Source organism: Mchenga conophoros, linkage group LG7 (assembly GCF_057382185.1).
Source record: "Mchenga conophoros isolate Kocher_MC1m ecotype Shallow Benthic linkage group LG7, M_conophoros_male_GT1.1, whole genome shotgun sequence".
Taxonomy (NCBI): domain Eukaryota; kingdom Metazoa; phylum Chordata; class Actinopteri; order Cichliformes; family Cichlidae; genus Mchenga; species Mchenga conophoros.
Window position 1 is genome coordinate 61823746 of NC_140532.1, and position 488550 is coordinate 62312295.

General features: G+C 40.7%; 12 protein-coding genes, 1 long non-coding RNA gene and 2 pseudogenes across 38 annotated transcripts; 7 read left to right on the forward strand and 8 right to left on the reverse strand.

The window, feature by feature from the left end:
• Positions 1-331: 331 nt before the first annotated feature.
• Positions 332-3557, reverse strand: LOC146571434 (uncharacterized). The gene is made up of 4 exons (XR_014893121.1): positions 2807-3557; positions 2276-2428; positions 1825-1914; positions 332-1240 (listed from the first exon to the last, which is right to left on the reverse strand). It is a non-coding gene; the product is annotated as an uncharacterized LOC146571434 (long non-coding RNA).
• Positions 3558-11128: 7571 nt separating this feature from the next.
• On the forward strand, positions 11129-12598 carry cldn5b (claudin 5b). The gene has a single exon (XM_085280622.1). The coding sequence runs from the start codon at positions 11228-11230 to the stop codon at positions 11873-11875; it is 648 nt and encodes a 215-aa protein (XP_085136748.1). The 5' UTR covers positions 11129-11227; the 3' UTR covers positions 11876-12598.
• Positions 12599-15141: 2543 nt separating this feature from the next.
• Positions 15142-24360, reverse strand: acads (acyl-CoA dehydrogenase short chain). The gene is made up of 10 exons (XM_085280623.1): positions 24182-24360; positions 21930-22090; positions 21457-21606; positions 21253-21364; positions 20119-20270; positions 19865-20035; positions 18364-18501; positions 17214-17309; positions 17080-17136; positions 15142-16988 (listed from the first exon to the last, which is right to left on the reverse strand). Exons 1-10 carry the CDS (start codon positions 24207-24209, stop codon positions 16836-16838), a joined length of 1218 nt encoding a protein of 405 aa, XP_085136749.1. The 5' UTR covers positions 24210-24360; the 3' UTR covers positions 15142-16835.
• A 6455-nt stretch (positions 24361-30815) lies between these two features.
• crybb1 (crystallin, beta B1) lies at positions 30816-34696 on the reverse strand. Its single transcript, XM_085280626.1, has 6 exons — positions 34544-34696; positions 34040-34183; positions 33221-33339; positions 32919-33051; positions 32297-32439; positions 30816-31207 (listed from the first exon to the last, which is right to left on the reverse strand). Exons 2-6 carry the CDS (start codon positions 34160-34162, stop codon positions 31030-31032), a joined length of 696 nt encoding a protein of 231 aa, XP_085136752.1. The 5' UTR covers positions 34163-34183; positions 34544-34696; the 3' UTR covers positions 30816-31029.
• Positions 34697-39517: 4821 nt separating this feature from the next.
• On the forward strand, positions 39518-41718 carry cryba4 (crystallin, beta A4). Its single transcript, XM_085280624.1, has 6 exons — positions 39518-39627; positions 40228-40271; positions 40625-40743; positions 40904-41045; positions 41189-41331; positions 41479-41718. The coding sequence occupies exons 2-6, from the start codon at positions 40233-40235 to the stop codon at positions 41624-41626; spliced, it is 591 nt and encodes a 196-aa protein (XP_085136750.1). The 5' UTR covers positions 39518-39627; positions 40228-40232; the 3' UTR covers positions 41627-41718.
• A 5533-nt stretch (positions 41719-47251) lies between these two features.
• grk3 (G protein-coupled receptor kinase 3) lies at positions 47252-121464 on the forward strand. 2 transcript variants are annotated; one of them, XM_085280627.1, is made up of 22 exons: positions 47252-49670; positions 65258-65334; positions 89908-89981; positions 90120-90221; positions 90930-91004; positions 92515-92576; positions 92683-92734; positions 93039-93130; positions 93218-93317; positions 94460-94538; positions 95089-95219; positions 97310-97404; positions 98725-98832; positions 101116-101182; positions 104771-104871; positions 105829-105895; positions 107125-107220; positions 114989-115151; positions 115238-115374; positions 115515-115553; positions 117442-117555; positions 117650-121464. In XM_085280627.1, the coding sequence occupies exons 1-22, from the start codon at positions 49558-49560 to the stop codon at positions 117809-117811; spliced, it is 2106 nt and encodes a 701-aa protein (XP_085136753.1). In that variant the 5' UTR covers positions 47252-49557; the 3' UTR covers positions 117812-121464. The 2 variants fall into 2 exon arrangements, with proteins under 2 accessions (XP_085136753.1, XP_085136754.1); XM_085280628.1 differs by lacking the exon at positions 115515-115553 and having other exon boundaries at positions 47254-49670.
• A 2928-nt stretch (positions 121465-124392) lies between these two features.
• On the forward strand, positions 124393-202714 carry myo18b (myosin XVIIIB). 6 transcript variants are annotated; one of them, XM_085280633.1, is made up of 45 exons: positions 132341-132515; positions 134769-134924; positions 137652-137797; positions 138895-139320; positions 141791-141854; positions 142104-142216; positions 144509-144676; positions 144778-144988; positions 145556-145698; positions 145811-145911; positions 146240-146303; positions 147988-148132; positions 148439-148609; positions 149650-149740; positions 150525-150717; positions 153474-153554; positions 154177-154297; positions 154381-154528; positions 155262-155445; positions 155538-155688; positions 156296-156405; positions 156490-156555; positions 156639-156767; positions 158219-158362; positions 162676-162765; positions 162850-162969; positions 163047-163152; positions 163582-163706; positions 163816-163970; positions 164549-164672; positions 165827-166027; positions 166105-166215; positions 168866-168970; positions 172068-172229; positions 172322-172435; positions 172931-173047; positions 173140-173223; positions 173445-173582; positions 173654-173839; positions 184907-185040; positions 185134-185175; positions 191454-191606; positions 192350-192699; positions 192784-193275; positions 201913-202714. In XM_085280633.1, exons 2-44 carry the CDS (start codon positions 134888-134890, stop codon positions 193251-193253), a joined length of 6294 nt encoding a protein of 2097 aa, XP_085136759.1. In that variant the 5' UTR covers positions 132341-132515; positions 134769-134887; the 3' UTR covers positions 193254-193275; positions 201913-202714. The 6 variants fall into 6 exon arrangements, with proteins under 6 accessions (XP_085136757.1, XP_085136759.1, XP_085136758.1 ...); XM_085280630.1 differs by having other exon boundaries at positions 132390-132515; positions 192350-193275; positions 201910-202710; XM_085280629.1 differs by having other exon boundaries at positions 132390-132515; positions 192350-193275; positions 201913-202709.
• Positions 202715-233804: 31090 nt separating this feature from the next.
• Positions 233805-346681, forward strand: sez6l (seizure related 6 homolog (mouse)-like). 3 transcript variants are annotated; one of them, XM_085280635.1, is made up of 17 exons: positions 233805-234121; positions 281816-282262; positions 285615-285754; positions 293091-293286; positions 313513-313698; positions 313825-313996; positions 314340-314506; positions 315008-315202; positions 315845-315983; positions 321013-321209; positions 332708-332902; positions 337091-337282; positions 337909-338103; positions 341076-341111; positions 341411-341525; positions 341891-341996; positions 342155-346681. In XM_085280635.1, the coding sequence occupies exons 1-17, from the start codon at positions 234025-234027 to the stop codon at positions 342185-342187; spliced, it is 2808 nt and encodes a 935-aa protein (XP_085136761.1). In that variant the 5' UTR covers positions 233805-234024; the 3' UTR covers positions 342188-346681. The 3 variants fall into 3 exon arrangements, with proteins under 3 accessions (XP_085136761.1, XP_085136762.1, XP_085136763.1); XM_085280636.1 differs by having other exon boundaries at positions 341417-341525; XM_085280637.1 differs by lacking the exons at positions 341076-341111; positions 341411-341525; positions 341891-341996; positions 342155-346681 and having other exon boundaries at positions 337091-337329; positions 337909-338039.
• On the forward strand, positions 282541-282659 carry LOC146571442 (5S ribosomal RNA; annotated as a pseudogene).
• A 16549-nt stretch (positions 346682-363230) lies between the features above and the next one.
• On the reverse strand, positions 363231-427754 carry slc4a5b (solute carrier family 4 member 5b). Of its 12 annotated transcripts, XR_014893123.1 has the most exons (28): positions 427616-427754; positions 423450-423514; positions 422613-422828; positions 410922-411051; positions 410687-410847; positions 407510-407665; positions 407229-407336; positions 406480-406535; positions 399669-399826; positions 399492-399579; positions 399258-399412; positions 398799-398924; positions 398537-398711; positions 398324-398457; positions 398053-398233; positions 397571-397661; positions 395718-395776; positions 393028-393219; positions 391627-391740; positions 386724-386885; positions 384619-384797; positions 384189-384261; positions 384036-384104; positions 382376-382549; positions 379874-380038; positions 374585-374696; positions 374220-374272; positions 363905-363988 (listed from the first exon to the last, which is right to left on the reverse strand). XR_014893123.1 is itself a non-coding variant. In XM_085280639.1 (27 exons), exons 2-27 carry the CDS (start codon positions 423511-423513, stop codon positions 363718-363720), a joined length of 3510 nt encoding a protein of 1169 aa, XP_085136765.1. In that variant the 5' UTR covers position 423514; positions 427616-427754; the 3' UTR covers positions 363231-363717. The 12 variants fall into 12 exon arrangements, 8 of the variants coding, with proteins under 8 accessions (XP_085136765.1, XP_085136769.1, XP_085136766.1 ...); XM_085280639.1 differs by lacking the exon at positions 374585-374696 and having other exon boundaries at positions 363231-363988; XM_085280640.1 differs by lacking the exon at positions 374585-374696 and having other exon boundaries at positions 363232-363988; positions 395718-395749.
• Positions 367996-370339, forward strand: LOC146571444 (E3 SUMO-protein ligase ZBED1-like). The gene is made up of 2 exons (XM_085280647.1): positions 367996-369144; positions 369366-370339. The coding sequence occupies exons 1-2, from the start codon at positions 368072-368074 to the stop codon at positions 370015-370017; spliced, it is 1725 nt and encodes a 574-aa protein (XP_085136773.1). The 5' UTR covers positions 367996-368071; the 3' UTR covers positions 370018-370339.
• Positions 427755-434521: 6767 nt separating the features above from the next.
• Positions 434522-452363, reverse strand: scarb1 (scavenger receptor class B, member 1). Of its 7 annotated transcripts, XM_085280650.1 has the most exons (14): positions 449882-450203; positions 448605-448765; positions 446467-446608; positions 446169-446372; positions 445931-446026; positions 445696-445811; positions 445423-445589; positions 444066-444184; positions 440606-440679; positions 440391-440442; positions 440106-440252; positions 438620-438670; positions 437879-437948; positions 434522-435398 (listed from the first exon to the last, which is right to left on the reverse strand). In XM_085280650.1, the coding sequence occupies exons 1-14, from the start codon at positions 449999-450001 to the stop codon at positions 435394-435396; spliced, it is 1524 nt and encodes a 507-aa protein (XP_085136776.1). In that variant the 5' UTR covers positions 450002-450203; the 3' UTR covers positions 434522-435393. The 7 variants fall into 7 exon arrangements, with proteins under 7 accessions (XP_085136776.1, XP_085136781.1, XP_085136775.1 ...); XM_085280655.1 differs by lacking the exons at positions 438620-438670; positions 449882-450203 and adding an exon at positions 452142-452363; XM_085280649.1 differs by lacking the exons at positions 437879-437948; positions 449882-450203 and adding an exon at positions 452142-452363.
• A 5048-nt stretch (positions 452364-457411) lies between these two features.
• Positions 457412-458350, reverse strand: LOC146571446 (gamma-interferon-inducible lysosomal thiol reductase pseudogene; annotated as a pseudogene).
• A 10180-nt stretch (positions 458351-468530) lies between these two features.
• On the reverse strand, positions 468531-470954 carry purbb (purine-rich element binding protein Bb). Its single transcript, XM_085280656.1, has one exon. It carries the CDS (start codon positions 470866-470868, stop codon positions 469957-469959), a length of 912 nt encoding a protein of 303 aa, XP_085136782.1. The 5' UTR covers positions 470869-470954; the 3' UTR covers positions 468531-469956.
• A 2828-nt stretch (positions 470955-473782) lies between these two features.
• ved (ventrally expressed dharma/bozozok antagonist) lies at positions 473783-475644 on the reverse strand. Its single transcript, XM_085281289.1, has 3 exons — positions 475401-475644; positions 474490-474743; positions 473783-474154 (listed from the first exon to the last, which is right to left on the reverse strand). Exons 1-3 carry the CDS (start codon positions 475642-475644, stop codon positions 473783-473785), a joined length of 870 nt encoding a protein of 289 aa, XP_085137415.1.
• Between the last annotated feature and the right edge of the window lie 12906 nt (positions 475645-488550).

Sequence of the window (488550 nt, forward strand, 5' to 3'; positions counted from 1 at the left end):
ATCTTCAAATTACATTTTGCTATTATATTCTAGTATCAAATACACAATTTTCAAATGGAGGCCTTATAACAGATTATATTGTTCTCTTCCAAGATGGTTGCTGGCATCCACCAGTAACCTTTCAAAACAAAATGTCTAATTTCACTGCATTGACAGTAGGTAAAGAATTAAACTGACATTACTCCACTACTGAATCTATATAAATCAACAGTTAAATAATGTCAGTTCTTCCGTGTTCTCTGGAATCAATCACAGCAAAGAAATTGGACTGTTTCTTTTGAAAAATGTTGGGAAAGAACAAATCAAAACATTCTATTTAAGGCCTCTAACGTCAAGATTCAGTTAAACAACAATTATGACTAAACAATTTGAGGTAATGTTAGTTTCCATTAACATTAAATTAGGTTACTGAATTGGCAAACACCTTCCTATTAACATTACCCATTTTACCCCAATAACTAAAGAAATTAGCACTTGCAGGTCAAAACCTTTATTCAAGAGATGCAAAAATAACATTGATACAGTGACTGTCAAAAGTTACGGCACTGATCATACTGTGACATCTTGGTTCAAAACAGCACACTTAGAAATATTCAACATTCCTTACTTCAACTGAATGAAACTGAAAATACCATTTCACACGGCCCATATGGGATATTTAGACTGCATAACTGTTCATGCTACATCTCTTCACTAGTAAAAGAAAGAAAAAATACAAAGAGAAATTTAAAAATGCTGCCAAAATGCTGTACAGAGCAAAAGGAAAAACAAACAACAACAAAAAACGGCTCGTCCTCATGGCAGTTGCAGAGTATATAAAAATGAACCCTGCGATCTGTTCCTGGAATTGAGCTTCAAAAATGCAGCAGAACAAGTGTGAGATTTAAATGTCCTCTCACCTAGAGCTGATCAGCTTGCATGCATAACAGTGAGCTTTCCTTGCAGGAGCAGTTTTGTCTTAGTTGTGAGTTTTTCTTGAGAGCTGAGTTGCTTCCAACTCCATTACCACCCTTTGAATCACCTCAAAAGTGTAGCAGAGTTGTGATGGGTAACTCATGTTGAAGGAATAAAAATGGTCCAAACAGCATGGCTACTGCAAAGGTCACGTTATCCAGATCTTGAAGAACTACTATACCCTCGATGATGATGCCAACGTCAGAAAAGTCATTGCCTGGTGCATCCTCTGGAGACAGATGTTCATTGTGGTTTTCTCAATCTGTGCAGTGGCCTCAGTCAAGTCCTGGTTAAACACAAAACATTTCTTTAAGATTCCTTTTTAAACTCATCTCTTTTGAATCTACCAGTTCTAATGTTAGAGTAATTTAAACCAATGCAAGCAACATAGTAAATAGCTATAGCCAAAGAGTGGCCTGCCATGCTGCCATTCATGGTCTAACAGAGTTTCTAAGAGAGGGTGAAAAACATAATAATTTCAAATGCTTTACATTAGTTTTTCTTAGAAAGACACCGGCCCATCAGAAATCCAGGTTTTGTCACTCAGAAGATGTTAGAATTTAGACTTTCAGCCCCACAATTTGGTTAGCTGTTGGTCTTTTTTTTTTTCAAACAAAAGCTAATGTAAATATTGGTGGGATTTTCCTTTGTTCACTAGAATGACAAATTTAAAGTTTTTTCACACTGATGTGACCCCTAATACAGGGGTGGGGCCTCAAGGGCCGGCGGCTGAGTTCACTACCAGGCCTCATGTGAACTTCAAATTATTAAAGAGGACTACTGGTCCTAACTGTTCCAATGAGGATCAAGTGGATAACTAAATGCATTTTTAAATGTTGCAAAGCCACAATCTACTCATAAAACACTCACCATGAACTCCTGCACCAAGATGTTGCAATTGTCTTTCACACAGATGCGGAGCACTTTGATGAGGGACTCCCTTCGAGCATTAATGTCATCCTAAAGTATTATAACAAAGAAAACAGAGATTTGTGAACTTTTCAGTAGCACAGAAGAAAATGATCCCAGACAAAAACTTAAACCAGTCAACATGCAACACCAGCATCTACAAAGCAATATCAAAAGTTCCTGTTTGACATCAACTTTATGGATATATAGTTTCCAGAACATTTATTTTTTTTAAAAGATCAATTTTTCTCAGTGGGCCAGTAAATGCATGACGAAAATTATGGCATCCTTTCGGTGGAATCAGTACTCACAGGTAATAGTTGACTGTTTCAATGGATGCAGCATAAAAATCTTTTACTGACCTAATGCAATACATATACACTTTGTAGTTAAAGAATTTTAAAGTTCTTACTGTCATTATGGCAGCTACATCCTTTAGCTTTGTGCCCTGTTCCCCCGATCACTTTGCAAACACTTTCAGCAGACTGTCAGAGAGAAACTCAGCTCCGTCAGAAACCTTGACTGTAAAGGCATGGTTGGGATGCACTGGAATGCTGCATTTTATCTGAAATGACATAAAATTATTTTGAAATAACAGCAGGCACTGTGCTTGGTTAATAATCAGTAATGTTTTGTTGAATAAAAACTGTGTTTCCAGATCTTATGGGATTAAAAAAATCCAAAGATGTTTATTTCTGATTTGCAACCCAAGAACCCACAAGTTACAACCTCATTTTAGTTCAAGTGTGCATTAATGTGAGTCCAGTAATCACCTTTCTGACGATACATACAGGTATAAGTTAAACCTATGGCAGATTTTGGATTTCTCAGTTGTATTAATAGGGTGGTCTATTTGAGTATGCATGCACCTAATAATTATAAAAAAAACCTATTATAATTAAGTTACAGAAACCTTAAGCGAAAATAGAATATACTTTCTTACCATAACACCTTGAACCCACAATCCATCAGCTGACTCCTGGTGAAATGCAGAATAGATGTGGTCTCTCAATGTGCATCAACAAAAACAAAAACAAAAGGACAGCAGGAGGGGTAGGGATGTAAGCTAGCATAATGCCACTGATGATATTAGCTAAAGCTGTTCAATGTCCAAAATCTCACTAACACCACGGTGCAGTAAATACACAATGTAACTGAAGAGTCAGTTGACAAATGTATTCACACAGAAAACCAAATTATGTTATGAGTGCCTCGTAATTAGGTTTAATGTGATATTATGGCTCTTGTGCCAAAGACAAATTCAAATGAAAAAGCGCCAATTCTTTGACAACAGATAAAACAGCAAATAAGCTAACGGCTCTTTTTTAGCATGTTACATGGCGGCACTTTAGACGTTTAACTACATTTGGCTGAAATATGGTAAACATTAATTCAAAAAATCAAGACATACCAAAAAACGTAGAGTTGGCTGCTTGACTTGACTGAGATGGATGCATTTTTTAAACCACGATCCAAAGCCCGCGAGATGAAATCACGCGTGGTTTCACGAGATTTAACGTTGCTATCTTATTGACTTACTTCACCTGAACATGATATGAACAATTTAATACACCCTTTCTGCATATCATGTAGTTTTTACACTATATAGTTACATTTATCTTTAAAACATGAGGCAATTGTGTTAAATACATGCAAGATGCTTACATAAATCCAAGAGATGGCCAGTCCCTTTTTTTCAGTGCACACAAAAATCTCAACCCACACTGTATCTTCCCGTCACCCAAGCATTTGGGAAGCAAGAGGATGATTACACAAGCCCCCTCCAGGCCGAAGCCCTTATCCTTCCCGGGCTGGAGCGGAAGACAGCCATTGGCATCCCTGTTAACAGTGAAGGAGCAATCACTAACTCCCCTATTGCATCTATTTCTACCACAAAAATCTCCATTGCTATCAGTAAGCTGCCCGCAGTGGACACAGCCACCACCTATCAGCACACGCTCTGTAATACAAAACCCTTTGCCAAGCCAACATATTAATCTCTCCAATTCCATTTTTGGATGTCAAACAGGGAAATCAGAGGATAGGAAGAAGCAGGGGAAGGCCAAGACAAAGCAGTTAGAAATCGCTACAACTGTGGTGGGGGCCGACATTGGGCACAGGACTGTACTGAAAGGAAAAAGGGCAGGAGGGATGATGACCACCAAGTGAGATGGGAAGCAAGACTAGATGTGGGGAAGTGAGAGTAAAGGTGTTATTTTGTGCTTATAATTGTTACACCCCGGCCTAGGCAACCGGGGTGCAACGTAGAAAAACAAAGATAAGGAAAATAAAACCACGAAGGCCCTCCACCAAAATCCCAAAACGAAGGTGTCTCAAACGAAAATATTAACAAACCCATTCACAACTATTTACAACAGACTATTTATTTATAACAAAACACCAAACTATTTACAACACGGGGGAGATCGCGACCATGACACACTGAAACACAAGGCTTAAATACATAGAAGGAGCAATCAGGGAATGGACCACAGGAGGGAAACACAGCTGGGGCAAATTAGAACTGACGAGACAGGGAAAACGTAAACTGAACACACTAAAATAACACAGACTTTCAAAGTAAAGCAGGAAATACATAACAGTCACGCAAAAACAAAACACTGACACACCGAAACGTAACATTTCCCCCTACCCAAAAATCAAACATGTAACCCCAAGTGAAATGTTTTGATCAAAAGCGGATGAAGGCTGGTGGAGGCTGGAGCGGTCCTCGGACCCCACAGCGATTGGACGAGCCCCCATATGTTACACCCCGGCCTAGGCAACCGGGGTGCAACGTAGAAAAACAAAGATAAGGAAAATAAAACCACGAAGGCCCTCCACCAAAATCCCAAAACGAAGGTGTCTCAAACGAAAATATTAACAAACCCATTCACAACTATTTACAACAGACTATTTATTTATAACAAAACACCAAACTATTTACAACACGGGGGAGATCGCGACCATGACACACTGAAACACAAGGCTTAAATACATAGAAGGAGCAATCAGGGAATGGACCACAGGAGGGAAACACAGCTGGGGCAAATTAGAACTGACGAGACAGGGAAAACGTAAACTGAACACACTAAAATAACACAGACTTTCAAAGTAAAGCAGGAAATACATAACAGTCACGCAAAAACAAAACACTGACACACCGAAACGTAACATAATGTATAAAAATAGTAAAATAAAAAAATGTGATGACTTCAAATTACAGAAACAAAAGTCTAGCATAGCTAATCCAACAGGGGGCAAACAACTCAACATCAGTAAAGATTGTCCACAGCGATCACCCTGATTAGGGAGGAAATTGGCAGGGATCAAAGAAATGAGGGTTTTAGTGTTGCTGCTGACTGTAACGTTAGGTCTGATAACAGTGGGGGAGAAAAGGGGGACAAAGAACTAAATTAAATAGATATCAGCACAAGTCAAACGACAGGCAAATGTTATTGTAATGCATGGGGTTTTGTAGCAGCTAATAGAGGTCATGAGTGGAGATACATGCTAAAACACAACATAAAGAGTCACCTCACCACTGCAAAGAAAGTAGGTAAAGAACATAGGGTCGTAAGATCTTTGAAAAATGCTGAAATGGGGGACAGGGGGTTGGATGCATTAGGCATTTGGGCATCAGGCACCAACCCATTTGTACTGTTTAAAATACTGATACAGATCCTGGATCTACACACCAGTTTACACTGCAACACATACCACAAACCTCACAGGAGTAATGACCATAAACATAACAAACGCATTAGAACTAGAGACAGGTTACACTGACAAAAATAATGTTAGATTGTGTGTTTTGGACTGCCTGACAAGCTAATGTTTCTAGTTGCGGCGTGCGCATCCAGCTAGTTTAGCATGTATGCTCTGGTTGTTAGCTTGCACTTCACTGCCCCTGTGTGAAACTTGTTTGCATTATTTGTACCCACCCGTAAGACCATAACCCCTCCAAAACATATCATGGAAATTATATCTATTTTTATAGGAATGGGCAAGGTCAGGACCTGCGTGACTGAAGCGGGTGCAATGTCCCCCAGGACATAACACAAGCCAAGGACTCTTACCTCAATGATTAGTTTATGCAGATTAGTCTGAGAGCTGGACTCCCCCCTGAATGGAAAGGAACCTGTGCACTAGTTCCCTAAAAATGCCTTTCAAGTTTTTTATCCTCCCAGAAATTAAGCAGCTGACCCAAGCTGTAAAGAGCGGGGAATCTGAAGAACAAAATGGGAGTTGTATTCCCGAGAGTCTGGAGGTGGGTATGTGGATGCCAACAGTGTTCCATGGAGAGTGCCCGATGAGTTTAAAGCTAGAAATCAAACAGAAGCAGGTTTTGAGTCAGTCTTTTCCCAGAGGGTGACAGTTAATAAAAATGTAGATTAGATTAACTACCTTAAATGCAATCAAAAGAGATTTGCATGAAAAAATTGGTCCAGAGGCTGATCGTCACTGCTCTAACCAAGACCATCTAAATGTAAAGATTTAAATGCCGAGTGCAAGGATTCTTTGGCCATAAACAACTATAACCTAAGACAAAATGAATTAAGGTGCACCATGCAATGACCTCAATGACCTTTCATTGAGGTCATTGCATGGTGGGGTTTGGGGGGTCATTTCCCATACATATGGAATATGTAATGGAGTGGAGACCCTGGGATGTTACACCCATAATATTGCATTGTAGCAGTCATTAGTGGTGTGCGATACTGCTGATTTTGGGGAGAGCAGTGTATCATGACTTATGGCATGAATCATCATAGGTTTGCAAATTCTGAACACATTTTACTTGTTACTAAATCACTGTGATTCTACAATAATGAGTTAACACAATAAAAGCACATCTTTCAGCCTTTCACAGAAACTGGAGACCTGAAATGTGAGCGGGTATGAGCTACAAGCTATAAATGAGCTGTGACCCAAATAGACCTGACAGTCAACACAAAAAAAGTTCAGATATTTTTAATTATGGATGTTTGACATATATCATTTTGAATTCCACAAAATTCAGTAAACATAGATAATAGAAACAAAGAATTGATCCTCCCACACTAGCACCAGTATTGATCCAATAACAATACTAGCATTGTTATTGATACTATCAATATTTGTATGAATTTGCCCACCTCTAACACTCACTGGAGTTATTTATGAGGAAAGCAGCACCAAAGCACCAAAACTTTACTTTAATATTGCCCAACACTAGAATTTTAATTCTCATGAATTTGCTGTATGATATTCATATGTCTTTAATTACCTCTGCAAAGGAAGTTATTTTATTTGGGCTGATTGGATGGAGTAAATTTAGATCCGGATCTGGATCTAGAGCCAGGAAGTTTTGGAGGGTTTTTTTTTAAACTTTTGTTAGACAGGGCAAACAGTTCATGTTTATACTTTGAGCTGAATTATGCCCAAAACAAAAACACACACACACACACACAGGATGACCAACTAACAGTGAAGAAACCAAACTGCTGGCTCACATGGCAAACACTGGCACCAGGACAATGCCAAAGTTACCACAACAGTGTGCCAAGGTCTTACACCTCTAAAAGTGCCAAAAACTCACAGCAGCTTAATTTGATTGTGGATTATAAAACAGTTAAAGAGAAAAAGAGGAGAGTGCCCACAATGGTTCAGAGAACAATGAGCAACAAAGGGAAGTGATAACAGACAGGATATCCTGACAGTGCTAGTGCTGCTAGCACGTCACAGCAAAATACTGCCAGGACAAAGCATACAAGTACTCACAACAAAGCCCAAAAAGATGCCTCCTTGTAAAGATATTCATTCTGAATTTTTTAAGCTCAAGTTATTATATTCTAGACAAGCCTCCACACACCCTGTGAAGTGAAATGAGTTGGAGCTGTAGTTGGAAATGTGTCAAGTTCAGTGAAGTAATTCAGACCTGGAAATGAGTTCAGCTGGGATCTATGGATTAAACTAAAGTCATGTAAACCAAAGTTAAGACAAGGTGTGTTAAATAAAATTTACAAAATGCACAAGCACAGCTGAATAAGAGTTGAATTCAAAATTGACTTTGAAGCTGAGCTGACTAAAGTGAGGAGCAAGTGGAGTAAGTATAGTTAGTTAGGTCAAGTCAGTTTTATTTGTAGCACAGTTAAAATGACAGGAGTGAACCCAACATGCTTCCCAGACAAAGACAAATCAAATAAAGACAAATAAAATCCAGCAATAGAAAAAAGACTAAATAAAAGAGCAGTAAGAAAATGTTCACAGTGGACTTCACAAAACCACAAGCCACCTCATGCTTCACACAGAGAAAAGTTGTGACCTAGAGGAAAGATCTGAGGCTGGGCTGAGTCCAGTGCAGTGAAAGGAAGTGGAAATATGCAGACCTTACTTAGCTATGCTAAGCTGAATTTAATAGAGCAGAAAGGAGAGGAGTGCAGAAAAATACAGTCAGGTAACCTGAGTTGTGATCATCAGAGTCCAATTAAGATGCCTCGGTGTCTCCTGGCATCTTTGGACTTATTTATAATTCTTATGTTGGACTAATCTTCACAAAATGTGATTTTATTCACTGAAAGTAGATCTCAGTGTTAATTCATCAGCAAATTATGCTCGCTGGAAGTATTTCTGTGTGGCTGTAAACACAGAAAAAAGGAGGAAGCATCTGGCTTTCTGAGGACATGTGCATTTTGCACACATTATGTACACAAACACACACACACAGTTTTTTCAATAACTATTCTTTCTGCCTGTCAGAGTTTTGATTAGAGCAGCGGTTGCTATCGTGTTGTTGATCCAACAGGAACCCAGTTTTCATGACCCACTCACCTACTACGTGACATCATGACTCTTCTCCTTTATATGCATGTGTGTGTGTGTGTATGTGTGAGAGAGAAAACAGCTCTTGTAGTAATGAGTTTCCCAGGTTGAGAGCTGATTATGTTTTTCCTGAGGAGGGTCATTTGTCGGCATGCTGACGTCCAAGCTGGAGTAGCACCTGCTACCTCTGCCCTTAATCTGAAAACGTGATCATGAATTGGCCATCACGTTTTCAGTAAGAGCAAACATTTTCTGTTTGACTGTTTTCATCTTGCCCATGTATTAATCTCCCTCAGTATAGCTCTGATTTACTGCTGTTCTGGTTGAACCTGTCTGTAACGGTACTACAGCTGGTAGAGACAAAAAGATTTAACTGCTAGAATCTGGAAACTGCTTAACCTCTGCCTCTGCTTAACCTCTGCCATCTCCTGGGCCTCCTCCCGGTGGGACATGCCCAAAACACCTCACCCAGGAGGCACCCAGGAGGCATCCTTGTCAGATGCCCGAACCACCTCAGCTGGCTCCTTTCGATGTGGAGGAGCAACGGCTCTACTCTGAGCCCCTCCCGGATGGCTGGACTTCTCACCCTATCTCTAAGGGAGAGGCCAGCCACCCTTCGGATGAAAGCTCATTTCCGCCACTTATATCTCGTTCTTTCGGTTACTACCCACAGCTCGTAGGCATAGGTGAGGGTAGGGACATAGACCGACCAGTAACTTGAGAGCTTCACTTTTACACTCAGCTCTCTCTTCACCAAAGTCCACTGCGGCCGCAGCACCAATCCGTCTGTTGATCTCCGGCTCCCTTCTCCCATCACTCGCGAACAAGACCTCGAGATACTTGAAGTCCTCCACTTGGGGCAGGAACTCATCCCGACCCTGAGTGGGTACTCCACCCTTTTCCGGCTGAGAACCATGGCCTCAGATTTGAAGGTGCTGACCTCATCCCCACTGCTTCACACTCGGCTGCGAACCGTTCCAGTGAGAGCTGGAGGCCATTACCCAATGAAGCCAACAGAACCACATCATCCATGAAAAGCAGAGATGAGATTCTGAGGCCACCGAAGTGAAAGCCCTCCGCCACTTGGCTGTGCCTAGAAATCCTGTCCATAAAAATTATGAACAGAAATCCCTGCATCATGTTAGTCACTATTTTAGTGGTTTGGAGCTTTGTAGAAGGTCTTTATTACAATGCCTCTTTCCTACCTCCACCCTGTTTGTGTTTATTTACTGTGTGGCATACAAGTGAGTGAATCAGCCCTTCTTACCCCCCCTAATAGCACTGCTCCCCTTCTGTCTACAGTGCAATGTCGGCATAACTAAAACCTAAAACACTGATGTTCTGGGACCCCACTGGTGATAGAGTAATTACTATAGGTGTGGTCCAGCTTCTATCAGCATGCATCATTTTCTCTACAGTAAACACACACACACACACGCGCACACACACGCGCGCACACACACAGGGTATGTTAACTTCTGTTTTCCCATTAAGAAGCTGATAAAGACAAATCAATAACGGTCTCTGCTTTGCTTCTGGGCTTCATATTTTAGAAATAAAAAGATCTTTGTAGAGTAGGAAGAATGATGTATTTACAAAGATACTTGGTAAAATGTACAGCAAACTCAGGGATCATTTTTAAGACCACATTTGACTGCTAAAGAGATTGAGTCTATCCATGTTTAGAGCAGGGATAGCCAATCAGAGGCAAGGACTTTCTCTGACGCTCACTTTGAACTTCAGCCGGTGGTTATGACTAAATCCATTAACTCACTACCATGGGGAATTTGATATTTGTATTAGTAGTAGCTGTATCTAATAAACTGGTGAGTGTATGAAGGTCAGTCCTATGCGAAGCAAAAGGGTTTTTTGGTGAAGCCAATATAATACAATTAAAAATAATAATTGCAGTGAGATACATAAATATATAAAGGCATCTCTGACTATTGAAGGCATCTGTCTTCATTTAATGTCACTGAAGTCAAAGTATGGGGTGGAAACTGTCAGTTTTAAAATCTTGACTTCACTGAGGGCGTTTGAGGAAAGACAAAATTGGAATCCAGGGTAAGCATTTCAGTCATTTCACTGGCAGGTTTGGTTCACTTTGAGAGAATCAACAGAATTCAAAATGTTAAACTGCTCAACCCAACTTTAATATGACTAATTAAGTTAAAGCAACAAATTCAGACCTTCAATTAACACATACGAGTTGTCATACAAGTAATTCCTGAAGATGTTGTATTAAATATATTTGCATATTTGTATCAATATATGGGTTCTAGAGTTTAAGCCAGACTGAACTCCGGTTCGCTGCACACAGGAGCGTGCCTGCTGATGCACGCTTATAATTGGCTGAGACAAAGATGCATTCGCAGCTGATTGGCTCAAAGTTTGCGGCTTCTGTTTTTTCAGGAGGCTGAGCAGCAGCGTGATAAAAGAGCAGCCTGTGAGCGCACGCTGTAAAAGGCGTCAGGACAGGACGGTAGAGAGCAGTCAGCAACCAGAAGACTCCCTCACTTCTCCTCCCACACAAAGAACATCAGAAGAGCTACAAGAAGCCATGCTCACCGCTTGCTTGGAGGTCCTGGGCTTGGCGCTGTGCGTCACGGGCTCTCTGCTGGCGATGGTCGCCTGCGGGCTGCCCATGTGGAGGGTGAGCGCCTTCATCGATTCCAACATCCTGGTGGCTCAGACCCTCTGGGAGGGACTGTGGATGTCCTGCGTGGTGCAGAGTACCGGCCAGATGCAGTGCAAAGTGCATGACTCCATGCTGGCTCTCGAGCAGGATCATCAGACGGCGCGCGCCCTGACGGTCATCTCCGCAGTCCTGGGGATCGTCGCCCTAGCGGTCACGGTGGCCGGAGCGCAGTGCACCAACTGCATCAGGGATGAGACGATAAAGGCGAGAGTGGTTCACGCCGGTGGAGTGATCTACATCATCAGCGGACTCTTCGTGCTCGTCCCGCTCTGCTGGATGGCCCATCGCATCATACTGGACTTCAACAACCCCAACATCCCTCCCTCCAAGAAGAGAGAGATCGGAGCGGCAATCTATGTGGGCTGGGCGGCCGCCGCGCTGCTGCTGCTCGGCGGGACCCTGCTGTGCTGCTCCTTCTCCCAGACGGTCAGGGGCGCAAATCCCATGAAATACACTCCGACCAAGACGATCGCAGTGAACGGGGAGTTCAACAAGAACCTGTATGTGTAAACTAGAAGACATTGTATACAGGACACTTTGATTTGTAGCAGTTTTGCTATTTTGAATCTCTGAAAGATGCGGTGCCTCTATACATACTCATGTGACGTACTGAGGGCGCTCATTTGACGCTTAATGCAGCTGTAACTGTAACTCCGGAGCACGATCGTGTCACATATGTGAGTTACTGCTCTGAATATTGTGTAGTATTTTTCCAATAGCGGAAGTAGTCAGCAGTTCACTCCTGAGAAACGCGTTTAGGATTGAAAAGATGTTGAATGTGTTGCCAGGAACTTTTAATAACCATGTGGCTGCTGAGGCCGAATGTTGAGCCTCGGCCTCTGAACGGCTTCAGTGTAAATATGTTTTCCTCTTCCTCTCTCAGTCAGTGGACTTATTTCGATGTTTGTGAGAATTCACAGGGTTGGCAATAATTCAAACCCTGCGCACCCAGGCTCTAATCAAGGGGACAGTTTGCATTTCTCCTTATGTCTTCAGGTATTTTTTAGAGTACTTTTTCTAATAAAGAAGAAAAAACACTTGTGTGCCTTTACTATTTATATCTCAGTCAATCAATCACTACGCATTTGCCTGCTGTTATCAAAAAATCGTGAGGAAAATATATGAACTATTTCAGTTGTAGAAAATTCTAAGGTCCGTTTTGTAAGTGGCTGTGATTTAAAAGCAAATTAAAACCTTTCATAATAAAGTGATTAACATAATGTGACAAAACAAGTGCTTCCGATTTCTGTCCAAAACAAGAGTGATGAAGAGAAATGAAGCTGAACTAGGACCAGGATGTGTGTTCGTGTAATACCACTTTGGAACACAAGATGGTGCAACAGTTTTCTCCCCCACCTAACTACACTCAGTATGTTTTATAAGAATATTTGTTAGCTATTCTAATTTTATCCCGTAGAGAAAACACACTGAAAGAGCTAACAGATGATGAGGCATTGAAGAAAAATCCAATACAAGGTGTTGCTTCCTTTTCGGGGGGACAAGAGAACCCAAAGCACACAAGCAAAATACCCTCCACAGCACAAGAGAGCCACCACACCCTCTCACTGAAGCACTCACAGTTTCAGGGCTTTAATGTCTTTTGTTTCCCATTTGGACCAACAAACCAATCCAGAATCTTGAGTATAGCAAAGCCAACCTTTTCCGTCACAGAGCAGCCTAACCCGGGATGGGATGTTTACTGGCTGTTGGTTTAGGCATCTCAGTGGGTGCTTTAAAAAGATCTAGACTGTTGCTGTTACTGTACTAACATGATGGTCCACACTCTCTGATATTACCATGAGCTTCACTTCTTTTATAAAGGTCTTCTGGCCTTCTGGTACATTCATAAAGTAGGTGTGACAGTGTCATCAGCAGGTTTGTCTGTAAAGGAAACTAAAAATAGAAAAACAATGGCAAATAATCAGATTCCTGGTTCTTGCACCCTAACAGAGTGGTACATGGGAGAGCCATTTGAACAGTGCACCCAGCACATCATTAGGGTCTGTGCAATCAAAAGGGTGCAACTCCAGCCACAGGAAGCTTGGCCTAGATCTGGGAGAGTGGAGCAATTAGTGCCCTCATGTGCATAAACAGAAAAGGAAAACATGCACACAAACACCATCAGGACAACAACCCCGCACAGCACACACACAGCACACACACACACAGTATGTGGCCAATCGCACGAACATTTCCCCTCTGACTGAGATTCCAAGCAAGTGGAACAACAACTTCCACTTTTCAAAAAGAAGCCTGTTTTTGGTTTTAGTGTTGCTTAAAGAGAAAGCAGCCAAACCCAGTACACTGTAAATACTACATGTGTGTTTAGACAACAAAGTCTAGAAGATCAATGGTGCAAACTTGGAGTTAGCTCAGAACTTTAAAAAAAAACCAAACCCCTGACAACTGAACGTAATTACCTGAAAAAGTCTTAAAGGTTCTGTTTTTAAAAGAACCTGAAAAAAGAACTATTTGATTAAACACGTCTAAGCACATTAAAGCCAGAATTCTATCCAAATGATATAAAAGCTAGAAATGATAAGGCAAGAACACTATTCTCCTGCATTCCCAGTGCTTCCAACCATACATCATTCTAAAACATGGATAACACTGGGACTAAGCTCAGCACAATCAACATGTTGCCACGGATCTACTAATTATTCAGTGTTCGGAAAGCATTCACGATAGCCCAAGAGAGCAAAGACAGTCATGAATGTTTTGCATGTTTATATGGACTGTATATAAAAGATGGAACCGTCTTCTTTGTCTTCGAGCTGCTCCCTTCAGCATTTGCCACAGCAGATCATCTGTCTCCATCTCATGCTGTCCCTAGCACGTCCTCCATCACTACTGTGACTTCATTTATTAGTTTCATAGGCCTGTCGTAAAGAAACAGGGACACTGTGCTCCATGATAACTTCTAGATCACAATTATGACTGACTTCAAACTTTAATATGAGTAATTTAAAAACTGAAACCGTCTGCGATCCAACTCTTTTTTGAGCTATGAAGCTTCAATTTTAAAGTTGGACATGCTAACATGAGAGTCTGTGGGGACTGACTCACTTTTAGGGTGGACGTTTTTGGCAGTAGTTGCAGTTTTGTACCCTTGGTACCAACTGAGCATCATGTAAACCCCACAGCAGACCGGAGCATTGTTGCTGACGTCTTTTATGTGATGGGACAGAATTTCCAGTTTTCATTCACTCACAGATCATTTTTATGGCATCAGCAATTCTTTATTATCAACATCTGCACACTATGTGTTACGATAAAATATGTACAAGCCACTGAGGCACAGGAGGTATGTGAGGCAGATATACAGGATTTTATTACACAACCTCTAACATTCACACATAAATCAAAAAAGTGACCTCCTTCAACCCTTTATCTTGACAAAACTGTAGTCGGCAAGTGGGAGTTCGCTGATCTTGTGTCTGTGATTATAGTGCAGTGATTGATGACTCAATCAGTAATTAATGAGCCACGGATGAAGGCACTCTGTCGCCCACTGGTGGCTTAACCTCCTCATAGGAGGCCAAAGAAAAGAGTCATTTGTCCTCCAGTTCATGTATGACACCCCATCAAAGGTGGGTAATATTCATGATCCCAGAGGGTTTCGTTACAGTGTTTGCTCATAGCACCAACCCACACTGACAAGCCCAATAGTAACTAATGACAATAAAGGTTGTCATGTATGGGGAGAGAAATGTGTCTCAAAAGGGTTCCAAACACGTACAATACACATAATACGTGCGGGGTGTGTTCAAAAAGTACCTTCCTTTTCCTATTCCCAACCTCTCTTCCTTCCTACTACTTTTCCTTTTTTTAAAGGTAGGAAAATTGCTATGGACTCAGGAAAAGTGAAGCTTGGTGAGCTGAGAATTGGAACAGCCTTTCGCTTGTTTCTCCTCATCAGTGTGACGACGAATGTCCGCTATGTTGAAACTGCAATATGCAGAGGATAGATTACAAAATGCGCACCTTACATGGCCACAATGTGTTCAAACACTGTTGTTTATGGAGGTCGAATAAACCAGAACAGCCTGTGAAAAATATCCCACGATTACAAAGGTTGGCAATTTCAAGGAGGAGGAAGATTTAGTGCCAGACTAATATCTACAGCAAACGAAAGCCTTCTTCACGCGTTAAAAATCTGCTGGGTTTAATAAAGAGACTCTGTGTCTGTTTGTGACTGACAGTTGTAAACAGGAGAATTTTTGTGGCCGGTCATACGGTAGATGTATTTGTATGAATTTCAAATCCAAATTCAAATTTAAATTTCGAATTTGAATTTGTTGTGTATTTGTATGAATTTGACATTCAGGAGAATTTTTAATCGAGTCACGCAAATGTGAATGAAAAAGTCTGTGACATATAAAAATACCAGTATGTCACAGCTACTTCACACACATGGCACAGCAATACAGTGACGGCTGTTTTCAAAGAGGCTCTCGTATTAAACATGAGGTCACACTGGATTATTCTGGTCGCTAGGCCTCTCCATGCTCTAAGCAGAATGCTGCTTTTCACTGAAGTGAACTGGCTGCATCTTTGTATAGAAATTACAGCGGTTCACCCTGCGACGCCTATAAAATAGAATGCATCTTATTTTCTTATATTTTCCTGCTGCGATCCAGTGGAACTTGTTTCCTCCTCCATGTTTGGGCTTATTTGATTGCCTTTAATTGTTTTAATGAACAGTCATATGGAAGCAATAAAGGAAGCATGGAAGCTCCTTTCCTTAGTATTTGTATTATTATGTATATGATCTTAGTGTTATGACCACCACACAGATACTTCTGGGTCACATCTCTCAGTGAAGAACCTTTATAAGCAAAATACTTTTGGAACACACTCTCCCTTTCTTCATTTCACCAATTATTTTGTAATTTTTAGTCTTTTGCAATTTTCATACTTTTATTTGCATTTGTAAACCACTCTACAATGCCACATTTCCTCTCCTGAAATTTGAAGCTCAAAGTTTTCTACTATATTTCAGGTCTGTTTGAGATTTGATGCTTCTTAGCGTGGATTCTCCAAGTCTCTGGAACTGCATTCATATCCAAAAGAGAGCCCCAGTTGTTTTTTGACTGTGGTGGGGAGTGCTGTCCTTTAGCAGCTTTGATGAGGTTCTCTGTGGTGGTTCATATCCTAAAATCACTTAGGAAGAAGATCTACTTTTATCATTGGATACGAGTGTGTTTTCAGCCTTCTTTTAAATGTGGGTGAACTGACGCTTAGGTCAGGCTAGGTGGGCAGATTAGTAGATTTGAACTGGTTCCCGTTTTTCCTCCAGCCATGACGGCATAAAATAACCTGAAAAGTGTCATCTCCAATCTAACTGGCGTCAAAGTTGTTTCAAAGCTGTCAAGTAAGATGAGAAAGGCCTCTTTGTCTTAAAGGATGAGGTGGAGTCTGAGCTGACTGATCACACATCAGAGGTAGACAGACAGCGATAGCAGTCCATTTATAACTGGTATTCTTTCAGCAGCTGGCCAGCGATCACCAGTCTCTGGATCTCGCTGGTGCCTTCGTAGATCTCCGTGATGCGGGCGTCACGGTAGTGCCTCTCAGCAGGCATGTCTGTCACGTAACCCATCCCACCCAGAACTTGGATCGCCTGATTTGAAGTGCAAAAAGAATATACGACGATAAGAAGAAGGGTCTGTATGTGTTCATTTCTTGACTCTGCATTACAACCGCTTTGTTACCTGGTGTGAGCAGAAAGTTGCAGCTTCAGACGCTGCTAGTTTGGCCATTGCAGCTTCCTGCAGGAGAAGAAGAGCCAAAAGTGATGTCTGATATTCTCTATCAAATGCAAACCTTAACTCAGAGGTGACGGTACCTTAGTGAATGCTTTCTTTGAGTCTCGAAGAAGCGCAGCCTTCCAGGTGAGCAGCCGAGCGCCCTCTATTGCCACAGCCATGTCTGCCAGTTTGAACTACATGAATTAAAAGCATCAAGAAAACTACATTCAGCACAACACTGCCAAGCACCATATATACTGCCCTGCAGTGAATGGGAGGAAGGTATACAGCACATACGCACACACGCTACTTTATTAGCTACGCCTTGCTAGAAACTAGATGGACCAGTCTAACCCTGCAATCTGACTGCAGCAGCAGAATACTGTACTGAAGCCGTTTCTAATTTCGCCCTGAATTTGTTTTCAATTCAGTTCAAATTAGTATTATTTCTATAGCTCCAATTAACAACAGTTGCCTCAAAACCCTGGAAGATTTCTTTGTGTAAGCAACCAAACCTTCGTCTGACTTATATTAGCTAATCCTAGCTTACTTGCTAACCCAAATGATTCACTAGCTACCCAGCATCACAAGCAAATAAATGCCCATCTAGTCCTTGTGTAGCGTTTGTGTGTATGCACTAAATTCAGGAGATACTCCAAAATCATACCTTTAATATGCTAAATGCACAAATCTCCTTAATACAATAAATCAATTATCTAACAAAACAAAGCTCAAGTCATTTAGGAACAATTCCAACTCCCCTCTAAAGACTTGTATAGATATTTTCAAATAAGACACTACATCCTGAACCATAAAGAATGAGATATGAATCATAAAGCTCCGAACAACAGCTTTCTCATATATAAAAAAGGCTTATAAATGAGCCCCCACCATCCACAACACAGTGGAAACAGAGACTGATACATTAGATGAGAAATGGAGCATCTAAAGTTGATGAGTCCAACCTGGTCTTCCAGTATAAATATACTTCTGGCTTTACTTTGAATATCTTAAAATAAAAAGCTTTGTGTTTTTAGCTTCCTGTCAGAGGAAACGTGACATCAAGGCTTCCCGTGAACTCGAATAAATGTTCTTTCAGAGACAACTGCTACATGCTAAAATCAGGGCTTTGTGTGGAAATGTGTCCCAAGATAAACTTCTCAACATCCTGGCAAGCAACAGAAGTGAACATCACTTAGAAAGGTTTTAAATACAGTAAAATAACAGTTGTTATAACTCTCCTGTTACCTGAATGGCTTGCAGCTTGCCAATGGGAGCTCCAAATGCAGTTCGTCTGTGTGCGTAATCAGCAGCACATTCCAGAGAAGCCTGAGCGATACCGAGAGCCTGAGCTGCAATGCCGATCCGCCCGCTGTCCAGCGTTTGCTGTGCAACACAAAGATGGGAGGTTACGGTTACTTTCCCCCCCTGTATAAAATGGGAAAACTGTAACAATGCACACAATTCTGAAAGAGCCAAGAGAGAAAAGCCTTCACCTTGATTTATATTAAACCATGTCAAGGAACCATGTCCAAATATACAATGGTCTCCAATGATCCATCAAGTATTTTCAATAATTCGATTATAAAGAAAAAAAAAAAAAAATCTTGTTTCGATGCTGTGTTTAATGCACGTCTCTGTACGCGCCACTTTCATCATGGAAATGCGAATGCAAGCATTTCACCCACACCCAATATTTTTCATATTTAAAAATATAAAAATTAAATACCATCATAACATCTTGCTTTCAGTGGCACAAAAACTTTCCAAACACAGGGCAAACTCCAGAATGTTGATATGCTTTATGCCTTATTTTAGATTACATATTTACTTTATTTTATTTGGCTTTGACACTACTTGAGAGCATGTATATATTTTTGCATTTAAGAAAAGGTTTTCTCTAAAAAAATTAAATAAATAAATAACATTTAACATTGCGGAAAAAACCACAAAGGGTTTGTTTTTTGACAAATGAATCAGATGAGGAATGAAACAAAAAACATCTCTAAAATGGAAATCAATGACCAGTTTGTTTTGAAAGACCTGTATTTTTTATCTTTTGAATATTTATCATTGCTGATTAATAAGGCAAAAGTATTTCTTATCCAATTACTCCATTCATAGATCGATTACTCAATTACTAAAATATTTGATAGCTGCAGCCCTGTATTGAATGGTTTTTGCTCAAATCTGAATACATTACAATGTAACTTAAAAAACACTGATGTGGCTTCAGTCAGTATTTTGCTGCTAACATTAGTGAGTAAGTAGACCAACTTTTGCCATCTACCCATGCTGTGTAAGTGGGTAAGCTAACATTAACTAACAGTAGCCAGGAAATTTCAGGTATTTTCTAATAAAGCCTGTCCTTCATTTCCTGTTGTTACAGGACAATGAACCCATCTTGTTTGCAAACATGATTCACAGCAAACACATGTTAGTGGAAATACAAGCTAGCAGTAACTTAGCTACACAACATACATATGGTATGTCAAGTCCAAATAAACTTTGTTCTCACTGTAATGACAGCATATACACAAACAAGTCTCCCAGTTGTTATATGCGCGTGTTATGTGCTACTAGGCAGGAGAAAAAGAGGAAGACCCAAAATGGAGTCACGAGTAAGATTGAATAAAATGACTGAATGAAATTCTAAAAATGCAAAGTCTGCCTCCACCAGCCTTTCACATAAAAAAAGCATCATTGTCTGTTTCATTACATCTCTACAAAGAAAATATCCAGAGCTAACCATGGCGATTTTGAATCCTGATCCACGTGGGCCCAGCATGTATCCCAGTGGTATCCTGCAGTCCTCCAGGATAATATTAGCAGTGGATGAGGCCCTGATGCCCAATTTGTCTTCCTTTTTCCCCAGAGAAAGCCCTGGGTGTGGCATGGGGACAAGGAAAGCACTGATTCCCTACAGAATAGAAACAGCATTCCCCATCATTACAGGTGTACATCATCTCTGCGGTGAGAACGTGGAAATGTGCTGCGTCATGCCTTGTGTTTCAGTGTCTTGTCTGTGGTGGCAAAGACAATGGCAGCAGAGGCATCCCAGCTGTTGGTGATCCAAGCTTTGGTTCCGTTCACCACCCACTCATCTCCCTCCTGATGTGCTGTGGTGGAGGCTGCACCCGCATCACTGCCATTGCCTGGAATTTTAATTCAATTACTTTAGTTTGATGAAAGAAAGAAAAATGTGTGCTAAAATGTGTCCAGACAACCCTTAAACATATATCACATCCACATATATTAGCGGCTGTTGTTGTGAATTGGTGTTATACAAATAAAATTGAACTGAATGAACTGAGTATATACAATATATACATACAGTGGCTTGCATAAGTATTCGGCCCCCTTGAACTTTCCCACATTTTGTCACATTACAGCAACAAACAAGAATCAATTTTATTGGAATTCCACGTGAAAGACCAACACAAAGTGGTGCACACGTGAGAAGTGGAAGGAAAATCATACATGATTCCAAACATTTTTTACAAATGAATAACTGAAAAGTGGGGAGTGCATAATTATTCGGCCCCCGGAGTCAATACTTTGTAGAACCAGCTTTTGCTGCAGTTACAGCTGCCAGTCTTTTAGGGTCTGTCTCTACCAGCTTTGCACATCTAGAGACTGAAATCTTTGCCCATTCTTCTTTGCAAAACAGCTCCAGCTCAGTCAGATTAGAGCAGGGGTGTCAAACTCAAATACACAGTGGGCCAAAATTCAAAACTGGAACAAAGTCGCGGGCTAACATTAATATTTATTAAAAATAATAATAATAATCTTCCTCCAGATATAAAAATGAATCTTTTCTTATGGACTCCAACAAGTTTTGCTGAAAAACTGAATTTGGAACAAGCAAAGCTTAATACTAAAAATATATATATATGAGCTGTATAATACCAGTAGGCCAGCTCTAATAGTAATTTGGTATGGCTTCGCGGGCCAAATGTAATTAGGGCCAGAGTTTGACACCTATGGATTAGATGGACAGCGTTTGTAAACAGCAGTTTTCAGATCTTGCCACATATTCTCGATTGGATTTAGATCTGGACTTTGACTGGGCTGTTTTTCTTCTACTACACGACTCAAAATTAAAGCAGACTTTTGTGTCAGACAGGTCGCATTTACCTGGCTCACTGAGGGCAAAGCAGCCCACCTTCTCTCCTGTGGTGAACGGCTGGATCCACTGCTTTTTCTGCTCTTCTGTACCAAACTTTAGTATCGGTCCAATGTACAGAGACTATAGGCCAAATAACACAGAACAGGCAGCAATCAGAAGACAAACACAGCCATGTTCACGCTCGGCTCTCTTTGCTGACAGATTGTACTCACATTGTTAACAGAGACCACGACTCCGGTGCTGGCACAGCCTCTACTGATTTCTTCCATAGCCAGACTGTACGCCAGGTAGTCCATCCCAGCTCCACCCAGCTCCTCTGGTACTTCCATGGCCATCACACCCATTGCCCCCAGTTCTTGAATCTGGACGGCCAAAAGAATATTTACAGCTATGCATTCACCAAAGCACTGAATCCCTATTACTATCTCGCACTATTATTCTTCTTCATTATTCCAAAGTTCTTCCACTTCTCAGTTTTATAATGATTTTAAAAGTTGTGTATTTCATGAACTTCCTGGTCCCAGTGCAGCCTACTCACAGTCTAAGAACCAGGACAGATGGATATTAAAGATGAACTCAGAAACTTTCAGGATTCGAGAAAAAATGTTGGTATCTTTAGACACAAACTTATGATGAACTACACATTTTGCCTGATAATAGTCACTGTGCAGCTTTGTGCGGGTACCTGTTTAGCGGGGTAAACATGCTCTTTGTCTAGTCTGGCAGCGATGGGGGACAGCTCTCTGTCAGCGTAGTCTCTGCAGGTCTGTCTGAGTATCTGATGAGTTTCTGGTAACTCTGCGAGCTGAGACAGGCTTCGACAACCAGTGAAAAACGAGCTGAGAGCTGAGGAAGAGAAGAAGAAAAAGGTTTTGAATACTCAATAAATCAACTTTATCAATATTTAGTCATGCTCGTGGTGTGTGCTATAGGTGACAGCATCATCCGACTAGCCACTTGGATTCAGACTGAAAACCCTCAAAAGCTGTTAAGCCATTCAGCAGTCAGTTAATAAATTACTTCATAGTGAGTGTAGAAACCATCATGATCCCCAGAGGATGAACCCTGCTAACTTTGAAGGACATTCAGGGCCAGCAGCAGTTACATAAGCACGTTTTCCAAAAGCCATGTGACCCTTTAATTAATTGGTTTGATGGTAAGACTTAATAATGAGCCCCAGCTGCAGCTTCAAACATACCCCGGGCGAGCCAGATGTGACATGTTATTATTACAAGTGTAATGATTCATAAAGTTCAGTTTTCTTGCTATGTTATTACGTGAACTGTCAGGACAAAGGACAGCTGAAAGTGCAAAGCTCATTAACTACACTGACATTTCATCAGTGCTATGATGCATTAACAGTGCTTGTTGTAGCAGACTCTCAATAACACAGCTCTGGAAACATTGCAGTCCTAACAGCCTGAAAAAGAGCTCAAACATGCCCATATTATGAAGAAGGTATCTTACTGCCACATCAAATTCCATCTGTTCAATTAAATTTTATTTAATGCATCAGAATTTGGTGGAAATCTTGTCAAAAAAAAAAAAAAAAGCTAGGATGGGATTATATTTCCACTGTTTCGAATCCCCTCTTTTTTCCTGTGAATTCAGGAGAGCAGATGCTGGACCTTTGTCCATTTCTTGTCTGACAGAGGATTCTAGCTGCTCAGTAGTCCTGGGTCTACTTTGTCCCATTTCTGGTTTCATGTTCACATCCAAATGTTTTTAGTTGGTGAAAGGCTGAACTCCAGGGAGGACATGCTGTTGGAATAGATGCAGGATGTGGTTCAGCATCATCTTCTGTGTTTAAGACCTGTGCAGCAGCTGCCAGTTCCACAAGCACTTTTGATAAAAGGCTTCTTCTCTGCATTTGGACAGCACAGTGAGCCGTGTTCACAGACAGCAATTTCTGGAAGTCTTCTTGGGCCATGCATTGATTTCCATCACAGAATCATACTCTGTTTTAATGCAGTGCTGTGAACAGGGTGGACACCAGTGTCAGGGATTTGTGACAGAAGGATGGTTGGGAGACAGTGGCACTGACACAAAGATAGGACACTCATCTAAAGATGTTCAAATCTTCATTGTGAGTGAGCAGGATGGACAAGCTTAGAAAAGAGGACATCAGAGGGACCGTACAGGTTGAGCAATGTGGAGATAAAGTTAAAGAGGTAAGGCTGAGATGGTTTTCGACATGCGTATAATGAATTCATTGGACAGAGGATGTTGAAGAAGGAGCCGCGAGGCAGGAGGAAAAGAGGAATTTCTCAGGGGGGGATTGTAGTGAAGGAGGACATGCAGAGGGTTGGTCTGATAGAGGATGATTCTGGAACAGGGTGAGACGTAGGCAGACGATCCACTGTGGCGACCCCTACAGCGAGCAGCCGGAAGAAGAAGACAGGACACCGGCTCACCAGTAAACGTCACGTTATTTAGGTAAAAGGTCGAGCTCACCATCGCATGTTTGACACTTCTAAAAATCCTGACAGAAAGAAATCTCTCTCACTCAGACTCTGATAACACAGAAGTTCCTCTCGAAAATGGAGTCGGTGCTGTTAGAGTTATTGATCACAGCTAGACGACAAACTTGTAACCCTTTTAGCCGAGGAGCTAACAGTAACAAACATGCTAAGTAACAAACATGCTAACAGTAACAAACACTAAGATACGTCGCCTTTTATATCAGTTATTCAAAGCTGGCAGACGTGTGGATTTTTACTGCCATATATAGTGTCATATATAGTGTTCAATGATGGAAACATATGCTTGGCATAACATAAACGTGTGACCAGTGGTTATGTGTTGGGCTAAGCTAACTTGGTGTGATATTGCCGTTCGTGCACAGCTAACATTAGAGAAATATCGTGTTCTAGTGACAGGTAAATTTTCTTCTGAAAGTCCTTCATTGTTCGGTCTTTTCTTTCATAATGTTCCTACCTCTTCTTGCTTTGAAAAGTGCAGCCATGTTACCGTCCTCTCTGCTCGAAGCACAGCCCTCGAGTTCAACAGCACTGTTATGAAGCCCACTGCTGCATTCACGTACTGTCGGATACTATTATTACTATTGCGGGGGAAGCACTAAACCCCTTTTACTTCTTCTTCTTCTTCTTCTTCTTCTTCTTCTTCTTCTTCGTCGTCGTCGTTTTTTTTTGGCGATTGGCAAACAACGATGTGGTGCATTACCGCCACCAAGTGCCTTGGAGTGTGGACAAAAATTCGCTCATACCAAATAATCAAAAAATAAATAAAAATGAAAATAAACAAAATTTAAAAATTGCCTTCCATATAAATTGGTCTGTTTTAGAAACTGAAATAAAGCAATAAAACTTTCACAACTGGAGTTCCTTTGCAATAAATTCTTTCTATCTAGCTTGTTTTTCCCCAGGATTTGGAATTAGTTGGCTTCTTCCTTCCTGATAATTTTGACAGTGCAACAGACCATGTTCAGTGGTTTCAGTAATTCCACAGTGACTACATTTCCCTGTTTGATGTTTCCCTATAATGAATAGTGAGCTGTTTAACCCAGCGTGTCCAAATCTGAATCGAGATATAATTGTCTCTTCTCTCCTGGTTCTCCCTGTGCTTCTCATGTTCCCTGTCTCCCTCCTCCTCTCACTGCTGTTGCCATCTTTCCCTCATTTTCTGTTTTACATGCCCTTCATTTCAGCTTTACTAATACTGATATTTAAATCAACTGGATCTCCTTTAGCAGCCTTCTTTGCAATTTTATCTGTCACCTCATTGCCAATAACACCATAATGTGCTGGTATCCATACGAATTTAATTGTCAGTCCCATCATATTTAATCTCAATTAAAATGTCTGGTATTTCTACACCAATATATCATTAATCATTCTCTCTATTATTTAGCATATTTTAGAAGTCAGTGCTATTGGTCTATAATTATCTGGTTTTGTTTCATCTTTCCCTGGTTTGCATATCGGGACCGGGACAGGAGGCCCTGGATGACCATGGAGGTCTAAACAACAAAACAAAAAAACTGCCCACTTGGTGGAAAAATGCACCATGTCGACCATGTAAGAGGGGGAAGTTTTAGGAGTGACAGCAACAGAGAGAGGGAGAGAGAGAAAGAAAGACAGCAGAAAAAGAGAGAAATCGAGTTTTGAGAGATTTGTGATGTTTAGCGTGTTTTGAGTGTGTAGTTAATGTGTTGTCTTGTGTAGTTAGTGTGTAGTGTTGTGGATAGTTTTGTGTTGTGTGTCAGAACAATGAGGCGACTGCTGTCTCCAGGTAAAAAACAGGAGTGACACACCTGCTGCTGTCAGACCTGCAGGCATCAGGCTGTGATGTTCTCCTTTATAGTGGACAGAAATATTTGGAGTGGCACAAATAATTTGTGTGACATCTTATTGAATGCAGAACAGCTGATTGTTCTGTAAATAGTTTGAAATGGTTATTTAAGAAAGGGTAAAAGGTAAATGGATGCAAATAACTTTGTTGTTTGCAAAACTTGTGCATATGACTTTAAAACTGGCAATTTATATTTGCATTTAAAGTTATGAAATATGATTCATTAAACATGTTTGTGGTTGTTACAGTAAAAAAAATATCACTTTTTCTACTCAGATTTTATGTTTTTGTCTGATTTTAGATCAACTGTGTTAATACAGTATGTCAAAATGAAAACATAACTGTAAATTCAGACACGTGAGGTTGTGCTGAAAAGGATGATACCAAACAAGGCAAAGCAAATAGTTTTTAAAGGTCAAATGTAGAGGAAACATCAAAAGTAGTCAAAAATGGCCAATTATACCCTGGACCCCAGAGGTTTTTTTTTAAAGTAATGCAATAGTTACCTTTCAAGTAATTAATTACTTTTAGAATCTTGTAACTCAGTTACTAACTCAGTTACTTTTTTGAAGAAGTAACTAGTAACTATAATTAATTACATTTTCAAAGTTACTTGCCCAACACTGCAGATGACACAACCATGGCAGGTAGGGCGGCAATGATTCATCGAGTAATTCAAATAATTAGGTTATAAAAAATGCAATACTTTGTTTAATGCACACCTCTGTAGCATGTTAATGTATTAAATGACGTAAACCCAAGTGTTTCACATTTGCAACAAAGAAACCAGACAAAGACAAAGTGGATGAGCAGCTGGTACACTCTCCACTTGTCTCAGAAATGTGAACGTTTTACACATTAAGCACTATTGCCAAAGTAACATTGCTATGGTTACTATCCCGACTTTGTTTGTTTAAGCATTACGTTGCTGTCAAAATCAAATATACAGCAGATTAAATCAAAAATTCAGTCAAATAGACTTAGGCTTAGGCTGCTGCCCCCGCGACCCAGCCCCGGATAAAGCGGAAGAAGATGGATAGATGGATGGATGGATAGTTCTTTATATTTTATCATGTTGCAGATTTAGCTCATTTGCTCTGAGTCTTCATGTAGGTCAGCTGTAGAAAAGTGCCCGCCCAGAATTTCCTGGCTTTTCAAGTACTGATGATGTCATGTCTGATATCACTAGGGTAAACCAAGTGGAGGGGTGTTTCTTACCTGTTTTTTAATACAAGTGTCAATGCTTCAGAAACCTTTATTTGGCCATCACTATCAAAATGTTTGCTGAGTATGTTTACCTGCCAACTTCCTTGACACTGGTGTCAGACTACTTTACATATGGTGGCAATGGTGACAGTAATGCAGAAAGGGGCTAGACAAAAAAGCACCAAGTGCCAATAGATTCTGTGAGGGATGAGCCTCCAGATGTCAGTCAGCTAGAGACTGTAGAGCAAGAGCCAGCCATTGAACCACATAAACCTTACTTAACTTTCTAACCTCCTGCGTGGCTTTATAAGGAAGCAAAATGACAGAAAGGCATGATGGGAACTGGATAAGCAATGGCAGAAGAGCGTTGGTAAAAAAGATTCAGCACAGTTCACTCAGCTCCAGCAGGAAGTGCCATCAGAACGCAGAGAGCACCAGCTGCATTTGGAAGATGCAACCGAAATACATCTTAGTCCAACTTTGGAGCATCCTGCACTGACTCAGACAGAACCTAATTTCATCAAAGCCACTACAGCAGCACTACAGTCTTCCAGTTTAACGAGACAGTCTGTTTGGAAAGGTCCTAAAATGCAGCCTTATAATGAGGATGAAGACAGTGAACATTCCCTAAGAACTTTTGAAAGGATTCCAAGTGGATGTCAGTAGCCACTGGAAGACTGCCATGTGCTCCCCTTCTCACTGGTGAGGCATGAGCTGCTTTTGTAGCCATAGACATTGGTCAGATTATGGATTATGTAAAGGTCAAGAAAGCTGTCCTTGAAAAATTTCAAATACGTACGGAGACTTACAGACTCAGATTTCACTCCACTAGGCTGGAGGGTAGTGAGGCACCTAAAGAGTTGAAAACAGACATGAGAGATCTGTATGACAAGTGGATAGTTCCAAAAGAAAGGTGAAAGAGGACCTCACAGCACAAGCATACTCCCAATGTATTATAAGACTGTGCTGTCAAGGAGTCAAACAATGGGAGACCACACCATTGTAGAAACACAAAAAAACACAAAAAGATGTTCAAAGCACCACCTTGGTAGCCTGATATCACACAGATGCTGTCAACTGAGCTCTGTAGAATGGGCAATCATAATGAAGCAGTTCATTTCAAGCTGCTCTTCACACAGCTTTTGCTTTTAGCTACAAGAAGACACCAAATATAGGACTATGTTGACGAGCTTCAAGTAATGAACCCTTTTTCAATACATGCTTCAGAAAGCTTCATTTGGGCCATGACTACTCAGTCACATGGTGCTTTATATTTTATATGTTGCAGATTTAACTCATTTGTAGGGATGGGAAGGTTGAAACAGACGTTTCGATACTGTATCGAGCTTCAGAAGCACAGAGGTTTTGAAACACTGCTCCGAAGTGTGATTCAAAACATGTGACCACTTTACCCCAGTTTCAACTGGGGCATACCTGCTGCTTCTAGGCATTGCCAGGTGCAAGGATTCCCTTTTTCCTTTTTATTTACCAGAGTCTTTTGAACTGGGCCTTGTAATCACTGAATTAATGCAAACCGCAGTTTGTTTTACGTAGCAAAAAATCTGCATTAAGCCTCCAGAAGTTGCATTAAAATATGGAGATTTCAGATTACAGATATACTAGACTGATTAAATCATACAACTTGCTGAAGGCTAACAGCAGCGGTCCGATTTTACATTGAAGTGATACTTTCAACAAACACGTGGGAGTCTAAAGGGTGATATTGCGTGTTACACCATATTAATTTTAAAGCTTTTGTAACAATTTTTAAATTGAAACTGTATTCTGCTGTGTGCACCCAACCACAAAGCAGAATACAGCCATTGTAAGCAGGGAAAAAGTAATGATAATTTCTATATAAAGTACCTATGAGCGATTGGATGTGATCGTTATGTCCAGTATGGCGGACAGCTCTTAAGCGACATGCACATGACATCATGTGCAAAACCTCTATAACAGCATGGTACGTTGACTGCACAGAGAACCACAAGAAATCCCTCAAACGAGTAACAAGAACTGCTGAAAGATATAATTGGACTCCCTCTGCCCTCACTGGGTGTTCTTTTCATGACCGGCTGCCTCTGCAAACAATATTGTTCAGGACACATTCTGGGAACTAATTTGATTTTACCGTTCACCAGGTTGCAAAACAGTTTTATTTGCCCAGTATCATTACAAAACTGAACTTTTGTGTAAATAGATCTGTGTGAATGTGGGTGCTGATGTAAAGGACGCACAAGACAATTTCGTTGTGCTGCAGTTTTTATCACACTGTGCAATGACAGTAAAGGTGATTCTGACTCTGAAAGTCAGTGCAAGCTATTTTGTAAACCCATTGCTTTATTTACTATGAAGAATATCTTCTAGTTACTTTATTTTTAATTATCCGTATTCCTGGTATTAATTTGTGTAAAATTCAATTACCACTTCTTCTATACTGCATTTATATTTATTCTTGTATTTTAAGATTAGAGAATAAACTGAATACTGTCGAGTCTTTTTTTAAAAATTTAAAAAGCCATGCCAATAAAAGAAATCTAAAAATAGTGCAACTATATAACAGGACTAGAGATGGCATGATACCACTTTTTTATGTCCGATATCGATACCGATATCATAAATCTGGATATCGGCCGATACCGATATGAATCCGATATAGTGTTTTTTAATCAATAAAACAGTTTTTTTTAATATCTTGCTGCATTTTGTATAAGTTCATACTCAAGTTTAAAAACAAACAAACACTAAAGCTATTCTGTTATACCTGTATGCAAAAAATACACTGCACCCAAAATATTTCATAGTTCAGCAATACTAATCAATCTAATAAACTTAAACCTTCTCCATCCTCCCTATTCTGGTATTTTAAAGAGTAAGCAACCTAACTAATAGGGTTGCAAACTCCCAGCAAAAAAAAAAAAAAAAAAAAAATAGGGAACCACCCCCCACCTCATGATGCTTAATCGACATAATCAACTTTAATTTGATGCAGGGTGAAAAAATGCACAGTTATTATTTTTCAAGAATAATTAAATAGATTCAACATATTTCTTCAACAGAATTGCAGACTGCACAGATGGTACCTTCCCAAAGGAAAAAGTACTACAGCTTACTAGACTTAATAGTTACTATATACAGTAATGGACTTCTATACATTTTTACATCAGATTAAAACTTTGGGTGTAATAATAATTATCAGATAATTATTTATTAAAAGCTAGATATTTTAAATGAGAATAAGAAAGAAAAGTATGTCTTTGTGCCCCCCTTTTCCCTGTTAATGCCCTATTGGCCCACCTGGCTAAACTTTGCTAGATCCGCCCCTGCACAGTTACCAGCTGTCAGCTGCCTAGAAAAGGATCCTGGTGTAGAAAGTAATATTAAATAAATTCTAACAACAGATTATCAAGCTGTTGTTCAGCCGCTGGTTTCCTCTTTCTGGCGCGAAGTGGGCGATAAACAAAGAAGAGAGATGGACTAACGACAGAAAAGCCGATCAGCTGATCATTAATCAGTTTCATGTTGGATTGAAGTAGCAGCAGGAGAGGGAGGGGAGAGAAGAGGCAGTTGCTCCATATATCGGTTGTTAAGCTTAAAGCTGGAATGCTTTACGAACATTCAGAGATGAACTTACACACTTGCTTTACTTCTCTCTGGGATAACTTCCTCCGAGATAAAATGCCAGGCTCCAAATGCTCAACCAGACCGCTGACAGGTCTTGCAGGCCACAGCTGCTCTATCGCGTGACATACTGCTCCAACGTGCTACTGTTATGAGCCGAGTTACGCCATGTCGCAAGTTTTGTGAGCTGCTTTTGTGATATTTAATGGATCGGATTACATTTTTTATTTCTCTCCGATATCCGATCCAGTAATTTAGGTCAGTATCGGACCGATACCGATACGTAATATCGGATGGTCCATCTCCAAACAGGACCCTCAATTGCAGTGTTAAATCTAGCATATCAAAATTGCCTACGCTTCATATATTTCTGTTACAACATCATCCGAACATTTTTCTGAAAAATGAATAAAGATAGTATAGGCAGGAAGGGTTAGGTTTTTCTCAACATGTTTATTTTTAGCACCATAAAAAGTCACTTAATGTTGTCCAGTGTGTTTGCTCTCATTCTGTCTTTCCTCTGGGATGGAGCGATGATGTGGAGATAAAGGAAAGCACTGGAGACTGGAGAAAGGGCTTGTTTGGAGAGATAAAAAGCTGAGAGGGCTGCATGGCTGCAACAGCACCGGGCAGCCAGCAGATGTCATTCACTTGCTGGCGGAGGTGAAGGTGAAGCATCCTCTCTGGTGGAACTGCATGTCCCTGATGCGGCGCATGGACTGGATCTGGGGCTGGAAGGCGCAGAAGTCATTGTAGTGTCTGTAGTCACCGCACTCAAACAGGTACTGGTAGCCTCTGTATCCAGGGTACTGGTAACCCACCCACCTGAGAGAGACATGATAAGGTAAAGGTCATGGTTGTGTGTTTATTATAGGATGTCCATGTAGTGTACTACTGGCTGATATCCATACAAATAAAATAAAAAAAGGTATATGACATTATAGGGTTATGATAGAGAATATAAGATATAATATAATAGAGAATAAGACCGTTATAATGCTAAGTCCTAAGAAGTTTAATGTTTACTGTTGAAGTTCTTGTGGTGAAAAGATTCTACTGATCACCTAGGAGACACCAGAAGTGAATTAGGAGGTCTGGAGGACATTGGAGATACCAAGTCTTAATGAGGTTTTCTGATGAGTCCATAAGGGAGTTCTAGAAATGCTTAAGTTAAGGGTTAAGTGGACATTTAGGAGCTTGAAGAGTTCGGTTAAGGAGGTTCAGTTAGTCGTCAGTGAGGTTCCTGGTTCTCCTTCCATGGATCTCTTAAATGATTCTGAGTTTCTTTTTAGGAGAACCTGGGGTTCTTTTACAACGTTTTAGTTGTCTGACAGAATGTTCTGGAAGTCCTTCAAGGGGTTGCAGTGGTAACTAGGAGATTCTGAGTTCCCCTGAAGTGGATTTATGGGAGCATTACCAACTCCAATAATGAAGAATTAGATTTGTGAATGTTCTGGTCAGGATGGCATTTATCTAATCCAGAGTGTAAAGGCTTTCAAGGTGTATGATAAAGGCACTGAAGCTGTTCTGGAGGCTTTCGGTCAGCAATACAAATGAACAGATTTGTATTGGTGACCTAGAGGACATAATGAAATGAAGCAAATTTTCTGGCTAAAAAAAGATTTGTAGACAAAAGGACAAGCCTTTTAATGACATCTCATCCCACTTGTTATTTGTAGTATAATCCAACAAGTCTGTGGAATCCTCTTAGGTGTGTCTGAAACCATGTTGGCAGTCCATTTTATATATGGAAAATGTACTTTTTACTATAGTAATATGACGTACTACAAAATTGACTTCCACAGTGTGTTCACAGGCCTTAACACAGGCCTGCATGTTGATGATATTTGTGATACTCTGCTAATTTGTGTTTTGTTTTGTGAGAGAGCACAAGTACTAAACGTGTCTACTCACGCTCCTCCTGGCACCCTCACGCTGCCCACTCTGTCGCAGAAGCCATGCGCCCAGAGTGTGGGCACATCGTCCTCCTGGATCTCCATCTTGTTGCCCTTGAAGTCAGAGAGCTCATACAGGCAGATCTTGTGCTCCATGCTGTCCTGCAGGTAGGAAAGGAAGAATAAAATGTAGTCTCTATACAACATACATTACATGTGCATTCTCTGCTTTTTCATTGATTGCATTTTGTAAGAAATTGTCTGTGGGTGGCAATGTTGAACTGCTTCCATGAGCAGTTAGTGGAATCCATGAATGGATTTTGTGCTAAATTAGGGGCCAAAGCCTACTAATGTCGTGCTAATGATGTGATATGCTATAGTATCAGCATGTGAAAAATATTGTTGATTTTTTTTCTTTAGGAACTGTGTTGATAGTCACTTAACCTTTTCAGTGCTTTTTCAAGCATATATGTCAAACTTTTTCCTGGTTCCAGTTCGTCATATTTGCTGATTTGCTGCTTTTCTTTGCTGTAAGTTTAGCTCTGGACTGTTAGTCAGTCAAAACGTAGGGTCTGAGAATTTAGAATCACTATATTCTCCCATTTTATGAAAAAACAAACGAAGAAAACAGCTCATTTTACCATTCGGATGGGCCTGAGGGACATGAGGCAGTCGCTGCGGTAGGAGTTGCTCCAGGTATCCCAGCGAGGATACTCTCCCTTCTCCAGGATGAACATCTCCCCACGGAAGTTAGTCTGCTCAAAGGCAACAAAGCTGGAGAACGGGGGACACCATGGACAGGATTGGGGGGGGCAAAAGGGTTAAGTGGGGAGGCACAGGAGAAGAATTGGAAGAAAGATAAAAGTGACATATACATGAATAGAGAAGATATGCAGGCAGCTGCTTAAATCAAGTGTGTGTGTGTGTGTGTGTATTCACTTACGGGCCACACTCCACAATGATACTACGCACTCTATCCATGCCACGGTCACACACGTTCATACACTCATTCTGGACCTCCATCATCCTGCCCTGGAAGTTCTCCTGGTCGAACAGCATGATCTGCACAGAGGACACATAGAGTCATAGCTGTTTCTTTACACTATGTTTATAGCTTTAGTTCATGTGGAAGGTTTAAAACAAATTTTGGATTTGGAATCATTTTTGGATGGAGCATGAAAAAAAAAGGCAACTTCTTAAACTGTAATTTCCCCTTTAAAGTCCTCAGCACTGACTGAACTTACTAATCACTTAGATTTCCAAAACAACCTTATACTTTAGAAACATGTCACTTTTAACGTGGCTACGTGTAAAATGATGCCAGTATTAAAGATTATGAGCTTACAAATATACATTATTTTTCACTAGACTATAGTATATGAGGTCATTTAATTTTTGCTCCATCTCAGAGACATTTCTTAAGCCCTGTGATGCGGTGGCTTTCACAGAAAGAGTCTAAAGTACATAGGTACTCACATCAGAAAGAATAGCCTCAATACATTTTGGATTTAAAAAAAAAGTACTGCTCAAAGCATCAGTATCTAAATTCAAAGTGGTTATTTTTGGTCTTTTAACCAAGTTTCTTGCTGTTCTTTATCATTCACCTCCATAGTATCTGAAATTCTAATGTCTAATTCAAACCTTCAGTAAATAAACATATAACTGCCCTGCTAGATGAAACACATGGGACAACATGCAGTCTACTTTCTTTGCCCTTTAGGAAAAAATAAAATGCACACATTCTGTCTCTGCAATGACTCACTCTGAAGGATCCCATGCCAGGCTCGCCAGTCTTGGTGGCCTTGCTGGAGGCAGCTGGAGCTGGGGCTCCCTTGTCCTTGGCATCAGTGCCCTGGCTGGAGGCGGACTTGGCAGTCTGAGACATGGTGAGGGGCTTCAGGAGAGTCTGGGTGAGAGATGGAGGAAGACAAGGGGTGAACAGAAATAGAGGTGTAAATTGAAGTGACAGGGTTTCAGAGGAGAAAGTGAAAGGGAAGGAGAAGTGAGGTTAAATGTGGCCCAGGCAAGGTGTCAACATAGACAGAGGGTTGGTAGGCAGAAGTGTTTGGAGGGTTTTGGACTAGTAGCACAAGTCTGAAGTTTATGTTGGAGGTTCATTTGGGTGTTGTTTTGGCCTTTCCCCGGGACGGTGGAGTTTAAGCTGGGAGCGGTGGGCAGGGAGTGGGCCCTGGCTCTGGATGTGTGGGTGTCCTACTGTACCATGATGGATGCTCTGGCCTGTATGTCTGCGTCTGTGTGTGCTTACCTGCGTCAGTATAGCTTGCAGTGCCGTATGAGGGAGGCTAGCTCGTGCTGGTCCCTTCAACGCTCAACCCAAGCTTTTATACTCTGGCAAAGGCCAAACGTAGAGGCTCACAGCACAATAGAAAACCTCTCGTCATCACTGTTGGCCTGGACCAAAGCCAGCAGGTCATCGCATAGCCTGGAAACACTGCTGGCCCCTCGGGCCTGCCTGTAAGCATTTTGCTGTCAAAGGAAACCACTGACACAGCATTCTTTGCTGTGTGTTGGGCTGGTAGGCCTGTGAGCTGTAGTCGCATGTAGAGTTGAGGAATGCAAAGGTCCACAGGACACAAAGAGGTAATCCACACTCTCTGTCACCTACACAGAAAAGGCACACACACAAATACAACATATTCTTTAACTCAGACTTTCTACTTTAACTCACCGCCATTTCTTGATTTTGGAGAATCACCACAACAGAAACAGACAGAAAACAAAAAAAAGGCAGTGATCTATTCGTTCATGTTGATCTTCTATGTGTTCTCCATACAAAGAATCAAACAGCATTTCAAATGAAGTGTTTTGGTTTTTTGGACATTTTGCTGTTTAAACATTATTAAACTTTGAGATAATTGAGTTACTGGAGATTCTCTTTCTCCCACTGACATTCAGGTTCACCAGAGCTGTTCCACTAAATGCTTTGGCACTGCACTAACACTTACTACTGATATCTACTTCTAGTTCTGGCTAGTGTTAGCCAACTACTTAACAGATGATAAACACATTCATATCGCAAAAGGATCTTTCCAATCAACATAAGGTTTGGCATCTGACATTTTCCAAAACCAGCATCCTGTTTGTTTAGCCAGATATTAAATCTTTAATTCTTGTACCAGAAACCAAAGACAATAAGACTTACCTTATATAGGTAAGGAAAGAGCCAGAACAGTTTTTGTTCTGTGCGCGCTGTTTCTGTAGCTTCTCATGTGTAACAAACACTCTGAATGTCCAGACATCTTCCTTTCTCTGTCACAGTTTCTCTCTGCAGTGTCCATGTTAAGATGTTTTTGTGGAGAACCTGCTGATAAATTTGGGCTTTGACAGCAATTTTACACTTTTATTATGAATCCAGTGCCCGTGTAAAGCAGGTGTTTGTCAAAGAGAGTATGGGCAGCATTTTTTAAGTTATTCTGTGGTATCGTGTTAAATCAACAGTAGAAATGTAAATCAATGCAATGGGATGAGCCAAGTAGGGTAGAAGCCTGGGTTTTACTAGCCTCACCCCAACCTTACGCTTTACATTTTGTCCATGAACTACAGTACTGTCATTACTGTAGGGGTGACCGTGGCTCAGGGGGTTGGGAATCGCATCTGTAACCGGAAGGTCGCCGGTTCGATCCCTGGGCTATCTGTGCTGGTCGTTGTGTCCTTGGACAAGACACTTTACCCTACCGCCTACTGGTGTTGGCCGATGGGGCCGATGGCGCGATATGGCAGCCTCGCTTCTGTCAGTCTGCCCCAGGGCGGCTGTGGCTACAACTGTAGCTGCCTCCACCAGTGTATGAATGTGAGAGTGAATGAATAGTGGTATTGTAAAGCGCTTTGGGTGCCTTGAAAAGCGCTATATAAATGCAATCCATTATTATTATTATTACAGCCGGTACATTTAAAAGATAAAGGGGGCATATGCAGCATGTTCACTTCCTTTAAATTTGCTGGGATAATATTGAGTAGTTCTTGACTGGTGGGTAATCTAGACAAAAAAGCACTGCCACACAGCCGTGCATGAGAATTCCTCCTGGTCATCTTCAGAGGTTGAATAAAGGTCATTGTTGGTGGTAATAATTATGGGATTATGGCGAATGGATTATGTGTGGATTATATCACTTCAGCTGAGATCATTTCCACGATGGAAGCAGGATTAAATTGCGTTTGATATGTGAACTAATCCTGCAGTGTAATCTGGGTGGCTTCCATGCTGTGATTATATTTGTTGTAATTTCTGCTGCCCTCTTGGTCAGGTCTTTCCTGAGAAAGGGATTTTTTAATCTTAGTCAGACTTTTTCCTGATATTTCAGAATGCTACACAGACATGGTTTCATTTGTAAGAAAGAAAAGTCACCAGCGTTTTTAGCAAAGTAACTGATAAAGACAACAGGAGACTGACATTAGTGAGTATTCAGACAGCAGGATGGAGTATGTGGAGTTTAGTTGAAATAAATGTGTTTGGGGTAATAAACGAACATGTCACTAAATGGACATGATCCTACTTGGTAGGGCTGACTTTAAACATGTTAGCATCAAATGGGAAAAATAATGTTAAAGACTTCACCAAAAGCAAGTGCATCTTTATAGATCCACAATGCAGAAGTTTCAAATGCAGAAGTAAGGAGCAGAAACTTTCACTACTTCAGGCTTGCTGTGTGTTATGGCACACACATGAAGCTTGAGTGAAATTCTAGTATTTTATTAGTCTCTTACTACTAACAGGTATGTGTACCTGTGTGTTACACCTGTACCTTTTGCCAGTGAAGCTGACAACATAGCATAGCACACTTTAATTTAAATATTGTAACCAAAGAGATTCGTTCCTTTAATAGTTAGAACAAATTATTGTGTGAGCGTTCCTCACTAATGATAGCTAATGTTAGTGCTGCTGACATCATTAGGAGGAAATAAAAGAGAGCAAGAGCTTATATCTGTGACTTCATTTTATGATGATAATGATTTTGATGATGATACTTGCGAGGTCTGAAGAAGATTAGATGAGTGGTTGTCACTGCTTTACACTTTTAGGCAGAAAACACACATGGCCTTTTAAATGCATTGACCACTGTCATTTTTATCTTCTGACACTGCCACAAAATGTCCTGCCAAATGAAAGGAACCTATTGATTTTGACCAGCCCTTGGCTCTTTCATTCTCTAATGTCCATTTTCTGATGACTGCCAGGGGTCTCAGGAGTCCTCCCCGGCTTTCTCAAGAAGAAAATATTTAGTCTGTCTTTCAGAGGGGTTCATCATTATCATGGCTGATTACACAATTCCCCTGGTAAGTGAACAGTGTCCTTCTAATGTAAGATGAATCCGATCAGTTTTTTTCTTGTGTTGTGTAGAAAAAAAAAATCTGATGAGGAAACCTGTTTGATATTTTTGAAATGTGACTCTTTTCAGGCAGGAAACATTTTGGTCTCTGTTCAAAAAGTTGATTCTGTTCATCTGGACGTAGTGTTTTCAGTGGGAAAAATGTTTTGTCACTCTTATAAGTGACTTCTTCATTCTCAACTGACTGCAGGGTTCCCCAACCTTAATGATCATGAAACTGACCTCACAGCCCATTGTTAGTCCATGGTGCTAGTTTCAGTTATTATACAAAAGCACTGTTTATAAGGATGGGGGAAAAAGTCACTTGGATGAGAGATGAAACATTTCCCCACTGATACATCCAGATGAACGGGATCAACTTTTTGGGATTTGCTGGATCTGGATGATTGAACGTTCATTGAGACTTTTGGTCTTTCTGAACTACAATTTCTGTTTTGATTTCAGAGAAATGAACTTTGATTAAGCAAGGCTTGTATATGAAGATCTGAGGCAGTGAATTATGTCTAAAAGTTTTAGATAAGCTGAAATTCCTTTAGGCTCACTGGAAATAAGGACGAGTGCCTCTGCGCTCCTGTTTACATGTGGTTGATTATGTAAGCACTTAAACACACACACACACACACACACACACACACACACACACACACACACACACACACACACACACTAACACACAAGTCCTAGCTAGTGTATTACACTACAGCATGCAGGTTAAACCTGTTTTTACTATTGAGGGCTTTTTTACATTTTTTCATTAAACTGTTGAACATTTCGTAAAAACAAGGCTTTGTTACTGTAATTATGAATATGACAAAAAAAAAAAAAACACACAAAGAAAGAGTGCTGCTATGATCTGTGTGATCAACCACGTATTCTTGCTAGAACACTTCAAATGATCAGATTTGAGATGTGGAGACGTGTTTCATGTTAGAAAGCATTCTGGTGTAAGTATTAGTGTTTGCCATAATTGGATGAAGGACTTCCTCTGCACTGGTTAGATTTCTCACTGCACACATTGGAAGCTTTCATAAGAATACTATCTGCACTGAAAATCTGCCTTGACACATGCATGACGTTGCTTTTTTTCTGTTTTTTTTTTCACCTGAAAGTGACATCAAAGCGACTGAGAACAGATTCCAAGTAATGATCTTGCAAATAAAAATCCTTTGTTACAACCGTTTTAAAAACTTGAGGTCTTTTGCCTTAAGACTTAGCTTTAGGCTAAATAAGCTATATATCAGACAGAGCCATCTAGTACTCTTCCTATTTTCTGACACTACATTGCAAAAAAAAAATCATATTTGGCGCAATTAGTGCTTTAACTCTGGTACCAACCTTTTTTAATAGATATAACAAATTAAGGTCTTTATGTCCCATACTAAAATCGGATCTTGCGATTCTCTTAACTTTTTTTCTGTTCTACTATTTTCAAACATATTGTGGAAAAAAAAACATCCTCTGAATCACCATCAACGCTTCACTGCTATTACCAACATGAGCAGGCATGCACACAGAGCTTATTCTGTCTGTGTTTGTTGGTCTCACATCATCAACAAATTCTAATGGTATGACAGGTCATTATTGTATTTGCAAATTTCACACATTTAATGGCAAAAATGAAGCACCAGTTAACTGAGAAAATGACTGGTCTTTACTTGCAGACATAAATTGAAATAAAGAGTTAAAGAGCTTCCAGCTCCAGCTTTTTTCTCTTCCCTCTCTGATGCCGTTGGCTCTCAGTATTTTCTCAGCTTGCACTCTATGTTTCATTTCTTATATTCCTGGTCTCTGTGTCCACTGCCCCCAGTGATAATGTGGTGTCTGCACTTCTGGCCCTCCATAGATTAACGATGCTTTTGTCAGGTGGGGACAAAGAAAAGCCCCTCCCTGCTGCTGAGCCGGGGCTTTCAGCATGGACCCCTGCCAGGGGAGGCTTTAAAAGGGTGGGGGCGTGTGGCTCCTCTCACTCTCACGGCAGGACAACCCAAGGGCATCAAGCAAGGTGAGTTCCTGTCCCTCGCCCAGCCGCCACAGCCATCCAGCACGGTCAGCCAGGGTACCACAGCCAGGGTATAGCATCCCCCATATTCACACATCCATATCTACTCCCACTCCAAACACACACCATCCAGGCTGAAATCACTGCACCCAGTGGCTGCGATGAACAGTGGTGATGATGGAACAATCTTAGAAATGGGCAGAAAAACTAGAAAGAGAGAGACAAAAGTTAGAGTAGCCAAATGAAGCCTGTGGCCTCTGTGACCCTCTTCTGTTTGGTATCCAAACTATAAATAGACACTGGTGCTTTCCATCTAGCAATTACAAGTTCAGGCTGCTTTCAGTATCCTGCCCATTATGTGTAAAGTACACACTGTACCTGCGACACAGACTTGTTTTTTCATAGGTCTGACAATAGAACCGATCTCCTGCTCTTCACTTTTTGGATTTCTGGTTCACACATCTGTCTTTACTGGTTAGCTTCTGGCTAGTTTCTGCATCAGAATAAAATGACTGCTTACCTCTCAGAGTGTGTGGCTTCCCTGTTGTCACTGCTGTCTATTCATTGTTAGCACTCGTGGATAAAATTCTTTCTTCCTTCCAGACAAGATGACTCACCATTGCACCAAGTTCTCCGGCCACTGGAAGGTGAGTCTGCAGATGGAAGAGCAGCTTTATTCATCAGCACCTTTGAATTTTCCCTCAGATGTGACCAGGAGCTGCTTGTTGTAAAACACCTCATACAGTTGAGCATCAGGGAGAGTGCCCAATGAAGTCACACCACATTAGGACGCTATAAAGACTTCATTGGGATTGGAATATCACACAGTTGTGCATTAGGGCTTGTTAAACGTGGTTTATCTCCCAGTTCAGAGTGATTAGCTTAGCTAATGTAGTTTTATATGTTTGAGGTGAGCTGCTGAAGTGATTTCAGACATCACACATCAAGTTTAAGTGGATGGTGTGTACAGCCATCAGCTGCATGTCCTTTTTCCCATTAGATCATTGTCTTCGATGAGGAATGCTTCCAGGGACGCCGCCATGAGTTCACCTCTGAGTGCTGCAATGTGATGGAGTTTGGCTTTGAGACCGTTCGCTCCCTCAGGGTGGAGAGTGGAGCGTGAGTAAACAGATATGTGCGCACAGATAGACATGCAGCAGAAAACCATCATTAAGTGACATACGGTTAACATGACAGGATGTTATTAACCTCTGTATAAGTGGATTTAAGGACTTTTGGGATGATGGAATAATCTCTTTTTTTCTATGCTTCCTTCCAGCTGGGTGGGTTATGAGCATGCCTCCTATCAGGGACAGCAGTTTGTCCTGGAGCGGGGAGAGTACCCCCAGCCTGATGCTTTTGGAGGTAGCAATGCCTATCACATTGAGAGACTGACCTCCTTCAGACCCATTGCCTGTGCTGTAAGTTATCTCTCAGCTTTTTTTTCCACTGAAAAACCTCCATTGTGAGCGAATGCTGCTGTGACGGACAAATCAATAATGTAGACTTGCCTGACCTGAAAAACTACTCAAATGTATTCTTTCTTTACCTCCCCCACCTCCAGAACCACAGAGAGTGTCGTATGACTATCTATGAGCGTGAGAACTTCCTGGGCCGTAAGGGTGAGCTCAGCGACGATTACCCCTCCCTCCAGGCCATGGGTTGGTGCAACAATGAAGTTGGCTCTCTAAGGATCCATTCTGGAGCGTGAGTGTCCCCAGCTGCTTATTTGCCTCCTTATTTCCCCCTCCTCATCCTCTCAGCAGTTCAAAAAATAACCCTACTCAGATTTTCACAATATGCTTTGCAACATTTCACAACATTTGCATTTCCACGTCTGTCAATTCTCAACAGATTTGTCTGCTACCAGTATCCTGGTTATCGTGGATACCAATATATCATGGAGTGCGATCGTCACTGTGGGGAGTACAAACACTTCAGGGAGTTTGGCTCTCACTGCCAGACCCCTCAGATCCAGTCCATCCGCCGTATTCAGCAGTAATAACTTACACCAAACCCTTTCGAGCATGTGACCCTTCACCTTTGACCCCTGCTGCTTGCCCGTGCTAAATAAACTGTTTTTCTTAAACCTTACTGACTTCCACCAGTGTATGTGCTTATCATATGGACATACTAAATCACTTATACATCACACACTTGTGTTTTCCTCTGAATTGCGATCACCTCTGTATAATTCACATGACGGTGTACAGAGGTTACCTGCTAATAAGGGTGAATGTGAGGAAAAAAATGTCATTTAGAACCAAGTCTTTAGCTTATTATGTAAGTGCTCGTTGTCAACCAGATTAATAAATGTGAACCAAACTGTAACAAATATTTGCAAGTCCTTTCACATATCTTTTTCTAAGATATGTGCTAATCAAACATTGCTGTCTTATTAAAGAAGAAGCTGCTTTCCTTTGTGACCGTGGGCAGCCCCGTGTGTTTGATTTGGCAGAATCCCCCCTTCCTGGCACAACTCCAGGGGGGATTTGTGTCCACTACACTATGGAGGGACAAATGCTGCTGTCTTATTATCTTTGATAATTCAATAATCAGTTTTGATAAGTCAGTAATCACTAATGGTAAGTATTCCAATGTTTGAAATATAGTTTTAAACTTAAATTCACGAAAGCTATCAAGGAACTATGAAGAAGAAACTGTTATGATTTTATGCTCAAAATGTGCTTTAAAGATTCATTTTCATTTAGAATAAAAGGCAACACCTCCCAGCACATGGGGGTGAAACACGGTCCTTTCAGCTGCTCTCAAAATTTCTATGTGGTTACCACAGCCCATTTAATTTATTCACCACATTTCAACACAAGAAAATTACACAACCTTCAGCCTATACATATGACATTGTGCAAAACTCAGAAATACAGTTGCATTTATTAGAATTATATAGCGAGGAAAATAAAATAAAACGCTGGGGCTTTTTCCCCTCTGTTTGGCTTCAGTCTCATACACCTTGTCATTGTTTGGAAACTCCCAAAGATGTTTCCACTGGGGACCTTGACCACAGTGCTGCTGGAATTCATGCAAAATTTGCTGAAATAAGCAAGACCCTCTAAAAAGAGGCCTCGATGGCAGCGTGACATTCCAAACATGTTGTATATAGTTTAGCATTAAGAGCGCCTTCCAACAGGAAAGGTGGTTGTCAAGTAAATGATAAAAAAAAGGAATCAAAAAAATCACAATGACATTAGTCTATACATTGAATAAATATGACAGTCATAGCCTGGTTTAAATTATATTTGAATTTAGCCATTTAAAAATGATTAAAATATCTGTTTTTAAAGTGATAAAGCCATTTTCTGATTCTTACCAAAAAAGGGGAAAAAAATCTCTTTTAAGATATAAATTGATAGATAATTGATAGTTGATTGATAATTGATAGATAATAAATAACGTTTCCTTCCTTTTTCCTTCAAGAATGTTTCCTTCTTGAAGGAAAAAGCTTTACTTTGGATTCTTCTGCCTCTTGTTCTGTTCTCAGCCAGGATGAGCCCACACTGCTTCAATAATGTTGACGTTGCTTTGAAATGTATGTGGATAAAAACCTAAACTACAAGGTGGTAGAAAGTATGACAACTGTAATTGATAATTTACTAGAATGTATAACAATTGAAATTTATAAGGAAAAAGAAAAAAATGTAATAATTAGCTGTATATATAGAACACCTGGCTCTAGTATTCAAGTATTTAATGACTTCATAGAGGAAATATTCTCTAAAACAAATCAAAAAGTTATGTTTATCTGTGGTGATTTTAATATTGACCTGTTGAATCCAAAAAAGCATAAAATGACCGACGAATTCCTAAACACTATGTACAGTTTGAGTTTACATCCTAAAATAACCAGGCCTAGCAGAATTACACCACATTGTGCCACCTTACTTGACAATATTTTCACTAACAATATGGAAAACAACATTGTGAGCGGAATATTAATTAATGACATCAGTGATCACCTACCAGTTTTTGCAGTTTATGACACTAATTATAAGAAAAATCAGCATGAAGAACAACTGAGATACAGACGTGTAAGGACAGAAGAAACTATGACTGCATTTAAGAACGATCTATTAAATCAGGACTGGGACAAGGTGTACAAAGAAGCTGATATTGATATTGCATATGGCATATTTTTAAGAATATTCATGGAGTTGTACGATAAAAACTGTCCAACAATAGAATACAACAGAAAGCACAAATATTCAGATAGACCATGGCTCACTAAGGGTTTACAAAATGCATGTAAAAAGAAAAATACACTCTATAGGGAATACCTAAAACAAAGAACAAAAGAAGCTGAAAATAAATATAAAAAATACAAAAATAAGTTGACCAATATTATACGTGTATGTAGAAAGGAGTATTATAGTAAAATATTGAACAACAATAAACATAATATGAAAGGAATATGGGATGTTTTAAACGGTATCATTAAAAATAATTCTGGACAACAAAGTTATCCACAATACTTTATCGATAATGGCAATATTATGGAAAACACTGCTGATAAGGTCAACAGCTTTAATCATTATTTTGTAAATATTGGACCAAAACTGGCAGAACAAATTCCTGAGTCACTGCCATCAGTAGAATGTAGTGAAAACCTGATTGATAGGAACCCTAACTCAATGTTCCTCACATCAGTGGAGGAAAAAGAAATAATTGACATTGTACACATGTGTAAATATAAAACATCCACTGATTGTAATGATATTGACATGAAAATCGTCAAGAAGGTCATTGAAGGAATTGTAGGACCTCTAACATATATTTGCAACTTATCATTTCAGACGGGAAAAGTGCCAAACAAAATGAAAATAGCTAAAGTTGTGCCGCTGTATAAAACCGGGGATAGACGCCACTTCACAAATTACAGGCCTGTTTCTTTACTACCACAATTCTCCAAAATCCTAGAAAACCTGTTTAATAAACGATTAGACAAATTCTTAGATAAATATAAATTACTCTCTGACAGTCAATATGGATTCAGATCAAAAAGATCAACATCTCTGGCATTAATCGAATCAATTGAGGAGATTACGAATGCTATAGATCAGAAACAGTATGCAGCTGGAGTATTTCTGGATCTCAAGAAAGCATTCGACACAATCAATCATGACATATTAATTAATAAACTGGAACGGTATGGGATTAGGGGGGTTGTACTGCAATGGGTGAAAAATTATTTAAGTGACCGGAAACAATTTGTGAAGCTGGGTGTCCATTCCTCATCATGCTTGGACATTGCTTGTGGTGTTCCACAAGGCTCTGTACTGGGTCCAAAATTATTTATTATTTATATAAATGATATTTGTAAGGCATCTGATATATTAAAATTAGTATTATTTGCAGATGACACAAATATTTTTTGTTCTGGGGGGAATCTAAAGGAGCTGCTGGATACAATTACTTCAGAAATGTGCAAAATTAAAAAATGGTTTAACAGGAACAAACTATCGCTAAATCTAAGTAAAACTAAAATTATCTTATTTGGGAATTCCCTTAGAAATGCACAAGTGCAGATTCATGTAGATGGTGTGGAAATTGAAAGAGTACTTGAACATAAGTTTCTTGGTGTGATTATAGATGATAAATTAAACTGGAAGTCTCATATAAATCATATACATAACAAAATTTCAAGAAGTGTCTCAATCTTGAGTAAAGTAAAACACATTCTGGACCACAAATCACTCCACATTCTCTATTGTTCCCTGATTGCACCGTATTTGAATTACTGTGCAGAGGTTTGGGCCAATACTTACAAATGTTCGCTATCATCAATCTTTATATTACAAAAAAGGGCCATAAGGATAATCCATAAAACTGGTTACAGAGATCATACAAATCCACTATTCTTAAAATCAAAAATTCTAAAATTCACAGATCTGGTTCATTTTCTCACAGCACAAATTATATATAAAGCAATAAATAACCTGCTTCCTGACAATATTCTAAAAATGTTTTCTAAAAGGGAACGGGGATACAATTTGAGGGGGGAATTAAATTTAAAACATCCTCGTATCCGTACAACATTAAAAAGTTTTTGCATCTCTGTGTGTGGAGTGAAGCTGTGGAACAGACTAAGTAAAGATATGAAGCAATGTCCAAGCATGGCGCAGTTTAAAAAGCGGTTTAAGGATATGGTTTTTACAGGGTACAGGGAAAAGGTAGAGATTTGATAGGGTGTTCTTGTCTAATATTTTCATGTGTGTGCGCATGCACGGGTTTGTTGGTATGGGTATATATGTATGTGTATATGTATGTATGTATGTGTATATGTGTGTATGTGTATGTGTATATGTATGTATATATATGTATATGTGTATGTATGTATATGTATATATGTATATATATATATATGTGTGTGTATGTATGTGTGTATATATATGTATATATATATATATATATATATATATATATATATATATGTATGTATATATATGTATGTATATGTATATATATATATATATATATTAAATATATATAAAATTGTAGGTTGTGTATCCTTCAGGTGTTAATGGGGTTATTGAAAATGTGTATATGTGCGTATGTGTGTATATACGTAGGTATGGATAGATAGAAACATATATGTGTATATATTAAAAAAAAAAAAAAAAAATTACACATAACATATAATGTAATTACAAGGAGGTATTTCTGTAGTCTATTGATACTAGATAGTGGAAAAGGGGTGGGATTAAATAAGCTTATGCTTCTTCCTGCTCCTTTTTGAACATGGACGTTATTTGGAGTTGTGGTTGCTCGTTTTCCTTTTGTTTGCTTTGTTCATTTGTCTCTTTTAATTCTATTTTTTTTTTTTATACTTTTTCAACATGTTCAAAATAAAGATTCAATCAATCAATCAATCAATCAAAAGTGTTTGGGGCCACTCTTATGCTGAAAAAAATTAAGATCAGATATTTTGCAGATGCTATAATATGGTGGATGCAAATCTGAAAGTTGACAAGCCCTCCAGCGCCAAACCATGACAGTCTCCACCGTGTTTTTCAGATGACTGCAGACTTTCACTGTTGGACCTCTCTCTTGACAGCCTCCATACATACTGACAAGATATGAAGCAAAAAACTTCCAATTTGGATCCGTTCCTCCATCACACCTGCTGCCACTGAGTTTTAGTCCAGTTTTGGTGTTCTGGTGTAATTTAACCTCTTTAAGAGAATTAGAGAGATAGGAGCCAGTACAGAAATATCAGAGGTTATAATTTTGATCTTTAACCTCACAACCCATGACATAAATCAGAGGGGGATTTATGTCATGACAAGAACAATGTCACAGGTCTAATGAGGCTCACTGTGCTGCCACCCTCACTGCACATTTTAAGTGAGTCTTTTTTTTTGTCACTCAGACTTATTGTACCTATGATGGCCCCTGTATGCAGTTTTCATCCAAAACAGCCCTGCTCCTGACGCCCACCTTACCTCAAAGCCTCTTTGCCCGTCCACTGAACTAAGAGTATTACCATGTGCGGCCAGGCAACGGCACTGCATCTCCACCTGAGCAACGCACGCATCCCTCGACGCGTACGTTGACGCAAAATACACTGCTGTAATATGAACTGTCGGAAGCTACTGTTCGTGACTATTCCAATTCAGTGCGAACAGCAGCAGCGTGGGGGGCAGCGGGGTAATGTAGTGCAGCGGAAACAGAGCAGGCCCGACCAAAGAGCTCTCTTTTCTACAGGCCAATCCAAGCTGTTCTCAGTGAGCATCGTTAATCACCGCGGACTCGGCGCCCTGATTAAGTTAGCTGCACGCGCATGAATAGGCGCGGATTGCGCCTTGTTTGTTTGTAATACATAAATAAACAGAGCGAAACAACACCTTCCTCTCTAAGCACCTCTAATAACGCGCTTCCGTTCCAACAGCCGAGAGAGCCGCTCCGTGTTTTACGAGCCTCTCCCCGCCGCAGTGGGAGGAAGTCGAACTACAAAGCAGACAGAGCCACTGTGCTAGCAAAAAACACCAAAAAAAAAAAAAAAAATAGAGAGGAGGCTTTAAGCCACACATGTGCCGTACTAGAGGCGACGAACACCTTAATTGAAACAAGCGGACTTGACCGACTGGCACTCAGTCAGAGGCTGCGGAAGGAGACTCGTTCAGAGGCTTGGAGCGTTTAAGCAGCCGAGTGGCTCTGCGAACGCCGAGAACCTGGTAGGCAGGAGGCGCGCGGGGCTGCCGCGGAGCAAGAAGACCTGATCTGAACGTTCAGTTTCACATCTCTGAGGCGCGCGCCAGCGTACTGTTAACCTCATCACTATAAATATTGTTTCTGTTGTTTTTTTCTTAACATTGCACGGACTAAAGAATTTGACAGTTTGCCTCGCCGCGCAGTCGGTCAGCCAGCGTTTACAGCGAGGAAGAAAAGTTAGCGTTTACCAAGCAGACTACTGGCCAGCGCTCCCTCCCCCTCCTCCATCATCAGCGTCACCCTCACCCCCACACTCAGTAACTCTGTGCTGGGTCTTTAGGCAGGGAGGGTCCCCCTAACGTTCGGGGTAACCGAAGAAGCAGCTATGGGTTATTGTTTTGCATCTCTATCCTCGTTCTGACTTCACCGGACTGTCGAAGACTGTTTAGCGGAAACGCTGCAAGACTTCCCCAATACGAGTCTCCAGTGTCCTCGCCTCGGCCGTTAGCTTAACGTTGCTGAGAAAATCGCTGCTGTTTGTCTGCCTGCAAGTGACTGTCTTTGCAACGGGATTGATTTTATATGTCTGCTGAAGCGGAATAGCCTAAAATAGGAGTGTCTGACTGGCCGCTCTGAATCCTGGTGGTTAGTTAGCCTCGTGGCTAGCAGGTTTCATTTTGCTAGCTAGCGTGGTAGCTAACTAGCGAACGAACCCAAATATCTATAGTGGCAGCGGCTAGAAACCAGTTAGCTATGTACCGCTGGATTTGGTTTGTGATCGCTTGATTCAATTCCTTTACACCTGGACAGAATTTGGCGACAAACCTCTGTCAGCAGTTTAACCGCATCTTTTCCGGTGACTTTTTTTGTGCGTGATTGACGAGACGATAAGGAAGGTTTGAGCCTTAACGCTGCACAGGAAAGCAGCAACAGGGGCACAAACAGCAGCGCTGTGTGGATACTCTGGAATGCAAATCATGAATCCTGGCTTATCTCTAACCTCGGCTTGCACGCTTTTATTTATGCCAGGTCGCGCCTGACAGATTAGCGTTTTGCTGCAGGAGCACAAGACTACAAACGGGCACCTTGATGATCCACATCTAACCCGTTCAGCAGTGTCTCACCAGCCCCTCTGCACTGATCGTTAAGCCTGTCTTCTCACGGCGTGGCTGATTTTGTGTTGCAGAGAGGAGCAGGCAGTCCGCTAAGATTAGAACATTTTTTCGACAGTAGTGTTTACATTTTAAGGAACACCCCCCTGCCCCCTCCCTCCCTCATTCCCTTCTTCCTGAAGCACATGCCGCACTGGAGACAGACCAGTCGTTTGGACACAGGAGGACCAGGCAAGTCCCCGGAGACCTGTAGAGCCTGACAGCGCCCGTGTGTGGTGCATCGCACCTACCTGTGTGAGAAACATCACAGGTCCTTACTCTCGCCCCTTGCGCTACATGGAATCGCAAGGACGGTGGATCTAGCGGGCCTGCTTACTGCAGATATTTCGACTAACCCCTACCCTATGTCTTCCCTCGTAAGTTTCCTCTTTTACGTGACAACGATGGTAGTTTGAACAGACTTGGAGTTGCAGACAACGCCGCCGTTTCCCAGCAGACGGTCAGCGCCGTCGTCCATTCATCCGGCCCCCACAGCGCGCCTTGGCCCTTGATGTGGGTCACATCTGGCCGAGGACGTTGTTTTTAAGCCCCTAAATCAGAAGCCACCCTTCCCGGCCCGGTTATTTAATCGATTTGGTCGTCCCAGGGTCGAAAGATGGCGGACCTTGAAGCGGTGCTCGCTGATGTCAGTTACTTGATGGCGATGGAGAAGAGCAAATCTACTCCAGCGGCCCGGGCGAGCAAGAAAATCATTTTGCCTGAGCCTAGGTAAGCACATCCATAGGGGCTTTGATGCTGGGCTTTTGTGTGTGTATGTGTGTGTTTTTGTGAAATGGATGACATTTTCTGTGCATGCTACGCGACCATATATGGCGATGGAGGCGTGCTTCCTCTCAAACCTGTGCCTTACCTTTGATGGGGACCGAAATGACTGTAAAGCTTTTTCTCACTTTAGGTTTCTAAGAACATGCAGCAAACCCCGGCCTCGTAAAATCTGCATTTCAACCATCATTGTCATAGAGCTTAAAGTTAACAAGAAGTTAATCCAATGATCCACAGTGTTGGAGCTACCTGCACATTTTGTTTGCCATCGTTTCTGGTGTCCATTGCTTGTCAGACATGTTTTCTTTGCTCCCGGGCTTTCTTGACTAAAGGTCTGATCCTAAATCTGTGTCTTGTAGCCAGTGTAATTCATTCTTTGAAGCTGCTAAGTGTTGTCGTTGCTGCTGTAAATCCTTCTGATGCATCTTTATTACCACTCTATACAGCTGTTGATCTCATCTTTGCTGTTTGCAAGCGTTTAGCTCACCGAGGAGGGTGTTACTCAAGACAAAAGCTAGAGTCCTATTGAAATAGTACACCCCCACCACCTCTTACCATTTGTATATAATTGTACATCCTTTTGTCCCTGCAGCAGAGGCTTGAAAGTGTCGCTTCAGTCCAGGTTGTAGCGTGCAAGTTCATTGAAGGGGATGTGGTTGAAATTTGGTTATTGACATGGTTGCTTTTCATATGAGGTCTGTGAAAATTTCACAGCACCATTTGAGTTCAGTCAAATGCTAACTGTGTGAACAGCAATTAGGTGTGGATTAGCTGGATAGTTTGTACCACTGTCACTGATCTGATCTGAGCTCATTGTGCTTCCAGCTATTACCTTGTACTCCACTTTTCTTAATCGCAAACGGGTTTTTCCTTACGGTTTTGAGGCTGGATTCTGGGGTGTTTTGTATTTATTTCCATGTTATTTTTGCATATGAAAGCTGCAAATGTCAGATTGACTCAGAGCTAGTCCTGACTTCTGTAGTCCCTTTCAGAATTCTTCTTCCCTGCTGACGCAGTCACATCTGACACCCCAGTGCTTCCACTATGACTCTTCCTCCTTTAGATCACTTTGTCCATCTGTTGACGTGAGAATTAGCTGACATATTCAGAGTGAGCTTTAAATACAAGCTTTAACTAATATAAAATTAATACATCTTCTTATCGTAGTACACAGTATAACTCTGAGGTCTATTTTTTTTAATGCAACATTTAATCTAGAATCTTAATATGAAGTAGGGTGTATATATACAGTTGTGTCTCTCCCTCTCTCTCTCTATATATATATATATATATATATATATATCCATCTGTGTATATATGTATATTATAGCGACACCATGTCTTTGTGCACACTAACGAGTTAGGCTTGGCCATCTCTGACAGCAAGAGCGGTGTCAGTGTCCTGTGACGATGTAATACCAAGAGAAGAAGCTCCTACAGCAACCTCAACCAAAGCAAAGGGCTTTACGAAATGAGCAAGAAATCTGGTCCGATTAAAGGTGGAAACAAAAACACGTTTCACCACTGCATGTTGGCGTAATCAGTGTTGGGGTCATTATTTAAAAAAGAAATGTATTTAAAATAACGCTTTTCTCAAAAATAATGCACTATATTACTTAAGTACTCCCAGGAGAAAGTAATTCATTACACTACTCATTACATTACTTTCATGTTACTCTTTAAAATGCCCTGGAACACATTGTCAGTTGTTAACATTTTATCTAATTGTCTTTGTTTGACACTTTCAGATTCTTCATTCTGTATTTTTTTTTTTTTTTGGGTGAGCTGAACAGATTTCTGTCACATATAAATTTTGGTGATGTTGAGTTATATGGGTGGTGTACATTGAATGCAACACGTTAAAACAATGCAAATGGAGAACATAACATTGCAGCCACGGGACTATGAAAGGATCATATGTAGATCTGTATTTGCACATACCTATGTTAATAATTTCAAATATATTTACTGTTGTAAATTTTATATATTTAGCTGCTCAGCTTTAAGTAATAATCCTCTTTAATCCTCTTCCAATAATCTGTGTAATTGGTCAGACGCTGCCAGCGCCAAGCCTGTCATGTCAACACGCTTGTGCCTTAGTGAGTTCATAACCAGCTTCATGTAAGAGTTATCCTGATTGCCATTGTTGGGGTAAGTGGATCCAGATAACAGAAAGATACCCGGGGTATCTTTAAGTCATTTCATAGTGCAGGTGCCTGTGACTAGCTGATGTGCTGAGGGGAAAAGAAGACTTTCAGTAGTAAGAAATCAATAAACAGTTGTAGAACTAAATATCAGTCCTGTCATTTATAGGCAAATCTGCACCTCATAGTGCGGTGAGAAATATTATCCTACTCTTTTCTTCATTCAGTGATGGAGGTGTGTAAAGTTTGAGTTAGCAGTAGAAGTTCAAAAAAGCATAATTTTGAATTTGTGTGTCCAATAATGTTGCTCTGCTGGTACTTTATCTTTGTTAATCTGGCAGCCCAGAAGAAAGACACTTGAATACGTGCTGCTAATTTTTTTCCAGCTGAAATGATTACAGGAAAGCATATTCTCTGATAACCAATTGAATGCGTGTGCCTTGATCGTTGTTCATGTAGAGTGAATTAGGTCAAAAATCAGTCCTTGCTCCCTGTAACTCATTGATGTATTTACATGCCATAACAGCAGGAGGGCCCCGCCCTCTTGGCAGACTTTAGACACCTTCAGTGCACAAACAAAGGCTCTGACGCTCTGCAGAGAGTTCCCACCTCTGACAGGTCTGGCAGCAGTGGCCGGTGATTTCCTCTAACAGTCAGCTTGTCAGTGCTTCTGAAATGGGCTCAAATTAAAGCACTTTCATTATTTGTAACAAACCTAAATCAGTGAATCAGGAGCTTCATGTTGTTTCTGAAGCATCACTGTTGTAAAAGGTTGTAAGAAAGTTGATGTGCTGTTGTTTTCAGTTCATTCCAGTGTGGTATTAAAAGTAACTCGCAGAACCTGAAACTCGTCTTAACCGTTATTCCATTACATTGAGCATTCAGTCACAGAATAACACAATAATTATGACTTGGAGATTCATGGCCCTTAAGCACCCAACCCTGCACTAACTCTGTGTACGTGATGGTGTGGCTAAAAAGGGCAGATGAAAAAAGTTATCTGGGTGTTATTTATGCTCATTCTATCTTCTCTAAATGTACACGATTGAGTAGAGGGCGATTCAGAGACCGTGTTTGTGGAAATCAGTAACTGTGAAACGCTCTTTGTTTCATTGGCAGTGAAGGAGAATTAAAAACAATGTAAACCCAAAGATCAGAACCGGCATCATTTGGCTGCAAATTTTGTCCAATTTTATTTTTCCCCCAGAACAAAATAGTTCAGTTGCGAAATAATTTGTGTCCAATTTATTTTAGAAAACATCAAATCAAAATAACAGTTCTCTCATGGTGCTTAAAGTTCAAGCTGATAGTAACTGTATTCTGGTCCAGAGAGCTAAATCTGAAGCACTTTCAGAGAACATGAACAAATATACACAACAGAGCCAAAGAGAGCAAACTGCAGTCTTGCAGTAGCACATACACGTGCGCCAGTTACTAAACTTTTGGCCCTTTTTTGTGGCTGTCACAGATTTTAAAACATAGGCTTTTGCTTTATTTTAATGTGTGTTCCAGCCTTTGCTTTGAACATTGTTTAATAATTGAGACAATACCTTGCAGAGGACTAAATCTGTTTAGGGCTTTTAGATAATATCACACTTATATTTTATAGCAGCAGATTGGCTAATTGCTTGTGGACTGCTGTGTGGCAGCTGTCAGTGATGATACAAGAACACTAACATGTACCACTACAACAGTAAGTGCGTCTCCAATACAAAGACTTTACCTAGCCAGGCCACAGGTATATTTGGACATCCATACATCAGCTGGAGAGAATACCCAGTCCTCAGTACGTGGATCAGAGAGAAACACAGCACTGAGTCAGTTCATGGCAGACATGGCAGCTTTCCTCCTCCAAAAGAGCCGCTCAGCAGTCAGACTCAGAAAAGGTCTTAGCCAGCTGTGTATTTGCGGTGATTCATTCAAACATTGGTTTGTGCGTTGGTTAAAGTGTTTTTTGTGATTAACCTTTGTGGTATTGTCCAAACAACTGGTGCGTTTGCCTGTTTGGTTTGGTTCTCCTGGTGTGGTAATGTGAAAGCTGCTGCAGTTTGTTGGGAGTGGAAACACAAAGCAAACACAGGACTTAGTGATCATGTGTGCAGCATGTAGTGTAGGTCTGGTCAGTTAACTGGATTTTTGAGTTTGTCTTGAAACAGTTACTTTTTGTGTTGATTTTTCATTCTGAAGCTTTTCCATGTTTCTGTATGGTGTGCAATTATTGGCGTGCACAAAAGTATAACCTGTGTTTCAAGCATATTTACAGCACAGTACTGCAGTTGTAATCTCAGACATGACTGGTAATTGTGGAGTACAGTCTTTGTTATGAATGACACCCCCCATTCATTCATTCATACGGAATTTCTAAATAAATGCCCAAATAACTGCCACACATGGCGCTAAGTTTGCTACCACATGGCAATTCTTGTTTTAAGATAAATATTAGCTGCTGTGTTGCAGCTTCCCTTGGACCTCTGTGTTTTCTGTTTGGCTGGCTCAGTGGCCATTTAGCATCAGTCCTTGGTTTGGTGGCTTCTCAACCGAGTCCTGTGTCTCACAGGTGAACGAAGTGTGACGTCTCCTCTCCCCTCACTTAGCCTGGAACAGCTCACAGTTCTCGCTCTGCATTTTTTTCCTGGATTTAATTTCTATGTATTTGGATCTCACCAAAGAATAAATTTTCCATATTTGTGTATTTTTGTAGCACATAAGGTTTTGAGTGGTCAGATTTTTACTGAGATTTTGCTTCATTTACCTCGTAGAGATGTGACGCTTTTTCCGATTCTTCATTCTGTATTTAGGCATGAGTCGAACAAAATGCTGTCACATATAAATTTTGGTGATGTTGGGTTACATATGGGTGGCGTACATTGACACATTAAAGAAATGCAAATGGAGAACATAACATTGCATCCACAGGGACTATGAAATGATCATATATAGACCTGTATTGGGATGTACCTATATTATTATTTTCAAATGTATTCACTGTTGTAAATTAGTCTGCAGTTGTCCTGATCACCTTGTGGCGAAAAATAATATTTGGCCATAATTAAGCCTATATCTTCAATCTCACCTGGGAGTGAAAAGGAATCTTTAAACTGACAGCCCCCAGCATCCAGCCCACTGATGATAGATGACGCAACATCTGACATGCGCTGATGAGTTCCAAATTGATATTTGTGTGTGCGAGACCAAGCACTGAGCTGAGTATATTACTAAAACAGTGTGGTGCGGTGTATACACATAATAAAATCAAATCGTCAGCAACCATTTTTGCTGGGATTAAAATCACTTGAACACTGGGTTCCATAAACATGCTGATTTTCCAGCAGCTGGAGAGCCGTGGTGCTGTTTCTAAATTGCAGACCCTTACTTGATTGGATGACCATTAGCTGCTTTTTTTTCAAATCTGCAAATCTGTATTAGGAGGAGCTGTAGAGGTTCTTAGAAAAATGAAATGGCAAACCCAGGTGCTGGTATGTTATTGATCAGAACTGAACTGCTCTGCGGTTGCACAGGAGCACTCTGTTAGAGTGGATGACCTTTGTGCTCGTCTCCACAAACAGAGCAAAGCTTTAGCACTCAGTGTAGACTTACCAGTGAAACTGTATGCCGGGCTAATTGAGTTCACTCATTAGACATTTAGTCTTCAGGGAAACATGGAGGCTGCAAGTTAATCCAAGGATTGGCAGCTCTGCTCCATGTAAAGACCACACCAGGTTGAATCCTGTAACAAGCGGAGGCGTTTCTGTATGAGGAAACAAACCACACAATCGATCATTAGTGTAATGTTTTTGTGAGAGTGGTTTATCAAATGATTCTGTGCTAGATATGAGCTTTATTATTTATTACATTACACATTAACATAAAGGAGCCGCAGAGATAAAAGGTTCAGCTAATGGACCTGTGAAAGCAGTGTAACACAGCTGATGAGTAAACCAGTCAGTGAAGCCAGGCTGAAAATGTGCCTCCAACATGTCAGTGAGGACATTAAGAGAATAAGCTGTCCAATACAACTGCATGAATTATAACTGTAAACACAAACAAGTTTGTGATGAAGAGCGCTGGTTTGTATTTAAGTGGACCTGCAGATGCACTGCTTATTTCCTGAAGTGCTCATGAAGTCAGCTTGAATACACTCATTTATATCTCCCATTTGACAAAGTTAATGGGAGTTGGAAATAATAAAGGATCAGACTATTATGTAGCCTCACACAGAATGCTATCTTGACAAAATTCAGTGATATAAACTTGGACTTTACTAACAGGGCTGTGTCTGTGTCTCACCCACATGCTTCATGTGCATCCTCGATTACTGCATTTCCTCAAAAAGTGGTGAGACCATTGGATGTGCCTGTAGGTCATAGTGTTTCCAGCCCTTCCTCCTATCTACCACATACCTGGTAGAGTCTGTGACTGCAGGCTTGGGTTGTGTCACTGAACAACAAGCTAGAGGATAGTGATCAAATGTAGATTGCTAATCTAATATGCCTTTTAAAACTAGTTTGTTCCTTCATTTATACATTTATCTTTTGTTTAGTTCCTAGTTTTTAATTTCCTGTCTGCACCATTACATACAGCCAGTACTTGTTTGTGTGTACACGTGCACTATAGAGAGCATAAGAGCTGGACAGAGTGTTTGTGGCATCACACACTTTCTGAAGCTTCTTTCAGCTGCAGCCATTATGGTTCTTTGGAGCCAGAAGTGAGCTCATTAGGATCATGTTCGCAGCTGCATGCAGAAACTGAGTAGGAGATTTATAGACACACATCTTCTAATTAATGCAAGTGCAAAACTAATAAAATGGAGAAATGTGACCTGGCAATACTGTAGCACAACTTGTTGGATGGTCTGTACCAAACAGCAAGCATGACTTATCTCAGATGAGCCCTTAGAAACACTCAAACAGGCACCAACAGCACACACCATGAAGGGGTCTGCTTCAGTGACTCAGAAGCCCCATTTCCATTAGTACCATCTTGGATTGAATCGCCATGGTTCGCCACGGTTTTTAGGCTTTTCCATTAGGTCCTAGTACCTGGTACTAGGTATTAAAATAGTACCTGCTCGACCGGGGTTCCAAGCGATCCGAACGGGTACTAAAATGTGACGTCGTCAGACGTCAGTGGCGTTACTCAACGAGTCGTGAGAGCGTCTTGTTCACGAACAACCCAACTAATATTCTCCTCAGTTGTACTACAGTGCTGGGGATGTTCCTTTCTGCGGGAGTCAAAATGTTTTATACACAGAAGCCCAGGTATTGTCTATGTGTTGGAGTGTGATTGTGCGTATGTTGAATGTTTTCAGAGGAATGTGGAATGGTTGAATGGAATGAATCATGACAAATGTGAAGGGCAAGTAAAAGAGACAGGCTTTTCTGTTTTAAAAAAAAAAAAAAGCAGAACTTGATTAAAAGTGCGTGCATGGGAATGGGCAACCAGTAATGCATGCACAGCTGTAACAGTCGTGCATGTGTGAAGCTTCCTGCAGCATACTTGCAGAGGCCGGAAGGTTGCACTTAAATGTGGCACTTTGGAGATAGCATGGTGCTGCCACATTCTCAGCGGGCCACGCTGAGTCCTCTGGCAGTGAGGCGAGACTTTGACGGCAACACTGGCGGCAGCTGAGAAGAAAAGTGTGGGGGATGGCGACAGGATGACCTGCTGTTATGTTACAGAGATCAAGTTAATGCTGACCGAGTCTTAGCCAGAGCTGGCCTCACCAGTAACGGCCCTCAGCCAATCACATCTTCCAATTCCTGTCTCCAGCTAAAGTACAAAAAACAACTGCCTTCTCTCTATGAGACACAGAGTTCAGGGTGGTGTCTGTGCATGTGTGCAGACGTGAAATATTAAATATGAAGGGAAAAACACACTTATTTAACATTTTTATATTTTTGCAGTGGTGCATGCTGGTCATTGTTGTATAGTCAAACGATAGACCAGCACGTCATTCAGAATCCCGTCCCTCTGATCTTATTTATGTTGTTTTTCCCATGGTCTGTGCTGCTGGGAACATGCAGCAGGGAGCGGAGCAAAGACGGGCTCAGTTTTACACTGGACAGCAGTGTTAGTACATGTCACTGTTTTCCTTTTCAGTATAAAAAGACGTCAATATGCCGAAGAATCCTTGCTAACACAGTATGAGTCTAAATGAAAAGCTCATATTTGATAACACTGCATGAGCCCCACTGTTTCCCAGCTGAGCATTGTGGTTGTTACTGAGAAGAAATATTTTGTTAGCCTAATGTTAGTGTCATGCAGGCAGGTCGGAGTTGCATACATACTGTTTGTGGACCCAACCCAAACCCCAAAACATCTGCACTAATGCTGACATTTGGAGGATTCCTGCTGAGTCAATAAGGAATCAGACCTATAAGTGGAATCTTTAACAGTTTTCATATGAATAAAATCCATCCTGTGTGTCATTGTTGGTCTCTGGTGAGACTGCCTCTATGGTCAGTAGTCTGTGTTGTTCTTTGCAGCCCAGTTGAGCATGCTTTGCCACATGGACCAGTTCTCCACCTGCTGCTGTTTCAAAAATAGGGAGCATGTCTTTGATGTCTTTGTCACGCTTGAGTCATGATTAGGGCTGGGTCATTTCATACCGTTCACTGTAATACCGGTATAATGTTGGGCAACGATAAGAAAATTAAATATCGCGATAGAATACGGGTAAAATGCGCAGTGCCTTTGTTTTCATACGCACATGGCGGAAAAAGCATGGCGGCGACGGAGAATGAGAAGGGTGAAAGCGGATCGTTAAATGAAACAGATGAACCAGAATTGGTTTGTAAAAATTCTGCAACTTCAGTGTGGAACTGGTTTAGCTTTCGTCCGTCAGATACACAACAAAGTACTATTTTTGGTAGAGCATGCTAGCGGGCCGTCGTTATTACCGTGTTTTTTGGAAAATACGGCACACTTAAAATCAATCCTTTGATTTTTCTGATAATGGACAGTACCCCTTATAATCCTGTGTGCCTTATGTATGAATTCTGGTTGTGTTTACTGACCTTGAAATGATTTTATGTGGTACACGGTGCTAAAAATCTGTCAAATGTTTTAGCACGACTTTGCTAAGCTACGCACCTGCACTGCTTGATGGATTGTCGGAGCATTACGGCTATCGTAGGCAGGAGCCTCGCGGAGTGATATGTACTGTGCTTCAACATAATATTACCATATTGTGTGTGTGTATAACCTCTTTTTAAGTTTTGTGGATATTATACATGGTTATGCTGAAGATATGTCGGCCAATTTCCACTGGAAATGCTTTTTGGTTAAACTGTCAGCACGGAATTTGCATTTGCACTGTTAAATTTCTATACAACTTTAATGCACATAAAAAAAACAGCTGCTTGTTTAAGTGAAAATACATTGGGGTTTTTTTTTGGGGGGGGGGGGTTTGCACTAATAAAGTTGTTGAGTTGTAAAGTATTTTGTCTAGTGTCAATTATATCGTCAGTTATGGCAAATTTTCAAATGTATATCGTGATAAATATTTTTGGTCACATCGCCCTGCTATAGTCATGATGACTTACGACCCCTCTGCCAGGCTCCTGCAGCCAGTGATTTTTTTTTTTCACTGATAGATGCATCATTTCAACTGTGCTACCCAGTCGTTGCAGATCAGTTTTTTAATTTTGCAGTTTGTACTCTGCATTGAGATGTCATTAAAATCTGTTGTTGAGCCAAACAGTAAATTGTGCAAGAATCCCATAAGCTCTTAATCCTGAAAGTGCCATTGTTAATATTTTTGCTTTTCAGACAGCACTGAGATATTGCTATTTAATACAGCATTTAATGGACCATTTCTATCCAGTTATAAAGTAAAACCACTTTTTCCAGAGTGAATTAATCGAGAATGATTGCAGATCTGAAAATTGCTCATGTTTTCTTATAAGTGGCTGTCTTTGCCCCCTCTGAATCCACTTGAGGCTGAGTAGCAGCCAGAAAAACAAGTTTTGGCAAAGTGAGTTTTCCTGTTAAAGACAGTAATTACATGTCTGCAGGCTCAAATGAGCTGAAACAAGTGTTCCTTCCACCTACTCAGGTCCTATTTGTATTGTCAGGTATAAACTAAGCTTTCTTGAGAAATATTGACAGAGCAAATAAAATGTTAGTTGTTGCTCTCCCACAGCGTGAGAACTATAGACATGGGCTGAAAATGTCTGAAGCAGGTTTGAGTTGGGTCAGAACCTTGGCACTGTGCAGTATGTTATCAGCACAGTTCAATTACATGCCCACACAGCCGGCTACAGAAATGCTAGTGACAAGCTGTTAATATGTTAAATATTTACACATGTGCATACTTCCTGGAGCCTGGAATCGTCACCAGCACAGTGTTGTTATAGCGTCAGAGTGCAGATTAACAGCTAATGAAAGCCGGCCGTTTGTGCCTCTTACACTGGCACTGACCCACCGCCAAACGGGGCCAAAGCAAATGCAGAGACATGATCCGACTTAACCTATTTCAGAATCCTTTCCTGTGTGTGACCTTTCAATGGAGAGCTGAAAGTCAGACCTCACACATGTTGGTTTTGTAACCCCTTTACCCACCTGCAACTTGTTACTGCGACTAGCATCACTTCTGCTTAGTACAGGCTGAGCTTCAATGTAATAGCAAGTGTGTACCAAACCTGTTTTTTCTGCAGTGAAATGCAGTCAGGGGGTGTAGCGAGGTAAAGAATCAGGTCACCTAACATTGGGAGGGTCTCTGCCTCCAGGGCGCTACTTTGTCGCTGCAGAAATCACCGTTGAGTGGCTTTGATGAAGGTCGCAGAAGAGGCAGCAGAAGATTTTGTTGAATTGTGTTGTAATGGTTGTGCTAGTGGGTGCTGAGATTGATGATGGTCAGGGTGAGTGGTGACAGCTTGCCAGTTAAGGTGATGTTTGTCTAATTTCCTCTTTGAGGTCTTAAGTTCTGAGATTCATAAGAAATGAAAGCTTCCTCACAGCAGGGGCATATTCAACCTGTAAACACGCCCGACACTTGCAACACGGATGCATCTCGATGCGTACGGGTGATCGATCAATCATCATCAGTGAGAAATCAGGTGATATTTCTGTCTGCTGTACTGACTTGGAAAAAAAGAAATTGGAGTGTAATGTAGACACTTGTTTATCTCGCCTCTAATTCCAAAAAAGTTGTGTGAGGTGAGGTCGTGGCGACACACTGACACAAGACTGGAGGAGATGTGTGTTTAAGCTGATATCAGTTGTCTTCTGTCAGCTGCATCCATCATTGTTATAGGTCATCTAAAAACCTAAAAGTGTCCCGGGTTTTTAGTATCTCTGCTTTGTGGCTCATTGGTTGATCCTCAGTACCTGGATGTACTGGTCCCACCGGTTGGTTATCATGCTTAAAGATGGAGAAATAGGATGTATTATTATTCCGATACCTGCCCAGTGCAATGCTAGACTTTTGAACACCACCTCTTGCAGCCACGGTCCTCCTCAGAAATGTGTGGGGACTGTTGAGACTGTGGACAAAGCAGATAAAGACGCACAATAAGTGAAGGTAGTGCCTACAAGCGTTAATGCTACATTCATACCCTTCTGACACCATGCCACTCACAGATTGTCAGTGTCATGGGGATGCCTGTAAATAATACTGCTTTATTTCTGTCTTTTTGCCCACAGTCACTGTCAGTCACACTGCATTTCTACACTGGGAGGCTTTGTTTTCTGATCTGCTCCGGTCATCTGCTCCCGTGAGCTAATGCTGCTGCTGTTATTGGAGGCTGCACTGGTATAAAACAATGAAAGCTGTTCACATCGATGTCTATGCATCTGTGACACCATCATGACAGTGTTGTGAGACTGTGCTTCTGAGGGTTTATCTTTCCGCCACAAACGTGTGTTTGCTCAGTGTTGTATGTGTCACTGCAGTTGGTGATCTTTCAAATCTTGAGCAGTCAAAGGCAGATTATGTGCTTGGTTTCTTCCAACATGCTCTTCATTTGATTTTAATACACTATGTTTCATTAGCAAACTCAATGCTAACCTCACTAACTAGATACAGTGTAGCAGTCTCCTCCCCCCTCCCCCCCACTCCACCCCACACACATGTGTTTACTGTCCAATAATTCATGACTTGTACAGTAAATATTACCAGCTGCTTTTATGTGGTGCAGTTTAGCGCGAATAATCCAGAGTCAGCTGCTAATGATTCAGTGGGGCACACAAACCTCTAAAAGAGGAAGTGTCTACTTCCTAGGTTCTTGTTCCTGTTGCTGTGGCTGCAGTTGATGTTCATTCCCACTTTCCCATGAAAATCAGCCCAAACAAGCCCAGGATGCAGAGCACTGGGCTGCTGGCTAATTTTACCATCTCAGCTCTGGCCGTTACAGCATGTTTCTCACATAATGTCATGCTCACGTTGCCTGAGAGTTGTCCACCATATTGGGTGTGATGCAACATTGAACAAAATTTGTGTATACCTTGGTCTTGTTGTTGGTGTCTGACTTACTGTGGCCTGTTAGTGTTTCCACTCTCTGGTCCAGATAGGTTCTGTTTTTGTATTTTCAGAGTAATCCTCCATGGGGAGAAACTGCTACTGTGCTGGTTTATTCAGGGTTCAGCCTGCTGTAGTTTTTGCCTTTTTAAGTTGCTCTACCACATAACTAGATAAAGTTGTGTGGGAATAAGACCTGGGAAGTCTGTATGCAGTGAGTATTTCCTTTTCAGTCACCTTTCTCACTCAACATGTGTTAATAGACCTCTGCTGAATCACACTTGTTATTAATTTCTGGCTCTATTCCACAGCATGTCCTTCATCCTGTTTTCTTTCTCTGGTCGCAGCAGATGGCCCCGCCCCTCCCTGAGCCTGGTTCTGCTGGACGTTTCTTCCCGTTAAAAGGGAGATTTTATTTCCCACTGTCGCCGAAGTGCTTGCTCATAGGGGGTCATATGATTGTTGGGTTTTTTTCTCTGAATGTATTATTGTAAGGTCTACCTTACAATATAAAGCGCCTTGAGGCGACTGTTGTTGTGATTTGGTGCTATATAAATATAATTGAATTGTAGCTTGTAGGGCTGGGCCATATTATACCGTTCACGGTAATACCGGTATAATGTTAGGCAACGATAGGACAATGAAATATCGCGATAGAATGGGAGTAAAACACGCATGCGCAGTTCCTTTGTTTTCATACGCACATGGCCGATTGTTGAGTGAAACAGATGAACCAGAATTGGTTTGTAAAAATGGTGCAACTTCCGTGATGTGGAACTGGTTTGGTGTTTGTCCGTCAGATACACAACAAAGCACATTTTTTTGCAGAACATGCAAGCGGCCGTTGTTATTGTCATATTTGTCGGACTAAGATGCTCTTAAATCTGGGAGTAATCTGGGTCCTAAACTCCGTTGCTTCAGGTCAAACAACACTGCAGCATCACTGAGAGTTAAAAACTGTCTCAATTCTTTCATCTTTAATAAAACGATCAGCATTGCTGCTTTACCAGGTGTAACTATAAAGTTTAACTTCCAGGCATCCATGAAAACAAAAGTTATTACATTTAACGGAGTTAGAAGTTAGCAGGAAGCTATCGGAAGTTAGCTCACTAGTTTCGCTAGTTACCTAAGCATGATATTGCATGTTCAGACTGAGAGATTTCTGAAAAAAATCAAACGTACAGCTCTGCTATCACGTCCAACATAAATGAAGACAGGAAACTAAACAGCAGTGACGTTTGTAGGGTTACTGAAGTTGGGCTAGCTGGTATATAATGATGTGCTACCTGATCGCTAGCGACATTTAGCATAACATAAACAGTGAAGCTGGAGGACGAACACTAACACTTTTCCACTTATAAAAGTTAACGTTAAAGTTCCTGATAGTTAGAGACAAATGCAATCGCATGGCAGGATGCTGTAAACGGACCAAACTTCAGTCAGGAGAACAACTGAGATAATCCATCCACAATACGAGGTTAGTCATTAATATACTGCAACAACATGGGAATAGAACAGCTGCCAGAGAATTCAACATTAATGAATCAATGGTACAGAAGTGGAGGAAGCAAGAAGAATGAGTTTAATAAAGTTTGATTTATCTGACTGCTTTGTTTCGCTTAATGTGCCTTATAATCCCGTGCACCTTATGGTCCGAAAAATGCGTACTGCACACTGCAGTTTAATGTTGCAAAGCACCTCTTTTTAACTTCAGTGGATATTATACATGGTTATGCTCAGGATATGTCAGCCCATTTCTACTGGAAATGCCTTTTGGTTAAACTTTCAGCAAGGAATTTGCATTTGCACTGTTACATTTTTATAAAGCTTTAATGTACATAAAAACCAGCTTCTTGTTTAAGTGAAAATAAATGGAAGGTTGTCTTTTTGCGCTAGTAATGTTGTGGAGTTGTATTTTGTCTCGCATCAATTATATCGTCGGTTATATCGTTATCGCAAATTTTCAAATATATATCGTGATAAATATTTTTTGCCATATCGCCCTGCTCTAGTAGCTTGCATAGCACCCCTTTTTTCAGTTGGGCATGAAGTCGTTTAGTTGTAGTCGTAGCTTGGGTGTGTGTGTGGCTGTCTTATGGCATGTATGCTGTAATTCATGCAAATGTTTGATGGAAGTGCCTTTGTAGCCAGTGGACAGTGCTTTGGTTGATGCTGGGTGTGTGCACTGGAAGTTTAATTTGTTGTTTTCATTTGTAGACAGAAACGACGGATGTTAATCGACTTATCGTTTTAGCGCATCATTTCCTTTTTACACATGAAAAAAATGTAAAGCCTGCGTTTTTTTTTTAGTTTGTTTTTTTTTACATATTCTAATGTGTTTTAGTTAACTCTTGAATATGAATCATTCACATGCTTAGAAATAGACTGAAAATACCATTTCAATAGGAGAGTGCTCAGTATTTTACACTGATACATTGTTGAAAAGCTAACTATTGTGGTGTGTCCCATTAATGAGTTATGCACTGTAATGCATTGAGAAATGATGCACAAGTCTGATAAGGTCGCTGCTATTGTATCATCATCTTGGCCACTGCGGTTAAGGGTTCACCTCGCACATGCTCAGTGTGCATGCAGAGGTGTTTGTAGGTGAAGCCTTCCTCTGCTGTTGTTGTGTATGAAGTGAGCTGGTGAAGTGTTAATGGGCCTATGGAGGGGGCGCTAATTGATTCTTTCTCCCTGCTCTCATTTTCATTAACACCTGCTCCCAGGGTAGCGTGTATCTCTCTAGGTTCTGCTGTAGCCTCCCTTGTGTCCTTGTCCCTTTCCTGCTGTGTGGGGACGGGAGAGTTCCAAACCTGGGACGGATCTCTGACTGGAGGCTGGGCTGCTGTTGCATGTAGCTTAGTGAGCTGCTAACTGTGCTGCATATTAATCTGCTTCTTCCTCTCCCCACCACCTTGTGTTCACAGCATTCGCAGTGTGATGCAGAAGTACCTGGAGGAGAGAGATGAACTGACATTTGACAAAATTTTCAATCAGAAAATTGGTAAGTCTCAACCTTTTCATTCTGCTAAAGCGTAAAAGAAATGCATACCGTAGGTTACCAGGATTCAGCAGCATTTCTCTACAGAGGAAGAGATGGCTCCTGTAGCAGGAAGTTCTGCTTTTTCACATCTCACATTACAGTATTATTACTCCAAAAATCTCCCTCAGTGCAGAAAACCAACAAAGAAACTATTGGAGAAGTGGATGAATGTATAGCAGAACATATTGTGATGTGTATTCATTTAGGATGCATTGTTGGAAAGTTTTATTTATTTATTTATTTTTTGTTGTAATGATGATTCATTCATTCATTTTTGAAGTCAAACTGAGAACATAAACGCCATTGGTCTCCAGTGGCTGAAGCTTCTAATGGAGTTGCTTTTGCTTTTGGTTTCATTGAACTTGTTGGGACATGATGTGTGAACAGGCTGTTAATGGTAGCTAACACTTTACTTATGGTACAGTGTGTTTAAGCATTAGCATTTACCCCATATGGGCCCTGTGACCAGTTACTTAGGCATGCTTTACACTTTCTGCTTTGCGGTTTCATTTAGCTTCCACCCACAGATTTACTAACAGATTACACACTGCCATTTTTCCTATTGAAGGTGTTTTTCAGTTTTTCTAAAGCTTTGCTACCGTGGTCCAACACTGTTTGATTGATTTGTCACTCCACCACTTGTAATGTCCCAGTAAAATAGAACGGTTAGTTGTGTTTGCCGTTAATTATAAACAAAAATGAATAAATCACTCCACTGTTATTGTCAGCATTTAATTTGAGTGAAGTAAGAGATACTGGATTTAACTCTAGCTCTGTGAGTAAATGTGTAACAGGCTTCACTATTTGTCTTACTGAAAGGCTTTTGGTAACTGCAGAACTACAGTAACCACTCCTTGTGTTCACAGCAAAGCTAGTTGGTGTTGCCTCAACTGTCTCAGTTTATCTACCAAGCCAAATCTGTCTGAGTGCTGTCTGTCAGACTGTTTGCATTGTAATGCCCCTTTTCCAGGTGAAAACTACAGGTCAAGCGAGATTCTATCTAAAGTCACTGCTCCAAAAGCCAGTGAAGGGTTCCTGTGCACTGTTTACATGATCTAAGGAGACTTTCTCCATAAAGGAACAAATAACACTGAGCTGTTAAGGACAAAAATTGATATTTTTTGGCAGGAAAGGCAGCTTCAACATAGGCATGACTGTCACATACAATACTTCACTAAGCGTGTTGACAGCATTGTTTTTCAAATATGTTAAGAAAAATAAAGAACAACAGAAAACCCCCACCTAACACAACTTCAGACCAAAAGAAATGCAGGCACCACTGTCAGCGCTTTTCCCCCCTTCTATTGCATATTTGCATACAAACTAGAGATGGCACGATACCACTTTATGACTGATACCGATATCATAAATGTGGATATCTGCCGATACTGATATGAATCCGATATAGTGTTTTTTTTAATCAATAAAACTGTTTTTTTAATATATTGCTGCATTTTCTATAAGTTCATACTCAAGTTTAAATAAACAACAACACTAAAGCTATTCTGTTATACCTGTATGTGTAAATACACTGCACCCAAAATATTTCATAGTTCAGCGACACTGATCAATCTAATGAACTTAAACCTACTCAATCCTTCCTATTCTGGTATTTTAAAGAGTACTTAGCAGAAATAGTAAGCAACCTAACTAATAGGGTTGCAAACTCCCAGCAAAAAAAAGGAACCACCCCCCACCCTCCACCTCATGATGCTTAATCAACGTAATCAACTTTAATTTGATGCAGTGTGGAAAAAAAAATGCACAGAAATCAATTATTTTTCAAGAATAATTAAATAGATTCAACATCTTTCTTCAACAGAATTGCAGACTGCACAGATGGTACCTTCCCAAAGGAAAAAGTACTATAGCTTACTAGGGTATATTAGACTTAACAGTTACTATATACAATCATGGACTTCTATACATTTTACATAAGATTAAAACTTTGGGTGTAAGATTCAGATAATTATTTATTAAAAGCTAGATATTTTAAATGAGAATAAGAAAGAAAAGTATGTCTTTGTGCCCCCCTTTTCCCTGTTCATGCCCTATCGGCCCCCCTGGCTAAACTTTGCTAGATCCGCCCCTGCACAGTTAGCAGCCGTCAGCTGCATAGAAAAGGATCCTGCTCTAGAAAGTAAATAAATTCTAACAACAGCTTATCAAGCTTAAACGTGCTGCTGTTGTTCAGCCGCTGGTTTCCTCTTTCTGGCGCGAAGTGGGCCAAAAACAGACAAGAGAGACGGACTCGACAGAAAAGCCGATCAGCTGATCATTAATCAGTTTCACGATTGAAGTAGCAGCTTAATGTGGGAATGCTTTACAAACATTCAGAGATGAACTTACACACTTTCTTTACTTCTCTCTGGGATAATCGGAGCTGAAATGCTGGTTTGAGGCTACAAATACACACAGCCGCTCTATCACGTGGGCACACTGCTCCGACGTGCTACGGTTATGAGCCGAGTTACGCTGTGTTGCAAGTTCTGTGAGGTGCTTTTTGGATATTTAATGGATCGGATTACATTTTTTATTTCTCTCCGATATCCGATCCAGTAATGTACGTCAGTATCGGACCGATTACGTAATATCGGATTGGTCCATCTCTAATACAAACATTTCCTCGCTTTTAAAGCTCAAAGCAAATGCTGTCATGAAAAATGAATTTGCTGGTAAATATTATCCTCTACTTGTTAGCACATAGCTCAAAGCCCCTCTTTGCTTAACTACACTCTGAGAGAGCTGGAAGCATTTTATCTGGCAGAAGGCTGCTCATCTGTGTCAGACACTCTTAAACAGAAATCATCGCCTGTAGCAGATTAAGCTGTCGCTTATTAACATTAATGGGATAAATGACTTGATATAACTGGATGGTTAATGCGGAATGTTTTTGTGTTCAGCCATGTTATGTAGCATCAATCAGTAAAATCCCTCTTCCTGACTCTGTGTTTTAGGCTTCATTTTTTTCCTCACAACCTGACACTCAAAAGTGATGGGAGAATAAATACGATCTCATAACTGTTGACCACTTTTTGCCCCAGTGTTGTTCAAAATAAACCACCTAATAATATTCCTGATGCAGTAATGCTTAAATTTTTCAGTCCTCCTTTGCCGCAGAAGCAATTTGTAATACAAGGCTTCTCGCACTTGGGTCTAAATCAGGATTGTGTTCAGCCTCAGTGTGGCACTACTCTTTTTCTGTGCTAGTTGTGCAGATGCTTACTGTCACTTCTCTGTATGGAGTTATTCATTGTAAGGCAGCTTTGTTTGTGTTTAGAGCAATGACTCAAGGTAGAGTGTCACATTTCCTGTTTCCTCCTGCCCTCCAGTTGGTAGCAGCGTCGCTGTGCTGGCTCCTCCGAGTGTTTCCATTCTGAGCACACGGGCTGTGTGCCAGTATTTGTGGCGTACCAGGGGACCACAGCTGCCCTCCAGGCTTCTAGTAGCTTTACTTACTTTTCTCTGATCTGTGCCCTCTTTGGGAATAGACTGCGTTAATTTTCTCTGCCTCCTTCTCCTTGTCTTCAGGTCTCTTCTCTGTCAAATTTGTTGCTGTCCTTATTGCAGTCTCTCTTATTTTCTCTTTGCCACCTCATACTATCACTCAGGCTCTTGCACATTGTGTGGGTGTGCACATGCTTTATTGGTACCTTTGTGAAACTTAACACTCTTGCAGTAATTTAATAATCCTTATTTTGGCCAGTGTGTTAATTGTCTTCAGTAAGTTGGACACTGCTGGAAAAACAGTGGGAAACATGTCTACACACTTGGTGGATGCAGCCACCACGACCACTGGTGACCCAGTGCTTAGTGGAGTCCTGTTTTTAAGGCTCAAGATGAGTGTAGGGATGTGGTTAGTGTTTTGAAACCAGACACGATAAGCAAAGAGCATGCACTGTCTGGCTGACACACGGCATGCACTGAGGCTAGCAACATGTCAATCACGTGGTAAAACAAACCCTGCTTTATCCTCACTCTGGACTCAAGTGGCATCCCTAATGTGCGCTGTTAGACATCTAGTTTATAGAAATAAAATCCATGTGCTCATATTAAGCAAACGTGGAATTTCACTATTATACCTACAACAAACAACCTGCCTGAAGATCTTTGTGATGGGTGCTTTTTGGAGCTTGCATTAAACATCAGCACCTGTGGGCAGAACTGGCATGAATGCCAAAAACACACAGTTTACCAAATAGGTCTAATGAGATTGTTTAGTTGAACTAACTATGAAAATTCACACTAACATAAAAATCCCTTTAAAATTTTTCAGTCAGATAAAATCATATAATATCACAAGCCTAATTTCCTATTTGATGAGTATAATTCATTGTATTTTAGTATGTTAGACGCAGTGACCACAGTTACACGTCTAAGCTTGCTGAACAGGTGATTTAATTAAGGACTCTCATGGACTTCTTACTGTCAGCACTTATTGTGATTGTGATCACAGTAAGTGCTGCTGTCGACTGTGAAAAATCATTTTTTCCTCTCCACTGTTTTCATTGTCTTGGTCATAATGCTGGCGCTTCAGATCCTGGCATGTTTGTCAGAAAAGGTGCTCTGACTCCATCATAAGCTACAATACTGAGTACTTGATATTCACGGACGTGCTGTTAAATAAGTTTTATAGTCCTCGCACATCTATTTGTAGTTGCAAGTGTGAGTGAAATGTTTGCACGAGGGGTGGTGGGGGGTGGCTGGGACAGTGGTAATGTCAAAAAAATCAAAACGCATGAGAAAACACACTAGGCATTAGTGAAAAGAGTGAGCGCGTATGTGTCAGTGAACAGAAACTCTTGAGTTCTTGAGAGGACTGTTATGATGAAACACTTGCAGGCGTATGCAGCCTGCTTTACCTGACGTGACCGGCCTGGCCTGCACTGTATCATTTCAATCACTGGAACCAGGATTATATTTTTTAAAAACACAGCAAAGTCTCATCGGAGTGAAGCCGCTGCAGATACCTTCTGGTGTCATCTGTGGTGGCGTTGAAATCTCAGTTTTTATTTTAGTGCCTTTGGTCATTATCAGTGACGGGAAAACACAACAGAGTCAAGTTTTAATTTTATCTACGTGCGTCAAATCATTCTCACAGGATGTTGCAGAAGAATCTCTTTGGTCCTTCATTTCTCCTTTCTGCTTAGCTCGCTCGGTCCTCTCGCATGTGGAAGTACTGCCTCTCAAACAGCACTGCATTAGCCAGGCCAGCTTAGGGAAATAGTTGCAAGGCGTGAAGCTTGATGTCAGTTGTGTGCTCTACACATTTGAATGGCAAATGTGTAAGTTTGCATGTTTCAGTAACAAGATAGCTGTCCACAGACTCCAACTGAGCATCACGTGGCTATGGAGGTGTCAGCGTAGCAGTTTCAGCAACTCGTATAATATACAGAAAACCCAGAGCTGCCGCGTTACTATCTAAAAAGTGCAGCAGATAAAATTCTCCCTTTTATGTGTGTTAACTGCTTCTCTGAGGAATGCACTTGTAAAAACAGTGACTGTAACCGGCACGAGTCCTTAGTTTTAACACAGATTTCACTTTACGGACTTTTCATTTGCATACCGTCAAAGTAAGGTCTTCCCACAGAGACTTGCACATACTTTAGTTATCAGCCTGCTTCAGATAAATCTCTGCAGCCGTGATTTTAGATCACACTAAACTGTGAGCACAGCAGAAATGTTCTTCTATGACGAAAGTCCAGTTTGTCCTCACTTGATTCTTAGGAAAATGATGCCTTGTTCCACGTCCAGAGTGAGAAATGGCTTTAAATTTGTTGTGATATCCTGACACAGAGCTATCAGGCACAACCAGTTTGGTGTATTTCACTTTCGTTTGAGGTGTGTTCAGGGATTCAGCTCACATGGGTGCCAGGTATTTTTTGGATTCATTTTGGGTTTTGTCACATGTCAGTCCTGCTGCCTCCCACGCTTTTGGCATCAGAAAAGGAAGTGGATTTTTAATCAGCAATTGTAGCATTGCAGTATTCGGTTGGATTTTAGCACCCTCAACAGCCCTTGTCCTTGGGCTCAATAAGCCCTGTTGACTGTCATGACAACCAAGGTCGGGAAGAAAGCACTTCAGTGTTGCTGGAATTCTTTTACTTCACGATGAAGAAACCGTATCAGCTAGTTTGTTTTGTGGTTCAGACTTTTCTCTGCAAGAAAATTTAATACTGACAAGTGAGAGGACTTGAGGTCTGTGCTTTACATGGATCAAACTAGTGTAAGGTTACTGTGAGTGTCATTTGCTGTCTTCATAGTCCATGACTTCTGAGCCCTGAGGGGGTAAGACTCTGTGGCTTTTTTAAGGCTGTGTCAAAAAGCTGAAAAAAAGGGTGTTGAGAAGGTCTACCTGGCTTTGCATCAGCTGGAGAGCGCGGCTTTGGTGACTCCTCCCTGCGATGTCCCTGGGCCAGACACAGTCAGGGTCAGGCAGGATGGACCCTTATGTAATGGACATGATGTCCTCTCTAAATATAGCAGGCATACTGCTCACTACTTCATCTTGAATATGTTTTTAAAGGCATATATTTGGTTTTCTACATGGTCTGAAGTAGGGCTGGGCCATATTATACCGTTCACGGTAATACCGGTATAATGTTAGGCAACTATAGGAAAATGAAATATCGCGATAGAATGGGAGTAAAACGCGCATGCGCAGTTCCTTTGTTTTCATACGCACATGGCCGATTGTTGAGTGAAACAGATGAACCAGAATTGGTTTGTAAAAATGGTGCAACTTCAGTGATGTGGAACTGGTTTGGTGTTTGTCCGTCAGATACACGACAAAGCACATTTTTTTGCAGAACATGCAAGCGGCCGTCGTTATTGTCGTATTTGTCGGACTAAGATGCTCTTAAATCTGGGAGTAATCTGGGTCCTAAACTCCGTATGCTTCAGGTCAAACAACACTGCAGCATCACTGAGAGTTAAAAACTGTCTCAATTCTTTCATCTTTAATAAAACGATCAGCATTGCTGCTTAACCAGGTGAAACTATGAAGTTTAACTTCCAGGCATCCATGAAAACAAAATGTATTACATTTAACGGAGTTAGAAGTTAGCAGGAAGCTAGCGGAAGTTAGCTCGCTAGTTTCGCTAGTTACCTAAGCATGATATAGCATATTCTGACAGAGATGTCTGGAAAAATTCAAACGTACAGCTCTGCTATCACGTCCAACATAAATGAAGACAGGAAACTAAACAGCAGTGACGTTTGTAGGGTTACTGAAGTTGGGCTAGCTGGTATATAATGATGTGCTACCTGATCGCTAGCGACACAGCTATGTTAGCATAACATAAACAGTGAAGCTGGAGGACGAACACTAACACTTTTCCACTTATAAAAGTTAACGTTAAAGTTCCTGATAGTTAGAGACAAATGCAATCGCATGGCAGGATGCTGTAAACGGACCAAACTTCAGTCAGGAGAACAACTGAGATAATCCATCCACAATACGAGGTTAGTCATTAATATACTGCAACAACATGGGAATAGAGCAGAATTCATTCATTAATAGATCAATGGTACAGAAATGGAGGAAGCAAGAAGAATGAGTTTAATAAAGTTTGATTTATCTGACTGCTTTGTTTCGCTTAATGTGCCTTATAATCCTGTGCACCTTATGGTCCGAAAAATACGTACTGCACACTGCAGTTTAATGTTGCAAGGCACCTCTTTTTAACTTCAGTGGATATTATACATGGTTATGCTCAGGATATGTCAGCCCATTTCTACTGGAAATGCCTTTTGGTTAAACTTTCAGCAAGGAATTTGCATTTGCACTGTTACATTTTTATAAAGCTTTTAATGTACATAAAAACCAGCTTCTTGTTTAAGTGAAAATAAATGGAAGGTTGTCTTTTTGCGCCAGTAATGTTGTGGAGTTGTATTTTGTCTCGCATCAATTATATCGTCAGTTATATCGTTATCGCAAATTTTCAAATATATATCGTGATAAATATTTTTTGCCATATCGCCCTGCTCTAGTCTGAAGCATGGGATGAGAATAGTACTAGATATTTATATTTAGTACAGTTGTTAGTGCTTATGGTACTTAATAGCCTCTTTTCCGTTAGTACCTATTCGAATCATTTGTTTTCCATTACAGTCGAGTACCACCCAATGTCATTGGGTCATTGTTATAGCAATGCGTCTGGTGACGAAATTGGGTGAATGTCGAGGCAACGATATACCTGCTGCTTGGGTCTGTGGCTTTTTGTCAGGCTTGGGAACTACAGCGTTGCATTTCCCTCATTGCTGGTGTTCTGAAAAACCGTCCTACTTTGGCAAATCGTCCTATTGGACGGTTACTTCTGAGTAATCCTACCCCTAGCCCTAACCACAGCCCTAACCATAACCATACGAAATATTCACAATGGATAAATTTGGGTTTCGTGTTGTGCGCATGCGCAGAAATAATGGGTAGGGATGGTTTGTGAGGTAGGATGGATTCCCAGAACACCGGGTTTCAAAAATGGTGGATTTGATTTTCGTGAACGAGACGTTCCAGTCAATCGGTGGCATGCAGTCTGTCAATGTCACATTTTAGTACCTGCTTGGATTGCTTGGAACCCCGGCCAAGTAGGTACTATTTTAGTACCTGGTACCAGGACCAGGTTCTATGACCTAATGGAGAACCCTGAAAACCGTAGCAAACCAAGGCGAGTTAATGCGAGTAGGAACCAAGTAGGAGCTTATGTTCTGACTAAGGAAAGTTTCATCTGATGATGCCTGTGACAGTGGCTTTTTGGTATGGAAAAAACAAACAAACTGCTTAACACTTTAGTTTTCTAAAGTAACTGCAGCTTTTCCTCAGTGTAGCCGCTAGGGTAGGGCAATATGGTCAAAAATATTTATCACGATATATTTGAAAATTTGCCATAATGATATAACTGATGATATAATTGACGTGAGACAAAATACTTTACAACTTTTTATTAGTGCAAAAAAAACCCCCATCAATGTATTTTCACTTAAACAAGCAGGTGTTTTTTTTTTTGTTGTTGTTTTTTTTAACTTGCTGACAGTTTAACCAAAAGGCATTTCCAGTGGAAATTGACTGACATATCCTCAGCATAACCATGTATAATATAAACAAAACTTTAAAAAAAGGTTATACACACACAATACGGTAATATTATGTTGAAGCACAGTACGTATCACTCTGCGAGGCTCCTGCTTACGATAGCCGTAATGCTCAGACAATCCATCAAGCGACTTTGGTAAGCTTCGTAACTTACCAAAGTCGTACTAAAACATTTTTTGACAGATTTTTGAGCACCGTGTACCACGGTGCTTGCATGCTCCACCATAAATTGTGCTTTGGTGTGTATCTGATGGACGAAAGCCAAACCAGTTCCACACCACTAAATTTGCACCATTTTTACAAACCAATTCGGGTTCATCTGTTTCATTCAACAATCCGCTTTTGCCCTTCTCATTCTCCGTCACCGCCATGCTTTTTCCACCATGTGCGTATGAAAACAAAGGCACTGGACATGCAAGTTTAACCCATATTCTATCGTGATATTTCATTTTCTAATTATTGCCTAACATTATACCGGTATTACTGTGAACAGTATGATATGGACCAGCCCTAGTACCCGCATCACTCACTTGCATCCACGTTTCTGCTTAGTGCCAAATGGAGCACAGTTAGCCAGAGCTGCAGTAACGCTGGGGGAGTCACTTGTTTCCTTTTGGGTCGCACATTACCAGCTGCTCATACCTCATCCTCAGTATAGCCCGACTGTACTCCATGGTGTGCGTTTGCCTATAGTGGTGACGCAATGTAAACCACCTTTAGCAGGAACAGATGTCTTTTAGTTTTTGCAAAGTTCTGAGCTCTGCTAGAAATTGTTGAAGTATCTCCTTATTAGCTACTATCCATCAGAAGCAGGCATGTGGCTCTTGTTCTCAGACACATTTGGGCTGGTTCCACTGTAAATGTAAACACATACGAATGATATGATATGGCACAGGTCTGATAACAACATTAGACCTATCGGGTAGGGGTGGGTTTAAAAAAAACAGATTTCCCATTTCAAAACTATTTTAGTTTCAATTCAGTTTTATTTATACAGTGCCAGATCGCAACAACAGTCACCTCAAGGCGCTTTATATTGTAAGGTAGACCCGACAATAATACATACAGAGAAAAAAACCCAAATCATACGATCTCCTTTTATTGATCCCATTGAGATTAAAAACCTCTTGTTCAAGGGAGCCCTAGCTAAGATACCTTTAGCAAAAAGGAACATTTTAAGCCTCATCTTAAAAGTAGAGATAGTGCCTGTCTCCCGAATGCAAACTGGAAGCTGGTTACCCAGCCCTACTATTGGGGTCCTAGGTCTTCCCTCCTTCCTCAGAGCACTCTCCTGTTTTTGTTTTTGTTTTTTTTGTTTTTTTTTTTAGTAAAGAAAGGTTGAAGCACGCAGCTTCAACTCCTGTCAAAGTGGGACAAAATAATGTTGACCTCCATTTGCGGCTGTAGAGAAGGTCATATATTGGTCAAATACTATTCTATAACAGTCTTCTCCATTCTGGATGTTAAATATCCTTGGGCAAGATACTAACCTCAAGGTGTTCTCCAATGCATTCACCAGTGTATGAATGCATGTAAATGTTAAAATGGAAAGCACTTGCATGGAAAGAGCATAGAAAAAAGTGCTTGTATGAATGGGTGAATGAGGCAAGTTGTGTAAAGCGCTTTGAGTGCTCAGAGTAGAAAAGCGCTATAAAAGTACCAGTCCATTCCTCCTTTTATGTCAGCTGGTGCCATATTTTTGTAGGCAGTAGATCTGCTGCTTCTCACCATGAAAAGGACTGCTTACTAGACTTTGAGGTGTTTTGGACAGTCCTACTAAAAAGAAGCCCTGGGAGAGTTTCTGTCTACTTGGGAATACTTTAGGGGTAGTAAAGAGTTGAGAACAGTGCAGGTACTAGCCAGCAGTACCTGGCTGTGAATGTGATCTCAAATCAAATTGAGACCACATTTATATATAAACAAAGATGGCCACAGGAATCAAGCCTAATCAGAACAGTGTACTGTTTGAGTGTTTGGGTGGTGGGTATAGCTTGGAAAAGGCTAAGCACAAATTTAGCAAACAAACAGCCACTGGTCAGGACAAATGCCATACAGTTGCCTTTTGTGTTGAATTGCTGCCCTTGTGCTTTGATCAGCCTCATGTAAAGTTGAAACTGGAGCCAACACAGCAGCTACTACATGTGCCATTCCACAAGCAGCAAAGCTAACACTAGCTTGTGTCATAATGCTGCACCACTTAGAACTGTTGCCATCAAGGGAATAGCACTCTGTGATTTCCACTATTAAAGCATGACTGTTAGTGGTATCTCTGTTTCAACCTGGCTGACCTGCATGCGTGTAAAACCATTTAAAGCTTTAAAGGACATTGATTTAAAACCTGACGCTAACACAGTGTGTTAATAAATAACCTGAAGTAAAAAATGAACGTATGGACTTTTGTACTTGGAGGCTAAGAGGGTGTTCAAATGAAGAGTGGACATCTGAATGGCTTATTGGAATTGCTGTGTTTTTTGTGAAGTACATTACAGCGACCCTCCATCTTTCAGCTCCTGCTCCATCTTCATTTTTGAGCCCTTTCCTTGTCTTCATTCTTTCCTAAAGTCCTTCCTTCTCCTTTTATTTCTCTCACTTTTGCCTTGGCATTCTTTTTCTCCATCTGTCAGACTTCTGGAATGGATGATGGAGAGTTGTGGGTTGCCTAGCAACTACAGTTGCCACAGCAACGGCACCAGAACTGCTGCTTTTTCTTGTCGACTGGGAGAAATGAAATTGATTAAAGGGGGAATAAAATAGGTGATGAGAATTGGAGAGTGGGGAAATGGAGAGGAAGATGTGAAAGAAGAGCTCCAATGGGCAGAACAACATTTATTCCTGTTTCTGTTTCCCAGAATGCAGCATTTGTCCACGATAGGAGTGTGTGTGTGTCTGTGTGCGCGCGTGTCAACACACTGTCCTCGCCTCCAGTCCAGTCACACTATCTTCATATCTGAGGAATCTGATGACAGGCAGTTAGTTAATGTACCACAGCAAAAATCAGGATAAGTATTAATGTCACGTCTTTATAGTACAAATTTACTGCCATTGTCATGTACTGATCATTTTAAACATACCCTTAATTATGATGGTAATAAACTTCAGTTGCATAGCAACTTTATACATAAGATGTTTTTGTTTTTTTTAGTAAAGAAAAAAAATCAGCAATAAAACCATTTTTCGTCCTTTCTGTAAGCGTGTGTAGGTAGAGCTAACACAGCTGTACACAGCTGTAAGCCTCTAGCATGGCCTGCAACATGGAATTAACCACGAGCAGTCTTACAGTCGACCTCCACCAGCACTCTATATCTGCAGCTGGATTAGTCTCTTGAGAACATCAGCAATGTATTTGCCTATTGTTCTTACTTCAGTTTGATATGTGTTTGCAAACACATGGCACACAGTATCTATATTTCAAACCATTTCCAATTCAGTAGTAAAGAATATTTCTGGTTCCCAATTAACTCCAAATCTGTCCATAATGCGTGTTTTCAGACAAATATGAACACTCTATGACCTCCTCAGTAGAGGCAATAAATAATAATGATAATAATAATGGATTGCATTTATATAGCGCTTTTTTAGGGCCCTCAAAGCGCTTTACAATTCCACTATTCATTCACTCTCACATTCACACACTGGTGGAGGCAGCTACAGTTGTAGCCACAGCTGCCCTGGGGCAGACTGACAGAAGCGAGGCTGCCATATCGCGCCATCGGCCCCTCTGGCCAACACCAGTAGGCGGTAGGTGAAGTATCTTGCCCAAGGACACAAAGACCGAGACTGTCCAAGCCGGGGCTCGAACCGGCAACCTTCCGGTTACAAGACGAACTGCCAACTGTTCGCCCATATCATCATCATCATCATCATCAACTTTATTTATAAAGCACTTTAAAACAACCACAGCTGACACAAAGTGCTGTACATTGGAACTGTAAAATAAAATTACATGAGATATAAATAAAAAACAAATAAAAGAAGAGTGAAATCATTAATTAAATAACTACTGCATTAAAAAAGAAACTAAGTCTCACTGAGGTTAAAAGCCAAGGAATAAAAGTAGGTTTTAAGACGTGATTTAAAAGTGGACAGTGGACAGGTGCTTCCTCGAAAGAAAAGATTTTAGTCTTGCCAGTCGCCTTAAATGATAAAAACTGGACTTCACCACTGCTCTGATTTGGTTGTCCAATTTAAAATCACTGTCCAACTTAAAACCAAGGTCATATCACAGAGAAAACCTGTCAGAACTGCGTGTGTGCATGTGTGCTTGCGTGTATCACTGCACTTACTTACACATTGTCTTGTGTGGTTGAAAGTAGCACTAATGCATTTAAAATGGACTTATTGGTGCTGTCTTGCACATTCCTGTCTACAGCAGCTTTAGCAGAGCACACACTGGAGCATCCTTTAAGAAAGGAGAAAATCTCATGTTCCACAGTTATTAACGATAGCATTCAAGAAAAAGGTTCAGCATACAAATACAGATCTGCTGTTAATTGATATGCTTTACATTTGATGCCATAACTTGCCCATAGGGCTGTCTTCAGCCACAGCCGGTCATTTTTCTGAGGTCACAGGAGGGAGAAGGAAACAAGTTACACTACATAATTTCTCTAGCTTGTGTGTGTGTGTGTGTGTGTGTGTGGGGGGGGGGGGGGGGGGGGTGTTGTTGTGTTTTTTTTTTTTTTTTTTTTTTAAGATTGTTGTTTTGTTTTTGGTCTTTTTCTTTCAGGTTTTTAGGTTGGGGTTTTTTGTTTTGTTTTGTTTTGTTTGTTTTTTTTGTTTTTTTTATTGTAATGAGGCAGTATTTTTCCATTGGCTTTTGAAACATGGTTGTAAGAACTGTAGAGATTAAACAAGATGTGCTTTTAGCCATCCATTTTCTAAATATTGTAGTATTGTAGTGTCTGTCTCTTGAATCCAAACTGCATGCTGGTTCCATAGAAGAGGTGCCTGAAAACTGAAGGCTCTTCCTTCCACTCTTTTTAAATACTCTCGGAACAACAACTAAGCCTGCAGTGTGAGAGCAAAGTGCTCTAATGGGGTGATATTCTACTGTAAGGTCATTAAGAGATGATGGGACCTGATAAGCTCAGGTAAAATATTTATTGTGATTTTTAACATCCATGTAGATGCTGAAAATAATGGCCTCAACACGGCATTTAATGTATTATATGTTATTATACTCAATTGGTTAATTTTAAAATTTAAAAGAACGCACCCACTACTTCAGAGCAAGATCTAGAGTAATCACACGAGATCTTGCTCTGACATATGTCATAGAAATTGAACATTTAATAGTATTCCCTGAAAACCCTCATGTTTGCTCATTTCCTACTAACATTTAAGTTTAAAATAATGATTACACAGCAGTGGGGAATACATTTCATCACAGTACTTGTCTGTCTGGAAGTGCTGTAACTAAGTTTAAGAATATAATTCATCCACTGTCATCTTCTTCAATGTCATGTGCCAACACAGGAGAGCAGCTACCTGAACTCTGCTCCTGCAGAGGTTGATTGTTTTATTAATAGTTTTACATCTTCCCTGCATGTGATTCATGGTGGGAATACTTTACTCCATGGTATAACGCTCAGATGCGCACCTTACAGCAAATAACTTATAAGCTGGAGTGGAAATGACATCTAATTTAGAAGATCTCCATTTAGACTGGAAAAATAAATTCCTCTATTAAAAGCCGACCATAAAGCTAGAACATCTTACTATTCATCACTAATTGAAGAAAATAAGAACCCTAAGTTTCTCTTTAGCGCTGTAGCGAGGCTAACAAAAAGTCTGAGCTCTGTTGAGCCAACCGTAACTAATAATGACTTTATGAATTTCTTTACAAATAAAATTGGAGAAAATACTACTCATAACAATCTCACAGACATAACATTATATACAGCAACTTTCAGTGCCATTGATACTTATTTATACTTTTTTTTTCTCCAGTTGATCTTTGAGTTCAGTAATTACTTCCTCCAAACCATCAATGTGTCTTTTAGACCCAAATCCTAAAAGACTGCTCAAAGAAATCCTACCATTGATTAATGTTTCAATCTTAAATCAACCTATCTCTGTTAATGGGATATATACCACACGCCTTCATGCTGGCAGCAGATAAACCATTACTTAAAAAGCCATCACTCGACCCAGCTGTCTTAGCTAATTACTGAAAAATCTCCACTATTACATAGAGGATTATCTTGAATTCCACAGGGTTCTGTGCATGCCATAAGTTTGGTTTGCTTATCCATCCTTCCCATTGTCAATGCATTTAAACAGGACCTCCATCAACAGCAACGGGCGCACAGGCACTTTTGGAATAACCAGCTGGTTAACTAGTTGGCACTCTGGACAAGACATGCACCACCGCTACCGCGGTACATCGGCAATAAAATCGGTCCATGACCCGATCCAGTGTTTTGTCATACCCCATGTGACCGACCATTGGGTTGTAATGAGCTGCCTGGAAAATAATTTTCTGGCGGCTTTTAGGCATCAACAACCGAGTGTGCGCCTCCTGTTTTCGAGCATTGCAACTCACTCAATATAACCTGTCCCTAATTAATACGAAGTGCGGGAATGTCAGCCCCGTTTCAGGGTGCACCACCCAACTATTAATGCTTATTACCTGGTCGAAGGCTGAGCATTGGGTGTCGTCCCAAGACTGCTCCAGTGGAAAATCATCTGTGGAGTGGGTTACTGGAGCCGGTGGGGCCTCTTGAGAAGGCCCCCCTGTCTTTCCTCTCGCGGGGCTAGTGCCCCACATGCCCCTACCGGCCACGATCGCACTCCAACACACTGCCCCATTAACCTACTGAACCCGGGTCAATCCCTGCCAATTCCCCAATATCTAATTTCCGGTAACACTAAGGCATATTTCCCCATGCACACACTTCCCCTCCACCCACTCTGCCTACAGCAGTGCCCCCAGGCAAACCAGGGTTTGGTGGATCAGGATCTGCGTACAGCCTGAATCCACCAGAGCCTGGCGTGTACCCCCTTGGCACCTTACTGGTACACGGTACGTCTCTCCTGAACTGGGGGAGGGCGTCAGAGGGCCAGTGACACAGAACACCTGTCCCACCTTCATTAATGGGCAGTCCTAATGGAGATGCCAGGTTGCCCACACCGCCTGCCACCTGGGCTTCCCAGGACAGCAGCCAGAGAGCTCATCTAGGGGCTTCCCATGATGCACTGTTTTTTTTCTTTTTTGCTTGTTTGTTTCTCTTCTTCTTCACTCACTTTTTTTACTCACTGTTTATACACCACTCTGCATTTAATAATCAGTTATTGATCTCTGTGTCTTTGTCCTGTGTTCCTCCCCCTCACCCCCAACCAGACGCAGCAGATGGCCAGCCATTCCTGAACCTGGTTCTGCTGTAGGTTTCTTCCTGTTAAAAGGCAGTTTTTTCATCCCACTTTCCCCAAAGCACTTGCTCATAGGGAGTCATCTGATCATTAAGGTTTTATCTGTTTCTCTGTATTATTTTTGTATGTTTACCTTACAATATAACACACCTTGAGGCAACTGTGGTTGTGCTTTGGTGCTAAATAAATAAAACTGAATTACTATTGCACTATAATCCTGCTGCAGCTGGTACCTTGTTTCGATAAATTCACAGTTTGATTTAGCAAGTACCAGTGACAGTAGCTCTCATAATTCCTACTGCCTGCAAGCTGCACACATCGATTCTCTATCATCAGAATTGTTATCACAGATATTCTTAAAATGTTGTTTTGAGGCTGTATCACTTGTTCCTATTTGGTGGTAGGTTTTATTGTGGACTATTTGAACTTGCTCTGTTACTTAGTTGGAGAATAAAAGCCTAAGACAGTGCGGAGCTGAGCTCCAGACCATACACACGAGTTTAATAGTTTAGCACACTTGCATCTTTTTCTAATAAGCTGTAATCTGAGCAGTGTGCTCACTAAGTATTGATGACGATATGAGCTAAATCTTGTTCTGCTAAATTGATAGGAATTCATTCAGTCTGATGTTGCTAAACTGAGGCCTTTAATGCTGCATGGGCAAGTTAATACCTTCCTGTTTGTCCTTTGCACACTACACAGGTTTCAGCTTTTTTTGTGTGTGTCTCCAGTTAGATTGTTGGGTTGGAAAGCACATGTGTAAATCATAACTTGTGGACACTGCACAAATTATGATTTACACATGTGAGAATGTTTATCCAAACTCTAAGGCTAAGTTGTTGCGTCATGGTGTTCATATGTTGACATCTGCTGCTAGGATTCGCTCAGCAGGTGCCAAATGTTCCATGATATTTAACTTTGCAATGGCTCCTGGATATATATGCTAAACCTGCTACAGTATGTTATGCACACACTGGCATGGTAATGAAGTCAGAAGCTACAGTGAGAGCTCATACCTGTCTCAAGGCTTCAAAGGCCCCAGTATACCCACTTCGCTCTGCACCTCAACCTCTTGTCACAGTCACTTGTATTTATACCCATCGTTAAGGAGCAAGAAGTCACTGGAGTATTCTGCTAAATGATAGGTGTCGCCACTCAGACAATATCACCACCTAAACTCTGATAAGGAGGAGAAGAAGTCAGAGACTTTGTCTTGTGTTTTCTCTTGTTTTTTTCCCTTCACAAACGCTCAAGTTTTCAATACTGTTTCATCATCTCCCTCTGTATATCTGTATGTCTCTGAGCTTCTGTGCTGGAACATCAGTAAAGTGACGGTAAAAACCGACACTCATGTCTTCAACCCAGCAACTGTGCCAGCGGTGCAATGTGCACGACTGGCTGAGACACAAAGATGTGTGTGACACATAAGTCTGGTACCTTGTTACATCTGGAGAGTATGTGCTGTAAGTCAGAGGTTGTGGACATCCAGACTATGAGTTTGCAAAGACTGCTTAGATTGTATAGGGTCACAACTACAACTAGTTTCCTTTTCACAAATTATTTCCCATCCTTACTTTCCACGTTCACCAACGTCACACAGACATTAACATGGCTATATATATATTTATCTAGCTAGCTAGCTTTGGGAGTACCAAAAATGTCTTTATGCAAGAAAAAACCTTGGACTATATGCTGTGGTAAACTTTGACTTTTATCCTTCTTATTCATGCATGCACAGATGTTTCACAGAATGTGTCCTCATGAAGTGCTGATAATGAAAAGATGTTAGTAAAAGTATAAAGGAACCCTGTAGTCTTGGGTAAACACATTTACTAATTTCATCTCTGCATTCCTTCCACCTTTGCTGGGCGATCGTGGCTCAAAGAGTTGGCAGTTCGTCTTGTAACCGGAAGGTTGCCGGTTCGAGCCCTGGCTCGGACAGTCTCAGTCGTTGTGTCCTTGGGCAAGACACTTCACGTACCGCCTACTGGTGATGGCCAGAGGGGCAGATGGCGCGATATGGCAGCCTCGCTTCTGTCAGTCTGCCCCAGGGCAGCTGTGGCTACAACTGTAGCTGCCTCCACCAGTGTGTGAATGTGAGAGTGAATGAATAGTGGAACTGTAAAGCGCTTTGAGGGCCCCTCAAAGCGCTATATAAATGCAATCCATTATTATTTTTATTATTATCTTTGGGTGAAATCAAACCGACTAAATGATAAATACTGATGTTCTTATTTCATGTCTGGCTGCTGTGTGTCGCAGCTCTAAATCAAATATACAAAGGGCAAAAAAGGGCAACTTTAAACTTGAGCTCATCGAGGTTTAATTGGATCTGATCGATGTTTGAGTATAATTTGTCAAGTTCTGCTCCCCAGTTCTCAGCTTTGGTAACCGCCATATGCAATTCTTCTATCTTTTCAGCTAACAGAAGGCAGAATCAGGGGATGGATTTGATGCAGGAACCATACTAGTTTTGCTTATACATAATTTGATGTTCTGTGTGTTCAGTGGTTTTGAAGGTTCATAGTTACTGAAAATTAGGTGAGGGAGTAGTACGAGTCTTGCAAAAGAAGCAGTACTGAAGTTTGGTGGTATTGTTACTTAGGACTATTGTTACAGACCACACTTTTGTTCTTTAACGCTGGCTTTTAAAATCAACTTTCCTTTCAAAGAACCTGAAAGTCTGGTGTTTTCACTTGTCCTCACGCCACACCATCTCAAAGAGAATACAGATATGCTGATAAATCATGGGATTAGCTGACACTGGCTTTGTTGACTGATATCAGCAGATGAGATGGTATTTAGCAGTGTAAGTGGTATCTGCTGTTTCACACCGGGTTTGTGCTGGATGTATGCGTCTATATATAATCGGTTTGTATAAGCTGGCACAGTCAAGAATAATCAGTGATAACAGTTGATGCAGTTTTATTAACAGCATTGCATTTATTGCCTTTATTGAGTTCGAATTCATTTCAGGCATGCAGACGAGAAGACCTACACAGACTTTGAGCAGAAATGCAACTGTGTTCTGCATAATTTGGACATGGCATTTGAAAAAAGCTTGCATATGACTCACTTGTGCAAAAGTTGGGCAGGACCTGGAAGATTTGCTGTGGTACATGGAGCTATGAATTCTGCTGTCTACCAAAACATCATGAAGGAGAATGTCCAGCCATCTGTTAGTGACCTCAAGCTGAAGCACACTTGGATTCTGCGGTAGGACAATAATCCAAAACACACCAGCAAGAAAAACAAAATGAGGACTTTAAAGTAGTCTTCCCAGAGTACTGACCTGAATCCAATTGAGGTGCATGACCTTAAAAAGGTGGTTCATGCTCGAAAACCCCCCCAGTGTGAGTGTGAATTACAAGAATTCTGCATGGATGATGAGTGGGTCAGAATTGCTCCACAGCGCTATGGAAACTCATTGCCAGGTATCACAAACTCTTTATTGCAGTTGTTGCTGCTAAGAGTGGCCCAACCATTTATTAGGTTTAGGGGGTGTACACTTTATTAATAGTGACAAACATACAAAAACCAGGAAATCAGGAAGGCGGCAAAGACTTCTTTCACCCCCACTGTACATGACCCCTAACAAAATTGTCTGTGATACTATCCTGAGTGGATGCAGTGATATATTATACACAGGTTACTTTCATGTCAAACAGGCGAAGTGAACTTCATGTATGCTTAATTTCTTTAAAGGAAAGCAGTAGTAACATCCGTGACAACTAAACTGTTTGCACATAACTGCCTATGCATATGTAGAAGCCCAGGTTACCCTCAGGATCCTCAGCATACACAGTGACTGTGCTGTAAATAACACTGAGAACAGCAGCCTGGGGTTCAAATGATCAATAGTGCATTGGAAAACGAGCCCCTCCAATGTACTGCTGTAGCCATTTAATGCTGGATTCATTCCTCATGCTGTGGCTGTGCCGTCTCTGAAATCAGCTGTGTGACATCACCAATCAAAACAAATTGCCAGCACTGTGGGATTAGCATTTTAGCAGGTTATGGTGAGGGTGTTCAGTCTGTGTGGGCAGGGTTAGCAGAATACTTAACATTGTTTGCTAATCTTGAAGCTGTACTCCAATGAATGTCTGTCACATCATGCAGTATATGCACACTCAAATGCACCGCCGACTGGTGCCGCTCACTCCCACCAGTAAAGGTCAGCGTATGTATAATGGAGCACATGCAAGTCACCTCTCACTCAAATGACCCTTCAATAATTTTATTATTCTTACCCCTCAGCCATAAAGGGAGGATGGGCTGTTTTTGTCACCTCGCCAGTTGGGCAGGCAGGCAAAGTGAAGCATTTGTGAACTAAATGTCAACAGATTCACAAATTACCCACAATGCCACAGCTCATTTTAGCGAGTGGGACTGGTCCCGTCATGTCAGATTAGCTTGTTGTGGATGCTAACAAGCAAATACAACAGGCAGACAGCTGGCATCCATAACTCCTAACTAATGGATGTTTGGTGCCACATTTGTTTCTGAGTACAATTTTTAAAAAGTCTGCATGTATCGTAAATCTAAACTGCAAGGTGGGGCAGGATCCCTGTGTTACCTACAGCTGTACGTGTACAGAGTTGGAACACTGCAGCTATACACAGCGTGGTCAGTGTGTGTGTGTGATGATGGAAGACTGAGGCAGTCAGAACATGCCAGCTTGATATTTTTAGACAGTTCAGGTGATCTCGCTAATGAGACAAAGCTCAAAGGAGCTGGCGCCTGAAGTAAGTGTGTGTGTGAGTGAGAGAGAGAGAGAGAGAGAGAGAGAGAGTGGGAGAGGCCATTTGTTGAATTAGCTGGGCAGTGTTGAAGTGTTCAGCGATTAAGTTTAATCCTTGAGTCTTGGTGATGTAAGGCCTGACACCCCCCCCCCCCCCCCCCCCCCCCCCCCCCCCTCTCTCTCCTAATACCTCTCCTGCATGTTTGGTCCTTGCTTTTGAAAACCTGTTTTTGTGTTTGGGAGGAGGTTGATTGTGAGGGTAGGAGGGAATGCCCTGTCCATTAGGCTGTGTAAATATACAGCATGTGTGGATGCATATGAGGACGTTTATTCGTCAGACTGGAAATGATGCATCATGTCTGTAGGGGAAGATAAAACGGAAGGGAAGAAGTGACAATATATGATAGTAGACGTGAGGCCAAAAACAAGTGCCCTAAACTGAATCAGTGAGGACAGTGAACTGAAACAATAGCTGCTTTTTAAAAGCTTTAAAGGGAATTTTGTGATGTCCAGTTTCTGATTTGTGTAAGTAAAGTGTAGAGCGCTTTTTTCCCCCTTTTTGTCTGAACCAAAGAAGAAGCAGGCCTGTTAATACAAGCCTGATTCAAAGGCATGTTGTACGATATATTGTACTCTGATTTAGGGCTGCCACAAACGATTATTTTGATAGTCGACTTATCACCGATTATTTATGCGATTAGTCGACTAATCAGATCATCATCCATTGGACGTAAAACGTACAGCTTATTGCACCAGCATGCATCTGCTCTTATATAACTATCATTAGCTTACATCTTTAAGTGTTTAAGGTCTGTGCTAACTAAAAATAAAGACAAGATGATAGTTTATGAAATTTTAATGAAATTTGCAGATAGTTTCAGTGAAGTTTAATAAACTCCTTGCTATCTAAAATATAACAGGACACCGGAGTAAATTCTCAAGCATCTCACACTTCTGATAATCAGTTGCCTGCTTGACGTTTATTCAGCTGTGTAAAAACTATAACTTTAATCTCAGCCAAACCGATTTACTCAGGAACAAATAAAATACTAAAAAAAAAACCAAACAGTATAATTTTAAGTTATCTAAGTCACTCATATATCATGTTTAACCTGAGTAGCGAAAGACGGTGGTGGGTTTGAATACGATTTGCCGGGAGTCTGGTGTTCTCAATGGCTCTAGTGAGCCTTGAGCCCCGGTTAGCTATCAAGCTGGTGGGTAACAGACGTCTCCGAAAACGTTGGAGCGCTTTTGAAAATATGCGGTGTCTTGATCACACACACAGGGATGAATGAGTAGTGACCAGAGGTGGATTGATATCAAACCCTAATCTTTAGAACTGTGCTCACTGGTTGATTCTGTTTTATACGCGACACATGCTCCTCACACAAGGCCTGAGGTGGTACCGCGGCTTGTCTACCAATCAGAAGGTTGCCATATGTCCATATGTTGAACTGTCCTTGAGAGAGATCCTGAATGCTGAGTTGCCCCTGATGTATCTTTCAGAGTGTGCGTGTGTGCGCAAGATTGTATGATAAAATAATGTATGAATGTGTGTATGTGGTTGGCTGGGTGAGACTTGTGGTAGAAGTACAAATCCAGTATAAACCAGCATTTCTTCAGACACACAGCTCATTTTGAGATGGTGGTTGATCATTTTGAATATGGGCAATGGTCCATTTATTAGAATTTCAGACTCCTGTTGATAGATGTTGTTGATCAGAAGCAACTTTTCCATCATTTGGCCTGAGTGGAGCTGACAGTGAGTGAGTCTGGGCTGGATTTATGGCACATTGTTATGAAAATATAGCAGGGAAATAAGTGAATTTAAGACACATCTGTGTCTTACAGGACATGTGGGAGGGTGAGAATGAACGGCTTATATTTGTTTAGCCATCTATTTTTGCTCATACGTGATACTAATCGGTAAAGCCAAGATGCAAAGTCTTGAGTGTCAGCATTGCATGCGTACCGGTTTCTGTGGACAGTAGCTTGTTATACCTGCCAGTCTCGTGCCTTCATTTGTCTCCATCCCTAATGTACTGCTTCAATGTGTGTTTGATGGGAAAATGTCGCTGACATTCTAAGGACGGCAGAGGAGGGCCGTAACTGCCTCACCAGGCCTCCTGGAAGTGCCACAGTCCACTGACAGTCTCGTCTCTGTCGCTCTACACCATTCTTCACACATTGCTGATGGCCACAGAGGCTATTACCATGGCAACAGTGCCTCTCAACCCTGCAAGCCACATGGAAGTGTGTTTTGTTTTTTGTTTTTTTTAAATCCCCCCACCCACCTTCTCTCTGATGATGTTTCGAGTCTTTATTCGATAACAGTGTGAGATGTCTGTCCATTGTTGGTGTGTTTGAGAGCGGCGCTGTACTTTTAGCCAGCTAATCTCCAGGGCCATTTTCTGTAATTATGAACTGTGTGTGTATGTGTGTTGGTACAGTTGTAAAGTGGTGAGTGGAATTAGTTGCTTTCGTGGCCTTTCTTAAGAATAAGACAGCTTCAGTCTTTCTTAAGGCTCATACAGTAAATACAGCTGCTTGGGTTTCAGCTCTGTGTTCTGCCAAGTGTTTACTGTGTGTGTGTGTGTGTGTGTGTGTGTGTGTGTGTGTGTGTGTGTGTGTGTCACCTCATGTTGGCTATAATACTATCATGTATTTACAGAACAGTCACATTTGTGCCTCAAGTTTGCTTTTGTATGTTTTATTGTCTAGTTTTATACCAAATAATTTCCTTATTGCCTCTGTGCTTGTACATTCCACTGTCATATATTCTGCTTATTTCACATTTCTTTGATATGCTTAACAACTTGGAGGAATTAAAGTCATTATGATTAGAGGCATGTGAGGTACGCTGATGAGCATATCGTACAGATTGATAGACACATGGTAAAATGGTAAATGGCCTGTATTTGTATAGCGCTTTATGGTAAGTCAGTAACTACATCAGTGCATTACCTACCTAACTAAATGCCCAATGACACAGTGTCACATGTGGATCAGCTGTAATCCTAAAGCTAACACTGGTCGGGACTTTTGGTAATACCATTACTATGTTAATGAGCTATAAGAGGGTGATGTTTCATAGACTGTTAAAACTGTTACATCCACATACATCAAAAAAAGAAAGTTAGTCGAGGCCTGTTATAACTTTGACTTTAGGAGAAGTCGAAGGAGATCTGCTCGTCCTAAGTTTATGTTCTGTCTTATGTTTAATGTTTGGACTCCACTGGAGAGGCTAAAATCATTGTTGACCAGCAGACTGATAAATATTGCTGTTGCACTGAGATGTATACTCACTGTATTTTTGCTTTGTGTCTCACAGGCTTCCTGCTCTTCAAGGACTTCTGTATGAATGAAATAGATGAGGCTGTGCCTCAGCTCAAGTTCTACGAAGAAGTAAGTGTCCCATGCCCTGCGAATTAGAGTGCACAAAAGGGCTGGATGACCAGCTTGGGGCCTGTAATCCTGCTAATTCAGATTGAGCCTTCCGCATTCTGTGGTGTCGCTAAGCTGTGTGTGTGTTTTCTGTTTCAGATTAAGGACTATGAGAAGCTGGACTCTGAGGAGGAGCGGTTGAGCCGCAGCCGGCAGATTTACGATGTGTACATCATGAAGGAGCTCCTGTCCTGTTCACACGTGAGCATGCGGCCTTAACATCCACATTTTGACCACAGGACTCTGGTTCAAGCACACACAGACAAACACGCACACACCTCATGGGCATCTAATGATCCGCTCCCTAATATTCTCTTCTGTGAAAGCCGAGGAATCTGAGAGGTTTACGACACAAAGAGATCAGGAAAGCCACATTGTTGAAAAATATCAGAAAGAGACTGGTCAGTGGAACCTGGGATCATAAATGGAAACCAGATGCTTTTAGTAACAAACATTGAATCCCATATCCTCGATATTAATAATTTAATCTACAATTAATAATTTACTAGTGATGTAAATCCATACTATACTGTTGTTGGACCAATCCCGATCCCTGTAAAGCACAGTATACTCCAGTCTTCACCCTGCTTCTTCCTCTTCACCCGGCTTCTGGAGCAAGTCTAAACAAACACACACACACACACACACACACACACACTCTACTGCTTTTGTCCTCATGCAAGGCAACAATTTCGGATGTAAAGCAAGCACGGTGCATGCTGGGGCTGTCTAAATGGAGGAAGTTATTAAACACCCACCACCCACGCAAACCCAGATATTGGTGTTGCTCTCTGCAGCAGCGTTACAGTAGGGGTCGCACATGCTCACAACAGAAAAAACAGAAGTGAAATAAATGTTTATGCTGCATTTTTAATGGCCTTTGGTTTTATTTCCTCCTCTTTGTCTTAGCCATTCTCTAAGAAAGCAGTGGACCATGTGCAGAGTCACTTGGCGAAGAAACAGGTCCCCCCAAACCTTTTTCAGGTAAATACTATTTGATCTCTGAAGCTGCACTTGTCTGACTGTGCTCTTTTAAACATGTAGGAAAAAAAAAAAGTGAAGGATGGAAATAGTTTGATTTGATGATTGTAGACCTTTTACTTGTTTTTATATCAGCTCAGCTCATTGCCCCATATATTGCAAAGGAAACGGTCACTTGTTGTGTTTGATCCCACATACTCCATTAGTACCCTGTTGGTGGAGCCCTGACCCCAAAATGTGACTGAAGAAATGGTGCTTCCATTATTATTGTGCAAGTTGTTTGATGAGAGACACACAGTGATATCCTGCTGCTCTTGACAGAATAAAACTGGGACAAAAACTCCTCAGTCAGGTTTCGAAAACCTCAACGGTCAAACAGAACAAACATGAAACTTCCAAAACTTGTTAGTGCTGCATTGATACATGCATTTAGAATAGGTGGCAGTAAGAATGACTGGACTGTGAGCAGGGCAGGAGTCATGCATGTGTTAGCATATTTGTAGTTGTTGTTTTTTTTTTTTAATGATGCCACTCTGCATCACAATGAAATGTAACATTTCATTAACAGACAAGTTTGTAGGTCTACACTGACTTTTATAAAAGGCAAGTGCCGCTTGATGACATGAACAGGGCCAAAACAAAATATCAGAACAGCAGCATGCAACACTGCACATGCTCCTTAGAAAGAAAATACCTGTAAAACTGTGTGTGTATTGAAGGAACATTTTAGGATCATAAATCACTTTGGTGGCTTTACTTAGGTTCTGAAAACCCCGTGGAGGTTTCTAGAGGAGCACTCATCTCCACCTTTCAGTCCAATGTACCAAAATAAAAAAATCCCCCCACAAAAACACCACCTATTTTGTGATTTATTTATTTTTTCTCCATTCTTAATTGACTGGTGTGGTATGCGTGTGTGATTGACATGTCCATGTCAAAGAGTATCTATAGCACCTGAGTTGTACCAGATTCCCTTCTGTGCTCAATATTTGAACTTTATTGTTTTCGTTCATGCTGTTGGTAATTAAACTTTTACCATGGCATCGCTTGCTAAAATGCCACCCAGGAAAATTACATGCAGAGCAACACAGACAGGAGCTGTGTTTGAGCTCAGAAAATCTAATCAGCAACTTCCTCTTTTAGACTACAACATGGCTTATTTTGTGGATATAAAATTATACCCAGTGACTCTAAGATGTTACATCAACTTGTTAGTATTTCCTCTATATTTTCTCAGTCCTTGGGTTGTATGTGCAGCAGTAATACAGTACCTCTGTGTTACAACTGCACAAACAACTCAAAGACTCTTTGAGTCACAAACAAGATGTAAATGTTCAGTGGGCATTTCTGTGAAACAAGTTAGCTCACAAATACAAACCAGGTAAACAAGGCTGAGGCTCAGAAACAGTATGTGAACATGCAGTCCTGCCCACTCAGGAAAATAATTCACATACACCTGCAAAGCATTTTTGTCCACACATTTGCTGAAGAGAGTGTGTGTGTGTGTCTTTAGCCATACATCGTGGAGATCTGTGACAGCTTGAGAGGAAACATCTTCCAGAAGTTCATTGAGAGGTAATCATACTAGATGCGTTTTATTTTTGTTTCTCTTCCTCTTATTTTTCTTCAGCGGGGGGTGGTAGCTGACATCACATGTTGACATTTTGCTTTTTTCCTCCAGTGATAAATTCACTCGTTTTTGCCAGTGGAAGAATGTGGAGCTCAACATCCATGTGAGTATGGGGGACAGGGGGATTCTCCCAAAAGTTGACTATGTCTTTTTTATCTTATCGACTTAATGGGTTTGTAAAGAACCGTGTGGTTCTTTAGCAATTCCCTCCATCCAATGAAACACACCAGCAGAGCTGCCGAATCCTGAGATGTCTGGAAACAGACATCCGCTTTTTCAGATGGTGGGACGCAACAGCAACCTGAACCAAACGGGCACGTCCACCCAGAGTTTTCTGTCTCTGAGAGGAAGGCCATGTTTTTCTTCAGCTTGAGTTAAAGTCTCTGTGCTCCTCTCTCCTCCTTCAGCTGACCATGAATGACTTCAGCGTGCATCGGATCATCGGCAGGGGCGGCTTTGGAGAGGTGTACGGCTGCAGGAAGGCAGACACGGGAAAAATGTGAGCTCCGTAAATGTATTGAAAGGCACACCGCTCGGTGCAGTTACCTCTGCATGTGTAACCTGTGTCTGTCGCTCTGATTGTCAGGTATGCCATGAAGTGTTTGGACAAGAAAAGGATCAAAATGAAGCAGGGGGAGACTCTCGCACTCAACGAGAGAATCATGCTGTCATTAGTGAGCACAGGGGTGAGTTACACACCATGTTTGCACCAACAAAGGTTTTATTTTTTCTTAAATACTCGGCATGTTTTTAAAAATGCAATTCAGTACATTGCAATATGGTATACCAGTAAAACATAGTTACTCATACAGATCCCACTTATTCTAAACTCTCAGTGCTGCACAGACTTCCTGTATGGAACAGACTGCTTTGGTTTGAGCGCACAGGTTAAAAACAGCCTGAGATATTTTCCTCTAAAAAGACACTACTTCCAGAAACTACAAACAGAACTTTGTTTTCTGTCCATTCTTCAGCTCACCTCCCCTAACACTTAGCCCATGTCTTCTTGAGTGGGCAAGTTAAATATATGTGTATGACATACTGTTAAACAGACTCCACCTTAAGCAGTAAAATATTGCCCACCATATTCTCACTTTGACTTTGATTTCCACATCAGAAGGAAAAACATTTATCAAAGAAGAAAACTGATCAAGTTGATTTTGGGGGGAAATAAAGCACAATAGCATCATCGGTTTATTTTCTCTACAGAAATTCTATTCATTCAAATTCCCTTGATTGTCCACACCCATCCTGCAGTAACTCTGTGCTCCATCAACAAGGCCCCCTGAGAGACTGAGAATCTCTGCTGTAGCTGCAGAGCGGTGTCAGTTCAGACAGGCCACCGGGCAAAGCTCAGCTGACATCTTTCTTCAAATCCAGTTAGGAAGTCTCTCATTGGACGCTCTGTTTAGCCTACCCCCTAACCCTTTGCTTACCCACAGTTGCTGCACACCTGCAAGCCGTTTTGAACCCCATGCCCACTGAAGTTGCTTCCTTCATGCTGAATCTGCTTTAACTGTTGTCATATCGATGATATTATATCATCGATGCCTGTGCTGTTCCTGCTGGGTCATTCAGGGGATACCTCAATTTATAGCCCTGATGCCTAATGTCAGTGTCCCTGAGACTACAGTGGTCCTGAGTGAAATCCATCTTTCTGATTTAAAAATCGGTTTTTTGTGCTGCATGGGTGTGTTTTACTAAAGGTCCTCAGTTCTTTTTCCACTACTAGCTGTATAACCCATTTTAGGAAAACCACAAGAGTAAGGTTAGCTGGGAGGAGTTCACTTGTAGACTTTAAACTCGTTCTCTCTGCATCTTCCTTCAGGACTGCCCGTTCATTGTGTGTATGACGTATGCCTTCCACACGCCTGACAAGCTGTGCTTTATCCTGGACCTCATGAACGGTAGGATGTCCCACACATTCCTTCCTTCCTGCCTTAGATTAAACTCCTGCCGAGTCCAATCTGTCCTGAGACACAAAGATGGGATTACTCGGACTGCCAGTCGCCACTCAGGCCATTCCTCCCTCAGGGAGTTGATAGGATTTTGATCTCATTGATGACGCCTCACACCACCTGCCTGTGTTAGATTCTTTTGCATCTAAGATCAGCCTCCTTTTGAAGTCACACCTCAATGTTAAGTATATCCTGATCAGGACTGGCCAACTTTCAAAGTCAACAGTCACCACCAAACAGTGTCCACTGCTCGCTATTTGAGCTTCAGTTATGCTAATGAATACAGATAATCATTAGCTCAGTGAGACAGCTGGAAAAGAGAAGAGTGTCATAGAGAGCCTGCCATCGATTTTCATTTTCTCCCCCACGAGAAGGTTACCACAACTTATGGACAGATATTGATTTAAACTGAGGTGTTTTGATGTCATGCACTTACTGTGTATGTTTGTGTGTGTGTGTGTGTGTGTGTGTGTGTCTCTCTCTCTCTCTGTGTGTTCAGGGGGTGATCTGCACTACCACCTGTCTCAGCACGGCGTGTTCAGTGAGAAAGAGATGCGTTTTTATGCAGCTGAAATCATCCTGGGTCTGGAGCACATGCACAACCGCTTTGTCGTCTACAGAGACCTCAAGGTAGACTCCCCCTGATTCCAGACGGAAATCATCCTGAACACAATCATTCCTATAATCAGCATATTCCATGACGTGGCCAACAATGAGTTTTTCCTGTCAAAAGAAACTTAAAAGCAGCTTTTCATACAATAAATTCTGAGGACTCATTTTATGCATAACCTGGAATCTATTTACAGTGGACTGAGGTGAAATTTATACCCAACATCCAAGAAACCCTCAGGACAGCCTCCATCTAAATAACTCAGGTCCTACCAGCTGGTGCATTACTGAGCTGCATTACATATAGGTTTCCCTAATATTTTGCCCCGTTAATGTATACTGATCTGTAGCAGGAAAAAAAACAAACAAACTTAGAAGCTAGCTGTGGTGTAGGGGATTACTAGCTACTACCTCTGATTGACTTAACCGGGTGTTACTGCCGACGTCAATCGTAAGTCTACGGAATTTACATTTGCCCTTGCCCAGCAGTTTTAAATTTCCTTCAATGTCACCTGCTCTGGCCCCTGGAAGACAATTGACTATGGTTGCTGGTGTCTCTAGCTTCACATCATGTCTTAGAACAGAATCGCCAATTTGCAGAGTTTGGTCCACACACATGAATGGGGTTGATGGCATACCAGGGGCTTCTTCTGTGCTTCCTCCTCACCGTCACCCAGTCATCCTGTTTTCCCGGCTGCTCACGGCAGTCTGTTGGGGCAGAGCTAACGGGGCTACGCTACCTTCAGCTGCACCAGCTACAGGGGCCTGGCTAGCTGCAGGTTTTTCAACGATGCAAGCTGCGTCTCCAGTTCAGGGACCTTAGCCTCCAGAGCTGCAAACAGGTTAATTCCATTACAAGTATTGCTATTTCTAAAGGAGGCCGATGAGTAACTAAACATCTGACACACAGAGCAGGAAAGTGCTAGAGAGACAGGTCAAGAGGCCATGTTTCCATTGCGTCGGCTATGAGCTAAACTGGCAAACAGTCATCTAAAGCAATGGAAGACATATTGTAGTAAACAGCGTGTTTTGCACAGCACTAAATAAAAGACGGGAGTATAATAATATAATTGACAATAAATGATAAATATAATATCATCATCCAATATAGGACTTGAATTAAATCAGTCCAACAATTCACCTCACCAGAATCTGTGTCTGTGGCTTATTACTGCGGGGCACTGGACACATGCTCTCCACGTTCAACTTTCAACTTACAGATCCTTTTTTTTGTATGTGTGTCTTTTGTATCGTTCATCTGTAAAAGCAGCACCTTTCATATTCCATGCAGTCGTATAAATCCTCCTCTGAAAATAGTCCCTCAACATATTTGTCCGGCTTAGCTAAAACTGAAGCGACCAGCTGTTTCAGGAAATCGCTGAGTGGTTTAAAAAGGTAATGACCACATACAGCATCTGAGCGTTTTTCTACTTCCCGGGAGTCGCACAAAGCAAGAAAACACAATTTTGTACTTCATAGGATTTATTTACAATCAGAAAATTTTTTAATATCACCAGAGTTTTAATCCTTTGTTTTAAAAAATCAAAACAACCAAAACTGCAATGATTATCATTAACTGCACATCAGAACCTGTGCCATGTTCCCTTTAGATAACAGTTTGCTATTCAGGCTGTAAAAGGGGGATTCTAACTTTTTAGATAAGCATCCCTTAGTCCACTCACCCACCGCTGCACCTCCACAGCTTCACGTTTCATAGCTTCATATCAACCAATTTGTCAGCTGTCCTCTGTTTTTTCTCCGATTCCCCTGTTTGGACTGGCTGCCATCATAATGGATATATTTTGCTGGAAGTCAGGGAGCAGTTTTAGTGCTTCAGTAAACAGTGCAGTTCAATGCAAATAATACTAAGGCAGCGTTGGACAGAAAGAAAGAGAGTGAGCTCCAGATGTGCCAAACGGCAGAGGATAACCAGGACAGGAGGCGCTCTTACTGTCTGTATTCACACAGAATCTCTGCTAGGGAACGGAAATTGTAACTTAAGTCTTGAATTAGTTAGCTCTCCAACATTGTATCCTATGCTTTATCGTGTTATCTCTCACATTCTCCATCACCCTCTCCATCACTCTGCCTATGTGTATGTCCTCCCTCAGCCAGCTAATATCCTGTTGGATGAACACGGTCATGTTCGTATCTCTGACCTCGGCTTGGCCTGCGACTTTTCCAAGAAGAAGCCCCACGCCAGCGTGTAAGTTCATCTGAGTTTAACTCTGCACAGCATTTACGTGTCTTGGGGTAGGTGGGTGGGCTGGCTCATAAATGTAAATAAATCTATATTAATATGAAATACAGCTGGCGCTGCTCGGGGTTCTCTCTGAACATCTCTCGCAGTGATTACATTTTAAATGGGTTGGACTATCTCAGCTCGCTGCACTTTGACAAGTGGAGAGGATTGTGCCGACCTGATGGATCATGCATTAAAGGGCAAATAAAAAGAGTCTGTGGTGAAGTTCCCAAGAACGGAGCTGTATTAAGTTACTGTTAATGCAAGTCAAACATTTCCTGCTGCTGCAGCTTCACATTAAAAGCTTTTTAAGTGGTGAAACACATTTTAATTGAATATGAAGTAACCACAGGAAATGCATTGTGTTGCTGCGTACTCTGCTGATTAATGTGCTCCTCGGAGATTGTTAGTGAGCAAAAAGACAGCACTGTAATGTCTCGGGCAGCGAGTTGTCAGAAAGAGATGCTGAGGAGGACAAACATCCCACTGCAACTTCTTGTCCATCCAGTCAGCGATGTGGGTTGAAATGATGTCTTCATATTGGTTGGGTGAGTGGTGATATATGATACACCACTATTACATGAAGTGTTCTTCAGTAAATCAGCGCTAACTAATCAGTTGCAATTCAAAGATCAGTTTTCTGCCCATGATTGTGGTGCCTTTAAAGCTTTGTGTGTCAGGTCCACAAACATAGCGGTGGACTGCTGTCCATCACACGTTGACATTTTAAGTAGCTGTGCAGGACTGGCAGCGTGCTCCTCAGTTGAGATGGAGACTGGCAGCAAAGCTTGAGTGATTGATCCCTAATACGTCAATGAATTGCTTCGCCCTGCATGGATCATAATGTGGAGCTCAGTGAGCTCGCAGCAGACATTCAGCATCTTTTCATTACAGTTATTATCACTAATATTTTTAACTGTCTACTTGTTCATTGTTGGCGAATATTCTTTCTTGGATTCATTTGAATATTTTCAGACATGTTATCTTGGGCTCTGTTCATTGTTATTTTACATGATTGATGCTCCATTTATGCTGATGTTTATAGCTCTACTCTCCTGCAAACGATGAAAGCTAAACACAAGGGCCTACATTGGGTTCAGTTTCAGTAAAATGAATTTCTGCAAAGAGGTGTAATGAATTGGTACTTCATAACTAGATTTAAAAAATAGAATAAAAAGAATAAGCCCAGAAGGGCTGACTGTCCTGAACATCTGTATAATAATTATTGAGAGAAATACCAATTTCCTGCATTCATTGTTTTGACGTGTGCTGTGCTTGTTGCAGTGGCACTCATGGCTACATGGCTCCAGAGGTTCTTCAGAAGGGGACGGCATACGACAGCAGTGCCGACTGGTTCTCCTTAGGCTGCATGCTCTTCAAACTCCTCCGAGGGTAACCACTCAGGCTTTACTTGTTCCTCTCAGCTCATCTATCCCCCTTGCTGCACTGTCCTGACTTCCTGTCAGCTTTCAGCCTGCTCTGCCACTCTCAGTAAACTCTTCGAATCTGCTCGCTCGCCTTTCTCGGCATCTCTCACCAGCCTGCTTTCTATTTGGTGTGTGATTGATCTTGTTTGTGTGCAAGCCTGTGTGTGTGTGTTTGTTTGATCTGGAGTGTGTAAATGCCAGAGGTCTGGGTACAGTAGTTCAGAAATCCGGTAAAAGCAGTTGTGTGTGTGTGTGCGTGCGTGTGTGTGTGTGGGGGGGGTGTTGGGCGGGTTTGCTTATCCTGAGTGAGCAAAAGAGAAGAGCAAGTGTGACGTGAATCCATTGATGTTCAGATCCATGTGTTTGAACACTTTAAAGAGGAAGAGTGTGCAGGCCTTTGGTCAAAGGTTGTCTGCGTCTTTCAACACTAGAGTCCAAATTCTCAGAGCTGGATGAGATTTCTTTTTCTTTCTTTCTTTTTTTTTTTTGGAAACCACTTAAAGCAAGATGTGGTCAGTATCATTGTTTTCTTCTTTTTACACACACATATACACTGTCTCACACAAGTGAGTACACCCCTCAAAATTTTGTAAATATTTTGTTATATCTTTTCATGGGACAACATCGAAGATATGACACTTTGATACAATGTAAAGAAGTCAGTGTACAGCTTGCTGCCCCCTCTAAGTAACTCAATACACAGCCATTATTGCAACAAAAGTGGGTATATATACATATATATGTGTCTATATCTCTACCTGTCTGTCTGTCTAGATATGTCCATACACATATCTAGATATAGGCATATATATGTATATACATATACAACCCCCCCCCCCCCCAAAATATCACTCCATCAATTAGTGAACAGTCTCTGAAATAATAATTTTCATCCTGTTCCATGCCCATATTTAATTTGACACACTACAGGGTTTTGGCTAAGAAGACTGGCTTCAGGCTTAATAGACGTTCTTTTGCATATTTTTGTATTTTTTCCACACTGTTGACGATGTGTTACCTCTCTAGTGTTATCTCTTTCTGAGCAGCTGATACATTTTCGTTCTTGGCTTTACTCATCCGGACATCCTGGCTTCTGAGAAATTTTTTTTTTCTTTCACCAACGCACCACTACCTTTTTTTGAGGGAGTGGGGAACATGTTGACTGTGATTGGTTGTTGCGACGGCGTTACGCCAAATCTACGTACTGACTGATAGGCCAGATGTGCTGATCGAATTTTAAAATCTTGGTTTATGGTTGTCATCGACAACCGTAAACTATAAACCAGGTGCTTCAAGAGCATGGAGTGTCTGGCCTATTGGTACAGGCCATTCAATCCTTATACAACCACTGCTGGAGCTTGGTCTGCATAAGTTGACATGGAGTTTCGGGCATGTCTCACCAGGAAGAGACCCAGGACACGCTGGAGCGATTATATCTCTCGACCAGCCTGGGAACGTCTTAGTGTCCTCCAGAAAGGCTGGATGAGGTGGCCAGGGAGAGGGAGGTCTGGGCTTCTCTGCTTAGGCTGCTAGCTGTAGCTTACTTACTGCTGCACTTGTTTCATAACTTTAGCAGCGAGCAAGCCAGCTTACCAGCCAGAAGGGTTAAAGAACTTAACTAACTGACTTGACACAGTATGCTGCTAGTAGGGATAAGCATTGAAGCTAGCAGAGAAGCTAACATTAGCCAGAAGAAAGCAATCTAAATAAAGTTCTCTCCAGATCCGGTGCCCTGCCTGCACCCCCCAAGTCAATATAAGTGACAATTTATTTATTTTTTTATTTTTTTTAGTCACTGCCTCTGTTCTAATTGAAGCTAATGTGTTCCTAACCTTTTAATCCAGTCCTTTGACTCGTGAACTGTGTGAAAGGATGGATACTATTTTTGCAGTATGCACTAACCTGTGCCACATTAGAATGCTTAAACTAAAATATGGTTCGTCATGAATCTTAATTCAGTCTGATAGTGCCAGTTGGATAGATGGTGTAGGACGTCCGGCTGTTAAAGCATTAAAAAACTCCTACTTTCTTCAGTGTTCTTTCCACACCAGCTGCACAAACACTCATTAACATCTACCAAGTCAGCATTTGAAGCTGCAGGTGTGTTGGCAGCGTCTGTGTAATTTACCTGAGGGAGTTTTTTGTTCTTGCTTCCAAACACCTCTTTTCTCACTCCATCCATCTCCACTTCTGCTGTTCCTAGTCATCGACAGTGTCACCATCTCGCTCTCTGTCTCTTCTGTTTTAGGCACAGTCCCTTCAGACAGCACAAGACCAAAGACAAACATGAGATCGACCGCATGACGCTCACCATGGTAAGATACATCCACACTACATGAGAGAAGATGCATGGGTGTCTGTGTGTAAACACATCTCAAAGCACACACAGGGGATCGTGTGTGTGTGTGTGTGTGTGTGTGTGTGTGTGTGTGTGTGTGTGTGTCTTTGCTTTACCCTAAGCACCTAGGTTTGGCCTGTTTGGCTTACAGTAATTCCAAATGTGTACACACTTTATTTATATATATATATATATATATATATATATATATATATATATATATATATATATATATATACGCACGTACTGTACTGTGAAAAAACAGCCTGAGCAGAATCTGTTGCTAGTCTTTCCTGCACATCTTTGACAGGGTTGTATGTAAGTTTTGGGATCAGCTTTTAGTGTCTTTGCCTGTTGACCTTGCTTTTTTGTAGGTGTGCAGATAGAAATGGGAGCAGTATCCACTGTCACTCTTCCACTGGGAGCAAAGCTTGTAAAATAGCTCACTGTTTACAGGAACACAGCTGGATGAGCGAAAGTAGCCATTAGCTTGATCATTGTTTGCTGTGGGTTCAAACTTGTACACAGATCAAGTCCCTCTAAAACAAAATCATTCCACTGTGTGACTAAATGAAAATGTAACTCTTTTTAATTAGTACCTAATTGACTCAGTTTTGGTTGTTTTGAGTACCACATAATGTACCTGGGGTCGTTGTATGCGACACAAACACAACGACAATGGAGGATGTCGAGTCAGTGGTGTACCTGCTGCTAAGTCTGTTGCTTTGTGTCAGACTCATGGACCGCTGTATTGGTTTGTGTGCGGCCGTTTCCCTCGTTGCCAGGTTTCAAAATCGGCAGTTTTGATTTTCATGAAGTAGTTGCTCTGTTGGAACCTAGGCCGAGCGGGTACTGAAAAAGTACTCGGTACCAGGTACTTTGGCACCATACACCATACACCATTTTGGCCAAAATTTTAATAATAATAATAATGTATACTTTATTGATCCCTGTGGGGAAATTCCTCTCTGCATTTAACCCATTCACTCAGTGAAGCAGTGTTGATGTGTTGTATTGAAGAGATAACAACTGAGTTGAAGTAGGGCTGGGATGGATTTAAGTGTAATACTACGTTTGCATTGTGGGTCTATGAAACTCTCCTTAACAAAGCCTTTGAGGAAAACAAAAAGCACACATCCAGAAACAGAATGACACACCCACTGTTAATACACTGCCCCCTGGTGGTGAAAGTTCAACTCTGCACTGGGTAACTGCACCAAGCATCTATAAGGTTTGCTAGATGGGGTTGATGAGGCAACATTGCACAATTAACTATTATTACACAAAGTAGCTTAGAAGGACTGGAGTCTACTCTGAGTGTCTGTCTGAGAAATTTGATGCTGAGCGTGTGGGATGGATGGTGTCTGCTGAGCCCACCCACGACATGTCTGCTTTACCCTCCTCACATCCACACCAGACTCGTGCAAAGGCGACATATCATGTTAGAGTGCAGGCAGGTTCATCGTGACAAAGCACAATGTGAATGTTCACCACAGCCTGACACTCATCTCTCTGCCTGCCAGCTGCAGCAGCTGTCCATCACAGGGGAGTGGAGCCAGAGATCTGGCTCTGTTTGTGTGTTTTGTCAGGACATGAAACAGTTGAATTGTGACGGTGCTCCATCCCTCACATACACTGAGCATGCCTGCTAAACAGTGAAAGTATGATCTTTCATATCATAATAAATCCAGATTAGGATTTTAATCCAGCCACTTAATCTGGTTTTATCCTCTTAATCCTTGTCTGGGTGTGTATCTGTGTTTCAGAAAGGGGCTGGGAGAGGAGGAGGATTGCGATTCATCCATGAACAGACTAAAAATACTGCTTTATATGCCCCAGTGTTTATTAAACGTGATGAATGGTTTCATTACATAAACATGAAGGATGGAGAGCACAGTGAAAAGGCTGAGAGCTGAGCAGCCAAGACAGGAAGAGATGAATGGAGCAGATCTCAGTAGATGGCATGTCTGAACTTTGAAACACCTCCATGAAGCAACTGAGCAAAAAAATCCAAGGGTGGAGGCTAACTTGGGTTGTAGCAGGGGGCTGTATGAAGAGAAATGGGCAGGTGCTAAAACGGCTGTTGACTTATCCCACTTATCAACCCTGTCTGTCCGGTGAAGGGCAAAGAAAAGAGAGTATGAATTACACTCTGCCTTCAGATGAGACTAGAAGAAGAAGAAGGACACTTGAGTCATTGAGCTTTCCAGACTTTTAGAGGAAAATGAAGGGTGGTTAAAAATAAAACTTCAAATTTGAGTTTGCTTTTAAGGGAAGGCTGTGCTATACTGTGGGGAGAAAAAGTGAGGTATAACCGCATGCCACACTTTCTGGATGCTGCTCGGCTCCGTTTTTTCACCTTTTTGGGGGCAGAACCTGCAGGGACGCGTTTCATGTGTAGAGTCCCAAAAGCTAGTTGGAAGAGATTCTTGGAGCAAAAGACACTAACTCGTCTGCAGGTTTCATTTCAAGCTGAACTTTGTCTGGTGTTAAACATCAACTGATACAGCTATTACAAATATTGTGAATGTAGGAAAAGCCTTTTAGTATTCACATCATTTCATTAGTTTGTTTTACTGAACTCTTCTAACAACTGTAACTGCCTAAAGTTCTGAAAGTTCATTTTTGGTGATTTTAATTGGTAAATGTTCTGTATTTGTATAGCGCTTTTCTAGTCCCTAAGGACCCCAAAGCGCTTTACACGTCCAGTCATCCACCCATACATAGTTTAACCAAATTGACACAACCAGTGCAGATGTACACGTAGTTAAGATACTGCAGAATTATCAGCAGCACGTATTAAAAGATGTGAGAGAATGGAGTCGTGATCATGATGAGTACATGCAAACTTCTGACCACAGCTGTATAATTGCTGATCTAGTTGTTAACACATTTGCCCTGCACACAAAAAAGGCTTCTTTGTTTCTGGGAGCAGACCCAGCCTCGGGGGGTCACTACTGAGTATACTCCTACTGCCTAGATTGTTTTTTGGTTTTTTTTGGGTTTTTTTTGTTGTTGTTGTTGAAAAGTTTGTGAAGGTGGACCATAACAGCCGTTACTTTGGTGACTGGTGTTTAACTTTTGTTTTTAGTGGCCTCAGCTGTAATGGTATATACACTTATTCCATTTTTATTTACTCTTTTCAAAGAAACCTTAAGAACTCTTTCACCTCTTTATCAGGTCATCAGCTGAACATGTAGTCAGTGCAAACGTGACATAAAAATATTACATCAGTAAGATCAGTGAGGTGAAAAGGTACTGCTTCAGTAAGTTGTACTTTTTTCATAATGCCTTATTGATATGTATTGGCTGTACCAATTACTCTGACCATTCTATCTACACGTACTCTGTCCTCCATAGATGCAGAGGTGCTGGCCCTGAGTTTGTTGCTTTTCTATCAGCTATCTAAGCCTGTCTGTAATCAGAGGAGTTTGGATGTTATTTTATTTTTAAGCAAAGTGTTCACTGCAAAGTTCACTACTCAGTTCAAACATCTCACTCTCATTCCCTCCTCTTCCCTTCCTTCCTCCCTTCCTTCTTTCCTTCCTCTCTGTTACACCCGCAGAATGTGGAGCTGCCAGACTCTTTCACTGCAGAGCTCAAAGATCTTCTGGAGGGGCTGCTGCAGAGAGATGTATCCAAGAGGCTCGGCTGCCAGGGCCGTGGGTATGATATGCACGCACCGCACACACTTATTTTCATATTTTAGTGAGGACCTCTAAGGGTACGTTCACACTGCAGGCGAAAGCACATCAAATCCAACTTTTTTGACCCATATCCGATCATGGTATGACAGTGTGAACAGCACAAATCCGATATTTTCAAATCCGACCTGGGTCACTTTTGTATGTGGTACTGAATCCGATACATATCTGATGTTTTAGTGTGTGACGTCTTCTTTTGCACATACGAGCCGCTTTGAGGGTTCACACTAGAGCGCGTTTGCTGTCACATTTCATTTGTAGTGTGAACAAGCAGACAAAAAAATTGGATTTGATCAAAAAATCAGAATTGAGCATTAAGATCTGCAGTGTGAGCGTAACCTAATTGACATAATGCCGCTTACCCTAGCCAATAAAAATGAATGCCTAAACCTAACCATAAACTAATTGTAACTAAAACCACATTTTGAGCCTCAAAAAGGCCTTCAGACACATGGGGATGGGCACTTTGTCCCCATAAGTGACTGTTGGTCCCCACAAGTACACACAGGCTAAATTTCACATTAACCTCTGTCATGTATCAGTGTTTACATACACAGGCATGCAGATGAATACATCAGTTAGACAAATTTTGCTAAATGTGCTCATTAAGTCTGATAACACTGGGTGGTGTAGTTTGCAGTCCGCTGGAGACAAATGGTGGTGGACATGAAGTGGACTAATAGAAGCTGAGTTCATAACTAATTTGATCATTGCTGTCATTTTGCATCAGCTTATAATTAAAGCCAAGGGATGGATCTTTGTCTGCTTGGGGTTAAATGGCAGAATTGTGTGCGTTTGTCAGAGGGCTGTATTATGGCAAACAGTGCCACCTAGTGTGGATATGAGAAATAACACTGTTTTGTGTGTGTGTGTGCGTGTGTGTGTGTGTGTGTGTGTGTGTGTGTGTGTGTGCACGCAGAGCCTCTGAGGTGAAGGAGCATCAGTTTTTCAAAGGCATTGACTGGCAGCAAGTTTACCTCCAGAAGGTAAGTGAGGTTCACTTCTGTTGTGAATCTGCTTTATTCTTTGTTCTCTCAGGATTTCTTGCCTGGAAGCTTATAAGTCTGGTTTCCATGATGAAGCTAATTAATGTACAGTGTTTGATCAGACAGCGATCACAAGGTATCCAACTCTGATCTATACTATTATAATGCAGGAGAGGTCATCAGCAGGTCTTCAGAGCTATGCTGACAAAAGCTGCAGTAGCTGCTGGTTATGTACATTTATAATTGTTGCTGTCATGATTAGCAAAGAAAAAAAAACTGACAAGTTGAGCCCACTTTGAATATGACATTATATCCACAAGTCTGATACTGATACTCAGTATCAGATGAGGCACAACTATTCATGTGATAAATTACTGAGTTTTGTGAGGTTCTTCAACAGCAGAAGAGTCTAGCAGCTAGACTCTTCTGCTTTTGAAAAACCTCACAAACAGACGTCACAGACTCATTACTATGGCAAGAATCAGCTAGACTCTAGCTGATTCTTGCCATAGTAATGAGTCTGTGACGTCTGTTTCTGTCTATCAGCCTCACATCTCTACAGTAATTATTTCATTCACAGCCTTACAGCAGGTTTTACTCGCCTCACCTGTTGACGAGTCATATTGTCTCCAAGGCCACAAACTTATCTGTTTTTGCCCCCAGTTCACATACTATAACTGGCCACATTAATTGTTGCTCTGCTTTTGCCATCCAGTTCACTAAAAAACTACGACTTATTGGCATCCATTGCTGGGCCAATGTTTACTTAGGAGTTAGCAGTTAGCAGGCAGTGCTAACTTCAGTGGGTAGGCTTTCAAATCAGTGTGAACAACCAGACCAAAAAAAAAAAGTGGATTTGATCAAAAAATTGGAATTGAGCATTAAGACCTGCAGTGTGACCTTAGCCTTAGTGACCCTTTGACTTAGGGTCAAAGAGCAGAGTCTTTGTTAGGGTTAATATATCATTCAAACTGAAAGCCACATAAAATCTTGGAGTTTTGCCTCCAATCAGGTAAACTAATGGAGGCTAACTAACTGACTAACTCTGAATTGGACTACATTAGTCCATGCCAATTACTGTTGCTATGGTTACCTTGAGGGAAGAACTACTACAGGACTGTTGCTTTGCTAACACTCCTGTTTTGCTTTTATCGTCCTCTCACTTGTTACACGTTTTGCCTCATCTTCTGAAATCCATGTGTCTGTTCTCCCCCTCTTCCTCTGTCCAGTACTCTCCTCCTTTAATCCCTCCAAGGGGAGAGGTGAATGCTGCAGATGCTTTTGACATTGGATCTTTTGATGAAGAGGACACCAAGGGCATCAAGGTAAAACAATCTTACACTTCCATCTCCTCTGTTTATTTTAATTCAATTTAGTTTTATTTATATAGCACCAAACCACAACAACAGTCACCTCAAGGTGTTTAATATTGTAAGGTAGACCCTACAATAATACATACAGAGAAAAACCCAACAATTATATGACTCCATATGAACAAGCACTTTTGCAACAGTGTGAAGGAAAAACTTTTAACAGGAAGAAATCTCCAGCAGAACTAGGCTGAGGGAGGGGCGGCCATCTGCTCAACCGGTTGGGGAGAGAGAAGGAAGACAGAGATTAATAACAAGTAATGATTCTATGCAGAGGGGTCTATTAACACATGAGTGAGTGAGAAAGGTGACTGAAGAGGAAATACTCAATGCACCATGGGAATTCCCCAGCAGCCTACACTTATTGCAGCATAACAAAGGGAAGTTTAAGGGTCACCTAATCCAGCCAAAAGGAAGTTTTTATGCCTAATCCTAAAAGCAGAGATAGTGTCTGTCTCCCAAATCGAAACTGGAAGCTGGTTCCATAGAAGAAGGACCTGGAAACTGAAGGGTCTGCCTCCAATTCTACTTTTAAATACTCTAGGAACCACAAGTAAGCCTGCAGTGCGAGAGTGAAGTGCTTCTCAGGGAGTTTTTAGGACATCCTGATAATAACGAATTACAGTCGTCCAGCCTAGAAGTAATAAATGCATGAACTAGTTTTTCAGCGTGACAGGATATTTCTAATTGTAGAGATGTTGCGCAATTTCTAATTGGTCTTGTCTTGTAGCACCTTGGTTCCTGGAGGAACGTTGTTTCGCCTCACTGTGTATTTTTAAACTGTATATGGTTGAAGTGACAATAAAGTTGAACTTGAACTTGAACTTGAAATGAAAGAAAAGCAGTCCTATATATTTGCTTTATATGTGCACTGAAGGACATATCCTGGTCAAAAATGATTCCAAGGTTCCTCACAGTGTTACTGGAGGCCAAGGTAATGCCATCAGAGTAAGAATCTGGTTAGATACCATATTTCCAGGAATTTTAGGGCTGAGTACAGTAACCTCAGTTTTATTGGAATATAGAAGCAGAAAATTAGAGGTCGTCCAGGTATTTATGTCTTTAAGACATTTCTGCAGTTTAACTAATTGGTGTGTGTTATCTTTCTTAATGGATGGATAAAGTTGGGTGTTATCTTCATAGCAGTGAATATGTATGCTATGCCTTCTGATGATAATGCCTGAGGGAAGCTAGTTAACGTTACAGGGATGGTTGGCTCAACAGTGCTCTGACTTTTTGCCAGCCCGGCTACAGTGCTGAAGAGAAACCTGGGGTTGTTCTTATTTTCTTCAGTGTTCAATAGGGCTGCTCAATTAATCGAATTTTAATCACGATTACGATCTGGGCTTTCAACGATCATTAAAAATGACTGAGCCGATTATTAGCCCCTCCCTCGTGCTTTACTCTCGCGCTGCTCCGTGTGGCAAATCCAGCACACCTCTCTGCATTTCGAACACGTTTCACAACAATTAAGAACAGCCAGTGTTGCCAACTTAGCGACTTTGTCGCTATATTTAGCGAGTTTTCAGACCCCCTTAGCGACTTTTTTTTTCTAAAAAGCGACTAGCGACAAATCTGGCGACTTTTTCTGGTATTATTGGAGACTTATTTATGACGACTTTTTGACGTGAAAACGCGTATCGCTCTTACTCTCAACAAGCAGCGGGTGCTGCCGTGGGCACCTCACCCGTGCCAAAGCTCTCCCAGGCGGAGGATAGTCCTCCCCCGCTGTTATCAGGGCAGGAGATGTTCACACCTATGCGTCCAAAGGGCAAATGAATCGCGCATGAGTGAAGCCGCTGCTCCCGCACTGACTGTAACGCAGTCAATTCTTCTTTTACTGTTATGCTGTTTTGTGGATCACAAGGTTTAAAACTACTTATAAACAAACACTCTCACACACAAAGTAACTCCACCAGAGCGCCAATTTCGGGTCACTTTTGCCAGTCCAGGCCCGGATAAAGGAGCAGGGTTGGAACTGTGACATTAAAAAACAATAATTGCTAAAAGAAATTTAATTTGTAGTTCTAAATAAATTCTAACTGCATTTAGGACGTTTTTCACTCACTTTATGTCTCTTCCACGATGTTATTTCTCTCTCCAACAACGTAGGTTACAATTACATTAGCATGACCAATTATACAAATTAGGCGATGACGTCATTTGGCGACTTCTAGCGACTTTTAGGACAGCCAATAGCGATTTTCCTTACTGAGGAGTTGGCAACACGGAGAGCAGTGGTCCCCAACCTTTTTTGCGCCACGGACCGGTTTATGCCCGACAATATTTTCATGGACCGGCCTTTAAGGTGTCGCGGATAAATACAACAAAATAAAACTAGTACTGGTACCGAAAAAAAGAAAATTTATTCATAACACACGTGAAAAGACCAAGGAAAGCTGAGTAAACGATAACAAAATAACGCTGAAAACCGATAAAAACCCTGAAAACCATACATTTTACACCTGAGCCTCAACTCTCGCGGCCCGGTACCAAACGACTCACGGACCGGTAACGGTCCGAGGCCCGGGGGTTGGGGACCGCTGATTAAGAGTTAAGTAAGTAAGTAAAGTAAAATTTTATTTATATAGCACATTTCTAGATAAGGGATCACAAAGTGCTTTACAAGGTATAGACACAGATTAAAAAGACGAAGTACAATCAAAAGTTAACAAAATGCAATTTTAAAAAGATGTGTTTTTAGCTGTTTTTTAAAAGTAATCAGTGAATCAGCAGATCTTAAGTTCTGAGGAAGAGAATTCCACAGTCTGGCGGCCACAGTAGCAAAAGCTCGATCACCCCTAGTTTTCAGTCTCGTATACTTAATAACAAGTAGGCCCTGACCACAAGACCTCAGAGACCTACTAGGGGCATAGGGCTGTAAGAGTTCAATGATGTATGATGGTGCTTGTTCTTGAAGAGCCTTAAATGTGAGAACCAGAATCTTAAAGTGGACTCTGAATTCGACAGGGAGCCAGTGTAACTGTATAAGCAGCGGTGTTATATGTGAGTATTTCGATGTTTTCGTCAGAAGCCTTGCTGCAGCATTTTGGACAGTCTGCAGACGCTCCAGGGAACTCTTGTTTAGACATGTAAACAGTGAATTGCAATAGTCCAGTCGTGATGAAATAAAAGCATGAATGACAATCTCCAGTTCAGTATGAGCTATTATGGGGCTCAATTTAGAAATATTTCTTAAATGATAAAAGCAAGACCGAACCAGAGATTTGACGTGAGTATCCAATGTAAGAGCAGGATCGAAGGTTATCCCTAGGTTCCTGATAGATGGTTTCACAAACGTTGAAAGGGGACCAAGAGCATTCATTATGCTGGGTACATGTCTGTCTGGAGCACATAACAGGACTTCAGTTTTATTTTCATTTAGTTGGAGGAAATTGTCGGCCATCCAACCTTTGATGGTTTCCAAACACACATTTAAAATCCGCAGTTTAGAAGCATCTTCAGGTTTAAAAGATGGACCCGAGGGAAGCTCGGAAAGCTAAGCAGAAGTTATTTGGAGAGGAGAGTGACTGCCGTTGGTTGAAAAGAGAGGTAAAAAAAAAAACCCTTCAATGGTGTGGAAACATTATGGGTTCGAGGAGTCAGACGTGGATCAAGTAGACATAGTGTGTAAACTTTGCTACGGTGTCGTAGCTGCACCACAGAGCAACACTGCAAAGTTCACTAAACAGATGTTTACATTTTTCATTTATTTTTTATATTGCAAACATTTGCACTGTTATCAGTATTTGCACACTATTTTATGACAATCTTTAAAGTCATTATTCAATACATTGTTATTGTTAAATAAATATCGTCAAATAATCGAGATCTCAATTTCAGTGAAAATAATCGTGATTATTATTTTTGCCATAATCGAGCAGCCCTAGTGTTCAATAGTAAGATGTTCTAGCTTCACTTTTTTTTCTTCTTTTTTTTCTTCTTTTTTTATAAAGCAGAAAACTATTTTTCCAGGTTAAATTATGATCTTCTAAATTTGTGATAGGGCATTTCCTCTCCAGCTTACGAGTTATCTGCTTTTAGGGTGAATGTTTGAGTGTTATCCCAGGGAGTCAAGTACTTCTGATTTGAGGCTCTATTTTTCACAGGAGCTACAGTATCCAGTGCCATACTCACTCATATAGTGAGGAGGTAAAATTATTAACAAGATAATCGACCTCTGTCGGAGTAGTGTTCAGATAGCTGCTCTGCTCTGTGCTGGTACAGGGCATTGAAGATGATAACAGCACATGAATTATATTCTTAAACTTAGGTAGGTCTTTCAGAAAGACATTTACTGTGATGAAATCTACTCCACACTGCTGTGTAATCGATTATTGTAAGTCTAAATGTTTTTTGGAAATGATCAGACGGGAGAGGGTTTTCAGGAAACACTGTTAAATGTTCAGTTTCTATGCCATATGTTAAAACAAGATCTAGAGTGTGATTAAAGTGGTGGGTGGGTTCTTTTACATTTTGAGAGAAGCCAATTGAGTCTAATAACAGATTAAATGCCATGTTGAGGATGTCATTTTTAGCATCTACATGGATGTTAAAATCACCCACAATAATTATTTTATCTGAGCTGAGCACTAAATCATATAAGAAGTCTGAGAAATCAGACAGCTTCACTGTGTCCTACCCACTGGCTTTTATTTTGTTTTTTTCCCCATTTCAGTAATTGCGTTATTAGTGGATAATCCACTTGCTGCTGTTCTTAAAGTGCAGTCACAGTTTACCAGCCATCCACACGTTACATGTTACACCCTGTACTCAGAGCAGCTTCAGCTTTACTTTGTTAGATTACATTTTGTGACAGTAGTCCTCGTTCTGCAATGAAAACGTTCTGCCAGTGCACCCAAACAGCAGAACCAAACAATGACTGCTGTTTGTCACATGTACTTGTTTATTAAAATGTTGGCAGAGGAGTGCCTTATAAATTTCGCACACATGTTCTTCCTTTAACACACAGACATGTAATAAATCTGTGGAAAACACGGCTTTATTTGTTAAGCTAGGTAGGCTTTTAACCATAATCTCACAGACATTAGATGTTCTTTGTCCCATGATGTTTATGTTTCAATTCCCTTCATGTTAGATTACCAGAGATGTGACACCATGTGTGCAGTGGGCTGCTGTGTTCAGCGATGTGCTGGTTTCTAGTCATACAAAGTGTGGTGCAGAGAGAGTCAGACAGCAGCTGTATTTTTCTGTAACGTGGAAAGTTCACCAGGGCAAAGAAGAGCTGATCAGAATGAAACTTCTTACTAAAATTACTAAATATTTTTCCAGGAAATGAAATTCCCAAGAGCTGTAGTGCATGTTCACAGCAGGGCTGCAGCCCGAGAGGTTTAAATAAATTAGCCACTTGATACAGCTCAGTGGCATCTCTGCTTCCTGATTTGTGTCAGACACGCCAGCCTGCTTGCAGCTGCAGGTTTTTAAACATGCAGGCTTAGAATACTCCATCTTATGCAGGCTTATTTAAGTATACTTATTAAAGCATACTTAAATAAGCATAGACTGGTGGTAACTTGGACATGAACTAATTAGATTTTTGTGCGCCAGAGTTAAAGGTCAAGGGGAATCTTACTTAACAAGCACATTAATTATCGCTTTTTTCCACAAATGTCCAAGTCATTATATTTTGTGTTGAGTGTGTGTCAACTTAGAGTGTGATGTCATGTTGTGCAAAAGCATGTTTCTAGCCATAATTCATCACCGTATCTCAGGAGTGGAAGGTGAAAAAGATGTTCAGTGATCTCTCAACCATGATTTCAGACTGTGGTGGAAGAAAGCACATAGAGAAAGTGAGTTTGTAGAAAGGGTTCATAGAAAGCTGCTGTATAACATTAGCACCAGTCTCCTGGTTGCTCTGCAGCAGCAGTTTCCTCTTTCATTAACATTAATGTTGCTGCAGTTAACATTTATTTGTTCTCTGTTGCTCCAGCGCACAGAAATGAAACACAGGAGCGTTTGTTTGCATTTCCCAGATGGAGTTGGTCTTTAACGGGGGACTAATCATCATCATCATCATCATCGTTTATTTATATAGCACTTTAAAAACACACAAGGCTGACCAAAGTGCTGAACAATAGAAACACGATAGATACCATAAGAATAATAAATACGATAAAATAATAAACATAGCGAAAACAATCAAATATAAGTAAATACAAGTCAGTCAACCACTGAATCAAAAGCCAGTGAATAAAAATGCGTTTTCAATCTGGATTTATAAACCAGCACTGATGTAGATTGCCTAATGTGAAGAGGAAGATTATTCCAAAGCTTAGGAGCCACAATAGACTAATATTCAAAACAACTGCCAGATAGTAAAGGTTGGAGCATTAACACACCAAGGAAGGTGTGTAGCCCCAGTCCACCCTGGTGTGAGCAGATAGATTACTGCAGTATGATTGATTTAAATAGGTTAGAGATATTCTGTAACACAATACAGTTGTACAGACTTAAGCCTCCAGGATCTCCGACATGGTAGGATTTATTGCAGGCCATTTATATTAGACTGCTTAGTATTGGCTGTGTATCAAATGATCTGCCAGCAGAATGTAGATAAGTAAGAAATCCATTTCTAAAGACTTCATTTTAGTAAAAAAACAAAGAAGAAAATGTCAGATCCCAGCAGATTTAAGACACCTGTTTGGCATTGGACATGTGGCAATAGGTGGAATATTTTACTATCGATGATGTAATGTTTCCAGATGTTGTTGCAAAGAACAGTGAACTAGACTATTTAAAGGACTGTTTAAGCATTTTGGAAAGCTGATTTTTATTTATTTTTTTTGTCCCCAGACAGAAAGCTAGGCCTCAGATTTCCCTAAGAGCAGGAGGAAAGATTTAAAGCACAATACTCTGAGACAGAATAGGGCTTAGCTTACGGTGACCATGTGCTGTAAAACACAGCACAATGTCAGAAAAGGCAGCAGCATTTAGGGCCAGTGTTTGGTTCATTGTTTTTTCCTGTGAGTGGATGTTTCACACGGTCGGGTCTGTCTCTGGTGACAGGTCAGTGTCATTTCCTCTTTCTGTGCTGCTCTTCCATTCGAAGAGGAAAGTCTGAAATCCGGAGTAGATTTCCAACTTGGAGAGTCAGAGAAGAATTGACCTCACAGCCCAAGATGGCTGCAGTTCATGTAAACATGAGTAGAAGCCTAAAACTCGTCATTTGTATTGCTGCTGTTGTGCAAACTTAACCAGGCGCCATCATTTGTACTTATATTAGAGCTATTTCTTATATTTTGTAAACTTTGCAACATATTATATTATTTAATTTAGCTCAGTCTGTTACTGCTATTCTCTTGGCGCAACTGTAACCACATAATTTCCTTAGGGATTATTAAAGGATTCTGATCACGAACGGACTGTAGCTGCAGTTTTAAGAGGAGCAGACAGGAATTGTGTATTATTGCTACATATGGATGACTGGCTCAGCCTTGCTAGAGGGCCAAAAATAAAGGCAACTTTACTATTGAATGCCTTCAACTCAACTTGACAAAAGGCTGAAATCATAAAGGCACATTTTAACATCAGCTCCAAACATCATCAAACAAAAACTGAAGTCTTATATTTTTTTTGATTCGATGTTTTGCACCTCAAGGCCGCTGTAGGAATTTGTCACTTAGGCTCTACGTCTTGGTATAAGCATATGTATAACTAAACATGCTGCACTCTGTCTGTGTTTGTGCCTGCGTGTGTGACTTAGCTGCTGGACAGTGACCAGGAGCTCTACAAGAACTTTCCTCTGGTCATCTCAGAGCGCTGGCAGCAGGAGGTGGCAGAGACTGTCTACGAAGCTGTCAACTTGGACACCGATAAGAATGAGGCCCGCAAGAGGGCTAAGAACAAGCAGCTGGGCCACGAGGAGGGTAATGATGATAACGGCCAAATCCGCACACAGCCCAGTACAGATATCCTGTCAGTACACCTCCTGACTGTGTGTCCCTTTGTGCAGACTATGCCTTGGGGAAGGACTGCATTATGCATGGCTACATGCTGAAGCTCGGGAACCCGTTCCTCACTCAGTGGCAGCGCCGATACTTCTATCTGTTCCCCAACCGTGTGGAGTGGAGAGGAGAGGGCGACACTCGGGTGAGTCTGCCTCACAGCATACACTTTAAATTCACTGCACGTTTGTACGTCATGTGACCGCCTATCATGGGCTGAGGGCTTTCGGCTTGTTCATCATTTGGTCAGTGTGTCTGTCTGTCTGTGCTCATTCCACTCTGAAGGAGAGGTGGCTGAAACCTCTGAAAAAGCAGAGAGACTGGGTGAGTGTTACCACCAGGCTCAGGTCCCTGCTGTGTCCTCAGCACCCCTGCTGTTTAGAGTTGTAGTCTGCCTCCCCGCTTGAAATTTGGTAGTCAGTCAACTTCAGTTTTTACTCTTTGTTTGCAGTACCATAAAACTAGATCGACGTGTCCGATCACGTGCACAATTCTAGGTGGACCACCCACCCCAAACCTGCTCCCATGCATTTCTCCACAGTCTGGACTGCACGTCACTGGAAGCAGATTATGGAAATGTCTGCTCGGTGTTGATTGGTTTACAAGTGGGCAGGGAGCAACAGGAGAGGTCACTGGGAACAGGAGAATAAGAAGAAAATTTGAAAAAACGTAAAGATCAGAACATAAAGCATTAAATGCACAGAGTGTGGCTGCAGTGTTTAACACTCAAATTCACTTCAGCTCTTTGTATGTTTGCTCTCCTCCGCGGCCGACGAACCACCAACAGCACAAGCAAGAGTAGCTCGCTGCCACCGTCTGACAACAAAGCTCACTGCAGGCCTCAGACCATCTCAGACTGCAGCTATTAGCCTAACAACACAAGTGAAGGAGCACTTGCACGGTCTTGATTGTGTTAGTGTTTCCATGAAGTACACTGCTTACTTGTGTGTAAGTGTAATGTGTGCACTGAACTATACTTTCATCAAAACTAAAGGGAAAACCCAGCTAGGCTCTATCTGAGAGACTTTAAAATAAACAAACAAACAAAAAAAAACCACACACACACTATTTGTGCTTACACTGGTGTGTTTTACATGTTAATTACCATGTGGTCATATCTCGGTGTTTTATACACAGAGCCACCTGGTAGAAACACATATGATCCTGGGACTTTTCCCCTCCTGGATGCTCTCTATTTGTTATGCTGAGGGTTTTTTGAGGCGAACATGTTTATCCAACACACCCATTTTGGTAGTTGCAGTGGTCTCCCTCCAGGAATCTGCTGACATTTGTGAGTCCTTGCATTGAGACTGTTGTTCGTTGCCTCACTTAAAAATTGTGGGGGAAAAGTAATTCGTAATGCTTAGGAGGACTTGATGGTAGGTGTGGATTTAGAAAAAAAAAAATTCCAATTCAAATTAATTTTAGCTTGAATAACGCAATATCGATTCAGTAAATCCTGAATTGATTTTTAAACATAAATATATAAATATATCCAAACTATGCTTCACATGTGATAAACATCGTCATGAATTCCCTCTTACTTTTGCCGCTTTGTTTCCACCATGCACAGCCCCCCCCTCAAGTATACTTACATTTCAAATCTCAGTTTTCTGCATTATTCACTTACTTATTACGCACCAGTCTACCATTGTGCGTTTTATCCTCATTTAGTTTGGCACAGAGACATCTGCTGTGAAGCTTACACTCTGATGAAGTCTCACAAGTGTCAGCTTTGTTTTTATGCATAGATATAAAAATATGGATATGTAGTGATCACCGATAAATGATCAGAATTATAGTATTTCTGACTGTGTGAATCAAAATTGAATTGAATCGAATCGAATCAGGACCTTCGGAATCGAATTGATTATAGAAATCAGTGACAATACCCAGCCCTACTCCATGGCACAGAACAGGGCAGTCACACCAGCTGCGGCTGTGATGCATCGACGTGTAGTAGGGTTTCAGAAGGGTTTGCAGTACCAGCGTAGCTACAGCAGAAATTTAACACATAAGTCTAAATTCTCCATTACTCTTCTTCATGAGTTCCTCCGTGACTGTCCTAACACTCCCTGAAATCCTCTGTGCCAGTGCTTTTTAGTGCTGTAGGGGTAAGGTGTACATCTCTGCAGCAGCTGTGAGCCAGAGCCAGAAGTCTTGTTGGTGAAATCCATCTGAACACTTTGTGATCACTCAATTATCTTTGCAGCAAAACCTGCTGACGATGGAGCAGATCGTAACCGTGGAAGAAACGCAGATTAAAGACAAGAAGTGTATCCTGCTGCGCATCAAAGGAGGGAAACAGTTTGTGCTGCAGTGTGAAGTACGTCCTCTGGCTGTTGTATGCTTTAGTGCTGTAGAGGAGATGAATGAAACAAGCTGATGTCTTTTTTTTTTTTTTTTGTGTATGTGCGCAGAGTGACCCAGAGTTTGTGCAGTGGAAGAAAGAGCTGACTGAGGCGTTCACGGAGGCCCAGAAACTTCTGCGTCGCGCTCCTAAAGTCATCGGGAAAGGCCGTGCTGGAGTAGTGGAGCTTTCCAAGCCCCCCCTCACACACCGCAATAGCAATGGCCTGTGAATACACAAGAGCACGCATATACATAAAAACACATGCACTCACATTGACAGACACACACACACACACACACACACACACACACACTGCATCCCACCTCCCACCCCCTCATCAGCTGCAAGACACCTGCCTACATCACCTCAGTGTGTGTGTGTGTGTGTGTGTGTGTGTGTGTGTGTGTGTGTGTGTGTGTGTGTGTGTGTGTGCGTGCGCGTGGTGCTGATGGCGCGCACACAATGACGACCAATCAAGAGTGATATAGTGATTTTTTTTTTTGATTTTTTTTTTTTTTTGGGGGGGGGGTAAATGTGTGTGTGTTCTGGGACCCTGCCAGTCAGTAAGAGGAAGAAAGGATTTTGAACCATTGGACATTTGAAGAATCCCCGCATGAACTTCACAAGGACTAACGGCTGCTCCTCTCTCTGTTTGCCCCTCCTCAACCACCTCCCACACCACACACCTCGCTGTTGAAATCACATTAATCAGGAAGTGTCCTCCCACTCTGTGTGCTCTCAGCAGCCTGATGGACTCCTCCACAGAGCTGATGCTCAGGTCCAGAAGAGACCAGGCTACCACAGAATGTAGAAAACAAAGGCTGGTTGTCCTCATCCATCCCTCTGAAACATTCCTCCCACTGTTACTGAAGTGCAAAAAGTGCCAACATTAATATTTTACTTGAGTCACCTGAGCGCCCAGGAGGATCCGCTCTGCTGGCAGATGGCGCGCCATCCCAACCTCCCGGACCCTCACAGTGTATGTGTGGAAGGCTGTTGATCATTCCAGCGCAGGTACAGGAAGCTTCACATTGGCTCTAGTCACCACAGAGACTGAGATTCCATTGGCTGACAAACAGCAGCTGGTTGCTATGGTAGCCATGAAGATTGGTGTACATGTACTGGTAACCATGGACAACACTGTAACTATAGAGGAGCAGGAGGGAGGCAAAGACTATAAAGACAATATAAGCACCCTTTTGTCTGCGCACCGCTGTTTTACTTCAGTGTGTTAGCTTTATCGCAACTCCTCTGTCTGCCTTTACAGGATTTTGTTGGTGTGGGGTCTTTCAGAGGTGGCAAGAGAAGGGCTCTGAAAGAGCTACAGAGCTGCATTACCTCAGTTGGACTGTGCCAGTATGAGTACATCAGAATGTAAGAACCTGTTCCCAGGCAAAGCACAAGAATCAGCAGTCTGTTCCCGCTCACACATTGTCCATGCAGGGCAACAGCTTGGAGCAGTCAGCTGTTGTGGGCAGACTGTGTGTAGGGAGGAGGATGAAGACAATAAGCTGAAGCTGATTAAAGGAAAAATCCACCCTCAAATACCCCAGTTAGATGCATAGATCTTCTATATGAGCTTTCATGTTCATGCTATTTCAGGCTCTTTTTTTTTTTCTTTTTCTTTTTTTGGTTTTTAAGTGGTTGAAATGTTCACATTTTATCCAGTTGGTGTTAGCCTACATTTCTCCAGAGAGCAGATAAATGCAGGTTCAGAATAAACGAGAACAGAATGATCTGTGACTTATTTTCTTTAGATGTGCAGTAAAGTACTGAGCCTGCTCTGAGCCTGAGCAGGCTCCTGTCAGATTTACCACCAGGCCTCATGTTGAGGTTACACCCAGGGAATGCAAACGCATTTGTCTTTGAGAAACTCCACACGATGATGAGTCTACAGGCTCAGTCTGGACTGCACTGAACACTTAGCCGAAGTGCGGCGGCCCTCAGTTTTCTCACATTCAGTCTCAGCTACAGGTGGGCCCGATGTGAAGTTTGTCATGGCCTTTGGTCAAAACTCTGCTCATGGCCAGCCTGGCTCGTGGCATTTTGCCCACAGCTGGGCCGTACAGCCACCGCCGGTGCTGTGACTGAGCCCTTAGTCCTAGAAGCAGCCCGGATTTGGGCCAAATGTGTCTGCTGTCAGAGAGCTGCTGCACTACATCAGATCCATCACGTCAGAGGACACGGATGAGCACAACAAGTGAGCCAATTCACTGCTCTTTAAATATATGCTCAGTCTGTAGCCAGTACAGTGTTCTGATCCCCCTCACTGCCATCTGTCTACGTTCCTCAAGTAGGACCATAGCTGAGCTTAAAGAAAGCTATGTCCACGAGCATTGTCTGCGGACCTACTGCAGTGTTTCAGGGTGGACTTTTCGTCTGTCTTCTCACTGTGTTATGAGTTTTTTCCTGAATGTGACACAGTTCAGATGAGGTGTATGGGTTTGTCTAAATTATTGGACTTTTTACAGTTTGGTGGGGAACCTCACCAGGGTTCAAGGCGAAGGCAGTGGCAGTCCAGAGTAGTGTGCAGCAGAGGAGAGAAAGCGGTTTACTTCAGGGGTTTTCTTTTCCATCCAGTACAGTGTCTTCATCTGTGATGTCCATGCATTTCCAGAGCTGTGATGTGTGACTTGAGTTGGAAAAGGGGTTTGTTTAGGGTGCTCTGTGATTCTTTTTCTTTGGAGCCTTTACCAGTCAGGGGCAGATGTTATCGTCTTAGAGAGAAAATGTGTCACCTCTCCAGGTGTCTTTTATTTTTGTAAACCAAAATGGTTTTTATTGAAATTTCTGTTGTTGCACCTTTTTATCCCGATGTGTTACTTAATAGATGTTAAATGTGCCAAATAACTGTTGCTGATCGAGTGGAAGCCTCCTTTTCTCAACTTTTCACACCTCTCACTACCAGGTCTGGTACAGTCACACGCGCACACACACACTCTCACAAACACAACATTGATGTGGGAGTTTTGGTGGAATCTCTGAAGGGTACAAAACTGTGACCAAACATTTTTCCGTAGGTGTGTGTGCGCGGACTGGCTTGCACACCACGATGCCATTGAGACTCACACCATCTAGCTCTGCATACTCGTTCCTGAACGTTTTCCTCACACTGTGTGTACGTCATGTGAGTGAGTGTGTGTGTGTGTGTGTGTGTGTGTGTGAGAGAGAGAGAGAGAGTGGACGTGAGCCTTGGTATTGCTTTGTATGTTCAGCAGTAGACTTTTTATTTGGACGTCTCACAAATTTTCTGCTCAGACACGCTCAGTATAAGGCAATTTAAAAAGGATGGCGTATAGGAAAAAGGAAAAAATCAAAGTATATATAAATATATATGTGTATATGAAATGACAAAATGCTCTAGGTCTATTTAAAAGATGTAATGTAGAAAACAAAATGGATTTGTTGAAGGGAGGTCGGGGTTTGATGTGAGTATAACTGTTCGTGGTGAAGACTTCAGCTCGAATCTTGCACATAAAGACTTATTAGAGATATTGTACCTGCGAGTTTCAGATGATGATCTTTGTTTCAATGCCGGACTCTTTGCTCTTTGATATTTATTGCGTGTGTGGTGAGCTCTCTCGCGCTGTCTCTCCTCCACGCCGACGAGCTCTCGGCCGAGTGCTCACTGTAGAATCCTCCAGTGTCCGCCTGTCAGAAACTCTCCTCTTTGTTTGTTTTGTTTTCCAGATGCCACAGACAAACACAAATACTACTGGCTTTGGGCTATTGAAATTAAGGTCATAATACTGATATATAATTGATAATATTCATTGATTATTATAAAATTTATTTTATTTCAATGATTATTTTGTTTTTGAGACAGGTAGGAAGTTTAGGACTGCTTGTAAAAACAGTTCGTGAATAAAAATTCTTTTTCTGTGTTGCCTCCTGTCACTTTTGCTTTTGTGTCTAATTATTATTGTAATTACATGACCCTCAAAAAAATACGTGTTTGTGTGTGTGAATGAATATATATGTATATATGTTCAGTCTTAAGGTTCAGATTAATGAATGAAACGATGTTGAATATCAGATAAAGGTGTCTTTATGCACAATCATCCAAGCAAAGAAATCCCTAAATGTTTATTCTGTACGTAGCATTTTCATTGGGACTAATGTTTCATCACTCACGCAAGTGACTTCTTCAAACTGAGACAGAGTCATGATCCGAATGCACTGATGCAGAAAGAGAGAAGTCCCAGATGGGTCGGAGTCCCTGACATGAGCTAAGAACCTGCCCAAGACGGGACTCAACCAGAAACCAACAGACCCTGCAAACCATGACCATGTTGCTAATGTCCATTAAAAACAAACTGTCACCACCAGGGGGCACCAATTTACCATCCCCATGATAGAAAAACTTCCATGAGTGGCCCCACAGTGCAGGCACTACTGGCCTTTGAAATCTGGAAAGATTAATAAGTAATGTGCAAATTGTATCAAGATTCAGTTGAAACTGTTTTTAAAAAGAATATTAAATGGATGATCATGGGTTAATCATAGTTTTAATTCTGGATTGCAAAAGAACCGATAGCATCTACAAGAAAGAGAAAACAAAGACTTGAGGTTGAAGGAGGAATATGACCTTGAAGGAGCAACCATGAGGCAACTTCTGTTCTTATTTGGTGTGTATATGTATGTATGTATATATATGTGTGTGTGTATGTGTATATATATGTGTATGTATGTATATGTATATATGTATGTATATATATGTATATACATGTATATATGTGTGTGTGTATATGTGTGTGTATATATGTGTGTGTATATATGTATGTATATATATATATGTGTATATATGTGTGTATATATATATATGTATATGTATATATATATATGTATCTATGTGTGTGTGTATATGTATATGTATATATACACTCAACAAAAATATAAACGCAACACTTTTGTTTTTGCTCCCATTCCCCATGGGATGGACGTAGAGACCTAAAATTCATTCCAGATACACAATATAACCATCCCTCCCAAACAGTGGTCACAAATCAGTCCAAATGTGTGGTAGTGGGCACATCTGCTATATTGAGATAATCCATCCCACCTCACAGGTGTGCCACATCAGGATGCTGATCTGACATCATGAGTAGTGCACAGGTGTACCTCAGACTGCCCACAACAAAAGGCCACCCTGGAATGTGCAGTTTTTTGCGCTATTGGGGGTCTGGGGACCCAGAACCGGTCAGTATCTGGTGTGACCACCATTTGCCTCATGCAGTGCAACACATCGTCGCATGGAGTCTATCAGATTGTCAATTGTGGCCTTTGGAATGTTGGTCCACTCCACTTCAATGGCTGTGCGAGGTTGTTGGATATTCGTGGGAACTGGTACACGCTGTCGTATACGCCGGTCAAGCACATCCCGAACATGCTCAATGGGTGACATGTCCGGTGAGTATGCTGGCCATGCAAGACTCTGGGACATTCTCAGCTGCCATCTGCCCTGAATAATGTGAACAATGATTCATCCGTGAAGCGCACACCTCTCCAACGTGCCAGACGCCATCGAATGTGAGCATTTGCCCACACAAGTCTGTTACGGCGACGAGCTGGAGTCAGGTCAAGACCCCGATGAGGACGACGGGCATGCAGTTGAGCGTCCCTGAGACGGTTTCTGACAGTTGGTGCAGAAATTGTTTGGTTGTGCAAACCAATTGTTCCAGCAGCTGTCTGGGTGGCTGGTCTCAGACGATCTTGGAGGTGAACCTGCTGGATGTGGAGGTCCTGGGCTGGTGTGGTTACACGAGGTCTGCGGTTGTGAGGCCGGTTGGATGTGCTGCCATGTTCTCTGAAACGCCTGTGGAGACGGCTTATGGTTGAGAAATGAACATTCAATGCACGGGCGACAGATCTGGTTGACATTCCTGCTGTCAGCATGCCAATTGCACGCTCCCTCATTGCTTGTGGCATCTGTGGCATTTTGCTGTGAGACAAAACTGCACATTCCAGGGTGGCCTTTTGTTGTGGGCAGTCTGAGGTACACCTGTGCACTACTCATGATGTCAGATCAGCATCCTGATGTGGCACACCTGTGAGGTGGGATGGATTATCTCAATATAGCAGATGTGCCCACTACCACACATTTGGACTGATTTGTGACCACTGTTTGGGAGGGATGGTTATATTGTGTATCTGGAATGAATTTTAGGTCTCTGCGTCCATCCCATGGGGAATGGGAGCAGTAACAAAGGTGTTGCGTTTATATTTTTGTTGAGTGTATATATGTATATATGTATGTGTATATATGTGTATATATATGTATATATGTATATATATATATATATATATATATATATACATATATATATATACATATATATATATACATATACATATATATATATATATATATATATACATATACATATATATATATATATATATATATACATATACATATATATATATATATACATATACATATACATATATATATATATATACATATACATATATATATATATATATATATATATATATATATATATATATATATATATATATATATATACACACACTAGGGGTGCAACGATACTCGTATCGATATTGAACCGTTCGATACAGTGCTTTCGGTTCGGTACGCATATGTATCGAACAATACAAAATTTGTAATTTATTTTATCAACTTTCCTTCTGACGATGCTGTCTGTGTTGAGCGCTCAGTGTATCTGCGTTCGACTACTCCGCCTAGGCTGCACTGTCGAGCGCAGATTCACTGAGCGTTCAACACAGACAGCATCGTCAGAAGGAAGAGCGCAGGGCAAGCTAGCGAGACAGAAGTTAAGCTCTCCTTGCAACATGGCAAATTGAACCTCCCCCACCCTCATTCAGATCTGGCGTTTGGAATTATTTTGGTTTTCATGTGACGTATGACCCTGAAGGTAAGCGCGTCATGGACTAAAGTAAAACAGTATGTTGGATGTGCCACGCAATGCTCAATTACATGGGTGGGAACTAGTGTGTTAGCGCTCGTTAACGTGTTGGCCGTCTAGCCCCATGCAGGGGTAGCTCGTTAACGGAGATTTGCCGTGTTGTGGCGTTAACGTCATTTCAACGAGATTAACGCTGACAGCACTAGTGGGAACACAACGAATATGACTGCACATTTACTCCTACATCATCCTAGTGCAAAGACAAGTGGAAGCAGACAAAAACAACAAGCATGCATGCTACAAACTTTACCCGAGTCATTTAGACAGCCGTTAGCACATGATTCTCCTTATGGGGACCTGATATGTTTAATATTGTGGCGAGCTCAGACAAGGAGGAGACGTAGGTGTCGTTTGGTCTTGCTTCCCGTGAGCTAGCCAGGGAGCACAGCCGTTTATTGACATCTGCAGAAGAACACTGCCGCTAGCCAACTGCTCAGCGCGGCAACCGCACAGCAACAACAACACACAGAGCGCCCTCTGACCCCGGAAGGACACACCGTCGCAGCGAGAAGGCGTCACCCGTCACTATGGCAACATAAACAAAACATAACTGTACAAACAGAACCCCGAACAGCCCTGACCCGCTACATAGCCCCCACCTAAGGGGTCAGTCGTCCCCAACTACCCCACACAAAGTCCTGCAAATGTCCAGGTGCCTTCTTTTGGCGCACCGGCCGGTCACGACCGGCGGGGGAAAAGTCACTCGGGTCAGAACATGGGGTGTCACCATCATCCCACTTCTGACACCAATGTGGAGAGCTCAGACAACGAGGAGACAGAGGTGTCGTTTGGTCTTGCTTCCCGTGAGCTAGCCAGGGAGCACAGCCGTTTATTGACACCTGCAGAAGAACACTGCCGCTAGCTAACTGCTCAGCGCGGCAACCGCACAGCAACAACAACACCACACAGGGCGCCCTCTGACCCCGGAAGGACACACCGTCACTATGGCAACATAAACAAAACATAACTGTACAAACAGAACCCCGAACAGCCCTGACCCGCTACAATATGCTGCTGAGAATATAGCCCAGAAGAAGTGTATAGTATAGCTTTTATTTTGGAAAGAGCCATTTCTCTGTAATAAACTCTCTTTTCCAAAGATGCCAGCCAAAGAAAAGCTCACCACAAAACGGAAAAGTTATGACAAATCAGACTATAAGGCAAAAAGAAAGTGCAGCTTTATGGTTTCATGGACAAAAGAATTTCTGTGGCTGCAACATGACGAGCTATATAACCGGGGCTGCACATAAGTGGTCCGCAGGTGCGCATTCGCTGTCAAAACAAAAAACAAAAAAACGCGCACAAGATATGAAGTTGCAACGCGTGTTTGCATACATACGATTTTCTGGAGGAGGACAGAAATTTGTTTAAAACTCTTAAAGATGTCGAAGAAGCTCCTTTAAGCAATTACTTTGGTGTTCCTCTACCTCCAAAGAAATGTCAGAAGGAGTCCGAACCACAAAAGAAGCGCATATTCTCGGAAAAGTGGTTGCAGGAGGTGAGCTGGCTTCAAACAAATGATGAACGTGTAACACACCCCAAGCAAGAGGGCGGCTGACAGATTATGTCTGGTTCTGAAAAAAACAGATAAATTATGAGATGGACGACAGGTAGTGTGTTTCCTCTCTCGCTTCTGCCAGATCTTTATTTAAACACATTCATGTGTTCACAACAGGTTGCAAAAACTTCTTAACATCTCTGTCTCACATTCCCAAAGCCCAAAATCAGAATAAACTAAAATAGTATAATAATAGTATAAACAAAAATCTAAACAGTCATCTCTGTTGTTTGTTACTAAGAGCTATAAATCACACTTTTTTTCACACATCGTTTGATAAAGCAAACATTCCAGTATTGTACCATATACTAATGGCGTATCTGTGTAGTGGAAATCTCCACATCAACATTGCAGAGCGATCAGAATTATTATAGGTTATTACACTAACTTTAGACAATAACAGTGACAACATATCAAACTGTCTCTGCGAACACATTAACTCAAATATACAGGAGCCGTGGTGTACTTTTGTTACAAGAGGGTGCCTTAAGTTTAGAAAACAACAAAGCTAACAGCTACTCTAGGATGTGGCGAGCTAAGCTAGCTCCTACTCTCGATCGTAACACATTTCAATGAGCAAAACAGACGAATACAGATCCCAGCAAAACAAACTGCTGGTCAGGTTTTACCCTTATTTGGCATGTAAATTATGTGGACCACATGTGTGGCCTTATTACTTACTAACCTGAAAAAAACAGATAAATTATGAGATGGACGACAGGTAGTGTGTTTCCTCTCTCGCTTCTGCCAGATCTGAAGACGAGCAGTAGCGTCACACTAAACCATCTCACTGGGGCGGAAGTGCCCCCTTGTGGCGTAACTAGGGATCACACCACATGTTGGATCTCCAACAAAAATCACAAGATTAAGGCCCTTCCTTAACAAAACTACACCTAAAAGCTTAAATCACATAATGTGACCACACATTATAGTGTGTCACAAACGCACAGAGGTGTGGTGCGGAATGTGCCGTGAAAATCCCACTCTAGCGGACAAAAACAGTGCTTTTTATATGGACGCAAACGCGCGTTGCAACTTCTTATCTGGTGCGCGTCTTTTATTTTGACAGCGAATGCGCACATGCGACCACTTATGTGCACCCGTGTAAATAACATAATGTTCTGCCGGGTGTGTTGTTGGTTTTCTCTCGATTTCTGAGTCGACAAGCGCCTTTGTTACTGGGACCAGTCATTTTAAGAAAGGCCCCCATTAGAATCCATGAGAAATGCAAGAAATGCATTATTGCTCAGTCTGCAATATCTTTCCCAGAACAAACACCAATTGCAAATAACATACTAAAAATAAACCTGAAAAATCTGTTTAGAACAGCGTACTATGTTGCAAAGAGTGAACTACCACTGGCAAAATTTAGCAGTCTTTGCAAGGTTCAAAAAGCAAATGGCCTAGATCTTGGTTCCACTTGTCTCTTACCCGTGACTTCAGCGGAAATTTCAAATTCAGGATCTGACACAGACTGATTCATGTCCTACACAGTTCTTACAAGTTCATAGAAATTTCTGTTCAATTAGAACCAAGTATTTGAGTTGATGATTGTAATTTTTATACAATGTTCTAATTTGTTTTTCAACAATTTTTTGATTAATGTTTTGTTTCCTTTACAATATTATACTTTAATGTATAATATTGTAAAGGAAACAAAACAGGAAACAAAACATCAATCAAAAAATTGCTCTCTTTTTTATTTGGGCTACTTACATTTATTTTGGGCTACCAAAAACTGAAGAGTCCCTGCCCGAAGGGCTACCAGGGATTTTGAAATTTTGAGAGCCCTGAGATATATTTATTTTTTTAATTACTTTTGTTTCAACAACATTACATTTAAAAACTGTACTTTTGAGTTAAAATATATATTTATAATTTTAATAAATGACAAATTAAAAAGACATGAACATTTTTTTTGTATCGAAAAAATATCGAACCGTGACACCAAAGTATCGAACCGAACCGAACCGTGAATTTTGTGTATCGTTGCACCCCTAATATATATATATATATATATATATATATATATATATATATATATATATATATATATATATATATATATATATATATATGTATGTGTATATATTCCCAGGACTGCGCTCTTCTGGACAGAGATCTCCGATGTTATTCCCGGGATCTGCTGGAGCCACTCGCCTAGCCTGGGAGTCACCGCACCTAGTGCTCCGATTACCACGGGGACCACCGTTACCTTCACCCTCCACATCCTCTCGAGCTCTTCTCTGAGCCCTTGGTATTTCTCCAGCTTCTCGTGTTCCTTCTTCCTGATATTGCTGTCATTGGGAACCGCTACATCGATCACTACGGCCGTCTTCTTCTGTTTGTCTACCACCACTATGTCTGGTTGGTTAGCCACCACCATTTTGTCCGTCTGTATCTGGAAGTCCCACAGGATCTTAGCTCGGTCATTCTCCACCACCCTTGGGGGCATCTCCCATTTTGACCTCGGGACTTCTAGGTTATACTCGGCACAGATGTTCCTGTACACTATGCCGGCCACTTGGTTATGGCGTTCCATGTATGCCTTGCCTGCTAGCATCTTGCACCCTGCTGTTATGTGCTGGATAGTCTCTGGGGCATCTTTACACAGCCTGCACCTGGGGTCTTGCCTGGTGTGATAGACCCCAGCCTCTATGGATCTTGTGCTCAGAGCTTGTTCTTGTGCTGCCATGATTAGTGCCTCTGTGCTGTCTTTCAGTCCAGCTTTGTCCAGCCACTGGTAGGATTTCTGGATATCAGCCACCTCCTCTATCTGCCGGTGGTACATACCGTGCAGGGGCCTGTCCTTCCATGATGGTTCCTCGTCTCCCTCCTCTTTCTTGGGTTTCTGCTGCCTGAGGTATTCACTGAGCACTCGGTCAGTTGGGGCCATCTTCCCAATGTATTCTTGGATGTTCGTTGTCTCATCCTGGACTGTGGTGCTGACACTCACCAGTCCCCGGCCCCCTTCCTTCCGCTTAGCGTACAGCCTCAGGGTGCTGGACTTGGGGTGAAACCCTCCATGCATGGTCAGGAGCTTTCTTGTCTTTATGTCAGTGGCTTCTATCTCCTCCTTTGGCCAGCTTATTACCCCAGCAGGGTACCTGATCACGGGCAGGGCGTATGTGTTGAACAGCTAAGATACTGCGCAGGACCCTCAAGCTCCCAGGCCTCTGGTAGAGGACCCGAGCTTGAAGGATAAACCGCCCGCAGGGGCGTGCTGGGTGTTATATATATATATATATATATATATATATATATATATATATATATATATATATATATATATATATATATATACATACACATATACATATATATATATATATATATATATATATATATGTATATGTGTATATATATATATATATATATGTATATGTGTATGTATATATATATATATACACATATACATATATATATATATATATATATATATATATATATATATATATATATATATATATATATACATACACATATATATATATATATATATATATATATATATATATATATATATATATATATATATATATATATATATATATATATATATATATATGTATATATATATGTGTGTATATATACAGTGGGGCAAAAAAGTATTTAGTCAGCCACCGATTGTGCAAGTTCCCCCACTTAAAATTATGACAGAGGTCAGTAATTTGCACCAGAGGTACACTTCAACTGTGAGAGACAGAATGTGAAAAAAAAATCCATGAATTCACATGGTAGGATTTGTAAAGAATTTATTCGTAAATCAGGGTGGAAAATAAGTATTTGGTCACCTCAAACAAGGAAAATCTCTGGCTCTCACAGACCTGTAACGTCTTCTGTAAGAAGCTTTTCTGTCCCCCACTCGTTACCTGTATGAATGGCACCTGTTTGAACTCATCATCTGTATAAAAGACACCTGTCCACAGCCTCAAACAGTCAGACTCCAAACTCCGCCATGGCCAAGACCAAAGAGCTTTTGAAGGACACCAGGAAAAGTATTGTAGACCTGCACCAGACTGGGAAGAGTGAATCTACAATAGGCAAGCAGCTTGGTGTGAAAAAATCAACTGTGGGAGCAATCATCAGAAAATGGAAGACATACAAGACCACTGATAATCTCCCTCGATCTGGGGCTCCACGCAAGATCTCATCCCGTGGGGTCAAAATGATCATGAGAACGGTGAGCAAAGATCCCAGAACCACACGGGGGGACCTGGTGAATGACCTGCAGAGAGCTGGGACCAAAGTAACAAAGGTCACCATCAGTAACACACTACAACGGCAGGGAATCAAATCCCGCAGTGCCAGACGTGTTCCGCTGCTGAAGCCAGTGCATGTCCAGGCCCGTCTGAAGTTTGCCAGAGAGCACATGGATGATACAGCAGAGGATTGGGAGAATGTCATGTGGTCAGATGAAACCAAAGTAGAACTTTTTGGTATAAACTCAACTCGTCGTGTTTGGAGGAAGAAGAATACTGAGTTGCATCCCAAGAACACCATACCTACTGTGAAGCATGGGGGTGGAAACATCATGCTATGGGGCTGTTTTTCTGCCAAGGGGACAGGACGACTGATCCGTGTTAAGGACAGAATGAATGGGGCCATGTATCGTGAGATTTTGAGCCAAAACCTCCTTCCATCAGTGAGAACTTTGAAGATGAAACGAGGCTGGGTCTTCCAACATGACAATGATCCAAAACACACCGCCCGGGCAACAAAGGAGTGGCTCTGTAAGAAGCATTTGAAAGTCCTGGAGTGGCCTAGCCAGTCTCCAGACCTCAACCCCATAGAAAATCTGTGGCGGGAGTTGAAAGTCCGTGTTGCTCGGCGACAGCCCCAAAACATCACTGCTCTCGAGAAGATCTGCATGGAGGAATGGGCCAAAATACCAGCTACTGTGTGTGCAAACCTGGTAAAGACCTATAGTAAACGTTTGACCTCTGTTATTGCCAACAAAGGTTATGTTACAAAGTATTGAGTTGTATTTTTGTTATTGACCAAATACTTATTTTCCACCCTGATTTACGAATAAATTCTTTACAAATCCTACCATGTGGATTCATGGATTTTTTTTTTCACATTCTGTCTCTCACAGTTGAAGTGTACCTCTGGTGCAAATTACTGACCTCTGTCATCATTTTAGGTGGGGGAACTTGCACAATCGGTGGCTGACTAAATACTTTTTTGCCCCACTGTATGTATGTGTATATATATATATATATATATATATATATATATATATATATATATATATATATATATATGAGTCTCAGCTACCTACAGATTGACAATTACTTCGAGCGTAACTTTAGAAATGGAGCAGAACTCATTGAGCACCAGATCATCTCAAAACTTGAGATGAGTTCACTGTACTCTATTTCCTCTGAAGTCACCAGCTCAGTCCAACAAAGCACTGCTAGGAATGGTTTGAATGGGAGAAACCTGTCATAGCTGACAAGCCTCTGTGTGATGTCATGTTAGTGTGGACCCAAATCCCATAGGAATGTTTCGAGCCACTTGTTGAATCTGTACCACGGAAGGATAAGGCAGTGTTGACAGTAAGAGGTCCAACCTGGTGTTGGTATGGTGGTGAGTGTGAATGGATAGAGAAATATACACCATAGATAACAAGTAAAAATGCAAAACTTAAAACACAGAATCCGCGATGTTCAGGATTTATTATGGGCACCGTGATTAGAAAGGGGTACATGTGGAGGAATGAGTGATCTTTGGTCACCACAGCACGATGTGCTTTATTAGCAAAGAATCATACAACATGTCTAAGAGGAGGGTTGCTCGTACCACACCGTCCCCAAAGTCATCAGGAGGCGCCTTCTCCTCACTGCTCAGTCTTCTTCAGCTGTAGTTGTCAATCAACTCAAGCAGCTGATGCACTGCAGCTCTGAACATGTGCATTTGCGGCCTGCACTCATTATACCCCTCCCCCTGGTGTTCACGCAGCTTAAAAAAAACAAAAAAAACCCACGTTTTGATGCTGTTACTATGTTTACAGAGGATGATAATGTTTCCCAGTGCTGTAGATCCAGATTACTGTACTTGTGGCGTCTGGTGAAGGACAGGTGAATGGCTAAAAAGAAAAAGGAAAAGCGGATCATGTTACAAGCAGTGGCTTCACCTGACAACAAGCTTCTTTGTGTCTCATGCAGGTCTCCAAACAGGGTCGTTTAGAGACCCTTCCTCCACCCTGTGACTCCAGATATTTATAGAGGAGTCGTCTGTCAGTGAAGCCATGCTGCTGGTCTGTGTGTCGCTCTATTTCTGACTATTGCTGCATACCCCCTCAGTCAGTCTTGCCCAGTCTGTGCGACTGTGAGTGTGTGACAGGGGGACTCTCATTTTGGCTCGCTGGATTTGCCATTAAAAATCTGGAGCCTTTAGCTGCTTCTCTACAGTTTTGGAAGGTATGGCTGCGTTTTGTTCTATCCTATTCGCTGTCCACTTATAAAGTTCCTGTCATGGGTTTTATTCATAGATTGGAGCTGGGTTAGAGAGAGCGGGGCTTCAGGGGCCTACATTCTGTAATACAGCCGGGCTGAGATTTGACATTGTTACATTTAGATAACACTGGTTCAGACGCCGCTGTCTACTTCACCAGAGGACTGGTTTTTACTGTTGGCTCGATTTTTATTGTCAAGCATGTTTCTGTCTCTGGTGTCTTGTTAGGAGAAGTTTTCTGTTGAGGTCATAAACTCGTCTTGTCAAGCAAGGGTCCTACAGTTGAAAAGAAGGTTTAGCATGCCACCCGAGAACCTGTTGGATGCATTTCTATGTCAAAACAGACTTTTAGGACAGTTTTAAAATCATTTAGAAAGTTGGTTGGTAGTTTTTATGTGATTGGCACAATGCCTGGTCCTTCTAAAACTAGCTGTTGAGTTGTTTACAGGGACTGACTAAACCTGCCCCTAGTATGCTGCTTACAGGCAGAGAGCAGGATCTCATACTGTATGATCCACACCACAAGGCTACTGGAGCGAGGTACATGGCACATAATGACAGACATGTTTCTGATTTTCTATCTTGCCTCTGAGGCTGGATCTTCCTTAGAGGGGAAGTTTGGAGAAAAAAAACAAACATGAGACCTCTGACACTTGTTTGATTTTGCTTTCAGATGAAACCATGTTTGACAGGATGATTTTCATCCACTACTCTTTGGAATTAGACCACATTTTGGGTTATGTTTGGGTTAGCTTGTGTTGGTAGTCTGGATTGGTGATTAGTTGTGATCTAGCTTCGCTCTTCTCAACCTCCTCCCTTTGAAACCTTTTTAAGAAGTCAACAGGTTGAAAATCAGTTGGACTGATGATTTTTAGTTTTGTACAGAGTGCTGGCACCTCAGACAAACACGCATCTGGGTCCTTGAACAATCTGATGACCACACTGACACAAAGTTCTAATCATCAGCAGTGAGAAGTGCACAATCAATGCAGTCCTGTAAGAAACTAAATACACCTTTACCGCTGTAGGAATGAAGAGTGTAGCTAGCGTCCAGGTCCTGCTAATCCAGGGGTGGGCAACTCCAGGCCTTGAGGGCCGATATCCTACAGGTTTTAGATCTCACCCTGGGTCAACACACCTGAATCAAAGGATTAGTTCATTACCAGGCCTCTGGAGAACTTCAAGACACGTTGAGGAGATCGTTTAGCCATTTATATCAGCTGTGTTGGATCAAGGACACATCTAAAACCTGCAGGACACCGGCCCTCGAGGCCTGGAGTTGCCCACCCCTGTGCTAATCAAATACACTTGATTATCTGATCAGCAGTAAGTGTGAGCACTTTTGTAAAAACTGAGGTTTTGACAGTTTGTTTCTGTGGCGCACTCGAATGTATGTTGTATACCAAAGTCTTCCCAGGAGTGGGCGCCCCAGCAAATTTACCCCAAGCTTAGGCCATCCATGCTCTGAGAAACTGCAAAAAACTCAAGAACTCCACCGCAGACTCTACAAGTTCATAGCAAACATCTCAGACCAACTGCCAGCATGGTGGTGGAGCGATGAAGATTTGGGCACCTTACAGTCACTGAGCAGAACATGAACTGCTCTGTATACCAAAGTGTTCTAGAGTCAAATGTGAAGCCGTCTGTCTGACAGTTAAAGCCTGAATGAAACTGGGTCATCAACAGAACAATAATCCCGAGCACAGCTGCTGAAAAAGGAAAGAATCAGTGCTGTGGCCCAGTCAAAGTCCAGACTTCAACCCGATGGAAATGGGGTCATGACAAAACAGAACCGCAAAAAGACATCAGGAGTGTTTGAGGCCAAGGGCAATGGGAAGGCACAACTTTTTTCACAGTGTAGCTACTGATTAGTAAAACTTTTCACACAGATTTACGCTTTAACAATATGTGTGTTTATGACCCTATTAATCACAGCAGACCCTTGCCTTCAATGCAGTGTTGTAAAAAAAGGTGGATAATGACAAGATTGATTAACGCCAACACATCATACAGAGTCGGTGTGAGCTGACTGACAACAGAACCTCTGAGCAGGAGCACGACGAGACAGTTTCTTAAAAAATAATGACGTCTCAATAGACACAAAGTGGCAGTGAAGTATGTCAATAATGGAAAAGTGGATCATGATGGTGTGTGTGTGTGATAACTGTCTTTTACTGAAGATTATCTAATTTACCTCAGTTTTCTTTCTTTCTTGTCAGATTGTTCTTCTCCCTCTGTGCACACGCACATTGCCACCATCACATCTTGCTGACAGACGCGTGACCCTCCACCTCCACAGCCACCTCACTCCCCTTAACCCTCTCCCTACTGTGAAACCATGGCACTGTCCTCACGCTTAAAACTCTGGGAGAAGAAGGGAGGTGCAGAAATGCTGTGTGCTGCATTAACTCTAATAGCTGGTTGTGACTGCACGCATGTGTGTGTGTGGGTGTGTGTGGTGCACTGATCACATAGTGAGTGCTCCTCTGTTCTAACCCTGAGTCATCGTAGCATGCCACTGCTGTGGTTGGTGTATTAATCATCTTGCATGTTCAGTGTTTGAGCTTTTTACAGCCCCATGCTGTCACTTGACATTTGCGATCTGAATCTGCTGATACTGATATTTCTGTTGAGATACAAAATATTGAAGTTTTCCACAAATGGGAGCAGAACACCCAGCCTTATATGGCAGTTTCATCACTCAGTTCATTCTGCTTATCACACGCTACCGAAAAGATGGTCATGCTTAAGTTTAGGTTTTTTGGGGTTGTTTTTTTTTTTTATCCATTTTGAAGCCTCGAGATTAGCCTCCATTTTTCAGCCTTTTTCAGGTTGATTGTAAAGATATTTTTATGCTCAGTGACTCCAGCTTACAACACCATTAATGGAAATCCTTACAGAAAAAAACGAAATTGTATGTCCCAGCTGACCGACAAGCTACAAAGTCTTTCCCCACAGTTCATACAAAAGGAAAGTAGGAGACAGTGATAACTGGAAACTGTTTTTCAGACTGGATTTTAAATGTGTTACACTATCCTGGCAAAAACACAGAAGCAGAGTATTCTTCTGCTGGGTAAAGAAAATACATGCTGTCCTTTTGATGTGGCCCCCCGTACACCTGGTCATACACATGATACCATCTCATAGGATGTCAAATCTCTGAAGAGATTCATACATGCTAGTGGATTTTCAGACTGTCACTGGGAAAATACTTTTAATGTAGCTACATTGTGGAGCACAGCAACACAAATGGAAAGCATCAGATTTCAAACTGATTACAGTATTGGTTAACTGACACTGCATTGCATACACAAGGGTTTTAACCAAAGCAAATATTCTTACACAGTAACATGTTTCATGTGACTGATATGTTATTACAGTATACATAATTAGATTAAGAATCGCTGTCATTTTAAGCACAGTCCCTTAATTACTGTGCAAGTTTGCAAATGATATTGAATACTGGGCAACATCAAAATAAATTTTTTCTCAGATTCTGTCCCTCCTAATGTTCTTGCTCCATGCAGGAAAAACTTTTAAAAGCTGCATTTGAAATCAACTTGAGGCCTTTTACCTGCTTAATTTCTTAAAGGTTTAATAAAGAAATGACCATTTACTTGTCCATGCTTCTGTGTCAAATAAACCCCCAAAACAGGAACAAGTGTACAAAATCACTCTAATGCCTGAGCAGCTGATGCTCGGCTTTTCTGTTGAAGCTCATAAACTGTACCTCTATTATTGTAGCTGAATGTAGCTGTATTATTTCAGACAGAGAAACAGTTGTGACATCTTCTGAACTTACTGTAACTGTCTGGGGGGTTTTACTCTTGGATTAGCTTGACATGAAGCTAATATTGAGTTTTATTTAGTTTAGAAGTAGAACTAGAGGGTTTCTTATCTTTAAAGAGAAGATTTAGGTTTAAACCATCCATGGAACCTCTGCTCAAATCTATTCTAATGCAGTCACAAGTTCATGCCAACTGCAGGGTTTTACAAAGCTGGCACATTTTCACTGGTTAGTCGTCCAATTTTGAATCTCATAAAAAGCTTTGTCAAGCACACTAATGTGTATCCCAGTCTAAATTTTGCAATTAATATGTTTTTGACAGATTTGTGGAGTTTAACCAATCAGCATAGTGGCACCACGTTTACCAAAATGCCTTTGGTGTGAGACCAGACATACAGCTTCCCTCTTTTGCAGAGCACCTGTCTATAAATTACAGAATGATTGCTTCACCTACATGAAAATAGCACGAGGGAAAAAACAGCGTACTCGAAGGCCCTGCCTCTCTGTGCCTCGGGTTCACTCCTCATCTCTACACCAATTCCAAATCCTCACATCTCAGGCATCAATCTAACTCTGTAAACAAATCCCAATCACAAGTCCAGTAGGCCATAACTTTTTTAGAATTCCAGTCTTTTCACTACTTTCAAGCACCTGTCCTCTGATGTGTACCTTCCTATTGTGTGTTTTCCTCCAGTTTTGTTTTTATTCCTCTTTTTGTATATACTCCTCTTGTCTGTTATTTATTCCTGCTGTCTTACTATTTCTATTTTTATTCCATACAGTTGGTGCGGAGCACCCACAATTTTGTCGTACATGTACAATGACAATAAAGGCCTATTCTATTCTATCCTACTCAAATTAACAGCCGTTTAGATTGTCACACATTCTCTTATTTGAAAAACCCTCCAACGCCTCTGGTACCTCATAGCTGTTTATGACCCTGCATGGTGCTAAAAGTGCTGAAGGAAGCTAATTACAAAAAGGCCTTTAAAGGACTCACATTCATTTATGTCCACTGTGCCACACACTGCCTCCCCTTTTTGGACTTATTCTAAACCCTGTGGAGCAGTTTTGATGAACTCATGTTTGAGTGTTGGTCAAAATAAAGTGTTTGATAAGAACTGTAAGAAATCTCTTTCGCTTTCCAACACATTTGTCATACATTGTCAACGTATGCATCTGACTTGTTTAACTCTCCGCTGAGCATGCAGTGCATGCCTGATGTGCATGCCCAATGGACTGCACACTGCATCCAAACCATACAATGACTTTCTATTTTGTTTGTTCTGCCTGAATCATCAATGGACCAAACTACAGATAAAGGAGGAAAACAAGCCAATTGTCACAACGGTACCACATCCGCCTCTGTCAGTTCTGCCAGGTGGTTTCCTCAAGCAGCTCGTCAGAGATTCAGAGAAAGAGACCAAACATAAAGAGCCAGAGGTCAAAGAAGAAAGGCCAGTAAGTCATTCATTTCCATCTCTCAATATCTTATTGAATCTTAAAGATCTTAGTGTTGCCAATACCAGAGTTGGTCTGCAACTAAAAACGTGACTAGTCATTTAATTAGGCCACAGGTGTGCCTAATAAAGTGGCACCCTCTCACTCAGATGCCTCTGGAATGGCCTTCTCTAGGCTGGAGAAAACAATGTCAGTAATGTAATGACAGCCAGAGAAGGGCCAGATGGGCTTCTTTGGATAAAACTGATTTTCTCTATCTATTGCTAGCTTTGGCATTGAGAGATTTAATGGAAGAGATAACAGAATGTATGGATAATAAGAGGTACACACTTGGAGTTTTCTTAGATCTAAAGAAGGCATTTGATACTGTTAATCATGAAATTCTATTAAAAATTTCATGATTAAAAAAACTGGAAAGGTACAGGTTTAGGGGAGTGGTTTGGACTAGTTAAAAAGCTATGTAGGGAATAGGCAACAATATGTACAAATAAATGAATATAAATCTAATTTGATGGATATTGCTTGTGGAGTACATCAAGGTTCAGTATTGGCTCCAAAAATGTTTATTATGTACATAAATGATATTTGCAGAGTATCGCAGATTCTAAAGTTTGTAATATTTGCAGATGACACAAATATATTTTGTTCAGGAGTGAAGTTGCCACAGGTTTTGGAGATGATCACACAGGAATTAACGATATTAAAGTGGTTTGATATAAATAAGTTATCATTGAATCTAGATAAAACCAAATTTATGTTATTTGGAAACCAAAAGAAAAGTATCAAAAAAAAAATTCTTGGTGTGATCATTGACCAAAAGGTCTGTTGGAAACCACACATTATACTTTTAAAATACAAAGTGCTAGAACAACTTTAAAAAGTATGTCTATCTCAATAGCGGGAGTGAAATTATGGAACAGTCTAACAGAAGAAATAAAAGAAAGTAACAACATAAACAGAAGACACAACAAAAGCACCAGCAGACTGTGACACATCACCCACTATTTCCAGTAGCACTACTACACACAAGTACAACGCATGCATAACCTTCAGTTAACAGTCAAAGGAGGCCTGTTACTTTTTTCTTCCCACTACAGCCAAACAAACTGAGTGACAACCTGGTGCATCAGTTTCTACTCCCAGATCAGACTCCTCCAATCCTCGAGGCAGAAATGTCCCTGCGGACAGAGCAATTCAGCGACAACAGCGACAACAGCCAACCTCAAGGACGCAACTCAGCACAGCCAGATGGCAGGTCCTCATCTCAGTGCCACATAGTGACTCCTGACTCCAGGGGTAAACCTGAAACCAGACCAGACGTAACACCAGAGCCCCCAAAGCAGAAGCTGCAACAGTGGGACAGAAGGACTGAAAAGAAGAGCAAAAATATGGAGGAGCATACAAAGAAGGAGAGGATAGAGGAATTTGGGCAAGGGAAGGAGAAAGAGAAGGGGATGGAGGAGAGGCAGGAGCCAGAGGGAATGCAAACAGAGACAACTGTGACAGAGAATGCCAGGAAGGAGGTATGTATGCTTTTGTCATCCGGTCTTACAGATAGTCTGAGGCCTGCAGAATACTTGGAAACTCTTCTACATTAAAATAATATTTTTAATGGATTTTTTCCCCTTTTTGTGACACCGTTTCCTTTTAAAACTAACATTTAAATTCCAATAAAAACGTATCTACTTTATGCCCTGCATTCAGATCCCTCATCTGCCTTAGTTGAGACATTCACGAGACATAGACAGTGAAAAAAGTGGATGTAGCTTTGTGGTTGGAAAAGTAAAGCCAGCGGGGAAGTGCCTTAAACTTGCATTCTGTCTGGAGGCCATTAGATGGCGACACCTATGGCGATTAGTTCATTGTTCTACTCGTTGTGGATCATACTGAATAAAAATAAACCTAATTTGTAGGGTTTTAGTTTATATGTTTTTGATGATACTGTATTTGACACAGGAGGATTAGCTGTGATGTTTTCAGTTTGCTCAATGGCTAATGACTTGTCAGTTGCAAGCATCTTTTTCTCAGCAGTGTGCACACAGCGAGTGACTTTTCTTTGCCACATCTCTACAAAAGCGCTAGTCTCCTCAAATTTATCTGAATTGTTGTGGTGTTTTTAAAGAGAAACCTGAGTTAATGCTGCATTATTTTTCCTTAGTAATCCTGCAGTGCTCCCCTATTGACATACAGCACATTGTTTGCAGATCACCCTGCTATCGCAATAATCACAATAATATCTAGTAGCATATGAAATGAAAAGATCAGATTTTCTTATATTTACCTGCTGTGATCCAGTGCAGCTGCTTTCCTTCAAACTGTTTATTTCTATGAACAAAATAATATGCCCTCCATAATAATAATTATTATATAATATATTGTTCATGCAAAGCAAAGACTCAACAAGAAGTAGTTTTTATTCCAGCAGTGTGATGATCAGATTTCAGATGTGAGTGTAACAAACTGTTGTTAAAAACTCAAACTACATCAGTTATGGCATAAAATGGAAAATGCAGTTACAATTAACATTTTGGTCATTATTTCGATGGTTTTTGTGAATTGTGGGATGATCCATCACAATGAATTATGAGGCGGTGATTTTTAATCTCCTTTCATAACGAATGGTCCTCCTTAGCTAAAGGAAGCAATAAAGGAAGCATTGAAGCTCCTTTCCTTAGTATTCAGAGAATTTGATTAGATCTTCTTATGGCTGCCACATGGATATTTCTGGGTCACGTCTCTCAGCTAAGAACCATTAAAAGCAAAATGGATCATTGGAGCTCACCACTGGATTCTTGCAACCATGATGGCAACAGCATAAACATTCATCTTAAATCTTCAGAACAGTATTTGAAACCAACAGGTGACGTCGTGGTAGCTACGTCCACCTTTCGTACTGTCTGGTGTGACAGTACCCATTTATGTAGATATTAAATATTACCATTCCATTCAATAGAGAAACAACAAAGTAATCCAAAACTAAAGGTTCTTTTAGGGGTTTTTTGTATTTGCATACTTCAGTAGTTTGACCTATGTGCATAGTGGGAATCAAAATGTTTACGGAGACAAACAAAAGTTACATTTAAGTCATTTTAAGATCTTTAAATCTCAGACAATACAATTCACTACCTAATCCACTGTCGTTCTGTCCAACATATGATGAAAAGCCTAAACAAAAGGAAAGAAACTAGTGTGACAGTTATATAAGTAATTATAAAAAATGTACATATGGTTGATCCGTCGTGATGAAGAGAGCTGAATGGAAAAGCAAAGCTCTCAATTTACCAGGTGATCTACTTTAACTATGGTTACAAACTATGGTAGTGACGGAAAGAACGAGATCGCGGATACAAATGGATGAAATAAACTTCCTCAGAAAGGTTGCTGGCTTCTCCCAGGAGATATGGTGAGGAATTCGGCCATCTGAGAGGGGCTCAGAGTAGAGCCGCTGCTCCTCCACATTGAAAGGAGCAGGTTGAGGTGGTTCGGGCTTCTGACAGGGATGCCTCCTGGGCACCTCCTGTGTGAGGACCCGGGGCAGACTCAGGACACGCTGGAGAGATTATATCTCTTGGCTGGCCTGGGAACCCCTTGGTGTTCCCCTGGACATGCTGGATGAGGTGGCCAGGGAGAGGGAGATCTGGGTTTCTCTGCTTAGTCTGCTGCCCCTGGGACCCGGCCCCAGATAAGTGGAAGAAGACGGATGGATAATTTTCCTTATTTACACTTATATGTTTTATTGTTGTCCTCATTTATTCTATAGTCTTCTGTTTCTATGTCTGAAAGCTGAGCTTTGAGCTCACAGGGATTATTTGAAAATGTAGCAGAAAATAAAGAAAAACACAACACTTTAAATGTGACTTCACTAGAAGTAAACTCTGAAAACAATGGTATTCAATGCTGTGGCACACTAAATGATCATGCATTATAGAAACTGTGCAGCCAAAAAGTAGTTACTGTTCTTCTCTTTGTTCCTCTCATGCTGCTTTCTCTCAGGTTAGGGATGTGTGGTATGAAGCTGGAACTGTGTGGTACGTCGACAAGGATGATTTCATCCGTGGTATGCATTGAAAACAACACACACGCACACACTACAGTATGCATGCTAGCTATAAGTACATTTTGAAGAACATTTAACCCCTAACAGAAACCACAGTTACACATGGATGGATCTATAACTGCTGACTCATTCACACAAAAAACAAGTCTTGATTGTAGCCTTGAAGATCCTTGATATTTCCACACCTCAGTTCACAGGGTGTCTGTATGTGTGCTTTCAAAGACATAACTTCATTTCTCCTCTTTTCAGCTACTCAGCTGAAGCCAGATGAAGGCACACCAGAGCTGTCCGAGGGCCGGGTGAGGGTCCGGCTTGAGACGGACGGCTCAGTGCATGATGTCTCCGAGTATGAAGTTGAGAAGGTAGATCAGACTAGAAGTGTCCTTCTGGTTCTATTACTGTCCAAATCATGTAAGAGTTTGCACATCAACTTGTCCTTTGTTTCTAATGCAAACCTTTCAACAACCCTTTCTTTAAGAAACAAACCAGATGAGAATTTCATATGACAAAAAGGTCAACATTTAAACGTATCAGCACAGAGTAATGCATAAATCTCCATTAAATTTTGGAGATTTAGCACACATTTTCTTAAAGTTAAAGCTTTTTATACCAGTCCTGTTACAGTGATGTTACAGTGATGTGAAATTTAAGGAGAAGGTCTTTTAGGGATATGATTTAAAAAAAAAACTGCAAACATTATATGAAGCACTTTTCATTGTGCCCTTTTTTTGGTTTGGGAAGCTCATCTTGTAACCGGAAGGTTGCCGGCTCGATCCCCAGCTTTGTCCGTCCTGGTCGTTGTGTCCTTGGGCAAGACACTTCACCTGCGATATGGCAGCTGTGGCTACAACTGTAGCTTGCCTCTACCAGTGTGTGAATGTGAGAGTGGAATTATAATGTGCTTTGAGTGTCTAGAAAAGTGCTACATAAATGCAATCCATTATTATTATATCAGGAAGAATACAAAATCATCTGGTCCTCAGTAGGTTTTAAATTGGGGTACATGCAACCTCAGATGAACTAAAACACAGGACATATGACATATGACAGGACCTTGTCATCATTCATTTAACAGTTTGCTACTCACATTTGTGGTAAGACAGAAAAGGCTTCTTGGAAGGGTTATAAGGTCATATCCAAACAGTCTGGTGTCCATCATTCTACATTGACAAAAATAATTTTATGTTACTCACAAATGGAAAACTAGTGGAAAACATTCAAGACATTCACCAGTCTTGAATGTTAAGGTAAGAGGTTAAAAAAACCTCTTCTCCCTAAATACATATACATAAGAGAGCACATCTGTGCTTTGCAGAGGTGCATCTAAACTGTTGTTGTTTGTATTTACTTACACAGCATGTCTTGTGGAATTTACTGGAGTCAGCAGCAACAGCATAGCGCAGTCATATCAAGTCTAGTGACATAAGGCAGGAAAAGATCAGTAAAGAAACAATTTCCCGCAGCCAAAACACAAATCCAATGAGAAGTAGAATACGTTCAGCATGATGAGGTTCAGACGGTGTTCCTGAAAAGAACCAAGTGAAGTTTGTGGTTCTGGAGAATTACTGGAGGTCTCAAGGGACATAAGATTACAATTTATTCAAATTGGATGAAGAGTTTTGGAGTTTCAGCTCCTTAACATGTGCCACTTTTGAAAAGGACCAAAATTGGACAATTGAGTCAAAGCCTATTTCATGGGCAGGTGTGGGCAATTCCTTTGTTATGTCATTTTTAATTAAACAGATAATAGTGCTGGGGTTGATTTGAGGTGTGGTGCTTGCATTTGGAAGATTTTGCTGTGAAACAGACAACATGTGTCCAAAGTTGTCATGTGTGGCTGTGTGACACTTTATACTTAAAGTGGCAGCTTTAGTTGCTGGGAAATAATCCATAAACTAAATTTATGAAAAACAAACGAGGAAATGAGAAACAGCAGGAGAGCAACCAAACATGACGAGACAAAGGGGAAGCAAAACTCAAAACACTGAACACAGGACATGAGACACAAGACTGGCATGGAGATGTAGACTTGACCAGGAGATGCACGACCGGGGAGACTAGACAAGAAAACATGTAACACAGGGGAGGCAAAGAAACAAAATCCAAGATCTAAAAATCACTAAAATACAACCAGACACTAACTGAATCAAAGAATATTAAAAACCAAAACCACTGAGTCACAGGACTCAGGACCAGCACAAAAGGAGCTCTCCATGCAGCTGAAAACCGAAAAACAAAAAAAACCCATCCAAGAAACTGCTACAATGTTAGGAGCGGCAAAATCTACAGTTTGGTACATCCTGAGAAAGAAAGAATAATTTCAAAGAATAATTTAATTTATATAAACAAAACTGAAAAACTGAAATGATCTTAGTTTTTGGTTAATTAGCATTTTGTTTCATTCAGGATGCTGAATTGAAATAGTTTGGGAATTTGTATAGACATAAACATATTTTGGTTTGTCATCTTATCTTAATCCAGAACAATAACATTAGTGATATCAAAGTTTTAAAAAGGCAGCATTTTTTAATAACTCTATAAAGCATCTCCACTAAGACAGAAGAAAACAGTTTTCCCAGGGTGTAATCTGTGTGAAATCTGAGACTAACTCTTTCACATTTGAACCAATTAATGGAGATGCTGTTCCTCCACAGTGTAATCCACCAGAGCTCGACCTGTGTGAGGATCTGAGTGACCTGCAGAGCGTGAATGAATGTGGAGCTCTGCACACTCTGACCAGTCGAGCTAAAGCAAATCTTCCACTGACACATGCAGGACCAAACCTGGTCAACGTCTGGCCCCCGTTACAGACCCACAGCAAGGTAAAATTTACACACATTTACAGATCAGTAACCCTATGAAACTACAAAGCTTATTAAGTATGTGCAACATTTTATGTTTATCTTCTTTTTTTCTCTATTAGACCCCAAAGTCACGGCGAGGGGAGTCTGTGTGGGATGCTCCTCCTGCCCTGGCTGCCCTGGTCAAACGGGTCTACATGTCTATGGTTGGCACCAGAAGGGATCACAGTGTGTGTGCATTGGGACGCAGCGGGACGGGCAAGACCACGGCATGTCAGACCTTCACACATGCTCTTATCAAACAAGCTGGCACAGCAGGAGAGAACATGAGTGGTGAGCGTGCGTTGTAAAAATGAAAACTGTTTAGGTTTTTAAAGTGTTAATGATCAGCACTAAAACTTGAAACTGGTACTAGTCTGTCATTTCAGTGACTGTGAGTGAGTCGCTACAACTATGAATCTTAAATGAATCCCAAAACTATATTCAATGAACGTTATACACATCAACATGTAAGAAAAATGATGAAAAATAACCTTTCAGGGAGTTTGTGGATCAAAATTTCTCTGTGAGAGACTGACGGTATCACACAATAAAGATTACTTCAAGTTAATACGGCTAATGTAAGCTATTAAATTGTGAGGTGCAAGTAGTGTTTTGTTAAATAAACTATGACTATAACTATGTGCGATATGTCATGTGTTACTCTCATTCAAGTAATTTTAAAATCTGCCGAGGAAGGATTATTTTTAGTCTGTCCTGAGAGGTAAAACCTTCGATGTAATAGAGGGTGTCCTGTTTTTAGCGAGCCTGTAGGTTCATTTTGCTGAAATGTTTGCTTCAGCCTGTTTTCCTCAACTTTCCACACTTCCCTACTGTGATTATTGCTATTTCTTTCACTAGTGGAGCGTGTTCAGGCTATGTTCACTATCCTGAGGTCTTTTGGCTGTGTGAGCTCTAAGCACAGTGATGCGTCGTCTCGATTTGCTATGGTTTTCTCATTGGATTTTAACCATGCTGGACAAGCCGCCGCTGGACACCTACAGGCATGTAGCCCAGACACAAACCCATGTAAGTTAGTCAAACATGGCTGTGTAAATTGGGATTCGTGACTTCTGTTCCTTTTCCTCCTTTTTGTCCTGCTTCTCCATCATTCAGACCTTGATGTTGGACAAATGGAAAGTGTGCCAGAAAATTCAGGGAGAAAGTAACTTCCTGGTCTTCTCTCAGATGCTGGCAGGACTCAGCGCAGAGATGAGGTAATCTCCAGTAAAGGTTAATAGGCAGATTTGTTTAAGAAATGCACTATTTATTCAACATATTTAATGACGCAACAGGAAATTTACCTTCACATTATGAAACGTTACTGGCCCTCAAAGTAGATATCGTAGGGTTGGACTCAAATCTGTCACTTTTTTAATTTGTCCACATTTTCCCCAAATCTTTAAGCCCTCATAACTTCTTATGTTCTAGTTGTGGTCCTGCTGAAGCAGCAGCAGCTGAAGGTGTTTGTTGCAGATTCTTCCTTTATAGAGCTACTGATTTGCCACATAACAACCTATTTTCCCATTTCTGATTCTATATTAGGATCGAACTGCAGCTACACCAGCTCTCTGAATTCAACTCCTTTGGTATTGTTCATCCCGCCAAGGTACAGTAAGTGCATCAGAAGGGTCTCTTTTTACCACTATATCACACGTCATGGTATAACAGGCAACATAACCGTAAGTGGAGAAGTCCAGCACAGGGCAGTTCTGTTTTGCATGAACACAGGTGTAATGCTATATTCAGTGGCAACTGGGAAATATTCATTTGTAATATCTGGCTAGGAAAACTCAATGAAAATGAATAACGTGGGTAAGGTTTTCTTCCCTAAGCTTCACATTTTACGATGTTCTGTGGAAGAGGAGCGTTCACAGTGACCTTGCGTATTTGCTGATTATCAGAAGAAGAAACAAAGGAAGTCAGGAGAAAGTTGTGTTTTTCCCTTTTCCTCTAAAATGGAAATCACTTTCAGACTTTAGACCGAATTTTTCTGGAACCGCTGTAATATATGACAACTGATGGCACTGCTGCGTGAATGCTGCTTCAAACATGTGCTTTTCATTAATGCCATCAAGTCTTTACAGCAGAGCGAGTAACTAATTTAAATGTTGTATATTTTGCACTTTTTGGGGGCTTTTCTGTGACCTGTTCTGTACACTGTGTAACAGCCAGAGCCAGAATAGTCACAGCACAGCTGCAGCTGTGGTCACAGCCTCAGAGACAGCTACTGTTCAGAAAGTGTTCTGATGTATGGAACTACTTTGTGTTGCTTTGCATTGGGAACCATTAGTGTGCTGGTCCAGTCCCTGTTTAATAAACTGTAAAGAACTGCTCTGTGGATATTAAAGGAAAGAGAAAGTACTGAATTTACCCAAGATATTTAAACCTACAGGAAATGTTAATAGAAGGCAAAGAGATGCAGATGCAGCATTTTCCTCAAAAAGGTTTAAATTTCTGAAACAAAGTTCTTCAACATGAAATAAGAAATCATAAATATTCCTTCCCCTCCTACAGAAAACAAATAAATAAAGTGCAGCACTGTCTAGATGGGAAAACAAGTAAAGTAAATCAAACCAATAATTATAATAAATAATATTAATTTTATTTCTCCACAAATATCCTGAGGCTGAGCTTGCAGCTTGGAACTCACCGGCTCTGGGCGGTGTTGTGCTTGCGTAGACTGCACAGAGTGAGAAATAGCTCTCCTGAGAGAACCGTGGTTCTATTAATAATCATTCTAGTTGAAATGAGTGCTGGCGAATAGCCCCAGCTGGGGGTTTCACCCACTCACAATGTGGCTGCTCATGTCTACTCGTACTATATGATAATGCTGCTGAGGAACACAAAGGTAGTCAACAAAACTAACCCTTTTGTATCCCTGTAGATCATAAATCTGTACTTTGTGTGGTAGCTGAGAAAAACTAAATAGGGACACAAGCATTCACTAACCGTATTTGGATGGGGTCGCTGCATTTGACACAATGACAGAAGTCAGTGAATGAACAATTCTAATTTAGAAGATTGACCAACACTTCTGCTTCAGTTCAAAGTTCTGGGTGTCCCTTTGCCCAGCATGCTTATGTGAGTATGAGGCTCTGAGGTAATATAAATGGAAAAATGAGCCAAAACATAGAAAGTGAAGTGGTCAAACCACATGGAAAAAGAGTTAGACTGTGATTGGAGATAAGATGGAAAGATGTGACTCAGCTGTTCCCTCACCTCATTTAATTATCTGGCTGTCAAAAACAGAAAAGACAGACTGTCCCCTCTCCCTTTCTTACTGTTCTTAGGTGGAGGAGAAACAGCGTGCATCCATTGCTTTCACAAAGCTGCTGAGTGCCATGGAAACACTGGGCTTCTCACCCGGCGAGCAGAAGGCGATATGGCATGTTCTGGCTGGTATTTACCATCTGGGAGCTGCTGGGGCCTGTAAAGGTAACATAGTGATTCACTGTGAGTCACACAGTGTTACTACACACTCTCATACACACACACCTCCTGTCTGTAGCTCAGGAGGTAGAACCATGGGAAGGTTGCTTGTTCGATCCCTGGCTTGGACAAGACACTGACCCCAAGACACAGAGTGATTCTCTTTAGGAAAGCCTGATAGTGTCGAGCTAACACTCCACCTCCGATCCAGTTACTTTAAATTTCTCACTCATTGCTGAGCCGACCATCACTAATGTTCAGTGCATGCTGTCATAATCACATCCTCTTTGAGTTTTCCCTTTGGTTGTGCAGTGGGCAGGAGGCAGTTTATGAACTTTGACAGTGCTGAGAGGGCAAGCAGTGTGCTTGGATGTGAAGGTGATGATCTGCACACAGCAGTATTCAAACATCACCTTCAACAGCTTCTGCAGAGGGCCACCGGGGGCAGCAGAGAGAGGAGCGGTGCCGCAGAATCGGAGGAAGGTGAGATGCGCACACACTAAAGCCAGCATGTGAAAAACAGCAGCGGAAAGTTTAGAGAGTGTTTGAGGATCCTGTTGCACACTATCAGTGCTTTCAATCTCTGCTGATCATTACAAAAAAAACAAAACAAAGCTCATGGAAGTGAATAGGGAGATTGCTTCATTAATATATTTTAGTGGTTACAATTTTTCATTTATAATTTGTTTGATATTTCATTATTCAGCTTACTGCTATGTTGAACAATAAAGGCCATCAGTGCGGACTCCAACTAAACACAGCTCACTATTCTCCAACAGTTTTGATTGTTTAGAGGGAACTTTACCATTTTCTGATCCAGTGACAACTTCAAGCATCTTGTTACAAGAGCTAATGTGTGGCACCATCTGGCATATGAACTGGTGTTTATAGAATGGGATCTTTGGTGGTCAGTACAATATAACACATCAGCACTGCAAAGAATTCACAGAATTAAAGCTACTCATGTAAGCCTCATTGCCTTTCCACCACCCAAACATCTTTCCTTCAGCCAAAAGATACGATCAGCAGAGCTGATTAGTCCGTGAATAATCTACCCAACAACACAGGAGCAGTTTGTTGCTCAGACTGTGACAAATGTCACCAAAAGGTCATCAGTGACAAATAAAATTAAATGAAGTGGTGACCTGTGATATTGGAGACGCACAGAGCTGAAGTCACATTCAGTTGCTCTGAATTTTGAATGGGTGCCTACCTATATTTTACTTGTAGCATTTGTTGACTTTCTAGTGTGAGAGCTGACACGAAGCCTCTCAAGACTTAGCCAAAGGGCTATCATAGCCCTGCTTAACTTCTAAAAAAAAGCTCAGAGGCCCCAAAAAGCAGGGATAAAAGATACCTGCTTTAACCTCTCAGAGGTTCCAGATTTTCTTTGAGTTGCATTTTTAGAGAAAGGACAACGTGCTGTAGGAGTGGATTTATCCTGATAAAGCCTTTAAGGATAAAGGAGAACATTAAACAACGCGAGTAGAAAAGTGTGTCCTTATTCACTTTGTTGTGCGCAGGTCCGAGGCTAACAGCTGCTCAGTGCCTCAATGGAATGGCTGCTGGACTTTATGAAGAGCTCTTCACTGCCATCGTGTCACTCATCAACAGGTCTGGATGCATCTCATTAAATACACGATCCACAGCCTCATCACAAGCTCTCAGTCTGCCTTCATAACTGCTGCCTAACAAGGCTTCATGACTTTAGACTTTGCTTTACGATGGCTTACTGTGCTTTTTCTTATTATCTTTAATATATTTTCTGCTACAGTGATTGAAGACTATATTAAACATGGCCCAAATTACCCTGCAATCAATCTGAGTCTGAAAACTCAATTTCTGATCACTTTTCTACTCTTCTACTCTGTATGATGTGACAACGAAGGGATATCCCTAATATGATGATTTCAGGCTCAGGACCACTAATGCCCACTGTTCAAAACCTTCTATTTTTGAGAGCAGCCAGTAAGAAGACAGCTGGCTTTTAAAGAACATTAAAACTGACTGCTCGTTTCATTGAGGGGTTGCCTAATGGCTCGATATGAGATTATAAGGAAGGCTTCGAACACAGAAGTCCAAATGTTTGAACACCTGGAGTTGAAAATGAGGGGAAATAAATAAGAGGAGCTAATGTTGCTTTCTTTTTCTCAAGCTACATCTGTGTGTACCATTTACAAAGTTTGCAGACAGTCTGACGCATTGATCTGTACTTCTGTTTCCAGCTTCATGTGCTTATAGCAGCCGCCTGTTGTTTTGTGTAATTACCACGCTACTGAGGGGGGCCTTATCACATGATCATCCTTCCCTCTACTGTATATTCATGCATCAGATATGTGAATGAAGAACAAACATATAAAGAACTGTAAAACTCAATCAGGCTGTGTTTTGTGGGCAGGGCGCTGAGCAGTCAGCAGCTGATGCTAGCCTCTGTGATGGTGGTGGACACGCCAGGCCTGAGGAACCCACGACACTCAGCAGAGGAGAGAGGAGCCAGCTGGTCCGAGTTCTGCCACAATTACCTACAAGAGAGGCTGCTGGAGCATTACCACTCACATACGTTCACACATACACTCGAGAGATACGCTCAGGTAACTCAGTGTACAGTTACATCTTTCAAGCTGAGTGATCATCTTCTGTGAGTAATGCACACTTACACATAAAAACTCAGTTTCTAAAGCCTGAAAAGAGTATTGAGAAGATGGACGGAGCACTTTTAGGTGCTGATGAATGTAGAAAACGAGACAGGAGGATTGATGGGGACAGTTAGTGAATCAGGAAGTGCAGACGATTAGTAAGAAGGACGTTTGGGAAAATGTGAAGAGAATAGGTTGGTCCAAATGACATACCTGTGCAGGTATAGGGATGTCTGGGAGAGAGGGCAGTGGACATTTTGACTAGTCTGTTTAACAAAATCGTGAAGAGTGAGGGGATGCCTGGGGAGTGGAGAAGAGGTGTACTAGTACAGATTGTGAAGAACAAGACTAGTGTGCAGAGTTGTAGTAACTGCAGATGGATAAAGTTGATGAGCCATACCATGAAGATGTAGTAAAGACTTGTTGAAGCTAGGTCAACAAGAGAGGTGATGGTCAGTGAGCAGCAGTATGACCTCATGCTGAGAAAAAACACTACAGATGTGATGTTTGCTTTGAGAGCATTGATGAAGTACAGAGGATATCAGACATGATAGAGGAACTGTGACAATGTGAGGAAGTCAGGAGGTACAGACAAGTATGTGAGGGTGGTCCAGGACATGTATGAGGATGGAGAGGCAGTGATGAGGTGCCTGGTACAAGTGACAGATGGGTTCAAGGTGGCGATAGGTATCTGTGACCTATAATGTCTGCAGATGACATTAGCATCTCCAGCAAGAGTAAGGAGCAGGTGGAAGAGAGCCTGAAGAGGTGGAGGTATGCTCTGGAGAGAAGAGTAAAGAAAGTCAGTTAAAGGAAGACAGAATATGTGTGTGTGAATGAGAGGGAGACAGACGGACAGGTGAAAATGCAAGAAGCAGAGATACTGAAGGCAGATGAGTTTAAATATGTGAGATCAACCACCCAAAGCAACAAACAGTGCACAAGAAAGGTGAAGAGCCCAAGCAGGGTGGAATGGGTGAAGGCAAGTGTCAGGGATGATTTGTGACAGAAGGATAGCAGCAAGAGCTAAATGGAAAGTTTGTAGTAGTGAGATGGTAGATGGTAGTGAGACCTGCTGTGATGTATGGTTTGCAAATGAGGTGGCAGAGCTGAAGATGTTCAGTTCATTGGAAGGGAGTGAGATGGACAGGACTAAAAATCAGGAGTTCAGATTCAGAGAGGTGAGGCTGAGATGAATGGAGCATATGCTGATGAGAGATAGTGGATATATTAGACAAAGGATGATGAAGATGGAGCTGCTAGGCAGGAGCAAAAGAGGAAGATGACAGAGAAGATCCATGGACGTAGTGAAAGAGGACATACAGAGGTTCGGTGTGATAGAGGACGCTGGGACAGGGTGAGATGGAGGCAGATGATCTGCTGAAGGTGCTTCCCAAAAGGAAGGACTTGAAAGAAGATTGATGCTGTAAAAATAATGAGTACATACAGGATAAATAAAGTTTTATGTAGACATTCATGATCCCAGGAAGATCCTAATTGCTTATAATATCCCTCTGACTTCTTTATTGAGGTCATGAGGTTGGAATTGCTGGTTTTGACTCTAACATTGAGACACCGATCAGAACGTTGAATCACATGCACTGTTTTTCAAGTTTCAAGTTTTTCAATGAATCATTCTATTGACAAAACCTTAAAGAGATTCAGTTTAATCAATAACTCATCTAAAACAATAAAGGAAAATACAGCAAATGATGACAGAAATCACATGGGCCTTTCCTTTGAAAAATTCGCAAAAAAAAAAAAAAATTTTCAGATAAAATACTGTAAATACAGGCGTTGATTACCAAGTTATTATTCTACACAGACCAAACAGCACCGTATTTAAAAATAAAAGTGCACCACTATTTTCCTACTCCGACACACAAGCTGAAATCAGCTGATTGTACCAAGAGTGCAAGAACCGATAAGATGTATCGACAGGCAGGCAAACTTACTACGATTCCCATCCTTAACTGGAACAGACTCTCTGCCTTTAACAGACTCTGTCATCTTTGTTTTACTTGTTTATGTTTTAGTCTGTTATCTTGTGACCCAATTATTGTGTTTGAGAACCTGATGCCATAACTTTTGCCTCTGTTTTGCTGCCCTCTCTTGTGTACCAGTATACAGCACTGGTTCATGTTCAGCTTACAGGCAACAGCACTTACGGTCCGAGTGAGAGTTTTCATAGCCAATCCCTCTTTGGAGCTTTAAAACACAAGAAAATCAATAAAATAACAATCTGTATAACAATTACACACATTAAAAAACAGAATTGCAGACCAGAAGAGATCTGTTTCTCACATGTGCAAGTGGCCAGAATGGGATTCACACACAGCAATTTTAAAATGTCAGCCACACTGGAATGTGTCCAGGATCCTTTCTGCTCAGCCTTTACTAACACCAGCTTTAACAAAAGAGTACCAGTTTTACCCCCTGAACTTAAGCCCTAACTGGTTTTCACTGAGTATGCTAATATCTTTGGGATATCTTCACAGTCGTGATGCATGTCTGTCAAAGATGAAAGATTAACAAAAGAGGCAATTTCACTGAGATTAAACCAATACAATTGTTAGATCTACAACAAATATGTTCCGATTTGATGAAAATGACACACAAAAATGAGTTAAACCGATTATTACTGAGTGAGAAAAGTACATAGGTGAGAAAAATACATTTGCCGGAACGACTTTATGTTTTGTCTGCTGCAGGAGAAGATCCACGTGGAGTTTGAATGTCCAGAGACCAGCCCGGCCGAGGTGGTCTCTGCCATTGACCAGCCACCTCCACAGGTACGCAGCAATGTGACGTAAAAAGACGTAAATGTGAGCATGAGGATAACAGCCATGACATCTTACCAGGAGTTTGATGTTTCCAACTTTACGCAGGAATCTTAAAGTTGTCTCATTTAAATTTCTGACGTATAATGTTATATGATAACAGCTCTAGAGACTCCAGAAATAACTTCTGTCTTGAACGCATGAGACTACGAGGCTTGTGAGACTTCTAGTTTTACCTAAAATCATCCCCTGCCCTGCTGCAAAAACCCAAATAACAGTTTATCAAAAGTTGACAAACTTGTCTGAGTTGGGTTCGATTATTAACAGAGGGAATAGTTTCACCAGCAGCACCTACAACTGGAGGTTATGTAGCCTGAGAGGCGCACCAATACTTTTCCTCCTTGTCATTATTATTACAGTCTGTCCTTACTACTCCCCTTAAAAGAAGCCAGAAGAACAGTGCTCGTTTGCCAGCATTTATCTTGTTCAAGAAATGACATGTACTGTGACTTTTAGCATAAAAATGTTTTTCTACTTCACTTTTCATTGTATCCTCCATCTGACCAATAGAAAATCATCATGCTTTAACCCAATGTATGCTTGAAACGTACGTGTGTGTGTGTGTTTGTTTCAGGTCCGCGCAGCAGATGAAGACCGCAGAGGTCTTTTATGGGTTCTGGATGAGGAGATGGTGACGCCAGCCTCTTGTGAAAACAGGGCCGTGGAAAGAGTGTGCCAGTATTACAGCAACATGGGTAAAAAAATACACTGCTAGTGAAAACTTGAGCGCCATATAACTTAAAGAGGATGAATTAATTGTGTTTGTTTGTCCTTGCAGTGCGACAGTGTGAGCAGCTGCTGCAGTGTGAGGTGAAGCACCTGATGGGGTCTGATCCTGTCCGATACGATCTGGCTGGATGGTTCAGCCTCATCCAGAACAACCCATCTGCTCTGAACACCATCTGTCTGCTCCAAAACTCCACTGTGTAAGTCAGAGGCCTGGGGGCTGCCCCACAAGGATGCCGTGTCTAAATGAATATCTTCTAGTAGGCTCCAGTTGGCAAATGGCCCTGGGAAAATATTTTACTAAAAGAGTGGTGAAAGCCTTTCAAACAGTTAAAGGGTGTGTTAGATGTCATTAAATGGTCAAAAGTCTGTATATCCAACTAAAACTAATTATTGTGACCCTGTAAAAGGAACAGGTTTCCTTTCCTCTTTCAGAAGCTACTGTCTCCTTTTAATATTGGTGTTTAAACTGAACATATGGACATAGTTGTACTGTGTTTAAATTAGATTAAACTGAGATAAGAAAAGTTTTTATTAACCTTAGGGAAACAAATTCAGGTGTTTTGGCAGCACAGAAGAAAGAAAATCTAGAGAAGGGGAATGTTTTTAATAACTTCTCCATCTGGACACTTTCTTGCTAAGAAACCATTTTAAAAAGTAGCAGTGAGCACAGATATTCATCTCAGGAAGCATGAAGCACTGCTCCAGGACTTTGGGAATTCCTTGCCCAGAAAGTTTTTATATGACTTCATGGAACAGACTGCCCATATACCATTGATGAAGTAATTAACAACTGTTAATTAGTAGGTATGAACAAGTGTGGTTCATCCATGCATGATTCATTTACTCACAGCACATACCAGCTACACACTTGTAGTGATGTTAAAAACATGTTTTTGACATCCTGTGATAGTGTGTCTCTGCCCTCCCCAGAGGGGTTGTGAAAGCCATGTTCACCCCAAGAATTTCTCTGCCCCCCCTGTGTCGGGCTCTGGGGGGACTAGAGGGTGGCAGCCAGCGCTCTTTGCAGAGGAATGGCACCATTAGGAAGACATTCAGTGGGGGAATGGCAGCGATACGCAGACACTCCCAGTGTATTGCAGTAAAACTCCAGGCAGTAAGTTTCCAGAGCATTCACTATCAAATCCTCATCTATTTCTGTAGTGTAACTGGATTCCTTCCCTCTTTGCTGCTTTTCCCACCATGCAGGATGCTCTTATCAATCTGATCCGTCGAGCCAGGCCAGTGTTTCTGCAGTGTGTCAGTGCAAAGACTGACAATGGAAGTTTTGACATCCCAGCCCTCAGGGTGCAACTGCACTCCACACAGATCCTGTCAGCTCTGCAGCTATACCGCATAGGTATGCATGCTCATGCATTAATATTTCAAGCTGTAACACTGTGTGTAAACCAAGTACAAAGCTATTAGTGACCATTCTAGGGTTAGGGTTATTGTTCTGTTGTACATGTTTAAAAGGCAAATATTCTGCGAGTAAAATATGTTATCTTTCAGAGTAAATCACATCTATTATTTGGAATCTATGACACCCAACATATACATTAATGGCAAAACAACTAGCAGCTTGGTATTCCGATATCTGGAAGAAACAACTCCTATCACAACTAGAGACTGACAAGGTGAACACAAAAAGTCATTATCCCCACACAACTGTTGTTCTTGGGGCTTGGTACCCAAGAACAACAGGTGCGTTGAAGGTGTTGAGTGCGAGAGTGACTGACCTGAGAGATAGGATCATAGCTGAGAGAGAGAGTAAAACTTGAAGGATCAAGACCCCCCGAGTGGGTTTTTTTTCACACACAGAGACACACACACATACCTGTATATATATATATATATATATATATATATATATATATATATATATATATATATATATGTTCTCGCCCTTTTTCCAAATATTCCTGATGCAAATTAAAAAATCAATCTGTGGCCATGTTTGTCTGCAGGTTATTCAGAGCACATGACTCTGGGGGATTTCAGGTGTCATTTCCAGGCTCTCGCTCCTTCAGTCATGAAACGTTACGCTTCAGTGTTTGTCAGCCACGATGAGAGAAAGGTCAGATGGCACATGGCAGCAGCTCCCTTTCTTGTTCAGCATCATGTCATGTAAACATCTTTTTTGTGTTTGCTTATGTGTCAGGCAGTGGAAGAGCTGCTGGTTGAATTGGATGTGGATAAAAAGAGCATCCTCGTGGGTGCCAGCCGGGTAAGAACATGTTTGTACTCGAACAGCTGAATTTATTTCGTGCTGATATGGCTCATACATTTTTTTCCCCCGTTGTGCGTTAGGTGTTTATGAAGCGAGGTGTGTTGTGCTATCTGGAGCAGCAGAGGGAGAAGCAGGTCACTGGTTGGCTGGTCCACCTACAGGCTGCCTGTTTGGGACATCTTGCCCGTCAGAAATATCGCAAACTCAAGGTACTTATGTCTCTGTGAGCTTGCCTTCTGCACTGCTGACTGGGAATTGATGGAATTGATACGAATTTCTCATTGGCTCCCCTTTGAGTGTCACCACCATCGCTAAAGAGCATATCAAAGAAATTACACAAAACCTCTCTGAGTAGAACACAAAGCCAACAGGACTGGGTGCTGGACTTGGGTTGGCATTCACTCAGCTTTAATATCATTCTGGGCTCTTGGCTAGCTTAGTGTTAGTATGCTGTCTGCGCATGTTAGCACTTAGCAACATGGCCTGGCCTGCATTTGTATAGCGCTTTACTCAGTCCCCAAGGACCCCAAAGCGCTTATAGCGCAAACATAATGTGTCTGTTTCTGTCCTGGATGCAGTTTGAACATTGCACACTTGTCCTTTTGTGCAATATAAATAAAAGTAATGTCCTTATCTACGGTGTAGACTGCGGCACTATTTTCTTCCTCCGACTCATGAACTTAAATCAACTGATTGTAGTGCGAGCGCAAGAACCAATAAGTGTCATCAATAAGTAAGCTGACTAACAATTCCAAAGAACTGGACTACTGTTCTCTATAAGAACAGGTTCTCGATTCCTACTACTGACTAATCGAACCGCCAAATTTCCAATTGGTAGCCATAAGTGCCCAGTGAGATATTTTTAATATATACATGAACACAAACAGGAGCTTTGACTTTACCAGTAGAAAAAATTGTACATCATGTATTTTAAATGCAGCTGTTAGCATTTCCTTTAACTTTACAACTTTTGTTTCTTTTTGAGAGTTGTTGTTTTCAAACTTTTTGTGGTGCCTTTTTTTGCACTTTCTTTTTGTGTTTTTTCTTTTCATAGGTTGTACTTCTTTGTGGTCATTTTGCATTTATGTAGCGGTGTTATGCTTTGCATGGTGGTTTTAGATGGGAGTTGTTTATTTGTTTTCTTTGCTCTTCATGTGTTTTAATTTTTTTTTATCTCTTTCCTTTCCTTTTTTAGTAGCTGTTTGTGTGTCTTGTCGGTCATTTTGCATTACTGGAAGTGTTTTATGATTTGTGTGGTTGTTTTGCATCTCCTTGTGATCACTTTGAGTCTCTTTGTGTCTGCTTTATCTTTTACAGTTTTTATGTGTTTCTTTTTTTATGGATGCTTTGCACTCCTTGACCTTTGACCTTAGCAAGTAATCATACATTTTCACTAGTTATTGCATAAATTATTGTACTAGTATAATAGTATTTCAGTTTAAGGTAATATCACTTTAAAATGAATGTGTTGATTCAGGTCTCAATGAAACTTTTTTATTTATATTTTTTTACATTTTGTTGCAATGGCATTTAATGGTTTTATCTGTCGCTTTAAAAGGAGACTGAGCTCAGCTGTAGGTTAAACTCACACATTGTGTGTGTGTGTGTGTGTGTGTTTGTGTGTGTGTGTGTGCGTGTGCATGTGCCCGTCTGTCTCCAGGTGCAGCAGATGGCAGTGAGTTGTCTGCAGAGGAACCTTCGGGCTCTCAGGGTCGTGTCCAAGTGGAGTTGGTGGAAACTTTTCTGCAGTGTGCGTCCTCTCCTTGATGTCAACATGGATAATGAGAGGCTCAGGGCCAAAGAGGTACATGATCACAATTATCAGAAGGTGTTCAAACACTTTGTGAAAAAATGTATTTGCTTTTTTGCAGAGATTTAGATGAAACAAATGAAGACTGAGTGATTGATTTTCTTGCTCAATGTCTCCAAATTAAGGCAAACGTATACATGTGTATTTTAGTAATATGTTTCTTAAATGTATATATATGTATTAGCATTAATCTTTTAGCTTTAGGAGTTAAATGGACAAATATAAAAGCATCTTAATCTGGTAAATAGCTTACAAATCTTAGAATATCAACTTATTAACATTGCAAAGTACAATAGTTTCTGCTGTAAACTTTCTAGCTCATTCTTATCAGGGAAAGACAGAGGGTTAGATAATGCGTTTGTTGGAAGGTAGCAAAGCATTTTTTGGCAACATTCAGATGACACTGTAATGCACAAAGTGACAAATGTCTTCATGTATTGTAGCGTCCTGGATGGAATATCCTATACACTGTATCGGTGCTTCACTAAATGTTCGCAGAATACCACAAGGTGGAAACTATGTGGGACTCTTACAAGGCGATGTCCTTAACACCACTGTGGATTTGCTTAGAGCTGTGTTAATGTGTTATTGTATTTTTTCTTATATGTTAGTCTTATTTAACTGTAATGCAATGAAATGGCAAGTGAGCAGAAAGTACTTGCAAAAATCTTGCCTCACTATTAATTATTTTATATTTTGATAGGAAAAAAAGGGGAAGGAGTGCACCAATGTATTGAAACATGTGCAAACATACATTGAAATATAGTATATGAGACCAAAACAATGTTTTTGAGAACATTAAGAGAAGATTACACAAGGTAAAGTCATGTCCTGCTCTGTGTGGGTGAATCGACTTTTCCCAGCAATTTCCAGGACTGATCAGTAGGTGGTGCTTTTTGCCATGTCGGACTTTTGTCTTCATCGTCACTGCCCAGGAGCAGATTATATTTTCAGCATAAAGTGCCATGACCATTTGGCCTAGTAAAAGGTACACACCACTGTGAGAGTAAAGTGAAATATCCAGGGTCTGTACAGACTGTATGTAATGATGAACATTGCCACTTTGGAGTCACTGGTTAGCAGTGTTGGGTAAGTTACTTTAAAATAGTAACTTAGTTACATTACTAGTTACTTCTCTCAAAAGTAACTCAGTTACTTCAAGTTACTCGTTACTTTCAAAGTAACTAGTTACTAGGGAAAGTAACTTTGGTTTTACTCAGAATTCTCTTGTTAATGTGTTTCTTCCATAACTTTGCAGTCTTCTAGCTTGCTTACTTGCCACAGTGCACTGTGCCACCTACCAATAGAAAGGAAACGATAATGTGCATATTTCCACAAGAGAAATCCCACGCCTGGACCGTCATTGACTGCTTCCATGATTTTAGCCTACGTCACAGCGTCATGTGCGCCTTTTACATCCAACACAAAAACTGCAGTCGTGGTGCTTTCGATTGTACTCAGAACTCGGAAATTCTGCCTTCTGAATAGGAAGATGTAGGTAACACCAGACTGCAGATGAGCTGCATACAGGGCTGGACTGGGACAGAAAATTGGCCCGGGCATTTTGACTAGAGACCGGCCCACCATTATAGGAAAAATCATAAAGCCTTTGAATGAAAATAAACACTATTGTGACAGTGATGTACACTGTTTTGATGGTATATATGCATCAATCTATCAATCGTTTGTTGTAAGATTCAGATAATTATTTTTTAAAAGCTAGAAATTTGAAATGAGAATAAGAAAGAAAAGTATTTCTTTGTGCCCCCTTTCCCTGTTAATGCCCTACCTGGCCCCCTGGCAAAACTTTGCTAGACCCGCCCCTGCACAGTTACCAGCTGTCAGCTACTTAGAAAAGGATCCTGGGGTTATTTGTCTCTCAGAAACAGTTCATAACTTCCCTTCAACTCATTCATGTCACCTAAAAGGTAAACCTGTTTCTCCATCACCTGTTCAGCTCTGATGATCCAGTAAGGACATCTCCTGGTTTCATCTTCATGTTTCCCTCTCACCAGATAACCAAACCATATCATGACCAGCAGCTTTTTTGCAGCTGTGGCTCCAGCAAACATCAGCTGATAGTAGAAAGTAATATTAAATAAATTCTAACAACAGCTGATCAAGCTTAAAAGTGCTGCTGTTGTTTAGCGCGACATCCGCTGGTTTCCTCTTTCGGCGCAAAGTGAGCGATAAACAAACAAGAGAGCCGATCAGCTGATCATTGATCAGTTTTCATGATTGAAGTAGAAACGGGAGAGGGAGGGTGGAGAATGAGAGAAGAAGAGGCAGCTGTGCAGCAAAGACACAGAATAACTCCAGCTTTGTGCCTTTTTCGTTGTAGCTGAATTACGGGTCAAACTGTTTCTTTTCACCTCAATAAGAAACGCGTAATATTTTCTCTGAATACCAGACAGGACGGTTGACAACTCTAATAACTTATGAACAAAATAAAGTTAAACATCATTAACTTCATAGCACCACCCAGCTGTATAGAAACTCCGTCATGCTAGCTAGCACGCAGTACGGAAAAAGTCAGAATAACGAAAATAAACTCCACCTAAACTTGGTTCATATCTGACCCAGAGAGACTGCAGGTCATAACTTCTTACCTGAAGTTCAGTTCACACTTGGACCGGCGGCCGCCTCGGGTCTCTTTTCCTTCTGCGTCCCCTTTCCTTCATCCACCTGCTGGCTTCTACCACTTGCTAATGTTACTGAATCTGTGGAAGCTCCGCGATCCGGTTGTTCAGTGATGACGCGACGAATCCTACTTCCGGGTCTAAAGTAGTCTGCGTTTAATATGGCTTTTGTGTTGTTAACATGTTTAATGTTACGTATTTTCTTCTATTTGATCTCAAAAAGCTCCTAAAACAGTCAGGGATCACTGTTGACCTCCCTCGGCTTTTATTACCGCTAATCATTTATTTAAGCTCAGTTTTTAAAACCTTAGGATGTAACTACAGCCCAGCCCATGCAGCAGTATATGAATGACTAACCTCGTATTGTGGATGGATTATCTCAGTTGTTCTCCTGGCTGAAGTTTGGTCCTTTTACAGCATCCTGCCATGCGATTACATTTGTTCCTGACCACCGAGAACACTCACGTTAACTTTTATCGAGTGGGAAAAAAGTTAGTTTGTTTATATTATGCTAACATAGCTGTGTCGCTAGCGGTCACGTAGCACATCATTATATACCAGCTAGCCCAACTTCAGTAACCCTACAAACGTCACTGCTGTTTAGTTTTCTGTCTTCATTTATGTTGGAAGTGATAGCAGAGCTGTACGTTTTAATTTGTTTCCAAAACCCCGCAGTCAGGACATGCTATATTGTATTTAGATAGAAGCTAGCGAGCTAACTCCTTGCTAACTTCTAACTCCGTTAAATGTCATAAATTCCGTTTTCATGGATGCCTGGATGTTAAACTCAATTGTTACACCTGGTAGAGCAGAACGCTGATCATTTTATTAAAGATGAAAGACTTTAGACAGTTTTTCAACTCTCAGTAATGCCATAGTGATCGTTTGATATATGGACCTGCAGGGGATTTTAGACCCAGACACGGCTAGTGACGTCAGACTGAACAACCGGATAGCCACCACACGAAGTAACGAGTAACGACCCTATCTAAATCCCAGTAACGACTAACGCGTTCCTGATTTTGGCATAATAACTAGTTACCGTGCTCGTTACCACAATAATAACGTAGTTACTGTAACGCGTTACTTAATAACGCGTTAGTCCCAACACTGCTGGTTAGTGAAGTCCTCTTATGAAGCCTCAAGCAAGTGGTGGTTATGATTGAGAAACTGCAACACTCATAGGCTGGTTGATTATTCCAGTCTTATAAATGTGTACATTTATCAATTTTACATATGAAAACTGCCTAGCCGTGCCTCAAGGCTCAGTAAACATAATTACATCTTTTCGTTGTGAGCAAAAGTTGCTGTGGGTTCTCTCTTAGTTAGAATAGACGCAACAATTTATAACTCGAGCTTCTATTGCTATAATCGTTGACTTAAACGTACATGCCTGTGGTTTTAATTTCATGCAAAGTAATTAAGCAGTCCATCTTAAATGACAAAGTACCAACGCTGTCTGAATTGTTTTTGAAGCTATATTTTTGTGCACTCGAGACAAGAAGAACAATTATAAGGCTGCGTAGTGTTCATAATGGAAGTTCAGTGAGCTGTAGCAGTGCCAGCATCTAATAGGTGGATTTTGGTTTCAGTGAACGAGTGTACAGTGATAATAATCACAATGATGTTTCAGTCACAGTGAGTTTTCTATTTTGCCATTTTTGTCAGGATGAAATATCAGTTCTGAGACGACGCCTAGAGAAATCAGAGAAGGAGAGAAATGAGCTGAGGCAGACTGCAGACAGCCTGGAAACCAAGGTTTGTATTCTCACACAGACACACCTATACACACACACACACACACATGCACACAAACAAACTCATGTTGTGATCTATGTGCAGGTTACAGCTGTGACATCTGAACTGAGTGATGAGCGTTTCCGCGGCGATGCCGTGGGCCAGGCTCTGGATGTGGAGAGGGCAGAGAGACTTCGACTCAGCAGGGAGAACAAAGACCTGCAGGTAAGACAAAAAAATCCTGTTACTTGTTACTCAGTTTACAAGTCCTGTTACTTACCTCGGTACTTTTTTAACTATAGGCTCGCCTAGATCAGTGTAAAGTGACCATGGAGACCCTGGAGAAGCAGCTGGAGGAGGAGAAGCAGAAAGCTCAGGCTAAGGAGAGTCAGAGAGGAGCAGTGACAGGTAAAGAGTTGTCCATGGTAGGATTTGTAAATTCTTTACAAATCCTACCATGTGAATACATGGATTTTTTTTTCACATTCTGTCTCTCACAGTTGAAGTGTACCTCTGGTGCAAATTACTGACCTCTGTCATCATTTTAAGTGGGGGAATTTGCACAATCGGTGGCTGACTAAATACTTTTCTGCCCCACTGTATAGTAGAAAGGAGTTTGAGTGTTCATATTGACTAACAGGTGTTATATAAGTACCATTCCATTTACCATTTGATTTGAACTCACCAAAAGAACAATCTGCAAAACTCAAAAAATGAATCAAATTATTCATAAATATCTTATTTTATCACACATGAAATCTAGTGTTAAAATAGAGAAATGTCACAACGTATAAAGTGACTCCAACAAAGTCATATCCATTCCTCCACATCTTGCAGAAACTGAACTGGTCATGCAGCTGGAGTGTTGCCAGACAGAGATGGAATTTGTTTGCAGACGACTGAAGCAGACAGAGGAAAAACTTGAGACAGAAAGACAAACTCGACAAGAGCTCGATGCCAAGGTGAGACAGGATGCTGAAAGGTGAACAGAGCACTGATGGGTGATTAGTTTCTGAAGTTACTTATTATTACTAAAGTTATGATTTGTAATGTTACTCTGTTTTTGTGAAGGTGGCGACATTGCAGGCCCAGCTGGAGCAGTCCAGGAGGAGTGTGACAGAGGTGAAACGTCACTGTCGTCATTTGACCTCTGACCTTCAGGATGCCCGGGTCCTTACCGACAGTCTGCAGAGCCGCATACATGAACTGGACCGCAAGCAGAGAAGGTTTGTTTTAACCCCACGCTGTATAACTTTCTTTCATATCAGCTAAGATTATGATTTGTCATATCAATATGCAGCTGTGTATCTTTGTATTTTTCTGCATTTCTGGTATAATCCTTAGTTTTATCTTGTGTTGTGTGTTTCTGAATGTCGGTTCCTTCGAGTGCCTGTGTGGAATTATTTGTCTGAGTTTATTTACTACTACTACTATTACTAATAATAATTATATCTTCCAAGAAAATATTTTCCTCTGACCCTCTGATATTATTGTTATTGTTTTATTTTCTTCTGTTGGAAAAAACTTCTAGCTTTCCCCCCTTTTTCTTTAATATTCTAGGGAGATTTAACTATGAATCAAGACTTTGTCTCTTTTCTTTTCTGCTGAAATTGCAACTACTAGAACACAGAACATCCCCCTGTTCAATTAATAAAGTTAATTTCACTTTTCCCGCCATCAAACAAATGAGATGTGTCAAAAAGTGATACACTGCCAAAAATTGTCGATATATACTTCTTTACAAATATGATGTGTAATCATAGTGAATACAAAATCCTCCTGCTGTTTGTATGCGTTCATACAGGTTTGATAACAAGCTGACTCAGGCTCTGGAGGAAGCTGAGTGTGAGCGAGAGCAGAAGGACAAAGCCTTTCAGGAAAACACAGCGCTGGGAGCTGAAATATACAAATTGCGCTGCAGCCAACAGGTGGGTTGGCTTCTGTGTTGACTGTGTGTAGATTTTTATATGAACTGATTAAAAGATTTCTGCTATTTCACAGTAATGTCATGTAATGATGTGTTTGTGGTTACTTCAGTAATTGTGCAGATGCCAAAAGCATCAAACCTCAAATGTACCATATTAAAAAGCTTAACAACATTAAAAATCATCCTGATTTGGTCTTTGTCGCCCCTTTTATACAGCTCTAAAATCCAATTAAGCTTTTTAATAACTCACCTGACTGGATAGCCTCTAAAACCGACCTCTGGACTGTGTTGTTTGTGACTTAACAAACAACACAAAGCAACATTAAAAAATAATGGCATCAGCTGTGCTTACACTGAAGATTCAAAATACACAAACAGATGGTGATGCCACTTTTGTTGCATACACCTGTAGACTCTATGTAATATTAAATAGTCTTCAGAATTATTTAGTGGATTTACATGTGATTTTATGGAGTAGTAACCAAAAGTGTGCAACAGAAAAACAGACTGATTCAACAGGTTAACCTGGAACAGAGTCTCAAATGTAATGTGGAAATGACAGCTGTCACATGTAATTCATGATAGGCTGTTGCTCTGATCAAATCAAACAGACCATACTGTAGGTTGATGACTCTGAGACAGCTATGTTACAGGAACTGTGTGGAGTTAACGTCACATCTGACCCAAATGTTGATCCTGGACACTACATGTGTACAGAATGAAGGCTGACCTGCTGCTGAGGAAACAATTAGCTTGTCATGTATATGTCTGTCTTCATTATGAACATGTAAATAAAAGTAAAGAACAAATGATTAAGGATAAAGTTACAAAGCATCTGACTCTCACTTTCAGGGTGATATCACTATGCTGTGGCAAAGAAAAGTTACATCGGTCCCAAAGGTTAGAAATAGTTTAGTTTAGTTGGTTTAGCAGCATTTTGATTTTTCGTGTTTGTGTTCCTACATGATATTGTGTTCTGGATCATATCCCAAATTGCAAAACCTACCAAACCTCCTTGAGCTAGCTCATGCTGACTAACCTGTGCCAACTTCCAAGATGCTGCACTGACCAGTGGACAAAGATGAAATCTGTAAAGGAGCATGAGAATGAAATGTCTTAAAGTGAGAAACTCCAGTGTTGTGTGGATGTGTGCAGGAAAGCCAGGCAGAGGTTAGCCGTCTGCAGAAGCAGAAGGAGGACCTGTGTGCTCAGATCCGTGACCTCAGCCTACCCGTTGACCTTGCCTCAGAGTCACTGCCTGCCCTCAAGAAGCAGCTTCGCCTCCTGGAGAGCCAGGTCAATGAGAAAGCAGAGGAAATCACCAAGCTCACTGCCAAAATACAGCAGCAGCAACAGGTGATACAGCACACACAGAATATATTGCTGTCCCTGCTGCTTCTTCCCTCACCATTGTCTTTGTCCGTGTCCTTTAGATCCACATGCGGTTTGAGATAGAGGTGGAAAGGATGAAGCAGATCCATCAAAAGGAGTTGGAAGATAAAGACGAGGAGTTAGAGGATGTCCACAAGTCCTCTCAGAGACGAGTGGGTTTAACAAATACACTTACAAACTGACTGTTTCACAACCAATCATTTTAACATACAGTGGGGCAAAAAAGTATTTAGTCAGCCACCGATTGTGCAAGTTCCCCCACTTAAAATGATGACAGAGGTCAGTAATTTGCACCAGAGGTACACTTCAACTGTGAGAGACAGAATGTGAAAAAAAAATCCATGAATTCACATGGTAGGATTTGTAAAGAATTTATTCGTAAATCAGGGTGGAAAATAAGTATTTGGTCACCTCAAACAAGGAAAATCTCTGGCTCTCACAGACCTGTAACGTCTTCTGTAAGAAGCTTTTCTGTCCCCCACTCGTTACCTGTATGAATGGCACCTGTTTGAACTCATCATCTGTATAAAAGACACCTGTCCACAGCCTCAAACAGTCAGACTCCAAACTCCGCCATGGTCAAGACCAAAGAGCTTTCGAAGGACACCAGGAAAAGTATTGTAGACCTGCACCAGACTGGGAAGAGTGAATCTACAATAGGCAAGCAGCTTGGTGTGAAAAAATCAACTGTGGGAGCAATCATCAGAAAATGGAAGACATACAAGACCACTGATAATCTCCCTCGATCTGGGGCTCCACGCAAGATCTCATCCCGTGGGGTCAAAATGATCATGAGAACGGTGAGCAAAGATCCCAGAACCACACGGGGGGACCTGGTGAAAGACCTGCAGAGAGCTGGGACCAAAGTAACAAAGGTCACCATCAGTAACACACTACAACGGCAGGGAATCAAATTCCGCAGTGCCAGACGTGTTCCACTGCTGAAGCCAGTGCATGTCCAGGCCCGTCTGAAGTTTGCCAGAGAGCACATGGATGATACAGCAGAGGATTGGGAGAATGTCATGTGGTCAGATGAAACCAAAGTAGAACTTTTTGGTATAAACTCAACTCGTCGTGTTTGGAGGAAGAAGAATACTGAGTTGCATCCCAAGAACACCATACCTACTGTGAAGCATGGGGGTGGAAACATCAGGCTTTTTCTGCCAAGGGGACAGGACGACTGATCCGTGTTAAGGACAGAATGAATGGGGCCATGTATCGTGAGATTTTGAGCCAAAACCTCCTTCCATCAGTGAGAACTTTGAAGATGAAACGAGGCTGGGTCTTCCAACATGACAATGATCCAAAACGCACCGCCCGGGCAACAAAGGAGTGGCTCCATAAGAAGCATTTGAAAGTCCTGGAGTGGCCTAGCCAGTCTCCAGACCTCAACCCCATAGAAAATCTGTGGCAGGAGTTGGAAGTCCGTGTTGCTCGGCGACAGCCCCAAAACATCACTGCTCTCGAGAAGATCTGCATGGAGGAATGGGCCAAAATACCAGCTACTGTGTGTGCAAACCTGGTAAAGACCTATAGTAAACGTTTGACCTCTGTTATTGCCAACAAAGGTTATGTTACAAAGTATTGAGTTGTATTTTTGTTATTGACCAAATACTTATTTTCCACCCTAATTTACGAATAAATTCTTTACAAATCCTACCATGTGGATTCATGGATTTTTTTTTCACATTCTGTCTCTCACAGTTGAAGTGTACCTCTGGTGCAAATTACTGACCTCTGTCATCATTTTAAGTGGGGGAACTTGCACAATCGGTGGCTGACTAAATACTTTTTGCCCCACTGTACATGCTTAAAAAACACATTTTTTAATTTGTTTTATTTTTTAATAACAGCAAAACCACATGACTTTAAGGTTGGATAAAGCTCATCACATACAAGACAGTTTGTTGAAGTTTTGCCAGCAGATCTTAAAATGAGAGATTCTTTAAAATGAACGTTTTCCACAGAAACAGGCTCTTTCAGTGAGATCACTAGAGTTGTACAACAGCAGTTATAATGCACTGCAGACACCAGTGGTTTTCCCTCCTCGCTAACGCGGGACTGTGACATTCCCTGATTACTGATCATGCTGTGCAAAGTGAAGTAGTTAAAATGTCTGACCATTCTCCTCTGATTTCTGACATCATCAAGACATTTTCATATAGAGAACTGCTGCTCACGGGATTTTTTTTTTTTTTTTTACAAATTCTCTGTAAACCCTAAAGATGTTTGTGTGGGAAAATCCCAACAGATGCCACAGTTTCTGTGGCAGCCGGTATAGTATTAGTCAAGTCACATGGGAAAGATTATCACATAAATATTACAGAGCAGTAATTCTGCTTTAGGCGCTGACATCATCATTCCTGGTAAGAAAAGCCTTATCCTCAGCATCATATTAAGACTTTTGGGAGAGATGATAAAAACTTCTTCCACACAAACTAAACTCAGCTCCTATAGGCAGGGCAGAAGAAGCTTCTGAAATTTTTGTAAGCCCTATTCCAGCAGCATTAGCTTTAAAAGCGAGTAAACAAAGCTCTTAGTGGCTAAACATTTATCATAGATACCCTTTATTACAGGATCACTAGTTGCTCCTGGAAACTGTAAGGTATACTAAAGTCACAAAACATCACACTTGGCTATAAACTGCACCACTGTATGCCTAAGGCCATGCTCTGATGAAGCCAACAAATCATCTACAAAAAGCAGGGATGCTACTTAATCCCAACAAGCTCCCCATGAATATCACAAACTGAATCAGAACCGCCTGACACTTACAAATTCATCGTGTGTCTGTGTGTGTAGCTGAGGCAGCTGGAAATGCAACTGGAGCAGGAGTATGAGGAGAAACAGATGGTGATTCATGAGAAGCACGACTTGGAAGGACTCATTGCAACTCTGTGTGACCAGGTAAAACACACGCACACACACACACACACACACACACACACACACACACACACACACACACACTGCTTGTCTGCACTCTACATTGACATCTTCACCTTTCTGCATTCCTTCCTGGCTGAAGAATTGTAAAATATTATTACTACTATGGTTAAACAAATATCTAATACATTCCAAAAAAAAAAAAATTTACAGACATCATGGTAACAACTACATGTACACATACAGCTCTATTACTGGAAAATTGTGCAGAGATCAAAAGTAAAAATAATAATGTTACCCATCAGTGTGAAATGATTAATATTACTACTGCATATGTTTAAGGTTGAGCTTATTTGGAATACTTTGTATTCTGTTTAATGTCCAGCATTGTATTTTAAAAGTCATATGTTTGCACTGGCTGTCGTGTGAGGACCATATATCTCTGGAAAAAAAACCTAAAATAAACAATTGTTCATGACCTCAGAAACACAGGCCTAAATCTTGATTTTTTTTAAAAGTATATTAAAAATATCCATAAAAAATAACTAGCTGAATCGAAAGACTTGAGCAGTGTGCGACATGGCTTACTGTTAATATCTACAGTGGAATTGGTCTCTGAATGTGGGAATGAGTGTCTCATAGAATGTGTGAATCTGAAAGTGCTGCTGAGCCTGCATCTGGTCCAGTTGCCTCTTTTATTAGAGCAGACAAATTGAGATCATCATGGTTACATTTTTCCTTGCTAATGTACTAAATGAGTTACACCTTTTTTACACTCCATCTTCTCTACATCACACATTTTGGCCAAGGTGGTTTATACATGATGCGCATGCCCAAACCACGAGAAAAAAGAAAAAAGTTGCTAGCCTCTTAGGTTACCCAACTTCAGTCATTCTTAATGGGAGATGGCGCTGAGGCCTGAGCCATGCACTACTTTCCATCACAAAAGCGGCACAATTCTGTGATAGAAAATAGTGCATAGCTCAGGAAGACTTGGAGAAATCACTGTCTGTGAACATAGCTCACTGTGCTGTCCAAATGCAGAGAAGAAGCCACAGGTTGTTTGTTCCACTGTTTGTATGCACTGTGTGTGCACTTTTTTTGCAGACTGGTGAGCCTCTTCCCAAGCTTACTTCTAAGTAACTCTGCCTCACTAAGATGTTCTTTTTATACCCAGTCATGTTACTGAGCTGCTGCCAGTCAACCCGATTAGTTGCAAAATCGTCCTCCAGCTGTTTTGCTTTAGTACCACATCCATTTCCTTTCCAAACTTTTTTGAGATGTGTTACTGCCATCAACTTCATAAGGAGTTCATATTTTTCTTACATTTTTCTTAAATTTTCTCAGTTTGAGAAAATCTACCTTTTAACATATATGTAAAATGTGACTAAAGATTTCTCCCATTGAAAACATAATGTCGAGATGAACAGAATCATTTTTGGGATTTCTTTACCTGGATGATTGAGCATGCATCCAGACATTGCATTGCAATATTTATATTTTACAGTGTCCCAATCAATGTTCCCTCTAATTTTTCATGTGTCTGAGCGAACACACAAACTCCCTGAGCGGACACTTGGACCACTGTGAGCAACAGCAGACGTGTGCACTGTGGTCACGCCAGCATCGAATTCACCCAAGTTACATTGTTTATTAAAATAATCAAATTACAGCATTTACATTTATGTTAGACTACTTTTAATTAAATGCTTTAACCCACTTACAATGAAAATGTAAAAAAAATCTTGTTCATGACCTGTGTAGTATTTATTTATTTTTTGCTCTGACTTGTATTATGTGTATGAGTCTGTGGTCTGGGAGAGAGTCCTGTAACTCTCTGCATGCAAAATACAGTATATAATCACCAATGTTGGGCAATTAATTATATAGTTACTTCTTCAAAAAAGTAACTGAGTTATGCAAACAACAAAGTTTTTTGCAGCTGTTTACCTAAAAATGCAGCCAAGGCGTTTTTTTAAATTAAATATTTCAAACTATTTACAGAACAATCAGCTGTTCTGCATCAAATTTGATGCCACACAAATTATTTGTGCCACTCAAAAAAATAATTTCTGTCCACTATGAGATGAAGGAGAACAACAGCCTGATACCTGCAGGCCTGACAACAGGAGATGTATCACTGCTGTAACACCTGTAACATTCAGCAGTCGCCTCATTGTTCTGACACACACAACAAAACTATTGACTACGCTACACACTAACTACACAAGATTTGACAACTCTGGTTTTACGTGGCCTATCAACACAATTTAAAAACTGGTATAAAGTCCACACTTTTCCCGTCAATTGTTCCGTCTGTCCTGCTCACATCTCCAGTGGTTGTACACGTTGTCATTAAGTGGCTTCACTCCACATCAGCCACGCCGCTTTGCTCGCTAAAACACCGGTGTCGGCACATAAGGACGCTGTCATAGCCTGTCAACCACGTTGATTAGCTGCGTATATACGAGTGTGAATCGCATCATTGGCTGGACTATGGGATTAGGTGGCATCGTTCTAATCCCATACTGGAGCAGCCAGTCACTCACTGACTAACACTGCAAAACAGAATTGTTAACGTATTAATTTTAATTTCAATTCAGGTTAGATTTTTTTTGTGTGTGTGTGTGCACAACACAGATTTTCTGTGCACAGAGACGTGCCAGCAGTGCGCAATTGCACGCGCAGCTTAGAGGGAACATTGGAACATTCTTACAATTGCAGTTGTACTTGATACTTTCTAAGGTTATTTAAGGTTGTTAAATGAAAAGTTAAACAGTGCATCACCAGCATAGTAGTATTAAGACATTAAGCAGATTTGAATTAAAACAGAGGAAACCGAAGGATCAACTCGCAGTGACCCTGATTGAAAGAGAAGCACAAAAACACACATAGAATATGAATGATGCCCAATGAAAACTACTTGTGAGTGTGCAAAACTAGTAAAAATCACCCTATTTGAATAATCTGAATGTCACTTCTAATTTTGAGTTCACGGTGATGTCCTGTGACTTCAATGAATGTGTGCCTGGAACCTATCAAAGATAGGATAGAGTTACTTTTACTAATTCAGTTATTCATTTAGAAGAGCTTTATTCTAAGGTGTCACACTTTACAGGTGGGGCACAGAGACTTTGATGTAGAGAAGAAGCTAAGGAGAGATCTGAAGAGAACTCACGCCCTCCTGGCTGATGCCCAGCTTCTTCTTGCTACTATGGAAAGCTCAGGGCAGAACCTACCCAACAGCAGTAAAGACCAGATAGAGCATCTGCACTTCCAGGTACATCCACTTTTACATTCACCTTTACCTTGACAAACCTCTAGTGTCACCTGCTGCTCTGCTGGAGAAACACTTCCCATGTCTCCATTTAGCTTGAGGAGAGCGAAGCAAGGCGACTTGAGGCTGAGAGCATTCAGGCGACTCTCTCCCAGGAGCTGGACAACAATCAGGCTGAGCTAGAAAACATCTGCAAGCAGAAGAGTGTGGTGAGAGTTTTATTTTATTGTGCATTGGCAGGCATGCGACCCATGGAAGGTAAAGAAGCGAAAGCACTCTTTGTTGTGTCTACTGACTTGTTAAGCTCTGAAAAAACAATGTACAACTCTAGTGATCTCACTTGCTTTGCACACTCTGTGTGTGTTTGCAACTGGAAAATAAAACATGGTGATGTGAGTGTGTTCTGATGTGCTTGATACTTACGGTCCTGAATGTAAATATTGCATATTTAATCAGACATCATAACTTTAGACACAGACTGTTTGTCTTCTTGTCTTAACTTCGTTTACGTAATACTAAAACTGCACATTACTTGAAATTAAATAAAAACATAACTAATTCTAAGCAAACTTGACAGGGTCACTTGTGATTTCATCACTTTCTGTCTTCTTATTTTGGGTACAGAAAACACTCTTTAGATTAAATAGTAAAAATGAAGAGTGTGGAGTAGTCTTCCACTTATGTTTTTGTCTTCCTGAGTGCAGGTGGATGAAAACTTAGCTCTGCTGCAGCAGGAGAAGGTGGACCTGTTGAAGAGGCTCGAAGAGGATCAGGAAGACCTAAATGAACTTATGAAGAAACACAAAGCGCTCATTGCGCAGGTACTGCTTTTTAGCTGAAATCTTTCAAATCCTGTTGATGACCTAAGTCATGATTCACTTCAGGTGACTTCCTCTTGCTTTGTCCCCTTCAGTCCTCCAGTGATATTGCTCAGATCAGAGAACTGCAAGCTGAACTAGAGGAGGTGAAGAAACAGAAACAGTCTCTCCAAGAAGAGGTATCTTTGCTTTGACAGTCAGAAATGAAAAGGATTACTCAGGGGTTTATGAACCAATTGTGCTTTTGAAATTAGCTGGGATGAGGTTGTGATGGATTCATGGAACATTTAACCTGCTTGTTGCAAGTCTGAATACACATGCCAGCTTCAGGTGGAGCACGTTCACGTTTTCTGATATATCTGCACGTTGATCCTCTAAATGTTTTTGGCTTGCAACTCAGCTCCAGCAGTGTGTATCGAGGGTGCAGTTCCTGGAATCGTCCACTGTGGGGCGCAGCATTGTCAGTAAACAAGAGGCACGTGTACGTGACCTGGAAAATAAATTAGAGTTTCAGAGAGGGCAAGTGAAGAGGTTTGAGGTAAGCTCGGATGATTCATCTACACTTGTTACCATGCGAGAACATGCCTGCAGCTCCTACGTCTCCCTTAGGTGCTGGTGCTGCGGTTGAGGGACAGCGTGGTTCGTCTGGGAGAGGAGCTGGAGCAGAGCGCACAGGCCGAGGCTCGGGAGAGAGAGAATGCCCGCTATTACCAGCAGCGTGTGCAGGACATGAGACTGGAGATGGAGGAGCTGAGCCAGGCAGAGCAGGAGAGCAGCCGCAGACGCATGGAGCTGGTAATCACACCTTGTAATAACCGATATCATGAGCGATGGTTATTTTACTGTTGGCAAGCAATAAAATAATAATCGGTCCAGTAGTATGTAAAGTCGAAGCTGATTTTAGTAAGACTCTTTTTCACTTTAATGAAATAATTCATTTCAGTTTTAACACTCACCATGTATATCTACATGTGTTTGACCACTGCATTTAAACACATTAATGTACAATAATCATTAGTGAGTGCCAACATATTATTAGTTCACAACATATTCAGTTTTCTGTTTATTAGCAATGGTTATTACAACATGTCACCATATCAGTTATCATAAAAAGTTTCCTTGTATTGTCTGCTGACTAATCCTGTATCAGAAATTGAGTGAGCAATTTTTGCAGCAAACTAAATCTGGGGCAAAGACTGTGTTTGTTTGGGACTGTGAAGGACGTGTTATTAATGCCAAGTCTGAAATTTTGGTGTAACTAACCTGAAAATAAAAATAAACAAGAAGCACCACCAAAGTGCAAACCTCCACTAGGGCAGCTCATTCTCTGAGCAGCATCCCCGGTTAAAGGAACAGTATTGCATTTTGCATTTATTCATTTAGGCTTCTCTGTTATTTTTAAATGTACTTCAAGAAGTTTGTATTGCTGTAAAAATCAGATAAGGATAGCATGACAGAGGTTTGTGTACAGAAACATTATGTAGGAGCAGGTAATGGATAAAATGTATGGATATGTAAATAAACAGACATGAATAACTTAGCTTATTATATAATATTATGCTGTAGTGTATTTCTAACTAACTACGCAGCTCATTGTCAGTGTGGACAATACTTTCTTTAGAGATATAACACATTTTGGGGTCAGCTTCAAAGAAAAGTGTTGAAATGTGAGGTCAAAAGTCAAACGTGACATGAAATTTAAACTTTATAGGGTATTTTCTATACATTGAGAATACACATCACACTTGTAAGAATTGTAGATTCTAACTTAAAAGGCTTTTTGACAGTTTTCCATGAATAAATCATGTTGACCTTGAAGTCATCGGTGTATGGAAGAAAATTTTAATGGAACTTTTCGAGCTGTTGTGTTTACAGACAGAATGACACTGGTGGACAAAATGCTACCAAAAGCATACCCTTCTTGGCAGAGTTAAATGTGCAGGTTACAGTCTAGTGATTTTATTCATATAGCACATTTAAACACGTATCCTATTCTATTCAATTCAATTTTATTTATATAGCGCCAAATCACAACAAAAGTTGCCTCAAGGCGCTTCATAGATTCAGAGAAAAACCCAACAATCATGTGACCCCCTATGAGCAAGCACTTTGGCGACAGTGGGAAGGAAAAACTCCCTTTTATAAGGAAGAAACCTCCGGCAGAACCAGGCTCAGGGAGGGGCGGGGCCATCTGCTGCGGGTGAGAGAAGGAAGACAGGATGAAAGACATGCTGTGGAAGAGACACAGAGGTTAATAACAGATATGATTCAATGCAGAGAGGTCTATCAACACATAGTGAGTGAGAAAGGTGACTGGAAAGGAAAAACTCAATGCATCATGGGAATCCCCGGCAGCCTATGTCTATTGCACCATAACTAAGGGAGGATTCAGGGTCACCTGGTCCAGCCCTAACTATATGCTTTAGCAAAAAGGAAAGTTTTAAGCCTAATCTTAAAAGTAGAGATAGTGTCTGTCTCCCGAATCCAAACTGGAAGCTGGTTCCACAGAAGAGGGGCCTGAAAACTGAAGGCTCTGCCTCCCATTCTACTTTTAAATACTCTAGGAACAACAAGTAGGCCTGCAGAGCGAGAGCGAAGTGCTCTAATAGGGTGATATGGTACTACAAGGTCATTAAGATAAGATGGGGCCTGATTATTTAAGACCTTGTATGTGAGGAGCAGGATTTTGAATTCAATTCTGGATTTAACAGGAAGCCAATGAAGGGAAGCCAAAACAGGAGAAATATGCTCTCTCTTTCTAGTCCCTGTCAGTACTCTTGCTGCAGCATTTTGGATTAGCTGAAGGCTTTTCAGTGAGTTTTTTGGACATCCTGATAATAATGAATTGCAGTAGTCCAGCCTGGAAGTAATAAATGCATGAACTAGTTTTTCAGCGTCACTCTGAGACAGGATATTTCTAACTTTAGAGATGTTGCGCAAATGGAAGAACGCAGTCTTACATATTTGTTTAATATGTGTGTTGAAGGACATGTCCTGGTCACAAATAACTCCAAGGTTCCTCACAGAGTTACTGGAGGCAGTGTTGCCAACTTAGCTACTTTGTCGCTATATTTAGCGAGTTTTCAGACCCCTTAGCGATTTGGATGGATGGATGGATGGATGGATGGATGGGAAAAAAGTCGCTAAAAAAGACGTGAAAACACGTATCGCTTTTACTCTCAACAAGCAGCGGGTGCTGTAACGCAGTCAGTTCTTCTTTTACTCTTTTTCTCTTATGCTGTTTTGTGGATCACAAGGTTTAAAACTACTTATAAACACACACACACAAAGTAACTCCACCAGAGTGCCGGTCCAAGCCCGGGTAAAGGAGCAGGGTTGGAATTATGACATTAAAAAAAACAATAATTGCTAAAAGAAATTTAATTTGTAGTTCTAAATAAACTCTAAATGCATTTAGGACATTTTTTACTCACTTTATGTCTCTTCCACGATGTTATTTCTCTCTCCAACAACATAGGTTACAATTAGATTAGCATGACCAATTATGCAAATTAGGCGATGACGTCATTTAGCGACTTCTAGGACAGCCAATAGCGATTTTCCTTACTGAGGAGTTGGCAACACTGACTGGAGGCCAAGGCAATGCCATCCAGAGTAAGAATCTGGGCCGAGTACAATAACCTCAGTTTTATCTGAATTAAGAAGCAGAAAGTTAGTGGCCATCCAGGTCTTTATGTCTTTAAGACATTCCTGCAGTTTAACTAATTGGTGTGTGTTATCTGGCTTCATGGATAGATAAAGTTGTGTCATTTGCATAGCAATAAAAAATTATGCTATGTCTTCTAATGATGCTGCCTAAGGGAAGCATGTATAGTGTAAATAGAATTGGTCCTAGCACTGAACCCTGTGGAACTCCATAATTAACCTCAGTGTGTGAAGAGGACTCTCCATTTACATGAACAAATTGGAGTCTATTAGATAGATATGATACAAACCACTGCAGTGCAGTACCTGTAATACCTACAGCATGTTCTAATCGCTCTAATAGGATATTATGGTCAACAGTATCGAATGCTGCACTAAGGTCTAGCAGGACAAGCACAGAGATGAGTCCACTGTCAGAGGCCATAAGAAGATCATTTGTAACCTTCACTAAAGCTGTTTCTGTGCTGTGATGAGCTCTGAAACCTGACTGAAACTCTTCAAATAAACCATTCCTCTGCAGATGATCTGTTAGCTGTGTGACAACTACTCTTTCAAGGATTTTTGATATGAAAGGAAGGTTGGAGATTGGCCTATAACTAGCTAAGACTGCTGGGTCTAGAGATGGCTTTTTGAGTAAAGGTTTAACTACAGCCAGCTTGAAGGCCTGTGGTACATAGCCGATCATTAGAGATAGGTTGATCATATTTAAGATCGAAGAATTAATTAATGGCAGGACTTCTTTGAGCAGTTTTGTAGGAATGGGGTCTAAAAGACACGTTGATGGTTTGGAGGAAGTAATTGTTGAAGTTAACTCAGGAAGATCAATTAGAGAAAAAGAGTCTAACTTAACATCGATGGTACTAAGAGTAGCTGTAGATAGTATTACATCTGTGGGATGATTACTGGTAATTTTTTCTCTAATGATAAAAATTTTATTTGTGAAGAAGTTCATGAAGTCATTACTAGTTAACGTTAAAGGGATTGTTGGCTCAAAAGAGCTCTGACTTTTTGTCAGCCTGGCTACAGTGCTGAAGAGAAACCTGGGGTTGTTCTTATTTTCTTCAATCAGTGATGAATAGTAAGATGTTCTGGCTTTGCGGAGGACTTTCTTATAAAGCAACAAACTATTTCTCCAGGCTAAATGATGATCCTCTAAATTTGTGACACGCCATTTCCTCTCCAGCTTACGAGTCATCTGCTTTAGGCTACGTGTTTGAGAATTATACCACGGAGTCAGGTACTTCTGATTAGAGACCTTAGTTTTCACAGGAGCTACAGTAGCCAGAGTCGTACGCAGTGAGGAGGTAAAATTATTAACAAGATAATCGACCTCTGTTGGAGTAGCGTTCAGATAGCTGCTCTGCTCTATGTTGGTACAGGGCATTGAAGATGATAACAGTGGGTGGATTATATTCTTAAACTTAGTTACAGTGCTTTCAGAAAGACATCTACTGTGATAAAGTCTACTCTCCACTGCTGTATAATCAATTACTGTAAATGTAAATGTTATCAGGAAATGATCAGACAGGAGAGGGTTTTCAGGAAACACTGTTAAATGTTCAGTTTCTATGCCATATGTTAAAACAAGATCTAGAGTGTGATTAAAGTGGTGGGTGGGTTCTTTTGCATTTTGAGAGAAGCCAATTGAGTCTAATAACAGATTAAATGCCATGTTGAGGCTGTCATTTTTAGCATCTACATGGATGTTAAAATCACCCACAATAATTATTTTATCTGAGCTGAGCACTAAATTAGATATAAAGTCTGAGAAATCAGACAAACTCTGTGTAAGGCCCAGGTGGACGATAGATGATAACAAGTAAGACTGGTTTCTGAGTTTTACAGCTGGGGTGGACGAGGCTAAGCATCAGGCTTTCAAATGAATTAAAAGTCTGTCTTGGTCTTTCGTTAATTAATAGGCTGGTGTGAAAAATTGCTGCCACACCTCCCCCTCGGCCTGTACTTCGAGATTTCTGGTAGTTAGAATGACTCGGGGGTGTTGATTCATTTAAACTAACATAATCATCCTGCTGCAACCAGGTTTCTGTAAGGCAGAGTAAATTGATTTGTTGATCAATTATTAAGTCATGTACTAACAGAGACTTGGAGGAGAGAGACCTAATATTTAATAATCCACATTTCACTGTTTTACTCTTTGGTTCACATGTGGATACTGTATTGTTCTTTCTTTGTGATTTTTGTTGCTGGTTTTTAGTTTGTTTTTTGTCTTTTTGGAAGCTGACACAGTCTCTATGGAGATGGGTTTTTGGGGGGGTAGCAGGAGGAGAGAAGCTGCAGAGAGGCGTGTAAGACTGCAACTCTGCTTCCTGGTCCCAACTCTGGATAGTCATATTTTGGGGGGTTTAATAAATTTGTCCATATTTCGAGAAATGAGAGCCGCTCCATCCAAAGTGGGATGGATGCTGTCTCTCCTAACAAGACCAGGTTTCCTCCAGAAGGTTTGCCAATTATCTATGAAGCCCACATCGTTTCTGGGACACCACTCAGACAGCCAGCAATTTAAGGAGAACATGCGGCTAAACATGTCACTCCTGGTCTGATTCTATGTATCGTATTCTTTCAGATTGTGTTAATGTGAACTCTGTTTCATTAAAACAAAGGAAGATAAAAGAATAGCTAATAAAAGCATATTTCCATAGATTTCTCTGGTATCCCTGCTGCTTGCAGATAGATCACGACTACATGGACAGCACGTAGGCTGCTAAATATAAACCTCAACAGGAGTTTCACAACACAGGCTGTGACACATGATTTTAAAGTCCTGGCAGGAAACACTTCCTCCAGGCTACAACATTGACATACAGTGTCATTACTACAGAGTGCAATCATAGCAGCACGGTTTGGACAGCACTGGGATTTCGGCACAATGCTGTGGAATAAAAGTGTGAGCAAACACCACAACCACAAAAAAAACAGCGTGTTGCTTTATAAGAAAGCCCTCCGTAAAGCCAGAACCTCTTACTTTTCATCACTGATTGAAGAAATGAGAACAACTTTAGGTTTCTCTTTAGCACTGTAGCCAGGCTGACAAAAAGTCAAAGCTCTGTTGAGCCAACTATTTCTTGAACCTTAACTAGTAATGACCTTGCGAAATAAAATTTTAGCCATTAGAGAAAAAATCACTCATAATTATCTCACAGATTTAATATTAACATTATCTACAGAATCTGATTCTGATTCTGATTCTGAGCTACTTTCAGTACCATGGATATTCATTTAGTCTTTTTCCTCCAAACCATCAACATGTCTTTTTGGACCCATTCCTACAAGACTGCTCAAAAAAGTCCTACTATTAATTAATGCTTGAATCTTGAAAATGATCAACCTATCTCTAATTATAGGCCAATCTCCAACCTTCCTTTCATATCAAAAATCCTTGAAAGAGTAGTTGTCACACAGCTAACAGATCATCTGCAGAGGAATGGTTTATTTGAAGAGTTTCAGTCAGGTTTCAGAGCTCATCACAGCACAGAAACAGCTTTAGTGAAGGTTACAAATGATCTTCTTATGGCCTCTGACAGTGGACTCATCTCTGTGCTTGTCCTGCTAGACCTCAGTGCAGCGTTCGATACTGTTGACCATAATATCCTATTAGAGCGATTAGAACATGCTGTAGGTATTACAGGTACTGCACTGCAGTGGTTTGTATCATATCTATCTAATAGACTCCAATTTGTTCATGTAAATGGAGAGTCCTCTTCACACACTGAGGTTAATTATGGAGTTCCACAGGGTTCAGTGCTAGGACCAATTCTATTTACACTATACATGCTTCCCTTAGGCAGCATCATTAGAAGACATAGCATAATTTTTTATTGCTATGCAAATGACACAACTTTATCTATCCATGAAGCCAGATAAAACACACCAATTAGTTAAACTGCAGGAATGTCTTAAAGACATAAAGACCTTGATGGCCTCTAACCTTCTGCTTCTTAATTCAGGGGTCACGATACAGGCAGATCCAGAAAACCTAATCACAGAGACGAGGGTTACTCCAAAGCAAGGCTGGAAAACAACAGAATTCTACAGAGCCGGGCAATACTAACTGGAGTTACTCAATATGCATTTATTGCTTCTACTTTAGACTACAGTAATTTGTTATTATCAGGATGTCCTAAAAACTCCCTGAAAGGCCTTCAGTTAATACAAAATGCTCCAGCAAGAGTACTGACAGGGACTAGAAAGAGAGAGCATATTTCTTCTATGTTGACTTTCCTTCATTGGCACTATGTTAAATTCAGTATTGAAGTCAAAATCCTGCTTGTCACATACAAGGTCTTAAATAATTAGGCCCCATCCTATCTCTGCTACACTCTGACCATGAAACCATAGCCACTGTGCACCAGTCACACTGTTCTTTACTTTAAATCCATCACAGTACAGTAAACTAACCTGTTTATCCTGCACTAAACTCCAGAGTATTCTTATGCAGCCTTTACATAGCAGTTAGTCTACCTCATTTTGTTTTGCAGCATATTTCACAATATGAAAGAACATAATGTCACATGTACAAATGTACACTCCATCTCTGAGCGAAGTTAGCTCTGAAGCTTTAGCTAGCAACACACTCTTTGACAAACTGCACACAGTTTGTGTGTTTGCTGATGTTTGTTGAACAGATAGAAACAATTTATTTAAACAAACATGCCACTTAAAAAAAAGTCACTCCCTTTATGCTCTCTTCTCTTCAGTAGGGCGAGCTAGTTGCCAAGGTACCGCAACCGCAACTTATGGAAACTTGCAGTCATTCCAGTGTTGTGTCAGTAAATAAACAAAAAAACAAAACAAAAACAAAACACTGTCCCACTTTTAACCCCTTTGGCACATGTAATCTCTTTTTATGCATCATCCTGGTGATTAATAAACAAACAGGAATCCCTTTCCTGTGTTACTGTTTGAGCTTACATGGGTTTGATGTCTCGTCACAGTGACGAAATAATAATTCAACCCAAATGCATTTAACCAGAAGTAATGAGCCTGTTTTGAAAATGTAAGAAGTAGAAAGTACAGATATTTGTTTAAAAATGTAGGGAGTAAAAGTAAAAAGTACACAAAAAATAACTACTCAAGGAAAGTAAAGATTCCTAAAAATTGTACTTAAGTACAGTAACAAGGTATTTGTACTTTGTTACTGTCCACATCTAGATACAGAGGTGGGAAGAAAAACTGAACAGAAAAAGGGGCCAAAGCAAACAAACAAAAATATATTTTAGGTTATGGACACATCAAATTAATTAAATCAATGTAATCAGAGTTTGTTGATTACATTGAACTTTGTTCTCAGGCTTTTGGGCTCTGTGGGCTTGAAATAATGCAACAACTTGGAATTCGATTTGCATTTTCTTGATTCAGAGTTCTTAGACAGCTTAGATAGGATCAGACCCTCAAACCACTGAAGAAAATAACAAAGCAAGCAACAGAATTAGTCTGTTCAAAAGGCTGAATGATTATCACGTCAAAGGCTGGTGATTTCTCAATAGCCTTTTCACTGTCTGTATGAAAGGGGGACATTATCATGTGTAGTGAATAGGAGCATGAGGACCCAAATGCAGACACACAGATGTGGATTGTGGTAAACAAAAGGAAAAATGTTTAATTAGGCTGATGAGCAAAATACATTATGGTGAAAAGTAAAGTACCTGAGGAAATTAGAAACACTAATATAGTATATAAAACTTGAACTTATAAAGCGAACAGTCAGTCATTCCAGTTCAGTTTGTACAGTAGACATACAAGGCAAATAAGAGTAACAATATACAGTACAATGAAATAAGAAGGATAAATAAATAAAGGATAGAAAAGAAAAAAAGGGGGGGAATGTGACAGACTTCATAACAACTTTGTACTTGAAAGTTGTGACAGCTCATTCGTTAAACATTTCTGAATGAATTTCAATCAATGATAAACCTTTTTTATTGGAAGTTAATTTAAGAGAGTTTAAGTAATATTCAATTTCAATCAAAAACAAATTAAATGATGGGGTCGAGTTTTGAAATTTACATTTATGTATGTGGAATTTCCCTAATAAGATGGAGCGGCCGAAGAGTGAACTGTCAAAAGTACTGAATATGACGTCACTTATTTATGTGCAAATGTTTAATAATTAAAGTCAGTCATATATCCACAAACACAACAAGCTGAAAGTCAGTGATATATGTGTGTGTGTGTGTGTATATATATATATATATATACATATATATCATAATAATCTGACAATACTATAATATTGGCCATATTATATTTACATTACCACAGTGAGATGACTTTAGTCTCATGAACAACATTAACTAATTCTTATTTACTAACTAATCTTAAATGACTGTTCAGCACAGAAATGAAGCCCAACAATCATGTTTTACAGTCCTCTGGTCTCAGCCTCAGATACTCAACTAATCAAAGTGATGTCATGACAAAAATGAATGACCAACAAAACATTTTTCTCCTTCATTTCTGTCAAACAAAGCTGTATGTAACGTGTCTCGCAGTTAGTATCATCAGCGCGACGAAGCGTATACCGTCCCATTTCACAAGCCTCTCACTTCCGCACTTCTCGTACTTATAGTACGCACCGTACGTAGTACGCGTAGTGTGCGTACTTCAAGCGTGCAGACCCTGAATTGGGACACAGCTCAGGACTGAGACATACGAGCTGAATGTAGACAAAAAGGTAAACAAACATGGAGACAAGACTGACTGGCACTGGAGACCCAGACAGCAAGACACAGAAACAACACTAGGACATGAACGAAATCAAACAGTAACCAAGAACCAAAAATATAGATAATAAAACTCAGAGGCACTAGGAAGTACTAAACTCAAACTTAAACATAAATATCTCTTAAATCTAACAGAGACTCAAAATGCTGGGTCATAGACTCAGGACCATGACAGATATAGCCTCCAGGTCTGAAAACTGAAGCCTTCGCAGAAACAAACTCCATAGCAGCTCCACAAAGTCCAGCTGGAAAAACAAAATTGGAGAAAATGATGGCAAAATTGGAGAACTTGGTAGCGACAGTGAACAAAGTATTAAAATTGGAGCTGATGTCTCCATCTCTAAATGCGTGCAAGGCGGACTTAATAAGCAACCCATTCATTGCAAATGAGATGGACTCAGCCAATGCCTCAAACAGAGAGAAAGGAACTAGGAAGACATTAGTTTTTAGTAATGGCACTGGAAATTTCACAATTTCACATTTCATCCTCAGTCACCCATAGGAGAACTCTTGCCACTCAGCGACTCCGAGGAGCAATGACAAGCAAATGGACCCTCAACTCAGAATATGACGTATGTCACGGCGGAGTCGGTGTCACAGATGACTGAAAAAACTAAAAATGTTAAAGAACTAATAAAAGCTTTACATGGGGGGGGGGGGGGAGGGGAGGGAGGAGCTTTCCTATTTCTACTCTAGTGTGAATGCACAATTGAGTTAGATGAAGATCTGAGCAGCCGAGCAGACTTTAAAGCTGCTACTTACAGTTACACATTCAGTCATGTTCTTGTTCTCACTAACTGCACATTTCTTTGTGACCTCTGAGCTGAGCCAAGAAAATGAGAAGGAGCTCCAGGACTTAAGTTATTCGCACAAAGCAACACATTCACACACACACAGACAGACACAAGAATGCCCTTAAACAACCTACCAACCAGCAATGGAGACTTAGACACAGCCCCATATAAATGGATTTAATCATACACACAACAGCATGCACACAGGCACACACACATGTGCATGTACACAGACAGACACACACTTCTCCATTACCATACCCAACGTCATCTCTCCCTCATTCGGCTTCCTCTCTCTGACTGTGATTAATCCTCATTGTCTCTTCAAGGTTATGGGGGTGCACACATACACACACTCGTACATGCTTATGTGTTTCTATGACAGTTGTGGCTCCCACACCCGTCTCAAAACCAACAAAGGCAAAAGCCTGAAAGCTTTTGGTTGTGTGTAGGTGCATACATATGTGACAGGATATGAGAGACAGAGTCAGTAAGAAAATGATGGAACGATTTAAGAAATCACTTTTTTTTCTCTGGATGTCAGCTTGCATATGTAATAGTTTGCTAATAAATACTGCTGATGTGTGCTGGGGCACAGCAAACAGGTCTGTTAGAAGATGACCATCTTATTCATCCCTGCATCTTCCTCTTTTTCTGTACAGGAAATGAAGGTTGAAGAGCTCAGCACTGTCAGACAGGCATTACAGGCGGACCTGGAGACGTCCATCCGGCGCATCGTTGATCTTCAGGCTGCCCTAGAGGAAGTAGAATCGAGTGATGACAGCGACACTGAAAGGTAATTTGCCCTCACTGAGGTAGCTCCTCTCAGGTTCAGTGATGACATTTGTATGTCTGAACTCAACTTTCACCAATCTGCCCTTCAATCCAGTGTTCACACTGCTGTGGAGTCCTTTACTCAAAAGAAAGACCTGTAAGAAACTCTTGGCTGTGTGTGTGGCTGTGTATATGTGTATGACCTAAAAATATCCGAGCTTGAAGTGTTCTTATTATGCATATTGTTGTGATAATAAATAACAGGATAAAAAAGACATAGACTTCAACTAGCTTTGGCCTTGATTTCCATCATATCCATGCATATCACCAAAGTCAATGCACAATTAAGTCAGCTACACCTTAACCCAAATGATGAAAGTCATTACATAGATGTGTAAATTGGATATTAATTTACTAACGACCATCAGGTCACCAAGGTTAGGGTTGAGTTTTGTTTTAGCTGTTTGTGTGTGTGTGTGTGTGTGTGTGTGTGTGTGTGTGTGTGTGTGTGTGTCCATCCATTTTCTGCTGCTTATCTGGATGGTGGGGGGAAGCAGTCTAAGCAGAGAAGCTCAGACTTCCCTTACCCCAGCTACCTTCTCCTGCTCATCTATGGGGACACCAAGAAGTTCCCAAGCCAGCTATGAGATATAATCTCTCTCGTGCAAATTCTGGTTTCCCCCAGGGGCCCACTACCGGACATGCTCAGAATAACTCACCTATGAGGCGTCTATCTTAGTCAGATGCCCAAAATACCTCATCTTACTCCTTTTGATATGAAGGAGCAGCGGCTCTACTCCGAGTCCCTCTCGTATGACCAAGCTCCTCACCCTCTCTCTAAGGGACAGTCCAGCCACTCTTCGAAGGCTACTTGTGTCTGTGACTTCATTCTTTCGCTCACTGCCCAAAGGTCATGACTATAGGTGAGCGTAGGGATGTTAATTAACTCTTTAATTGACAACTTTGCTTTTATGCTCAGCTCTCTCTCTTCACCCCAACAGATTGGTGCATTTGCATCACTGCGGACTACTCTGCTTCCACAATAGAAGGCACAACTATGGTATTGAGGAGATCCTCCTCACTTTGTGTGTACTTTTCACTGCCTGAATATAGCCTCAGTTGAGGTAAGCAGTGTTCCACCAAAGCTGTAGACGGTGTGTGTGGAATTCCCTTCCTACTCGTGGTGACTCCTTTAGCCTGAAACCTCTCTTCATCTGTGGTGTCCACCATCTGGTTCTGGCATTACCACCAGAATCAGTTGTCAGCTCAGCACCTCTCTTCACCCAAGTGCCCAAGACAGATGGCTGCAGATCTGATGTTACAATTATAAAATCAATCATCAACCTGCAACCTCAGATGCCTTATGTGCTTATAAACACCTTTATGCTCTAACATGATGTTTGTCATTGACAAACTGTGGTTAGTACAGAAGTACAATAACAAAACACAAGTCCCCCAGGGGAACCTTCATTTTATGCGATTTCTTTGTTGTGTCTTGTATATATGCTTCTATGACAACGAATTTTCCCTCTGAGATTACTAAAGTAGGCTAATGATTGCTGTATTTCATAGTCAGTATACATAGCCAGTCTTGTTAATGATCTGGCTGAGGGGGTTGCAATGGGGACAGAGCATCTCCTTGGTGAACCCCTCACTTGATTATGACTTGTGCATTTGGCTTGAAGTTTGCCTCTTGTGTTTTCCTTCACCCCATTGGATTCCTAAACGAGGCTCTTAGGGTCCTGTTAATATCATACAACATTCCCGAATCCTTGTGCAAGGCATTGAGTCATAGGCTCTGATAGAGGACTCGAGCTCAAGGACCTGTCCCCTAGTTTACAAAAGCTGTGTATTAGCTGTGTATTGAAAGAGACGTGAAAGTAAAGCATGTAAGGAAAAGACAGAGTTTGAACAATTGTACAACTCTCTTAGGCAGCTTTCACTACTTTGTTTAAGATATCTTGAGGAATAGTTTTCCAGACATCTTTATTTAAAGTGGTTGTTTGGATTTTGGCTTCCTTTTGTCCATTCTCTGTTGAGATAATCCTACGTTGCTTTAATAATGTTGAGATCTGTGTTCTGGGAAGGCCAATCCATGACTGGAAAATGGACTTCCACCTCTCCCAGTCGGTTAAGCTGCAGTCAGTTCCGATGGAAGGCTTGGACCGAGAGGCAGCTCAGCATCTGCTGGCTCTAAAATGATTTGAACTCTGGCGCTGTACATCACATGTACCCGGCCGATTCGGCCAACGGACCAACTGTTCATTTCTTTGCATCCCGGGATCTCGGGCAGGCCCCTGTCCAAGTCCCGGTTGTCCCACTGTGAGGTACAGGCAATCCAGCAGACTTGTGCCTCAGTAGAAGCTCCTCTCCCCTCAGGTGTGCGGGCCCACTCAACCAGTGAGGGTGGAGGGGTGCCTCCCTCTCTGCCATTTGTGCGGCAGTGACATGGTCCCCAACTGCCACCTTTATGTGGTTTTCCCGCTTGAACATGGCAGCCAGCCCCTCTTTCGCGGAGCAGGTTCTGGGTGCCCATCAGCAGTAGCCATCATTCTGGGGGGGGGGAAGCATTTAAACTGCATTTCAATTCAAGACAGAGAAACAAAAATATTATCCCTGGCCAAAACTGGGAAGACTTAAAAATAAAGTGCTATTTTAAGTACTTTAAGTACATTTTCAGAATGGTATTGTCTTTAAATAAAAATAATAAAAAGTCTACATAAAGTGCAGTTTTTCTTGTTAGAAAAATAAGGCAGAAAGATAAAAGGTCATTTGACCAGCTTCACCTTTAAACTCTGAGTAACCTTAGCCAAAAGTATTTTGTACATTAGGCTAAAACAATGTGATCATGGAACATTTTAGTGCAAAAAATAACAAACCCATTGGACTCACAATACCTCCATGCTTATTTATTGTCCATCTCTTTCAGCCAGTTACTTAGACAAACTAGCCTGTTCACATTTTCAGAGCTCAAGGCAGCTCTCTTTTTTTGTTACTATGTGACCTGCAAGTGATAACAGTCTGTCACATGGGACAGAAGTGGCAGGACTAATCTAATACTTGCGGGCCAGGACAGACAGTTGTGGGTGGGTGCCTGCTCGGCTGGACCACAACTGCAGTTTGCTCGCTGATGGTGGGTTCTGCTCTGTACAAACTCAGGGCCCCTGTTACACCGGGCTTCCTCATCTGAATCAGAATCTGAAGCCAATGAAGACAAGAGGAGGCTCTTTGTCTTTACTGGCGCCTTTGTGGTGGCATCTTTACACTGTTCCTGCAACAGGGCCTCAAGGCTGGTCCAAACCTCTTCTCGCTCGCCCCTCGCAAGACACTTTAAATTCTTAAAGCGTGGGTCAAGCACAGTAGCTGTCTTGAGCCACTGGTGGTTGAGTGTAGCTACACGTTGGGATAGGTCCTTTGTGAAGGCAGTCACCATGTAGTTTGAGTCATCATCAGAGACCTCCATGGTGTGATGCAGGTGGCAGAAAGAAGTTAAAACAATTGAATATGAGACATATGTCTCATCTCCAAGAAGCTGAGTCACAAACCTGTAGTAGACAGTTCAAGAAAGTATTTTTTAATCTACACAATAACTGTCAACTATAGAGCTTTTTGAAGAAACAGTAACAATAAGTTAAAAAATAGTTTTATTTACCTGCATGGCTCAAGGATAGTCACCAGCTTTTGGAGTTTTACCAGCTCTGATGGAGTTAAAATGACTAGCTTGTGCTTTTGTTTGTCTAAAGCAGCAAAAACAGCCTCTTGATTCTTTAGTAGATGAAAAAACATATCCAGCATTTAATTCCACCCTGTGGAAACATGTTGTATGAGTGGTTCTTTCTGTTGCCCAAGTCTTGTTTCCTCCTGGTGTAATTCCTCTGTATCAGCAGGGCTGTGTTTAAAGTGACCCACTATCTTGCAACATTTTGCTAATGCATCACTAAAACCACTATCAGCAGGGCTAACAGTGAGGGTTGTTTGCAATATGTGAGCAACACAAAGCATGTGATGGAATGGGAGGTGCTGCAGCCACCATGGTTCGTGCACTGTCTGTCCCAATTGTGGTTACCTTTTGTTGAATTCCCCATTCTTTTGCAAAAGAGAGAAACTACTCAGCGCAGTTTTTGGAATAGTTTCTGATGTTTGTCTTCTGCACAGTCAGGGCAAAAGCCTGTAGATTCCATGTCCCATCAGTGACATCAAGAATATGTGCAGTGACTCCGAGATAATTAGAATTACTAACAGAATCCAATCCAATATAGTTTTATTTATATAGCACATTTTAAAACCCGAAGGCACACCAAAGTGCTTCACAGTAATATGGAGAAACAACATAAGTCAATAACAGAGTACAGATCGGGCACTAGCACAGGCAGAATGGAGGCACTAATAGACCGGAAGAGTTAAGTAGAATAGGTATCAAACCTCAATACAGGAGGAAGGTCAGATCGTGAATACAAAATATCTACTAAGAAGATAAAAACAGCAGTAAAATTAATAATAAAATAATACATTTAATAAAAAGTTTAAAAAGGGTATTAACTGGTCAGAAAAGCCAGGTTAAATAAGTATGCTTTCAATCTTGATTTAAAGGATTGGATAGAGTCTGTGGCACGAATAGAAGCAGGAAGGCTATTCCAAAGGTTGGGTGCAGCTGAAGCAAAGGCACAATCGCCTCTGGTCTTCAGTCTAAACTTAGGTTGGGCCGACACCTTTTGTTGGTACTCGAACTGGGACTGCTAGTGCTAACAGCTCCCACAGTTTCCGTGCTCGCTGCAACATGTTTTGCATTTAGATGGTAAGGTTGAGGTGCTTTGGTGGTATGCAAACTCCTTTTTGCACAGTTTGCACAAAATCACACTTTTATGAAGGGTTGGGTAGTCTTTTGAAATTAAATTTGCCTCCGATCAGTCCTAGCAACACGCTTTCTTCAGATTCTTCTATTTTTGTAGGCCGCTCGGAGAAGCATTCTGACAAATTTCCCACGTGTGGGACTAATAAAGGTTATCTTATCTTATCAAACTATCACTGGTTTCACGCCTGCACAGCTTGCTTTACATGTAATCTGTGGGGCGTGGCCCGGCTAGCCGGAGTGTCTTCAAGAAGTATCCATACTTCTATGTATCATACCCCATACATATGGAATATGTAATGGAGTGGAGAGATAGTCTCTCACTCAGAGAACCAAGGTTACAATGTAACCGTACGTTACATTTGGTGAGTATAGTATTGTTATTGATACTTATAATAGTCAAAAGTATTTAGTTATCCTTCAAGGCGATTGAGATATGAAAGTGTCATGTTGGGCTCATTGGCAGGCAACGGTAGGACTGAAACACAGGACTCCAAAACAGACTTTTTTTTATTTAGCTGAGAAAGCAAACTAAAAATCAAAGTACAAAGAAACACGAAAAGAAACAAAAGATAAACTAGTACTAAGAAACTGGCAACTCACTGGAAACTCACAACTAGACATAACTAGGGAACATGGAAAACACACGAGAAAAACACAGCCAAGGTGGAGAACACCAGAATAAACAGGGCAAAACTGAAGACTTAAATACACACACACAGGATAACCACGGGATGGGAAACGGGTGAGAAGACAGCTGGGACTAATCAGACAGAGAGGAATCAAAACTGAATACACTGAACACAGGACAACGGACTATCAAACTAAAACAGGAAGCAAGAGACACATACTAAGATGTGGCCTGACTGAAGACAAGGAACACAGGAGGAGCAAGACGGCGCGTGAGACACGACAGGGGAACAAATTAATAAACACGGAGACAGAACTTAACATGCACGAGAGACATGACAGACTATCCAAGGAACAAGGACACAGGGGAAGCAAAAACAGAACCATGAATAATACTAAATAAAAAAATATAAATAAAAACAAGAAAAAAAACACTGGGTCACCGACCCAAGACCATGACAAATACCACACAGGAAAGGATCACAACAATACGAACCAAAACCAGGGAGTTAACTTGAGAATATTGCTGAATGTCCAAAACATAAACTTTGGGTCTCTGACTCAAGGCCATGACAGAAGGGTTTTGTACATGACTACTAACATCCAAAATCCACAGGACACTAACTTAACTGATGGCATGCCTTAGAGCATGTTTTTACCATAGACCAATAAGTATTTTTCATTTCCTTTTGTAAGCATGTAAGCAAAAAACAGTCCTGTGATAAAGTGCGCCATGAAAGTTTGCAGTGTGCCAATCTTATGAGTCATTACTTGCTGCTCCACCCCTGCTGTAATGCTATCTTGGCTTACAGTGGAATCATCAGCTGTTTATGGAGCTGCAGTCGCATATTTCCTTTTTTATTGTGCTTGCATGTTTATAGCAGCTGAAAAGGTAAAGATCTAATTTCATTCAATTTGGCTGTAGCAGATTTCTGAGGTTTGCTTTGGTCCTGCAGTGACTCTGTGTCCAGTGTCGGCTCTGTTGGGGGAGAAGGCATTCACACATGGTCAGGAGTGTCTAGAGGAGGCTCCCGCGGTGGAAGCTCACTTCACAGCAGCCAGGGGGGCCGTCAGTCTGTTGCTGACACCATCAGCACCTACAGCTTACAGTAAGTCTGCTAACACAAGGTACTTCAAGCTGCAATGATAAATCACTTAGCTTGATTTTGATGAGCTAACTATCTATGATAAGTGTTTCAAGTACTGTGTGACACTACTATTAACTACTGTCTTGATGCATGCTCCATCATTCAAGTAAGTAAATCCCAAAAAGTTGAAGTCACTTGGATGAATGAGGAAATGTTTCTCCCACTGAAGAGTGCTGGTGGTTGTCTGGAGCCTATCCCAGCTGTCTTAAAGCGAGAGGCAGGGTACACCCTGGACATAGACAACCATTCGCACTCTCATTCACACCTATGAGCAATTTAGGGTTTCCAATTAACCTATCCCCACTAACTGCACGTCTTATGAAGTAACATTTCAATCAAATATATTGTTTCTTACAGTTTTGGTCAATTACAAAAAGTACCTTTGAAATCTCCTGATTTGTGCTCTACCACAGAAAATATTTGAATTCTTCAGAATCACAAAGATGATGTGTGGACATTCAGCTTAATGCTTTCATGTTGTGCTCAGAGTTTTTCAAAAAGCAAAAATGTTGAATGGATCAAATTGATTTGATATAATGCTCAGCCCTGTTTAGGCTGTTTAGTTGGACAGAGAATGTTTTTGATAATAAACACCCAATAGATGAAATGAGACAATATTTAGTTCTAGCCCTAGATGTCTGTGTATGTTAGCCAAACATATGGGCTGGTTTGTGGTTTAAACTGCTTCTTTTATCACTCTCTAGTTCTTGTGTGAATCCTGATGATGAGGGCTCTGAGGCTGGAGGCGTTGCTAGCAGATCTCTTGGTCGAGCCCCATCCTCCACAGCTCTGTCTGAATTGTTGGAAGGACTTCGTAAACGCAGAGCTGGCGGTGATGCAGGAGATGAAACTGGCAGTACCGTCTCTTTGGCGATTTATCAAACAACCGGAGCATCGACTCTCAGACGGAGAGCCTCGGCCCTCTCTCTCAGTCCAGAAGATGTCCAGGAGCCCAGACCTGGTCCCAGCATCCTGAAACCATCCTCCCCACTCCTGCCACGTTCTACCAAAACTCTCTCTGCAGCTGGAGGCAAAGTCTCTCGCTTTAACTCAGGTGATTCTCTCTCATCGCTTCCCTCATTGCCGCACCTCTCCTCACTTGCTGCTCGTCATCATGCTCCTTCCGTCTCCATCCCAGAGGAAGAGAAGTCGCTGCACTCTGTCACAACTCCCATCCAGCGCTCCCCTCTGGCAGCACGGCAGTGCATGGTGGGGAGCCTCATTCCAGAGGACGTAGGTGAAGGATCCCTAGGTTCAGAACCCATGGTCTTCCAAAATCGGCGTCTGCCTTTGGACCGTGACGACGCGGCCTCAGACATCTTGCCTGCAATCAGGAGAGCTCAGTCAACCAGCAGCCTGGCCAGCTCAGTCAGAGGAGGTAGGAGAGCACTAAGCGTCCACTTTGGAGAGCTGCCTCCCTCGAGCCACAGCAGGAAAAGCTCTGAATCGGAGTCCTCTAGCTCAGGTGGATCAGGACGAAGCTCCCAGGGTGGTGGGCCAAGACGCAGGTTTGAGAGGCCGCAGGGTGAGAGATTGGAAGCAGAGGGCAGCGAGGGGGGAGACGTGGCTTCACTCATGAAGAAATACCTGAAAAAGGAGACTGACTGAAGCAGATGTGCGGCAGTCTCAGGTGTGTAGATGGACAGCTACATGTAGGAACTGGGGGAACATTTGAAATAGTAAACAGTAGTTGCATCACATTGTTTTGATATCAGAGCCATTTTTTTCCACATGCATGTTAGTCAAATCCATCGTAGAAACCTTTTTAAAGCGGTTCTGTTATGCTTATTTGAAATGTCATTTTATTTTCTTATATTTTATTTTCTGAAAGTAGTTTTTTGTGATTCACAGTTCAAAATAATCCTGTTTTTAGTCTCATACTTGGACTTGGTGCAACCCTTCAGTTAAGAAGCTGAGTTAGTTTTTCTTACAGACAGCCGACTGTAAACACCTTACAACCAAAAGATTTGAACAGCAAGCAGGTGGAGCTTCTGAGCAATGCATATGTAACAAAACCTTACTTTTTAACAACACAGACTGTAAATACAAGATGGACTTGGTCAAAGCAAAGCCTTCTTAACAGTGGTTGGTGCTCATGATCTTGATTTATGGAGCCACAAGTTGCCAAATTTGTATAATAGTGAATGCTGCGTGCTTAAACTGTATTGCTACATGCACAAACACAGACAACTTCTAACTTCTTCAACTTCTGCTAATTAAGAAAATGCTACAATGTTTACCAGCAAACCTCAAGACCAATTTTCTTCAAGGAAGGTTTTTAACGAAACAGCAGGTCACATTTTTTATTGAAAATGCACCACTGAGCAATAATAGCGTAACTAGCAGTACATTTTGTGCTGTGTTGTATGTATCAATGTTAGTAAATCCGTTTGTGTGTTTTATTTAAATAGTCTACTGCTATATTTTGTATGTTTTGAGAGGAACTCCCAGAAATAGATCTAAAGCAGGGTCAGTTACAAACACCTCTTTCACAAAATCTTGTCACTGTGCTATCTTTGTAAATACTGTCAATACTTCTTTTAGACCCGTTTGTGGTGCCGCAGTTGGTTAGTAAATCTAGCCCTAAAATGGTAAATGTGGCAACCATTACACCTGCTGACAGCTGCTAAATACCTTTTTAGTAGGTGTCAGTGTGCAACTGTGTCAGGGGCCAAGATGACAAACATAAGGGATTGCATTTATATAGCGCTTTTCGGGGCCCTCAAAGCGCTTTACATTTCATTTCATTTTTTTCATTTATTTATTTATTTCACACTTGGTACAACAGTTCAAACAAACCAACCACACTTTCTATCAATAAAGCACTACAACCATGTGTGAAAAGGAGCAGGAAGAAGAAAATACTCTTATTAAACCCTGCCCCCTATCTACAATCCAACTTATATTACAAGTGGGCACCAAAAATCAGGGAACAAACTAAGATTAACATTTATCTCCAGTCCTAACTCAAACCAAACAACAAATTTACAATCAGAATATACCACTCCACATAGTAACAAGGAGAAAAATAAAATTAAAATAAATAAAACAAAAAATTATAATGGATCCTTTTTCAATGAACTCCAATTTCATTCACATTCTTCATATTGAGTTATCGTTTTAAGCATGTAACACTTTTTAAAACAATGTAAATTTATACAATTCTTTAAATTATAATGAAGAGAGTTCCACAGTCGTATACCCCTAACCGTTGGACTCATTAATCTTTGTGTAGTCCTAGCTAACTGATGCTTAAAATAAAATTTCCTTCTGCTATCTTCTCCCCCTGAACACAATAAAAATACTCTTTGTAACTTAAAGGGCAAAATATTATTTTTAGCCTTAAACATAATTAATAGTGTCCGTAATTTCACTAAATCTCCTAATTTTAATAATTTCGATTTTTAAATAATTTATTTGTATGTTCTCTATAATTAACATTATGAATCATTCGTATCACTTTCTTCTGTAATAAGTTTAGAGGTTTTATAGTATTCTCATATGTATTCCCCCAGACTTCAATACAGTAACTAAAATGTGAGAAAAACAATGAAAAATATAAAATGCGCATTGTTTTATAGTCTAATAAATCTCTTACATTTCCCAGAATATAAATGTTTTTAACCATCTTCTTTCTAATATACTCAATATGCGATTTCCACGTCAAATTTTCATGTACTATTACACCCAAAAAGCGAAAATCAGTAACTCTTTCAATCAATTCTCCATCAATGGTAGGGCTGGGCCATATTATACCGTTCACGGTAATACCGGTATAATGTTAGGCAACGATAGGAAAATGAAATATCGCGATAGAATGGGAGTAAAACGCGCATGCGCAGTGCCTTTGTTTTCATACGCACATGGCCGATTGTTGAGTGAAACAGATGAACCAGAATTGGTTTGTAAAAATGGTGCAACTTCCGTGATGTGGAACTGGTTTGGTGTTTGTCCGTCAGATACACAACAAAGCACATTTTTTTGCAGAACATGCAAGCGGCCGTTGTCATTGTCATATTTGTCGGACTAAGATGCTCTTAAATCTGGGAGTAATCTGGGTCCTAAACTCCGTATGCTTCAGGTCAAACAACACTGCAGCATCACTTAGAGTTAAAAACTGTCTAAATTCTTTCATCTTTAATAAAACGATCAGCATTGCTGCTTTACCAGGTGTAACTATAAAGTTTAACTTCCAGGCATCCATGAAAACAAAAGTTATTACATTTAACGGAGTTAGAAGTTAGCAGGAAGCTAGCGGAAGTTAGCTCGCTAGTTTCGCTAGTTACCTAAGCATGATATTGCATGTTCTGACCGAGAGATTTCTGAAAAAAATCAAACGTACAGCTCTGCTATCACTTCCAACATAAATGAAGACAGGAAACTAAACAGCAGTGACGTTTGTAGGGTTACTGAAGTTGGGCTAGCTGGTATATAATGATGTGCTACGTGATCGCTAGCGATACAGCTATGTTAGCATAACATAAACAGTGAAGCTGGAGGACGAACACTAACACTTTTCCACTTATAAAAGTTAACGTGAAGGTTCTTCATGGTTAGAGACAAATGCAATCGCATGGCAGGATGCTGTAAACGGACCAAACTTCAGTCAGGAGAACAACTGAGATAATCCATCCACAATACGAGGTTAGTCATTAATATACTGCAACAACATGGGAATAGAACAGCTGCCAGAGAATTCAACATTAATGAATCAATGGTACAGAAGTGGAGGAAGCAAGAAGAATGAGTTTAATAAAGTTTGATTTATCTGACTGCTTTGTTTCGCTTAATGTGCCTTATAATCCCGTGCACCTTATGGTCCGAAAAATGCGTACTGCACACTGCAGTTTAATGTTGCAAAGCACCTATTTTTAACTTCAGTGGATATTATATATGGTTATGCTCAGGATATGTCAGCCCATTTCTACTGGAAATGCCTTTTGGTTAAACTTTCAGCAAGGAATTTGCATTTGCACTGTTACATTTTTATAAAGCTTTAATGTACATAAAAACCAGCTTCTTGTTTAAGTGAAAATAAATGGAAGGTTGTCTTTTTGCGCTAGTAATGTTGTGGAGTTGTATTTTGTCTCGCATCAATTATATCGTCGGTTATATCGTTATCGCAAATTTTCAAATATATATCGTGATAAATATTTTTGGCCATATCGCCCTGCTCTAATCAATGGACATAATAACTTCTTCCGCCGAATATCATGAATTTCGTTTTTGTCAGATTCAAAGATAATTTATTTACATCAAACCATATTTTTAATCTTAACATCTCAGAAATCATAATTTCAACCAAATCTTTCAAATTCTCTCCAGAGCAATAAAAATTTGTGTCATCTGCAAATAAAATAAAATTTAACCTTTTTGATACGTCACAGATATCATTAATATATAAATTAAAAAGTTTAGGTCCCAAAATAGAACCTTGAGGAACGCCACATACAATCTTCAATCTTTCAGAGGTGTTACCGAGATAATGTACATATTGCGACCTATTTTCTAAATAACTCCTTAACCAATTCAATGCCACTCCTCTCACACCATAATTATACACTTTAGAAATCAAAATAGAATGTTGTAATGTATCAAAAGCTTTTTTTAAATCAACAAATACCCCCACTTTATATTTATTATTATTGGTTGCAGATGAATCGTCAATGAAAGTCAACAATGCTAATGCCGTTGATCTAGTTTTTACGAAATCCAAATTGATTTTCATTTATTAGTTGATATTTTTCAATAAAACTATCAAGTCTTTGCGCAAAAAGTTTTTCAAGCACTTTTGAAAACTGAAAAAAGAGACACTGGCCTATAATTGTTAAAACTATGCTTATCTCCTGATTTATATAAGGGTATCACTTTTGCCACTTTCATTCGATCAGGAAATACTCCTGATTGTAACGAAAGATTAAAAATATAGCAAAGAGGAATACTTATACAATCTAAAGTCTTTTTAATTACAACCATGTCTATACCATCACAGTCAGTAGATTTTTTTTTAGTTTTACAATTTTCTACAATTGCTACTATTTCTTTTATGGAAGTATCAGCCAAGAATATAGAATTAAACACTCTACTTTCTCCTTTCCAGGCTTCCTCATATTCTGGATCGTCATTTTTTCTAATTAAATTTGCTAAAGTGGGTCCAACATTTACAAAAAAAGAATTGAATTGTGGGGATAGGTTAATTGGATAATCCAAATTGTCACTAGGTGTGAATGTGCGAATGAATGTGAGTGCAAATGGTTGTCTGTCCCTGTGTGTTGGCCCTGCGACAGACTGGCGACCTGTCCAGGGTGTACCCCGCCTCTCGCCCTATGACAGCTGGGATAGGCTCCAGCGCCCCCCGCGACCCTGAAAAGGATAAGTGGAAGCGAATGGATGGATGGATGGAATTGAATTAGTTTACTATTTCAGTCTCGTCTTCGACAACTTGATTATTCTTAATGAAATAATTAGGTCGATCTAAGGGTGTGTTCTTGTTACCCAATACTTCTTTAAAAATATTCCAAATGCCCTTAATATTATTCTTGTTTTCCTGAAAAAGTTTATTATAGTAGTCTTTCTTAGCTTTCCTCAATATTAATACCAACTTATTTTTATAAACTTTATATTTAATTTCCGCATTCTTAGTTCTCTGTGTTATATATAATCCCTATATAAATTATTTTTCTTTTTACATGCATTTGCAAGACCCTTAGTTATCCAAGGTTTCAAATTCTTATTCTTTTTCTTATACTTAAATGATACCAATGGACAATGTTTATCATACAAGGCCAAGTAAGTATTTAAAAAAGCTCCATATGCAACGTTGACCTCATTAACATAAACTTCCTTCCAGTCCACTTCCATGAGATCTTGTCTAAACTTGTTGATTGCCTCGTTATTTCTTAACCTTCTATGACTCACGAAACCAACTTCTTCCTTTCTTTTCATATTTAAATCAAAAGTAAAAAAGACTGGTAGATGATCACTTATATCATTTATGATGAGGCCACTCATAATATTACTCTCCAAGCTATTAATGAAAATATGATCAATTAGTGTTTCTGATTTATCTGTTATTCTACTCGGCTTTATAATTAAAGGATAAAATCCTTTACCAAGTAATAATTCAAAAAAATCTAACGCAGCCTTATCATTTGCCTCTTTACAAAGATCAATATTCTAATCACCACACAAACATAGTCTTATTTCCCTTAGCTTTACTCAATTAGTCTTCTACTGCCTCTGTAAATAACTCAATCTGTGACCCCGGTTTCCTATATATACACGTTACAATTATATTACTACTTCTTTCTATATCCAATTCCACTGTCACAGATTCCATTAAATCGTCTATAGCCACAGACACACATTCAACTTTTTTACATTTCAAATCACAATTAAGAAAAAGTGCCATTCTTCCTGCCTTTTTCTTAATTCTATTTACAAAGTATAAATCGTACCCTTCGATACAGAAATGACAACCCCTCTTCTCATCTAACCATGTTTCAGACAGAGCAATTATTTGAAACCTGCCTCTCAGACTATACAGGAAATCTTTAATCGAAGCAAAACTTCTATAAAGACTTCTGCAATTAATATGAGTTAAAGAAAATGTATTAACTATTTCAACCGTATCCTTGAATTGCTCCTCTGTATAATAGTCACATGTGACATTAATTGTATTAAGCACATTCCTTTCAGGGTCAATACCTACTTAAAAATCATATGATTTATGATCTGAGTCGTCAAGCATTATGCATAATTATTCTAAAACTATCTATTTGTAACCGGACTTACGACTTATCATTAAGAATGACCGAACTCCACTAGCCAGTAGCAGAAGATCTACGATCGGCAGGAGCCCAAGGTATAAACACCAATAAGGAGAGACCACATCACAATAGACTGTTCACAAATTTGTTATATTTGACACACAGCAGCTGCAACAATGTAATGAAAGCAATAAAATAAAATACAAAATATTTCCCCCAAAATAACAAACTAAATAAAAGTGCGCGCATACAGCTTTCTCTGAGTCAATTGTATGAGTGGATAATGTCTGGTCACTGATGGATCGTTGGGGCCCGTTCAGTTTGTTTAATGTTTGTCCTACCACACTCCGATGAAGGAAGAAAGTTTGTAGTCCTGCAGGTATCTGAAGCTTCAATGGGAACGAAACTTTGGCTTCAATAAAACCTTGGCAAATCCTATTCAATTTCGGGTTGGCTCGCCATCCAGTTAACTGGAACTGTGGAATCACTGCTCCTCGACGGGGCTTGCTTCAGACTGGGTCCATCTGTCGAGTCATCCTTTTACCAGATAACAAAAAAACCTGACCGTTGACAGGGTGAAACTCTGAACAACCAAAATCAACTGCAGCAGACTTGCTTTTAACTCCTAGCGATTCGACTTCGGGAACATTAGTTTCTCTGGCACATGGCATTGTATGAACAGGAACAAAATGGCAACACAGGAAATCATGTGATCAAGGTCAACAGCAAGGGTCACTGGGAGCTCATTGCTGATTGGCCAAGTTAAATGACAACAGATAATCTTATTTGTCCACATCTTCCTTTAAACATAAAAGAAAAAAGAAATGACTAAATTGTTTACATTATACACGAAAAAAAACTACTTTCCACTGCTCTTTTTTTCTAGCTGGGCTACATATTACCCTCAAAAAAAAAGAAAAAAAAGAAAGGGATCCTTAGCAATCGCACATTCATTTATCGACAAATTTTAAAGTCCGTTGATCTCTATGTACAATTTACAATTTCCTTTTGTCCTTTTCCACCCGAAGTAGCATCTGTTCTTGTAAAGGATGAACTAATTGTTTTTAGGCTCATAGCCATGATTGGTCGTAGCCGTTTGCCTATCTTGATAATGTCATCTCGTATAAATGTCCAATTCTTCAAGATCCTTAATCGTTATAACCTTGGCTTCTTCTGGCGTTCCATTCAGTTTGATCATCACCTTACAGTTCCTGGTCCAGGTTGCTTGAATCTTTTGCTCCTTCCGTAAAATGCGAGCTTGTCTAGCAATATCTGCATTTCTTTTTGTAAGATGTTCATTCAAATATACTCCGCTTCCTCTCAAAAGGCTGGACCGCCTCAGCAAATCAACTTTGTGTTTACGGTTTACAAATCTCACTACAATTGCTGGAGGAGCATTAGTGTGCCTTATAGGAAGGGTATAGCATGCAGATATATTATTACTATGCAGGGGAAGTTTTTTATTCGAAAAGAATTCCACAACCTGCCGTTCCAACGACTGTAGCTCCTCCATCGGGGGCTCGTCTTCTCCTCTTTTTACTCCGGTCCCAGACTCGGTGACTCTCGCATAACTCCTGTGTTTAGTTTCCAGACCCGTAATAATCACTTCCTCAAGTCGAGCCTGCTGTTCTAGATCGTCCACCTTCCTTTCCAAAAACTGGATTGTCTTGTCTTTCTCCTTAATCAGGTTTTTTAGTTCTTTGATTTGGTCCATCATCGACATTAATATTCCTTGTTGCTTATTTACTTTTTCAATTTCCGACGTCAGCGAGTTAAGTGAATGTTTAATCTCCTCCAGATCTTCTTCAACTTTCTTCATCTTTGCCATTTCGTCTCTTATAAATGTCAACCTTAGTTTATTTATTTGCCCAAACAAGGTCTATAATTGAAATTGTTTGGAGTTTTAACACCAAACATCACCGCACCACCGCGAGGACGCCAATCCTGCTGTGATCACGCCCGCCATCTTGTGATCATGTCAAATGACACATGACATTTCTTTTTGCAGATCCAACATTAAGATGCCTCTAGCATTTCTATGCACTTGCACGTAATTGCTGCCTTGAGAAACATGCAGGTTTTTATGAGTTTTCATAGAAGTGCCCAAGAATAAAATATGCTCTTAACTTCCAAGGTCATTATCAGGGAACGGGGCCTCCATTATTTCAGATGTGATTTCATACTGGCACCACAGAGGAAAACCTACTAGACATTGTCATTAATTTCATCTTATTGCTCTGAAAATTGTAAAACAGTAACATCATTTTCTTTCAAATGAGAGCTCCCTGTGGGGAGTGGGCGTAGCATGACTCATAAATATCTGAGCTTATAGTATTTTTAGTCCCATTTCAACTTCAGAGGTGGTTGATAACTACAGGCCCAGATAGTGTATGTGTTACATGTTACTCTTTGTTTCACATCATCTTTGCTATTCTGACCATCTTGTCTTTGATTTTTTTTCTATTGTCCTGTCATCCATCCACATCCACATCCAGCAGAGACCTTTGGAGATGGCGAGTGTTCCTCCCACGGCAACACAGAAGCTTTTTGAGTCTTCATATGGAAATTCACAAGTCACCAAAAATACATTTGTTCGATTTTTGATCACTCAGTCTGTATTTAAAGTAAGCAGTTTATATATGAATAAAGACAATGAAATGAACAGTTTGCTTTGTAACTTTACTCTTTGTGAGTCATTTCTCCAAGAGATTCCTTTTTTAAAATTATTAAATTATATTGTTTTGGTCTTGTGTTGAAAAATTCTATCACAGATGTGGATGTGGTGCTTTGAAAATCTTTCAAAAAAAAGGAGAGTTTGGTGCTGCACAACAAGTTGCAGTGGAATTGTAATTTCACTGTGGTGTGGTCCAGAACCACTGAAACCAAAACAAGTGCTGTATCGGGAAGACAATTGACCTTCTGACACACGCTATCTTTTAAGTCCATGCTTGGTATTAACCCTGTGCTCTGCTTAGAATTTTTTCTTCGCTCAGTGTAAAGCAATGCAGCATGTTTCCTGTCACTCCACTCTTAGATTGCAAAGTGTTTTCTTCCTGTTTTTACTTTCTTGCTCCCACCTCAGACACATATAACCAGTATGATGCTGTGTGTAGTGGTAGCTTTTCGTTTACTTGGATTTGATGCTGTGTGAATACCATAGACCCTATATAAAAATTGCGATAACCCCCTTGACCATCCCCATTGCTTTCTTGGGTGGAGTGTTATCGATTAATTCTTGCAAGGATAAAGTTTTGTATTTTTTCATTAAAACAGATGAGTTATAAAAAATGCATTTGTTCAGAGACGCACCGTGTTGGCTCTGAATTTTCATGATGACTCACACTATTTTATTCAAGTTTTTCTTTATTGAAACATTGAATAGTTATTTTACTAATAACCATAGATCTAACCACCTGCCATTGTTCTTGCTAGTCTTTTTGCAAACACTATTAAGCTTTGTAAATAAATATAGAAACTTATTAGACTAAAGGCTTAAAGGAAATTGTGCAAGAAATACTTGAGGTGCCACAACAGACAGGCATTGATGTGCGATGTGTCCCTGTGATTTCCAGGTCCAGGGCAGGAAAAAAGAGTGATGGCATAATTAAACGTAATCTGCTGCTCAGCTGCTAAACTTAAACGGCATCGTTATTGACAGTTGAAACTCCCAAACTTAACACCTTGGCATGATCTGAAAACTCAGAAACATGGTAACTTGGACATACAGTGGGGCAAAAAAGTATTTAGTCAGCCACCGATTGTGCAAGTTCCCCCACTTAAAATGATGACAGAGGTCAGTAATTTGCACCAGAGGTACACTTCAACTGTGAGAGACAGAATGTGAAAAAAAAAATCCATGAATTCACATGGTAGGATTTGTAAAGAATTTATTCGTAAATTAGGGTGGAAAATAAGTATTTGGTCACCTCAAACAAGGAAAATCTCTGGCTCTCACAGACCTGTAACGTCTTCTGTAAGAAGCTTTTCTGTCCCCCACTCGTTACCTGTATGAATGGCACCTGTTTGAACTCATCATCTGTATAAAAGACACCTGTCCACAGCCTCAAACAGTCAGACTCCAAACTCCGCCATGGCCAAGACCAAAGAGCTTTCGAAGGACACCAGGAAAAGTATTGTAGACCTGCACCAGACTGGGAAGAGTGAATCTACAATAGGCAAGCAGCTTGGTGTGAAAAAATCAACTGTGGGAGCAATCATCAGAAAATGGAAGACATACAAGACCACTGATAATCTCCCTCGATCTGGGGCTCCACGCAAGATCTCATCCCGTGGGGTCAAAATGATCATGAGAACGGTGAGCAAAGATCCCAGAACCACACGGGGGGACCTGGTGAATGACCTGCAGAGAGCTGGGACCAAAGTAACAAAGGTCACCATCAGTAACACACTACAACGGCAGGGAATCAAATCCCGCAGTGCCAGACGTGTTCCGCTGCTGAAGCCAGTGCATGTCCAGGCCCGTCTGAAGTTTGCCAGAGAGCACATGGATGATACAGCAGAGGATTGGGAGAATGTCATGTGGTCAGATGAAACCAAAGTAGAACTTTTTGGTATAAACTCAACTCGTCGTGTTTGGAGGAAGAAGAATACTGAGTTGCATCCCAAGAACACCATACCTACTGTGAAGCATGGGGGTGGAAACATCATGCTGTGGGGCTGTTTTTCTGCCAGGGGGACAGGACGACTGATCCGTGTTAAGGACAGAATGAATGGGGCCATGTATCGTGAGATTTTGAGCCAAAACCTCCTTCCATCAGTGAGAACTTTGAAGATGAAACGAGGCTGGGTCTTCCAACATGACAATGATCCAAAACGCACCGCCCAGGCAACAAAGGAGTGGCTCCGTAAGAAGCATTTGAAAGTCCTGGAGTGGCCTAGCCAGTCTCCAGACCTCAACCCCATAGAAAATCTGTGGCGGGAGTTGAAAGTCCGTGTTGCTCGGCGACAGCCCCAAAACATCACTGCTCTCGAGAAGATCTGCATGGAGGAATGGGCCAAAATACCAGCTACTGTGTGTGCAAACCTGGTAAAGACCTATAGTAAACGTTTGACCTCTGTTATTGCCAACAAAGGTTATGTTACAAAGTATTAAGTTGTATTTTTGTTATTGACCAAATACTTATTTTCCACCCTGATTTACGAATAAATTCTTTACAAATCCTACCATGTGGATTCATGGATTTTTTTTTTCACATTCTGTCTCTCACAGTTGAAGTGTACCTCTGGTGCAAATTACTGACCTCTGTCATCATTTTAAGTGGGGGAACTTGCACAATCGGTGGCTGACTAAATACTTTTTGGCCCCACTGTACTAGGGAACATTAAGGCACAAGGAGCATGCATACAAAGCCAGATGACAATGACATGACAGGAAACAGAGAAAGACTGATGACTTAAATACACAGGATAATGAGAGGATGGGTAACAGGTGGAAACGGAGCTGGAACAAATCTGACCGAGGAAGCAAAACTAAATATGATGCACATGAAACAAGGTGCTGTGAAAATAAATCAGGAAACACTAAGGGAACTAAACCAAAACCACAGAGATAAGCGCAATAATCAGAAAACACATAAATGTAAGAAAACTAAACTAGGAAACATAATTCACTCTAGGAATACTACAACAATGATTAACCAAGATTCAAAAGTTCACAAACAAAAAACACTGAGTTAAAGATGCAAAATCATGAGTTAGACCCTTTAGATTTACACAAATTGACGACAACCTTAACTGTTTCATAAGATAATATTTCATCCATCCATCCATCTTCATCCGCTTTATCCGGGGCCGGGTCGCGGGGGCAGCAGCCTAAGCAAAGAGGCCCAGACCTCCCTCTCCCGAGCCACCTCCTCCAGCTTATCCGGGGGAATACCAAGGCGTTCCCAGGCCAGCCGAGAGATATAATCTCTCCAGCGTGTCCTGGGTCTGCCCCGGGGCCTCCTCCCGGTGGGACATGCCTGGAACACCTCACCCAGGAGGCGCCCAGGGGGCATCCTTGTCAGATGCCCGAACCACCTCAGCTGGCTCCTTTCGATGTGGAGCAGCAGCTGCTCTACTCTGAGCCCCTCCCGGATGGCCGAACTTCTCACCCTGTCTCTAAGGGAGACGCCAGCCACCCTTCGGAGGAAGCTCATTTCTGCCGCTTGTATCCCCGATCTCGTTCTTTCGGTCACTACCCACAGCTCGTGGCCATAGGTGAGGGTAGGGACGTAGATCAACCGGTAAATTGAGAGCTTCGCTTTTACACTCAGCTCCCTCTTCACCACGACGGACCGGTGCAGCGTCCGCATTACTGCAGCTGCAGCCCCAATCCGTCTGTCGATCTCCGGCTCCCTTCTCCCATCACTCGCGAACAAGACCCCGAGATACTTGAACTCCTCCACTTGGGGCAGGAACTCATCCCCGACCCGGAGTGGGCACTCCACCCTTTTCCGGCTGAGAACCATGGCCTCAGATTTGGAGGTGCTGATCCTCATTCCCGCTGCTTCACACTCGGCTGCGAACCGTTCCAGTGCGAGCTGGAGGCCCTCACCCGATGAAGCCAACAGAACCACATCATCTGCAAAAATCAGAGATGAGATTCTGAGGCCACCAAAGCGAAAGCCCTCCGCCACTTGGCTGCGCCTAGAAATCCTGTCCATAAAAATTATGAACAGAACCGGAGACAAAGGGCAGCCCTGGCGGAGCCCATCACCCACCGGGAACGAGTCCGACTTATTGCCGGCAATGCGAACCAAGCTCTTGCAACGGTTGTATAGGGATCGAATGGCCCGTAGCAATGGGCCAGACACCCCATATTCAAGCAACACCTCCCACAGGACACCCCGAGGGACACGGTCGAATGCCTTCTCCAAGTCCACAAAACACATGTAGACTGGTTGGGCAAACTCCCATGCACCCTCAAGTATCCTGGAGAGGATAAAGAGCTGGTCCAGTGTTCCGCGACCAGGACGAAAACCGCATTGTTCCTCCTGTATCCGAGGTTCGACTAGCGGACGAACTCTCCTTTCCAGCACCCTGGCATAGACTTTCCCAGGGAGGCTGAGGAGTGTGATCCCCCTGTAGTTGGAACACACCCTCCGGTCCCCCTTCTTAAAGATGGGGACCACCACCCCGGTCTTCCAGTCCACAGGTACTGCCCCTGATCTCCACGCAACATTGCAGAGGCGTGTCAACCAGGACAGCCCTACAACGTCCAGAGCCTTCAGGAACTCGGGGCGGACCTCATCAACACCAGGGGCTCTGCCACCAAGGAGTTGTTTAACTGCCTCAGTGACCTCGCCCCCGGAAATTGGCGGGTCATTCCCCTCATCCCCAGACTCTGCTTCCTCCTCGGAAGACGTGTCAGTGGGATTAAGGAGGTCCTCGAAGTATTCCTTCCACCGCCTGACAATTTTCTCAGTCGACGTCAGCAGCGCTCCGCCAGCACTATACACAGTGCAGGTAGAGCACCGCTTTCCCCTCCTGAGACGCCTGACGGTTTGCCAGAATCTCTTCGAGGCAGTCCGAAAGTCTTTTTCCATGGCCTCTCCGAACTCCTCCCACACCCGAGTTTTTGCTTCAGCCACTGCCCGAGCCGCATTCTGCTTGGCCTGTCGATACCTGTCGGCTGCCTCCGGAGTCCCACAGGCTAACCAAGCCCGATAGGACTCCTTCTTCAGCCTGGTGGCTCCCTTCACCTCTGGTGTCCACCATTTGGTTCGGGGATTACCACCACGGCAGGCACCAACCACCTTGCGGCCGCAGCTCAATGCAGCAGCTTCGGCAATGGAGACGCTGAACATGGTCCGTTCGGACTCAATGTCCCCAGTCTCCCTCGGAATGCTGTTGAAGCTCTGCCGGAGGTGTGCGTTGAAGATCTCGTGGACTGGGGCCTCTGCTAGACGTTCCCAGCACACCCTCACTACGCGTTTAGGTGCACCAGGTCTGTCCAGCGTCCTCCCCCGCCACCTGATCCAACTCACCACCAGGTGGTGATCAGTTGACAGCTCAGCCCCTCTCTTTACCCGAGTGTCCAGAACATATGGTCGCAGGTCTGCTGATACGATTACAAAATCGATCATCGACCTACGGCCTAGAGCGTCCTGGTGCCACGTGCACTTATGGACACTCTTATGTTCGAACAGGGTGTTCATTATGGCCAAACTGTGATTAGCACAGAAGTCCAATAACAAAGCACCGCTCGGGTTCAGATCAGGGAGGCCGTTCCTCCCAATCACGCCCCTCCAGGTCTCGCTGTCGTTACCCACGTGAGCATTGAAGTCTCCCAGCAGGACAACAGAGTCTCCAGGTGGAGCACCCTCCAGCACCCCCCCCCCCTCCCCCCCAGGGACTCTAAGAAGGCTGGGTACTCTGAACTGCCACTCGGCGCATAAGCGCAGATGACAGTCAGGACCCGTTCCCCGACCCTAAGGCGCAGGGAACAAACCCTCTCGTCCACCGGGAAAAACCCCAACGTACCGGCAGCAAGCCCACCCCAGCCCGCCGCCTCTCACCAGGGGCAACTCCAGACTGAGACAGAGTCCAGCCCCTCTCCAGGAGACTGGTTCCAGAGCCCAAGCCATGCGTAGAGGTGAGCCCGACTATATCTAGCCGGTACCTCTCAACCTCACGCACTAACTCAGGCTCCTTCCCCACCAGAGAGGTGACATTCCATGTCCCTATTGCCAGTCTTGGCAGCCGGGGGTCAGTCCGCCAGGGCCTCTGCTCCTGGCCGCCACCCGGCACACAATGCACCCGACCCCTATGGCGCCTCCTGCGGGTGGTGGGCCTGTGGGAGGATGGGCCCATGTCTCCTCTTCGGGCTGTGCCCGGCCGGGCCCCATGGACTAAGGCCCGGCCACCAGACGCTCGCCCTCGGGCACCCTCCCCGGGCCTGGCTCCAGGGCGGGGCCCCGGTAACCCTATCCCGGGCAGGGTAAACTGTTCCCTCGGTGTCCTTTTCATAAGGGTCTTATGATAATATTTCATATCAGACAAATTAGCTACTTATCGCCACATTCTAGGTGAAATGCTGAAACAACAGAAAAGTTCACTGACTTTATAAACTCAACTGATTAGATTTGGTAGAACAAAGTACACACATGAGATCACTCTTAGTTTCTCTTTTGACTCTTGATACTCTGGAAAAGCAGTTCAAATCTGGGCCATCGGTGACTTTAAAATGCTGCTGACGTAGCAGTTTATGAACTATAATTGATTTATGAAATCAATATATAACGCATATTATATATTGATATGCGTTATATATTAATATATAATATATAACGCATACATATTATGCTACATAGGTTATATAGAATATATAGGTTTATAGATCTATTTATCCAGATCTATAATGATCTGGATTATAGATCATCTATTCACATTTTGGCTTGTGTGATTAGGTAGAGGTAGAGGATCAATAGGGGGTCCATGTCCCTCTTGGGGGGATACTCCCACAGGTCTTAAATCTGGGACTCTCCACCATGTGACGCTAGAACTGAAGAAGCTTCTTGGATGAGAGGTGAGACGTCTTCAAGCAACTTAAAGTCTTAAGTCTTAAAGACTTAAGTCCATACGCTTTTTTCTTTCCAAGCTCCTTAAACCACAATGACCTGGATGACTGAGAAATATGCTGATGAAATATGCTGACGACTCCTGTCACTGCTGTCAGGCCCCTCACAACACCACGGGCCCACTCTGCAGGAGTTTGTAGAGTGGTGACAGCTCCAAACTTGAACTGAATGTGAGCAAAACCAAAGAGATGGTGGTGATCTTCTCCGGTATAGGCAGAGGGATCTGGCTGCTTCAGTCACCACCACCATCCATGGGAGGTAGTTGAGGAGTACAAATACCTGGGAACCATCTTTGACAACCTCCTGAAATTCTCTGCCAACACAGAGAAGATTCTCAGGAGGCATAGCTGGACTGGCCATCGGGCATACAGTGCATTTGCCCGGTGGGCCGCTGGCGATTTTTTTTGTTTTTATGGGCCGATGGATTTTTTTTTTTAGGAAGGGTATATATAATGAAAGGTGTTGGATTGGGTAATTGGTCATGATCGACTCTGGGCTGGACCAATTACAGCCGAGGAGACGGATTTACCCTCCCCCTTGTTTAGCAATCACGTGATTTTCGCGCATTGCATGCCGGGAACTAGTGGCAAAACAATCCAAGTACCGCATCAAATGCAAGCATTTGCAGCACCGCTAAACGTTCATTCTCCGGTTCCAATACCTTCTTGTTTTTTCTTTGCCGCACAAAAAAAGGAATGTATAAAACAAAAGGAGAACAATGCCGGTCCGTACAAAGACAGACTCGACGAAAAGACAAAGAAAAGATACGAGGAAAAATCAAAGGAGTGAAAGGGTCAGACCCTTACGAGCACACAGAGTGGACAAAATACGTTAGCGTGCTGCCCAACTTTCACCACGCTCAGATTTATAATTATACGCTTCTTGGAGTGAGTGCATACACTCATGAAGTTTAGTAACTTCAGGTCACTGCAACAAGCCCAGGTACAGTTTACCGACGGATGGGTGCAGGACCTTGAAATGCACCGTGTAGAACGAAAGACCATCGTACGAACAAAGGTAAGTTTACCAGTCTCACAAATCGTCGTCATAAATACACATTCGTTAACAGTTTATTAATATAACCTTTGAGCTCAACGGTAATTAATTAGTAGTGGAAATAATTTCTGGTTCATTACAGAAATGTAGCAGTGACAATAATATTGTATGTTGTAATCGCACTGGACAATTAGTGATACAAAACAACTGTTTTATCCTGTGAATAAAAGTATATGTTTTTGTCAATGTACCATAATAACAGAAGCGAAACGCAATACTGTGTCAGGACAATTCACTATTTATGCACAATAAACAAAGGAGCATAGCGCGACAATTTCTGTTCAGCGCCAGACTTGCTTGTAACCTATATCACCAATTATGTTAAGAAAAATGACGTATTAACTACTACAAAACTCTGACCTTTGTGGGAATGCTTGGAGCAGACTAACCTGTGAGCTGGAGTGTTCTGGGACGTTATATTTGGTATATCCAGACCATCCGTCGGCTCTTACTTCGGAAACATGGCTTAAATTTCTCTTCAACGACGTAATCCGATTTAAAAAAACGATCTCTTTACCCGTCGGCTTCCCGTGGCTGTCATGCGACCGGCAGTTAATAATACAACAGCTTCTTGCCATTTTTTGGGTTTCTTTTTATCGCTGTGTAACGGAGTTCGCTAGTACCTCTTGCCACAAGTTCCCAGAATCCTTTGCGGTTTTACCCCTGAATGACGTCACATTTTCAATCTTTATCCTGGTGGGCCGGTCTCTAGTCAAAATGCCCGGGCCGATTTTTTGTCCCAGTCCAGCCTTGTCAGGAGGTGCCACCAACGACTATACCTCCTTAGGAAACTCAACTCCTTTGGAGTCAGCACACCCATCATGATGACTTTTTACTATGCCTTCCTGGAAAGCATCATGACCTTCTCTCTCACCTGCTGGTTCCACTCCCTCAGCCTTCAGAACAGGAACAGACTGCAGCACACTGCATCAGTGCGCTCTAAAATCATTGGACTGCCTGTCAGAACTATGGCACAGGTTTTCAGCCAACAGGGCCTTAGACAGGCAGCCAAAATCATCAGTGACCCCTCTCACATTTTTCACCCCGCATTTCAATGGCTCCCCTCTGGGCTACGCCTCTGCTGCATTTTCTGCAGGACTGAGAAGAGGAGAGCCACCTTTGTCCCCAAAGCCACTCTGCTTTTTAACTCCAGCCGATAAGAACATTTCCCATACCATCCATCCATCCATCCATCCATCCATTCGCGTCCACTTATCCTTTTCAGGGTCGCGGGGGGCGCTGGAGCCTATCCCAGCTGTCATAGGGCGAGAGGCGGGGTACACCCTGGACAGGTCGCCAGTCTGTCGCAGGGCTAACACACAGAGACAGACAACCATTCGCACTCACATATTCACACCTATGGGCAATTTGGATTAACCAATTAACCTATCCCCACTAAGTGCATGTCTTTGGACAGTGGGAGGAAGCCGGAGTACCCGGAGAGAACCCACGCAAACACGGGGAGAACATGCAAACTCCACACAGAAAGACCCCGGCCTGATTGTGGAATTGAACTCAGGACCTTCTTGCTGTGCGGCAACAGTGCTAACCACTGTACCACCATGCTGCCCTTTCCCATACCCATAAACATAAACTACTCTACACTCTTTTTATACTGCCGACACTTTTGCCAACTCACTTTTACTCACTTACAGTTATTTATTCACCTTTGAGTCACTTTAATTTTAAAACTGTGTAATTTTAAAACTGTGTATATACTGTATATTCTGTGTATTTATTATCTCATTCTTATTGCCTGTTTATACCCTGTCCTGCTGCTCTGTTGTATGTTAATTGCCACTTGAGGATAAATAAAGTCTTTCTGATTCTGAACCTTCACAGACATGGACCAGAGACACAAAGACACGTATTGAACAAATGCTTATGTTGCCACACCCGTCTTTTCTCTTTACAACCTCCCCAAAGTGTGCAGCTTTGCTTTCAGGTCCAGAACATATTGATTCTCTTGTTTTAGCTGGGCTTAGAATTTCTGCCTAGTTTTCGAGTCCAACAGCCACTGTGGCTTCCTGCTGAACAACAAGTTAACCAGATGGCAGCTTGGCTCGCTGGTCTAGGGGTATGATTGTCGCCTTGGGTGTGAGAGGTCCTGGGTTCAAATCCCGGATGAGCCCAATTTTTTTTCCCCCAGGTGCTGGATTGGTAGCTGCCCACTGCTTCACTAAGTGGATGGGTTAAATGCAGAGGACTACAAAATCTCCGAAGTGTGGGACTAAGGGATTTAAAGGGAGAAAATCATGTGATGGGCTGGGGCACCTCGCGCAGCAAACAACAGAGGGTGTAACCAGTGATCCCAATTGCGTTCATCCTTGTGAATGAACTTACAGATTATGTCTGATTCAGCTCCTCCACCAGCCAGTCAGTCTGAGGGTGGCAGATGCTGGTACGACAAATCTAATGCCCAATAATTCGTACAGCTGTTTAAGTGTGCACGGCATGAACGATGTGCTCTGGTCAGGCATTATCTCTTTTGGGATGCCGACTCACAAGATGACCTGAAACAGCCATAATCCATCAGAACTAATACAAAGTGATATCCACGTGCTCGCCGGTGAAATGGCACAATGAGGTCCATGCCAATGCACTAAAACCGGACATCCATTAATGGTAAAAGGCATAAAGGCACTTTTGGAATGGCTGGTTAACCAGCTGACACTCCGGGCAGGACACTCACCACCGGAGCATATCGGCGCAGATGCCTGGCCAATAAAATTGGGCCATTATTCACTCCAGAGTTGTCATTTCCCATATGCACTGCCATAGGGTTATAAGATAAGATAAACCTTTATTAGTTCCACGTGTGGGAAATGTTTTGGTCACAGCAAAAAGTACAAGTTAAGAGCAGTAAAAAATAGAATAGAAAAAAATACAGTAGAATAAGATAAAATAAAATAATATACTATACAAAATAGAATAAAATACTATATGTAATAGAATCAGTACTATACAAATTGAATAAAATACTTTGTTATATTGGGAAAATTGCACTTGGTACTATTGCACATCAGGAGGACAGGGCAAAAGTTACTATTGTGTATTGGATGTGTATGTGTGTCTGTCTGCACGTGTGTGGTCATCTGTAGAGACTAGGGCTGGGCCATATTATACCGTTCACGGTAATACCGGTATAATGTTAGGCAACGATAGGAAAATGAAATATCGCGATAGAATGGGAGTAAAACGCGCATGCGCAGTGCCTTTGTTTTCATACGCACATGGCCGATTGTTGAGTGAAACAGATGAACCAGAATTGGTTTGTAAAAATGGTGCAACTTCCGTGATGTGGAACTGGTTTGGTGTTTGTCCGTCAGATACACAACAAAGCACATTTTTTTGCAGAACATGCAAGCGGCCGTTGTTATTGTCATATTTGTCGGACTAAGATGCTCTTAAATCTGGGAGTAATCTGGGTCCTAAACTCCGTATGCTTCAGGTCAAACAACACTGCAGCATCACTTAGAGTTAAAAACTGTATAAATTCTTTCATCTTTAATAAAACGATCAGCATTGCTGCTTTACCAGGTGTAACTATAAAGTTTAACTTCCAGGCATCCATGAAAACAAAAGTTATTACATTTAACGGAGTTAGAAGTTAGCAGGAAGCTAGCGGAAGTTAGCTCGCTAGTTTCGCTAGTTACCTAAGCATGATATTGCATGTTCTGACTGAGAGATTTCTGAAAAAAATCAAACGTACAGCTCTGCTATCACTTCCAACATAAATGAAGACAGGAAACTAAACAGCAGTGACGTTTGTAGGGTTACTGAAGTTGGGCTAGCTGGTATATAATGATGTGCTACGTGATCGCTAGCGACACAGCTATGTTAGCATAACATAAACAGTGATGCTGGAGGACGAACACTAACACTTTTCCACTTATAAAAGTTAACGTTAAAGTTCCTGATAGTTAGAGACAAATGCAATCGCATGGCAGGATGCTGTAAACGGACCAAACTTCAGTCAGGAGAACAACTGAGATAATCCATCCACAATACGAGGTTAGTCATTAATATACTGCAACAACATGGGAATAGAGCAGCTGCCAGAGAATTCACCATTAATGAATCAATGGTACAGAAGTGGAGGAAGCAAGAAGAATGAGTTTAATAAAGTTTGATTTATCTGACTGCTTTGTTTCGCTTAATGTGCCTTATAATCCTGTGCACCTTATTGTCCGAAAAATACGTACTGCACACTGCAGTTTAATGTTGCAAAGCACCTCTTTTTAACTTCAGTGGATATTATACATGGTTATGCTCAGGATGTGTCAGCCCATTTCTACTGGAAATGCCTTTTGGTTAAACTTTCAGCAAGGAATTTGCATTTGCACTGTTACATTTTTATAAAGCTTTAATGTACATAAAAACCAGCTTCTTGTTTAAGTGAAAATAAATGGAAGATTGTTTTTTTGCGCTAGTAATGTTGTGGAGTTGTATTTTGTCTCGCATCAATTATATCGTCGGTTATATCGTTATCGCAAATTTTCAAATATATATCGTGATAAATATTTTTGGCCATATCGCCCTGCTCTAGTAGAGACCATGTTGTAGAGTCTGACAGCAGCAGGGAGGAAAGACATGCAAAATCTCTCTGTCCCAGATCCGCAGCCTGCCACTGAAGGAGCTGCTCAGTGCTGTCAGAGTCTCCTGCATGGGGTGGGAGATCTTTTCCAACAGGGATGACAGCCACCATTCTCCTGTCACTCACCACCTCCATTGGGTCCAGAGGGCATCCTAGAACAGAGCTGGCGCTGCAGATCAGCCTGTTCAGTCTTCTCCTGTCTCCAGCAAAGATGCTGCCACCCCAGCAGACCACACCGTAAAAAATGGCCGAGGCCACCACAGCGTTATAGTAGGTCTTCAGGAGTGGGCCCTTCACTCTAAGTGACCTGAACCTCTGCAGCAGGTACAGCCTACTCTGCCCTTTCCTGTAGAGGGTATCTGAATTGTGAGTCCAATCAACTTTATTGTTCAGATGAACACCAAGATACCTGTAGCTATCCACAGCATCAATGTCCATACCTTGGATGCTTAGTGGTTCCAGTGGAGGATGTTTGTGTCTGATATATATATGTTGTTATTATTATTATTATTATTATTATTATTATTATTATTATTATTATTATTATTGAGTCGCCTGGAAAATCATTTCCTGGCATCCGTAATGATCCACTTGGGATAATAAATCTGTTTGGCATTTTCCTTGGCCTTCAGACAATAATTCTGATTGCTACAGTGTCAAAAGGGACAGGCAAAAAAACCAAAAAAAGATTTACAGAGAATTATCACCAACTCTGCTCTTCCCGCACTTCTGTTGAACATTTGGTGGTTTAATTGCCTTTAAATATAGTAGTTTGGTTCACTTTGATTTCTCCCATAACTGACAGATTCGAAACTGAAACTGACCGAAAAGGTAATACATAAATGTTGCGCTGACAATGTGTTTCAGCTGCACTTTATTATTTTTGCTGCAGTGTGTGACCACTTACATCAGCTTTTTTGTTCACTATCAGAAGAGTGCTCAGATTCATACACAGTGGCAGTCCGTTATGACTGCTAGGAAATTAGAAAATGAAGAACACACCTGAGTATATTCCCTTATTTCCCATATTATTATTTCCCATATATATATATATATATATATATATATATATATATATATATATATGTACAGTGTTGGGAAGGTTACTTTTAAAATGTATTCCGTTACAGAATACAGAATACATGCCCCAAAATGTATTCTGTAACGTATTCCGTTACGTTACTCAATGAGAGTAACGTATTCTGAATACTTTGGATTACTTAATATATTATCGTGCTTTTTACAACAACGTGAATGTACTATTGCTGTGTGATTTATTACTGTTACTGAAGGTCCGCGACTCCGAACTGTAGTAAAGGGACCTCTGACTAATACGGCGGGGTCCCTGTCGGCTCATAGCCGAAAAATAGCTTTACTTTGTTGTGTGGGTCAACTTTTCTTGCGAGAGACAGAGAGAGGCGTTGAAAGACTGCTCCAACGGAACTTATTGTTTTCGGAGGAAAACACGAACACGGTGTACAGTCGAGTCTTAATAGCTTACTTACAACTGGGCTCATCAGGCACTCTTCTTGGCTGCAGTGGTTATTATTATATTTACATGTTTCCAGCTCCCGTTTTTCCTCGACGACAACTCGTACCTTTCCACTCGCCTTTTTCTCCCTCCTCGCGCTCACAGACACATAACGTGTATGGCAGTCCATTCTCCCTGCAACACGAACTATACTGCCCATGATGCTACATTCTTTAGAGCTATGCTTGTAGCATTCTGCCTGTTAGCTTAGCACAACAACAACAACGAAAAGGCGCTCTCTCACCCAGGAAACACACAGTCGCAGACAGAGAGAGAGAGCGTCGCCCTGTAACCATGGCAACCGTAACGCTGCCACCTGGAACGAAAGAACGTAGCTGTCAAACAAAACCCAAACAGTCCTGACCCGCGACAAAATGAAACAGGAAAGTACCGCAGTGTAATCCATTTATTTCAACAAAGTAACTGTATTCTGAATACCACCTTTTTAAACGGTAACTGTAACGGAATACAGTTACTCATATTTTGTATTCTAAATACGTAACGCCGGTACATGTATTCCGTTACTCCCCAACACTGTATATATATATATATATATATATATATATATATATATATATGTATATATATGTATATATATGTATATACATCTAAAAAAACACCCAGCACGCCCCTGCGGGCGGTTTATCCTTCAAGCTCGGGTCCTCTACCAGAGGCCTGGGAGCTTGAGGGTCCTGCGCAGTATCTTAGCTGTTCCCAGGACTGCGCTCTTCTGGACAGAGATCTCCGATGTTATTCCCGGGATATGCTGGAGCCACTCGCCTAGCTTGGGAGTCACCGCACCTAGTGCTCTGATTACCACAGGGACCACCATTACCTTCACCCTCCACATCCTCTCGAGCTCTTCTCTGAGCCCTTGGTATTTCTCCAGCTTCTCGTGTTCCTTCTTCCTGATATTGCTGTCATTCGGAACCGCTACATCGATCACTACGGCCGTCTTCTTCTGTTTGTCTACCACCACTATGTCCGGTTGGTTAGCCACCACCATTTTGTCCGTCTGTATCTGGAAGTCCCACAGGATCTTAGCTCGGTCATTCTCCACCACCCTTGGGGGCATCTCCCATTTTGACCTTGGGACTTCCAGGTTATACTCGGCACAGATGTTCCTGTACACTATGCCGGCCACTTGGTTATGGCGTTCCATGTATGCCTTGCCTGCTAGCATCTTGCACCCTGCTGTTATGTGCTGGATTGTCTCTGGGGCATCTTTACACAGCCTGCACCTGGGGTCTTGCCTGGTGTGATAGACCCCAGCCTCTATGGATCTTGTACTCAGAGCTTGTTCTTGTGCTGCCATGATTAGTGCCTCTGTGCTGTCTTTCAGTCCAGCTTTGTCCAGCCACTGGTAGGATTTCTGGATATCAGCCACCTCCTCTATCTGCCGGTGGTACATACCGTGCAGGGGCCTGTCCTTCCATGATGGTTCCTCGTCTCCCTCCTCTTTCTTGGGTTTCTGCTGCCTGAGGTATTCACTGAGCACTCGGTCAGTTGGGGCCATCTTCCCAATGTATTCTTGGATGTTCGTTGTCTCATCCTGGACTGTGGTGCTGACACTCACCAGTCCCCAGCCCCCTTCCTTCCGCTTAGCGTACAGCCTCAGGGTGCTGGACTTGGGGTGAAACCCTCCATGCATGGTAAGGAGCTTTCTTGTCTTTATGTCAGTGGCTTCTATCTCCTCCTTTGGCCAGCCTATTACCCCAGCAGGGTACCTGATCACGGGCAGGGCGTACGTGTTGATGGCCCGGATCTTGTTCTTACCATTCAGCTGACTCCTCAGGACTTGCCTGACCCTCTGCAGGTACTTGGTGGTTGCAGCCTTTCTAGCGGCCTCTTCATGGTTCCCATTTGCCTGCGGGATCCCCAGGTACTTGTAACTGTCCTCTATGTCTGCAATGTTGCCTTCTGGTAGTTCAATCCCCTCAGTTCTGACTACCTTCCCTCTCTTTGTTACCATCCGACTACACTTCTCCAGTCCGAACGACATTCCAATGTCATTGCTGTATAGCCTGGTAGTGTGGATCAGTGAATCGATGTCTCGTTCATTCTTGGCATACAGCTTGATGTCATCCATGTACAGGAGGTGGCTGACAACTGCTCCGTTCCGTAGTCGGTATCCGTAGCCAGCCTTGTTAATGATCTCACTGAGGGGGTTCAGGCCTATGCAGAACAGCAGTGGGGACAGAGCATCTCCTTGGTAGATCCCGCACTTGATGGTGACTTGTGCTATGGGCTTGGAGTTGGCCTCTAGTGTTGTACGCCACATCCCCATTGAGTTCCTGATGAAGGCTCTTAGGGTCCCATTGATCTTGTACAATTCTAGGCATTCCAGTATCCAGCTGTGGGGCATTGAGTCATAGGCCTTCTTGTAATCAATCCAGGCAGTGCACAGGTTGGTCAGTCTGGTCTTGCAGTCTCGGCTGACTGTTCTGTCTACCAGTAGCTGGTGTTTTGCGCCTCTGGTATTCTTGCCAATTCCTTTCTGTGTCCCACTCATGTATTGACCCATGTGCCTGTTCATCTTAGCCGATATGATGCCTGACAGGAGCTTCCATGTAGTACTGAGGCAGGTTATTGGTCGGTAGTTGGAGGGGACCGGTCCCTTCTTGGGGTCCTTGGGGATCAGGACTGTCCGACCTTCGGTTAGCCATTCCGGGTGTCTCTCGTTAACTAGCAGCTGATTCATTTGTGCTGCCAGACGCTCGTGGAGTGCAGTCAGCTTCTTTAGCCAGTAGGCGTGAACCATGTCGGGCCCTGGTGCTGTCCAACTCTTCATACTGGAGACCCTTTCTTGGATATCTGCCACTGTGATGGTTACTGGACCCTCTTCAGGGAGGTCGCTGTGGTCTGCCCTCAGATCCACTAGCCACTGAGCATTGCCGTTATGGGTTGCGTCCTTCTCCCATATGCTCTTCCAGTATTGCTCCGTCTCCAGCCTTGGTGGTGCTGTTCTCTTATTATTGTTCCCTTGCCACTGAGAGTACACCTTTGCTGGTTCTGTGGAGAACAGCTGGTTTATTCTCCTGCCTTCTTTCTCTCTGGTGTACCTCCTCAAGCGGCTGGCCAAGGCTGTGAGTCTTTGCTTGGCAGTTTCCAAGGCCTCAGGTATGGACAGCTTGCTGTATTTCTTATGCACCTTCTTTGTCGCACCTTTCTGCAACTCTGTTAGTTGGCTAACCTCCCTCCGTGCTACTTTGATCTTGCCCTCTAGCCTCCTTCTCCATGGAGGGTACTGCCCCTTGTGGCTGTTCAACTTGTAGCCAAGCATCTCACTGATCACTGCTGTGGTGTTTCCGCCCCCCATCTATCTATATATATATATATGTATATATATATATATATATATATATATATATATATATATATATATATATATATATATATATATATATATACCAGCTGCTAGTTAACGAAAGACACCCGGAATGGCTAACTGAAGGCCGGACGGTCCTGATCCCCAAGGACCCCAAGAAGGGACCGGTCCCCTCCAACTACCGACCAATAACCTGCCTCAGTACTACATGGAAGCTCCTGTCAGGCATCATATCGGCTAAGATGAACAGGCACATGGGTCAATACATGAGCGGGACACAGAAAGGAATTGGCAAGAATACCAGAGGTGCAAAACACCAGCTACTGGTAGACAGAACAATCAGCCGAGACTGCAAGACCAGACTGACCAACCTGTGCACTGCCTGGATTGATTACAAGAAGGCCTATGACTCAATGCCCCACAGCTGGATACTGGAATGCCTAGAATTGTACAAGATCAATGGGACCCTAAGAGCCTTCATCAGGAACTCAATGGGGATGTGGCGTACAACACTAGAGGCCAACTCCAAGCCCATAGCACAAGTTACCATCAAGTGCGGGATCTACCAAGGAGATGCTCTGTCCCCACTGCTGTTCTGCATAGGCCTGAACCCCCTCAGTGAGATCATTAACAAGACTGGCTACGGATACCGACTACGGAACGGAGCAGTTGTCAGCCACCTCCTGTACATGGATGACATCAAGCTGTATGCCAAGAGTGAACGAGACATCGATTCACTGATCCACACTACCAGGCTATACAGCAATGACATTGGAATGTCGTTCGGACTGGAGAAGTGTAGTCGGATGGTAACAAAGAGAGGGAAGGTAGTCAGAACTGAGGGGATTGAACTACCAGAAGGCAACATTGCAGACATAGAGGACAGTTACAAGTACCTGGGGATCCCGCAGGCAAATGGGAACCATGAAGAGGCCGCTAGAAAGGCTGCAACCACCAAGTACCTGCAGAGGGTCAGGCAAGTCCTGAGGAGTCAGCTGAATGGTAAGAACAAGATCCGGGCCATCAACACATACGCCCTGCCCGTGATCAGGTACCCTGCTGGGGTAATAGGCTGGCCAAAGGAGGAGATAGAAGCCACTGACATAAAGACAAGAAAGCTCCTGACCATGCATGGAGGGTTTCACCCCAAGTCCAGCACCCTGAGGCTGTACGCTAAGCGGAAGGAAGGGGGCCGGGGACTGGTGAGTGTCAGCACCACAGTCCAGGATGAGACAAGGAACATCCAAGAATACATTGGGAAGATGGCCCCAACTGACCGAGTGCTCAGTGAATACCTCAGGCAGCAGAAACCCAAGAAAGAGGAGGGAGACGAGGAACCATCATGGAAGGACAGGCCCCTGCACGGTATGTACCACCGGCAGATAGAGGAGGTGGCTGATATCCAGAAATCCTACCAGTGGCTGGACAAAGCTGGACTGAAAGACAGCACAGAGGCACTAATCATGGCAGCACAAGAACAAGCTCTGAGTACAAGATCCATAGAGGCTGGGGTCTATCACACCAGGCAAGACCCCAGGTGCAGGCTGTGTAAAGATGCCCCAGAGACAATCCAGCACATAACAGCAGGGTGCAAGATGCTAGCAGGCAAGGCATACATGGAACGCCATAACCAAGTGGCCGGCATAGTGTACAGGAACATCTGTGCCGAGTATAACCTAGAAGTCCCGAGGTCAAAATGGGAGATGCCCCCAAGGGTGGTGGAGAATGACCGAGCTAAGATCCTGTGGGACTTCCAGATACAGACGGACAAAATGGTGGTGGCTAACCAACCGGACATAGTGGTGGTAGACAAACAGAAGAAGACGGCCGTAGTGATCGATGTAGCGGTTCCGAATGACAGCAATATCAGGAAGAAGGAACACGAGAAGCTGGAGAAATACCAAGGGCTCAGAGAAGAGCTCGAGAGGATGTGGAGGGTGAAGGTAACGGTGGTCCCCGTGGTAATCGGAGCACTAGGTGCGGTGACTCCCAAGCTAGGCGAGTGGCTCCAGCAGATCCCGGGAATAACATCGGAGATCTCTGTCCAGAAGAGCGCAGTCCTGGGAACAGCTAAGATACTGCGCAGGACCCTCAAGCTCCCAGGCCTCTGGTAGAGGACCCGAGCTTGAAGGATAAACCGCCCGCAGGGGCGTGCTGGGTGTTATATATATGGCTGTTCAACTTGTAGCCAAGCATCTCACTGATCACTGCTGTGGTGTTTCCGCCCCCATCTATATATATCTATATATATATATATCTATATATATATATATATATATATATATATATATATATATATATATATATATATATATATATATATATATATATATATATGGTAAGGGAATGTTTTGGGTGTTGTGGAGCAAATATGAGGGCTCATTATGTTTGCTGCAAAGCCTTGGAGTGGAAGCGCAGTGCTCAGTGTGTAACTTGTCCTGCTCAGTGACCTAAAAGATTGATTTTGTGGACAGCACATACTGTAGTCTGAGTGATGTATGAAGTATGAGCTCCACAAATAATGGGAGCATGAGGTTGTTTATCTTTTCCTTTTGTTGTTGGGTCTTGTTGTGTTTTTGTGCTTCTCAGCAGTTATTCTGCTTGTGCTTGTCAGATATGCACTGCTTCTTCAGGACCAAAGTCACCCAAGAAATTAGGGTTATACAGCAAAGATATTGGAATCAGTTATGTGTTGGTAGAGCTTGTACCTCTCTGTTGATACCCATATGGGCTCACAAGTGCTCAGAAATAATTTCAACTTTAAAATTCACTAGTAATTTTGGCGAACAGCTCCAGTGTAGGGTTCATTAAACATTATTCAAACAGGAGCTTTCAGGAGTAAGTCGGAGTTAAAGAGCTTAACAAAAAGCAAACAAACAAAAATCATTTATGTGAACATGATTAGGTACAAGAACTGGACTGACAATGAGTGAACAAGCAGCCAAATAAAAAAAATTAAAAGACCTTCAGAAAGCTTTTCAGAAAGAACTATTGTTGAATTACTTTAAAAGTCTGGCTTGGAAACAAAATATGAAGAAATAATAGGTGGCTCAAGACCTTTGCGCTGTACTAACTGAAATGTTAGAAAGCATTTCTTTACTGTCCTTTTGTTTTTTTCTTACATAGTTAGCAATTTCTAGCTACCAAGCCACCAATACATACTGACTAATTGGATTAAGGAGTTGCAACAGGACACCGACTCTTAATGGCAACCATTTAAAGACAGTAACTAGAGGCATCTTGAAAGATCCAGTTACATCACATCAGAAACCTCTATGTATAAGAAGCAGATGCTTGTGATGGATGAAGGTGATGCTATCTGGAGATTTCTGCTAGAAATTGCATCTGTGTTGCAGTTATTTCATGTCTTGAATCAAACTGGCAGACACATAAGAGGACTCATGCACATAAAAGGTATTTTGCTACAGGATAATTGAAACCTGTAAAAACTAAATCTAACAATATTTTTCCTTCTTCAAAATGGGCGTCTAACATGTAGCTTAAATAATGAATCCAAGGCCCCTTACAAGACAGAAGTCTTTGCATTCTTTGTTCTTCCTGGTAACGTGATGAATAAGAATGTAAATTAAACATTAAACAAAAAGTTTAATAATCTTTGACAGTGATCTTCATGATTGTTCTTTGGTTGATGGCAAATATGCTGAATTGTGTCACATTCCTCTTTGTAGTATTTTCAGAATTTCAGACAAGTTTGCTTCCAAACAAAAAACATATTGGTCTTTTCTTCGTCATTGATGGTTATTTCCCATTGTTGATCATTGCCTGCAAATCCTGTCTCCTCCTACTTTGGAAGCACAGAGCAGATTGTCACTGCAGAGGCTTACCCCCCAGCACACCAACCCTTCAACCCAATCCCTTCAAATTTATCTGTGAAGAAAACACATAACAGCAGCATGAGAAGCAGAAGGGATCTCAGGAACGAAGAGAGATAAAAGAGATGAGATTGGGGCTAAAATGGAAAAGGAAGCAGGGATTATAGACAGAGAGAGATGGGATGAGAACGGATGACACAGCAAGCAGGCTGTCGGGGGGGGGGGGGGGGACTAGCTTTCACAGAAATAATGTTATCTCTTCTTCTTTAGAGTTTGTTGTCTAATCATTTATTGTTTGCTTATCAGAGATGGAGCAGACAGTGCTCTACCATGCTTGCACACAGCCCTACCTGCTTCAGCACACAAAAGCAAAAGATCCAGGAGTTTAATATTGTGGACACTTGTCCTATTGAGAGACTTGGGATAATAAACATGACAGAACATTATCCAAGGGTTAACACTACATACTGACATTATGGTGATGGTTTTCTGAGCACATTCTGTGGAGAGGAACTTCAAGCAACATTACAGTAAAAGTTGGATTTACTGTAACAATAAAAACATCAAGACGTTAAGTCAGATACAACAGGAATGGAGGTACTGGTGGATGAGGATTGAAAACAGGTTTGCAAATGCACAGGAACTTTGGGCTGGCTACAGCAGCTTAAATAGCATAGCCTACACAAGAAAGACAATTACATGTGTAGGAGGGTAAAAGGAATTAACCTGATGTGCCAGACCGTAACTGAGCCTGACTCTGTGGCCTGCTAGTACACCCTGTTGTAAAAGATTTGGACCTACCACATCTGATCCACTGCATGCAGAGAAAAGGGACCCTGAGCAAACTGCTATCCAACATGGACAATGACCAACACCCACTGCAACCCAGTTCAGTGGCAGACTCTTGTCACTGACATGCTCTTTGGACAGGCTAAGGAAGTCATTTGTTCTGCAACACTTAGACGCAGGGTAAGGAGAACTGATGTGTATAACTATGAACCTTCACAACTTTGCCCATACACACTCCAAGGACTGTTTTTTGATGGTCTTAAAGGTGTGGTGGTTAGATTGTCACTGAACTACATTTACTTACTTCACTGCTCCACAGCTATTTATTGTATTGTGGTTAGGGGGCTAAACTAATACTTGCACAGCTATTGCAACATATATTCCTATATCTTTTTTGTAGCTTGGTGTAGCCATTTAGATAGATAGATAGATAGATAGATAGATAGATAGATAGATAGATAGATAGATAGATAGATAGATAGATAGATAGATAGATAGATAGATAGATAGATAGATAGATAGATAGATAGATAGATAGATAGATAGATAGATAGATAGATTTCTGTTTTTTCTGTTTTCCTCAATCAGTGGTGACTAGTGACTGAAGAAGTCACTTGGATGAGTGACGAAATGTTTGTCCCACTGAAAACGCTACGTCCCGATGAACATAATCAACTTTTGGAGATTTACTTACCTGGATGATTGAGCATGCATCAAGATGTTTTAACCCACTTTGGAAAGAACTGCCTAAAGCACGTACATCAGTATGAGCAAACAGCACGTAAGATGGCGGATTACAGGAACCACCTGAGATTCGGCCTCAGATGCCGACAAAACAGGATTACTCCTAAAAGTCTGCAAATGAGCTCTTCAGTTAAAGGCTTCCAGGCAACAAAAATCCTCCAGAAGGCACAGCACCAGCTGCTTAATGATTGGGTGAGGCAAACAAATTTTACCATCGACATGCTAAAATCTCAAGAGGAGCGGATCCAACAGAGACTTACGATGCTTCTAGATGAGAATTCTCTTAAAAAGGTGTTTGACTTCACTGAGAAGGCACATCTAGCACGGCACAAGAAGTCTTAGACAAGACAACAAAAGACGTTTGACTTACTTGTTGTACGTTGGAAACCACAGCAAAATACGGAGAGTGTCCTAAGTGGCCAGAAGAGAGAAGGATGCGACACCGAGGATGTGGACAAGTGGTTGAAGAATTTGTCTGACAGACAGCTCAGCCAAACAGAGAAAAACATCCTTGCTAAAGGGTTGGATATTGCTGTCACACCGAGACAAACCCCACTAGTGGAACTGATCACAGCCACAGAAACAGCAATTTGAAATACAACAATATTGCAGAAGTGGAAGCAGAGCAACTACAGACGAAAGTTTCGGCCTGTCTCAGCAATGCAAAGCCCCTAGCCCCCACTTGCTCTATGTATGAATATATGAGTATGAGTGTATGTTAGTTAAAATCACTGACAAGGCATACAGTGCTTGTGTGAATGTGTATGGGTGAATGCAGTATAGAGCGCTTTGAGTACTCCAGGAGATTAGAAAAGCTATAGATATAAGATAGATATAGATATAAGAATCAGTCCATTTACCATCTACAGGAAGAGGATAGATAGATTGTCTGAAGCAGTTAGAACAAGACAAGGCTATTGACCAGAACCGTAGGCTATACCCAGGTGATTCTACACCAAGTCTGTATGGTTTACTGAAGATACATAAACAGGGTGCATCTTTAAGACCGATTGTCTGTATGATCAACTCAGTCACCTATAACATCTCAAAGTTCTGGCTTCGATCCTCAACCCGCTGGTAGGCAGCTCTGAACACCACATCCAGAACATGTTGGATTTTGTTGAGAAGGTGAGAGATGTCATTTTCAGTTCATGTTCACTGTTTATCCTCTGTACGTTCCACTTCCTGTTTTGTGTTACGTTACTCTGTGTGCATTATGTTCTCGTTCTTATTCCATGCATCGTTAGTTCAATTGTGTTCAGCTGCTCACTCACCTGTCACCTATCAGTCATTGTTCAGCCAGTGTATTTAAGTCCTCAGTTCTCTCCTGGTCAGCGTCACGTCATTAATGTTGTCACTGCTGTCTATGCCCCATGTTTGCCTCCCAAGTTCAGATCAGTCAGCTGTTCATTCAGTTATTCAGTCAGTCAGCCAGCCATCTCCTGTTTTCGTCATTCGTCCCTCACCCTGCATCTTCACCGTGAGTCCTGCGTTTGAGTCCTTTTCTCCACATCCACTCAGCAACCCCTGACACCCATACGTGTCAGGAGTATTGGAACAGTTGAGACGCATTTTTTTCACCGTGTCTCTGTGGCTTTCAAACCTCAAAACACGCTGCACCAAAAATTGGTCCACCCCAAGAATCGGGTCCCCCAACACAAACAGAGTAACATAGTGTACGCTGTTAAGTGCCAGGAGGATTGCCAGGATTTATACATCGGGGAAACCAAACAACCTCTGGCTAAGCAGATGGCACAACACAGAAGAGCTACCTTGCCAGGCCAGGACTCCGCAGTCTATTTACACCTACAGGCCTGTGGACACTTGTTCAATGATGAGGATGTACACATCCTGGACAGGGAGGAACGGTGGTTTGAGCGCGGAGTCAAGGAGGCCATTTACGTGAAAAGAGAAAGACCATCTCTGAATCGAGGAGGGGGCCTAAGGGTCCATCTTTCACCATCTTACAATGCTGTGATTGCAGACATTCCCCAACTCTCTGTGAATGGTACTCATGGCCATTGATCTGTGGGCCTTGATCAGTGGTTGTTGATCAATGGTCATGAGAATTTGCATAATTATGATTAAGGAACTGACCTCACAGCCCTTTCTTCCTTCAGTGGGCTGGTTTCAGTCATTATGCAAATGTACTGTTTATAAGATCGGGGAAACCTGCAGTCAGCTAAGACTGAAAAAGTCACTTGGATGAGTGATGAAACGTTTCTCCCACTGAAAACGCTACGTCCAGATGAACAGAATCAACTTTTGGATATGACTAGCTCTCATTTTTGCAATGCCATTTTGCAACGCTTACAGCTTATCGACTTCAAGGCATGCAATTGTAAGTTAAAGGCTAAAGATCCAGCTATAGCACGCTAACCGAAGCCTGTAGAGTCTCAGATGTAGCTGTTGGTTTTTTTCTGTGTTGTACAACATGACTTAGGGGTTACTTTGCTGGAATATTCATCCCCTGGAAGATTGTGGCATTATGCTAACACACACCTGATTGTTTCGGTCCTCCAAACTGCAAAAACTTCAGCTTTTATAGAGGTTTTCATGTTTGCTGATGGCCAGTTAACCAACTGCATTTGATTAACAGCAGGTATATAACAGCACGTATGTAACAATCATTCCAATTTCAAGCAGTACATCGTTTTACCAGACATTGTGGACACTGTTTTCATCTTAAACCTGCCCCTGAAGACCTGATGCAGAATTGTTGTGACAACTCAGAACTGTGACACATAATAATCAGGTGGGGAGTTTGATGAAGCTTGCTTTTATTGAAAAGCAAGTATGTGCAAGTACTCTCACAAGTATTGCTCAAGTAATCATCTCACTGGAGCTGGGTTGTACAAATAGTTCACTATCAATAACACATGAACTATCATGGAGATATCTTCTCAGCAACACAGTTGTGAGATGCGTAATGAAATAATTACCATGTAAGACCTGCAAGGTGTAAGTACCCCATAATTACAAGTCAGGTTTTTACAGGAAACAATGAAATAATTACCATGTAAGACCTGCAAGGTGTAAGTACCCCATAATTACAAGTCAGGTTTTTACAGGAAACAATGAAATAATTACCATGTAAGACCTGCAAGGTGTAAGTACCCCATAATTACAAGTCAGGTTTTTACAGGAAACAATGAAATAATTAGACTGTAAGACCTGCGACTAAGGTGTAAGTACCCTGTAATTCAGTGTAATTTTGGACATGTTGCAGTTTAGGGTGGCCTTAGGTCTGATCTCATGTTTCTTCTTCTGCAACTTTCTGGGCATCTCCTTGGAGATGACTCAGTCCGAGAGGTTTTATACCAGTTTATAATGTTTATTATTTTGTTACCATGTGGGCTGCACGTCATCTACCTCTGTGGCATTTTATGAATTAGACATGTGCAATTACCCTCCTTTGGCACATAGACAGGTGGTATGGTCATGTTCGACACCGAAACGCGATGGTTATAATACCTCTCTTTTGCACACACGGTGGAATAGACCCTTCTTCTCTTGTCTTAAGCACGCTACCACTTATTTTAAATTTACCGGAGGTTGTGTGGTTTCTTTAGACAAACAAAACAAAGATCAACGATTAACAAAAGACATACATTTATCCCACTTTGCTGCTTTATAAAAAGTATGATATCCTAAACAACATTAAAACACATGTGGTACCACAGAATTGTCACTATGTTGTTTTGTACAGTCTTCTTTGATTAAGACAGTTTCATTACAATGAGTACTTATTATTCTTACGTCCTCAAAATTTCCCGCATGATTTCAAATACAAGGTACAGTTCATCAGATCCTGTTCCTTTTAAACACTCACAGGGCTCTTAACCCAGCATTTCAACCATTTTCTCTAAAAAATACTTTGAATTTTCAAATATTTCCCAATATTATTTAGAGATGACCCTTTTGCAGGCAACACTCCTGTTGCCGTGACAACCACCTCTTGTCCTTCAGTCAAATAAAAGTTACTTTTTTTGAGCTGAGTACTAAATCAGATAAAAAGTCTGAGAGATTAGATAGAAAGTCTAAGTAAGGCCCAAGTAGACAACAGATAACAACAAATAAAACTAGGTTTTGAATTTCCAAGTTCTCCTGCTAGGGAAAACAAGCTAAGCATCAAGCTTTCAAATGAATTAAAACTCTGTCTGGGTCTTTGGTTGGAGCTGGAATGGGATATTGCTGTCGCTCCCCCTTCTCGGCCTGTGCTTCGAGAATTCTGAGAATTAGTGTGACTGGGGCTTTTGATTAATTTAAACTAACATATTTATCCTGATGTAACTAGGTTTCTGTAAAGCAAAGTAAATCAGTTTATTGATCAATTATGAATCAATTATTATTCAATAGGTGGGAATGTGAGTGCAAGGAAGCACGGTATCTTGCACTTTCCCTAGCACTTGAATGCAGGCTACATTTGTGGATCTGTGCAAAGCTGACAGCATGAGGACGTTTCAAGAGCCCAAGTACTGTAGACTGCTGCAAAAGTGCAGGTTTGTTTCTTCCTGTTCACAGGAAGGAGGCACCACAGAAAACATCAATTAACTTTTGACTTTGTGGTAACTGCATCTTGAAGTGTCAGAAGCTCAAAGTAACAAGCAAAAAATCATTAGGTGCTTCTGTTAAATCTTCCATGATACTAGAAACCAACCCTGAAACTCAGATGGACACACCTGTCTGTTTGAAGGGATCATTTTAAAAGTTTTTATCACCAAATTATTACTCACATTTTCTCATGCATGACAATGTGAAAGAGGGACTGAGAGAAGATTTTGGCCTCAGTCTGTAATTATCTATAGTTAGTTATTGTGTTCCCCCCCCAGCAGACTGTCTGTCCAGCTGTGTAGCAGGCAAGGGAGGCCCAGCTCCAGGACTTTGAAACAAGAGCAAAAAAAAGAGGCAGCTTTGTTGCTGTAACTTAGAAAACTAAAAGAAAAGCTATGAACTAGGGAACTGCAAATCTTGGAAACTAGAAAACTAAAGGAAAGACTAGGAACACACGAAAGACAGGACTCACAAGAAATGCAGGAACACGGCGTGAGTGAACAACACATCCTTAAACAAAGGGACATGCAGACAATATATACACACCAGGTATTTAGGAAGCTGGGAAACACCAGGGAATGCAGCTGAATGAAATAAGACTAACAAGACAGGGAGAAGCAAAACTAGACAATACACCGATGTTGACCAAGCCTATGAGCTAAACTTGAGGGCTGAAGCTGAAAATTGAGGATGGAACTGCTCAGGAGGCAGGCAACAGGTGGAGCCCGAGGGTCCTGCTCTGCCTGCTCCTGAGTGATACTCTTCCATAATAGTGGGTCACCTAGAAGACTGCCTGAGGAGTCCGGTCTCCTTTATTGACGCATGTTGCCTGCCTTTTAAGCTGGGATATTTGCCTGAGCATTATTTAAACCAAATTAGTGATTCCTGCTCCAATGTGGAAATCTGCTTCCTGTTATGCCATGAAAGATTAGTAACTCATCTTCTCCTTGGTTCAGATGTTCTGGCTTTTCCATGCAAGACAGTCACTTGTGGTCTAAAGCTCTGGAGACATTGTTGGACTTACCTTTCCTTGGATTTTACAGAGACTTTGTATCAAGCTCTGCTTGAAGACTCTTTAAAATAGTACTACTTTTACCTGCATTGTAAATGAAACCACAGAATTAGCCCTCCAAGGCTTGCATTTGAGTCCGGCCAGACTGATTGGTCCTGACAATTGATACATTTTGTTTTTCCATAAAGATGCAAGTAGAGATGGTGAAGATGGACAAGTTTAAATACTTTGGGATAACCACCCACAGACAATGCACAAGAAAGGTGAAGAAGAGAATGCAGGCCAGGTGCAGTGGATGGAGAAGAGTGTATTTGTGACAGAAGGGTAGCAGCAAGGGCGAAAAAGGTTTACAAGATGGTAGTGAGATCTGCTATGATGCAAGTGTGACCAAGTGGTCGGTGGGGTTAGATAAAAACAACAATGTCAACTAGTGGAAATATACATTTAAGAAAAATAGATAAAAACAAATAAAAGGCCACACAGATTCAAGGATGCACACCGAGGCAGGTTGGCTCCAATATTAATACAGTTTTATTTATGCTGATAAAAATAAAACATTAAGAAAATACTGAATGTAGCGTCGTAGTTGACAGTGTCCTAAAAGTACAATAAAACAACCATGGAACCGGGACTTGACAGCAGCCGTGGACCCAAACGAAAACCGCACGAAAAGAAAATCACTACAGCCGGCACCCAGTGCTGTACAAAGTGTGAAACCACCACCTAAGGTCCCAGGGCCACTGGCACGTCCTAAAACTAAAACTTCAATCTTTAATAGCCTAATATAAACGCGCGCGCGCACACACACACCCCAACTGGTAGGCTTACACCCCACGAGTCAAGCCACAGCGTGTGCTGGTTGTAATTGTCCAAGCCTCGATCACAGGCCGGTCTGGCTCCCCACAGACTGGAATCGGCAACTGAGGTGGATTAAAGTTCTCAGCACGACACTCGGGCAGAGGATCGCTCTAGCCCGATCACAGAGGGGTGGGTGCAAGCAGCAGGTCAGAATAAAATTTAATAAAATCAGGCGAACCAAAAAAAGAAAAGAAAAAGTAAGCCCACTTAATAAAAACAGTTCCACGAAAATAAAAGACGACACCAGACAAGACAGCAGCTCCACCGAGGAGGAGCCCTCACAACAGCGGCTTCCAATTAAGGTCGGGCGGTTCGCCACGGAGAGGTCAAGGCAGCAATCAAACCCTAAAACAAAGGATAAATGTAACTTTAGCCTCCTGTAATTGTGAATGCTTATAGTTTGAGCAGCTTAACCCAGGACCGGAGGCGCTATCCTGCACTACCAGAGAACTCGGGCACCTCTCTCCGCAACGCTGGAGTGAAACAGAAACGGTGTTCTGGGAATCCATCCTACCTGACAAACCATACTACCCGTTGTTTCTGCGCATGCGCACAACACGAGATCAAGTGGCGAACCGTACTGCCTTTGTGAATATTAGCCAGAAAAATACTCTAACGGGTAAAATGAAGTGGCAAACCGTCCTGGCTTTATAATTATGAGCTACAAACATATTCTGATGGGCAAAGTTAAGTGGCAAATGGATACGCAGGTGGATTCACAATTAACCTAGTTGCGTAGCCCAGAGCGAGCGCAGGAGAAAGCGAGGGCGGTAGAGCGAGCGAGGGAGAGAGAAAAGGAGAAAGGCGAGTAGCCCATCCGGCTACATAAGGTTTAGAAACAGTGGCACTGATGAAAAGACAGGAGGCTGAGCTGGAGTGAAAGAGGCAGATGATTGGCTTGGAAAACATTGAGCGGTCTCCATAGCCAACATATGGAAAAATGAAGCTAAAAGGAGAAGTTTCCATGTATTTTCCATATTTTCCTCCTGTGTTTTCTCTGACTGCGTCTTACTATCTGTGCGAATCTGTTCAGTTCGTTCCTCTGTTAATTTGAAACTTTGGTCCTCATTGGCTGTCTTATTTTTTCTTTACTTTGTTCTTCTTCCTGTTAAGTGTTGATTGTCTTTAGTCTGCCTGTTCTCAGTGTTTTGGGGACTTGTTGTGTAAAGACTCTAAAAAGACTCTTTGAATTTAACCTATTCACTGGGAGCTTTTCTTCAACAAGCTGACTGCTGTCTGTCTGATTATCTGTTTAATTTCCCCATTCATACATTTGATAACAAAACACATACCAGAATGCTGTATACCTTGATATTGTAGAGTTATTATCAGTTTATAACAAAATGTACAGCTGAGCCTTTATAACAGTCCCCCTGTGGAAAGTAAGGGAGCTGCAAATTGTTAACTAGTTCATCTTCACTGAAATATTTATGGTACATTACAGTAGCAAAAACAGTTGAAATTAAATTAATCTGTACGTCACTTTAGACATAAAACACACTTATCAGTAAACAATCATTTATCAGTTGCACAGATCGACAAAAATGTATTTCATGTCGTGTTGAAGATGATCTAAATATCTAAAGGATGATGAGTGTTAAAAGGGAGGCAACATTTTGAAATGTGTAATACATGTTTAAAATGTAAATATTTAACCTTTACATCTTTTTCATTGCAAATCACCAAACTCAGTCTTTCTGGGTCTGACTAATATCACACGTTCCTAATTAAACCCTCTAATCACCATTAGTTTGATCCATATTATTTATCTTCAGCTGTCTGAGTTTCCTGTCTTTCAGGTCACAGCTAATTATCAGATGTTATATCATTCATTTTTTCCATTACCAGGCATTACTCTTATTACTCCAGGTCGATTGAACTAACTTTCCAATCTCAACTCAGAGTTTGTTAAATCTGTTTTCTGTACCAGGTCCACTTTCCTGTTCTAGGTCTCACACGTTACTTTTTTCCCTGATGGCTCTTGGTATTGTGGATTTCTATGCTTTCTTGCTTTTACGACTTGAAACTTTCTGTATTTTATTTCAGAGCCAATGTGCTCAGAATATATTATAATATTTGATGCATATAATACCCTGAAGGACCCAACCTGGGAGTATATAAAATCAATATTATTTTCCAGCCTTCCTTCTGTCCTAGAGCTCCCTCTAAAGCGTTGGATTGCAGTGGCTACAACATTAGTGCCAACCTGAGGTGAAATGAATCCTCAGTGGGCCTTCCACCTCCATGACTCCTCCATTCACCCCACCAATTTTCCAATTCATCCAGAAAATTTGCGCTACCTGGAACAACGTTATTTTGCCTCTCTCTCTCTCTCTCTCTCTCTCTCTCCCTCCGTTATGTAAGTGTGCCCTTATCTTGCTGCAGCCTACTGTCAGCTTGACACAAATACAGACCGTCACTCTCTGAGCAAAAGTTTCATTATCATTAAGGTCGGGCTGCGTGTGTGGAGGAGGTGGGCGGGTGAGAGGGAGAGAGAGAGGACTGAGGAGTCCGTGGAGAAGCGGCCGGGAGGGTGGAGAGGCAGATCTCAGGCAGAAAGCAGGAGGCGCTGCTTGCAGCCAGTCAGAAAGATGCTGCTCTGACATGCGGACCCCCAACGATCTTGACCGCGACACTACGCTTCTACGTGCCCGCCTGACCACAGATAAACCAGCTGACACTCTTTTCTTCTCTTGAGTCTCTCTTCTCTGCACTGGGTTTGTTGCCATGCCGCCGGCCGCCTGCTCGGTCGATTACCGACTCCGCTGCATGTTGCCCGCGGTGCTGTGGATCGGGCTGCTGTGGAGCAGCGTCTCAACAGCAGGTATGCGTTTGATTTCTCGTGCGAAACCAGAGTGATGTCTGATTCTGCGCGTTTCTGCGCTCTCTGTCCTTCTGCGTCTTGGTTCGCATCCAAGTGGAATGACAGAGGCGCCAGTTGAGTTTTTATGCACCGCAAAAACACCTCGTCTCCGGGCATCCCTCTGCTCCTCTCAGACACCTCCTCTCGCGCGACTCGCAGTAGGGCAGGGAGAGGAGCGAGTCTGAAGCAGCGTCTCGCTGTTTACTGCGCCAGCAGCTCCAACCACTTTGGCACAGCAGTACGGGCTGCACATGCAGCCTCAAATCCTCCGTGTGGACACGAGTCCATTCGTGTGCGTGGGAGCCACGATCAGGCACGAGTGGATGCAGAGACAAAGAAAAATAGAGAAATCACCAGTCAGCCAGCTCCGCAGTTAATTGGGAGAGGGGATTCCTCGAGTCTGAGCATCAGCATGCAAATTAGAAAGCAGGCTGACACTAAGTGAGGAACAAAGTTGATGTCTCAAACACTATCTATCTATCTATCTATCTATCTATCTATCTATCTATCTATCTATCTATCTATCTATCTATCTATCTATCTATCTATCTATCTATCTATCTATCTATCGAAAAGTTAGCGTTCTAATCCCTGATATTTTTTGGGACCCTTCTTTCACTTAGAAATAAGTCTTCTGTGTAGGCCACTTCTTATTTTTCACCATAGTGGTGACCTTATGAAGAAAAAAAAATACTCAAAGAAAAGAAAATGGTGGTGAATGGATGGTTTGCCTTGGTTGAAACTAGCTGGCAGCTCATAGCTTCCCATTTTGACCTTTTAACTACCATCATTTCAGACCATTGAAATGGTGGCACCATCGGTGAAAGCCCCATGTTTAGCTAAACCTCTTATCCTGGCCTAAAGATGTTGTTGTTCCTAAAACCAACAGCATGGAAAATGCTCATGCCATGTTTCCTGCTTCTAATTTAGGTGACATTCAGTGAAATCTTTATGGACGAAGGTAACAATAGGTGGGTTGCAAGGAAAAAGAAAATTCTTAAATGAATAGGAATTACCTGAATCATTCCACTCCTTCAGTGAAATGATCCAGAACATTTGTCCCTTTGGGAAAGGGTCACTGTAAATCAAATTGTTGTGAATGATCATCTTCAGATGAGACTGTTTTCTACAGTGATGACAATAACCTGATCTGTAGAGAAGGAGAGCTTACTGAACATTTAGAGGACAAAAAAGTGAGAAACCTGTGCTATTTGCTTTACAGTCATTTCATCTTTACTTGCTGAACACCTAAAGGAGATTTTGTGTTAAACAGCATTTGTTGCAGCCTCATCAATTGCAAAGGGCACTGAAGCTGTTGTGACAGCATGTGGTTGTCTAACGTGTTTGAACATGTTTATGTTGCATTTTCCTTTCATTTTTCTGTGTATGTGGTCATTCGGGTTAAAACGGTAGCTTTTAAATGTATTCAGATTCAGCATTTATCTCTCTTTATTGTGCCCTCTGTTGCAAGTGGTGGAGTCTGTTATTCCTGCACTGGGTTCAAATAAAATCAGAATGATAATCCTTTAACTGTCATTAAACATCAGACGTTCAACGAAATATAGAAGCAGCTACCTGGTAGCAGCATTTAGAATAAAAAAATAATAAAAACAAAGAAATAGCTAACAAAAACAAATCTAAAAATACCAGCTATAAAACTGTGCAAATGTACAAGGTATATACAAATGTGCAAGGTTGGTCTCAAGTATTGCACTTGTCTTGTGTGGTAGTGATGTGTATGTTTATGTGTGAGTGTGTGTTACTGTATGTGTGCATATGTGTGTGTGTGTTGTATGTGTGAGAGGTACTGATGTGTGACTTTAAGTGGGGCGTGTGTTCATGGTCCTGGTTTGGATTAACCTGTAGAATCTCCTAAAGGCCTACAGGTCGAACAGGTGGGATGCAAGATGTAGGATGGGTGGAGTCTCTCAGCTCTGTTCAGGCAGTGGGATGTGTAGATGTCTGCAACAGAGGGGAGGGCGTAGCCGATGATCTTCTGTGCAGTATTGACTACTCTCTGGAGCGTCTTCCGCTCAGCCTGGGTGCAATGTGTGAACCACACTGTGATACACTATAGCGAGTGGTAGAAGGTCAGCAGCTTCTCACAGGTGTTGTTCCTTCTGAGCACTCTCGGGTAGTGCGCTTTGGGGTCTTTAGGGACTAGTAAAGCGCTATATAAATACAGGCCATTTACCATTTACCATAGTGCAGATGCTGCTGTGACTTCCTGATGATGGTGGAGGTGTTTGCATTCCAGGAGAGGTCAGCTTATGTAGCGTGGAGGCAGGTCTACTCTGTGCCTCCTACAGTCCAGGATCATCTCCTTTGGCCTTGTGTTGTTTACAGCCAGATTGTTTACTGAACACCACACAGACATATTCAGCACCTCATATCCTGTACTGTGATGGGGTTTCAGAGCCCATCACAGTCTCTGCTATGCAGATGACACACAACTTTATCTATCATGAAGCCAAATAACACACAGCAATTGGTTTAACTGCATCCAGGTCTTTATAAAGACATGAAGAACTGAATGACATCTAATTTTCTGCTTCTAAATTCAGATCAAACTGACGTTATTGTACTTGGCCCTGGAAATTTTAGAAATATACTCTGCCATCCTGATTGTTACTCTAGATTCCTACTCTGGATGGCATTACCTTGGCCTCCAGTAATACTGTGAGGAACCTTGGAGTAATTCTGATCAGGATATGTCCTTCAATGCTCATATTAAACAAATATGACTGCTTTCTTCCATTTGTGCAACATCTCTAAAGTTAGAAATATCCTATCTCAGAGTGATGCTGAAAAACTAGTTCATACCTTTATTACTTCCAGGCTGGACTATTGTAATTCATTATTATCAGGATGTCTTAAAAACTCCCTGAAAAGCCTTCAGTTAAGCCAAAATGCTGCAGCAAGAGTCCTGACAGGGACTAGAAAGAGAGAGCATATTTCTCTAATCTTGGCTTCCCTTCATCGGCTTCCTGTTAAATGCAGAATTGAATCAAAATCCTGCTCCTCACATGCAAGGTCTTGACTAATCAGGGCCCATCTTATCTTAATGACCTTGTAGTACCATATCACTCCATTAGAGCACTTTGCTCTCGAACTGCGGGCTTACTTGTTGTTCCAAGAGTATTTAAAAGTAGAATTGGAGGGAGAGCCTTCAGTTTTCAGGCCCCTCTTCTATGGAACCAGCTTCCAGTTTGGATTCGGGAGACAGACATCATCTCTACTTTTAAGATTAGGCTTAAAACTTTCCTTTTTGCTAAAGCATGTAGTTAGGGCTGGATCACGTGACCCTGAATGCCCCCTTAGTTATGCTCCAATAGGTGTAGGCTGCTGAGGGATTCCCATCCTATGATGCACTCAGTATTTTTTCTTCAGTCTCCTTTCTCACTCACTGTGTGTTAATAGACCTCTCTGCACTGAATCATACTTGTTATTAATCCCTTGCTCTCTTTCACAACATGTCTTTTATCCTGCTTCCTTCTCTCACCCCAACCAGTCGCAGCAGATGGCCGCCCCTCCCTGAGCCTGGTTCTGCCAAAGATTTCTTCCTGTTAAAAGGGAGTTTTTTCCTTCCCACTGTCGCCAAATGGCTTGCTCATAGGGGGTCATATGATTGTTGGGTTTTTCTCTGTATGTACTATTGTAGGGTCTACCTTACAATATAAAGTCCCTTGAGGCGACTGTTGTTGACATTTGGCGCTGTATACATAAAATCGAATTGAATTGAATCCCTGTATGCAGATTAGGGTTAGGGTAGTGTAGAACAGTGAGCTCAAAACACACACTTGTGGGGAGCCAGTTTTGAGTGTTCAAGTAAAGGAGAGGTGAGGAACGAGTTTGACAGTCTGTGGGCAGTTGGTGAGGAAGTTGAGGATCAAGGAGTAAGTGAGAGCCGGGACAGGTCAGACAGTTTCCTCACCAGGATGTTGGGGATGATTGTGTTAAAGGTTGAGCTGTAGCTATTTTGTCCTCACTTGACCTATTTGCTGTATAGGCAAACTGGTGGGGGTCTCCATAGGGAAGGTTATTCATGGTGGAATGGCTTTGAATGAAATGTTCCAGGTGCTTAGTGATGACAGGTGTGAGTGGAATTGAGTTCAAGTCGTTCAGGCTTAATAGCGGTGTTGATAGCTGACCAGACAGTAGAAGCTTCAGCTTTGCTAATTTGTGTCTCCCATATGGAGCGTTTGACTGTCGCTGCTTTTGGAGTATTTCAATGATCTGAAAATCATATCACTGGCTGTGTGGTAGAGACCACCCAAGAGCTTTGTGCTTCAGCTTAAATGAGCGAAACGTTGCTATTTTATTAGTCTTAGTCTTGAGTTAGCTTATACATGTGTTTGGAGGTAGCTTGCCAACCTTTATTATTTGAACCGTTCAGTGTTCCACCCTGTGCTCTAAATAGATCACTTCTTTAGAGTCTAGATTGGGTCAGCCCTAGGGGTGGGCGATATAAACGATATACGATAGAAACTATATAAAATTGGCCAACGATAGAGATTTTGACTATACTGCTCCATCGCGATAGCGCATGTTGATGATGTCATCAAGCTGCGCCTGTTTTGGTCGAAAGCATCGCATTGGCTACAACAATTATCATCTGCAAATTATGCTGAGAGTCATAGCAAAGAGATGAAGCACTTTTGAAATATGGGGAAAGCCAAAAACTGCGGTTCCTCCACTTCCGTAACATTGATTCATTAATGTTGAATTCTCTCACAGCTGCTCTATGTTGCAGTATATTAATAACTAACCTTGTATTGTGGACGAATGATCTCAGTTGTTCTCCTGACTGAAGTTTGGCCCGTGTATAGCATCCTGCTATGCGATTGCATTTGTCCCTGACCACCAGAAACCCTCACGTTAACTTTTATTGAGTGGGAAAAAAAGTTGTTGTTCATCCTCCAGCTTCACTGTGCTAATGTTATGCTAACATAGCTGTGTAGCTAGCAATCACGTAATACAACATTATATACCAGGTAGTCCAACTTCAGTGACCCTGCAAATGCCACTGCTGTTTAGTTTTCTGTCTTCATTATTTTGGAAGTGGTAGCAGAGCTGTACGTTTTAATTAGTTTCAAAAATCTCTCAGTCAGAACATGGTATGTGATGTTTAGGTGGAAACTAGCGAGCTAACTTCCTGTTAACTTCTAACTCCGTTAAATTTAATAACTTCTGTTTTCATGGATGCCTGGATGTTAAACTTAATTGTTACACCTGGTAAAGCAGCAACGCTGATGATTTTATTAAATATTAAAGAATTTAGACCGTCTTTAACTCTCAGTGTTCGTTTGACTTTGGGGATGGAGTTTTGGACCCAGATTACTCTGCGAAGCTCCTCACTACGGCAGCCGTAATGCTCTGACAATCCATCAAGCAGTGCAGCTTACCAAAGTTGTACTAAAACATTTTTTAACAGATTTCTGCACGCCAAAATCGGTTCGAGGTCAGTAAGGACAACCAAAATTCATACATAAGGCACACTCTCGATTTTTGAGAAAATTAAAGGATTTTAAGTGTGCCTTATAGTGTGGAAAATACGTTATACAGAAGAAAAGAATATATCGCAATATATATCGTTACCGCACATGCTTTAAATTATATCGTGATATGAATTTTAGGCCATATCGCCCAGCCCTAGTCAGCCCCTAAGCTAATGTCGAATTCTCACACAAATAGCAACACCCATCTTTTATATACCGTCTGTGGTGCAGTTCTTGAATTCACAAACATTAACATTAGAGTCTTTCTTCTTGCATGCAGAGGAGGATAGAAGCAATGTTGCTTTTAGCCCTAAACTCAGCAACCATCCATTGGAGTTGTAGAGACTGGATCCCTTATAAAAACCTGCAGGCAGATGGTTTTGACTTCTTCAGTGATTTCTCAGCACGCTTCAATCATCTTGCTAATCCTTGTCTGTCTTTTCTTCCCCTGTATTCTTGTACATTTGTTCAATTTGTGAGCGTGCCCCACCACCCCGACACACACACACACACACACACACACACACACACACACACACACACACACACACACACACACACACGTATCATGCACTGCATCATTGGTTTTTCTCACTGTTGGTGTATGTGTTTAATGAGCTTCCCCAGCAGAGATGTAGTGTTACAGAGCCGGCTCGTGATTGTGCGGTTATGTGTTAGTGTACGTACTAGTGTTTTTTAATGCGGATTGTGCCTGCAAATGAAGATAGACTGGATCATTGCGTGGTCTCATTTCTCAGGGTAAGAGTGATAATCTGCTAGAAAGAAAGCTTGACAACTGAGTAGAGATTCCAGAGCTCCAGCTGGGAAGCAAAACCAATTGCAGCTTGAATCCAGAGTGCAAAACAGAGATTTTTATTGACCCACACTGACAGTGTTTTTCTTGTAAAAATATCAATGAGGCATACCCGCTTCATTTAAAAAATATAGATCTTCTCTCCTCAAAAGAGCATCCATCTTGTAAGCCGCTTTTCTCCTCTACTCTCATCACAGCGCCTCTCCAACTTCCTTTCCCCAGTCTTCGTTCACTTGGCTTCTTTCTCTTCTTTTTTCTTTTCCCATTACTTGAGTGAAGAAGAAAAAAAATGGAACCAGGAGGCAGACAGAGGAAATTGTTTCTTCTGGTTGAATACACCCAGGCTTATTATGCAACAAGATCCTCAGGCACCAAACTTTAGAAAATATTGTGCCAAGTTAGCATCACAAAAAGAAACCAAATGAGAGGAAGTAAGGCTAAAGAGTAATGAACCAAGTTGAGAAATAAGAGCAGCAGAGAATATTAACTAGTAGAAAAGTAATATCTCGATTTCTGTATATGTCCACACCACATGTATACTTACAGACATTAAAATGGTTATTTTACACACTTACACACACCTGCGTAACCTAACATCACATTGATCCTATAAGCTGTACTTTAATTACAAATTTTTATACCACTAAACATGAGTGAAATTAGTTGGTGGGACAGAGGAGGGACAGGGACAGGGTGAGATAGAAGCAGGAGATCCACTGTGGTGACTCCTAAATGCGGCAGCTGAAAAAAGAAGAAAAGATCTCACATCAGTTTAGACCAAAAAACTGAAAACATTAATGTTATAAAACTGATTAGATTAGAATTAGGTTAGAATTCAGGATTTTGAGTAGTTTGGTTATGGTATGAGTGAAACAAAAATATTTTTCAATATTTTTTCATCTAAATACCTGAAAAAACCTGGACTAAAGAGTAAAATAATCAGCAGCTGGATTCAGAGTGGAGCAAATGCTATCAAACACTCTGAAGTGTAAAAACTGAAAAGGAGAACGTGCCAGTAAGGGGGATAATGACTTTGGAAACCTTTCATGTATAATATGAGGATTTTCAAGAGAAATGTTTTTTTTCTTTTTATCTTTAATCAAAAAATATAATAAAAGCTGTTTTTGAGACTCTGTTATCAAAGTGGCATGAAATTAAGATCATGTAACAATAATGTAACATAATATGTAACATAACAGTAATGTAATTCAGATTTGGTGACAGTGTTACGCCAGTAAAGCTTTTGTGATGATACCTGTGGAACATCAGTCACTGTTTATATTGTTGCAGTGTGAAACACTTTCATAGTTGCAGAGTTTGATGTTGGCTGTAAATATTGAGCTTTACTAATTTTAGCAGAGCTCATTTCAAGCGTTTTTGTGCTGTATTTGATTCAGAGAAGAATTACAGCATTAGTGGTGGGAAAAGCAGCTTTACAGAAAATGTTCACACTCTCAGTTTGTTTGTGTGTGTTTTTGTGTTTGTATACTTAAAAGATAGACTGTGTAGTTTATCTATAAATCTTGCAATCTTAACTTTATGTTGCAAAGAGAAACTACCAAGTCAATCATAATCAATAACAAGAAGTTATCAGGCTGTGGACTTGTCAAATTATAAGACATTGTAGAGCCTTTAGCACCACGTATTAATAGATTTAAATATATTATTTAAATATATTATTCAAAACTGTATTTTTGATTCAAAACTTGTGCACCCAATTCTTGTTTTTAAAGTCAATAAAACTGTATGCTGTACAATGTAATTTAATAATTAAAAGCCCCAAATTACCATGGCATTTTATGTATAGTTTACTTTGTGTAATATGCATTACTCAACTGTTAAAGCAGTCTTTTTCAAGGGTGCAATTTTGTCTGTCGCCAGTCTGTCGAAGGGCTAACACATGGAGACAGAAAACCATTCACGCTTACACTCACACCTATGGGCAATTTGGATTAATCAATTAACCTATCCCCACAAACTGCATGTCTTTGGACGGTGGGAGGAAGCCGGAGTACCCGGAGGGAACCCACGCAAACACAGGGAGAAAATGCAAACTCCACACAGAAAGACACCAGCCTGATGGTGGAATTGAACCTTTTTAAGCCTTCTTGCTGTGCGGCAACAGTGCTAACCACCGTGCCGCAATTTTGCAATCAGTGTTTTCATAAAAGCCTTTTTTTCATGCATTTACTACTACTGGTAACAACACACACGAGGTTTAAGGCCTGGACAAGTTTAAAAGTTTTTGTCCTCCACAGTGGAAATTGCTGAAAATAAAAGTGGGTATCACTTTAGTCAGCTCCCAATTTTATAAATTCTGCACTCAGCTTTGTAGTCTCCAAAATAATTGAAATGCAGCCAGATGCTGCTCATTTCATATTTTCTCTTGTTTTTTTTACTTTTCCCTGACATCCTTGCATTTAAATCCATCTCCCGTCTCTGTGTGTACCTGGCGTGTACCACTACACTTGCTGTCTTTGAAACTTCTGTCCCCCTTCCTTTTTTCGCATAATGCTATGATCCTAGTCAGTCTTTGCATGTGTGTGCCCATCATAAAAAAGTTGCCATACACACAGCAGGTAAGAAAAAGGAGGTTCTTTTAAGACAGAGACAGGCAGGAAACAACTGCAGAACAGGCAGAGCACAGGTGGGCTTAAGGGGTTTGGCCTTTCATTTCTAGAAGAGCTCCTCAGAATATGAGTCTCTGATTCCCATGATTATACAGATCATTGTGCTGATGCTGTGTTTTCTTATGAACTACATAGCTGCAGAGGTCTGTGGTTGTCCACCCTTTTTGGGACAAAGCCAAAAAAGGTTAAGTTCTTTTAAAGTACAGTGGTCACTCGTTTATCGCGGGAGTTTCATTCTAAATAACCCACGATAGATGAAATCCGCGAAGTAGCCAGCTTTATTTTTTACAATTATTGTAGATGTTTTAAGTCTGTAAAAACCCCTCACTACATACTTTATACTAGGGCTGGGTATCGTCACTGATTTCTAGAATCGATTCAATTCCGATTCACAAGGCCCCGAATCGATTCGATCCACGATTCGATTTAATTCGATTCGATTTAAATCTGGGAAATTTTGACAGTCAGAAATATTATAATTCAGATCAGTACATTTACATATTTTTGTATCAATAAAAAGGAAGCTGACACACGCAAGACTTTATCACAAGTGTGAGCATCACAGCAGAGGCCTTTGTGTCAAAGTAGCTGAGGATAAAACACAGAAAAACATGAAGGTGATTTTCCTGGCCTGGGATTTTATAAAAATATTCTGCAGTACATCAAAAACGAAAGAAAACCATTAATCAACATATGAACATCACCTCTGAAGTTACAGCGGTTTTATTACAGACACAGCGTTTTGCATTTTGAATAATTTTAAAAAGTTTAAATTTGTTCAGTATTGAACAGCAGAAATGAGGTTTTCTTTTCGGAAGAATGTAAAAGGGAAAAAACAGCGGCCGACAGCCTGTAAACAACAGTAGACTTGTGCATAACAAGCAAGCGAATAATGAAGAAAGGGAAACTGTTCTTGAAGTACAGAGAGAGAGCTGTGCATCGCAGTGGAAGCAAAACAGTAAAAGTCTGAGTGAATTCATGACGATGTTTATGTGAAGCGTTTGGATCTTCTTTTGCTGCTGGTTCGGTCAATATTGTTTGGAGAGAGATCAAACTAACAGCTTTAGAATCGGCGCATAAAGGGCGTGCACACAAAGCGCAGACCCGCCGACAGATCAGAGTCAGCGAGCTGTCGGCTTTCAGCCCCGACTGTGAGAAAAGCGACATCTAACTGATTCTGATCCGCGGGTCCCGCTGTGTGTTTAAGTCTTTGTGCAGAATCCGTGTTCCTGCTCTCATTTACTGTCTTAACTGTTTGGTGGTTCTTGAAATTTTGTGAGATTTCACCGGAGATTCTGGCATTTTGGGCAAAATAAATTTATATTAAAAAATCGATTCAGGATTTTAATGAATTGATTTTACGTTATCCAAGCCAGAATCGATTTTAATCGATGAATCGATTATAAGAACCCACCCCTACTTTATACACATTTCTCAGACAGGCATGAACATTTTCACAATTCCCTCTCTTGTTTAAACACCCTCAAAGTTCAAACCTTTGTAGAAAAACAAGTCCAGTATTATAGAATGAAACCAAAGATCAAACCCTGTTTTCAGGTCCAGAACATGGTCACAGAGCAGCTGTGAGAGAATTCAACATTAATGAATCAATGGTACGGAAGTAGAGGAAGCAAGAAGAATGAGTTGAGTAAAGTTCGCTTAATGTGCCTAATAATTCAAAAAATACGGTAACTTCTACCTTCCTTTAGCATGTGCAGAAGTCCAACTTTTTGTGCAATGGTTAGCACCTTCCCCTGCCTCTGGGTGCTACCGCAGGAGCCTCTGACGATGCAAAACATTTCATCAACATTGTTGTGCTTGTTGGGGAGAAAACTTACAAACATACAGTAAAGCACTTTAGAGTCACACTGCCAGCGATCGAAGATTTATGTAAATTTTTCAAGCTGAACGTGTTCTGTTCTGTAAAAAAAGAAAAAAAACATGCAAAATTGCACAAAAAAGAAAATCAGCGAAACAGCGAGGCTGCGAAAGGTGAACCGCGTTATAGCAAGGGACCACTGTACAAATAAAATAGGTTAACACATTGATATTAGTATTAACTAACCAATCATTTTATAATAGTTTCATTTTATGGGAATTAACAGTACATATCCTGTGGCAACCCCTGTAGAGAAAATGTTGTATTTTAAGTATTATCTTTTCAGTTGGGAGTGTATCTATATCCCTGTTGGTGTTTGCTGCATCTGGAGTATAAATCCCTCACAAACTGTCTTTTCAGTGAGTCCATTTGCTCATTAGTCCCAAAGTCTCTAAAATATAGTCTGGGCTTCTGCGCAAACTTACAACATCTTATAACAACATCTTAGTGAATTATTAAGATTTGGGGGGACGTTATGTACCTCCTGTGCTGCCCTTCTGCTTCTAACCCAGGCAGTGTTCACATGTAAGGAAGATGCCCAAAGAAGTACCAGGTCTTTGCTGCAGTCATCTCTTCAGCTTGGCACATCTTCTAAGATCTTTATGACACAACTTTTATGAAGGGGTCTGAAAGTGTGTGTGTTTGCTGTTCAGTGTGATTTATTCTGTCTCAGCATCCATGATTATCCTCTCTAGGATGGCTTCAGGATTGCACAGATGCTGCTGACACATCCCTACAATAGAAGCAATTAAGCGAAGCTTAACTTTGTGTGCATCTGTTGTAATCCATGCTGTGTTTGCAGTTGAAACTGTTTTGGGTTGGTTCTGCTTGAGGCTTCTTCTTTTTAGAGCTTTCCTCTTTAAAACTGTTATGGGGTGGAAGTAGTTTTAATGTTGTATTCTGTGTGTTTTAATGGTTTGGTTTTAAGTTGTGGTTTTACGCATGTCTGTGTACAGTTTGCATGCTTTTATTTTGAAGTTTTTAATCTTAATCAAAGAAAATATCCACACCTGCTCACTCTGCATGAAAGATGGGAAATTAGGGCAGACAGGGAGCATTCACAGTACAAAAGTGGCACATGCATGAAGGCAGCAGCACTTCAGCTTGAGCAGCAGCAGGATGAATAGGCAGAATGATGCCAAGAAGATTGGCCTTGAAACTGTTTGTGGAACTGTGGTTGAATATGATGGAGGAGTTGGACCCAGTAGGAAGGCCTTTCCAAGCAAGACATAACCGGTGAAAAGAGTGATTTCTGTGATGGTTGGTGCTAGAGCATCTATTTCAAGACTGTTGCACCTGTACATATATGTATAGGATGGACTTCTAGCTTGGTTTTGTCTTAGTTTTTTTTAATGCCCTTGGTTTGTTTTATTGTAAATAAATTGTTAACTGCTACACTTGAGTTTTTTCTCCTTGGCTATCACTTCCTTTTATTTTTTTCGCTGCTCTCTACCCGATGGAAAAGGACCCCCCTCTTCCTTCTCTCCCTCTCCCTTCTCCTTTTCCCTCTTCTTTACAAAAATGTGTATTAAACTATTTATGAATGGTTGAAAGGCACACAAATGTAAACATAATGAAGTTATAGATTAGCATTTTTTTAAGGAAATGTAACTGTGGTCAGGTTATTTCAGTTTGATAGTTTCCTCTCAAAGGTCAGTACTCTCAAGATGGCCAGTGTCACTTGTTCAAATGGGCACTTAAAAGTTCATAAACGTTGAATACTTTGTGGAAACACTAATCGTAGCAATAGAATTAACTGAAGTTCTGTCACAGTTATAAAAAGTAATATTTTTAAGCCTTTAATGTAGAGTCAGTTGCTGTTTGATACTTTAAGATCTAGGATAAGGCATAACTCTCGTTTATGCGTTCCTGCATTTTAATGTTGTTACTGTACCTTACACCGTGTTCTGCATTTCCCCTGTTTTCATTCATCATTAGCTGCAGAGCACTAAGAGGATAGCATGATTCATTGTTGCTTAACTCAACCCAAGCACAGAGAATACACTACGCACGCACACAGACAGGCAGGCAGAAAAAGCTCAGAATTTCTTTTTTCTTTCTGGTCAAATACAAATTGCTGTGTCCATTACTTGAATCAACAAGTTCTCCAATAAAGCACATCCACATTGGAAGGATGGTGTTGTCATAAATACACTTCCATTCAGGAGATTGGAGCGGGAATCTGACACCTTTCACATGAACCTGCAGTTAAAAGTGCTTCAGATGACAAAACAAAAAGTGTTAGTGTTAAGTAATGCTGTGAGAAAGGCACATTTAAGATTGTGGGCTCTGGATGCAAAAATGAATTACTGGCAAGAAGTAAGAACAGAATCAACAGCTTAAGGCTGCCAGGAACAAGAGTAAAAACTAAACTGAGGAAATTTGCCCAAGAGAGAAAACAACCCTGGAAAGTTAGGCTGGGGAAAACCAGAGGCCTACACTACAAAGCAGGATTTTGTATTAACCAGGTAAACAGGTAACTGTTTTTTGAACTACAAAGTTGGATCACACCTTACCAGGGTACATCACCACCACAATCCATGCGGTGAACCTAAAAATACACAAAAAACAATAAGTTATCATCCAATTTGTTTCTCATCTCTTGGTTACCTTGTTAGGCTTCCTTACACATGCAAATGTTGGTTTTAATACTTTTTGGTTAGTCGATTTCAACAAAAAAATAAAAAATAAATAAAAATAGTAAAATTAACCTCAAGAGAATCATGTTAATAAATAAAAGGTTTTTGTGTTACCTGACTATTATTGAGGGGTATGGGACACATCTCTTAAATAAATCTGTTTTATTGATTTTTTCATTTTAATATTAATAACTAAAATGACATCTATGGTGTTACAGGTCAATTTCGACAGATAGATATTTACATCAAGAAAAGACAAAAAAAGGTTTTTTTTCAGCAGTAGACCTTTAATATATAGGACATATAGGGTACACTGACCATAGAAGCAGTGGAAGACTGAATGGCTATAACATAAAAAGAAAGGCAAGTGGTGCAAACCTGTCTCCTAAAACTCAAAAAAAGAAACCACGAAAGGAAGTAAGCCTGCTTCCCAAAAATGTCATGCTGTCCCTTTTAAGCAGAAGGCTACGCATACTCAGAGCTCCTGGTTGGATATGGTTGCTGAATTTGTTCAGAACCTTTGAGCTTCAAGATAGAAAAGGCAAATGACAGAATTCTTGGAAGGAAGAAAACTGTTTCCTCCCCTCACAAAATCTATATTTAACGCCTGCTACCCACAGTCGCAGTCAGAAAAGGCATTGAAAATGTTGTTCATTTTTGCTCCACAGCAAATGATGAATTGTGATCCAGAAAGAGATTTGATATGGTTGTCTGGGATTAAAGTGACATTTTGGAGTTTCAGTCTGAGTGAGTTACACCCACACAAACGCACCCTGACACTTTGCCCTGTCAAAGTCACTCCGAGCAGACTGGCAAAATCAAGTGTGTTTGCAACCAAGCCTTTAAAAAGTTAATATTCCCATTCCTATTTGCCTCAAAGCTAATAACCCATGTCACCGCTCTGCTCCCTTATCTATGTGCCTTTGATACGGGAATCCCACTGAAGAAGGTCTTTTGATGCAATCGGCAAACCTAGCCTATGTGTTATAATCCATTCTGCTGATAACTGCGCCTGTCATGCTGTCGAGTCGATGTGTTTGTCTCCACTCGAATAGCTTGGAAAGAGCTGGCTAAGTATTTTGTGATTGAGAGTATGTATGTTATTGCTGTTTGTTTTTTATTAATCCATGATATACTCCCATGTGGGCTGTAAGGTTCAATGCATCAGCTCTTCTCTGTTTTGTTGCCCCTCAAAGGACTGATTGATTGATTTATTCATGTCATGTGGTGCAGAGACTTACAGACCAGCAAACCCTTGTCTGAGCTTTTGAGAGATTTAGTCTCCAAAAAGTTAAGAATGTATTTAAAGGCTGAGAGAGATGCGCTAAGCCTTCAGCCTGGTCTAAGCAGAACTGAGCTTCCTGCAAGATGATGACTGCCCATGCAGGACAGTTGTTTTTGTTGAGCAGAATCACAAAGAAGTCTTAACAAAAGTCTAAAAAAAATGAAAATGTGTGAAATGCTGCTGCTTGCTGCAGCGTTTTCATTCTAAAAACATTTCTGGGTGGTTCAACTTAGAAAGACAGAAAGTACAGTTTGAAAGGATTATTTTGGAAGCTTTATGGGTTTCAATTTTTTATTTAGCTTCATATATATTTAAATTAATTTCCCACCCTCGAGGCAATCATTGCTTTCCATTATTTTCTGTGTACAACACAAATCAGCTTCCAGAGCCTTGAGATTTAGTTGTAATAGCTAATCCAATCACTGTATTTTTCAAAATTTTTACAGTTACAATGACACATTGTAACTAGATGGTAATGCAGTTGAGGAGAGGGATGGTTTTAACAAAAGTCAATAGCCTCTTGTCTTAGATAAACGAATGTACTTACCAAAAATCAGGCAGAGCTAAACTCCTGTTGGCTGATTCCTTTGTTTTCAGTTTCGTGCCAGATGCAAACCCAAGGGCTGCGTTTTTCTTTTAAATTCATTGTAAATGCAGGTTGCCAAACAGTTTTTATTGGATTCAACTGATGGCTTTGTGACAATGTACATGTAATTTTGATGTCACTGGGTCATTTAGGTATAGTTCTCAAGACAGGCCTCGATGCAGCTCCACTTATAAAAACCAGCTGTTGATATTTTTAGAGCCACTGTTAATTTTCTTAATGTATACCCTGCAAAGTCTTACAGTACCTACTGTAGAAATGCACAAAGAAAACCTTATGGAGACACACTTAGCTTGACACAACTGTTGCTGTAAAATATAAAAGAAAATGAATTGAAAGGACCCAGAATTTTAGAGCCATGCCACTGGGGTTTATTTTAAAACCTGCTTGTGGTAAGACATCTGTGATTGGATACTGAATCGTCCTATCATGTTGCTGCTCAAAACCAATCTGCTGTTCTAAAATTTATACTCAATTTAGATGTTTTGATGTACAGCTCCTCACTAGAACCCCCTCATATAAAATAAGCTATACTAGACACTTGAGACAGAGATTCAGCTTTTTCTAATCCTCTCCAGTTAGTTCGCATTTACAGTTCTATACTGTCAAAGATCTTAGTGGTGCTCCTAGTTTGCAGTTTTTTTAGCAGCTTAGAAGTGCAATGAATGAAACGAATGAAGAAAAAAAAATGAATTGCTGCTGTTGTTTTATATTTCTGAAAAACAACAGAGAAATAAAGAAGACATCACATGTATTGCTTTCTTTTCATTTCATTATTTATTACTAAATGCTCTCCATGTTGACATCTGGGTCATGGCCACTCAAAGTTCAAGCTTGAAGCATTTGTCTCTTCTTCTCTGGCTCTTCAGCTCTGCTCCCTGTCCCCCTCACGACTGATGTGCCTGGTGCAAACATACATGTACGTTTTCAGGGTGCGGGGTGATGTGGTGTGGTTTTTGTAATCAAGAGCAGGAAATACATTAGAACATGAATAAATATTAGAAAGAAGAAGCCTTGGTTCCCGGGTATGATAGGAGAACTCATAGTCCTGCAGATGTTCAGGGATTCTATGGATCCTGCTAGGACGGGGACTTAGTGCATCATCCCGATCTCTGGATGTAGCCATGTCATGTAGGTGCAGCACATCTGGTTCGAGGGACTACTTTGACCAGAATGGTGTACGTCAGTTCAGTGCTGGGTTGTGCTATGACAGTTATCTTGGTCAGAAGGAGAGGCTGACATCCAGGGAGTAGATTGTATGAGGTGGAGTTTATTTACATGCAGATGGATGGTACAAGGACGTATGGCATAGTGTAGGAGGATGTGTCATGTTGGCCATGTTGCATGGTTTCTGCGATCAAGAACATGAGATACATTAGAACTTGAATAAGGATTAAAGGGTAATACAGCTGCCCACGAATTCCACCACAACAAATATGCTAAGGAAATGGATCGATCTAATACCGCTCCTTAGGAGCGTTCACATTTAGTTAAGCACTATTCAAATAGGCCACAAGCTGTAACTTCAACACAAGGGATGAACTATTTATATTGAGGCAGGTGGTCAGGAGTCAACCCATCTAGTTAGCCACTACATAATACACCCATATTACGGCATTCAAAGTCACATGAATTGGTAAAAGGAACAAATAAAGCTGGAACAAGGCCAGAAACTATCAAATTACTGGGCCACACAGCTTTTGCTAATTAGCATATATGCCAAAGATAGTTAGAACCAATATGCACAAAAGTAGTAGGGTGAAGCATTGAACTCATGTTTATTCATAACAAACACAGAATGGGCTATTTGCTTTGGTTCCCAGCAGCTCTATCCTACATCCTCAGCCCAGAAACTAAGTCAGGCTGTCCAGGTCAGGAGCTAATCCCATGACTGCACTAAGGCATCTGGGTAATGTAGTCCACCCTAACACAGACCTTTCTACAATTGGTTCAAATGACAAGGAGATGGTGTCTTTGCATCAAGTTCAACAGATTTATATAGCAAACGTTACTTACATAATTTCCTACTATGTTTATAATTTAACAGGAAACGGGACACAACCCTTTTCTCTTTTTCCTTGTCTTCATAACTTTGCTCATAACTGCTTTGATTCTTTGCTTATACCAAGGCTGCTGTGCGAATAGCGTTACCTTAAGCCAGTTTGCATTTGTTTCTTGTCCTTGTTCAGCTGGGTGTACGTGATTTAAGTGTCTGATCAGGTTTTTTCAACAAAGGCTTTGATGTTTTAGTTTGTGTCTTCGGTTACAGTTTCCGTACTATCCACATCTTAGTGAATGACTGTGAGTGTGCATGCAACTATTTGTGGTGCTGTGCATGCATGAAACAGACCAGGTTGTAATGGAACATGAGAGACTAATGGGGCATTTCTGGTCTCTGGACATTTTTTAACATAGCTGGTAACATGAAAACACAGATATGTATAGACTGGGCTAAAACATGCACGCACACTAGAGTGAACAGCATAACTTGCAAAAACAACTAAGAACATGGGAAGTCATTAATGGTCATGATTGTCTAAAGCAGTCAAAGTGTATCAAGATTTTTAGTCCGAGGAGAGTTGGAGCTGTCTCTTTTCTTTGGCATCACTCTCTTACATCCCTCTCTTTCCCTTCCTTTCCCCTCCAGCCCTCCCTACTGCTAAATGGAGGCAGGCAGGAGTGTGAGGAGAGTTTCAATGACTTGATGTCTGCAAGTGCACTCTCATTCCAATGTTTCTGCTTAGTTGAGTAGCTAACAAACATGTAGTCTTTAGCACGCACACACAGATTTGTATTGCTGTTGCATACTTGTTAGAAACTTCATTGACTGTATTCATTCCCATTCCCCCTGTGACATTTCCATTTAATCCTATCCTAATCTAAGCTTCTAAACCCAAATCTTACTCTGCAGCAGCCCTGAAAAGAAGTAAAAATTTTCTGACTGGAATATTTTCTTCTTCCTCCTTTCTTTTTGAGGACATTTAATCCTTGTGGGGATTAAATAGGAAGACGTGTAGAGTTCCAAAACTGTGGCAGCAAAGAACACACTACTTTAAAATGTTTTGACTTTTCAGCATGTTCATTTTACTGCAGCTACTTCATTTTTCACATACTGTAGCACTCCACCTCCACCTCATTGACTAGATTATTTATCAAGGGATTCTCGGCACTAGTGCTTCTAATGCCCATGCTATGAAAAACATATTTATAAAATGTAATCGCTGATGTGAAATGTGAGGCTCAGCCATCATAGAAGTCCTTGATAGTCTTCTCTTTCTCATTGATGTCCACCTGTGAGCTGTGACACAGTGCGCTATGTACAAACTGCCATGAACTTTTAAAAACGCCAAGACTGCATCATAGCAGAAACCACAAGAAGCAAAAATCTGGCTATCTGGGTTTTCAAGATTAAAGATTAATTTATGTTTCTTCTACAGCACACTGGTTTCTCTTTTTCTAGAAATTCTGGATGACTGTCACATGATGATCTGTCAGGTCCAGCATCACTTGTGACCTTGTCTGCCAAAAAAGGTCATCTCTGTAACACCAAAGAGGCACTTGTCTCTATTCAGTTTTAGTCCGTTCTTTCAGCCTTTCATCGTGTTGTTGTCTTGTATTTCCTCAGACGATGAGGTCATCTATGTAGACTCTGGTGCCTTCCAGCCCTTCTATTAAGGACTCCATTGCTCTGTGGAAGATCTCTGGTGCTGATTTAATGCCTAATGGGAGCCTTAAGAAACAGTAACACCGAAATGGTGTGTTGAAGGTAGTGTACCTGCTGCTTTCTGGGTCTTGCCTCAGCTGCCAAAATCCACGTGAAGCATCCAGTTTCCAAAAAAACGTAGCCCCTGTCATTTCACTCATTATTTCCTCTCTCTTAGGGATCTAATAATGCTCTCTTTTAATATTTTCATTTAGATCTTTGGGCTCAAGGCAGACTCTTAAAGTATATGTATTTTTTTTCTTGACACACGTGATAGAGTTCACCCAGTCTGTGGGCTCTTCCACTCGTTCAATGACACCCATCTAAGTCATTCTTTCAAGCTCTTTTTTTCAAACTAGCCCTGGGTGGAGCAGGCACTCTCCTCGGGGCTGTTCGATATAACGATATATATCGGATGACGATATGAAAACGTCTATCGTTTCATATTACGCTATTGTTTGTTTGATGGTGCTGCAAAAGAAACTCTTTTTTTCATCTTTTTGATGGTCACTGTAGATTTTCTTAAAGTCCTCTCTTGCTCTTATATTTAATATAACCACACTACGGACGAACAAGTGACTGTTTTTATGCATTGTCGTTAGCAACAACGACGGTAAAACCATCCCGTGGCTCTGCCGGCCGCTGTTTGTTTTCCACATAAACCTTTCACAATAAAGCTGAAGATCCTGTTGAGATTTTTCAAAATAAACGGAATCACGTGAAAGAGTATGCAGAGTGTTTACGGACGAGAAGCAAAAAAAGAGCCGACAGGCGCTAAAAAATAAACCTTGGAACAGGCTTTTCCCCACAACACGCCCTGTAATAAATACTCGTTTCAACTTATGTAACTCTCAACTCCAGGTACACGACGCCCAGCTGAAAACAATTCACGCAAGTCGAGTTACCCGAGATTCACAGAATTTAGAGAAAATGTACAATTTTTGTGATTTATATTGTTGTCGGGATGATAAATGTCTTATATCAGGATATGAGATTTTGTTCATATCCAACAGCATGCAGCACAGGCACGGCATCATCCTTGAGCTGGATTTTGTAGGTGTAAGGCAATGTTCCATGTCCTTTGAAGACTGAAGGAAATTTATTGATAATGTCTGAACTTCTTTCATACTGTTGGTGTTCCAGTGTTTTGCCTTGTTTGACAACTTTCGTGTTGTCAGTATTACTCTGATAGATCCTCTTTACTAGTCCTAGGTCCTCAGATGTTTAATCTTCTAAAATTTACTTTGTCCATTAGGCACAATGGTGAACAAAACGTTATGCTGTTTGCCTTATGAAGCCAATTTAAGTCTGCATCCACCTTTTGTTTGTATTCGCTGGTTATTGTAAGCCCTCAGAGATGGGACTTTTTTGATAAATCTTTTAGGCTTCTCAGTCAGTGCCTTGAAATCCTTCTCACTGATCAAGTTAGCTTTGGCCCCTGTGTCAATTTTAAATGTTACAGTTGTCCCATTTACTAGCAGTGGAGCAGTCCATTTATCATCTGTGACTGAACTAACAATTTGACCAGTGTTAATTCTTGAAGACTGTGCACTGACATCTTTGCCATGTGACACCATCTTAATGAATAAAGGTTTCACTTAGTTTATTGCTGTCATCTGTATCTTCCTGCACAGTGTGTACTTCTTGTCCTTTCTTCTTGGAGAGACACATTTTTGCATAATGGTTTTGTCCTTACATTTTTTCCATATGTCTTGGTCTGTGTTTCTCACCACATCTTTTGCAAGTGAACATTTCTTTATCATACGTTTTGTTTTTGTTGTCATTGTTTTTGAATTTACTCCATGGCTTTCTTTTAATTAACACAGCATTCACTGTCTCATTTTCTTAATGCGCTGGTCGTTGAGCAGGCCCTGTAAAAGTCAGTACAGGTTGTCATGCTAGCTCACTGGCTTGACTTTCCAACGTCATTTCTGTTTCCCTAAACAGTTTCTCCCAGAGTTTTTTCTCATTAGTTCCAAACACTATTTGATCTCTTATCATGGAGTCTCTGAGATCACCAAAATTACAAGACTGAGCTTTAATCTTGAGGTCTGTGAGAAAAGTATCAAATGACTTGCCTTGGTGCTGTAAGTATGAGTGAAATACATATCTCTCGTATGTTTCATTTTTCTTTGGCAGACAGTGCTTGTCAAATTTCTTCATGACTTCATCAAACTTGTCTTTGCCCTCGAGGTGGGCAAACACAAAAGTATTGAAGACCTCTATTGCTTCTGCGCCGGCAGTGGTGAGCAGCATGGCTATTTTTCTTTTATCTGGTTGTCGATCCACTCCGACAGCCCCAATATACAGCTTGAACTGCTGTTTGAAAATCCTACGTTTCCAGTCAGTTTCAACTGACTTGGTGGTTTTATTGCATCCATCTTGTTGTGTTGTTTTTTACTCTTGACCCCACTCTTGGTGCCATTTAATGTTTTTATTCATCTAAGAATAAAACATCAAGAATTGTTCCTTGTGCTAGCTTCAGCTAGCTGTTTATTTCTAGACCTCCCTGTCTTTTTCTCTTGCCGTATCCATTCCTGGGTGCCCCCTGTGGGTAGCTTCTTTAAATGCAACTATCATTACACCCTCTTAGACTGCGAATTCCCATCAGTAATGGGGGACATTCAAAAATTGATGTGTACCATAAACCAATGCATACGAATCAATATTTAAGGCTTGACTCTCATCATCCTTTGTAACACAAACTTAGTGTCATCAGGACGCTGCAACACAGATTGAACTCTGTCCAGACAGACTCAGCGGCCAGGGAAGCAGAAGAACATCATATCAAGAAGGCCCCGAGTAAATGTGGTTATCCCAGCTGGACATTTGCCAAAGCTGGGAAGACACCTAAAGAATGCTCCAGGCGATCCAGGAGAGAAGGATAATTGCTGCGTGATGCCTTATGTATCACGAGCATCAAAATAGCTGACGCTTCTCTAAACAGCGTGTCACTGTGATTTTCAAACCCCAAAACATGCTGCACCAAAAAATTGTCCACCCCAAGAATCCAGTCCCCCCAGAACAAACAGAGTGACATAGTGTACGCTGTTAAGGGCCAGGAGGATTGCCATGATTTATACATCGGAGAAACCAAACAACCTCTGGCTAAGCGGATGGCACAACACAGAAGAGCTAACTCATCAGGGCAGGACCCCGCAGTCTATGGACACTTTCAGGCCAGTTGCCACTCCTTCAATAATGACAATGTAAACATCCTATACAGGGAGGATCACTGGTTTGTGCTTGGAGTCAAGGAGGCCATTTATGTGAAAAGGAAGAGACCATGTCTGAATCGGGGAGGAGGCCTAAGGGTACATCTTTCACCATCTTACAATGCTGTGCATGCAGGCATTCCCCAACTCTGTGAGTGGTACTCATGGCCATTGATCAGTTGTCATTGATCAATGGTCTTTGATCAGTGGCTGTTGATCAATGGTCATGACAGTTTGCATATTAACGATAAAGAAACTGACCTCACAGCCCAATGTTTATCGTCAATGGTGTTAGTGTCAGTCATTATGCAAATGTACTTGTAACACAGTATACTTAATCACTACAGAATGTAGAGAAAGTTAGGGTCTTTTCAGTTCAGGTGTGTGCAGTGTGTGTGTATAGTGTTATTATATATAATCTTCTGTGGGGTGAATCACCAGAGTCGGCGGGGCCTCATGAGAACCAGCCTCTCTAGCACCTGCGTTTGCTGCTCGGCCAGGTCCTGAAGCCTGTCCAGCTGGTCCCACTGGGCTGCCGCCTGCTTTCTGCGCATGATCGCCAAACAAACTTCTGGGCGAACTACTTTAGACTTGGCTTACTAGCTCAACTTTTTTTTAATTATCCTGTCATTTTTTCAAGAACATGATCAAGAGTTCAAGGTGTTGATGTAGCCTCTCCAGATTCATATCTTATCAGGCACTCTCAGTGTGCAACTGAACCTTTTCCAAAGTTTGAGCTGAAAGCCCAAATGTCTCAAAAAGACTATAACTCAGTGTCACTCCAGAAGCTAAGCTAACAAGAAAACAAAGCCCATAATAGCTTGTGAGGTACTGTAATTTACTAACTAGTACCACATAATCTTACAAAGACATACAAAAGATGAACTTCAAGCAGTCGTTTTCACACACTCAGCTATATTAACAGACAATGTTTTTATTTTTAAGTGGTTGCACTTTAAAAATAAAAATATTTGTTAAATTTAATTTTGTATTTTTTCTTACAGGCTGTTGACATGGTCCTTGATGTCATTCAGCTGTTATTATGATGTTCTTGTAGCTTCAGTCACAGTGAAGCTATAAAAAGCACTAAATATGCCAGCACTCCTGGCATATTTAGTGTAAAAGACTTTGTCAGCATCAACTCTAATGATGTGTAAGTACTAGTTTTGGGGTTATTACTCAGGAAAAATAATGTATTTCACATTACTCATGAATTTCCTTAAAAGTAATTTTGAATGTAATTTAATTACTTGCTGGAGAAAGTAAGTTTTTCATGGTTTTACATAGGATGTGGCATATACTGGGCATACGCTAGCTGGAGTGACTAGCGCAAAATTTATGTTAGGTTGTCCATGGTGCTCTGCCTGTTCATAATTTCTTTGCACCTGCTCTACATATACTAGATTAACTGCTCCCTGCCGTTTCAAAACATGTATCTCTCATCCTTAAAGAAGAATTATTTGGCACTATACCTGTTAGTGAAGAATGTGTTGTTTTCACAACACTGCTTTCATAAAGTTGTCATAAAGTTTCGGATACAAACAGAATTAACTGTTTTTTTCCATGTTTTCGTCAACGGTGTTGTTTACCTTAGCACAGCTGTAGGTTTTGTTCCTATTGGTCATGTCGAAATATGTTACAGCACACCGCAGTCAAAGTTCCACCTGCAATATGCACGAGGACAGTATGCCAGTGCGCTTGCACTGCGCTTTTGACAGTACAATGAGAAACATTCTTTTCTACTGCAAGCAATAGAAAAAAATGGGTTTATAGTGCAGCGCAGCATCTGCCGCATTCTGTCTGAAATGGCCTTTACACTAGGCTACTCTTTACATTGCTTTCTCTGTACTCCCTAAAATGATCTGAAACACAATGCCCCAAACACTATGAAAAATGCCTATCCAAATGAAGACACACATATGATCTTACTTTTAGTTTTTATAAATGAACACAAAACTAACAGCACAAAGCAAAGATGAAAACCAGGTCAAAGAGACTTTAAAGCGATCATCACAGTGAGTCTACTGTAGAAACATGAACCAGTAGAAACACAGACTGTAGCCTGACTGTTGATCAGTTTGTTAGGTGTTGAAGACCAGGCTCTGGGCTGCTGGGCTAGGGTTGGCATGCACTCAGTTTTATCGTCATTCTCAAGTCTTCAATAGCTTTCTTTCTTTGCAGACTTTTTGCAAAGAGATGAAGTTCTGTTAGCAGTATAATGCTGCTGTTATTGTCCTAGAGGCATTTTCCACTTTACCATTGCACTCTTGACACTTTGTGCAATAAAAATAAAAGTTACGTCCATCTCTGTAGCGCTCCATCATTTAACCCCTTCTCCACACAAACTGAAATTGCACAGAAAAAAAAGTTTTTTTGAAATTGAAATTAAATTTTTTTTTCATTATATTCACTTGATGTGTACATAACTGAAGAACCTTTGTAATGCACGTATCAGCATAATTTTTATCTTATAACACTTTTATATTATAACACTACGGAAAATTGAATGTGATTACACCTCCAGGATTACCTGGAAATATCCTTAGTTTGATTTATGCAACTATCACTTGACACACACCGTGTACTTAGAAAACATATTTTTTGTCTGATATTATAACTCGACCTGCATTTTTTTTTTTTTGTCCCGTTTGGATCTTTAGCCATCAGAATTGTTGTCATGAGGCCAAGAAAAATGCCAAGCGGATTTATTTTACCAAGTGGATCATCATGGCCTTGTCATATTGGTCCATTTGATTGACCTTTATTATAATTATGTATTTATTTTATTTTATTTTTGATTGCTACAAACGGGACAGACATTACTGGGGGATAGGACAGGAAGAAAGAATGAAAGAAAGAGAGGGAGAGAAAGAAAAACAGAGGGGAGAAGAGATGGTGAGAAAGGGGGGAAGAAAGAAAGAAAAACAAACAAAACACCTGGATCACCTGTATGGAGGAAAAAAACCAGAAGAGAAAACAAACAAAAAAGAGCAACATAATAAAAGCAGCACCATCACAATAAACTAGCTAGCAGTAGATAACAGTAGATACTAAATATTAAACGCTATTGTGCAGCACGCAAGATAGACAGCTCACAATGTGCTTTGAGGCAGCAGCCAAGAAAGCTGTAGTCCGCGTCTGTGAACACCCATGTGTACACCTGTGTGCATACCTGTGTGGATCAGCATGCTTGTATTCCAAAGGTTTCTCCATGTAACGATCTGCTAGGGAGTGTGGGGAGCCATAGCCCCGTCCACCAGGGCATGACATATAGACACAGACGAACAGGCACACGCGGACACAAACGTGCATTCCCACCCCCATATACACAACCAAATACTTGGCACTCACCCAACGTGTAGACAGACACAAATAGACACTGCACAGACAGTCGCACTCCCCAAACATACTCTATATCCCAGGTCCAGGTACCCCCGCCCCCAGAGGGGCAAGCTGCACCTAGACCCTGGAGATGTAACCCTTCTCTCTGGGGTGGAGGCAAGCGGACCACCTCCTTATCTGCAGTAGCAGGGAGGCCCCGCATCCCAGACCCCAATCTGACGACCAGCACCTCCTCCCAGCCCCCCAGCCCTGACGGCTAACAGAACCGAGGTGAGTGAAGACCCCAAACATCCCTCCGCCCGCTCATATGTAGTGTTGCTGTGTGCTGTTCTAAAGTGCATTTAAAACTCAGGAGAGCATGGTTCCTGCTTCCTATCAGAGAGCGCATGGCTCCTCCCGAAAACCCCCAGTGTCTATATGCATTTAAAATTGAGGGTAGGGCACCAGCGCCAGAGGTGGGTTGGAATACACCGACCATCCTCTGGATGCTGTAAAACGTGCCCACCCCCAAGGCCCTATATGTATGTGTTATGTGAGAGTGTGAGTAATGTGGATGTCTAGGTTGCAGAATAAAATTGAGGCACAGGCGGCCAGAAGGGGACAGAGGGGGAGTGCCTCCCCTGCACCGTGGTGACATACCTGCACCCCAAGCCCTGCGTGTGTGGGTGGTTGTGGTAGAGCGGGAATAGGGAGGCAGCTGAGGATGGGGAGGGAAGAAAGGGAAGGGCAAGCGGCCCCTCCCTGGGGCCAGCTCCCCCGCTGACCCCCAGTAGGCACCCCCACACTCTGGAACCCACCAGGGCAAGGGGGCCCCGCAGCAGCAGCACTGCCCAGCCCCACAGAGTCCGGGGCAGCCCACCCGACTCCACCCCAGAGAAAACTGCACCCACCACATCATCCAATCATCTCCCAAACTACACAAGACAATAGACACCCAGGTTGAGTTCATTCTCTACCTCTCCTATATCTCTCCCCCACATGCAGAGTGAGCTCCTGTAGAGAGGAGACCACCTGCATACATATAGGATCTTGGGGGTGGGCACGCTACACGGACTCCAAAAGACCATCAGGGTGTACACCTCACCTCTGGCGTTGTTGCCCACCTCTCAATTTTAAATACACGTAGACACTGAGGGGTATCAGGAGGGGCTGTGCTGCTGCTGCTCTCTGGCAGGTAGCTCCACGCCCTCCTGGGTTTTAAATGCACCTTAGAACACACATGCATAAACACTACATATGAGTGGGCGGAGGGAGGTTTTGGAGTCTTCTCTCACCCCCGTTCTCTGCGACCTGCTGGAGCGGGGGGCCAGGAGGAGGAGTTGGCCGTCCGACTGGGGTCTGGAGTGTGGGGCCTCCCTGCTGCTGCGGAGTCGGGGCGGTCTGCTTCTCCCCACCGCAGGGAAAAGGGAAACACCTTCGGTCACTCTGGCGCAGCTGGCTGCCGGCGGAGCTCTGGCTTCTGCTCCGCGGCTGCTGAGTGAGCCCTCATCTGGGACTCTCCTCAGCTCTTTCTGGGACAGTGGCGCGGCTGCCCCTCTGTTGGTCTTCCTTGGTCTCTTGTATTCTGGGGGCCTCTGGATGTCTGGAGTTTTGATCTCTTCCATACCTGCTTCATGCCCTGGTGGACGGGACTGTGGCTCCCCACACCCTCTAGCAGATCATTACATGAAGGAACCTTTTAAAAACAAGCGCGTCCATGCTCACAAGTGTACACACGGGTGATCACACCCACAAACTACACCCTTTTTGGCTCCTACCTCAAAGCACACTGTGTTCTGTTGATCTTATGTGCTGCACAATAATGTTTAATATTTATTATTTACTGTTATATTCCCATAGATCATTGTGATGTTGTGTATTGTATTGCTCTCGTTTTCTTCTGCTTGCTTTCTTTTTTCTTTCTCAACAGGTGATCCAGGTGATTGATATATGTATTTTTTTTTGTCTGCTTATTTAGTTGGTTTTTGTTTTTTTGCCCTTTATCTCCATCCCTCTTCTCCGCTGTTTTTCCCCCTCTTCCTTTCTCCCTTTTCTTTTCCTCATTCAAGTCTGTCCCCGTATCTAGCAAGTGAAAAAAATAAATAAATAAATAAATAAACAATAAAAGGTGACTCAAATGGACCATTACGGCAAGGCTGGGATGGTCAATTTGGTAAAGTAAATCCGTTGGGCATCTTTCTTCGCCTTTAGACAACAATTCTGATGGCAAAAGAGCCAAACGGGACAGGCAAAAAAAAAAAAAAGAAGCTAAACAGAGAAAAATGACTGTGTCATATACATGATGAATAAACTTATATGAAGCTGAGACCTCTCTGCATTAAATCATACTTGTTATTAATCCGTGGCTGTCTTCCACAGCATGTCTTTTGTGTTGCCTTCATTCTCTCACCTCTGCTGGAGGTTTCTTCCTGTTAAAAGGGAGTTTTTCTTTCCCACTCTCACCAAAGTGCTGCTCATTAGGGGGTCATATGATTGTTGGGTTTTTCTCTGTATGTGTTATTGTAGGGTCTACCTTACAATATAAAGTGCCTTGAGGTAACTGTTGTTGTGATTTGGCACTGTGTAAATAAAACTGAATTGAATATGGTGAACATATTGATCAACATTGGCAACATTAACCAAAAAAACATTTTTATTTATTTACAGTGGCTTTGTGCCTACTAGATAAATCTAAAGAATAAATTGAAACTGTAAAGCTTGAGGCTGTAGAACAAAATATTACAGAGCTAGAGAGAGAGCCTGTTTCAGATAAAGTTCGATCTGAATCTAGTATTTTTCATGTAAATATATACTGATAAAGCCATAGAATACACCTAGGATGTGCATGACCTGTTCTAATATTGTTCTAAACATTTAAAAAAAATCCCGTACCCTGAGAGAACCCACCCAAACATGGGGAGAACATGCAAACTCCACAAAGAAAGATCCTGGCCTGCTGGTGGAATTGAACTCAGGACCTTCTTGCTGTGAGGCAACAGTGGGAACCGTGTTGCCTCTCAGTTAAAAATTAACAACATTACATTTAAAACAGAAAGTACTCACTGTAATACTGAGCTAAACACTCCCATCTTCAGTCTAGACAGGAAAGCACAAACTGTCACGGGCTGAAAGCAGGGACTCAAGCGCAGAGCAGGTTGATGTCTCAAAACACAATTTATTTACACACCCGTGCAATAATATATACAGTGACGGGAAATTCAGGGTTCCAGGGGATTAGGGGAAGGCTCTCTCTCTCTCACGCTTGCTCACGTCCTCACACACGTTCGTACCGCGGGGAGGTCACAGGTCCGGGAAGATAAGCTGGAACAGGGAAAGGGAGATATCACTCACAAATCACGAAGGCATAAAGGTGTAAGACCACGGGAGCTGGAAAGGTAGACTAATGTCAGTAGCGCAATCATCCCGCGATGAGAGGATCTGTGACCCAGCCTCAAATAGAAGACGGATGATCAGCTGATCGCCAACAGCTGTGAGAGCCAAGGGCGGGAGCCAGCTGTGAGCTCCGCCCAGGCAGAGAGATAGGGGGAGAAAGAGAAAAAAAAACACAAGTGTAGCCTTGTGAGGCCGGCTGGGCAGGCACGGGGACCATGACACAAACATTTGTTGTTGTGATGGCCATAATGGATCAGGCTACTCAAAGACTCAAAATCAATAAAACTGTCTCTTGAAATAGATGCAGCTATCCTGATCACTCTGAGCTATAGTCAGTGTTCTCATTTTCAACTAAACTTTTGTCAAGGACCAGCAAGAGGTCCTTTTCATCTGATCATTGTGATCGAGAGGTCACCCAGGTATCACTGTACCCTGGCGAGCTCCCAAAACAACTTATGCTACAGCTATAGCCTTTGAAACATCAAAGCTTTCCCAGACAAAAGGCACACGCATGCTGCCTCATGACCTTTCATGCTATTGCACATGTGACCTTTCACAGCAGATACATTCGAGCCAGTTAATCAGTTGCAAGCTCCTTTGACTACGATGACCTGCATGACTGAGAACCTTCACAGACTCCTTCATAATACATTGGACATAATGCTAATATGAAAAAACACATTTAACTCTAAGAGAATGACTAGGATACTGTTATTTATGAGTGTACTTGTCATGGTCCTTCAGTCCTCCTGTGCATCTCTGTCATTTCTCTTTTCCTTTCTTCATTTTGGTTTTCTCTCTCTCTCCCTCTCATCATGAATGTGTGGTGTGTTTGTGTCTAACCATGCCTTATTTTGCAGGGGAGGGATCCTTCTGGGATCTCTGCCGTCCTCCAGCGTACACCTAACGCAATCAAGCCCACTTGTTTGTCATCGGCTAATCAGCTGGCTTCTACTTATACTGACAGCAAACCTTCAGTTTTCGCCTGAGCGTAAAACAATCCTCAGATGAAGAGATGAATTGATGTTTTTCTGGTGCTGTAACACCAGCTGGAAAACAAGCTGATCGTCAAGGGTGAAAAATGTGAGTTTCACATTGACTCAGTTTCCTACCTAGGCTACATTGTAGAGAAGGGGTTGATCAGAGCTGACCCAGTGAAGATCAAGGTGGCAGAAAAGGCCCTTTCTCCTTTCGAGGATCTCATCATTTCTGCACCCATCCTCATCCAGCTCGTTACCACCCAACAGTTAATCATGGAAGTAGACGCTTCTGATTTCGCGGTTTGAAGACATCTTATTCCTCTGCAAAGAAGGCAAAATGCACCCTTGTGCCTTTTCTCTTATTACGTAATACAACTATGATGTGGTGAGCAGAAGTGCTGGCAGTCAAGATGGACTTAGAGGAGTGATGCTGCTGGCTTGAGCTGAGTGGATCCATTAATTAATTTGGACTGACCACAAAAACCTTGCATACCTGAAGCGGCCAAGTGACTGAATTCAAGACGAGCCAGGTGGGCCCTCTTCTTTGCTTGTTTGAATTTTGTAAACACTTACCAACCTGGCTCCTGGAATGTCAAACCAGATGCCTTATCCTGACAATTTTCAACTGCTGACACTACTGTGGAGGAGATTACCATTCTGCCACCGTCCTGCATCATTGGTTCTGTCCTGAGAAATCGAGTCATTGGTCCGAAATGCCCAGCGGGACGAAACCTACCCAGGTAACAGTCCTGAGTCATCCACTTGAGACATACGGTGGTTATGAACAAAATTATGCTCAGACTTCAGTTGCAAACATCCTAATAAGCCCAGTGAGCGCCAGGAGGCTCCTTCTTGGATCTGTCCTCCTCCAGCGCACACGTGAAACAATCAAGCCAACCTTTTCATGATCTGTTAATCATCTGACTTCTATTTATAGTGAGAGCAAACCTTCAGTCTTCAACTGAGCATTGAACAAACTGTGGTAGTGAAACTTCTTCTGATCTGTAAGTCTGCTTCCCTGTTGTTTCTCTGATTACTTGCCTGTCTTCTAGTCTGCACAGAAGCCCCAGCATGTATCTCTGGAGGAGAGGAAATTGTGTGCAAGAGATTTATGGAGAAGAGACTGTTCCTGCGCCAAGAGTGATCAGACACATTGGATTTTCACGATCAGACAAACTTGCTTTGTTGACCTTTGTGTAAATAGAGATTGTGGATCTTCCCTTGATCACTGTAAACATACTCACTGAATCTGATCTTCTAAGTCTTGCGTTCAAGTCTGGCCTGCACATTGGTTATGACAATACTAATCCCTCTTTTAATTTAAAAGAAAACTAGAAACCCTTCAGTGTTGGGTAAACTATTCTAATGATGTGATGAGCACACTCATGCCATTAATTTGATTATGTTTATATTATTTGCACAGAGAGCTAAAGAAATTGACTTGGATTCATCAACCATAAGAACATAAAAGGTGATGGCGGGTCAGTTGGTGTTTTGAATGCACAGTCATAGGTGTGGCCAGGTATAATATTGATTCCAAAGTATTTTAGCACAATTTACTTTATTTCTTGAGAGGACACCACCCACTCTGATTTCATTAGTGGTAAATATTGGTAAACTAGGAGATATTAGTAAAGCCAGAATCAAATACCAGCTATTGTCTTTAACTAACTTGTGAATGTGTGAAGAGCAGAGATTCTGGCAGGAACTTTGCCATCCCAGCCATGGCGGCAATCCCACCTTACTAGGTTTAAAGTGTTTAATCTGCTGAGTGGTTATTTTCTTGCCCCAGCAATGTCCTCTAACCTTTTCTGCTCAGTGTTCAGAGGGTAATGCACTGCTGCTCAGTTGCTGTTACTATTTGTTGTTGCTTTTCTAAAGATAGTATTGATACTGCAGTTCCAGCAGTTTTGGTGGAAAGCAAGCAGGGTAATTATTTCCTGCATTTTGACTGAAGGTGCTGATCACTGAAATGTGCTGCTCTAGTTGCTTGGAGTGGGATAAAAATTTGCAAACGCATTTGATAACGATTTAAATGAAATGTAAAGGTCTTAAAATAAGACCTTATTTCGATTAAATCAGTGAGTTTTAGTCTGTGCAGTGAGTAAGAAGTCTCTTGGCTGACAATCTCTTCAGACAGCTCAAGACAGCCCCATCAAATAATAGCTGTCAAATAGTAAATGTCACAGCACATTTCCCTCAAACAAACCTCAAAAAATGCTACAAGTCTGCCAGCCATCATCATGTTTACTGGGTAACAACAGTAACACAACCTGTGCTTTAATGGTCAGGTCTGGTTTTTGTTATTTGCCCAGTGACCGAATGAAATGAATTAAGTTGCAGAGTAGCTATGGAAGCTGTCGGCACATTACTTGAGAATATGACAGGAAATTAATTATATTATATCTTCAGCAGACTTTGAGTTTTAAACCAAACTCAAGGATACATGTTGAGCTTCTCATGATTCTGTTTAGGAGCGTTTCCATTTGCTCTGTCTGTAAAGGACAGTGTTGGGAAGGTTACTCTTAAAGTGTATCCCACTACAGATTACAGAATACATGCCCCAAAATGTATTTTGTAACGTATTCCGTTACGTTAGTCAATGAGAGTAACGTATTCTGAATACTTTGGATTACTTATATTATCATACTTTTTATAACTACATGAATGTACTATTGCTGTGTGATTTATTACTTTTACTGAAGGTTATTCGCCATACCAATACCAACTAGATTTTTAAATCTTAATATAAAATGATTAACAGTAGGGTGGACATTAGGTAAGGCTGCACTTTTAGCAGCGATCTTGTATACAAAACTATTCCGCGGGTATATGAAACAGGTCTGCGGCTCAGAACCGTAAAGACATAACCGTAAAGTGACCTCTGGCTAAAACATCAGGTTCTGTGTCGGGCTTGTAGCAGAAAACTAGCTTTACTTTGTTCTCTGGGTCAACTTTGCTAGCTAGAGACAGAGAGAGGTGAGAGACAGAGAGAGGCATTGAAAGGCTGCTCCAACTGAACTTATTGTTTTGGAGGAAAACACAAACACAGTGTACAGTCGAGTCTTAATAGCTTACTTACAACTGGGCTTGTCAGGCACTCTTTTTGGTTGCAGAGGTTATTATTATATTTACATGCTTCCAGCTCCCGTTTCTTCTCGGTGACAACTCGTACTTTGTGACTCCCTCCTTTTTTCTCCCTCCCTCGCTTACAGACACATAACGGGAATGGCAGTCCATTCTCCCTGCAGCACGGACTACACTGCCCATGAGGCTACATTCTTTAGGGCTATGCCTGTAACACTCTGCCTATTGCCTTCATATCAATAAATTTTTTTGAATAATTTTTTAAAAATATTTCTTCACGTCATTAAGTAGAGGTGACATGGGCCGCGAGATTGAGACACATACATTAGAGCCTCTTAATGCGTGTTTTGTTTGGGTTTCCACCAAAAATAGAGAGAGCATAGCCTAATGGAACAGGAAAATACCACTGTGTAATCCATTCATTTCAACAAAGTAACTGTATTCTGAATACCACCTTTTTAAACGGTAACTGTAACGGAATACAGTTACTCATATTTTGTATTTTAAATACGTAACGGCGGTACATGTATTTCGTTATTCCCCAACACTGGTAAAGGAACATGTCTTTCTCATTAGAAATCATTGCTTACATAGTTCAAAGTCAGATGATGCCACTCTTCCCAGAAAGAGGGTAACTGGAATGAGTAGAACAACAAAGTAAAGGTTTGAAGCATTCACTGGAGGACAGTTAAGGACAAAGCAACAGTCATCCATGGCCCAAACACTTCCTAGAAAAGTCTATCCACACTATAAAGCTAACTTAACAACACATGGTGTTCAGGTAACAAATTGCTTTACTGATATTTTACCACAATTCTGTTTTCTGCTTTTATTTTCTTTTAATCATATCATAAATGTGATTTAGAAACACACTCTCACAGACCATTATAGTGCATTTCCATTGTGATTGTATGGCAGCTCTTATTTTGCCATGCAGCCCAGTCACACCAAAAAGATCTGTTGTTAGGCTTGTTTCCTTTATTTGTCTCAGTGTGGTATTTAATCTGTTTTTCATCTCAAGCTGTGAAGACAAGTCAGACAGAAGGTACACAGTCTCTTCACTCAAAATATACATCCAGTAATTCTTACTTTCCCCACTTAGAGACTCATTTATTCTATGCTGTAACATTTCCCATTGATTCTAGTGTGTTGTTTCATATTTTGCAGGGTCAAGCGCATATCAAAGATGTTCTATGAATTCATGCCTTCTTTTTTAAGGTCTTTGTTTGAAGAACAAACCAAATGGAGTGTTCACGTTTGTTTAAGAAGGAAAGAAGGGCTGGACTTAACTTTTTTGAAGGTGTTTCTCCTTTCATTCAATAGGTTTCTGAAGAAGTATACTGTAAAATCTAATTAGTTCCCAGAACTCAAAAAAACTAAGGAAACTCATTGCCTCAAAAAAATTGAGTAAAGCTTAGCTAAAAATGACTAAATTAGGACAACTTATTTATTTTGAGTACTCTGTACAAGCCCATTTGCTCCCAGAACTCAAAAAAATTGGATCAAGTTTACTTAAGATGACCAAGTTAGGGCAACTTATTAATTTCGAGTACACCGTACAACCTCATTAGTTCCTAGAACTCAAAAAAACTAAGGAAACTCGTTGCCTCAAAAAAGCAAAGTAAGTAAGTAAAGCTTACTTAAGATGACTGTTAGGACAACTTGTTCATTGCAAGTCTGCAGTATTAAGAATAACTTGATATTTCTGACTGTACAATACTAATTGTTTACCTACTGACAAACATTTCAAGTTCAACTAAATGAAAAAACAATTTGTGGTACCATGAATGAAAGAAATCTCCGTCCCGGGTTTCTCCGTGGATCGGGTTTCCTCCGAGGGGTGGGCACCTATAAGCAGAGTTTTGTCTTTACCCTATAAGATTCAAAATTATTCAAAGTAACACTCAGGTATGCCGTTCAGCAGGTTAGTTACAGCGCCGGGAGTAGCTTGGGAGAACAAGGAAACACAGAAACTGCTTCAGGTTGCTTTCCCAAAATCAACTCAAAGGTTTATTCATCATACAACAGTTTATATAGAGGAAAAAGGTTCGTGTGTCAGCAGATTCTCAGTTCAAACCGGTACAGACCAAATAAGGAAGCGTCTTCCTGCCCTCTGAGCAAAGAAGTATCCTTTGTGTAGTTTATCAGTTCAGCTACAATTTATGATTATCCCAGCAAAATACACTCCTAGACATAGAATACAGAGTTCTTTCATTAGTGAATTCTGAAACAAACCACCTGGCCTTTAACGAGCCTTTTTCTAAGAGATAAAGAAGGGAGGATGGGAGTAAGGAAGTGGTCTCGTCTCTGTGGTATTTTCGACCTTGGTACCATCCTGTGATTCTTACACATTAATTCTTGGGTCACAGAGAAAGAGAAAAACAACTAGTAAATGGGCCTTATTGAGTAACAGTTTTCCTGTATAATATCACTATAAAACAATATCCTGTAAATGCTACCATGGTATCAAAATATCACAACAATGAATATGATAAAAAATAATTAACAACACTTTTTGTAATGATGTTAAAATCAGCCCAACTTTTATTTTCAAATGCAAAAAAGTATAACAGCCAACATACTGGACACTGTTCTCTTGAACAACAAACAAACTCGCGAGTTGAGAGCGAAGAGAGGTGAAACCATCCCATTTGTGCCTTCATATTGTATGAAGTATGAAGGACTGAACTGTTGTGTTGTTCAATCATTTGTCAGACTGTGTTGTTCAGTTCAGTCATCTTACGATTTTAATATATTACCACTAAATTTATTAACTGATCATTGGTTGGTATAGCACCACTCTATTAAAAAGCTAATTCTCCAGGCTGCAGGACAACAGGTTAACTGGTGTCTGTCAGCAGTGGATGAACTCAGAATTTTGTAGCCAGTGTCAAGTTTTCCAGTTTTAACAGTAATGAGAGATGTGGGCATGTTTGTGAGTGTAAGCTGGTCTTCATTGTGTGTGTGTGTGTGTTAGTAGGCGGGTAATGCATTCTGTTTTATTTTCATCTTTTTTCACTTTTGTTGCGATGCTTAGGTACCTTTCTCAACCTCCGCTTCAAGTCAGTCGGCCTCAGGTTTTCGTTTTTCCTTAACCCGATTTTCATGCGTCCCCACACTAAAAACAGTTTCATTGATCCTCCATGTTCTCTTCTCCCTCCTTGTTATATTGTTCCTCCTTCCCACCACTGCTGTCTGTCTCTCCCACATCCTGCAGCAGTTCATAGTTGTGTGCATTATCAGCAGTCATGTGGGCAGTTTTTCTTCAACTTTGTCTTGTTTTTCTCAGTTCCTTCCATTGAAACTTTTACTCCATGTGTGGCAAATCTAAAATTCCAGCTCCATTCACACACAGTGATATTGCGGGTGAACCTTCCAATTCCCATCTTGTGATTGGGAGAGCATGTCACCATCCATGATGGTGTTTGTATATGCTGCTGGTCTCCCAACCCTTTATTGACTAAGTATCATACAGGCCGCCTGGACCTATTTGGTAATTTTGTCTGTAAAAGGGCCAGAAATTAAGTGAATGTTTTTGCCTGTTTTTTTCAGAATAACCTCAGCTTTCAATATCATTTTACATTATTGTATTGTTAATACAATGGAACAATAGTCTAAAGTAAAAAAAACAAACAAAAAATTGACTTGTAGTTAAGATTTATAGTTAAGTGGAAGCTGATATTCAACATGAACAAAATGTAACACAACATCAACTTGCTCTGGAACTGTATTTTGTCATTAGAGAGAGGTTAGTTGTCCTTGAAGCTTGTTTTTCAGGATAAGACGTACATGGAGGTGAAGCTGTGAAATATTCTGTCAGGGTAGGTGTGGAAAACAGCACGGCTCCTTTTGGAGAAGGCAGTGGATTTATTTACAGTGCGGTAAAGGTGCAACAGTTCAATATATATGTATATAAAGTGATGGGTGCCCAGGTGTGGTCTCCTCCTTCTCCTCTTAGCAGTGCTCGTGACCGTGAAGTGAAAACACACGTAGTGACTCCTTCCAAAACAGTAATCCCAAGTGGCTGTCCAGCTCCTGTGATCTCTCTCCGTTTCCCTGCTAGTGGCTAACACACGCAGAGTAATTAAACAATCCTCAGCTCAACGTAAACTGCCACAAAAAAACGTCTGCGCTGCTCTACCGTGCTTCACACAATGATCCAGTGCTGACTGAAGCTTGATCGCCCTGTTAAGAAGGCAGCGCTGGAGATTGCGGATAATTGGCTACAGCTGGCCGGCTCCGATCTGCAACAGGTGCGGCCAGCCTCAGTGTGGGAACACTCTCGGGAATGCTCGTCACCGCTCGGAGGTAAACAATCCCTTTACGAGAGAGAGAGTGGAAGAGAGGGGGAGGGAGCAACACGCACACAATAACACACGGGCAGGCAGCCTGGCGAGGGCTGTCGGACCATGACAGTACCCTCCCTTTAACGGGAGCCTCCCGGCGACCGACCAAACTTGTCTGGGTGCTGCCTGCGGAATTCACCATATTGTCATCAAGAATAGCGGATCGCGGCACCCAGCAACGCTCTTCCAGACCATACCCCTCCCAGTCCACCAAATATTGGAAGTCCCTACCGCGTCGCCTAGGGTCCATAATCAGTGTTATGGAATATGCAGGTGCGCCGTCAATAATCCGGGCAGGTGGTGGGGACCCAGCAGGTGGGCACAACGGGCTGGTCTGGACTGGTTTCACCTGAGAAACACGAAACACATTATGAATCCGCATATTGCGGGGCAGAGACAACTTCAACATCACTGGATTGAGGACCGAATGAACAGGGAAAGGCCCAATGAAGTGGGGGCCCAGCTTTTTGGACTCAGTCCGAAGGGGAATGTACCTGGTTGAGAGCCATACCTTCTGGCCAACCCGGTAAGCGGGCGCTGGGGTGCGGCGACGGTCTGCCAAGCTCTTGTTCCGTTCCGCCGTCCTAAGCAAGGCCGCCCTAGTTGCCTTCCAGGCGCGCCGACATCGACGAATATGATGTTGGACAGATGGTATGGCAAGCTCACCCTCCATGATGGACAGGAGCGGAGGTAGGTAACCTAGGGAGGCTTCAAAAGGTGACACACCCGTTGCAGTCGACGTACTGGCGTTGTGGGCATATTCAATCCAGGCCAACTGCTCGCTCCAAGTGGACTGGTTAGATGAGACGACACAGGCATGGCCTCCAGTTCTTGATTCGCCCTCTCTGCTTGGCCATTCGTCTGATGATGAAAGCCAGAAGACAAACTGACCCGGGCCCCCAGTACAGCACAAAACTCCTTCCATACCCAGGAAGTGAACTGGGGCCCTCGGTCCGACACAATGTCCTGGGGAATGCCATGTAAACGGAAAACATGCTGGGCGAGGAGTTTAGTAGTTTCCAAGGCAGATGGGAGTTTAGCCAGGGCCACAAAATGGGCTGCCTTGGAAAAGCAGTCAACAATGGTAAGTATAACAGTATTACCTGAAGATGGTGGAAACCCGGTGACAAAGTCCACCGGTAGAGACCATGGACGGCTGGCGACAGCAACTGGCCGTAACTGACCCGAGAGTGGAGAGCTATGAACTTTGTTCTGAGCGCAGATGGTACACGCAGTGACATACTCTTGGACGTCTTTCACCAGAGCAGGCCACCAGAACAAGCATCGTAAGAACTTGATGGTACGGTTCTTATCTGGGTGGCAGGAGAACTTAGCTGTGTGTACCCAATGAGTGACCTTGCCACGGACAGCTGTGGGAACATACTGTCGGCCCACTGGGCCCGAACTGGGACCAGGTTCCAGTTTCCTCCCTGATCAACTTCTCAATCTCCTACGTCACCGCACCCACCACACAGCTGGCCGGGATGATAGTCCTCACCTCCTCCTCCTCCCCCTCCCCAATGGGAGCAAACTGGCGCGAGAGGGCATCTGGCTTGGTGTTACGCGACCCTGGCCTGTAAGTGATGACAAGATCAAAACGAGTAAAAAACAAGGCCCACCTGGCTTGCTGGGCGTTGAGGCGTTTGGCTGTCTGCAGGTACGACAGATTCTTATTGTCCGTCCAGACCAGCACCGGATGCACACTCCCCTCCAGCCAGTGGCGCCATTCTTCCAAGGCCAACATGTAAAGGAATATGCAGGGAAACAAGCGGGACCCCCAATCTCCTGGCTAAAGTCTCATCCATAAAGCTTTGTTCCGCGCCTAAATCCACTAGTGCATTGCAGGAATGAGTTATGGACTGAAAGATAAGTTTGGCGGGGCAGCTGAGGTGGGGTAACACATCTCCCGTCGCACCCATCAGTAACCCCACCGCTACTGACGGGCCAAGTCATACAGTTTTATTAGTATTATTTATTCAGCCTGGCAGTTTCTTCTTTCTTTCCAGACATAGTAAACCTCTAAATATAAACGTGAACATTAACATGAACCCGAGAAAACCAAGACTTGAGAAAACATTGATTCCAGGAACATGATGCGAGGAAGACAGACGACCCGACAATGAATAAAGGGAGAAAGAGGACTTAAATATACAGAAGGGTAATGAGGGAAGTAGAAACACATGGGGAACACAGCTGACACAAATGAACATGATGCCGCTCAGGAAGCAAAACTAATCACACTGAACATTGAACACAAGACTGTCAAAATAAAACAGGAAACGTAGAGGGACGTAAGATGGGACACGCAAGCTTGACAGAAGGGTCGAGGGAAAGCAGATATGAGAGACAGAGAGAGGGAGCAAGGGAGAACGAGAGGGAGGAAGCACGAGAGAGAGAAAGAGGAGGAAGCATGAGAGAGAGATTTACAAAAAGACAATAAACTTAAAGCTGGTTCAAATGACACAGAACCATGGCACAGTAAACAAAAGTGTTTCTTCCCATGTTTAAAAATTAATTATTAGCTACATTTTTGTGACAGATATAGTAGATAAATCTTTAATATATTTTTTTTATATTTATTGAATGGTAAACTAAAAAGTACCTTGAAACAATTCTTTCAGCCATTATTGTTCATGTGTGAGTGTGTGGCCCCTAAAGTTAATGATAGCTGAGAGAGAATTACTGAAGTTTTGTTTCATGAAATGCACTCTGTTTTATGAAATGCACTCTCTTCATAAACAACTCAGCAGATCAAGTTGATGCCAAAGAGCTCAATTTTGGTTTCGTCTGACCACAGCACAGAATCATTTAGATATTCACTGGCAAACTTGAGATGGGCCTGTACATAGGGATGGGTATCGTTTAGGTTTTATCCGATACCGGTGCCAAACCGGTACTTTTGAAACGGTGCCGGTGCTTAAACGGTGCTCAAACCGGTGCTTAAAGAATGGAGAACACAAAATTGGTCCAAAAACCTCTCATGTTCAGCTGTTTTTTTGTAAAAGGAAAACAATGTTAGCCTTTTCTGCAGCTATGGGGCATATATGGTATCACTCTTGGCTGGAAGCAGTGCTTAAACAATGGAAAAAACACAAACTTTGTCCAAAAACCTCTCATGTTTAACTGTTTTCCACTTTTTCTTTGGTCATTTTAGCCTTTTTGGCCAGGGTGAAGGGAGTATCTGCCATCAAACAAGAAGACAGCCGCATGTAGCTACGACGGTGTTTGCTAGTTCACCTTACATGCATTAATGTAATAACGTGGTTAGCCTACTCAACGTGAATTACACACGAACAACATTAAGCTACTCACGCAGAGAATAACGGCGGCTGCTGCCATCATCATCCGTCATCATTTCTGCTACACTGGCAGGGCTAGGGGCCAGGACTCTATTCTTTGGGTTTTTGGGGGATGTTGCTCCGGGTCCGATAACTGGCAACCCACCCGCAGTAGATGTGCACGGTGTGAGGTATTGCAGCAAGCTATCAAATACGGCGCATTTCTCGGCTTTAAAAAAAAAAACGCTATGCGTCGCCAGGTGTTTCATCGGATTTGAGGTGTTACCTCCTTTGACAATATCACAGTATCAGCTTAAAGCACTTGTTGCTGCTGAGTTTGCATCTTTTGCTGTGAAGTACAGCCAGACTTTTGACTGCTTCGCCTTGGGCATTTTTAATCTGTAGCTCTGCTCTAAAAGAACGTACGTACCTGGACCCGCCTACTATCCTCGGAAACGTAAAATGATTGGCTAGAATCTAAAGTGTATCACAGCTCAGGAAAAAAAAAGCACCGAAATAAAGCACCGAAATAAAGCACTGAAATGTGCGCTGCTTTTCGGCCTGGTTACTACTGTTTATGTCAGAACCGGTGCCATCGTGGCACCGGATACCGGTACCCATCCCTACCTGTACATTTGTCTTCTTGAGCAGGGGACTTTATAGACAGTGTGTTACCAATTGTATTCCCTTATCGTAAGAGGACTGGTAGCTCCCCTTACGATAAGGGTTCAGATCGCGCGAACAGGTGTGAAATGTGTGTGTTTAGTTAGTTAGTTTGTTTGCTTGTTTTAATCAATTTTAAATCATGCTTTTTATTTGTTTTTGTTTCTAATGTCTCTGTAAAGCACTTTGAATCACCTTGTTGTTGAATTGTGCTATACAAATAAATTTGCCTTGCCTTGCCTTGTGGCTGTGGTCCCATCTGCCTTCAGGTCATTAACAGGTTCCTCCCATGTAGTTTTATTTTGATATACCGATGTCTTCATGACCAGTTACACCATATCACGAAAAATCTTGCATGGAGCTCTGTTGATGTTCATTTTACATTTCTTCTATTTCCAAATGATTCCGCCAACAGTTGTCACCTTTTCACCATGCTTATTACTGATGGTCTTATAACCCATTCTAGTCTTGTGCTGTCTCTTGTCTCCAATGTCCTTTGACATCTTTGACCTTTGATCTCCCCTTTGGTCTTATCCATGGTGATAGAAAACATGGAATGGAAAAATTATTCTATGGACAGGTGTCCTTTATGCACATAATCAGTTGAATTCAGGAGTATCTGAAATGTATTAATTGGCTATAATATGTGTGCCACATGGGCACACCGCCAATCTGTGGGAACCACAATTTTGGCTGTGTTGAAGTAGATCAAATATGTATCTTAATCTATCATTTTTTCTGTATCTTTGATCTCTCTCCATTAAAATAAAATTATCATAAAATTAGAGACTATTAATTTCTCTGTAATGAGCAAACTTACAAATGCAGTGGAAGATCAAATAATTACTTCCTGCACAGTAAACACACCCTGCAGACCATCCACTAAACTGGAGTAGAACCACCAGAAATCTAGTGCATGATAGACCCAGCAGGAAGGTCAAAATGAGCTGCCGAAATGGCAGTCATGTCCAAATGATAGAACCAAAAGAAAGTGTGTAGTGATGAACAATCAGGTGCAAGTAAAATATCAATCAGAGAATTCAGATCTGCTGCTGTAATCTAGTGAGATTCCAATTCCATTATTGATATAACTTACATATTCGATTCCTTATTGATTCCCTTATTGATTCTCAATGGCTCCACTTTGAGAGTCATCTCTAAACAGCATATCAAACATATTACATTCATGCAAAATAATTACATGCTTAGTGGTCAAATGTTTGTGCATGTTGGAGGTATTTCCCCTCTTTGTTATGATCAGTGGCATAACTCCAAAAAACTAAAGTAAAAAAGTTATTACACATATTACACAAAAAAATTCTTAAAATTAATGCAGTACATTACTTAATTACATCCAGGAGAAAGACAATTATTATACTACTCATTACGTTATTTGCATGTTACTGATTATCTGATACACACTGCCTCATAATTACCAATTAACAATATAAACCTACAGGCTACAGCCCTACACACCAACACAAATCCCTATCCTAGTGAGGACACAAGTGATCTTTCTCTTAGTATTTGGGTCTGAACACGAAGCTGAAAACACAAATCAAAGATGAAAACCAGCACAAAGAGACTTTAAAGTGATCACCAAAACGATTCTACTTTAGAAATATGAACAGGTAGAAACGGAGGCTGCAACCTGACTGTTCATCAGTTTGTTACCTGTTGAGCTGGAGCAGCGGGTGGCTTCACCACAAATGATGGCTTACTTTATTACAGTGCTGGACTACACACCACTATTTTCCTCCTCTGACACACAAACTGAAATCAGTTGATCATAGCGAGAGGGTAAGAACCAGTAAGTGAGATCGATAGGCAGGCAGACTAACGATTCCAAGGTATTGGACTACTGGGATTCTCATCCCTATTGAGGACATAGATCAACTGGTAAATCGAGAGCTTTGCTTTTACACTCAGCTCCCTTCACCAAAATGGGCTGGTGCAGGGTCCACATTACTCCAGCAACAACACCAATCTGTCTGCCTATCTCCCTCTCCCTTCACTCGTGAATGAGACCAAGAGATACTTAAATTCCTCCACTTGAGGCAGTAAATTCCTCCCACTTGGACGAAATGAGGAGGCTGAGGAGTGTGATCCCTCTATAGTTGGAGCACACCCTGCAGTCTCCACTCCAGTGTGCCAATCAATGAGGTATTGCCCCTGATCGCCAATCAACATTGCAGAGGCATGTGAACCTCATCCACCCCAGGGGCCCTGCCACCAAGGAATTGTTTCACTGCCTCACCCCCAGGTATAGACCCCAGTCCCCAGACTCTGCTTCCTCTATAGAACATGTGTCAGTGGGTGGGATTAAGGAGGTCCTCAAAGTATTTGTTCAGTTGAAGTCAGTAGCACTCCACTCACACTATACACAGTGCATGTAGAGCACCGCTTTCCCCTCCTGACTCACATGATGGTTTGCCAGAATCTCTTCGAGGCAGTCCTAAAGTCTTTTTCCACGGCCTCTCCGAACTCCTACCACACCTGAGTTTTTGCATTAGCCACTGCCCCAGCCGCATTCCCTTTGGCCTGTCATTACCTATCAGCTACCTCTGGAGTCCCGCAGGCTAATCAAGCCCAACAGGAGACCATCTTTAACCTAATGGTTCTAACTTAACCTTCACCTCTGGGATCTACCATCTAGTTCGGGGGTTACCACCACGACAGGCATCAACCATCTCTCTGCCCCAGTTCAGTGCAGCATGAAAACTGCAGCGGAAGTGCTGAACATGTTCCATTTGGACCTATAAGATGACAGAGTCCCCCTTTAAGCACCCCGAGAAGACTAGGTACTCTGAACTGATGTTTGGCACTCAGGCGCAGACAACAGTCAGGACCTGTTCTCTGACCCAAAGGCACAGGGGAAAACCCTCTCGTCCACCGAGGAAAACCCCAATGCACAGACAGCAATCTGAGGGGATACTAAAATACCCACTTCAACCTGCCGTCTGTCACTGAGGGCAGTCACCAGACTTAGACAGAGCCCAGCCCCTCTCCAGGAAACTAGTTCCAGAACCCAAGCCGCCCAACTGTATCTAGCTGGTACCTCTTGACCTCATGCACTACCTCAGGCTCCTTCCCCACCAGAGAGGTGACGTTCCATGTCCCAGTCACTAGTAGTGATGGGTCGTTCGCGAACGAAATGGCTCTTAGAGCCGACTCTTTGACGTGAACGACGCGAGCCGGCTCCTTATCGCGAGCCGTCACGTGTTTTGGTTTTTTTTTGGGGGTTTTTTCTCTCACTCTCTCTCTCTCTCGCACTTTTTTTCTGCTTCACTTCGCACCTGAGCCTCGTGCTTTACGCTGGGCAGAGGGGGGAGGGGCGGTAGTTACACTCAGTAGCACAGGAACAGAGCCAGAGGGAGAGAGAGAGAGCCAGGGACAACAGCGTCACATTAGAAAGGTATAGTAATCATCCACAACTATTTTCGGTTGCAGATGATAAAGGATTCAGAAAGTTTATTCATGCGGGTCCATATGACAGAGAATGTGCATCTTCTTTTTGTTTTCATATTATAATTTATATTTAATTGTGTTGTGGTTTGCAGTGTTTTGTGTTGTTTTCACTTTAAATTTGTAAAAGGAAACAGATGAAAATTTAAATAGTTAAAAGTTGAAATGTGAATAGTTGATTTTTGTATTATATGATTTATTTATTACATTTTATGTGGAGTGAAAAAATAAAAGTATATTTACAGTGGCCCCTACAGACAAAGCACATACAAACTTCAAATCACGTACGAACTCTGAAGCATGTACAAACTCCAAAACACGTAAAAACACGTACAAACTCCAAAACACGTAAAAACTCCAAAACACGTACAAAAGACAACAGAAGTGCTCCAGGATGCTGGGCGCAGTGTTGAGCCTTTGTTATCTTGTGGCTACACAAGCCAGCAAGTACCAACAACCAGATTTGGTGTGTGGTAGTAACAGGTAAATGAACTTTTTTTTTAAATTATTTGAATATATATGAGTGCCTGTGTATAAATACACAAAGAATACACACATGCTTTCAATTGTGTAATTTAAGTGATCTAGTAGCTCTGCTTTGGAAGTTCAGTTCATGCTAGAAATGTGTTTTGGAGTTTGTACGTGTTTTGTCTCTAGGGGCCACCGCATATATTTATATATAAACATATACAAATAAAACCACTTTTTTTACGTTAGTAATTCCTTTTGTGCATAATTTTACATTATTGTTAATAATAAATTAATTAAAGCAACAAAACAACCTAAAGAGCCGGTTCGGAGCCGAAAGAGCCGGCTCTTTTTAGTGAGTCGAACCGAAAGAGCCGGATCTCTAAAAAGAGCCGGAAATCCCATCACTAGTCACTAGTGTTGGTAGCCGGGGATTGGGCCACCAGGCTCTCCACCCCTGGCAGCCGCCCAGCACACACTGCACCCGTCCCCAACGGCGCCTCCTCCTCCCCAATTAATAGGAAAAGATTGAACCTATTTCTATGGGTCTGTGGTGTTTAAAAACTGCTGGATGAAGCTTGTTATTTTTTGTCACTGCATCGTTAAGTGAATTACAGCTTCTGATGGGACTTGACAGGTTGAGCTCCTGTGGTGGTTCAAAATTATATCTAATAAATATGTCTATATTCTTCCTACAGGGATCCTGCAGTTGGTGAAAAGATGCATCTCTGGACATAATGATGATATTGATTATAAATTCTGAGATTATAAAGTGACAATACTTTGTCACTAACTAACTATAAGATTGTGAAAGGATGCAGAAAACCTAAGAAGGGATAGGTTAAAATTTAGGGGGTAACAGGTAATTTCCACTAATTTTTGACAACCCAGGTGACCCAGATCCAGGTATATACAGCAGTCTAATATGACTTAATCCAGAACGAAGTGATACTATTTTTGTATATGTTTGGCTTCTGGATCAGTATAATAAGCATAATTTTGTCTAAAAATATCACTTAAAGAACTTGAAAAAAACAAAACAAAAGCACACTAATACAGCAGATCTGTATCAGGAGCAAAAGTTTTCAGCATCTTTAGAAAACTAATGTTGCCTGCAAAGAATTCAGCTAAATGTCTGTGTACATGTTTACACATCTTTGTGAGGACAGAAAATTGGCATGCTACTATACTTGTGGGGATTAACAGTCACCTATGGGTACAAAATGCCCGTCCCCGCAAATTTCAAGGCATTTTTGAGGCTAAAAATGTGGTTTTAGTGTCAGGGTTACAATTAGGTTATGGTGAGGTTTAGGATAAAGGCATTCATTTTTGATGACGGCTAGAGAAAGCATTAAATCAGTAAGATGTCCTCAGTAAGATATGAATACGAGGTTGTGTGTGTGTGTATGAGTGCTTGTATTGACAACTACTGCTGTGTAGCTGCCTAAGTAATCACAAGCTGTGAAAGTTTAAATGAATTTCTTGATGATGGTGTGACAAGTTGAGCATAATGCAGGTACATCTAGAAAAAAAATTTTCTCTTACAAAAAGACTATTTATTTTCTGTCTCAAGATGGAAAACGGCAAAATGAGAAGAAAGCTCTCAGAGTGTTGACAACACAGAGAGGATATTTTCACTGATTTATTTCCTTGTGATAAAAATGAGAGCAGCTGTGCTCTCTTAGTTCTTCTCCTGCTTGAGGAGTATGTAAATGACTATAAATTATTAAATCATGTTGAGGCTGCATCATGAGCACTTTTTAGGCCGGACTGTATGGCTGCTTATTGAGGGTGACTGCAGAGTGTTAGTGGCAGGAGCTGGAGGATGTAGGTGTAAATGCTGGTGTTTGCTGTTTTTGAACTAAGCTGCTGGAGATGGTATTTTAATCCTTCTCTCCTGTCATGCTTAACTGCCTTGTCTACTACAATGTATACATGTGTGTGTACTTGTTTAAACATCTTTGTGAGGACCCAAAATTGACATGCCTCTATACTACTCTAGGCTCAAAATATGGTTGTGGTTAGATTAGGGGTAAGGGTTAGGATGAGGCATTAATTTCTAATGGTTGGGATTAGGATAAGTGGCTAAGAAAAGCCTTATGTGAATTTGATGTCATCACTGAGATGTGAAAATGAGAGAGAGAGAGAGAGAGAGAGAGAGAGAGAGAGAGAGAGTGTACATGTGTGTATGTGTGCATGCTCATTATGTTGTGAATGCAACAGCTTAACTGGGACTAGCTGTGCCGACCAGATAACTCCACTCCTGATAAGACCAGCAGAACAGTGACAGAACCACCAAGAACCATACTCCCAACACTTTATAAAAAATTTTTCTCAACTGCTTTGCCAGTTCAAATGATTAATCCCCTATTTTCCATGCTTTTCAGATAAAGAAGTCTCCACAATAATGCCGTCTGCCAGGTCTCCAGTATTGCCATCAAGGAGCACAAAGCAAGGCAGCCCCAAAGAAAAAAACTCTAGTGCCGTGACTGGTGGTTTGCAACAATCAGTGCTGGCTCAAAAAGGACAACTGGTTTCCCAGAAAGGGGGCATCCTCCCTTCTGCTCTGCCACAGAACCTGCTCCCTCTTTTGGGCAGAGGACTTTCCATCAATCATACCCCGGAGCATCAAAGCAGAGGATTACCGAGGCGGGTAAAGTCCCCCGCATCAACTGCAGCATCAGGGCAAGGCAGCAGTCCAACTCAGCCAATTCCTACAGACGCACATTCTCGGATGCCTCACACAGAGAGGCACACCCCTGAGCAGGAGGCTGAGATCACCACTGTGAGCATGAGGCCAGACCTTGACGCAGAGATAGAATCAACTTCAGCAGGTATTTAAAAATAGTTACAACTTTGTTTAACTAAACGAAATATTTGTTAGGCTAGTTTTTTTTTTCAATAAAAAAAGACAGCGAGACACCAGATTTACTTTGCTGTAGTTATTCTTCCCGCTGTATCCTGGAAATTCCAAAAGCACCTCGAATGCATGAGCAAATCAGTTACAGGAAAGTACTTTTTGTCATGGTCCTGGGTCTGTAACCCAGTGTTTATTTGTACATTTTGATTCTGGTTTAAGTAATATTCTAAGATTTAGTGTTTATTAGACACAGCTTACGGCCATACCACCCTGAGCATGTCCGATCTCGTCTGATCTTGAAAGCTAAGCAAAATCGGGCATGGATAGTACTTGGATGGGAGATCGCCTGGGAATACCAGGTGCTGTAAGATTGGGGTGGCTGTGGCTCAGCTGGGAAAACAGGTCACAAAATAATTGGAAGGTTGGTTATTCAATCCCCTTCTGCTTCAGTCTGCATGCCAAGTACCCTTTGGACAAGATAATAACCCCATGTTGCGTGTGAATGTTAGAGAGAAAGAGCACAGAAATAAAGTGCTTGTGCAAATGGGTGAATTAGGCAAGTTGTCTAAAGCACTTAGAGTGCTCAGAGTAGAAAAGCACTATATAATTCACTATTTGTTCTGGTTCTTTTCGTTGTTTTCTGCTTTGTGTTATATAATTTCTTGTCTTTCAGTTCTGTTTCCATGCCTCCCTTACTTTACTTTACTTTACTTGATTTATATAGCACTCTTCACATGATAAAAACCACAAAGTGCTTCACAATAACATAAAACAGATAAACATAAAACAGTACAATCAAACATACAGCACAAATCTAATTAAAAGCTAGTCTAAATAAATGAGTCTTAAGATGATGTTTAAATGAATAAATAAAATCCAGGCAATGTAGAGATGGAGGGAGAGAATCCCACTACCTGTGGGCCACCTCTCTAAAAGATCTATCACCTCTGGTTTTAAAACGTGTTCGGGGAGCTACCAACAGCCTTTGATTAGACGATCTCAGGCTGCAAGAGGGAGTGTGACGTTCTAAGAGATCAGAAATATAGGCAGGAGCGTCATGATTCAAAGCTTTAAAAGTCAGTACTAAGATCCCCTCCCCTATGTTCCACGTTCCATGTTTTTCAGCCTTGTCTTCATATTTGTTTAACTCTTGTCTCCGTGTTCAGTGTTCCCTTTTTGTCTCCCCAGTCAGTTATGTTCCCATGTCTGCTTCTTCCCAGTCTCAGTATCAAGCCCATGTGTCTTAGTCTTGGTCTCCTTGGTTTTCGTACTTCCTGTTTAATTTTGACATTCTCTCATTCTGTGTTCAGTTTTGCTTCTCCTGTCTGATCTGTTTCTCCTGTGTTCCCAACTGTTGCCCATCCTCTTGTTATCCTGTGTGTGTATTTAAGTACTCAGTCTTTCACTGCTCGTTGTCATGTTGTTCCGATTTGATGAGTATTTCCTTGTGTGCCATGTTTCCCTAATTTCCCATAACTTCCTGGTTAATTCCTAGTTGTTTGTAACTTAGTTCCCAGTTCCCAGTTTCTAGATTCTGCATTCTTGTTTTTTTGCGTATTTTTGTTACAGCTAATAAAGCTGCCTACCTTAGTTTATCCGTTTCATGTCTGAGTCCTGCATTTGGGTCCTACCTCTGCCTGCAACACAGTGTACATGACAACTTTATCAAAGGCTTTAGTATGCTGCCATAATTAAGTCAAACAAATAGCAATCAAATGTTTTCATGTAAAATTTCTTTTTTTTTATGTTCCCCCAGGAAGTATCTTTTCGTGGTTCTCTACTTTGGACTAATCCAGCCTAGTATTAGCTCAAAAAGCAGCATACAGCAATGGTCAGAGGTTTATATCTACTAATCATATCATGAATGTCATGATAATTTGGGGCATTTAATAAGTTGTTTGAAAGATTCTTTCTCTATACCAGAATAATTGTTCAACATACACATTAAATTACTTAAAAAACAAGATTCCGCTACACAAGTTTGAATTTAGTTTTTATTTTCTCTAATCTACACAGGGTCAAAAGTTTATACATACAGGTTCAAATATATAAATACATTGACTTAAATCATTGAGTTGGGGTCTAAAATGTATTTCACCTTGACAAAGCCAGGACTATTACCCTTTTTGCCAAGGTCTGGAAGAAACTGGTTAGGATATTAAGGAACAACCCAGGAACCACCAAGGCTCAAGCCTGCCATGAACTGGAAATTGCTGGAATACCAATGTCAATGTAGAGAGTGAAATGAGTTTTAAATTGCCACACACTAAGAGTGTGATGACCAGGAATGAAGCTCCTGCTTCAAAATCAATAACTTCAAGCTCACCTGATCCAGCACTAACTATATGCTTTAGCAAGAAGGAAAGTTTTAAGCCTAAACTTTAAAGTAGAGACAGTATCTGTCTGGCGAATCCAAATTAGAAGCTGGTTATACAGAAGAGGGGCTTGAAGCTGAAGGCTCTGTCTCCCATTCTACTTTTAAATACTCTAGGAACAACACGCTTTAGTCTGTCAGCAGCTACTGTTCATCTCCACTCTGCAAAAAATTTCTACCTCACATATTGTTGGTTTAACCAGTTTCATTTCTTTTAATTATAGCTGCCATATCAAAATTTTAAATAAAGAACTTGTATTTTAATACCTCAAGAATGTTTTGCTAAAACTACCTTTTCATAACCATTCATATTTTTCATGCGATGAAATATAACAACTTCTGAATTGGGCCTGTCATCAGATCAGAATTAATTCACCTGTGAAATTTAAAAAATGAGTTTGTGAAAAAAATCACCATTTGTATTCCAATCAGCTTCCGTACCCTGCTAACAAGTAGCAGGGTACTGATAAACTCAACTGAGATTTCTGCGCATATGCGCTTGTTTCTAAAGTGAATGTACAAAGATTATTATAAGCTTTTATTTTGATGTTAATTCAGCTTCATACAATTTATATTGTTGGTATTTTAATAACTGTCGATGTTTTTCTGTAAATATTATTCTGCAAAATAACAAAATTGTAGTTAATCAGTTAATTAGTCACATTATGCCTTTTAAACCAGGATATTTAATCAGTAACACCACAGGCCTTTTAAAATCTTTAGAGGAATAGAGAACATGATTATTTATATCAAGTCACAGCTTAAGAGTCTTCACTGCCCACTTTTTCTTCAGTGTAGCAGTTTAGATCCTTGTAACTTCCATCATTAATTATATGCAGTAGGGCTTCCAGTGACTTTCCAATCAGGCTCACAATAAACGGATTACAGGGCAGGATAGAACAAAAAATAAATAAAGGCCAATGCAATATAAATTCCTGTGTTTTCCCTCCAGCTGCATCCAGCTGCATGGTGATTTTTACTGATCCAGAAGGATACATTGACTCCTCTGATGACCCTCCTCTTCCAGACGGTACCTTCCTACGCTGTACCTACACTGTGACTGTGTACACTGGCTATGGAGTCGAGCTGCAGGTACACATCAGCAACATGTCAATGACATCACACACAGCCCAACTGCATTTATAGCATAATGACTCTTTGCTGGGTTGCTGGTTATCTTACTGAACAGTATTTTGTAAAGGCATGCTGCTGTGTTTTGTAGTTGTGGCTTAACCCAAGTTAAACTCTGCCTCCTTGTAACAGCTAATGGTAATGCTGTTCATTTCTGTATGATCCTCAAATATTTTTATGCTTTTAAATGTGTTAAATGTTTTCTTTATATATTATGTCACTTCTTTAGTCCAGAACTCAAAGATGCTTTATGTTAGTATGCACAAAAGTTAGTGTCAGAGGCAGATAGGCAAAGACCCAGGGGACCCCAACCAAACACTGCATCCAAAAGAGCTGAAAATCTGAGGCCATATGTCCCAATGGCAACCATGCCCTGGGGGACGAGGGAGGCCCTGGACGGAGCTCCAACAGCCAATGGTGGGGGAGTCGAGGGACCAGAGGCAGTGGCCAACCGACCCTGCCGGTGACAGACCACAGACCCTGAGAACCACCCGTACCCTGGCGGAACCCCCACGACATGATGTAGAAGCCCAAGCCAGCCCAGACCGCAACTCCCAAGAGAGCAGGCCAGCAAGCACACAAAAAATGCCCACTCAGGCACTCCAGAAAGACCAGGCGCTGAGGGGGTTGGGGCTGGGGTGAGGGGAGCTTGGAAAGCCCCAGAGGCTCAAACCAGATATCCCAATGTGGTGAGGGGAGGAAGACAGGACAAAAGACATGCTGTGGGAGAGAGTCACAGATTAATAATAAATAATGATTCAAGGCAGAGAGGTGTAAAAACACATACTGAGTGAGAAAGGTGACTGAAGAAGAAGTACATCATGGGAATCCCCCAGCAGCCTAGACCTATTGCAACATAACTAAGGGAGGATTCACTGCTAACTATATGCTTTGCAAGAAGGACAGTTTTAAGCCTAAAGTTAAAAGTAGATACCTGTAGAGATCTGTCTCCCAAATCCACCCCTGGATCCAGCCTCTCATCTTAATATAAGATGGGGCCTGATTGTTCAAGACCTTGTATGTGAGGAGCAGGATTTTGAATTCAATTTTGGATTTAACGGGGAGCCAATGAAGGAAACCCAATATAGAAGAAATATGTTCTCTTTATAGTCTATGTCAGTACTCTTGCTGCAGCATTTTGGACTGGCTGGCTATTTGTCACACGGTTTTTAGGGAAACGCCTTTTCAGGAGTTTTTAGGACATCCTGATAATATTGAATTACAGTAGTCCAGCCTAAAAGTAATAAATGCTTGAACTAGTTTTTCAGTGTCACTCTGACACTTTTCCAACTTTATCTTCAAGGATGGATAAAGTTGGGTGTCATCTGCATAACACTGAAAATGTATGCTATGCCTTCTGTTGAGACTGCCTAACGGAAGCAAGTATAATGTAAACATAACTGGTCCAAACATGGAACCCTGTAGAACTCCATAATTAACCTTAGTGTGTGAAGAGGACTCTGCATTTACATGAGTCTATTAGATAGATATGATTCAAAGCACTGCAGTGCAGTACCTGTAATACCTACAGCATGCTGTAATTGCTCTAATAGAATATTATGGCCAACAGTATTGAACTCTGCACTGACGTCTCGCAGGACAAGCACAGAGATGAGTCTAATGCAGGGGTCGGCAACCTTTTTGATGATGAGTGCCGTCTAAAATTTCCTCAGAAGTCAATGTGCCATATGATTGCATTAGCAATAAATTTAATAACGCTCTATATGAACAGTTACACACTATATAGAAGAACTTTACAGAATTATATTTGTTCGCAGATGTTGGCAGCTATCAGCGAATAGTTATCAGCTATTTTGAAACAAAAAAAGACACTTTTTATCCATAACAGCAAATGAACTGTACAACAAAAATGCAAATGCTATTTATGGTCTCCTCACAACAATGAAAACAAACGCTGTTGTGACAGTGATGTACACTGTCTTGTTGGTATATGTATGATTTCTATACATTTTACATCAGATGAAAACTTTGGTTGTACGATTCAGATATTTATTAAAAGCTAGACATTTTAAATGAGAATAAGAAAGAAAAGTATTTCTTTGTGCCCCCCTTTCCCTGTTAATGCCCTACCTGGCCCCCTGGCAAAACTTTGCCAGACCCGCCCCTGCACAGTTACCAGCTGTCAGCTACAAAGGATCCTGGTGTTATTTGTCTCTCAGAAACAGTTCATAACTTCCCTTCAACTCATTCATGTCACCTAAAAGGTAAACCTGTTTCTCCATCACCTGTTCAGCTCTGATGATTCAGTAAGGACATCTCCTCGTTTCATCTTCATGTTTCCCTCTCACCACATAACCAAACCGATATCATGACCAGCAGCTTTTACGACTGTGGCTCCAGCAAACATCAGCTGATACTAGAACTTAATATTAAATAAATTCTAACAACAGCTGATCAGTCTTAAATATATTGCTGTTGTTTAGCGTGACATCCGCTGGTTTCCTCTTTCTGGCGGAAAGTGAGCAATAAACAAGCAAGAGAGAAAAGCCGATCAGCTGATCATTGATCAGTTTCATGATTAAAGTAGCAACAGGACAGGGAGCGGGAGAGAGAATGAGAGAAGAGGCAGCTGACAGCGTAAAGACACAGAATAAATCCAGCTTGTGTCTTTTTCCATTGTAGATGAAGTCCGGGACAAACTGCGTTCCTTTTCAGCTCAATATCAGTCTGCTATCAGTCTGCCCCAGGACAGCTGTGGCTACAACTGTAGCTTGCCTCCACCAGTGTGTAAATGTGAGAGTGAATGAATAGTGGAATTGTAAAGCTCTTTGAGGGTCTCGAAAAGCGCTATATAAATGCAATCCATTATCATTATTATTATTAATATGAAATGCGTAATATTTTCTCTGAATACGAGACGATTACGTTTTTTACGGGACGGTTGGCAACTAAGCTTACTAACTAACCTTATGAATAAAATAAAGTTCACTATCAGTAACATCATAGCACCCACCCAGCTGTTTAGAAACTCCGTCATGCTAGCTAGTACGCCTCATCCACCTGCTGGCCTCTGTGGAAGCTCCGCAATAGCCACCACCAAACAACTGAGTTATTTTTACACATCGGCCAGCATCTGGCCAATCCACCACCTCTCATTGTTTATACCATTACAAAAACAACAACAACAGCAACAAAAACCATTGGCCGGTAAAAACAAAAAATCACCATAGCTGGACGACCATAGCCAGTCCAGCTATGGGCGTGCCATCAGTTAACCCTTCACATGCCACAGCTGGCACGAGTGCCCAGGGTTGCCGACCGCTGGTCTAATGTCAGAGGCCATAAGATCATTTGTAACCTTCACCAAAGCTGCTTCTGTACTGTGATGAACTCTAAAACCTGACTGATACTCTTCAAATAAGCCCTTCCTCTGCAGATAATCGGTTAGCTGTTTGACAATGCTTTCAACTTTTTTTGAGATGAAAGGAAGGTTGGAGATTGGCCTATAATTAGCTAGGACAATTGGGCAAGAGATGGTAAGTAACAGTTTAACTACTGCCAGGTTGAAGTCAGATACGCAGCCAATTATTAGAGATTGGTTGATCATATTTAACGTTGACTTCTTTGAGGAGTCTTATAGGGATGGGGTCTAAAAGACACATTGATGGTTTGTAGGAAGTAAAATGTTGGGTTTCAGAAAGCAGGACCCAAACACAGGAACTTTAGAGTTGGCGACAGTGTGTTTATTTACATTTACAAAACAAATAAACAAATAAAAACCATGTATTGCAAACAATCCATAGTGTGTGATTTCTTCCGTGATGACCTCCCAGTTCCCATGTACTGAATCCTTCCTGTGGTCGGTGGCAACAAACACAAACTCATCTCAGTTCAATTTACAAAAAGAGCTCAGCTCTCTTGGGTTTCCTAACAAAACATGACACAAAGGTAAGTACACTTATCGTATACAATGACTGACAAAGACGGATTCACCTGGTGAGCTAGAGTTAATGGAGTCACTTTTCAGGACCCGGGCTTTTATGTGATAGTCGGATTAAATCGTATGAAAAACAGAACCCACCTGACCTCGCAAGAGTTTAGGCTCTTGGCTGCGTGCAGGTACGTCAGGTTCTTGTGGTCGGTCCAAACGACCAATGGATGTTCCATCCAGCCAGTGTAATGCGTTTGTTGACTAGCAGTTCACGGTCACCCAAGTCAGAGTTTCTTTCAATCTGAAAGAGACACTGAGAAAAGAATGCACAGGGACGAAGCTTACCCTCAGAGGTCTGGAATAACAGCCCCAACCCCTGAATCCAAAGCATCCACTCCTACCATGAAAGACTTTGAGAGATTAGGCTGAACCAAAGGCTGAAGGCTGGAGAGAGACTGTATAACGGACTAGTGGGAAGTGGAACACCTGGGAGCAAATCTATCCCGCAGTTGTAAGGATGATAAGGTGGGATAAAGAGAGCTAAATCCTTGCTAAAAAATTTTGCCAAATCATGGTAGACCGTAGGAACAAAGGTTAAATCAGGGGTGTTGAACTCCAGGCCTCAAGGGCCGGTGTCCTTCAGGTTTTCGATATCACCCTGGGTCAACACACCTGAATCAAATGATTAGTTCATTACCAGGCCTCTGGAGAACTTCAAAACAATGTTGAGGAGGTTTTTAACCATTTAAATCAGCTGTGTTGGATCAAGGACACATCTAAAACCTGCAGGACACCGGCCCTCGAGGCCTGGAGTTCGACACCTGTGGTCTAAATGGTAAATGGACTGATTCTTATATAGTCTTTTTCTACTCTTCCGGACTACTCAAAGTGCGCTATACAACATGCCACATTCACCCAATCACACCCATTCACACAAAAACTTTCTGCTAAGCTTTTTAGTGCTTCCTAACTAACATTCAAACACATTAATACTCAGATGGATGCATCAGAGAGCGAATGGGGTTAATATCTTGCCTAAGTATATGCATCTACTCTTGATTAAACCTGTTTGATCAGGATGTATTATGAATAGGGTGATTTTTTTCTAATCCCTACATTTATGACTGCGATTGGGTGGTATCTGGATGGGAGTATGGGATCCTTGGTTTAAGAAATGGACTAATGATGGCAGTGTTATTGTTTGGAGATGATCTGTAAACATTCTGGATTTGAGTTACCATTCTGAAAAAAGTGGTTGCTAGCATAGACCACCATCTAGCCCTAGGGCTTTATTGTTTGAGAGATGTTGTAGGGTTTTGTGAAATTCAGATATTGAAAGAGATGAATCAAGAGACAATCTGTTTGTCCTTTAGTTTTGATAGATTTAGATTTAGATACATTTAGATTTAGATCAACTCTTCAATGTCTTCAATATGGATTAATCTGTGACGAGTATAAAGCTTTGTAAAAGTATTTAAAAGATTTATTTGTTGTGGATCATGAATAATGTTCCCAGTTGAATCCTTTATAGAATAAATTGTTGTTTTTTCTTTATTTAGTTTTAACTGTGGTTAGCAAGGAATTTTCGAATTTATTGCTATGTTCAAAGTTAGTTAAACAACTAGTAGCTCAGTGTTTCAACATTCGGAAGAAGGGATTCCACTCATGTGTAGAGATTGACGAGGTACAACACATATCCAACCACTCTGACCTGTCATCCTGGTTGAAGATATAACACCCCCACCTGAGATAGGTTACCAAGCCCCAAGTGTGATGAAAGAAGGGTCGATGAGTGCGAGAAGAACTGACCTGAAAGATATATAGCCGGATACCAAGACTACGTGAAGTACCCTCAGTGATCAGTACAGAAAGGTTCAGTGATGAAGGTGCCTAAGAAGTATAACAAGCTGTCCATACCTGAGGTCTTGGAAACTGCCAAGCAAACACTCACAGCCTTGGACAGCCGCTTGAAGAGATACACCAGAGAGATAAAAGGCAGGAAATAAGCCAGCTGTTCTCCAAAGAACCAGCAAACGTGTACTCTCAGTGGCAGGGGAACAATATGAGCACAACACCACCAAGGTTGGAGACGGAGCAATACTGGAAGAGCGTGTGGCAGAAGGACGCAATCCATAACAGCAATGCTGGGTCTAAGAACAGACCACAGCAACCTCCCTGAACAGGTCCATTTTAAATAGCAGTGGGAGACATCCAAGAAAGGGTCTCCAGTATGAAGAGTTGGAGAGCACCAGGCCCCGACATGATTCATGCCTACTGGCTGAAGAAGCTGAATGTATTCCACGAGCATCTGGCAGCACAAACAAACCCGCTGCTAGTTGATGAGAGACACCCAGAATGGCTGGAGTGTCCTAATCCCCAAGGACCCCCATAAGGGACCAGTCCCATCCAACTACCGGCCAAACACCTGCCTCAGTACCACATGGAAGCTCCTCTCAGCCATCATAGTGGCCAAGATGAACAGGCACATGGCTCAATACATGAGCAGGGCACATAACGGAATAGGCAAGAATACCAGAGGTGTAAAACACCAGCTACTCGGCTGACTGCTCTGTCTCAGACTGCAAGACTAGATGCTAGCAGGCAAGGCACACATGGAACGCTACAACAAAGTGTCTGGCATAGTATACAGAAACATCTGTGCTGAGTATGGACTGGAAGTCCTAAGGTCAAAATGGGAGATGTCCCCAGGGTGGTCGAGAATGACTGAGGTAAGATCCTGTGGGATTTCCAGATTCAGACTGACAAAATGGAGGTGGCTAACCAACCGGACATAGTAGTGGTAGACAAGCAGAGGAAGATGACTGTGGTAGACGTAGCAATACTGAACCACAGCAACATCTAGAAGAAGGAACAGGAGAAGCTAGAGAAGTACCAAGGGCTCAGAGAAGACCTTGAGAAGATGTGGAGGGTGAAGGTAACGATGGTCCCAGTGGTGCACTTGGTGCAGTGAGTCCCAAGCTAGGCAAGTGGCTCCAGCAGGAACAACATCTGACATCTCTGTGCAGTATCTTCTCCTCAAGCTCCCAGGCCTCTGGTAGAGGACCTGAGCTTGAAGGATAGAAGTAGTCAGATACAAGTAGTCATTTGAATCCTTAATTCTCTCCCTTCCTAATAACATCCCGCCATCTCTCTTTATTATCACATTAATTACACATTCCTCTTTCTCTTGCTGTGGGACTGCTGTCTATCTTGATGCACTCCTTCACTGCTGGTGTTAGAAAAAACAGTTTCCTCAGACTGTGAGAGACTTGAAGGGAGCTCTGTTTTACTTCAGATGACCAAGTACTTCCTGATGGAGTGCAATCTAAACATTAATACTGTATGTATTCAAGTTTTCCTACAAGATGTGTTAAACATGCATTTTTTTAATGTGTTTGTTTCCAGGTGAAGAGCGTGAACCTTTCAGATGGAGAACAACTGTCTATCACAGGTGTTGATGAACACGGTTCTTTGCTGGTCTTGGCCAACCATACACTGCTTGTTGAAGGTCAGGTGATCCGCAGTCCCACTAACACTCTCTCTGTCTACTACTGCTCTGGACTGGAGGGAAGCATGGGTATCTTCCAGCTGCACTATCAAAGTAAGTCTACACACCACTCATTTACACACTTACTGAAAAGAGTGTACAAAACTCAGTTTATGCCATGACTAAAACATGAATATTCATTTATATTAACAGGTTATAGAAATTCAATAAATAGTACTTTCATTAGGGCCTAAGGGGCTGTTTACACTTTATACACATGCTAATTACAGAATCATAAACCATCTCACCTAATCAGTTTGCATGGTGATTGAATCTGTCATGTTAATTCGCTGATTAGAGCCCTGATTAATTGGCTCTCATCTCATTATGACACTATATGGGATATGGGAGTTTGTATAAAGAGTCCCCTTGTTGTGTATGTTTCTGTGTGTATATGTGTGCTGTGTCATCCATTAATAAATATGGTAATTATTCCAAAGGAAGAAGCATCCAAGTACTACGATCCACTTTCTCCATTAATTACAGCCATTTACTCTTTTTATATTACCGCTAGACAGAAGAATAGTGCTGAAGTGTTATCAAGGTTAAAAAAACACACACACAACATAAAGAGACAAGGAATATTGTCTCACACAGCTTACATGGCTTGTTATAATTAGGATTTTTCAAATGCCCATGACTACTTGATTTCTTAAGTCATTGGGTTCTCAGTATGAGAAACTATGTTGCACCCTTGGATGTTTTAATTAGCTGGTTCTTGGCACCATCTGTTATGGCTCTGCAGCTAGATATGTGAATGTCATGCACCATTTACATACATCTGTACTGATAAGTTACACTATGTACTGTAGTCTAGCCCTACATTTTATAACACTGTTCAGTATTTCCCATAATCTTTTAATATTATCCATCTAATTGCCTCTTATAGTATTTCTTTTTACTATATCTTAGTATATTGATTAACTTATTTTAATATCTTTTATCTTATCTTTCTAATTTCAGCATCTTCATTTCTCTTTTTTTAAGAAATCTCTGTATAGTGCATTCTTCTTTCTCCATGCATGTTGCAGACCTTTTGTTATCCATGGACAGTATATAATTTATGTTTCCTACCATATTGCTTTATTGGACAGTTTTATACAATAACAATTATTATACAATAATGTAAATATTCTAAGGAATTCATCATACGCACCATTAACGTCTTGTTTCTGATATATTTCACCCTGTTTCATTAAAGCTTTTTTAAATGCATTTATTCTTTCTTCTGTTCTTACTCGTCTGTACTCTTTTTATCTGTCCACTTTATGAATCTTGTAATTCCTATCGTGGACTGTAAAAATTGGAAGATGGTCACCGTCTTATTTTCAATGTCATTTGTTAAAATGTTTCCTATCAGAGTTGCATAATGTGATGTGATCCTGGTAGGTCTAGTAATTTTGGGGAATAGGTTCATATAGGACATCGTGTTAATAAATTCCTCTGTGATTTTGTTTATTTGGGTTTAGCAAATCAATATTGAGATCTCCACAAATGAAAAGTTTATTGTGAGCTATTTCGGTAAATGTTTCTTCTATCAAGTCTTTAAAGGTCTCAATACTACTACCTGGAGCTCTGTATATACAGCTAATGATTACATTTTTTCTTTTTTCTTTAAAAATTTCAACTGTTATACAATCCACCACATTAAATTTCAAGGATTTTCCCACATACAAGGCCACTTCTCCCCCACCTTTGTTTCACAGAGTTATAAATGTGACTTCATAACCTTCCAGTTCAAAGTCTTTTCCGTTTTCCATGTTAATCCAAGTTTCCGATCAGGCAATGACACTGAATGCATGGGCAAACTGGTTAAGATATTCTTTGATATGATTAAAATTAGCATATAGACTTCTACAGTTAATGTGGATAATTGTTAATTTATTCTCAGTTTTAATCCTCGGATTATACTCTTCATTTGTATAGTAGCAGCAGTTGTTATTGATAGACGAGAAGAGGATGTTGTCTGGATTTATTTAATATTCCAAGTCCTGTGTATTTTGATCCACATAGTTAAATGTTTTCAGTTCCAGTTGACTGATGCAGCTGAGCTGTTCCTTTCAGTGTGTCACACACTGTGTTTGTTACCTTAAGGTTTGAGGTTGTTTGTTACCTTGTTTATAGTCCAGATCATGTTGCTCACTGATATTTTTCTGCATCAGCAGAATCCTTCTCTTCATTCAGTAGAGAAACACTGGGATATGAGTTATATTATAAACTACAACCTGAGATTCATGGGTGGTGCTGTTATTTGGTGTTTGCTGTCGCTGCAGTAGAGTATTATTTCCTGTTTCTGTTCCAGCACACAGTGGTTTTTATGTGTAGCTTGTCGGTATAGCCACTTTAATTAAAAACGTATATATAACCTCTTATTTTATAACCTAATGTATATGTGCTTCATCAAAAGCACACACTGTTGATTCGCTCTCTAATTATATTTACAGTATTCCGTCACTGTGTCTTTAGGGATTCGCTAGCTTAGCTTATAGCTGACTTGCTACCAGCATGGATTCTTCACCTGTCCCTCCTGAACTTTCCTGCTCATTGTGTCAGATGTTTAATTAATCCTCAGCCTTCTTTAGCAATAATGTTACTGGTAATAAATGTAGCCTATTGGCAGCTTTGGAGGCTAGGATCACTAAATTGGAGACCCGGCTTTGCATTCATAAATACTCGTAGCTTGCCAGCCCACTGTAACCGGTGCAGTTTTTCCCCACTCTGCAACACACCCACCAGGGATCAAACTCTGGTTACTAGTGATTCTGTTCTGAGACATGAAGCTAAAGACACCAGAAACTATCGTCTAATGCACATTTCTAATTTAATTATATGAATTAGACATGTGCAATTACCCTCCTTTGGCAGGAGCAGAGGGGAAAAATTATTCTCAGAATTAACATGAAAATCCTTGAAGTGAATAGTGCCTGTGGAAATAGTCATATGCAAAGTAATCATACAGTGTACCTTTTGATTCTTTAAACATTAAATTTTCTCTCAGCAAGACTGCAATAGCAACTGTTAGTGATGTTCAGTAATAGTTTTCAAGTATCAGTTAGACAGTCATGTTACTATAATGCGCAAAACCAGAGTTATGAATGATTAAGGCAAGACCATTAGAACAAGATCTGACCTAAAATTTATTGTCATCACGATATCAGCCTGTGCGATGGGCCCATCGCAAAAGATGGTGTAAACTGCGATAATTGGGTACCTTAAAATGTTTACACACGCGCTTTAAAGAATTTACCAATCAAAGAAACCCCTTTACACGTTTGACCAGTCGAATAGAGCCCTTCACGGCATTAACCAATCAAATGGATTAGAGGCCCGCCTCCTACGTAGGTGGTGAGCGAACAACGTTGCAGCAACGAGTCAGAGTTGTAACGGCTGAGAGCGAGACGCATGACGAGAATGCTACTATGAACTTGTGGCTAAAAAAAAAAAAAATAGTACCTCGCTTGTTTGGAGGTACTTTGGATTTGATAAAGACGACGTTCTCCAAACACAGGTACTCTGCAAAACTTGCCGAACACTCGTGGCAACCACCAGAGGAAACACGACTAATCTCCACCATCATCTTCAATACAACCACAGAGAACTGTTTGAAGAGTTTCAGAAAGATAGGGCTAGCCAAACAAAGGTTTCTAATGTTAAGACAAAGAGCACAGCAGTCCAATAGCTGTCTCTGTATCAGAGTTTTTGAAGTGGAACAACTTATGAGAAAACGTCGAAGCGGTACAAGGAAATAACAGAGGCCATTACACATTTTTTGGCTAAAGACATGATGCCTGTAAATACGGTTAGCAGAGAGGGCTTCACCAGTTTGATACATAAAGTGGACCGTGTCACGGTCCGCTGTGACAGACCGTGCGGTGGTGTGTATGGTGGACCCAGGTGCGAACACAGGTGAGCAGACGGGAGTGAACTTTAAACAAAAGCGAGCCTTTTATTGTGGCTGATGACAAGGTATACAAATACAGCAGGGATAGCGTGGCTAAACAGAAACCTAAACTGGGAATAACTAAGGTAAAGCTATGACTAAGAATGCAATAGACCGGGCATGGAAACATAGAGGGTGGAAACACAGACGACGCGACACAGACTACATGAAACACAGAGACTAAATACACAAGAGGGATGATCAGGGGAAGTGGCCACACATGGGAACACAGCTGACACAGATAAACATAACAAGACATGGCAGGAGTAAACAACACTGACGGGAGACTGTCAAAGTAAAACAGGAAGTACACAGAGGTGCAAACAGGAGGAGAGAGAGAGCACGGGCATAGTGGGCTGGGGAAACATGGAAATGAAACACGAGGGGAGATGAGGGCTCACAGATACATAGAGGGGCACACAGGGGATAAGAGTCACAAGGGGAAGTCAAATAAGGAACAACATAACAGGACAACTCAGGAAACATGACCTAAATAAGGAACGAAATACAAAAATACAAGGAACTGAGAATACTGGGCCCACATGGCCCAGGACCATGACAGACCGGAGATCCCCTCACGAAACTACTTTTCCCATGTCGCCATTCTACAAATGTACGAAACATGGCGCAAGACCGTCATGTTTGAACTGAGCCAAGCTGAAAACTACGCAAGCACTACAGACCTATGGTCAAGTCGTACAACGGAACCATATATGAGTTTCACATTGCACTTCCTCACCGAAGACTTTGAACTGAAAGTCTTCAGTCTAGAGACTGTATTTTCACACTAGTGAAAATATAGCCCATGTATTACGTGAGGTGCTAGCCAGCTGGTATCTTAAAGAAGACCGACAAGTGTGTTATGTTTATTTAAAACTAACTATAGAGACTGGGAAGGATGTCTTTCAGAATTCAAGCCTCAGAAATTTTTTTTATTTTATTTATTTTTTTTAATGGGGGCAATGTTTCAATGTTAAAGTGCACTTTGTTCAATGACATGACGCCACAGGGGAAGTGAAACTAAACACACTGAACATGGACCACAAGACTGTCAAAATAAAATAGGAAATAGGCAGACTAAGACACATGGACTTGACATGGTGATAGGGAACTAGAGATGAGACATGGACATAACTAAACAACAAATACAGAGAACATGATGGCTAGGAAGAACACACATGACAGAATGACACAAGAGGAAATGTAAAGAAGAGGAGGAGATGAGACACAGAAGGAAAGAAAGGGAGCGAGAGCAAGATGGACACAAAAGGAGACAAAGACATCACTGAGACACACAAAGGGCGAGGGAGACTCTAACACAGGGGACCTGACAGACTCACACACTAAAGACATGATACCATAACCAACATAGTGGGGGAGACAGACTTGGGAGGAACCTAAACAGACAAGAACTAAATAGGGAAACAGAGAACTCAAACAGAACTAACTGAGCCTTAAACTATAAAAATTAGAATATAATAATACAAAAGGCATAAAACTCAAAATGCTGGGTCAAGAGACCCAGAGCCATGGCATATGTGAATGTAGAAGCAAGAAATTACAGGCCATTCATGTCTTTATGGCTGTGTCCAAATTCAGGGGCTGCATCCTTCAAAGGATTGGACTACAGACCATAGGCCTATAGACTGGCCTACATTGGAAGGTCTAGCCTACGACATGCGGTTTCTGTTGCCTAGCAATCACACCATGAGCAGCTACGGCTATGATTTGACAGCATGTTTGACAGAAATACAGAAAATTTGTATTTAATGTTATTTAACTTTTATCAGAGAAAAATGCGTTGTTTCATTTGGGTGCAATGTATTTGTGAAAACACCACAGCCATGAGTCCCTTTAGCCAACAATGATGCTAAGTTTTGCTAGCTAGTTTGCTACTGTAGCTCATGAGACTAATCTCATTTCATTTTGATGGCACAAACGTAGCAGGATTTACATAGTTGATATTTTACTATATATGCTTTCCACCAACACGGTGGCACGGTGGTTAGCACTGTTGCCTCACAGCAAGAAGGTCCTGAGTTCAATTCCACCATCAGGCCGGGGTCTTTCTGTGTGGAGTTTGCATGTTCTCCCCGTGTTTGCGTGGGTTCTCTCCGGGTACTCCGGCTTCCTCCCACCGTCCAAAGACATGCAGCTTGTGGGGATAGGTTAATTGGATAATCCAAATTGCCACTAGGTGTGAGTGTGAATGATTGTCTGTCCCTGTGTGTTAGCCCTGCGACAGACTGGCGACCTGTCCAGGGTGTACCCCGCCTTTCGCCCTATGACAGCTGGGATAGGCTCCAGCGCCCCGCTGGAGCCTATCCCAGCTGTGGTCTGCTCCGCGACCCTGAAAAGGATAAGCGGAAGCGAATGGATGGATGGATGTTTCAGATAAAATGGAAAAATTTTACTGATGCAGTAAATATTCCTTTATTGAATGAGAAAACTGTGCAGTATAATTTACTTAACATGTTGAAGATATCAGAGGACTAAACGGGCTGATGTTAGGTTAAGTGAGTCTAACAGGAAAGAAATGATACAGAAACATGACATCCTTATAAAATACTTTACACACGTTATGAATATATAACTTTTCTTAGTTCTTCAAACCTTTTATTTAAATAAGCTGCATTATTAAAGTTGTCCATGGTTCCATTTATTTTTCTGCCTTTACCCGTTAGGTCGTGTCCTGCAGAACATCAGTGAGTGGTTCCCTGTATGCAGCTGTTTTGTAGTATATGTTGGAGATACCTCTGCAAATACAGGAAACAAATATCTAGAAATTGTTTTAAATGTTTTCACCAGTCCCTCAATTATAGAGAACAGCTGTTTATTCCCCCAGTTATCAAGTCAGTGTCTTTCAACCTCACACACTACCTCAGGCTCCTTCCACACCAGAGGCGATGTCTATATCCTAATAAGTCAGCCTCAGTAGCCGGGGATTTGACTGCCAGGGCCCGTACCCTGGATCACCATAATATGCCACAAGAAACATAATACACCTGATCCCTAGGGTGCCTCCTCTGGGTGGTGGGCCTTCAGGCGGGACTCCCAGTCTACATGTAGTGTATTAGTGGCTGGTCACCTTGAAGTGGACTATACTCTACCACTGGGACTTCAGCGATCCCTCCCACTGTTCAAGCTGACGGGCCCCTTTCTCTATGTTCTCTATGGCATAGACTGCCGGCTTCTGTGACCTTCCTAATCTTTAAGGTTCATTCATTGAAAGCTAGAGGTGGAAACCACCAGCAAGACCCCAGCATAGAACAAGTGACAACAGATTGGTTCAGATGAAGTCAGAAACATCATAAAAGGAGGAGCTGTGGGTCAGGTGGGTTTCAAAGTATTTTGTAGATGTGCAGCTACTGGGAGGAGCATAAAGGCACCTAAATGGCACTTCTTGTATGAGATTTGACAATGTGATGTTTAGAAGGATATCAGTCGATCATATGCTGATTCAAGCTGGCATTGAGGTCAGCTGATTTGATGGGATTGCATTGACCGTCGAAGGCTGCGATGACTGGAAGTGAGGACCTGGTAAATTGGATGGTGGAGTCTGTAGCGCTGCTTCTGTAGCCTAGCAACCATGATAGTAGCCGTGTAGGACAGCATGTATGAAGAAAATATTTATTTAATTTTATTCGTTTTACTTTTTCCTGGTAAAAATTGAGATGTTATCAGTCTGGGATGTATGAGAGGCTGAAAAAATACTGTGGCCATGGGCTGCGTACCTTTAGCAAACAGTAATGTTCACTTAAGCTAGTCAACGAGTTTGCTTGCTGTGTCTTTTGAATTTAAGAGATTTTCATATACTGGTTTTGTTTTCTGTGTACTGGATTTGTTCTCTGTATTCATTAGTCTTACGTTTTGTATTTTCTAGTGCATCTGAGCTTCCTTGTCCTAGTTTCTGGTTCTTGCTTTGTTACGTTTGTTCACTCCCATGCCTGTCTTTTCTCTCTGTGTTCCGTCTTCATGGCTGTCTGTGCTTGTAGTCCTGTCCCTGTGTTTTCTCCCTTCATGTTCCTATGTTCATCTCCTATCTCCTTTGTCTTCCTTGTCTGTCATGTCTCTATGTCTGTTTCTCCCCAGTACAAGTGTCAAGCGTTTTATTTTGATAGGCTCCTGTGTTATGTGTATTATGTTTGATTTTGCTTCCACTGTCTCCTCAGTCAGACTGTGTTCAGCTGTGTCACCGAAGTGTTTCTAAGCAACCCTAATCTCCTGTGTATATCTTATCTGTGTCTCCCTGTGTTCTCTTTAATGTCGTCATTGTTTCCTCTCTAGCAATGTTTTCTTTTCAAGGCTTCGAAACAATCTAACATCCATCTCCACAGTGACATCTTCTGGCCAATTTGGCTATCACCACATCTTGATAATGCTCTTCTGTGAAACAATGATCCAGAAGAGCCATGCACAGTTCCAAACAAAGCTAGTTATTATACCGGACTGTCAGTAATTGTAATCAGCAGATGTTTTGAAGAAATCCTCTCACAAACAAGGAAAGAAAAATAATGAGACTGTAAAAGACAGTAGTGATCAGTGAGTGTGCTTCAACAAAATTCTACATCTGGTAATATTTGTGTTGGTCACAATCAATCAATTTCTAAAGTAAAATATATGCAAAGAAAAGATTGCAGGGTTTACTATAATAACCACACTGATTTGCAGCTGGGGTTTTTCTGGCTGTTTTTGCTCGCAGCCTTGAAACTCTGGATGTGTTTGGATGGCTTTTAAATTTTTTGGGCATTCATGTCATGAAAATACTAAAAGCTGGCATAGTATTAGGTTTGATTTTAAATTGACTGAAAAACATATATTTAAATAGATTCTTATATAACACTTTTCTACTCCCCCAGAGCACTCAAAGCGCTTTATACAGCATGTAGCTCTCTTCACGACAACACAGACACAGGTCGGTTCTTTGAAACGGGCGTTTATTACTTGGGCCTTCTCTCCTCAGCTTCACCATCACCAGTACGCCGATACGCCATTACGCCAATACGCCATTACGCCGTGAGAACTGGTCACGAGCGAACAGTACAAACAATTAGCAACTTTACAGTACACATATTAAGTCCAAACACAAATAAAAAACATTTCTCAAATGACAAATACCTCGTTGGCTGCTTGTCCTGAAAAGAGGTCCTTAAGTCCTTGTATTGCCCTTTCTTTTAGTAAACTTTTAGCTTAAATCGCTTCATGAGAGACATCTGCTCCCTCGCAGTCCATGAAAAGTCTCGTGTGCTCTCGTTAAGGGTATTCTCACGAGACACTAGCTCTCACCTTACACATGTACATTTCAAATAAAGACATTTCAACGCAAACTATATATATTCATGAAATTATGTAACTTAACATTTTAACAGTATTTACACTCCCACCAAAATCACTCATTGACTTAAAATGAGAGATTTTCCTCAATGAAAATTATAAGGAAGTGATGTGTGAGTGTACATTTAAGTGTAGGTCATTTAGCTTTACGTGTGTTTTAGGTGGCCTCAAGTAATGTAACTACTTTGTGAACAGGCCTCTCAAGGAAAACTGATTTAGTGATTGGTTTTCCCTTATCAAAAGTAGTGTCACTGAGCAGAAGCTTTAGCTTTCGCACCTTGCCATCTGCGCTGGGCAGGGCTTCCACAACCCTTGCAAGCTTCCACTGGTTTCTTGGTGCACTGTCATCCTTTAATATTACAATGTCATCTGGTTGCAAGTTTCGTGACTGCTTCTGCCATTTCTGTCGTTGTTGGAGGTTTAGCAGGTATTCTCGTTTCCATCGTTGCCAAAATTCATTGGCCAAAAACTGCACTCTTCTCCACCTTTTGTGCAGATAGAGATCTTCTTTGCAGAATTGTCCAGGGGGTGGCAGAATTACAGATGATTTCATGGTTAGAATGTGGTTGGGAGTGAGGGGTTCCGGACCAGTAGGATCGTGAAGATGCTCGACACTTAGTGGCCTGCTGTTGATTATGGTCATTGTTTCATACAGAAACGTTCTTAGAGTTGTGGTGTCAAGTCTGCTGGCGGACTTGTCGAGCATAGCTATCAGGATGCTTCGGATTGTTCGAATCTGGCGTTCCCAAACTCCTCCCATATGACTAGCTGATGGGACATTCAGCACAAATTCACAACCAAGCGCCCTTGTACGGTCTTGATCCATTCCTTCAAGCAATTCAGAAAGCTCCTTTCTAGCACCAACAAAGTTTGTGCCTCTATCACATCTTAGCTGGCGCACGGGTCCTCGAATAGCTATGAATGATCGAAGTGCATTCATGAATGCGTCTGCTGTCAAATCGTCAAGGGTTTCTATGTGAACTGCTCTAGAACATAGGCAGGTGAATAACAATCCGTATCGTTTCAACTCTCTCCTTCCTTCCTTCACAATAAAGGGGCCAAAACAATCAAGCCCACAATAAGTAAAGGGGGGAGATGTCTCAATTCTCTCTCCTGGTAGATTTGCCATTTGTTGAACCTCAGTTGTTCTTCTGTATCGTCTACATTTTACACACTTGTAAATGTGTGAGGAGACCACACTTCCACATCCTAGGACCCATATTCCGCTTGCGCGCAACTCGTTCATGGTCATGCCCCTTCCTTGATGGTGTATAAGCTCATGATGATGTTTGACCAGCAGAGCTGACACATGAGATTTTTTCGGAAGAATCGCAGGATGCTTTACATCATGGTGTAAGGCTGACTGAGACAGCCGTCCTCCCACCCTAAGAACATTGGTTTCGTCCAGGAAAGCATTCAGCTGGCGTAGCCCGTTGTGCCTGCTCAAAGTGTGTTCCTTCTTGCCTCTTATTTTCTTTATGTCTTCAGCGAAAGCGTCTTCTTGTACGAGTTTGATGATGAAGATCTCTGCTTCTCTTCGTTCTTCAAGATTAGTCGACTCATTAGTTCTCGACTGAAATCCCTTAAACTCTCTGACAAATCTCTTGAGCCTGGCAATGGCTCTCACCACTCTGGACCAGTCAGAAAATTTAGTTAAACGGTTTACCATTGGATTCTGTTCTCTTGCTTTAACTGCATGAACATGTGCTCTCCGAAGTTCAGGATCAGTAGCCTCAACTTCTCCCACCATTCCCACTTCATGTGGGAGATTTTGCTGCCAAAGGAAGTTGGGTCCTTTCAGCCAGCTAGATTCTTTCATTTGAACTGCAGTCAATCCTCTTGAGGCTCCATCAGCTGGGTTGTTTTCAGAGTTGACATGTCGCCATTGTTCAGGTTTTGTGCTAGATCTTATTCGCTGGATGCGGTTGGCCACGAATGTTTGGAACCTTTTAGCATCATTGTTCACATAGCCAAGGACCACCTTTGAGTCAGTCCAGTAATACTCTTGCACATTTTCAATCTCCAGCTCGCCTCTAATGATATCACCAATGCGGACTGAGGTCACAGCTGAAGATAACTCAAGCCTTGGGATGGTTGTTAGTTTGGTAGGGGCTACTCTTGCTTTCCCCAAGACAAGTGAACAACTTATCTGTCCTGTTTCACTCACCGCTCTAAGGTATGAGCATGCACCATACCCTTTGAAGCTTGCATCAGAAAAGTTGTGAAGCTCATATAGTGAGACTTCACCAAAGTTTGATGGAAGGTAGCTTCTTGGAATCTTTAGAACTGCCAAATGAGGCAGATCTTTGAGCCATGACTCCCATTGTGGCTGGATGTGCTCGGGGAGAGGTTCGTCCCAGCTTACCTTGTCTCTACACAGTGTTTGAAGAATCTGTTTGCCGATAAGTAGGAATGGAGCCACGAAACCTAGTGGATCATAGACTGAGGCAACAGTTGAGAGAACGCCTCTCCTTGTCAGTGGGTTTTCTTTTACCACCACCCTGAACTGAAATTCATCCGCCTCAACACACCACTGAACTCCAAGTGCTCGCTCGATATGAAGTTCTCCTAGAGCCATGTTTAGATCTTTGGTCTGAACATATTCTTGTGGTGGAATTGTTGCAATCACACTCTCATCGTTGGATACAAACTTATGTAGCCGTAGATTTCCTGTTTTGCACAGAGCTCTTGATTCCTTTACCAGGCGTATAGCTTCAGCAGTCGACCTTACACTTGTCAGGCCATCATCTACATAGAAGCTTCTTTGGATGAACTTAATGGCTTCTTTGCTGAACTTGCCTTGGCCTTGTGAAGCTAGGTATTTCAGTCCAAAGTTGGAGCAACCGGGGGATGAAGCTGCCCCAAAGAGGTGTACCTTCATCCTGTACACTGAGGGTTCAGAATCCAAATCACCTCCATCCCACCAGAGGAACCTGAGATAATCTTGATGTTCCCTTGCAACGTGGAACTGGTGAAACATTTTTTCGATGTCGCACATTATGGCTATAGGACCCTTTCTAAATCGACACAACACACCAACTAATGTGTTAGTCAGGTCTGGACCTGTCAAGAGATGGTCATTTAGAGAGGTTTCTTGGTAGCGTGCCGAACAATCGAAAACCACACGGATCTTCCCGGGCTTATGGGGATGGTAGACACCATGGTGCGGTATGTACCATGCTGGCTGGTTGTCTAATTCAGACTGTGGCACCTTCTCAGCATCTCTTCTACTTATGATTTCATTCATGAAATTGACATAGTCCGTGTAATATTGTTCATTTCTCCTCAGTCGACGCTCTAATGAGCTGAGCCTGTGAACTGCACACTGTTTATTGTCTGGAAGATTAGGTTTGTCTGTCTTGAAAGGAAGCGGAAGTTCATAGTGGCCATCTTCCTTCTGTCTTATTCCAGCTTTCACTTTAGACAGAAAGAGGAGGTCCTCCTGAGAAACTGGATTATCATCTGTTGAGTGATCTGTGAAATCTGATTCAAAAGTCTTAATTATGTCAAGTGGGTTGATCTCTTTGACTTGAGTCCTGCACGCAAAGTGCACTTCCTTCTTTAGCTGAACTGATGGATGCACAGTTGGTGTCACTTGTCGTACTATGATTCTATGACTGAATCCTATTGGATCGCTGTTGTCGCTTGCTGAATGTGAGCAACCAACAATGCTCCAGCCCAGATCAGTCCGCTGCGCATATGGATGATTTTCGTCACCAGACAGGATCTCTCTTGGGAGGAGGGCTCGTTGACAGTTGTAGCCTATAAGAAGGCCTACTTCGCAATCCAACTGTGGTGGAATCTTTTCTGACAGTTGCTCTAGATGTGGCCATTTTAGAGCTGTTTCAGAGGTAGGAATGTGCAGCCTGTTTACTGGAATAAATTCTCTTGTGAAAACAGGTGGTAGTGGAATCCTTTTCTCTGAGTTGTATCCTCTCACTTGTAGACCTGTCATTTTCTGACATGGAATAACTGTCGACTTGGCAGACATTGTGGACAGTCGCAGACTGACATTCTCTCTGTTTGTGTTCAGGCCTTGAGCTACTTCATCTAGTATGAAGGTGGTATCACTCTGTGTGTCTAAGAGTGCATAAACTAGCAGTTCTTGATCTGGCTGCTTAATAGATGACACCCAGACTGGCAAGATAGAAGATGTTCGTGTGCTTAGACCCTCTTGAATAACTCTGTTGGAAGTGGCTGTTGCGGTCCTTTCTGTGGTGTCTGCCTTGTCCTTTGAAATTTCACTTGCATTTAGGTGGATTGGCCTTTGACGTTCCTTGAACTTATCGTCATGCAAACATATTGGGTGTCTCTTTTGGCATTTCTCACACGTGCTTTTGTTATCACATTTTCTTGAGTGATGACCGGTCTTCAAACATCCAAAGCAAAGCTTCTCTGTGTGTACAAACTTAACACGATCCTGAACTGTCTTTTCTGTGAAACTTCGGCATTTGTCTAGGATGTGTCCTGTCCTTTTGCAGAAAACACATGATGTAATACTGCTCTGTGTTGTAGTTGTGGTCAGAGTCTTTGCTTGAACTATTTGGCTTCGTAGATGCCTTGGTTTCTCGCTTTCAACACTCTTAAGTGCTTGTATTGAGGAAATTGGATCGCAAGCAAGATCTGCTTCCTTTGATAGGAAGTCAACAAACACCTTGAATGGTGGGTACTCAGCTTTCACTTGTCTGACTTCCATCACTTTGCGATTCCAGCTGGAAACCAACCAATCTGGCAATTTCAGCAGAATCCTCTGACTCTCAACGCAGTCATTCAAGACCTCCAGCATCTTGACATGAGACATGGCAGCCTCACAGCTCTTGAGAAAGTCTGCAAATTCTCTTAGCTCGCAAGCATCCTTAGAACCTATCTTTGGCCATGCATGCAGCTTGTCTCTGAGTGACTTCCCAATTAGGAATGGGTCTCCGAAACGTTTCTCTAAAAGCTTCCAGGCTGAGTCATATGCTGCTTCTGTGCCCAATAGAAGAAATCCTTCCACGGCCTTCTTTGCTGTGCCACCTAAGTACTTTCTTAGGTAATACAGTTTTTCATTCTTTGGGATGTTCTTCCTTTCTATTAATGTTTCAAAGGACAGTTGCCAGTCTTTGAACTTCAAGGGATCTCCTGTAAACACCCCAGGCTCTGGTGTTGGGAGCCGGTTTGCACTCATAGCTTCTACTAGTGCATTGACCAGATCTAAGCTATTCTGCTCTTGAGGCCTCAACACTGAGGCTGGAGGAGACTGAGGTAGCTGTTGTGGACAAGGAGCTTGACTTGTGACTGCTAGGGATTGAGGAATAAATGGGGGACTTGATGCATTGAGAGAATGGGTTGTGACTGGAAGTACTGTGGAGTCAGCGACTCTAAGCTCTGGCAGTACTTCACTACCATACGACAAATCAGTTGCTTCTATGTTTTCTTCAGCTTCATCATAGACCCTCACTCGAGCTCTAGCAGCATTTAGCTTCTTTACTTCTTCTAGGCGTGCAAGTTTTCTACGTTTATCTTGGATTGCTTGCTGTCTGGCTAGGTTCTCAGCCTCTAACATTTGAAGTTCTGTTTCTTCCCTTTCTTGCTCCTCCAACACTGCCAAGACTTCCTGAGTTGCAGCAGCTTCAGCTACAGCCTCTATTCTTTTGACAGAGTGGCTGCTAGAGTGGGTAGAACTACATGACGAGACAGTGGTCTAGAAACAGAACCTGTTGAGCCTAGAACAGATCCAGCATCAGGCCAAGACTCTTCATCTTTATCTGCTTCATGACCTTTAAGCTGTCTCTCTGCTCTTTGAATAATAAATTCTGAGAATGACATGCATGTATCAACCCTGCGCCGCAGGTCTGGTTCAGGGGTTTGCGCTTGACGCAGCTCCTCATAAACCACCTTTACATCAGAACAGGTGCTTTTGATGTTCTCAATAAGCTCAGTTAACTCATCCTTAGAAGCATCACCACTTAATAACTCTTTGCCTATTCGTGCATGACACCTCCACTTCTCATAGATGATTTTGTATTTGCGTTGAATGTGCTTCAGTCTCTCATCTTGGTATGCTCTTCCCCTTTCTGTTAGGGTACACGCCCTCTCACTTCTTCGAAGCCCCTCTAGTTCTGCTGCAGATTCAGTGACAGTAGCTTCAGCTTGAGCGGATTGTTCAGCATCTTTATGGCAGGTCTCTCTGCTTATGTTAGACATGTTGAGATTATAGCAGTGTGATTGTGCAGCTATTAAACTTCAACTAGATTTCTTCTGGACTATGTGTAAGTGAAAGTTGCAATAAACTTAATTTGAATTAAGGTTCATAAATGTATGTATGAGTCTTCCAACACACTGTTGACTTCAATACTGAACTTAAGTTTCAAACAGACAAGAACAACAAAAATCACCTTATCACAAATATACAATAACAGTGTAAATGTACTTAGAAATACCTTAAATCCTTATCATTTACATTACTAAAGGTTTTCAAGTTTTCACATCAGTATAGTACCCCTTTAAAATTCACATAAGGTGCCCTTTAAACTCAGCAGATTTTGTATAACTCAAAATTACTCATAACCTGTGAGCTTGTTAAATATTTACTTGTTTGTTCTATAAACCTTGTGATGTACAACAACTATAAATGCAAACACATTGGATTAATCTCTACATTAAGCAAGCAAGAATAACAGATGAGTCCCTTAGTTGCAATTTTCACATTTAACCACTTCTCACACCACCTTAACTTCACTTTGTGGTAGAGCTTCTCCTGATCTTAAACGTGAAAATTAGCGCTTTAACTCAGTCTAACCACCGTTGCTTGTTAATGCTGTGCCGATATGCGTTATGCACTCTGCTTATCTGACGTGATGCACCGGATCCGCGTCGTTTCGTCATCCGCGGCGATCCTGTCCTCTCCTACCCGTGTTGAGCAGGCGAGTTCTCACTGTAGCTCTCTTCACGACAACACAGACACAGGTCGGTTCTTTGAAACGGGCGTTTATTACTTGGGCCTTCTCTCCTCAGCTTCACCATCACCAGTACGCCGATACGCCATTACGCCAATACGCCATTACGCCGTGAGAACTGGTCACGAGCGAACAGTACAAACAATTAGCAACTTTACAGTACACATATTAAGTCCAAACACAAATAAAAAACATTTCTCAAATGACAAATACCTCGTTGGCTGCTTGTCCTGAAAAGAGGTCCTTAAGTCCTTGTATTGCCCTTTCTTTTAGTAAACTTTTAGCTTAAATCGCTTCATGAGAGACATCTGCTCCCTCGCAGTCCATGAAAAGTCTCGTGTGCTCTCGTTAAGGGTATTCTCACGAGACACTAGCTCTCACCTTACACATGTACATTTCAAATAAAGACATTTCAACGCAAACTATATATATTCATGAAATTATGTAACTTAACATTTTAACAGTATTTACACAGCATGCCACATGTGGCTATTCACACAAGCACTTTGTTCTATGCTTTTCACTGCTTCCTAGTTAACATTCACACTCTGGTGGCTGCATCAGAGAACAACTTGGGGTTAGTATCTTGCCCAAGGATACTTGGCATGCAGACTAGGGGAGCCAGGAATTGAACCACTAACCTTCCAATCAGTAGATGACCTGACGTGCACATCTTTAAATCATCCTCTGCTGAGGAGCCTCTGAACTATGGCAAAACTTTCCTGAATTTTTATCTTGTAACACTGGCATGGCGTTTTACTGTGGTGATGTGGTCATAGTGAACCTGCATAACTCCTGTTGTTGTTTAGATATTCACAAGAGGAGTGTCAGTGGGAATAAAAATAGGAAAGGAAAAATACATCTGTCATTAAAATTGTTAAGAAATAGATTGCCTGTGATTAATGAATGTGTTTTCATGGTATTAATGTATTCTTTATGGCAACCCAGTATGCGAGTAATGGATTGAATTGAGGATTAAGTCACGAAATGCTGCAAATTACATTCTCTGTTGAAAGTAAAAAAATTTTTTTTTAAAACAGACGATGTCAGAACTGAAAACTCCTGCTTGTTTTATTTTCTCCTTGAAAGCAGAGGTGGTGTTTTATTGAGATATTTAAATGATTTTACAGCACAGTGACCTGCTCTCTCTCTGCTGATAGGAGTGATTGGAGCTCACCCACCAGTCTCTGTTTCTTGCTTTTTCTCCATTAATAATTCAAATAAGATATTTATATATTATTTATATATCTATATTATGTTTATTTGATTATACTTTGGATTCCAGTGTTTAAGTGATTGCATAGTGTAGTCCAGGGGTTCTTAACCTTTTTTACCTCTGGGCCCAACTTTTCCGCTACAAAAAAAACCCAGGGCCCATTCAGATATTAACAATGTATTGAAAAGATTAAAGTTTCTTTTTGTTTGATTTATATTTAATAACTAAATCAAATCTGAACCTGCAGATACAACAAAATGCCAAAAAGGTTAACTATTCATGGAACAAATCAAACTGCAAGTAGAAATTGAAAGGCTCAAGTCAGGCTTAATAACACAAAAATGATTAATAATTCAATTTTACTACAGCAAAAGAGACAAGAAAAAAGGGAAAAATTGGATAAATAATGTGGTGATAAAATAAATATACTCAAAATATTTTCTAAATAATAAATGAATAAGCTTATAAAATTTAAATAAACTACAAATGAAAATATAGCCTTATAATCTGTGAGTGAATATGAAAGTTGCTTCAGCAGTAAACTTTTTTTCATTGGCAGAACCAGAAGTTAGTCTTTATATTTGAGACAAATGAACAACAACAGTCACAACATTTTTTTGGTAAACTGCAACTCCCCTTTTATGTTCACCTCTTAATGAGACACTTGAGCCTCTGAGACACAAATCCAGGTCCAGTCTGGGTGGAATGGGGGAAAGGCTCATTCTCAGAGTCGGGCTATGGTCTTGGTTGAGGCCACGATGGAAAATCCTGATTCACACAGATATGTTGTTGTGAATGGGAGAAAGAGTTTCAGAGCTCTCAGTGCCAGACATGGGTACTCCTTTTGAGACAGCAATTCAGAAGAAGCCCAGGTCCAGTTTGCCCCAACTTTAAAGTGCTGTCGGTGGAAACTTCCAGAAGCTGGGACTGCAGATGTGAGGGCAATGCAACATCATTTTCAGCGGGATCCGCAGAAAATGGGTCCAAAATCCACATGTGTCCTTCTCTGGGATCCTCAGGGAAATATTCATCGAATATCTCTGTCAGTTGTGAAAGGTGCTGACAGACAGGGTCACAAAAGTGGAAACATGTCCTTCTCTTTTCCTGTTTCCTCTTGTAAAGCTTCAACTTTGTCTGCAACAAAAAACATGTTGCTGTTTCTCTCTTCAAGTGAGATGTTCAACTCGTTCAGCAGTGAAAAAAATGTGACAGAGATAAGCAAGTTTAGCTTAATGATGTGCAAGAGGAGATTTTTTTCCCCGTGAGAAAAGAAGAGACCTTATTCCTCAGTTCAAACAAACACTTCCTCTTGAAAGCCATCTCTCCTCACTGTGGTAGCAGCAGATGGACATGATCTGCTTCCATGTCCTCACAAAGCTTGGCAAAACATCTGGAGTTATTTTTAATGAAATCGATAGTTTTTAGACTTACATCCATCACCTCGTGGAACTCTGGTGACATCTTTTTTGCTGCAAGGCTTTCACTGTGGAGAAAACAGTGGGTCCATTTAGCTTCTGGTGCACTATCAAAGATCTGCCTAATGATGCCTGCCAGTCATTGAAGCTGCACCATCAATGCACACCCCAACACATTTCTGCCAGTCCAGGTCGTTCTCAGTGAAATAGTTGTCAATGCAGTGGAAACATTCCTGAGCCATGGCTCGTGCTGGTAGCTCTCCACAAAACCGCATGTCTTCATGCAAACTGCTGTCCCAGCGATAACGAACAAAAATCTGCAGCAATGCACCATTCGTGACATCAGTGGACTCGTCTAGTTGCAAAGAGAAAAATGGACTACTTTTTATTCTTTCCAGAAGCTGATGCCGTATCTAAGTCTATGTCTGTGATACGGTGGCTCATAGTGTCGTTTGAGAGTAGGAGGGTCAGTAGCTTCTTTGCAGCAGCCTCTCTGATCATGTCATGGCACATATGTACAGCGGCAGGCAAAATCAACTCCTCCGCTATAGTGAAAGAATTTTTACTCTGTGCCACAAGTCTGGATACGAGGTAGCTTTTAAAACACAATTAGAGTTACCAGTCAGTGACACAACACACCGTTTCTGCATTAGCAGCTCCTTTTAATATTTCTTGCGAGTGTGGGATGTTTGGTTTCGAGATGGCATTTTAATTTCAAAGGCTTCAGTGCTTCGTTGGATAGCATTAGTCCACACTCCACACATTGGGTCTGCCTCGTTTCCTCCATTCACAAACCCATACTTCAGGAAGTCAGAGTTATACTTGTACAAACATTTTGCCTTTTGGGAGGTGGGCTTGCCACTTTCATCTTCATTTTTGCATTTTAAGAGCTTCTCCATATCTTTTGCTAACTGCAAACGGGGTCTTCTTCTGCTTGCTTATTTAGGCTGATTAAACAACTCCCATCAAGCGATGGGAAGCTGTATTGTAACTGAGATTTTCATGGATAACAGTAGTCCCTGGTGTCTTCAATTAATAACTTATGATGTCCCACGGCCCGCAGGTACAAAACAAAATTTTTTTTGCTGCCCTCAAGCTGTGACTCGCTAACAAAGACTAACACTGAGCAGTGCTGATTTTCTAACACTGGAATATTTCTAACATTTTGAGTTATTTTCCAGCGTTACAAAATCAGCACTGCTCAGTGTTAGCCATTGTTAATCTTCAAAGCTGACTAGGTTACTTTTAAACATATAACACTGTCAAAAGTGTTAATTTAACACTCAACAGTGTTGTATTTAACACTCAGAGGAGTGGACCCATATAGACACTCTAGTGTTAATTTAACACTGGAGATTTTGCTGTGTACTGGTCTAAACTAACCTAATGTTATTGTAATAGTACTCACTTACTTCACATTCCTCTATCCTTGTGTAGTCTTCAGGCTGAGTTGCTCCCTGCCAAAGAGACCTCATTTCGGAGATGTATCTGTACTGGACCTGCTCCCTGGAGGGAATGCGCGCTTTCACTGCCACATGGGTTACCACTTGCGTGGGGAACCAGTGCTTACCTGCCTTAATGCCTCCTTGCCAGTTTGGAGTGATAAGGAACCTGTGTGCAGGGGTGAGTGTGTATAGAACGGTTTCTTTACAGTTTTTCTTAAAATTCTGTAGCAAAAAGGATACTTCATTTCACTTTTTGTGAAAGATACTCCACTAACAAATTCAAATTGAGTGTTCTGCTCTTCAGCTCTTTGTGGGGGAACAGTGAAGAATGCTACAGTGGGACGAGTGCTCTCCCCATCTCCCCACCATGGCCCTAATGCCACCTTGGATCGCTCCTGCTCCTGGTCCCTTGAAGCACCCAAAGACCAGAGGCTGCATCTCCACCTGGAGAGACTGGCCTTGGGACCAACTGACAGGTAAAAGCAACCATATTGTATGGATGGATATCTGAATAGGCATATCAGGTACAGCTCCAAAGGCCCTAAGGGTCAGATGCAAAATGACTAAAACCAGAAAAGACCGCACAGAGTTGCAGAAAGATCTCAAACTAAACAATTACCGCTGGTAATTATCAGTAATTACCACAAAAGATACAAAGAGACACACAGGGAATTACTTTAAAGAGATGTACAACAATAAAAATGATCAGATACCTGTTCTTGATATCAGCAGTACTGGCACTGTATTCAATTGGTACTAAATTTTGTATTATCACACACCACTAATCCATTCATTAACACCATCTCTGTGTCGCCTTAGGTTGGTGTTGTGGAGTGGGCTGGACGCTGGCTCTGTGGTGCTGTTTGATTCAGGTCGGGGGGGTCAGATACCCTTTGAAGGAGTGATCAGCGAAGGTCCAGCTGTAAGAATCCAATTCATCACGGATCAGCCCAACCACAACACAGGATTCAATATCCGCTATGAAGGTGCAGAAGCCACTGTAGATCTAGTTGGGCACAAAAATTAAACATGAACTACATTCTTGGAGAGCAGTTCAAACAATTATATTTGTAATTAATGCATAATTATGTAAGCAAACAGAAGACCACTGGTAAAAAGACCAGTGTTTATTTTTGCAGATGGACTGTTAATCAGATTTTTAATAGATTGCCAGGAAGCGAGCAGGTTCTTAATCATTATATTAGCCAGCATGTTAGTTGTTTTTGGCAGTCTCAAATAGCCAGAGGATGGAAAAAATACCCTTCAAAATGTTTGTCAGTATCAATGAAGAGAAGAAAACAACCAAAGAATAATCTCTATACAATTTATTATAAATGTGTGGTTTAACAGATAATAAATGCAAAAACTATACATCATTTGACATTTAGTTATTGTAAATTGGAGGCGATGTGTTAGGAAAAATCACATTCAAAAAAGCATAAACATTTTGGTATTCATTTTACAGAGCTTTCTATTTTCTCTTTCAGCTTTTGAACGCGGCCACTGTTACGAGCCATATCTTCAGAATGGAAACTTCACCACCTCCGACCCTCTGTATGGAGTTGGAACAGTGGTTCAGTTTACTTGTGATCCAGGCCACTCCTTAGAGCAAGGTCCCCCTGTGATTGAATGCATCAGTGCCAGAGATCCATACTGGAATGACACTGAGCCTCTGTGCAAAGGTAAAAATGAAGGCAGAAAGTGAAGAGAGGAGGCTTCATGACAGATTAGGATAAGACCATAAATGTTCTATTTTTGAGGGTTCTGTCAAAATACCTTTCACGTCAGATTCAACAGAATTCCTTAACTACATAACCTTATTTCGACCTGTTTTATCCACCTATTCATGAGTAGGTGTAAAAATAATAAATTTGTTATTCGGATATTATTACAATAACTAGAGGTGGTATTTTTTATCCATTTGACTTGTAACCCAGGCTAACACACTTTGTTTTCTGCCACATATGATTTCAATTCTTGAATCAAAATCTGCTTTGACCACTTACTGCACTGAACCTAATTACAAAAGAAAACATTAAAATAATGAGCTTAGTCTCGGAGCAGATCATGAAAAACTTATAAAATGTAATCTTTAGATTTTAAGCAATTTTAATTGTGTGTGTATGTGTGTGTGTGTGTGTGTGTGTGTGTGTGTGTGTGTGTGTGTGTGTGTGTGTGTGTGTGTGTGTGTTCATTCCTGGACGTGAATTATATATGACTAAAAAATACATAGACAGAAAAGACAGTTGTTTAGTAATTCTAGTTCTCAAAACAGGAACTCTCACATTTTCTTCTGCCATATGTCCTCCACCTATCCTCTGCAGCACAGTGTGGAGGTGATTTGTCGGGTCCAGGAGGGTTAATTTTGTCTCCAAACTGGCCAGAATGGTATGGAGAAGGAGAGGACTGCAGCTGGAGGATACATGTTGGCGAGGACAAGCGGGTGCTGCTTGATGTACAACTGTGAGGAAAAACACCAACACACATACATACACACTCATGCACATTACAACTTCTGCTCTCTTCGTCTTGATACATGCTCAATCATCCAGGTAAATAAATCCCCAAAAGTTGATTCTGTTCATCTGGACGTAGCGTTTTGTGCATACAGTACATGTGCATAATGACTGAAACCAGCCCACTGAAGGAACAATGGGCTGGGAGGTCAGTTCCTTAATCTTAATAATGCAAATGTACTGTTTATAAGGATGGGGAAACCTGCAGTCAGCTGAGACTGAAGACGTCACTTGGATGAGTGACGAAATGTTACTCCCACAAAACGCTACGTCCAGATGAACAGAATCAACTTTTGGAGTTCTGCTCTCTTCCAAAGTTTGACGCAACCAAACCTAACTTTTGTCTTTAACTTTTTTGGAGGCAGAGAGGGTGGAGGTTAGGTGTGTGCATGGGGACATCCACGAATATCTGCTGCAAATTAAATACAGGGGAAATTTTCTCCAGGCCCAGGAATGTTAGGAGCATCTGTACAACAGAGGGGACAAACTCAGGCATCTTTCACCAGGAGATAAAGTACTTGTATTGCTCCCTTCTTCTATATCAAAGTTAATTACTTCTTGTGGAGAAGAAAAATTGGTTCTCAAGTCAAGTCAAGTGGCTTTATTGTCATTTTAAACATGTGCAGTGGTACAGTACACAGTGAAACAAGACAGCGTTCCTCCAAGACCATGGTGCTACATATAACAGACAATCAATACAGGACTACTCTGTACAGTTCTGTGCCGACTACTGAAAGGTAAATGAGGTGTCACAGGATGATGCCTAACCAATGCCCCAGGTCGATGAGCTCCTCGACCATGAACAGTGGAGTGAGCACTAGGTTTAACCAAGGGCTTCTGGCAGATACCCTTGTCTGCAGAGTTCAAAGAAAAAATGGCCTTCTCCACTCTGTACGGTTTTTACCACTTCTGTTTGGCTTGTTCCCAGCCACATTCCAGGGCAGGGCTCATGGCCAACACGAAGAAGTGTGTGGTTGGACAAAGGGAGGTACAGTATTTGAGGTTTTCTTTGGATGAAGGCAGGTGCATCCACAGATGGATGAAACAGCAGCTGTCGATTTCTGTCCCAAGACCATAAAAGGGGTGAGGGGGTCCTTGGGGCTGGCTGGTTACTACCTCCAGTTCATGCCAGGCTTGGCGGGCCTGACCAACCCTTGACTGATCTCACCTGAAAGGGTGCAGGTAAAGAAAGCTGTCTGTGGGGAACCCCTGCTCTACACTCCTAACTTCTCCCTACCTTTTATTCTGCAGACGGACACTTTGAACAGAGGGCCGGGGGCCATTTTGTCCCAGCAGGTAAAGGGGTGTCAACTGTCCAGCTGTATACATCAGTAGGAAATTGTCACAGTGGGAAGCCAGGTACGGTATGGTGAAGAGAGGTCACCTCTGCTGCTGAGCATAAATTTATCTGCGTCATCACCCCAGAAAAGGCAAGTTAACAGCACCTCAGATTAGAGCCCAGATAAATGCAACAGGGAGTTCCAGCAGCAGACAGATCTCTACATCAACTGTTCAGAGGAGACTGTGTAAAACAGCCTTTTTGGTCAAACAGCTGCTAAGAAACTACTACTAAGGAAAAGCAAAAAGCAGAAGAGATATATGTGCTCATAGAAACACAAAGAATGGACATTAGAAGAGTCTAATGAGTCCAGATTTGAGATCTTTGGTTCCACCCGTGATGTCTTTGTGCAGTGCAGAAAAGGTGAATGGATTGTCTCTATGTGCATGGTTCCCACTGTGAAGCATGGAGAAGGATTTATTCAAAATTGAAGGCACACTGAAACAGGATGTCTACCACAGCATCCTGCAGCAACATGCCATCCCATCTGGTTTGCATTTAGTTGGAACGTCATTTAATTTTAACAAGACAGTGACCCAAAATACACCTCCAGGCAGTGTAAGGGCTAACTGACCAAGAAGGACAGTGATTGCGTCAGATGGCCTGGCCTCCACAGTCACCTGACCTAAACCCAATCGAGATGGTTTAGGACGAGATGGACCACAGAGTGAAGGCAAAGGGGCCAGTAAGTGCTCAGCACTATTTCAAGACTGTTGACTTTTGAAAAATGATTTCAGGTGAATACCTCATGCGGGCCATCGAGAGAATGCCAAGAGTGTACAAAGCAGCAATCAAAGCAAAGGGTGGCTATTTTGAAGAATCTAAAATATAAAACAGGTTTTGAATTATCCATCCATCTTCATCCGCTTTATCCGGGGCCTGGTCGCGGGGGCAGCAGCCTAAGCAGAGAAGCCCAGGCCTCCCTCTCCCCAGCCACCTCCTCCAGCTTATCCGGGGGAACACCAAGGCATTCCCAGGCCAGCCGAGAGATATAATCTCTCCAGCGTGTCCTGGGTCTGCCCCAGGGCCTCCTCCCGGTGGGACATGCCTGGAACACCTCACCCAGGAGGCGCCCAGGGGGCATCCTTGTCAGATGGCCGCAGCACCAATCTGTCTGTTGATCTCCGGCTCCCTTCTCCCATCACTCACTAACAAAACCCCGAGGTACTTGAACTCCTCCACTTGGGGCAGGAACTCATCCCCGACCCGGAGTGGGCACTCCACCCTTTTCCGGCTGAGAACCATGGCCTCAGATTTGGAGGTGCTGATCCTCATTCCCGCTGCTTCACACTCGGCTGCGAACTGTTCCAGTGCGAGCTGGAGGCCTTCACCCGATGAAGCCAACAGAACCACATCATCCGCAAAAATCAGAGATGAGATTCTGAGGCCACTGAAGTGAAAGCCCTTATGAACAGAATCGGTGGCAAAGGGCAGCCCTGGCGGAGCCCATCACCCACCGGGAACGAGTCCGACTTATTCCCGCAATGCGAACCGAGCTCTTGCAACGGTTGTATAGGGATCGAATGGCCTGTAGAAATGGGCCAGACACCCCATACTCCTGCAGCACCTCCCACAGGACACCCCGAGGGACACGGTCGAATGCCTTCTCCAAGTCCACAAAACACATGTAGACTGGTTGGGCAAACTCCCATGCACCCTCAAGTATCCTGGAGAGGATAAAGAGCTGGTCCAGTGTTCCGCGACCAGGACGAAAACCGCATTGTTCCTCCTGTATCCGAGGTTCGGCTAGCGGACGAACTCTTTTTTCCAGCACCCTGGCATAGACTTCCCAGGGAGGCGGAATTATTTCACAGTTTTTTGTTCACTACAAAGTTTCATATGTTCATTAAAGTTTCAATGCCTTCAGTAAGAATCTACAATGTAACTAGTCATGAAAATAAAGAAAAAACATTTTAAATCCAAAATCCTGCTTCGTAGTATAGACCCTCTGCCACACCGAATTCTGTCAACTTCAGGGAAGCAGAAAGCAAGCTTTAAACTTTCTGACTTTCTATTTTCTGCAAAAATAGGTCAAATATGGACAGTGGTAAGAACAGCTAGTCTTTTCTGCCAAATCCAGCCCCATGACATCTACCCAGAAAAGTAATCTGTTAACAGTCTAACTGTGCAGCAACTGTTAAGTAATTTAGTAACAGCAAGTTAACTTTAACAAACATTAAATGCTGTCAGCTTCACTGAGAAACAAATTTAAACACACTGATTACAAGATTTTTTTTAACTGTTTCAAAAGAGAACATGATCCTCCAAAATGGTAATAATCCTGCTCTCTGATGCTGTTAAGCCAGTGGTTTAGATTTGAAGTGAGCTACTGGGCATACTTGTACCCAAGTGGAAACTCTTCTTTTTGGCAGACCAATCACAGTTTAGTGTACTGCTTCCTCCTACTCGTGAATTAATGTAAATGTTTTCTTTGTTGTTACTTGATTGCTTTAAGTTAACTTCACTTAAAACAGAGAGTAAACTGTTATTTATACTGCCTATTCAACAAAGCATTTCTTTTTTTTTTCATGAAGTCAGCAAAGTGAACCAAAACAAATTCGTTGTTTGTGTGCACAAGCTTGGCCAAATTAAGATTTTTCCTACAGCTAACAATAACTTGGGAAAAACAAGTAAAAAAGTATATATTGTACATGATTTTACAGTGTAAGGTGAAACTGTGTGCACATTGGAAGTGATTTGCAGCGATGTGTTAACCACAGGCCGCACAAAGTAGCATTCAGTGATTTCAAGCGACTACAGGCAAAATAACTGCTGGCAACATGAGGTGGGAGAGACCCAAGCTAACTTTTCTCAACTTCGAAGATTCCCTCTATGAGAGGGAAGAATAATGTTGATTGACATATGACCTGGTAGTAAATACACTAGTGAATCACCTAGGCAACTAAAGCCTGGATGCAAGTGAGCAGCCATCAACATCAAAGTGCTGTGCAGTGAGTGAACTGTTTCCAGGGTGGATGCAGCTTAAGATAATCAATGTTTAGTTTTCACTTCATGTTCTAACACACAGAAATGTGAGCGGTTTCAGTTTGGTCATGTAACTGTTGACAAAAAAACATCCACTCAAAAACCAGAAACTACTCCTTTTAATTTGTATATAAGTATTGATATTAACAATGAGTTGATACCTGCTCGAATAAAAGGAATATCTGTAACTCACCAACAGTCCAAAAGCACTATTGTGAAATTAATTTTAAAGTAAATAACTCACCTTAAGTAAGGCTTTACTATTGTTTTATTTAAATTAAGTTATTATACAATTTTCAATTATATAAAAAGGGAATGGACAAGTTTAATTAAACTCTCTGGCAGCTTTGTTCCAGCTACACTTGTTTTGGTATGCCATATAATATTTTCAGATATTTCAGTATTCAAAATCTTGCAAACTACATCTTTTCAAAGCCACTGTGGTGTGATCAATCAAACGTGTCTTGGGCAAAAACATTGCAGTCATGCTTACATACTCCTGTGAATGAATGCAGCATTTAGACTTTGATGTCATTTTGTCTCCCACACAGTCAGCTGTTTATACAAATGTGTTCTGAATCATTATAACTCATCTTGAACTGATATCATTAGCTGTACTGCAGTATTTCTTTCCCTTCCTCCTTGTCTTCAGACTCAACATCAGTGACAGTGACATGCTGACGATCACCGATGGAGATGAGGTCACAACTCGTATTCTGGGACGCTATGTTGGAGGCAGCAGCCCCTTCAAGCTTTCCTCAACGACCCCTGATCTGACTGTGACCTTCCATTCTGACCCGGCGGGGCTTGTCTTCGGCAAGGGGGAAGGCTTTATTATCAACTATATAGGTGACAATAACCGTTAAAGGTCTATTTTTGCTTTAAGTGTTAAAAAAAGAGTATAAGCTGTGAAAAAGAATCTTAAAATCTACTTATCCATCCATCCATCCATCCATTCTCTTCTGCATTTGGGTCTTCTATTTTAGTTAGAAGACCCAAATGCCATGTTGCAATACTATACTGCTATGGTAGCCAACGTTTCAAATGCAGATTTTGACAGGTTTGTGAGTGTACACTTTATCCAAATCTAGTGAGGGTTTACTCACCTTTGCCAGTGGGTGGCTGTAGCTCAGGCGGTAGAGCAGAATGTGTATGAATGTAGTTAGGAAGCACTCAGCTAAGAGAAAGTGTGTGATTTGTTGAATGTGGCATGATGTATAAAGCAGCGGTCCCCCGGGCCTCGGACCAGTACCGGGCCGCACGAGTTGAGGTTCAGGTGTAAAATGTATGGTTTTTATTGGTTTTCAGTGTTATTTTGTTATAGTTTGATCGTTAACTCTGTTTTCCTGGGTCTTTTCACGTGCGTTATGAATACATCTTCCTTTTTTCGGTACCGGTACGAGTTTTATTTTGTTGTATTTATCCGCAACACCTTAAAGGCCGGTCCGTGAAAATATTGTCGGGCATAAACCGGTCCGTGGCACAAAAAAGGTTGGGGACCGCTGGTATGAAGCACTTTGAGTAATCTGGGAGAGTTGAAAAACGCTATATACAGTAAGAATCAGTCCATTCACTGGCTGAACAGAGTTTGGTCATGTTCCTTTTGTACTACTATGCACATGTTATTATTACATGGTTTAATTAAGGTACACATTAGGCTGACATCTGGGGCCAGAGCTGAAACTGTTCTGGGCCAGCATTGTGTCTGCAACTGGCCCGTGGCTGCACACGACTTATACATGGCCCACATACCGGAAAGAATGACGGCCCTTTGATGGCCCAGAGTTCATGTGTATTTGAGTTTTTGTTAATATTCAATGTCATTCATGGTTTTTGTTCTCTTTATGGGTTTTGTGCTTATCTATAGTTTATAGTCTTTAGGGTTCTGTCTCGATGTCTTCCCTGTGTCTCCGTGTTTCATGTTCCCTCTCGTCTCTCCAGTTAGAATGTCCCCCTGTTTGTTTCTCTCCCCTGTATAGGAATTTCTTTTATTTATGTATTAATGACATTATTTTATTGTATAATGCCTTGGTGCCACTGGATTTTAGCATGTCTCACACTCATACAGTTAGACAGATGGTGGAGGTCTGGTAAGGAAGTTGGGGGATGCAGACAACTCCACAGGAAGAATCTTTTGTCTCTTTGAGGACTCTGGGAGGTAGCAAGGGAGCGTGAACCTTAAGGTGTGAAACAGCTGTGTACTGCCTTTTGTTCCTGAAGAAGATATTTAACTGAGAGCCATGCTAGGCTCAGGGTGAGACTCTGCTGACCGTCTGCCCCATGATCATGCAGGCTCTCCACCAAGCTTGGTTTTCTGTTCTTTGTTTGTGATTAAAGAATGTTAGCTACCGCTCACCACTTGTCTGCATGCTCTATTTAATGGAAAACTTCCACAACACCCCATTCTTGGAGTTAAGCTTGTGTGTCTTTGTCTGCTTTTTCATATTTGTCGTGCTTCCAGTTTTATTTTGACGGTCCTTGTTCTGCGTAAAACGTATTCAGTTTTGCTTCCCCTTTGTCTGTGTATTTAATCCCTCAGTCTACCTCTATTTGTTGTCGCATTTTCCACGTTAGTGGAATGTCCAGTCATTAGTGGCCAGTCAGGAGTGTCTTAGTTCTAGTTTATGTTTGTTTTTTTTCTTTAGTATTCATGTTTTTTGTTTTTTAGTTAATTTTTCCTAGCAAATAAAGCTGCTACTTTGAGTTAAGTTTTCCATCTGAGAGTCCTGCGTTTGGGTCCTAACTTAGCCTGCCACACAGCTTACCACACAGTTCACCACATAGGTAGCAATTGTCCTTCTTCTCTGCTGGATTGCCTGGAGCTTTCTTTAGGCACCTTCTCAGCTTTGATTAATGCCCAGTTTGAATAACCACATTTACTCAGGGCCTTCTTAATATGATGTTCTTCTGCTTCCCTGGCCGCTGTATCTGTGGGGATCGTGTTCGCTCTCTGTTGTAGGGTCCTGATGACACCCAGTTTGTGTTCCACTGGATGATGAGAGTTAAACCTTAAATAGTGATTCATATGTGTTGTCGTTTTTCATATCCTCCCTGGTGAACTTGATGTGTTGGTCCACTCAGTTAATGTGATCAGTGAATTGTGGTATGTCCGGAGAGTTGATTCTTACCCATGTGTCATCCACATACCTGAGCCAATGACTTGGTGGTGTTCCACGGCAAGGATAACAGAGCCTTCTTTTCCACTTCTTCCATGTACAAGTTGGCCACAATGGGTAAAACTGGGAAACGCATGGCACACCTATGTTTTTGCCTGTAGTACTGACTCTTGGATGTGAAATATGGGGAATGAAAACAGTTTAAAGAGCAAACACCTTTGGTCAGTGCTGAGAGTTCAAGGTTCTTTATTTGCCATTTGTCCATAAAACCAGCAGTCAAGGCAGATTGGAATTCTTGTGCAGAGGTCTCTTAGTCATAGTGAGCATGTTAGAAAAATAAACAAGACAATACAATGCTAATATTAATTTTAAATTCTAAATTATACCCCCTTTACAAGAGGGGTGGAAGTATATTCCCAAGAGTCTAATTATATATATATATATATATATATATATATATATATAATTATATATATATACATATGTATATATGTATATATACACACACATGGAAGTTTGGAAGTATGGAAGTTTTGTTGTGTTGCTGAGATTGGGGTTCATCCTGCAATCTCTTACGAACTTTCATCTGCCTCCATAATGACATCTCTCACCTTCTCAACAAAATCCAAGGTGTTCTGGATGTGGTGTTCAGAGCTGCCTATCAATGGGTTGAGGATCAAAGCCAGAAACTTTGAGATATTATAGGTGACTGAGCTGATCATACAGACAATTGGTCTTAAATGTACACCCTGTTTATGTATCTTAGGTAAACCATACAGACTTGGTGTAGCTTCCCCTGGGTTTCATTTTAAGTATTTTTGTCACAGAGCTGTGTGAAATTGTCTCACGATAGTCTTTCTGGTTTAGCAAAACAACTACCCTTGTCTGCTGGAAGGATGATAATGTTTTTCTTTTTCTCTGTTTGGGTGAATTGCCTGTCAGACAAATTTTACACCCACTTGTCCTCATCCTCGGAGTGGCATTTCTTCTAGCTACTGAGGGCACTCTCCATGTTTTTGTTTGGTTTCTGACGCACAAAAAATAAGTCAAACTCAGTTTTTTTTCATGGTCTTAGACTTTTCATGCTGTGCTAGACGAGCCTTTTCAGTTAATTTAAACACCTTTCGAAGAATACTCTCTAGAAGCATTGTAAGACACTATCAGATCTGCTTCTCTTTAGATTTCACATCGATGGTAAAAATGTATTTGTCTCAGCTATTCATTGAGGATCTGGTTCTGTGCCTTCTGGAGAATTTTTGCTGCCCAGAGGCCCGATCAATGGTCATTGATCAATGATCTCTGATCACTGGGTGTTGATCATTGTTCATGACAATTTGCATATTAATGAAGAAACTGACCTCACAGCCCATTATTCGCCAGCAGTGCTACTTTCAGTCATTGTGCAAATTTACTGTTTAAAAGGTCAGGGAAACCTGCAGTTAGCTGAGACGGAAGAAGTCACTTGGATGAGTGATGAAACGTTTCTCCCACTGAAAATGCTACGTCCAGATGAATGGAATCAACTTTTTTGGATTTCCTCACCTGGATGATCGAGGATACATCAAGATATCTCTATCAATCACCAACAATTTGCCGCTTGGAGATTATAAAGATATTGATAATTTTATTTGTCAGGGTTTGTTATTATGGCTCTGGGCAGAGAATAAACTAGGCATGAATGATAACAAACATGTATCCGATATTATATCTGTCAACAAGGTGCACTGAAGGGTATCAGTTGACGGAACAGCTGATATGGACTGGTTTTCTGATCTGCAGGGATTGAATTTGTAGAGTTTACACTGTGCATAATTTATTGTCTGTTATTCTTTTAAAAGTTTAAAGGTTGTGGCAGAAAACACTGGGTTGTCAGCTTAAGCCCACAGAAGGGAAGTCAGAAGCATTAAGCGCTAAGGCATACTTGTTTTAAATTTTGGTTATCACTGACAATCAGAACACAAAATAAAAAGACACTGGAATTATCATTTAAATAGTTTTTAACTTTAATTTACTTTTCTAATTAATTTCCGTTCTGTCCATTCTCAAGCTGCCCACTTTATTTTTCATCTTCTATTTTCTGTCCTCTCATCTTTACTTGTTTTTTTTTTACTTAAGGCAGATCTGCCCAAGACTTAACATAGCAGGAAGGTTTGAACTGCACACTTTAATGCTGGAAAGATCAGATGATCCAATCCAAGATCAAATCAATTTGTTTAAAAAAAAAAAATACTCAATGATGATGAATGCATTGATCTTGCTGAATCTCATTCTGTGTAATTAATTCATGATGTCTGAGGGCTTCTCACCATGTTACAGATGTGCCATAGCCAAATTTTCAATGCAGCCTCTTTAAAGCTACACTAATCACTATTTTTTATATGAGCAGTTTTTCAAATGACTTAAACAATTCAAATCAATTATGTTTTATTGATTGTTTTTGATTTATTGAGTTGAGCAGAGACTTGCAAATGGGGCAAGGGATGACTGAGACAATATATACAAAGAGTGGTGACAAGGAAAATGGGAGCACAGCAGGAACAAATTAAAAATAACAAAACAGGGAAAGCAAACTGAGCACAAAGGACATGATACAAGTGACCATCAAAATAAAACAGGAACTGGCACACAGACTGAGATCCAGACAAGGACACTTACAGTTGACAAAAGAACAGAGGAAAGACAGACAGGAAAACATATGACACACTGGAGAGACAATGGATGAACCACGAGGAGGGGAACATGGAACAAGTAAGGGAGATGAAAGCAGACACGACTAAGGCATGGATTGAGAGGGCGAGGGACTCAGGGAAAGAGAGAAACACAGAAGGAGGGAACGAGAAACATGGAGGAGTGCGAGGGACATGGACGGAAAAAGATTTAAACACCAATGACTTGACAGTCACATACAGGCAACACAGGGGAGAGACCAAGACACAAGAGTAACCTAACAAGAAACTAAACTGTGAATACAAGGGAACTCAAGAACTTGGAAAGAATAAACTCAAGATTGACTAGTGAGACTTGAATATCATCGTCAAAATAAAAACAATCACCAAAACACAGGAAACTCAAAATACTGGTATGACGATCCAGAACAATGATAGTATATTAAGTGGTAATAAGTAGGAGTAACAGTTGGTATCAGTGCTATATACTGTCAACAATCAGCAATGACCTGGAAAATACTCTAATACTAAAATAATTTTAAAAAATTGTAAACATTTTAAAAAAATGCCTAGAAAAGGTTCTAGTGTATTGTCTTTCTTATTCCAAATGAAGGTAAAATTTATTAAATGAACATCACATTCTTTATGGGATGATGTGAAACATCGGCTAAGAACGTGAACTCACAAAACACAGATCGTCAGTCAGATCATAGACTTCTATAGAATCAGTCATAGACATAGTCTAGACATAATCCAAGTTTAAGGTATATTCATTTCTTTTCCACATATAAGATTATATTAACAGATATTAATAAATATATTTAATTTTCAGTATAGTGTTGAAAAAGTACTTCAAAAAAAGTGTTTGGTGGTGTTGTCATAGGGAACATGCAATGCGTAAAAAGACATAAGTGCAATATCCTTCTTTGACAAGTGCAATATCCTTTCATTGTGTTTCGTAGAACTGTATTTGTGTGTATTTATACTTTTACATTTACTATTTTATTTTATTATACTCTCAATTTTATTATATTGTTATTTTATTCTGTGGAATGCTGAGTGAAAGCATGTAAGAATGTATGCATGCTAGCTCTGCTCCAATTTCGCTGTACAATGCCTAATATAGTGATAATATGTGTGTGAATGCGAGAGTGAATGAATAGCGGCATTGTAAAGTGCTTTGGGTGCCTTGAAAAGCGCTATATAAATCCAATCCATTATTATCATTATTATTATAATAAAGGAATTTAATTTTTATAAGCAGGAAGAGGTGCTAGGCTAAAACTAAACCCTTGTTCTAGTGTTAATCCTACACACACTCAATACTTCCCAAGGGCTTCATGGTTTGCACTTGGTCAGCAACTATCCTTTAACACCGCTGTCACAAGCTCACTGACCTAATAAATCAAAAATATGATATTTCTATGGATTTTTCTTCTTCTTCTTCTTCTTCTTCTTCTTCTTCTTCTTCATGTCCTTCAATGAGGGAAGACTAAGTACTACTTTGGCTCATTACCCTACCTTCAGGTGGAAAAAAAGGGTGAAGGCCCACCTGAGTAACTTCATTAGATGTCTATACGTAACACATATGTTTGGATTTTCTTAACATAGTGTGATAGTATTTAATTATTAACAATTTTGTTAAGAATTTTAGTATTTTTTGATTGATTAAAGTAAAAATCTTATATAGGAAAGTAAAAATATTAGGAGAAAATTAGTTACTGTAATGTATGAATTTGAAAGCAGTGAAATATTGTGAGACAGCAAAACAGTGGCATACCCTGAGACCAAAAAAACAACATCAATGAGAAGTGCCAATTGATAGAAGTTCTTGCATTTTATTACTTTGATGATATGTTGTATCTGCACTGTTTTTGAACGCAACTTGGTAATCAATCTTGCTAGCATCAGATAACAACATAACAAATACCTAAATACCCTAAATGTGTTTGCTTCTTCACCAAAAAAAACAAAAGTGAGAGTCATTGCAAAATAGTTTGAACAGCTTTTTTTTGGGGGGGGGCAGGCAAAGTGGTCCGGGAATAAACTTTACTTAAACTTTGTGCTGTCAGTGTTAATCTCGTTAAAATGATGTTAACACAATAGCTGCATTAATGCAGCAAATCTCCATTAGCGAGTAAGCGCGGATGCTAATGCAAAGTGCTAACATTGAGGCTTCACGATGTGTTGTCTAAGCTGGCTATGTTCGTCTTTTATGCACAGTGTTGTATTTGTTTTTTGTTTCATTAGAGCTCTTTGAGGGAGCACAAAGTTCAATTCAATTCAATTCAATTTTATTTATATAGCGCCAAATCACAACAAAAGTCGCCTCAAGGCGCTTCATAGATACAGAGAAAAACCCAACAATCATATGACCCCCTATGAGCAAGCACTTTGGCGACAGTGGGAAGGAAAAACTCCCTTTTAACAGGAAGAAACCTCCGGCAGAACCAGGCTCAGGGAGGGGCGGCCATCTGCTGCGACCGGTTGGGGTGAGAGAAGGAAGACAGGATAAAGACATGCTGTGGAAGAGAGACAGAGGTTAATAACAGATATGATTCAATGCAGAGAGGTCTATTAATACATAGTGAGTGAGAAAGGTGACTGGAAAGGAAAAACTCAATGCATCATGGGAATCCCCCGGCAGCCTACATCTATTGCAGCATAACAAAGGGAGGATTCAGGGTCACCTGGTCCAGCCCTAACTATATGCTTTAGAAAAAAGGAAAGTTTTAAGCCTAATCTTAAAAGTAGAGATAGTGTCTGTCTCCCGAATCCAAACTGGAAGCTGGTTCCACAGAAGAGGGGCCTGAAAACTGAAGGCTCTCCCTCCCATTCTACTTTTAAATACTCTAGGAACAACAAGTAGGCCTGCAGAGCGAGAGCGGAGCGCTCTAATAGGGTGATATGGTACTACAAGGTCATTAAGATAAGATGGGGCCTGATTATTTAAGACCTTGTATGTGAGGAGCAGGATTTTGAATTCAATTCTGGATTTAACAGGAAGCCAATGAAGGGAAGCCAAAACAGGAGAAATATGCTCTCTCTTTCTAGTCCCTGTCAGGACTCTTGCTGCAGCATTTTGGATTAGCTGAAGGCTTTTCAGTGAGTTTTTTGGACATCCTGATAATAATGAATTACAGTAGTCCAGCCTGGAAGTAATAAATGCATGAACTAGTTTTTCAGCGTCACTCTGAGACAGGATATTTCTAATTTTAGAGATGTTGCGCAAATGGAAGAAAGCAGTCTTACATATTTGTTTAATATGTGCGTTGAAGGACATGTCCTGGTCAAAAATGACTCCAAGGTTCCTCACCGCGTTACTGGAGGCCAAGGTAATGCCATCCAGAGTAAGAATCTGATTAGATACCATATTTCTAAGATTTTCAGGGCCGAGTACAATAACCTCAGTTTTATCTGAATTAAGAAGCAGAAAGTTAGCGGCCATCCAGGTCTTTATGTCTTTAAGACATTCCTGCAGTTTAACTAATTGGTGTGTGTTATCTGGCTTCATGGACAGATAGAGCTGGGTGTCATCTGCATAGCAGTGAAAATGTATGCTATGTCTTCTAATGATACTGCCTAAGGGAAGCATGTATAATGTAAACAGAATTGGTCCTAGCACTGAACCCTGTGGAACTCCATAATTAACCTCAGTGTGTGAAGAGGACTCTCCATTTACATGCACGAATTGGAGTCTATTAGATAGATATGATACAAACCACTGCAGCGCAGTACTTGTAATACCTACAGCATGTTCTAATCGCTCTAATAGGATATTATGATCAACAGTATCGAACGCTGCACTGAGGTCTAGCAGGACAAGCACAGAGATGAGTCCACTGTCAGAGGCCATAAGAAGATCATTTGTAACCTTCACTAAAGCTGTTTCTGTGCTGTGCTGAGCTCTGAGAAAGTCAGCCATTTGTATTGTTTTAACTCAAAGGTATGACTTTAAGTGTCCAGAATCTGCTGGAGTAAGCCAGCAGCAGAGATTCACATGAGAATGTGTTAATTTAAATGCATTCTGTTACTTTGAAGCAGCCCCCCAAAATTATGACTGATGGTACATCAACACAGCCAAGACAATTACCTGAGAGCTTTTAATAATTTTGTTGAGGACCCCTTCAGTGGAAATCTGAATTTAAACTCTGTCTTTTCATCAGCAGCTTTAGTAGCAAGGTGTCTGTGCCAGAGTGAATGTACTGGAGAGTTGATATTTGAAGACAGTCCATCACTGAGGAAATCCATACTTCCATCACATTCTATCATATTGGGGTGGCTGTAGCTCAGGAGGTAGAGCAGATCATCTACTGATCGGAAGGTTGGTGGTTTGATCTCTGGCTCCCTCTAGTCTGCATGCCAAATATCCTTGGGCAAGATATTAGTCGCTCTCCAATGCATCCATCAAATCAAATCAAATCAAATCAAATCAAATCACTTTTTATTGTCACATCACATGTGCAGGCACACTGGCACAGCACATGCGAGTGAAATTCTTGTGTGCGAGCCCCACAAGCAACAGAGATGTGCAAACACAACAACACAAACGAGCAAAATACAAGAATGGCCAACCTGAAACTAATAAATATATGTACAATATATAATAGTGTATGCATTTCTGGATGTGTATACTAAATATTTTCCTACGTGTGTGTGTGTGTGTGTGTGTGTGTGTGTGTGTGTGTATACACATTTTTACAAATTAAATAGTAAAAAAATAAAATAAAATAATAATAATAATAATAATAATAATAAAATATATAAAATATACAGAGTTGAATATGTGCAAAACAAGTGGCATTTATATACAGTGTGGAGTGCATAATGTTGAAGTCCCAGTAGTGAAGCTGAGGTGTCTATGACGTGTTCAGCAGTCTGATGGCCTGATGGAAAAAGCTGTCTCTCAGTCTGCTGGTACGGGACCGGATGCTGCAGAACCTCCTTCCTGATGGAAGCAGTCTGAACAGTTTATGGCTGGGGTGACTGGAGTCCTTGATGATCCTCCCCGCTTTCCTCAGGCACCGCTTCCTGTAGATGTCTTGGAGGGAGGGAAGCTCACCTCCAATTATCCGTTCAGAGCACCGCACTACTCGCTGGAGAGCTTTGCAGTTGTAGGCGGTGCTGTTGCCATACCAGGTGGTGATGCATCCAGTGAGGATGCTCTCAATGGCACAGTGATAGAAGGTCCTGAGGATGCGGGGGCTCATGCCGAATCTTTTCAGTCTCCTGAGAAAGAAGAGGCGCTGCTGCGCCTTCTTCACTGTTTTGTTTGTGTGTACTGACCATGTAAGATCCTCAGCCAGATGTACACCAAGGAACCGGAAGCTGCTCACTCTCTCCACAGCAGCGCCGTTGATGGTGATGGGGGTGTGTACTTCTCTGCACCTCCGGAAGTCCACTATCAACTCCTTTGTCTTTGCGATGTTGAGGGTGAGATGGTTGTCTTGACACCAGTGGGTCAGGGCGCTGACCTCCTCCCTGTAAGCCGTCTCATCACCGTTGGTGATAAGACCCACCACTGTAGTGTCGTCCGCAAACTTCACAATGATGTTGGAGCTGTTAGTGGCTGTGCAGTCGTAGGTGTAGAGTGAGTACAGGAGAGGGCTCAGTACACACCCCTGTGGAGCACCAGTGTTCAGTGTGATGGGGGATGAGGTGATGCTGCCCAGTCTGACCACCTGGCGTCTGTCAGACAGGAAGCTAAGGATCCAGCTGCAGAGGGAGCTGCTCAGTCCTAGATCCTGCAGTTTCCTGTCCAGCTTCGAGGGAACGATGGTATTGAATGCTGAGCTGTAATCTACAAACAGCATCCTCACATACGTGTCTCTCTTCTCCAGGTGTGACAGGGCAGTGTGTAGTGTCAGGGCTATGGCATCATCAGTGGACCTGTTGTGGCGGTATGCAAACTGTAGAGGGTCCAGTGAGTCGGGTAGTGCAGAGCAGATGAAGTCCCTGACCAGCTTCTCGAAGCATTTGCTTACGATGGGGGTCAGGGCTACAGGTCGCCAGTCGTTCAATGAGGAGATGGTGGAGGATTTGGGTACAGGGACGATGGTGGCCATTTTGAAGCAGGCTGGGAGTACAGACAGAGAGAGGGAAAGGTTGAAGATGTGCGTGAACACTCCAGCCAGCTGAGCCGCGCATGACCTGAGGACGCGGCCGGGAATCCCGTCCGGACCAGTAGCTTTGCGTGCGTTCACCTTCCTGAAGCACTTCCGCACATCCTCCTCAGACACAGTGTGCGCACTGACGTCATCCGCGGTGCGCACACTGTCCGGTCTCATGGTGTTCGCTGTGTCGAATCTAGCGTAGAATACGTTTAGATCCTCACACAGAGAGGCCGTGGTCTGCGGTGTGCTGGTGTACGAATCAGAGTACGAATGTGTGTTATTTTAGATAGTAATACAAAAATATTCACTATTTACATGGAAATCAGCTGTGCTGTTGTCTTGACTTGTTTTTTTTGACTTGCAGCTACCTGAACTAAGCCTGAACAATATATATTGGCATCGTAATAATGAAGCCATTAATCAGAATGTCTTTTCTTTCATACTCTTGTCAGAGGTGTCTCGAAACGACTCTTGTCCAGATCTGCCTGAGATCCATAATGGCTGGAAGACAACATCCCATGTTGCACTTGTGCGAGGGGCTTGTATAACCTACCAGTGCGATCCTGGTTATGACCTGGTGGGGCGAGAGACTCTCACCTGTCTTCTGGATCTTTCCTGGAGCTCACAACCCCCATTCTGTGAAAAAAGTGAGTTCTGCTTGTTTTATTTGTTTGTACAATAACCTTTATCTGTTCTTCATGGAATTAATTAATTTTAGGTATTTCCTTGGTCCCTACAGGAGGAATTTTTAATATAGTTGTTGACAAATTGGCCATTCATCTACTGCCATGGGCCTCATTTATCAGTGTGATTCATCAATATTATCATGTGCATGCGGATGAAATTGTCCAAAATGTCTTGGTAAGCTGGAACTAAAGGGCTGAGCCCAACTACTTAAAAACAACTCCACACTATGGTCCCCCTCTACCAAACTATACACTTTGCACAGTGTAGCCAGAGAAGTACCCCTCTCCCGGCAACTGCCAAACCCATACTCATCCATCAGATTGCCAGATGAAGAAGTGTAAGTTGTTGCTCCAGAGAAGGCCTTTCCACTGCTCTAGGGTCCAGTAGCGGTGTGCCTTACACCACTGCAACTGACACTTTGCATTCCATTTGCATGTAGAACTCAACAATCGTCTATCTGCATGGGTGTTGGACTTCCTCAATGAGATCTCATGCGGTGAGACAGGGTAGGTGTGTCTCTGACAGCATCACCACCATCTCGCCGCTGCTGTATTCCCTCTATACTTCTGACTGTGTGGCCACTCATGGCTCCAATACCATTGTGAAGTTCGCTGATGACGCAGTGGTGTTGTGCCTCATCTCCAACAACGATGAGGTGGCCTACATGGACAAGGTGACGAACCTGGCATTGTGGTGTCAGGACAGCCACATTTTTGTCTTGCAAACCAAGGAGCTGGTGGTGGACTTAGGAAGGAGTAAACACCGAGTCTACAGGCCCCTTATCATTAACGGTGCTCTAGTGGAGAGGGTGTTGTCCTTCAAGTATCTCAATGTCCACATCTCCTCAGACCCGACATGGTCTGCTCACGTTAAGGTCCAGTCCAAAAAGGCTAGGCAGCGCCTGTACCATTTCCAACAACTGAGGAAGTCGGGGTCTCTCCAGTGATCCTCAGGACTTTCTATTCAGGCACTGTGGAGAGCATCCTCACATAGAACATCACATCCTGGTATAGGAATAGCTGTGTTCAGGACTGAAAAGCTCTTCAGAGAGTGATTGGTGCAGCAGAACACTGCTGCAGGTCTATTCTCCCTCCCTACAGGACATTTACACCAGGAGATGTTGGTCCAGAGCAGCAGATATTAAAGGACTCGTCCCATCCCAGTAACAAACTGTTTCAACTTCTGCAATCAGGCAGAAGTTTCCGCACAATCGGGGCAACAGAGAGACTCAAGAGGAGCTTCTATCCTCAGGTCGTCCAAGTCCTAAATCTGAACATGCCCCCACTACCCTTATGGCATCCCTAAGTGAATGAAACAGGACCATACATCATGTTCTTGTCCCATGCCAGAATTTTCACGGTCATATTTCATATCACATCTGATTCATTATTACATCACAGGCTTCTACACTGATCATGCTCGTCACTCTGTTGAATTACTCTGTTTATATTACTTCGGCCACTTGTTTACTCTACGTGCTATCAATACATTGCTGTGCTAATATGGCGCAAAACACTTTGTACATGCACATTCCGTTGCATGTACATTTTAAGATTTTTAATTTAAAATTTCCAGATATTTTTATTTATTTAATTTACTTATTGTCTATAATGTCTTGCACAGTCAAATGAGGAGTTCAGGACACATTTCACTGTGTGTTGTACTCATATGACTATGCATGTGACAAATAAAGAATCTTGAATCTTGAATCCACTTGATGTAAGGCTTGGATGCAGCTGCTTGACCATGACCATTCAGTGAAGCTCTCTGAGCACTGTTCTTGACCTTATCTGAAGACCACATGAAGTTTGGAGGTCTGTAGATGTTGAATCTGCAGAAAATTGGTTACCTCTGCACACTATGCACTTCAGCATCCACTTACCGCACTGTAATTTTATGTGACCTACCACTTCATGGTTGAGTTGTTGTAATTCCTAACTGCTTACACTTTGCTATAATACCGCCAACACCATTGGGGTGGCTGTAGCTCAGGTGGTAGAGCAGGTCAGCTACTAACTAACCTTGTTGCTCTCTGTTGCATCCATCGGAGTGTGAATGTGCTTGAATGTTAGACAGTAAGCACTTAACAGTTAGAAAAAGTGCTTCTGTGAATGGGTACAATTGACTGTGGAATATTTAGTAGCATTAAATTTCACGACCGCACTCATTTCACAGCTGAAATCCTGTCATGGTACCACACTGGAATTCACTGAGCTCATGAGAGGGACCCAGTCTTTCACAAATGTTTGTCGAAGCAGTCTGTTTGTCTAGATGCCTCATTTTATACACCTGTGGCAATGGAAGTTACTGGAAGACCTGTGTTCAATGATTTGGAGGGCTGAGTGAATACATTTGGTAACATAGTGTGTATTATAGTACAAATAAATTTGTACTATAATTTGCCAGACGGGCCTCCAGCTCGCACTGGAACGGTTCGCAGCCGAGTGTGAAGCAGCGGGAATGAGGATCAGCACCTCCAAATCTGAGGCCATGGTTCTCAGCCGGAAAAGGGTGGAGTGCCCACTCCGGGTCGGGGATGAGTTCCTGCCCCAAGTGGAGGAGTTCAAGTATCTTGGGGTCTTGTTCGCGAGTGATCGGAGAAGGGAGCCGGAGATCGACAGACGGATTGGGGCTGCAGCTGCAGTAATGCGGACGCTGCACCGGTCCGTCGTGGTGAAGAGGGAGCTGAGTGTAAAAGCGAAGCTCTCAATTTACCGGTCGATCTACGTCCCTACCCTCACCTATGGCCACGAGCTGTGGGTAGTGACCGAAAGAACGAGATCGCGGATACAAGCGGCAGAAATGAGCTTCCTCCGAAGGGTGGCTGGCCTCTCCCTTAGAGATAGGGTGAGAAGTTCGGCCATCCGGGAGGGGCTCAGAGTAGAGCAGCTGCTGCTCCACATCGAAAGGAGCCAGCTGTGGTGGTTCGGGCATCTGACAAGGATGCCCCCTGGGCGCCTCCTGGGTGAGGTGTTCCAGGCATGTCCCACCGGGAGGAGGCCCCGGGGCAGACCCAGGACACGCTGGAGAGATTATATCTTTCGGCTGGCCTGGGAACGCCTTGGTATTCCCCCGGATAAGCTGGAGGAGGTGGCTGGGGAGAGGGAGGTCTGGGCCTCTTTGCTTAGGCTGCTGCCCCCGCGACCCGGCCTCGGATAAAGCGGATGAAGATGGATGGATGGATGGAATTTGCCAGACTGATTTTATAAGTCAAATTGTCTTGTGGTGGGATGGGACCAGAAGTTGTTATAGTACTAATTTCTGCAAAGAACCCAAGGTTTAATCAACATGATTCACCCTCTCCGCAACATCTATAGTGGAAGGCTCTGCAATTGCGACACAGGACCTGATGCACTAGCACAATGTGATGCGTTTCTTGGCACTGCTGCCTCACAGCAAGAACGTCCTGTGTTTGAATCAACTGACCATACAAATAAAGGGCCCAGTAGTGTCAAACATCTATGACACTGGCCCTTCTGTTTTTCAGCTTTTGCCTATACCAGGAGCTCTAGCTCTAACAGGACATTTTAAACAGTATAAAATTTGGGGAATTTGGAATTCAGTGACACAGTATGGAATTTGGGGGGGGGGGGGGGACATTTACTGGATACCCTTAGTTCATTCTTAATCTTACAAATGAGCTGGTATTTGTAAAGGACCTTTTTAATTTTACTGACCATCAAAGCTTTATGTAGCTCACACAGTAAGAACAAGCTTCACACACTTCTTGTTGTGCTGCAACTATGGTGACCTCTGCATTGCTGTGCTGATATACAAGACGGATAGACTTATCAGAATTTTTGCCATCCTTTCAGCAAAACCTGAGATTTTAAGAGTAAAATTAATATTTTCCATTCTTTACGAATTTGTTTTTGATTCAGGCTTGAACATATACACCCTAAGAGTGATAAAACCCCACTTTAAATATGTAACTTTTACTGCTTGGAACTATATTTGTGCATTTTGGATCTCAAACAAGTTACCTTGAATTAAAAAAAGCAAGTACATTCATGTAGATTGTACCTGCTCTTGGGCATATAATAGTGTCCATCTCTGGGCTTATTTTATTTTTTATCAAAATGTATTATTGTTTTTATAAAATTATATCTCTTATCATTCATCACAGTCTCTGCTGTCTTTTTTCTCAGTCATGTACTGTTCAGATCCTGGCCATGTTGAGCATGCTACCAGAACCCTGTCTGACCCGAAACTCCTAGTGGGGACAACCATTCAGTATAGCTGCAACACAGGCTTCATCCTACAGGGCGGCGCCACTATCACATGCTATGGACGTGAGCCAGGAACGCCTGTGTGGACGTCTCATCTGCCTCACTGTGTCTGTGGGTATTTGAAAGAATGTTTCCAGACATAAAAGAAGACATGGGAGGTTAGTCAGTTCTCAACTGGCAATTGCTGATATGTATTTTAGCAAACTGGTGAGCTGAAGGGTCCCGTAGTTTACTAGTAGTATGTTAGCATCAGAATTTCACAAGCCTATCATCTGGATAGGGAGTCACATATGACACTTAACTGAAGATAAGAGGCTCTTTTCCTTTTTTTTTTTTGGTCCAAAATGAGTGGGTTTGTGTGATTTCTTGCAAAAAAGGCCTGGCTCTCTCTTTTCTCTGCTGACAAAGATCACAGCGTCTCTGCATGCCAGAGACGATGCTTCATCACTCACATTTTATCTCAGCAGTCATGATATTTGCGTGTGTGTGTGTGTGTGTGTTTTCAGGGTTATTAATGTTTGGGTGAAGTGTTTGATATGTAAATGTGATGCTAATGCACCATAGCAATCAACCCTCAGCCACCTGGAGGTGGAGGCGGAGATTATCCGTGAGTCATGTCACCTCAGCCAGGGTTTGTCAAAACCTGTCAGTCGAGCTATGACGCAGAAACCTCTGATTTGTGCTGAGAAACTCAATGAGTTCCATGCAGTTTCTTTTTCTTTCTTCTTTTTATCTAGCTGAGGATTCTGTTTCCTGTGAAAACCCCGGTCTCCCTGACAACGGCTACCAGATCCTGTCCAAGAGACTTTACCTGCCTGGCGAGTCCCTAACCTTTGTCTGTTACCAAGGTTACGAGCTCATAGGAGAGGTTGCAATTAAATGCATCCTTGGAAATCCTTCTTTTTGGAGCGGCCCACTTCCACTCTGCAGGGGTGAGATTTTTGAAGGACATTTTATTTTAATATACGTTATTATAGAAATTTTTTAGAGGCTTTGGATTATTCTGATTCACAAGAACACTAACTCCTGTAAAGTTGCAATCAGACGTTTATATCCACCCATCATGCACATGAATGTAATGGAAATATGGGGTTTCTAATGATGTCTTTGAACTGTCAGAAGTCAGAAGTATACATACAAGCTTAAATAAAATAAAATAAATATATATATATATATGTATATACACATCCACTCTGGATATATATAATAAATAATTCCCCTCTCGCCCCTGTGGGCGGTCTATCCTTCAAGTTCGGGTCCTTTACCAGAGGCCTGGGAGCTTGAGGGTCCTGCGCAGTATCTTAGCTGTTCCAAGGACTGCGCTCTTCTGGACCGAGATCTCTGATGTTGTTCCTGGGTTCTGATGGAGCCACTCGCCTAGCTTGGGAGTCACCACACCTAGTGTTCCGATTACCACTGGGACCACCTTCACCTTCACCCTCCACATCTTCTTGAGCTCTTCTCTGAGCCCTTGGTACTTCTCCAGCTTCTCATGTCATTCAGAATCGCTACATCTATCACTGCGGCCATCTTTCTCTGCTTGTCTACCACCAGTATGTCTGGTTGGTTAGCCATCACCATTTTATCCGTCTGTTTCTGGAAGTCTCCTATTTTAACGTCGGAACCTGTTTCTGTATATTATGCTGGCCACTTGGTTATGGTGTTGTCCTGCATAGCATTCCACGTATGCCCTGCCAGCTAGCATCTTGCAGCCTACTGTTATGATCTGGATTGTCTCAAGGGCATCTTTACACAGCCTGCACATGGGGTGTTGTCTGGTATGATAGACTGCAGCCTCTATGGATCTTGTACTCAAAGCTTGTTCCTGTGCTACCATGAGTAGTGCCTCTGTGCTGTCTTTCAGTCCGGCTTTGTTCAGCCACTGGTAGGATTTCTGTCAGCTACCTCCTCTATCTGCTGGTGGTACATACCATACAGGGGCCTGTCCTGCCATGATGGTTCCTCCACTTCCTCGGGTTTATTGCTGCCTGAGGTATTCACTCAGCACGTGGTCGATTGGGGCTATCTTCCTGATGTATTCCTGATTTCCCCTGGCTCCTTCCTTCCGCTTAGCATACAGGTTAAGGGTGCTGGACTTGGGGTGAAACCCTCAATCCATGGTCAGGAGCTTCCTGGTCTTGATGTCAGTGGCTTCTATCTCCTCCTCTGGCCAGCTTATTATCCCAACAGAGTACCTGATCATGGGCAGGGCGTAGGTGTTGATAGCCCAGATCTTGTTCTTACCTTTCAGCTGACTCCTCAGGACTTCCCTGATCCTCTGCAGGTACTTGGTGGTTGCAGCTTTCCTAGCGGCCTCTTCATGGTTCCCATTTGCCTGTGGGATCCCAAGGTACTTGTAGCTGTCCTCTATGTCTGCAATGTTGCCTTCTGGTAGTTCGATCCCCTCAGTTCTGACTACCTTCCTTCTCTTTGTTATCATCCGACTACACTTCTCCAGTCCGGACGTCATTCCGATGTCATTGCTTTATTTCCTGGTGGTATGGATCAGTGAATTTATGTCTTCTTCACTCTTGGCATACAGCTTGATGTCATCCATGTGGAGGAGGCGGCTGACAATTGCTCCATTCTGTAGTCAGTATTCATAGCCAGTCTTGTTAAAGATCTCACTGAGGGGGTTCAGGCCTATGCAGAACAGCAGTGGGGCCAGTATGTCCTTGGTAGATCCTGCACTTGATGGTGACTTGTGCTATGGGCTTGAAGTTGGCATCTAGTGTTGTACCCCACATTCCCATCCCCGTTCTTGATGAAGACTCTTAGGGTATCTATGTGTATAGCCTATATACTATTATTAATTCATTATGTAAATCTCCAATAATCTAGGAAAATGAAGGCCATGTCAAAGTTTTTGCGTGTCTTTTCCATGCTGTTATCCTTGTATAGTTTTTGCTGTTGTGCTGAAAACTCAAGGAGATGAGTGTCAGGGTCAGGGTGCTGTCTCACTGCAGGGAATTTTCAGGCTGAATCCTCCTGAAGGTTCCCAAGCTCAGAGAGAGAGTTAGGAGAGAGAAAAAGGCTTGGACAGGTAAATGCAGGAGATAATGTGTGTGTGTGTTTTTTTTATTACCCAGATTATTTTAGAGTAATGAATTAGTTGTCCATGTTAAACAAAGTGTCACTAGTCACTATGAATTTGTGCAGTTAATATGTACTAATACAGTGATTAATTTGATTAGTGTGATATTTAGTTTAATTCATAATTTATTTTTGATTCTTTTACTGTATATGGTCAATTTTTCAAAGCTGGAGGCATATTTAAAACGTCTTTTGGGTCTTTCACCTTCCCTCTGCTTTTACCATCACCTGAGCTGCCACATAATATAAATGGTAACATTCCATAAAATTGCAAAGCCTAAAAACAAATCTTTAATATGCTCTGTGAATTTTTATTTATAGACATTTATGACAAAAATAGCTGGCTGTGTCACTGAATATTGTGCAAGTATCATTTTGTTATACCATATTCACAATGGACCAGCATTATGGTTTGGCTGGGGCGTATTGCTAAATTCTGGAAATTACTGAGGCTCCATGAGTCACCTTTTCTGAAAAAAAAAACAACAAGCATCTCTTACTTGCTTAATAGCTCTGTTTAACCCAAACCTCAATCTTTTGCTAAACTGAAACAAAAATAATCCCATGGAATTAATTTTGATGGATTAAATAAAACTGATCAATTAAATATTACATAGTCTCCTATTTCACAAATTGCTGTGAGACAGGGTTGAATTGGAATACATAAGAAAAGAAAGCTTGACCGATTTTAACAATAGGAAGAGTGGGCATTAGCAAACATACAATTCAAGAGAACGTTATGTAAACAAATTCAACATAAAAAGTTATGTCAATTTTCATATGCACTGACTGACAGAATGATGTCTTGCAGCCAACCAAGACTGCTTTGGCAACCATGCTTTGGAAGGTGAGTGTCTGTGTACAGTATGTGCTGTGGGCTAAAACCCTACACAGTCTGTTTTATAGAATTACAAAAAAAACCCTAAAACAAACCACCTCACAGGCTGTGTGCTCTCCCTGCATTTGCATCAACTTCATTCCCATGTTTTGTTTCTACCTCCAGCTGTGTTTATCCATGTGATTTCACAGAGCATCCACCTATGTTTGCTAAACCACCTCTAATGAAACCTTTAGAAGATTTATGTATTCTCTGGATAATGATCTGCGGTTAAATAAACCTTGTTTTATTCATGTTTTGTCTGTCAGTTGCAGAAGCGACTGCAGGTTCCCCTTTGGATGGAGGAAACATAGCACTGGCCATTTTCATCCTCATTCTGTTGCTGTCTGTGCTGCTGGGAGGAGTGTACGTCTATGTCACTCGGTAAGATCCTAGACCATGAGATTTATATACAAGGGTGAGACCTTAATTGTTTCTGACTGTTATTGTCTTGATAACATTTGTTTGATTAGCACAGTCTGGGCCACAGCTCATACTATGCAGGCTCTTGGTCAGAACCCCATTGGTGTCACCTTTTAACTCACTTACTGCTATAACTGTAGCAAAAAGTTAGGGGTCTTTCACATAATCTAGACCTCAAAAGTAATGCAACATATTTGTTTCTTAGAAAACTAGAAGCAAAGTCTTTGGCAGTCGCACACTGGCGCTGAGCCATTGTGAAGGAACAGGTACTAAAACTCTGAATTTGTGTTTTTTTGTGTCTGTTTTTTCCTCATTATGTATATTAGGTGCAGATATAACTCCAACTTAAGGCTGCCTCTTATCTACCCTCACCCTTACCGACAAATCACTGTGGAGACAGAGTTTGACAACCCGCTCTATGAAACAGGAGGAGTAAGTTCTATTCAGTTAAGTTCAAATGAATTGAATTTAATTTTATTTAGATACTGCCAAAATTGCAACAACAAATACCTCAAGTGTGGGGTAAAAGCTGCAGGAGTACATTCAATGTGTCCATTCCTTTGATTTAATAATTCTCATTTCAATTACAGCAGGACACTCGAGAGTATGAAGTATCGATATGAGAATCTTCTCAAAAGATATTTGTGAAGCGTGACAAGACTGACCGCCCTGACCTAACTCTTCACACTCTCCTCTCTCGCTTCTCCACCCAGGAGGAGGCGATGTAAATACAAATAATGATGTCCAGCCCCTTCTGCATTGATGGATCCTGTTCTCTCCTTCTCTGATGTGACAGCTTTTGTAGACATTATGGGAATTATGAGAGGTTACTTGAACCAAAAAGAAGAAAGACAATTGATAGTCAGCAACTGACCAGTCTACCAGTCTGGGAGAGGTTGAATGATAGAGGAAATGGGGAAAAGGCCCAAATAACATCTGAGAACATCAAACATGGGTCATTTTCACACATGTACTGCAGTTCCTAACTTTTCTAGATAATATCTAACTGAGGTCCGAGAATTGGATTGAACATTAGGCAGCCATTAACTTGCCAGCTGCCTAGTCTGTGTGATAGCAGGGCTAGTGCACCCACTAGTGCAAGTAATTGCATGAGTGTGTGTCATATGTGCTGCCTAATGCACACTCTATACAAGCAACTTTCTCACCTAAAACACATGAATCATTTTCCAGAAAAACAAATTCCTCTGAAGTATTTCTTGTTGTGTATTACATATAAGGAAAATATGGAAAATATTCCAGTTAGGTTCTTGTGAAATTGTCTGAAGTTCATGTGAGAAAATGGCTATTGTGGGAAATGAAGGAGGGAGGGATAGGAAATGAGAGAAATGTGGGTATCAAAGCACTTTTTAGTATATTTTTCTTGACTGTAAAAGTCTTAAGAGGTGAAGTTATAATCCTTAAGATTTAACAGATTTTTGAAACTATTTATCATGATTTTCTTTTCTGCAGTAGTCTTTGAATAGTCTCAAATTCTGTAATCTCTATAAATTAATTACCAGTTCCAGGCAGCACTCAAATTGTCTTTACACAAAGAAGATATTCACAGAAATCAAGATTCACAAGTATGCACAGCAGAGTGCTGTATCATTAATCAAATATCCACTTAAATGTTGAGAAATTTCCAGAAAATCTGCAAAGGATCCACCTTGTTATGTAAATATAAAGAGCTGGTTTATAGAGGTTAGCAGTTTTGTTCTGTGTTCCTCTCACTGCAGAAGAACAGTTAATGTGAAAAACATCTCTAATGTATTTATAAGTTCCTTTTCTGTACCAGATTAAGCTTAATGTTTATACTCTGAAACACTGTTGAGCTAGTTTCAGTTTGAAGACTCCAGTTTTAAAAACTGAGACTTGTGACTGTGAAACAATGAAGCACATATGGCTGCCACCTAGAGACTACTTATATATTTGAAATCACACAAGTATGTCTTTCATTCTTCTTCTGTTGGTACTCTTTTCCCATTGCCATGCTTCCTCAGGATATGGATAATTCTAACATTACCATTGCATTTACTTTACGATTAATTCCTATCTGTGTTTAAGCAACTTTGACTGATTAGCACTTGTGTGCTATTTTCAGTAAAAAATTTACCTCAGCGCACGTATGATCAGTGTACATGAATGGTCATTGTGATATGCAGGTTTGTTTGTATAGACACGGGCCGTTTCAGAAACTGGATAAAAACAGCATTTCAAAAAACTTTTTTTTTTTTTACCTGTTGTGTAGTTGTAAGTAGGGTTGCCAACTCCCTGAAAAATAAATAAGGGACACCTCGTGGCCAGGGCCGGGCGACCCAGTTGTCTTCACCCTTCCCAGTGTGGTGAATTTTCTAGCTCTTTTTTTGTGTGTGAAATTATTTTTTTAACCCTTTGACTTGAATTTGATTTAAGTAGATGTGTATTCTTTGTGATATGAACACATGTGAAACAAATGATCATTTAGCCATTTATTTTTAGCTCAAAATGACAACATTAACACAATAAAACAGGTCTCCTTCTTAAACAGAAGCCTGTCATGCTTAACTTTTGAGAATATAAGTAAATCTTTCTTTAAAAGAACTCTGTCCTGCTTAACTTAAAATAATAGAAAACAATAGAAAGAAAAATATTCTTGTAACAGTGCACATTTAGTGCATTTAGTACAATCGGCTTCAGTTGAAATATTATTTCAGCTTTTCTAATGCTAATCAGCTGCTCCTGTTTGTAAACCCGCTTGTTCCCATGATTACGCATCTTAACTCATCATCATTATTCATCTATGTATTACTTTTATGTATTAGTCATCTATTTGTTGTAATCATCTATCCTTGCAGTTGTTTATTACACAAAATAAATTATATTATCACACTTCTGGCCACATAGCGCTGATATTCATTGCACATGCCCATATTAACTTTTTCCAGCCAGGTGTTTTCCTTTTCCCATTCTTCCCTTTCTCTGAGGGGAACAAACATTGCTGCTCTAATGCTGGGCTCACACTGTGCGGTTTTAGGCCCATTTTGAGCCGATTTTTGACCGATTTTGGCCTTCATCGTGCATCGTGTAGTATACGTGGGGTAACGAGAAGTGATTAACACCTCACGACCAGCTCCCGATCATCAATCGCTCGTGAGGGTCTCACCACAGCCGCTCACACTGCTCGCGCGCAAACACGTAAACGTTGGTGTAAAAGATGGAGCAGCACGGCTGTGCAGCCTGTGATCTGGACACAAGCGATGGAGGCACAACTTGTAGAACTTTGAAAAGCTCATCCGAGCCTTTTCGATGTGGCATCACAAAATTATCACGACCACAACAACCGTGAAAACAGTTGGATTTACACTGCTGCTCAATCACAGCTGCCTGATCATGTTTTTCATTAGCAATTTAGCAAAGTTGATGGTGGTGGTGTGTGTGTCTGTGTGAGTGTAAAACGGAGAGAGAGAGAGCGCGACAGATTTTCTGTTATAACCTTCGTGTTATGGAGGCACAGTGTGAGCACTCAGGTCGCATCAGAGCATCGGGCCGTATAGTGTGAGACCCTGCATCGTGACCTACCAACTTCTAACCCCTGCGAGTCAATCGTGCAGTTTGAGCAGGAGCTGAATAACGTGACTGAAAAAATCGCACAGTGTTTGCCCAGCTTTAGGTGTACTGTCGTCCGAGACTTGCACCGCCGTGTCGGCGTTTGTTTCCCTGTTGGCCATGCTTCTTGTTGTGGTCATCTGTTGTCTTCCGGTATTTTCTCCGCAAGCGACCTTTCCTCGACCAATGAGATGAGCGGTAATCTGAATTGTCATACTCGAATTGTCATAAGTGTGCTGTCAGCTCATTGGTCACAAAGCAGGAGAGGGGCTGGGAATTATGTTTTCAAACAAAGCGTTAATTCCATTAAAAGTTATAGGCTACTTTTGATTCTCACTGTATTACGGGACAAAGTGCGTCCCTTATTAGCTCAATACGGGACGTGTACTTTTGTTTCGAAATACGGGACGATTCCGTATTTTAAGGGACGGTTGGCAACCCTAGTTGTAAGCTAGCTTTCTAGTAAGTTCCTGTTAAATTCAGCCTTTGACTGAATTCTGCAGAAACTCCAAGAAGCATTTTTTATGTTATTTCCATAAAGTCTCTCTGCTTTTTTCTTTTCATCTTTGTATGTTTATGATTCAGGACTTCGTATACAGTGGTCTCCAAAAGTATGCTAACAGTACGGTAAAATTTCACTTTACTTTAGCATCCATTTTTATCACATCATGCTAGCACACCAGCTTAATGGATACAGAACTTCTGCAGAATAAGAAACAATAATATGAACATTTTCAAACAGAATTTATAGTGACAACCTGTTTCAGATGTACCTCAGATGTTGGTGCCCAGTGCCCAATGGAGCTGTATGGTACAGCTCATCTGATAAGTGTGGATATTTTCAGTAAGGTTATACTATATAATCAGTCTATTACTTAACGCTAGTTAGCTGATATTTGTGTCTTTGTGTTGTACATATACACTTTAGGAAAACAACATGCTAAGGATGCTCACTAGCATTAAAAATTATTTTATGGCAACACTGATCTTACTTAATACATCTATGGTCTGGTAAAAGCGCCATTTGTTATTACTATGGTAAACACAAGTGTTCTTACCCAGGACTGAAATCTTAAGGATTACAACTTCTAAAATGTCATATAGAATGCTAAAGGTGGGTTTATTTCACATATCCATTTCATATTCACATTCATGAGTCATGAAAAGTCCTGTCTTTTCGTAAACTGGAAATCAATATTTAGAAAAAAGTAAAGGTCAGTGCTTTCTTTTATTTGTTACCCAGTCTGACACAGGATTTGCAGTACTGTTGTTATATTTCTCTCACATGTAGTTCAATTGATGGACTGTAACAGACTGGCCTCAGTATTGCTGGGTCTGGACTAGCAGCGTAAATAGTGTAGCTGTAGTTAACTTATTGGTCTTCTGGTACAAGCTCAGCAAACCAACCAGATGATGTATTTATTTTGATGTACTGTACATGTGATGTTTTATGCGGATGGATAAATGTACATTTTCATTATGAGAATACAAATGTTAACAGTTTCCCTAAATAAATGGTAAAACCTTAAAAACTTCAAAGGATTCTTTTCAAACACTGAGGTATTTTGTTTTGTCTTATTTTGCTAAAGGAAACCAATGGAAAAATGATTACACCTTTTTTTTTAATCCAATGTCTAGCCAGACAAGACATCTGATACTCCCAAAAAGTTGATTTTGTTCATCTGGACGTAGCGATTTCAGTGGAAGAAACATTTCATCACTCATCCAAGTTACTTCATAAGTCAGCGTCCCTCCTTGTACAGGATGTGACTTCCTTATCATTGAAAGAGTGGTTACTGGCCTGTAGGTGTGAATAGACTGCGGAGTCCTGGCCTGACGAGTTAGCTCTTTTGTGCTATCCACTTAGCCGGAGGTTGCTTGGTTTTCCTGATGTATAAATCATGGCTATCCTCCTGGCACTTAACAGCATACACCACATTAGTGTGGGCAATCGTGGCTCAAGAGTTGGGCATTCCTCTTGTAATCGGAAGGTTGCCGGTTCAAGCCCCGGCTCCGACAGTCTCAGTCGTTGTGTCCTTGGGCAAGACACTTCACCCGTTGCCTACTGGTGGTGGTCAGAGGGCCCGGTGGCGCCAGTGTCAGGCAGCCTCGCCTCTGTCAGTGCGCCCCAGGGCGGCTGTGGCTACAATGTAGCTTGCCATCACCAGTGTGTGAATGTGTGGATGATTGTGTATAGTGTAAAGCGCTTTAGGGTCCTTACGACCAAGTAAAGCACTATACAAATACAGACCATTTACCATTACTCAGTTTGTGCCAGTTAGGGGGGACATTTAAGAGGTATACTGTAAATCAACACATACGTATTGACTCTCATTGTATAAGTATTGACTCTTACTCTGTTTGTGCCAGGGAATGGATCCTTGGAGTGGACCAATTTTTGGCGCAGTGTATTTTAGAGCTTGAAAGCCACAGAGACACGGTCGGCTGGCTGTTGCTCAGGTGGTACCGCAGGTCACCTACTAACCCGGAAGGTTGGTGGTGCGGTCTCAGTGTGCTCCAGTCTGCATGTCAAGTATCCTTGGGCAAGATACTAACCCCATGTTACTCTCTGATGCATCCATCAGAGTGTGAATGTTAGATAGGAAGCACTTAGAAACAGCATTAAAAAATGCTTTGTGAATGCACAAGTTGTGTGAAGCCCTTTGAATGCTCAGAGTAGAAAAGTGCTATACAAGAACCAGTCCATTTACCATTTTGGGAGAAAATGTATCTCAGCTGTTCCAATAATCCTGACACATAAGGGATCACTGAGGGTTTTTGCTTAGGCAGCAGTTGTCCTTCTTCTCTCCTGGATTGTCTGGGGCATTCTTTAGGTGCAGGTTTGACAAATGTCCGGCTTGGATAACCATATTCACTTAGGGCCTTCTTGATGTGATGTTCTTCTGCTTCCCTGGCAGCTGTTTCTGTGGGAATGGTGTTCTACCCTCTTTTAGAGTTGGATGTCTCGAGACCGGTCTTCTCGAGGCCACTTTTACGTGATCTTGGTCTTGTCTTGGTGTCGACGGACTTACATGTGTGTTTATTTCATATTTTCAGTTGTTACCCTCCACGGCTAAATAAAGCACTCTAAATCAGTTTCAGTTATGTAGTGATGAACACAACAATGGACATAAGGGGCTTCTTTCAAAGAAATAACTCAGGTAGATGTTATTTTATATATTATGCTTTGTATGTTGTTCAGTATATTTCTATGCAAAACAACAGGAATTTCAATACACAGCAGTACAGTTGAAACCAGATATTTACATACACTTTAGGGAAAAAACATAAAAATATTTTTTTTTACTGTTAAACATCAATTTAGAGTAAATTTTTTTTTTGTTTTAGATAAATAAATATTCAAATATCTTTTGAATTAGTTAAATGTCAGAATAAAGAGAGACAGAGCTGTCTATTTTTTTATCACTTTCATCAAATTTAGGAGTACATATACACTAAGTTTACTGTTAATTAATAAGAAAACTCCAGACGATTCCATTCCAGCTGAAGAAGCTTCTGATAGGTTAGTAGAGTCCATTTGAGTAAACTGGTGGCACAGCTGTGGATGCATATAAGGCAAAACACAGAGCCTGTTTCTTTGAAATGGGAAAATCAAGAGATATCAACCAAAACACCAGGAAAAGAATTGTGGACCTCCATAATTGTGGCTCAATTTTGAATACAATTTGGTGCCATTTGCAATTAAGAAATACATAAAATTTCTCTCTTTACTCTTAAATTTAACAAATACGTTTTTAATATTTAGCAATCTAAAAAAATAAACATTTAGTCTGATTTGATGTTACAATTAAAAAAATGTTTTTATCTGAAGAGTATGTAAATATCTGGTTTCAACTGTATATATGATGATGTTGGTGTTTGGATTGATTGTCAGCACAGAGAGGGAGATGGAGAATGAGGACAGAACAGAGATGGAACAGGAGCCAGGTGAGATAGACATGTTAGTCAAATGGTTTGCCAAAACTCATCAGAACATGTATCTAGTACCTAGTGTATCTTTTTAGATACCATTTGTTACTTTTCAAATTCTATATTTGTTAAGTTATGCAGGCTTGTTTGCACAACAAGGCTAAATAATTATATAAACTTTTCTGAATCTAAATAGTCTACTTTGGTAGAATTAAAAAATAAGTGTAGTGCAGGTCTATGATGATTTTTAGTGCTACTATCATCTAGTTCTGATTCTGGTTCTGTCTTGGTTAAATCCCAAGTAGTCCTGATTTTGAACTGTTGTAGTCCTGTTTTAATTCTGGATCAGTTCTGGGTCTGGTTGAATTGGGGTTTAGTCCCTGTGTCTTGATACAGCCCTCATTTTGTTCTGCCTTAAAAAACTAGTTTAAGGTATTCTGCATATGTGATATATATTTTTTTCCTATATGAAGTCATTCTTTTTTTTTTACAAAACTCAAAACACAGCCTAATAAATCTTTCAGCCCCCCTGGGTAGTACATGCATACTACCCTTTAGGGCTAAGCCCTGGGTGTATAAAATGTCTAGCTCCGCCTCTGGAGTCAACAGTATCCATGACACACAACGTAACGTTCGATGATGTGTCATGCGCAAAAGCATCAGCTCTAAGAGCCGTGCTTAGAGAGTGCTTTGTAGTGAATCAGAAGAGTCGACTCCCATTGAGCGAGAGCCGGCTCCTCACTTAATTTCCTTTTGCTGCTCAGCTCTCACACAGTGGCTCAGCTATGCTCCAATCGCTCCATATTGTGGTCAATCACATGCGAGGATATAGGATAATATCATTATGTAAAAAACAGAGAGGGTGAGAGACGCGACAGTCAAGTGGAGCGTGCGTCTGTCCTCTCTGTAAGTGAGTGAGACAGTAGACAGCATTGAGGAGGACTGTGCGAGTGCATCGCAAAAACACATAAATATGCCTGACACCCATAAACGAAGCAGCAGTATACGGTATACACCTTATGATGTCCCACCTCTAATGGGTGTCCCCCAGGGCACCCATTAGAGGTGAGGTATGACTACCTACCTCTAAGTCAGGGGTAAGGAACTCCAGGCCTCGAGAGCCGGTGTCCTGCAGGTTTTAGAGGTGTCCTTGATCCAACACAGCTGATTTATATGGTTCTGATTTAAAGTTCCCTAGAGGCCTGGTAATGAACTAATCATTTGATTCAGGTGTGTTGATCCAGGGTGAGATCTAAAACCTGCAGGACACCGGCTCTCGAGGCCTGGAGTTCCCTAACCCTGCTCTAAGTGTATTAACATTAACAACCTCAATTAAATGTAGGTAAATTATGCTTAATATATTATAAAACACACACCACACAAGAGTTTTCCATTAATTAGGGGAGACCGGGGATAGTTGTAACATTTTTGACATTTCTGTCTGTAAATTGAAGCTCTTTTAAGGTAGTGGATTCAAAATGTAATGCAAAGTATTTTCATGTCTCTGCTATTAAATAGTGCAGCTATTTTCTCTGCAGCACAATTACCCATTGCATGGTATGGTCTCAAACACGAAGAGTGAAATGTTACAATTAACCCCATAGTCTGGGTTAGTTGTAACATATCCTGGGGTAAAATGTAACACAATGAAATAAGGGTACTAACAAAACATTAACATGTAATCTTTGTTTATTCAACACATGAATGCACTTAGAGCCATTTATGTAGCTGTGTGTGTGTGTGACAGAATGCAGAAATCTAGCTTTTGAACATATTCCAACCCCCCAAAAAAGACAAATTATGGAAATTTCTGCAACTGAATATTTCGTTCATTTTGGTTGGTCTTCCTTGAGTTTGGCCTCATTGGCTCAGTGGGCATTATAACCTACAACTCTTGCACCAATTTTGAACATAACAATGAAGCTGAAAAAATGTAGTTGTTCACCAGCATCGCAATTCCATTACTTTTTATCATGGCTTACCTTGGTGTGGTTTGCAAAGTGCTTCAGAAAGATGAGGGAATCTGTTTCTTGCACCCATCCTGATTTATTTCCACTACCAGTACTTCCTACTGGTCCATCTCTGACACAGAGGTCTGCATAATGTATGTGTGGGAACACAAACAGTGGAGGAATTGTGTTGCCAATGGCATTAACCGCATATACAAATGCGACCAGTGAACCTCTCTCTGCTGATGTCGTTGCCCCAACTTGTTTAATATAAGTTAAAGTAATAGTGTGGTAAGTTGCAACATCTGCATTATTGTTACAACTAACCCAGACTGTTGCTGTTACAACTGACCCAGACTCCTATAGCCATGAACTAGCTAACATTACAGCCAACGGCTAAAACATTAGCACTAAAGACCTACACAGAATATATCCCCATAGACATACAAATAACATAATTTAAGTTTGATGAGTTTAACTGCAAAGCAGATAATGCTATTACAAATTGAAATAAAGTAGAAAAACTTACTTTTTGGCATACAAATTACTTTTTTTCGTGTTAAATTGTCTGTGTTTGACAAAATGTGCTGATTTTTCACATGTGATAGCAGAACTGAATTGGGCATGCACAGGATGAGTCACATCATTTGAAACTTAGCCCTGATTGGAGAAATTGGAAGTGTTACAACTGACCCACGTTACAACTATCCCCGGTCTCCCCTACTTCTCATTTATTTTGTAACAATTGTAACAAGCAATTGTTATTATTTGAAGAGTTTCAGTCAGGTTTCAGAGCTGTTCACAGTACAGAAACTCCTTCAGTGAGGGTTTAAAATGATCTTCTTATGGCGTCTGACGGTGGACTGTCATCTTGTCAGCTTGTCTTGCTGGACCTTAGAGCAGCATTCAATACTGCTAACCATAATATTTTATTACAATGACTAGAGCATCTTGTAGGTCTTAAAGGTACTGCGCTACAATAGATTGCATCATGTCTATCTAATAAACTCTCATTTATTCATGAAAATGGGGAAGCTAAGCATCGTTGGCCTGATTCAGTGTTGCCAACTTAACGACTTTGTCGCTATATTTAGCGAGTTTTCAGACCCCTTAGCGACTTTTTTTCCTAAAAAAAGTCGCTAAAAAAAGACGTGAAAGCGCGTATCGCTTTTACTCTCAACAAGCAGCGGGTGCTGTAACGCAGTCAGTTCTTCTTTTACTCTTATGCTGTTTTGTGGATCACAAGGTTTAAAACTACTTATAAACACACACACAAAGTAACTCCACCAGAGTGCTTATTTCGGGTCACTTTTGCCAGTCCAAGCCCGGGTAAAGGAGCAGGGTTGGAATTGTGACATTAAAAAAAACAATAATTGCTAAAAGAAATTTAATTTGTAGTTCTAAATGAACTCTACATGCATTTAGGACGTTTTTTACTCACTTTATGTCTCTTCCACGATGTTATTTCTCTCTCCAACAACGTAGGTTACAATTAGATTAGCATGACCAATTATGCAAATTAGGCGATGATGTCATTTAGCGACTTCTAGCGACTTTTAGGACAGCCAATAGCGATTTTCCTTACTGAGGAGTTGGCAACACTGGCCTGATTAGCACTTGGATTGGAGACTGCCTGGGAATACCACGTGCTCTAAGCTTGAGAAAGACACCCTCCTGTTAAAAGGAAGTTTTTCCTTCTCACTCTCACCAAAGTACTTGCTCAGAGTGTGTCATATGATTGTTGGGGGTTTCTCTGTTTTCTTTGTATTATTGTATGGTCTTGTTTCACCAAGGCAGTATGAAGGCATAGCAGGCAATTTTATTGCTATGCAGATGATATCATGGATAGATAACTTTATCTATCCATGAAGCCAGGTAGCACACACCAAGTAGTTTAACTACAGGACCGAATGACCTCTAATTTCCTGCTGAGGTTTTTGCACTTGGCTGTTTGTAATTTTAAGATATTTCTACAATTTGTGCAATAGCTTAAAATTACAAATATCCCGTCCCACAGTGATGCTGAAATACTAGTTCATGCATTTATCTCTTCTAGACTGGACTGCTAGAATTCATTATATCAGGATATTCTGAAACCCCCCTGAAAAACCTTCAGTTCATCCAAAAGGCTGAAGCAAAAGTACTCAAAGGGACTAGAAAGAGAGAGCATTTTGTCCATACTTTAATGACTACTCTTCATTGAACCCTTGAATTCAAAGTCCTTCTCCCACCCATACAAATTCTTGAATATTCAGACCCATGTTATTTTACAGACCTCACAGTACCATATCACCCCAGTAGAGCACGCCACTCACAGACTGTTGGGTTACTTGTGGTTCCTAGGTCATTTGAAAGTAGAACGGGGGGCAGAGCCTTCTGTCAGCCTGCAAGTTTATATCTGTTAATCAAGTGCAGCAGCGGATCATCATTCTTCGCCAGATCGTCTGCTGATCAACCCCGGTAAATTGGCTTCATAACTTCCTAACTTTATTTTCTCCAGTGATTTCTTTGTGTAATCTTGTAATCTCATCTATTCAGTGATCAGAACCTTTGGGTCACTCTTCACTCCATCTCCATACCTACCTGGACCATCTCTGTTACCGGCCCCTTTTCATGTGCTGCTGCCCTAACTCTTGGACTTCACACCCGTGACTCTTTCTAAGGAAAAGAATGGAACTCACCTGCCTGCCCTCCAGTTGACTGCTGCTGTCTGCTGCACCTCTGGAAGACTCACCAGATTACTCCTCTCCGCTGACTGCCTGCCCACCGACTCCCACAGAGCTTTCCCTCACCTCCACTGCTTCACACACCTGGAACCCAAGTAACACAAACCTCTATCTACGAATACACATACCTTATCATAAGATAAGTACAGCGACTATCTCTGTTCTCTTCCGTTACAGAATAACCTTCCCCTGGCAAACTCTCCTAGTGTCTGGTTTTGCCTGTCTGACAAAAAAATCAGTTAAGGACTTTGAAAATTTGACTTTTGTGTCTGCTTTTGGGTCTATTCTTGCACCGCTCACGACACCTTCAGCTTTCAAACCCCTCTTCTGTGGAACCAGCTTCCAGTTTGAATTTGGGAGACAGCCATCTCTTTTAAGGTTAACCTTGAGGCAACTGTTGTTGTGAATTGGTGCTATATAAATACAGCTGAACTGAACTGAACTGAATTTGGAACGAAATTCCCAAAGACACAGACTGTTTTAGAGCAAAGCGAAATTCTAACCTTGCGAACTTAACCATTTGCATGTAACAGGTCACTTCTGAGAAGTATGATGAGGGTTAGGTCGGATTTGCTTAAAAAAATAGCTTCAGAAGAATGAAATGAAAATGCAATCTCATTACATGCATGTTGGCATCACAGTTCTTCTAAGATTTCTATTTGGGTGTCAGAAACAGAAAACAAATCCATAAAAAGTGTGGACGTGAACCTAACTCTTACACATCTGCTAACACACAGTAGTAACCTGGTGGATGTTATAACCTGGTGGGAAAGTGAGATATAAACTCACTTCCCCTACTCCATACAGTTTTGACTAGCTTTCTATTTGACAAGGAACATTTCTTTGAACAGATAGCTGTTGTCCTGCAAATATACACCAAAGGGTTGGAGACAAATCCTGCCTTGCAGCATTTTCCCAGCCTCCAACACAGTTTTATGTCTCAATTATTTCATCGATTTTATCTATGAATGGTAAAATAAGAGGATAATTCTTGGCATAATAACAATTTCCACAGGCCTTCCTGCTGAGTGTAATTCTACTGATGAGAAGGTTTTAACCAGATGCTTGACAACTGCAGATGCTCTGAATAAACCAAGTGCTAGGAACACAAGTTTAATGATGCAAAAGACATTCACAGAGAGTGAAGTAAATTACTTTAATGTGCAATTTTAAGGGATTTAGTTGGCCTCATTATGCAGAGAAACTCATAATGAGACCAGTAATAGAATGAAATGATTATTATTACAACCAGCTAACAGCATGGGTCAGTTCACCGAGGCAGAAAATGGAACAAACACTGTGTTCAAGTAAAACTTGTGAATTCCATCAAATATATAGAATACTTGAGATACATTTAAATATATGTGTGTTTATATGTGAGAATTGCAAGTCCTTAACCTTTTTCTATAGTTAGTTTTTTGTCCTGCTTGTTATTTTTGGTCTTTCTATGTTCCTCTTCCCCCTCCTCACCAACCTGGTTATGGCAGATGACCAGCCCTTCCTGACCAACTGGAAGAAGTGGTGAAAGTCAGCTGTTGTTGTGAACTGACTATAGAAATCTAATTCAGTTTAATCCAATTCAGTTTCATTTATATAACTCAAACAGTTGCCCCAAGGTGCTTTATATTGTAGGGTAGACCCTACAATAGTATATAAAAAACCCCAATAATCAAACAAATCTCTTTGATCAAACGCTTGGTGACAGTTAGAAAAAAGCTTCCCTTTTAACAGAAAGAAACCTCTGGAAGAACCAGGGAGGAAACTGGTTGGGGGTGAAAGAAGGGAAAAAATAAATAAATAAATAAAATTGAACTGAATAATTTGCATCTCTTTTGATTACCATTAGTGTTGTTTCTCTCTGCACCATATTAAATCTAGTAGCATTTCTTTTTATTCTCTTTACAATCCTATTTAAATGTCTTTGGAGTAATTTTGCCACATGCTTGGTGTTACATTCATTTATGTGGTTGTGTTCCATCCATTTTTTAGTCACTGTTTTGTTACTGTTTGCTTGACTTTCCAATAAGCAAGCAGTTAGAAAACAGTTATGTCAAACTGAAGCTCTAGATAAGAAGGTTCCAAATGCAGAGGGTCATTTCCAAATGACCCCCTGTCTCCCATGTAGTCCCATTGTTTAACTACTCTTATGAATGGGGTGGCTGTAGCTCAGGTAGTAAAGCAGGTCAGCTACTAACCGGAATGTTGGTGGTTCGATCCAAATATCCTTGGGCACGATACTAAACCCATGTTGCTCTCCGATGCATCCATCGGAGTGTGAATGTGTATGAATGTTAGATAGTAAGAAAAAAAATGTGCTTGTGTGATTGGGTGAATGAATTAGTTGTATAAAGCGCTTTGAGTGCTTAGATAGAGTAGAAAAGAGCTATATAAGAGCCTGTCCATTTACCATGAAGTTTTCGATGTGTATCTGTTGTTGTGTATAATATGAATACAAAATGTGACTCTTTAGGGCTCAACTTAAAGCTCGCAATTAGGTTTTTTTCTTTGGCAGCTTATTTTCACAAATCCTGAGCTCGAGGCAGTAGATGTGTCATGGTCCTGGGCCATGTTGGCCCAGTATTCTTAGTTTTCGTGTGTTTTGTATTTTGTTCTTTAATTATGCCGTGGTTCCTAGGTTCTGTTAAGATGTTCCTTATTTGATTACCCTCTGTGTATCTGTGAGCCCTCGTTTCCCCTCCTTGTGTTTTATTCCATGTTTTCCCCAGTCCGTTATGTCTGTGTTCTCCCCGTGCGCTCTCTCCTCCTGTCTGAACCTCTGTGTACTTCCTGTTTTACTTTGACAGTCTCTCGTCAGTGTTGTGTTACTCCTGCCGTGTCTTGTCATGATTATCAGTGTCACATGTGTTCCCCGTGTGCTCCCACTTCCCTCATTAACTCTCTGTGTATTTATGTCTGCGTCTCCCTCAGTTCTGTGTCGCGTTCTCCCTCATTCATGGCTGTGTGTTTCTCCGTGCAATATGTTATAGTTTCCAGTTTAGTTTGTATGGTTTTTCTGTCCAGCAATAAAGCTGTGTTTTGAGTTCAATCCTGCCTCTGCGAGCTTGCGTTTGGGTCCTCATCCTGCCGGCCTGCATGACAAGATGAACTTGAGACAAAATCTTGTGTTAGTGATTGTCTGAAATCAGAATGTAATTAGAAGCCATTGTGCATGTAATACAATGTACCCTTCTCCCAGAGCCTAATCATATGTAGTTAGTCAGTAGTCTTTCAAAAGGTGCTATATTCCCTAATAGCTGAGTAGTAATGAAGAGTAACCTAAAATAAAAAGTGTCCCTCCTGTAGGGAACAAAATGCATAAACACTGAGTCAGGGCATGACTAATAACTCGGGGGAGTTTGCTAACTATTAATTCATTATGTCCTTACCTCCAAACATGAACTCTGCTATCATTAACCTACTTCTTATACCAGCCAAAGATCCCACACTCCAATCCACTTACTACCCAATCACACTCTTAAACGTAGACCTGCAAAGCCCTTACCAGAAGTTTAGAAAAAAAAAATCACTCATTCAAGATACATCCTGATCAGACAGGTTTTATCAAAGGCAGACACTCAAATAATAAAATGTGCAGACTAATTAATGTAATATATTATTGCTCCATCAAAAATTTTGAAACCACAGTTGTCTCTTTAGATACAGAAAAAGCATTTGACCTGGTAAACTGGAAATTCTTATTAGCAGTTCTGCACAAAATTGGATTTGGGGTATTCCTCATAAATTGGATCAAAACACTATACATCTTTCCAAATACATGTCTTAGGACAAATGACCTTACTCCCCAAGGCTTAAATCTAAAGAGGGAACCAGACACGGCTACCTGCTTTCCCTTTTGCTTTTTGTTATTTTTATTGAGCCACTAGCAACAGAATTCCGACAAAAGGTTGTAAGATAAGACTATATGCTGACAATGTATTACTTTTCCTTTGGAACACATAAACCTCTCTTACGTAGATATATAGATAAGTTCTCATCCATCCGAACTACTCTGCAAACTGGAGTAAATCAACAGCTCTGGCCCTGAATTGTAAATTTCAAAAAACTTCCACCACTCCACTGCAGTCTGGTAGCATTAGCTAGATAGCTTAGGGTATACATTTTTCCACCAAGCTCTCAGACTTGGCTCAATTCAATCATATTCCTCTACTATCAATGGTAGAAGATGATCTCACACATTGGAATACTTTACCTGTATCACTCAAGGGTTGAGTCACCACAATTAAAATGATGTTTCCATCTAAAATAAACTAAAAAGTCTCATGCATCTTGAATTTTTTTTATGGAAAAACAAATCATCATGAACACAATGGTGGTCTAGAACTACCAAAATGTTATTATTATTATTTCTTCTCCAATAGATTGCTATATGTTTCAAAATGCATCAAACCAAGCTCACTATAGAGCCCAAGGGTAGACCAAGCATTCTGTGATAAAGTAAAAATCTTGAATCTGCCTTTCATAAGCTTCAACGTTCAGCATCATAACTGCTTTAAAAACCTTAACATAAATACTTTCCTGACAGTCTTGTGGGAGACTCAAATAACTAAATCTCAATTTGCTCAGTGTAAACTAATGCATATTTGGAACAATCCAGATATCTGCCAAGAAAAAAACAATTACTATATTTTCCATCATGGCAACAAAAGGGAATGAAAAAATCATGAAAATGTTATTCAAGATGGAAACTTTATTTCATTTCAGGAACTCATATCAAAAATATGGAATCAACAGCAATAGGTGTCTGGAATATCAACAGCTATAATCCATAACACACAAGAAATTTTATCTCAGTGAATTTAAATTACAAATACCTACTTGTGTAGCAGAGTTTTCATATTTCAGCACCCATAAATTGTTATCAAAAACATAACCCCTCAATGTTCCACACTTTTTTTTTGTTACTGCACTCTGTTAACACCTACATTGCTCACTTGTTCTTGGGGGTGACCTACACTCTTTGGAATAAATGAAGAAATAGACAGGCTTAGTACAGCGCAATTGGCAGTACACAAATATAGTTAAACAGTACATGAGCCATTTCGGACTTTGCAATGCATGGCGCTCTCTTCACCCCATTCGTAGGGAATATACTTTCTACTCACATGTGCATCACTCTTACTCTCATCTGGATTATTTCCTAGTCAGCAGCTCACTGTTGAGAGATATTTTATACACTGAGATACATCCTACAGCTGTCAGCGATCATGCTCCTGTATCTTTAATTCTAATATGTAAGAAGAACATTCTGCCAAGTAAAAATTGGAGATTTAATACACCATTGCTTAAAGATATTTATTAAAAATTTAAAAAAGAGTGAGTTTTATATTTAGACTACAATGACCTGTCTGGAACATTAGCATCTGTTCTTTGAGAAGCAGGGAAAGCTGTGATAAGAGGTAAAAAAAAAATTAATTCTCATCACATAAAAACAAAAGAGAAAATAAATATATTCAGGAGTTAGAAGAAATCAATCAATCAATCAAATCTTTAGATGAATGTGTCCTCCCTGGAACAGAAAATGCTGAACAAAATATGTAAAGCAAAACTAGAAATAAATGAAATTATTAATAAAAAATCTTCAATTCTTATTACAAAGACCTGCTTGCAATATTTTGAACATGGTAACAAATCAGGTCGATTTCTACCTAACTTGTTGAAAATGAATAAAAAAAATGACTATATGTGCCGCTAAAGACGGCTGGGAACATAGGACATGACCCTGCAAGAGTAAACAGCAAAACTTTTTATTCACCAGAGCTAAACCCATCTAATGTTCAAATATACAGTAATTGAACATTACTTTAGTCATGCCCTTAACTTCTACTAAACCACTTTACCAAATAATGCAAGGCAGGTAGGCAATGTGACTGAAGTTAATGCAGGTCTTACTTTTTGCAGGGCCTCTTGCAGTCACATTATAAAATGCTAGTAAAATAATTTCTGAGTAGAAATGTGTATTTGTTTTTTACGGGTCAAGACAAGCTTGCATTTCAAATTAATAATGCAGATTTCGGTTTCATCATTGACTACATTCTTGATAATATTTTTTTTTTATCTTTCCTGAAAACTGTCTGGCAGTTTCCTCACCGACTAAATTACTTTCACGAAACTGTATTTCTTTTTCCAAAACTGCATTAAAAACTGCAAACCGTGTAAATGCACTCAAAATTGCAGTTTTGTGGTTTTAATGGTTTTGGTTAAAGTGATTTTGATAAAATGTAAAATAATCAGTGTAGAAAGGACAGACTGAGAGCAAGTTTGAGTGTTATCAGTGAAAAAGATGCAGATCTTTGTAAAGACTGGCAAAACAGTCACCCTGGAATGTTGAGAACTTGAAGGCTAAGATCCTGACCAGCACAGCATCATCTTTGCATTCCTGAACCCTTTCTGACTACAACATGCAGAAGGAGTCCAGCCTCTACCTAGAGAAAGAGATGTGTGCCTATTCCAGTGTCCAAAGTAGAAATGGACCGATCCGATATTACGTATTGGTATCGGTCTGATACTGACGTAAATTACTGGATCGGATATCGGAGAGAAATAAAACATGTAATCCGATCCATTAAATATCAAAAAAGCACCTCAGAAAGAGGAAACCAACTGCTGAATAACAGCAGCACGTTTAAGCTTGATAAGCTGTTGTTAGAATTTATATTAATATTACTCTCTACACCAGGATCTTTTTCTACGTAGCTGACGGCTGGTAACTGTGCAGGGGCGGATCTAGCAAAGTTTAGCCAGGGCATTAACTTAATTAATTAATTAATTAATTAATTAGATAGAAACAGGCTTTGCCGATCCGATCAACTGTTCGTAACACTTCTCACATTGAAACAGACGTCAGCATGAACGATAGCATGTCCGCCATTTCCTGCCCGAAACCGGAAGTGACGTCATTTTCGCGGAAAATGTAGTTTTTTATTTGTAGGCCTTAAAAGCCTATACTGGTGTTTTTATAAGTTATATGTTTGACTTTATGTTTTTCTGAATAGTTGCTGGGATGCTTAGAACTCAAATTGCACTGCTTAAAATGGTTTATTTTGATGCACATGCTGTTTTCAATCATAGGATTGTTTTTCGTTTTTCCTGCAGTATATAAAAAATTGGTGTATCTCAAAAATAAAACTATGAAGACACTCAAAATAAATTTCCTGTTGTTGTAAACTATTTTTTGCAACTTTTTTGTATTTTAAGTTTTGAGGGATAAACCTCTTAAATTTCTCCAAGTAGAAATATATGCAAAAAAAACCAAAAACGATTTTTTTTTTTTTGTAGTTTATTGCACTGTTTTGCAATTAATGTATTTACAATGGACTTAATGCATACATATTATTAAAATATGGGCTATAACAGTTGTATTGATGTATAGCAACTTGAAATGCTCCCAAAAATGGCACTACAGCATGTAAAAATATAAAGTAAGCTCTGGCGGACGGTTCTATGGTAGGTCTTAAAGGGTTAAGTCTAATATACCCTAATAAGCTATAGTACTTTTTCCTTTGGGAAGGTACCATCTGTGCAGTCTGCAATTCTGTTGAAGAAAGATGTTGAATCTATTAAATTATTCTTGAAAAATAATTTAATTCTGTGCATTTTTTTCCCACACTGCATCAAATTAAAGTTGACTATGTCGATTAAGCATCATGAGGTGGAGGGTGGGGGGTGGTTCCCTATTTTTCTTTGCTGGGAGTTTGCAACCCTATTAGTTAGGTTGCTTAATATTTCTGCTAAGTACTTTTTAAAATACCAGAATAGGAAGGATGGTGTAGGTTTAAGTTTATTAGATTGATCAGTATTGCTGAACTATGAAGTATTTTGGGTGCAGTGTACTTTTTACACACAGGTATAACAGAATAGCTTTAGTGTTGTTGTTTATTTAAACTTGAGTATGAACTTATACAAAATGCTGCAAGATATTAAAAAACTGTTTTATTGATTAAAAAACACACTATATCGGATTCATATCAGTATCAGCAGATATCCAAATTTATGATATCGGTATCGGCATCAGACATTAAAAAAGTGGTATCGTGCCATCTCTAGTCCAAAGTACTCCTCATTCTATGTCTCAATTCATTAAAAATAAAATTCCAATAAAGTTTACCATTTGTAAATTTTACGTTAACTAAAACTGAAAGTTCACAGGTTTGGTTGTCTAAAATTTAGATTCTGTCACTTCTGAACCTTCCACTGGGATTTTTTTTTGTACCACTGAACTGGAAGGTTCAGGAAGGTACATCAGATTCATACATGAGCTAAAACTGCTTCAGAAAATGTAATGGGTCAAATAAGGCATCTACTGGTGTTGTAGATAGCATGCCATTGCATTGAACTGACTCTTTCATTAGCTGTGATTAGAAGGCCAAGATGTATTTTCAAATTTTCACGTCAGACACATAAAAACCAAAATTTCCAGAAGCCTCGCAGTTTTGAACAAAGTGAAACAATTCCTTGATAAAGATGCACTTCGTACTCTGTACTGTACCCTGGTTCTTCCATATCTTACATATTGTGTGGAAGTGTGGGGAAATACATATAAAAATACAACTAATCCATTAGTCACAGTACAGAAACGAGCACTGCGTATTATTCACAAGGCTGGTTATCTAGATCATACTCACAAATTCTTTCTTCAGGCAAAGTTACTTAAATTCCAGGATCTGGTTAATTACAATACATCCATAATTTTGTATAAAGCTTTTACTAAACTTTTACCGGCAAATTTACAAACTAGATTTGAAATTCGAGAAAAGGTTTATAATGTGAGAGGCTTTGGAGAATTCAAATTACCCAGAACTCGAACAACCCGTAAAGGCTTTTGTGTGTCTGTATGTGGTGTGAAAATCTGGAACAGTCTGAGTTTACAATTGAAACAATGCAAAAATATTCATAGATTTAAATTTCTCTACAAACAGTTGGTCTGGTCACAGTATACTCAATGATGGGTTTTAGTGTGCTCTGTAATGTCTGTCCTCTTACCATTGCTGGTATGGATTCCAAAATAAAAAATAAAAAATAAAGTGTGCGTATGTATGTACATATATGTACTTGTGTGTGTAGATATATATGTATGTATATGTATGTGTGTCTGTTACTTGTAGTTATTACTGCCTGTTACCTGTGGTAATGCAATTTATAATTTATATATTCTGTATTCAGTTATGAAGGCTCTAATTGTTGGTTGCGAGCTGCCGCTTAGATGCTTGTATCTGCCCGGGGCTGTTGATGGGTCTGTATGCAATGATGGGCGTAGCTGCGGGAAGTTTATTGTTTTTTTTTGTTGATGAGTGAGTATAGGGGTGGGATTTAATAAGTTTTCTTCGTCCCACTCCTTTTTCAGGCAAATTTTGTTTTTTGTTTTGTGTATTTTATGTTCAATATAGGTATTTGTTGTGCCTGAAAATGAATAAATAAATGAATGAATGAAATGAAATGAAATGAATGAACACTCCGCCGCATGCTATCATTTGCTTTAAAAATTGAGATTTCATATTTATATTACAGAAAGCATTAATACAGTACATTAAGTATCATTTATTCTAAATACAAGTAGGGAAACTCCGGGGAAAGCATTTCCTGACAAGAAAATGAATTGCATGAACGCTGTTATGACAAAAACAAACCAAAAGCTTTTAAATGGATGTTTCTTTTTTAATTTTTTAGATCAGGGTTTTACATCAGAAATGCGCATAAACATGTAGATCATGACCACTCATCAAATACACTGACCTATTAAACTGCCTCATTTATCAGTTATCTAATTGCTTCAGAGAGGGATTGTGCATTCATTAATATGCTTTGGTTTTTCTCGTTGGAACTACAAGAAGCTGGTTTCCAAAGCAGACCTGAGAGCTGATAATTACAAAAAACCCCACTTAAACGATGTTAGACATGATCTGTGATCAGTAAGCAACACTTTGCACCTTTCAACATTGTTTGTTTTTACAAAATGGTTTCAGCACAGGAGTTGTGAAAGTGATCTTGCTTTTTCTTGCAAGATTCTTTCTCCATTTTAGGCAGTGGCCAGTCATCAGACGGGTAGAAGTTGTGCTGCTGCTGTCTGAAGTGGAAGCCAGACTCCTCACAATCGGACTCCACACGGATGCTGACCCTGGGCACAGGCTGGTGTTGTGGGTGTTGCAGAGGAGGGCTGAGGCTGAGTTCAGAGTCGACACGTGAGGGGGGACAGGAGATCTTCAGGTGCAGAGTGATGCTGAGGAACAGTGGTGATGGAACACTTTTACTCTCCATGACTTTCACAGTTTCCAATTTTTCAATTTATTAGGAAATCAGACCTCAAACTGAACCAGCAGTCCTGCAACAAATCATCCTTCTGTTATGTATTTCATTATATTGTCTTTAAGGGTATCATTCATTTTATAATTTCTGGCTAAAACATATTTTTATTAGTACCAGAAAACAAAGCTTTAAATATATTTCTCTACAGTGGTTGGCAGTTACCCTCTGCAAAATGTAACCAAAGGTTTAACCACTGAGAGGCAGTGTTTAATAAGTTGGAGTGTTGAGGGTTTTCATGTGCTGTTGCTCTTTTCACTTTTGATATTTCTGTTTTGCTCCATGTCCTCAAGAGGCTTTGCTTTCCACAGGTCATAGCCACTGTGTCAACAACTGGTGATTACTCTGTGCCACAGCGGCTACATCCTGCCAGAAAACTTGAATGTGAGTGTTTTTGGCATAACCATCTGGTGTTTTGAAGCTGGAAACAAAGAGCAATGGGTAGATCTGACAGTGAAACTCAGGACTCAGGCTCATTAGCTGTCAACTTGAAACTGATCAAATCGGTCAATGAGTTTATGCTCGATAATTTTTCTGAGTCCAATATTGACCATAATTTATATAATAAACTTCATGTTTGATTGATTGACCTGAAACTTGCAATTGAGTTTTCAATTTCATAAAAAAAGAAATTAAGGAATTCCTAGTTATATATTACCCTCTCGCCCCTGCTTGTTCTCTACAAGAGGCCTGGGAGCTTGAGGGTCCTGCACAGTATCTTAGCTGTTCCTAGGACTGCGCTCTTCTGGACAGAGATCTCGGATGTTGTTCCTGGGATCTGCAGGAGCCACTCACACCTAGTGCTCCAATTACCACTGGGACCACTGTTACCTTCACCCTCCACATCTTCTCAAGCTCTGAGCCCTTGGTACTTCTTCAGCTTCTCGTGTTCCTTCTTCCTAATATTGCTTTCATTCGGTATCGCTACATCTATCACTACCTCCCATCTTTCTCTGGTTTTCTACCACTACTATGCCCGGTTGGTTAGCTATCACCATTTTATCTGTCTGTATATGGAAGTCCCACCAGATCTTAGCTTGGTCATTCTCGACCACCATAGGGGGCGCTTCCTATTTTGACCTTGGAACTTGTTTCTGTATATTATGCCAGCCACTTGGTTATGGTGTTGCCCTGCATGGCATGGTGTGCATGTGATAGACCCCAGGCTCTGTGGATCTTGTGCTCAGAGCTTGTTCCTGTGCTAGCATGGTTAGTGCCTCTGTGCTGTCTTTCAGTCCAGCCACTGGTAGGACTTCATGATGTCAGCCACTTCATTTATCTGCTGGTGGTACATGCCGTGCCTATCGTTCCACGATGGTATGTATGTATGTATATATATATATATATATATATGTATATATATATATATATATATATATATATATATATATATATATATATATATATATATATCAATGACTATCGCCCTGTAGCCCTCACCTCAGTAGTGATGAAGTGCTTTGAACGCCTGGTCAGAGACTTCATCATTTCTTCACTACCAGACACACTGGACCCACTACAGTTCGCTTACCGTCCAAATCGTTCCACAGACGATGCCATCTCTCATCTCCTCCACACATCACTCACTCACTTGGACACTAGAAGGGGGAATTATGTTAAAATGCTCTTCATAGACTACAGCTCTGCATTTAACACCATAATTCCCTCCACACTCACCACCAAGCTGGAGCATCTGGGACTCAGCTCATCTATGTGTCAGTGGATCTCCAACTTCCTAACTGGCAGACCACAGGCAGTAAGGATGGGCGGACATGTCTCAGCCTCCACCACTCTCAGCACTGGAGCCCCCCAGGGGTGTGTTCTGAGCCCCCTGCTGTACTCTTTGTACACATATGACTGTGTGGCCACTACCAGCTCCACCACCATCATCAAGTTTGCTGACGACACCGTCGTGGTGGGCCTGATCTCTGATAACAACGAGACGGCCTACCTGAAGGAGATTAGGAATCTGGAGAACTGGTGCCAGAGGAACAACCTCCTTCTAAACGTCAGTAAGACAAAGGAGCTGATAGTGGACTTCAGCACTAAGCAGGAGAGGAACTACCAGACCCCCGTCATCAACGAGTGCCCAGTGGAGAGAGTGGACAGCTTCAAATACCTCGGAGTTCACATCACGCAGGACCTGTCATGGTCCTGTCACATCAACACTGTGGTGAAAAAGGCCCGACAGCGTCTCTACCACCTCAGACGCTTGAGAGACTTCCAACTGCCCTCCAAGGTGCTCAGGAACTTTTACTCGTGCACCATAGAGAGCATCCTGGCGGGAAACATCTTAACCTGGTTCGGGAACAGCACCATGCAGGACAGACAAGCTCTACAGAGGGTTGTGCGGTCAGCTGAGCGCACCATCCGCTCCGAGCTCCCTGACCTGCACTCAATCTACAGCAGGCGGTGCTGGACCAAGGCCAGGAAGATCGTGAAGGACCTCAGCCATCCCAACAACAGACTGTTCTCTCTGCTGAGGTCAGGAAAGCGATTCCGCTCCCTGAAGACCAACACAGAGAGACTGAGGAGGAGCTTCTTCCCGCAGGCGATACGGTCTCTCAATCACACCACCACACAGTACTGACCCACACATACAGTTCTTACACACACACTGGACTTTCTGGACTTTGGTTTTGCACAACACTGGTCACTATATTCTTCATTTCCGGTTAATACTTGTACAGCTGCTGTTATTGTGTATATATTTATTTATATTTAGATTTCTTCATACATTCTTATATAGTTCTATATTGTGTATTGTGTATTTTGTTGTACAGTTATTTTATTTTCAACTTTAATTTATATATTTTATCTTATTCTTCCCAGTTAAATTTACCCTTCATTCTAATTTGTGTTGTACAGTTATTTCATTTTTAACCTTAATTTATATTTTATTCCTTCCTAGTTAAATTTACCCTTTTTAATTTTTCATATTTATTTCCTATCTTATTCATAGCCTTTTCCTTTTTTGTTTTCTTTAGGTCACGAGCAGTTGTCCAAGCATTTCACTACATATCGTACTGTGTATGACTGTGTACGTGACAAATAAAAATTTGAATTTGAATTTGAATTTTGATATATATGTATGTGTATGTATGTATATATATATATATATATATGTATGTATATATATATATATATATATATATATATGTATGTATATATATATATATATGTATATATATATATATATATATATATGTATGTATATATATATATATATGTATATATATATATATATATATATATGTATGTATATATATATATATATGTATATATATGTATATATATATATATATATGTATATATATATATATATATATATATATATATATATATATATATATATATGTATATATATATATATATATATATATATATATATGTATATATATATATATATATATATATATATATATATATATATATATTTGGAATGCCATTTAGGAAAATTTTAAATATATACATTATTTTTAAAGAGTCTGAATATATAGAATGAACAATGAATATATTGATTAAAACCTTTATAATATAAGATATATTACTAGTCAAATGTTTGGACACATTGTCATTTATTGTTTTTTCTTTATTTTCATGACTATTTACATTGTAGATTTTCACTGAAGGCGTCAAAACTGTGAATGAACAGATATGGAATTATGTAGTAAACAAAAGAAGTGTAAAATAACTCAAAACATCATGGCAAGAACCATTTAGCTAAGTAAAAAGAAAAGCCAGTCCATCGTAACTTTAAGAACTGAAGGACAGTCAGTCCAGAAAATTGCTAAAACTAAAAGGATCTAAAATATAAAAGATGTTTTGAGTTATTATTTTATTATTATGTTATGTTATTTTTATAGCTGTCGAAATTAACGCGTTAATTGCGATAATTAAATTTTGGAATTAATTACGTTAGAATATTTAACTATTTAGCGCAACACGCAGATAAGTCGCTCCCATAATTCCAGTTGATTTGTTTACCGCGCCACTGAAAATGGAGAAGCAGGAAGCGGATGGCCTTCTGGATGGGGAATTTAAATACAAGAAGAACATAGATGGGACAATAAACAAACGCGTTGTAATTTGCACTCACTGTAGTAAAGAGTTTCAATTTCACCGTTCAAATTCGACCTTAAAATACCACCTTAATGCCAAACACGCGTTTGTCGGGGCAGCAGCTTCACCCGGCCTGCGTCAGACCACTCTTAGTGAACGCAGGCCACTCGGTAAGTCTTCTTTGGACAAACTGACCGACAATATAGCCAAATGGATAGCAAAGGACTGCAGACCGCTAAGCATTGTGGAGGACAAGGGCTTTGCGGATGTTTTAAAGGTTGCATCTCAGGACGCGTCCTACAAACCCCCAGCGAGAAGCACAATAACAATTCGAATCCACGAACTGTATGAAACGGAGAAAAAGAAAAAAGAAGAGGCTTTAGTTCACACAGAATGCGTGGCTCTGACAGGAGACCACTGGACATCATTGAGTAATGACAATTACCTGGGAGTTACTGCGCATTTAATCACTGAAGCCTGGGGTCTGACATCCTTTGCGCTGACTATAATGAAAACGGAAGAGCGGCACTTTGCGGAGGTTTGTGCAGAGCAGTTCCAGACTGTTGCTCGCAGGTGGAGAATTGAGGAGAAGGTGACAACAGTAGGCACGGACAGTGCGCGCAATATGATCGCCGCGGCTCGCATCATGCCATTCAATCACATGCCGTGTACCGCGCACATTCTACAGAGATGCATCACAGTGAGTCTCGCAGACAGTGGCTTTGTCACTGCGCTGGCCAAATGCCGCAAAATTGTTGGCCATTTTAAGCACAGCCCAGCAAACACAGCAGAGCTGAACGCAGAGCAGGTGTCACTGGGGCGCAAGCAGGAGCCGTTGGCCCAGGACGTGCCTATGCGCTGGAACTCCACGCTGGAGATGGTGAAGCGCTTGATCCGCAACCAAACTGCAGTAACCGCGACTCTGGATAAACAAAAGCATAAACTTGTCCTCCTGACGCCTCCAGAGTGGGACAAACTCCAGAGACTGGAGACACTTCTAGAGCCCTGCAGGTGAGCCTGTCATTGTGACCATAATTGTAGGTTTAGATTAAATGTATCAAACATACATCTTAAATCAGTTTTGTTATTATGAAAATGTCTTATTTAAAAAATAAATGAAATCAAATATTTTATTAATATTACCTAGTATTAAAAAGCTTTTTTTAATTTGCTGTCTTATCTGTGTGTGTGTGTGTGTGTGTGTGTGTGTGTGTGTGTGTATTCCACTGCAGATATGTGACTGAACTGCTGGGAGGAGAGGCCTACGTCTCCTGCTCTGTAGTTCTACCAGCCTTCTGCCACCTGCGCCGTGTCATGGAAGTAACTGATGAGGACCCTGCATATGTGGTGAGGTTTAAAGAGAAGTTTAAGGAAGACCTTGCTTCCCACCAGGAACATACCAACTATGCATGGCTCCAGATCGCAACTGCACTGGACCCACGTTTTAAAGACCTACGCAGTGCGCCCAAGACTGACAGAGAAGCAGTGTGGACCACACTGGCAGGCATGCTGCATGAAGACTCTCCTAGAAGATCACACACTGCAGAAGAAGGTCCAGCCAAGAAGAGGCTGAGCCTGCTGCAGATGGACTCTGACTCTGAGTCAGAGGAGGAGGTACAGCAGGACAGAGCCATACAGCGCTACAGAGCAGAGCCCTGCACTGCCTTAGAGGACTGTCCCTTACAGTGGTGGGCAGCTCATGCAGGAGCCCACAGCCAGCTGGCCCGCCTTGCTCGCAGATACCTGGCCACTCCTGCCTCCACAGTGCCCTGTGAGAGGCTGTTCTCTGTAGCAGGGCACATTGTGAACAAGAAGAGGTCTGCTCTGCACTCAGAGAACGTGGACAAGTTGGTTTGTCTCAGCAACTGGCTGAAGGATGAGTAGACCAGAGGACCGTGTGTTTAGAGCTTGTTCTATGGTTGAATGTGATTTAAACAATACTTTTCACTGTTGTTCATATTTTTTTGCACTAATCTACCTTACCCAAAAGGATGATTGGAGATTTTTTCTATTTTGCCTGTTGAATTAGGCCTATGTTCTGTGAACTTGAAGATGTATATGGATAAAACAATGTGCTAGATTTAAACGGGTGGAAAACATTCAGTAAAAATCCCTCACAATTATTTGAAGCCCTGTTCTGCTTGTACTGCTTGTACTCACAATTAATAATAAATAAAACAAACAAGTGTGTTAAAAACCACTATCTGTCCCGATTTTTACATATATATACACATATACACATATATTTCGAGTTGCGATTAATAAATTTTTAGGCTGTGATTAATTCGCTTCCAGCACAACACCCAGCCTACGTCAGACCACGCTGAGTGAACGCAGGCCACTCAGCGTGGTCTTAGCATTAAATAACACTAACAAGTGTGTAAAAATCCGCTATCTGTCCGTATGTTTGCACGCATTTTGGTCATATTTCGAGTGCGATTAATCATGATTAATAAATTTTTAGGCTGTGATTAATCTGATTAAAAATTTTAATCATTTGACAGCCCTAGTTATTTTAAAGAGTGCAATGGTGAAAACCATCAAGCACTATGATGAAACTGGCTCACATGCGGACTGCTCCAGGAAAGGAAATCTAAGAGTCCTCTTTGCTTTTGAGGATGAATTCATCCAAGTCACCAGCCCCAGGAAATGGTGGCTATTTTGAAGAATCTAAAATATTAAACATGTTTTGAGTTATTTTACATTTTTTTGTTTACTGCATAATTCCATATGTGTTCAGGGAACGCAAAATGGGTTAACAATTTAAAGCTGTTCTGCAGCAATGGAGGTTGATCAAACTTTGAAATTTGGTGTTCCACTTTTCTGGAATACTTACAACTCTCTCTGTCTGCATAAAAGCAGTGTTGAAACACACTGTGGTACCGTACCCTCATGAGCATCAGTAGAACAGTATTCTACTTCAGAAAGTAGTGTGTTGCTACAAAAATTGCGAGAAAAAGGCCATAAACAATGGAAGCGAGACAGACCATCACTTAAACACTAACAGTTAAAAATGTAGGTCTTTCCTACAGAGAAATTGCAAAGAAAGTTAAGGTGTCAGTGAGTACAGTTTCCTTCACCATCAAAAGGCACTCAGGAACTGGGGCAAACTCAAACAGGAAGAGGTCTTGCAGACCCGAAGACATAACTGAATCAGAGGACAAGTTTCTGAGAGTTAACGGCTTGCCTGATAGGCAGCTCACATGACAACAGCTTCAAAGCACAGCTTAGTATTGGTTGTATTAAGCAAGTCTGTTTCAACTGTGAAGAGAAGACTTTGAGCTGCAGATTTGACAGGATGAGTGTTAGGGTCCCTGCGTCGTTGACCCAGTGTTTTGTGTTTTTTGGTTCTTTGATTTTGTTATTTCATTATATTCTAGCTTTGCTTTACGGGTTTTAGGATTATTCTTAGTTAAGGTTCTCTGGGTGGGGTTTGGTTAGAGTTTTAGTGTTCTGGTTTTCTGTCTGTGTTCCTTAGTTGCTGTCTCCCCTGTCTGCTGTATTCCCACGTCCAGTCAGTGTCTGTGTCTGCCCTGGTCCCATGTCTCTGTTCCCTTTGTTATAGTGCCTGCCTGTGAGTCTGTGTTATGTTTCCTGTTTTACTTTGAAAGTCCATGTCTGATGTTAATGTGTCTGGTTTTGCTTCCCCTTGTCTCGTTAGGCCTGATTTGCCCCAGCTGTGTTTCCCTCCTGTTACCCATTCCCTGATTGCTCCCTCTGTGTATTTGAGCCCTGTGTTTCTTTGTGTCTGTGTCGTGATCTACCGTTTACCTAGCTGTGTGTTCTGTCAGTCCTCTGGTTTAAGTTTATTTTGATTTTTTCCAGTTATGTTATATTTTGAGTTTTACATTAAAGCTGTTTTGAGTTCACGACTGTCTCCGGAGTCTGCACCTTGGGTCCTATTCCTGTCTGCACACAGCCACACATAACAATGAGTTGCAGCAAGAAAGCCATTGCTAAGGCATGAATGATGATAATAATTTTATTTTTTAAAAAACAGGGAAAAAAAGCTTGTCTGTCTTTCTGTTCTTTCATTATAAAAGATGGATATAGCTATTGTGACATCCTCCATTGGTTTCTAAAGTCTAATAGTCTAAATGTCACTAACCCTCAAAACATCACTGCTGTTTTTTAGTTTAGTTTTTGTTGTTTATTTCTTACATTTGAATCCAAAGTTACAGTACAGCATGTTGCACATACTTTTTTCAAAAAAGATTTCAGTCGCAAAATTATATATATAAATACCAACTGTATAACTAATTTTCTGCTAACTTCTAATCAGCTGGATCTCGTAAATCCTCACAGATTCCTAAATGCTTCCTAAATGTTTATTGTGACAGCTGGGGGATCATGTTATTGGAGCTAAAATGGACCGTTTTTAACATATTTGAAATGGCTAATGACATCAGGCCAAGTGGACTGAGCTGTGTGGATGCATATTCAGTCAAAAGCTTCACTTCATCACAAAACTCTGAGAAAAGATTGCAGGACTGTTGTATCAGACTACTAGTTTGAGCTAAACGGAGTGTCATGTGCACATAAACAAGATGTATAACTGAACCTTTGAGTTGCATCTATTTAAAAATGTAATCGGTTTTGCATTAGTGAAGGTGAAGTGTGTGTTTTTTTTTTTTAAGTTACATTTTTTTATCCCAGACTTCAACATGATTCAGATACACCTGTTAAGATCATACTTAAAGGAAAAACATGTTAAGATGGAGGTCCATTCTCAAATTGGCTTCAAATGTTTGGGGTATTTACGGATTCAGATTAAAACATCCTAAATTGAATTTTTATAGCTATGGTTTGCAGGATTAAAGAAGAAATCTCACCACCAAGGATTATCAGTTTACTACATGGTATCTTGAAATAGTTTTTGTGGCCTTACAGGATCCTTGGAGTGATTTTGGAAAGAGACACAAACACAGTCTCTGGGGGTCACAATCCCCGATAAATGGCAGGATTGTACCAGAAGGTGTATCTGGCATAAAATCTGTGTAACATGATTGAAGCAGCGTGGGATAGTCTTGAGAATAGAACAAAAGGCAGAAAGGTCCAAAGAAGACCTTTGAATGTCCTTCAAGATGCCTTTAGAAGGTTTCTCTATGACACTTAACTAAATAACTGAAAGCTGCCTCGGTGGCTTTAATTTCCATTCATGTTTGCACATGTTTGAATAAAGCACTGCACCCCTTTCCCAGTTTTCTAACAAAATGTAAAGAAATGAGGGGTGGCTCGAGATTTTTCACATTACAGTAGATAGATTTTTTTGGGGGGGGGGAATAAAGTCATAATGGTCATTTCTTCATCTTCTGGTCTTAATTAGTTTTGAAGAGTTTAAAATAATTTCAATGCACCATTGTACAACAAGTAACTTTAACTTATTTTGTTTTTGAAGACTGATTTCTTTTAAGTGTTATACAACTTTGGGAAAACTGGGCTAAAATTCAATGAAAATAGTAAAATAAAAAATAATAATAATTTTTGCAGTCACAAAGTTACGAACAGTATTTATAGCAGGAATCAGAACAAAGCTATAAAACAATTGTCACATAGTACCAATGGCTCCGATTTCACTCCTATTGGTATCAAAATGTCACAGTTGACAACACACGTTTTGCTTATAACTTCTTGCTGTTAACAAAATGACAAACTTACAGTAATGGAGATAGCTGTCAAATACCAAACATACAGATCTACATAGAAATAAAAATAATAATAATAACAATTAAAATAACAGTTTCATACACTGCACTATACAGTTTCTATGAAAGTGCACTGGATTACATCTCCATTATCTATATACTCCATTGTCTGTATACTCTATATCTTTCCAATACAGAGACATCACAAGCTTTCAAACATAAGCTCTACAAATAAAAATGTCTAAGTCTATGATCATCTAAATCATCACCCTACATACTAGGGATAGAAATACAATACAGAAGCTGATAATTCAATGAAATGTGTGTTTCTTATTTATAACTGTGTTTTGTGGTCTGGAAATAACAGTTTTGTCCCCAATGTTCCTGTCAGGTGAATATATCAGATCACTGTAGGGCACGTGCAATTTCAGCACACAGTACCTGTGGTCTAGCTCATTTTGATCAGATGTGACTGTTGAGTAAGGGTTCGTCTCCTGTAAGAAGCCACATGCACACATATGGACAGAGAACATATGCACAAAACAACACCAAACAAGCATACACAGGCATGTAAACACATAACATAAATACAAACACAGAAACACGAGAAATTATTAAGTACATTCACTGAAAACTGGCAGATACTGTGCATTACTTCAACAGTCAAAGTGAAATCTACAAAAGATCCAATGTCACAAACAAGATCGAATGCTGTTTGCACCTCATCTGTGTTAGTTAATAACACTGAATATTTACAACATAAATTATGCTGACACATAGGTAATAGAAATGATTAGTGTACTCACAATCTGAGGATAGGCTTTGGGTGGGAGAGTTATTTTGGGAAAGGTCTGACTTTGAGTGGGGCTTTGTGGTCTCCATGTGAATCTTCACTGGAGGGTTTGCAGAGCTGTCAGGCTAAGTGACAAAAAGAGGAAGCAGTTGGCATGCAGGAGAAATTAGAATCTTAAAGGATAAGACTTGATGTTTTTATTAGAGACCTTAAAACCCAGGTACACCAGCATACAGCAGCAAGCAGCAACCATCACTCCTGTTAACAAGTCATCTACCTTAAAGTGTCTCAGACCTATCACCTTAATGTCTGCAGTCACTAAATGCTTCGAGAGGCTGATCCTGCAACAAATAAAGGCCTCCCTCCCACAAAACCTAGACTGTCATCAGTTTGCCTACAGCACAAACAGATCGACAGAGAACGCCATTGCCACAGCCCTCGACACACAGAAATCTGCCACCTAGAGCAACCAGGAAACTATGTCAGAATTCTGTTGATAGAATACAGTTCAGTGGTTACTACCGTTATTATTCTTGGAATCCTGGTTGACAACCTGATTAACATCAGTTTACCTCCCTCCACCTGTGCCTGAATGAGGGACTCTCCACCCAAGACTGTCATCAGGCTGGGACCTGGCTGCTCCAGTCTGCATGCCAAGTATCCTTGGGCAAGGTACTAACCCCAAGCTGCTCTCCGATACATCCATTAAGTAGCCAAAAGGATGGTTCCACAGTGTGCGAACTCAACTTTAAAACATGGAGGAGGAAGTGTGATGGTCTGGAGCTGTTTTACTGGATCTAGGGTTGTTGAGGGGCACCCTGAACCAAAACAGCTACCACAGCATTCTGCAGCGTAATGCAATACCCTCTGGTATACGCCTAGTTGGACAACAAGATAATGACCCAAAACACAAGTCTAAGCTATGCCAGAACTGAACAGAACCGCAAAAAAAGAAGAAGATTGTAAGTTCACAAACATGGAGTGAACAGCACAGACTCCATACGTAAACCCCATTGAGTTGGTTTGGGATGAACTGGACAGTAGAGTGAAAGCAAAGCAACCTTCATGTGCCACACATGAAGGTTGCAAAAGGAACTTGTGCAACAGATATGTGTAGAACTTTCTGAAGAATATTTGATTTCTATTGTAGGAAGAATGCCACAGATGTGTTCAGCTGTTATATCTGGCAAAGGTGGCTACTACTACTGAGTCCAAAGTTTAGAATACATTTTGGTCTGATAATTTATTCCATCATTTCTTTTTTAAATCGCAATTGCTTATTTGTATTAAGCTTTCATTTCTGAGTGCAGTGAGATATTAAAGTACATAATATTCTGTAAAAAACAGGAAAAATTGGATGTTATATCCTTCAAGATTAGGTACTCTAGCAGCTTAGGAGCAGCCTAGGAGCTTGAGGGTCCTGTGCAGTATCTTTGATGTCCCTGGGACTGCGATCTTCTGGACAGGATGTTGTTCCTGGGATCTGATGGAGCGACTCACCTAGCCTGAGGGTCACTCCCCCGAGTGCTCCGATTACCACTGGGACCACTGTTACTTTCACCCTCCACATCTTCTTGAGCTCTTCTCTGAGCCCTTGGTACCTCTCCAGCCTCATGTTCCTTCTCCCTGCTGTTGCTGTCATTTGGTATCACTAAGTCTATCACTATGGCCATCTTCCTCTGCTGTCCACCACTGCTATGTCCGGTTGGTTAGCCATCACCATTTTGTCCGTCTGTATTTGGAAGTCCCACAGTATCTTAACTTGGTCATTCTCGACCACCCTAATGACCTCCCATGTCTACCTTCCAGGCCATACTCAGCTCAAATGTTTCTGTATATTATGCCAGCCACTTGGTCCTGGCCTTCCATGTATGCCCTGCCTACAAACATCTTGCGCCCTGCTGTTATGTCTCAGGGGCATCTTTACAGAACCTGCACCTAAGGTCTTGCCTTGCGTGATAGACCCCAGACTCTATGGAGCTTGTACTTAGAGCTTGTGCTATCATGATCGGTGTGTCTATGCTGTCTTTTGTCCAGCTTTGTCCAACCACTGGTAGGTTTTCTGGATGTCAGCCAGTTCCTCTATCTGTCGGTGGTACACACTGCGAAGGGGCCTCTCCTTCCATGATGGTTTCCTCTCTTGCTCCTCTTTCTTGGGTTTCTGCTGTCTGAGGCGGCAGACTGAGAACATGGTTAGTCAAGGCCATCTTCCTGAAATACTTGTGAATGTTCATTGTCTCATCCTGGACTGTGGTTCTGATACTCACTAGTCCCTGGCCTCCTTGCTTCCACTTAGTGTACAATCTCAGTATGCTGGACTTGAAACCCTCAATGCATGGTCAGGACCTTCCTGGTCTTGATGTCAGTGGCTTCCATCTCCTCCTTCCCAGCAGGGTACCTGATCAGGTCGTAGGTGTTGATAGCCCAGATCTTATTCTTACCATTCAGCTGACTCCTCAGATCTTGCCTGACCATCTGCAGGTACTTAGTGGTTGCAGCTTTCCTAGCAGCCTCTTCGTGGTTCCAATTTGCCTGTGGGAGACCCAGGTAGTTGTAGCTGTCCTCGATGTCTGCAATGTTGCCTTCTGGTAGTACAGTAGCCTCAGTTCTGACTACCTTCCCTCTCTTCTTTACCATCTGATTTCACTTCTCCAGTCTGACTGACTTTCTGACCTCTTTGCATCCTGGTGGTGTGGATCAGTGAATCGAAGTCACATTCACTCTGGGCATATAGCGTTTTGTCTTCCATGTAGATCACTGCTCCATTCCGTAGTTGGTACCTGTAGCCAGTCTTGTCAGTGATCTCACTGAGGGGGTTCCGGCCTATGCAGAACAGCAGTGGGGACAGAGTATGTCCTTGGTAGATCCCGCACTTGATGGTAACTTGTGCTATGGGATTGAAGTTTCCAAGGCCTGAGGTATGGCGAGCTTGCTGTACTTCTTAGGCACCTTTCTGCTACTCTGATAGTTAGCTAACTTCCCTCCATGGCCTTTGGTCTCCTTCTACTGCTCTTTGTGGCTGTTTATCTTGCAGCCAAGCACCTCACTGATCACTGCTGCTGTGGAGCAGATCAGCTGGTTAGTCTCAATATGGTCGTAGGAGGTATTGCCGAGCTTGAAGGATAGACTGCCCGCAGGGACAAGGGGGGGGGGTTCTTTTGCACGCACGCACAATCCACATAATGTGGAGTAGTAGCCGGGGATAAAAGGATTTGACACCCAACCTTATGTGTTAAAACGGTGTTGAAAATGGCCAAACTCCTAAAACAGAACTTTTCCTTATCTGCTAGTAAATAGATCAGTTTTATTGTTAATCAAAGCTAAATCAAAGCAATAAGTCTGATCAGTATCTTAGTAGAGAGATGTCTAATTATTGAACTGAATCTGGTGTCTAGATTTTGTGTGTGTAGACATGATCCATCATCAACTTTTTTATTCAAGTTTGAGTTTGAGAAGATAACCACTATGTCATCAACCCATCATTATATTTTTCATCAAGAACATAGTTTTAAATGTTGTGAGGGGTAAACACAGAATTATGATTCGTATGTGAATTTGCTGATAGTTAATTATGCACAATAATGATCAGAACACAATCAGTAAATATAAAGACAATTGAGTTTGCCTAAAGATGATTAATAGGAATAGAAAGTTAAAAAAAAAAAAAAAGGAAAATAATGAGTTTAGAGACAGGTGCAACTTGGGGCTTAGCTGAAAGCCTGTATAGAAATGGCCTTGAGAAATATGAGAGTGAGTCCGTGTGTGAGTAAATGAGAGCACACACAAGACACAACACTCTTAATGCCTGACTTATAAAGTGTTCTATTTAGTGAGAAAGGGGATTGTATTTATTCTATAGAGTAAACTGTGACTGACAAACACAGAGTTTTAAAGAGAAACATATTTGAATTAAAAGGGACTATGCTAAAGTGAATGTGCTAATGAAATCTTAACTGAAGCCTATTCACATGTGACTGAATGTTCAAATGTAATGAAATTTTCCATGTTAAAAGAGAGAAATAGAAAGAGGGAATAAGGTGGGGTTGAAGATCAGTGAATCTCATGTAAACATGCACTTAGTTGACTAGATATTAAGAGAGAGAGAGTGGGAGAGAGAGAGAGGTGGGGAGTGGGCACTTAATTGGGATGCCTGGAGGCAATCTGGGTCAGTCTCCAGCACTCTGCAAGATGAGTAGTTCGAAAGGTTGGATTCCATAAGTTAATTGTTGGAGATTCCAGCAGAGGCGCCAAGGTGTTAGGTGTTGGAAAACCAGGACACACTGATGAGAAATATATATGTATATGTTTAATATATATGCATATATATATGGTGAACTTACAGAGGCACAGTGTTCCAACATTCAGAAGAAGGAACGGCTCTCATCGCTAGAGATTACATTTTTTAAATTCATGTTTTCATGTTGTAAATTCTTTTTGAATCTGCATGCTCCATCTGCCTGTTACTTTGCTGCTGAACACCTGAATTTCCCTAATGAGCGACAATAAAGGATATTTCTATTCTATTTGTATTCTAACTCGGCCATAATTGGATCTCAACTCCAGCCCACATCAGCTGATGGTTGAGCATATACCCTTCCACAGATTTTCAAATCTCAGATGGGGCCATTTCAGTTCATTCAGCCGCAACAAGCTGCTTTGCAACCCACATCCACTCCTGCTCCTCCACTTCCTTTCATGTCTATTTTCATGGATGATCACTTTGGTCTGTGCTGGGTTTCTGACTGAACTGAAGAGTGTAGTTTATTAACTGTGTTGCACAATTCAGGAAAACATCTCCCCCACGCGTGAATAGCAGAGGCTTATGAGACAAGAATGTCAGTGTTTCAGTGAACTGGGCAAAGTTAATACTGCTGATAGTGACCAAGCTATAATTACTAATAAAAATTTGATCAATAACACCAAGCTTATCCTTTAAAGCCATCAGTGGGCATCACTTGTGCTTCTACACAGCTGTCAAGCAACCCTTTTAGTATGGACAAAGACTTGGATGAAGCATAAATACAAAGGGTACACATAAGCACACACGCTGTTTCTAAAGGTTGGAACAAAGTGGGAGAGGTGAAAGATGTACTGAGAAGATGATGGACAGACAGGAAGACTGTAGTAAGAGGGAATGAAGTGCCTTTCAGCAACACTGTGGGAGAGGAGAAACATACAGTATTAGTTAGAGAAAATAAACCCAGGATCGACACAACCACAGCAATGGAGTGACACACACTTAAATACACAGTTAATACTAAGAAAGACAGATCCACACTTGACAAATAGTGCATTTCCTCACCTCCTCATCACTCTCAGGCTCTGGTGCTTTCTTGTCTTTCTTCTTCTTCTTCTCATCTTCCTTCTTCTTCTTGTCTTTGTCTGGCAGGATATCATCCAGCCAGGCCAAATCATGTTGCGAGAACATCAAATCCAGCAGCTTCCGTACAACCATGAGACCGAGAATCTACAAAACCAGGTAGATTAACATTATCTTGTCATTGTTGTAAATCGCCGCTATATAAATAATACATAATTGAAGAGAGTTGTACTACTACTAATACAATTATTATTACCATATCAGTGAATGAGGCCCAGTGGCTCAGTAGCAGACTTTCTGAAATAGAGGGGCCTGGGTTCGAGTCTGCTCTAGAACATTTCTTAATAAAGCAAGTTAACAAGTAAAAATGATACGCCTTGGAGAGATCCTTTTAAAGTTGGTTTTGATGTGACAAAAACCAACTTGTACAAGCAACATTACATTTTTCATTGTTTTGTACAATGTTTAATGGATTTATTTTCAGTGCTTAGTTGTATTTGGGAATCATTTGGAGAATATTTTACAAAACAGTGTTTTATCTTCAGGCTTTCATATGACAAAAGAAAGAAGAAAAAAAGGACGACTGATTAATTTTTTCCAGGGTCAATACAATTTGGCAATTTACTTGAGTAGAAAATATTAGATTGATAATGGACGAAATTGTTGGGTCTGTGTTTCCACAAGCCCCGCTAATTCTAGAGACTTATTCATCATGAAGAAAACAAGACAGTCGATCGATCGATTATTTGCGCAAGGGAGGCCTCGTCTGTGTCCACCATGAAAATGACCCCCAGATCTGACCTCCTCCTGCTACCTTTTATTGAGGGACAGTTCACACAAAACACGTCAGAACAAAGCCACGCCCCCTTGGTCCTAACTTCTGTAAGAGTGTGTGTGTGTGTGTGTGTGTGTGTGTGTGTGTGTGTGTCAGACCTCCTGATGACCAAAGGGTCGTAAACCCAGGAAGCTTACATCAAAAGAAACAGATCTTTCAGATAGGATGTATCTACAATAAAACCTCCCCCAGCACAGAGTGGTTGGAGAGGTGGTCAGGATCAAAGGAATGGCTTTGATCCTACTGCTTAAACTACGACTTTACAAATTTAAGAAACACAATGGCAACATTCAACAATTAGACTTAACAGAAATTCTGACTGTGTGCAGCTTTTCAAGAGTGATGTTGGAATATAAGTATTATTTCAAAATGGATGAGCTGGAGGTTTTTCAAAATTTTTGGGACTATAAAGGTAGTCTGTTTACATTAAATAATTCTGAACTTTTATTTAGGAATGTGTCGATTTGAGCTGAATGTTTATATGGATCACTATTAAGTGAATAAATGTGTTTTAAAATCAAATCAATATCTCTGTCAGGTTTCCTGTCTACTCTTTGCCATATCAGAGTAGACAGAAAATCTGAAAAAAGAAATGAAAAGAAAAAACTACAAAGCTTTAGAGTAGAAAATAAGGCAGTTTTTCTAGCTGTCCTCTTCAAAATTTAACAAAAAGTTTCATCACTAGAAGCAGCATTTTAATGTTTTTGAATGTGTGATACTGTTTGAACAAGCACATAACAAATATGCTTGTCACATTTCCAGGGGTGAGGGGAGGAAGCCAGTACAAAAAGAAACACTATGGCAACCAGTCTAGCTAAAGATGGAGAGTGGTGAATAAAACACGTAGTGAGTGAAAAAAGGTGACTAATGAGTGTTCATAAAGCTTTATTTGTACTTATGTGACAAAAGCATGCACTTTTCTCACTTCTGCATAGATACTTTATAGGAAAATGTCAAAGCTTTTGCTTCTTTGTAACCTGTTGATAACTTTAGTTATTTTGGAGGGTAAAACATGGAAATTTACAAAAGGTTCCAAACAGGACCAATAAAATAAGTCAATAGGACATTCTTAAAGGTCATTGAATATTATTTAAATCAAGCTAAAGTTATTAGCTGCATCATAACCGGAATGTAACCTTTTTTCAGTACAACTGTAATTCCTGCTTTCTGCTTTTTGAGTAAATGATGATAGAAAAGCATCTGTTTTGACATATTTTTTCGTTCACGTCAGACGACGTGCCAGACAGTTTAATCCGTGTAGTTTTACATTTAGCCGGAATAATTTTTAGTTTAATAGCTATACAATGACCCTTCTTGGTAGTTTAGTTTGATAAATTGTTCCTGTAGCTCAGTAAGTATAGCAGATCATCTACTGATCGGAAGGCTGATGGTTCCATCCGTGGCTGTTCCAGTCTGAATCCCACATATCCTCGGACAAGATACAAACCCCAAGTTGCTCTTTGACGATTCCATCAGAGTATGAATGTGCGTGATTAGTAGATGGAAAGCATGTAAGCATAGAAGAAGTGCTTGTGTGAATGGGTGAATGAGGAGTTGTATACAGTGCTTTGAGTGTTCTGGGAGCATAGAATGATGCTATGTAAGAATCAGTTCATTTACCTAAACAGAAGAACACAGAACACCCTCACCATTACTGGGAAGATGATGGCCAGAAATGTAGACTTAAGGATCCAGAGAACAGCCAGACACACAATCTGGACTAGGGTGAAAAGGTGGACGCGTCTCATAGGGACATGACGCAGGAAGGAGAAGTCTGGCTGGTGTTTGGGCGGCATTAGATACAGCTTGATGCGCTCCCAGAACTGGAACAAAGAAATCGAGAAAATATTTTAAGGTATTCTTTTATTTAGTGTTTTAGAGATGAAGCAGAACATTGTGTCATCCAGGAAATTACCAGAAATGAAAAATTCCAATTATTCCATATATTCCATTCCTATATCTTCTAATGTTGCTGCCTAAGTTAAACTTGTATAATGTAAACAGAATTGGTCCTAGCAAGGAACCCTGTGGAACTCCACAATTAACCTCAGTGTGTAAAGAGGACTCTCCATTTACATGAACACATTGGAATCTATTACATTTCAATTTGCAGATTCTAATTTGATATGATTCAAACCGCTATCTTTAATGCCTACAACATGCTCTAATTGCTTTAATAAAATATTAAGGTCAACTGCATCGAACACTGTGCTGAGGTGTGGCAGGACAAGTAGAGATGATTCCACCATCAAAGGCCATCAGATCACTTCTAACCTTCACTAACACTGTTAATTTAATTTGATGAACTCCTAAACTTGACTGAAACTCTTTAAATAAACCATTACTCTGCAGTTGAAGATTTTTTCAGAGATTTGAGATTGACCTTTAATTAGCTTAGACATCTGTGTCAAGTGATAATGGCTTTTCAAGTAACGGTTTAATTACTGCCGTCTTTGAAGGCCTGTCGCACATAGCTGATTAATAGAGAACAGAGAACTAATAGAGTAAATTTAAATGTTATTAGGAAGTGATAAGAGAAATGAGGAATTTCAGAGAATACTGTTAAATATTCTATTTCTATGCCATATGTTCCACAGGGTTCAGTGCAAGGACTGCATATCATGTGCACATTATATATGCTTCCCCTAGGCAGTATCATTAGAAGGCATAACATACAATTTCACTGCTACACAGATGATACCATAGCATTGTCTATACATAAAGCCAGATGAAACACACCAAATGGTTAACCTGCAGAAATATCTTAAAAATATAAAGACTCATTGATGATGATCTAATTTTTTACTTCAAAATTCAGATAAAACTGAGGTAATTTTACTCAGCCCTAAAAATCTTAGAAACATACTGTATAACCAGATACTTAGTCTTGATGGATCCAATCCTATCCATTCTTTCTGTTTTCTCTCTAATATTGTAGGGTCTTTACCTTATAATATAAAGAACCTTGAAGCAACTCTTGTTGTGATTTGGTGCTATATAAATAAAACTGAATTGAGTTTAAGTGCTTTAATTGATCTGTCAATTATATTATATTATATGTTATTATAAACTCATTCATTTCCTTAAGCTTGTACAATCTGGCCCTCTGAGAAAAAACACATGGTGTTTGAAAATGAATATGTTTATACTGAAAAAGACTGGATTTTTGTTATTCCTGTTTTCTGCTTGTGTCTGATTTTTCATCTATGCACCATTTTCTTTTCATATATATTGGCATATAGATTATAGTTTCCATGAAGAAAAATATGGAGAAAAAAAAATATATATATGTATTTTTTTGTAGTATACCTGGATGCCACTCAGTGAAGCCACTCCCATGTAGAGGAAGACTCCATAAAGGACAGGCATGGGGATGTACTGAATTGAACAGAACATACATTTTAAAATAAAACCAATATAAACTTTCTACTGACACCACATCAGTCTCATCTACGAACTTACCTGAAGTATAGGGGCAAGAAAGACTGAGAGTCCTGTTAGGACAAACACTAAAATGCCTGTCAACCTCTGCTCTCTGGAAGTGAAGAATCAAAAGCATAGCATAAAACTTTATTCTAGGTCCACACAAAAAGATGATTTAGGCAATCAGAAAACAAACAGACCTTAATCTGAAATAAGGACTCTCTTTTCTATGCAGTCTATCTTTAAGATCTCAAAAGTGAAGTAAGCATTTTCACTTTTCACCATCTTAAGCCTTCCTTACGCCAGCAGGGGACACTCCTCTGGTTCCAAAAATACGTTTTATAGAATTTATTCCCCCCACTTTGTCCCCCAATTGATATATTACCAGCCTATGAGCATGCAACGGTTCAGAACACCAAGCTGATGATGGTATGATGGTTAGCTTTTTTTTTCTGGGGGGGGGTCCCACCTGACTCCAAGGAACTGTGGTTGTTCTCCAGGGGCACTAGATTCACTCTCCATCTTCAGTGAGTCGATATGAGCAATGGAGATGACAGTGGCTGCTACATACCATGGCATGCCCATGAAAGAACACACAGCCATCAGCACACCTACCCAGAACAGGTCCAAGTGGTAGCCACAGCTTTTCTGAAATTGGGTGCAATAACGGGAAATTACCCAGAAGATCCACTCCCCATGTAATCCTGAACTGTGTAAACAGTTCAAAAATTACCAAAAACACAAAAAATACATTTGCTTTAAATTTGAGTATCACAAAGCATCATGGCACTTTCATTGCTTTAGTATAGTAATGTATTGAAGCAGTAGTGCAGTACTGTTACAATTCAAGTTACAATTGTTCAAGTTGTAAACATGGTATTTTTTCTTCTCATTACCTTTCCCAGATAATATCTATAACTACAGGGAGTGCAGAATTATTAGGCAAATGAGTATTTTGTCCACATCATCCTCTTCATGCATGTTGTCTTACTCCAAGCTGTATAGGCTCGAAAGCCTACTATCAATTAAGCATATTAGGTGATGTGCATCTCTGTAATGAGAAGGGGTGTGGTCTAATGACATCAACACCCTATATCAAGTGTGCATAATTATTAGGCAACGTCCTTTCCTTTGGCAAAATGGGTCAAAAGAAGGACTTGACAGGCTCAGAAAAGTCAAAAATAGTGAGATATCTTGCAGAGGGATGCAGCAGTCTCAAAATTGCAAAGCTTCTGAAGCGTGATCATCGAACAATCAAGCGTTTCATTCAAAATAGTCAACAGGGTCGCAAGAAGCGTGTGGAAAAACCAAGGTGCAAAATAACTGCCCATGAACTGAGAAAAGTCAAGCGTGCAGCTGCCAAGATGCCACTTGCCACCAGTTTGGCCATATTTCAGAGCTGCAACATCACTGGAGTGCCCAAAAGCACAAGGTGTGCAATACTCAGAGACATGGCCAAGGTAAGAAAGGCTGAAAGACGACCACCACTGAACAAGACACACAAGCTGAAACGTCAAGACTGGGCCAAGAAATATCTCAAGACTGGTTTTTCTAAGGTTTTATGGACTGATGAAATGAGAGTGAGTCTTGATGGGCCAGATGGATGGGCCCGTGGCTGGATTGGTAAAGGGCAGAGAGCTCCAGTCCGACTCAGACACCAGCAAGGTGGAGGTGGAGTACTGGTTTGGGCTGGTATCATCAAAGATGAGCTTGTGGGGCCTTTTCGGGTTGAGGATGGAGTCAAGCTCAACTCCCAGTCCTACTGCCAGTTTCTGGAAGACACCTTCTTCAAGCAGTGGTACAGGAAGAAGTCTGCATCCTTCAAGAAAAACATGATTTTCATGCAGGACAATGCTCCATCACACGCGTCCAAGTACTCCACAGCGTGGCTGGCAAGAAAGGGTATAAAAGAAGAAAAACTAATGACATGGCCTCCTTGTTCACCTGATCTGAACCCCATTGAGAACCTGTGGTCCATCATTAAATGTGAGATTTACAAGGAGGGAAAACAGTACACCTCTCTGAACAGTGTCTGGGAGGCTGTGGTTGCTGCTGCATGCAATGTTGATGGTGAACAGATCAAAACACTGACAGAATCCATGGATGGCAGGCTTTTGAGTGTCCTTGCAAAGAAAGGTGGCTATATTGGTCGCTGATTTGTTTTTGTTTTGTTTTTGAATGTCAGAAACGTATATTTGTGAATGTGGAGATGTTATATTGGTTTCACTGGTAAAAATAAATAATTGAAATGGGTATATATTTGTTTTTTGTTAAGTTGCCTAATAATTATGCACAGTAATAGTCACCTGCACACACAGGTATCCCCCTAAAATAGCTAAAACTAAAAACAAACTAAAAACTACTTCCAAAAACATTCAGCTTTGATATTAATGAGTTTTTTGGGTTCATTGAGAACATGGTTGTTGTTCAATAATAAAATTATTCCTCAAAAATACAACTTGCCTAATAATTCTGCACTCCCTGTATAACTGTTAACATTTAGGCAGAATACTTTTTAATATACTCTATATATTTATCTGTTCTGTGACCATTTCATCTTCGGTGTTTGCAGACCTTTAATTTGTTTTCCTTGCGGTTGACAATGACAGCACTAATCTGCTGGTCCATGAAGATGAGGATGGTGACCAGAAGAGCAGGAACGAAACTGGCCACACACCACCACCAGGGGTTCTTACCAAAGGGCATCACCAGCCAGCCGCGGTCACTACGTGTAGGCTGTATAACAACAAAGAAGAAATATTGGTAACACTTTATAATAAGTGCACACTATTAAGCATTAGGTAATCATCTGTTAAATATTTTATATTTCAAACCTATATAAATACAGTGAAACTACCATACTAGCAGAAAATAGTGAAAGAGGAAATCAGAGAATTGTGTTAGGTTGCAATGGCAAAATAAAAATTGTGCAGATCATTTATTAAGTAAAAGTCATGCATATGCTAGAAAACGCTCGTCTCAGCCACTGTGATTATGTCCATTTCTTTCTACACTACCATTTTAAACCCATTAATCTGCCATTTGGCCATTTTACTTTTTCAGGGGTAGAACAGTGAGGATTCACCTTTTATCAGATGTTGACCTGATGATAGCAATTAAGATGCCATTTACTGAATGAATGATATTTGTCTAGTATGCCATATTACTTTTGCATTAAAGAACAGAGATTTTTAAATAATCAGTTTTTAATAATAAAGAGATATGTTTTCTGGACACAAAAAGGGGAACATGGGAAAAAAAAAAGCAACAAAATTGGCTATCGGCCAAATTGTTATTTTAGACACTAAAAAAGAATTGCACATTTTATCTCTGAATGTTTTATAAACATGTACATGTTGAGCTGCACAACGATAGCATATTTATATAGCTTGGATAATTTCTATGGGTTTGTAAAATTCCATTCTAAGTGGGCGAGTGCCTTACCTTAATTCATAGGTGTATAGGTGTCAAACTCTGGCCCGCGGGCCAAATTTGGCCCGCAGCCTAATTACATTTGGCCCGCGAAGCCATACCAAATTACTATTGGAGCTGGCCTACTGGTATTATACAGCTAATATTTATATTGTTTAGTATTAAGCTTTGCTTGTTCTATATTCAGTTTTTCAGCAAAATGTGTTTGAGTCCATAAGAAAAGATTCATTCTTATATCTGGAGGAATATTTCAATAAATATTAACGTTAGCCCGCGACTTTGTTCCAGTTTTGAATTTTGGCCCACTGTGTATTTGAGTTTGACACCCCTGCCTTAATTGAACTGGACTATTTAAGTCTTTTCTTTTTGATATTAAATTATTTTAAAAAGTAACTACAGTTGCCATACACACTCATTGGTTGTTTAGGTATACCTGTTAAAATGCACACATATCTAGCACAAATATCTAATCAAATTTTCTTCCAGAAAATAACAAATGATTTGAGTGTAGAACAAGCTCTATAGTATAAGCATTTGAAAATGCAATTTGTGTGAAAATGTGACAGATACAAGCACAAATTACTTCTGACTATGCCATAACTCAGTTGAGTTAAGATTATAGACTTAGTCAAAAAGACCTGCTGATGTTCAAAGTGAGATTGGAAAATGTTCCCTGGTATGATGAGTGATTATTCTCCTTTGATCAGAATTTGGCCCAAACAACATGAAAGCATGATTCACTCTTGCCTTGCATCAGTGGTTCAGGTTGCTGCTGGTGATCGCTTCCTGGCACATTTTGGGCACTACCTGACAGCCTACCTGAGTATTATTGCTGACCTTGTCCATCCCTTTAGGACCACAGTGTACTGTATCCTAGTAGCATGAGCTGGTAGCACCTGCTACCAGCATGATAACTCTCCATGTCATAAAACCCAGCTCATGTCAAACTAGTTTCTTTGTGACAGTGTGTTCACTGGACTCAAATGGCCTCCAGCATCGCATGTCAATCCAATAGAGCACCTTTCAGATGTGCTGAAATGGGATGGGATATTCCAATGTGTAGTCTATAAATCTTTCCTCCTGGGAAAGGGAATATTATGGTTTAAAAGAAAACATATCCATGTGTTAGAATGGCCCAGTCAAAGTCCAGATCTAAGTCCAATCGAGAATCTGTGGCAAGATCTGAAAACTGCTGTTCACAAACGCTGTCCATCTAATCTGACTGAGCTGGAGCTGTTTTGCAAAGAAGAATGGGCAAAGATTTCAGTCTCTAGATGTGCAAAGCTGGTAGAGACAGACCCTAAAAGACTGGCAGCTGTAATTGCAGCAAAAGGTGGTTCTACAAAGTATTGACTCCGGGGGCCGAATAATTATGCACTCCCCACTTTTCAGTTATTTATTTGTAAAAAATATTTGGAATCATGTATGATTTTCGTTCCACTTCTCACGTGTGCACCACTTTGTGTTGGTCTTTCACGTGGAATTCCAATAAAATTGATTCATGTTTGTGGCTGTAATGTGACAAAATGTGGAAAAGTTCAAGGGGGCCGAATTCTTTTGCAAGCCACTGTAGCACTTTTCTACTCTCCTGGAGTACTCAAAGGGTTCTATACAATATGCCACATTCACCCAATCACACCCATTCTCACAAGCACTTTCTCTAAACTGAGTGCTTTCTAACTACATTCACACACATTCACACTCTGATGGATGCATAACTTGCATACTTGACATGCAGACTGGAGGAGCCAGGGATCAAACTACCAGCCTTCCGATTAGTAGGTTACCCGCTCTACCTGATGCCATCCAGTAGCTAGGTGCTACTGCCGCTTAGGTGCTTGTAAATTCTGTAGGTGGCTGATTTCATACTGATAATAATAGGTCTAACTGGGACTCCTTTGTAGATCTTTTGAGGGCACATATACAGGGTATAGCATCCCCCGGGGTAAAGGTGGTGGTTGTAGGTTGGTCTACATGGCTAATGTCCACATTTTGGACTAAAAAAATGGACGGTTTGAAACAGGAATAAAAGAAGCAATCTATATCCACTTCAAATGACCATCATTCATCACTTATTGGCTTACGACACAAAATGTCAGACATCTTCAATTCAATTTTATTTATATAATCACCTCAAGACGCTTTATATTGCAAGGACTCTACAACAATACAGAAAAAATCCCACAATTAAATGATCTCATTTGAGCAACGACTTAGTAAGAGTGGGAAGGAAAAACTCCCTTTTAACAGGAAGAAACCTCCGGCAAAACAAGGCTCAAGGAGGGACAGCCATCTGCCACGACTGGTTGATGGGAAGAAGACAGGGCAAAAGACGCACTGTGGATGAGAGCCAGAGATTAATAACTCATGAGTAAATGCAGAGTGGTGTATAACAGTGAGTGAAAAGAGGTGAGAGAAGGAGAAACGTTCAGCGAAGCCCCCAGCAGCTTAACCTAATTGCAGCATAACAAAGGAAGGATTCGGGGTCACCTGATCCCCTGCTAATAATAAGCTTTGTCAAAAAGAAAAGTTTTAAGCCTAAACTTAAAAGCAGAAAGTGTGTCTGCACATCATTAATAGTGGGCCAATGACTACCTTCTAAGAGACAGCCTCCAGTATGGCTTAAATACCTGGAACTCGTCACCTTTCAGTTTTAAAACTGAAGAAGCCTGTGAGTTGAAACATATTCCAAAAGCTTAAAGTCCAATTTTCTTAGCCTACCATGAGTTGGATGAATGAGAACCTACATAAACATATTTTCCACCAACTTGTTCAATCTATCCTACAAAGCATTAAGACTAAAGCTAAAATGGGGTTTACATTACAAGGCATATCTAATAAAGTGTCCAGTGAATGTAAACCTGAAATAGTTCCCTTTAAAGAGCTATACATAGGTGGCGATATTGGAAGCATAATTCATATCATGTTAGAAGTATAAAAACTTCCAATATGATAACAACAATATAACAGCAACTACATTAAAAGTTATTTTCTAACCATTGCTAGCATGCACCCAGAATTAAGGAGGGAAAAAACCTGAAATTAAACACATATATATGTCTTAGGGACAGTATTCAAGATATCATTTTCAGACTTTGTGTAATGGTCAATACCAGTAACAGTTTGAGCTGATTTAACTTAGGTGAAAATTGGGTCAAGGACACAGCACATGTGGAAATCAGTAAAAATGTTATATAAACCTCTATTTTATGGTTTTTAAAATTCACATTAATATACTAGGCCTCAGTGGACATGAGTACCATTTGATGCAGAGCACTATTTGATCTTCACAGTTAAGGCTCAAGATCGAAGTTGATACTGGGAGAAAAAAAATTCAAGGAAACATTGAGTAATTTTTTATATGAAACGGCATGGAGAGCGATGTATTTCTATTTTTTCTATGCGATGACCTATGACATCAGAATAATGCCATGAAGTTTTGCAAAAATCACACACTGCATGGTAAATGGTAAATAGACTGGTTCTTATCTTGTACTTTTTTACTCTACCTGAGCATTCAAAGTGCTTTATACAACAATGTACTTTAGACTGCTTTCAGTATATATTAAAATATCAATTTTTTACAGCTTGTAGAAGCCAACGATTTTAGCCAATTCTGGTCCAAACATATAGGTAAAGATAACAAAATATAAAGTCAGGGTCCCACAAATTAGGGGAAAAGCCTAAGTTTCCATTGAATCACTTCCAAACTTTAAAGATAAACATAAACATTTTCTTTTTGAGCTCTTCAAAAACTTTTTTCTTTTCCAATACAACATTATGACTTCATAATGACACAAAGAGATGAATATACTGCAAAAGATTTCCATATTGTTCTGACATCAGCAAAAATGATCTACGAAAGCAATGTCATAATTGGGGATTTCCACATTACCAATGCTGACATCAATATAAGTTTTAGTATAGCTCTTGCTGCTTGGGGAGAGTTGGGCTCATTGAGTGCTCTTGTTAGAAGTATAATTATTCTTTGAAGTGACAGAATATATATATATATATTTTAAAAATTTTGTGAAAAATCAAATACCTTGAACTCTGTTGGCACGATAAGTTTGGGTGTGTCTAACCCCATCAGCATATCGAGACCCACAAAGGACATGATTGACATGAAGATGGCAAAGTCACTGATTAGCTTCCTCAGCTATAGGTCAGCCCATATACAATTACACAGGACAAAAGAAGGGCAAAGACAAATGTGCACAGTAAAAGTGATGACGGGAGACATACGTTTAAGTATAAGAAAGTGGTAGATACATGAGGAAAGCAAGACAGTGAAAAGAGAAAAGAGATTATTTACTCAGTTAAAGTGTAAAATTGATCAATCCACACACTCCAAATCCTGTTTAGATGCGTAAACAACTACATTGCTGAGGAAAGAATTGAGTGGCCAGCAGTGTCCTAAGAACAAGGTCTGACAAGATGAGAGAGGTATTTAGGAAAGGGTGGACCTTGAGTTCAGTGGGTACGTGCAGTTTGGGTGTGTCCAGCGCCAACAGACAATCCAACCCACAGAAGACCAGGATAGAAATGATGATGGCAAAATCACTGATCAGTGTGCGAAGCTGGAGCACATACGTGGAAAGCAGTGGAGGGGGGGAGGGGGGGGGGGGAACAACATGGAGAGAACATTCTGGTAAACATAGGGAAGTGTAAGGTTGGTTGTCTGGATAACGAGCACATACTGTGTAGGTGAAGTTTTAAAGTAAAACACTGGCAATATTCTACATTTCTAATGAGTATATTTAGATGGACTACGTAAGTAAGTAGACAAAGTACATATAATTATGCCATGCCAGAAATCTCTTGGCAGACGTTTGGATGTCTTCTTCTATGATGGCATTTGTCTTTGCCTATTAGGCACTTCCCTTGATGTGTCATTTTATTGAGAACAATTTAACACTCACTCTAAATCTTGTGAGAAATTGAAAGTGCTTCTGTTTATAGTAGCCAAACAATACCTTAAAGCTAGCTTTATGTGTTCAAATCATTATTTCTCATCTGTTCCATAGTCTCATTAGTATTTAGGTGTTGCTCTTCATTTTCATCATGCAACATTACAGAAGTATACAAGTTTGGATGTTTTCAGTCCTCTGTGAAGCCTAAGTGCTTGCATGAAAACTGAAAACTGAACCATTCAGATGCTAAAATAGCTAAACAAGCAGATCATCCCACTTAAAGAGGCTCTAAAACTAGCCTTTTAGTCTAAGTGACTATTATTGTAAAAATGAGTTTTACAATAGCCTACTTGGTAGATCTTTTTGACCTTAAAAGGAACATCACCAGCGTTGTTCTTTAAATGCCACTACTTTGATGCTGTAATTATAGGCATAACATCAAATTAAAGGAAACCAGCATTTCACATGCAGGAATTAAAGGCAGCCTGGGAGAGTTTTCTTCCTGCAGTTATTGAGTATAAGGATTTACTTACCTTTGTTGGGAAGTAGCGGCTAAACTTGAACTTCTTAAGAGACACTGTCATGGAGTAGGTGCCAAAGAAGAGGATGAAGGACATGAGGGCCAGGTCAGGAACATACTTACAGGAGTTCCCCACCAGCATACCACCATACTTGACACATTCTTTCTTACTCAGCTGACTCCAGTCCAGATCTGTTAAGTTAAACTAAAAACGACAACGGCAGAAGGAGAAGCAAAAGTAGAGAATCGAAGGGATGAGGAAGGAAGAAGCATAGCAGAGAAGGGAAAATTGATGGATAGGTAGCGGAGTGGAGAAAAAGCAGACACAAGAAAGAGAAAAAAAACCAAGCAATAACAAAAGAAAAAAACACAACACATATAACTGAAAGCCACAGTGCTTTCTGATGGCTGGATTAACGCCGCTGTCTTGGCCCATATTTATCAAGCAAGTGGACTCAATTATAGGAATCACACTGAACTTCATTTTGGACCTTTACATTATTTTTTAAAAATGTTGCCACATAGGAGAAAGCATTGTATCCCAGCTTTATGAAATTTAGAGTTGCAAATTAAAAATCAGGATGGAATTTGTATGCTTTTCCTGCTGCTTTCTGAGGAATAGACTAACACTTTTAAATAACGCTTAATGGCATTATACAGTTTTTTAAAAGCTGTATAATAATCAGAGTAGCCATCAGAAAAATCTGCTTGAAAAACAATGCTTGACTTCCAGCCAGCCGAGGTCACCTGCAGTCAGTATCAGTACACTGAATCTGAGTATTTAAACACTCTAAAATAACCATCTTTAAACACAAGTCAGCTGAAGCTATTCATTTGATGTAGGTTAATAACAGAGCAAAATTTCATCCAAGAATTGTGAAGCTTTGAGGATCTAATCACACACTATCATTGTTCAATACAGGATGTCCAGCTCTCTGCACAAGTTTATGAGTAGCTGGGCCCAGGGGGAGAGTGCGTACGCTACATGGCGTGTGCTAACAGCCATATATAATCCTGTGAAGTGCAGCAATCTCTTCACTCAGAGGATTGCAAATCTGCAAACCGGCTCTATTTCATGTTGTCTCTGACAACAGAGGGGGAACCCTCCAGCCACTGACCATGCTGGAGATGTTGATGCGAGCCAAAACCGAATCAGAGGACAAGTTTCTGGGAGTTAACAGCTTGCGTGATAGGCAGCTTGCAGGACAACAGCTTGAAGCACAGCTTAACAGTGGTCATCAAGCAAGCCTCAGTTTCAACTGTGAAGAGTAGACTTCGAGCTCAGGTTTGACAGGATGAGCTGCAGCAAGAAAGCCATTGGTAAAAAGTCAGAATAAGACAAAGAGGCTTTCCTGGGACATGAAACATCGCCATTGGACTACTGAAGACTGGAAGAAGGTATTATGGACTGATCAATCAAAATTCATCAGTCTGTATATATGTATGTATCACTCTTACAGTAACAACCCCAAAACTCTTTAGTAGTAGTATCTGCCATCTGTAGGGGAACTTTACTGGTCATATTTTTTTTCTCTTGTGAATATAGAGCAAAATATAACAGTTCATGTTTTTGCCTTTTAACACTAATGAATGCTATGAGTGTCATTCAGGAGGTTGTCCACTATCTAAGATTGTCATTAAAACTGTGGCTGTTCCTGTCTACATCGTAATCTCTCTGTGTAATATACTTACGATGAAAAGTTGTTTAGTCTCAGCCATAAAATTCCTGTATGACTATGACATGTAGTATAAAAGGAGGTACAGTTTTAGATCTGGTAAAATAGAGTTATACTGGCCAGCATAGCATTTTGTGGCTGGAAAAAAAAGAGACATCTAGGTGTAGCTTCTAAAGTCTAAAAATTAAAGCCAAAGTTGAAGTGTCTTAAGCCTCAGCAGTTCTTTCTAATAGCCAGGTGAGGAGTCAATGGAAAAAACAGATTTTGGTTTCCTTAATTCTCTAATGTCAGTAAACACTTTAGAGTGAGTTAATGGACTCCATTTCAAGTTGTTTTGAATACAATGTGATATTCATTTTTAAAATTATGATCCTTAGGAGTGTCCAGAAGGATGGTGAAATGGGTGGGCCTTCCTTGACAGTTAGTGACAGGTTGCTACTGATTGAGCATGCACTGTCCAGAGCCTCCCCTCACTCCAGTGAAGAGCAAAGATTGCAACACAAACAACATTTAATTAAAACTTGGCTTTGCAAATCAATGTGAGATATTTTAGTAACAACATAGAGTTTATGCACACAACATCATAATTCTAAATGCATTAAATATAAACCATTTTGTCTGAAAAAAAGCCAAAGCAATTTGTTAAAAATGGATGACAGCCATTTTTTCTAAATCAAAAGGGTTCAGTTTTGTTTAGTAAATGACAAGAAAAGATAAATGAAAATTAATTATGATTAAAATTAAATTAAATTAGGATTCATTACATAATTTAAGAAAGCTGAAAAAGTGTTTAAAGTTGGCGCAGCTAAAGAATTATTGTCCCAGGCTAACTTCCTTCACTAAAATGCTTGATAAATAGGGGCCTCAATTACTTCACTTAGTCTTTAGTTCAAATTTGTTCATATCATACCATGTGCAGATCAAAACAGCCAAATAAACTGAGATACAAATTATTTTCACCAATGGGAATAATGAAAATTCATGAAAGTGACGCTAATGTAACTCTTTGTGGTCTTCTGTCACTTACCAGCAGAGTCATATTATCATCTGCAAGTGGAGCTGAAGCATTCAAGCCCAGTGCAGGTGCTGAAGAGGAAAAGGCATAAGTTGAAGAAGAGAAAGAAAAAAAGAATGAATGATGGATAATATAAAATGTAAAGCTTTGCGTAATAGTGTTAATAATGCAATATAACTTTCTATATCCCAGTTCAATCACAATTTTTTCATTATATTGGAATGTTTACAAGAGATATTTAGATGTGTACTCACTTTTTTAGTGAGCATTCAAATATGAAGCAGAAACAAAAGTACACAAAATCATGACAGAGTACAAACTAAACACATGCTTCTTATGCAATCAAATATGTCCATCAGGAACACAGACAACCAAACATGTTTTAATATTAGACAAAGATAAAATAAATAAATACAAATACAGTTTTTAAAATGATGATTTCATTCCTTAAGGAAAAAAATATCCAAACCTACCTGATACAATGTGAACTTAAATCTGATTTAGATGCTTTGGATTCAGATCCAGAGCCATAAGAAAGATTCTCTGGCAGTTATTGCAAATGCTTGATGGCACTTCTTGCTGCCAAGGTAGCACAACCAGTTATGAGGGGGCAATTACTTTTTCACGGATGATATTGATTAATCTTTTTTGCCTTAGCATGTGAAATAATCATTTAAGAACTGCATTTACTCAGGTTATCTTTGTCTAATGTTAAAATTTGTTTGATGATCTGAAACATGCAACAGTGACAAATAGGGGAAAAAAGTACAAATGAAATCAGGAAGGGAGCAAATAGTTTTTCACAGTATCCTAATATTTTCTTTGCAATGCATTTAAAAAGGTAGAGGGACTTCCTAAGTCTATTAATGATGCTAAAAAGTAACTTAATTAAATGTATCCAAAATTGATTCCAAACACCTTACATACACACTGTATAAATACATGGACAAAAATACACATTGCCTACAGGGGCTGCTCGAAAACCCATACAACAAAGCTCTTGGTGCACTGTGCTGATGTTAACTGAAGGAGAAGGAAGGAGTTTAGGACGCTGCAGTCAGTGCTGGGAACTATTATTTAATGTGAACTGCACCTATGACCACACTCTGTAAATGTACATGGTTTGTCACTTTATGTCAGATTTGCTGTGGTTTCTAAATGCTTCCACTTTGCAATAAATATAATTTATAGATGATATTGGATATTCCACGATCATCTATAAATGATTATGAAATTTATTCTTGGAAAGGATGAAATTTCACAGGCTGAATTGTTGTGCCAGTGGAATCCTGTTATAATCCCCAAATTCAGTGAACTCATTAGAACAACCCAGAGCCAGGCAGACTGCATGGCTAGGTCCCTGATTTTATACACCTGTGGCAATGGGACCAAAAACAACTGGATTCAAAAACTAAGGGATGTGATCTGATACTTGTGGCCATTAAGTGTGTGTCACATAGTAATAATAATAAATTTTATTTGTGGGCCACCATACAAAGCATAGAAGACATCATCTTCTATGTTTTGTACGACATCATCTCATTGCTCGCCCCTTTTCCATACTGACATGGAAAGACCAATATCAATCTCCTGGGGATTTATGATATAATTAGATATATCAACATACAATAAAAGGAGCTCAGAATTGCAAATGGAGTGGAAGCAGGAAGAAACAGGTAACCCTCTATATTTCCAGAGTTCAAAGACACACCAATCAAATCCGCTGATGCTCATGTATTAACAAGCTCATTTCTGTAATCTGAACCTGGTCATTGCCATGTCCACCCCACCCCAACAATAACAGAAAATAAAATAAAATAAAATATTAACATAAAATAATTTAAAAAAATAGTTTGAAGACTCACCCTGGTCTGGAGCGATGCATTCACACTTATAAGCTGTAATGTAATCAGGTTTGAAGCCACGGTTGATTGGGTAATATTTAAAGGCTCCGACCTGCGAAGAACAAACCATTTTTCTCTTTGTGTAACACCTAAATTCCCATCGCCATTTTTTTCCTTGCACAAGATATTTTTGCACAAATGTATATTCTTCTACACAGAAGATTGGATTATAACTTGTATGCATAAAATAATAATTTTTATGCACAAGATCATCTGTTTTCCTGTAAGAAACTTATCTTGTGAGATTTTTTTTTCCTACAAGATAATTATCTAGTGTGTGCCAGATTTTTTTTTTTCAATGTCAGCTTACTGGACTTTATGGGCAGTGTACTATGGTGCATCATAAGTGTTGTGTCTCTGTTGTGTGAAATGTTTGCAGAGTGTACGATAAAAGCAAAAAACATTGGATGCTTAACCATATTAGATTAAAAAATATTACCTACCATCTTCTTGATTGCATCAGAAATGAATATAAAAGAAATGAGGCTGGAGAAACCCTCCTCTGTGAATCGGGTCATATATTTGATGATGTAGCTAGCATCTGAAAAAACCAGTAAAAAACACTGCAGACACGAGTGAAGGCCAATCCACAGACGAAGCTCCATATAGTCCACATCATTGTTTCTGTATTGACAATGATATAAGGTAGAGATGTTTATGTTTACGTTTGTTTTTTTTTTATATAGAATTCAACTGTGTTCTAGTGCATCTTACTTGCTGAACTCATAAAGCAGTTTTTCAAAGATGAGAATGGGCCCAGTTGAACTCAAAATGATGAGAGGCTGTCCTCCAAACAAGCAAAAGACACTTCCTGCTAAAGCAGTGCCAAGAAAACTCTCCATCACTCCCTATGAGAAAAATAGGGAACAGATCATAATATGTCATGTTTTGTGCTATGTGCTATGTATTACTTTGGACCTCTCTGACCTGGTAATTGTCAGTAGCATCCCCTAGTAGTCCTCCAAAGGTGATAGCATTGGTAATGCAGCCTAGGTAGATGAATAGCACAGCAGAGATGGACTGGATATGGAAACCATCATAAATATCACTGCAATACCATGGGATCTTCCTTTTGATATCCAGCCATAATCCACCACCAATCCTGTTTAAACAGAGTGGGGTGCTCATTTAGAAATGCAGAATTAAACATACTGTAACTGGAGTGGTATAATCCTTTTCAGTTATATACCTCCCAGTGAATTTCAGCTCCTCTCCCAACTCATGTGGGGCTGGAAGCTCCTCATCTTCACCTCCAGCTGCTCCGCCAGCTAAACCATTCACCTGACCCAGCTCATTCAAGTTCAGCACTGACTTTCTGGGATAAATGCGATAGAGGAAGCAGGTTTTAATTCAACTCTGGAATGTTAAATCTCCAGTTTTGACATACTGTCATTATACATATTATTTTTTTAAAGTCCATTATGGTTTTTAATGTACAAATAATAAAGCTGCTTTATCTAAAGAAAGAGCTTTGAGAGAACATGAAGAAGTGGACATTCCTAACATGCACCAGATCACTGGCACCCAATCTAGGATTAGGGGTATTGTTTGGACTGGTTAGCAACCGTCCTATTTGGCATTTAGCTAAAATATAACCCAACAGTAATATACCTGAGATCAAAATTAAAACGTTATTAAAAGCACATGCCTCGTTTCTGCAGATGGAACCTTTTTGGGTGGTTCAATACGGATCTTGGGGTCCCATTCTCCTGGAGGAAGGACAATCACTTCATCCAGAAACTCATCAACACCTGCAATCAAGTCTTCACGGTCCCTTGCCTTATAGGCAACATCGCTAAACAACTGAAAAAAAGAAAAAGAGATAACTCATAAAATATATTTGATGCATGCATATCCTGTTGGGTTAGTGCTAGTCACTTACATCATCCACCATGAGTGTAGCAATAGCTCTGCCAATCTCGTTGTAGGATTTGGTTTTGCCATGAGGACCCAGAAGAATGAAGAGAAATCTGCCAGAGGGGGAACAGAGGGGGGAAATGTTGATAAATTGATCAATTCAAAGACACACCCAGCTGACAGTGAAGCTGAAAGGACCTACCTGGTTGGTACAGGAACTTCAGTAAGCCCCCCCAGAGTTGTAGCTTGAGCCAAGCGTACAAAGGAGACAAAGGGTTTATCCAGAAAATCAACTTCACCAATCAGGACATTGGATGCTTCAGCATCACGAGGTATCTTCTTCATGAACTTATTCTTAAGCTGTCAAACAAAAGATTAATGCAAAGAAATGAAACCTTTGGGATAAATGCAGGAGTGTAATTTGTGTTTCAACATAGCTGACATTTTATAGTTGCTTATGCATATCATAATCAGCTTGCTTAATCATGTCTGTCAGTAGCTAATCAGGTCGCATGAGCTAAGTTAAACAAAATGCAACAGCAGCTGGACAACAACAAAGCTCAAAAAACGTTCTTATTGACTTCTTTTTTATTGAGGGAACTCCTCAGTAAAACATTTTGGCAGATAGTGTCCTGTGGTCCTCCTGCAATGATATTTCTTGGGACAGATTTGAACAAGTAATATGATAATATGGTACACAGATGTAAACATTCAGGATCTATAGAGGCTGAGTCCTAGAGTTTCCTCTATCCCCTTGAGCATTTACCATTTTCACTTGAGACAACACCAATAAGAAGATGATGATGGAGAATGAAAAGTACTTTATCTGTCCCAAATGTTGGAAAATAACAATGTTACAGCACCAAAAAAAAAATAATCAAAAAACAACTTAGCTCAAAAAAATTAATAATATCACAAAATAAAAATAGCTCAGGGAGGTAGAAAAAACACTACAGAAGGAGCTCAACTGAACAAAATACAAAAAAGTGAAGCATTAAATCAAAATCTAAATATAATACAATAAGGAGCTTAAAATAAATGCAGAAATTTTGGTATGAGATTGTAAAACTTTTTCTATCTGGCCTTGTGACAGCATTGTGGATACATAAAATTTGGACTTTATATGGATACAGAGGATAGTCAGAATCCACTGATAAAATCATCCACAGCCATTCACCACAGCCACACTCATTTGGATTACTTCTGCATCAGCTGATGAAGGAATTCTAAACTGTGTGTTGGCTTAAACTAAATTCCACCAGCAGCAGCATTGAAAAGTTTCTTGGGAAGTAACATAGATGCATTGCCATGGCTAATAGTTAAAATTAAGAGAAGTTTTCCTTCAGAGTAACGTGTCCTGAACTAGCCCAGATTTAGATTGGTATAACCCCTTCACATTTCTATAGCAAGCGCATAAAATTAAACTCACCGTGGTCCTAATTAGCGTATTACTGTTCGAGTGCCTCACATTCCCTATGATGATCGCTGGAACAGCTCAAGCACTGAAACCCTGCTGTTTACTCTTCTTTCTCTGTGATTACAGTAGTTTATTCTAAAGCAGAAACACTTGGTCTTGGAATGATGTTGCTTAAACTAAAATCTCTTCATAATCTGCTAATACTGCTCCTAACTTCTTGACACTAAGAAACTATAAACGACACATTTCAAAGCCACGTCACACATTCCAGAGTTTTAGTTGCCTTTGGCAGTCATACTGTTCACAGTTCACTTATTATTCTCCTTCTTTCAGTTGTTATGGTGTTGTAGAGGGGTTTGGTTAAGCTCAGCTGCAGGAGGTAATATTAGTTTGAGTCATTCAGGGAAAAGGTCAGAGAAAGGGAGTCTAGTTAGTACATGTGGTTTGTCTGGCCTAATCACGCTCTAATTGTGCAGTAGTGTACTGGAATGCACAGCCTTAAGAAAGACACACAGAAAGGTAGCAAAAACATGACTTGTCTGCTTCATCTGAGCAAAACAGCCAAGTTAAACTTGTAGTTACTTTACCTGAGCTTCTACAGGCTGGGTGTCTTAAAACTTGCATAGCCTGCCTTATTTTCTTGTTGTTTCAATAACTATGTTATCTCTGACAATTCTTGAGTACACTCTGCTTTGTCCTAAACAGAAAGCATGCCCAGCAGACACATCTGTACCAGTGCTGACATGTGGAAATATCTCTTATATTAAGTAGCCACACTTTGCTTTGTTGACAGTGCTACAAACCCTTTGCCTTCTCTCAATGAGCTTCATGATGTAGTCACCTGAAATGGTTTTCATTTTACAGGGTTGCCTTGTCAGGGTTCAGAATCAAAATCATGAATCATGAATTATGTGGGTTACAGTTGCTCCAAGACAATAACAGTAACAGACTAAATTGATTAAATAATACAATATATTACAAAGTTTACAAAATATAAGAGATAGCTCTAATATACAGGGAGTGCAGAATTATTAGGCAAATGAGTATTTTGTCCACATCATCCTCTTCGTGCATGTTGTCTTACTCCAAGCTGTATAGGCTCGAAAGCCTACTACCAATTAAGCATATTAGGTGATGTGCATCTCTGTAATGAGAAGGGGTGTGGTCTAATGACATCAACACCCTATATCAGGTGTGCATAATTATTAGGCAACTTCCTTTCCTTTGGCAAAATGGGTCAAAAGAAGGACTTGACAGGCTCAGAAAAGTCAAAAATAGTGAGATATCTTGCAGAGGGATGCAGCAGTCTCAAAATTGCAAAGCTTCTGAAGCGTGATCATCGAACAATCAAGCGTTTCATTCAAAATAGTCAACAGGGTCGCAAGAAGCGTGTGGAAAAACCAAGGCGCCAAATAACTGCCCATGAACTGAGAAAAGTCAAGCGTGCAGCTGCCAAGATGCCACTTGCCACCAGTTTGGCCATATTTCAGAGCTGCAACATCACTGGAGTGCCCAAAAGCACAAGGTGTGCAATACTCAGAGACATGGCCAAGGTAAGAAAGGCTGAAAGACGACCACCACTGAACAAGACACACAAGCTGAAACGTCAAGACTGGGCCAAGAAATATCTCAAGACTGGTTTTTCTAAGGTTTTATGGACTGATGAAATGAGAGTGAGTCTTGATGGGCCAGATGGATGGGCCCGTGGCTGGATTGGTAAAGGGCAGAGAGCTCCAGTCTGACTCAGACACCAGCAAGGTGGAGGTGGAGTACTGGTTTGGGCTGGTATCATCAAAGATGAGCTTGTGGGGCCTTTTCGGGTTGAGGATGGAGTCAAGCTCAACTCCCAGTCCTACTGCCAGTTTCTGGAAGACACCTTCTTCAAGCAGTGGTACAGGAAGAAGTCTGCATCCTTCAAGAAAAACATGATTTTCATGCAGGACAATGCTCCATCACACGCGTCCAAGTACTCCACAGCGTGGCTGGCAAGAAAGGGTGTAAAAGAAGAAAAACTAATGACATGGCCTCCTTGTTCACCTGATCTGAACCCCATTGAGAACCTGTGGTCCATCATCAAATGTGAGATTTACAAGGAGGGAAAACAGTACACCTCTCTGAACACGCAATGTTGATGGTGAACAGATCAAAACACTGACAGAATCCATGGATGGCAGGCTTTTGAGTGTCCTTGCAAAGAAAGGTGGCTATATTGGTCGCTGATTTGTTTTTGTTTTGTTTTTGAATGTCAGAAACGTATATTTGTGAATGTGGAGATGTTATATTGGTTTCACTGGTAAAAATAAATAATTGAAATGGGTATATATTTGTTTTTTGTTAAGCTGCCTAATAATTATGCACAGTAATAGTCACCTGCACACACAGATATCCCCCTAAAATAGCTAAAACTAAAAACAAACTAAAAACTACTTCCAAAAACATTCAGCTTTGATATTAATGAGTTTTTTGGGTTCATTGAGAACATGGTTGTTGTTCAATAATAAAATTATTCCTCAAAAATACAACTTGCCTAATAATTCTGCACTCCCTGTATATACAAGCAGCTCAATTTAAATATCAAGAATATTACAGAGGTGAAATATATATTATTGACATTTAACTCTAACCTGTTTCATTTTACTGTAGCGCATCTGCAAAAGGGTGTAACTACTGCAGTGCGTGCTGTGCATTAGATGGCGGAGATGTGCAGGGAGATAGCCACAGGCAGGAATGACTTCCTGTGTCATTCAGTGGTGCATTTGGGTAATCTCAGTTTCTCACCGAATGTGCTCCTGTGACTGGCCAGCACGTCATGGAGTAGGTGGGAGGTATTATCCAGCATTGTCCTTATTGAACAACATCATGGATTGGACAACAGCCGCCTCTCCAACACCACCCTAAGGGAGTACAGCTCTGTCCCCACAACATTACTGGCCTTGCGAATCAGTTTATTGAGTGTGTTGCCGTCTGCGACCCGTAACTTGCTGCTCCATCATGCAATAGCATAGAGGATGGCACTGTCCACAACAGACTCTTAAACAATCCTGAGCATTGTCCGACAGATGTTGATGCCTTTGGCCCTTCCTGTAGAGTGCATATGTGTTTTTACCCCAGTCCATTTTATTTTCTATGTGTACTCCGAGGTATTTATAGTCGTGTACAATGTCCACATCGACCCCCTAGATTGAAACAGAGGTCAAGGGTTTCCTTGTCCTCCTAAAGTCCACAATCAATTCTTTGGTCTTTGTCACTTAGCAGTCAATCACAGCTCGGTATTCCATCTCACCACCCTCACTAATGACCGCTATTGTGGGGACTCATCCTGTCTGGGCCAGCAGACCCACCTGAGCGGAGTCTTCCTGTTTGTCTCTGAACCCGGTCATGAGTGATAAGTGATTACAGGAGGCTGGACGCCACAGCTGTTTCTATTTTTTCTCCCTATTTCAGTAATATGTCAGGTACTGAGGAGGCATGTGTGGAGGATACAGAGTACAGAGCACAAGTGAGGCATCACGGCTTCTGAGCAGCTGAAAAGCTACCCCTAGATAACATGCATGGACTGAAGCAGTAAATAAAATATTGTTGTGTATGGGTCTTGCATTCACACTTAGTATTTATATTTTAGGCTCTTAGTTTGGTTATATAGTTTTCAGATTGGTTTTGTTCTTTAATTTTTTTCTATCATGCTCCCCTGTGTTGCCTGTGCCTTCTTGTGTAGTCAGTCTTGTCTCTGTGGTTGTTTCCCTTTCTGTGTGTCAAGGTTGCCTCTCTGCATTCTATACTTCCAGTCTTATTTTGCCAGTGCCTTGTTTTGTGTACCTTGTGTTCGGTTAAAATCTGTTACTTTCTATGTTCCCTTCCTCCTTTGCGAGTTCCCTTCTGTTTAGTCTATTCATGTTAATATGTTCTCTTTTATTTCCCTTTCCACTTCCTTTGACTATTTCCTGTCTTTCGGCTTTTTATGTCTCCTTGTGCAGCCAGTGGTGTCTCTCTTTACCTTTCGTCTATGTCAAGTTTGTGTGTTTTTGTCTCTGTTTCAGTGGTTACGCTTCTGTTTTATTTTGGGGGCCAGTGTGTCCTGTCCATTATATGCAGTTATGCCTCACTTGTTACTCCTAATTTTCCCCTGCCGTCTCCACTTTCCTAATCACCCTGCTATGTGTATCTGTTGTCTGAGTCTCTCTTTGTCCCTGATCAGAGTGTCAGCTCACTTTTTCCCTGGTGTCTCCTGGTTCACACCCAGTTTTGTAATTTGACGTTATATATTTCTTCTGTTCTTCGTGTTTTGTATTTTATACCATGTTGTCGGCCAAATTAACAGCTCACTTTTTGTTAAACTATCTCTGCATTAGGGTCCTCTCACTCTTGGCACCCCACCCGTGACAACAGGTTTCAAGCCTAAATGTCCATCAGTTTGTTACTTGTTGATTTGGGTTCTTGAGTAGCTTTGTGTTGGGTTCCTGTCTGTGTAGATCAGGTATCTCCAACTCCAGTCCTCCTAGTTTAATACTTTTCTTTGCTAATAAAAATGCTACCTCTCTTTCTAAGCTCTATGGCAGCCTTATTTCTCAATATAACACCTATCATGTTGGAACTCATTAGATTTAAATGCCTATGATCACCAGCTGCTCTGGGTAATGTTGGTTTCAGCTAAGCAGAGTGTAAAATAGCCTTTGTTTTCAAGCTTTTCAATTGAAAAGAAAAAAAGTTGCCTGCTGTAACTCAACAACACACCAAGGATGGGTTAAAGCTAAATGGCACTCTACAACTCTTTATAAACCTCATGCAGGTTCACGAATTTTGAATTTGTAAATGAGCAAATTATATGAGCTTAGTGTTAGTTCAGAAGGACATAATGCCAAGTTTCCACAATCCCGGCTGGCATCCATTTGGCTGTAGCATGCCTACAATTGCTGTACCCTTGCAAGCACCTCCTCCTTAGCTCTCCTATTTCAGATTTAATATCGTATTCTTATCACCAATGCCTTCTCTGTTCTGCCATACTTTGCATATAATCCGCTCCTCCCACCTGACCTCCTTAAAAACAGTCATTTATTATGCAATGGCTTTATTTAACGAAAGTATCCAAAACTTGGAGTTATAGGCTCCTTAAAGTACAACAGTGGGTCAAAAAGCTTTTTCAGATTGTTTCCGTATTTGAATGATTTTATATAGAATGACCCTGATGTATAGCATGAACAAACATGTAAGACAGCAGTCCCCAACCTTTTTTTGCGCCACGGACCGGTTCATGCCCGACAATATTTTCATGGACCGGCCTTTAAGGTGTCGCAGATAAATACAACAAAATAAAACTAGTACCGGTACTGAAAAAAAGAAGATTTATTCATAACACACTGAAAAGACCCAGGAGAACCGAGTTAACGATAAAAACGATAACAAAATAACGCTGAAAACCAAAAAAACCCTGAAAACCATACATTTCACATCTGAGCCTCAACTCTCGCGGCCCGGTACCAAACGACTCACGGACCGGTACCGGTGCGAGGCCCGGGGGTTGGGGACCGCTGATGTAAGAGACACATGTAGATAAAAAATAGAGAGTAGCACACATGTAAAATATTGAAAAATAAGTTACCTGATCAGTGCTTGGTGTGTCTGAAATATCATTCATGCTTCTACTCTGAGCATGATCTGTAAATGGAGCAAATGAGACCTTTTGGATTAGATAAAAATAAAAGGAAAATAGGTTTTAATGCTTGAGTGATGTTCCCATCAAGAACATTTTGTTTCATTTAGTGAAAATTGTAAATAAACCCCAATAAATGGTCCTTTGAGCAACAGAAAGAGCATGAACTTAATCATGAACAGCCTTTTCTGTTGGGGATTATATTTTAATTATTTGCTTCTCTTTTTTCCCGAAGGAGATTTGGGAACAAATACAATCAAAGCAAAATAATAAGAACATACTACACAAATCCTTTACTAATCCCTTTCACGCAGATGGCTGCACATAAGAAATCAGCAAAGGTGCACACAATAGGACCAATAATCTCTCAAGTAAACACACTTTATGCTTAACACATTTCACATATATACACACACACAAAGCCATCACAGGTGTTGAAATCATGCAACAGCTGGGAGTTGGCTGGGATAATTTTTCTCATCAAAAAAAAGATGAAAAGCATAGATATTAAGAAAGGAAGAGCTAAGAATTTAAAATCTGGCCACCAACTGGAAATACTAACAAGTTCTCAGTACTTGAATGTCATGGTGTACTAATACACCAATGAGAACCTATTTAGAAGTAAAAGTCAATCTTGTAAACTTATGTATCCTTGTGTAGTGGTGCATGTATTACATGTGTGTGTTTGTGTGACTCACGCAGGCGGCCAAGGCTGCTTGACTGCCGAGAACGTAGGTCTTCTGTAGAGTGGTGGATCCCAGAAGCTGAACTAGTGCTACGACTCAGATTAACCTGAGGACTACGGCCTGACAGAGCAGCAGCAACAGCAGTGATTTTGTGAGGGAAGGTGAAACAGGTAGTGAGCAACATGGTGGAGAAAACAAAGGTTGTCAGGAGTTGATTAGAAGGTTAGATTACTTTCTTTCATAACTACTAATTGGTACATAAAAAGGCATACACACAGAATACACATGCTTACTAGACGCAGTATTGGATGATTTTCCCATGTCTGCCAGAGAGCGGTGGATTGGCTTCTTGGTCTGATGACGATGCTTCCTGAGCAACACAAATATAATCTTCTCCTTAAGATCAGGAGGAATGAGACCATCAGTTATCTGTTGTTCCACAATCTCCTCTGAAACAGAAAGATTCCAGCCCAGTTAATATGTTAACATTATACTCACATCTTCTCATCAATTTGGTATATCCAAATGGAAGCCTTATCACTGCTTATCACTCTTATAATTTATTTAAAATTCAACATAATCCACTTTCTGAATCCATACTTTTTAGTGTGTGACAAATTGAAACCATTTAACTGTCTGCCAGTTACCTGGTGAATGTTAAGAGGTGAAATGTATATACAAATACATGAAGCGTGGCGATTGTGGACATTCCCTTTTAACCCCTTGTAAGACAGTATTTTTCAAGACCACTGAATTCTAACTTACTTAGTTATCAAATGTACATAAATAGAGAAGATAAATCTGATAACTAGTGTGACTGAGGGGGCTCGGGTTTGACCACAAGGCCACCCGGCCAAACATGGGATCAATATCAATATCTTAAAGGCTGAGAAGCAGTTAGAGCTTGGCAAGTCTCATCCCTGGCTCCATCTAAGCACTGTTTGCCTAGTGGGTAATACTCAAAGAATCAGAGACTCTTTAAACAGGGAGTCAGTTCCAGACTTCCCTGTATTCGGGGTGCCTGGTCAAAAATTCAACATTTGGTGCCATTACCCAGATCCAGATCAGAGACCCTTCAACATTATGTTCCAGAAATGTGGTAGACAACAGCTACAGCCAAGAGAAGGTATGCAGCCAACCGGATGTCAACCCAAAAATCCAGCTGGGGAAATCACTGCTACAGAGACAAAACCTCGAGATAAAGAAGCAAAGCCTTCCAAACCCACATCAAGGGAGGCACCAGCCAAGAAATTGGGATATATAAACACGGGGGTGCATCGGAAACTGATGTAGGAGCAGCAGAAGGTCATCCTAGAGGCCCGCCAGGCTGCCACCTCAGGGGTTGTGAAATAATGGCTTCAGAGGCATGGGTCATGATGTCTGTGGGTCAGAGAGGATATCTGCACATCAGCCTTCAAAAGGAGGAATACAGTGTGTTATGTATTTAGCAATAGCAACACATTGTTCTTCGCAGAACAATACCAAATGTGGTGCATGTGCAGATGATCTGCTTATGCAATTCCACAACATGTTTAATAAAGTAAGTCACATTTGCCTAAAAGGTTTGCAATGTGTCTAAGTAGTTAAATGGTAAAATGGTAAATGGTCTGTATTTGTATAGCGCTTTATTTAGTCCCTAAGGACCCCAAAGCGCTTTACACGTTCAGTCATCCACCCATTCACACACACATTCACACACTGGTGATGGCAAACTACATTGTTAAGTTATATAAGAGAACATAACAAACTGGCAATGAGGTGTGCCATTATTTGGGCGTGACTGGTTGAAACACATCCAACTCAACTTGAAATAAATTAAGTCAATGAGATTGGCAGTGTACATTCTGTGGCTCAAAGACTGAAACAGATACTTAATAAAACACGCTCAGATGTTCAAAGAAGGAATTGGCACTCTGAAAAATATTATATACTGGAGGACAACGCATAACCAAGATTTCACAAGGCATGTCCTGTACCTTGTGCTGTAAGTACCCACTTCAGCGGATAGAAGTCATATTCACAGCGGTGGCAGGTGGCAAACACAAAAAATTGATCTCACCCAGACTTACCTTCAGATGGAAATAGAAGAGACATCCAGGAAATATCTGGTGATAAACACTCACCAAGGCCTATATCAGTACAGCCGACTGGTATTTTGTATTGTCAGTGCCCCAGCAGTATAGGGCATTTTCATGAAAATGAAAAGGGGAATCAAGAAGTTGCGTCCCTTCTAATTTTAGCTACCAGGAGCCCAAATGGCCAAGGAATACACCAGACTTCTGAACTGTGGTTAGGCTCTGAACAGGCAGAGCCTTGAAGAAACTGGAATTAAGCCAGGATAAGATAAGAAAGAAAACATATAAGAAAAACATCCTTGTCCATCAAATGGATGAAGACAAAAAATGGAGTGACGGAAGGAGAGGTAAGTGACAGAAGTGACGTAAAAGTAAGTGACAGAAAGGAAATACTGTAAGTGAGACTTCCAGAGACTTGGCAGAAAAAATAGAATGGTAGGTCAGAACTGAGTGGTAGCTCAGAATTAAACAAGCATTTTTTAACCTTCATTTATACCAAAGTATACCAAACCTTTGACAAATAACTATCCATATCTGCTTAATTATTTCCAATACGCTGGAGGACGTCAATGAGAATTTGAACACTCTCCAAGATCTCCAAGGCCCAGAGCACATCTTCCCTAACCAAGAATGAGATGCCATCCTCCAAGTCACCCAGCTGACCCCCTGGTACAACATCGCTGGCCGGCAAAGACTTTGCCAACATCCTGAATTAAATCGATAAGCGATTGTCCCGCTTCAACGCAAGGTTGTCCTTAATGGAGATTTTACACCGAGAATTTAAATCCCTGAGGGAATCTCTGAAATTCAGCCATCAGGAAGTGGAATCACTTGCTGCAGTAAAAGCCTCGCTATGGGACTCAGTCGGTCAAATCTCTGAGAATGTCACCCATCTCCACCAGACGCCAGCTTGTGGTGGGGTTCTGCGCGTTTGGGCAGATGGCTACCCGGCCTCAGTCGGGCATAGGGGTATGTGTCGGGGCAAGGTCTGCAGAGCTGCTGCAGCGGAGGCGGACGCGCTGCACGGCATCTGCAATCACGGAATAAAAGACTGAACTAGGTGCCAATCTTTCTAGAGTGAATTAAATTAAATGAGTCTTCACTAATACCATGGGAACGTACACATATTTGGAACAATCCTGATATACTACAGAACAATAATATGATAAACTTCCCAGTTTGGAGTTGTAAATTTCCTTAGGGATTAATCAAGTATTCTGGTGCTGATTCTGAGAAACGAATGAAATACTTGGAACATATAATCGAAGGAAAAGAGTTTTCTGACAGATTAGTTAAACAATATGGGATTATCAAGAATAAAATAAGAATATTTTTAGAATATCAACAAATTAAATCTATATATCTATATAGATTTATATATTCTGTATGACTCACCCACGATCTGTGGCAGTGAGTAGCCTTCTAGGTCGAGCAGAATACTTCCTGTCTGCAGGCAGGTTCTCAGCTCAAACAGACTATGGAGGGTGAGTGTGGAAACATGAGGCTTGCTCCATCTTTCTCCTCCCTCCTCCACCTTCTCCTCAAACTTCACCCATCTACAACAAGGAGGGAAAATTAAGTTTTAATTCCCGAATTCAAGAAATTGTTACCTTACTGTGTGTGTGTGTACCTTGCAGACTCTTTCCACTCTAATTCACCACCCTCCTGCTGTAATGTATCCATCTCAGTGAATATTGTTGGTGTTGGAGTGCTATCATCCTCTCCCAGTATGTGGCGCAGCCTTTCAGCAGCAGGGGACACTACAAACAGAGGTCAAACAAGAGACAAAGTTAGCTTCAGATATCCAGTATATCCCAGTCAGCCAGTTTAAGATGGATTTATGTTCATCATATACAGAAATTATATAAAATTTCCATTGAAGGGTGTGTCTAGGCAAATTACATAACATTACATAAATACATAACAACAATATTTTCATGCGACTTCAGGGAGTGAAGAAGTCACTTGGATGAGTGATGAAACATTTCTCCCACTGAAAACGCTACATCCAGATGAACAGAATTGGGAACAATATTTTCATTAAATTCTTATTTTTTTCTGTTGTCATCATGTTTTTAAAGGAGTTTTAAGGGAGTTTTTTTCTGCTTCTGGAGGATTTAAATCCAGTATTTTCCTGAGTATTGGAAGCTCCCAATTGATTACAACACCATCCAGGGGTTAAATATCTTGCTTCAGGTGTTGGTTCACTGCCACAGAGAATAGAATATATATATATATATATATATATATATATATATATATATATATATATATAATATAAAATAAACATACTAGGGCTGGTATTCAATCTGACTTGGCTGTAGGTTTGCTAGATTCTGATGAGGACTTTAGATTCTTATAGCACTTCCTTTTTTCTTTTCTTTTAACTGTAAATAATTATATGTTATATAAACAATCCCCATCAGTTATCTCAAAAAGCAAAACACATGAGTCAGTTCTCTAATGACTATTTGAGAGTAATGTGCACTATTTTCTAATTTTACCCTGAACAGATCAATCTCTATTAACATCCTTAGCCTAGAGGCACTACTCATTTGCATCCCACCGTTTGTGTGTGGGTGTGTGGGTGTGTGGGCGGTGCGTGGTGGGGGTGGGGGCACTGGTCTTCGTTTATTCCTCCTTACAAAGAAGTAAAAAAATAGTCAAAAATCAATAACTCATACAAAGTGATAAATCTGAGAAGTTCCTATTATAAGCACAAGTTTCACAGATCTTTTGCGACAGCGATGTTGATCATTTCAGTTATCTTTTTATTAAAATTATGTAATCTGTGTTACAGTGTGGTGTATAATGAAAATACAATAAAATGTTCCACGGTGCAACCAACAGAAGTTTCCATTACTGAGTTCTATCACTATTGGTCGGGCCACATTAGAGATTTGATTATGTTAATCTCTAACAGCCAGTATAACTCCACAGAGGTTGGTCATGGTGAATTATGATTGCAATGTTAAAGATCAATTTGGACCACTGGACAAAAGGACAAATACCCTCAAGCCAGAAGCTGACTTAACAGACAAAAATCATAGATAAAGAAAATTTCGATTCATAAATCACAAAACAAATAACTAAAACTTTAGATAAACATTAGCTCTTTGTATCATAGTCTTCATGAACATAGTTGAATAGGTGTAAATGTTTTCTTTTAGTTCTAAATACTACATAATGAGGTTGTAATAAATCTACTCAGAATTCTGAATTTGTTAAAATCTTAAAATAGAATCTTGTTCCTTCAGTTGCCGTGATTTGTGCTTAATTTAAAATAATGGGGCATACTTGTGGTTGTGATGGGCTACTTTATTGATTCAATGATGTTATCAGCCATTAATGCCCTTTCAGAATAATCAAAATCTTTGTATTATCTCCAAAGCTAAGAAAGTGCACACTATCTAAGCAATATAAAATGTAAGGGAATGCTATTATACTAAAGATAAAAGTAGTTAGCTTGCAGCTTGTGCTTATTTATTTCAGGTTAATACGGTATTTTTTTTAGTATTACTTTTTTATTCATTTATTCAACTTTACCTATTTGGGAGCCTGGCAATGTCCACTGGGAGGTTGTAATTGATGGGGAAAAGAGCCCAGAGTTTTCCATGCTCACTAAATCCAGAGACGCCAAAATCCCAAAAGTAACGGGTAAGATATCCTTAAACTTTGCGCTCAGAAAAAAAATGTAGCCCTCCAACTTATTCTTGTTTAAGTTGACTGTCCTTGGCTCAACACTGTTTGAGTGGAGACAAGTGACATACATTCACACTTTTTTCATATGTCTTTTCAGCTTGTCTTTTGGTATTTCAGTTAGCTGCAAATGTTTTGGTGAGCAGACCTGCACCAGTCAAGCAGCTACAAAAAGGTTTCTGTAAGCTGTGATAGAATTCCACTAAAATCCCCAAATCAGCAAAGAGCCAGAGGCTTTAAGAGGGCTGATACACACCAGAGAGCCTTCTAGTACTCTGCTCCTGAACACAAATACAAACACACTCAGATGCAAGAAAAACAAGGACATTGCCCCCAACGTAACTTCTTCTTTTTGTCTCCGATTACTGCATCAGTGCCTTAACCTATCTATCTCAGACCTTGCGTTTGCTCTACATTATTATGAATCCTGATAGGAGCAGGTGATCTGCATACCACACACACTTACAGTCACACCAAATAATACACGCATGCATGCATGCGCACACAGTTTTAAGTTCCTCAGCTCTAATCAGCTTACAGGCTTCAGACTTCATGGCCGCTTGGGATCAGGACCATGCTGCAAAAACATTCATCACATACTGTGGCATATATACTCCAACTACGTAATTAAATTCTGTTCATGCAGGTGAAACTTTGGATTATCTAGCTAATAGCATAGATAAGGCCAGATCTTGTGCCTCCACCACTGCTGTGTATATATTTAGCTGTGTTGTTAAAATACCAGCAAAGTCTAATATGTTTCTGTGTTACTTATTTTCTAAATACTAGCCAGATTGCTATAACCCACTTAAGGTTGGAACTGAGGATTTTTTTGTTTTAGGGCATTTTTTTTCAACTACACATGTCATGCTCCTGGGTCTTTAAGTTAATGTACTCTCAGGTTTTGTTAATTTAAATATCTTATGTTGTTTCTTGGTTTGTTTAGTCTGTATTTGGTGTGTATGTTTCTTTCATGTATTTATGTATTTTCTTTTTCTGTATTTTCTGCTAGTTTCATCCCTTGTGCCTTGCTTTAGACAAGTCAAGTCATGTGGCTTTACTGTCATTTCAACCATGTGCAGTGGTACAGTACACAGTGAAGCGAGACAACATTCCTTAAAGACCATAGTGCTACATATTACATATAACAGATAGGGCTGCCACGATTAGTCGACTAGTCACGATTACGTCGACTATCAAAACCGTCGACGACTGATTTAATAGTCGACGCGTTGTTTGAAGCTTTGTAAGATCACAAAAGACGCAGGAATAAGTAGCAGGATTTAAGAGTGTAATAACGGACTGAAACAGAAGATGGCAGCTGCCGTTAAACCCCGAAGAAGAAGTAGCTCTGTCCCAGAATTCATAACGCAGCCCAGCTCAGTTTCCAACAATGGCGGCAGCTACTTAGTTTTACTATTACTCTTGTTATTCTTTCTGGGTCACAAAATAAACATTTAACATATTTTCAGGCGAGAATGTAGCTGTGTAAACCTCAAATATCTGCTCAGTTTATCAAGACACCGCATATTTTCAAAAGTGCTCCGACGTTTTCGGAGACGTCTGTTACCCACTAGCTCGATAGCTAGCCGGGGGCTAGGCTAACTAGAGCCGTGAGAACACCGGACTCCCGGCAAATCGTTTTCAAACCCACCGCCGTCTTTCGCTACTCAGGTTAAACATGATATATAAGTCATTTAGATAACTTAAAAATGTTATTGTTTGGCTTTTTTTGTATTTTATTTGTTCCTGAGTAAATCAGTTTGTCTGAGATTAAAGTTATAGTTTTTACACAGCTGAATAAAGTCAAGCAGACAGCTGATTATCAGAAGTGTGAGATGCTCCAGAATATACTCCAGTGTCCTGTTATATTTTAGATAGCAAGGAGTTTATTAAACTTCACCAAAACAATCTGCAAATTTCATTCAAATTTAATAAACTATCATCTTGTCTTTCTTTATTTTTAGTTAGCACAGACCTTAAACACTTAAAGCTGTAAGGTAATGATAGTTATATAAGAGCAGATGCTGCTGGTGCAATAAGCTGTACGTTTTATGTCCAATGGATGATGATCTGATTAGTCGACTAATCGCAAAAATAATCGGTGACTAGTCGACTATCAAAATAATCGTTTGTGGCAGCCCTAATAACAGACAATCAACACAGGGCTACATAAAGTGCACGTGTGCAAAAATTGTAAAAATAAATTAAATTAAATTAAATTAAAAAAAAACCTAAACAAATACACGGCAACACCAGACAGAACAGAATGATACAGACACAAGACAGTGCAGACATAAGACACTGCAGACACAACAGTGAATTAGAGAAGTGCAACAATTACAGTGTGTTGTGCAAAAGACTGAGCATTGTGCAACACATAACGTGATGTTTGAAGGTTTGCGTGCGTGCGTGTGTGCATGAAAATGTCCAGATAAGTGCTTGAGGTAGTGAGGTGTGTGTGTGTGTGTGTGTGTGTAGACCAGTCACTGATGTAGTCTGGCGGCTTGGGGGAAGAAACTGTTTCGCAGTCTGGCAGTGAGGGCCCGAATGCTCCGGTACCACTTGCGAGAAGGCAGCAAGGTAAAAAAGTGTGTGAGGGATGTGTGGGGTCCTCCACATCGCTGGTGGCTTTGCAGATGCAGTGGATGCAATAGGTGTCTGTGATGGAGGGAAGAGTGGTTCCAATGATCTTCTCAGCTGTTCTCACTTTCACCATCCGTCTTGTGATCCAATACGGTGGAGTTACCATACCACACAGTGATGAAGCTGCTTAGGAAACTCTCGATAGTTTTTTCTCAGCTTCCACAGGAAGTAGAAACGCTGTTGGCCCTTCTTAGTTATGGAGCTGGTGTTTAGGGACCAGGAGAGGTTCTCCGTCAGGTGAACACCAAGGAATTTGGTGCTCTTGCGACCTCCACAGAGGATCCATTAATGTTAAGTGGTCAGTGATCTCTCCGTGCTCTACTGAAGTTAGCAATCATCTGTTTTGTTTTGTCCATGTTCAGACACAGGTTGTTGACTCTGCATCAGTCCTTTAGCTGTTGTACCTCCTCTCTGTATGCTGACTCACCATTCTTGTTGATGAGACCCAAAACAGTCTTGTCGAACTTGATGATGTGGTTCGAGCTGTGCTTTGCTGCACAGTCGTGAGTCTGCAGAGTGAACAGGAGTGGGCTGAGCACACATCCCTGAGGGGCTCCAGTGCTCAGTGTGGCCCTCACTGTTTCTAGGACCCCCTTGCCGTCTGCTCTGAAGGCGGAGTCTCAAGAATTTAGCAGTTCACGCACCTCTGAAGTCATCCACAGTTTCTGGTTGGAGAATATTAGGATAGTCTTGGAGACAGTGACATCATCAATGCACTTACTGATGTAGCTGGTCACAGATGTGTTGATGTGGTGTTGCAGCCTCCCTGAACATGTCACAGTCAGTGTGTTCAAAACAGTCCTGAAGAGCAGAGAGAGCTCCTGCAGGCCAGGTTCTCACTTGTCTCAGAACCGGTTTGCAGCGTTTGATGGGCAATCTGTAAGCCAGAATTAGCATGACAGACAAGGGGTCTGAGTAACCAATGTGGGGGCAGGGCTTCGCTTGGTACGCACTGGGAATATTTGTGTAAACATGATCCAGTGCGTTTGCCTTTCTCGTCACAAAGTCTACATAATGATGAAATTTCGGAAGCACTGACTTGAGATTTGCATGGTTGAAATCTCCAGCGATAATAAACGGTCCATTGGGGCTGGAGTTCTGCAGCTTGCTGATCACCCTATACAGCTCGCAGAGCGCCTCTTTAGTGTTAGCGCTGGGTGGGATGTATACTGCTGTAATGAGCACAGTAGTGAATTCCCAAGGTAAATAAAAAGGCCTGCATCTAACAGTGATAAACTCTACCAGCGATGAGCAGTAATTGGAAACTAGTACAGAGTTCTTGCGCCATTTCATGTTGATGTAGACACAGAAGCCACCACCGGGATTCTTACTGAACAGAGCTGCATTTCTATTGGCACGAAATAAGGTGAGTCCATGTAACTGAATATGATGCTTGTAATTTAGGAGTATTTGCCGTTAGTAAACATGAAGACCACTTGTTATGGTGTCCATGTGGCTCAGAAGTCCCAATGAAAAAGCCATAGAAAGCACTAAAACAACACCATTTTGGTGGCCACTGCGTGCTATTGCTGCGCCGCTGTGGGAGAATAAGGTTTTACTTGATGGTACAGCCCTGGCCATATTTTGGATCACGGTGGCTAGATTTTGTTCTGTGTGTGTCCTCTGCCTTTTGGAGTCTCTGCAGGTCCTTCCTGATTGGAGAGCTGGCAGCTGCTGATTGGTTCTGTCATCTGATTCTGTGACTAATTGCTCTTCTGTGTGTATTTATAGTGCTGTGTTTCCCCGGGCAAGATACCAACCCCAAGTTGCTCTCCAATGTGTTTATCAGAGTGTGAATTTTAGACAGAAAGCACTTAAGCATAGAAAAAGTGTTTTTTTTTGAATGGGTGTGAATGGTTTCAATGAGACACGTTGTATGGAATGTATTTGAGTGCCTAGGTAAAGCAAAATAGCTCTATGTAATTTAATTAATGCTTCAATCGTAAATATGATATAAGGTTACAAATGATTAAGGCCTCTGACAGTGGACTCATCTCTGTGCTTGAGCTGATATACCTCATTGTTGACCATGATATTTTATTGCAACAATTAGAGCTTGTTGTAGATATTAAAGCTACTGCGCTGCAGTGGTTTGAATCATATGTACTTCCAATAGACTCCAATTTCTTCATGTAAATGAAGTGTCCTTTTCACACACTAAAATTAATTATGGAGTTCTACAGGGTTCCTGTAGACGTGGATGACATCTAATTTTCTGCTTCTAAGTTCAGATAAAACTAAGTTTATTGTATTGGGCCCTAAAAAGCTTAGAAATATGGTGTCTAACCAGATGCTTGATCTGGATGGGATTACCTAGGCCTCCAGTAACACTGTGGGGAATCTTGAAGCCATTTTTTGACCAAGATAATGTGCCTGTTAAAAATATATGTAGGGTGGCTTTCTTCCATATTCGCATACTCTTAAAATAGAAACAGCCTGTCTTAAGACTTTCTTTTTTGACAAAACTTAGTTAGGGCTGATCAGGTGACCCTGAATTAACATAACCTTTTATGCTATGTTAGGCTGCAGAATGCCTTGCCATTTGATGAACTCCATCTGCTTTTTTTGGGTCCTCAGCTTTACAATAAACTTAGTCTGCATTATCTGCAGACTGTAACAACACACTAAGAAAGCAATTAGGCATAGAAAAAAGTGTTTGTATGAATGTGAAAATGTCAAATTAGAAGTTATTTTTCAAATTCAATTTCATACATGCAATTTGGTCTTGAGGTTTTTCTGTTGTTTATGTGGACATGCAAAAAAAGTAAAAAAATCAAAAAAAAAAAAAGTTGTGGATGTTTGCCAGTGAGTCTTGTTGTTAATTTGTGGCACACAGTGGCCACTAATGGTACTGCAGCAGAAAAAATACCTTAAATGGTAAATGGCCTGTATTTATATAGCGCTTTTACTAGTCTGTAAGGACCCCAAAGCGCTTTACATATCCAGTCATCCACCCATTCACACACAGGTGATGGCAAGCTACATTGTAGCCACAGCCACCCTGGGGCGCACTGACAGAGGCGAGGCTGCCGAACACTGGCGCCACCGGGCCCTCTGACCACCACCAGTAGGCAACGGGTGAAGTGTCTTGCCCAAGGACACAACGACCGAGACTGTCCGAGCCGGGGCTCGAACCGGCAACCTTCCGATTACAAGGCGAACTCCTAACTCTTGAGCCACGATCGCCCCATACCTTGTTGCCGAAAAGGGGAAAGAAAAAAACCAGCACAGTTTGAAGGGCAAAATGATTTTTTTCAATGCATTCATATAAGTTCCATCTACTTTCTACAAATTATCCAAGCCTGATAATCAGATAATAAACATGCATGTACATATCTCCACCAGGAGGTAACCAGGACACAAATCAATGTTTTTCAGTAATTATCCTAACTTTAGAGTGATGTGTGAAGATCATCTAGATTGACATTTAATTTAAAGCTTCATGCTTCAAGCTTCACTTTCTTTACCGCTAAAAACTACTAAAGCATCCAGTCTGTCCAGCCCCTTGAGATCCGTGAAGCCCTTCACTTGAGGCAGTAATCCACAACGCAATGCAGAAAAAGCACCCTTTTCCTATTGCTACTAACAGACTATGAGAGAAAACTATGTGGAAAAACAACCACACTAGGCTGTAGGGCGACCCAATTAATTAAATTAATAAAATTTAGCCTTCCCAAAATTAAATGAGTGAGCGATATGTAAAATAAATGAAAATACACTCTCTTTAAAATGCAAAGTAAAAGCAACTAGGCTCAGCTGCAGTGGAGGGGTGGAGCGGTGGGTTCAGGGGACAGTGCCAGGGAATGCTGGCCAGGACTGCTGATAGCCATCACTTTAACCATGCCTTCCCTATTTCAGCAGCTGCCAGGGCCCTGTGGGAGAGCTGGTGTTTGGAGGTGAAGGAAGTGGCTGGAAGCTGCAGAGAGGTCACAAAAGTGAAAAGCATCATGAATAAACACATACTTACCTTTCAAAACTGTGTATAGTGGGTCTTTTTATAACAGTGGTGCCAAAACCTGGGCTGTGGTATGGTGGACCTGTGACTGGCCCAGCCAATTGAGGTGCTGGCCCTGATGGTGGTTGAGCTGGTGGCCATGCATTGGGAGCAGGTGGTGGTGCATCATTGGCAATTAGAACAGCTACAAGTCCAGTCAAAGAGCCACATAAAGGAGTTGGAGAGTGGTTGCTCTGCTTGTTCCTCAATGACACCACTAGAGTTGATGGGGAAAGGAGATGATCTTCAGGCTTTCTCAGATTTCTTTCAGGCCACAGCAGAAAGACCTGAGAAAAAGTAAAGGCTGAGACTACTCCCGGTGCCCAGGCGGTGACTCTCAACTTAGAGAAGATGGCCGTTGGCTGGTAGTGGACCAATTAGGCCTCGCACCACCAAATCAGCGAGTGGGGCTCCTCGCAGATACTGATAGTGGGTCCACTGCCACTGACTGGGCAGGCTAGATGTTGTTGTGACCCTGCCCAAGGATCACCTTTCAGCACAGCTGAGGGAGGTGGTGGGAGTCACAACATCGGCTGGAAGCCGCCCAGTTCTCCGAGGAGGAGGAGACAGAAGGGCCTTCTCTGGAAGCTCTGTCAGCTCCAGCTATCTTGTCCACAGGAGATTCCCACTAAAGTAGTTTGGTGACGACACTTCTATAGTTATCATTTGACTAAGTGATAAAAACTGATCACACACGGATCAAAAGTACACTGACGTTATTCTATGAATATGGGATAAGAGGTCATATGGGTTATGACAAAACTTTGGAGCAAATAATGGTCCAATTTTATTGGCCAGCCATTTGGGGAATTCTAAAAGTGTCTTTGTGCTTAACTATTAATTGAGGTTCTGTTTGAGGGCATCAGCTTGGACCTCATATGTCATTTAACCGAGGTGCATAGGGATATATCTTCTTTCTGGTAGATTATGGAATGCAATATCAATTCAGTTCAATTCAGTTTTATTTATGTAGCGCCAAATCACAACAATATTATGAAGGCTATCCCGAAACAGTGCCGCTGCACACCATTTCTGTAAAGAGTGTGGCACAGGCACTGTTTCAGGAAATCTCCCGAGTCGGCATCTTGAAAGAGATACTGACTGACCAGAGCTCATTATTCATGTCTCACACACTAAAAGAACTGTGTAAATTACTCTGTAATAAATCTGTTCAAACCAGCTTCTACTATCCACAGAGGAAACCATTCTTGCCTCCCTCCATTGTAATGGCAATCTCACACAGGCCTAGAGAGCGGATGTTGCTGCAGCGTTTTGCAGATGTGTTCTCCCCCTTATACCAATGTCAGAGAGCAACATTTTGTAACACATCCTGGCATAAACTAAACACAAAAGAAAATTTGTTCAGAAGGAATTAGTAGAAATGCTGAACATGGGAGTTAGAGTCACACAGTGTCCATGTAGCCCCATTGTTCTTGTAGTACAGAAGATGGGTCTATTTTCTGGAGAACTGATTGATCAAGAGGTGGTGATTTCATTACCTGTTGATCTTTTCATCTCTGGTCTGGATTAGTGACAAATCAAAGTCTGGCATAGCCGAAGGTGAAGAGCCTGCCCCTTAAAGCAGATCACCATACTTCAAAATACTTCATATTTAGCATTAATAATAACCAAAATAAATCATATGCATGCTGAAGAGTTGTCTGCACCGGAAAGCTACACTAACTTACTCAACTGGTTGAAAAGACATCACAAACTGCAGTATAATGAATGTATGAACGCCAAGTGCAATGATTTCTAATGTTAATGGTAAATGGCCTGTATTTATATAGCGCTTTTCTAGTCCCTAAGGACCCCAAAGCGCTTTACATATCCAGTCATCCACCCATTCACGCACACATTCACACACTGGTGATGGTAAGCTACATTGTAGCCACAGCCACCCTGGGGCGCACTGACAGAGGCGAGGCTGCCGGACACTGGCGCCACCAGGCCCTCTGACCACTACCAGTAGGCAACGGGTGAAGTGTCTTGCCCAAGGACACAACGACCGAGACTGTCCAAGCTGGGGCTCGAACCGGCAACCTTCCGATTACAAGGCGAACTCCCAACTCTTGAGCCACGATCGCCCAGTATCAGCTCACAGCTAATGAATTTCAGCCTTTACAGCAAGCCAGCATATCCATCCAGCTTGATAGGCAGAAAAACAATCAATCTCATTACATTTGTGAAAATGATGTTGTACCATCCAATAAACACAGTGGTTAACAAATGCTTCAGGAAAACTTACCAAATGAAAGAGATGTTATCCCCTATACCTACCATGATTTTCCAACCTCCAGACTTCACAGGAGAACACTATAATATTTCCGGGGTGATGTTCAGTGCGTTTTGACCTTCAAACTTGGTGTGTATTTTGGCATCCAAAGAGTTTGATTTTCCTAGTATTTCACAGGCTTGTCTAAATGCTTCAATATAGTTTTTCTTCAGGAATGGAGACATGGTGACATGTTCAGTTTTACACACTGTATATATGATGAATGTATAATAATAATAATAATAATGATGGATTGGATTTATATAGCGCTTTTCAAGGCACCCAAAGCGCTTTACAATGCCACTATTCATTCACTCTCGCATTCACACACTGGTGGATATGATGAACAGACTGTGAAACACAAGACTCTTTCACCCATTCACTTATTTCTATGTCAAAGTAATTTCTGTCCAACAGTCACACACACTCACACTCTGATGAATGCAGTGGAGCAACTCAGGGTTCAGTATCTTGCCTAGTGATACTTTTGCATGAACTTGTTTTCTGATCTTTTGTGCATAGTGGTTATATGTTGCAGTTTAATTACTGTTATTATTAGTTATACAATAATTGTAATTATTATATAATTACTGGATGACAGAGTAAATTAAGTATGTCAATCTTAAAAAATCACAAGGTAAAAAGGCAAACAGTCACTTTTATTTAACACTTATGGATACTTTTATGAAAAACTTTTGATTTCTAACCTGTAGGATCGGCATGCTCACGACACTCTTCGCCATCCTCTTCATTATTATAGTGCTCGTCTTTGTTATAATATCCGCGATGTGAGTGTTCTCGCTGGTTATGGTGATCATAGTGTGTATGTCTTGAATCACGGTTGGCATCGCTGGCATAGGAGTGATGTCTGCGCCTTTTCCGCCGGTGGGAAACTGGAACACCGATGTAGAATGGCTGGGCCTCTGAGATGGAGAGAGAAACATTTCATTTGGATCTGATCAATGCAGTCAGAGCTTGAGGGGTGCTCTGAAAATGGGAACGTATTCTAAAAACTTCTGACTGGTTTCAGCATTATGCAGCATCTAACAGGTTTTAAAAATCAGATGTCATACATGAAATGTATATGTTTTTCAATTTGTGCTCTGCCCTCCTAGAAACACAGTTCACAAGTAGATGTATTTAGTCTGGGAATACCACCTAAATTAGTTTTTTCTGGGTTTTTTAATTAAGTGGAGCTATGTTGTCAAGGATAATAGAGCAAAATCTGTTAGAAAGTAATAAAATGTTCAACGTAATTGTAGAAGGTAAGGATGTCACCTATGCTTGACAAATTTCTGAAGACACTGGAGAAACATTTAGCAGTAACTGGAGTGACAGAAGAAACAGGGGATAGTGGCAGGAAGAGGGTGAGGAAGCATGTACCTTTTGTGTTTCTCCAAAACAAAGGTTTATAGTTCAGGGCAAGGGTTGGGATCATCACTGAAGATGACTTAGACCTCAGAGTTTAAAAAAAATCAGGGCACTTCCTCAGTTTTCTCTCGCATGGCAAAACTTTTTTTCAGTTAGTGTTTTTTCTTACTCACCATCATCATCATCATAGTGCCTATGACCCCTACTTCTTCCCTGTTGCCATTCATGGTGATCCATCCTGGAACAGAAACAAGATGACAGAAGATTACCTTGGAAATACGAATACTGAAGCACGAGAAAAAGCACCAGGTGGCAATTCCCTATGTGGTTTTTTTTTCCATCAACGTTTTATTCAAACTGAAAGTTTGAAGTTATAAAGAACATGTCTGCTTCCCAAAGCCAAACTTGAAACTGGATCCAGTGGGGAGGGGCCTGGTACCTGTAAGTTCTGCTTCCATGGTCCTTTTGGAACGTCCAAGAATCACAACAATCTTGCACTCTTACAGAGAAGTGCTCTATTGGGATGCTGTGGTACTATGAGGTCTTTAAGATGTAATGGGCTTGGTCACACAGGACTCAAGGTGCTGTTGGCAAAACGTTAGAGAGGAAATGACAAGTGAACCCCTATGAGCACTTTGCGACAGTAGGAAGGAAAAATTCCCAGTAGAATCAGGCCATCAATGCCAGATGGCTGCTAGTTTTGCGCACCATTCAAAGCTCTTCAGGTTAAAAGCCAACCTTGTGTAACCCTTGTGGTGTCCTCGGATCAAAAATGGTCCCAAGGTGAATGGCAAACAAGCATATGGGAATCCCGAGGACACCACAGGATCAGACCTGCAGCCCTACCAGTCCAGACTACACTTGTCACTGCAGTAAGATCTTGTAAAAGGCAGTAACAAATTCTGTACTGAGATCTAGCAGATGAGTCCATTGTCTGAACTTCATTGCCTTTTCTGTGCTATGATCGGTAGGAACTTATGAATGAATCTCTTCATCATTTCCTCTGCAAAAGATCCCAACTTTTTTTGCAAATAATTCTCGATTGCAAGTTATTTACAATATCATCATAAGTCACCTACCCTCTAAAGGTGGGACAACAGATATCAGTGGCAAATAAACATTTGGTTTACCAGCTTTATAAACTATTTATATGAGCTATTTTGGTTGCAATGTTACAAAATTGAGTTTTCTATGAAGTGCTTACATATTAAAATATTTACAATGTACAATATTACAATGTTTAATAAAAACATTTCCTATTACATATATAAAAACACTTAACCCATACAAGTATTAATCATTATTTCAGCATTATGTGCATTGACAATGTTCTGTCAGTTTATTATTGCAAAAAATACAAAAACATAAAAAATAAAAATCCTAGATGCCCAGACATATCATTGCTTTTAGTACATGGTGAAGCTATCACTGGGTGTCTCTTTCCACTGATGACATAAGTTTGTCTTTCTAAAGCTATTGCTTTAGGCTGTTTTCTAGGCTGATCAATACATGTCATTTGTGATTACTTACTACTTACTGAAGCCTGACCACTGACTGTGAAGGACAGTCACATGAGTGGATTCATGCACACACACACAAGCTTGTTAGTAATATGTGCATACGGTGAACACCGCAATTAGGTTACAGTAAATAGCTGAATTGTGTTATCTGTGCATTATCACTGTCACATAATCAAATTAAAACACAAATGTCAGGTTGGAGTCATCCTACTTGAGCTGTCCTTTTGGCATCTGTCCTGATTTGAAGAGTCAAGTGTTGCATATTTTAAGGCTGGGCTGAGTCACAGTTCTCTGCCAGATTGTGCCAACATTGTGATTGCCAGGCCTTCTTTGTTACCTGTTTGAATTTGTGCTCTTCTTTGTTTAACCCAGATTCTTGGTCATCTCTCCAGTTATTTCTTCAGAGTTCTAGAAACCATTTTCTCTGGAGCTCAGTTTACTAGGTGACTGTGAACTCCTTCAGCCACTTTTGAGCTCCAGTCTATCTTCCCTGTTACTTGCAGATGAAAGGACTTATCTGTTCACAACCTTTTCGCCCATTCTCCACCCATATGTTTTTGTTGAGTGTTTGCCAGGAGGACCAAGTGCTCCTCCTGAGCTTACTTTGTGACACCAAGACTCGATCTACAATAACCTCATCTTGACCTCTGTCAACACTATCTCACTTCCCTGTCAGAGATCCTGGTTATGTTCCTGTAGTGAAGCCACTCACCCGTTAGCCAAACATGAGTTGAAATGTTCTTGCCGCTTCAAATTTGCCTACCTTTCAAAATTATTTTAAAGCAGCTAATGGTTGCCAGAGTTTACTCCTTGAATCAATTTTAAACCAAACTATGAATCTGTTTAGCAGATTACATGTTTGGGAAAAACGAAACAGTTGTAAAAAACTTTGACTTTATTACTTCATAAAGGTAATATCACTTTGTGTTCATGTTGGGATGCTTTGATTAGAGACATTTGAAGGTTTGATTAGACTAGAATCCCTGAAAATAGCAATGCTAGGGTGTGGTTCAAAGAGGCTTGTCTTCAAAAATTACATGTACTCTATTCAGTTCAAATTAATTTTATTTATATAGTGTCACAACAACAGTTGCCTCAAGGTGCTTAATATTATAAGGTAAAGGACCCACAATAATACTGAGAAACCCCAACAAACAGACAACCCCCTATAAGCAAGCACTTTAGCAAACTTGGGAAGGAGAAACTCCCTTTTAAAAAGAAGACATTTCTGGCAAAACCAGGCTCAGGGACGGGCAACCATCTGCTGTGACCGGCTGGGGGTAAGATCGTATGTTAACACATTTAGGCTATTTCAATGAAAATGTGTTTCCACATACTCTTAATATACATGAACACCAATAACCACAGAAATTCCAGTTAAGCCACCGATTAAGATATTTTCTGCCAGATTTAAAGTAGGCACCCCAAGTTCTACTGCTGCATCCTTGACCTCATGTACAGCTCATACATGCAGCCTCTAATTCCATTTTTCTTACACAGGCTTTTTATTTTGCACAGTATTACATCAAATTAATTTCACTGATGCTTTTGTCTAGTCATGGGTACAGTTATGAATTGAAAATGCAAAACTGTGCATTATTTTCTTGAGATAAGCTCATGGTTGAGAGAACCATTGGGTTGAGATAAGCTCAACCATGCCAGTGGTTGCCAATGGTTGAACTTATCCTAAGCAACCTGCACTTACCATCAATCTTTTAGTTTGTACCCTCACACTGTAATTTCCATTGGGAAGCAACTGGTAAAAGGTAAATAAATGTTTTTTTGCTGTGCAAAATAAAGTACCAAATTTTATGATTTTTACGAGTTTTCCAGTTACTCATTACAAGTCTTAACTTAACAAATTATGTAGTACAATAACAAACTTATGATTCTATAGACAGAGACAACATGCAACTTGTCACAGGATTTATATGGGACTGAGTTAATTTAAAACAGTTTTCCACAGAATCTGCATTTGTAGCGTTAGATTTAACACATATAGATTTATTTGTTTTTTTGTTCTTTTGCTGCAGATGTAGCAGAACCAGAGCTATCATTTCAATGCTCAAAAACCTGGCATGCATTGTTTTTCAATGCAATCCATTTATTCAGCTGTATAGATGCAGGAGAAATTTGCTACTGGTAGCTTAGAGCCAAAAGCAAAACACTTCTGTATAGCCTAGAGCTAATAGCTAAAATGTTCACTGAGCTTTAAAGGTTACAGAGAAAAGCTCTACAACCCGTTTAACTCCTTTTTTCTGTTGAATTTCTTTAAAGTTTAACTAAGTAATCATCATCATTGTGCAATACTTTTGTAAATAGTCAACGGTGCAATAGACTCAATACTTGAAATGTGCAATTCACTTGTATTTTTATTTTTATTCCTATTTATTATATTTATCCCCTTCGTATATTTTATTTATATTGTCTCTGTATTTATATATATGTGTGTGTGTATAACTCTGTAACTTCTGTCGGTGCTGTGCTTTTTTGGAAATCGAATTTCCCAGAGGAACCCACCCAAGGGATTAATAAAGTTCTATCTAATCTAATCTAATCTAATCTAATCTAAAAAAAAAGGCTAAGCAGTAGAAAAAACAAATAAGCATTCACAATAATTCTTTCGCTTTCTTCTTAAAACTGACAGCTGTCTACTAAACCCTAAATGATTTGTAATTTATGTTCAAGCTACTTAAGATGGAATATAAAATGTTTTATTATTCTAAAGAGGTAAATATCAAAATATCAATTTAATAGCAAAATACACTGACAAATATGAAAACCATCTAGATAAAGATGGTGTTTTAATGTTCTCTTACCTGATGTGACAGAAGCTGAATCTGAGATTGCCCGTGAAGAGAAATTTATATTGCCTTTTGTAAGGAAGAGTAACAAACTACAAGATGCCAAAATTTTTCAGTCCTATTCTCTATAGAGCCTGTCAAGGAAAATGCTGCAACTACACCCAACCAGACTGTAAATGAATGTACAGATGATCTAAGTATTGACTATTACATGTGACTCGAGTGTGTGTATGTGTTTGTGTGTGTGTTTGAACGAGTGCACACCCAATAAGATTAGAGTAGGGGTAGGCAACCTTTCTGATGGCGAGTGCCATTTAAAATTTCCTCAGAGGTCAGTGTGCCATATGATTGCATTAACAATAAATTTAATAACGCTCTATCTTAACAGTTACACACTGTATAGAACAACTTTCTAGAATTATATTTGTTTGCAGATGTTGGCAGCTATCAGCGAATAGTTATCAGCTATTTTGAAACAAAAAAAAAGACACTTTTTATCCATAACAAAAACTCCATAACAGCAAATGAACTGTACAACAGAAAATACAAATGCTATTTAAGTTCTCCTCACAAGGATGATAAGAAAAATGAACTAAGCCAATATGGCATGTCTGTTAATACAGAGACACACATGTTAATATGATCTCTGGTCTCCCACTCAGAGACACAGGTCTCCGAGTGTCCAGCATTCAGACGGCTACCTGAGGACACTCATGTGAGAGAAAATCTGCTCACACAGATATGTAGAGCCAAATACTGTCAATAAGGCCTCTGCAATGTTCTGAGGACAGTTAAACTTGTCAGGTAGTGATGTCCAGCAGGTGAAAATGCAAGCTGCATGAACACGCACAGCTATGGATTACAGCTGCTTCGATGTTGCATTAACTGGCATTAACTCAGCCAGTTAATGCGAGACAAATCCAGCTACTCATTAAAGATTTCTGGTTTGATCAGAAAATAAAACATTGGTCCAAACACCGGAAAGTTCCGAAAATGCATTGTGTCTCGAGTCTACGGATGTATCCGTGTATTTCCGTGGTGCTGATGCTGCGCTGAGCGGAAAGCTCCTCAAGCTTTTGAAGTGTCGGAATGTCGAAAGCTAACAACGTCCCTCTCACCAGTAGGCTAAGTTATTTTTAGCCAATTACAAGTTGAATCTGGTACTTGGGGTTGTTAGTTAAGATACTGTCATTAAGAAGCGGCACAACTAATGTGTCTATGCGAGCTGATTTGCGATGTGCACCGCTGGCGCGGCCATTTATCTTTTGATGCACCTTCTCAGATTAATTCACTGTGTGTCGTGCCCAGGGCTGGACTGGGACAAAAAAACAGCCCGGGCATTTTGACTAGAGACCAGCCCACCAGGCATTAAAGCCATAAAGCCTTTGAATGAAAACAAACGATTTTGTGACAGTGATGTACAATGTTGTTGGTATATGTATGATTTCTATACATTTTACATCAGATAAAAACTTTGGTTGTAAGCTTCAGATAATTATTTAATAACAGCCAGACATTTTTAAATGAAAATAAGAAAGTATTTCTTTGTGCCCCCCTTTCCCTGTTAATGCCCTACCTGCCCACCTGGCAAAACTTTGCTAGACCCGCCCCTGCACAGTTACCAGCTGTCAGCTACTTAGAAAAGGATCCTGATGTTATTTGTCTCTCAGAAACAGTTCATAACTTCCCTTCAACTCATTCATGTCACCTAAAAGGTAAACCCGTTTCTCCATCACCTGTTCAGCTCTGATGATTCAGTAAGGACATCTCCTGGTTTCATCTTCATGTTTCCCTCTCATCACATAACCAAACCGATATCATGACCAGCAGGTTTACAGCTGTGGCTCCAGCAAACATCAGCTGTACTAGAAAGTAATATTAAATAAATTCTAACAACAGCTGATCAAGCTTAAACGTGCTGCTGTTGTTTACCGCGACATCCGCTGGTTTCCTCTTTCTGGCGCAAAGTGGGCGATAAACGAACAAGAGAGAAAAGCCGATCAGCTGATCATTGATCAGTTTCATGATTAAAGTAGCAACAGGAGAGGGAGCGGGTGAGAGGATGAGAGAAGAAGAGGCAGCTGTGCAGCAAAGACAAAGAATAACTCAACCTTTGTGCCTTTTTCATTCTAGCTAAAGTCCGGGACCAACTGCGTCCCCTCTCAGCTCAACACGAAACGCGTAATAATTTCTCTGAATGCAGGAGGATTCCATCTTTTTACTGGACGGTTGGCAACTCTACTAACTAACCTTATGAATTAAATAAAGTTCAACATTAGTAACATCATAGCACCCACCCAGCTGTATAGAAACTCGGTCATGCTAGCTAGTACGCAGTAGAGTTAATGTAACTGACTGTAAAAGGTCAGCACAACGAAAATAAACTCCACCTAAACTTGGTTTATATCTGACCCAGATAGACTGCAGGTCATAACTTCTTACCTGAAGTTCAGTTCACCTGACGCTCTGACCGGCGGCCCCCTCGGCTCTCTCCTCGTCCTTCCTCCGATCTCCCTCATCCACCTGCTGGCCTCCACCACTTGTTAATGTTACTGAATCTGTGGAAGCTCCGCGATGCCACCACCAAACAACTGAGTTATTTTTACACACTGGCCAGCATCTGGCCAATCCACCACTTTTCATTGTCTAAACCGTTACAAAAAAAATAAAAAATCATCGGGCCATGTATGCCCGATGGCCAGTCCAGCTATGGCTGTGCCATTAGTTAACCCTTTGTGCCTAGGGTTGCCGACCCCTGGATTAGAGGCATCTGCTTTGCTGTTTTAATGGGGACCAATAAGCAGAGCTGCCTCCTATAGAATTGGTTTATATTGCCTTCTTCATTTCATGAGGACATAAAACACTGGGTTAATTTCTCTCTAAAACTGCTCCTACTATGTTAAAATTCTTGAAAGCAAGGCTTTCATTTTCATTGCTATACAGATTATGTCGAGTTTTATTTACCACGTACGTTTAACTGTCCATCTAATCTTCCTCTGTTAAACAAACCCTCTATGTGTCACAGTCTGGGTGAGTAGCTGGAAAATTCCACTTTTCTCCTGAGTCACCTGGTATCCGCTCCTGGGCAGGGCCACCATCCCCTCACCTGTTCTCCACAAATGGAGTTGGTTTTGAGACAATCAGGTCGGGAGACTTAAATACCACGTTGACATCCCCTCACGGCTAGTTTGTCAACTATCCAATGTTGGTATCCGGCTCTTATGACCTATGCTTTTGTCGTTATGAAGTTTACTAACCTTCTTCTCTTGTGCTGTAGCTCCCTGGAAATTCACTCGACTTGTTTCTCTGGCTCTAGCCCACCTCCCGCACTCCTAGATAATTGACTGCCTCGCTTGGAAATCTCTCAGTGCTTCACCTGCCTGCCCTCCTGCCACCACCACTTATCAGAACCTTTGGAACTGAGGTCAGCCCTCTCGTACCATTCAGCTCACCCGAACTAATATCACATCCCCTCAAAGCTCATCTCTCTCCACCTGCAAGTAAGCAGTCAGTTTAGTTATAGTCACCATCTCCTGCACTCAGTAGCCATTGCCACTCTAACCCCTTTCTTCCTTCTTCTCTCTCCTCAGTGTGATCACTAGACATTACCTGCCACGCTCCAGTCCCCCACCTCTGGTTCAATTATCCCCCTCTTGGTCCACGCCTTGGTTGCCACATCCCCACACCAAGTTATCTCATGCCACGTCATGTCAGTCCTTGTTATTGTGTCATCCCCTGGGCGACCGTGGCTCAGGGGGTTGGGAAGTGTATCTGTAACCGGAAGGTAGCCGGTTCGATCCCCGGGCTCTCTGTCCTGGTCGTTGTGTTCTTGGGCAAGACACTTTACCTTACTGCCTACTGGTGTTGGCCAGAGGGGCCGATGGCGCGATATGGCAGCCTCGCTTCTGTCAGTCTGCCCCAGGGCAGCTGTGGCTACAACTGTAGCTGCCTCCACCAGTGTGTGAGAGTGAATGAATAATGGCATTGTTAAGCGCTTTGGGTGCCTTGAAAAGCGCTATATAAATCCAATCCATTATTATTAAATTCTAGTCAAACAAAAGTTCTTAATCTTTCTTATTAATGTGCTCTCTCCTTTTCTGATTTATTTTTAGTGCTGATTGGCTGCAGAAGCCTCACCACACTGTTATAAAGCCAGAGATGGTGGAGCATAGTTGGGTTCTCCCTCACCTCCAATCCTAAACCTAACCATCAAAATAACACAGAAAACAAACACTGAGACAGAGATATACAAAACAAGGAGCAGGACAGTCCCATTGATCCAGGAGGGTGAAAGGGGCCAGAAAGGAGGGAAAGAAAAACAAGGGCTTTGGCCAGAGGCTCAGAACCCTTGGATTTGGGCTTGAGGTTCTTTGGAGACACTGGAGGAGCTGGAGGGCACTTTGGAGGATTCTCTGGAAGAAGTAGTCTTCTGGAGAAGACTCAGGAAGATCTGGGGGAGGCTGGAGCTCTGCTGGGCTCATAGCTGACTCTAGAGGCTGGGTTAGGACTGTGGGAATATCCATCCATTTCCTCTGTCAGTTGGGGCTGTTGTTAGGGTCTAGTCTTCCTCACTGAATAGATGTGGGTGCTGAGGAAGACTGGATCTTAGCTGTCCTCACTCTGGAATCAGGTAACTTTAAGCCAGATCTTACTTGGCCCACCTTTGGAGTTGGTATGGGCTTGGGATTAAGCTGGGTCTTAACCCTCCTCACTCTAGGAAAAGGCAAAAGTGAGCTGGAACTCAACCACCCTTGCCCTTGGAATAGGTACAGGAGTGGGGCTAAGCTGGGTCCTAGCCATCCTCATCTTGGAAAAAGCTATGATATTAGAATGCAAGTAGCTAGAAAGACCTTGGTCACCCCCTCCCAGTGAAATGGCATGAGAATAGGGACCCTATCTGCCCTCCCTCTGTCAGTGGCTACAGGTGCAGGCTTAGATACCCTAGGGACCAGGACAGATGCAGGGACTGCCAGGACCCTCATTGCCCTAACTTAAGGAACAGGTAGGTGTGTTTCTTTTCATGCAGTCTAGATAATGTTTCTGTTGTAGGTGTCACTGAAACCATTTCCTTCAACTTCAAGAAGTTTGGGTAATACCATACGAAATGACAGACTGAAATGAAATACTGTTTCTCACCAGCCTCTACAGTGCAATAGTCAGTACAAATGAAAACGTTTAAAAAGAGCAGTAAAAAGGCAATAATAAATCACAACAATAAATGGGGATAAATATAATAAAATCTAAATTCTAAAACAAACTCAAGTCTAAATAGTCACACTCGTACAGGTAGCAGCAGTCCTTTCCTGTGGAAGAAGAGTCATATGATTCATAAAATATCTCTCTTGTAGATTGGTCCGATGCTGCCAACACCACCCTTGTTTGGGGAACATGCCAGGAAAATCCTTGGTTAACTTACCAACTTGATAATCAGCTTCATGCGACCGTTTATTCCAATCAACAATGTTAGGGGAAATAAATTCAGATAACAGAAAGATAACCTGGATGTGTTGCATGAGCTTCATAGTATAGGGACCTGGTAGTCCTGACTTGTCCACCACTACAAGCCAGATTCCCAAATCTTTACTGGTTTCTTGGAGAACTGCTATCACTGACCTTTGGGCCTATTGTTTCTGTTGCTCTGTCTTTGTGTACCTGGTCTGTCACAACAGAGCGATTCGGAGCAGACAAATTAAGAGTTTTTCAGGCAATGTTTTCTATTTGCATGCAACATGTAGCATACAGTGGGGCAAAAAAGTATTTAGTCAGCCACCGATTGTGCAAGTTCCCCCACTTAAAATGATGACAGAGGTCAGTAATTTGCACCAGAGGTACACTTCAACTGTGAGAGACAGAATGTGAAAAAAAAATCCATGAATTCACATGGTAGGATTTGTAAAGAATTTATTCGTAAATTAGGGTGGAAAATAAGTATTTGGTCACCTCAAACAAGGAAAATCTCTGGCTCTCACAGACCTGTAACGTCTTCTGTAAGAAGCTTTTCTGTCCCCCACTCGTTACCTGTATGAATGGCACCTGTTTGAACTCATCATCTGTATAAAAGACACCTGTCCACAGCCTCAAACAGTCAGACTCCAAACTCCGCCATGGCCAAGACCAAAGAGCTTTCGAAGGACACCAGGAAAAGTATTGTAGACCTGCACCAGACTGGGAAGAGTGAATCTACAATAGGCAAGCAGCTTGGTGTGAAAAAAATCAACTGTGGGAGCAATCATCAGAAAGTGGAAGACATACAAGACCACTGATAATCTCCCTCGATCTGGGGCTCCACGCAAGATCTCATCCCGTGGGGTCAAAATGATCATGAGAACGGTGAGCAAAGATCCCAGAACCACACGGGGGGACCTGGTGAATGACCTGCAGAGAGCTGGGACCAAAGTAACAAAGGTCACCATCAGTAACACACTACAACGGCAGGGAATCAAATCCCGCAGTGCCAGACGTGTTCCGCTGCTGAAGCCAGTGCATGTCCAGGCCCGTCTGAAGTTTGCCAGAGAGCACATGGATGATACAGCAGAGGATTGGGAGAATGTCATGTGGTCAGATGAAACCAAAGTAGAACTTTTTGGTATAAACTCAACTCGTCGTGTTTGGAGGAAGAATACTGAGTTGCATCCCAAGAACACCATACCTACTGTGAAGAAAATCCTACCATATGAATTCATGGATTTTTTTTTCCACATTCTGTCTCTCACAGTTGAAGTGTACCTCTGGTGCAAATTACTGACCTCTGTCATCATTTTAAGTGGGGGAACTTGCACAATCGGTGGCTGACTAAATAATTTTTTGCCCCACTGTAGATAACCTATCCAAAAAATAAATTAAAAAAAAAAATAAAAAAAAAAAGCTGGAATTCAAATATGAAAAACAAAAAACACACCACATAATGACAACAGGGACACATTTATACTTAACCGCCATGTTTCTTTTAATTTATTAACTTTTTTTAAGAAGGTGCTTTGCACCAAACTGCATTATCCTCATACATTTCAAGAAATACAGCTTTACAGAATACAGTGATACAGAAACAGGAGTGCATCAGCTCTGCTTGACTCACAGGTGGTCAGACGTTTGACAGCTTGAGCCTCGACAAGTAGTTCCAACATCTCTCTATAATCCTCAGTGCATGTAAAACTTAATGCAGATAAATGCTTTCATGGAAAAGGTAAGACCGTTATGTTGGATGGTTCTATTTTGTTTTGTTTTTTTTAACTCACCAAAACATTTCTTTCAAGTTACCATATAAATAATCACCACAGTAATTACTGCTGAAGCATAAAATTATGAAATTATAAATTGTTCCATTTCAAATGTGATGATGATCATAACAGGCTCAATGGGTTTAGACTGGCAACTGGAAAGAATAGCCTATTTGTTGTTGTTTTTTGGAAGATTTGAACTAAAGGGAAAAAAAAAAAAAAAAAAGGTGGTTTCCAAATCTTCTCTTGTTCTGTCTTGAGAGACAAAACAGTTTCAACTCATGCAGCCAGAACATAAACACATACTGAGTTATAGAGTTCCATAAATCTTATTCTATATGAAAAGATTACATTATTGCTTTACTTCTTAATATGTATATAAATACACACAATTGCAAAACCACTTGTGACAGTGTTTCAGTTAAATTATACTTGGAGGATGCTGGTAAGTCCACAACAACAGCTGGATGGGCTTATTTGCGCATCATTCAGTTCATGTCATCTTGTAGCAGAGAGTCCCTCTCTTCAGCTGAACTACATTTGATTCCATCCGATAGGTTGCTGTGGTCAGGTTGATTACTCTGTGTTAGGAACAAAATAAAAAATAAAAAAAGGTTATTAGTTGAATAATAAAATCACCCTGTGGTCTAGTCATGGCCAACCTGAAAAGGTTAGAAGTTTGATTTATCAACAATTTCGTCAATTGGTTGGATGAAGAAAAAAAAAAAAAAAACTCCATATAAAAGACTTTATAATATCCAGTGGCATTTGAGCAGACACTGTATACATTCAGCCCCAATAACTGGGCAATAAATGACTGCTTAGACTCTTCTGGATAGTCCAAGGCAGCAGTAATATGAAAAGAGTAACCACTGCAACTGCAAAGGGTTAAAACCCCATCTGACAAACACACTGCCATCTATCCATCCAGCTCTCCTCTCCCTTGCCACCTCCTCTAGCTTGGGACAAGCACACTGAGATATTCTGAGGAAACAAGAAATATATTCTATAATATAATGCAAAATAATAATCCACATCACTGTAGCTGCGGCTACAGTGATGTGGATTATTATTTTGCAAATTGGATAAGGTCAAACATCAATATAATAGTACTAGTACTGGGAAATAAAACAGTGTTAATGAAACTAAGTGTGGTCACATTTTGCATTTTCCTAATCAAAAATTCCAGGAAAAGATTCAAATAAGTAATGTTGGGAAAAACATAATATAAATACTTGATTTTTATTCCTTTCACTTTCATTAAAGTCACTGTAACACTATAATAAAACACAAATGAAGACATAAAACACATCAAAAATGCCAATAAATACCTTTATGCTCCATAACATTGTGCCATGTACCTGAACAAACACTGGTAGGAACTCCATATCCCTGCACACACTAGATTCACTAATTACAGATTACTTTGAATCTGCCACCTGGTAGCTTGCAGAGTTTCCAGGGTCAAGCTGCCTATCTGACCCTTTAATGAATTTACAAGCAGGTCATATGTCAATCAGTAGTATCCTTTGCTCTTATTGGTAGTTTCTCCAGCATAAATTTCACCTGTAGTCGCTTTAAGTCATTGAACATCATGCACTTTCTACGATCTCTGTTTACCACAAGTTGCTTCCAATAAGTTTTCTGCTTAAGAAAAATCTGTGCCCCCAGTTTGGGACAGACAGCTACAGCCACCCCTGTGGCTGCAGCTGTCTGTAGGAGGTAGAGCAGGTCAGCTGCTGGTTGGAAGGTTGGTTCGACCCCTGGCTCCCCCAGTTTGCATGCCAAATATCTTTGGGCAAGATACTAACCCCGACTTGCTCTCCAATGCATCCATGAATGACAGTTAGAAAGCACTGAAAGTATAGATAACAGTGCTTGTGTGAATGGGTGTGTATAGAGCACTTTGAATACTCCTGGAGAGTAGAAAAGTGCTACATAAGGCTACGTCCACACTAATGCATTTTCGTTTGAAAACGCATAGCTTTCTCTCAGTTTTGGCTTCCGTCCACACTGAGACGGCGTTTTCCTCAAGGAAAAACGCAGCGTTTTAGAAACTCTTGAAAACGCATACATTTCAAAATGGAGCTATCCCGTCACAGTGTGGACGCTCGAAAATGCAGACTTTCTAAAAGGATGACGCATTTTAGTCATGTGACCAATTAAACATAGCGGAGGGCATTATACAGCAGTTGTTTTGATTGCTCTCACTTTTGACAGCCCTAAAAAAAGATTAATATCAGTTTGTACATGCTCCAGATAGCTTTTTTTTTTTTCCAATCCTTTAAATCTCACTCACTTTTGCGCAGGACTGGGATGTAAGCGTTTTCGGCCGTTTCAATGTGGACGCACAACTCTGTGAAAACGACTGAAACGCTAGTGTGGACGAGGAGCATTTTCAGACGAAAACGCCGTTTTCAAATCTATCCGGGCTAGTGTGGACGTAGCCTAAGAATATGTCCATTTACCATCCCCAGCTTCCTGATGACCTTAACACCTACTGCAAATTTCAAAGACAACCATTCACACCTCCCATCTGCTCATACCTGCACAAAAAGACTACCTGCAGCCCTCACACCTCTCTCCTCTGACCCGTTACTTACTAAAGCTCTGTGAGGAGGATGTGTGTTCCCTCTTCCAAAAAAAGAGCTTTAAAGAGTTTAATGACATGCCAAATTTTGGTCCGCATGAACATGCTTAAAACAAGTACAAAGACACACACAGGTTTCTTTACATCTGTAGTTAGTAAGAGACAAAATGGTTACATTGATAGCAAACCTGGTTTAAAAACAAACAATCATTCCTTAAACTAGACCCAGGAAGTATTTTACTGATCAGAATGCAGTAAAAGCCCAAAAAGGTGGTTGTTCATCCATATTGTCATGGTTGAACTGGACGGCTAAATACTCTATCAGTCGAAAACAATAGTTTGAGTTAACTTTTCAGTCTAGGTAGAAAATGTGCTTTTATTGCCAAGGTGTTCTAGGTTTTAAAAAACTCTGAACATAAATGAACAATACTCTTATAGGGTACATGTGTTCACCTGCATGTGTGCACCCACCTGAAGTACTGATACTTTTCTTCTTTGTTTCAAGGCCATGTGAGCCTTTTACTGGCTCTTTCTCGGCTGCCTAAAAGATGACCAAATTGCCTTAAAAAAAAATCAGCCAATCCGAAAATTTAAACAGAGAAGGTTGCTAACGGGATTTTGATAGTCATTTGGGTTTTTCATATTAGACTGCTAGAGATTGTGTAGAGAGATAGTGTAAGGATTCATGCAGGGAGTCATTTGAGGTGATAAATTGATTTCCATGCAATTAATCAAAGGGACATGCAGTTGGTTACGTTAGTCTTTTTAAAATGATACTTATGAAAATGGACACTGTCAGCTTGTTTACATGGAAGATTATCATTCTAATTTTATGTAGCATTGAATTATAAATAATAATAATTTAATAAAAACTATCAAATGCAAAGATTTTTTTCAAGATCCAAGTAAAAAAAAGTAGGTTGTAAAATCAAAACCATAGTATTCGTATCAGAGAACCTCAAACCAATAATGTTTCAAGAAATTTGGATTGTTAACACCATTATATTCAGTGTGTACTTTCATGCTAATAACAAAAACCTGAAAGCAGGAAATCTCTCCAATTTCAGGATATAAACCACACATATTTTCCCCTCCACTCTAATCAGTCTTTAAAAACTCCAAAAAATGAATTCAGTTACTACAGTTTAAATCAAATAATCATTTGATCTGGCAAAACAATTTAGGTTTGAATGAGTGAAAGGTTTTACACACCCCAACATTCTTGATAAATGTGGAGCTCAGTGAAACATTTAAGTTAGACCGCTGCAAAATAAATAAAAATTAATTAATTAACAACAACAACAACATAAAAAATTAAGTTTGATATTAACAGCTGCCACTACTCACTTAATAACTTCTCAGTAAGTACACTTTGGCTCAAACAAAAGTTTTGGGGCCAGTGTTGCTACTACCTTCTTGACTCTCATAAGCCTAGTGACAATTTTCATACCTTAACAAAATGGGAAAACAATTATCTAAACTGTTAAATGTAAAATAAGAAATAAATACTTACATACAATATATGAAGAAATTGGGGGGGCTTGCCATTAATGATAATTTATACTGACAGTTGAATAGTAAGATAACACTGCCATGTCTACATTTAATTGGCAAGCAAAAAATAAATATTAGCTTAGTATAAATGGCTGCAGCTTTATATCTGGCAATACAATACCTACCTTTTCATGTGCGATCAAATCCAAAAACTACTTGTTTTTGGCTTTTGTTATTAAAAAAAACAAGACAATATAACATGATGACTCAACAAGACTTTTTTCCTTATGCTTTCATCACGATTGGACTACTGTAATTCACTGTTTACATGTCTAAACAAAAACTCCCTGGAGCGTCTGCAGATTGTCCAAAATGCTGCAGCAAGGCTTCTGACAAAAACATCGAAATACTCTCATGTAACACCATTGCTTATACAGCTGCACTGGCTCCCCGTTGAATTCAGAGTCCATTTTAAGATTCTGGTTCTGACATTTAAGGCTCTTCAAGAACAAGCACCAGCGTACATCATTGAACTTTTACAGCCCTATGGCCCCTAGTAGGTCCCTGAGGTCTTGTGATCAGGGCCTACTTGTTATGCAGTATACAAGACTGAAAACCAAGGGTGATAGAGCTTTTGCTACTGTGGCCGCCAGACTGTGGAATTCTCTTCCTCAGAACTTAAGATCTGCAGACTCAGTGATTACTTTTAAAAAACAGCTAAAAACACATCTTTTTAAAATTGCATTTTTTTTTAACTTTTGACTGTTTGCTTTATACCTTGTGAAGCACTTTGTGATCTTTTATCTAGAAATGTGCTATATATATAAAAAAAATTTACTTACTTACTGACAAGCACTACCGTTTGAGGGGGGGGTTAGATACCAAGTTAATGATTCTGTCACATGAATGCAAGGAAAGGAGCAGAAGTGAGTGCAACTGATTGAGATACTTTATTAATTACTACCAATTTACCTTTTTCTCTGTTTATTTACTTATTGACTAATTTACAAATTTTAATCCTGAAACTCAATGAGAGCAGCTTCAGGGCATGCCTCCCTACTCCTTTTCTTTCATTGGTGTAGGGAAGAAAAAACAAAAAAAACAAAAAAAAACAAAAAAACAAAAAAAAAAACAAAAAAAACAAAATGCAACGTGCAGTTAAACAAGATAACATGCTGGCCTGAATCCTGTGTGGCAGCTTTACCTTCACTTTGCGATACACTACAGCAGCGATGATGATGGTTGCCAGACCAAGCCCTATGAGGATGTACTGTAGGTATTCCAAAACAGTAGGTAGAACAACCAAGTTTGTACGGAACGTATTGACGATTGGGCCATCAATATATCCGTTCTGAAGAGGATAAATAAAACACTTACAACATTTTAATCCACACAGAACCATTCTGTAGAATTTTAATCTGTTTGTGCAAAAAAATTGCAGAAGAATAGATGTAAAGACACTACATCATCTATATCATTAATAACTCACCTCCTCAAACCAGATCATAGGCATCACCACATCAGAAATCTTTCCAGTTTCACTAGAAGGACAAGGACATTCAACTTTACACTCCAAGGTTACATAGCAAATGGTAAGAAAGGCAGGAAATATCCAAGACCCTTTCATATTTAATGATCACAACATATAAAACAATACATGACAATGTCTCTGGCGTGATAGTAGTTAAGGGAATAGTTCTTTACGTAATTCCTGAGACTTTTTTCATGTAGAGGTTGAGCTGCAGGCGGATGGACACATTCAGAGGGACACCCGTTTGCTGCAAAAAGACAACAAAAATATACAGATCTCACACTGGGAATAAAAAAGGAGGGAAGTATACCTCAAACACCATAAATGTGCTGGAACATGCAAATCTCCAGGTAGCAATTAAAGATATGGTCACATAATTTTAACAATAAACTCAAGGTGGAAATGTTCTGTTTGACTGGTTCATCTGAGGGAGGATGCACATAACTGCTGTTCACTTTTAGCTTCATATTATTTATTTTTTATCTCTACAAAATGGCCTCAAGTGATTTTAACTTTAAAAGCTTTGCCGAACTCAATGTGGGTGAGCCTACAAGCCATTTCCAGTACAGGACATTTTGCATAGTAACCTGAAGCTGAAAGCAACCATTTACTTTTTGAACCCACAGGAAATTACATGTAGCCTGGGCACAGACTTGCTTTACTCTACATGAAAAGACGTGCTTGAAAGGAGAAAACATGTCTGCTACACTTTAAAAAAAATCCATAGTTCTATACACACTGAAAAAAGTCTCCTCACTAAAAGAAGTGTAATACAATTAGCTCAACAGCACAGCTGACAGATTGCAGTGATTTGTAGCGAATCAGCTTTGAAAAGCAAAATAAATAAATATGGTCCAGCTTTTCTATTACATTTTGTGAGTTAGCTAAACTTTTAAAATATTTTAATCTACTGCTGTACACAATTCTCTCATCTTTTATTGACATTTTTTTTCCAAGAGATTTTAGCTCAATGTGTCCATAAAACAAACTACAAAGTTCACTTCCAGACATGTGGCTCTGATAAAAAGTTAATATGGGCTGAAGGCAGGAGAAAGACGACAGCTGAGGATAGACAATAGGAATGCAGCTGTTGGCAGAGCCAAAACAGAACAGAAGATCTAAAAGAAAAATGTGCATAATACATGTATGACAGAAATGAGTGCCATACATTTTATTGTAATGCTCAAGTTATAGTGTCAAGTCAAGTGTCTCATGTAACATTACTTTGGTAAAAATACCACACACACACACACACACACACACGAGTTCCCTATCATTTCCTTGATATTTCATGTCAGCACAAACTAAATGTACCAAAAAGATTCAAATTTCTGGCACTGAGAGAAAGAGAAGAAAACTAAGAGATAAAACCAGTGTCCTCAGTGCCATGTTCAAGAGTCAGGATACTTGGCTCTATTGTATGATAGAGCCATAAAAATCCCAAGCCATCTGATGTTTCTTAATTATTAACTTAAGTGTGAATGTTGCCCTGCTGAAATCCACTGAACATCTTGTGAGCTTTTATCCGGACAGTAAAAACTCTTTCACTATCAATACTGACTTTTTATTGGCATCATAGAACGTTTTTAATAACCCTTTAACTGACAAACAACAGCAGTTATACAGGAATAGCCCAATTTCCAATTACCTTATCTTAATGACCGTTATAGAAAAAAGACTGTATTAGGAATTCAAGAACAAACTGTACCAGTGGTGGTGTTTTAGCAAACTCAACATTTAACATTAGCAATAAAGGTTAAAGGCAATGCAATTTTTAAAAGTTGATTATAATAACTTAATGCGGAAATGACTTCAAATGTAAAAATGTGTACATCTTTTCATAATGAATGAAATACAAATCTGATTTGCAAAAATCTCTCATCAGTAATAAAAAAGAAAAACATACTTTTTTAAAGTGAAAACATGCTTTAGAGTTAGTTTTATTAAATGCTCTTTTTTTTTATTGTAAACTATTAAGTCATTTTCTTACAAAATTATAAAAACAATATTTTCTAATAAGGAAGAGTTCAATTATGTCTTTGATTAAAATGTAATCAGCATCAGCAAATGGTGACAAATGCAAATTATCTAATGAATCCATCAAATTGAGCAAAACCTCGCAAATCATGAGAATCACTCAGCAGTGAAAATGCAGACTTCAAGCTCTTGCAGACTTCTTTGCCTGTCAATATACTGTTGTTTTTTCATTAAGATATTTTAATAAATAACTTTTTGTATGTTTATCAAATCACTATCTTTGCTCTTAAATAACATGGGGCCTTAAGTAAAGAGTGACTCTTCACAGGTGCAGTATTGCCTTTCCCGATCTACTTTACCAGTAAACCGCAGTCTTAGCCCAGAAGATGGCCTATAAATGTCTTTGTTCTTATATAAATTCATCTTTAGATGAAGAAAGTACCGTTTCTTGTTTTCAAAACTTACACTCTTAGTCACAACAAAAAAAAAAACTAAACACTATACTTAATGGAACCCCATGCCGACTGATGTCCCTTTATCATTAACTTGATATCAACGTGGGCTTGATGGAATTGACTGAACAATGTTGTAAGGTTTAATCTATGAAGCAAAAATCATTTCTGTATCAACTGAGATTTTTTTCTTTTATTGAAGCAATAGATAACATGGAGAAATAATCAAATTTCCAATTACCTTATCACAACCACAGCTATCACTAAAAATGCTGCATGTGATTTTTACACAGGCAGAGTTGCATAAGGAATGACACATGGGAATATCTTTTTAGTCTTATCAGTCATTGGCTTTTTCTGTACTGTAGCACACAGGTTACTGCATGACTGTACAGTAATAAAACTACATATCAATTTTCCTATAGCTTTACCATCCAGAAAAATAAACATTAACTTTAAACCTCATCCCCTTAGCTTACCGCTTTATCACTGCTATTTTGCATTAGTGATGACTGAATGATTGCAATGTGATAAGGAATCTAACTTTAAGTGTTTGAGGAAGACTGAGAAGGTGACAGACTTGGTCTTGTATTGTAGAAAAGAACAAAAACAGTTGGATGTAAGTGATAATGGTACGATACAACCTTTAACTAAATTCTTCCACAAATTTGCCATCAGGATGGCCTCTTATAGGTCAAAATGCACCCTACATGCTTCTCTCTGTGCCATAAAACTTGACAAATAACAGAAGGTCTATGATATGCAAGAGTCCAGCTACACTCATGATCACAGCAGGTTTCAAGGACAATGGGGCTGACTTCTAATATCCTTACAACAATATTGCAGACTAATGACATTCATTTTAAATATAAGCCAGTTACAAAATGTTACACACTTTTCATTGATCACAAATGCACTTTCACTTGCGAGTCTTGCAAGTGGGTCTGTTCCAAAATAAAATAAAATTTAAAAAGAGTTGCAGCTTAAGTTGGAGTCTTCACAGTAACATGAAAGCATAAATTAAGTATATACCATTTCTAATAAGCAATGGGAAGAGATGCGTTTAAAAAACAGAACAAAGAGAAACAAAAAAAAGCCCACAAATAACTACTGCATCAATAGAAAACATTGCTAACCTATGAGCTTTGAATCAAAATTATGATGACCAACGGTACACACTGTGGTGTGTGTGCTGTATACTCACTGGGTGAATGTCTATGAAGAGGCCGTGCTTCTCCTCACTGGGATTAAGACCCTGCACGTAGTCCAGCAGCACAGGATCAGCATTAAAGAAGTGAGGATGAGAGATGAAGACTGGAGAGTCTAAAATGTTCAAAGAATGGCAACATTAATAAACTGGCCCATTGAGAGAAAAAAAAAAAAAAAAAAAAAAAAAAAATCTATCAAGTACACTCACAACTCATGGCTTGTTGGCAATCCCTGCCATGTCTCTAAGATCGCATTGGTTTAGTTAAGGATGTTTTCACACCTGTGGAAAGGTTAGGCATTTTCATGCAATGCCTAACCTTGCATGAAAATGCTTGAAATTGCTCCAATTGTTGAGAACCACCGGAAAAAGCCGGCTCACATGGTTGTAACACTGTTTTGAAGCACAGCAGAACGATTAGCTTTAGCCCCTTTTCCATTAGTACCTGTTCTTATCGACTATTTTCAACTACAATCGAGTACCACCGAATGTGCGTGGCCATCATAATAGCAACGCAGCTGAGTGTCCTGCGATATAATGAGTATGTGACATAAAGGCTACAACGAAGGTGGATGTGAAGGCAACTATATACACCTGCTGCTAGATCAGATTCCGGGACCACAGCGTTGTTTTTGGTAGCCATTTCCCTTGTTGCCTCGGGTTTCAAAACTGGCAGTTTTTATTTTCGTGGACAAAAAATAAATAAATTTTTGCGTTCTTTTTAAAATTCTATCTTTAAGAATTTTATTACCAAGAGCTTGTGAAAAAAAATAAAAAAATAACATAAATTGTTCCAGAAATTTCTTTAGATGAATCTATGAAAAACTCCAAAAGGTCTAGCATTTTTATCAGTGCATAGTTTTGTGCCATCAAGGTGATTCACAAAGTGGTATTAACTGAAAAGTTAATAAGCCTTGGCATACTAACTTGAGTGTAGTGAGTTCCTATAAAGGAAACTGGACAGGCAGAGGACAAAATAAGAAAAAAAAAAATATCAGGGTTTTTAAAAAAAAAAAAAAAAAAAAAAAAAAAAAAGACTCGACAGCAGACAATCATTATCTGAAAGTCATGCCCCCATGAAATAGGGGAGGAAAATCCAGCAAAGACCTTACATGGGACCTAAGAAATACATCTGGACCATGAGCTGTCTGAAAATCAGTGGCAGCAGGTTTCATGGAATGATGAATCTAAATTTGGGATTTCAACACCCCAGACTTCAAAAACTATTGTACACATTTTATTTATTTTTTTCAAAATATAAAGAAATGGGTAGTGGTAGGTCTTTCTAATAACCTCTGGGAATGCTGTGATGGACTGAATATTTATTTCGCCTACACTGATCATCATTACTCACTGTGGCGGCAACTGCTAACATTGAGGAGTCCAGACTGTCTACAGGGGCAGAAGCCTTCATTGGGAGCATAATCCGTCCCATTGGCAAAAAGGGTCTTGGGTGCAACATATCGATATAGAGGGATCCCGTTCATCTCTCCAGGACGCTGATAAACCAGCTCCATAGACCTGGAAAAACAATGGGTAAATATATGAAGGAATAATGGGAGAGGCAGAACTGAGGGGAAAAAAAAAAAAAAAAAAAAAAAAAGTACAATTCTGCAAAGCATTTTACCTGCACGCGTCAGGGCTGTAGAAAGGCAAAGTGCTCTGTTTCGTCATGAAAGGAGGCCACATCTGCCCAGCTGTTCCATTGATCATGTTAGACTGAGCAGTCCTCCAGTATGGCAGCTATCACCAAAGAGAAAGAGGCCAGTTACAGTGTGAAAAATAAAATGGTGTGAGGGGAAGGAAAAAAAAACAAAAAACAAAAAACAACAGCAACAAAACACAATCTGCTGGCATCATACCTCAGTCAGACCATTCCAAGAGTCGACTCTGTGGACTTTTCTAATGTCATCTTTTCCAGTAAAGACTGTGAACAGGCCAGTGTTGGAGTTGTTGAACTAAAGAAAGCATAAAAGGCAGACACCTTTCTTTACCTGCTCAAAGAAATTTCATGCAAGAGACAAATCTGTTCCTTAAACTGAACCTATTATGCTCATAGTAATCAGATAGAGAGGATAACGAAGCATTTCTAATACTTACTTCTGAAAAGAGGCCAAATTTTCCTGATGTGGGAATCATTCCTGGCAGGTATTGATTTAGAAAATCCACTAGTCCACTGTCATAACCCCACATAAGCTCCCCTACAGGCTTGGTCAGGAAGGGACCTTCTTTAAAAGTTTTAAAGGTTGCACTCATCATGAGGCGCAGTACATAGGGCAAGTTTTCCATCATCACTGATGCACCCTAAAATTACAGAAGCCACAGGCTGTGAAAAAGCAGAAAACTGAGGAAATTATTGAACCAATCAAGAAGTGAGGAGGTGGCAACAATGTCTTACCAACACCAACATGTTTGGAATTGTGACAACATCAGACTCGTTCCCAGCAGACATGGAGGGCTCGAAGTGGTACTGTCTGTATTCCCTGTAGGACACTGTACCGTTGGGATGGAATGTAATGTTTTCCTTCTGACACTGCTTTCTGGAAGAAAGGTAATATGTCCACTCAAAACCTGTGCTTCAAGTCCACCTCTGTACACACATCTTAAGGGTTTAATGCAGGGGTCCCCAATCTCAGTCCACGAGGGCCGGTGTCCCTGCAGGTTTTAGATGTCTCCTTGATCCATCACAGCTGATTTAAATGGATAAATTACCTTCTCAACATGTCTTGAAGTTCTCCAGAGGCCTGGTAATGAACTAATCATGTGATTCAGGTGTGTTGACCCAGGGTGAAATCTAAAACCTGCAGGGACACCGGCCCTCGTGGACTGAGATTGGGGACCCCTGGTTTAATGGATTCAGTTATCCTTACGAGAAAGTCAAAAATTGACAGACCTTAAAACATCAGACACAAAAAAGAAAACAAACCATAAAAAATAAAAAGCTCTTCTGGTGTCTCAGGTTGTTGCAGCCAAATCATTTTAATTTATTTCTGGAATGTCCTGATAGTTGTTTTCAATAGAAAAGTCTGAAGTGGTCTACCATTTGCAACCTCTCTCCTTTAAATAAGAATCACATCCTTCCAGAATGCTTCCTCTCCCCCCCCCCCTCCCTTTCAAATCCCAAAAGGTGAACACATGCTCTTGTGGACATGACCAAAACTTATGACAGTGAGCATGTTTCAGTCCAATTACAATATGTAAAAAAAACAAGTTTAGCCATATATTTAAAAAAAAATTAATTCTTAAACACCTTTTGGACGGATATAAATTGTAGCTCACGCTTATAACACTTGTTTAAAATTGTTTACACTTCTACTTCTAAAATTAGTTTTCACTTCTACGTTCTAGGTTTAGAAGAAAAAAAAATTAAGTTTTGGTTAAATTGGGTTAGGCTTAAGTTTAATGTTATCTGTTATACTGATAAATGGCATTCAACGAGATCTGTAGGTGGCAATAGTTGCAATTAATATCGAACCACCGATTCGTCAACCAGTTTCTTAAAGGGCAAAAAGGAGCAAAAATTGATTATTTAAGATGAAGTTGTAAAAGAGATCCTGTTGCAATCTAAAACAAAATTTTTTATTTTATTTTTTTATTTTATTTTTTTTTTAAATTGTAGCAAAGGATGTAAACTCCTAGAACAGTAATAAGTCTGTAGAAAGCAGTTAAGCAGTCACTATTAATGACATTAATAATACATTTCTTTTGCTGGTGTCTTAAAAAACACTCAAGGTCTACTTAATGCACAAAATTAACAATATCATGAATTAGTAAAATAGCTAGAAAGATTTAAAATCCAGAAACAATGCACAAAACATGAACAGCTGGAGCACTGACTGAGTCTAGTTTCATAATAACCTGTACAACAACCTTCGACCCAGCGTCATCTAGCCACCGTACACTATGCTATCATGATCATAGTCAAGGGCGATCGTGGCTCAAGAGTTGGAAGTTCGCCTTGTAATTGGAAGGTTGCCGGTTCGAGCCCCGGCTTGGACAGCCTTGGTCGTTGTGTCCTTGGGCAAGACACTTCACCCATTGCCTACTGGTGGTGGTCAGAGGGCCCGGTGGTGCCAGTGTTCGGCAGCCTCGCCTCTGTCAGTGCGCCCCAGGGTGGCTGTGGCTACAATGTAGCTTGCCATCACCAGTGTGTGAATGTGTGTGTGAATGGGTGGATGACTGGATATGTAAAGCGCTTTGGGGTCCTTAGGGACTAGAAAAGCGCTATATAAATACAGACCATTTACTTAGCTCCAGTTTACCAATGAAGTTCCTTCCAGTAAAATGGATCTTTAATTCTTTTACATTTTTTATAAACAGGAGCTTTCTGGGACATACAGAGTATTATACCATTAATAAAATTTCTAATTTATTAATAAAATTATTAATTTTATGAATCTAACTTTATTACAAAAAAATAAGTCCATTTGGAGTTTTACTGGAGCAAACTTTATTGAAGTTTAAGTATCCAACAATTTAAAGTTTTTAACTGATAGTTAAGGTTGAGCACAAGTCCTCAGGAGTTAAATTGTGTACCTGTAAACATAAGGTCCTCTCTGTTCCACCATCGGCTTTTCTCCTTTCAGTATCTCAGCAGGATTGAGGACATTGAAGAAGTAGACTGACATAAAGAACGGCACAGGGATGTCTTTCCACATGGTGTATGTGAGATCATTCTTTGGATCAATTACTGTGTGCTGATGTGAAAGAGAGGAAAAAAAACAAAAGCAAAAGAATGAGCATTTTCGTCATTAAGGTTTTTATACATTTTCACAAACTAATAGAGAAAAAAAAAAAACTAAATTCAAGGGGACACCTTTAAAGTGCTTTTTTCTTATTTTATTTTATTTACCTAAAAGGTCCCAAATCCTGAGATTGTGGTTCATCATCTTAAAAGTTACACAACATTATATTTCATTCTAATTTTAATCTATTATTTACATTTAGGTTTTTGTTATAGTCACAAATGTTCCTACAAATATGATATGAATCTATTCCTTTTAAGAATACTTCTTTGTGGTGCTCCTTGTGCAATTACTAAATTGAGCACATTGAGTGATTAGTTAGAAAGTAAAAACACTATGTAACTATGCTTTCTGGATTTTTCTATGTGAAAAATGAAAATAAAATTATTAAATACATCCAGTCTTTGATAGTGCAGTACAGTTCAAACACCTGGTATGTAGAAATGCTATATTTCTCACCATGTTTATGTTTTGTAGCCTCATATTTAGCTCAAACAGGGTAGGATGACAGCGTGTCTGCATGTGTTCAACTCAAAAGGGAACCAACTACAACTTAAAGAGTTCGCTGCTAACGGGAAAAAGCAGCACTGTGAACTGACAACAGAAATAAAGCAAACTAAGGAAGTAGGCAATACTTTTGCACGTATTTTTTCCTGTTCTGCATATTATTTAAATAATAATATTACTTGTATCGTTTTACTGGGATATATTGAGTGAAAGGAAAGTTGAAAAACCTCCGCCTGTTGTGATTTTTAATATGGAAATAAATGACATTACCAATAACAGTTTAGTTAGTTAATCAAATCATTTTACTAACATTGGACATGCTTGACTCTTTAAAAGCCTCAGGAAGTTTTTCCGGAGCTATTAGCATTGTTACTTAATCTGACTACATGCATTTACTGATTAGCTTATCTGCACGCGCCTGTTATCATTTACTGGTTAACTCTGGAGGCTCTTTGAAGTACTTAAGTCCTCGGGTACGATTAAAGGTGAATCTTGCTTGACTCAGCACATACAAGCACATGTGTAAAACATGCTAACTATCCGTGTCAGGACGTTTCTTACCTTTACTATTTGGTCGTCGATGACTAATGGCACCACAAAACACATAATTGTGCCGAAAAGCACCATCAGCACACCTGCCACTATGAATCCAATAGCAACTTTAGGTCGTTTAATTGCCATATTGACAGGCTGTCAGTGAGTCTTCGTAGCTTTGTTTTGTCCGTGTCCGCACTTTTTGTCGGTAAAGATAAACGGAGTCAGCTTAATGACTCCACCAGAGTCTCGGCATGAAACAAAACTTATAATTAAACGTACATTCCTCTGAGATCTCTGCGGGTCGCTCATCTCTCTAATCGATGACGTTCTGACCTGCTTTTATTGTCGCTGTATTTGCGCTGTTTGACACGCCTACCGAGGATTCTGGGAAATGGAGTTCCCGCTCTCTATATCGGGCCATAAGTAAAAGCTTAAGTAATTGCCCGATCTTTCAAGATATCTCCCAAGTGGCAAGAGCTTTTGGTATGCTGTAGGCATAGTGTATTCTTAAATTTACTTTAGTATTAAAGGAGGAAAATAGGAAAGGGCTCAGAAATGAGCAGAGCTCCTGTAACAGGCTGCCACACAAGAGGGGCGCCGGAAGTAACCATATTATTGTACCATTCAAGTCCAATTTCAAAGACAGTCTGTGGTTACATACTTTTATTCTGATTTATTTGATATTCTTCAAGGAAAAATATTTTTGCCACCTTTCATCTATAATTCTACTTTAATTTTAAAAGTTTAATATTCAGATCAAGTATTGCATTTGGGGATTTTTTTTATTAACCAAACTCAGGACCTTCCTGCTGTGAGGCAACAGGGTGCTATGGCTTATGGCTTATCCTGAATATTAAGCAGCGTCGGGCCTGGACAGCACATGGATGGGATACCGCACGGGAATACCAGATGCTGTTTTTATGTGTTAGGCTGGCAACCTGTGCAGAGTGTACCCTGCTTCTCGCCCTATGGAAGCTGGGACAGGCCCGACCCTGACCTGAGTTGGATAAGCGGAAGAGAATGGATGAATGGATGGTCTATAAAAGCTCACATGAGGTTCAATCTCCTGCCAAAAAGATTTCTGCCTCATTTAGATAAAGCAGTGCATGGGTCCAGATATAAGAACGTGTTTGAAGCAGTTTTTAAGAACACTTAAGAGCCTCCTTTGTTTCGTTTTCAGAGGTTTTACTGGAAATATCATTGCATCTAGATAAGATAAGATAAGATAAGATAAGATAAGATAAGATAAGATAGGATAGGATAGGATAGGATAGGATAGGATAGGATAAGATAAGATAAGATAAGATAAGATAAGATAAGATAAGATAAGATAAGATAGGATAGGATAGGATAGGATAGGATAGGATAGGATAGGATAGGATAAGATAAGATAAGATAAGATAAGATAAGATAAGATAAGATAAGATAAGATAAGATAGGATAGGATAAGATAAGATAAGATAAGATAAGATAAGATAAGACTTTATTGATCCCACGGCGGGGAAATTTGTGCGCTACCTCAGCTCAGGTACAAATAGCAGGAGAAAAATACAAAAATACAAATAAAATACAAACAAATACAAAATAAGGAGGATGATACACTATATACAACGGTAGCATACACAGTATGTGATTATGGATAGAGGGTTCTGGAAATATGCAAGAAATTTAACTCTTCTACTGCTATGTAAGTAATAGATATCTATAAGTATCTATAAGTATAGACATGTATACGCACACAGACACACACACATGTACACACTAAATATACATATGTATACATATACATACACATATACCTGCACATATGTGTATCTAAAATAGATAACTGTAGTCTGGACATGTGAACATTCAGCTAACAGATCAGAAGTCAGTGCCATGATGTCTGCAACCTTCATGCTTGGAATCATTGGTTCATCATTGGTGAAACATTGGTATTTTATTTTTTTGTTAAATAAAATGTTAATAGGAGTAAACAGACTACATATGCAAATACCTGACACAATAAATATGTAGTCAAAGACAAGTGCTCTTTGTAGATAATAGATAAGCTATTTAAACACTCCATATACAATAAGATGGTTGCTATACCTGCAAATGTCAACCTGAATGAGTCTAACTAACTTTTGTGATGAAGCTTTGCCTTTATGCAAAATAAAGAAAAACAAGAATTTATATTCGCTTAAGCAAAAGAAAAAAGACAAAGAAATTAAAATGGAACAGGAAATAAACAGAGCACCCTGATTATAAAACTCTGAAGTATTCACATAACGATAATACTTACCTTCACAACTTGGTTGCTTATTACTGTTGGTCCCACAATTACAGAAATTGCCCCAAAAATCAAAGTCAGACCGCCTGCCACTATAAATCCAACAGCTACTTTGGATTTATTGATGGCCATGGTTGCTTCTTAGCAATGATCAGTGGTGTCTGATAATAAAAGAAGACACTGTTCTGCTCCTCTTGCCTCTGAGTCTGCAAGCCAACAGGCTGAATGAGTGTGTCGTGTTTTAAAGCCGAGCCACTGGTAGTGATGTATTCAAAGGAAATAGCAGTTGAGTGAACAGCTTGAGTTTATTCTCCGCAGACCCCACCCCTCCTTGTATATGCACATCTTCACTACTTTAAGAGAACTACAAAAAATATATGGAAAAAAATGCAAAAAATACCGTGCATCCCAAAAGTATTGACAGCACTTCACATTCCACATTTTTCCATGTTGCAGCCTTGTTCCAAAATAGTTTAAATCCATTTCACCTCACAATTCTGCAAAAAATACTCTACCCTAGTGACAAATGAAAAAAGTTGAAGTTTGTAATTCTTGCAATTTTATTAAAAAGAAAAGAATATATAACATGTTAAATGGACTGGTTCCCATATACTACTTTACTATGACATCTGAGCACTCAAAGTGCAACTTGCCTCATACATACTTACACATACAATACTCTTTTTTCTGTGTGTTTTCTACATAAGTTCTTTCTATCTAACATTCACACACACATTCATACGCTGATGAACACATAGGAGAGCAATTTGGGGTTAGTATGTTGCCCAAGGATATTAGACTGGAGCAACCAGGGATTGACCAGCTACAGCCACCCCTAACATGTACATAAGTATTCAAAGCCTAGGCTCATTGCTAGCACCTTTGGCAGCAATTACAGCAACAAGTATTTTTTGAGTATGATGCTTCAAGTTTGGCACACCTATTTTTGGGCAGTTTCTCACATTCTTTTTTGTAGCACTTGTCAAGCAAGCTCCATCAAGTTGGATGGAGGGCACTGGTTTTCAGATTTCTCCTGATATGTTAAATCAGGTTCAAGTCTAGCATCTGGCTTGGCCACTGAAGGACATTCACAGAGTGGTCCCAAAGCCACTCCTTTGTTATCTTGGCTATGTGGGATCATTGTCCTGTTGGAATATAACCCTTTGCCTTAGTCCAAGCGCTCTGGAGCAAGTTGTATCAAGCATAATGCTATGCATTGCTGCATTCATCTTTCCCCTCATCGTTCCTGCTGCTGAAAAACATTCCCAAGGCATAATGCTGCTGTGCTTGGTTTCCTTCAGGCATGACGTTTGGTATTCAGGTCAAAGAGTTCAATGTTTGGTTCATCAGACCAGAGAATTTTGTTTCTTATGTCTAAGAGCCTTTCAGGTTCCTTTAGGCAAACTCCAGGCAGGCTGTCGTGTACCTTGTATTTCAGTTCAATTAAATTTTACTTACATAGCACCAAATCACAATAACACTCACCTCAAAGTGCTTTTACTGAGGAGCTACATCATCCATTGATGGATAACGTAAAACGATGTGCTCATTGGGACCCTCAATGCTGCAGAATTTTTTCTGTACCCTTCCCCAGATCTGTGCCTTGATACAAACCTGTCCTGGACATCTACAGGCAATTCTTTGGGCTTCATGGCTTGGTTAGTCCTTTGACATGCACTGTCATCTGATGGACCAGTTTATGCCTTTCCAAATGATGTCAAGTCAACTGAAATTACCAGAGATGGACTCCAATCAAGTTGTAGAAACATCGGACAGATGATTCAACACGTTCTCACTCCCAAAGCGTAACATTTTACGCTAGGTGATTAGTGGAATCAGGATGCACCTGAGCTTAATTCTTAGTATCATGGAAAAGGCTGTGAATACTTATGTACTTTTTAGAATACTTTTTTGGTTTGTTTATTAAATAAACATATTTATTAAATGAGTTTTTAAGCAAACATTTTCACGTTGTCCCTATGGCGTACTGTGTCTAATATTTTAAGGTTACAATTAATTTAATCCATTTTGGAATAACGCTGTAATATGACAAAATGTGGAACAAATGAAGCGCTGTGAATACTTTCTGGATGCACTGTATGTAAAAGATACATGGTCATCGGTTTTTGGTTCCTGAAGTCCATTTGTCAAGCTCAAGTTGACTTTTATTGCTCTTGCCATGCTGGTGCTTTGAGAATGGACATGAAGAGCAGTCAGACTGTGAAACTGATACTGCTTATGTTATCACAGGCTTGTCAGTCTCATTATTAGGTATAATCTGTTTTATCTTCCTTTCTGACTCTGATGGGGGACACTAATTTACGTGTCAACCAGCTAGCAAATGTAAGTGTTAACGTTTAACTTTATTATGGAAGTGTTGTAGTTTTATTACAATAAAATAGCCAGAATGATAATTTTATATTGGAAGTAAAAGAATTTTATAGCAGCAAACTACAACAAAGGTGTAACTCTTCAAGGTGTAACTCTTAGTGTGCTTCTGGAAAAATTAAGAATTTGGACGAGGAAATGACTAAAGACCTCACACTTAACAAATTGATAGTTCAGGGTTGTTTCACCAGATATCTTGTGGAAAACATCGGGAACTTCCACCGTTCCATTTTCTTTATCCAACTCAGGGTCGCAGGGTGGCTGGAACCTATCCCAGCCACCATAGGGCGATAGGCAGGATACACCCTGGACAGGTTGTCAGTCTGTCACAGGGCTATCAGGAACTTATAAATAAATAAATAAATAAAACAATTGGTATGGGAAAGGGAAATGGAAGTAATTAAAGATTGAGGAAGACATTTGAACAGGATGCAAAACCCATTGAAGAGGTATTACAAAAGATGGTGCTCAAATACTGAAATGAAATGTCACAGATACACATGAAAAACAGGATAGAAGTTATTGTCTTATTGTTATTGTTTAAGGGCTTTTTATATTAAGAAGTCACTTAAACAATTAATTCTTATATTATTGAGGATGTGTCTTTTAAGGTCACTTCTGAATAGGCAGTACGTGTATGTGGAAATGTTCTTTAAGAGGAGGAAACAGGATTGGGCAGTGTTTCTGAGATTACAGCTATTGTTCAAAACCAACTATCCGGTTATTTTTCTTCTGACATACAGTTTAAAAGATACAAGGCCACTTCTGAGAGTACATTTCCAGTTTGGAAGACCTAGTTAAAATAAAAAGGATAAGAAAAAGCTCTTTTAGTTTTTGCTTGCCATTATAATTAAAGTTGCCTCACTTTAGAATCAGATATTCTTTTTCCAAAATATATTTCATTTCAACAAAATAATTTCGACAACTTCTTGATACAGACAGAAAGACAGGTTACATGCAGGCATCAACACAAGGCTCTTTGAACAAGACCAGTAATGTCATGTGGCTGCAACAATTATAACAATATTATAATATACTACTACTACTACTACTACTACTACTACTACTACTACTAATAATAATAATAATAATAATAATAATAATAATATACACCTCAAGTGTAAATAAATTTGTTTACATTCATGAAACATTGTCAGTTAATGAAGCACCTGTACTTGAATTTATGTATTTCTTTTAATTGAGTCTCTTTAACATTGTATTTGTTGTCTGATGTGAAAGTGCTGTGTTATTTGTTGATGAACAGGCGCAACTCTCACTTCATTTTCTTAAAGACAAACAACTAGATTTAGTTGGAAACAATATATGTATGACCGCCGACACTCTGAGGCAGTCGTACAACTGTTGACTGCCTAAAAGGCCCTGAAGGATTAAAGTGTGTCTCCCTGACCCCATATTTGACATTTGACCGCACTAAAAAATAACTGAATCTCACCTTTATTTTATCTAAAACACAATAATATTTTTACCACTGCACCGTCATTTACAACACGGAGTATGAATGGCTTGAGATGTACTATGAAAAACTGTGCCGTTTTAAAAATGTATTTCACTTTTTTTCACATTAATTGTACTGTAAATACATGTGTGTTCCACACAGCTCACACTAACTTTAAAAAGGCAGATCGCACTGCAATGTCAGGATATGAAACATTTTAGTTGTGACATTCAATGCTGGTCATCCATTTTTTTTATGGATTTGGTAAATTTGGATGATAAAGACGTTCTCTCTTCCTGAGGAGACACATGATGTCTTTATAAATAATGAAGGGAAAAAAGGCCAGATAGCCGCAGACCACGACAGCTTCTCATCTGACTACGCTGTGAAATCTGTTGTCCTCATTTAACATTTCACAGGCAGGAATTGTATTCTTGCCTCATTCCTCACTAAACTTACTAAACTAAGCGTTTCCTCACATGCCTTCCATCCCAAATGCTGATGGTGTCTTTTAATAGAAGGAAGTTTCGAAAAAGATGCTTTGAGCTTCCCTAAAACATCATGTGTTTGCAATGTGATTTGTGTGTATTGCTGACGTAACCATTATGGCTAATATCTGTCATTATAATGTTTTATTTTTCCTCATATTGCTCAGTTTTTGATACCCACAGTTTTTGATATTTCACAGATATTTCATCCCATTCATCTCTGTTGCAGTGGCATCTATTTGGACATAGAGTCATTTCTCTTTCTCTTTTTGTTTTTTCTTCTTCTTTTTGGCACACAAATAATGTGTTTCCAGTTAGTCATTATTTTCTCTTATTGTAACACAAAAATGAATAAATTAAAAGCTCATATTTTTATCCTGTGTGATACTTTAAGTAGATATACAGCAACAGTTTTCTGACAGCAGGTGTAATTTGCTCAGCACTGAACAGTCTGAGGAGTTACAGCAGGTTAAGCTCAGCACCGGGGATCTTTGCAGGAACACGTCAGTGCCATACAGCGCCATCTGTGTCGGTGAGCGGGAGCGTTCCCGCTTCTACACAGAGACCATGTTGCACTGACACCGCCTCCACCCACGTCCATGCAGTCTTGTTCTTTCAGCCTCTGTGTCGTGCAAACTTCTATAGAGATATTTATTCTTCAGATGTGTCTGTCGATACAAAGTACTGTAACATAGGATGTCTGATTTTATGTTCTGGAGCCTAAAAATCAAGTATACTTCACAAGTATGTATCCACCTGCCACTCCAATGTTTTTGTCAGAGAAATTAAATATATTTTTGTTTCGCATTTTAAGCCAAAAGAGTCTTGGGAGTTCAGGGTGTTTTAAGTGGAAAATGCCAATTAATTATATGGAAATTTTTATCCTGTGTTTGGCTGCATTTGTTATTATAAAATATATTTGAATTAAGAGACAACTTAGTTATCTGCTCTGTTAAACAAGAAAGTTATAATACTCTATATGCTTACATTTTCATAGTATTAACGACAACACTGAAACAAACTAATCATTAGTATGGCTAATTTAACGTGTCACATTTGGCTGTTTGCCTGTAGGACTGACATATAACTTTATTTTTCATGTTCAGCAGAAGCTTCTGTCAAGCTGGACGGGAGCTCCAGTGCAGGCTGGAGGTTTCACCCCCTTGTAGAGATGACAAACCAGTTGGAAAAGGGACAACATTGCTTTGTCTTCATTCTCTTCTGTGTATTCCCCATTGAAGGTTATCCAGGGCACATGTGTGTGTGCAGGGTTCAGGGCTCTGGTCATAAGAGCGTTGGCACGCATCAGCTGGTATCCCAGATCTCCTTTGACACACGAGTCAACTCTGGACCAGGGCACAGAGGGAGCATAGAGCCGGAGACAAGACTGCGCAGCGCTCAGAACATCTGCAGATGACTCCATGCAGTAGATGATGTGAAATGCAAGAGAGTGTTCGGTTAAATTGAGGATGCAGGCCTCGATCATGTTTCCTCTGCATTCAGACTCTCCGTGCTGACAAGTGAAGGGAGAGTTTGCTGAGCGAAGCTCCTTAGCATTCCCATAGGGCACCAGTGTGACAGCCATGATGTCCTGCAGCATTGTCCAGGTGGGGAAAAGCTGCTGAGTGATAAATTCTCTGCAGTCTGGACACAGACTCTCATAGTACAGTGTGACAGATACTCCAGGGACAGCCTGGTTTGACCTGGTAGCATTAACCTCCATACACTGTTTCTCCACCCTGCATTCTATCGCTATTTCCAGGGACCTACACCACTGGGAGGGAGGGTAGCGACAGGCCGGTTTGGGATGACACATCCCGAAACCGCTCCGTTCAGTACAGACGAGCAAAAGCACAGCCAGGATTCCCGAGCGCTTCATGTTGGCATCTGCAAAGGAATCCACGTTTCTCTTTCTCACTTCTATCTCTAAATGGTATCTGCTTTCACTGTTAGGTCACCTGAATTTCACCATCCACCTAATTCCCCGAGGTTGCTCCTTCATCTCTCTAACCCCAACCTTGATGACATGCTGAAGAGGCAATTTAACCATTTGATCCAGCTGTGTTGGAGTAATGCTGCATCTAAAAGCTGCAGGAAATTAGCTCTTGAGGACTGGAGTTGGGAACCCTTGGTCTATGGTTTCCCCAGCAGATAAACTACCACACCATTACCCAGTACCTTTTTTAAGCCATATGCCCATAATCATTTGTTAGCATGTATTCAGTATTGTAGAGAGTTTATAGATTTTCAAATCTCTGCTTTTCCTTTGAAACTAAAAGTTCTGTTTTCGTATAGGTAACGCAAGTGGAAGCCCACATGCCCCAGCTTTACACTCACGCTTTAACGCATCCTCTATTTGTGGATCTGGATGATTTGGATGCTTTGACAGAGAGAGAAATTCACAAATATTTTTAGACATTTGCATGCACAGGAAGCTTTTTTGAAAGTGGCAAAGATCATGGTAGAACAACAATCTCAAAACACACAGCCAAAGAAAGTCTCAATTGGTTTCAGAGAAAGGAATTAAAAGTACTAGAACTGCTAAAAGCACTATGCAAAACCAACCACTTCTGTTGCTGAGTTGGCCCCTTTTGTGCTCTCTACAGCGCAGAGTTTATAGAAGGGGCCAACTGAACCTTCAGGATTTGAATACTGGTTGTCTGGAAGAATGGACCAAAATTACACCTGAGCAATGCACGCCATCAGTTTCTCCACACAGCAAGGGTTGCTTGAAACTGTGATCACCAAAAAAGGTAAATGAACTTCAGTAATTGTCCTGAGACACACTCTCTGGGTTGGTAAGTTCAACATATGGACATAAAATCCTTAATACTACCACAGAAAACCCTGCAAACAGGACTCTGGATCTTTTTTGATTATATTTTGGAGGAGACTCCTTTCCTAATCCAAGGACAGAGCAGTGACATGCAAATCCAAATTGTAGTAAAAGGTAAGGGATCATTTTGATAACCCACTTATTGCTGTGTGCAGTTGCCTGCATCTCTGTGGAAATGGAGTCCTAAAGAAGTTGACACCATTCTGATTTTTAAGTAAATTTTCTGTATGCATTACTGCATAGATACTTCCAAACCCCTGGACACATTTTTTTCTAATGTTATGGAAGACTTTTGACATTATATATATCTATAGCTGATAACTCTCAGATTGTATAAGTAAAATCTCATATGCTATGTAAGCTGCTTGAGCCTTTATATGCTACTCTGCCAGATACTTTGCACACCAACCTTCTTCATTTGCCTTTTTTTTATGCCTCATTGTGAGTTTTTTAGAATCATAAATAGAGCGGAGGTATTCTACCAGAGCACTCAAAGCGCTCTTACATCTTGCCTCATTCACCCATTCATACAAGCACTTTTTTCTGCTTTCTTCAGACCGGAGCAGCAAGTGATCAAACAACCTTCCGATTGGTAGATAACCTCCGAACCTACAGCCACCCACCAAGGCAATGGCATTCCATCAAGACAAACCTAAAGATATACATAAATTGAAATGTACCAAAGTAAATTGATCTCTCCTTTCAGCTCCTCATCTGTTCACCTCCATCCTTTATATTGCCTCCATCTTGTGGCCACAGTTGGCAATTGTTGCTGAAAGCTGTGCTCATTTCATACTCATTGAAGGCTGTGGTTCTCTATGTTATATGGGTGTGTCAGCAGCTTTTCTACTGATGATTTAGGTTGAGCTTTCACTCCTTTGAGATCAGTTACAACCTGGGCTTTGTATGGAAACACAGCTAGCATCTACCAATTATAAGGCTGAGGGTTCGACTCTAGTCTGCATTACACATACAGGGAGTGCAGAATTATTAGGCAAGTTGTATTTTTGAGGAATAATTTTATTATTGAACAACAACCATGTTCTCAATGAACCCAAAAAACTCATTAATATCAAAGCTGAATGTTTTTGGAAGTAGTTTTTAGTTTGTTTTTAGTTTTAGCTATTTTAGGGGGATATCTGTGTGTGCAGGTGACTATTACTGTGCATAATTATTAGGCAACTTAACAAAAAACAAATATATACCCATTTCAATTATTTATTTTTACCAGTGAAACCAATATAACATCTCCACATTCACAAATATACATTTCTGACATTCAAAAACAAAACAAAAACAAATCAGCGACCAATATAGCCACCTTTCTTTGCAAGGACACTCAAAAGCCTGCCATCCATGGATTCTGTCAGTGTTTTGATCTGTTCACCATCAACATTGCGTGCAGCAGCAACCACAGCCTCCCAGACACTGTTCAGAGAGGTGTACTGTTTTCCCTCCTTTAAATCTCACATTTGATGATGGACCACAGGTTCTCAATGGGGTTCAGATCAGGTGAACAAGGAGGCCATGTCATTAGTTTTTCTTCTTTTATACCCTTTCTTGCCAGCCACGCTGTGGAGTACTTGGACGCGTGTGATGGAGCATTGTCCTGCATGAAAATCATGTTTTTCTTGAAGGATGCAGACTTCTTCCTGTACCACTGCTTGAAGAAGGTGTCTTCCAGAAACTGGCAGTAGGACTGGGAGTTGAGCTTGACTCCATCCTCAACCCGAAAAGGCCCCACAAGCTCATCTTTGATGATACCAGCCCAAACCAGTACTGCACCTCCACCTTGCTGGCGTCTGAGTCGGACTGGAGCTCTCTGCCCTTTACCAATCCAGCCACGGGCCCATCCATCTGGCCCATCAAGACTCACTCTCATTTCATCAGTCCATAAAACCTTAGAAAAATCAGTCTTGAGATATTTCTTGGCCCAGTCTTGACGTTTCAGCTTGTGTGTCTTGTTCAGTGGTGGTCGTCTTTCAGCCTTTCTTACCTTGGCCATGTCTCTGAGTATTGCACACCTTGTGCTTTTGGGCACTCCAGTGATGTTGCAACTCTGAAATATGGCCAAACTGGTGGCAAGTGGCATCTTGGCAGCTGCACGCTTGACTTTTCTCAGTTCATGGGCAGTTATTTTGCGCCTTGGTTTTTCCACACGCTTCTTGCGACCCTGTTGACTATTTTGAATGAAACGCTTGATTGTTTGATGATCACGCTTCAGAAGCTTTGCAATTTTGAGACTGCTGCATCCCTCTGCAAGATATCTCACTATTTTTGACTTTTCTGAGCCTGTCAAGTCCTTCTTTTGACCCATTTTGCCAAAGGAAAGGACGTTGCCTAATAATTATGCACACCTGATATAGGGTGTTGATGTCATTAGACCACACCCCTTCTCATTACAGAGATGCACATCACCTAATATGCTTAATTGGTAGTAGGCTTTCGAGCCTATACTTGGGGTAAGACAACATGCATGAAGAGGATGATGTGGACAAAATACTCATTTGCCTAATAATTCTGCACTCCCTGTATAGTGGAACTCTTATAATGTGTCCGCTTTACCAAAATAGTAGGACTGGGAGCATACAGTATAATGTGGAAGAGGGGATGTAGAAAGTCTGCAGTGTTTGACTTTACAGTTTGGAAATGAATCCCTGACTTGTGACAGACCAACAGAAACAGGGAACAGCATCATAAAGGGGTTGGCTCTTTCAGTCTGCAGTCAGAGGGCAACTGGTCTCCTGTGTCATCAATATGTGGTGCAGTGTTTAAGACTAGAAGAGGTACACACACTGAGTTTGCAACAGATAACCTCACAACAGAAAGGTTTTTCTCTGCCCTGAAACACTACTCTATACCACCAACCCACAATGCCCTCTAGCATCTGAATATGGAAAAGCGCTTTAATAATAGACTCACAAGACTTCTTAAATGAAAGATAAATTTGAAAAAAACAAAACAACTTAAGGGGTGCCTGTTCTAAAGTGAGCTGATTTAAACTCTCCACAAAGGTATGTTTGCAGTGATTATCAAATGTAGTATAAATACTGGCCAAATGAATGAAGAGAGACACATAACATGATGTAATGGCCCAGACTGCACACAACTAAAATCTTAAACAGACTGATATCAGTCTGCAATTGAATAGGTTTGAGATTTAATATTGATGTACCAAATTCATTTTGAAGATGTGATCACTGACCTGATTCCCATTTTCAAAGAAGCCACTTCAAAGGCAACAAACTTCCAAGTTCATTATACACTGTGACAATAATTTTGGTCATGCTGTATCCTTCAAACACTGTTTTCCCTGGTGTGACTGTAGCATTACATGCCATTACAGTGTGATTAAGCAAGAATAACTGAATCCAAGATTAGGTAACTTCTTGTTTGTCAGATCTGGTAACACTTATATGACATTTACATTTTTTAATACTTATGTGCTGAGGCACTAAGAGCCATTTTGTTCAAATTGACCATCTAACTATCTCTGTTGCTGAGACACAAGGATTACCAAAGAGAAGAAGGCAATTTGTCTAGTAACAATCCCTGCTTGCACATAGCTCAGCATGTTTCAGCAGGAGAACCTTGTGTGTACCACATGTGAGCAGAGCTCATCACAATCAAACTATTGTATGCCTCCATCCCCAGACACTGAAATCCTAATAGCACAGCTGACTCCTAGACCTGGAATGCCAACTCTGTAAAGGCCTCCAACATTAAAATAGCCAGCATGCCCTGTCAGCATACCCTCTCTGCATGCGCATAGGCGGCTAACAGCTGCCAAATTTTCTCATTGAAGAAACAGCAAACGACAACAGGAGAACAGATCCCTGAAGAGGAGGAGGTGATGGAGTCAGATTACTTGTAAGTCTCTCCTTTTCTTATCTTCACACCAGGAAACAAATTCAGCTGTATACGCCCACACATTGTATTAATCAATTTTTAAAAAAGGAAAACTAAGGGATGCTGCTGCGGATTGAACATGACCAAAAAGCACATCTTGACTTTGTTTAGTTGTGCATTTAAACACAAGTTCTGCTACCTTTGAACACTCTTTAGAGCCATATGTGTGGAGGAGGAGAGCAACTGTAAAACACATGCGGCCCATTCCCCAACTGCCAATCATTTTGCAGGTTTCAGTTAAGAACTCCATAGGCATTTTAGTGCCAAAGGCTAGTCCAAAAACTAAATTATGTACCATCGGCGTAACTTTGTGCTGTCAAGATCTCTGTCTAAATAAAGAAAGAAATCTGGGTAAATTCCCAGATGCTTAACCTCCTAGGACCTGGCGTCCAACTGGGGTTCTATCAAACTGCAACTGTTCTATCGAAATTTCAAATGAATATCCTTATATGTGGCTCTCATTTTTCTCAGAAACAAAAATTGTGGGGGGGGGGGGTGCTGTTATATACACACATATCAATAAAATATTTACATCTGACAACAAATTCAGCTGTATACTTCTACACAACACAATAATCTTATGATTTACACAGTGATTAATAAAGACACGCACTTGGCAACATCGAAGTGGAAAAACTCTACAGGAAGAACCTCCAGCAGAACCAGGCTTAGGGAAGGGCAGCCATCTGCCATGAGGAGTTAGGAGTGAGGTAAAACAGACAGGATAAAAGATACACTGTGGAAGAGAGCCATAGATTTATAATAGTTAATAGTTAAATGCAAAGTAATATATAAATACATGGACAGTGAAGAAAAGTGATTGGAGGAGAAATGCTAAGTGCATTATGGGAAGCCTCCAGCAGACTTAGAATAGAATAGAATAGAATAGAATAGAATAGAATAATCCTTTAATTGTCCCACAAGGGGAAATTTGGTTGTAACAGCAGCCAAAAAGACACATATACAAACAAACAGTACACAGGACACAGAACAGAAACATACACAATTTTTCTTACATATTTACATTATTGGACTTGGAAGTGTTGCTTCAATTAAATTAATATAATGATCTTGCTCAACCCAGATCTCTGTAAGGCAGAATATATCAATATGTTGATCAATTATTATATAATTTACTAACAAAGAAGAGAGATACTTAATGTTTTACAATCCAATCTTTACTGCTGTTGAAGATGTATTGTTCTTTATGCTTAAATCATTTATGCTGATTTTTTTTATTGGTCTCTATGGACACTGGGTTTTAGGGGGACAATAGGAGTAGAGAAGCTGCAGAGAGGCTTGTAGGACTGCACCTCTGCTTCCAACTCTCATTTCTGGGTGCTCCCATTTTTGGGAGGAGGTAATACATTTGATAATTGTCCTGCTACATAACCCAGGTCCAGGTCCATGCCCTGAATCCAACCTTCAAAAAAGTTCAGACACAGAGTATTTTTCCAAAAGTCTTCAGGATCATAAAGATGTTTTTGTGAAATGTAAGATGTTCTTTTCTGTCAGTTGCACCTTTTGTCTTTGAACTCTTCTATGGATGCCATTTTTGCCCAGTCTCTTTCTTATTATTGAATCACAAATACTGACCTTAAATTGAATGAGTTCAGCAGTATTATGGATGTTGTTCTGGTTTTGTTTTTAACCTCCTGGATGAACTAATGTGTTTTTGGAGTACTTTTATAGGCCTGGAAGGTTGTGGATAATGGCTCTCACCAATGTTCCCTCTAAGCTGCGCACGTGCGCAATTGCGCACTGCTGGCGCGGTCTCTGCGCACAGAAAATCTGCGTTGTGCACAAAAAAAAAATCTAACCTGAATTGAAATTAAAATTAATACTTTAACAATTTCTGTTTAGGCTGCTCCCGTATGGGATTAGAACGATGCCACCTTATCCCATAGTCCAGCCAATGATGCGATTCACATTCATATATACGCAGCTAATCAACGTGGTTGACAGGCTATGACAGCGTCCTTATGTGCCGACACCGGTGTTTTAGCGAGCAAAGCGGCGTGGCTGATGTGGAGTGAAGCCACTTAATGACAACGTGTACAACCACTGGAGATGTGAGCAGGACAGACGGAACAATTGACGGGAAAAGTGTGGACTTTATACCAGTTTTTAAATTGTGTTGATAGGCCACGTAAAACCAGAGTTGTCAAATCTTGTGTAGTTAGTGTGTAGCGTAGTCAATAGTTTTGTTGTGTGTGTCAGAACAATGAGGCGACTGCTGAATGTTACAGGTGTTACAGCAGTGATACATCTCCTGTTGTCAGGCCTGCAGGTATCAGGCTGTTGTTCTCCTTCATCTCATTTTTTTTGGAGTGGCACAAATAATTTGTGTGGCATCAGATTTGATGGAGAACAGCTGATTGTTCTGTAAATAGTTTGAAATGTTTATTTAAAAATGCATTGGCTGCATTTAAAAAAAATAGCTGCAAAAAACGTTGTTGTTTGCTAAACTCAGTAACTTTTTTGAAGAAGTAACTATATAATTAATTGCCCAACATTGGTCATTATATACTGTATTTTGCAGACAGAGTTACAGGACTCTCTCCCAGACCACAGACTCAGACTCATACAAGTCAGAGAGAAAGAAAAAAGAAAGAAAGTTGTGTTTTCGAAATTGGAGTTCAAGTTATTTTTACTTCCAATAGTCTTAACATGTCAATGACTAGATTTTTTTTTTACATTTTCATTGTACGTGGGCTAAAGTAGTTAAATAAAGGTAGTCTAACATAAATGTAACTGCTGTGATTTGATTTGATTTTAATAAACCATGTAACTTGGATGGATTCGATGCTGGCATCACCACAGTGCACACGTCTGATGTCGCTCACAGTGGTCCAAGGGATCGCTCAGGGAGTTTGTGTGTTCGCTCAGACACATGAAAAATTAGAGGGAACATTGGCTCTCTCCCTGGATTTGTTGGATTCCCAAGGCTGTAGAAAGCTTTTCTCATCTGTTCTTGAGGGTTTTTTTTTTTTATATCACAGCATGATGTGTTACTTTTTAAGATCTTTTAGCTGACAGGTTGTATTTAAGTGATTTTGTCTGTCTGGAAGGGCATCTGGCATATTACTGTCAAATGAAACAGTAGCAACCTACTGTGGATACCCTTAGTGATAGTAGTTTCAAAATAGTGCATTTGTGATTTAACAAGGGTGCAATTACTTAATCACATAGTGCAAGTACAATCAGTATTGAAAATGTCACCAATTTTTAAAGTAAATCATTTTCTAAAGGTGCTATTGACACCTATCTACACATCCTAAACTCAAAACCCTTCAAGGGGCTGAAATTGAAATAGTCACATTTTACAGGTGTCTAGCTATCATTTTGGGGTTAAACTAAGTTTCTTTTTTAGATTTAGATTTTTAGATTTTTTTTCTCTCTCCAACCTTGGGAACACTTGATTTATGGAATTTTTTAAATCCCTTTTAAAAAGAGCAAGAGAATATCTCTTTTGGTCAGTGTGACTGTTTTTAATGTCATGCTTGTAATGATCTATATTGCATCTTATTCACATGTTTGTGTTCACTTGTCTTTACAGACTTATGTGCTTGTTTTCTACTTGTTATATGTTGTAACTTCTGCTGCCCTCTTTTGCCTGAATAAATAAAGGATCACGACATTTTCACCTGTGTCATTTCTCATTAATACACATTTCCAATATGTGGACATACTAATTACATTAACCTATCATGCATGTTTTTGCCACAGTCAAAAGAAATATGTTAGATTAACTGATGACTTTGAATTAGCCATGGATGTGAGTTAGATAAAGTGCTGTATAGTCAAAAATGTGACTTGAAGTCTAAAGAGCTTTGAATGGTCAGTAAGACTAGAAATGCTATATAAGTGCAAATACGGTACCTTAAATTTAATTTAAATTAAATGATGAAATATGTTTATTTTTTCATTTCTGTTTGTCTTAAACTCTTTTCTTTCTTGTCTGAAAGGCAGCAAAGTTTAAGTTTTGAACATCCAAGAACAAAATAGTTGATATGGTTAAGCTTCAGTGACTGTGTTTTAACCAGTCAGAAGTGCTAAATGTTTTAACCCTTTGCATTTATGACAAAGGAAACCAAAGTGTCACATCAGCAGCTTGAACCAGAAGATATTTTTGATGAATTATTCATCAGTGATCAAACCTAAATGCCAATGAGTAGTAGGTCATCCAACTCCTACAAAGGTTTATGTCTGTAAAATAGCAAATGGGAACTAGTTGTATAATTACATTGTTCATGTTGTATGTTAGTTTGTAACTTAAGGGACTGAAGTAAAGGTTTTAAGTTCGCCAAAGTAAATATGGATTTCAAAAGTACTCTTAAATGTCAAATGTGGTTTTAACCAAATGAAACCAAATGTATGAAATGAAGCTCAAAGTGGTGCCAAGTAGTACAGTTTAAAAGTGAAACTCATCGACAGAACATTAATCAGATATTTACAGAGCTGTTTCTTTTTTAAAATAGATACTTCTGTTTAATAATAATATAATAAATGCCAGTAAATAATGAGAGTAAACATTACCTGCACATGTGAACTAAGTCCTAATAAGTAAAGAACTAATAGGTGTCATCACTTTAATAGTCACATGAACCTCTTAAATGAATGCAAACTGTATCTTGCTGGACTGATAAATCACTAGCAATATCACATCTGCATTAGGTCATATTGCTGGAATGAATTATACTCTTTAAGGTCAATATATCAACCAAAAGGTTTTATTTTGGCATTTTTCTGTTTTAAATCACGTTTTCATTATTTTGAATATTGACAGTATTGACCAGAAATTGCATTCTAAATAATAAAGCAAAATCTTATTTGATTTAGAATTACTTAAAATTATAAATAACTAAATAAAAAGACAGGGAAATTTAATGTTTTACTAGTATTAAAATGATTCATTTTGGGGGATGAATCAGACCTGGATTTGTGGAAAGATTCTTCACCATTGTGACATCAGGCAAAAGTGGGCATTTTTTGCCATATACAAAAAATATCCAGCAGAACTAGCTGAGTGGGTAGACCGGTGTGGCACTGGAAGAGAAACTGCATAGTGTAGTCATAGCCTGGTGGCCTGGTCTCTAGATGGACATCTGCTGCGCATGGACTCTTACGCTGGTCTGGGACATCTTTATATAATTATATAATAATATAACACTTACATAACTTGAAAAGGTAAAATGTTGCAGGAAGATGTATGCAGTCTCAGACTGTTCTTGTACATATTTAACCAAGAAAATAAACAATTCACCCAATTAGTCTGCAAAATGAATAACCTGATTTCAAGTACACAGTCACAACATCGAGTCTTTCATTTCAAATTGTTTAATAAATGAAGTGTTATACTTTCACTCTAAGAACATGAAAAAATTACCTTGAGATCGAGTCACAATTCTCTTTTAAGAAATTAACTTTTTATTTTTAGGATTGAAATATGTTTTCCTTAATAAGTATCTGAAAATATCTTTTGCTGGTTTGTTTGGTAATATCTTTCCTACAAGTAGAATCTCATTTCAATATAGCTCTTTTTGGGGGGGGAAAGAAACAAAAAAAGGAAAAACAAAAGAAAACATCCATCAATGTGTTTCTGTCCAGGGTCTTCATAATGTGTTGGAAGGTGCTGTCAGAGAATGGCCTGTGGCTGAATAGGCCAGCTGTCCAGTTCTGAACACGAGGATGATGAGAAAACTTGTCGCTACATGTAATGCAGCACTCCTCCTCCAACTGCAAGACATTTGGACCCCTGTTAGCAAATGATCGTCTGAAAAGTCCCATAAAACAATATCTGTGTTTCCTCCGGTGGCATCTGCTCCCCAGTTCCAAGCGGTTGTTCTCAAACACCAAGGATGCTCTGGTGTGAGAAGAGTCACCACCCTTCCTCACAGAGTGAATCTTCTTCAAAACAATAAGAAGTACGCTTTGCTAAGATTATATGTATAACATAAAACCCAGCTGTTCTGCACTGTAACTGACTACTGGAGTCAAAGCATTTAATTTAGTCCACCAGGCCCTTTTTGTTTGGGCTTACAGATAATCCTCTTAGTAACAACCCCCCCCCCGGTCATTTTGGGTAATCTTTTCGATTAACAGCCTGCAGATGCTGCAGCAGCAGTTGTGCGGTTGTTTGACAGCTCTCCAGCTGCTGACATATCTAACAAATAAAATCCATAGAGTGACAGCAGTTCTGTCTCTGCATTGCTCTCAGCTTTTCCTGTCTGACTTGCAAAAATCCCGCAAACTTCCCACAGAGGAGAGTCCTGGACTGGAACAGGATGGATGCTAGCTCTCTCCTTTAACCAAGAAGGGAAAACATCTTGAACAGGTCTTCACTCTTTAAATAGAAACTATGTTGCACATAGGAAAGCATTCAATGGCTTCACCTCTAGTTATGAAAAACCAACTTGCTCCTCTTATTTTTTCCAACAATAAAGCATAACTCACTTTTTTTTTCAGCCAATGAGATACATCTCATCCATACATTTTCACTTTCAGAAATTCAAACCACCACTTCAACCTCAAGCCCAACAAACTTTAGGATAATACACCAAAAATTCCCTGCACATGTACTTCTTTTTTTAAAACTCCACAATACTTTAGTAGGCTATTACAGCACGATTTGTCATGCACTTTATCTGTCATTTCTGCTTCTTTTTTGTTTTGTTTTTGTTTTTTCGCAAAATAACCCTATAGTGTAGATCTGCCATCATGTAACTTGGCTGATAGCTTTTTCTTTTCTCAGTCGTCATCCACATCGTCCCCCTCGGACTCGTCTCTCTTCTCGTACATTTTATCCCTCTGCCTCTCCTGGATCTCCTTCATCTCCTCTGCATATCTGCAGAAAGCTCCTCCAAATTTGCTCCAGGCTTTGAACGGGATGGTGATAGAGTTCCTGTAGCTCGGCTTAACCTCGCTCACGCGCAGGAACACGCCGTATTTGTTGGACCCAACGTCGAAAAAGAACCGTTTAGAGTCCACCATGATGGAGGTGCCCTCGGGAAGCTCGCCGTAGCCCCCGGCGGCCATGCCCCCGGTCATCTCCTCGTTGTCTCCCCCGTAATCATCTATGAGCTTAGCAAGGGCGTCTCTAAACTCTATTAACCCCTGTGCCGGAAGGGCTATGGTCTGGCCGGCCAGCATGCCGCCCACTGGGCCCCCCACTCCAAAGCTAGGTCCGCGGTTTACGGTTTGCCGTATCCGGAGGAACCTCCCCCGCTGGTTCTCTTTCAAGTCCAGGTAGTACTTGCGATTTTCCCGGACAAGAAACTCGCTCTTAAGAGCTCGCCTCGGCCCACCGTCTTCACCCGCGGTAGCTTGTGCTATTTGCTCCGGACTGCTAGGGCCCAGCTGGGCGTAGTGCTCGATGAAATCCCCGAGATAGTCACGGAACTCCGCCGCAACTGACAGCGAGAGGGTCAGGCGACTTTTAGAGCCCCCAGCCCCGACCTCGGCGATTTTAATGAACCTGCCCTTGTTGTTCTGCTTGACGTCCAGATAGAAGCGCTTGTTCTGGATGTCCAGACGCTTTGACGCCAGTTCTTGGGTTTCCTGGTCCCTCTGGAAGTGTTGGAAGCCACCTCCACCTCCTCCCCCGCTACTACCTCCGCGCTCACTCCCGCTGTCGCCATCCGCCATCTTCAGCTCCACCATTCGGCTTCTGCCCCTCTCTCCTGCGTAGCTGCTTTCTGCGTGCACTCAGCCAGCGCGGGCCTCCTTCCCGTGCATCATGGGTGCCCTTCGGGGGACGTTGTGATTGGTCCAACTAACTGCCTGTTTCACTAGTTCACACGATTACGGCATTCCTATTGGTCCGCCGGTATTGTAAGCCGTGCCCACCTGTAATATTTTTCTCTAGCTATTGGTTCAGACTGAAGTTCCGTTTACGTCTTGTAAAACTTTTTTAATCCCGATTGTGAAATCGTCTTGGTTAGAACATGATGAAATCTGGGTGGGTTTTTTTTCACAATTATACTTTTGCATTTTAGTTAAATTTCGAAATGGACATTTCCAACCTATTTATATATGTGAAAAATAGCTAGATAAACTAGTACAGTACACCACATAATAATAATCGTTCTTTGTTGAGATGGATCTCATGTTGTTTAACAAGTCTGTGAAAATACACTACCCTTGATAAGTAGATTACATGTTTTGTGTGCACAATTTTACATAAAATGAACAATACCTCATTACAACTGTTCAACATCCACATTCTTACTTATGTACACCAACAAAATAAAATAGCAAAGAATGACTTTGGAAAACAAGGGGGGAAGAAAGAAGAAACAAGGGGTGAAGAGGAATAAACGGAAGGCTGGGGAACAAGAGAAAAGAATATGAAGGGGAGAATTAAGAGGAGGGAGGTGAGAGTGAAAAGAAAAGAAAACAGAGAGAAGATGGAGAATAAGAAGAAAATAATAATGGTGAATTCTACTCTACAGCAGCTTGTCACGTCTGAATGTTTCATTTACTCCATTGTTATTGCATTTCCCGGACCTGCCAGAAGATGTCAGTATAAATCCTAAATAAAGACTAATCCACCCCACTGGAAAGCTTTAGAAAATGGTAACGGATGCAAAGATTTTGAAACTTTTAACTGTATTTTCGTAAGTTTTACGGCGTTTTCTATAGATAAAAACTGTTCACCGCATTGCCATTCATACTTTGCCAAAGTTATTGATTAAGAGATGTTTGTTGTTGTAAATAACAGTTTGTTTTTTGGTGAATTCTCAATAAATGAACTTCATATTTTATAATCACGGGACGGCCTGTGCAAGCACTATCATAACTTTTTCTGCAATCTTACATATTTGTCATATCATTTCACGACACGATCAAAGTTGGCTGTATGTGGCCCATTATGTAAAATGTGTTTGACATCCCTGTTGTAACTGGGTCTCAGTCATCCAAGTCGTGGCAGTCTTAAGCATTTGAAATAAGTAAACCATAGTTTGTTTGTTTGTTTTTATGTCACCTCAATCTTTACTTATAAAATCACAGTTGTGCCAGTGGAGCCTGTCAGAAAAGGATTATAGCAAGATAGCAATCAAGATGTCAAGGACGATAGGTTTCTGCCGGTTTGTTTTTAAAAACGCGGCCACCAGGGAGCATCATTAGAATGTTAAACCCTTTGCGAAAATAAATGCATCTGATCTTGTTTCTGTATAGGTGTCTGAGGTTCTTTAACAAGAAATAAATGACATATAATGTGCTGTTGTCTGCTGTATAAACATGCAGCGTAGCACATCTATTAACTTATCTTTCTGTCAGCTAATTGCTTAAACACAATGCTCAGAAATCAATACTTTTGGCAAAAAAATCCAAAAGCATAAGGTATCCAAGGGAATATCGTGCTGTCAGGCACGCGAAAAGAATGTTTTTCTTATGAATGACTCAAAACAGTCCACTTCTGTGGAAAAGAAGGAGGGCTTCAGTAATCTCAGTCGGGTGGGAGGTCTGCCATTTTGGGTACAGTAGGAGTGGCCCTACTCTGACAGTCTGGGTAGGAATTCTGGTGGTGTCTTTAAATTTTGCCAAAGCATATAGTTAAGGCTGCATCAAGTGACCCTGAATCCTCTCTTAAAATATCTATAGGCTATAAAATAGTTATAGGCTATAGGCTAGGACTATTTTAGCCAAGGTCTGCTCAGAAATCAATACTTAAAAAGAGCAAAAAATCCAAAGGGCTCAGTATTTTACAACTCTTAACATATTGCTCTTGCCTGCTATACATTTTGTATACAATTCAAAACAAACTCACAAAAGACATGTACATATTCTTTAACTCCCACTACACAATGAAACACAAACCTGGAGTTATCAGGAACTTAACCCACAGAGCAGAGAATGTTCCCTCTAAGGCAGAGGGTAAAAATAGGGGGAACACGCACACAAATAGATACCACTTAATAATCAGCTGAGATCCATAGGAAAGAACCTCAAAGATTAACCAGGGAGAAACAGCCAGGATGTCTTTCCTATTGTCCCCAAGTCACTGTTGGTCATCAAATAGTTCTAATATTATAGGATGTTACCCTACAATATAAAGTGCCTCGAAGGTCACTGTTGGTGCTTATAATGAGAGTCCTCCTCGTTACTTAGGTCTGCTTTGAGTCTTTTATTTTAATCTAGCCACTGCATGCCATCCTATTTAAATAAAACTGAATGAAAATGAAATGGTTGGTGTGAAGTGGCTTTGTATACACAAAATTAAACTGAATTAAATGTTTGACTGTTAGATGAGAAAAAAAGATCAGATAATCTGATAAGAATCTAATCATTATTATTTATTTGAATAATATTTACACTGACATAAATCCAACAGTGACATAACAACAGAAATTTAAAAAATGACATTTAATTACATTCAAACTATACATGAATTACAAACAGACGTTATTGCACACTGCCCTGTTTGATTCTTGATTCAAGCTTCAAAGCAGTATTTTTGCCATGTTTCTAATAACGCATTTTATTTTATTCAAAAATCAAATCAAAAACTTCTCCCTTTGTCTAAAATATCACAGCTGAGATTACATTACAGAAGAATGTCTGCATGTGATTTTCAGTAATATGGAGGATAAGTTGGGTAGGACTCTCTGAGGTGAGATGTGGCAGAGGGCACCATGACTCCTGAGAGGCTGCTGTACTGGTAGAAAGAGTCCATGGGCAGAGTGGCGACACTGGGCAGAGGGGAACTGAACTGCACATGACTGCGTGGATAGATGTAGGAGGTGGCAGCCGGGCCCTCAGGTGCTACTGCTGCTGCTGAGTGGTATCTTGGGTATGGCCCTGGCCTGTATGCCTGTAGCTCAGGGTAATGAATGAACTGTGGGGCAACACTGGCCTGGCAGACATTAGCCTGGCATGCCTGAGCCAGAGCATCCTGCATGGTTCTCTTTACCTTCATCCGTCTGTTCTGGAACCAGTTTCTGATCTGTGATGAAAACAGAAAATTTAAGATATAAGAAACATTTTTAAAATACAAGACATAATGAAATAAAACATAAGTAATGTTAATTTTCTGTTAGTGAACAGTAGAGCATGATTATTTTAGAGTACTAATTATTTTTTTAACTGCTAAAAGTAGTACATGGTTTTGAAGGTCAGTAGCTGCTATCAAATAGGTGCTCATGAGAACTGATCTCTTGGCAGTTTCTTTTTGAAATTTGCTGCTGTTTCTGATTATTATAGATTTATCATAAATTGAATATCCAGCAGGACCAGGTTCATGAATTCATGATGTCAAGTATTGATACTGGGGGTGGTTACCTGTTTATCAGACAGGTGGAGTTTTTTGCGGAGTTCTGCCTTAGATTGCGTCCCCAGATAAGCACTTATGCTGAAAGCCTTCTCCAGGCTACTGATCTGCTCTGCTGTGAAAGCTGTCCGGGGCCTGCGACCCACTAGAGGAGATGGAGGTGATTTTGAGACGGCTTGAGCTGAAGGGGAGAGAGACTGTCCACCTTCGCTCTCATATCCTGAGGTCTCCTCCTCTGTCCCACTGCTGAAACCAACCTCAGTCACTGGAAACAGAAAGTGAGAAAGAAAGAAACTTAAAATCTGTTCTTCACATTACGTCGATTTAGACATATTCTGGTATTTTACTTGAGTAGTTTACAAAGCACTTTATTAATTTCAGAGTATTTAACCACATACTGTTAACTGGATGGAAATTCAGCTATAAAAATGTCCAAGTTTTTATTGCAGTTTATTTATAGGTTACGAAACACATCTGCATTGCATCACTGATCAACTTATATTCTTCTAATTAATACACGAATATTAGTTAGGTAAAAAATACTCTAATAACAATAAAGCTGCATAAATGGTTTTTTTCTACTAAAGTAAATAAGATTTAAAAAAAAAAAAAAAAAGATCAAATAATTAAGACAACTAAAGTAACTGTGTACCCAGGAGCGCTAATATGCAATGAAAACGTAGAAAATTAAAATTAAAAAAAAATTTTAAAAAATGATCGATGTTCTCTGAGATGTTCATATTTGCATTCAGCTGAAATGTAGTTAAATGTGAAGTTATGTTTAGGAAAAAAATTCAAAATGCACATTTACACAGAACTAATAGCTGTTTTAATGTAAATGCACTTTTTTCTGTAATTCACTTTTAAATAGACTTTACATTGAAATTGGAGTCTGGGATTTTGGCTCATTATGAACTCTTACCTTGGCTATTGGGAGCGGTTTGTTGCTGGAGAATACTCTGGCTGTATGCTTCAAGGGCCTGACTCCTGTTTTCTTGCTTTTTCTGCTTAGGGATATTCTCTGACTTCTGCCTGCAATAAAAACCAGGCAGACTCTCAGAAAGCGTCCCACAGGCTGTAGGTCCGGAGACAGTTATGGTGCTGGTCTCTGATCCTTCTTGCTGGCTGCTCTGGGCCATCCACTCAATAGAAAAATGTCCATTCATGGCTGCTGAGGAGGAATCCGTTTGTCCTGAAGCTTGGAGAATTATTACTACCTCATCTACAACCTGCTTGTATTTATAGAAGACATCCCACCTCATATCAACCTCCCTCAACCCAAAGATCAAAGCACACATCCTCCCCTCCCTGCAGTCCAGCCCTCCTTTAGTTTTCACAACTTGAGTAATTAAGACGTCCCATTCAGTCTCAATGAGGCTGTTACAACAAGGCTCCAGTGAGTCTGGAAAGGACCCCCTACCCACCCTCTTTCCCACTCTTCACATAGATAATACAGTCACTTTGCCCCAAACTGTCTCCATCTCTTCCACAACCATATCCACCCTATTAAAAAATTAACCTTCTGCAGTTTTTTAGGGAGTCGTTTTTTTCCACTTGGGGTGAGTGAAGAACTTTAAAATACTAGTGTCAGTCCTCATTTCTTTATATTTTTCCCCAAGAAGCAAGATATTGTTGTAAATCTTTACAGTGGTCTTGATCAAAGATTACCTAGGCTTTCTGAAGGCTTTCAAACATTAAAAAGACACCTACTTCAAGGGATGAACCAGTGTTCTGTCTACATATAAAAGACAACTTTGCAATAGACAACTTTGTCTTTAGGCACTTTGTTACTGGCAGCTTCTCACAAAAATACACCATTTGTTCCCATTTCTTTAGCTGAATTCCCAAAACAGCATAATTTGACAGACATAAAACAATATTTTTGCAACAAGGCAAATCCAAAGACTTAGCAGCTGTAAATTTGACACATTTGGCAATGGTGTGCAGTGTAACAATTGAAGGATTTTCTGCTTTCTGAATATCTTGATTTATTGTGTAAAACAGTCTGTCTCAGCCAATCTCAGTCTAAAAATAAAGGATGTAGGCTGGATTAAAATTCAAACAATTGTATACATATGCTTGTATCTCCAAATATTACCCATTCCTGCATTTACCATTTGCAGAGCACCTTCCTTACACATATAAACGTAGTGAAAGAAATGACTGCCTAACAACTTATCAAAAGATAAAAGAACAAAAAAAACAAGAAAATTGGATCAAAGCTGAATAAAAACAAGAAGAATACAATTGCCAAATGTAACAAAATATTTGAGCATTATTAATATCCCGTTTTTGCTAATAATTTTGTAATCTTTGCTTATTTCTTTCTTTCTTTCTTTCTTTTTTTCTTTCTTTCTTTCTTTCTTTCTTTCTTTCTTTCTTTCTTTCTTTCTTTCTTTCTTTCTTTCTTTCTTTCTTTCTTTCTTTCCGAAGAAACGTTCATGGCCTTTAATCTCCTCAAAGGTTGTATGCTAAACTGCTCATCGTGTCCAGTAATTTCAGATGAAGCACCAACAATTTAACTTCTTTGTTTAAAAAGCAGCTTTTCAGGTTTCAGGTTAATAATCATGACAATGAGCTGTGAGTGACTGAAAACGGGGACAATGGCTTTTTCTGGGATGATCCCAAGATAAAAGAGTGTTCACACAGCGCACTAACAGTGATCCTTTTATAGCTTATTTCATCATGACTTATCTGTAGTTGATAAAGAACTGATGTTGTAATGTTTTTAGACCATTTTAAAAGTTTAATTTAAAAATATTCGCTCTTTCAACTGTCAAATGATGAGTGAAAAATAAGCTCTCATATAAAAAGAGAGTAGCTAAAAGTTGGGGATATATCCCACTGAAATGTCTTGTAAAGTCACCAAACAAGAAAATACTTGCAAATATTTGAGGAAATGCACGTATTTGACAAAGCATAATATGCAGATACGCAGAGTGTAACTTTCCACCCCTGCTGATAGAAACTGGTTGGTCATCTCTTTTGTACCTCCTTAAATCACACCAAACTATGTGGGGATCAGTTAAGGTGGCTGATAATGAGTTGAAAATTATGATCCCAGCTGTGAAGTGGCTGTTAACATCAGCCCCGCCGCCCTGATAGACCCCGAGACTGACTGAGAGGAAGAGGTGTGTGTCGGGGGCGGGGGGATGTTTTATGTGTAAATGTTAAGTATTTTGTGTTGTTTAGAGGTTTTAGTCGATAACGTAGCACTCCCATTGATAAGATAATGACAGTGAGCTCTGGTGGTGATCACAGAATGGATTCGAGGCTGTGCGCTCAAGCTGACCCTCCGTCTGTGCGCGCAGTGGAGGGGAGAGCCGGTGCTAATAGTTCATTACCTACTGAAACTGGAACACTTCAAAGGCTCTCAATGCTTTGATACCAACACACCCAACATGAAACAAAAGAGAACTAACACCTTAAAGCCTGTTAATATCTTCTGGAGGCTTTTCAAACCCAATAAAGTCATACTCGGGTAATGGTGCTGTCAGTGGCGCTAACAAGCACGAATATGCCTTCACTTTAACTCTTTAACTTCTCTGTAATGACTGTGGTCGTGTAAAGGTATTCGAATGGAGGACTTTTATTAGTAGTAAAACGATTTCCATGTGCACTTTTACTTATCTGAATAATGTGAGTAATTCTTCCGACACTACTGCAACAGTATAATGTACTGTTGTATTTTGCAGTGCTGTAAAGTAATGCCGGTGTTCCATGTACTCAAATACTTCTACATTACTTTTTTTTTAAGTGATACTGTGTTTTTTAATCCTTTATATGTATCGTAGTTTTCATATTCGGATTAATAATAATGGTTATAATTAAAAATGTCGTCTTAAATTTGCACACGCGATAATGTAAATACCTGTTAAAGCTGTCATGGTCGCACTCTGCCATAACCTCCCTTACATTCTTTAAGTTTTACTCATTTAAAAAAAAGAACCAAAACCCATATTATACAAAGGTTAACAAACAATTGGTTCTAGTGTCAAACAATAGTAAAATTGGTCAGTCTGATTAATTCACATTGATTATTTAATTTGCAGTAATATAGAGATCAATTGGAACTACCTCCCTGCATTAAGCACTTTTACTTTCATATCCCAAGTGCTTCTTGCTTATAGAGGTCTGAGTAAGTCTGATTATTGTTTAATGGTTGATTATATAGTCAGGTTTTTTTTTTTTTTTAAAGGACTTTAAATGTGCATGTTATTTTACATTAAAAGCACAGGATCAACTCTTTATGAGCCTGATCACATCATTTAAAAACTAATCACTGTTAAAGCTCCATCTATGGCCTTCAACTTCAAAGAGTATCACTGTCCAAAGAGTAATTTACTATATTATAAAGATTTACTTTTTGTTCCTTAATCATCAGACATTAAATTTTTGAAGCTGAAAAATGTGTGGCCAAGAGAGAGCTGGAGTCTATCTAGGCTGCCACAGGGCAAGAGGGAGGAGACACCCTGTGAAGGTGCAGTGTAAAAATTAAAAAATCATTAATGGGAAAAAATGTTATAGTACTCACAAAAAATGGGACTATGCACATGGTTCTGAGAACATGAAGCTCATTACATCATTTCAAACTTAGTTCAAAGAACAATCCAGTCATATGTCAGAACCGAAACGCCAGATTGAGGTGCATTTATTTATTGTCAGTTCAGCTAAACACTGTTTTACAGTTACATATATTTCTTTTGTTACATGTATCTGTGCGCTGATTTTCTCTGCAGTGTAAATTTGTTTAGTTTTGCTACATATGAAGCAAAATAAATAATATTTGTTATTGTGTACACATGTAGAACTATAAATGTTTAAGGACAGAACAGTTGTATGCATTTAAATATGTAACATGACCCCATAAAGTCAAAACATACAGTGTTTTGTATTTATCACATTAATATTTCTCCGACGCACCATCAATCCTGAGATTAAAACTGTGTGTGTTGTTTTTGTGAAGAGGTTTTGAGAAAAAATCTTTTGGGGAAATTACAACAACAACAATAACAACAGCAACAACAGAAAAACTGTAGCTGGCTGATTGGTATTGTTAGGAGTTCAAAGGGGAGCTGGTCATTTGTTTTCTCCACTGCTGCCCGTCTGTCTGTCTGGATGCTATATGACCGGGTATCAGTGTCAGCTTGCTACACCTCGTCACCTCCCTCCTGATCTGTCACAGGACGCAGTGCTTGACTTCTTTGATGTGAGGCCTGCTGAGGCAGACAGACCAGAAGCAGATGAGAGGCTAGGAGACGGGATGAAAACACAGCTGCAAGCAGAGACAGCGAGACATGTCAACAGTCTGTGTTTCTGTGACTCCAGCACTTAGAAACTCATTACATGATTCATAGGACTGTCAGAACAATGACAGACACACCTGTCTGACTACATAGTTACTTATGAGATATTAACTATGCAGTCAATGGGAGAGAACTGTGAGCACTTTAAGGTCAGTAAAGTAGCAGGAACACATCAGACTGTGTCCTGTTTACAGCCGTCTTTAGTTTTGGCTTAATGTTTGTATGTTTTATGTTTTGGTTTGTTGTTGTTGTTTTTGGTCAGATTAGAAATTAGAAAAAGATTAGAGGGACAGCTCCGGTTGTGTGGTTTGGAGTCACAAGGCTGAGATGTTTGGCAGATGTGCAGGGGACGGGTAGGGTATATACTGAACAAAAGATAAATGTGGAGCTGCCAGGAAGGAGGGGGGGGGGGGGGGGGGGGGGGAGGAAGACATCAGTGAAGGTTCATGGATGTAGTGGAGGAGGCCATCCAGAGGGCTGATGTGACAGTGGGATAGGGTGGGATGGAGGCAGATGATCCACTGTTGGCGACCCCTCCGAATGAATGGTCACATTATTGCTGTTATGTTTTTCTAATTTTCCGGTATGTCACAGGGCTAATGCAGACAACCAATTTAAAATCACCAGTTAGACTAACCCCACAAAGTACAAGTCTTTGGACTGTGGGAGGAAGCTGGAGTGTTCACAAAGATGGGGAGAACATGCACACTCCACACAGAGGTCATGACCACGTCGCAGATTTGAACAAAGGACTTTCTTGCTGTGAGCTGACAGAATTGTCCACACCACCACTGTGTTGCCCTTTTTTAGGCAATGATGATCATAATGTGAAAATCTGACATGATACCAAGCTAAATCTATAAATGCCAAAATTCTGATTAAACCCATTCAATTTTTTAGCAACAATCTGCAGACCAGATGCAACTTTGCAATATGCATTTCTAAGGGCCACAAGGGTGTTCTAATATTTCAGTGAAGTCACTCATCTTTATTATCTGTTCAAACTTCAGCTGGGCCTGTTTTTTCCCTACTTGTTTCTTTAACAGGTAACATTAGTTTATTCAATGAAAGCATCTTCCTGCTCTCTGAACTTTAAGACCACTGGTCTCTGTTTGCTCACTTTAATCAAAACTTCACTGGTGTTGAGTCAGGTCCCAGCTTATTTTAACAAGATTATTATCTACCCAATTAAAAAATGACACAACAATACAAAATCAACTCTCTTCTTTCCTACTCTTTCCCGACTAATCAAAAGAAAAAAGGAACAACATATATATCTGCATATATGATTTGGAAAACTTTTACAGTAAATAACCTTTGGATTCTTGATCATTTTCGCTCTGACCTTCACAGATCTCGTTCTATGAAACAGCCCTTCTTGGAGTCTCCAGTCCATCTTAATATGAAGTGATGCAGGAAAATATTCTGTTCTGCTGATGTTGGACTCAACATCTGCCTTTGACGATGCTGACCAATCACTGGGTGTGATTGGTCAGAGACTGGGTGTTTGAAATGTTTCTTGTCATATCTGAGCAAACAATTCTTTTCTCTGGCAGGATTTTACAAGGTTTCCGACTGAGTATTCATATTTCACACTAAGAGTCTGAAACCTAAAGGAGAAAGTACCTTAGCAAACAGTGGCCCCGAGTCTCTGGAAGCCTCTGCTTGAGCTTGAGATCCATAGACTCAGAGGGAAAAGAAGGAAAGAACTCTTGGGTAACATTTTGTTTCAGTCTTTTAGCATTTTTGTTTTAAATGTAACTTTTTGATATTTATGGCAAAGTATTTGTCATAAATATGGTAAATAGAGTTTTACTTATTTCTTCTTTTACTTTGGCTCCATGGGGTTTTACATGATCTCATCAGTCTCTGTTTACCTGTTCATGCTTTTTGTCCTGAAACACAGGTGGCAGCATGTTTGTAAGGAGCATCACTACCTGAATAAAATGTTAAACAAACTGAAACAGATAGTAAGTTTTATTGTCTGTCAGTGTTCCTTATCCACGATGAAGGACTTGGTTATCCTTGCTGGCCCCAGTCTCAGACCACTGATGTCTGCTGGGGAACAGTCTCCTGCTGGCCCTGTCTTTGATTGACTCCATTCAGACCCTTTCATCTCTAATGGGCCTGTTTGCTGCTCTGTTATGGAAACAAACACACCTCGACCCACCTTCCCACTCCCATCCTCTCCTCCCCCGCAGTACCAGAGGGAGACTCATGTCCCAACAGAGCTGTTGTTCAGATCTCTATAATAAATATATGAGTCTTCATCATCCCCGGCCAAATCTCCAGTAAACTCATCTTCAGGACCAAGGCTTTGAAGATTCAAACTTCAAATCAAAAACTACAACACAGGTGTAAAGATCATAGGCATCACAACAGAGAATAAAGAGCTTTATGCACACACAGCATACTTACTGAATAATAATTTTGATAGTTTCTTGGAAATTACTGATAAGCCATAACTGATTGTTCTTTATAACAGATAGAGTGCAGCAGAAAATGGCTCATTATATTTCTGCCTCTTGTAGTAAATGGATTCTTCAAGGCTGTGATGACACCTAATAATCACTGAACTCTATTTCTGCCAGTCTCCAGTTGTTCCCCGCCCTGTCTGTAGCACAGTCAACTAAAGTGTCCTTCCCTGTTCCATTGATCCCTATCAACCCCATCAAAGGCTCTGGGAGCTTTGAAGGGACCAGCAGGACTGGTCCTGGTGGATGAGCAGGCACTGCAACTTTTCTTATCAAACGGGGGATGCAGGGCAGCGTGGCTGACAAGTTTTCATTTCTCCCAAAAATCTATGAGCTGGAGCCAGTGTTCCGATGAAGCACACTTGAGACTTTTATGCAATGCTAGTGGGGAACATCCCTGCAACCATGAAATGTAAAAGAGAACAATGTGAGCCCTTTGAAATAAACTCCGTACTGAGTGGTGAAACAAACAACAAAAGTGACTGTCATAGGTTTAAGCCAAAAATACACAAAATAATATTTTTCAAGTCTGTGATAAGGTCTCATTATAGACCAGCAGCACAGGTGGAAATGTTTTAGAAGTGCTTCCCATAACTGCAGATCAGAGGAGTGCAGTGTTCCGCGGGAACTTTAATAAACACTGTCTGAGACAGTATTGTTTCAGATCAGCCACATTCTCATGAGGTCCACTGTTAATTCACTGGGCATTTCTGCTACATGTGAAATACTTGTGTGACAAAGTGAAGAAACGTGAGTAACTAAATAAATGCATTTTTTTCTTTAAAAGAGAACTTTCACCCCTCATTCCCAATTTTTCCCTGTACATGTTATTATCTAAATCCCAACTAGGATGAGGATTCCATGTGTGTACAACAATTTAATCCAGAGACAGCTGCTGTTACAAATTCTTTGTCATAATGCCTAAAATCATAAAGCCTATCATTAGGTGGCTTATGCTGCTGTGATATCACCGTCACTCATAGAAAAGTTAGAAAAAAGATAAATATATAGATAGAACAAACTACAACTAACAGTGGTTTACATAGTTCTAACATTGTCTTGCTGATCGCCCAAAATTAAGCTTATAGTACAAAAGCATAACTAATAATATGAACAGCTGACCATTTCTTTATCTTGATTAAATAAGTAATTTTACTAGTGGAAACAATGTTTACATAATGAGAAATGATCACTTTTAATGAGTCACTATTAAAAAGATCATTTAAATCTGCAACTAATAATTGATGTGTTGGAATACTTTCATGGTTTTAGTAATTTGTTGTAGTAACAGTAACAATTAATACGTTTTAGTAATTGTTTCAGTGACTTTATCACAAATTGTGTTAAATTGGATATTTAAAGGATGCTTTTTAAAAAAATTCACAGACAAATAGATTCGTAACTGAGAAAGAGTCTGAAACAGAACTGTTGTTCTAGCTTTTTCCTAGTCACAACTCCTGCTGTTCCTACATCCACAGTTTCATTCATTTACATTCACAAATGCATGAACTCATCTGTTCTCACAGCAGCCCAGACTTGTAGTCTCCTCAGTGCAGGACAAAGTCATATCTCCTTTTGGTTCACACATACGGTGTCAGCAGTCACATGTTAACGAGGATTTATGGGAACATAAACTAAACCTGCTCCTCCCCATCTCTCTTTCTGCCTTTTCTTGCTTGCAGTAGCAAAGCTGTAAAGAACTGTGTTTGTATATCATACTTCTCATGGGTCCCTTGTTTTAAAATTTATTTTTTTTTGCATAAAATATCCGTTCCTGGAGAAGTGTGCACATGTGGAGAGAGTGGACTTGAGAGAGATAGAGGTGTGAGCAATGACACGGCCTTTGATGTTAAAATGGTATTTAGAGGTTAATGAGGCTGTGAAGGAAATGCCACATATTCGCTTTTTTTGTTGCTGCCTCTTTCACTCACACACACACACACACACACACACACACACACACACACACACACACACACACACACACACACACACACACACCTCTGTAGCTCATAAAAGGGTTGGATTAAAAAAAAATCTCTATGTAACAATTAGAAAGTAGCAACAAATTTAAGTATACAGGTATGTGGGCACATATATGAATACTTCTCTGTTCCACGAAAGGAAGAAAGGAACGTTGAGGCAATAAATGATGAACGGACTGGTTTTTATATAACGCTTCTCTGCTCAAGCAGTCAAAGAACTTTACACAACATCTCTTATATACAAACATTTTTTACCTTTTTTTTCTGTGTCCCAGCGCTTTCTAACATTCATACCCTTATGCTAGAACATCAAATACTAGTTGGCCTTCTCTACCTCCTGAATTACAGCCACCCAGGAAATACATTTTAAAAGACCAAAAAAAAAAAAGAAAAGTAAACTAGGGCCCATCAGATCATATGTATTGCAGTGTTGCAGAGAGGTGCAGAGACTGAAGTTGTAGTAGAACGGGCAATATCCTTATAATTCTGTTTAGAACCACAAGATGGTGTAGTGAGTCAGTGTGGCTTCCAATCTGCCACAAGTCCAACATAAGTACTACTACTACTACTACTGATACTACCACTACTACTACTACTACTACTAATAATAATAATAATAATGCATTTTATTTAATGGCACCTTTTAAGGCACTCAAGGCACTCATCTTGTAAGCACCCCTTACAACAAATTAAATGCCCAAATCAGACCATGCATAAAATAACAGTTGAAAAAAATGTCAATACTGAGGAGGCTGAGGCCCGTGGTTCATGGTGTCATGGTCACAAATACCTACTTAAAGTAGGTTTAGGTCTTGCCACAGCGGCCATTGTTGTTCCTGCAGCTTGCTGGGCCATCTCAAAGCTTTTCGGCTGAAGTGAATGTCCTGCTGTTCTCTGTGGGATCATGCTTATTATCTACTTCAGCCCTACTGTAATTGTGGATGTGGACCAGTTACCTTTTAAAAGCAGTAATAATGTTTCCAGTTTTCCACCTGTCTTAAATATGCTGTGCTTTCCTTTATGTTCAATTTTATTTTGCCCCTCACCCCCCAACCAGTCATGGCAGAAGACTGCCCCTTCCTGAGCCTGGTTCTGTCGTAGGTTTCTTCCTGTTAAAAGGGAATTTTTCCTTTCCATTGTTGCCTGGTGCTTGCTCTTAGGAGATCACTTGATTTTTTTTTCGGATTTAATTTAATTGACTTGAAATTAAAAACCTAAAAATTCAGGTCATGGGTTCACATAGTAGAGAGCACTACATTTGTTAACTGCGCTTTAAAAAAAAAGAAAATTGCAGTTTTTTTTAGTTCTCCCTACTACAAAAACCACAAATAAAAGCAAGGCAGTTAGCGGCAAATCAAAATAAAGATAAAATATACAAATGTGTGTTTATTTTATATATAAATATAAAATAAACACATTTTTAAAAAATCCACTACTACGCTGTGTATTTACTTCAGTGAACACTTGTATGTTTTTGTGGTAGAAGAATATAAATTGTCCAAATATGTGAGGTTTTTTTTTTTTGGCAGCACGGTGGCACGGTGGTTAGCACTGTTGCCGCACAGCAAGAAGGTCCTGAGTTCAATTCCACCATCAGGCCGGGGTCTTTCTGTGTGGAGTTTGCATGTTCTCCCCGTGTTTGCGTGGGTTCCCTCCGGGTACTCCGGCTTCCTCCCACCGTCCAAAGTCATGCAGCTTGTGGGGATAGGTTAATTGGATAAACCAAATTGCCACTAGGAGTGAATGTGAGTGTGAATGGTTGTCTGTCCCTGCCTGTTGGCCCTGCGACAGACTGGCGACCTGTCCAGGGTGTAATCCGCCTCTCGCCCTATGACAGCTGGGATAGGCTCCAGCGCCCCCCGCGACCCTGAAAAAGGATAAGCGGAAGCGAATGGATGGATGGATGTGAGTTTTTAAATTAGCACTGAAATAATAATACTGTGTACTGTGAAAAAAAAAAAGAGACTCAAGTTGTTCAAATGCAAAAACGACTGACGGGGATGATGTAAGGTGAGAGTGAATTTGTAAATTTGTACTGCAACTGTTTGTTTTTCTAGAAAGACAAAGCCAGAGATTAGAGAAGACTGTATAATGTTAATTATTAAAGGAGCGAGAGAGAATAAGCAGAACTTAACCACATGAAAGTGGGTCAGGGTTACATGCAGCAGAAGGTTTAGATTTCTTAATAAATCCAGATCGTTCATCACACAGTGAATATTATTAAAACCCTAAAATTGTTACACTGCTCAGGGCAGTAAAACAGAGGTGGAAAAAATGTCAGGTAGTTGAAGGATGCTGTTTAGAGAAAAGGGTGATTTCCTTTTCTTTATGTTGGTGCAATTCTGAAGTAAAACAGTGAGAAGTTTTCAAAGGTGCAAAAGCATCCAGCAGACTGTTTATTCCATTCTAGTAGTAAAACCCTGTGATGGAGAATCATTTACCTATTCCTGTCTATCATCAGGAAGACTGTCAACTTCACTGAAGAAGCCAGTTATATCAGTGTTCTTAATGTTGAGGAATAACGCTAGAACAACAGATAAGATCGAGAACATTAGAGTTTCTCATTAGAGTTATCAAGACATGATGCAAGGACCCTTGTATAGTATTATAGTATTAGTATTAGTGATAGTGTCCATATGTATATTAATCACCCATCAAAATAACATTTAGGGACAAAGGATAAACTGAGTTCGCAAACTCAGGAGGTTCAGTCAAAGTCCTTATTTAGCTACCCACTGTAGCAAGTACAGTGGGTGGTGCTGTTATTATAAATGAGTAATTTCACTGAAGTATTGATCATTTTTATTCTACATAAAAGTCACATTATTTGGATTTTTGCAGAAAGTCTTCACATAAATTGCTCCATAGTGTTGCAGTGGGTTTTGTCTCATTTTAGTTAATATAATGAATGTTGAATTTTTCTTTCCAAAGTATATTGTTTAGATTTTGTGTTAACATACATTTTACATTCAGCTGGTTCTTTCTTTTGCTTTTGAATCTTTGTTTTTTGTATATTTTAAAGCATAGTTTTATTTGTGTGACCTCTCGTGGTTCATTTTCTGTTTTGAATTTGAATGAACCTCACCTGTATCCTTGTGTATCATCGTTTCTTGTGAATTCTTATGCGTCAATTACCTTGTGGTTACATCCAGATGTTTTATACGTTTTTATAGAAACAAATATTGGGACCGTTTCCCCCCCTTGGCCACATCCTTTGTTGGCTTTTTTATAACACACATTCACATTCATTCCAATAGTTTCAGCAGTCTCTCTCCAGGAATTTGCTGATATCTGTGAGTCCTTATTTTGAGACAAATCTTTATATTGAGATGGTGATTATTGTATACTCTCGCTAATCCGTTCCAAAGGTTTTGTGAAAAACTAGCAGGAAATGATGAAAAGTGCAGTTACAATACAAGGGAGGTCCATATCAGGTTAAGGCAGGGGTGGGGAACTCCAGGCCTCGAGGGCCGGTGTTATCCAAAATAACAGATGATTCAAATGGCTAAATTACCTCCACAGCATTTCTTGTAGTTCTGCAGAGGCCTGGTAATGAACTAATCATTTGATTCAGTTGTGTTGACCCACGGTGATATCTAAAACCCACAGGACACTGGCCCTCGAGGCCTGGAGTTGCCCACCCCTGGGTTAGGGTGTAGGTTACAGAGTACCTGTGTAAAGAGGTTCCACAACACACTTACTGTGGGTGACATTACCTTGGTTTGCAAGAACACTGAGAAAGTTTGGAGTAACTTTTGACCGGGATATGACTTTCAGCATGCTCATTAAACAAATACCCAGGATTTCCTTCTTTAAGTGGAATTTTTTTTTTAATGAGAAACATTCTGCCTCAGTGTGATGCTGAAAATCTGGTTCTTAGATTTAAAACAACGTATTTTTTTTATTGCAGGCCTCTAAAAAATACAGGCTTAATTGTCGTTCCGGGAGTTTCAAAAAGTAGAAATAGAAACAAAGCCTGCTGTCAAACCCTTCTCCACTCCCATCTCATCCACTATCCAGAAAGAGCTCTGTTAGCTCCTCTTTAAGCCAACCTTCTTATGATTCCTCACAAACATGTGGTTTCAAACAGCAGGTGGGTGGGACTTTCCTGCTCACAGTTAGAGATATGTTTCTGAGATTACAATACTGGAGATAACCGTTGTCAGTGACATCTGGAACAGCTTCCCATAGTGTGAGAGGCAGGGTACAACCTGGACAGACCACAAGTATGTCGCACAGAGAAACAGGCAACCTTTCGCGCCTATGGGTGATTTAGAATCACCAATTAACCAAACCCCACTAAGCGC

Bases quoted from the DNA above. Each gene is read 5' to 3' on its own strand.
- cldn5b (XM_085280622.1), top strand. From the start codon at position 11,228: ATGCTCACCGCTTGCTTGGAGGTCCTGGGCTTGGCGCTGTGCGTCACG.
- acads (XM_085280623.1), bottom strand. From the start codon at position 24,209: ATGGCTGCACTTTTCAAAGCAAGAAGAG. The intron at 18,502-19,864 runs GTTAGCTCTGGA...TGTGTTGCACAG, and splicing joins CAGGATTCAAAATCGCCATG to CAAACGCTGGACAGCGGGCG. The intron at 16,989-17,079 runs GTAACAAAGCGG...ACTTCAAATCAG, and splicing joins CAACTTTCTGCTCACACCAG to GCGATCCAAGTTCTGGGTGG.
- crybb1 (XM_085280626.1), bottom strand. From the start codon at position 34,162: ATGTCTCAGACTGCCAAGTCCGCCTCCAGCCAGGGCACTGATGCCAAG. The intron at 33,052-33,220 runs GTAAGTGAATAC...CCCGTTCTCCAG, and splicing joins ATCATTGTGGAGTGTGGCCC to CTTTGTTGCCTTTGAGCAGA. The intron at 31,208-32,296 runs GTGAGTAGACAC...TGTCTCTCTCAG, and splicing joins GTGAGGGTGCCAGGAGGAGC to GTGGGTGGGTTACCAGTACC.
- cryba4 (XM_085280624.1), top strand. From the start codon at position 40,233: ATGACTCACCATTGCACCAAGTTCTCCGGCCACTGGAAG. The intron at 40,272-40,624 runs GTGAGTCTGCAG...TTTTCCCATTAG, and splicing joins AGTTCTCCGGCCACTGGAAG to ATCATTGTCTTCGATGAGGA. The intron at 40,744-40,903 runs GTGAGTAAACAG...GCTTCCTTCCAG, and splicing joins CTCAGGGTGGAGAGTGGAGC to CTGGGTGGGTTATGAGCATG.
- grk3 (XM_085280627.1), top strand. From the start codon at position 49,558: ATGGCGGACCTTGAAGCGGTGCTCGCTGATGTCAGTTACTTGATGGCG. The intron at 49,671-65,257 runs GTAAGCACATCC...TTGTGTTCACAG, and splicing joins ATCATTTTGCCTGAGCCTAG to CATTCGCAGTGTGATGCAGA. The intron at 92,577-92,682 runs GTAATCATACTA...TTTTTCCTCCAG, and splicing joins TTCCAGAAGTTCATTGAGAG to TGATAAATTCACTCGTTTTT.
- myo18b (XM_085280630.1), top strand. From the start codon at position 134,888: ATGGCACTGTCCTCACGCTTAAAACTCTGGGAGAAGA. The intron at 162,766-162,849 runs GTTTGTATTCTC...ATCTATGTGCAG, and splicing joins CAGACAGCCTGGAAACCAAG to GTTACAGCTGTGACATCTGA. The intron at 163,707-163,815 runs GTGAGACAGGAT...GTTTTTGTGAAG, and splicing joins GACAAGAGCTCGATGCCAAG to GTGGCGACATTGCAGGCCCA.
- sez6l (XM_085280635.1), top strand. From the start codon at position 234,025: ATGCCGCCGGCCGCCTGCTCGGTCGATTACCGACTCCGCTGCATGTTG. The intron at 234,122-281,815 runs GTATGCGTTTGA...CATGCTTTTCAG, and splicing joins GAGCAGCGTCTCAACAGCAG to ATAAAGAAGTCTCCACAATA. The intron at 332,903-337,090 runs GTGAGTTCTGCT...CTTTTTTCTCAG, and splicing joins ACCCCCATTCTGTGAAAAAA to TCATGTACTGTTCAGATCCT.
- LOC146571444 (XM_085280647.1), top strand. From the start codon at position 368,072: ATGGAGAAGCAGGAAGCGGATGGCCTTCTGGATGGGGAATTTAAATAC. The intron at 369,145-369,365 runs GTGAGCCTGTCA...ATTCCACTGCAG, and splicing joins ACACTTCTAGAGCCCTGCAG to ATATGTGACTGAACTGCTGG.
- slc4a5b (XM_085280639.1), bottom strand. From the start codon at position 423,513: ATGGATCACCATGAATGGCAACAGGGAAGAAGTAGGGGTCATAGGCAC. The intron at 406,536-407,228 runs GTGAGTCACACA...CTCCATTTACAG, and splicing joins AAGCAGCCTTGGCCGCCTGC to ATCATGCTCAGAGTAGAAGC. The intron at 363,989-374,219 runs GTACTGTGTGCT...ACTGTTCCTCAG, and splicing joins CAAAATGAGCTAGACCACAG to CATCACTCTGCACCTGAAGA.
- scarb1 (XM_085280649.1), bottom strand. From the start codon at position 452,261: ATGGCCATCAATAAATCCAAAGTAGCTGTTGGATTTATAGTGGCAGGC. The intron at 445,590-445,695 runs GTAAAATGCTTT...TTGTTTTTCCAG, and splicing joins TACAGCCCTGACGCGTGCAG to GTCTATGGAGCTGGTTTATC. The intron at 435,399-438,619 runs GTGTGTAAAACC...TTCCTAACACAG, and splicing joins CATTTATCAAGAATGTTGGG to AGTAATCAACCTGACCACAG.
- purbb (XM_085280656.1), bottom strand. From the start codon at position 470,868: ATGGTGGAGCTGAAGATGGCGGATGGCGACAGCGGGAGTGAGCGCGGA.
- ved (XM_085281289.1), bottom strand. From the start codon at position 475,644: ATGAATGGACATTTTTCTATTGAGTGGATGGCCCAGAGCAGCCAGCAA. The intron at 474,744-475,400 runs GTAAGAGTTCAT...TTCTGTTTCCAG, and splicing joins AACCGCTCCCAATAGCCAAG to TGACTGAGGTTGGTTTCAGC. The intron at 474,155-474,489 runs GTAACCACCCCC...TTTTCATCACAG, and splicing joins TCCACCTGTCTGATAAACAG to ATCAGAAACTGGTTCCAGAA.